Source organism: Fringilla coelebs (genome assembly GCF_963513975.1).
Source record: "Fringilla coelebs genome assembly, chromosome: 10".
Classification (NCBI taxonomy): Eukaryota; Metazoa; Chordata; class Aves; order Passeriformes; family Fringillidae; genus Fringilla; species Fringilla coelebs.
Genome location: NC_140036.1, coordinates 16,323,728 through 16,858,303, shown reverse-complemented (window position 1 = coordinate 16,858,303; position 534,576 = coordinate 16,323,728). Strand labels below are relative to the sequence as shown.

The 534,576-nt window shown below is 49.2% G+C and overlaps 17 protein-coding genes across 25 annotated transcripts; 7 read left to right on the top strand and 10 right to left on the bottom strand.

The window, feature by feature from the left end:
- The first annotated feature begins 8,412 nt into the window (after positions 1–8,412).
- EIF4E2 (eukaryotic translation initiation factor 4E family member 2) lies at positions 8,413–27,022 on the top strand. 2 transcript variants are annotated; one of them, XM_084212402.1, is made up of 8 exons: positions 8,413–8,491; positions 9,231–9,345; positions 10,471–10,605; positions 13,361–13,465; positions 16,263–16,415; positions 16,512–16,648; positions 23,990–24,068; positions 26,558–27,022. In XM_084212402.1, the coding sequence occupies exons 1-7, from the start codon at positions 8,472–8,474 to the stop codon at positions 24,033–24,035; spliced, it is 711 nt and encodes a 236-aa protein (XP_084068528.1). In that variant the 5' UTR covers positions 8,413–8,471; the 3' UTR covers positions 24,036–24,068; positions 26,558–27,022. The 2 variants fall into 2 exon arrangements, with proteins under 2 accessions (XP_084068528.1, XP_084068529.1); XM_084212403.1 differs by lacking the exon at positions 23,990–24,068.
- Positions 27,023–31,197: 4,175 nt separating this feature from the next.
- CHRNG (cholinergic receptor nicotinic gamma subunit) lies at positions 31,198–35,570 on the bottom strand (the record flags this gene model as incomplete). The annotated part of the gene is made up of 12 exons (XM_084212175.1): positions 31,198–31,365; positions 31,444–31,577; positions 31,680–31,884; positions 32,199–32,313; positions 32,571–32,685; positions 32,973–33,176; positions 33,959–34,056; positions 34,285–34,440; positions 34,534–34,643; positions 34,853–34,897; positions 35,012–35,148; positions 35,528–35,570. 12 exons carry the CDS (start codon positions 35,568–35,570, stop codon positions 31,198–31,200), a joined length of 1,530 nt encoding a protein of 509 aa, XP_084068301.1.
- Positions 35,571–36,673: 1,103 nt separating this feature from the next.
- On the bottom strand, positions 36,674–40,548 carry CHRND (cholinergic receptor nicotinic delta subunit; the record flags this gene model as incomplete). The annotated part of the gene is made up of 12 exons (XM_084212094.1): positions 36,674–36,856; positions 36,943–37,061; positions 37,167–37,368; positions 37,559–37,673; positions 37,796–37,907; positions 38,232–38,432; positions 38,674–38,789; positions 38,989–39,177; positions 39,260–39,369; positions 39,459–39,503; positions 39,681–39,826; positions 40,497–40,548. 12 exons carry the CDS (start codon positions 40,546–40,548, stop codon positions 36,674–36,676), a joined length of 1,590 nt encoding a protein of 529 aa, XP_084068220.1.
- A 9,804-nt stretch (positions 40,549–50,352) lies between these two features.
- Positions 50,353–61,671, top strand: SLC12A9 (solute carrier family 12 member 9). Of its 2 annotated transcripts, XM_084212485.1 has the most exons (13): positions 50,353–50,590; positions 52,665–52,799; positions 52,972–53,109; positions 53,336–53,635; positions 53,852–53,959; positions 54,066–54,177; positions 54,273–54,430; positions 54,696–54,778; positions 55,112–55,236; positions 56,560–56,752; positions 56,917–57,091; positions 57,828–57,974; positions 58,426–61,671. In XM_084212485.1, exons 1-13 carry the CDS (start codon positions 50,407–50,409, stop codon positions 59,259–59,261), a joined length of 2,694 nt encoding a protein of 897 aa, XP_084068611.1. In that variant the 5' UTR covers positions 50,353–50,406; the 3' UTR covers positions 59,262–61,671. The 2 variants fall into 2 exon arrangements, with proteins under 2 accessions (XP_084068611.1, XP_084068612.1); XM_084212486.1 differs by lacking the exon at positions 53,336–53,635.
- A 5,002-nt stretch (positions 61,672–66,673) lies between these two features.
- ECEL1 (endothelin converting enzyme like 1) lies at positions 66,674–74,473 on the top strand (the record flags this gene model as incomplete). Of its 2 annotated transcripts, none has more annotated exons than XM_084212172.1 (17): positions 66,674–67,417; positions 69,116–69,184; positions 69,341–69,451; positions 70,034–70,126; positions 70,356–70,480; positions 70,874–71,096; positions 71,237–71,335; positions 71,433–71,507; positions 71,941–72,038; positions 72,242–72,300; positions 72,452–72,503; positions 72,613–72,680; positions 72,806–72,930; positions 73,176–73,241; positions 73,427–73,522; positions 74,054–74,130; positions 74,374–74,473. In XM_084212172.1, 17 exons carry the CDS (start codon positions 66,674–66,676, stop codon positions 74,471–74,473), a joined length of 2,280 nt encoding a protein of 759 aa, XP_084068298.1. The 2 variants fall into 2 exon arrangements, with proteins under 2 accessions (XP_084068298.1, XP_084068297.1); XM_084212171.1 differs by having other exon boundaries at positions 71,941–72,044.
- Positions 74,474–75,334: 861 nt separating this feature from the next.
- LOC311157535 (intestinal-type alkaline phosphatase-like) lies at positions 75,335–79,313 on the bottom strand (the record flags this gene model as incomplete). The annotated part of the gene is made up of 13 exons (XM_084212273.1): positions 75,335–75,597; positions 75,680–75,790; positions 75,905–76,096; positions 76,207–76,341; positions 76,425–76,497; positions 76,586–76,720; positions 76,809–76,981; positions 77,123–77,297; positions 77,497–77,612; positions 77,725–77,841; positions 78,344–78,481; positions 78,625–78,769; positions 79,179–79,313. The coding sequence occupies 13 exons, from the start codon at positions 79,311–79,313 to the stop codon at positions 75,335–75,337; spliced, it is 1,908 nt and encodes a 635-aa protein (XP_084068399.1).
- Positions 79,314–82,069: 2,756 nt separating this feature from the next.
- Positions 82,070–85,221, bottom strand: LOC311157534 (intestinal-type alkaline phosphatase-like; the record flags this gene model as incomplete). Its single annotated transcript, XM_084212272.1, has 11 exons — positions 82,070–82,369; positions 82,452–82,562; positions 82,686–82,877; positions 82,982–83,116; positions 83,200–83,272; positions 83,361–83,495; positions 83,584–83,756; positions 83,898–84,072; positions 84,272–84,387; positions 84,500–84,616; positions 85,119–85,221. 11 exons carry the CDS (start codon positions 85,219–85,221, stop codon positions 82,107–82,109), a joined length of 1,593 nt encoding a protein of 530 aa, XP_084068398.1. The 3' UTR covers positions 82,070–82,106.
- Positions 85,222–85,928: 707 nt separating this feature from the next.
- On the bottom strand, positions 85,929–88,604 carry LOC311157533 (intestinal-type alkaline phosphatase-like; the record flags this gene model as incomplete). The annotated part of the gene is made up of 10 exons (XM_084212271.1): positions 85,929–86,228; positions 86,456–86,572; positions 86,715–86,937; positions 87,028–87,155; positions 87,268–87,337; positions 87,417–87,551; positions 87,623–87,795; positions 87,898–88,072; positions 88,149–88,264; positions 88,427–88,604. 10 exons carry the CDS (start codon positions 88,602–88,604, stop codon positions 85,942–85,944), a joined length of 1,602 nt encoding a protein of 533 aa, XP_084068397.1. The 3' UTR covers positions 85,929–85,941.
- A 1,970-nt stretch (positions 88,605–90,574) lies between these two features.
- DIS3L2 (DIS3 like 3'-5' exoribonuclease 2) lies at positions 90,575–270,855 on the bottom strand. Of its 2 annotated transcripts, XM_084212427.1 has the most exons (22): positions 270,826–270,855; positions 267,742–268,461; positions 252,619–252,777; positions 252,183–252,325; positions 246,921–246,974; positions 242,717–242,818; positions 213,976–214,210; positions 201,670–201,776; positions 200,230–200,477; positions 193,459–193,632; positions 178,029–178,108; positions 162,783–162,895; positions 155,788–155,895; positions 152,121–152,354; positions 127,028–127,107; positions 100,421–100,604; positions 99,170–99,256; positions 95,082–95,229; positions 94,845–94,975; positions 94,517–94,621; positions 93,767–93,868; positions 90,575–91,050 (listed from the first exon to the last, which is right to left on the bottom strand). In XM_084212427.1, the coding sequence occupies exons 2-22, from the start codon at positions 268,436–268,438 to the stop codon at positions 90,952–90,954; spliced, it is 3,390 nt and encodes a 1,129-aa protein (XP_084068553.1). In that variant the 5' UTR covers positions 268,439–268,461; positions 270,826–270,855; the 3' UTR covers positions 90,575–90,951. The 2 variants fall into 2 exon arrangements, 1 of the variants encoding a protein (XP_084068553.1); XR_014616419.1 differs by lacking the exons at positions 90,575–91,050; positions 95,082–95,229.
- Positions 270,856–281,612: 10,757 nt separating this feature from the next.
- Positions 281,613–283,428, top strand: NPPC (natriuretic peptide C; the record flags this gene model as incomplete). The annotated part of the gene is made up of 2 exons (XM_084212331.1): positions 281,613–281,705; positions 283,141–283,428. The coding sequence occupies 2 exons, from the start codon at positions 281,613–281,615 to the stop codon at positions 283,426–283,428; spliced, it is 381 nt and encodes a 126-aa protein (XP_084068457.1).
- A 10,451-nt stretch (positions 283,429–293,879) lies between these two features.
- Positions 293,880–303,681, bottom strand: COPS7B (COP9 signalosome subunit 7B). Its single transcript, XM_084212010.1, has 7 exons — positions 303,598–303,681; positions 301,537–301,712; positions 300,284–300,359; positions 298,662–298,750; positions 297,874–298,076; positions 296,528–296,633; positions 293,880–295,239 (listed from the first exon to the last, which is right to left on the bottom strand). Exons 2-7 carry the CDS (start codon positions 301,696–301,698, stop codon positions 295,081–295,083), a joined length of 795 nt encoding a protein of 264 aa, XP_084068136.1. The 5' UTR covers positions 301,699–301,712; positions 303,598–303,681; the 3' UTR covers positions 293,880–295,080.
- Positions 303,682–308,280: 4,599 nt separating this feature from the next.
- On the top strand, positions 308,281–341,423 carry PDE6D (phosphodiesterase 6D). The gene is made up of 5 exons (XM_084212412.1): positions 308,281–308,455; positions 334,202–334,290; positions 337,441–337,566; positions 338,354–338,459; positions 340,810–341,423. Exons 1-5 carry the CDS (start codon positions 308,406–308,408, stop codon positions 340,889–340,891), a joined length of 453 nt encoding a protein of 150 aa, XP_084068538.1. The 5' UTR covers positions 308,281–308,405; the 3' UTR covers positions 340,892–341,423.
- An 11,190-nt stretch (positions 341,424–352,613) lies between these two features.
- On the bottom strand, positions 352,614–361,296 carry PTMA (prothymosin alpha). 4 transcript variants are annotated; one of them, XM_084212012.1, is made up of 5 exons: positions 361,173–361,296; positions 357,052–357,123; positions 356,286–356,382; positions 353,680–353,753; positions 352,614–353,237 (listed from the first exon to the last, which is right to left on the bottom strand). In XM_084212012.1, the coding sequence occupies exons 1-5, from the start codon at positions 361,215–361,217 to the stop codon at positions 353,190–353,192; spliced, it is 336 nt and encodes a 111-aa protein (XP_084068138.1). In that variant the 5' UTR covers positions 361,218–361,296; the 3' UTR covers positions 352,614–353,189. The 4 variants fall into 4 exon arrangements, with proteins under 4 accessions (XP_084068138.1, XP_084068140.1, XP_084068139.1 ...); XM_084212014.1 differs by having other exon boundaries at positions 356,292–356,382; XM_084212013.1 differs by having other exon boundaries at positions 356,286–356,379.
- Positions 361,297–423,469: 62,173 nt separating this feature from the next.
- Positions 423,470–425,998, top strand: NMUR1 (neuromedin U receptor 1; the record flags this gene model as incomplete). Its single annotated transcript, XM_084212474.1, has 2 exons — positions 423,470–424,364; positions 425,601–425,998. The coding sequence occupies 2 exons, from the start codon at positions 423,470–423,472 to the stop codon at positions 425,996–425,998; spliced, it is 1,293 nt and encodes a 430-aa protein (XP_084068600.1).
- Positions 425,999–442,278: 16,280 nt separating this feature from the next.
- Positions 442,279–449,620, top strand: NCL (nucleolin). Its single transcript, XM_084212454.1, has 15 exons — positions 442,279–442,519; positions 443,136–443,243; positions 443,824–444,115; positions 444,376–444,531; positions 444,907–445,095; positions 445,234–445,317; positions 445,576–445,711; positions 445,945–446,081; positions 446,421–446,547; positions 446,762–446,895; positions 447,249–447,372; positions 447,475–447,623; positions 448,116–448,242; positions 448,681–448,901; positions 449,139–449,620. The coding sequence occupies exons 1-15, from the start codon at positions 442,502–442,504 to the stop codon at positions 449,219–449,221; spliced, it is 2,085 nt and encodes a 694-aa protein (XP_084068580.1). The 5' UTR covers positions 442,279–442,501; the 3' UTR covers positions 449,222–449,620.
- Positions 449,621–453,735: 4,115 nt separating this feature from the next.
- On the bottom strand, positions 453,736–459,265 carry B3GNT7 (UDP-GlcNAc:betaGal beta-1,3-N-acetylglucosaminyltransferase 7; the record flags this gene model as incomplete). The annotated part of the gene is made up of 2 exons (XM_084212445.1): positions 459,015–459,265; positions 453,736–454,936 (listed from the first exon to the last, which is right to left on the bottom strand). Exons 1-2 carry the CDS (start codon positions 459,023–459,025, stop codon positions 453,736–453,738), a joined length of 1,212 nt encoding a protein of 403 aa, XP_084068571.1. The 5' UTR covers positions 459,026–459,265.
- An 11,169-nt stretch (positions 459,266–470,434) lies between these two features.
- On the bottom strand, positions 470,435–534,105 carry ARMC9 (armadillo repeat containing 9). 2 transcript variants are annotated; one of them, XM_084212062.1, is made up of 26 exons: positions 534,063–534,105; positions 533,413–533,500; positions 532,788–532,907; positions 532,133–532,303; positions 530,966–531,121; positions 529,237–529,329; positions 528,590–528,614; positions 523,823–523,980; positions 521,924–522,022; positions 516,645–516,680; positions 511,611–511,645; positions 510,349–510,460; positions 509,325–509,417; positions 507,940–508,030; positions 506,950–507,073; positions 505,296–505,435; positions 504,431–504,507; positions 503,454–503,528; positions 502,316–502,406; positions 500,930–500,988; positions 496,329–496,433; positions 495,097–495,212; positions 489,928–490,052; positions 486,418–486,547; positions 482,850–483,019; positions 470,435–470,541 (listed from the first exon to the last, which is right to left on the bottom strand). In XM_084212062.1, the coding sequence occupies exons 2-26, from the start codon at positions 533,461–533,463 to the stop codon at positions 470,531–470,533; spliced, it is 2,463 nt and encodes an 820-aa protein (XP_084068188.1). In that variant the 5' UTR covers positions 533,464–533,500; positions 534,063–534,105; the 3' UTR covers positions 470,435–470,530. The 2 variants fall into 2 exon arrangements, with proteins under 2 accessions (XP_084068188.1, XP_084068187.1); XM_084212061.1 differs by lacking the exon at positions 470,435–470,541 and adding an exon at positions 477,286–479,574.
- Positions 534,106–534,576: the final 471 nt, after the last annotated feature.

Here is a 534,576-nt window from a genome sequence, read left to right as displayed (position 1 = left end):
CTTTGCTGAAGTCATCTGGAATTGATGGCTGTGTATGTTGAAATGTTGGCTGTACTCTAAACTCACCCCTCTCTTGCCTGAAGATAAAAGGCAACGCCAGCTCTGCAATATGACGAAGACAACCTGGTCTGGGTCCTCCACGTCCTCTTTTTGGCAGGAACAGAAACCACTGCGACCACTTTGCACTGGGCACTGCTCCATATTTTGATTTAGTCTAGAAAAGATGGGAGACTAATGAGGTCACATGGAAAACTGCTTGGATTGTGCTTTCTCAGAGAACACACCAAGGTCAGCACAAAGGTAAACACTTGTAAAACTGCATGCAGTTGGAAATTCATACTCTTAGTGAGCTGACAAACACACCTGATTTATTGAGCATCACGGGCTCACCCAAGCCCCTGAGCTTCATCTTGCTGGCTTGCACCTTGGCAAGAAGTATCCACTTTTTCTTCCTTTCCATGAGAGTCAGGATGAATGCAGAGGGAGCCCGGCATGCAACAAGCCTGTGTAAGATAACTGGAGAGTAACAGTGTCTCTGCAGCTGTGCTGTGAGCACAACCAGTTCCCCAGGCCTCTCCCAGGGTGGTCCTGATGAGACAACAGCATTGACAAATTGCACATTCACTGAGAGAGGGGAAACTCCCATCCTTAACATACAGCTGCAACATGGGATGAAAGGAATACCTTCCTTACAAGCCACCACTGTCCTTCTCCAGTACAGCTGTTCCAAGCAGGGGCAGACCCCCTGAATGTCCTTCCGATTCCTGATGCTCAAGATTCTCAAAGAAAGTTTTTATCTGGGGAAGAAAACAGTACTGGCAACTCCTGGGCTTTTGAGAAGTATTTTGCAATGCTTCATTGTCTTTCATAATGTTTCTGAGGAATAACAAATTCAATAGATTTGTTTTCAGTCTTCCATAATGTTCTCCCATTATCATGTCTCTCCAGTCCTGAGCCATCCATACACTTTATATGTGCAAAATCTTATTAGGGCATTAGCTGAGGATGTTTTAGTGCATTAGAAGGAAACAATCACCAGAGAATGTAATATAATTTCTGTGCAGGGTAGTTCTCTGTTTACTGTCACTGGAATGGTTAACTGGGAACGTATTTGTGACAGCAGCAGCCCAGGGCTCTGTGCTGCAGCTAAAATGATCAGTGAGTCTGCCAAAAGGGGTGGTCCTGCCCACTTTTGTCCTTGGCCATGTTCTCACTGTTCAGTGAGGCAGCAGCCAGCCAGTGAGTGTGTTCAGACTGCTGAGCCAGCAGAAGACTATTACTGCAACTAAAACTGAAAGGCTTTCCACCAGATCAGCCAAATGAATTCAGGTACTTTATAGCTCTGTGTTGCTGAATCCAACCCTGGTGAAAGGGAAAATGAGGGGATGGGACCCCTTGTTTTCATGGCATCTTGCTTATAGGTAGATTACAGGTTTACTCTTACTTGAAACTACATGAAACACCTTGTCCAGGATCACAGAGGAGATATGCAGCACAGCAGGGAACTGAATCAGGTCTTTAAAGTCCAAGCCAATGTCCAGAGCAGGGCCCCAGCCTTGTTCTCACTGTGAGAGCTGAAAGAAGACACACCTCAGGTCACTTGATCCATTCTCCTGTAGAGTACTGAACAGTCACCTGACCAAAAATAGTGCCTGAGGAATCCTGTTATTTTGGCACAAGTTACAAAGAGGAAGAAAAGGAAACGAGAAGAATCAGCAAAACTCCTCTATGAGAAGCCGAAAGCAAAGTTTATTTGCTTAAGGAGTTAATTCTGTAGCCCTTATTTTGGCAATACTGCTGGTTGTATCTTGGCACAACAAGGCCATGGAATGCTCCTTGGCAGTGGCCTGACCTGGCCAGTGCAGAACCAGTTAAGCAGGTGAGACTACAGCTCACTGAAGGTATTACTGCTCCAGGCCAGTCTTTGCTGTTGAGAAGAGGAATGAAGGGAAAAGGATGAAGAAAAGTGATGTTACCTGTGGTGTTACAATATTGAAGGTCGTGTTGAGACAAAATTTCCTCTTCCCCAGAGTTCTGCTGGTTTTGGCAGTGTGTTGCAAGCGTCAGTAATCCCCAGAGCCACTGTGCACTGCAAAACAACCAAGTGGATGGATTAAAGTCTTAATCCATTTAACTGCATAAATGAGCAGCTGCACAGACCTGCAGCCAGGTGACATTGCCTGTACTCTTTGGTAGGGTATCAACACACTGCTTTTTGGGCTTTTTTTGTTGTTGTTGTTTGTTTGAGAGCATAGAGTCACATTAATATTATTACTGACAATCTTTAATATGGTCTACACACTGCATCTGCTAAGATGAGCCAGGAAGGATTCCTGCTCAGGATTCAGGCTATGCCCCCATCTCTGTCTGTCATCTTAGCACAAATTCTAGCGTCATTATAGCGCAAGGGATTTCATATCTCCAGGGCCTCATACCTCCTTGAAGTTCCTTCACAACGCAGCTCCTCTATGCACTGCCTGTCCCTGGTCCTTGCAGCAGTCATCTGACTCCTTTTCTTCACAGCCAACATATCCATCTCTCTTCACAGCACAGCCAACAAATACTATCTCTCTCCTCAGCTAGCTAACCCACTCTTTTGTGGCACTTGCTCTTATTGGATACAGGTATGGCTTGTTAAGATCTGGGCCTGTTTCTAATCTTTAGTAATTGGTTCAGCTGCAACTCCTCAGGTGTGAGACTACCTTCTGCACTATTTTCTTACATTCCATCTCTCCACATCTGTCTGTCCTGGGAAATACACCTATATTGATAAAGAGTTGAGTCCCTAAGCCTAGGACATGTATGAGACAAAATGCACTATTAAGGCTTCCTGTTTTCCTGTGTGTAGAAAAGAAAAAACAGGCCCTGCTGTTTCTTTGGGTACTGACTGGAATCCAGTTCAGGGATTCAGGCACTTGTTTCTTCTTCCCTTTCCCCCTTACTTGGGCTATTAAGGAAAAAGACTGGACTCCAACTGTTGTGAAAACCATCATTCCAATTACTCTCCCTTATGGAAAACAGCCATTGCTCCGAACACGTGACATCAACCAGGCGCCAATTCATATTTGCATGCATTTTCAGTATGGTCAGTATATTCCAGAATCCCTGGTTACATCTTTGTTTCCAAAAATTGCAAAGGAGGAGGCCTGCATATGCATCTAGAGATATGCAGTCCTGGTTTTAGATGTTCTGAGTTGAGCAGCATATTACCAGTGGATTCTTAAGAGTGAGCTAGAGAACTCAACATGTGTCAAAACTGTGCTCAAACTCTTAACAGCTTAACAAATGCCATGTTTTCACCAGTTCCCTGAATATCTCTGGAGCAAAGAGGTGCCTTTTCATCTCTGAAGTGTCCAGCATATATTATCAAAGTGCTGCAACTGCTCAGAAAAAGGTCATATATATATATATATATATAGTGACATAAATATGTATATAGTTGCACATGGTGCAGGGACAATCTTTATTCATTCCTCTGTTTTATACTTTAAAATTCCTAAAACATATGTTCAGAAATCCTTACCTCCTATCCCATACAGTCGCAGGCTAGCAGATGTTGTTCCTGTCTGAAATCACAAATCTTTGTGCAAGGTAACACTATCTCGTCTTCCCTCCCTCTGTGCAATTAAGTCTGTCTCAACTACCCAGGTCAAAGAGTTTAAAATTGGTCTCTAATTTATAGTTGCCAGAGATTTGGTTTGCAGAACTACTGAAAACCCAAACTCCAGTGGCAATCACAAGGATTTGTAAGAGTTAAATACTTCCCAGGCTGTTCAGGGTATTCAACACATCTCCAAAAAGAAACTCCAGATCAATGACTGATTGAAAAGTTTACCCCACCGGCTTCAGCAGATCCTCCAGCACAGCAGTGAGTGAACATTACCATCTAATGGCTGTGCTTGCTAATTACAGCTATAATTCCTGCTTTAATGGTGGAGGCTGGTCCTTGTGTAAGTACTGATGCACTGAAAAGACTGTAGGATTGGAAAACAAATAAACACAGAAAGATAATAAAAGCAGAATTTATGATTTTGCAGTATCCATCAATCACCTCCGGTGGGCAAGGTGAATGGAGGAACCCTGCTAAAATGTTTCTGGCTAACATGTCACAGTTGCTGCACTGATGGCTACATGTGCTGCAGACACATGAAAAATGACCACCATAAATAATAATCCAATGCATTAGTAACTGTGAAAGCCTTTTAAGATTCTAATAGTGAAACATGATTCCGGCCTCTGTTTTTCCCTGACAGCAGGATGAAATTTCTCCCATCCCTTCCCCAGCCAATGCCAAGGGTTGCACCAGTACCAAGCTTCTCCCCAGTCCTTCTCCATTTTGTTGCAGATGTCATCTGTGCCAGTGGGCACATCTAGAAGCAGCAGAGATCATTCAGGTTGAGGATTGAGAAAGCTAGGACTAGGGACAAAAATACTGGAAGCCTGGGTCCAGGATGAATCTTGCTGCTTCACTGAGCTCTTTGTCAGAGGAAGAGGGGAAATACAGATCTGTATGTGCTCACACACACTCCTTCTTATTTCCAGCCCTGCTTTTTCTGCTGGAAGTTGCAATTTCTGCAGTAGGTTCAACAAGAGGTTTATCTAGCGGACACTCCCACACTGGAGTCTAAAACATTACATCTGACTCATTGCTCTCCTGCTAACCCTTTATGGGAGAAAGTGACAGAGAGGTTCCCAAATTGTGCTGATTCTGCACTTTCCTGTAGAATGAGCTCTTGCCCCCACTCATCCTAAAGGTGCTGGAAGAACAATCCCCCAGTTTGTTTCTCGATTCCTGCAGTCTCAGTTATTTGTGTAATCCCATGCAAATCAAGAGTTCAGTGTAACAAAGGGTCAGAGCCTACAAAAGAAGTTAATTATGCAGCTTGCTTTATTTGTAGGCATGGATCTCTCTGTTCCACTCCCTTCTGCCATCAAATGGATGTGCTTTTTAGATATTGCTTCACTACAGAGGCTGTCGTGTGCCAGAGGCTGCTCAGAGGATCCCAGGCCATGGCATCTCCTGGCCTCAGGTGAGCAAGGGCTTCCCTGTGACTGTATCAACATCTGGCAGGATTCCTCAGGGAGCTGTGGCATGGCGTGATTCTTCTTTGCCAAGGCACAGAGAGGAAGAAGAGCTCTAAAGTGAACACTGAGCTCTGCTGCAGCCAGTACTCCCTGCTGTGCCCTTCTTTCTCAATAATGATCCCTCTGCAACCATTCCTGGCTTACTATGCCTACAGACCCTCGAATCTCCTGTAACAGCTCTCTTCAGAGAGACTTCACCTGACTCTACATATATAATATGCAGCATCAAATTTGCCATGGGGCCAGAATCAGGTTTTTCCTCTTAGCTTGTGCCTTGGAGGGTTTTGTAATAACCCTGATTTCCTGTGTTAGACTGGGCCTTAAGAACCATCCAGAATAAACAGGACAAGCTGACATGAATGTGGCTTTGAGAAGAACTACAGACAAGTGTTGACTTAAAATTTAGAAAGGAACAAGGTCATTTGGGAAAGACACTTAGAAAACTTAAGAAAAAATGTATTTATGGGAATTTAAATCTGCCTGATCTGAAAGCTACCAGTGGAAAGCAGGCAATCCAAAAATGTATGGTAATGGTCATCCTTAACACGGTTCCTACAAGATAATTTTAAAAATAATTAAGTGGTCATGCATTTCCTATAGTCAGTCAAGTAACAGTTGTGGATCATTGCAACGGTGAGGTACAGTTCAGCTGTGAACATTCAGCCTGTAAGTGCTCTGTGAAGCCAAGGTGTTCATGGCATTCCCCTGCTTGTATTTCCAGGGGCAGCTCCCGGACACTTTCCCATCATTGCTGAGGCCCTCAGGCCCTTTGTTGATGAGAAGGCTGCTGGCAGAGACACACCTGCAGGATCTATGAACTCTTACTAAGGCTGAGATCAGGCACCACCAGAAGAGCTGGGTGCCTGCAAAGCCACAGGACTTCATTGCTGCATGCCTGAATGAGATGTTAAAGGTAACCAGTAATTGTCTCTTAGGCAGCTGCTACATATTTCAAATGCTTCTAGTTAAAGTATTTCCGGCAGCACTCCTCCTTCATTTCCTCCTTTTCTTCCTGAGACACTGCTGAGCTATTTCTTTCTTTGAATTCAACCTAAAACATGAAGAGAGTGATGTTGTTCCACTCTAGACTGAAAGAAAACCTATTGTGTGCTGTCTTCCTGTTCTGCAAGATCATATTTTTTAACAGAACCACAAGGCTGCTGTCTTACCAGCTCCACCAACTCGGTATGGAGCCTGTGATGCTGTCATTTGTCCATCCTGTGGAATTGAATATGGACTGAAGAACTGCCATATGCAAAAGCAGCTTTACAGGAGACGGTTTGTTATAGCTGCACAAGTGAGCCCAGGGTTTGTGGGGACCCAGGATACCACACTGCAAGGCTTCCCTGTCACTGAGGTCTCTTAATGCCATTAAGCTTTGGGTACAACCCTTAGAAAAGCAAAGTCAGACATCACATCTTGTGTTTACATTTTGTCCCAGGCTGCAAAATTACCCAAAGGTGAGTTTGAACAGCTCATGAGGAACTCTTCACTGAAAACAGGACGCAGGATGTTATCTACATGCTATAATATGAACAAATCTGTACTCAGTTTCCCTCTCTTTTTGCAGAGATGTTACTTTTATCATTTTTCCATACAGGATTTCAAGAGTTAGGTCAGTGTATAAAGGTACCAGTATAACAACCTTTGTCTTTTAAACTGGTACGAGCTAAATATAAAACCCACAGAAATTTCAGAAAGACACTGCCTGTATATGCAATTTATTGAATTAGCAGAATACTTTAAATCTGTATCCAACCTGATATAAGTGGTCTTCCCGACAGATAAGACCTATGTGCCTTTGGGGGAAGACATCTTTGAGAAAATCAAGGTCCAAGTCAGGGGTTTTGATCAGTGTGAAGCCTTCACTTCAGTGGGGTTTAGTGGTGTTCTTTTTGAAGTTTGATAACTGTAATTACTGCATCCTCTGGTGCTCTAAAATCAATCTTTAGGAGTGCCTAATAATTTCTAAATAAGCTATTAAGTAGGAGATAACAGAGTGTGACCCTGTTTCTCACCTCATAATAATGACTTGGCACTTGCATTGGGCAATTTCAAGAGAGAGATTGATATCTTGGCAATTTAAGTCATTAGTTTTTGACTCCGGGAAAAGGATCTTTGTATGAGCAGGTCTCCATAGTGATTTGTGTAACACGTTCTTTCTGAAATATTTTGGTAAACTGCTGGTCTTCAGAGCACACAGATCCCATTTAGGGATCCCTTTTGTTACCAACCAGGAAATTCTTTATGAGTTTTTGAACTATTTCTGCTACTATTTATTTCTAAATAATCTTCCATGTCTTCTAAGGTTATGAACACAGGTTTGAGCCCGTAAGGCAACAGGATGGGAGGGCCAGTAGTAAGGATATTTAGCCTAGGACTTGGGGGGCCCTTTTCCCTGTTCTGCCATACTTATGGGATTTCAGGGATATTCCTGAGACACCCATTGCCTTTGCTTTCAAGCAGTAAGGTAGGAATACCAGCATTACATTACTGTGCTTTCCAAGGATCAATACACTCACACACTGTAGGACAGAGGATATGTAGTGCCTTATACATGCTGAATACCATTTTTTCATGTTCCTGATTGAAAGACTGATGAAAGATATTAGTTGTTTAACATAAATAAGTTTTAGGTAGACTTAGTTACACCAAATTATAATATTGTGGGACTTAATATGGGGTTTTTGCTGTGCTTGCTTAACATGAGTACCTGGATTACACAGGCAATGTTTTTTTTTACTCTTTCCACATCACAAATTGATAGAGAAACAGAAACTATGGCACTCAGAACTCTATTTACTAACTCTTTCAGATAGCAGAAATTAGGGGTCAGAGATTTGCGAAGTACCATGAAAAGACACTGTGCTCATGGAGTAATGTGGGAGCAGATTCACGAAGTGCAAGGAGATGCTGAAGGAGGGACTATCGTCCTTATCCTCTATGAAGTGTCCATTATCACTTCATGAGCTTGCAGGCTCTTTACTGGGACATTTTTCCCATTTTCTGAACATGAAGAAAAGAGCGATGGGGAGGGCGTCGAGCTGGCGTTCCCTGTAGCCACAGGAGGCAAAGTGGGAAAACCCTTTGAAGAATAACTGAGTTCTCAGACTGTATTTACCAGAGCAAAATTGTCTGAATAATCTGTAACTCTTTGGCTCGCTCACAGCGCCGGCCCCGCCACACCCAAGATGGCGGCGCGGCGCTGAGGGGCGCTCCCGGCAGCGCGTTCCCTTCCCCGCCCGCCGTGCGCGGCGTTATGGCTCCGGGGGGAAACGAGGGAGGGCATGGCGGAGCCGCCGGAAGCGGCGGAAGAGTTTCGCGGGCGGACTCAGCAGGGCGGAAGTCGCTGAGGCGAACGGGGGTGGCGGCGGCAGCGAGCGACGATGAACAACAAATTCGACGCGTGAGTGTCACCCCCGAGCCCCCCCGGCCGGCCCCCGCCGCGGGGCCTGCACGGCCCCGAGCCCCGCCGGCGCCTCCCTCCGCTGCCCCGGCGCCGGGCGGGCGACACGCGATGAGTCACGGGGCTACGCGCAGCCCCGTCCCTGCAGCCGGGGCCCGGCCTGGCCCCGAGGGGACGCGGGACCGAGCGGTGTGCGCGGTGCGCCGGTGGCAAGCCCGCACCGGGGAGTCGCGGGCCGCCTCGTAGCCCCGCTTGTCTCTCGCCTTTTCCGGCCCTTGGCAGGGAACGAGGCGGGCGGAGAGACCTGTGGGGTGCTGGCTGCTGGCGCGGTGTCTGCTCGCCCCAGGCGCTGCCTCTGCAATGCTGAGGGGCGTGGGGAGCGGGGTGGGCAAGAGTCAGCAGAGGTACGGTGACAGGTCTTCGTGTGGGCCCCCTGAATAGCAGGGAACCCTAACAAGTAACTGGGGTTTCCTGTGGCAGATCAGTATCCAGCACAAACTACTTGAGTTTGTTCCAAAAAGCTGCTTCGTTGTTCACTTCGGCTTAAAAGTGCTTGCCCAAGATGCCTGTGATGGGCATGAAAGCAGAAGTAGTTTTTACTATGTGGGCTGTCAAGTGTAGGTGTCCAGACTGTGGTGGCCCTTGTATCACGGAGGAGCTTTGGAGCAGAGAACTACCTGGGCTTGGTATGAACCTTCTCAGCTGTGTGATGGCTCTCTTTGTTGTTTTTCTTTACCAGATTGAAAGATGATGATAGTGGAGACCATGACCAGAATGAGGAAAATAACACACAGAAAGACAGTGAGAAGGAAAAGATTGATCGTGAGAAACCACAGAGTACTACCAAGAGGAAGGTATGGTGCTGGCATCTGCACTCCTCTGCCAGGGCATGGTGTGGCAGTGCTGGGGAGTCAATCATCAGTTCAGGGATAAGGAGAATATGTCTTGGAGGGCTGTGGTCTCAGGGCATTGTTACTGCTGCAGTGAAGACAGAGCCACTATGTTTGAGTTCAGTAATTTGATGTCACTTTTGGAAGGGGTGAATACTCTCTTCACTAACATAGCTGGTACCTTGCCAGGCTTTTGAATGGAAATGAGAAATAAGACTTTATCTTCATCCAAAAACAAATTTGGAAGAGAACATGGGGAAAGGACTCTTGTCTAACAGGACAGTAGTGGCTTGAAGGTGGTTTAGCAGGCAGTATTTGTGACACTGTTGAAATAACTTTTAAGATGTATCCCTGTGTGTAATGTAGCCTGGTCAAGAAGGCATAAGGCATACATCTCCCCGGTCTGGTGTTTTTTTGTTTTTTTTCATCTTATTTAGGAAACAATCCTTGTTTAAGATGCCTCCTGTGCTCTGTTTGAAGCAATGCAACCCTTGTAAACTTGCCATGGTCAAGAGGAAAGTAGAGATTTAAGCCCTGGTAACTCCTGTAACAATATCAAATAGTACAAGATAAGGGCTTTGATTGGGGTTTTCTCTGTAAGTTTTGACTCCTGGTTAATGAGCTCTCATTAGCCTCTTTTGTGCTCATTTGGAGTATTTTTAATCAGAAATCAGTGTTTTGGAAATTGAAAAGTGATCACTGCCCACTGCTAGTGATGGGTTCTGCCAAAGCTGACATAACAAGTTCTTAGATTAATCTTCCCAGAGCACTGGGGTGTTGGTTGCTTAAGGCAGTTGGTGTCACCAAAGAGTTTTAATTGCATTTGAATCATGATTCATTATAAGTGGGGTTTATCCTTCCCAGAGGAGGAAAGTGTCTTTTTTTTTTTCCCTTAAATTGAAAAAGTTAAAGGTCTCACATTTCCCTTTATAGTTTGTCTTTTTTTTTCTTCTTTGAGACAGGCACAGGACTAAAAAGAATTCAGTCATGATGGCTTGAATGGTTACTTTTATATGCTGTAAATGCAGTTTTGCCCATTGCCCTTTCTAGAGGAGCACGGAGGGGTAACCAAGGCTTTGTGTTGTGCAGGCTGTGGTGCCGGGGCCAGCCGAGCACCCCTTGCAGTACAACTACACCTTCTGGTACTCGCGGCGCACGCCCGGGCGGCCCACCAGCTCCCAGAGCTACGAGCAGAACATCAAACAGATCGGCACCTTCGCCTCCGTGAGTACCCTGCTGGCCCTGCCGACAGCCAAACGTTCTAACGTCAGAGAAAAGTCAGGGAGCTAGAGGGAAAGCTAGGCTTAGTAGGCCCTGGGGAAATGTTAGGCCTTGTGTTTGCTGGATGATGTGAAACTGCACCTGTGTAGTCAGGATATGATAAAAGAAATAATTGTTGGATGTGGTTAGATATAATTATTGTTCAAAGAATCATGAGAAATTATGTTAGGGGTTTGAGGGGGATCATGAGAAATCCATGCTTGGATGAAATCAATGTATACAATAGAACAATGTAAGTTTAATAATTAATATGTAAGCTATATAATGATAGAATATAAAACATGTTCGGCTCGAAACCATGTCGGGATCACATTTGGGTCTGTGTACCCCTGACACCCTGAGCTCTTCAATAAAAGCACCTCCATATGATCATGCCATGTTTATGTGTTCCTGAACACTAGCACTGTCACTCAGCCTGCTCCTCCTGGCCTGCTCCCTGTGTGCTGCCTCTGGTGGCAGTGAGTGATTTGCCAAGGCAAATGAGCTCTTGAATTTCAGCAGGAGATGTGTCTTTAGCACTTCTCCTCTGCCCTGTGCTAGGCCTCTATGCATGATACTAGTTGGTATAATAACAGGAAAAAAAAAAAAGAGCAGCCATGTAGTTAATTTATGGCTGGAGCAAGAGAAGAAAGGAACAGCTTTTCTGTTCCATTTCTGTGTTGTCCCTCACACACTTCTCTCCACCCACATTCCCAGCACAAAGGCTGTGTTTGGAATAAGCATCTGGCATGGTGTATTTGCCAACAGCTGGTGGCCTGATGTCTGTCTCTAAGTGATGGACAAGGTGCAGTTTGATGTTGCAGTCTAGTTCATTGGAAGGCAAATTGCTCTTCCTTTCTCCTTCCACTCTGTGGTTGCTTGTTCCTGGAATAAACTTGAGCATGCCCTGGACAGGCTGTGTTAGGTTTTTGCATGGTGCTGGCAGACTAAACCTGCCCTCAAGAGTCCAAGATATATATAAGCAAAATGAGTCCCCTTTACTGTTCTAGAAGCCAGGAAGTTTGTTGGCTGTTTTCTTCTTTTTTCTTCTAAGTCTGGTGTTTGCCCAGTTTTTTCAGGGTCTCTTATAAATGTTAATTTTGCCCTCCAGTACATATACTCTGTAATACGATAATTTATAAAAACAGCCCTTTATTCCTTCTGGAGGCTGCATAAAAATATGCCTGTCCGAGAGCTGGGTTGTGTTACTGTATCCACACAGGATAAGGTTTGGAAAGAAGAGCCTGTTGTTGCAGGTAGTTACTGCTCCTGTTAGCCTCTGTGAGCAAGTACTTTCAGGTCAGGGGATGAAAAATGTGGCTGCCACTTGATGTTCTGGCAATAACTTTTCGGTCTGATAAATCAGTGTAGACTTAGCATTGATTTTTAACTCCTTAGAGGAAGACCATCTTGTTGAGTATTCTGTTGTCTGCTCTTTGCTACAGAGAATTTGTTGCCATGGTTGGCTACAGTTCTGTTAGAATGGAGAGAGCCTGGCCAGCATATTTGATAATGTGTTTGGGGCCAAATTCTGTTTAAGGAGATGGAAGAGCTAACTTCAGAAAGAATTGTCTAGCTGAGTCTGTGTTCAGATTTATTCCTGGCTTTTCAGTGGAAAGCTCTAAAAGCTGTGAAATGTGAACCACTAGAGGGCACGTTCCTTCGCTGTGGGAGTGTGGTTTCCCCATGGATGTTTGGACATGCCTGACAAAAATAGATTGCTTCTGACCGCTCCTCAGTCTTGGTTCATAATTTTATTGGCTATAAAAGCAAATTCCAGCTTGGATGGCAGAGGTCACAGATTGGAGTGGAATTCCAAGTGCTGACCAAGTCATTAAGGTCTCGGTTAAAGTGCTTGGGGTGATGTCTGCCCCCTCCAGCTGCACTGCTGGTCTGCTTAATAGCTATTGTCTTACTGAGTAGAGTCTTCTTAAAATATGGAAATTCTACTTCCGCTGCCTTGTTTTGTTTTAAAGATCCATCCTCTCTCAAATCCTTTCTTACCCAGAGATTCTCAAAATATAAATATGCTACTTTTAAGAACTATAAAAGGTAAATCCCTTGCCTTACAGTCAAATTGTCTCAAGCAGACACAAGGGTGTCAGAATGGTCAAAGTGAAGTGCTCCAAGAATACCATGGCAGACTGTAAAAGGAAATAAGAAGTATTTAAATAAAAACTCTGAGTAGTGCCTTCCAATCTTAAACTAGAACCAGAATGTATATTTTTTCTTAAAATCTGCATACAGTAAAATTAAATTTTAAAAAAAAGTCTTATTTGAGGGCTTCTGCAGTTTCCATGGTCACAGAGAGCAGTGGCTTTGCAGGGTAAAGAGGCTTGGCTGTAGCTGATGCCTTTGACACATACCCGGTGATTGAAAGTTTGGGCAGTAGGAGTTAAAAGATATGTTTGAAACTGTTCTCCAGAGCAGCTGTTACCTTAGCACAGATTTCTTCAGACAAACACTGAGTGACTTCAGAGGCACCCATTGAATGTTTCAGGTGGTCACCTGGTAATGGAGCCGGTCAGAAACAGGCACCCAGGCTCTGACACTACTGTTGCCTTTGGTGTGGCCTAATCAACACCCTGGTGACAGGGAGTAGAGCAGAAGAGGGGAAGGTGGCTCTGGGGAGCTGGTGTAAAAATGGCAGCCTATTTCTATAGAAATCCTGACTGTGAACAGTTTGAACAGCCTCACTGTGTGGTTGGTGTTGTTGCAGGTGGAACAGTTCTGGCGGTTTTACAGTCACATGGTACGTCCTGGGGACCTGACAGGGCACAGTGACTTCCATCTTTTCAAAGAGGGCATCAAACCCATGTGGGAGGTGAGTTGGAGCTCTCATGTCTGCCTTGATATTTTCCCACAATATTTTGGAGGGAACCTTCTACAGTAGAGGGACTCTTGTTATTAAATGGCACTCCATTAGATTTTTCTGGGTGAAATCCTTTTGTCTGGGTTTCCTGTAAGCTTGTCCTCAGAACTCTGTCCATGTAACCCAACAGTCCTGCTGCCAGAGAGGGAAGATGGGGAAGTTGCTGGCTGCACCCCCACAAAGGTTGCTGAACTGCCATTGCCAACGGAGGGGGTACCCCATAGCTGCCTCCAGTGACAGCAGTGCAGGGCTCTCCTCTGGAAGGACTGGACCTCTCCAACAAAGCTTATAAAAACCAACCCTCCTTTTTCAGTCAAGGAGGTGCATATGGGTAAAAGCCTGCGCACAGAGCTGGAGATGGAGAAACAACTTTGTCTTTTATTTACTATTTGCTTTTTTAGTTTGTTTTGAATTGGTTTGGTTTTGTTCCAGGGCACTTTAGTTTGCTTCTATTTCTATCCAAATCTGTTAAAAGAAATTTTAAAAGAATCTTTGCCCAGCAAATCATTCTCCCAGTTCCTGGCCTGCTTCCAGCAATGACCAATAGCATTCACAATATGAAGATTTTATGTGTTTCTCTGAAGTACCTAATTATACTGCTTGGTCTTGAGAAATTTATATGTGACCCTCATTAGCAATTATTTTAAGCAAGGTATTTTATAGCCAGTTACTGCAAATACTATTTATATAAAACGTTTAACCCTCTTTGCACCCCTGGTGAGCAAGTTCCTCAGACAATGTGTCGACCAGAGAGTCCCCAAGTTAATGATACCAGAATTTCTATAAAGCATTTCCCAGTAGACATTTTAAGATGGAGGTGGAGAGATTCTTTAGTATTTTTACTTTTTACTTCTGGCCCTACTTCCTTCTTGTATTTCTAGAGGAGGACCTGAGATCTCACTTCTGGCCTTCCATTGCTGCATGCTTTGTAGGGCTTTGTTTATGCTTCTTTCTCTTCCAAACCAGTCCTTAGTTGCTGTCATTCTTATAGGTACATATGTGCCTGTGTGTAGCTCTGATCTTTTTCTGCATCCATCTGTGCCTTTTCTGGTAAAGTCAGAAGCACTAAGCATAATAATCCCTGGTGATTTACTGGGCTGCAGATCATTATTATTCTGGTGGAGGAAAATCAAATGCTTGACTGAACCGAAGCTTGTTTAACCTGAAAGAAAACTAACAACAACTATAAAGCACATGATACAGCATCTGCCTCCCAATCACTGCTCTCTCTCTAGCTTTGAACCTGCTAAGCCACCTTTGAGATATTTTTAGCAATATCACTCTCTTCTGATGCCCATTAGTCATTGTGGAGACTTTGAAGAGTTAAACCCAGCTCCCAGTCTAAAGGCTGTGATGTTCACCACTTGGAAAACAAGGGCACTTAACAGAAAGCAGTTTGCATCTCACAGGATTCTGCCACATTCCTAGAATTTATGTTGATTTGGATGGTTCCTGTCATGCTTTGAGGTTTGTCTGGAGCTGACACCTTCCCCTTTCAGTCCAGCACATACCTGAAAAGTAAGAGTCAGGTGAATGCTGCTGTTATGCTGATGCTTTCATGTTTCCTCAGGATTGCTTTGTTAGCACTTGCTGTCTCTGAGAGCAGACAAATGTTTAGTTTTATCTGAGCCCTAGAGAAGCCTTAAAACTAAACTTTATTTCATTAAGAAGGGTTGGGCTGCCTTGCCTGGCATCTTCAAGGTGTGTCCCAGCTTGGCAGAGGGGATTGCTGGGGATCTGGAGAGGGATGTCCTGTTTCGTGCAGTTCCCTCTGAGTCATTCTTTGTTCTCTGTTTCTGTCCTAGACCTGTCTTCCCTTACCCTTCCTAACTGCTTCCTCTTTGACTTGTTCCTACCTCTCTGTCTTCAGCTTTGGACGGAATTTGTTCCCCTCTCACCCTGTAAGATTTCCCAGCTACAGTGTTGTACCAGAGAATGCCACAGTGTTCTGCACAGAGGAGGAGCTGCTCTTTGACATAGCTGTGCGTTCTGGGGAGCAGGGGAGGCTGTAGCAGTTTCCAGCTCTTTGTCAGCTTCAAGATACAGAATCACAATATTGAGGTGACAGATTGGGTGCTTAGCATTAAATTTTTCTTTTACTTTCTCCCCTCATTTTGGTTATTTCCCTGGGTCACCACAGTCTGGAGCAAACATTCAGCTGTATGATGTGCAATAATGTCAGGGTGGTCCTTTCTATGTTAGCACAACTTTTGAGGCCATTCCTGGAAATGTGTAAGGAAAATGTTTATCAATTTTTTGCTTGCTTTTAAAGTACCGTTTTGCAAATTCTTTACTGGCCTTCCATGCTCTATGATGAGGGGGTTCTCCTGTTTTACAGGGATCTTGTTTTACAAGCAGAACTACATAGACATGGTATTAGACAAATGATGACTCTGTCTCAAGTTTAGGAGTAGTTTTAAAGTCCTTGCCTCTGGGTCTGTTTGTGCAAATTAGTAGGCTGGTATTAGTCTTTGCTAGTGGTTTCAAAACACTAAAACTCAAGTCATCAGAGCATAGAACTTGGTCTGGAAGGCTGAGGACCATTGTTTCAAGTACTTTGTATTCAAAGTAAGTGGTTTTCCTCTGTCTCTGCTTATATGGGGGAGAAGTGAAATAAAATGCATTTGCTTGAAAACGCCTTCCTTGCCCCACCTAATCAATATCTGCTCCTGTTTGTGGCTCTGCTGTCTTTTGGGTAGCAGAAAAATAGCTAGGAGAAAACAAATCAATTTATTTACCCTCTTCCTAGGATGATGCCAACAAAAATGGTGGTAAATGGATTATCCGTCTGCGGAAGGGCTTAGCATCACGGTGCTGGGAGAATCTTATTCTGGCCATGTTGGGAGAGCAGTTCATGGTGGGGGAAGAAATCTGTGGGGCCGTAGTCTCTGTCCGATTCCAGGTGAGTGCTTTTGAGAACTGGCACGTGCTTCTGTGTGGCAGGGCTTCAAAAAGTGCCCTGTGCTCACCCCTCCCTCCCTCCCATGCCGTTTCGCAGGAGGACATCATCTCCATATGGAACAAGACAGCCAGCGACCAGGCCACGACAGCCCGGATACGCGACACGTTACGAAGAGTGCTCAACCTACCTCCCAACACCATCATGGAATACAAAACCCACACCGACAGCATCAAGTACGTGTGCTGGCCAGGGGCGTGCTGCAGGTTGCATGTGTGCTCGAGCAGCTCGGTGCACGGCACGGGCCTTGGCAGAAATGCTCATGTACGTTAGGGCTGTTCCTGCAAATGAAGTGCAAACAGCAGCAGTTGTTGCCAGCACGCTTTGAAAGCCAAATTCCTGTGTTGTTGTTGTGGGTGTTTGATTCTATGAGCAAAACCGTTTTCTTTTTTAAATGTGTGATCCGGGGTTATTTTAACAATCCACCCAGCCTGTCACTCGGGTGATGAGCAGCCCAGGGTGGGACTGTGGCTCGATGTGTTCAAAGACAAGATTGCAGTGAGGGGAGTAGAATAATTTGAATAAATAGAGATTCTGGGGAATAAAGTGCGGAAGCTAACAGGGATTTATAGTGCCATTAGACTTATAAATGGTCTTGGGAAAGTGCTGTGTGAATTTACAGTGCTGTACAAATGATTTCTAATCATAATAAACGTCATATATTAAGTCTTCCAGGCCCTGGTGACAGAGGCTCTTTAACAAGACTAGAAGATCATGGTACACAGAGAGCACAGCTGTATTTTTAAATAAATGTATTATAGCTTACCATATCAGGCCATTCAGGGCGACTTTTATTTCCCACAAAGTGACAAAAAAATTGCATATATAGGTATTAGTTAGAGGTGAGTAATATGTTATTTTTCTTTTTTCCTTAAGTGTATTATAAACTAATAGGTCATAACTGATTAAACTATAAACTGATTAGGTCATATTGGTTAAATTAATACTTGAAAAGGTGTACACAGAAAAAGAAGTGAAACAAATAATACACTGATGGGGCAGAGAGCTTTCTAATCTTGCTTGTAATGAAGGTGCAAGTATCTTTCATGACTTTGTTTCATCGTGCTGGCTTGTTCCATGTAATCATGCTGTCATCAGTCTGCTGTGAGTTTGATGGGATCCATCCTGGTTCTAGCAGACAGCCGGCTTCCAATTTTGAGTGTGGGTCACTAGTAATTATACAGAAATCTCGTTGAAACTGCCTGTAGGCATTTAGTGTTCCATGTGGCCCTCCCTCCTTTGTGTGTGGGAAAGAGAAGGGAAAGAGATGATCTTTTTCTGTGATTTTGCCACTAACGTTTCTCGTGCACTTTTTGCCAGGAGAGGGCACTAAGGACTCTCGGTCCATGTAGGGAAATAGCAACGTGCTCATGTGGGCACCCAGCAGAGTATTTTACTCCTGCTCAGCAGCAGGAGCAGACTGCAGGCTGTGGTGATGCGGCTTTGTGGTGAGAGCAGGAAGGTGTTTGACTTTTCTCAGTCTCTGTAGTAAAAGCTGTGTGTGGAGCCTGCAGTCCTAAGCTGTGGTGGTGGTTCATGTAGCAAGTGTAGAATGGGAATGATGTGGCCTTTCCCTTGTGGGGTATCACCACCAGCACTTTCTAGCACGGAGAATGCTGCTATTGCAGTGTTTGGTTTTGCTCTGGCAGGTGTAAGGTCTTGAGTGATGGTGCAGCCAGTAGTGTGGCCTCATTTCCCTACACCAGTGTAACACACTGTGCTTGCTGCCCTCTCTTCCTGCATAGCATCCGAGTTTCATTTTGTGCTGCTGACGTGTGGTGCAAAATGAGCTTGTGTGAGAATAACAGGTGTTGGAGGTATCAAGTTTAGTAGCTCAGGTTACAGCTGGGAGCAATTCTTAACTAAAGGCCAACTGGCTTGTCTCCCAGTCATTCTTCTGTGGGTAGGAGGGTTAGTAGGAATTGCTTTGATGATGTCCCAGTCAGGTAGGTCTAAGCAATTAACCTTCTGCCATGCAGGGCATCATGAAAGCCCCTTTTTTCCCACTGCCTAGCTTAAGCTGCAGCAGTCTGATTGCAATGCTCTCCAGCATCTCTTTCCAAAGGCACTGGTGTAAATTCAGAGCAGAACTGCTGTCAGTGGAGTTTCTGTGTAGTGATGCACAGACCAACTTCTTGTGCCTCTCTTGCCTGGTACCAGCAGGCAGCAAGGGGCAGCAGCTGCAGAGAGGTGATGGTGACTGCTTTGTGACAGAGAGGAGCAGGACAGCCTCAGCTTTCAGTCTGACTCTGCTTGGATAAGTTTCATATCATTAAGGTTCTCTCACTAATAAAGAATCTCTTGTGTAACTATTTCTATCCTCCATGAAGTCTGGCTCCTTTTCCTCACCCATCTATCAAGTCCTGTTGAAATACTGTCCGTCATGAATAAACTCCACTTATGCTGCACATGTACCATGTGATTTATGACTGGGGAGGGCTTTCTAGCCAGCACTCTATATTCACACTCTGGCTGTGTTTCATGAAAAGCTCTAATGGAAGAGCTGTGCTCTAGGCTTTGTCAGGGCTGCCTTTTGAGGGGGGCTCGTGGCATTTTTCATTTGTATGGGCTGCATCTCTCCACTAGAGCTCTGCTCATGTGCAGGGTTTGATTGGCATTGATTGTGCTTCAGGGAAGGGAGCATGCTTAGCAAGAAAAGAACAGGCATTTCTCAAAACCTCGACTTTTAGGTAGTGAATTGACCTGGATTAGCTTTTGACACACTATAAATGAATGCTTCTGTAGAAATTGCTAGCATGCCTCTCACTGTGGAACCTGAGCCCTGTGTTTCAGGTTTTGTATATTCCTTTTGTGATGATGCATTTCATATTAAATCATTTCTAGACACCATTTTTCATGAGTTGTCAGCGAGGCTGCAGCCCCCTTTGTTTCAGAAAGTGGTGGTGCTGCCAAGCTGCATCTGAAAAGTACCTGTTGCGTCACAGCTATTCCAAGGAGCTGTTCTGCATTCTGTTCTTCCCGCTCTCAGTGGTGGGGCTTGTGCATTTAGCTAGATAAGCAGATCTTTCATTGCAATTTTCCTGTGTTTGTCCTTTCTCTTGCTTGTGATATTGACAAGCTGCCTGAATCCCAGCGAGTAGAAGGGTCAGCTTAGTCCATATGAATTTCCAATCTTGCTAGGAAAGCTAGAACAATCTCTTGGACTCTGCTAAATTCCAGGGGATTTATAGTGCCTTAGACATTACAGTGCTGAGCACCTGAAGAGAACATATGTGACATTTTGTGGGCTACCTTGTTTCAGTAGCTGGAAAGAAATTGCTTCTCTTTGTTTCCTCAGAGGTGCACTGAGAGAGGAGCACTCAGATGCAGTGAACCACTTAATGGGTTCAGTTCATCAGTGTTGTTAACCTTGGAGGTGACAAGGTCCAGGAGTGACAGTGACTTATGGACAGTGGTACTTCCTGTGGCTTGGAATTAAAGGCAAAATACCCAACTTCTTTTGCTGCCGTAGCAGGTGCACTTTTTCTGAAAGCAGAATGTTGCCAACCACAGCCTGGCCATGTCTCAGCAAAGCCACTGAAAATATTCAGGTATCTGCAGTTGGAAGAGGGGTAGAGGGGAAGTGATCACTTTCACATTTGACTTTGAGCATTGCAGCATGACATTCGTGGCTGCCTTGCCCTGCTTTTCTTTTCTGCACTGATAACTGTGTGGTCAGTGACCATCTCCTTTCGTGAGAGCTCTCACACACAGTACTGTCCAGGAATCCCAGGCGAATTCAGCAACACTGCTTCCAGTGCCAGGAGAGACCAAAGCAGTGGCCATCAGCAGGTTGCCACTGAGCAGGCTGGTGTGGAAATGTTTTGGTTGCTGTGTGACATTAAGGATTGTCCTGTCAGCTCTAAAGCAGGCTGCTTTTTCTGGAAACAAAGCTTTGCTTATTCCTAAGTGCCTGCTGCAGTGAGAGCTGAGCAGCGTATAAAACTATCCTTTCCTTTCAAAGTCACCAGTGATAACTAATGGGATGGCTCGAGTAAATGAGAAGAATAGTTGATCTTAATAGAGCTGGCACTGGGTTCATTTCACTGCAGGCAGTTGGAGGAAATGGCCTCAGACTATATTGTAGGTAGGAGAGAAGAGGATATCCTGTGGAGGGAATAATGCGCTATAAGAAGACTGCAGGGGTGGGGTTCTCGGGACAAAAAGAGAGGAATGGCAAAAAAAGTGAGGAATTAAGAAGAGAAATCACTGTGGAAGTGACAGGCGTTGCACAAGAAGATCAGTGTTTGAGACAAGCACTGCTGGTAGGGTGCTTGTGAGGTCTCCCTTGTCACAGCAGAGTTCAGCTAATCCTGTAACTGTTGTGGTTTTAAAACACTGGTTTCCTTTTGCTTGCTAATTTCCAAAACCTTAGGAGAACTCCTCAGTGCTGCTGTTCTACTTGTGTCACCTGTGCCTTTGACTGTGTCTTAAATGGAGTGGGCAGGGTTAACCTTGCCTAAAGAGAAGTGGTTTTCAGAGGGGACTCTTCCACATTGTCCAATGCCTGTCAGAGGAAGGCAGGGTGCCTTGGGTCTTGCCAGCTCTAGAGCTGCATTGTTTCACCCTCATCCATTCAAGTCTGAGAGCAGGAATAAAATCTAAAGGAGAGCAGTGAGGTTCCAGATAGCTGTCCTCTTCTCCTGAGGCTCTGCAATACTGGCTTCATTCATTTAGCACTCCATTCTCCAGTTCCAGTAATGTTTCCAGGTGCTGAAAGTCTAAGAGCACTTGCATAGACCTGGTCTTTGAATTGGTGTGTTCAGTGATTCATTCTTCATCAACATAATATGCTTTACTCAGAAGTGTCCATGACTTTGTGAAAGGCTTCCTTATCTTGGTGGCCTGTCTCTTACCAAAAAAGTGCCTATAACCTATTTATTTCATGGTTGCTTTTTTTTCAAGGAGGTCAGTTTGGTTGTGTTTATTTAATTGTGTTATATTGCCTTTGCTCCAGGTACTGCCAGACAGATGAAAGAATTATTTCAGGCTAGAAGACTACCCTAGATGTTTTTTTCAAGCTGTTAGTCACAAAGTTCTTGTCTGGCTCTGAACAAATCCCAGGGGAATCACCCAGAAAGAGGCTGTGCTGCTCTGGATGCCTGCAGAGTGTAGTGAGTGGTCAGTGTGCTGGGAGGTTCCACATGGGCTGGCAAAAGAGACAGACCTTGGTGCCCTTTGTAAGGTACCGTAAGTGCACTCTGAGCTCTCTGAATCCTATTTAGCTGGGGAAGGAGAAGGTAAGGAGCAGGGTTGCACAGAGAAATAGTGGAGGCAAACTACTGGGACTTAACTGAGAATGTTTCCAGAAAATAGCTAGTGCTACTTGCACAATAGTGATTTGGAAAGTCCCTTGAAGGAACTCACTGCCCTTCCTCTTTTTGATGGGGTCTTCCTCTTTTTTTTTTCTCCTTTTTGGGGAGATAGGGGCTTCTTTTCTTTTTATTTTTCTTTTTCTTCCAACTTACTTTCTGGGGCTAAAGGGAGTTCTGTCTGGCTCCTGCCCCTGGGCAGTGGGGAAGAAGGTAGGAAGTTTCAACAGTTGTGGGTCAGGAATCAGTGTGGAAGAACAGCTCTGGCTGGCTTTGTTTAGCCTGCTAACGTTTCCATGTCCCATCTGGTCAATGGGAATAATCTAAGTGATGGGATCAATTCACTGAGTATCTGATCGCTGTGCAGACAGTATGGCAATAAGGTACTAAAAATGTCTATACATAAAAATAACCTCTTAGACTCTCTGGCACTGTGCCTTTGGCATGTCACAGGTCATAAAGATTCTGCCAGATGAAATTAACTGGCAGCCTTGTTCAGTATGGAATGAGAGCAGTTTGCTCTCCTAGCATAGTTTAGGTACATTAGGACAGACACATCCTGGTGGATTTTTTCAGTCAAGTCAGCAGATACTTGGAGTCATTAGTACTATAATACATATGAGGGTCTTGAATTAAAAATTCTTGGCTGGAAGAGCTTTTTCTCTCTGTCTTTGAGGACAGAGATGAAGGACTGTGCATGATGTTATTGGGATGTTGGAACAAGGAACTCCTTAGTGTGAAAGGGGTAATAAATTATCGATCATGTTGACAAGTAATCTGTCCTTGTGTTCCTTCTGCTGAGAAGTTACAAGTTTGGGAGTACTATGGGAGAGGAAAGAGAGATGTGATTGTGGGTAGTGGGAATGTGGTAGAGATACAAGGGAGGTTGGAGGGAAGACATGAAGGTGGAGACTCTTTGACAACTCTGGAAATGTGCAAAGACTACCAGCAAATAAGAGGGCTTCAGATTCAGAGTTTCTCTTCTCCCTAACTTTCTTCTGGGGTGAGGCTGTTGAACCCCAAGGTCTTAGTGTTTGTTTGGGCTATGACTTGCTGGGATAGAGCATGTGACACCTGGGCTGCTTTTGCAAATTCCATTTGGGAGCCTGACTCTGAGGCTCAGATAAGAGCCAGGTTGGTAGTCTGGTTGTGGCGCAGGTGCTGACTAGTACAGGATTTCCATTTTTGGACTCTCCTATTGTTTTGCAGTGGTCTAATGAGGCAACGTACAAGACAAAATGTGAGTAGCTGAGAAGTACCAGCAAAAAATCTAGAGGGTGGTCTGAATTTATGATTGGCCTGGGTTCTCTTTAAGGTCCCTCCAGCTCCATGGAACTCTGTGGCTTTAGAAAATGGCTTGGCATGTGCTGTAGACACCAGTTCTGTTTTGCTGGGCATGGAGAACTATGAGGTTCTTTGATGTCTCTGATCCTAGAAGATAGTAGCCATTCTCATATTAACCTCAGCATGTTTTCCCTGAGAGCTTTTCAGTATGCTGCCTTAATAAAACCGACAGCAATTTTTTAGTCTGCTGCCTTCATCCATCAGTAATGTTCTCCACCAGGGAATGCAGTGTTGGACCTGTCCCTCTAACTTACCTAAAAACATTTTCATTTCAAATAGTTGTGATGTTTTTACTGGGTTGTCATTAACAATGCAGGTTTACAATGGGAAATTAGACTTCCTAATAACAATTGGATTCTGCTGCCTGATCAAAGAATTTCATAAGAGCTAAGCTGTGTGGCATTGAAAGAAGCCCCTTTTGGGGGGATTACCTGCATACGTAGTATGTGGCAAAACATGAGGCCAGTAACTGGCTGAGTTTAACCAGCCAAGGAATGTGATAATCCTCCAGAAAGACGTAACATGGGCTATTTTATGAGCAATAGGAAATGGATATTCCATTTGTGACTAGGAAGGTCATACCTGTCTCTGGGTATTAATGTGGCTTTATCATCAGCAGCCAGTGGGAACGCTTCATGTCTGTGCAGAACGCTAAAGCTGCCTTTTGCTGTCAGATGTTTGGCTGGATTTTAAGGATGCTTCTATCCACTAGGGCTATCAGAGAATATTGCCTTGCTCTCTGAAGACAAGTGCCTTTTAAACGTTATTGAATGTTTCTGCTCTTGTTAAAAGTTAAGAAGCCTTTGATCTGAAGTATTATTTTTTGGTTTTATTTCATTTTTTTTCCCTCTGGCTTGCCAGGGCCTGGGAGGAGTTTCATGGCCTGGTGAACAGCAGTGGCCGCTGATCGAACGCTCCCCCTCCCTCTGTCACACCCAGGGTAGGGCCTCATCTTTCTTCCTATGTGACTTCATGGCATACCTCTCAGCTTCCAACCTTCTTCCCATGGGCTGGCATGTTCTCTTGTCTTATGGGTCTAATGGTGGGCCCTTTCTCCTATTTGTTCTTTTCCAAAGGTCAAAATTACTTTAATTTTTTTTTTTTGACCAGACACCAGCATTTTCTGTTGAAGTGCTGTGTGCTATTTTGCTAATGTGTCCTTCCTGTGTATGAGGCACTTGTATCCCAGACCTGGTCCCAGGAGGCTGAGAGGTATGTCTTCAGCTTGGGTGTGTTGCCTAGGGTTGACTGTAAGCAAGTATGGAGTGGTAAATGAATCCTAAGCACATCCAGAGGGTGGACACTGAGAGAGGCACCTGGGGCCTGACACACAGCTCTTTAACAGTAGACTGAAACAGAATAAATTAATTGGTCAATAAAAGCTTGTTCAGGAAGGACACCCAGTAGCTGCTATAGGTAGAAATAATAATGTTGTGGCTAATGAGACAACCACTCTCTACTGCTGGTAGTCAGCCAAGATGTGCAGAGAAGATAGCCAGGGTGAGCCCAGGGCTGCTGGGAGCCTCACAGCTCAGATTGTTTTTCCCTGCAGTGCCCAATTCCCTGACAGCAGGCCCTTAAGAAAGGCCAGCAAGAGGCCTAGCCATGAGAGTTGAATTGATTGTAGCCAAGTGGGATCACTGGATTGCTGAGTGCCAGAGCAGAAGAATCTACTGGAAAGAAGCATTTACATTGCTCAGTTCCCATAACTGGGCAGTGGAATGTAGCTGTTCCAACACAGCTGAACTCTGAGGAGCTGCTGGGGATCCCAAAACCTCCCTCAACAACATTGGGCAAGCAGTGTTATCATACCTTGCTCTGAAGTCATGGGTGAAAATAATACCTCTCTCTCCCCGCAGATTTGTTTTTTTGTGAGGATCAGTGTTTACAAAATACTACACAGGCACTTGGTAGTGTTGTTATTGTTAGATGACATTCACGAGTCCTTCTGGAAGAGGAAACCAGCTCACTTAATGATATACCAGGCTCTGAAGACAACGAATGTGCCAAGGGTACAGGAAAACAGAGGCAGAGTTCATTTAGCTCTCAGCTGTATTGGGTGGCCTGTGCTGAACAGGGATGAGCAGAGGGGCTGGGGCACCCTAATAAAGGCAGAAGGAGGGAAAATATAGGGAAAAATCTGTCCACTAAAGAGCTACCTAAAGTGTGCTGTTCTTCTGAGGTAGATGGCACAGGTGAAAGTCCAGTGTGGGATAGAAAGCCAAACCATTGTTGCAAATTAACCAGAGTCCAGTTAATGAATCCTGAATCACATTCCCAAATGGCAGCCTAGCCTGCTCTTCTAGCAAGTGCAAAGGTGAACCCCAGTCTTCTGCAGCATGTTTTTTGCTGTCAGATCATGCAGAGTAACTTTTTTAATGCTGAAAAGTGGTTTTTACTTCCTTCTGTTCTTGCAGTTCTCCAGCCCACCTCCTGGAGGTGTTCCAGGCTGTGCTGGTACTGCTGCCATGCAGCTGCTGACAGCACACAATGATAGCTCACGGGTTTGAGTGGAATTTCACAGTCCTGCACAGCACCTTGCTACTGAAGTTGCTGCCTTTGCTCTTTAGCTATTTTATGTGGTATGTCCTGGGGCATCCCTAAATGTTTTGGCTTGGACAACTTACAGCCCTGTCCCTGTTTATGGGAAGAGCTGCCAAACCTATCCTCTCAAAGTAATTGTAATCTCCTTTTTTTCAACACACTACCTATTAATGTGGGAGTATGCTTTGCCTGTTGCTGCTGCTCACAGGCTGGCAGTAAGCAAGAGCAGATTTCTGTAATCTGCCCCATCTTCAATTGCTGCAGTGCCATGAGACTGTACTGAGGGAGCTTGTAGACCAGCACTCCTTCCTTGGTCAATAGCCCCCAAGGCTCGTGGCTGTACTCTGAGTGAGTAGAAGCTGCTGAAGAAACTTGTCTATTTAAATTTGAGGAAAACACCCTTTTCAGATTAGATACTTTTAAGGTAGGAGAGATCAGAGAGCTAAACTTGTTGACAGTATGACTAAATACAAGGGACAGAGGCAGGGGGAGGTTGGTCTGATAGTATATTTGTGTTCCAAGCAGAATCCCTGAGATAAATGTTTGCTAAGGAAGAGACCTTGCAAGTTGTTTAAACAGCAGAATCCATCAGGGAGGTTTCCACATTCTATCATGTGCTTTGCTTACAAGAGATGACAATTTTTTCTTCTCATTGAATGGGGATGAACCAGGATCTCCCTCTGTTCCAAGGGTTTTGGAGTGACAGCTGACTTGTGTGAGAAGTCTGTAGTTAGGAAGATCTGCATGGGAGATTTAGCAAGTGTTGATTTTGAGTGATGTACTGGGATGGCAACACTGGTAGCTGTAGTGGGGAGAATGGGGAGGTGCTGTGATCTGAAGCAATGCACATCTTTAACCACTTTTTTTCTTCCCTCTGTTTTCCAGGGATAATTCAAGCTTTCGAAACACAAAAATCACATTGTGAGAACAAGAGTTGGCACTAAGCTCCTCTCTCCGTGTTGAAAGCACTGAGAGTGGCCTCCGACCTCTGAAGGGACTCATGGGCCACTCTCGCACTCCTCCCTGGGGGAAGGATCCACCTGAAGCCCTCCAGCAGCGGTGACAATAGAGGCCGATTTTGTCTTACACAAACTTTTTTTTAGCAGTGGGGCGGGAGGCAGCCTTTCAATTAGCGGCGGGCCCTCGGGGCCGCATCTTGCAGCACTTTCCTGTCTTTCTCTACATGGCATGCAGGATCTCTGGGATTCTGCCCCAACATCAGAGCCTTTTGCTGAGGGATACCAGTATTATAAATCTCTCTGCAGCTGGGAGGAGCATCCCAGTTGAGAGTCAGCCCTGTGGTTTTCAAATGCCCCTTTTCAGTTCTGCCAATAAATTATTGGGTCTCTTTGTTTCTTTCAGTCTCTCATTTTTTTGGTTGTGTCTGAAATTCAGTGTGGTGGTATTTCTCCAGGCTGCTTGCTTTATCTTTGCCTCTTCTTTATACTCCCAGGTTAGCAGTGCCTTGTACCCACCTCTGTTTGTTATGGAGAGGGATTTGAGCTTCCCTTAAACCAGGACAAAGAGAGGTTTGCCTTCACTCTGTCTCGATGGAGAGCCAGCACCACTGGCTGAATTCAGGGCCAAGCCTGCTTCTCGTGTGCACTGGGGTTTGTAAGTCTCTGGCCACCTGGGAAACTGGGCCCCCAGTGGGTTTAGCAGAAGAGGGCGATGGCCCAGCCTGCTGCTCAGAGCTGCGTGACAGCTGTGACCAGAAGAGGGGCTGGGAATGACCCCCTGTCCTCTGGGGTGAGCCTCAAATGATGGGTTGCTGCCTGGAAAGCCAGCATGGCTGCAATTTGGATGCCACGGAAACAATAGGAGCTAATTATTTCCTCTGATTCTGCTTGACTACAACACTAATTGTACTCATTAACAGCTCCAGCCTTTTCTCTTTTTCCTTGGGGAATCGCACAATTGCCTTTCATTTTTAATGGAGCCTTTGCCTTGGGCCCAGGAGGGGAGGCTGTGGCCGGTGATGGGGCACATCTCCTGCCCCATGTGCTCTGTGCAGTCCCCCAGGAGAAGGGGCTGCTTGGGCCAATCTGCTCGTGACTACAGAACCAGCAGCCCGTGTCTGGGACAGTTACCAGCCTTGGGGCCTGGGAGACATTCAGCCTCCTGACTCCAATTGCAAATTCTTCGTCTTACTATTGAAGTCTAGATTGAAAGCAGCCAAGACTGGCAGAGAAAAGAGTTTAAAATATTCAGTCTTCTGAAGGGCTTTTCTTCGTTGAGAGTGTCAGTTCTAGGCTGTCTCTAGGGTCCTTCCTTGCACTGACAGCAATGATTAAGTGCTCCTCATGGTCAGGCAGTTAGCACCTGGCTGGGCAGGGAGCAGGGCTGTTCCCCAAGCTGTAGTGGCATCCCTCTCTGTGTTTCTTGGGACCCACGGTTCTGTTCCTCTTTTGGCACTTGTCACCAGCTCTCAACCAAATGCTCTTTTCCAGACATGGTTTGTTTTCCCTGCTGTGGGCAGGTACTACTTTGGCTGCTACTTAAGATTCCTTTTAAATACAACTCTCCCCTGCTGCTCTCCAGTATTTGTTAGGGGGGATTTAGTTGTAATTGCATTTTGGCAATCTAAGCAAAAATAGCCTTACAAGGCAGGGCTGAAATATTAGCTGCAGGTTCCTTTTATTCTCAGCACATTTAGCTTTTTGCAGATGACATCACTTAGGGCTTTATCCTGTTGTTGTGCCCAGCTGTGCGTCATGTCCACCTCTGTTATTTCATGTACTCGCCCACTTCTCGCCTCTGATGCCCCTTGTCTAAGCTGCTGCTGATGAGTGCAGGCTTGCTATTAAATCTGAAAATGCTGTGGTCCTGCTGTGCTTGCCCTCAACTACGCTTTGTGAGTGAGCTGTGGAAGAGCCCTTCCCAGGGAGGCTGTTCCTCTCCTCCCACTGCCCCCGTGGTTGAGATTTAGAGGAACTCAGCAGAGTTTCCTCTTGCTCAGCCTTGAAGAGAGTGAGCTGGCTGGGTTTGGAGTTTGTCCTCTTTAGGGCTACTTTTCCTGAGGTCAAGAAAAAAGCACTGGTTGATCAGTGCCAAGCCAGGGGCCTTCTATAGCCTGGAGGGGGATGGAGCCAGACTGGTTTTTGAGCTGGACTTTTGGTTTGTGGCCCGCTGTGTCCTGCTAATGAGAATGGCGAAAACACCAGTATGAGGTTGTTTGGGAAGGGAAGGAGCTTCTGTTGAGCTCTAGAAAAAGGTTTCAGATCCTCTTAATTCAGGAAGGAAGCCTCTAGCCATAGGAGCGCCAAATCTGCATTGAGTCAAGATCTTTCCTATTTTCATTATCCCAAAGGCTTTGAACACCCTTGAACTTTAAATCCCTGCCAAATGGCCTTTGGGGAAACTGAGAGATCTTTGAGCCGTGGAGCTCAAAAGAGAGCATTCCCTTGAGTTCTTCTTTTCTAAGGGGATGCTGAACTGTGGTGGGCTCATGGGCCCTGGGTGACTTGGGCTACAGCTGGTCTGATGGGGGCTGATGGCCCTTCCCAGCCCACAGAGAAAAAGGAGTTCTCTCTGTGGAGGGGAGCAGTTGGAGAATGATTTTGCCTTGTCTTAGTGCTTCTTGATGGAGTGTGAGCACAGAAGGCTGATACAGGGCTGAGGAAGCTTTTCCTCTCACTGCACTCCCCCCATAACCTCAGAGGGACCTACAAGGTGTTCCCCCATCAGATCCTGCAAGGCACATCTGCTGCCCAAGATCTGTGACATACAACTCTTGCTTTTGTTCTTGTCTCTGGAATGATATACTACAGATATCTCCTGAGAGCTCATAAAACCACTCCTTGGAGATGGTGGAGAGTGTGATCTCAGTTATGTGCTCCTAGCAGGCTGGAAGAGCTCATCCATTTCCACTTGTGCTGTATGGACATGCTGGAGCCTGAGCTCACTGGAAGAAGCAGCATCCCTAGAGTGATAAGAAGTAGGTGACAGTACCCAGCCCTGGAGACTGGCAGCAGGGCAATAGGGACCCTGTAATCAATGGGAAATGGCCAGGCAGAGACAGACCAGAGTGCATTAATTATGCATCTTCTTGGGGACAGAAGATAGAGAGAGCCTGGGGGCTGCAGACATGCCTCATGCTTTGGTTTGGGCAGCTTATGGCAGCTCCTGGCCCTCACAGGGCTGGGGACACTGGGCCAGGAGGGTCTGTCCCTTCAGCCACTGAGAGGACATGGCTGTGGCAGGACAGGAGTACTGCACAGTACCATCACTTACCAGCAAGACTGGCCAGGGGTACAGTACCCCAGGACCTGGTCACCTCACATGGGGTCATGGCCATGGGAGGTGACCCAGGTAGGGGGCAGGACCCCGCTAAGGTTCTCTGAGCACCTCTGCCTGAGAGGGGTGAACGCCATCCCCACCTCCTTCAAGGTGCCAGCCGGGAGCTCCATATTCACCTGGTGTTGGTGCTGTGGGCACTACACATCTTGTAGGAATAGGGCAGGAAAAGCCACCTTGCAGAAAGCAGCAGCAGGCTGGCACAGCCCCGAATGGTTCCAGGCCATGAGCAGGCTGCAGATGCCCAAGAAGTGATGTCTCAGCTGCTGTGTGTTTTCCTCCCTCCCCCATCGGGCTCACAGTGCCCTCACCCGTGTCAGGCAGTGCTGGGGCAGTTGTGGGCAGTTACCAACTGATTTTCTCCCGGCAGCAGCAGAGGCAGCCTGGGCTGGGACTGTGAGGCTGATGCATGTCCTGGAGCCAGGCGCAGGTGACATGAGCTGGATCATAGAGGAGCAGATGCTGCTTGCCAGCATTCCCAGGCTGACCCCTCTCATCTCTCCTGCCAGCAGGGACAAAGCCAGGGGGCTCCAGAGGTCACTGAGGGGCACTGGGGGATGCACCATTGCTAGGATGGGGGAAGGGGCTGTGCTTGACAGAGATGATCCCGTAGGGCAAGGAAGGCTGGTGGGGGAGGGAGTTGTGCTGATGCTCCCAGCAGGATGGATGCCGTGGGGCACACATCCCAGAGGGTGTTTTGGAGCCTGGTGGCCCAGTCTTTCCACCTCAAGCTGCTCGCTAGGGATCAAGGGACAGCACTTCAGCTGTCCCCAAGACGCACAGTCAGGGCATAAATTGAGGGAAGAATTAGCTGCCACCTATCCCATCCATAACTCCATTGTTGCCCCAGAATGGGCAGCTGTAGCTGTGATTCCTGCCCCACTGCCATGAGAGGGATGACAGTATTCCCATTTGTCCTGGGCTGGAATTTGTAAATTTGCAGTGGGGTGATGTGACTCTTGCTGCCAGCACTGCTGCATGGCCCGTTAGATGTCTGACTCTGCTCCAGTTTCCCCATGCCTCCTCCCACAGGACTGTGCAGCCTTAGAGGTGCATGGCCAGCCTGCGCAGGGTGCACCTCCAGCCTCTGAGGCGGGTGGGCATGGAGCAGAGATAACATGGAGGCTTGCAAGGCTTGGGGGCTTTATTTCCACATTCAGCACAGCAGGAGCATGCCGTGTTCCTCCTTCCCCCATCTCCACCACTTGGCTGGTGGGCACCTGTGAGCATCACTGTGGCAGGTACTGCTTGGGGTCCCCAGGGAAGGGCAGGGCAGGTGCCTGGTTGAAGTGAGCCACGAGGAAGATTCCAACAGTGCCACACACAAAGAGAGAGGCCATGATGAAGAAGCAGACACGGTCGATCACCTGTCCCACCATCATCCACTCTTCGCTCTCCTGTCAGTGGCACAAGAAGGGTGAGGGCTGTGCCCACTGCCCCCCATGCAGATCCCTCTCCCCCCAGCCCTGACTCACGCTGCTGAAGTCGTTCTGCTCCCGTGTGGCATTGGCGATGTAGTTGCAGGCATCCACGCAGGCACGGATCTCAGGACCTGCCTCCTCCAGGCTCTGGCAGAAGTCCTGGGTACTGCCACTCTCCAGACCACGTCCTGTGAGTAGCAGAGCCAGCACAGCAGGCAGCAGCAAGCGCTCAGCCACCTAGCACAAAGCCCAACTTCACAGGGAGGGGCCAACCCCCCAGGGTCACTCACCAATCTTCTCCAGCACAGTTTTCATCAGCCCATCTCTTTCCTTCTGCTTCTCAAAGAGCAGCTCGGTCCTGGCTTTCCAGAGCATGTACTCATCAGCTTTCACCATCAGCCCCAGGGAGCTGCGTCTGCGGATGGCTCGTGGAGGCCCTGGGGTCTCCTCTGGCACGGCCATGCCCAGGTAGCGGGGCAGGAGGTGCAGGAACACCTGGGCACAGTGTCACCTGTGGGGATCTGTCCTCCTCACACTGCCCAGAGCACCCAGTGGGTGTGACTGGTTTCCCTGGCATTGTTTGGAGCATGGTGCTATTGGGCTGTTGGCACCTGCCTCTCCCCAGTGCTGGGAGTGGCTTGGTGGTACAGTCTGGTCCGCTGGGGACATCTGGGGCCTCCTCTTTGTGCCAGGACTTGCACTCAGAGGAAGGCATGCCTGCCACCTTACTCTGCAAGGGACATGGCTTTGATCCCCAAATACCCATCCCATTCCCCCTGTATAAAGGGTAGGGGGATGATGGCAGGTACCTGGCGCACTCTCTGGGACATGGAGTGAGTGTTGGGCGTTCTCAGGGAGACGTTGAGGACAATGACAGCATTCACCACAATCACCACTGTCACCACCATGAGGAAGGTCAGGTATCTGGGGAGGGGGTACAGAGCCTCAGTAGGGCTGCTGGGTCACAAGCTATGGTCGTGCAAGGTCCTTCTCTGTGCCCTCCTGCTGGTGGAAGCTGGTGAGAGGCAGTGAAACGGGCAGGTGGTAGCCCTGTGTCAGCCCCATCTGGGCTGAGGGTTATTTCTGTACCAAGGTCCTGTCCCTGGGCTCTGTTGGCTCCACAGCACCTGAGACCCTGATGGCACAGAGGGCTGGCACCCCTATCCCAGTGTGTCACTTACTTCCCAATGAGAGGCACGGCCTGGGAGGTCTCAGGCACCTTCTGGGCAATGAGGAAGAGGAAGACAGTCTGGGCCAGGAGAACATTGATGGAGACGGTGCATTTCTGCCCACCCGCTGCCAAGGAGGGGGAAAGGCAGAGTTTGGCACAGGGTAGTGCTGTGGGCATTGCCCTCCTAAGGCAAAAAACCCCCACCCAAAAGCTGAATTAGACAAGTCCTGCCTTGAGGCATTAACTATGGGATACCTAAAAATTTACACACTCCCCCAATCCAAATACTACAGGAGTGGGTGAGAGATGATACTGATGGTCCCCAAGCACAGAGGGGATGAGGGGCCCTTCCTGGAGTGTGGCTGTCCCCTTGCACATCCCCATGCCTGCAGTGGGCACGGCCCCCCTGTACCTTTGGCAGGCAGGAAGTAGACGAGCACGCCCATGGCAGAGATGAGGACGCAGGGCACGATGATGTTGATGACGTAGAAGAGTGGCTTGCGCTGGATGATGAGGTAGAAGATGACCTGCTGGTACTGGATGTCGTCGGGGGTGAAGCGCTCTGAGTTGATGATCTTGCGAGCGGGGCGGTGTTTGATGGCCCATTCGCCGTTCTCTGCATCGTGATGGTGCCAGGTGAGTGCCACCGTCCCTACAGGGGCGCTGGGCCTCCAGCCCCCCAGTCCAGGGAGGAAGGGAAGGACTGGTGATTGGCACGGGCACCTCAGGGCACCCAGGCTGTGCACAGTGCTAGAGCCACTTGTGAGGGAGATGAGCACTGTGGAACGTGCCAGGGTGCCTGGGCAAAATACCCCAAAAAGCAATTGGACGGGGTAGCTGGGCACATAAGGGGTGCCTTTAACCCCTTGGGGGCTCCCAGGGCTACAGCTGTGGGGCTGGGGTTCCCCCATCTCCCCATTTCCACAGTGCCACAGAGGGAAGCCAAGCATGACACTGGGTGACAGCTCACTGCTCTCTGGTGCTCTCCACGGGAGCGATAGATTTTTTCCCAGTCAAGATCGCAACTCAGGCCGGTAATGAAAAAATAAATCTCGCTGCCCGAAAAGCATTTTGTTCCTTCAATATGCAATTAAAATGTGATGGAAAACGTCATTGTTTGGCCATGACAGCTACGTTCCCAGCATCAATCAAGCTTGCAGGAGCGGTGCTCTCCGGCAGCAGCTGCCAGGCTGCAAGAGCCCCAAGCTGGGGGGAGTTAGAAAAACAAATCTCTCCCACACCCCTGCTTCCACTAATAACTTAAGTGCCCATGTAATGGTGGGAGCTGCTAATAGTCCCTGAAGCCCTGCTTTTGGCAGCCAGCAGTGTAGCAGCAGACGTGCTGGATGTCCCCTGTGGTGGGACACCCTTGTGCAGTGGCTGTGGCTGCAGTGTTACCTGTGAAAGCCTCGGGGTCGATAAAGATCCACTCCACAGTCTGGCCATCCTCCACTGTCAGCAGCAGGTTGATTTCATTGGCACTGTACGTCTGGGACCTGGGGAAGAACAAGTTGGTGGCACAGGCTGGCATGTAGCAAGCTGGATGGGCAAGGGGTGCCAGTGTGGCACCTCCAGCTCTTCCTTGGGGTGCTTGGCTGGTCCGTGGTGCCTCCTGCTAAGTGGCAGAGGTTAGGCAGGAGGCACTTATCTCCCCAGGGGCAAAGGTGGGCATCCCACGCCAATCCCTGTGTCCCAGGAGGAGCTGCCATGGTGCCCACGCTCACTGGAAGACCATGGTGCAGTTCTGCCAGTCGAAGGGGAAGTAGGTGACGTGGATGACGCAGACGCTGCGGTAGATGGCAGGGGGCAGCCAGTAGATGCTGCCATCAGGGGACACCAGCACGTTGGTGTAGAGGGTGATTTCGAACGTCCCGTCGATGCTGGGGGGGAAAGGATGGGCTCAGCCCCAAACTCTGCCCGGGGGGAAGCTGCCAGCCTAAGTGGGGACATGTCCCCATTGCCCTGTCACCTACTTGTTCTCCAGGACGATGTCTGGCAGCCAGACCATGGTGGAGGGCACCCGCAGCAGCTGGATGTTGTCATATTTCTCGGGGTCCCAGCTCAGGCGATAATCAGACCATTGCTGGGAGAAGGAGAGATGAGGAGGAGGGATCATGCAGCCCCCCCAAGATGAAAGAGATTGTGAGCTGTCTGTGCTATGCTGCCCACAAAATGGGCTCATTTGGGGGTGCCCACAAAAGAGGGTGCAGGTTCCAGTGCTAGCCCCTCATGGGGTGCCACCCTGTTACGCCCCCCCTGGGCATGATCCTGCCAAGAGGAGAGGGGTCTCACCATCTCAATCCAGACGTTGGTGGTGAGGGTCTCCTCCCGTTCATTCTGGCAGGGAAGGAATGAGGGGAATGAGGGAGATGGCTTTAGTGCCCTGTCTTCTGCCCCACAAGTGGGGGCAAATTCTTCCCCCACCCCTCCCGCCCCTGGAGGGTTTCTCACGAGGGAGATGAGGTTGGTGAGGGTGAGCTTGAGGGAGACATCGATGATCTCATTCCCCCGGGCCGGGCGCAGTTGTGGATTGTAGTTGGACATGAGGTCCTGGAACAGCTTTTCCTCCTGGTTCCTGCAGCTCACACCTGGGAGGGCACACGCCATGTGACACCCCGGGGGGAAGGCAGTGGGGTCACTGATGGCCCCTAGACCCGATATGTTGAGGGGGGAGGCACGGGGGTGGGTGCATGGGAAAGGGATGCCCAGGCGTGTGTTGCTGCGGGTGTGTGCGCTCTGCTCTCTGCTCCGCGATCCAGACAATCCCGCCGGTGCCCAGGCAGGGGCTGTGCCCCCGGCTCGCCCGGGGATCTCTCCAGGGCAGGACACGGGAGCAGTGGGCTGCCAGCACAGGGACAGCCCGGTGCCAGCCTGGCGCTGGACTCCCAGGGGTGACAAACCCCCAGGTGCAAAGGTGGGGGATAGTCGGGTGCCCTCCAGGCCTCTCCCTGGCCGGGCAGATCTTACCTGCCAGGGTGCAGAGGACGAGCAGGAGGCCGTGGCCACGCATGGCGGTGCCGTGGGCGCAGGGGCTGCGGCTCCGCTCGGCCGCCTGCGCCGACGCCTTCTGGGCTCGCTGTCCTGGCGCCCGCTGGGACAGGACAGCTGTCCCCTGCCACCGTCAGCTGTTCCCAACAGCCACGGGGGCCCGGGAGGGACGCGTGACCACCCACTTCCCCCGCTGGTGGGGCGATGCCAGAAGCTGGGAAGCTGGGAAGCTCCTCTGGCATTTTGTGCTGGAGAGGTTGGGACTGGGGCAAGGGGCAAAAGGAGCTCTGCGCTGTGGGGCTCCCCGTGTCTCCCATAAAGCGGTGCATCTCCTTGCAGATTATGGGAAAGGGATGCCCCCCTGCCAGCACACCCTGTCCCTGCCATGGCAGTAGCTGCCCCCGGAATATAGCGTGGGGAAGGGGCAGGCAAGTCCCATCACATCAGCCTGGGGAGTGATGCCTCCCCCCGGGGTTTCAAATCCTTCCACCCCCCGTGTAGAATGGTCACAGGGAGAGGGGGGATGGGGGTGTGGGGTGTGGTGAGATTCCTGGCTCAGTGGAGAGGATGTGACAGCTGTCCTGGGCCACTGCCGGTGGGGGGACGTCGGAGGTGTCCCCTGAAACCAGAGCCCTGGCATGCCACTGCTGAGCTGGGGAAGGAGACACCTCTCTGGGCCCCCTGCCTTGCACTGTGGGGCGGGGTGTGCTGGGGGGACACTGTGGGTCTGGATGGGGCATCATGGGGGCAGGGGAGAAATGTGGGCACTCTTGGCATCGCTGCCAACTGTAGTGGGTCTGCAGGGGATGGTGCCATGCTGGGGTGGCCAACTCCTTTCCCCAGCCCATCCTGCCCCAAGTGCCCAGCACATAGAGGTAGCAGGGCCAGTACCACCACACCCCTTCTGGCCACAGCTGGGGTCCACCACACTCAGGACATCCAACCACACCCATTTCCTGGGTGGGCATCACCCTCCCCAGGACACACACAGTGTTCAGGTTGGGCATCGTGCCCATTGGGGCACACTGAGGGCAGCCACCAGTTCAGTGCCCCATGGCAAGAAGCTTTATTTCCCAAACCAAGGCAGGTGAGGGAGAAGCTGGCACATGGGATCCCCACAGCCCCCTAGATGAAGCGCTTGTTCTCCTCCCGGTAGTCGTAGGGGTCTCCGGCAAAGGGCAGTGGCGGTGGGTGGTTGTAGATGCCCATGAGGAAGATCCAGAGGGTGCCCACCACCAGCGTGGGGGTGATGAGGAAGAAGCACAGGCGGTCCAGGGTCCGGGCCACACGGTTCCAGTTGTCAATCTCCTGTGGAGAGAGCCAGGAGCGGGGCAGTGCAGGGACACAGCGGGCGCATGGAGCTTCTCCTGCCCTCCTGGTGCCCATGTTCCCACCTCATTGTAGCTGTTTTCATCCCTCATGTGCTTGACAATGTAGTTGGCATTGTCGATGACGGGTTTGATGTGCTCGTAGGGCTGCTCCTCGCCTGAGTCCATGCCCATCGGCACCAAGCCTGGGGATGAGAGGGGACCGTGAGATGGGCCCCAAAGGGCTGCCAGCCCTGGAGACCCAGCCCCGCCACCCTTCCCTCTGTCCCCACGGAGGGGCCGTGGCTCACGGGCAGGGGTGATGCGGCTGGTCAGCCCGTGCCGCTCCGACTGCTTCTCGAACATGAGCTCGCTGCGGGACTTGACGCTGAAGTATTCCTCTGCCTTGGCGATGTAGCCGGCCGAGCTGCAGCGCCGGATGCACGGGGCGCCCGCTGGGCTCTCGCTCGGCTGTGTCATGCCCAGCAGCCGGGGCAGGCTCTCCAGGAAGACCTGGGACACAAGAGGGAGTGTCATGTCCCTTGGCCACCTCCCCAGTGTGTTGCTACCTTGTCCCCACTTTCTGCCCACAGAACTCCATCAGGAGTGCAATGCCAGGGCTCTGCTGTCCCATGCCCTCTGTGGGGTACAGTGTGACCCTTGTACCCAGCAGTGCACCCACCCCAGCCCACACCCCGCTCACCTCTCTGACCCAGTCAGACATGATGTGGGTGCTGGGGGTGCGGAAGTGGTAGTTGAGGACCACGACAGAGATGATCACCACGGCTGTCACCAGAAGCATGATAAAAAGCAGGTACCTGGTAGGGAGCATGGTCTTGGAGCCGGCATTGCCACAGGGACTCGGCACAGCCAGAGCTGCCCTCTGTCACCAAGGGACTCCACAATGTCCCTGCTGCACTCAGTGGTGCCCAGGACTCACTTGCCGATGAGGGGGATGGCATGGGAAGTGGCAGGCAGGCGCTGGGAGATCAGCAGGAGGAAGACAGACTGGGCCAGGAGCACTGAGATTACCAGGGTCATCTTCTCACCACCTGAAGAAGAGGTAAGCTCAGGGCAAACCTTGCCCCAGGTACCTCTAGCAGAGTCCCCAGTGCCAGGGTTGCCCTTCCAGTGTCTCATGATACAGTGCCCCATAAGGGTTTTTCTGTTATGGGAGTACCCTGGGGTCCCACATGGTGTATCCTGTGCCCAAGTGCATCTCTGCCAGGATGCCTGGCTGGGATGATGGGGATATTCCAGTTCTAGGATGTCCTCATGTTGGGCATTGGGGTGTTGCCTTGTGCAGGTGTGGGACACAGAGGTGCCCCATGGATGTGACTCCCATTACTGGCACACATGCCACAGGGCTCACTCACTGTCAGCGGGCAGGTAGAAGACAAGGATGACCATGAAGGCGATGAGGATGCAGGGTATGACGATGTTGATGACATAGAAGAGTGGCTTGCGCTTGATGATGAGGTAGAATGTGATGTCCTGGTGCTCACTGGTGTCCGGGGGAATGTCAGGGTAGATGTTCTTGCGGGCTGGGCGGTGGATGATTTCCCATTCCCCATTCTCTGCCAGGGCACAGGGGACAGCACACAGCATGGGGGACACCTGCCATGACTGTCCTCACCAGGTCCCCTAACACCAGTCTCCCCCCTCAGGGTGTGGATAGCATTCCAAGGTGGAATGAGTGCTGGGATGCCAAAGCCCCAGTTAGTGAAGTTTCTCCACAGCAGTGTGCCCCCCTCCCTGCCCCTGACCTTTATAGGGTGTCCCACTGCCACAGGGCATGACAGAGAGCACCAGCATTACCTGTGAAGCCTTCGGGGTCAATGATGATCCACTCCACTGGGTACGACCTCCCCGTGTCTGGGTCACTGTCCGTCTTCAAGTGTATGTTGATCTCCAGGGCACTGTATGCCAGTGACCTGGACCACAGCCAGGGGTCAGACAGTGAGGGGCTGCTGGGTACCCACCACCCAACCCACCCTGACCTCCAGCATGATGGACTTAGGCCACCAAGTCACCTATGCCCCTTGCACCTCGACAGCAAGGGGAGGTGCTGGCAGCAGCAAGCACCCAGGCATGACATCGCCACACCGCTGCCCTGACCCAGCCACCCAGCACCTGAATCTGAGGGAGCAGTTCTGCCAGTCAAAGGGGAAGAAGTCCACATTGATGAGGCAGGTGCTGCGGAAGATGGCGGGGGGCAGCCAGTAGACGTAGCCCGTGTCGTAGATGAGGACGTTGCAGTAGTAGGCAACCTCGAAGAGCCCATCATTGCTGTGCCAGCAGGGAGACAAGGTTATGGCACGGCTGGGAAGGGGCCAGGGGAGTCCTGGACGTGCACTGGGAACGGTTCGGAAGGATTGGGAGGGGAAATTAAGGCACAGCTCACTTGTTCTCCAGGACTATCTCCGGCAGCCACAGCATGTCTGGCGGCAGGCGGAGCACCTCAACGCCCCCAAACTCAGACTTGTTCCACTGCAGGCGGTAATCCGTCCAGCCCTGGAGGGGAGGATCCTCAGGTCACCCCCTCACATGCTGAGCCACCCCACGGTGGCACAACTGATGCTGTGACACCTGTCCCTACTCACGTGCTCGAGCCATACATTGGTGGTGAGCGTCTCGTCCACCTCTTTCTGCAAACAGCAACACGGGGCAATGAGATGCCAGGGTGTCCCCCCCAGCCCAGGGCCCCCAACCCTCACCAGCCCAGGCTGGGACAGCAGCCTCAGGGTTCCCCCCACACAACCAGCCCTAGGGGTGAGGCATGGCTGGGGAACACCCCACAGTGGGCCCTGCCCACTGGGGCTCACCAGTGAGATTAGGTTGGAGAGGGTGAGGGCCAGGTAGACATCCACAACCTCATCAGTGGAGACCACAGGGCGCAGCTCTTTGTCATAGCCCTTCTCCTCGAACAGGTGGTGGATGAGCCGCTCCTCGTGGTTCATGCAGAGCCCACCTGGGGGTGTGGGGTCAGGCAAACCAGGGGGCCCAGGGGTCACTGGGCTCCAAGGGATGCTCGGCAAGGGCAGGGTAGTATGAGAACAGAGAGGAGAGGAACAGGCCAGAACACTGTATGTCTGTGCTGCACAGGAGAACAGACATAGACGTGCAGGAATGACAGACATGTGAGAGCACATGGTCACACATGGTCACAGGACAAGGACGTGGGCACAGACACAGAGGGACACACAGATACAAACCCAGCACAGAGAGGGACGCAGACATGAAACATTTGGATACAGACATGATGGAACTGTGCACATAGGTGGCTGTACACACAGAACACACATGGACTCATGGACACGGACCCAGTGTGTCCGTGGGACACGTGGTCACAGATTCGGCACAGACACAGGGACACATGGACACAATGACACGGTGCACTGACAGCACATAGCCCGGGTAGGGATGTAGCTCTGGGTGGCACAGCCAGGAAAGAAGCACAAAGGACACGCAGTGAGCAGACTCTGCCAGGTAATATCCAAAATGCAGCCCTGGGGACCCTGGTGCCCAGCTTGGACCCTGCCACCATCATCCCCCACCAGCCCCATCGAGGGGGCCCATAATCCCATGGCCACCCCATGCAGCAGAGCAGCAGGGCACCCCATGACCCAGACCCTGCTCACCCGACAGCATCAGTGCCCCGAGCAGGGCCAGCTGCTGCAGCAGGTTCCCCATGCCGAGCCCGCGGTGCCCTCACGCCGTGCCAGGCCCTGGCTGCTTCCCTGCCTGGCCTGGCTGAGCGGATGTCCGGCTGCCGGAGGGAGTGGGAGATGGATGGTGCCAGGTGCTGAGGGGGAAGGGTGCCGGCACCAGAGAGCCGCTCCAGCCCCTCTCTTCCGGCACCCCCACGTGCAGGGAAGGGGAGATGGGCAGGCACAGCTGGCCTTGCTGGCCCCACGGGTGTCAGCCTGAGCCTGGGCACCGCAGCACAGGCACTGCTGGGCACGGGGAGCAGCCATCCCTGCCCTGCTGCTCAGCAGTCCCAGCGATGCTGCTCAGAGTGGCAGGGTCCCCACTGCAGTGTCCCCAGGGTACCCACTGGTGCCCAAGCACAGGGCTGGCACCCACCTCTGACCCTGGGCACACTCGGCCCCTGCATCAGGAGGTTTCATGTGGGTCCTGGAGGGTGTCACCAGGGTGGGCACCACTGCTGTGCTGTGGGTGCTGCAGGGACAGGAGGCGGTCTGACCCCTGGGGAAGGGGCTGGGGAGTCTGTTGCAGGGTGAGCACAGCAGGAACCAAGGCTGGAGGCATCACTTCAGAGTACGAGGGGGATAGGAAACGGGATGCAATGGGATATCATAGCTCCCCTGGAAAGTGCCTCCACTGTCACCCACTTCACCAGCACTGTGTGGCACAGCACTTGCTTCACATTCGCCAGCTACTGGAAAATAGAGCCCTTCTTTATTGAAAAATAAACTTTCTCTGTACAAATAAATAACAGCTCAAGTGCCTCTGGGGAAGATGGGGTGAAGGTGGGCTTGCCAAGGAGGGGTTCCAGGGGAGACGAGGACTGTGATTCCTGGCTGAGATGCTTCAGGTACCTGCCAGGGTCCCATTGCCCTGGGAAAGTAAGGAAGTGCTGGTGGGAAGAGAGACTGAGGTGAAATTGGGGAGAAAGGAGTGGAAGAGCCTAAGACTGGGAGAGGAGTGTGTTTGAAAGACATAAGGGACGCCTGCCCCAGTGCCCTCTCCCCATGGCAGCACACTGCCCCTTTAGGTTTTCAGCGCTTCGAGCGCCAGAGCGACAAGGCCAGGCATGCTGCGGGCCAGTGTGTCACTGTCCAGCCCCACCAGGCCAGTGAAGGCCGTGGGGCGGCCCCCCACAGTGGCCCGAACCTGTGCCCGGTACAGTCCCTTGGTGTTTTTGGAGCCCAAGTCCACCAGGATCTGTGGGGAGACAACAGCACCATGAGTGCCAGGGGAGCCATGGGCAGAGTGGGACAGTGCCACTGCCCGGGGGGGATGGCACTGCCTGCTGCCATGGTGTGTGGCCCGGAGTGGCTGGATGGGGCACTCACCTCCTGGAAGGTCATGGCCAGGTCTGCCTGCGGCACCCGCAGCACCCAGGCGTACAGGTCCCGCACCGCGCCCACCCGCGCTGCCGACGCGTTGAGGCCAGGGCAGGCTGCAACCCCCGGGACAGGCAGAGGAGACATGGAGGGGACATGAGGGATCAATCGTGGGGACACACAGGGAGGAGCACCCTTGCTCTGGGGACACCAGGGGAGCATGGGCAGAGGGGGGGAATATGGCAAAAGACTGTCCCACTGAGATGGGACAGCCCTGAGACAGGGGCACAAGGCTGGGCTTGTCACCATTCCCACGTGATACCTAGCACGCCATAGTATCTGTGGGAGCTTACCTCTGCCCACGCCTGCCTCCTCCTTCTCCTCTTCCTCCTCCACCCTGGGCAGCTCCATGGGCAGCAGTTCCCGTTTCTCCCTCCCTGCCACCGAGAGAGGTGTAAAATGCCGGCGGGCACTGGCCGGGCACAGAGCTGGCCGGTGGATGGACACCCTGCTGCCCCATTGCCCCCAGTCCCTCCAGGCTCACGGGGTTCGTGGCTTGGCACAGGGGTCCCTGCCAGCTCTCCAGATGCCTGTTGTGGCTCCATGGCTTCCAGGGTAGTGCCAAGGTCCAGCTCTGCCCGCAGCTGGGTGAGGAAGGCTCGTCCCTGTGCCACCATCTCCTCCACCACATCCTCACCCTGATGAAGGGAAGAGTGGGACAGGATGGGTGATGGGGCACCTGCAGGGCACCCGTGGGCACAGCCACGTGCACAGTGGCAAGTGCAGGGCATGGCTGTGCTGGTGTCAGACAGAGCACTGCTGACATGCAAGTGCTTTGTGGCTGTGTTGGGTCAGATCCTAAGCTGCAGGGTCAGACCCATGGCTGGCTCTGCACTGGCTGGACTCAGAGCTCTGGTTTATTTGGGGAGGGTGAGATGCCCCTTCTGTGGTGGCAAAATGAGAGATGCCACAGCTGCACAGAGGACAATGGACCCAAGGGATGTCAGGAGGGAACACAGGGGAACTGAAGGGGTTTGGTCCTTGGTGGCCCCGTCACAAGAGGACAGGGGTTCCCCCAGCCTGTCCATCTCCACATACCTGCAGGAAGAGCTGCATCTCCCCGGGGAGCTGCTCCCTGTCCCATGTTGTCACCAGGTGTCTGCCCCCTGCCACAGTCCTCAGAGCCTCCACCCAGTCCTGCAACTGGGGTCCCACTACCCCAAAAAGCTCTGCAAAGGGGGGCAGCTGCATGCCTCCCCACCTGGAAGCACAATGGGGCGAGCTCAGACTGGGTGGGCAGTGCCACTCTCTGCACCCCACCTGGGCACCCTGGGGGAGGGCCCTGGTAACAGCAGGAACAGGATCCCAATGCTTCAGGCTGTCCCCAAAATGGCATGTCAGTGCCTACCAGTATCTTGACCACCTCCCCAGCCTCTAGCCCCTCATCCCATGGCCCACCATGCCTCACCTGCTGAGGGGTCTCTGGGGTCCAAATGCTGTGGGGCTGGATTGGCCCCCTGCCGCAGCCAGGCCTGTGGGGACAAGAAAAGGACAGGACAAAGGATAGAGGAGCCCTGTTGGGAAGCCAGGGCAGGCTGCTGGTTCTCCAGCCACCAGCACAGGGGAGACTGAGGTGACCCCGAGTGGGCATGGGGTGGTCCCACCTGGGAGAGTACCTGGGGCATCCCTGCGGACACGGGGAGGGAAGAAGTGCCCGTAGACCTTGCCCAGGAGCTGGGGCAGAGTGCGGGTGAGGAAGGAGAAATCAAACTGGTTTCGGATGAAGTCCCCAGCCTGGTGCAAGAGATCCACCAAGGTCTGGGCATAGGAGTGCAGCTCTGTGGGCATAGAGGGAGAGACGTCACCCTGGCCCCACTCCAGAAATGGGGTCCCTCCCTACACCCTAGCCCTGGCATGTCCCCCAGCTGACCACATCGTCTCGTCCTGGCATGGCAGGTCTCCTCGGCCAGACGGGCGCAGGTGGCTCGGCCCTGAGGAGCCCGACAGGACCCGGCGTAGAAGGCGCAGAGACGGGCGCGCTCCGGGGACTGCTGCTCGGGGGGCAGCTGTGCCACGGCCAGCAGGTCGAAGCAGCTCGGCTCTCGGCTGCCAGGGGCAGCTGTGAGAGAACCGGCACTGCCATGAGTGCTGAAAACCCCCTGGGCATCTCCGTACCCCCTGCGGTGCGGCCAGGAGCACTCACAGTCCATCTGGAGACTCAGCCAGTCCGTGAAGGCAGTGACACGGGTGTAGACTCCTGGTTTGCCCCGCTCGCCGCAGCCATCACCCCACGAGGTGATGCCATAGAGGACAAAGTGGTGAGAAGTGGGGTCCTCGCATGCCAGCGGCCCCCCTGAGTCACCCTGCAGGGGAAATGCCGGAGCACTGGGCTGGGCATTTCCCAGCCATACCTATGGGCTGTGTATGTGCCCGGCACAGTGTGAGGGATTTTTGAAGTGGGGTGCTGTCAGTCCCTCAGGCACGGTGTTACCTGGCAGGAGTCGATGCCTCCAGACAAATACCCAGCACAGAACATGGCACTGGTGAGAAGGTCTTTGCCCAGGGCACCTCGGCATGTCTCCTGGCTGAGCAGGGGCACCTGTGCCTCCATCACCACATCGGCTGCTGGTCCCTCTGCCAGGCAAGGCACCCTTTACGGGGTGCCCTGTGCCCGGACATCTCCCTCTCTTTCACATCCCCCTGCCCTGCCTCGGTGCGCTGGGGCTGGACCCCAGAGAGGGCACAGAGGGGAACACCCCACCATGCCTCTTACCTTCGTAGAGGGAGCCCCAGCCCGCGATGTAGCAGGGGGTGCCGGGGCTGGGCTCCGCGGAGCCGCTGGGAAGGCACACGGGGCTGACGGTGGGTGATGGGGACAGCGGCACTGCCAGCTCCAGCAGCGCCAGGTCCCCGTGGAACGTCTTGGGGTTAAACTGGAAGGAGATGTGGGGATGTCGGTGTGGGGCTCTGGGGCATGCACAGGGAGGTGGGGGTAGTGCCCACCTGCACCGACCTTAGGGTGAGGCAAGATGCGCCGGACGGGCACTGCCCGCTTGCCTGCTCCCGGCTTGCCCAGCTCGTGGTCGCCCACCACCACTGTCCACGCCAGCTCGTTCCGGTTCCTGGCGGGGTGGGGGGCAGCCGGTTACAGGGGTGATGGTGCTTCCCCATGCCCGCCTTTTCAGGGCATCATCCCCTTACTGCCGTGCCCGCACCGTACCCTCCAAAGCAGTGTGCCGCCGTGAGGACCCAGGAGCGCCCCACCAGCACCCCTCCGCACATCAGCTCCCCGTGCAGCCGCACCGACACCAGCCAGGGCCAGGCGCCGCGCGGGGCTACGCTGCCGCCCATGATCCGGCCTCGGGGGGCTGTGCTGTTGGCTTGTGGGACCCCGCGGCGCCCGCAGCTCCCTGGGGGACAAAGTCGGGATGAGGGGGGCGTCCTGCTGGCCGGCCGCTGGACACCCCGTCTCCCAGGTGGGCTCGGGTGGCCGGCGATGGCCGTGGCAGGTGGAGGGGGTGGCGGGACATGAGGCGCGTCGGGCGCGCTGTCAAGCCTCATCGTGCTCACGGAGGCGAGCGGGCGGAGGGCGGGGGGCACCCCGCAGCCCGGCAGCTGCCGACGCTAACCTCTGCCCCCGGCCCAGCAGGCAGCCGGGGGCCGGGGGCGCCCGCCGGCGTGGTGGGGGGGGGGGTGGCGTGGGCACGGCGAGGCCGTCCCTGCTCACCTGGCGTTGTCGCCTCCGCTGCTGCGTCAGGACTCGGAGCTGCAGCCACCGTCTCTGCAGGGACAGGCTGTCATGGCATGTGGGCACACTCCCCCCCGATGTCACCACCACAGCCCTGATGTCCTCAAGTTGCTCAAGTTCCTTTCAGTGCCCCCACACCCCCATCAGCCCGAACAAACATCCCTGTACCACCCCAGGGAGTGCTCATCCTCCCAGTGGCTCAGTGTCCCATCTCCCCTTGCCCACTTCTCCCACCGCAGATTGTTCATTGCCCCTCAGTGTCCCAGCCCAGCCCAATTTGCCCATTGCTCCAAATACCTCCATCCCCCAAATCTCCAATTCCCTTCCCAGATCCATCTCCCAGCCTTCCATCCCACCAGAGATCCCTTATCACTCTATCATACCCCCACCTCCACCATCTTCCCACTCCATCCCAACACCCTCTGCCACCCCAACACCCCATATCCCTTCCAAGCATCCCCTGGGGATATCCCATTTGTTATTGTAGGGTCTCCCATCTCTGGGAGGAGCTGGGGGGGGTGTGGCTGCCCACTCACGGCACTCCTGGAGGCGGTGGCGGCAGAGCTGGGCACTGAGTGGGGCGCAGGTGTGCAGGGCCCCCTCGGGTGGGCACAGGCGCTGGTAGGGGGCACAGGCCTGGCTCAGTGCCCGGTTGCGCTGGGACAGCTCGGGCAGTGCCTGGGCATCCAGCAGGGCCTGGCAGCTGGGGGGCATGGCAGGGGGCACAGCTGGTGCTGCAAGGACAGCAGGGCTGTGGGCATTGCTGTGTCCTCCCTGTGCTCCTCTGCCCAGGCCATCCCAGTCTCTGCTTTGGGATGGATGAGAAGGGAACATGATGGGCTGGGGAGTCAGCATGTTTTGGTAGGGTCTTCTGGCTACTGGGGTATGTTTTTGGGGTGAATATCTGAGAAGTTCACAAGGGATCAGACAATGATTTGGATAGGGCTCCAGGTGATTGGGTAAGATCTAGATACAATGGGAACTGCTTGGGCAGGGTCATTAGCAGTTAGGGATATATTTCAGGAGTCAGGGTGCTGTTTTGGTAAAAGCCTGCAGGTTAAGCCTGTAGGGGATGAGAATGGTTTGGGTAAGATCTTGGGGTATCATTTTGATAGGATTTCTAGTGGGTGATGTAGGCATCCAAATATTTGGGTAGAGTCTCCAGGCATATGTGCAGATTTTGGTAGGATCTTCTGGGCATGGGATGGTGTTTGGATAGGACCTCTGGGCTGCGTTTGGCTGAGATCCTGGGTTCTATTTGGGTAAGGTCTCCTGGGGACAGGGCAGGGCAGTGGGGGTAATGGGGTCATGACTCACGTGGGCAGCGGCCGGTGATGTTGGCGCAGGGTGGGAAGAGGCAGGGGGCACAGAGGCCGCAGGCACCCCGCTGCCGCTGCTGCTCAGACAGTGCCCGCTCCAGTGCCAGCAGGGCGCTCCTCAGGGCCGCCTCCAGCACCAGCGTCCCCCGGCTGGACAGTGCTGATGGGTGCACACGGGGGGCTCAGACCCCCAGAGCCCCCGTTGCTGCCCCCCCACCACAGCCATGGGGTGTCCCCAGCCTGCCTGGTGCCTGTGCCCTGGTATTGCTGCGGTGAGTGTCAGGCTGGGCATGGCCTGTCATCCTTTGACATTGCCTTCAGTGACAGCCACCAGTGTCACCTCCCTGCTGGAGCTGGCACATGCACACCTGGGTGTTTGCCCAGGTCTCTGTGTTCCTGTTTTACATGGAGACAGCATGTGAACCCAGGCAGGTGTGCTCACATGTGTACCTCTGTGCACACTTTTGAGTGCACACTTGTGTGCACCAGGGTCCGCGCCTGCATGTTCCTTCAAGTGCCCATGTGTGTGCAGTCCTGTGCCTGCCCTATGTGTGCATCCCCCTGTGTGCCCCTATCTGTGACCACCTGTACCCATGCAGAGCCACCTTCAAGCTGGCCATGCCCTGGCAGATTTTCCCCTGGAAGTGGCACAGTGCTGGTGCCTCAGGGCATAAACCACAGCACTCCCTGCACCCCCTGTGTTCCCTAGTGCCCCTGGCAGCACTTGACACTCAGTCCAGGCAGCACAGACGTGCCCCAGGTTTTAGGGGGTTTTGACAAGGACCTGGCCATCCTGCTTGTGCTGCCACCCTACCTGAGAGTGAACCGAAGGGTCCCGTCTCCTACAGCCACCCCATCTACAGCCAAATTCTCCGGCAAAGACGGCCCCGTCCCTGTGCCCCACTGACCTTGCAGGATGCTGGCCGGCATGGGGTACAGCCTCTGGCCCACGGGAGCCCCCCCCACCAGCTGCAGCAGCGGCAGCAAAAGCACGGGGGGGACCAGCCGGACCCCGAGAAGACCGTCCCGTGTCCTCTTCCCTCTTTGCTCCATCCCCGGGCGGGCAAAGGGGGGCAGGCGGGGGGAACCCCCGAAATGCCCGAGGCAGGCAAGGAGGGATGGATATATACGGTGCCCCCCGGGCGGTGGGAGGAGAGAGGGGCCGGGGGAGCACAAACAGGCGAGTTCATTAATGTCGCGCCAAGATGCCAGCTCGGGGCGGGGGGCGCGGGGGGGGCGCAGCCGGGGCCTCAATGCCGCCTTTGTTCGACGAGGCCTCCGGGCGGGCAGCATCAGACGGGCGCTGCGCTCCGGCGCTGCCCGCGGCCCTTGATCATTTTCACGCCAAGCCCTGGCCGCGCCACCCTCCCTCCTGCGGGCCCCGAGCGGGTGGGAACGCACCGGCGGCTGCGGGCGCGGGGGGCCCGGGCTGGGCGTGGGAGCCCCGCCGGCGGTTTCAAAGGCGGGCAGCGGGCCGGGAGCGGCCGAGCGGACCAGGCGGGGGAAGGGAAGGCGGGGGTGTCCAGGGCGGGGGGATCCCCGCTCTCTGTGCCAGCCCAACCCCTGCCGAACAGATCGGCCCGCGTAAGAGGCGCCGCCGAGCAGCGGCTGCCCCCGGGTATACCCCTTCGATGCTCCCAGCCGCAGTGTGCCCTGTCCTGCCTGGGGTGCAGGAAGGAGGACGTGCCCCGGCCGGGGACGGTGGGACCGCGTCACCGGCTGTCCTTCTTGCTTGTTCTCTTCTTCAGCAGCGGGCCTAGGCTGGGGGCAGCTTTAGCCCCAGGGCTGGGCAGGCTACACTCATCAGCCCAGATGGACAGTCTGCTACGTGCCTGCTGCTTGGCGGGTCCACATTTTGGGATGACACTGCCCTGCCCCAGTTGCCACCCTCCTGTGCTCACGAGCCCAGCCTCAGCTCCTTTGGTGAAAGTGCACCTGCATCTCCATCACTTCTTCGGGGTGCAGCAGATGCCCGTGCCCCCACTTCTTTCCCTGTAAAAGGAACTGGGGTTTCTGAGTCCCGTGTCCATTTGTGGTGTGCCCATCTTTGCTAGGGGGAAGAAATGTGTGCCCGTGTCCAGAGCTCTGTCTTTGCTAGGGGTAGGACCTGTCTGTGTCCTCATGTCCGCTGGGGAACAGGGAGTGCCCGTGCTCAAATCTCTTTACTCCACAGGGGGTACCTACGCCCCGCTCTCTGCCCCCGGTAAGTGCAGCAGGTGCCCGTGTCCCCATCTCCATTTCGAGTCCGGGGGTTGCTAGTCCCCATTAGGGGCAGGAGCGGCTCCGTGCCCGCGCTCCCCCTGGTCCTCCCGGCCGCGATGGTGCCAGCGGGGCGCGGACAATGCCGCTTCAGTGGCACATCAAAGGCACGGGCTGCCCGCAGCTGGCACGGCGACAAGCCCGCCGCAGATGAAAGCCCCGGCCGCGCGGGCTCCCACCTCGGCCGCGGGGGCACGCTGTGCCTCCGCCCCACGGGGGACGGCGGGGCCGAGCGCTCTCCCGCCCCGTCCCGGTGTCCCCGCACGGATCTCCCCCACCAGTGGCACGCGGGGGTCCAATCGCTCTGCTGACCGCAATCGGCGCCCACGCGGGAACTTGAGGCCGGAGCGGTGCTCGCCCCCGGCCGCACCGTGCCCCCCGCTCCCGGTGCCGGTGCCAACCCCATTAACCTAATTGGCGAGGCGCTCGGCCGCCCCGGGCGGCGGCGGCAGTGGGACCCCGGGGCCCGGGCAGATCCCAGCCCTGGCAGCGGGCAGGGGGGTGACGGTGCCCCCGGGGCCCCAATTGTCCGGTAATTGGCGCGGGCAGCCGAGCCCGGCCGGCAGCGCCGCGGGGCGGGGAAGCGGACATCGGCGGGGGCTGTACCGGAGCTCCCGGGGGTGCCCGGGGCGCGGGGCTACATGAGTCGGTATCAGGTGTTGGCCACTGGGGGGGTCTGGGACAGGGGGAGCGTGGCGATGCAGGGGCGGGTTTTGCGGTGCGAGAGGAGTGGGGCGAGTTCGGAGGACGCGAGTGGGGAGACAGTGCTGGGTACCAGAGTGCGGAGACCCCGGAAGGGCCGAGGGTTGGGGCTGTAGAGTGACTCGGGCAGGGGAGGAAGTCACTGGCTTGGGGGGCGGTGGAGGGACCCTAATGGGAGAGAATTTTGGGACAGGGGCCGTGACAAGAGCGGGGGGCTGTGGGCGGGGCCAGAAAAGGGGCGTGGGCAGAGTGCACGGTGGGGCGGGGCCTCAATGGTGGGCTAGCACGGGGCGGGGCCTATAAATGGGGAGGGGCTTATCGAGGGGCGCGGTCGGGGGCGCGGCTTGAGCGCCGCTCGTGGGCGGGGCCGTGTGTAGGGCGGGGCCCGGCGGGTCGGGACCGGGTCGGCGGGCGGGGCTGCCGGGGCTGGGGCCGGGACCGGGACCGGACGCTTTTCGGGATCGGCGGGAGCCGAGCCGGGCCGGGCCGGGCTATGGCGAGCTCGGAGCGGAGCGCGCTGCTCACGTACCGCCTGTGCGGCGGCTCGGCCGAGGAGGAGCGGGGCCGGGAGCGCGGCCGGGCCGCCGCCGCCGCCCCCCGCAAGCTGCCCACATTCCTGGGCGTTGTGGTGCCCACGCTGCTCTCCATGTTCAGCGTCGTCCTCTTCCTGCGCCTCGGTGAGTGCCGCCGCCCCCGGGGTACCGCCCGCTCCCGGCCGCGGCCCGGGGTCCCTCGAGAGTCACCAGCTCTGCCTGGTACCCCCAGCCTGGCCCCCGTCTAATTCCGGGGCCCCCGGCTCTGGAGCCCCGAGCCACCCAGTCTGGGTCGCCAGTGGCCTCCCAGTGCCCTCTCCTGGGCCTCCGTCTCTTCTGCAGTCCCAGTGCTCCCCTCCAGTTCGTACCCCAGTGCCCACAGTCTCGGGCCCCCGTGCCTTTCCCCTGCCTGCTCAGTTCCGGCCCGGGCTGGGGTCCCAGTGCTGTGTGACCCCACTAGACTGGGAGCTCGGGTCTCGGGACCCAGCGCCAGGAACCTGCACTACAGGAACCCAATTAGGACCTTAGGAACCCGCGTAAGGGACCCTAGTTCAAAACCCTGGTTTTCCTGGAGTAGAATCCTGTGTCTTCCCAGTGCCTTCATGTCCACCTGTCCCCTAGTGCTGGGATCCCGCTGCTTCCCAGGCATCCTCCAGTGGCAGGCTCCAGCACCCCAGTTCTCTCCCGCATCCCATCCACTGTCCCAAGGGCAGTACCCTGGTGTCCCCCAGCAGATACTCAGCTTCTCTCCACTCTGTGTTTGTGCAAAGGGCACACATTGTTTCCCAGTCTGCCCCCTTAGTTATGAGTCTGTTACTGTGACCCCTGGGAGATGAAGGGGGCAGAATGGGCATGGACTGGGGCAGCTGGCAGCCTTTTGGGGGGCCTGAAGGGGTAGGTGCCCCAGCATGGCCCGGGGCAGGCGGGGCGGGCAATGTTTGCTCTGGTCCGGGAACGGGAAAAGCTTTTCCTCTTTCGCTTTCCGCCCACGGAAAGCCCTGGGCGGGAGTTGGCTGCGTGCCCGGGGGGCCCCACCGGGCCATGGGGAAGCCTTGAGGCCATTCCCCTGTCTGGGAGGCCCCCTCAGATGGGGGCACGGGCCATCCCCCGTGTCATCATTCACCCCTTTCCTCCTCCCCTGCTTGGGGACTTAGTACAGGCTCTGACTCCCCCAACCCCACAGCGGGCACCGGCCTCTCCGTGCCTGACCTGGCCCCCCGCCCGGGGCTGTGTTATCCCGGGGACCGCGGGGCGGTAGGGGAGGTGTCGGGTGGAGGGGAAGGAAAGCTGCCAGGAAGAGGAACTTTCCCACTCTGGGGGACCAAGGCTCTCCCTGTCAGCTCCCCGCTTCCCCCACACCCCACATGCTCCCCAGATCTCCTGGGTTAACAGCTTCTCCTGCTTAGGCCCGCAGTGCTTTTGGGGCATCCCTTTATTTCCACCAACACCCCCACCCACCCTTACATTTGGCACTCGGATGCCCTCCGGCTCTCTGGGGACCGCAGCGGGTGCCCTCAAACCCAGCCTGTCGCCCCAAGGGCTCCTTGCGGTGCCGGTGCCCCGGTCACCCCCCGTGCCTCTCCCGCGGGCACATCCGCGGCCTGGCCTGTGGCTGAGATAGGGCAGCGCCCACAGCCGCGGGCAGCCCCTTCCTGCCAGCAGTGGCGCCAGCCGGGATCGCTCCAGCCGGGAGCGCTCCCGTCACCCCGGGCAGGGCCGGGGGGGCTCTGGGCCCCTCTCTGCGGGAACACCCACCCGCCCCCCTGGGAGCGGTGCCGTGGCTGGCAGGGACGCCCGGACTGCTTCTACTTCCTGCTGTGGTGTAGGCAAGCGGGGCAGCAACGGGATCCCTGTGGGGAGCTCCTGGCTCCCCATTTCGGGGAACAAGGGTGGCAGCAGGGCACGGGGGTCCCAGCAGCAGAACCCCTTCCCTGTTTGTTTGGTTTTTGGGCACACTTGGGCCAGACACGGGTGGCAAATGGAGATACCCTGAGAGACGGAGGTGCTGGTGTGTGCTGCTGTGAGTGGGAGGTGGAAGCATCCTCATCCTGGAGGGGAGGGGGCTGGCATGTCCTAGGGGAAGCTGTGGGCGCAGGGATGGGAGTGGCCACGTGCTTCAGTGGGGTGAGGTCTGTGTGGTGGCAATGCCCAGGGACTCTGTCCTGCAGGTTGTCCATGCTCAGCTAATGGGCACACTGGCCTCTCCCATCCTTGGCAGGGTTCGTGGTGGGTCATGCTGGTTTGTACCAGGCCCTGGCCATGTTCGCAGTGGCATATTTCATCATTGGCATGACGGTGCTGTCTGTGTGTGCCATTGCCACCAACGGGGCACTGGATGCTGGAGGAGCCTACTGTATCCTTTGCTGTGGGTGCTGCTGGGACAGGGCATGTGGGACAAAGCTGAGTGACTACCCAGTGGCCTTGGGGTGCCATGCTGAGGCTGCGACCCTGTTGGCCTGGGAGAGAGGGGTGGGGGCATCTGGTGATGGTTTGTGCTCCTGAAATCTTCCCTTGACTCGAGCAAGATATGATCAGCCGTGCCTTGGGCCCGGAGTTTGGGGGCAGCATCGGGATCATGTTTTTTCTGGCCAATGTGTGTGGCAGTGCCCTCTATGTGCTGGGGCTGGTGGAGGCAGTGGTGGACAGCTTTGGGATCCCGCCTGGTGAGTACCGCCCTGCATGGTGACGGGACAGCCGGTGTCCCTTACCTGAGCAGCCCTAGTGCTGTGCTAGGCATGCCAAGCACCATGCCCAGCGGAGCCAGCCATGGCTCACCCAGCCCTCTGGCTAGTCATTTGGTGCCCGTCACGCCTGACACAATACTAGTAGCTCTCAGCTCCCTATGATGCCCCCTCCAAGCTTTGCTGATCCTGACTTGTCTCTGCCCAGGGCAAGAAGCGGGCACAGGCATTCACGTCCTGCCCCAGAGCTACTGGTTTGAGCTGCTCTACGGCACCGTGCTGCTGGCGCTCTGCCTCCTCGTGTGCCTCGTGGGTGCCTCCATCTATGCCAAGGCCACTTTCCTCATCTTCCTCATCGTTGCAGCTGTCCTGGGCACCATCCTTGTCAGCTTCTTCGCCACACAGCCCCTGAAGGTGCCCATCCGCCTGCCCAAGGGCAATGGCACTGAGACTGATAACGGCTTCTTCACCGGCTTCTCCCTCAACACCCTGCGAGAGAACCTGGGCGGTGAGGAGAGGCTTCTCCCACGCTGCCTGCCGTGCCCACTGGCACTGCCACATCACATGGGGCTTGCTCGAGGGTGGGGCAGCTGGTGGGCACAAAGCAGGTGCTGTGGGGTGGTTTCTCCTGTAGTTTGTGTGTGGGGATATGGAGGAGAGGGCCTGTGGTGGGGCTGTGCCACCCTGGACAGCCTGTCACAGCCCCTGTCTGTGTGTCCTGCAGGTCAGTATGGGAAGGACTACACCACTGGGCAGATGATGAGCTTCAGCTCCGTGTTTGCAGTGATGTTCAATGGCTGCACTGGCATCATGGCAGGCTCCAACATGTCAGGTATGGACAGGAGGTGCCTGGCAGGGTGGCACAAGGAGCAGGAACTGGAAGAGATCAGGGGTGTGCTGTGCCTGTGGGTACTAATGCTGTCTGCTCCTGCCCACAGGGGACCTGAAGCGCCCGAGCTACTCTATCCCACGGGGCACCATCTCTGCTGTGCTCTTCACCTACCTCGTTTACAACCTGCTGGCTTTCCTCATGTGTGCCACCTGCAACAGGTATAGCCACCTCTCCACATGCCAGGGTGTGCCTGGTGCCAGGGCATGCTGGCCTGGGCCAAGGTGGATGTCAGTGTGTCTGTGTCCCTCTCCAGGATCCTCCTGCAGAAAGACTATGGCTTCTTGCGTGACATCAGTATCTTCCCACCGCTGGTCACTGTGGGCATCTATGCTGCCACTCTCTCTGCAGCCATGAGCAACCTCATCGGGGCATCCCGCATCCTGTATGCTCTGGCTCGGGATGATCTCTTTGGTGAGTGCCCAGAATGCACTGGTACTCATTGGAGCCTACTCGGCAGGTTGTCCCTGCTGGGGACCAGCCCTGACACCAGGGAACTCCCTTCTTGGTGTGGAGCTGATGGTTTGTGGGTTGGTGTGTGCCCATTTGGGTCACCTGCATATCCTGGAATTTGCCCCTGCCCCAGCACTCAGGGTGGGGATGGGATTCCTGGCTGGTGGTTGAACCTGTGGCTGCCTACTGGGGTGTCCCAGCCCAGCCTCCCTGCTCTGCCTTGCAGGCCGGGCACTGGCGCTGGCCAAGAAGACATCTGCCAGTGGGAACCCAGTGATGGCAGTGATCCTCTCCTGGCTGGTGGTGCAGGTGAGTTTGTCAGCCATGCTTCTTTCTTGGCCTCGCTGGGTGAAGGTTGATTGTCACCTGGGCTGGGTCTTGTGGAGCCTGGCATGTCCCCCTGCCCTGTGGAACTCCTCCCCCAGCGACCCTGCCCTGGGTGTCCTGCTGCAATTGTGCTCTTCCCTCCCTGAGGTGGGAGGTATCTCATAAATTAAGGATAAATCACAAAAAGGGAAAGGGATTCCTGTCTATACCCTTACCCATCATACCCCTGGGATACACCCCAAGTGGACAGGGGTGGCTTGGGCACATGCCTGATGTGCCATCCCGGGGTATGCATTCACCCTGTGCTCTCTGCAGGTTGTGCTCTTTTCTGGGAAGCTCAACACCATCGCAAGTGTCGTGACAATTTTCTTCCTCCTGGTTTATGCCACTGTCAACCTGGCCTGCCTGGCACTGGAATGGGCCTCAGCCCCCAACTTCAGGTACCCACTGCCACAGGGGAGAGGCTGTGCTGAGATGCTTGGCACGCACCCATCCCTCCATTCTTCTATCTGTGATTGCCCTGCCACCCCTGTGCCTGAGATTTATGATGAGATGGTGGGCAGAGACGCTGAACTCCCCTCTCCTGGGCATTAGAGGGACAAAGACACCCCTATCCCTGGGGAGAGAGAAGGGGACAGGTCCTAGAATGGCACTGGCTTGGCACGGTTCTCGTGCACTGGCACCGCTTTGCTGAGTGGGTACAGATAAATCCAGCACCACTGGGTACCACCCGCCCCCTCCCCTTAGGCTTTCCAGAGGTAATTTATAGCCTGGGCCCGGCCGGCATCCCCCGGGCAGTTTGCCAAGCAGTGATGGAGCCCACTTTCCATTAGCGCTAATTAAACTAAGGGAGAAGGGGGAGGGAGGAAGGAGGATCCTGGGTGGGAGGAGGAGAAAATATCTTCCAGGAAGAAGGAGTATGTGTAGCAGGCAGGCCCAGCCTGTAGTACAAGGTGTGGGGTACTCTGGTGTGAGGCTGGGCTTGTAGGGCTGCCCAAATCTGGGGTGCGGGGACTAGCCAGGGGGAGCCTGATCTCCCTCCTGGGTGATGCCCACTGCTCTCAGTGCAGGATGCTGACTCCACAGCAGGGAGAGTCCCCCAAGTGGGCAGAGGTGTTGCACAAGTAGGGCTGGGTGGCACTGCCTGGGAGTCACACAGAGGCCCCATTCCCAAAGGAGAGCTGATGCCTGTGCCAGACTGTGGCTTGGCCCCCATCTGCCCTGCCCAGCTGCTTCCTTGACTTGGCGCGGAATGGGGCAGGATCAGTGCATGGAGGGAGCCTGCTGGGATGGGTAGCAACAGGCCCCTCACCCACCCCACATCTGGTGCCTCCCTCCTCCCCTCAGTGAGGTCTGCATCAAGCACAGCGGAAAAGGATTTTAATTACCTTTCAGGAAAAACAGCAATTAGAGAAAATAACAGCTTCTCGCCTCCCCGCCTCCCTGCTCCAGAGTGAGCAGGCACCATGGCTGGCAGTGCTGCCATGCACTGCCCATTACTACCTGGGTGTTCCAGAACAGTGCCAGCCCCATGGCCATCATTGCCCTGTTTGCAACAGGCTGCCCACTGCCCTGGGAGATACCATCTCCCCTCCATAACTTCTCCTCCAGGCACATAGGGTGCCCGACATGCCCTGGGCTGGCACAGTGGAATCACTGAGGGTGGGTGGTGTGGCCGTTTGGCACAGCTCCCCTTGCTGTGCCCTCCCCACAGGCAGCATGGGCACCACATGATAGCAGGTGTCCCCTCTTCCCTGCTGCAGGCCCACTTTCCGGTACTTCACCTGGCACACATGCCTGCTGGGCATCGCAGGCTGCTGTGTCATGATGTTCCTCATCAGCCCTGTGTCGGCCTCGGCGAGCCTGGGCTTCCTCCTCCTCCTCCTCCTCGCCCTTCACTACCTCTCACCCAGCAGCACCTGGGGCTACATCAGCCAGGCCCTCATCTTTCATCAGGTAAGTGCTGTCCTCCTGTTGTCCCCTTAAGGGGTGGAAAGCTGGTGTCCCTGTGGCAGCTCAGCTGTGTCCTGGGCAGCATGTCCTCAGGACTGGCATCCCCAGGGGGTGGATTGGTGAAATAAAAAGGGTTCCTCAGCTGTTTCCCTCCCTCCATCCTCCAGGTGCGGAAGTACCTGCTGATGCTGGATGTGCGGAAGGACCATGTCAAGTTCTGGCGCCCGCAGATGCTGCTGATGGTGCAGAACCCGCGAGGCAGTGCCCGCCTCATTGACTTTGTCAATGACCTCAAGAAGAGTGGCCTCTATGTTCTGGGACATGTGGAGCTGCAGGACTTGGGTGAGGGTCTGCACTGTCTCCTGTGCTAATGGCCTCTGCACTTTGCTGTGGTGCCGGAGTGCTCCTGGGCTTCTTAGGTTGACACTGCTGACCAGTTGATGGCTGGGGAATGTCAGCATCTCGGGCACATGTGTGGCACACTGGGCTTGGCTGCTATGGGGGACATCAGTGAGTTGTGTCTGTCCCATGCCTCCCGTGCACACACTTATACTTGTGTGTGCCCAAGTGTCCATCCCTACACAGGCACGTGGGGCTCCTGCATGTGTTGGTGTTGGCATGCACATGAGGCATGTGCCAGCCAGGTTATTGCCTGTACACACCCAGCACTCATGTGGGCACACACTTGGCACAGCCTTGCACACGTGTGTGCCTGTGTCCATCCTCACCTCATGCCTGCTGCTGTGTGTCCAGGTGTCTTGGGGGTGTTTGCACTCTCGTGTGTGTTGGTTTGCACACGTGTGCTCTCCCTGGCACATGACATGGCTGATGCACAGACTCTGTTCCCCCTTCCCTGCTGTTGCTGTGGTGACTAATGGCCTGAAATTGGGGAGTGGGGATGGGGCTGCCTGGAGTTTTTAAATATATTTATGTACAGTTTTATATCTCTCTCTGTAAGCACCTACATCCCCCTCTCCATCTCACGGGTGCTGGGGTGGGCACAGGGTTTTGCAGCAGGGGTGGACACCAGGGTTAGCCCCAGTGTGGGCCACTGATGTTGGTTTTGTCCCCCACCCAGACATGCTGCCCTCAGACCCACTGCAGCCCCAGCAGGACTCATGGCTCAGCTTGGTGGACAAACTGAATGTCAAGGCCTTTGTCAGCCTCACCCTTGCACCCTCAGTACGGCACGGTGTCCGGCAGCTCCTCTTCGCCTCTGGCCTTGGTAAGTTCTGCCTGCTCTGGACATGGGTGAGGGTCCATCCTGCTGTACCTGTGTGTTAAGAAGTGTCACGGGGTTTGGAGGAACCTGGATGGTCGATGCCAGAGCCAAGTTTGCTCTTGGAAGCATCTGGGGTGAGCTGTAGGCAGTTTGGGGTTTGGAAGCATCATTGTTGGCAGTGTTGAGGGGCTTGAAGACGCCTGGATGAGATATGCCAAGGGGTTTGGAAGACCCAGTGTGGGCAGTCCCAAAGCCAAGTGGGACAGGTATTGAGTGGGCAGTACAGAAATCAAGTCAGGTCTTGGAGCTATCTAGGTGTGATCCTGAGGGGTCTGAAATTGGCAGGGCAAGTGATGCCAAAGTCAAGCTGTGGCTTGTTGACATCTGCAGTGCCAGGAGGGCTGGTGGAGCCCTCTGCCTCTGCTCAGCTGGGCTGGCGCGGTCTCTCTGGCAGGCGGCATGCGCCCCAACACCCTGGTGCTGGGTTTCTACGACGACGAGGCACCGCAGGATGGTCTAGCCCGGCACCCCGCCTTCACCAGCGCCCGTGAGGAGATCCCCCTGGGCTTCCCCCCTCTACGGGCAGCCTCCACTCCCAAATTGCTGTCAGCCCGGGAGTATGTGGGCATTGTGGCTGACGCCCTGAAGATGCTTCGCAATGTCCTGCTGGCCCGGCAGCTGGAGAGCCTGGACAAGGCCTGGGAGCTGCGGCGGGCCGCCAGCCCCCCGCCCACTATCCACGTCTGGCCCGTCAACCTGCTGCGGCCCGACAGCGCCCGCTACGCCGACACCTGCAGCCTGTTCCTGCTGCAGATGGCCTGCGTCCTCAACATGGCGCGGGCCTGGCGCCGGGCCCGCCTGCGCCTCTTCCTCTGCGTGGAGGCAGGCGCCATGCCCCATGCCCAGGAGGAGAAACTGCGCCAGCTCCTCAAGGACCTGCGCATCCAGGCCCAGATCCAGCTGGTGCCCTGGGATGCCATCACCCGCCTGCACTGGCAAACCTGCCAGGGACCCTCAGGAGGGCCAGCGGAGGAGGAGGAAGAGGAGGAAGGGGTTGTGAACTTCCCGACCAACACCACCCAAGTGTCAGATGAGTACGTGTGTGCTGCCAACAAACTGGTCCTGGAGCAGAGCCCCGCGCCGGCCGTGCGCTTCCTGTACTTGCCGCGGCCGCCGGCCGACACCAGCCTCTACCCGCTCTACCTGCACCAGCTGGAGCTGCTCACCCGCGGGCTGGGCCCCACCGTGCTGGTGCACGGGGTGAGTGCCGTCACCAGCACCCAGCTCTAGGTGACCCCCAGGTCCCCCTCGGCTCCCTGCACACTCCTTTTCCCAGTGCCTTTAGCAGTCTGAGCCTGGGGATGGCCCCAGTGTCTCCCTTCTGGTGGGCAAAGAGGGTACCCCAACCCCACAGTGAGAGCTGGGTGCAGGAAGGGGGTTTGATTTTCGGGGATGTGTCCTGCAGAGGATTAAAGCTGTCCTGGCAGGATCCCGGCACAGCTCTGGGGCTGGATGGGCAGCACGGTGCATTCACGGTGCCTTTTCTTTGGAGTAGGGCATAGCGGGGTCCTGGGGCGGGGGCAAGCACTGGGTGCCCCAATTGTCTGCTGGGAGCCCCTTAGTTGCACCCTGCAACTCCCTCTGTAGTTCCTCCCCTGCCGCAGCCCCCATCCTCTCCTCCGCCAGCTCCTCCGGGCACCCAGCCAGCAGCGGGGATTGATTAAAGGCAGCCTCGACCTTGGTGCCCCAGCTCCCCGCCATCCTCCTGCCTTTCATTAGGAAAAATTAAATGGGAAAGGGTGGGGGAGGGGATCCTGGAGGCCTGGGCTCCCTGTGTGAGGCTGGGTGGGTGGGGGAAGCAGTCAGGTACTGGCCCTAATGGTGCAGTGTATGGCACCCTGGATCTTGCTCCGTACCCCCAATGCTGTTGGATGGGGGCCATCCAGATGCTTTAATCTGTAGTCCCCCCACCCCTATGGCTGCTGATCCCCTGGTGCTGGCAGGAAATGTGGAAATTATTTGTGGTGGGGTCCTTACCCACACACCTGGGTCTCCTGACCTGTTTCTTGGGGCATTTTTATTTCCCCACACACATCATGACCTGCAGGGGGAAGCTGGCCTTGCCCCCTGCCCTCCCTTATTGATTAGAGGAGGGCAGGAAATTGCCTAGGTGCTGGACGATAAATCCATCGGGTGCCTGGCGGGTGGGCAGTGTGCCCAGTGCTGCCTGATGGATTGCTTCCTATTAGCCCCCGCACGGGGGGCTGTTCCCAGCCAGGCTGTGCTCCAGCAGGGGTGACAAGTGTGGCACTGCTGCCTGTGCCTGCTCTCACCAAACTTGGCGCTGCTGGCTGGCAGCTCTGGTCAGGCAGAGGGCTGGCAAAATCCAGGTGGTTGGGTGCAGCTGGTGGGAAAAATGGTGGAGACCCACATTTTGCAGTGGATTTTGCCCTGGCTGGGGAGGAGGGGGCTGGGGCTGGCTTTGCTCCCTGCTGCAGGAGCTGGGTGCCCTGCGGCGAGCACCACACATCCCGCGGGATTTATTTACAAACAGTCGGAAGCTGGCACAGGGCAGCCTGGCACCAGCGGGACCCGGAGGCCTATAATGTTAATTATCACCACGTAATTAAAAGCCCATAAAAAGCCTCACACTTCATTAAATTAAAGCTTCCCCTCACTGTGCCCATGGGCTCCAGCAGTGTTAACCTTGGCCATGCCAGGCACCAGCACCTCTGCAGGTGGGGTCCCGGGGCTAGGGGTGCATGGGACCCCAGGCTCAGGACCATGCAGCCCCCCACAGCATTGTAGGCAGGTGCAGCGTTGCCCACGCATGAGCACTCTGCAACACCACTCGTGTTACACCCGGGCCACGAGTGCCTGGGCACATCCAGGGCTGCTGTCCCATTCAGAGATGCCCACGCGCGGACGTGGACACGTGTGCCCGAGGCAGCGCTGCAGACACGCTGACCCGCGGCCCTGCGCGGGCGGGGGCTGACACGGGCACGCACATGCACAGCCGGGTGTGTTCGTGCAGCATCACGGCCGCTGCAAAGGCAGCACCGTGCGCCCGCGCCGCGGCTCCGGCAAACCAGCTCCGGCACGCAACGCCCACGCGGCACACACCTACACAAACAGCGTTTTTCCTCTTTCCCAACAGCCAGAGGTGCAGACAAACAGCCACAGTCACAGCCCTGCATCTCCTCCAGACTCCCACCCATTGCTGTCTGTGCTCAGAGGGGATGGACTGTGCAGAGAGCACCCATCAGTGCCTCCCCCCTCTGTGCCTTGATTTCCCCGAGAGCTGGCCTGTGCTGGGGTAGAGCCCAGTGAATTGGGGACCCCCAAACCCTCCTGGTGGTTTGGATCAGGGGTGCTATGCCAGGGTCTGGGGAAAGTGGGGAAAGGGCCCACCAGCACACAAGCAGGTACACGTGTGTGTATGTGTGTAGATGTTCAGGCAGGGATATACATAAACAAGGAGAGAGTGTGTGTGCATGTGCACATGGGAGGGGGTGCTGTGCTGGGGGCTGCACACGTGCACAAGGGGTGTCTGTGTGTGCACACACGTTGGTGTGGGTGTATATACCCACCCCTAGGTGTGACACCCTGATGGTGCACACAGGGCTCCAGGAAGGGGGAGCCAGGGGAGCGCACATCCTTGTGCACTCGGGGTGTGCAAACTGGCTCATGCATCTGCCCAGAACCCCATGACTCTGCTGCCAAGTGGGGCCATGGGCAGGGGGCTGCGGGGGTGGGTGCCCATGCCCCGGCCCTGTGGGGGTGGGCAGCCAACAGGGCCTCGGCTATTTCTTGGAAATTTTGCAGCATTCATTTCAGTGCAAATAAAAGCTGTCATTGCCGGAGAAATGATACTGATCGGGGTCTGAAAAGACAGCAAATTACCCGCCTGAAAATGCACCGCTGGAAAAAAATGCATATTAAACACACAAAAAGGCACTTTGCCATCAGCCGCGCTTCCCCCGCCGCTCCAGAATAACCACACTTTACATAATTCTCCCTCTCCACCTCCGAATTAATTTCGCAGACAGAGGCAGAGGCAACCCTCTGACAATAGCGGAGGGGAGACGCGGCGGCGGCGGGGGGAGTGGGGCTGGGGGCTGCTGGGGGAGTGCCGTGCTCTGAGCTGGGGCACGGCACTAATGGGATGCCAGGTTTGGAGCTGGGGGAGACCGAGGGGTTTTGGGGTGGGGGAGGGGGGAGACGACGACGTCGACTGAGGGATTTGGGAAAGGTGAGTCCACGGTTGAGGGTTGTGGGTAATGGGTGGATGTGCTCAGCTGTGGGGCGGAGCACTCTCGTACTCCCGCCTTGGGTGCTGGGGATGGGCTTCCTTGAGGTGGGACTTGTGGGGTGATGCCCACCCTAAACAGGCAATTCTTGGGCCAGGTGTTTCCTATAAGGGATAACTGGTGCAAACCTCCGCCAGGCATGTGGGTGCACCAACAGGCCGTGTTGCCTACCCAGGCTGACACTCCAAAACTAGTCTCTAAGAAAGCCCCGGGAAGCTGCTCTATTTTATTGGGCGTGAAGGCACCATGCCCTGCACCCCAGCACTGCCGAGGGAGCACAGCGGGCGGAGCGGGGGTCTAGAGGTGATGGTGGGGCGTTCATCTGGCTGGGTGCTCAGCGCTGAGGGGCTGACAGAGGTGAGAGCGGATGGCGGAGGTTGGCACCGCGCTGCTTTGCATTTTCAATGACAGACCCATGCCGGGTGCTCGGGAGAGTGGAAAAATCTTATTTGTCACCTGCTGGCGATGCGCGGAGGCTCCCGCGCCGCGGCTAATCTTGGGGAAAATGAGGATGCCGGCGGGGTGGCCCGCGGGATGGGCAGGGCGGAGTGGGGCTGGCGGGCTGGGTGATGATGAGCGCCGGGCCACGGGATGCCCACACCCACCTGGTGATCTCTGGGTGTGTTGGCCCTGTGGCACGGATCCTGCTGTTGGGTGTGTGTGGGCTGGGCAGCGTTTGGGCATCCAGAGGCAGGTACCCTGTCCCCCAGCCCAGCCTGCAAAGGGGTAAGTTCTTTTCTTCCATTCCAGCTCCGGTAGCAGCTGCTTGCCTTGCAGTACCGGTTCCACAGGTTGGCACTGCCTGGATACCTCTCGGGCACTCAGCGGACCTTTTTTGGGAAAGTCAGCATTTGGAAGAGGGTGCAGGCACTGCCTGATGCCCCATATTTGCCCACAGGTACCCATCCCACACCTGCTGTACCCTGGCTTTTTGAGATGCCAGCACCTGTGGGACACCGCAGAGCTCTGCGGCCAGCTCAGATTTATCCATTATTTTATATCCACACGCCTTTAATTTTTACAGCCCTGTTGGAGCAATACCCAGGGCTGTTAATAACACCAGGCCCTCCCCACCCCCCATGTGCATCCATCATGCTCCAACCAAGGTACCAAGTGTGTCTCAGGGCTGGGTAAGTGCAGGCATGGGGAATCCTATGCCCCTCTCTTCCAGCCAGCACCCTCATGAGCAGCAGGCTGGATTCCCTGTGCCCATCCATGAAGCAGCCTGACTGGGTGCCCTTGCATCCCACTGGCGTTGGTGACACCTGGCTGCTTAGGATGCCCGAGCCTGAGGTGTCTCTCTCGTGGAATTCATGAGTCTCTCTGCCTTGGTGTGTGCCCCATGAAAGCTGAGCTGCAACACCTGAGCTTGTGTTTAGTGTGCCAGGGTACGTGTGGATGGCAGTGAGTGCTTGAGTGTGAGAATGTGTGTGAAGTCACAGAGTGTGTGTCTGTGCTGGTGCATGTCATTGTGTGTGGGTGTACACGTGATGTACATGTGTGTCACTGCCTGTGCAGGTGGTGCTGGGTCTGGCTGCTGCAGAAGGCACCATGCCCGTGCCATGCCCAGCACCCCAGCACAGAAAGAGCAGCCTCAGCAGCCCCAGGCACTGAAAGCTGTGCCTGGGGCCAGCCCACAGTACCCACAGGACAAGACAGCAGGTCCCACAACACTGAGCCACCTGTGCCATGACAAGTAGGGCCCCATGCCACAGCACAGCACCCAGTATGTGCTGTCCCTCCCCAGCACCCAGGAGACCCAGAGCCCTCTCTGAGCACCCAGGGATGTGCTGGCACGGGAGGGTGAGGGTAGCAGGACACCCCTGAGCACAACAGGCAGGATGGCTGCGGGGGGCCGGAGTACCCAGGCACTGCAGGGGGCCATCGTGGGAATTGCTGGGCTATAAATCTCCTTGCTGGGCCCCCCCGTGGCAGAGCAGCTCACGATATTTATGTTGGGGATTTATCTGCAATGCAGTTTAATATTCCCGGACCTTTGCGTGTGTGTTCGAATGCACGGCTTCCTCCTCGTGCCACCCCTGCCACCCCCGTGCCCACCGTCTCACCCGGAGCCTTTCAGGCTCTGTCTCCTGCCCACCCACAGTCTGTCCCCTTGCACCCCCTCCGGCAGAACGGGACCGGGCCGGGCCGGGCCGGTTCCCCCAGGGTGCCGGGCAGGGAGCGGGTGCCGCGGCGCCGGGATGCTCCTGGCACAGGCCGTCGGCCGTGCCCACCCGTGCCCCTCCTGGGTCTCCGGCTGCCGGGGGGTGGCGGCAGGGTCCCCGCAGGGAGAGTGCCAGGCGGACTGGCACTGCCAGCCCTGTGCCAGACCCCCCCGGGGTAAAGGGGCCCAGTGACACCCCTGCCGTACCTCCCCGCCGGCGAGGATGAGGTAAGGCTGGCGGGTGGCACAGGGCTGCTTCTTTTGCATAATAATCTCGTTAATGGAGCCTGGCCTGCGGGAGAGCCGGGCTGGAGACACCACCCCCTCCCCGCCCCGCCGCCTCCCTCCGGCCCCGCCGCTCCGCCAGCCGCGGCGCGGCGCGGGGCGCGGAGCGGAGCGCGGGGCGCGCAGCCGGACGGGTGGCGCGGGGTCGGCCAGCCCCCGGCAGCCTCCTGACACCCCCTGAGAGAGCCGGTGAGCATCCCCACGGCCCCCCGTGCATCCCGGACAGCGTCCCCGAGCATCCCGGCAGCGTCGCCACAGCATCCCGGGAGCATCCTCCAAGTATCTCGGTGAGCAAACCACGAGCGACCCCCGAGCACCCGCGTACTTCCCCGGCAGCAGAACGGAGATCATCGCCCCAGCATCCCTCGAGTACCTCGGTGAGCACCCCGCGAGCAGCCCGGGGAGCAGTCCCCGTGCTTGCCGGTGAGCTCTCCCCGAGAATCCCCCGAATATCCCGGGCATCATCCCGGGGAGCACTTCCCGAGCATCCCTCGAGCAACACTCGAGCATGGCCACGAGCACCAAAGGCATCATCCCGGTTCGGCATCTCCCTAGCACTTCCCGAGCATTTCCCTGCCATCCCGGCAAGCACCTTCCCGAACATACTGGGCAGGCGGCATCCTCCGAGCATCGCGGGCAGCATCCCCCGGGAACCCCGAGCATCCCCTGAGGATCTCGGGGAGCGTACTGAGCAGCATCCTTCGAGCTTCCTGGGCAGCCCCCTGCCCCCCCCCCCCCTTCCCCCCCCACGCTTTGCCGTGCCGCCTGCCATCCCCGCTAACTTTCCGACGGCAGCAGCTCCCTGGCACGGGCACTGCCGGGCTGTTGCGCCGGGGCACAACTTCGCCCAAGTTGTGGAAGGAACGGGGCACGGGGGAGCCCTGCTGTGGGGATGCTGGCCACCTCCCGAGCAGCTTTTTGTCCCCAACCCGTCCCCCCCCCCCCGCAAATCCGGATACCATTCTTCACCAAGCAAGAAGCAGGGTGTCCCTTTGAAGACCCCCCCACCCATCTATGTCCCCACCCTCCCTTCCCGTGGGCAGACCCCCTCCTCCCCAGCGTGTCACTCTGACAGACACCCCTGCCTGTCGTGCACCAGCCAGTGGAGAGGGGTTGGGTGGATGGTGGTGGTGATTGCGGGGGAATGCTGTAATGTGTCCACGGGGTGCAGGGTTCCCCCCAGACTGGAATTAACTTTGTTCACACATCACGCACCGTGCCACAATTTGACACAATGCAATGCAACACAGTGCAGCACCACCCCACACAGCACAATGCAACACTGCCCACCACGGCACAGCACCACCCGTGCAACCCAGCGTGGGGCCACACAACCTGACCCAGCCCATGGCTCTCCTCACAAATCTCCCCAAAGCCCCTCTTCCCCAAGCTGCTCACCCCACCCATACCCCACCCAGAGAGATTGGCAGCCTTCTGCTCCCCCTTGTTGGGAAGGGTTCTCATGGTGCTGTTTGGGTTCACTGGAACACCTTGGACGTTCACCCGGCATGGGTGCTCTGGCTGGAGCGCTGTGTGGGTGTGGGGGGTGTGAGATTAGCTGTGCCAGAGACTGAAGTGTGCCATCATGCAGTTGTCCTGGATGGTGCCTGGAAGGAACTGGCAGAGGGGACAGCCATGGGGTAGAAGTGCCACCAAGCTCCTGGCACTATGGACAATCTCAGTGCCAGCAGAAGGGCACGCGTGGGGATGGATATACAGACAGCAATGACGACAAGAAGCAACCCCCCCCCGCCCTTGCTCCTCCCAACCCCCCCCTTATCCATCTTGTCTGCCTTTTCCAGGAGCTTCCTTACTCACCCGGACACCACCACTTCCCCTGGCAGGCACGGCTCCGGCATGAACTGTGGGCTGCCTGAGCCTGCCCTCCACCTGCCCTGAGCCCCCTGCACCAGTGCTGCTGGTGGGGAGCCCCATCCTCGGCCATGGAGAAGACCTACTCGTTGACCGCGCACTATGATGAGTTTCAGGAGGTGAAGTACGTGAGCAAGTACCAGAGCGGGACGTTGCCCAACGGCTTCGCCCTCCAGCTGGGCGCAGGGGCCAAGAAGCGCCGTGGGGGGCTGCCTCGCTGGAGCCGCCGGGAGGTCTGTCTGCTCTCGGGGCTGGTCTTTGCTGCGGGGCTCTGCGTCATCCTGACGTGCATGTTGGTCCTCAAGTACCTGGCGACCGAAGGGGACAGCTACTGCCTGGAAGGGTGCCAGGAGAAGAAGGCCTTCCTGCGGGCATCCCGCTTCTTAAGTGCCAACATGGATGCTACCATAGACCCTTGCCAGGACTTCTACTCCTTCGCCTGTGGCGGCTGGCTCCGGCGGCACGGCATCCCTGAGGACAAGCTGGTGTACGGCACCATCGGGGCCATCGCCGAGCAGAATGAGGCCAAGCTGCGGGCGCTGCTGAGCCGCCCCGTGCGGCGCCGAGCCCGCGCCTCGGCAGAGAGGAAGGTCAAGGAGTTTTTCCGCTCGTGCCTGGACCGGGCTGAGATCGATCGGCTCGGCCCCCGGCCCATGCTGGAGGTCATTGGGGAGTGCGGTGGCTGGGATGCCCCTCCGGACCGCAGGGACATCAACGAGCTGCTCTACAAGACACAGGGCGTCTACAGTGCTGCCGTGCTCTTCTCCCTCACCGTCAGCCTGGACGAGAGGAACACTTCCCGCTACGTCATCCGGGTGAGGGCACCGTGCCCCTTTGGCTGCCCCCTGCTCCAGCCGCCCAGCAGTGCCACTGACACCTGCCTGATGTCACTGTCCTTGCTGCAGAGGCACCGAGTGCCTGTGCACTGTCTGGGCTTGGCTATAGCAGATGGCTGGGGTGGGGACCCCTTCTGTCCCTGGGGACCCTCCTGTCTTTCCAGCATGGGGCCCCTGTGTCAGGCTACCCTGGGCTGAGGGTGGCATTTCCAGGACAGGGCTGGGGACACGGGCAGAGGGATGCGCCGAGTGAGGCAGTGCCACCTGCCTGGGTGCTGAGGACAGCCCAGCTGGCACCAGGGTCTCCAGAGTGCTGGCAGCCTAGCCCCTCACCTTGGCATTGTGGCTGCCACCTGTACACGGGGGGCAAGCCCCAGGCAGAGGCAGGGAGATCCCCACCAAGCCTCCAGTACTGTGCCAGGGCATTTTCCCATGGTTTTCTGAGTCTTTCCGAGTCTTTCCCACCCCTGCCAGACCACGTAACTCTCCCTGAGGTGCCACCAGAGTACAGGTGGCCTTTATCTGGCTGGCCGAGTCTCTTGGTGGGTGCGGGGGTGCAGCGGTGGGCATGGAGGGAGCACAGCAATGGCACAGCGGGCACGCCGTGGTGGGCTCGCTCATGGGCACGGAGGTGGGCATAGCAGGGAAAGGGTGGGCACGGGTGCGCATGGTGGCGACGAGGTGGTGGTGATGGCGAGGGCAGTGCGGGGACGCAGCGGTGGAGTCCAGCGGCCCCGTTCCCTGTGAGGTGGTGGGGCTGTGGGATATGGTGTGAGTGGGTGTGCGGGGCCGGGCGGCTCGCTCCGGCTCCGGGCCGCGCGTGTGTAACACTAGAGGGAGCGTCGGTCCCAGGGAAAGGATGGGCGGGCTGAGCGGGACCGGGAGTGCGCGGGGTGGGACGCCGTGGGCGTCGGGGGGAAGATGGGTGTGACAGCCGGGGCTAAGGGTCAGGGCTTGGGGTATCGGGGGGGAGGTGATTGGGGGTGGGTGTGCGATGGGTCTGAGTGGACAGGGTGTATGAGGGGCTGGGGTGTGTGTGAGGGGTGCAGGTTTCAGCACCTCTCCGGGAAAGAAAAGGGAGCAGGGGGGTATGAGGGAAATGGGGAGGAAGGCTGGAGGGGCCCGTGGCTGTGCTGCGGCTGTGTGAGTGCAGGGGGGCAGGTGAAGTGAGTGGAGGGGAGCTGAGCCAGAGAGAGAAGGAGAGGGTGCATGTTTGTGTGTGTGTGTGTGACTGTGCAGGTATGTGCAAGTGTGCTCAGGTGTGTGTTTGGCTTGGAGGCTGTGCCTGTGCTTACAGCACAGCAGGGCTGTGTGTGAAGAGTGAGGTTGTCCATGCAGCTCGCCATGCAGGCTGCAGCACAGCAGTGGGGCTGCTCTGGGCACAGAGTGGTGGCAGCACGGGGCAGGCTGTGAGGCAGCCTATGTGCCAGTCAGGCCATGGAGCAGGGGCCTGCTCTCTGCCCAGCACTCCCAGCCTGTTGCCTGTTGCAGCTGCAGCAGCCTCTAGCAGGAGGGGAACTGAGGCAGCGACGTGGCCATTCCTGGGGCTGCTCCAGCACACTGCCATCCTTGGGCTCCAGGGACACCAGGGCCACTCTGCGATACGGGGAAGGGGAGGGGGCCTGGCCCAGCACAGGGCCCTCCCTCTGCTCACCCACTGCCCATCTCTTGGCCCAGATCGACCAGGACGGGCTGACCCTGCCCGAACGGACCCTCTACCTGGGGCAGGATGAGGAGAGCGAGAAGGTGAGGGGGGCACAACGGTGCCTTGGGGACGCTAGGAGAGGGAGCAGCAGCCAGCATGGTTGGCAGACAGAGGGCACCCCACTGCCAGCAGTGCTGGGGACTGGGGTGCCAAAGGACAATGGGGGGTGGCCCTGAGCATCCCTTCCCTCTGAACAGATCCTGGCCGCATACCGAGTGTTCATGGAGCGACTGCTCACCCTCCTGGGGGCTGAGAACGTGGAGCAGAAAGCCCAGGAGATCCTGCAGCTGGAGCAGCACCTCGCCAATGTGAGAGGGATACATGCCATGAACCTTGGGGTGCCCTTGTCCAGCCCTTGGACATCCCAGTCACAGATTTTTGGGGACATCCATATCTGCTTCTGAGCAAACTCATCCCCATCTCTCCATGGGGCCTTTCACTCCCAGCCCTTGGGGACATTCAGACCTAGAACTTGGGGATTTCATCCTCTTGAGAGCCTCATGGCAGAGCCTCAGGCACACAGTCCCCCATCCTGAGAACCCCCAGTCCCAGCCCTTGGGGCAACCACTCCAGCCCTGCATCTACTCCATGTGAGGCCACTCTGGGCCCTTGTAGAATCCATGTACAGGTCTTGGGGACCTTAGTCTGCACCTTCGAGGGACATGTGTGCCCATTTCTCAGATAACCCAATTCCTTGGGACCTTCTGACCAGCCCTCAGGGTCCCACTGGCAGCAGAGAGTCCCTGAGGCAGGGAGTGGGAAGGATGTGGGTCATTACCCACATTAGAGATGCCCTGTTGCCCAGTCATGTGCCCCATCCCAGTGTACTATCCCTGTGTCACCCTCAAGGCGGGCAGTGGGATGGTGACAGCCATGCCCACCCTGTGCAGATCACAGTGTCCGAGTATGACGACGTGCGCAGGGATGTTGGCAGCATGTACCACAAAGTGACCCTGGCTGAGCTGCAGAACATCACTCCCACGGTGAGCACCCCTGCTGCCAGCCTGTCAGCCTGTCCTGCACCTCCCTGTGCCCCACACTTGTCCCTGTCTCCCTGCTCCATGCCCTCAATGCCCACCACCTGTCCCAGTTAAATCCACTTGAGGATAATGCACTCCTCTGGTGGGAGGCTGGAAAGCCTGGAGGGGGTCCCCTCCAGGGTGGCATGGAGTAGGGGTGCCCATGCCCCCCTGACAGTGCCTGCCCTGGCAGCTCAAGTGGAAGCGCTTGCTGGACCGCATCTTCCATGACAACTTCTCGGAGGAGGAGGAGGTGGTGCTGCTGGCCACCGACTACATGCACAAGGTGTCCAACCTCATCCGTGTGACACCCAGCAGGTGAGGGGGGCTGGCACCCCCTGTGCCCCTGGCACCTTTCCCAACCTGGCAGGGGACACAGGACAGCTGTGCCTGGAACCTCCCACCATCACCCTCCTGCTGGTGCTGGAAGGCCGGGCTGGGCACAGGAAATCTGGGAAAGCTCGTGGGAAAAGGCACCGTTGTGAGCCCCACAGCATCCTGGTCGTGCCTGGAGGCCTGCTGAGCCTCACCAGACTCACTGCACATCAGGGAGGGACGTGGTGCCAGCCTGTCCCTGTGCCCCCTGCAGCCATGGCCCCCCGTGTCCCCGAGCAGAGGTGTCCCCGTGCAGGGGTGTCCCCATCGTGGCGCAAGTTCCCACCCTCCCCTGTGCCTGGGACGTGCTGAGGGCCGCTCCCGTCCCTGTCACAGGATCCTTCACAACTACATGCTGTGGCGCATCGTGGTGGTGCTGAGCGAGCACCTCTCCACCCCGTTCCGCGATGCCATCCACGAGCTCTCCAAGGAGATGGAGGGCAATGAGAAGCAGCTGGAGCCGGGAAAGATCTGCCTGAGCCAGGCCAACAAGCACTTTGGAATGGCCCTGGGAGCTCTCTTTGTTGAGGAGCACTTCTCTTCTGCCAGCAAAGCTAAGGTAGGTGATGCTGCTTATGGGCAGGAAGTCACCACGATCTCCCATCACCTTGCCAAAGGGCCTACTGCCCCCACCAATGGCTGTCTGACCGGTGGTGGGTGGTGGGGATGCCGTGCCAGCACCATGGTGTCCCACCATAGGTGCAGCAGCTGGTGGAGGACATCAAATACATCCTTGACCAGCGGCTGGATGAGCTGGACTGGATGGACGAGGAGACACGGAGAGCAGCCAGGGCCAAGGTAGGGGCCCCTAGCATGCACTCATGTCTTTGGCCCCATCACCAGTGCAGAGGCACATGGGTTAGGGACCTGAACCCACCACTGATTTTGCCCACAGCTCCGGTATATGATGGTGATGATTGGGTACCCCGATTTCCTCCTGAAGCCAGAAGCCATCGACAAGGAATATGAGGCAAGGGATAACCCAGGAGCATGTGAGGACATGGGCCCATGGTGGGGGAAGATGGTCCCCACATCTGCATCAGGCTCTCTGGAGAAGCCACCTCCAGTCAAGCCCCCTCCTGGTGCTCACTGCTGGGAGGGTGCCCCACGCTGGCAGTGCCATACAGTCCCTGGGGTCTGGGATGGTGTCTCCTTCCCCACATTGCAGCTCCCAGGGCTCAGCCCCATCCTGGGATGGGGCTGAGGATGCTGGTGTGGCCCAGAGGCCTCACGGAGCTGACAGAGAAGCAGCTGCCCCTGTGGGCACCCAGCATGGGACATGAGAACACACTTGTGACACATCCACACAGTCACCAAGGCTCACAGGGGTGGGAGGACGCCACAGGCCTGCCCTCCACACTCTTGGGGCTGGCATCTCCCCTGATGTGGCTGTGTCCCCCCAGTTTGAGGTGGATGAGAAGACCTACTTCAAGAACATCCTCAACAGCATCGCCTTCGGCATCAGGCTCTCGGTGAAGAAGATCCGGCAGGAGGTGGATAAGTCCGCGTGGGTATCCCCTTGTCCTGGGGGGACATGGAGGGGCCCAGCATGGTGCCAGTGTCCCCTGTCCCCATGCAGCCCACAGGCTGTAGGCAGAAGGGCACAGGGATGCCAGGAGTGCCGCCCTGTTCCCCAGCTGTGCAAAGGGATGGCCTTCCATGTCCCTTGGTGCTGTTCAGCCCAGCACTGCTGTCTCCTTGCAGGTGGCTGCTGCCTCCCCAGGCCCTGAACGCCTACTACCTGCCCAACAAGAACCAGATGGGTAAGCACTGTCTGTCCCTGGCCTGCCCCTGGGTGGGAGCGGGGAGGATCTGGGATGGGGACAAGGCCCAGGGTCCCGTGGTGCTGGGTGATGCTGTGGGTGGGTACAGGGCAGGGTGACACCCAACTGCAATGTTCTCCTGTGTCCCCAGTGTTTCCTGCTGGCATCCTGCAGCCCACGCTCTACGACCCCGAGTTCCCGCAGTGAGTGTGGGGCTGAGGGATGGCTGGGGGGTTGCCACGTCATGGGGTCACCCCCATCCCTGCCAGCACCATGCTCTCCACCCTCTCACCTCTGTTCCCCACCCAACAGGTCGCTGAACTATGGTGGGATTGGCACCATCATTGGGCATGAGCTGACCCATGGCTATGATGACTGGGGTGAGTGTCCCTCCTATATCCTGCCTGGATGTGAGGATGGGCTGAGGATGTGAGGATGGGCTGGGGCAGCCAGGCAGGATGCCTGGGTCCCTTGGGACTCCTGGAGGTGGCGGTTGCCTCGGCAGGGGGACAGTACGACCGGCATGGGAACCTGGTGCACTGGTGGACGGAGCGGTCGTACAGCAAGTTCCTGAAGAAGGCGCAGTGCATCGTCAACCTCTATGACAACTTCACTGTCTACAACCAGAGGGTGAGACCCCCTCTCCTGCCAGGCAATGCCCAGCAGGGCACAGCTGCCCCACAGTGGGGTCCCTGATGCCCCATGGCTTGGGGCTGGGTGCCTGCAGGAGAACTGACTCTGCCCTGCCCAGCCCTGAGACCAGCAATTCATCACACCTTAGCCTGGAAATTCCTCAGGGCATATGCTGCAGCCTCAGTGCCAGCATGGGGATGGGGACACCTCTGTTCATGCTGTCACTTCTCCTCTCTTGGCAGGTGAATGGCAAACACACACTGGGGGAGAACATCGCTGACATGGGGGGGCTCAAACTCGCCTACTATGTAAGTGTTCCCCCACCCCGGGTGTCACAGCCACGGGCAGCGCTTATGCCATCCCTACTGAGGGGGAGGAGATGCCCCAAACCCGGGCGGTCTCCTGATTGCTGGTTGCTGGGGACTTGGGGGTGGGTCCAGGGTGGGTTTGGGAGAGTACCCAGGCCATGCTGAGGGCACCCCTTGTTCTCCAGGCCTACCAGAAGTGGGTGAGAGAGCACGGCCCCGAGCACCCCCTGCACCACATGAAATACACACACGACCAGCTCTTCTTCATCGCCTTTGCCCAGGTGAGCCCCTGTTCTCCTCACATGTAACAGCTATTGGGGCAGGAGGCTCACCTTGTGTGGGGCCAGCAGCCCAAAGGGATGGGGAGAGAGCCCTGTGGGACCCAGGACCAATTGCCAGCAGCTGGGCTCGGCTGCATCATCAGGTCCTGGGCTCAGGGTACAGAGCTCAGCCCTGAAGAAGCACCCCACATTGTGCTGTTGCTCTTGTGGACTCTCAATAATAAATTAGTGCGTCCCACATGACTTCCAGAGGATCCAGAGTGACAAATACATTTGATCCCAAAATTCTAGGAAACTCGGCAGCCAGGCAGCTTACGACCCCAGAGACCCCACAATAACAGAAATGACTCCACACTTTCCCAACCCACTTAGACCATGTACACAGGCTTTTAGGAGACCCTACAATAACAAATTCAATCAGGGCATCACTGCCCTCAATCCCTAGCAGCCAGAAGGGCCATGGTGTCCTGGTGGTTGCCAGGACCCAGGATGCCCCATGTGGTTTGTCCATGGAAGCTTTGTCCCCTGCAGAACTGGTGCATCAAGCGGAGATCACAGTCCATCTACCTGCAGGTGCTGACAGACAAGCACGCCCCGGAGCACTACAGGTACTGGGTGCTCCCAAAATGGGGGGCTGAGGGCATGGTGGGTGCCAGCCTTTCCAACAGATATTAGTGCTGTGCAAAGTGGGATAAGCACCCTTTGGAGTGCTGGTGCCAGCAGATTTTGGGTGATATCCCTGGGGCAGGGGTGGCGTTCTGCTGGGGTGAGAACGTGCTGTGAATGGGGTGTGAGGCAGCAGTGCAGGGGGCAGGATTGCCCAGCTCTGAGGTCCTCTCCTCTCTCGGCAGGGTCCTGGGCAGCGTCTCACAGTTTGAGGAGTTTGGACGGGTCTTCCACTGCCCCAAGAACTCGCCCATGAACCCAGTGCACAAATGCTCGGTGTGGTGAGGCTGATCCCCCTCCAGCAGGCTGGGACCCTCCATCCCCTCCCCTGCCCAAGTGACACCTTGTGCCCACTCCCCAACTTCCCATCTCCCTTCCTATTCTCAGTAAAGGGGGCAACCTCCGGTGTCACAGGGGGTCACCCCAAAGGCAGGCAGCTGCCATAGGGATGTAGGCAGGAGAGACACACTGGGGTTGGGCAGCTTCCTCCTGCTCATCCCCCTCCTATCACCTGCCCTGGGCAGTGAGGGATCCTCATTGCCCATGGAGGAACAAGGGCACGCACAGGCACACCGGTACCCCCTTTTGTGTCCACCCAGCCCAAACCCTTCACCCAGCACTACCACATCCATCCCAGCATCAGCCAAGGCAGGGAGAGGACTTTACTGTCTCCAAGGGGCTGCCCCATGCCAATAGCCTCACCTGCACGGTGCCCTCCCCATGCCAGCCCCTCCTGTCCATGCACCAGCCCTGCCTAGGTGGGCACAGCGATGCAGCAGGGCCGGGTGATGCCAGCCTGCCTGGGAGTGCAGGCACACGGACACTGCTGTATTTTCTGCTGCTGTTTCTGGTCAATAAAGCACTGGATATGCTGGGTGGCTGCCAGGGGCCATGGCCAGGGGATGGGAGCAGCGGGCAGCACCCCCAGCCCTGCCCACCTGGCACAGGCACCCCCACTCCACAAACACGCCTGTCCCACCAGTGTCACACTGTGAGTTTATTTAAGGCCCCTCTGCCTGGTATTCGGTGTCCCCATGGCTGCTGCATCCAGAGCAGGGATGCTTCAGAAAGCTGCCTGCAGGTGCCACACCGTGGGGAGGGAGGGGAAGGTGAGTCTGCCCCGTGGGGTGCCCTAGGAACACGGGATCAGTGGAAGAGGGGCAGAAGAAGGGCAGGCAGGAGCAGGGCCAGGAGGGTGCCGCGGGTGCCGGGGCCGGAGTTCCGCTGGCGGCAGTCAGTGTAGGGCTCGATGCAGGCGGCGTAGGCCATGGCATGAGCTACATAGGTCTGCTCCTGCACGCCGTGGAAGAGGTGGGCCATGGGGCCCTTGGCCAGGATGGCCACGTCCTCACCACCATGGGTCTCTGAATCCAGTGGCACAGCCGCCTGTGGCAGGTAATCGAACTGCACTGGATAGGGGAGAGAAGGAGGTGAGGGGGTACAATGAAGGCTCCCACCCCACCACCCAAGCCATGGTCTCTGTGTCCTTACTGGCTGTTTCCAGGTCCACATTGGGCCGTATACCGTCTCGGTATCCCGGACCATTCCCGTAGAGGATTGATGTGTAGTTCTTCCCATCAATGGTTTTCTTTTGGCCCAGAGCTGGGGAAGGGGCAATGGAGGAGTAGGATCAGCCAAGGAACACCCATATCATCCCTCTGGCCACAGTCAGGGTGCCACAGGGTTGGCAGTACCCAGGAGAGGGAAGAGCCTCACCGAAGATGGAGGAGCCACGCAGGGTATAGCCCCCAAAGGCGAAGACGTGTGAGTGGTCAGCGGTGATGACGGTGAGGGTGTCAGCCTCGTCTGTGATGGTGCCCGCCCGCTCGATGGCATAGTCAAACTCCACCGCCTCCGTCAGTGCCTTATGGGCTGCACCGTCATGGTGGCCATGGTCGATTCTGCCACCTGCAGATGGGCACCCACGGTGGGCTGGGGACCAACAGCAGCACGTACACCTCCAACCCCCAACCTACAGCCCCCTCTCATTGGCCCCAGGAACATGGGCCCCAACTTATCTTCCACAAAGAGGTAGTAGCCATTGGGGTTCCTGCTCAGGACGGTGATGGCTGCCTCTGTCATCTCGGTGAGTGAGGGGTCCAGGGTGGTGTTACGCACCAGGTTGTACTTCGTGTCCACGGGTTCAAAGAGACCTGTGAGGGAATGTGTTGGGGACAGGATCAGTGCCTGAGTGTGCCAGCGCCTGTTGGGTCCTGGCACTGGGGTCATTTGTTACCCATCAAATAATTCACGTTGGGGTCGGCAGCAGCTGCCAGCATCTCTGTCCTGTTCCAGACATAGCGGGCACCCTGTGGGCAGATCCCCCAGAGGGTTAGTGGGTGCCTGGGCCTGTGCCAGGGGCAGTGGGCAGAGGAGCGTCCCTGATGCGCCACGCACCGGCCGTGCCTCCAGCCACATGTCGATGAGGTTGTTCCCATCCTCGCGTATCCCGTTCTGGCTGCTATCGGCGGGGTACTCAGGGTCCGGCGTCCCCGCGGGGGTCATGTATTTCCGACCACCACCCAGGATCACCTGGAGGGGATGAGGTGGTCGAAGTATTAGTGGGGGTGCCCTGAGAGGGGTCTGTCCCCGCTCTCCTCCTCCCATGTGTGGCGCTCACGTTGATGTCGACGTTGTGGACCAGCTGCCAGGCGATGTCCTTGCAGCCCTGCTGCCGCGCCTCCTGGGGCATGCTGGCGTCCGCGTACCAGTTCCGGTCCACCACGTGAGCGTAGGTTCCCGAGGGCGATGCGTGCTGCACCCGCGTCGTGGTCACGATGCCCACCGCCTTCCCTGCCAAACCCCGCTCATCAGGCCCCACCGAGGGCAACACAGGGCCCCCGCCAACAAGCTGTGGGATCCCCACTGGCGGGAAGCCCCCGGTGTGTCGTCCCTTGTCCCCACATGGCCCCCCAGCCCTGCATCCCCCGTTACCAGCTTTGCGGGCTCGCTCCAGCACGGAGATCACCTCATTGCCGAAAGTGGTGCTGCACTCCCCGTAGCGGGCGGCCGCGCTCACCCCTATGGTCTTGTAGTTGCCCTTCACCCCGCAGAGATAGGCTGTGGCTGTCCCCGCACTGTCAGGGACCTGTCTGTCCACATTGTAGGTCTGCCAAGGATAGAGGGACTCAGGGCAGGAGTCTCCAGTGGCGTGTCCCCTCAGCAACCTCTGCCACACTCATTCACACACCCATGAACACATGTGGGATGGGGAGGTAACAAATACACAACATATGTGCAGCTGTGGGCTGCCCACAGCCCCATGCCCAGGATCACCACAGCCCCTTTTCCAGCACGCTGGAATTTACCTTAGACAGAGCCACATAGGGGAAAGCATCCAGGGCAAGAGGGGTCTCAGGGCCGAGCTTCCCCCGCTGCTGTGCCTTGAGGATGCGGGTGGCTGTGATGGTGGGTATCCCAAATCCTGGGCAGAGAGAGGGTCCCGGTCACCCTCTGGACCAGGCGCCCTGCACACATCCCACTCAGAAGAGTACTGGCCATGCCAGCCTGCTTGCTGGGGTGCCAGCTGGACTCACCATCCCCAAGGAAAATGATGAGGTTTTTTGCTTCATGTATCCTGGGCTGGAGTTTTAAGGAGGCATCGATGGCTGCAGCTGCCTGCCTGTACCAGAAGGATGGATTCTCCTCCTCCGCTGGGACAGTGCAAATGCCCATCAGGCCCAGCACAACAGCATGTGCATCCCTGGGGCACCCCTGAGGGGTACCCAGACCTCAGGGGTGCTTGTTCCCTGCACACTCCCATGCTGGGGCCTCCTCTCTCATGGACCAGGTGGTACGGGGGCTCTTTGGGGTGGGGGGAGACCGTGCAGGCTTGCAGCGACTGCCTGGGCCCAGGGTCCTGGGGCAGGGAACAAGGGGGGACAGCAAAACCAGACACAATGGGGAGTTATCTGGTGAGTGGGATAGAGCCAAATCCATGGTAGGGAGTGGTGACAGAGGATACAGGAGCTTCCTCCAGACCAGCCCCCAGCACGGAAGCAAGTGAAAACCTGGGGGAATACTGGTTCAAAACCCTGAGAAGGGCAGGGGTGACTAAGCCCCGTTAATTCTTGTTCAGCTGGGCAGCCCCAGCTCCCCTCCCCAGGCCCTCCTTGCGGCCAGCCACAATGGCACCTTGCTTCCCTGGGCACCCACCCCAGCCAGCCAGGCACCCAGCCCCGTCCTTGTCCCCACCTGGAATGACAGCGGTGCTGAACCCCACGCAGAGGCAGAGGGTGAGGGATGCCAGCAGCTGCATGGTGAGATCTGACAGGCCAACGCTGCTGGCACTGTCTGTAAATCCAGCAGATGGGGGAGGGACTTTGGACAGGGATCAGCCCTAGCAGGGTGTGTGGAGGTGTGTGTCACCACATCTCTGCTGAGTGCAAAGGCCATGGCCTGGGCTCGTGTCACCTCCTTGGCACAAGGCCCTGTGCCTGCTGGGCACAGATGGGCTTGGGGCACAGACAGATGCAGGGACAAGAGGAAATGCAGTGCGGGCAGGAAACGCTGCCCCGGGCACGGTGCTGTGGTGCCAGGCAGGGCAATGCCCTGTCCCAGGCTGCCATGGGCAGCTCTGAGCTGGGGCAACGGTGGGTACGGGGAGCATCTGGGGTCACTTGTGCACCGAGCACCCTGCTCTCTTCCCAGGCTTTCATGAGCAATAAATCCATGGATGTGGACCAAATCTCTGCTCCTTGCTCAGCCCTTGATAGGAATGTACCAACCCTTGTGTACAGTGCTCCAACCAGGCAAAGCTGGGGAGGACATTGCCTCTCCTCACTCTCATTTCATCACCACCTGCACCCCAGTGCCTCCAGTGCTGGTCCCAGGGGAGAGCCAGGAGGCACAGCCAGCTGGGGAGGCAGGCACAGGGCAGCGCCTCGGGAGGTCACGGCCACTGTGAACCTTTGCACGGAGGATGGAGACAAACAACCTGTGTTTATTGCATCCCTTGGTCCTGCCCACAGTGGGACTCTCAGCCCCTCACTGTGAGGGCAGCCATGCAGAGGGCCAGGAGGGCCAGCAGGGGCTGTGGGGAGGACTGTGTGCCATGGGAGGCCCTGCGGGCTGCCCTGCACCCAGGCTCTGTGGCATAGGGCTCGAGGCAGGCGGCGTAGGCCATGGCATGGGCGATGTAGTGCTGCTCCTGCACCCCGTGGAAGGCTGGAGGGGCCCGTGGCTGTGCGGGCAGCGCTGCGGCTGTGTGAGTGCAGGGGGGCTGGTGAAGTGAGTGGAGGGGAGCTGAGCCAGAGAGAGAAGGAGAGGGTGCATGTTTGTGTGTGTGTGTGTGAGTGTGCAGGTATGTGCAAGTGTGCTCAGGTGTGTGTTTGGCTTGGAGGCTGTGCCTGTGCTCACAGCACAGCAGGGCTGTGTGTGAGGAGTGAGGTTGTCCATGCAGCTCGCCATGCAGGCTGCAGCACAGCAGTGGGGCTGCTCTGGACACAGAGTGGTGGCAGCACGGGGCAGGCTGTGAGGCAGCCTATGTGCCAGTCAGGCCATGGAGCAGGGGCCTGCTCTCTGCCCAGCACTCCCAGCCTGTTGCCTGCTGCCTGCTGCAGCTGCAGCAGCCTCTAGCAGGAGGGGAACTGAGGCAGCGACGTGGCCATTCCTGGGGCTGCTCCAGCACACTGCCATCCTTGGGCTCCAGGGACACCAGGGCCACTCTGCGATACGGGGAAGGGGAGGGGGCCTGGCCCAGCACAGGGCCCTCCCTCTGCTCACCCACTGCCCATCTCTTGGCCCAGATCGACCAGGACGGGCTGACCCTGCCCGAACGGACCCTCTACCTGGGGCAGGATGAGGAGAGCGAGAAGGTGAGGGGGGCACAATGGTGCCTTGGGGACACCAGGAGAGGGAGCAGCAGCCAGCATGGTTGGCAGACAGAGGGCACCCCACTGCCAGCAGTGCTGGGGACTGGGGTGCCACAGGACAATGGGGGGTGGCCCTGAGCATCCCTTCCCTGCTGCCTGGTGAGAGGCTTGAAAGCCTGGAGGGGGTCCCCTCCAGGGTGGCATGGAGTAGGGGTGCCCATGCCCCCCTGACAGTGCCTGCCCTGGCAGCTCAAGTGGAAGCGCTTGCTGGACCGCATCTTCCATGACAACTTCTCGGAGGAGGAGGAGGTGGTGCTGCTGGCCACCGACTACATGCACAAGGTGTCCAACCTCATCCGTGTGACACCCAGCAGGTGAGGGGGGCTGGCACCCCCTGTGCCCCTGGCACCTTTCCCAGCCTGGCAGGGGACACAGGACAGCTGTGCCTGGAACCTCCCACCATCACCCTCCTGCTGGTGCTGGAAGGCCGGGCTGGGCACAGGAAATCTGGGAAAGCTCATGGGAAAAGGCACCGTTGTGAGCCCCACAGCATCCTGGTCGTGCCTGGAGGCCTGCTGAGCCTCACCAGACTCACTGCACATCAGGGAGGGACGTGGTGCCAGCCTGTCCCTGTGCCCCCTGCAGCCATGGCCCCCCGTGTCCCTGAGCAGAGGTGTCCCCGTGCAGGGGTGTCCCCATCGTGGCGCAAGTTCCCACCCTCCCCTGTGCCTGGGACGTGCTGAGGGCCGCTCCCGTCCCTGTCACAGGATCCTTCACAACTACATGCTGTGGCGCATCGTGGTGGTGCTGAGCGAGCACCTCTCCACCCCGTTCCGCGATGCCATCCACGAGCTCTCCAAGGAGATGGAGGGCAATGAGAAGCAGCTGGAGCCGGGAAAGATCTGCCTGAGCCAGGCCAACAAGCACTTTGGAATGGCCCTGGGAGCTCTCTTCACTGACATGGGGGGGCTCAAACTCGCCTACTATGCAAGTGTTCCCCCACTCTGGGTCTCAGAGCCACGGGCAGTGCTTATGCCATCCCTATTGAGGGGAGGAGATGCCCAAACCCTCCGCCCCCTGCAGGAAGGGGAGGTCTCCTGATTGCTGGTTGCTGGGGGCTTTGGGGTAGGTCCAGGGTGGGTTTGGGGGAGTACCCAGGCCATGCTGAGGGCACCCCTTGTTCTCCAGGCCTACCAGAAGTGGGTGAGGGAGCACGGCCCCAAGCACCCCCTGCACCACATGAAATACACACACGACCAGCTCTTCTTCATCGCCTTTGCCCAGGTGAGCCCCTGTTCTCCTCACATGTAACAGCTATTGGGGCAGGAGGCTCACCTTGTGTGGGGCCAGCAGCCCAAAGGGATGGGGAGAGAGCCCTGTGGGGCCCAGGACCAATTGCCAGCAGCTGGGCTCGGCTGCATCATCAGGTCCTGGGCTCAGGGTACAGAGCTCAGCCCTGAAGAAGCACCCCACATTGTGCTGTTGCTCTTGTGGACTATCAATAATAAATTAGTGTGTCCCACATGACTTCCAGAGGATCCAGAGTGACAAATACATTTGATCCCAAAATTCTAGGAAACCCGGCAGCCAGGCAGCTTGCAGTCAAGACAGGGGGAGGACTTTACTGTCTCCAAGGGGCTGCCCCATGCCAATAACCTCCCCTGCATGGTGCCATCCCCATGCCAGCCCCTCCTGTCCATGCACCAGCCCTGCTGAGGTGGGCACAGCGATGCAGCAGGGCCGGGTGATGCCAGCCTGCCTGGGAGTGCAGGCACACGGACACTGCTGTATTTTCTGCTGCTGTTTCTGGTCAATAAAGCACTGGATATGCTGGGTGGCTGCCAGGGGCCATGGCCAGGGGATGGGAGCAGCGGGCAGCACCCCCAGCCCTGCCCACCTGGCACAGGCACCCCCACTCCACAAACACGCCTGTCCCACCAGTGTCACACTGTGAGTTTATTTAAGGCCCCTCTGCCTGGTATTCGGTGTCCCCATGGCTGCTGCATCCAGAGCAGGGATGCTTCAGAAAGCTGCCTGCAGGTGCCACACCGTGGGGAGGGAGGGGAAGGTGAGTCTGCCCCGTGGGGTGCCCTAGGAACACGGGATCAGTGGAAGAGGGGCAGAAGGAGGGCAGGCAGGAGCAGGGCCAGGAGGGTGCCGCGGGTGCCGGGGCCGGAGTTCCGCTGGCGGCAGTCAGTGTAGGGCTCGATGCAGGCGGCGTAGGCCATGGCATGAGCTACATAGGTCTGCTCCTGCACGCCGTGGAAGAGGTGGGCCATGGGGCCCTTGGCCAGGATGGCCACGTCCTCACCACCATGGGTCTCCGACTTCATTGGCACAGCCGCCTGTGGCTGGTAATCGAACTGCACTGGATAGGGGAGAGAAGGAGGTGAGGGGGTACAATGAAGGCTCCCACCCCACCACCCAAGCCATGGTCTCTGTGTCCTCACTGGCTGTTTCCAGGTCCACATTGGGCCGGTCAGGGCCAGGGTATCCTGGACCATTCCCGTAGAGGATCGATGTGTAGTTCTTCCCGTCACTGGCTGTTGTAGGCGCCACACCTGGGGAAGGGGCAGTGGAGGAGGATGATGAGTAGGATCAGCCAAGGAACACCCATATCATCCCTCTGGCCACAGTCAGGGTGCCACAGGGTTGGCAGTACCCAGGAGAGGGAAGAGCCCCACCAAAGATGGAGGAGCCACGCAGGGTGTAGCCCCCGAAGGTGAAGACGTGCGAGTGGTCAGCGGTGACGACGGTGAGGGTGTCAGCCTCATCTGTGATGGTGCCCGCCCGCTCGATGGCACAGTCGAACTCCACCGCCTCCGTCAGTGCCTTATGGGGTGAACCTTCGTGGTGGCCACGGTCAATTCTGCCACCTGCAGATGGGCACCCACAGTGGGCTGGGGACCAACATGCAAATGTCCTACCCCCACCCTACAGTGCTCTCTCACTGCCCCCGAGAACATGAGCCCAAACTTATCTTCCACAAAGAGGTAGAAGCCATTGGGGTTCCTGCTCAGGACGGTGATGGCTGCCTCTGTCATCTCGGTGAGTGAGGGGTCCAGGGTGGTGTTACGCACCAGGTTGTACTTCGTGTCCACGGGTTCAAAGAGACCTGTGAGGGAATGTGTTGGGGACAGGATCAGTGCCTGAGTGTGCCAGCACCTGTTGTGTCCTGGCACAGGGGTCATTTGTTACCCATCAAATAATTCACGTTGGGGTCGGCAGCAGCTGCCAGCATCTCTGTCCTGTTCCAGACATAGCGGGCACCCTGTGGGCAGATCCCCCAGAGGGTTAGTGGGTGCCTGGTCCTGTGCCAGGGGCAGTGGGCAGAGGAGCGTCCCTGATGCGCCACGCACCGGCCGTGCCTCCAGCCACATGTCGATGAGGTTGTTCCCATCCTCGCGTATCCCGTTCTGGCTGCTGTCGGCGGGGTACTCAGGGTCCGGCGTCCCCGCGGGGGTCATGTATATCCGACCACCACCCAGGATCACCTGGAGGGGATGAGGTGGTCGAAGTGTTAGTGGGGGTGCCCTGAGAGGGGTCTGTCCCCGCTCTCCTCCTCCCATGTGTGGCGCTCACGTTGATGTCGACGTTGTGGACCAGCTGCCAGGCGATGTCCTTGCAGCCCTGCTGCCGCGCCTCCTGGGGCATGCTGGCGTCCGCGTACCAGTTCCGGTCCACCACGTGAGCGTAGGTTCCCGAGGGCGATGCGTGCTGCACCCGCGTCGTGGTCACGATGCCCACCGCCTTCCCTGCCAAACCCCGCTCATCAGGCCCCACCGAGGGCAACACAGGGTCCCCGCCAACAAGCTGTGGGATCCCCACTGGCAGGAAGCCCCCGGTGTGTCGCCCCTTGTCCCCACATGGCCCCCCAGCCCTGCATCCCCCGTTACCAGCTTTGCGGGCTCGCTCCAGCACGGAGATCACCTCGTTGCCGAACGTGGTGTTGCACTCCCCGTAGCGGGCGGCCGCGCTCACCCCTATGGTCTTGTAGTTGCCCTTCACCCCGCAGAGATAGGCTGTGCCTGTCCCCGCACTGTCAGGGACATGTCTGTCCACATTGTAGGTCTGCCAAAGATAGAGGGACTCAGGGCAGGGGTTTCCAGTGGGGTCTCCTTGTAGCAGCCTCTGCCACACTCATTCACTCACCCATGAACACATGTGGGATGTGGAGGAAACAAACACACAACATATGTGCAGCCGTGGGCTGCCCACAGCCCCATGCCCAGGGTCACCACAGCCCCTTTTCCAGCATGCTGGAATTTACCTTAGACAGAGCCATGTAGGGGAAAGCATCCAGGGCAAGAGGGGTCTCAGGGCCGAGCTTCCCCCGCTGCTGTGCCTTGAGGATGCGGGTGGCTGTGATGCTGGGGACCCCGAATCCTGGGCAGAGAGAGGGTCCCGGTCACCCTCTGGACCAGGCGCCCTGCACACATCCCACTCAGAAGAGTACTGGCCATGCCAGCCTGCTTGCTGGGGTGCCAGCTGGACTCACCATCCCCAAGGAAAATGATCAGGTTTTTTGCTTCATGTATTCTGGGCTGGATGTTGAAGGAGGCATCGATGGCTGCAGCTGCCTGCCTGTACCAGAAGGATGGATTCTCCTCCTCCGCTGGGACAGTGCAAATGCCCATCAGGCCCAGCACAACAGCATGTGCATCCCTGGGGCACCCCTGAGGGGTACCCAGACCTCAGGGGTGCTTGTTCCCTGCACACTCCCATGCTGGGGCCTCCTCTCTCATGGACCAGGTGGTTCAGGGGCTCTTTGGGGTGGGGGGAGACCGTGCAGGCTTGTAGCGACTGCCTGGGCCCAGGGTCCTGGGGCAGGGAACAAGGGGGGACAGCAAAACCAGACACAATGGGGAGTTATCTGGTGAGTGGGATAGAGCCAAATCCATGGTAGGGAATGGTGACAGAGGATACAGGCGCTTCCCCCAGACCAGCCCCCAGCACGGAAGCAAGCGAAAACCTGGGGGAATACTGGTTCAAAACCCTGAGAAGGGCAGGGGTGACTAAGCCCCGTTAATTCTTGTTCAGCTGGGCAGACCCAGCTCCCCTCCCCAGGCCCTCCTTGCGGCCAGCCAGGATGGCACCTTGCTTCCCTGGGCACCCACCCCAGCCAGCCAGGCACCCAGCCCCGTCCTTGTCCCCACCTGGAATGACAGCGGTGCTGAACCCCACGCAGAGGCAGAGGGTGAGGGATGCCAGCAGCTGCATGGTGAGATCTGACAGGCCAACGCTGCTGGCACTGTCTGTAAATCCAGCAGATGGGGGAGGGACTTTGGACAGGGATCAGCCCTAGCAGGGTGTGTGGAGGTGTGTGTCACCACATCTCTGCTGAGTGCAAAGGCCGTGGCCTGGGCTCGTGTCACCTCCTTGGCACAAGGCCCTGTGCCTGCTGGGCACAGATGGGCTTGGGGCACAGACAGATGCAGGGACAAGAGGAAATGCAGTGCGGGCAGGAAACGCTGCCCCGGGCACGGTGCTGTGGTGCCAGGCAGGGCAATGCCCTGTCCCAGGCTGCCAAGGGCAGCTCTGAGCTGGGGCAATGGTGGGTACGGGGAGCACCTGGGGTCACTTGTGCACCAAGCACCCTGCTCTCTTCCCAGGCTTTCATGAGCAATAAATCCATGGATGTGGACCAAATCTCTGCTCCTTGCTCAGCCCTTGATAGGAATGTACCAACCCTCGTGTACAGTGCTCCAACCAGGCAAAGCTGGGGAGGACATTGCCTCTCCTCACTCTCATTTCATCACCACCTGCACCCCAGTGCCTCCAGTGCTGGTCCCAGGGGAGAGCCAGGAGGCACAGCCAGCTGGGGAGGCAGGCACAGGGCAGCACCTCGGGAGGTCACGGCCACTGTGAACCTTTGCACGGAGGATGGAGACAAACAACCTGTGTTTATTGCATCCCTTGGTCCTGCCCACAGTGGGACTCTCAGCCCCTCACTGTGAGGGCAGCCATGCAGAGGGCCAGGAGGGCCAGCAGGGGCTGTGGGGAGCACCGTGTGCCATGGGAGGCCCTGCGGGCTGCCCTGCACCCAGGCTCTGTGGCATAGGGCTCGAGGCAGGCGGCGTAGGCCATGGCATGGGCGATGTAGTGCTGCTCCTGCACCCCGTGGAAGAGGTGGGCCATGGGGCCCTGGGCCAGCACCACCACGTCTTCCCCACTGTGAGTCTCTGTCTCCAGGGGCACAGCTGCCTGCTGTCTGTAGTCCTTGTCCTCTGCAGGGGAAGAGGAGAAATGAGGCTGGGGGTCTGGCTCGCTGACATGTCATGGGGCTGGGGGCAGAGCTCCCATCACTCCTGCCTCAGCCTCACTGATTTCTGCAGTGGGGTGACTCCTGAGCCTCACAGTGGCACCAGGACCCTGTTTGGCATCCATGGCCATGCTGGTGAGGTTCTGTCCCCAGCGACCCTGTACCTCCACCCAATCCCTAGCAGACTGGTACCTGCAGCAGGGAGGCTGGCAGCTGGACGGGCCCCATCACGGATGCTGTAGCCAGGACCATTGCCATAGAGGATGCTGGTGTAGGCTCGCTTGTCCTTGGCTTTCTTGGGGGCCAGCCCTGGCACAGAGAAAGACACTGTCATCCCCTATCCCAGCTGGGTACCCCTCCCCAGCTCCTTGCCTGGGCAAGCTCAGCCTCCCTTGGGAGCAACAGGGTGAGGTGGGAAGAGGGATGCTCACTGCCCCTCTCCAGGACACACCAAAGATGGAGTTGCCCCGTGGTGTGCTGCCCCCAAAAGTGAAGACATGGGAGTGATCAGCTGTCACCACGGTCAGGGTGTCAGCAGGGGATGTGAGCTCTCCTGCCCGTGCCACCGCCCGGTCCAGCATCACGGCCTCCATCAGCGCCTGCTTGGCTCGGCCACTGTGGTGGCCATGGTCGATTCTGCCACCTGCACGGGGAATGTGGCTGTCACACTCTCCCTGGTCCCTTTGGATGGCCACCTACTCCCAGGACCTACATCCCACCTCAGCCCCAGCCACACTGCCCGCCTGGAGCTACTCATCTTCCACAAAGAGGAAGAAGCCCTTGGGGTTCCTGCGCAGGATGCGGATGGCCTTTTCCGTCATCTCCACGATGGAGGGGTCTGTGGATGTGTTGCGGTTCAGCTCATACTTCATGTCCTTGGGCTCGAAGAGGCCTGGGGGAGGAGGGTGAGGGGACCCATGCTGGGGATGCTTCGTGCCCCTGCCGACACGTCCAGAGAGGGGAGGAGGAAGCATTGCCATTGGTGCTGCCAGTGATGCTCCTACCCATAAGGTGGCTCACAGAGTCATCTTTGACCGCATCCAGGCTCTTCTTGTCCCAGACATAGTGGGCACCCTGCCAGCGAGAGCAGAACCAGTGCCAATGACACACACCCTGTGCCCGGGCTTCCATCTCCTCTTCCCCCACACACTACCTGCCTGGCACTCAGCCACTCAGCAATCAAGTCCCGACCGTCCTTCCTGGTGCCATTCTGATCCGGGTCCTCTGGATACTCGGGGTCCGGAGTCTCCTTGGGGGTCATGTACATCCTCCCGCCGCCCAGGATCACCTGCGGGGAGCTCAGCAGACCCTCCCAGTGTTCCTGTGCCCCCTCCCTCCCGCTCCCGCTCCCCAGCTCACATTGATGTCAGTGTTGTGCACCAGCTGGTAGGCGATGTCCTTGCAGCCATCCCGCAGGGCCTCCTTGGGCATGTTGGCGTCAGCGTACCAGCCCCGGCTGGCCGAGTGCGCGTAGGCTGCCCCGGGGGATGCGTGCTGCACCCGCGTCGTCGTCACGATGCCCACAGACTTGCCTGCAGCGTGGCCAAGGGTTTACAGGGAGCCCATCCAGTCCTGCACGGCACTGGATGGGTGCACATGCCCGGCTTTCCAGCAGGGTTTCCTGCTGCCCGTACCTGCCAGCCTGGCCCGGTGCAGGACAGAGTCCACCTCATTGCCAAAGGTGGTGTGGCATTGTCCATAGACGGCTGCCCCGCTCAGTCCCAGAGTCTTGGCGTTGGCCTTCACCCCACAGAGGTAGGCGGTGCCCGTGCCAGCGCTGTCGGGCACCTGCCGGTCAATGGTGTACGTCTGGAAGTAAGAAAGGGTGCAGTGGGGTTTCAAGCAGGGGCAGCAGGAGTGTCCCCCCCGGCCCTGCCCCACTCACCTTGGCCAGGGCCATGTGGGGAAAGGTCTCCATGGCCAAGACGCTCTCCTCGCCTGAGTCACCGGCCAGCTGCCCCTTGTAGATCCGAGCCGCTGACATCGTGGACAGCCCCATGCCTGTGGCCATGTCCAAGTCACTGGGGAGCAGGGGGCTGGACCAGGGACAGCCCTGCCCTCTCCAGGCACTGCCCAAGGGCTTGCCCCAGCCCCATCTTCTCATCAGCCACATCCCCTGGCTGTTGGGAGCTGCAGGGCCTGGCAGTGATCTGGGGCACTCACCGTCACCCATGAAGAGGATGATGTTTTTGGCCCGCTGTGCTGCTGGCTGCAAGGCCAAGGCCAACTCCAGCCTCCTCCTGGCACCTTTATTCCAGTAGCCCGGGGTCTTCTCAGCATCTGGAGGTGAGAGCAGAGCTGGGAGCCTCCAGGTGCACCCCTGGGGGTCCAGCATGCCCATCTCTGCCTGAGGTGAATTTAGCTACTATAAGACCCCCCCGCCATGGAGGACCAGGAAACCCCAGGAGACCAGCATGGTCTTTTGCAGACCAGCATTGCTCAGAAACTACCTGCAGAAAGGAAACTGAGGCACAGTTTAGCAGGGAAGTCCCTTGTACCTCTTGGCAGAGTGCATGAAGAGCCTGAGGATCAGCCACAGTGAGTGTGCAATGGCTGGGTAACCATGACTGGCCGTGGCCATTGGGCCACTTTATCCAAAGTTAGGGGTGGAGGTTGGGAGCAGCAGGGATGGAGAGGCTGGGCCTGCTCTGCTCTGGGGGGAAGCTGTGACCAACCCATTCAAAGGCTGTGGTCTCAGAGCACCCTGAGGTGGCTGTGAGGGTTCTCGTTTGCTGGCATCCCAAGGGGAGGTGACATGGTCTCTGGAGATCCCCAAGGAAGTGACACCAGCCCCAGCACCCCCCACCAGAGGCTCTTACCCCACTGTCCCACGTGTCCCCTGTCACCAGAGGCTGCGGCGGCGAGCTGGGCGAGGAAGCAGAGGAGGAGGAGGCAGGTTCCAGAGGAAAGCGGCCGTGCCATGCTGCCCACCCCGCTCCCTCCTGGAATGCTGCCTTAGCCCAGGCCCAGGGACAGCCCTTTATGGCTCTTCCCTGTCCCGTGAGACGATGGGCTGATAACATTCACCGACTATCTCCCAGCCCTCTCAGGGCCCTCCCAATGCCCTTGCCCCACCCTGGGGCCATCCCTGCCCCCACCAGCAAGGCAGGACCTCCAGCCTGTCCCTGAGGACCAGGGCACCTCTGGGCCCCAGCTCCCATGGGGGCGGCTGCCTGTGGGACCCCGGGGAGCGGGAGGGAGAGCACGGGGCAAAGGGCTGTTTTTGCAGACAGGCTGAGCTGGGCCAGGCTGGATTTGCCTGGTTTCTCCTGAGACAAACCCGAGGAGGGGGACACTGGGCTGAGGGGTAGGGAGTGGACATATTGGCTTTGGTGTCAGTGTCCTCTGGTCCCCTCTCCCAGCAGTTACACGCTGCCTATGAGCTCCTGGGACAGCTGGTGCCTGACACACTGGGTGCCCTGGGGCAGCCCATGCCAGCACACTGCACAGCAGGGTACCTGCTGTGGGCGGGAACAGCCCCTGCCACCAGCATCGGGTGACATCCCCCGGGATTGCACCAGGCCATCTGGAAGGACACTGCATGAACAGAAGTCTTGGGGACTACAGGTGTCATTGATGGCTTCACCAGCTCCTAGGAAGTGTGCTGTGCCCAGCCCTGACCCCCCATCCTGACCCAGGCAGTTGAGGTTTGGCCAGCTCCTGGCTCCAGCAGATGGAAGATGTGCTGGTGCTAGTGCTGGCCATGTCTGTCACCACTGATGGGGCAGAGTGATGCCCTCCCTGCCTGGCACAATGGATCCATTCCTCCGTGCCACATGTCAATCCCTTCACCAGCCACAGCTTGTGATGATGTGGAGGCTGCCAGAGCAGCCCACGCCCCCAGCGCATCCTCAGAGTGTGGGTGGGGGACATGGGGACAGAGAGCAGGCAAAGGTGGCTGGAGATGGCAGAAGTCAGTTGGTCAGTGAGGCACTGGATGCAAGGACATGGTGCCATAGGATCCCTGAGCAGGGTTAGGCTAGAGGCCAAGGTGTGAGGGCCTGGAGCAGACACACAGGGACTCCTGGTGAAGCCAGAGGGACTGAGGGAATACCTGCAGGATCCGGAGCTGGGAACACCTGCCCTGATCTCACATCTTCTGGCCAAGCATATCTGAGGCAGTGAGGCCAAATTCCATAATGCCTGGGAAGCGGCAGGCATGGGAAGGCAGGGGGCTGCCCAGAGGTGATTTACTGCTGGGAACATGGAGGGCACCAAATAAAACCTGCACGAGCTCCACACACAGCTGCTGACCCGACTTTTATTACATGACACACAACCCTGCAAGAAACCCTGCTGCATGGCCCCATGGCTGCATCCCACTGCATCCACACCCCACCTGGGATGGTGGAGCCAGCCCCTCTCTGCTCCTGGGGACACATATCCCCTCTCTCAGCCCTCACCATGGGCACTGAAGCTGCAGATGGACACCACTGCCTTAAAAAAAACATTAAGAAAGCATCATGCTAAAAATACCCAAGAGTAGAAATGTTCTGCCTGGGGCAGGCTCAAGCCCTGAGCCCTGCTCCCAGGCGGAGTTAAAATCCAAACCAGAAATAAAACCACAATGGTTTTAAAACTCAAAACCCCAAAGTCCTTGTGGGCCCCTTCTGTCTCCAGCAGGTGCTGGAGCGGGGCCTGGGAGGTGAGGGAGCATCAGCAGTGGGGAGTACACAGAGCCAGGGCTCTCACTTGTCCAAGCTTGGCCTCTTGAGCAGGGCACTGTACTTGAGGGGGCCACCATCTGCCGTCAGCACCACCTCCACCAGCGTGAAAATGGTGATCACCTTCATCAAGGGAGAGAAAGAGAGAAAAGAAGGTTTTCAGGCAGCTTGAAATCACACCAAGATTCGCTTAAAGCTGTGCTGGCTTTTGCTGCCTCCATCAGTGCACCCATGAGGAACAAAGGAACAGGGCAGGATGGATTCAGACAGCTCTGCTGGGGTCCAGGATGCTCCTAGGGCTGGAGGCACCATCCTCAAGGGCAACACCATGAACTCTGACACCAATCAGGGCACCCACACCAACCTGAATGAGCCTCCCAAAACATCTTCACATATCCCAGCCTGATCAGGCCCTACTCTTGCTCTCCACAGCGTCTGGGAAGAATTGTGGGCATTTGTGCTCTTGGCTTTGGGTCCCAATCTCCCCTCAAGGCCACCCATGCCTGCCCTCTCCAGCCGCAGAACCACGTCCCCCCTTCAAGGAGCTTGGCCAAGAGCCAAGGCCGAGCTGCGGTGAGAAGGGTTTTCCACATGACGCTGAGCATTTCATCAGCATCCCACAAGGAGGGAACAATCTGCCTGTGCTCCCACAGTGAGAGGAGACCCAGGAAGGGAGCACAATAGATAAGAGCGATGCAAGGGAACAAAGACCCCAGAAAATCAATCCCTCCTCTTCAGGAACTGCGCTGCTGCTGCTGCCATCTCCCTGCTCCTCCGACCCACAGCTCTTCCTGTGATTGTATGGATTAGAAGTGGAAAGTATTGATCTGGTCTGTCCTTGAGGCAGTTAAGGGGCTGGCTGGGAAGGGCTGTCCTGGGGTCATGCACAGGCATTTGGGGACTTTGCTTGCTGGAGCCTGTTCCCCATGCTGTGGCAGGGCTCACTGGGGCCATCTGCTCAGGGCGGCCCCACGAGAAGCAGGCTCAGAGCTACCGGCATAACCTTGTCCAACCCTTCCCAGCTCATCCAGAGCCAGCTGCTCCACATTAATCATTCAGAACAGGAAAATCTCATTGAGACTTAAATGTACAAAGTGGCCAGTGAGGAGCAACCTGCAGGAAAATCCTATCACAACTGGCTGCCAGAGAGCTGTGGGCTACTGAGCATCAGCCCCTGCCCATCCTAGCTAGCTGCAGTGCAGGGGGTGCTGTTCAGGGGAAAGCCCCCCCATATGGGGGAGTCAAAGTGGGAGTACCAGGATGCTCCCTCACAATCCTGCATTATGCCTTTGCTGAACTGCCATGAAACAGCACAATTTCACATCAAATCCTCTGAGTCTTAGATCCACTTCACCCGTGAGTGACGTCCACTGAGGCCCTGGTCATCTCCTGGAGATCAGAGAGAAATGGGGGCAACATCTGCCCTCCATGGCAGGGCCAAACAAACAGCCCAGGCCCCAGCACACCTTCTCACTAACAGCCTTCCCGGATGCTCCCACTGCCTGGCCAGGCTCAGCTGAACAGGAAGCAGAGACCAAGGGCTGGGGCCAGCTAGGGAGCTGGGGTTCTGTGGGGTGTCCAGGTGACATCTACCAGAGTTCAGCATGGCTCACAGGAGTCTGGGTCATCCCAGGGCTGGAGATTTATAAACTCAAGGATATGCTGGCTTGGAGGATAGCTCAGAGTCTAATCCCATGGGAGAGCTCCAGTGTTTTCTTAGGAGGTGTGGAAGGTTTGTGGAGGAGTTTCCTCTACCGTTTGCTTAAGCAAAATGGGCCCTGCTCATGCTGGGGCATCATTTTTCATCAGTTCCTTGCTAGAGTGTAAGTGATCCCAGCTCCTGTAGGAAAGGGGGAACTGAGGCCACTCCAGGCTGCATCCACAGGGCTTCTCTGAGCCAAGCTGAGAGAGGAAAGCTCAGCTTTAAAGGGAGGGAGGCCTGCAGAAATGTTTGCAGAGCCAGATCCAGCTCTGATCACAACATCCACCCTGGGAAGGGAAGGACTCTCCAGCACATGCATCACCTCAGCTGGGAGGGTCAGCCCACTCTGTGTCAGGAAACCTGAGTGGGCAAGGATGGGATGTCCTGGGCTTGGATGGAATTGGGGCTCAAGTGCAGAACCCCTGAAGTGGCGCAGGGAGAGGCTGGGATTTAGCCCTTCAGGCAGGGATAGCAGCAGTCAACACAGCTGGGGTTTTATAGCCATGCCAGACAAAAGCTGGCAAAGAAGCACCACTTAATCAAGCCAGACAAATGTGATTGCTCCCTTTGATTGAGTTACCAAGTTAATAGATGACAGGGACACAAAAGAGAGATTTCTAGATGCTGTTAAGTCATTTGAGACTGCATCTCAGGAAGTCTGATTTAAAAATTCTCTCCTAATTGAGGCTCAACCCTGTCACAGGGATGGAAAAAGCCATGTCAGGGGCAAAGAGTGCCAGGGTGGGGGAAGGGTCTAGACAAGAGCTGCCTTAAGCCTGATCTTACTTAACATCTTAATTGATGATCTGGAAGGAGGAAGTAAACAGCATGTTAATTCAATTCCTGGAAAAACCTGAATTGGGAGGCAGGGCAGACAGCAGGCAGGACAGAGACTGAAGGCTGTGGAGGGGTCAGATTGTGAGAGCAGTGATGGGACTGGACTGGATGGCAGAGGAGGATGAGATTGAAGCTGGGCTCACTGGGAAAGGGACACAGATAGCAGGGCCTGACACCCTGTGAGACAAGTCCTGCCTCCCAGGCCGGTCCCTGCAGACATCACAATATCCACATGTTGCCCACAGCCTCCATGCCAGCCCCATGGTGTTGTGAGCCTGTCCCATGCTGTGGAGGTCTTACCTGGGGCACAGATTCCTCCTCCAGCTCCTCTGGTTCCCACAGGAGTGTCAGCTCTGGCTTCTTCCCTGCCTTCTGGAAGCGGAAGTCCACCAAGGGCAGCGCCTGCAGGCAGGGAGAGTGTTGGGAACGTGCCCCCCCAGCTCTCCTGCACCTCGCCTGTGGATGGGGCTGAGGCTGCCTCTGCAGCTCTTCAACACCTGGGATGCAGCAGCCCGTGAGCCTGAGCCTAGCACGTAAATCAGGGGCTGCTGCCATACACCACCAGCCCATATATCATGCTCTATGTCCTGTTTAAAGATGTCATTGCCAGACATATAACCAGGTTATTAAGAGAGGATGCTGTCACCAAGTGCAGGTGCTGGCCCACAGCGCTGCTGTCACAGCCCCAGATAAACCATCTGATTACATGAAATGAAAACCAGCCTCGCTCCCTGTCCTCACTTCAGATCCACGCTTATCGCTGTTCCCCTGAATGTGGCTTTATTCCTTTTTACCCAGCACGTCACAGGGAGAAGCTGGTCCCCAGAGACTGGCTGATCCAAACACCCAGTCCCTTGTGCCTGCTTGGGCTGAGGGATGGAAGGCAAACTCCAGGAAGGTTCCCTCCCTGCTGGCTGGACCAGCTTGGGAACAGTTCTGCCTGTTGCAGGGCTGGCACAAAAGGGCACTGGGACAGTCACTGCCTGCAGTGATGCCAGGCTGCTCTGGCAAGGCAGCGTTGGCACTGTCTCACACTGGTGAGGTACTTACATTGCAGTAGATGCGCTTCTGGACTCCAAACTTCAGCACCAGGACATCAAAGGCCTTGCTCAGAACACCCATTACCATGGCTTCTGACTCCAGAGGACCACATTCCTGTCAAGAGACAGGGCTGTCACTACACAGCAGATCTCATTCAGCAATCCCCAAGACAGAGTCTCAAGGTCATGGAATCCAGCAGTAGTTGTTGCTGACTGTGTCCTCCCACTGTTTGCTTCTCCTAAAGCCAAGTGGGCAGACACAACTCCCTGCCCATGCAGGCTGGGCCTTCACAGGGAAATCCAGAGATGCCTTGGGAGAAAAGAGACTTGGGTCTTACCCTGACAAAGACAGAGAAGAAGAGGTCAGCACTGAGCTCCTGCACCCTCTTGGAAGCCATCTTCCGGTCATTGCAGTGATCTGCCTGTTTCTGGATGGCCTCTTTCTCCATTTTGATGGGGGATCTGGCACCTGCAAAGGGGACAAGTGACAATAACGTGCCCATGCTCCCTCCTGTTCCAGAGCCGTGCCATGGCCCCCGTCCCTGTCCCAGCCCATGCAGGTGAGCAGCACGCACCGAGCGAGGCGGAGAGCAGGCGGTGCACGATGATGTCGGCGTAGCGGCGGATGGGGGACGTGAAGTGGGTGTAGAAGGGCACGTTCAGGGCGTAGTGCTGAAAGAGGGTCTCGTCAGCCAGGACGCCGGTGCAGAAGTAGAGAGCCATCTGAAAGGGGGAGAGACCAGGCATGGGTGTGAGCGAGGGTGGTGCCGTGAGGCTGGAGGGGTCTGGCTCTGTGAGACACGGTGCCAGCAGCCAATGGCCCTTCTGAAGACATCCTGTCTGCTGCTGGTCCTTCACCTGCTGCTCAGCTTGGGCTGAACAGGCATTGCAGAAACTGAGCACAGAATATAAGGGGCAAAGCCACTGCTGGGAGCTGCTGGCTGTCAGCTGTCCCTGCCTGGCCCCAAGGACTGCATCAATTTTCACATCACCCATAGGTCTAAGCAGCTTCCTGCTTCTGCTCAAGCCCTGGGGCTCATTTGCCTTCCTCTCATCTTCCAGGGGAGAGCCCAGCTGGTCCTGTGCCCACATCAGATGGTGTTTGGTTCTCGGTCTGGCTGCAGGCTTTACACACCCACTGTGCATGCTTGGAGAGCACTGGGGGCAGGCATGAGTGGCTTCCAAGGAGGAGAGAGAGCCCTGCTGCTATCCCTGTTGCTCCATCCCACCATGACAGCTGGGGAGCTGAGCGGCTGAACTGCCCATCTAAACCAACACCAGGGCAACACCAGCACCGCTGCTCAGCAGCCTCTTCAGCAGGAACCGCTCCTGTATCAGCCCTGTTATCCCACAGATTACAGCTTTTATTTTTACATCTGTGAAACACCAGCTCTTGGGGCTGGGAAAACACTGGGGGCTGGGCCCAGGCGGGGACGGGAGCTGTGCAGGTCAGGGGGGTGGTGGCGGGGTCACGGCACAGTGGCGATTGAATGAACCCATTTAAAAATAAGAGCAAGGGATTTAAAAAAAACAGGAGTAGCCAGCTCTGATTACAGAGCCGTCCTGGGATCCTTGGTTTGGGCAGCTGTATCCTCCACTCTCCAGGCCAGTGGCGCAGCCAGCTCCTGCTGAGCAGCAACGCACTGATCCGGGCAAGTAAATAAAGCAGGTTAAAAAAAGCAGCATCAGTCCCAGCCTTATTATGAGACCCAAGAGCTGGGATAGGAGCTGTGGTGGCTGCCAATTTCCACAACCTAGAATTAAATTGTTTCTGATGGACTCCACGAAGTATGGTCTCCACTCAATTAGCTCAGCTCCCACAGAATGAAGCTGGGCAGGGAGACATGCCGAGCTCCAGAGGCTGCTGTGGGAGGGGGGGATGAGTGCCCTTGTGCTGACAGACGGCAGGGAATCACAGGGAGCTTCCAGCCACTTGTGCCAGGCTTCTGGGCAGCAGCCCAGAAGGAAGGCCCCTACAAAGCCAGGCAGGCAAAAAGCAGAGCACCAGTCAAAATCCCTGCTCTGAGAAAGACACTGGGAAGGGCCCATCCCTGCCCTATGCCCAGCAGTGTTTCAAGTTACACCCCATCTTGCTTAAAGTTAGAAAAGATGCTGACGGTCCTGTGCTGCTTGCTGTGGTCTGGGGCACTGTGTCTTGATTGATATACTGGCCACTGTGGGGTCCAGCACCATTTTGGATACTCTTTTGGCAGTCCATGGGTCTCACTGACATTTGCAGCTCTTTGAGTATCCCAGCAAAAATACTCCCCTAGGCCATGGTAGAGCTGCAGCCCGCAGGGAGCCCAGTCCGGTGTGTATCTGACACCATCCTCACCACAGTGACAGCACAACCCAGTGACATCAGCCTGGCATGAAGCAGATGTTTTCTCATTAACAGATTTGACTCACAAGAGGTCTCAAATCCCCAGAGTTTCTGCAATCCCCGGAGAACTGCAAGGAGCCTGGAAATAAATCAGCCCCAGCCAACCAGGGGCAGCTTTGCTTTCACGGACAGATTGAATCCCTGAGTGACTGAGCCCCTGAAAAATGGTGTGTCACTGCTCCTTCATCTGTTACAAGGCTCCTGGCATGCCAATCCAGGCATGCCCTCAGGCACACGCATTACCAGTTGCTTCCCATCTCCCTCCTCCTCCAAGAGGCTGAAGTCTTGACCACCATCATGCAGTGAAGAGGGAAGACACAGGCTCGGCACAACCAGGGGTTAAACCTGTGGACAGGTTATTTTGGCTGATTTAGCTGCAGCCTTGTCCCTAAAGCATCAGCTTTATCACTGGGAGCTGTGACATGTGCAGGGATACAGGTGACTTCTCAGTGCCCTGACCAGACGGTCTCGCTGCGCCATCTGCCAGAGCAATGGCCCAGCCCTCACCACCGGCCTGGGCCCCTCAGTGGCTGTGCTCTGCAGCTGCCAACACTCAAATCTGTCCTCTCCCCCATGAGGGACCACGACATCGAGCAGGATGGGGCTGATTCTTCCATCTGCTCTCATGCTGGTGGCAGACAGCAAAAAAATTACTCCTCTCAGGGAAAGCTCCTTTCTCCTGGAAGCTGTTTGCCCCTTTCCAAGTGCTTTGCCTATAATGGGAGTGTGCCAGGCAGCAGGTTTGCCACGTATGGGTGGCCTGCACAGCACACCTGAACACACAGGCACCTTTGTCTTCTGATGATGGAATGAGACTAATTCCTGCCAAAATCATGTCTTGTGGAATATCTCCTCTAAAAGTGCCTCTTTCTCTGTATCTACTCTGCAGAAGACTTCATCTCCAAAACCTTGATAACTCTTTCATGTAAAGAAATCTAACGTATTCACAATGCTAAATCTTAATGAGAGCCCCTGTGTGGTATCTGAAAGCGCTCCCACCACTTCTCCAACCAGTCTCAGGACACCACCAAAGGTAAGATCTCAGCAAGTCCATGGGTCCCCAAAAGCCCATCTCCTCCTTGATGCCACTGCAGAACTTTCTCCTGGCTCATCCATCCTGGCCAGCAGCCAGGCTTGCTCCATGTGCTGCTACCAGCAAAGCCCAGGCTTGTGCCACAGTCAGCAGGACAGAGAGGGACTCAAAGGAACTCATGTCACCAGTGCACCTTCCACCAGAAAAGGAGGATGTGACAGAAGGGGACCAGGATAACCCAAATCAGGATACAGGATCTGGGACAACACATCCAGCTCCAGAGGACACTCCCTGCTCTTTACAAAGCAGCCCTCCTGAGCTGGACACACATGAGAGGGTGATTTACTAAATGGCCTCGTACCCCAGCCCCAGTTGCAAACAAGCATTAAGTCCCGGAAACACAGCAGGACTTCAGGCACTGCTAATGAGTACATGAAGCAAATAAGCTAATTACAAGAGTGACAGTCAAATGAGTGATGTTGGGAAGATGATTAATTCCTGCAGTGATAAGCAGGCCACAGCAGAGAGATCATTTCAGGAACGTGCCCCTTCTCCCCACGGGGTAGGACTTTCCTCAGAAGAGGTTGTGAGGCAGCTGATGCCTCACAAAAATTTTTCATGATAGTGATAAACATCCAGGCAAGTGTCCTGAGCTACAGATGCACTAAACACAACAACTGGTGAGAGCAGCACAAGTCTCCATTGCAGAGACTGTCAAAGAAAGTCACCTGGGCTGGAGGGAGACTGAAGGATTTCCAGAACTTTCCTTCTTCCAAGAGCAGGTACCAGACTGTCCCTATGGCCAGCTGCACAGCCCTACTCCTAATTCCTTCTTTGGACCAGTTGGGATACCATGATGTGATGAAATGACACAAACATGAACCATGGCACCCACCACCAGCTGTTCACAGGGCTGGGTCCTCGTGAGTCTGCTAACAGGTCTCATGCAACTTCAAGGGTGAAATATCCCAACCACTAATAACAGGGACACTGTGGGCAGTGAGGAAAGACTCAGCCTAACCTTGCCATCCAGTGAAGCTTTGTTGCTCCAGTGCCTCCAGTGCCAGCTGCACAGGGCTGGAGGTACTGGAGGAAGCTGCTGGCAGCCCTGGAACACCACATTCAGTATTCATTCACTCCCTCTGTGTGCAACAACCAGCCTGGTTCAAGAAGGGGCAAGGACTGAAGATAAAGCCACAGCAGAAAGCTACAAGCAGACATGGCCAACAGCACAGCGCTGTTCTCACCTGCATGGGCCTGGAGAACATGTAGGTCAGCACTTCTTTCCTTGCTCTGGAATATTTGTCAGCACCAAATGTTTCACTTAAGCTTTTCTGGAGGAGAAAAGAGAGAACGTTCAGTGTTGGCTGGTTATGGTGGTAAAGCGACCCAGGCAGACCTTACTGGTGCTAACAGCACCCTGTCAAAGCCAAATTCCCCTTCTTCCTGAAAATCCCCTTGTAAGCCAAAAGGTGCACAAGAAATTGGGCTTTGCTGCGGTCCCAGCAGCCCCAGTAGAACTGCATACACAGTCCTGAGCACTGGCTCTCCTCCTGGGGTCACTGGCAGGGAGCACCAGGGCATGGGGACTGCTGGCTTTGCCCCCAGTTGTGCAGTGTGACAGAGAGGCTGCAAACCCTCTTGTGACCCGTGCCTGGCTCCCATTCAGCTGCTGAGAACTTCAGCACAGGGACTAATGGGACTCTGGGGAGACATGGGGAGGTCACTGCCTGGGGGTAGCAGTGAGGAAGGGCTGGAGGGTTCAAAGTGCAGGAAAGGAGCTGAGTGAGCAGCCTTGCCTCTGCTGATACAGGCTGGGCACAGCCAGCAAGCAGGGAAAGCGGTCCCAGCTGCTGGAGGGGCGTGTGGCAGGCCAGCGGGGATGGGATTAACCGAGGATTATCCACAGTCCAGTTGCGGTGAGTAAAGAAAATCCTGGAAGCTGCGCGGTGCTGTTCAGCTGGAGTTCAGCCTCAGGACATGCTCAGCAGAGGAGTGGTTGGACACTTCTTGCACTGGCTGCATCTGACCTTTCCCAGAACTGCTCTCTAGTCCTTCCCAGTCACCCCACTCCCCACCCTGCCCTCCCTGAGACCTGCACCAGCCCAGACAGAAACAGCCCCATGGAGAGCTACTTTCCTTGTGCTATGGAGCAAATTCCCTGCCCAGAGAAGGAAATCTGAGTGTCCCAGTGAGTGCTCCTGCACAGAAACATCCTTCCCATTGCAGGGAGGGCAGTGCAGGGGTCACTTGCAAGGTCCTTCCCACCCTGCTCTAATCTCTGTGCACAATATGGCTGACCAGGCCAGGCTGGGCCACCCCTGCCCAGTGCGAATAGATCAATAGCGAGTGAGCGCGGTGTTTTGGCATGGCATGGCATAGTTGTCAGTTGTGCTTGGGCATAGAGGGACAGGGAATGAAGAACATGCTGCCATGAACGTGCCATCACGTAGCTGCCCACCCTTGTCCCCCTGGCCCTGCCAGGCCAGCGCACTCACATGCAGGGTCCCTGCGCTGCTGAAGTCGATGTCAAGGCCAACTTGGTTGCAAAAGTCCATGAGGTCTTTCAGCAGCTTGGTTTGGGGCGGGGGGTGGCGGCGGAGGAAGGCCTGCTCGGGGAAGGAGCGGTAGATCTGATGGGCCACAGCCATGTTTGCTAGCAGCATGAACTCTTCCACCAGCCTGCAGCACGAGAAAAACAACCCCAGGCCCAGGTTAGACAGGGGAGGCCCCTAGGAAGCCTAGCCAGTCCACAGTAATTGGAACTAATATGACACAGGAGGACAGGGGAGCAGCTTGTAGTTGCTGACATAAGCACAGATTAGCTGTGAGACTGCAGCAAATCCCCCCCAAATTCTCACTTTCTAGCGAGGGGCTCCCCAGGGACTCAGAGTAAGCTGTCCTGCTGGCGCAGACAAGCAGAAGTCAGTGATAAATTGACAGCTTAAATTAGGATAAAATAATCTCCCTTTAGGTCATTTTATCTCCTGAAACGCTTGACAAGCAAAACAAACGCCGTGCGAGAGATAGCACGGAAAACAAACACACTTCTCTGTCTTCCTGGGCCAGAGCAAACAGCGCCTCGCTCGTTCCCCCATCCCCAGCTTGACATGTGTGGTCAGGCCCAGGCACTGAGCCCTGCCCCACGCCAGGCTCCCACCCACAGCACAACACAGCACCGTCCCCAGGCAGGACAAGCCACCAGCGCTGCTCCAGCAGGGCTGCCTTTGGCATCCAGGGACTCCACAGACTCCTCCAGACGATCTCCAGAGCGCTGGGGTATTCCAGGCTGGGGTGAGCCCCTCACCTTCCATCTCTGAATGTTCATGCATTGAATGGAAACCTCTGGGGTTGCACAGTGCTCAGGAAAGCAATCCCAGTGCTAGAGATCATCCTTGGCGTGTGTATGGGCTGTGCTACCAGCAGCAGGGCTGTGCCACGGGGGACTTGTTTAACTGGGCTTGATAAGTAAGAGATGTGCTTAACTGGGCTTCCTGCTATTTCCTGCATGTATTCCCAGGGCTCCTAACTGGTGCTAATTGCCAAAAAAGATAATAGATTTACAGAAGTAACCTCATCCTCCCAGCAATGCCTGAGTGAGCTACTGCTGATTGTGCCAGCTCAGCCTTGCTGCTCCTGCAGGCAAAGCAGTGATTTTGCAGGGCTGGCTGGGGGACAAGGGCTGCAGCTGGTGTTCCTGCAGCTCCCAACCTTGGCCACTGCCGGGGAGACTGCCCAGGTGAGATGTACAGGGTGCTGAACTCCTGGGGTACTCCTACAGCAGTCATACATTCTCAGCTGGGAGTACTTGCCAAGAACTAGAAAGAGAAAGGAAATAAAGACAAACCTGGAGGAGAAATAAGCACCTGAGAGTGATCATCAGCAGTAGAAATATTAGTCTTTAATGGGAAGAAGCTCTTTTTATTAAGAGCCCTGTGGATTCTCACAGAGGGTTTTGTGCCAGAGGCCAACACTTCAGGCCCCACAGGGAGGGCAGGAGGCACATCCTGGCCCAGGGGCAGTGCGAGCAGGGCAGGAGAAGCATGGTCTGAATGGGAATGGGCTGCCTGCCCTGTCCCCTGGAACACCTGTCCATGGGGACATTCTGCCAAAGGCCAAGGGCTGGGTTGCGGGTGGGCAATGCTGAGCAGGATCAGGACACACTCCTGAGGGGCCACTTCCAAGGGGGCTGAGCCAGGCTCTTGCTGTTCCTGTGCAGCAGAACCGGCAGATGGCAACCTCGGTCCCTCTATGGCCAGCGGCTCCAGGGGGTCCAGGACAGTGTGGCCCGGGGGCGCTGGGCACCCCGGCCGCAGGACAGCCAGCGGCAGGCAGCGGGTTACGGCACAGGCATCCCCATCTCCGGAGAGTGGGGGACACACCAGCCTCACCGAGCAGCACGTGGGGAGCATGGCCCGAGGACAGGTGTGAGCTGTGCCAGCCCATGTTCACTCCTGGGAAGCCCTTTCTGCCCGAGCCAGGTCGCAGCGAGGCACAGAAAACAGGGCAGACTGCAAAAGGCTGCACCTCTCCTTCCCATGGGCTTTGGTGCAAGCAAAGAGGGAGGCGTTTCCAGCATTAGCCTCAGCTACACAGAAGCACACTTGGGCAAAGGTTGGCCATGGAGTCCCCCTGCATCTCCCTTGAACTGCAGCCTCTATGGAAGGAGATGCAAGCCCATTTTTAAGGACAAAGCAATAAACACCTGTGAACAAAATCTCCTCCTTGTCACAGGCAACATGTGCTCATTGCATGTCCCACAGATGAACACTATGAGCAAATGCTGCAGCAGACCCTGGTGTGTCTGCTCCTGTTGAGCACTGGAGTGTAAACCCTTCATCTCCCATCTACAGTGACACTTTAGGCTGGATGCAATTTCCACCTGATAATTTAGTTCTGCATTTTGTTTTATCATTCTGTGGCTTGGGCTTTTACAATTTCCAGGACATATCTTTGTTCTGATGTTGTAGGTACTAAATGGAAGCTCATACCTGAGCACCGTCCTGCCAGGGATGCTTTTATTCTTGAAGTAAAACTAACAGCACATACCACCCACTCTGCTCTGCAAAATCCCATCCTGGGAAGCACCCAGGAGCTTTGCACCCATGACAGGGTGTGCAGGATGCGACCATGGATATTCAGAATTGAAAAGCTATTCTTGCTCTCTCACCCAAAGGTAGAGGCAGGCTCTGGGAGATGCATCTGCAGTTCAGGCTTTCAAGGATCAGGTAACACGGATAAGGTTGGACACTCCTGTATCTGGGGGGAAAAGAAGCCCCAGGATCTGATGGGTTGGTTTGTGTCAGCTCAGGCTAACAAACCAGAATGCCCTGGGAAGGCTGCAATGCCCAGTGGACTGATGCCAAAACCCCCTGAAGGGACAGAGGGTCCTTCCCAGCTCTGGATCACTGCAGGATCATAGAGCTCCCCAAATGCACCCTGCTGCAGCACTCCTGCAAGCTTGAAAGGGAAGTAGAGTGTGGGGCTGCTCTATAACTCCTAGTCAGATTTGTTCCAAACATCAGGAGTTCAGGGAAAGAAAAGCAGCTTCCAGTACGCACTAGTCACAGCTGGGGTAATCCAGAGCATGTGAGAGCTTGCCAGGGTCAGAGGGAACAGGCTGGGGACAGTGAAGGAGCTGGCATCCGTGCCTGGAGTTAAGCCACGCTACCTCTTCCAGCAGAGCAATGGGGTCTGGGGCTAAGGACACAGACAGGAGACAAGATCTGCATGAAACAGCTTAATGTGGTGACCTCACTGCACCTGAAAGAAAAACCTTAATCCCAAGAGGAGCTCACACTGAGACTGCATGGGATGTTGGTGACTCAGGAAGATGAGCCAGGGCTAGGACTGCCCATGAAGCCAGTAAGGCTTCAGGTGCTGAGGAGCTGGAGGGCACAGCAAAGCTGCTGCCTTCCTGCCCTCCCCATGTGGCCTTTCAATTGCACTTTTAGCTCATGTTCTCACCAGGGCTCCAACTAAGCAAGCACTACACTGTGGCTTGGAGAAAAGCAATGAATGCTGGGCTGGTGGGAGCAGAGGTTGGCTGGCAGAGCATGGATCCAGCCCAGCGGCTGCTGCTGATGCTGCTGGGAGCTGTGCTGAAGCCCTGCTAACTTGTCAGCAGGTCAAACGACAAGAGGTTTTGGGGTTTCTGTGGGTTTTTTTCTTAAAACAGCCCAGCTTGGAGTCTGGCTCAGTGCAGCTGGCAGACAGGAGTACAAAGAAAAATATTTAATGGCTAAAAAAACGGAGACAGAAAGACTGGTCCATCTGAACGCGCGCTGAATGAATCCCATGTGAAATGCATTCTAACGCCATCGTTACAGTTTCCCCTGGATTAGCTGAGCTATCCTTGGCTCCTGGCTCCACAAAATCCCATAAACAATCTGATCTGAACTTTTGCCCTTTCTGTGCTGATGTGAGGTTTCCTCTGCCATCTCACAGACAGGGCTAGGGGTCAACAGGTGGCTGTCCCTCCCATAGGTGCCTGCAGATCCCAGCTGTCCTGCTAACCACACTGCAGGAGGGAGCATTTCCAAACCTGTTCCATGCATCACTTAACATGTGCACATGTGAGGGCAAGGAGAGGGAGGGATGGGATGGCTTTTGCGTTCTGTAATATGTACATCTCCTGTCAGCTTTTTCAATATCCAAATTTTGCTTGGGAGTTACATGGATGAAACTCGTCCTCAGCCTGCCTGCAAGAGGTTAGCTGAAGTGTATGGGCTCACACTCACCCGAGTTTCAAATGTGACCATGGCATGCCAGTGCCTAAACCTCACCAACTTCTGGGGAGATTTCAAGCTCCTGAGATGTTCTTAAACACAAGTCTTGATGCTTTTCAAAGTATTTTTGATAGTCATAGCTTCTGTAGGGAAATGGTCACCTATGAAACCATCCAGCTGAAGAGGACTGACGACATCTTGATAACATCCCCAAACTCAAGCTAGTGGGCTGTAATTCCTCTCAGACAACTCCTGCCAGTGTCAAACATCTATGGGATGTGGAAAGAGGAGCTACACATTCAGACCCTTGACCTGCTTTAGTATCAGCATTACTATTTGCTTCATTACATGTCAGATAGACCTTTCCCAATCTCCAGATAGCAACCTTGAAAAACTACTGATGCCCTCAGCAAGCAGTTTGGTTGATGGCAAATAAAATAATGGTTTTTCATGGCAAATCTGCAAAGAGAGGCAGGGCAAGTAAAATGCCTATTTGGCTGCTTGTCTCCATGGCAATGCAGCTAGGCTGCACAGCAGCCATCGAAGTGTCCACTCTCCCTGATTAACTTGACAAATGACATTAGCTAAGAAGGGTTTGCTGAAAGGGAGAGACAAGGAGTACTTTGTGTGCAATCCAGTGAATGCAGGAAGGAGGCAGGCAGCTTCCTTAAAGTAAAAGGACACTAAAACACCTGCTGTTCCAGTAGGGTAACAGACCCAGGGGCTTCAGAGCAAAGGGCAGTGAGGTGGGGCTGGACAGATGAACACAGCTGTTCCCCTGTAATGCCTTCTACACCTCCATCCCCTCCCTACAAGATGTAACTGATGGGTATATCCAGGTGTTGTAAGAGATATCACAGCTGAGGTGTGAGGGAAAAACCCAAAACAGCACACAGCTCTTCCATGGCAGGGTTCTTTGCTTTTGATGGGCTAGAGAAATTGGTCTTTTCTTCATGGGTAGCTCATTGTGGAAACCTGCTCCCAAAAGGATGGAGCTGAACTGTTTTGAGCTGGAGTCTGAGCCCCCTTTCCAATGGTGGTCTCTCTGGCTGGGTGAGCTGCCACCAAGCAAATCCTCAGCATTCTTCCAGCAGTTCAGACTCGAGTCAAATGTGACCAACCTCTTCTACAAAGGGTTACAAAGTTCTTTCTCCTAACCCATTGCAATATCTCATCTGGTCCTCTCCATCTTTTCTCTCTCTCATAGCACACGCTCCCTCCCACAAAAGGAACAAGACTTCTGCTATTCAAATTTCTTCCCATCTATGGATAGATTTACCATGCCAGATCAGCATGGATTCATGCTTCAACCTGCAGTCAAAGGCCTCTTGTTTCTCAGTCCATATCTATGTGCCTGCCTCAGTGGCGTCCAGCTCCATGCTGGGTCCAAGCAGGGTTAGGACAGTATAGCTTTGACAGCATCACACTGGAACCAAACAGTGTCACAAAAGGCTGGTGCTGAGAAAGACAGCCCTGATGTGTCTGTGTGTGTCTAAGAGAGCTCTAAAGACATTGATGGATTTATGTCTCCTTGCTGAGGGCAGTACATTGCTGGGAGCCTGGCTCTCTGCTGGCTTGGAAGGAATTATTGTTACAGCACAATCTCATAGCAAACAGGAGATCTACAGCCACCCCCTGCAAATGGGATTCTAAATCCTGCTGCATTCACCCACAAAGTCACCTTCCACATAAGGCTGCAAATAGTCCTTTTCACATCCAACAGGAGCAGCATCAGCTGAAGAAAAACAGTAAAGAAACAGCACCACGGCTCAACCAACAAACCCTCTCCAAAGGTGTTAGGTCCAAAGATGCTGGATATGGTATGACTTTTTCTTCCCGAAATCGTGTTCCCTTATTTTTGATTACAGCTCTTCCATGAAGCAGAGGAACTTGAGAGGTTTCTATAAAAGCTCTTCTAAAACCAACATTAGCTAATCCCACATCTCTTGAGAGCGCAGCCAATGACACAATTATGCTCTTTGGTGAGTAGCTGGGCCGGCACTTGCCATGGCAATTTTCCATGCAAAATTATTCAAGAACAGTCTGCTGTTTTCTTGGTGACACTCTGCCTATCCAACCAACAGGAGCATCTTCAGCCATCCACTCTGGAACAGCACTGCTGCCTGAAGAGCCATGAAAATCAAATCTCCTATTATCCAAAAAAATTGGATTACAGTGTTACATATGAGCCTTGCAATGTTGGTGTGGAGCTCCTGTTGCCAATGACAGTTGCCAAAAGACCAAAAGACCTACTTTTTTTTTTGAAAGAAAAAGTAGTAAAAGGCAAAAATGCTGGCGGTTCCTGGCTTGATGAAAGTCATTTGTGCTCCTCTCACAGCTAGCAGTAGCCTTGTACAAAGCATAGCTGAATAATGGAATTACTCCACTTTCTGAGATTGCTCAATTAACTCTTGGTTAAAACTGCTACCATTGAAACTTGATGAGAATAGCAGCTCTGAGGCAGTTTTAGATTCATTTCTTACTAAGCTAGAATGGCTTTTCCCTATAATGAACACCTTTTCCGGGGTATAAAGAATGCCCTTTATATTAGCTATGGTGCCTTCCCAGTAATAGATGCCTACAACACAAATGCATGGGAGGGTTCTCTGAATACAAATGTCACTTATGGACCACTCTCACACCTTGAGGCTGGAAATGCCACAAGGCTGCTCTCTTTGCTTTATCCAAATTATCTATGGTACAGTGGAAAACTGTTTTAAGTTCTCAATGCTGATGCTGAGCTCCTGAAGGCATTTGGCACGATTAGGAATTAATTGCTTAAAGCCTGATGTACTGGTTTGCACACAGGGATTAAGACCGCTAGAAAAACCTCAGCCACTTGCCTGAGTTTCTTTGAAATTATCAGCGCCACTTTGCAGCCCTGTTAAATGAAATTGCTGACTTCATCTGGCAGCACAGCGTCAGGCCAGACATCGCAGTGCTGGACGGCACAAGCGGCCACAGAGCCTTTGGGACCTCTTGGCTCTCAGCTGTGGGGGTAGAAAAGGCCCCTTGCCCAGCCTGGAGCTCCTCACCCTCATCTGTGGTTTATATGGAAGGGATAAAGTCAATACCTGCCTGTCCTGCCATCCTCCCTCCTGTCTTGATTCAAATGGCAAAGGAGGCATCCTTGCACTGAAGTGTTGGTGTTGCAGAGGACGCAATCACTGCGGGCTGTGCCTCTTCATTAAACGTTAATATGACTGCAGTCTGCTCCTTTTCATGCTAATTGGTGACAACCTTCAGACTCCTGGCGTGGTGCTCAAGTGCCCCTCTGTGCCAAAACAGAGTCTTCAGCTGCTGTGGGTCAGGGATGAAAGCCTAGACCTGTATGCAAGTGCTGGGCCACACAGGATGGGGAGGCACAACTTCAGCAGGCTCCCTCAGTCTCAGCTCCACTGTTCTCCACAATTTTCTCATGACTACCACATTTTTGAGCCCAGGGCAGAGGACTTTACTCTCAGCATCACGCACAGAGGAAGACCTCCATTCAGGAATGGCCTTCCAGATCCCTTTTTTCATGGGCCACAAAGAAGCCCCTGGAGTGCTGCTGAAAGGGACCTGAGAGCTGAGTTTTCTCCAGTCCATGGTAATTTTGGTGGGTGAATGAGCTCAGAGTCAGGCTGGGCTGGGACGGGGCAGAGGAGAGAGGAGATACCTCACAGCCAGTGTCCAAGCCGGGCAGTCCACATTCCTGAGACGTGCAGTCTGATATGCCACTGGCTCCCAAAGCACAGCTTATGACAAGACACATAATATTAATGTCATCCAGAGTCTGGCTAGGAGGAGAATGGAAAGAATTCCTGAATGAATGCAGACAGTCCCTCTGCTGATGGGAAAGTCTCCAGCCCCACACATCAGGCCAGCATTGCCTGTTATCAGCCTGCCTTTCCCACTGGAAAGAGGAAACAGGAATGAAAGGCACTTTTCCTCACCATTAAAAGTTTATGCAAGTGATTTATGGGTCAGAAAAATTAGCAAGTGCGTTGCTGAGTGCTCCATACAGCAGCGTGTGTTACGTGGCTGCTGACCAGAAATGCCAAGACCTATTAGGTGGAAGCAAAGGGCAGCATGATGGAAAGTTAAAGATGCTTTTTGCCGATTTAATTAATTAGCCCGGTCTTTTCTCCATCCCCTGCAGCCTTCATTAATATAATGTTGAAGTGAAGAAATATTAACAATTCAGACAACACATTAATATTAACACAATACCTGCAAAATGCAAGTGTAAGTCCATTAGGTAAACATGGCCTTAAGCCATTGAGGCAGAAATAATATTCTGACATTTCCTAGCACAAGTATCCTGCAGAGATACTGTCCATCATTTATGCTTCCTTGTAAGTCATGGTCCCTGGTACATGGGGGGCTCTTCATCTGTTACTAGTCCCAGAAATGATGGGAAAAACTTACATTTACATTAAGATATTTACCCCTTCCATATGGAAAGTGTCTTACTAAAACCATGTCATCAACTAGAAAGATCAGAAGGGATTTTTAAAAGGATTTTATCTCTGTGCCAGCAAGGGATGGAGATAAAACCTGAACCTGATAGCTTGTAAATATTAACTTACACTTGGGAATGCTCCAGAACATCAGCTTTCTATTATGGTGGTTTCATCTGAGACAAGTTTTCATTAAGGGAGGAACAAACAGTTAATCACCCGGAGAACTGATAGTGCCGCAGGGAGTCACAGACTGCTAGAACCAGCCTTCCTGTTTCACATTCCCCATCAGCTACTGTTCTCCCAGACATTCCTGCTGAGGAGATATTCACATCCTGTGTGTGTTACACCCTTTAGCCTCTGGACTTGCTTTTTCCTAGTTTACCTGGCATTAAAGAGTTGATTACTTCCAAAGCAGGAGATAATCTGATGGTCAAGAGGGAAATGATACTGGATGAACATTCCAGACTAGAGGCATACTCTGAGACAGTCAATGACTGGGAGAGCATACATCTACCAACCAGGATGTGACCCAGGGACAAACAAGGAGGAGTCTGCAGAAACTCATGAAGAGATGAACAACAAAAGATAACAAAAAAAGAGTTTAAAATATCAAAACCACGGAAAGTAACCCACATAATCCAGCAGCCAAAGAGGCAGCAGTGGCACAACAACTCAGCATACACCCCTGATGTTCATGAAGTGGAAGTCAGGCAGTCACTTGCCAAGTAATGCCCTCTTCTGGTGCAAGTCTCTGGTCCAAGCAATACAGAGTAACTTCAAAGTTGGATTAGGCTGGCCTTTTCCAGTTGAGTTCTAGCAATCCCCACATTCAACTTTCTCACAGCCTCTCAGGGTGCTTGTTCCACTTCCTAACCATGCTCACAAGTATTGTTTGGGATCATGGGAAGAGACCTCGAGGAGAAGCAATCACCCAGACTGGTCAGCCTTCAGCAAGGGCCTTGCCAGCGGAGGACTGCTCAAGACAAACTTGCTGCAGATCAAGGCAATCAGAACAACCTCTAGGACCACTGCTCCTGAGAAGATCTGTGTCAGAAAAACACGTGTAACTTAGCAAGTTCCCAAGGTCCCCAGCAGACAACACCCAAAGGTAGCTGCTCCCTGGCCATGGGATGCTCTGCTGGGGGTGCTGCTTTCCAGGCAGGGCCATGGGTCAGGGCTCACATTGCTCTGGTTCAACCTCAGATTTGCAGTTGTAGCACTGAGTGTGGGCAGGTTAAGGGGAACAGTTGTATCAATACAGAGCGAGGGATCCAGCTGGCTCTGGCTGTATTATTCTTGGTCTGAAATGACTGCAAAGCAATCATGAACCTTCTGGTTACCAGGACTTTCAAAGACATGGAAACCCGAGGGGGAGGGAAGCAAGGTATGGGGGACACCAACAGCAGATTTGGGTTAAAATAGCCAATAAAAGTTGGCAGGGAAATGAAAGGGAAATGGGCAACAGAGAATTTAGGGGTGATGTTTTCTAAATATGCTACTGAAATACTCTGGATAACTTCTGCTTTCAAGCAGCCTCTTGGCAGATTACAATGTCCCAGAAGGTTTTATATCCAGCTCCTACGATCTTAAACTAAATATTAGGTGAGAAAAACATGCTTCTAAGGAAAAGTCAAAGATAGCCCTGAGTGAAAAACAATGATCAGGAGAACGAACATATTTGGTTTGTTGAATATACAACCAACATCCGTTTTCTTGCCCAAAAAATAAAGCCAAGGGAATAAAATGCAGAGATGAGCAAAATGGAAAAGCTGCAGGAAATTTAGGCAGTCTCCCCTCACCCCACATATTTCCCCAGGCAGGACTCTCACCCTGCCTGGCCTCAGCCAGCAGGCTTGGAGCTTTGCCTTGAATTCCTCAGAGAGCCTTATCCCCTCTGCAGCAGGACCAGCTCAAGGCACAGTGGGTCTTTTCCATCTGGAACTTCTCTCCCTTGACTTTTATGTGCATCGATTCAAAAGCTGTTTGATTTACTGATGCAGGGGCTGTGAAGAGTCTAGTTTGGTCTAAAGGACAGCCTGAGGTTAAAGGCAGCAGTGCAATTTCACCACCCTGTCCATTACAAGAAAATGCTCAGATCTGGATTTACAGTCATGTTTCACCGAGCCCACACATCAGGCAGGCTGAGATTGGCACCATTTTCACAACGGGATTGATTAGAAATGGATAAACATCCCACTGGAGCTGGACACCCCATGGAGAAAGCCATGGGAGCGGGTCCTGAACAGCACCTTGGAGGGTGTGTGGCTGTGGGTGACAGCTACTGCCAGCCAGATGGCAGATGAGGATAGATGAGGCAGTTTCAATGAGACCATAACAGGTGAGGATGAGTGGCACGGGACCTGTCACTGTAAGGGAGAATTGTATCCTTCAAGTCCAGAGATGGATATGATGACTCTCCAGAGCTGCATTGTAAGAAAGGACTTTGTAATATGTCCCAGTCCCTCTACTGTCTGCAAAGCCTCACATGCTGCTGGGTGAATTTAGCAAATACCTCCATCCCTGATTGTCACAGTCATAACCTGGTTACTCCAGCTAGTTCCTCCATTGACTTTTATGGATCCCTCAGCTCCATCTAAGAACAGAGAAACCAAAGCTAGATCCATGATGATATCCTGGAACTGCTCCTTTGGGTCAGGGTTTTACTAGATGAAAGGAAGCTTGGTTAAAATGAAGACCTAGGTGCAATGAAGAAGAACTCTTGCAATATTATCTTCCAGCTCTTCCAGAGTTCAGCAGCACAGATCAACCTCCTGAAAAAAAATCTACCATCACAAGAAAGCAGACACACAGATCTGTCAGCACATTTGTGCTGCTGAAACTGACGGATCTCAGCACTGGATCGGTAAGATTTGCAACACTGTCATCTTGCAAAGCCTTGGCAGTGCCTTTTAATCCTTGGAAAAGGAGCACTTCAGGCATCAGTTCTTGACTTTGCATTTGAATGTTGCAAAGCCAAGACAACAATGTGTCTTGGAGCACAGGGCATATCCTAAGATGCCCTGGAGCTTTCTTGTCCTACAGACATTGAGTAGCAATCTCCAAACGACAAAACAGAAATAAAACCATATATCCTCACGCTTTGGTGAGCCTCCAATCCAAGCCTGACAGATACCTGGCTATGAGTGCTGCGTCTCTCCGACTGCTTAACCCTTGAATAAACAGGGGAAATGTACATTTAGAAGAAGCCTGGGTTTATCCCTTTCTCTTCCAATGAGCCCTCTTAACTCTTGAGGAGAAATCCTTTTTCTCCTTTGAGACGTGTACCCTGTCTGTCACCAGCAGGCCTGGTGTTGTGTAAAGTAACCTATGAGCAGAAAAACACCAAATTCTTCAGTGACCCCAGGCCTGGAGCCAGGGATTGACCTGCTGGTTCTTACTGTTTCTTCCCTTATCATTTCCGGTAACTGAAGAATTGGGATGATATTGCCTGTTCTCCTGATCCCTTAGTCATCCCAAACCATTGAAGTATCTCTTGAATGCCCTTGGACTTCTTGTTGCAACATCATTGCTGCCTACGTGAAAAATCAATAATGGACCATATCTGAGGGCCATACCAGGGTGGGAAGTTTTCACTTTTATAACTTGGCCCCAGAGAGGTAGCAGACATCTCTCAAGGGGTGGGTCTGATCTATGTATTGGGCCTTTGGCTCTTTACCAAGGGTTACTCAGTAACATTCAAGTAAAAACTTTGGAAGCTTTCTCCAATTGATCGATCTGTTGCATCTGGACAGCTGAGAAGGATGGTGAAGCTCCATCAGATACCCTTCACTGACCAGTTTCAGCAGGGGACAAACCCACTCAGAACCACTGCCTGAAGCAGCAACATGACCGTGCCAAGAGGTGTTAAGAAAGGGGACACACAATAGTTAAAACAGACAATCCAAGAACCTGGAAAAGGGCAGGGATTACAAGAATCTGGTAACCCACCACAGGGGATACAACAGCTTCTGTTACTGCCCAGACTTCATGTGCTCATTTATTGCTGTCTGGACACAACAGATACCAGCAGGTTCTGTGGATGCCTGTGGGAGCATGTCCTTCCACAGCAAGAGAGGCACCAACCCCATTTCAGCCTGGGCTTGCTCCATATCACACCAAGACAGATCCCATATGGAAAGGAAACAGTTCGGGAGCGAAGCATGGATGGGCTGAATGTCAAAGCATGGGAAATACAGCTCAGGGTACATGCAATCCAGGCACATTATACCCTCTCTGAAACTCACTCTCCCATTGTTATTTAACATCCTGCAAGTTTCAGCCAGAGACTCCCATCCGCGCCCCAAACTGGCCTGGGTATGGCTGGGAAGAAGAAAGGGAGCTTGAAATGAACTGTGGAAAGATTTAAGTGCTCTAACTGCTGCTTTCCAATACAATTTTCCACTTGGGGCAGGGGAAGGGAAGGAGGAAAGCCTGACAGTAGTTTAGAGCCAGTCACAATTGTGACAGGTTCTTCTTTTCCATTTCCAACCAGCTCACAGGCAGAAGGAGCACTTTAACTTCCATTAATTATCACAGCCTTATTCCAGCTCAGGGTTTCAGTGCAGCAGTGGCAAACTCCTAGGACCTGTGAGGAGCAGGTCCTGCCTCAAATGTGCTACAGTACTCAGTGCAGTAAAACTCTATAATTAATGGAACCAAGAGCTACTGCAACTCTTCCTAGAGTACCTCAGTTTGCAGCTAAGGGCATCTCCTGCAGGCAGCACCAGTTCTGTCAGAGAAGAGGATCACACAAACAACTTCTTGCACTCCAGACTCTGAGAACAGGTTAACAGCCATTTAACAGATGGATCTCTTGCACACCCAAGCTGTACACACAGAAAAAAAGGAGATTAACAGAGGAGTAGATTACTTCTGTCTCCTCCCTGGCTACCAGAGACTCCTGTTGTAACTCTACCACCACGTGAAGTTTATGGCATTTATCAGTACTGATCACTGGATACACAGCCTCAAAGTGTGCACGTGGTGTTTAGGGAGATGCAGGCAGCTCAAACACACAGCCCTCATGCAACTGGGGCAAAACTCTTAAGAAATATTGCTGTGTGGTTTCTCCCACTTTTTGGCTTCATTACAAACTATCAATGAACATTATATAAAATTAGCTGTAACTGAGATGTGCCTGTGCAGGGACTAAGATGCCCCAGCTCAGCATTTCAGCCCATGCTGCCCCTTATCCCCTCCTGCTCCTCTGCCAAAAGGCTGATCCACCCTCAGCTGGTCTCCCCTGCTGAGACCCAGTCTCTGCTTCTACCCACTCCCAGCACCTAGCTGCAGGTACCATCCCTTCATGCTCACTGATGACAAGATGTGCCATTCTCCCTTCCCCAGCTGATACCAGACATTCCCAGAACTGCCCTCTCTGACACTCATGGCTTGCAAACCACTCACAGGTATTTTTGTCACTGAGTAATGAAAGCAGGGAGATGATGCTGCTGCTGCTGCTGCTGCTGCTGCTGGATAAAGCCAGACCAGCTTCCCAGGGACCCCAAAGTCACCCCAGCAGATGCTGGTGAGCTGTCATGGCTCCGGGTGGAAAACGAGCCTAGCCACAAGCATTGTTTCCCTGCCCGCATCACCTGAAGAGCTGATGCCTCCAGCTGTGGCAAATCTACCAGTTTGGAGCAGGTGAGGGGCAAGCCTACATCTGCATGGACACATCCAAAAGGAGGAAGGAGGACTGACTATGAATTCAAATTCAGAGTGACTGGGATGTACTGCTGAGGTTCACACAGAAGCTCCACATTCAGCTCTGAGTCACACAGGAACCAGCCTGGGGAGCAATTACTGGTGCACAAAAGCTCTTGAGCTGCAACAAAAGAATGGCAAGGAGCTTCTCATCAAAACCCCTTGAAATCTTTATCTTGCCCACTTAGGCTTGGGAGGATACTTCCTTCTGCTAGGACAAGTGAAGCCTCAGCAGAGCATTTGGGATGCTGGAGAGGAAATGTCCAATGAAGTGAATGAGGGGTGAGCAGCAGCCACTGCAGCACAGCAGCAATGACAGCCATGACAACCTCACCCCATTCCCATGCCAGCACTTGGGACTACAGGAACTACACTCCATTAGGAACAAGCTGTTACCCTAATTCAGTCCTCCTGCCTCCTCTTTTAAAAGATTTTCCTGAAACTGTGTAGGACTTTGACTAAGCAAATGCACTTTGGCATCTGACTTCAGCCCTCTAGCTGCCAGTGCATCACCCCCTACAAGCCCAGCCTGGGCTACTGGAGCCACATGGCAAGAGGAAATCCCCAAACCACAGCCTGCTCCCAAATCAGGTCTGCAGCACCAAGGAGATCCCCACACTCCAATTCTCCTCCCTGCATCCTCACACACAGATGAGCCTTTTACTCTACAAACCTCACAGACTGCTCTAGGACTGAAAGGGAATTACACTACAGCAAGCACACGCCCAGTTGTTCATTTTGTATGTGCTGACAGTCTCATTTTGACTCTACTTTCTACGTTTAAGGTGTTAATGGGAACCTTGATGCATTTCAGAGGGAACGTGCACAGAGAGAAGACAGATGCATGAGGCTAAAACCTGGCTCCCAGATTTCATATCAAGTGCTGGATTTGTTTATATCCATATGATGCAATCTCCATAAAAGCAATCAACTATCACCAAAAGGAGATGTTTCAGTATCTGCACAGCCTTCACACACTAGGCATTAGGTTTGCTTTTATGATGCAGAATAATATAACAGATTTCTTCCACAAGTTCCCAAATGCTGTTATTAAGTGTTGCTTCTCTAATAAAATATGCTGCAACATACAGCAGTACATGACGTGGCATTTACACAAGCTTTTTCTCCATATAGGACTTGCTGGCTTTTAACAAATCTGTCTCTTCTATACACTACAGAAGCACAAGATGAGTAATTATGTTCTCTGCTTAATAATGTTTTTGCACTGGCCAATTTAACAGCTAATCTCCACAAACCTATGAGATAGTCCCCCAGCAGCTACATTTGCATGTTGCAATCAAGTCTTGCTATTAAATCATACTTTGCAACAATAGCTGAGCTGTCAAGGAAAAGCAGCAGCTCTCGGCTCTTGCACTGGCACCATGCAGGCAAAAGCCCTGGATAAACATGCACAAAGCCTCACTGCTCTGCCAGCTAGGAGAGCATCCCTTCGCACTTTTGGGAGCTTGGAAATGGCTGCATCCATGATGGATCTCAGGACAAGCATCCTTTGTCTCGCTCAGCTCTCTGGCCAGTCAGCTTGCAAGCTGTTGTCTCCAGGCCTGCCTGCTGCTCTCTGCAGTGATGCAAAGACAAACTGGTTTGGCTGTGGTGTGCTCTGTCACACTTCTCTGACTGCTTTTTATGGTGTCCTTAAAAACGGAGCATACTGTGTGCAACAGAGAGATCCCTTTGTGGGAAAGGTCCTGCCTTGGCTGTGTGGGCAGAACAGCTTGTGCAGCCATGCTGTGAACAGAGCACTGCACCCTTCAGGGGTAACCAGGCTCCTTGAAAATGCCCTGCCCAATTTTCCAGTTTCTTTGCTGTCCTTGTTGATCACAGTGCAGCAAGAAGATGTGGCTGAGAGGGCAGACCAGAATCAGTTCAGTTAAACGTCCCTGTTAGTGTCATCACAGTTTGGCTGAATAGCTGGTGTGACACACAGCATTAAACAGATATTTGATCTTCCTCCACTGGCTTCGACCAGGGACTGATCCCCTGCTCTGCACTTCCCATTTGCCCTTACAAAACTTCATCCCCAAAGAGACACACAAACTCCAGCTTAGCTCAGCACCATATTCCTGCTCCTGTACATTCACTGAAGCAACGTGTTCCTTCTCCTCTGCTTTCCCACAACCTCAGTTTTCTCTCAGTAAATATCTGAGTGACCTGAGTGCATCTGTCAAAGAACAGCAACAAGAGGCAATTCCTCTGAATTCCTGCAGCAAACATCACTGCTCTGGTCCAGGCTGTTACTGGTGCCAAAAACTCTTGCTCTGAACCAGATTCTCACTCTCTGCAAAATGCTGCAAATGTGCAATAAATAGCACAGTCCTTTTGAATCCTGCCTTTTGCAGTACCTGACCAGAGGCAGAGCTTCAACACAGCAACGTGGATCGGCCCCAGCCTGGCCACACTGACGACATCTTTCTGTCCTAATGACTCTTCCTAGGCATCAGCACAACATTTATTTCTACCTTGCCCTGTTCTTCCCATTTATCCACAAATCTGACATGGTCTCCTTCCTTTTAACATGGAAACACAGGGAAAGGAGGATTTCTTGCTGGAATTGGCTCACTCTGTGAAAGTAGAAAGATCAGTCTAGATTCAATCTGTCTCACTAATTGTGGGAGGCTGAAACTGACCTGGGGCTGGCCTGGCTGCGTGAGTGTGTGAGCACAGGCAGCCTGCTCCCAGCTTCTCCTGCTTTATGCTGCAAACAAATCACACTAGACTTCTTTGTGCATGGTGGACCCTGTCTACTCCTGTCACCTGCTCCCTTGTGCCCACAGTCACCAGGCAGTGCCTGTCTGTCAGCAAGACTGCAAATGAGCACAGAGCTTAGACAAAGCATGAACCACTCCTTAACAATGACTTATCCTCACCTCACTTTAGGTCCTATTTTACCACAAAGTCCTTCCCAGGAGTACTTCCAGAGGGGCTAAGCCAATGTAGTCTTCCTACAGTCAGGACAATTGCACGTGTAGCTGATCACTAAATTGATTATGTTGAGATGAGCCGGGTTTGCATCAACTCTTTTACTACATCAGACTGCTTAACCTGGACTGTCTCAGCAAAATGAGTTTATGCCAGAGATGCAACATGTACAAGAGCTGGGCCAGTGCTGGTTTTCACCATGGGGATGGTGTGATGAGCAGTCGAGATGTCGGTCTCTGCTCAGCTCAGTGGAGACAGAAAGAAATATCTGTGAGCAGCCCAGAGGCAGGCAAGAGCTCTGCTGTACAAGGCAGGAGTGAGCAGTGATCTGATCAGCCAGAGACGTACAGGAACAGTTCATCACTGCTGTGTTCAAGTGTCAAAATTACTGGAGGAGCTGAAGGGCACAAAGCAAGGAAAGCAGGAGGGGAAGTGAGGGATCCTGCATTGCTCAGCTCACCAGGTCAGTGCCCAGAGTAGTGTGGCCCTGCAGAAGCAGGAAAGCCAGACAAGACCTGAGCCAGGCTGAAACTCAGGCTGGGCTCTGCACCTGCCTGTACCAGCCAAACACCATGTGCAGGCTACGTGCCCACAGCAACAGAGCTGTGCAGAAACTGAGAGGTGAGGCGCAATGATAAAAGTTCACTTTTCTCTATTCCCTTCTTTCTGATGATGGCAAAGTGCTTTATAAATGCTAATAAAAAAGTCCTTAAGGATTCTTGCAGGATTCTTGTTCTTTTTTGCTCTACAGAGGGTGGTGGAGAAAAACAGACTACGTGACTCGCCAGAGACCATACAAGGAACAGCCTCTGAGTTGGGAGCTGACCATGGAGCTCCCACCACATGTGAGCTGGTGAGGGGTCCAGTGGGATCAACAGAGAGCAGAACATTCCCAGAGGCAGAAAAAGCTTGCAGAACATCTTGGCCAGTAATGAGGCTGCTCATTTAAGAGTGCTGCATTTCAGATGAGACAGGTGAAGGACACAAAATTTCAGATGTTCAAAGCTCATCTGAGGTATTTCAAACCAGCTTCCATTAAAATTAATGGAAACATTAATGCAAAGTACACTCAGATCCTCAAGCAGGTTCTTTCCAAGCAAGATCTTTCCATTAACTTGAAAGGAAGTTGTGCCCAAATCCTCTTACATCGCTGGGAACGTCTGAGACAGGCAAAGTCAGGTTACAAATCCATTGGGCTCCAGACTGAGTAATGCATGGCCAGTTGAAAGTGGTGAAAGTGCTAAGCTGTAAGAGGAACACCACTTGGGGTGACCTTGAGTGAGGAGCTGAGCACACAAAACATGCATGTGACTTGGAGTTCCTTTTTTCAATGGAGAAGAAGTAGTGAGGTGTGGAGAGAATGGAATCCATTGCCAGACTGATGTAGCTGCTCTGAACCGTGGAAAAAAAAACATTGAAAAAGCAGCAGGACCAAGAACAACGCACAGCAGTAGCTGGAAAAATAGAACTGGGACCTTAGCTGCTCAGGAGAGGGTAAGAAGAGATAGTTCCACACTCACCCTCTAATTTATGAGGACATAATTTCAATAAGGTCCATGGAATGCCCAACTCAGCAGAGTATATAGAGAGAGGAGTGATGTCAGTGCAAAATTGGTCTTTTACATTAACACAGAGCAATGTGTTAGGGATTTAAGACTGGGAGGATTATTTCACCAGCTGATGCCATGTGCCTGGAGGCATTCAGGTAGCTACTACTCTGTTAAAAAATACTTGCAGAATCTAAAACATATTCCAGAAGTGCATTTGTCCTTGAAAGAGAATTCCCCGTTCCTCTCTTGGCCCAATTTCCCAGTTAATCTCTCCTGCCTTTCAAATGCATGCTTTATTTCTAATCTGAAGCCTTCAGCTTTCAGCCAGTAGCTCTTTATTTGAGAGCAATCCCAGCTGGCTGACAATCCACGCGGTGACTCCAGCTCACACTGCCCATGCCCTGGGGAACCAAGGCACTCAGTGCTGCACAGACCACAGAGGTCCCGCCTGTGGCAAACCGAAACCCTGGCTCCCTCTAGGCAGACAGCACAGATCCAACAGCAGGATGTTGAGCAGGAATGGCAGGTTTATCCCAAGTATCCCTCATCACAGCCAGCTCCAAGTACTCAGGATTCCATTCATCACCTTTGGTCCTACCCCACTGTCCTTGCAAGCAACTCTCCATCCTTTGTAGCAAAGCACCTCCTGACAAAGCAAAAGAAGGCAGAACATCCTCTCACCCACTTGTAACATCCCAGGGTGGCCAGCAAAACCTGCTACTGGCAGAGAAGTCACTCTGCACTATGCCTATACATTTAATGACACAGAGACCAGGCCAAAACAAGGACTCTGTCTCCCTAATCGTTAAGAAAAGGACATGCCTAGAAATCCTACTGGGAGAGGGATAGCTAGGAGGTCTGGTGATTTTTCTAGCCAGATCCCAGCTCAGGAGAGTGCCTTCCTTGACACAAAATCAATTCTGCAACTTGGGTTCATGATGAAATTGAGAGGTGCCTCTTGTGGAGGGATGATTATTCATTCTTTCTCACGTCACATCTGTCCTCTCCCATGTTCATAAGGGCTAATCACAGACTCATCTAATTCAGGGCTGCTAAGAAACCCATATGCACAGGCTAGCAATTCAAGCCCAGATATAGCTCACTGCCTTGAGCATTAGTCAGACACGTACAGGCCAGGGAAATGGTGTCGAAATGCTGCTGAGGGCTTTCAAACATATTGTTAAACAAATGGATATGTAAACAGATCTCTGGGATGACACATGGAGACAGCATCTCTGACTCAATTACAACTGCAGCTGATGGTCTCACCTACCTGACTGCCACCAAATACCCAGACACCTAACACTGACACAAGGAGGTTTTACAGCTCCTTCCCAAGCAAACACTGAAACAGGTAAGATAACAAACTCCTTTGATTCAGTCTAGGGAGAGAAGAGAGGTCCCACACTCACTGGGATTTAGGAGCCCAATGCTTCCTACCTCTTGTGGGTGGGAGCACACACTGACTGCTCTGGAACCCTGCTGAGGATTTAAAGAGGGCTACTGGTCACTGTGGGATACTGTGTAAGTCACCAAAGAAAGCTTCAAACATTTGTTTGTAAGGGATAAGGTTATGTTCAAATCCTATCTGCCTGCTCAAGAAGAAGGCAGGTTTCCTTGATCACCTTTACCATTTGCATCCTCCTCATTGCACTGACACTTCAAGGATTTGGCAGTTACTATTTCTACAGCTCTGATGAACTGGAAAACTATTATTAAGCAGCAGGGTGGCAGGAGGAGACAAGTCTGTGTCAAGAAGAGCAGCTATGTAGTACCTGGGCAGAGCCTTTTGCAATAGTCCTTATATCCCAGCTAGGAATGGCCACAGGGGTCCCTCTGGAAGGAAAGAACAAGTCTCTGCTCCTCAAAGTCTTAAGTGACAAAGGCTGTTTTGCAGCTTATGTCCCGACAGCCTGTGGAGGTGCAAGACAGAAAACCGAGCTCATGCCTTAGGCAGGAAGGATTACATATCTTTCAAAGTTTGAAAGGTCAACCTCCAGACTTATTCTCCTGGACAATTTACCCTTCGCTGAACCAATGCCAAAACCAGGAGGATTGGTTTATCTCCATGTACAGTGACAGAATAATTCACCAGCCTTGCTGGCAAACTCCAATGCTCACCCTTTGGCAGGTGAAGGGAGTACTTGTATAAAGTTTAGTGACAACAGTGAAACAAAAACCAACACATGGTATCAAAAAAAAAAAAAATTCCGATGTGCTATCTTATCTTTTTTCTTTTTTTCCTGGTACTTCCAATGATTTAATTTTGTTCTGAAATCTAAACAAAGCATTTCACAAGTTTCAGGTGAATAACTGTTGCAAGAAAGTACCTGTCGAAGCCTGTGACATCAAGGGACATGGATTTTCCCCATGAAATTCCAGTCCACCAAACAAGACAAACAGGAGAAGATGCCACTTTCAGAGACTTCTCGAGCATTGCAGGTTGGAGTGGGGCAGACCATGATCACTAACAGGGAAATTAGATGTCACCAGGGGAGTTCCTTTATACCAGAAGCAGAGCTGATTCACTGGGATGTGTACCATGAAACAACCATGCAATAAGGCTGGTCAGGCACCCAGGGACTCTGTGAACTGTGCAGCAGCTCCTTGTGCAAACAACCCACTCTGCAAGCCTCAGTTTCTCAAAAGGAACAAAAACACGGTAAGCCTGCCAGCTCATTGCAGAACAGCCATGGTCCATGCTAAAGTCCAACACATGAGCTGTACACCTGGGAAGTATCTCTGAAAACAAATCAGCAGCTGTGTCAGCTGCTGTACATATTTTCTTCCTAGCACTGCCAGTCAATATCTATTCTAGCAAAAAAAAGAATAAACTCCAAACAATTCTGCTTTGCTCTTTTTCAGTAAAAACAAACCCTCCCAAACCTCGACCCAAACTCTGTTTACACCATAACTGCTGCAGTCCTGAATAGGAGCAACAAATGGAGTGAGCTAAAGTGTTAGTGACAAATAACCCATTCAAATGATTCCAGCATAATTATAGGTTGGCTCTCTTGATGTCACACTGGGTACATCACTGCAGATATTACATTCACCTTATGAAAAGATTGCACAGAGGAGCTCAGTTGGTAACCCAAACAGCATTATGTATCATGAGTCTGTCAGCATCAGGAGTGCATGCACCCTGGCATTTGAAGTCCTGGTGTTTCAAGTGATAATCCAATGTACCAGACATCACTGATCTCTATATAAAAGGGGGCACCACTTTTCCTTTCAACTGGAGCTGTTTTTCACTTCTCATTCTGAAGAGTTGTGTGGTGCTGCCCGCAAGTGGCTACACTGCACAGCAGCTCAATCTGCAGCACTCTGGGTCCCCAGAGAGAAAAAGTGATCAATACTCCAATGCTGCTTTTGTATGAGGTCTCTAAGTGCTTCCATGCAAGATGCTGCTCCTCTGGGTTTTGAAATTACTTTGAAGAGAACGTGAAAGCCCCCACTGCAAATTCATAATCCTGACACAAACTGCAGCTGCAGCACAGAATGAAAATGAAATTCATTGGTGAGCTGCAAGCTGGTCTACTGGCAAAGGTGGAATCTGGGACGTGGGGAAGGGACCTCAAAAACAGACCAAAACCTCGGCACTGAGGGAGCAGGAAAATCATATTAGAGAAGTACCAGCTGGGGACAAGAAAGTGTCATGTTTGACAGGGATTTACACCTCCCTGGTGGGTCTGGGATGGCAGAGACCCTGAGCACTGCATCATCTGAGAAAGGTGGCAGTAATCAGTGTTGGGAGGGAAGACAAAGGCATTTGAAGGATCAGACTTGCTGTGGGTAGATGGGCAGAGCCTAGAAGGTCTCCAGAGAAGCATCTGGATAGTGATGGTGAGTGCAGAGAACAGATTGCATTTTCTATTTCTTGGATACAGCCAAAAGACACTGGACATCTTGCAATTAATTTCTTCCAGGGGGATCTTGAATTGGCTTTGGCTCTTCCTGCACACAGGCTGGAAGAAGTCTTTCGTGCTGAGCTGTAACCTTTAGGACCTCATCCCTCCTGCTGCCTGCAGCCCACAGGAGCAGGGCCAGGCACGCCGGGCAGGCTGGCTTCAGAGCGGGCAGCTGGTGCTTCCTCAGCACGGCCCGCAACACATTCCTGGAGCAGGGCCTTGGTGAGTGCATGTTGTAAGATAGGATTCATGAGCCATGGTGGATGTGAATGAACTTGATGGTCTTTTACTGCCTGGCTGGGTTTTGCAATTGGATCCTGTGCAGGATCGGAGAAATCCAGCCTGTGTCAAGTGGCGGTGAAAGAAAGCCAGCCCCACTGTCAACACCTGACACGTGCCCTGTCAGCACCTGACAGGACATCTGGCAGGGCCATTCCCTCCTTGATGTCACTGCTCTAGGGCCATCTGAGGGTTGACAGTATGCTCCTGTTCCAAGTGTCACCCAGCACCCGTCACTGTCTGTCTCTGTGTCACAGCACAGTGCTCTCCTTGCAGGACAGCACCAGCCTGGGGCTCTGGCCACTACACTGACTGATCTCCATTAGGGAGAACTTCAGCAACATGGTTTAAAAACGAGAAAGCACACTGTTTGCGTCTGTCAGGTCAAGCCACCTCCTCTGGGGCCAGGAAGGACTGACAAGCTGGAAAGGACTGGATACCCAGGGGATGAAAATGCCTAGGTCTGAGCAGGAGGAAGAGGAGAAGTGATGTCCCCCGGTCTCACCCCTGTGACTGCAGGGGCAGTAACAGCCCCATTCCTCCATACAGCTCTGCCAGTGGGACTATCAAGTGCCACTGGATACCTATCTATTATAGCAGGGGTTGGAAGGGCAGGGCAAGCAGCCGGGCGCTCAGCACCTCTTTTGCTCTCAATCCAAGGCTTCCAAGGTTCTGCTGAGTCCAGTCCACCCAAAGTGCTTGGCAACCAGGGTGGAGTGGGTGAGTGCTGTGCCCATGAATGTTCCTGCAGACAGGCAAGCAACAGACAGCTGACCGGAGGAGGAACATTTCCTTGAAAGGGTTTTATCATTTTAAAGGGAACAAATTCCAATTGATTGCCCTTGTAAGAGCCTGCATGGTACTTGCACTTCTAGCCTAATCAATAGAAATTTTAATTGCTCTGGTAATTACACTTTCAGCAGTGCTGCAGTCCTTTGTTCTCAATGTGGGAGAGCAATATCCGCTGTTCTCCGGTGGCCCCATCTGGCTGCAGCTTGGAACAGCATTTGCCACTTGGAGGGGAAGGGACATTCCATCAGTGACCAGGGTGACACCAAGCCTTGACATGCAAAGCCTGGCTGGTGCAGATCTCTGGGGCACGGGGTGCACTCCCCAGGTCAGAATGGGTTTCTGCCAGCCAGAATCACCTCAGCTTCCTCCTGTTAAAGCTGCTGCTCAAGAGCTTCACACACCTGCACGCCTCCCATAAGTCTTTGCCTGGAACAGGTCCCAGGTCTGATGCTTTGCTGAGGGCACTGGGCTCTAGGGTGCACATTTCGAGTCCTTCCCATGCATGAGCTTGCAGTGTGTCACCAGTATTTCTTCTCTGGGCTGTAAATGGTTCCAAAATACAATGCAGACACCAAGATTACGTTGCTTTAGCTTCTGGCTACATCTTCAGGAGGTGGAAGAGCTGTTACCCCCTGAATCCTGATGGATGCTGTCAAATCCTGACTACACCTGGGAGAACACAGGCCCGACAAGTTACCCTAGAAAATTACTCTAAGGAAAAGCCATTGTGACAAGTGCCATGTTACCGTATGGACATCAGATTAACCCTGTGGCAGGCCCAGTGCTTGAGAAGAACAGTCTCTGCTTGGCTGAGCAGGAGCCACGTCTGGTGCTTCCCTGCACTATTCAAATTTAAAGTTCTTGTGCTTGGTTCCAGAACCAAGCACATGCTCAGCTCAAGGGTGTTTTACCTGCAGGAATGCGTCAGCCGTAGCACAGACCTTCACGCTTCAGCTCCCCAGCCAAGGACTGTCAGAAGCACTGGGCTGCACACAGGCTTTGGGGGGGTAAGCATGTGTGCAAACCTAGCAAGGCTCTCCCTGGCAAATAGGATCCTGCTCCCCTGAGGTTGGTCAAGCAAGCTATGAAATACAAAGTATGGGGGCCTGCATGAAGGTGTAATTGCAGTCTGGATCTGTCAGGCACACACAAAGTCTGAATTTACTTGCAATTGCACTCATCCTGCCCACAATGTATTTTTTCAAGCCATGATACTGTCTGGCATGGCCCAGGGTGGCTCAGCTCCCATGCCTGCCAGAATCACAGGACACAGCAATACATCTCTCAATCAACAGCTGTTAACGTGACACAGCTACTTTGTCACACACTGGGCCTCTCACAGCTAACAGCAAGGTTTCCAAAAAGAATTGCTACTGGCCTTAGCACTTAAACAAAACAGCTCTACTCATGTCCCTGGAGTTTCCTCAAACAATGGCAGAAAACACCCACTGGAGCCCAGGGAGAGGAGGGTCTGTGGCAGAAAAACCACAGCTGCTGATTTTTGAGATATACACCACACAATTAGAAACACTGGTCTATAAACATCCTCAACAAAGCTTAGCAGATCTGGGGGGTTTCTTTTCCTCGCTGTCCATTGTGTGCCACTGCCTTTAAAACCCTCAAAAACAGACGCTCCTCCCTTGTTGATTTTATGCTTTGGTGTTGAACTGCACGTTGCCCTGTGAGCTTGGCGGTGCTGGAGGCACCAGCTCTGTGCATACAGGGCTCTGGGCCTGGGATACTTGGGATGGAACCGGGTACCACGTGCTAATCACCCACCCACAGGCAGCAAGGAGCCTGCCACAAATGACCTCCCTTCTTGTTTAAATATTAAGATTTCTCAGCTAAGACACTGCTCTGTGCATTTGCAGATGTCCCTCTTCCTCGCTGGGACTGCTCCTGTTGGCCTTTCTGAGCAGATCTAATTACAGGCTGTTCTGTTCATTGACAATTTCATATACTCTCATTTTTTAGGTTAACTTGAATAACTGGCAAGAAGCAGAACTACATGGGTGGAGTAACAGGCCATGGATTTATGACATGCTGGTATTCAGGGCAAACACAGAAATATCCTGAACTCTGCTGCTGCTGTCAATTTGATAATGAGAATGTGATTTGAAATAAAAACATCTTGGGTGCCAATTCACTACAGCAGCTAGTAAAAATAGGCAGAATACCTAGAAATAGAGGACTCTGTGCTCCAAACACATCCAAAGCTGGAATATCATATAGTATCTTACAAAAACAGAGCACGTGGCTGCATTGGGGCTGTGGTCCCATAGGTACCTATGGTACATAGGCCCCTCAGTGAACCCCTGCATGACTTCAGCAGAGAGAACAGGGTGCTCTGTGGGCCTAGCTAAGCACAGGTGAGGGCTCTGCTTTCAAGTGCTCTGCAGCCTTTGGGTGCTTTCCCCCAGGCCATGCTCCCAGAGTCACCCCAACAGAAGAGAGTGTGAGTCACAAACACCCCTGGGTGAGCTCTGTCAGAGCCTGAGGTACCCAAGAGCAGGCCTTTTAGACAAATAAAAGCAGCTTTTAAAAGCTAGGGAGAAAAAAAAAAAAGGGCTGCAGGACCTCATGCATTTTAAAGAATCTGGCCTTAACAGGAGCTGTTCCCAGTTTCAGGTCAAGCCTGGGGTCTTTTTCAATCTACTTTGAAGTGGTACAAGCAGTTGTGATCCCCCTGCTGAGAGGCAGGACAGTCTCTTTCACTGCACCTTCCCGTGTTTGCTGCGTGTCATCTTCCACAGGACTTACCTGTTGCTGTCTCGGTACTGATAGATGTAACAGCCCTGAGGCATCCCACTCTCCTGGTCCAAGGTAAACGAGAGCTTCATCTGCACAGAGGAGAAGGGGTGTGGGACAATGAAAAGAGAGAGAGAGGAAAAAAAAAAACAGGCAACATTTTAGGCTCTTGGTAATTACAGTAACTTCAAGCAAGGCTTGTGGGAGAAAGCTTAACTCACCAAGGCTGACACGCAAACACCGTGGCCTGGAACATACTGTGGGGTTCCAAACCTCAGGGAAAAGTCACATGCATTGCAGAAACCTCTTGCTTTTTCCACCCTTTGTTACTATAAAGTGTTCGTGGTTCCTCTGAAATGCACGGGTTGTAACAGCTCGGTCCTCCAAACCCACCCACACACAGCAGCCCTCAGCAGAGCGGCTGCGGTTCCCCTCAGACACTACAGGAGCGAGTTTCTCCATCGGCAGCTGCAGTTCCCACGAGTCTTTCTCTGAAAACCTTCCCGGCTCCATCCCGTTCCTCCAGTGCATTAGAACAGAGGAGAAACCACAGAGGCAAAGGTGACAGATTTTTCCTTCTGTGCAGAGTTATTAAAGAGCTGTTAGAAGGGTTTGCAGTTTGGATCCGCCTCCGGCAGCAGGCTATAATGGGACCTGGAAGCTGCTTTGGTTGCAGCTCCAAGAAGGCATTCAGCAAGGGTTTTTGGATTTCAAACACAACTTGTTTTATTAAGGGGGAAAAATTAATCCTCTTTCAACAAGCAACAGAATGGTTCTGTGGGGAGACTTTTTTGCTGAAAATGTCTTCAGTGATTTTATACACTGAGCTGCCTAGAATACTGCACAGAACTGAGTTCGGCAACAGCCCTGCCCATCCAAGCAGCTCCTCATTACCCTGGGGAAGGCTGCTGGCCCCCAAGGGTCAATGTCCCACCAGCTCTCACAGCCATGACCCCTGGGCTCAGCTAAAGAGCTGCAGATCTTGACCAGGAGCCAGCAGGGAGGGTAAGAGGGGCAGCATCCTTTAGAGGAGGTATCTGCCAGTCCTCATGCATGCTTTTGGGGTCACAGAGATTACTATCAGCAGGGCTAGGGCCTGTGCTGGATCGTGCAGGACTCCTGAAATGGTCTGGGAAGATCACCACGAGGGCTAGAAGTCAAAGGATGTTATGATGAACCCAACCTTTTTAAGCAAAGAAAGGAGGAGAGCAGTGTTGAGCCACTGCATTTGATCACAAACTCCTCTCCTCTGGGCTCCAAGAAAATTGCTAACTCAACTCAAATTAATGGCTTATTCAGGAATAAACACAGAATTAAAACATCTTTCTCCTGCAGGCTGTAAAGAAACCCTGTGTGCTGAATCACTAGATGATGCACTGATTTTCCCTTCCCTAAAGAGTAGCAAAGTCACACACTGTGCTCTCACTGACCCAAATAAAACTGCATGCCAAGAAATCATTGAAAAATTCACCACCTTGAATACTGAGTTAAGAACCAAGTACTAGGCTGAGGCCAAATTCAGCTGAGCTCCCCTGACTTCCACAGCCCTACCAGTGACAGGCATTGTGAAACACAAGCTCGTGCAACACCACAGAACACGAGTGCCCGTGGTACACACGTCACAGTTCATAGCACTGTCAAGACAGCGACGTCTTAACACTCTGCACAGCTCCCCTTCTTGCAAGCCTGACCTTGCACCAAGCAAGATCACTCAGAGCCACTTTGGAGAGCAGTGTTAATGGCAGGACTGGCAGGGCTGGCTGGGGATGCTCCTTCTGGCCAAGACCCATGAAGCCTGGCTGTGGATCCAGCCTCTCCAGATGCTACAATGGCACATGGCAGCTACCACCTGGGAGCAGGAGGTCAGCAAGAAACAAAGGAACCTCCCCAAGGGAGACAAGCAATCCCCTTGCTGGCCATATGTGCTCCATAGGCAGAGTCCCTGGTTGGGGAACTGAAAGAGGAACTGGGAACTGCTTAAAGCTTTTTTTTTTTTGGGCCAGGCTTTCCAAAGCTTTCCTCCTGGGATATCAGGAAGCACCTCTGAGGCCAAAGGGACAGCAATTATTGCAGACACAGATCCTCCAGATCCTATTCTTTGTGGAAAAGGCACTGCACCAGAGAATCAGTGGAGATGAAGCACACGAGGAGCGCAAAATTTGGCAAAACTGCGCCTTTGGCAACTTTCAACAATAATTTTGATCAGGACAAACTCAGGAGTGCCTGAAGCTCTCGCTTGCAGCTCTCAGCTAAGTGGGCTCTGGGTTTGCACTAACTGAGCATCTCTGGTTATAGCTCACCTGGGCTCCGGGTGCCCAGCACAGCTCAAGGGCGGAACCACCTCTGTGCAAGGACACAAATCCAGGGGGAGGGAAGAAAGGAAGGAAAAAGGCTGGGAAGGAAAACAGCCTTGTTTTGACAGGCTGCTAGGGAAAGCCTTGGGGCAATCAGGTATGGGCAGGTGACCTTTCCACTATCTGGGGGGGGTGAGATCCCATGGAACCTGCCTCCCCCAAAAGGAAAGATCACAGTTCCCAAAGATAACGGGTTTTCAACTTTCTGTTATTTTAATCCTTCTTTGTCTGCTCATGATATTCCAGACAAATAAAACACACCCTGCTTGGCAGGCTCAGCCATCTCTGCATCATCTACCAGTGCCAGCAAGGCCTGGATAGTGGGGACTATACATGGCTTGACCATCTGGGTTAATGCTGTCAGGCAAGAGGATGCTGCCATCAGCCACAGTGACAAGAGGACCACATTCAGAGAAAGGTCAGGGTCAGGCTGTCACACAGAGAGGTGTGTAACTAAAGGTCTGTGCCAGCAACCAAAGCTCAAGGCAGACGTCACTGATTCACAGCCCATGCTCTTCTGCAGATCTGCCCTGCTCATGCACTGTCATGGTCAGCCAGGAGGGGGAAGAGGGGACCTGTGTTTGTCACCAGGAGTCCTTACAGACCCCAAATGAACAGCCAAGCTCTGACTGTGCAGCCACCAGCAACGGTCTGGCTGCCTTTGCTCCTTTGGTGATATTTGGGCTCTGCAGAGAGCACAAAGTCCTCACACAAAACTCATCACAGGGTGGAAAGCCAGCAGGCAAGGCAGCTAGGGAAGGACTAGCTGTGCAGGGAGCACACTGGGAATGCAGAAATGATAAGCTTAATGCTAAGCTTAGAAGGTTGTTCACACCCACTCAACATCTTGCAGTTGGGTCCTCTCTGCCACTGGAGCCTCAGGAAAGCTCCACTGACCAGACTCTCTGATTTCTGCACTGCCCTGATCACTGTAAAGGCACTCATGCTTCCCAGCACATCAGTGCTTTGGAAGGTCAGCACAGCTTTTTTCCTCTCATGCCAATGCTAATCTATGAAGTGCCTGCTGCCACAGACTTCTGAAAAGAAGAACTCAAGTGTCCTTTCCCAGCTCTCTGCACCCCTACAGCACTGCTTCTCTCTGGTCCTATCTTCTCCAGCAGATGCCCTTTCCTTTTGCCTTCACTCACTACACACAAAACCTCTGGTTACTTCTGAATCACAGAAGGCTGCAGGGCAAGGCTGGGACAAATGTCAGGAGCTGATGGACCACTTCATCATTCTCCTATCTGACTTTTGCTGCAGCAAGGTCACGAGACATCCAGAACCTCCTGCATACACAAAGCCCTACAAATCCAGCAGCCTTTTGCAATTACCCCTCTGGCACAGCTTTAACTCTTAACCAATTTGACAACATTGCTCCAACACCACATTGCTGCTTTGAAGCTCCTTTTTGTGTGTGTCACTGTTTCTTGTCAGAAGGGGCTTGCTGTAAAGCTAGCAAACAAGCTAATACCACAGCACAGGGAAAGGCACTGCTCCCAAAATTACTGCATTTTATAACTGCAGGGGCAAGGGGAGATTGAAGTATCCTAGAGAAATGCAAGTACAGGGTGACCCCCTGCTCCATCACAAGGGAGCTTCATCAGATCAAGGCATCTTCGCCATTAAACATACGAAATAATTTCATTTTACAACACTCTGCTGGGCTTCCCTGAGAGAGGAGGGGGAGAGCAAATCCCCAGCAGTGAACTGCCGTGTGATTTGGCTTGCACTGCCCCCTTCGGCAGTGCAGCCCAGGGGCTCACATGTTAATAAAGATCCCTTTGCACTCCAGTGGCTCTGCACATAAAGGAGCGTTCTGCACAGTGTGTGCATGGACTCAGTGGAAAGGGGAGCTGGAAGGCAGCCATGCTGAGAACAGAGTGCTGCCTACCAGGAGAGCCCCATCAATAATTGAGATGTCAGAGGCACAGGGAGGTGTGTGAATAAGAGCTGTCAAAAGGAGTAATTTGGGTCTCTTTGGATACAGTGATGGATAGGCTCACTCATCACCAGACACAACTGCAATACACCCAAACAGAAGAGGAGCAGAGCACTGAAATTCAAAGGGGCTGGGGCAGGTTGTTTGATGGGCAGGATGCTGTTGACTCCATGGATGGGAGTATCTCTTTTAAGGCACCAAGCAGGTGTGAGCACACTATCCAGTGACTGGACAATGGAGCAAGAGAATGTACTCACAGCACACAGAAGCCCTCACAGATCCTTGGTGCGGTTTGGTGGCACGTACTGCAAGCTCAAGGTGAAGGTAATGCCACCTCCTTGAGGAAAGTCACCTCAAGGAAAGTCATCTTCTGAGCCCACAGCACAGATGGCTGTGTGCATGTAACACTGGTTTGCACAATTACTCCACTCTTTGGATTAGTTACATACTCCCACTCTCTATCCTACATCCTTAAATCCAGCCAAGGACGCAGCTGGCTGACAAGGAGCAGGATGCTCCTTGTTCCCCCATCTGCCAAACACTCACACGTTTCATCTGCACCCAAAGCTCCCATCCCACCCTCAGCAGAGGTGAGCAGACACTAAACCAGTGCACAGATATGAGACACCAATGAAGCAGAGAAGCAGCTGCCCCTCAGTGCACTCTGTGCTGCCTGAGCCCTGAGGGGACCCCATGCCCTGCTCAGACAGACAGGCCTTGGTGGGGGTGTCAAGGAAACTCCCTACATCTTGTGGCTTCTTCCACCAAGGCTAAGAAGAGATTTTCAGAAAGAGTGAACAGTGCTTCACATTGTCATGGACCTCCAGACTTGCCTGGGTTTCAGTGCAGCCATCCTCATTTTCAATAATGCTTTAGACCTGCAGCAGTTGGGGGCTCGGTCATGTGATAAAGCCTGGCAGCTCCAACAAGAAAAGAGCATGAAGAGCACTCCTGGCTGCTGAAACACTGCCAGTCCCTATATTGACCTGACTGGGCAAATTCTGCATGCCCCTTGAATAAATGGCTTGGCTTGGATCCTTCGTTCCCAGCTTGGCTCTGAGCATCAAACCTCTCTCATGAGATGAAAAGTTTTCTCCACACATGCACGGTGTCAGAGAGGTATTATCGGTTCAGCCAGGGAACCAGGTCAGACCTGAGCTGTCCCAGTCGCAGGGCAATGTAAGGGCAGCCTCGGTTGGAACTGGTCAAGGTAATTCCACTGATGCGAGGGGAATTCAAGCAGAAAGAGTTCACCCAGGGCAAGGAGGCGAGGCAGAATATGAGCCTCTGAGACAAAAAAACAGGGAACTGATCTAAAGATCACACTGAAAACAGTTTCCTGAAAGGCAGGGCTTCTTTTTCACTTTGGGCACTTAATCAGTTTTAACCCCATTTGCATGGCAGTCCAAAAAGACTGGTTATCTGCTCTGGGTTGGAATAAGGCTCTCCTCTCCAGCAAGCTCTAGAAAGCTTTTTAAGAATAAACTTAGTCATCAAGCAGGTTTTTATGCCCCGCCCAAATTTCGGTTTTGACCCGAAAAAGAAATAGTCCTGAAGTCCTGACACTCACTTTTAAAACCACAAAAAACGAGCCATGCTCCAGTAACGTAATCACAGAGTTTTCTGGCACCTCATCCCTTAAAAATACATCCATCTGCCTCCACGCAGGCCATCAAACTCAATCTTGTTCACAATGGATTTCCCAATTCCTGCGTGCTGGAAGCACTGCAGCGGTGCTGGCTGTGCCGGCTGGATGAGCCCTTACAGCAGCACAGGCTGCAAACCTCACAGCTGTGTTTTCACTTAAAGAAGCTGCTCTGGAGACCAAAGCACTTCTTCCATGAGCTTTTCTATTTGTGCTGCAGCTCAAAATTGCTGGAGAAAGACCCTGGATAGTGGATGAAGAACATGTGGTGAGGACAGGATGGGGGTAATAAAGGACAAACCAAAAGTCCTACAGTGGAAAAAAGAGGAAAGACAAAGAAACTTGCTACCAGCTCAACGAGTTACTTCTCACACTGGGTTGGAGCAGTCCTTTCCTTTTGGCTTTGTACACAGCAAATCTCAGCACCTGATAATGGGACTGCTGCTGCTACTGTCGAAAGTCATGAATTGGTCCTAAACTGGTTCATCACACCTACTGCCTCCTCAGCGAGGCTCCTTCTCCCCAGCCCTACAAGCACAATTTCCAGGTGAAGGTTTAAATTCTCTAAGAAGTTCCTGAAGCTGTCCCTGCTGCCCCATTTCCTCAGCACATTAGTCAGCAAAGTGCCTCTGTGAGCAGGCTAGAAGGCCCATGCATGTGGCTAAGGACGATGTCCAATCAAATCCCAAAACAACCTAGGAGGAGCTGAAACACATTTGGGGTATCACTCTGGTCTGAATCCCACTGCTTACTTTTATTTTAAAATCCTATCATTTACTTAGCTGCTGCCTGCATTATACACCTGCATAAAACACAAGAAAAGTCAGTGAATTCCTGACATGGCAGATGGAAGACAGAAGACAGCTCTTCCCTCTTAAATTAATCTGGAAACCCAAAGGTTCCCAGCCTGGGACCCAAAGCCACAATAAGCTATTACTAAATTATCCCACAGGCTGCAACAGCTCTTTCTCTCCAAACATCAGCCCTGGGATGCAGTGAGGGGGTCTCCCTGTCCCAGAAGTGAAATCACCAGCACATATTCCCTGGAACACAGGAGGACTGCCCTACTGATGGCTAGTGGCCCCCAAAACCTCTCCTATGGGTGGCTGGGCAGCACAGCAAAACCAGGAACTATGGCTGGATCCTTGCAAAGACAGGCAGATGCTGTCACCAAAATGACAAGCTGGCATCACACCTTTGGCTTTTATGTCACAGCTGCAAGTCAAAGCTGAAGAGCCTTTCTAAAAAGACAGGGCACAAGACAACTTTCACCACTTGGCAGAAATATAAACTGCAAATGAATTTATTTTTAAGCATTCACACTTGCCTGCATCGGAGGTTTCGGATGCAATCCACAAAGGAATGGATCCAGATTTATTTAGAAAGAAGAGCTGAATACTTCCGTTCATTTTATAAACTGGATGAGCTCATTCTCTACATGCACCATTAGGAAACCACAAAACTAAAATACAGATTATACAATTGTGAAGGGTTTGAATTTGTGGATTAAAAATACCTTCTTCAAAAGCTAACAAATTGTGACACTGCACTGCATGCCCTAGACCACTAGGGAACTGTCAATGAAGTTAAAAAGTATTTTCTACACATATACCAACTTGAAAATAGAAGCAAAACATCCCTAGGAAATGCCACATTAAAAAAATGTGACACTAACAAGACATATGCCAAGTTTCACTGCTCGCCTGTTTCATTTTCTGCTATTCAGAGCTGGTCTCCCAGCCTCCCTTTAAAGCATTCCCAGCTCTTTTTGTGTCTCCCAGTCCCATCTATGCTCTGACAAAAGACAGTTTCACTGATTTCACCTTGTGCTGTAACAAAACCCTCACAAGCTGGGCTTTGCCAGCCTCAGTTGACACAAGAGATTTTGGGCTGCAGAAAATTCTTGCATTTTGAAAACTGATGACTACAGGCTTAGCAGGAAACAGGGGAGCAACTTCACCCTGCTCATGCCCAATGGTCTCTTCTTTACTTGAGAGATATGGAAATTCACTTGGGAAAGCAGGAATTTGTGAGAGAAGGATGACCTAGTAAGAAGGTAGACTGCAAGCAGGAATCTGAAACAACCCCAGAGACTCCTGAGGAGGTAAGACTGCCCCTTCTCAAACAATTAAGAGTTAAGAGCAAGTGAAGTTTCCCTGTCCATGAAGAAGCTGATGGCTGGAGGGCAGCCTCAGATCTCATGTACTTATCAAGGGTTAAAATTCCCTAGGAGAGATGAGAGGCCAACAGCCAGAGGCCAGGGAGCAGCACAGGGACCTGTAACTGTGAACAGAACAGGCAAAATCTGGGTCTGCTGCATAAGAAGAGAGGTGGGAAATGGAGCTGCTGACACCACAGTTCCAAAGCCCACAGGCACCTGCAGTTGGTGCAGAGCCTAGAGAAGGAGAGAATGACACCAGCAGCACCCACTGATATCCAGGACTGACACAGATCCTGGGCTCAGACACCAGGGGCTGGCAGAGCAGCAAATACATCCACTGCTCTCAAAATCCTGGAGCAAAAAGACCAACCAAGTGAGTTAAAGTAACCACATGAAAAAAAGGAAATATTTCTCACCATTAACAAGGAGAGGAACTTTGGGGGTACAGCTGACATAAAATTTCTCCTAAGCTGACAGTGCCAGCAGCCAAAGAAAGTTCATTTCGGTGCAGCATGGCACCTGTGGCCCATTGGTCAGTCACAGCCAGGACCTGAGGGTTCTGTGGGACCAACACCAGGTTTGTCATAGGTTGGGTGGTGTGGAAGTCTCTATGTATGCCACCTTGACCTGACACATAAAAACAAAGCCTGGTCAGAAAGAAATCCCTAAGGCATTTCAGTCCCAAAATGGTATGTGAGACTTGAAAGAAAAGTAATCGGTGTGTTCCACATCAGCTTTAGATGAAAAGTGACACAACCAAGTAGAAACCCTCTCTAAACTCACTGCTTGGTATGCTGCTGTTAGAGGGTACTACAAGGTAACAGGTTATTATCCCAAACTGCTATTATTTCAGACACCTGACAGCCAGGCCTGAAAACAGGTCTTAACTTACTGACCCCAGGTTTAAGCAGCCTGAAGTTTAACTTTGTGCCTGGCCCTGCTGTTTTGTGAGAGCCTGTGGCCAGTAGAGAACAGCACTGCAGAAGTCAGCAGCTCCCAAAGAAAGGACAGATCCAACCCCTGATGGATGCACAGCTCTGCTAAGGCACACAGCAACACAAGGGAAACACAGTGGTGCCCCACAAGCAGTTTTTTAAATGGAAACTAGATGAAAAGTGAGAGGGAAAACAGCCCTTCCCAAAGCACCACACGGTCTCTGAGAGCTGCCCCAGCCTCACAGCAGGAACAGAGCAGAGAGCAGTGGTTACCTGGAGGAGGATGTGACACTGTGCTGTCTTTAAATGGCACAGGGAGGGCAGGGTAAGGGCTGTGGGTGCAGATGTGTCTGGGTATGGGGCAGGAGGAAGACAGGTTTGTGTCTTTTACTGCACCTGACTATAGCACAACTTTCCCTCCCTCCACGAGCCCTGGAGGATGCTGATACATGTTTTACAAATCAGGCTATTTTGTGTCTTTCCTATGACTATTTTGCGCCTTCCCACAATGTGCCCAGTCTTTGTCATTGCTACTGGGGGGATACAAGGAACAGAGGGCAGATCAAACAAAGCAAATCCTATTTTCTTAAGTTTGTTAATGGAAACTGCTTCCCCTGCTAAGCCACTAATGGAACTGTGAGAATCCAGAAGCACAGATTAATTCAGCACCCAGGTACTGCCTTATGCCTGGAGGGATTTCCGTAGAGTCTCACTGGAAGACAGATAAAGCTTGTAATACCCTCCATACAAGAGATAAATCCATTAAAATATGAACAGCCCCTGCGCTGACACGGCAAGAGCTCTACCAGGTAACAAGAGCAATCACAATTTCTAGGTTTAGTTATATCTGCAACCCATTACCTAGGACTGTGAAAAGCAGAATACCCTGATTACAGCACACTGATCTCAGTTTGACAGACACAACATTCTCCCCCATCCCTGGGAGTGCTGCTGTAAAATACTTGGCAGTCCTGAAGTCCAGACCTAGTGCTGCAGACTCAAGCTTTGCTCAGTCCCTGGGGACAACCTGGACTTCCTTGCAGTATGTTACAACCTGCCAGGACTGCAGGCAGCTGTGCCGTGTCCTTGGCCAAACCTTTTCCCCTGACACTGTTACAGAGTGGGGATGGGAAGACATGTCCTGCCATACACATTCAGAGCTGCAGAGCATCTTCTCCTAAGGCTGCATGCCACAGAGCACCACTCCACATCCCACCAGGGCAGTGCTGGCACCCTTCTCCCTGGGCATAGGTCAGCCATGCGCCATGACCTCCTTTCCTTGACTTCATCAAAATCCCATGGTATGTCTAAGCACACTGCTCAGTGCATGAGTAGGAGATCCAAAGCTTTCCACAGACATCCCTCTCCATTCCCATGGACAGCACGAGCTGCTGCTGTTAGCACAACTGCCAGGCACCCCGGGAAGAGACTGGTTGTGGTTGAATAATTCTGACAGCAACCTGCTCCTGCCCACATTTTCCTAGAGGCTCCAGGCTCCTCTGTCACAGGAAAAGAAGGAAGAAGGAGTGGATAATGGCCAGGAGACTTGTCCCAGCAAGCCCAGACCCCATGGCAGCGGGACAGGTACCCTGGCCTCCAGCTAACCCATGGCCAGCTGTCCTCCAGCTCCAACACGGCTGAGATTCAGCAGAGAAGCAATTTCTGCATGTAGGCATTTCAGAAAGGGCCCTGGCAAGGTTCACACTGAAAAAGTGTAAATTCTATAGCATTTTTGTAGGGCCAAATTAATGTCAGAGTTTGTGATGCTGCTGTGGATCCCTGAGTTGGAGTGTGGGGGGTAGGATCAGGGAATCCTCTTCCAGTGCTAATGCACAGCAGGCTGTTACAACCCTCTGTTCTGCACTGTGACTAAACATATGCAAGGGGCTCAACATGGTTTATATTCAGTAGCAGTATAGCATTCCTTTAAAATGAAGGTACATTATATTTCAAGACTATTTTTAAAACCAGCCACAAATCTGCAACCTCTTACATCATTCCTCCTTCCTCCCATCAAACCTAAAACATAGCACACAGTCTGAGAAGATCAGCAAGCTCGTGTGTGAGAACTTGGCTGCAGGGATCTCATGTGTGCCTCTGCACACTCACACACAGAGGGAAACTCAAAGCTGTAATTCAGCTATGTTTAAGGTTACCCAGGATGTATTCCACTACTTACAGATGTGGGTACCAGCATGCTGTATACAGGGTAGGAGAATCTAAGAGCTGAACCAAAGCATGCGGTTGTTTATTTAACAATCTGCCTCAGCAAGTGTAAGGTTTCCTGCCTCTAGTACAGCATACAAGCAACCTGATTGTGTATCACCCTAAAATCTCATCACAGCCTTCCCTTGCCAGGACTGCTCCCATCCACACCTAAAGCAAGTCACGACACAACTGAATCTCAAATTCCCATTTTTAACACACCCCTCCACAAGGCAGCATCAGCTGGAGCAGGGAAATCTTACCAAAATCCTTAGAAATTATCCTTAAATGACATTCGGCAAAGGCTGCTCCCTAGAAATGCCTGTCAGCTGTGGCGTAGAGCAGCTCTTGCAGAGCTCTCTGAGTTTTGCAGTAGTCTTGCATAAATCAAGCTTTTCATTTTCCCAGCTTGATGGACTTGGGTATTTGTTGGGTTAATTTTGTCCAGTCAGCCCTGGAATAGGAGTTGTCCATACCAAAGCGGTAAGTTTTAAAGGCAGAAACCAACATCGTATTTTACAGACAGAGTCAAGTTCTTAAAATTAGTTATTTATTCCAACAATATTAAAAGGAGACACACCACTTTCTCAGTCATTTTTCCATTCGTAGTATTTTTATTTTTTTTAAACCTATGAGCCTAATCCCTAACTTTTCTATGGAAAAGCTGGAAGGAAAAGATCACAGGGAAGAAGGATCAGCCTGCTAGGGCATCCACTGTGCTTGCTCTCCCTTTGGAGAGGTTGTTTGGCTTATGGCTGAGACTATATTTTAAAATACTTTCTGAAAGTAAATAAATAAATAAAAATCTCTCCAGGCATCGGTATTAGCTTGTGAAGGAGACCCAAACAATGCATGGGAGGCTAGAAAGGAGCCAGTAAATTCTAAGGGTGTAGAACAGGAGAGGGGATTAAGTCTGGTGATTAAATTAGGCGACGCATGAATACATTCCAATGCACAACATCACTCAAGCACTGGACAAAACATATGGCAACAATGGAGAGCGCTGCCCACGAGGTCACCTTTAATATGATTAGCCATGGACGCCTGAAAGGAGATCTCCCGAGTACCAGCGTGGTAACCCTGCTTTGTGCAGCCTGGAGGAGCTCCCTGTGAAAGCCTTTGAGGCTCCCTGAACCCACACAAATGGCTGCTGTGTGTTCAGGGATGTGCCCAAGTCCACTGAAAGCAGGACACAGACAAAAAAAGAGCCTTGAGGCCAGGCGAGCGTGCTGAGCATGGTTTTTGTTCCCCACTGGCAGGGCAGCGGCGGGAGCGGTCCCCAGGGTGTCCTGCCTGACAGCTGGGTCACCACACGGGCTCTCCTGTCCCACTTGGACTTTTCAACTCTGCCGTCCCGCATTCACCGGCACCGCTCCTCTCTTTGAAGGGGGAGAAAGCGCCTCATCCATCACTGACACGAAGGCAGTTAATTCACTTCTTTACAACTGGAAAGGCTTTTGCTGTGAGCAGGAGGGAGTGCAGGAAGAGTAATGAAATCCAAAAGGGAGCCAAATGATGCTTTCCTCTGCTAGACGCCAGCGCTGGCAGTGCTTGCTGCTGGCACCGTGCGTGGTGGGTGAAAGGAGACTCTTTTGTGGTATGCCATTAGCTACATCCAAGGCCCCAGTTCATGTTTACCACAGCCACTGCGTTACTTCACTTGGTATTTTTTTCCAGTCCTGTTGATCATACTGCAGAACTGACCGAGTCCGTTTGGAAGCCTTGCTCACAGAAAGCAGAAACAAACTGCTTTTTGAAAAGACTATTTTTTTTTCTTTTGTAAACCAAACCTCACACTGCTTTCCATAAACCCAACCTAAAGCTGAAATCCTCACTTAAAACTGAAGAGCAAAGGTCCATGCTAGGCTTTGCCCACACTGGTGGGCTCAGCCGTGCCACTCGCCCATGGAGCCATGCCACAAGCCATGGGAGCATCCAGCTGTGCTGCCCAGACTGCACAAGAGGGCATCTCACACTCTGGCACTACTCTGCAGCCCCAGCAAGTAAAACCCCATCACAAGTGCAGCCGGCAGGTTGCCAGAGGATCACAGAATATTCCGAGTTGGAAGGGACCCACAAGGATCACCAAGTCCAGCTCTTAAGTGAATGGCCCATAGGGGGATCGAACCAAAATTATTACCATGCTCTGACCAACTGCCCTGTCAACTGTAATGGGAAGAAACACTCCATGACATCAAAGATAATCTCGTGTGAGTCACTCTGTAATCAGGTGAGCCCTTCAGACTGCTGAACTCTACCCCAGAGGACCTTGGCACACTCAGCTGAGTTCCCCACAAGATTTCTCCAGGCCTTTAGCATTTCAGATTCCAGGCAATGACTAACTGGGCACACGTGAGGGACAGGTCCAACAGCAACTTCTTTCACACACTTTGTATCTGCATGGCTGGAGGGTGAAAGTCATGGAGACAACCCCAGGAGCAACTTGCTCTGGCTCACAGGTCCCAGCAGCTACAAAGGCTCAGTGACAGAGCAGCAACAAACACAGCACAGGACTGCTACCAGCTGAGCTCCTGCTACTGCCAGGAAAAGGATCATCTCCTAAAGCCCTTTCCAGTTTTACATTTCCAGCATGCCATAACTGCAGAGCCTTGACACAACACACGCCAGGCACTGCACTGTCACAGCTGACATTCAATAAGCTGGGAGATTCCTACTCTCTCATACCATAGAGTTCCTTTGATCCTTCTAATAGATCTCTTACACTCTCATGGAATCTGCCAAGACTGAAGATCAAGCCAGTTTCTAATGAGACAAGGCAGAACATGCAGCTCCACGCTAGCTCTAAAAACATTTGGGGCAACAGGTACATGAAAGGTTTGGGGTATTTTATTTCAGACAAATGAAAAAAACTCTTCTTTAAACCCTTCCCTCTTTCACAATGAAAATTAATGAGGGTTGGGAGAAAACCTGTGGTAGCTCCCATTTTTTGTCCATTCAAGCCCTTTTCAGTAAATCTTCCTCCTCTGAACTGTGTTTTGCATCCATTGCTGTGCTACCATTATGACAAAGGCTACTTGAGGCAAAACCACTGATCCTCAGTGCTGGGTCTAAAGTAAGTTACAGACAATTTTCCTGAAGGGATGATGCCCAGGTTATGTTACTTTGTCCAACTGCTTGGGGTTGAGGCAAGTCCTCTGTCCCCTGCAGAGCTTGGCTGCAGGTGGCAGCTGTGTACTCTGAAGAAAGAAGGTCATCCAGTTCACTCCTGAGGAGTATCCATGTCTCCCTATGAAGTGGGCACACAAGGACAGGTATGACACACCTCTGTCTGCTGGATTTCTTCATGCCAAGAAAAATGTACAACATCTTGTTGGTCCTGGCAAGTGGAGACCAACTGGTTTCTGTGCTGGGCCTGGTCTGTGGAAACTCCATTCAGATACCATATTCCTATCTGGCATCTCCCAGTGCTCACTGTGTGCTCTAGTCTTTATCTCAGAACTCCTGGGATTCTGAGCAATAGCATTCTTCCAGCGTGGAGAACCTCAGTGTACTCTCTTGCACTCTTTTAAGGAAAGACACACCTGTTTACTATCTCAGCTGGTTGAACAGCACCGTGTTCATGGTCTTTAAACCGATTTCAAGGAACCTTTATAAATGCTTGAGAATCTGAAAAGAGATGACCACACTGCCAAAGGATTTAAAGGTTGGCCCCGTGGGTAAAGGATATTTATCAGCAGCTCCCCCTGGAACAATGTTATGGATCCATCAATATATCTACCTTTTACTCCTACCTAAAGAGGAGAAACCAATAACTCCCTAACTCATTTAACCACCTGCATGTTGCCCACTGTCTTATTAAAAAAAAAAACCCAACCAAAACAACTAAACAGCAAGGCAATGTGAGCACAGAATTCACTTTCAGTAATGCTTGAAAATAATAAAAAACAGAGCTGAAGTGAGAATTCAAAACCTCAAACTAATTTCAACCATACATACATGAGTGGGGAAAAGTTTATACATGATGCAACAGAAAAAATTACTCACTTTCTGAAATGCCAAAGCCTGTTTTAGTTCATTTTGTCTTCTATACCTGCTAAACACATCAATGACTGAGAAATCATTTAATAAATTGCATTTTTTCAAATCCCATTTTAGCAATTTAAGCATTTTATTTCCCAGTATTGTAGGTCAGGTTCTACTCTAACATGCTAATCAGAAATAAAGTGCAAGCTGGATCAAGGGGTTTGCTCCTAAGAAAAGCAAGGGATAGTCTTGAGATTAAAACAGAGACCTTGAAATTGAGGTGAAACTACAACCCTAAAGTTAATGCAAAATCTCCTGCTGACTCATGGGACTGTGAATTTTTCAGCATTGCCATGAGACACCCAGTAAGCGACAGCTCTGCACCCTGCCCAGTTCTGCAGGATCAGACAGATCAAACCCATGACAGGGCAGGTTTACTTCAACTGTCAAGGATGGCACAAATTAAATTTTGTTGTATTCAGGCTAGGCTAGGTTTTTTACAAAAAAAGCCAAGCAAGAGTGACTGCTCGATTAGTTTGTATTGCTGTGACAGAAACAAGTTTTTCAAGCCCAGTTAAAGGAATTACCCACAAAAACCCCTCCAGAGTGATTTTGCATGGCTGGTTTCTTCCAGATGTCTCAAGTCTTTCATGCCACTCAAGTCCAACAAACTCTTGAGGCTACTTTCTTGCTGCCTCTTGCTTAGTTTTCAAGTGACCACCAATTTAATGGCAGCCCATCACAGATGGGCAATGGACTGCGGCCAGCTCGGCTGGTAACTAATTAGCACAAATGCAAGATATTAGCTATCAGATGAGATCCAAAATAGAAATATGCTTCCTTCAGAGGGCAAAGTTTAGTAGTGTTGGCAGCTTTAAGGTGTTGACAATGCAGTAACTAGTGAATACACATCTTTGGGGAGAGATGGGTGTTTGTGCCTCAAGATGGAAGCAGGAAACAACAGGGAGTGTGCCTCCCACCAGTGAAGGCAGAGCTGCACAGAGAAGGAGCACACTCAGGGAGGACATCATCCTCAAATCCCAACTAAGGAAAGAAGTGCAATGTGGACCAACAACCTTATCTGAGATGTCATGCTTCATGCTCCCATTTTACGCAATTTCATATTCAGGGGAAATCCATACTCTGAATTATGTTTGTTTGCTTAAACAACTTCCCTGTTACCACATGAAGATGCAGAAAAGGGCAAGATAAATGATCCAGACTACTCAAGACAGATTCAAAGCCACTTGCTTTCAAAACAAACCCAAGAGGTTGCTCAACAAAATGCACTCCAAATGAATCACTGCAAACTTTAACAGGACATATCATTTCAGAAGATGTGAGCTCGGACTTGGAACGTTTAAAGATAAATCCAAAAGTGGACTTCAGCAGGCACTGGTTTCCTCAGATGGGGCACGATCAGCTCTGTCCTCACCTGCTGGGATCTTGGCTAAGATCTTGGCTATGCTTGGATCCTGTAGTCTCATTTCAGAGGGCTATGAAAACCACAGGTGCTTTCTAAGCTTCTTTGTACTTCAGCATCCATATGCTATGAATGACAAAAGATAAAATACCCCAGGACTCAGAAGGAGAGATCATGCCCAGAAACACCTGATAAAATGAGTTGTGGCCATGAATATCCTCCCTTCTCACTTTGGAATTGAAATGAAAAATCACAGAACTGTAATGTCAGAATCTTTCATCTCCTTCCAAACGTTGTCTTTTGTTATTATACAATTAGCCTTTTTTCTCTATACTGTTGGGTGAGACTGAAATGGCCCTGACAAAGAGCTGCTACATCTTCACCTATGGCAGATTGATCACATTTGCAGTTAGATCAGTCAACACCCAGTGACTCCATCTAAAGAGGATGATGGATTAGCCTTGCAGTCAACTATAATTAATACCTGAAAAAAAACCCCTTGTCAAGTCTTTGTTCAAATACGTGATAAACAGAATCTGGAACAACAAGAGACTTTCTGATGACGTCTGTTCATCACCAGGGAAGAAAAACACCATTAAGTGGAGGGCAAGACTCTCAGAGCAAGGACTGTTTCCTCAGCAGAAAATATAAAATAAGAATTTCCTCCCAGCACTCACCCCACATGCACCTCTAGACAAACGTGTTTTCCTGGGTTTTATTAGTCTTGCTATCAGAGACACTGAAGAACACACTAAGCCAGCACAGATGCCCTCTGTTTCCCCCAGACATACTATTTGGCACTGTCTGAGCAGATGACACCAGGCTGTCTATCACAAGGCAAGGGCAAGACCCATCTGTGAGCAGTTAATCCACAGAACCAAGAGATGTGTACTTCATGTGTGAATTTGGAGTGCTTCAAAACACCTTCAACCTTGCTTGCAGTTCAGCATGCAATGACTGCCAGCTCATCCCCCTTCTACAATGGCTGATCACCAACTGGATTCAATCAACAGAAAAAGCCAAGCAATTTGGAAGGTCTAATGATGTACTGCCCACTGCAACTCTGTCCCAGGCAAGCAGGAGGGACTTCCAAGGGATAGCAGCACATTGGCTTGGTCCTGGCACACATAGGCAAAGCCTAAGAACTGAAAAGAATGGGGAGAGAAACTACTAGTGAAACACACAAATTGCTTCTGCACTGCTGAGATGTGCTGGCCACAGTTCAGCCCTCCTTGTTTCTCTGCTCAGAATTGTGAGATGTATCTGCTGGGGAACCAGGATAAAAAACCCTGTCCTTAAATGAGCAAGCAGACACAGCAGAAACAAAGATGCACCAGTTCTTATTCAACAGGTGTCAGTAATAAACATGAGATGAAGAGAATGGTCAGCATTGGCCCAAGGCATTGGATTTGGCAGGTGAATCAGATAAAGTCCTGTCAGCTCTGCCACCAACACACCATGTGAACTTGGACAACTGCTTAACCTCTTCATACCACTCCCATCATCTGGAAGGATGGAGCCAGCCTCCAGCCTCCCCTCTGATACTTGCCCTGAGGCTAGCAGGTGAAAGAACAACTAACACTTCTGCTGTGTCACACAGCATCTCAAAATTAAAGCAAAAGATCTGTTTTTTACAGAGAAGTTTCTCAGCTTGCACGTCTGTGATAGATTTAATAAAACTCAAGGGTTAAGTTGTGTTTGTTTTGAAGAAAACCACTCGTACATCACCGGAGGTCTTGAATATTGAGCTAGTGGCTGGAATACTTTCTCCGGGAAGAATAAAGTCATAACCCACTCTTGCATTACTGATGGTAAATTAATGCCAGAGCACCACTGTGTGGGGAGCTCCTTCCTGGCTATGTTTGCCCAGACATCTGGCTGCAGTGGCTCCCAGCACAACGCTCCACAGCCGAGCCCTGTGCTCCAGCGTCCGACTCTCGCTCCTGCCGGAGCCAGCTCGGCCATTTCCCCACCTGCTCCTGCTGGGACACAGCTGCTCGGCTCGGAAAGAACCATCGGGGAACGGCGGGACGTGTGCGAGGACATCAATCCTACTCACACCCCTGGGAAGACTTCATTAAAATCCCAGGGCAAAAGACTAGATTCAGAGAGCTTTCCACTCAAAATCCTAATTTAATCAAATTATTTTAAAACCTCCTGGCAACGCAAACATCTCCACGCAAGCAGAGAGGTGCTCAGCCAGCACACATCCCCTCTACAACGTGATCCCAGAACAGCTCCATGCCATGTGGATCCTCGGTGTGTGTGCAAACTTCCCGACCTAAGCCGCAGCTGCTCCTGACCACGGTGGTGACATCTCATATTCTCCTGCCAAGCACCATGTTCCTCTGTGGTATTGCAGGGAAGAGATGCTGAAAATCCTCCCTACTTTTCTGACACACCTTTGTACAGGCATTTTGGGTACTCCTGCAGGAGAGTACCACTCCCCAGGAGGAAGCTGTGGCCTCAGATGCTCGTTTTGATGTATTAACTGGGGATACACAAAAGACATAAAATCCCCAAAGGAAATTAATCTCCAAGTACATCCAACATTTCCCCAGCTGCCTTATGTATCACACAGTATAAGCAACTATCCATAATGATCATATAGCACCTGCTGTCCCCATTCTGGGTTTCAGTGATGTCTCTGTAACCAGACATCAAAGAGAAGGAGCAGACAATGCTGGAATTGTGATAGGAAGTGAATAGTGAAAGCTCCTTGTCAGTCTGAGTTTCCATTTATCTCGCAGCCCCATACATACTGCCCACCCTGCCTCTGCTGGCATGTTCATGCAGTTTTGCTGTAACAGCCTTTTTAGGAAGGTATCATAGCAGTTTTCAGGCTTTTATAGATGGACCTTTTGGATTTTCTCTTGCACCAAAGCCAAGTGTCCAGCCAGGTATCTACACTTCAACCTATCCTGATGGAACCAAATCCGAGATGAATTTGGTACTGTCACATGCCATGCAATGAGCACCACGACTTTCTTTTTGAGACTGACCAAGAGATGCAGCCCCTGTTCCAGTCAGGGGCTGGAGAAAAGCCATTTACTCCTCCCTTGAACAGTCCACACACTCAGTGTGCAGGGGTAGCACATACAGCAGCCTTGGACAGAAAACTAAAGGATCACTCCAGGGAGTAGTCAAGCCAGGATGAACCTTTCTGCCCCAGCTGCATTTTAAGACATAAATTCAGAACATGCTATTAAAGGGAACACGTCAGACTGAAGTCTGTGCAACATTATAACCCTTTTCTGTCCCATATAAACAGTTCTTCCAAACCTAAGTCTTCCATTCATATACTAATTAATTGTATTTTGCACACAATTACTGTTTAACCAGGGTAGAAATATTTATTACTTTCACAAAGCAAGAATAAAAGACCTGAATGCTTACTATACAGATATGAAGCAGGAAATATGACAAAACAATTTCCCATAATTATTTTCAGCAGTTGCTCATATTGGAAAATGTTAATAATGAGAGTAATTTATTTGTGGTGCTTGAGATTTACAATTAAACAGCATTAACAAGGACAGCTGTGTAAAAATCCATGTTTCTGTGCTATCCCATTAGCCACAACCAAATACAAAATTTCCCAACATACAGTGTCACAGGCAGTGTCCTTCCTCCTCCTCACTTTCCATGTGTGAGTGGCTTGAGTCAACTTCTCAAAGCTATTTGCACCAAGTAGGCAGACTAGGTTCTGAGGGCTTCAAAAACTATACAGAGCTGGCTACTAAATCCCAGATGTCACATACCTGGTGGTTTTGAGCTTGCATTCTGCACACATCTTGGTGTTTGGGACCTTTGTGCTTGTTTCCCTGTTTCCTGAAGCTCTATTAAATGCTCTCTTACTTTAGCAGTACCACCAGTCTTAAATAAACAAAGCTATTCTCAAAGATCACTGATTTCCTTATCCTCAGCAGCCATGGCACAAGACCATAGGTCTCCAGTGTGCTACAGAGCTACAACAATACAATTTTTACTACCTCAAAGTTACTCAAAACAATACAGACCCACAGGGAACAGCAACCCTTGCTCACATGACAAGACAATGGCATCATACACAAGCTAGGAGCAAGCAGAAGTGAGACCATTTCACTACCAATTCAACACTTAAATTCGTGTAACACTCTCATCTTTGTCATTTTTGTCCTTTTTTTCCTTCCCTTTCGCCACACACCTGCAAAGCTAAATGTCTGTTTTGCAGAAAACAAGGAGAGAAGCGATTCTAGCAAACAATTCAGTGCCATTAACCGGTACAATGCAAATGTACTTCGGATTGTTCTCACAAGGAACTTTGGTCAATGCTGGTGTTTTGAGTACCCAGGTGTAAATGTGCTGGTAAAGGTAGAATCACCGGCACGACAAAAGGAAATGCTTAGCTCACAGAGAGTTGTCATAGAGACAGATCAGCATCCCGGGGTATTCTCATTTTAAAAAGGCACAGAAATCCTTTTTAACCTGTCTTCCCGTAGGCATCTGTCCTCGTGATTCATTTCTAAACTGCTGAGGCCAAAAGAGAACCATTTATCAGCACGTCTCCTCTAGGCAGGCTGGAGCTAAGAAGCTTTTCTGCAAACTTGATGGTTTTTGTTGAAAGCAAGTTTCTATCTGATTCTCTGGCTAGTGTTTCTAAAAGCTGTGGGCTGGGGAAGTGATCCAGCTTCAAAGTAACCTGGCCAGGAAAAAAAATGGAAAGCTGTGAGTTATGCTCACTTTGCTTTTTAAACCAGGTCAGATCTCTGCTCCAATTTATAGACTGGCTACACCAGGAGCTGTGAGAGGACAGCAGAGGTGGCATTTCATGGTCCTGAGCAGGAAGGAGGTATGGGGGGGAAGACAATATCGTAAATACATGAATATTTTTTCTTAGTCACAGACAAGACTTCTTGCCTTTGCACCTAAAAGCTGCAGCTCTGAATGAAGGAAAAGAAATACATTAATATCTGTCTGTGTGGACAAAGTTCTATAAGCTTCTTAGCTGTTGAAGGTGCAAAGTCTTTAAATCTTTAAAACTCAGCTCAGCTGCTTTTTGGAACTAGGAAGCTGGCAGGCAGCACAGGAAACCATATTTTGGGAAACAGCCCCAGAAGGGGCCTATAGGGACAGCTGGATCCCTACAGAATGAGAGATGTGTGGCTCTGTTTGCAAACATGGTCCTCAGACTCAAGGTCCAATGCAGCAGGATTCCCTGTAATCCCAGCAGGATTCCCAGACCCCTGCAGAGGCGTGAGAGGAACTGGGGAGTGGGGGAAAGAGTGGGTCACAGGTATGTGGGTTAAAGTCATGGCCAGGATTAAACTAAAGGAAGAATTCAAAATTGCACAGCCCCACGAGACACACATATACTGACACTGAGCCCACAAATCCTAAGCTTTCCAGACTATGTACTATCTCTGTAATGTCTCACGGCCTTCTGTGTGACCCAGATATGTAATTCCTAAGTTATTAAAATATATATATATATATGTATATTCTTCATCCATTGAGCTATGGAGATTCCTACTTCTAAAATTGCTGCTAAAAGATAAAACTATGGGCAAGCAGATATTGCTCTCACATTAGGTCATAAAAATTCAGCAGTGACATTCAAAGAGGAAACATTCTTCTCATCCCAGCAGGACCAGCCTGACACTACCGGATCCTACTGGATCACGTGTCACGTCCAAGAAGCTCTCTGGCCAGCCAATATTTCTGCTGTTGTAAAGATATGATCATGAATGGCTTCATCTGGGAAATGTTCTTAGTTTTGGGGAATAAATCCTAAACTACATGGATACTACAGGACAGATCAATATCAGTCCAAAGAGAAAACTGAGGCAGACAGGGAGAGCACCAGCCCAAAGCCACATAGCGAGTGGCAAAGGAGGATGGGAGAGTCTTTCCCCCAGGATTTTCTTAATACCAACAGGAAGCACAGGAACATTTCACACTGAAAAATGGCAGGGTGGAAGTAAGCAATAAAAGTCATCACTATCCAATCAGGAGTTCCCCATGGCAGAACTCTTAAACATAACACAATGTATAGGAAGAGGGCTCACATCCCCTGGACAAAAAGGCACAGGAGTCATCTATGCTCAGCCACCCCCTCCCTTAAGACTGTGAGATGATCATTTCCTTCACTCACATATTTATTTGGAATCCGATAATTCATTGCCCCAAGCTTCCTGCTGGAGTTTGTCTTCCATTGTTCAGGATTTACATTACTCAACAGGAAATCAGTGAGAGGTCCAGTGATTAGAAAGGTGTGTTTCCCATTTGGACCCACCCTTGCTTGCTCACTTGGGGCTGGAAGTGGGACATGGCATACAGCTGTGCCCATGGGAACTCAGGGAATTGGGGACGCAAAAGTAGAGGAATTTGTCCCCTTTTATTAAACGACACAGATTGCTTTGTCCCACCATATGCCACTGGCCACATAGCCAAACCTGTTCCTCACACACTGTTCATACTCAGGCCTTGGAGCAACCACTTCCTCCATGGGCTGGGGAGGGTGTAGTTTATCAAAATAAAGCTATCAGGGCAGTACTTGACTCCACTAAGTGCGGTGAAAGTGTCCCTTGATCGAAAATACGCTTCCTTCTCAAAGACCATTACTTTGACATTCTTGCCAGGGGAGAGAGATCCTGCACAGTATAAAGTGCCATTTGTGACACATAACTCAGTTTATCATGATGGCTGGGAACTAGGCTGAGCAGGAATCAATGGCCTCTGGTGCCCTTAGCTGTGGCTTTTAATCCCAATCTCACAAATGATCCTCCAATATGTTCTCTTTAATGGCTCCTCTGTAGGAGCACAGAGCAAAACAAAACACAGCTAATCTTTTATGGGCTATCATTGGAACAGGATGCTTCCCTGGCCAAATCCTCCCATTGAAAATGTCACAGCTGGTTTAAAACATATTTCCCCTGAGGCTACTTTGATAACAGGTAACTCAACTCAGGGGCACACAGCTAGCAGTTAGCACTACACTGTAACAGTGACTTGGAAGGCAGCTGGTGACCTTTCTGGGCCACAGCTTCCAGTCACCATGGGCTCTTTTTCCAAGCCAGATACCTCCAAGGCTTCCCAGGCAGCTGATCTCGTGCAAAAGCTGTGATTTTTATGTTTCTCTAGCATTCAGGGTGTGCTTGGGAACAAAGGCGCAGTTTATTAGCCATTGTACACTACGCCTCAAAGAAGGAAGTCTCTAAGAAAACTTCAGAGTGGAAGTTTGATTTCCAAAAATAGTTTTCAAATTAATTTAGGGAGACCTTAAGCAAATATCCTTGCTCCAGGCTCACTTACGTGCGCTGAACCAGTCCTCCGAGACCTCCTACAACAGATGTAGGCAAGACAGCCCCAGACACTTCACTGCCTACAGCAGGAAGTTTATCCTAAAATAAAAACTCCTCTGCTGAAACTCAAGATACAAATTTGTCATTCTGTCCATCTTAGACATGGGGGAAAGCACATTGCCTCTTCTTCACAGCAGCTCCACCAGAATGTTGGGGAAGGTCACAGATTAGAGACACTTCTTGCTCCTGCTGCTCTGCAATGATTTCTCTAAAATTAGACTTTCCTGCAACTGGAGGCAACACTACAACGCTGAGTAAAATGGAAAGGTTGCAACATATGTCTTACATACAATAGTCCTGTTTACACCACTCCTAGCTTCTTTCTCAGCAATATCCTTACGTTGACTCACACTCTTTTTGCAAAATGAAACAATAGAGCTTCCTTATATTAAAAGATTATTTTGTCTCCTGCTCAGGAAGACCACTGGGTTCTACAAATTACTGGAACCGCCTATCCAAAAAAAACAATCAGAAGCCACCTCACAGCAGCTGAACATCATGCAAAAGTATTTTTTGCTGTGATAGCCTAAAATACCTGGATCTCCTTGTAAAATAGAAATGACACATACCACTACTGATACATGATTATTTAAATCACCCCAGACAGAAAACCTCCTCACTAGCATTTTTTCCTCTGAAACACACCCAATCCTTACAAGTATTAGCTTAGATAACATTTAGCCATTTTCCCAGCACAGAGGACTGCTATGAAAGCTGTGGAAAACAAGAATATTGCAAGCACAGAAAGAAATGTGGAGGATGAACCTTTCCCAGTGAAATGTGCCCTAATATCTGAACTACATGATAATGAACGACACTGTCATGATTTGTTTCACAGTATGAATTACTTACCCAGTCCAATAGGGTTTTAGGATTTTGAAAAATGTTGGAAAATGGATCACTCCTTAAAAACCAGGGATTTTTTTCTTTTCATCCTACTTACTGCTTATGGTACATAATTTGTTGCTGCTCTTAAGACAACATTGGCACTCAAATCTGCCTTTTTATTCCAGCCTTGATTTTACTCTTCAAGGTTTTAGACTGGCCAGAAAATCCTTAGAGAGTAGAGGTGAAATTGCTTTGGTGAAGCCTGAAGGGGCTGGACTCACTCACCTGGTCTAAGTGCAGGGCACCCTCGGTGAAGCGCTGCTTGCGCAGGCGCTGCGCAACTCGATGCAGGTTCAGCACAGCCTCCTGGATCTCGGCTATCGAGTGCTGGGGTGAGACAGGGGGGAGCTCTTCAGGTGACAACACCTTCCCAGGGCTGTCAATCATGCTCTGTGCATGGTCGTAGCTGAGCTTCACGCAGGAGCAGATGACCGTCCTCCCAAACCACTCATCAAGGATCTGCAAAATTGCCAAGGGGAAATTGATCTGAGGACTCTGCACAAAAGCTTGGGAAGCTGTACAAACACTGGGAGGAATGACAGCAGACTTCCCCACTACCTGTGATCTCTGAGTGAACATCTTGTCCTACTGAGACCTTCAGGCCTTTTGCCCATGCAGATTCTCTAGCATCTAGTAACATGTACATGCAAGTAACAGGTAACACTGTATTGTGCATGTACATAGGAGACTGGTTGGATCTCCCTCCTCTACCTGACTTTGCCCCTCCACAGAGTTCCAAGAGCTACAGACCATCTGGGAGCTGAACCCAGTCTGTTGACTCACAGGTTACAGGAGTGACAATAGGCAGATACACACATGCCAGAGAGGTTCTCCTGCCTAAAACAGAGCAGAATGAGTTAAAGTCTGGCCACCAGGGCACGAGGGGCTGGCCTTAAAATCCTATTTTCAGGTGTGCTGCAGGAACCGCAACGTCTGACTAGCGTTTGTGAAAGTGCCTGAGCAGGACTTTGGTGGAAGACTTCTGCAGGACTGGGAGGAGAGATGGACAGCCACTGACCCCTCGCTTCTCTGATCACGACCACGGTTCTCGGTCCAAACTCAAGCCAGGAACCTTTCTGGGCTTCCAAACTACTTTGGAATTGAGAGAAAAATATTCAATAAACCGCTTATAAAAATATTTTATTTTAAACCAGAAACCACTCCCATTTTGAACTCCCTGAAAGAATACCAGTGTAAAAGAAGAAATTCAGAATTATTTCCTAAAGCAGACAGGAAAACCTATTTTCAGCAGAGATATATAAGAGAATCAATCTAACAGCTCATCAAGGCAGTGATAAAGTGCTGAGGGACAAGGGCAGAAGGATTTTCACAAAAGTAAACAGCATTGGCATGAGAGCTCTGGAGACAGATACCGTTTGTGATAAACCATTCAAAGCACAAGTGCTCAGAGAATGATTGAAGAATTGTAATTCAGCCTTAGCTGCCAGTGCCACCTTACCCCTTCATCAGCCCAACAGGACAAGGTGAATTTTGCAAGTGACAGTGTCCAGGGAGAAGGGCGAGCTCTCTATGACAGCCTCGTCAAGGACACTGCTTCAGAGACAAACCTTCCTCTTAATTGGAAGGGACTGATTCCCAAAATACCTTTGCTGCCTCCTTCCCTAATGCATCACAGATGTGCTGTATAACTCAGCAACTCAGAGCTCTGAAAGTCACAGGGCTTTTAAGGTTATTTCTACTTTGAAAGCGCTTTAATAGCAGAGATGCAGCAAGTAGCATCTTGCAATGTAAAGTGCTCTGATCATCAGTTCATGGTTATTCCCTGTGTCTCTTCCTCTGTGCTGTAGAGAAAGAAAGGAAGAGAAAGCCACAAAGCTGGACAGAGATGATGTGACAGTGGTGAGTGGTGGCAGCAGCTGCTCTGTGTTCTGCTGCATCTGTTCAATGCAGTTCAGCTTCTTGTGGTGATGGGGGATGCCTGTCCAGTAGGTCAGCAGCCCCTGCTTTGGAAACCCCACCAGAGAAATGGGCAAGCTCCCATGGGCTGGCCCATGTACCATGGCTGAGCGATGGGCAAGGCACAGTGGAGGAGCAACATTTGGAGGTTGCGAGCTGAGACCTAGAGATTACAATGAGTAGCCCACAAGATCAGTCTGCAAAGTTTCCACCATCACAGCAAACCTGGTGCACCCAGAGTCCACACAGAGCACCAGCATCTAAAGGATTTCTAAAGTTATGATAAGGTTTCCCCAGTTCTGCCTGCTTTTGAGAAAAACCCCATCATCCTGAGCAACATCCTGTCCTCACTGTCAGTGCTCTCAGGACTCTCCACCAACAGCTGAGGTTCAAGGGCTGTGTTGGGGCCTTTGACTCACCTCCCTTTCACCCAGCAGAGCATGGGGGAGCATGTGATCCTCTTTGCACTGAGATACAGGTATACTAACACCTAGAAATACCAGCTTTTAGAAGAATGCCCTCCTGGGCAAAAGCCCTACAATCACTTTTCCTCTTGGAAAGAATAAATTCTTCTCCAGCCTGACATCCTGACATCCACATCAAGTGACTTCGAGTAAGACTGTAACCCTGAAAGGCCCTGTAGGAGAAACCAGTTTGCTGAGAGAGCCACAGGCAGTCTGCTCTCCCAAGGCCAGCATGGCCACAGCCCAGACCACTCCAGAGGTCTGCTCCCTGAGCTGAATGCTACAGCTCCTCTATTTTCTCACTGGGCAGACAGGGTTGGACTGAGCACTGCTTGCAACACAACAGATATATCATATGGGATGAGAGATAAGAAGTAATTAAAGGCTTATTTTAACTAAGACCTGACTTTTAGCTGTTCAAAGACAACTCAGAGTCAATAAAAGGGCTACCTAGTAGCTGCTCTTAGAAGGTCTCATGAGCAATCATGCTGTTACTATAGGAAGGGAAACACTGAAACACTTTTCACAGCAGACAAATACAACCCACCTCTGTGCCAGAGCAGGGACTCACTGCAGAAATACAGAATCAGGACTGCAACTGTATTTTGCTAAAGCACAAAGATAGATTCAGCATCCTTTAGAGCAGCTGGGACAATAATAAGGAGGTGAGTCTTTGTGGAAATTACTAAATTGGCACAAGAACTACTGTCTACACAAAGAGTTGTATATGTAACAACAACGGTTTTAAAAAAACCTCTTGAGTACAAAAAGTGCATTTTGCATAGACTAAGGATTGCTCTGGTACTGCCAGTCTTTAGCCCTCCCTGATTAGTAAGGGGACTCTGTGATCACCAAAGAGGAGGTTCTAGGGTAACAAAGAGTGTGGGAGAGAAACTGGGAGAGAAATGAAGACCTGGGGAGTGGTGGCAGGCAGCTGAAGGCAGCTCAGTGCACCAAGAGACAGCCTCGACAACTGTTCCCTGGAAATAACACATGCAGAGAGGATGGAGCCATGCCTTTGCTGAAGGGCTATCATGCTTTATTTGGATTGATGTAATTTGCAGCTCTGAAGAGAATTAAACAGTCTGTTTAGCAGAGAGGCCACAGAGGCACAGTGCAGCATCCGCCGCACTGCACAACTGCCTGCGAGCTCCAGGCAGGCCTGCAGTCAGGGGCACATCTCATCCCACCCAAAGCATTAGCTCTGAATTGCTACTGGAGATAAGACATTAAATGGTTGGGTGACCTGGCAGGGAGCAGGACATTTGCCATTCCTGAGATTCATACAAATATTCATCCTTTCCCAGCCATGTTGAGAGATTATTTCAGTTAGAAATTCCACAGTATGTCTTCAGCAAGACAAGACACAGGGACAGTCCTACATCCTCCAGTATTGTTCACCTTTGCTATCCCCCTGAGTGTTGAGGGATGACATTTTTACCACTACAAAAGTAGGGGCTGGCCACGAGGGAGGACTGATTAGCAGGATGACTGCCTGCTGCCTAAGGTACCTTGCCTTCCGGAGTCAATTTCCAAATCACAGAGAACGTCAGTCTGTCTTGCATGGGATTGAGACTGCAGAGCTCCTCACAGAGCAGCCTGGGAAGCATTGGGATCACCTGCAAGAGAAGAGAGCTTGGTAAGACACAAGCTTTTGGTGTGGACAAGCTTCCCTGACCAGTTGGTAAAGAGAAAATATGGAAAATATCTTAAGCTGTCAGCATCACATTCTCTGTGGCAGGAGTGGCCACGTCACAGCTCTGGGATGCATCACCCATGCCAGAGCTGTATCACATGGCAGACAGCGTGCTGGCAGGGAATGAGGAAGTAAACCAAATTCTCTGAAATGAGAGGATTTCAGGCATGGCTAAGGCCACCAACATCCACACCAGCCCCATCCCTCAATGAGACCAGAGGCAGTTTTAAGTCTTCAACCTGGGAATCATTCCCAGTGCTCCCCTCTCTAGAATGGAGTAAGCACCCTGGAGTGATCTGCATCCTTGGTTATGCAAACACTTACACTGCAACTTTTAAGGTCACAAAGTTTGCTCTGTTCTCCACTTCTCTGCCACTGCCGCTTTGGCACTGGGAAGAATGAGGAAGGGCACATCCGGAAATTTAACGTTGGAGAAACATGGTCCTGGCAGTCAGGAGCTGAAGAGGCTGGATTGGGAAACTGTGTTTCTTGCTTTCCCACTGAATGAATACCATGTAACCAAGCAGTAAATGCAAGTCTGCTCTCGGCAAAGCATAAATGAAACTTCTCCCATGCAATACAGGAGCTGTGCTTGGCTTCAATAAAGACTGAACCATGCTTTACAGCACAGACAGGAACTTGTAGATGCAGATGAGATAAACAAAAGTACCTGTATTATGACTATTTATCATGCTATCTGCAAATAGAGAACAATTACTTTATTATACTCGAAATTTGAACAAAATATCAGCCAGCATAAATTTCTGCAGGATTTTTTAACTCATGTCCTAATTCCTTACAACTAATCAATATTTCTGCTGCTGAACATTGAATTACCAAATTCCAAATTACTCACCTGACTACACCAACAAAGCTAAAGCTTTTGAGCATATTCATGCTAGAGCAAACCTGAGTAGCTCCAAGTGTTTCCACCATCCCTGAGTTATTTCCTAAGTGGTCTGTATTAAAGATAATCTTTAGCAGCTGCTTAATGAAGCAAAACTCATTATTTGAGTTTCACTTCTGACTTCCCTTCTCACTATTTACCTTTGTGAAGAAGCAATAACTGCCCTCAAAAAACCACTACATTACTCCTCTAATTTATTTTGAGTAGCAACATGGAATGGTGCTTTTCAGAAAAACAGAGAGAAATGCTCTACTTGTGTGTCATAAGGTAATTTAGCTATTTAATTTAGTTTCCGTTTTGACTGCTCAGTGTGCCAGCCTGTAAACACAGGACCAGCAGGAAACTGACTGGCATACAAATCCCAGCTCTTCCAAACTCTGACACCTATTTAGTGACTTCACAGATAACTTTTTCTAACTTGAGACAGGAGAACCACTGTTTTTCAAAACAGTATGAAAAAACAGCGTCAGGTGCCCATTTTCTCCTCAGGTGCACACACTTTACACTTACCTTTTGCTCTGAAGGAAAGACTTAAAATATTTAATCATAGTTGTGGTTTGGCAGCAGAAAATGACTATAAATCCCTTCTAACTGTGGTGCACACTAGTGCCAAAAGGTTAACTGTATGGTCTGGGGCTCTCAGGGAGTCACACCATGAATCAGCAGCCCTGGTTCTCCTGGAAGGTCACAAGGGCACAGCCTATGATAAGCTGTTTCCCGCAACACAAAGCCACCAACTCTGTTTTTGCAGTTGCGAGCAGAAGGTTAACAATACTGCTACATTCATAACTCACTGCCCTGGTACGTGAGCTGGCCCATGCTGCCTGCAAGGACCCACAAGGGTATAAATTCAGTGCAAGTGATGCCAACCCATATCAGAAAAGAGAGAAAATAGTTTTATAGACTCTCAGAAATCCCCGCCTGCCCAAGATCACCCATGACCACCTTAAGACCCTGAAGTTCAGGTCACAGTGAACAAAGTGCTAGTAATTTAATAAAAGCTCCCATGCCCTTTCCCACACAAATTAAAAGCTGCTTTTCTCTCTCTCCCCAGCTCTGATAATCTGATAATGGTCTGTACTTACTGAATATTTGTGTGCCTTTGCACATCCTCTTTCCCTTCACATCTCCTGGAGCAATACCAGTTTGCTAGAAAAATGCCTGCATGGAACACAAAAAGCCCATGCTCGCTTTAAGTGTACTTGAGCAGGATTAATATCCGATTCAAGAGGCTGTAATTCAATGGAAGGGCCTTCAATGATGTGAAACACAAGCAAAGCTTTAACTCAGATCATAATTACAGCACGAAACACTCACCAAGCAATTAGCTGTAACAAATCTACTGTTAGGGAAGCATCAGCCTGTGTTACCTTTCTTTTACAGGAGAGAAACTTTAGGTGAAGTAACTTAACCTAAGCCATGGAGGAAGTCTCATGGGAGAGTAAGAATGCAATCAACCTTTTCCTGGGCTCAGCAAACACATACATAACATAACCTAACCTTGCACTCAAGGTATTTCAATTTATTCCACCTTAATGAATTAAAAGAAACCTGTTTCCAACAGCACAACAGTCTTGGCTGACTTCCTCCTGCTTTAACATCACGATTCCTCTTCACCCTCTACATGGAGTATAAACCTACTGTCACAAGGCACAGCAGTTTAGGTTATAAATATACATTTCCTTTTTCCTTAACATGATATGGTTGCAGCCTGAAAGGATTCCCAGTAATTGCAAGCCCAGCATTTAATATACAAAGATGTCACAATTGTGTCACACTCAGAGAGCGAGACATCCCAGGAGTGATCCCAGGGGCTGCCCAGAGGAACTCTGGCAACAGGATTATCTCCATCTCTTTCTGACAGAGACACGGAATGAGAGATTTCCCTAAGCACATCTTTAATGTCCAGATTTGCAAAATATCAGAGTTGTGTAGAATTGCCTCGAATAATCCAGAGGTTGCCCGGCACCTTTTTAATGCTCTGCCCTTCCCGTGACTGTCTGCCAAGAGGCAGCAGTGTCTGCCAGCTGTCCTGTGGAGTGCCAGGGCACGCAGGAATCCAGCCAGTGAAATGCTGCTGAGGGATAGCACCTCCAGTGGGAAGTGGTTTCCTTGGCAAATTGCTATGGATGTGCCTATGTTGGGGATCACATCATTCAGCTTGATTTTACTGCAGATGGAAATCAAGTCACCTGGGCTTATATAGGGGTCATAAACTTGGAATAAAGGGTTTATAAATGTAGCTGAATCTAGAAATGCAGTTGGAGAGGCCCAGCAGGGCTAGGCAAAAAAATTTTACAATGTAAAAAAGGAGCAACACTCCCCAGGAAATCCTTTCTAATGAATATGTCATAGAAACCAGGGCTTGGGTGGTGAGAGCTTGTCTGGTTTTAATCCCCCTCTATCCGTCAGGCTAATAAAAGACATCATCTCTCCCCACAAGCCTTGCAGTGCCCAAGAGATACTGGAAAGGGCACTTCTTTCAGTGGAAGGTTGATATTAATGCTGGCAGCTGCAGATCTGCATTTCAAATAAAACCACAGACAGAGGATTTCTCTCTCCCTATTTCCAAGTCCTAAATGCAAAATCTTCAGCACTACCCTTTGGACTCAGTTGTCCAGCATGGCCTGACAGCCTGCTCCATGCTATTGCTTCTCCCTGCAGGCAGCCCCACATCCCAGAAAGCCAAAGCAATGGCACCACTGGAAAACCAAAGTGAGAGAGGGCACTTCTGGGGCTGGGAGGGGTCCTACACACCATCATGATGGCATGATAAAACAGATGGACCTGTGACCATGGCTGGTCACACTGCTTAGCAGCTGGCTCCTCAGCAGGGGAAGATCCAAACCCCTGCTTGTGAGAACCCTGGGGTTTGGTTTGTTTTGTTTTGTCTCTTCAACTAATAAAGTGCTTCCAGAAACCAAATGTGAGTTTCCAGTCTCAGACTCATTCCCAGGGAACTGGGCAGGGGAGAGAGCGAGCACATGCATGCTGAGATGACAAAAGTTCTTGCTCCCTATAAAATCAGAAACATCTGCTGCAGCCAGGAGTAACTCACTGGCCAGGTTCAGAGCTGGTTAGCCCAGAGCAGCTCTGATCAGAGCAGGTCTGATCAGACTCACTGCAGCATCTTTTCAAGGAACAGAAGGGGACAACTGGTCAGCCAACCAAAGGAAAAAGGAACAAACCCTGGTCGAGCATAATCCCCTACCTTCACAAAGTTACATGAGCAGTTTTGCTCCCTTCAAACTTCATTCTGCTGGCATCCTGCTTTGACTGCCCCTTAATTCTTGGTTCAGGTTGGTTATGACCACCACTGACTCCCAAGGTGATCCTTCTCCCACAGTCAATCCAATGGAGAGGGATTGTATTAAACAAGATTTTCCACTAGAGCTGGTAGGAGAACACTGAAGTTCAACAGTGGGGTGGGCTCAGCAAATCTCTTGCTTGTACACTAAAAGTCACTCAAAGGAACTAGGCAATTTATTTATGAGCCAAGATTTCTCCTCAGGAGCTGTATCAACACTTCCATGAATTCAGAGTTTGAGCAACTCTTTGTTACTCAGTCTGAAATTATCAAAATATCAACACCCTGACAACCTGCTGGTGTCAAAAGTGAATGTCTTGAAGTCCTTGGACTCAACATGAAGACAGGCTTACAGTTCTATCTTTGATCTCCAGTGCAAAATAGGACCAGTAAAATATTATAGGGATTTATGGCTGAACTCTCACTCAAGCTGCTTCACACCTAAAATAACACTGTGAGATGTGCCAAAAAAGAGGAAACTGTTTAGGTTTTCTTGCTTCTTAAAACTTGATACATTCTTATTTCAAAAACTTTTGACTTGTATTAAATAGACCACTAGCAATTACACAATAACTCCCCTTCTGGTTCAGGAAAATTAAATATGTGGCTTTATTTAACTTCTTTTGGAGGATTAGCATGGTGCTAACCTCTCACAGAATCACAGCTGTCTTAGGAAACAGTTTCACCAAAGGAAAGCATATTTTCTACAAGAGTCATGCTACCATCTTGTTTCAGACAGCCTGCCTGTGTTCCTTTGCCCATCCCCTCGCTCCTTTTCATCTCTTGCAATTAAAATATTGAAAATTTCATCATCTAACCTAGTTTGTTGTCTTAAAATGTGTTTTCAGCAGGGCAGAAGTGAGGGTAAAACACCAATCCTGACTGCTGGGCCACAGGAGGTGAAGATGAATTGAAGATATGGGGCAGCAGGTAACTTATGCTGGCATTGCACAGCACTGGCAGCGCTGGAGGGAAAAGGCACTTTGAGAGAAAATTCAATTAGCTTCTGCATCCAACTAGATTTTCATGAAAAATGTCTCCTTTTTTTATAAAAATCTTCCTTCTTCCTTGACTAAAAGAATCACATGGCCCCAAACCACAGTGTTTTGACTTGGAAATACTGCCACAACATCCTCCTGGAGCACAGCTTTGCTGCCCGCAGTGACATCCCCCCTAGGCCAGCCCACACCTCCCATGATCCAGTCATCCATCAGAGGGGGAAGCCAAAGGCTGATCACTGGAGGATTGGGAAGGCTGCTGCCACAACGGCTGAGGTACACATTGCTTCCCACTTGAGAACAGCAAGCACAGGAACTGGGGTCTCTCAGCACAGAGCAACTGTGTGCTTTTGGTGTCACTGCCACTGACCTGGTAGGGACACTTGGGCATTGCTGTCACAGTGGCTCCACAGGGAGATGAAACCCACCAGACTCCCTGAGACCCCCAAAGCTGTGCCTTGCTGCTTCGACCCAAAGAAAGCTATGGAACAGCTGCTAAAGATTAACAGCTTGATATCAAACTATTAATTTGATTCCACTAGTGTAACAGGTAATCAAATTAATTATCATCCAGAAGTGAAGAGAGGACACAGGAAGCTACTGAAACAAGCATCATTACAAAAACCTTCCCAGATAACCCTGAAAACATCCAGGAAGGGAAGAATCACTCCTAATCCTGAGTACCAAGTAGGACATGTTTATTTATGATAGAAAAGATGTCCTGTCATTCCAGAAGGGGCTGTGGAGACAAGGACTTCAGCCTGACTGAATGGGAGTGTGGGGAGAGGCAGATAATCCTGCTCCATGAAACTGCTTCAGCACTCTTCTTCATGAGCTGATGCCCCAGGCCTGCACAGGACACTGACAGCCAAGTTTTCCAGCTTTCCTACACACACAGTGCCAGTGGTATCTGATGGGCTGTGAAGTGTTTCTTCACATTCAACTGAAAATGAGACAGCCACAGACAAAGCCTACACATTTCTTTTCCAACAATGTTAAACCTGAACCTGTTCATTTGTAAAGCTTAGAAGTCAACTTTAAACTTGAGCTTAACATTTGATTCTGATAAGCTAAAATCAGTATAATTTCAAACATCCTTGCATTCCATGATGAAGGAACACTATTCCTCCATTATTTGGGATATCCAGATAAAGTAAGAGTGTGAACCTTTTGTTTTACTTCAAGATGTATGTTTGTTTGCTTGTTTGTTTGTTTTACACCCTACTCTGACACAAATCCATTTCTCTGAAGGATTAGTTGGACTCTTACACCAAAGACAAGACAAAATCCTCCACATCTGCCAATCTGAAGCCCCCAAAAGCAAGGTAGAGGAGCCAGCTTGGGTGGGTCAGGCTTGGCTCAGGTCAGCACTGATCACAGTCAGAGGGTCACAAGCGGCTGCTCCACCCCAGCCTCTCTGTAAGCTCCAAGGTAGTGAGCAGCTATACCAGCTTCTGTGTTTCCATCAACTTATTCATTTTTGGAGATGTCCTGCAATAACAGCCAGATTTTGGTTGTAAGCTTCTGAAAACAATTTATGAATTTATGGTAAATGGAAGGCACAGTCATCAGAAAGACAAAGGAAAAGCTGTCCTTACCTTCTGCACCAGATAGACACTGGTGGCCCTTTCACTTGCTACTTTATCCAGCGCTGTCTCTTCCAGTACAAAGTAGCTCACATCTGCGATGTGGACTCCCACTTCCAAGTTCCCTGGAATTGCACAAGGAATTCAGCAGGCTGTGAGTAGAAATGACCAGATGACATATTCAACCCTGACTCCTCTCCCCTCCCCTAACCTTTTTGCTTTACACTGAAATCTCATAAAAACAGTACTTCTTTCCACTTCTTCCACCTGGGATGAAAACCATGGTCTCTCAGGACACTCTCAAATTCACCACCACTGTGGCTACAACATACAAGTGAATAGAAGTGAATCCTCAAGTACGGAGGAAATGTGAAAACCCTCCAAAGCCATGTGGATAAATCTTTCCAGTTCGAGCCTGTAACAGTGAGTCCAGTCCCCATCCCTTTGCTGCCAGACCACACATGAAAGACAGACGGAACCCCACCTGACAAGCACACAGGCAGTGCAGGATCCCATTTCCCTGGTATGGAGCAGGCAGTCCCACACGCTTTTGGGTTATCAGAACTGCACCAATCTGGTGGAGCCCAGTTTGCTGCTGGGGACATGGGAAGTCTTCAATTACTTTGGATCAGGCTATGCAGAAGTGCAGCTCTCCACTAGAAGAATATTTCCGCTGTTACCCTGCTTTTCCTTCAGATTTGGCCTTTTATCCTTTAATTAGAGTCCAGTATAAAACCATCTTAAGTCAAAGTTAGGCTGGAGAGGAGTACTACTGAGGTTTATCATGAGGTTTTGGCAGTAATTCGGATTTGGAAGTAGTGATCATCCTCAGCTTTGGAAGTAATTAGTACCTGGGTCCAAGAAATTCGGGTTTGCTAATCCTCAAAGCAGCCTATTGACCTTTGCTTTCTCTGGAAGGACTAGGCTGGATTTGAGGTGCTTATTTGTAGAATAGTTCTAAGTGCAGTGGGTTCCTAATTATAACACTTGGTTCTTCAGAGGAATTCACTAACCTCTTGGTATCTATAAATATTTTTCTTTCCTTATTTTTTTTTAAGAGACAAAGTAATAAGATCCCACACTGGTGACAATCCTGTTTATTTATACACCTTGCAAAGAACATTATCAAAGCCCTTCTCTCGAGTGTCACGTTTTTGAAGGATAAATGGTTCATAGCTGTTGTCATTAAGCAGTACATGTGCCTGTGTGCCCTTCTGATGGATACCAGAACAGGATTTCAGCAGAGTAGGAGTGGAAACAGATGAAGAGGAAGCATGAGAGGTTTCAGCCTCCTATTAGTGGGAGACACCCAGCGCACTGTGGCCCAGCTGGGAACTCAGGGAAATGAGCAGCAGCCCACCCTGCAGAGCTGCCTGACTTCATAACGATTTAACCTCATTAAGCCATGTTTGCACAGCACTGTGAGTACGTAAAGCATAACCTTGCTTTTTGAGCAGCCTTCGTGCACTCGACAGAGCACAGATGTAAAGGCAGCAGAAACACACACAGAAGGCAGGAGGGATGGGGTTTAGGTGTGGCCACATAACCTCCAGCCACTGGAAGGGCCTGCAGAGACTAAATATGATGGCAGCAGGGAGAGAGGGCAATAATCCCATCGCACACCAAGGGACAAATTCCACCACTTGTCAGGAAGCTGGGAGCAAAGACTGCAGATTAAATGGTTCACCTCAGAAAGCTGCCTACAGCTGTGTTGTGATATTATCACATGCCTTGAAAGCTGCTCTACATGGATTAGGCATCCAAGCCTGAAACTACTTAGACAGTAAGTCTTAGACCAACAGTTCAACCAACAAGTTTAATATTACACACACTCGAAGCCAACACACTCAGAAGGTAAAAAAATATTGAATACTTTGAAGTCAATATTGTAACGTATTGACCCTGCAGGCAAATATTGACTAAAGGAAAAGGAGAGGGGGTCATTACATCATGCCTTTAATCGCACTCTAATCCAATATGTGCACTGTTACATACATGAACTTTTTGTCCTCGATAGAAAATCGACAAACCTAAAAAGATCTCATTGCATGAGATAATAAAACATGGAGTCAGCCAACGAAAACACACTGAGCAGAGTTAAATTTCATTCAGGTTTCCCACCAGAGCTTCTAAAAGCCAGGGTCAGCGTGAGCCCCTTGCTTTTGAACTTTTAATGGAAATTCTATCTAAATATTTTCTTACATACATTGACATAATGCAAACTGGCAGCTCTCGGGTTTGTCTTGCTCATGTATGAATCACCCTACCTCCCTCACCCCCAAAATATTCAGACCAAGAGAACTTGAAGATACAGCACAGTGATCAACCAATCTGATTTCTCTCAAATCATTGCTTTTGAATGTGCTAGACAAAATACCAGCCTAAGCCTGCACAGAAATACCTGCCTGCCGCTCTCTCCCTGGTTTATTTGCTAATTAAAATGAAAGAGCATTGTGGATAGAGAAATACTATTCACTAGAATTCTGTTCCAGATCCACAAACTGTTTTTCTAGTCTCATTAATTTTTATGACAAAGTCACAAAAGGAACATTTCACACTGTAAGTCTCATGTTATTTCCCAAGGAAAAAAAAAAAAAGGAAAAAAGGAGAAAAAGTGGCCTGAAAAGGAAAGTGAATTTAACCAGGAGTCATGGAGTAAAAAAGACTTGTCAAAGAGATCAGAGGAAAGGGGTAGAGGGCGGACACCACATGGTCCACACACCACAGGCCACTACACATGGTCTACTTGACCTTCATTTTGTTGAAAAAAATGTACTTTTCCAGCAAAGAGAGGCTACAAACCTTGCCATGTAGTTCTCCATTGTGACAGGCTTTTTATATCCTACATTTCTTAGAGAAACAAGTACTTTTACAAACTACAGATTTTTTTCATCCCAAATTCTCTAACAGGGAACTTAAAGCTGCGCAACGACTCCTTATGCTAGGTATACACCACCAGTATAAGTTTAGGGTTTTTTAAAAGGAATTTACATAAAAATATACAGAAGATTAAGCTAGACACTTCAGATGCTGCTATTAAAGCAATAGCTGCAGGGAGCATCTATTGCAATGAAAAATGCTGAAGGCACTTGGATGGCTCCTTTAACTCAGGATCTCTGGGAGTCTTTCATTTAAAATCATTTCATCTGAAAGTGGATGAAAACTGTCGTGCCATTCAAACTCTACCACTGCAAAGCTGCTCTTGGGAGATGTTTAGCAACAGGGAATGCAGTTTAGAATCAAGCAAGGCGTGTTTTATTAAGCAGCTGAGCCCTGTAAGCTCCTCTCTGCAGCTACAGAGATGGAGACAAGAGCGTTGTCTGAAATCACACCCCAGCACTGCAACACCCAGTGAAGAGGCCCTTTGCAATGAGAAGCTCTTCTGAGATCTGCAAGCAGAAAGGGAAAGGGATGGGCACTCAGCCACCCAAACCCCTCTTGGGCCAATGCTCTGTGCCAGCAGGACAGGACTTGTCACCTTACTGCAAACAACACAGCTGTGATGCCACAGCTGAGAGGACAATTTCCTTTTCATTTACCACCACATGGCTGTGAGAATGGCAGAACAGAATGGAGCCGTGTCTCACCAACTCTCTGGAAACCTGGATCCCCTCTAGGAGCTCACCAAGTGACAGAGTCATGAAAGGCAGGTCTCCCCCAGCACAGTGGGCACGCAGTTGTTTTGGAGAAGGTTCAGCTCCTTGAGCTGAGGATCTGACTTGTTTGAACCCACCCCAAAATCTCTCGTGCGTCAGCATGATGCTAAAATCAAAGGAGAGCAGTGGCACCTTGCAGAAGAACAAAGAACAGCCTGTTTCTTTTTTTTTTCTGATGATCTCATTCTCTATGACAAAACAGCTCAGAGAACTTATTTCCTTCTTTACTGAAAAAAATTATAAACAAAAAGGGATTAGTAAGAAGGAGCTGGAAGAGAAGAAAAAGGCATTTTCAGCCTGTAAACGCTTCATAAGAACAGTCAACCCAGCAGGTCACGTCAAACACTTGCCCCTGGAATTAGAAAGTTGAGTTGAATGCATTTGAACAGTATGTGAGGGAACACACTGGAAGCAAATCCCACTTCTCTGTCTTCAGCAACCCTACTCAGTCATAGCACAAATTCAGAGATGAAGCAATTTCACTTCAAACCCTAGCATATGTGAATTTTAGGGCCATATAACTGAAAAACACAGCTCTTCAAGGATAAAACATCAGAAAGTATTTCTCTACCATGCAGACACACTTCCATTTATTTCCATCTCACCTTCAAGCATCATCGTTCTCAGGAGGGAAGTCAAACATGAGCAAATGTGTTAAGTCAACTTAAAATCAAATGCCAGGGTTTTTGGTATACACTGCTTCCCACACTGTCTTCACCCTTCAGTGAGACACAGAAGAGCTCAAAGCAAATTGCAAAGTGTTTGCTCTATCCAGAAAACAGCCAACTACCCACCTGCTGCCAGCAGTTCAAGGCAGTCCCAAGCTGTTCCCTGGTTAGACCAAACTCTTGCAGCAAATAATTACAGCTCTTTTCCATTCCACAGCCCTGGGGGTATCATGCTGCTGCTCTCTGCTAAGCAATATTCAGCACCTTGCAAAAGTATGAAAAACTTGCATAAAGAGAGAGAAATGAGGCCTTTAACCTACATGCACATTTTGGTGCTATTGGCAGTGCTACAGAAGATCAGGAGTTTTTATCAAGGGGAAGGACAGCGTCTGCCACAGAGGGTCACAGATACAGAGGGGACAGCCAGAGGGGCTGCAGACCATAAAGGGGTGGACATAAACCCAGTGTAAGTTGCACTGAAGCAGAAATTAGCACCAAGACTTGGAGAAGCTGCTGGAACCAGGAAGGGGCCATCACAGACCTTTAACACACACCTTTAAATGAATGACATGACCCAAATATTTCTGCTTCTCTTTGGCATGTGTATGAACACATACAGCTCAAGGGTTATAGAAGTGACCATCTTGGGATAGAGAGAGAAGGAAAGGGAGAAAAAAGAATGGCTGATTAGGAGAGAAGAGCACGTGGGAAAGTAAAGAAAAAGCAAGATGGAGAAGAGGAGAAGAAGAGTTTAATAAAAAATAAAAGTGGAACCATGGAAAAAGCAAGCTTTTTGTCTGCTCTTGAGTCTGAAGACAAAGGTGGTTGGCTTTAAATCACAGCTGAGGTTACTTTTCCACCAAAGGAAGCCAAGTTGTTGTTCAAAAAAACAGACAGTGTGTTTTACTTATTTTAAAATAACAAGGAAAATGCTTAAATTTTACTTGTGTGCCCTAGGGCCATTTTGCTTTTTGAAGACACAGTGCAACTGAGCATAAACCCATTAACTTGTTTACCAAGAAACCAAATTTTTTAAATTATCACATGATGGCCCTTTAGCCAACTGAAATGCAACTAATTGCACCCTTTTTTGGGCAAGTAATAGCTTTTTCCTTCTCCAGAGGTCTCTTCCTTGACATAACCTCACAAGACGACTCTGGCAAAAGGATCAGATCCTGCATCTTGAGAGCAGGACAAGTCCTCAGGGCACAGAGCAGCAACTTTTCCATCCAAACATTTCCATCCACTTAGTAAATGTTGCAACAACTTCAAAACTGAAAAAACTGTCTGGCCAAACAAACAACAAACACCTCTAAAGGGTAACAATCAAAAAAATGCTGCATGCTATCAAACCCTCTGCCACTTGTTTGTGTGAAAAATGCCCCTCAGAAACAACCCACTTCACCTACCAGTGACAGAGAGACTTAGGCCGTCAGGAACAGCCTGGCCAAGGTCTCAAGAAATTTCAACTCTTCTTTGAACTATGCTTGGTCACTTTTTTGGGCACCTGTAGCACCTGGAGAGGTGGCCAAGGTCAGACCCTTAACACTCACAGGGCACACTGTGGGAGGTGACACATGCACTGTGTCAGCATCAGGCTGCAGAGCGCTGCCCAGGTCTGGGCTTTTGCTTTGCTCCTAAAATCACAATGAAAACCTTCAATGTTCATCCTCTCCTTGAGGAGCCAGGCTGATGTAAAGATAATAAAAGCTGTGACTTTTCTTATTTAACTGCTGAAACTCAGGAGCTGGGAGATAGATCAAATCCCCAACATGAGCAGAACCGAGATCAGCCCCAGTTACTCCAAACTGAGATCACAAGAGAAGAAAGGAAAAACCCCAAAACATCTTTACGTGTTAACTCTCCCCATACTGAAAGTCTAGGCACTTCCTCAACTTCCACAGGCATCTGAGAAACTACTGACAGGAATGGCGACACTGCAAAGTGATGCTTTCAGCAGTTCTAAGAGAATCAAAAAATATTCCGAGTTTTCCACAAAAATAAACCACAACAGGGTATTTGTTACTTTCTTCTTTTCTTCTTTAAGTTAAAAGGTCAATGTTGGACATCATTGAGTCTAAAATCCAGAATAACATGATTCTTAAAGTACTGTTTTACTCTGGTCAGCTCTCTGACCTTCGGCCATTTTGGCCCTTACATCAACTGAATGTTACAGAGACAACTACAACGGTACAAACAAATTTGTGACTGGCTCTAGGTGAGGTCCAAAATAAAACTCATCTGTTCATTAAGTGTAGCAAAGGACAAGTGAAGATGAAAAGCAGAAATATTTTCTAGAGTTCTCCATGAGCCATCAGCAATCCTTAAAATAGTTTCAGAATTATGAGACTATATCTATTACTAAATTAAATTCTGGAAGCAGGTCTTTCATGTGAATTGCATAAAATTTTTGTCTGCAGCAGCTAATAAATTCAGCAATGTCCTAAAACCACCTTATATAATTTTAAAACCACATTTTATACCTCAAAACAAAGCCAGGACACCTTCACAGGGTGGCATTTCGTGTACTGTGCACTACAGAGCCCTGAGTTTTACACACAAACCAGCACAACCCTGTGCAGGAAAGGCGACTCCTTCACATCTGAAGGGGATGCTCAGAGATGGCTCTTGGTCAGCATGAGGCTCTCTCAGGCTCTCAGGAGAGCAGGAAGGTCAATCCTCCCATGGGAACACAGGGCAGATCTTTGTGCTGGTGGTGTTCTCCCAGCTTCCACACTCCCACGAGCTGGAGACAACAATGCTGCCACCAACCAGCTCCAGACCTCTCAGATGATATCACTTCACCAGCCAGAGTAACACAACGAGCTGCTTGATGAGCGAACCCACATCAGCTCTTCATCACCTTGTGACAGAAGATGCTGCCACCCAGAAGGCACCTAATACCTACACCTGTCCTGAAAACTACCTTAAAACCTGATGCAAGAACTCTGGAGGAGAATGAAAGAGCTCTTCTGTGCAAGCACTACTACTGCACCGTTAAGTTGGACACTTACATGAGGAGGGAATTCTCCTGAGGGAAAACCACTAAATCCTCAGGACAGAATTCACACAGCATGTACAAGATAAAACATGTAATTGCAGACTGAAGGACACGGGCAATGATATCCAATTGAATAAGCACACCAAATAAGGATTTTTTCACATTGCTGAGCAAGATACAAGTAGAAAAATGCAGATACAAGCAGGGGACAAGTATTGCAACAGTAAAAATCAGGAAAGAGCACAGAACAATTGGGGACAGACAGTATAATGATGGAAAACAAAGGGAATGTGACATTCCTTTGATATATCAAATGTGTCCATTGGAAGGCTGAGACCAGACACAGTTTCAGCAATGCCTGTGTCCCACATTCTGGACATGCAGGTTTTGTCCCCATTCCTGTGCTGCAGAGGTTCACAGCAGAGCTTGTTTCCTCTGTGCCTGCATGAGTGATAAACAGACCTTGTGAGGTGCCAAAGCTGGAAGCTCCCCTCTAAGCTATTGCAAACTGTATCGATTTCTTTGCAAGAGTCAAGGAATGAGCAACTTAAGAGAAGCTACAAACCCCAAACACATCAGATTTATCCACTGAATGCCATTACTAATTAAATGGTCACATCTGGGAGAACCTCTAGATGACTACTTAAAACTTAGACCCAGCATGAATCTTTGTCATGCAGACTCAAATTCAACACTTGGAGGATGGATCTTCCACCCTTCATCAAGACAAGGTGTCAAGACATCAGCACACAGAGGCAATGGCTGTGCTGCTGTGACTCAGATTCCTGGCTCAGAAAACAATCTCTGCTGGTGGGGAAGAGTGTCCAAGGCAGACTGTCCTGAGCTCTCTCAGCAGCCTCTCAGCAGTGAGGTTTGCAGCCAACATGATGAAGGTAAAAGGACAATTTCTGGTATTCACGTCATCAATTGTTTGTATTCCAAGACTGATTCAAGAGGCTCTATCAGGAAATCAGCAGCCTTTGAATTTAAAGAGATGGGAAGTGACACCCAGCAGCTTTGAGATGTATTTTTGGGTGTAGGATATCATCCTGTCCCTGAAATGAAGGTTTAGAGTGGGGAGGGACCAGCCTCTCCCTACTGCTAGGTCAGTCCCTTTTGTGATAACTCTACTGAACTCAGTAATCCAAGGCTGAGTGAGCATTGCAGGCATGCAGAGACCTTGGGATGTAGTGCTAGGCCAAACACAAACAATGTACTTCCACAGAACAGCCTTGACATTTCTTTAACTTCTTTGGAAATAGAAGGAAGTTACTGAGATTTCAATTTTAGCCATCCAACTGTTTTGTTTATTTTTGGAAATATTTCCAAAACATTTCCATCTGCACTTGGTTTTACTCTGTGTATGCAGCATAATAGCCGACTATCAAGAAATACTGTAATGAATTGCAGTGTAAGATGTTTTTCCTGTTCCTCTGGGTTCTGAAACCCTGCACTGCAGTACATAACAAGTTAAACCAATAACCCAGTGATTCTGAGGGATCCTGCCATTTCATAAAGCTGATAATAAAGTATACAGCAGTATGTTGTCCTTTGCTGCCTACATGTAACAGAACATGTGACTGAAGATAACCACGTGGGAATGTACTGCCAGCTATTTGTACCCTTCTAAAGTTTATCTGCCTCACATAGCTTCTAACTTTCATTTGATACATTAACTGAAAAGTCCTGTTCTCTCTAGATCTGTCTGGTCATCCCCTATCATTTGTGGTTCTTTTCCAAAGACTCTCCTGGTCCTTGGAGTTCTTTTTCATGAATGAAAATCGTAAGCAAAATGCTTTTAGATCTGTTTACACAAGAACTTCTGGATCTTCTTTCTATTATCTGTCTACTTAAAGGCATTCTCTTTTTTTTTTTTTCTCTCTCTCTTCAATATACAATCAGACATTCTCTTTTTTTAAGTCTGTATCCACAAATATCAGTGAGATCCACCAGGACACAAAATCTCACGCCTCTAAATCTTTGGGGAATTGTCCCAGGTCCTGAATTCAAGAACTGAAATGATCTGGAAGGCGACTTCGCCCAGAGCATCCCTCCTCTCTGCAGAAAAGTAAACTCACTTTTATGAGTAATTCTACTGCTATTTGCACATCGGCTTGCATGTTCTGCAGCCACAGTTCTTTGTTACCTTAGTCCTTCTCACACAATGTATCTTTTATTTTGTTTTAGTCCCATGTCTCTTTGCCACATGGCTTTCCTTGCATACAGTAAAAAAAAAAAAACAAACCAACACAAACAACTTTTGGGATAAGGATGAAATATTTATAAAATATTTATACCTGACATAAAAATCCAACACAATAAATATGGATTACTAATCACAAACCCTGCCTAATTCTGCTTAATCAAGCTTTTAATCAACCTTCTCACAAGCAGCTTTCAAATATATGCAAAAAAAAAGCTTTAACAAATTATGTTCTAGCAATCAATGCTCTAACTAAATCCTAACTTCAATAATCACCCAGTACCTTAACACCCAGTTTAGTGCACCTGTCTGGGGATTTGGCTCAGTCTATTTCCCTTTCATCCACCAGCAGTTTGGAGCATCCTGCCCTATTCCCAGGGGAACTGAGGGCAGCCCCACATCACCAAGTTGTCCCACCAATTTCAAGAGAGATGTTTGGTGGAGAAAAGCTGACTCAATTCAGCCCTGATTTCATTCAACCCTGCACTTGGAAATTGGAAGTGATGTGTGCATCTGCATACAACCCCACGTTACCTCAAAAGAAGAGACAAAATTTACTGCACACCCTGCAGCTCCCAGCACTACACAGGAGCCTGCTGCGGGGCACAGCAAGGATCTGCATTTGGCAGAGATCTGAGAGCATTTTGCATATTTCAATGAATCTGCAACCACAAGCCCTCAATAGGAAGAAAGAATATGTACCTCTTTCTAATCACTGCAATATGTCTTTTACACTCTCCTGGCGACACAACAAAACATCCCCAGATTAACCAGCAGGTAACAGGAGAGATGAGCTAATTATGTCTGATACTAAAGTAAAATTTGACCAAAAGTTTCCCGCAATCCCACTCCTGGTAGATCTTATTTTACCCATATTTGACTCCTGCAGTAAACCTAAGCAAATTGCAGTTTATGACCATTTGACATTTGAATCATATGCCAATGTGTTTCTGTCATTTTCTCTGCAGGTCTGGTGTCTGTTCAGCTTAAATAGCTTACAAAGAAGGAAGCACAGTAATTTCATAAATTATTTTTGATAAATAAGTCCATATTCATTTCAAAAGTAATTTTTGATCCAACACTAGTTTGTTCTTCAGTGTTTATCTTAAGCAAAGATTTACAAACTTACAAAAATATTTACTCAATTTACAAACTCTCCTGATACTCTATCCTGCAGGGACCAAAGGGATTTGCACATTTTGCTGGAGCGAATTTCACCCTGCAGTCTTTAAGTGGCCAGGGAGACAAAGCTGAATAGAAGAGAGAATATTTACATCTTAAAAAATCAAATATAAGTGAACAGAACTTTGCAAAATTAAAACATCCTAAGTGTTTGCAAACTACACCAGGAAAGAATGCAGGTCAAAGGAGAGCAGACGGTCACCTGAGATGGTAGAGAACATCTTGGGGCTACCAGGGCTCTACAGGTCTTTTTCAAGTGCAAGATTCTGGAGCTCACACACCAAGAGATGTCTACTAAGTTGTCCAGGTCTAAGAAAAGCAGCCCCAGAGCCTGGAGGCCTGCAGTGGACAAGGGAGAATTTTATCAATATTTGGCAAAACATTGGTTGGCTTTACCAAAATGTATGAAATAGGCTCCTTGAACAGAGATCTAAGTCTCAGTCTCTGCAGATCTGTTCAACTTCAGCTGACAAGGAACTTTGTGCTAAGCAGAAAGGTCATGCTGCACTCTTCCCAGATTTGGGTCACAAAGAAAAGTTCTCTTCTTCACTTATACCCCTTTAGGACACTTACAGAAACATAAAGTGTTTGATGTTTGTACCCCATTTCCCTTAGGTACATTTGATTTAAATTCACCAACAGATTGAATGGATTTAAGGGAAACAGAAAAAAACAGGGGGCTGCACACTGCAGAAGCCTCATTTGTTTAGGTCATCAGGCAAACACTGGGAAGAGTCAATGATTGTGTCTATGGCCTCACTCCAAAATGCAGACAGCCAGTGTCACTAAGGACACGGAAACCAGGGCAAACAGTCTGCAGAATTTATTTCTATTCTGCAGTACAACAATTCCTCCTAAAAAAGATGTAAATTACTTGAACTTAAATTACTTTGTAAAAGACTGTAAGAATACAGGAATGAAAGAAAAACACAAGTGAGAACCATGTTAGTTAATGATATACAAATAAAAGATGTACAGAGCACTGTCAGTACAGCCCAAAGCACCGCTTTGAGATCAGCATCAAAAGACAACCCCTCAGAAATACCTTCCCATAATTTCTGCTGCATCTTTTCCCATCATGGCCTGACCTTTCACTAGAAGGAATTGTCTGCCTTGAAATGTGCCAAATTCCAATTCTACTCCTACCAGTAAGCAGCCTTCAATCATGACTGCATCAGTAGCGTACATTACCAGAAATACAAGCACCACTGGTAGGTAATGCCCAGAAGAGGTTTGGAAAGTGTGAGAAATATGCCTGGCATCACTGGGACTCACAGGTCACCTGCCATGCTGAGATCAGAATAAATCTTTAAACCTCTGCACCCTGGGTGAAAACATTCAGGCTTGAAAATAGTACAGCTGTTTTCTGCAACATCCACACAACCTGAGAATGGTTCTGCTGAGCCTTCCTGGCTGCAGCAATTTGCTAGAAGACGTGCAGAAAGGATCACAAAAGAGCATTGACTGAAATGAACTTGTTTAAAACCTCAAAGCTCTACAAAGGCTGTATATACTAGGTGCAGGCCAGAGCCATCTTTTACTCCAAGGTTATGCTGAATCATCTAAATGGAGTACAGTTTGTTCATATTTCTGCAGCTGTTACATAAATAACCCTATTTTCCTTCTTTATTGGAGCTGATCTCTTTTAAAATATACACTCACAAATGTGAACAGCAAGCTCACCTCCCTACTGCTATCATTAAACAACAACGAGGAGCACGGCTGTTAATCAGAAACAGACTCCAATATAAAATCCTCTCAAAACCAGACTGGCCCACTTAAAACATATATCCCTGGAAAAGTTTCCAACTGCTGCAATATCCTACTGCAAGCTCCATTAAAAATACAGCTCTTCCCACAGCCATCCCATGCTTCCTCTGCTAGTGACACTCTGCTACTGGGCAGTTCTTCATGGTAAATTTGTGAACTACTTCAGCAAAAAAATTCCTTTCCACCTTTTACTGAGGATGTAGCACGGGTGAATCCTCCATCCATTGACCAGATCTGATAGGAGGAGTCTGGAAACTCCACAAAGGTGCAAAGGCAGTAGCTTATCTCTCTGCTTGCTGCCTAAGATCCTTCAAAGCAAAGAAACTGCCACAGTCTTGAATAAATTAGCAATGAATGCTCAAAGACAATTTAATTCTCCAAAATCTTCTGAAATGCCCAGATTTAGCCATGGCCATTAATGGAAGTGTGGGCAACTAATGTGTTTTTTTGTAGAAATTCAGTGTGTTATACACCAGCAGAGAATTCTGAATTAGGTTTTGCATTCTCTGTTGATTTTTGGAGATCTCCTGACATCATGAGGATGCCAAGATATGTGGTTTGCTCATGTTGGGATTTTTTGGTGAGGTTTTTTAAAGTGTTTTACATATGGGCAAAAGGGATGGAAAAAATAATAATTTCTTGTAACCACATTTACATTTGGAATAAAAGCTGTGTTAACTCTTAACACAACTTTGCCCTCATGAGAGATTCAGCCTTGCCAGACCTGGACACGCTCTTAACTTCTAAAACAGCTCTTTGTCATAATAATTGAAGCCATCATAGCAACTTTTAGAGCCAAAAGTTCACAGGGTACCTCCAAAACATGTCAAAAGGCTCTACAAGAACAAGATTGAGGTTCCCATAGGAGCTCTCCTAAACACCAAAGAGCTACAAACAGTCACAGTTTTGCAAGCAAGTGAACACAAAGAAGTAACCCGAAAGGAGTCCCAGCACTGGTTTTGGACCTAAGTCTGAAAATTCCTGAAAAAAATTTAAGTCAAAGTACAGATACCTTAGAAAATTTCACTTATGCTGATGGACTTATTACCCCTGCTTTCTCCAGCCACATTTCATGGGCTTATAATAGTACCCCACATAGTGCCACAGGAGTCAGTGGACCATAGACTGAGCAAGAAGTTAAATTCACATCAGGACAAAAAAGTAACAAGGCCAGAGAGATTCAATTTGCATGCAAGAAAATGTCCCAGGAACTTTTGAGATAGATCTGGATGGCTTCTGCCAGCTGCAGGTCTGTGGGCTGAAGTCCCCTGTGCCAGAAACTAAAGAGAAGCATGTCCCCAGCTAGACAGAGCCCAGTCCCAGCCAGGGACAGGCTGATGGAATGAACTATTTCTGCATTCCCCATCAGGATGCAAATTAAGGACTGTGGCCACATCCCTCACCACTCCTATACCCAGAAGCCCCAAGCACGAGTGGCAGGGCTGCCATGGCTTCGCCTTTCTGGCAGAAAGAAGTCTGAAGAATTCTTGTTCACGCTGATACTTTCTTTGAACACTTTCTCCAAATGGTTTATGGGTAAGAGAACAAGGCAGATGCATGCACCACAGAGCAGCTCACTGAGTGCTTCCTGCAGCATCCAAAACCCACATGTATGTGAACAGCAAATGGTCAGAACCCAGAGTTTGAACACTTTAGATCTGAGGACCTCTGGGATCACAACACTGTCATAAACCTCCCCTGATTCAGATGACAAAGTGAAAAGAGGGAGAACAGAGCTCAGCTTAGGATCTCTGAAGAAGACTCTTCCAATTTTCTCTGAAACACAATGGCATTTTTTACTTAATCTTGCCTCAAAACTGCTATTGCAGAGTACAATTAATTTTATTGGCTTCAAATTGTCTTTCACCTCTGCTTTTTTTATCCATTTTACAGCACTGTTATAGTACTCTGTACTTGGGTCTAAATGACATTACAATTCATTGGCCACATTGCACAGTATGAAATCAAGTTTAAAAAATGGAAATTATGTCTTGGATGTCATCATATTGTGATGATAAGCAAAAGAAAGGAAAACTAAACCCACACCCAAAAAAAACCACCAACCTTTATCTTCATTATTAGGGGTGGATAGGTTAATATAATCATGGAATATTTCTAACCAAGCCTGTTACTGGATCTTATCAAACTAAATGGCCGAGCTTGGATGGCAAAGTAAGCTTACAGGAGAAAAGTTCCTTTGGTCATAATCATCAAGATTTGCCTTCTGGAGCTTTACTTTCTGTTCTGTTGGCTTACGGCATAGTAAAAGTACAAATAAGGCAGAAGAGAAAGCTCAAAAGGCAATGAGAAGAAAAACACAACTTATAAGGCACACTGTGCTCATCTGACAATTCCCAGCATCCCATAAACACCAAAAAACAATTCAGCCAGTGACCTTCAAAAGACTGGATTCCTTTACCCACGGACTGTGTACACAAGGTCAAAGTTCCACTCGACTTCAGCCTGCAGAAGTGGGGTATTAGCTATTCAGCTGTAACTCCCATAATGACAGGAGACAGCTGAGATCTGCTCAAATCAAATTACAGCTCTGATTATGCAAAACACTGTGGCTCTGCATTTTCTAACACCAAGTCTGAGTGCAGTTTGAAGATGTCTGCGCCAAGATTTCTAAAAACAAGCAATTAAAACAACAGGAGAAGAACTAGTTTATTACTCTCCTTATATTTGGCAAAGAATACTTCAGGACAAATTATAGATACAAGTGTGTCAACAGCTGAATACAAACACTAGAAGTATTTTGTAAAATATATCTCATACCGTCAGGGAGTTGTTTACAGGACAAAGCATCATCAAGATCTCTGGCAGTTGATGGGTCGATGGTGAAAATGCATTCTTTCCTATCCAAAGAAAAAAAAGAAAAGAAAAATTTATCTCCCAGTCATGAAGAAGGTATCAAAACACAGCCCATCAGAGACATCCAGACAACAACAACCATGTTTTCAGAAGACTCAGCTGAAACATCTTCCAATCTAATCTGAATTCTAAATCTAATCTATTTTTTAAAAAACAGTTTAGACAAGTCAATCTCCTTGGGTATCTTTTCATTTTTCTTTGTGGTTTAACTGCTTGGTCTTAGCAGCTTTCATTTCATTACAGATACTCCCTCACAAAAACTAAACAATTTAGCCCATCAAGTTCACTCCAAAGAAACAAGCAAGAAAAAGTCTAGATGCCTCGCAGCTAGAGTAAAAATAGATTGTTCCTAATTGCTAAGTTAAATGGAACACAAATAACCCTCATGCCCATGCCAAAAAGCAGATGTCACAGCATCTGACACTCCATGAGCACAGCTAGCACAGAGCAGAGGCACTGAGACACGTACAAACTGAGCTGAATGTGACAAAACTGAGTGAGAGTTTTGGTCCCAGTAAAGACACCCAGGAGATGCAGGACTTTATAAAACCTACACTGCCAATTACAGACCAAAGGGAAAAGCAGGTTCAGTAGGAAAAAATGTGAAAGTTATAGAAGGACAAGCTCCAAATCATCTCATTAGATCTTACAAATCAAGTTGGTGCTCAGGAAAAGCTGAACATCCTTTTGCATGTGCTGTACCAGGTGGCACCTGGAATTTGCAGCCCTGCTCTGGAAGGCTCATATTTGTATGTCCTGTAGCAGCGAGTGGCAAGAACAAGAAGGACCACAGATATGGTCTGTGGCCACACAGATGGGACAAATAAAGCATCTGACTCAGGAACCACCACGTTTAATAGAGCAGAGCCTGGCACCAGTGAGACACAAAACCTGAAGCATTCAACAAATAAAACTTCCTGAACTCCTCCTTCAAGGCCTTCCTTCATCCCAGGCTGTCCTACAGCAACTTCTTTCCCAGACCTCTGGACTACAGCAGAGTTTTCCCAAGCACTGGGAGGAATGTGAGACCAGAGCTGAAGAGCAATGAGGTTTGCTGGCTTATTTTGCTTTTATCTTAACTTTTAGAGTAAGTTCAGCCCCTCCCTAGTTAAAAGATCCCCAAGCACAATGGTACAGGCTGAGGCTGCCATGGAGGAGATGAGACCATTCCTTTTCTTCTTTTCTCTTTGCCACAGAAAGACTCATATCATGATGGCAACTCCCTTCTAGAGATCTATAATGCAAACACAGATTATTTTTCTTACAGCATAAGCACTGGTATTACTCCTGGGGTAGGAGAGGTGGCAGGAGAAAATCACAGTAAATTCTTAAAGTAGCAAGTGTACCTGAAATTAGAAAGTCTTTTTGTATGGGTGCTATCTAATGAGAGCAGTGTCCCCAACTTTGCAGACCTACCAACCATTTCCATTCTGAAATGCTCTGGGTGGTATCCAATGGTGTCAGACAGCTGGCAGCATCTATGCATGTAATTCTACCAGGGACACTAAATAGAGATTTTTCAAAGACATAAAAATCAGTAAAGCACTTCACTGCCTTCTGAGACTTTGAAAATCTTTTGGAATATGCTGGCTTTCAGACTGGATAGCAAAGCTGCCTTAATCCCCAGATGCACACTAGTTTCTGATCCTTTGCATGCATCTAAACAAATTAAGAGATTGTGACACTGAAAGATATAAAATCTTTCAACTACACTGGGACTTTGATCTGTTGGTGCCACCACTAAAAATCAACCAATTTTTAAAGGTTTGCAAACAACTTTAATTCCATAAACATCTATTCCTTAAAATTCCACCTAAGGATGGAATTTCAGGATACCACCACTCCAAGGCACCATGCAACTCTCTTTAGGGAGCTGTGCATAGGCACTCCTATACTACAAACAGAATGGGGACACACACATGTGCCTGCATGTATTTACACCAGGTCCCATTAATGCACAGGGTATAAAATGCTTCCCCAGCCACATCCAATAAGTTATTTCATTTAAAAGAGTCAACTGAATGGACACAAATGGCTTGCTTTATCTAGCAAGTGAGCAAGAAAAAAGTTAAGACCTGCTTCAAAGGGAATGTAGGTTCCTGTGTCAGGGGAATACAGAGCTTATCCCAGATGTTCAGGGCCTGCTACATAAGCATCTGCCACCCATTGTGAATTGTAGCTCCAGGCAGTTAAAAAATTAGCACATTGGTTTCAACAAAGTGCATATTTGCAGCCTGCCCTAAATAGAAGTGAGCAGAAAAACAGGGGGGCCAAATATTTTGCCACATTCATACACCGGTAGCAACTAATGGGCTGTTTTGCTTAGATGCATTTGGCCAGTCAAGTCTCCTGCAGAGGCCAATGATGGTCCCAGTTCAGAGTCCAAACCTGTGTCTGGTGGGGCAGGTTTCCTTTGTGCTCAGCCCTTGGGGATGTGCTGGCTGGCTCTGGGCTGTCCCTCAGCACAGGAATGGTGAGCACAGGCACAGCTCACAGCTGTCTGAGATCCATCAACTCACAGATGCAAAGCTGAACTGAGGTCCAAATTCTGATCTAGCATTTCTCACCAGCTCAGACATGTTTAACCACCAGGCTCAGATGTGCTTCTCCTTTAGAACGATTCAAAGGACTTGGACTTGTAGCTTGTCACAGGCCCTTTATTCTGGGCACAGACTGCAAGGTGAGGTAAGAAAGACACCGAGCAAGTAAAGCATGGCATGATACTCCTTGGCATAAGGATACTGCAGAAGTGCTGCAGAGCCAATGGCAAGGTAGTCAATGGGACAAGAGAAGCCAACCTCAAAGCAGAGCTCCAAGTCCACAGCAGTAAGATAATCCTGGCACACAGGCCTACACCTAGGTGAAATTTTCTGAGTGAATTCAGCTCACCAGTAACAACATTATTAAGTGTGACAACATTATTAGCGGTATTCTGGTTTTCAGTTTTTATTGCTGAAGAAGTTTCAGATGACCATAGGAACAAGGGCTGGCACGTGGGTTCCATGGAATGATGGGACTGCAGCTCTGAGCCTGAGGGCTGAACCCTGCACACATGCTCCTTCAGGGCAGGGTCTCATGTTCTCAGCTGTCTCCTCCTGCTTCTCCTCCAGGCCCAGTGGTATCACTTTTATCTCTGGGATGCCACAGAGAGCCGTCTCTCATCCTGGAGAATCAGGCAATGCAGTGGAAGCAAGTGTAGGAAAGGCTGGGTGTGGGCAGCACAGCCTGCCTGCTCTTCTGCAAATTGTCACCTCCCTTGGCACCCACACCAGCCACCCCTACACAGCTGAAAAAAACTGGGTGAAGAAACAACAGTGCTCTCAGCTATGGGGCAAGTATGCCTGTGAAGGAGAAGGGGCTGACCACATTCCTGCCCTGACCCAAAGGCTGTGGCAGGAGGGATCTCAGAGAGATCAGACCACATTTCTGACTGTAACCAGGAACAAGACCAGCCTGCAGCGAGTTGTTTCATTAAACCACAAGGGACAGAATGTTTCATGCACCTGCTGAGGAAGATGTTACTTAAATCCACAGCTACATACACACACATTTGCACTGACTGACTACAGGTATATACAAACTGGCCATGTCTCCAGCTTCTGGAGGCCACCAAGGTGACCTTGTGGGTTAAGAAGCTTAATCATCCCTGTCTCTCCCTTCTTTCAGGGCCTCAAAGGAAGCATCTCTCATTGTCATCACACCTAATAAAAACCTGGTTTATGCATTTCAAATTGTCAAAACATACTTGTAAAAGTAATGAGATGATCTAAGTCCACTTGTTCCAACATACACACAACTTGATTAAAAGAAAATGGTTTAAGAGATAGAGACACACAGAGTTAAGAGATTTTCTTGTCCTCATGCTGGAAAGGACTGCACATACATATGTGCCTTTAAGAACCCCTCAGCACTGGTCAAAAAAAAACCCCAAAAACCCAAAAACATTTCAGTGTGGAAACTTCCACTTTTTACAGGACCATCTTTAAGTAAAACAGATGTCTGATGCAGGTTTGCAGAGGAGAACTTGCTCTGACATGGATTTTCTGCCAATGGAAGAACAAAACCTTTCCTCCCTTCTCCTTGTTTCAGGGATTTCAAGCACCAGAGCAAGGCAATGCTTTGGGAGGATCAGGGGAACTACTCACAACTGACCATGGTGGACCTGCAAGCAAGAGTGAGGAAAGCAGGAGCCACCCAGACTGCCCAGACCCTGCCAGCCCCCAGTAGCACTGGCCAAGCCACCTTTAGCCCCATGGCAGTGACAAGGACCCTGCTAAAGCTGGCTCTGTCTGGCATCTTGCAAATCAACCACCTGGAGAAAAAGAATTACAGAATAGAGCACTTAGTTTATTACACGGTAATGACAGTGTCAACCCATACAGGCTGGTGTATCAATCCTAATTTAAGAAAAGCTAATTAAGTGCAGTGCTCTTTATGCACCTTCAGGAAGACTAATTAAAGCAGACAAGCATGTCTGCAGAGCAGTTAGTCTTTTTACCTTTAACACGACCTAAAATAAATGGCTGGTGCAGCAGTAGAGGTAAGATAAGTAGTCTGTTGGTGAGCTGGAATTACCGTCATGGTAATTAAAATGTTCACAGATCACAGGACTGCAACAGCAGTTTGTTTTACTTTGTGCAAACACATACATCTATGTATACATCTATGCTAAGGTATTCACAGGAATCAGCAGAGAAAACACTGCACAGTTGGTGCCTCAAAGACTGGTACATTATATTCATTTTTGCCAGTTAAAGCGTTCAGAATTAAACATACCACTTAGTTTAACCATAAAATATGAACACCTACGACATCAGGAGATTACAAATTCCAGCGGTCAGGGCTCACTCTTTGCTCAAGAGAGAGGCTACCTGCATCAGGAAGAAGCATTGCAATGGTAAGCCATGGGCTCAGGCTGTATTAGAGGCAAGGTTTCTGGCATGACCACCCAGCTGGGCAAAGCCTGGGTGTTAACAGTGCAATTTTCTTGCTGCTTGGAGAAAAGTGCCAGTTTTGTACACAGTAGACAAAACAGCACTCTATAGATCCTCCTGTATAACTCAATGATCTTCCCAAGCAGCAGCACACAGCTGAGTCAACTCACCAGTGGAGACATGGAGCACAGATTTTCACCACTAATACAAACCAACATGAAATACCAGTCCAGAGAACTGCATGTACCCATTAGAGCATCAGAAAACCCTTCATGAAGAGTGACATTTTCTTTACCAGCTGGTGTAACCTTTCATGGCAGGCAGAGGTCTTAAGAAGCAAAGCATGACCCAGCCATTGAGGAACCAGGCAAAGCAGAGGATGGAGGGATTTCACCCCAGGCAACACAAGCACAAGTCAGCTGGCAGCCAAACCATGTCCATGCTCCTGTGTGACACAGATCACCACTCCTCCTGGTCCTGGCAGCAGCCACCACCATCTCAAGGCCCTTGGGCTGAAACCCCAGCTTTGGCATTTGTCTGAACTTGGACTGCTCAGGAATGAGGCTGTGGGCAGAGTTTAGACTGCCAAGTCTCATGAGAGAAAAGGAGAGATTCTTTGCAAGAAAATCAAAGCACCTAAGGAAGGTGCTGAGCAGGGAATCACTGAAGTCTTCCAACAGAAAACCCAGACACAAGGGCTGGAACAGAAGGAAATAGAAGGGAAGTGAATGAAGCTGAACTGAATAGAACTGTTTTAGCTGGAAGGGACCAACAACAATCATCTGGTCCAACTGCCTGACCAATTTAGGGCTGACCAAATTAAAGCATGCTGTAGTTAAGGGCTTTGTCCAGATGCCTCTTAAACACTGAGAGGGTTGAGGCATTGACCACCTCTCTAGGAGACCTGTTACAGTGTTTGACCACCTTCCTGGTGGTGAAAGGCTTCCTAATATCTAGTCTAAACTTCCCTTGGTGCAGCTTTGAACCATTCCCACGTGTCCTGTCACCAGGGAGAAGAGATCAGCACCTCCCTCTCCACTTGCCTGTGTTAGGAAGCTGACAGAATTAAGGCACCTGAACTTAATTACCTTATTTATCCCCCAGCATTCTGACTCCCATCCCATGGGCAACTTTTAGACCAAAGCAGCCTCCAGTGACGTTCACTGGACATTTACAAAGACCAACACATCCAAAACAACTACAAAAGAGAACGAAGAACACACCAGAAGCCTGAAGGTGGCTGAAACCTGTTGTCTGTGAATTCCAGCATTCAAGGCTCAACCAGCTGCCCCACCCCAGGCTCAGCTGTCATGGCCCACAGTCCCTCCAGTCATCCAAAGGCTCCTGAAGCACCAATCTGAATCTTTTGCAGAGGCACCAGCCCATTTCCAAAGTCCAGGCTGCTTCAGCTAGAGGTGAGACAGGAATGATCATTGTTCATTAAAGTTTCAGCAGTGCAAGCCTTCTTTAAACTTGAGTAGGTCAGTGCTAAGACACAGTACGACTGACTGCATGTCTAGACACTTGCAGTGCATTTACATTCTTCTAGGGACTCCTTAGACTGTCCTGTTCTCTCCACTTTGTGAATACATACAATAGCCTGGTGGGAGTGAAAGCTCAGCCTCCTGGTTTACCCTTATTAACTCCAGCTCAAAGCTGGCTTTTTAAAATTAAGCATAGCAAAGGCACTTTTAGAATCTTAAAGCTCTTCAGGTCATTTCTAAGACCCTGCTGAGCACCATCTTGCAAAAGCTAAGTAGACACCATTTCTCAGAGCTGGAAACAGTTGTTTTAATTTGAGAACAGGCATCCTAGAGCTGTCAACTCACTCCAGTGAATGCTACTAACATTTTTTCACACAACAATCCCATTGTTATGGCAACCACAGAAATCAATCTCCTTCTTCAATCACAAGTAGACCCAGCTCGACCACAGTGTCAGTGCAGGTTTGATACAAAGTGCCAATAAGCAAAGAATCAATCTGCCAATATTCATCACTCAAATCAGGACAAAGTACCCTTTCTCCAAGAGAAATTTCAGAGACCAATCAGTGCCTGAGCATTTGAGACTTGAACATCTCACTCCTAAAAGCATTTATTACTTGTAGTGTCTACCACATTTGTCACACTTGATGCTGGCAGATTTTAGTTAAAACCCAAGAGTGGCTGCTTCCAAGACAGCCTCTTAAAAGGAATATATTTTAAAAATATGCCTGCAAGAGAAGTACCCTGACAAATCTCTGATGGCACTCTGAATGCCTTGTAACAGACTGACAAAGATACTTGACACATCACAAAATTCTTCTGGCATGGCGCATAAATTTAAAAATGAATTATAATTATAAAATAATTGGAAGCAAAAACTAATCCCTCCAAACACTGAGCATTATAAACCCCCAAAAAATCCAGCAGAGCACAAAATGCATTGAAAGCCCAACTTCAAACCAGCACTATTCTTTTTAATTTCCCTGTGTTTATGTTTTAGCTAATGTCCTGTCCTGGTTCAGAAAACAGACCTCGGTCCAAGAGAGCAGCTGACAATGACTCCTGGTGTATTACACATCTACAACAATAAACTTTTACATTTTCACCAGGGACTGCTCACTGGATTGCTGGACCAGAACCAATTATTCCTTCTCTTTACCCTTCTATTCTTTCCTCCATATTTATGGCCTCCAAGTAAGAGGGAAGACAGAAAAAAAAAAGCACTGCAGTCTTATACCTATATAGCTTGAAAAGCCAAAATCTATTTATAAACAAGATCAGAGTCTCTGGGAGGCCAAGTACCAGCAGTATTTCCTACAAGTCATGCTGTAATTGTGCCACAAATATAATGAGTTCTCTGCACCACCACTATCCCACGCAAGAAAGCAAAGTGTAATTGAAAATGCACTTGCATTATATAAACTATTTGAATCACAGATGCACAGGGCTAGAAATGGAAGAGACACTAGGTCATCCAGCCCCCATAGGTCAGAGCCAGGCAGCTCATGACAATACATGTGCAAGGACTTTCTCCTGTATGGTATCAAGGATCTTTAGTGATGGAGTTTCCAGCCCTTCAGCAGTCTACACTACAGTCTATTTTGGGTTGCACAGGAAAGGCTTCCTCTTTGTTTTACCTTACTTGTCCTTATAACACCCCTTTCTACTCTCCCACCATCGTAAATGATTCTCATTTTTTAATTTCGGTCCACATATTTTTAACTATCAACTATTATATCATTCACAAACTTCTAGTTTCAGTGTTGGCAGATACACATTGAACAGTTAATCCTTCCTTGTAAATCAATCTCTTATCTCCCAGAATATTTTTGCTAGTCTTTTCCAGACTGTCCCACTTCTAATCCATGCTGTGGTATCTCCAGGACAGCTCTGCCTCATACACTTGCATTTGGGCCATCTATGATACGATTTATGGGTTGGTTGGTTTTTTAATGGAGTGATCTGAGAATAACCTGGTAACAAAGATCCAATCGCCCAAAAAGTGAGACAGACGGACAGGTTAGAGCACGTTTCAGATCACACCATCAGAGTGGAACACAAGAAAAATACTGTTCCTTGTAATGACCAGCCTGTCCTTGTGATCAGCTCTGAAATACCACAGCAGGGATACACCACCTCACCAGCTGGAGTAGTTCTGGGTTTCTTCAGCTACAGCACCAGAGACAGATACCTGGGTTGACACCAGGACCTGGACACTTCAACTCTTGTTCACCCTGCGCTATCTGACCTATAGGGAGAGCAGGGCACCAGCAAAGCACTGTGATATCAAGTACAGAGGCAGCACTTGGCACACCTGAACTGCCCCACTTAACATGAGAGGTTATGACACTTTCCTCTGCTCATCAAAACCCCCCTTGTGATCCAGTGGAATTCAGTAAGAAACAGAGACACTGTCAGACTTATTTAAGATTTTATCCTCATCTCCTTCTGTTATTCCCTCCACTTCTCTCCATAAAATAAATATCCAGGCAAGAACAAGACTGTATGCATAAGAATCTAGGTGCAAGAGTTACTGTTTTCCCCAGCTAAACAGATTTCTAACAAAGCAAGATTAGGTGTGATGGCCTGCAAGATCAGAAAGCAAAAATCCTATCCAACCACACACCACCAATTCTGTTTGAAGCTGCACTTCCAGTGATCACATGCACCTTCCTATAAGGAAAAAGGTGAAGTTGCCCTGTGTCTCTCTACACCAGGCACTGGTAACAGCATCTGAGAGCACAGACCATGCATCATTTTGTTCAAAACAGGGCCACCATAACTGCTGTAGCTATACTGTAGTAAAAAATACTATGAAAACAGAGAGGAGGACCAAAAGAAGCCAACCAGAAACAAGGAGCTGAATCACATCACTGGCAACAGCACCTCGAGCATATTTACTCCAGAGCTTTACTTACTCAGCTAATGGCAGAGAAAGGAGCTAACATGAACTCTCCTCATCAGTGCAAGAATGGCACAGTCCCCCAGACTGCCTGGGAAGCAGAAGTAGCCAGAGCAGGTACAGTCACCATCACCAGGTTCTGGAATCAATCTTATTCCAGAGGAACTGGATCTGATATGCTTAGGCACCACTGAGTAATCTTTTGTATGTCACCTGTGTATCTAATCCAATGTATCTCTCTATGGAGAACATTTAATCAGTCACAGAACAGCTCAGTGAGAGCAGAGATCATAATCTGGCCCTTTTTGTGTCTCCACTCCAAGATAACAGTCAGTTCTGAAGCAATGTTGCTTATACATTTGCTAAACAAGTAATTTCTCAGTTTCCATCAGAAACCAGAGCATATTTACATATCCTATTATAGCTGAGTAAGACTTGCTCTACTTAACACTAGCTTTTTGTAGTGGAAAATCTCCAGGAAACAAGCTGTTTAACGATGTTTTATCTGCCCTGCACTCATTCCTAACTAAAGTTGTCCACCTGCCTTGGAAAGACATCTGTTTCAGAGGCTGACTGCTTTCCTCCAACACCCCTTGCACAGCTCAAGGCTGCCATTTTTATCATCACCTCTAATTTTATCAGCCAATCATCTCCTTGGGCATCTACAGCAAAAACCATGCTGTCAAACCCTTACTATCCACAGTGCTAATCCCTGTTACCAGCTGTAACACTCTTTGAGAAAGAAATAAATGCAAAGAAGAGCTGCAGTGCAGGTACCAACAGCGCTGCAGAGCCTCCCTCTCCAGTGGGCAGAGGGACAGAGCAGACCACCTCTGCTCTTATTCCCTTATCAGCCAAAGGAAGGGTGTCACATTTCTGAGGGGACAGCCAGAATTACAAATCTGGCCTTCAACAACTTGGATCAGTTGCAGTTGAGGTCCTGGGCTGAAATAGCAAGATGCAAATTTTAACTGAAAGCTTCATTGCATTCATTTGCCTGCAAGAGCAAAGTTCAGTAACTCTGCCCTGCAAGGGAAGCAAGTGAGCACTAATTGTCTCCTGCCAATGCAGTGGATCCTGGCTGGCCCCCTCTGCTCCCTTTCAGCCTTGTGGGAGGAACAGCCCTTCAGAGGAACCTCGGCAGAGAAAGGGTCTGATGGGAACCTCATGAAGCTCAAAGGGAAAAACAGAGTCCTGCACACAGGGAGGAATAGCCCTGTGGACCAGCACAGACTGGGGAAAAATCAGCTGGAAAGCAGCTTGGCAGAAAAGGATGTCCTGATGGACAAGTTAAACATGAACCAACAATATGTCACAAAGGTGGCCAAGAGCCTCCTGGGCTGCACTAGGAGAAGTGTTGCCAGAAGGTCAAAGGATGCATTCCTTCAATCCTTCCCCTCTGCTTGGCACCTGTGAGATCACAACTGGAGTGCTGTGTCCAGTTCTGCGCTCCCCAGTACCAGGGAGATGTCAACAAAGGGCTGCAAGTTTGCTGAAAGGCCTTGACAATGATTAAGAAATCAGAGCATCCAACCTACAAGGAGAGGCTGAGAGCTGGGACTGTTCAGCTTTGAGAAGAGAAGGCTCAGGCAGGGAGATCTTTTCAACGCGAAAATACACCTGAGAAAGGGAGTAAAGACAGCAAGACAATTTCAAGTGGTATCCAACAGGACAAGAGACAATGGGCACAAAACACAGGAGAATCTACTTGAAGGAAAAAACAAACTTTTTCTGAACCCCAAAACATGTTCCTCAGAGGGGTTGTAGAACCTTCATCTCTGGAGCTATCCAAACCCCAAATGGGCACAGCCCTGAGCAGCCTGCTCCAGCTAACCCTGCTTTGAACAACGGGGTTGGAGTAGATGATCTCTAGATCTGCCTTCCAAGCTGAACAATCTGATGATTCTTCAGAGTTTAGCCCTGCTCAGCTGAAGTCAGTCAGTTTCTGCTACTCAGAACACATCCATCTTGTAGATATTTCAGAGTTCCCTGCCACAACACCCTTTCTCTGCTCAGTATTTTTAGCTCATTGTTTTGTATTTTGCCAGCTGAGAAACTGCAGTTTGTAATTTTACCTTCAGCTTCATATTTCTTCTTAAAAGTGAATACAATGTCCTGTTTATAATAATAAAATCACTAGTTGGCAGGATGACATCAAATGGAAAAAGAGAAAGCAACTGGAAAATTTAGAGCAAGCAATTTTGAGTGCCAAGTTTCACATTTGTAATAGTCCAGCGGAGGTCAACAGGCTCACTTATTATTAGGCAAATGGTAAAGAAATAGATATCCTCTACTTCTTCCATGTTAAGACTATATAAACCATCTCTACTTGAACAGGTTCTAACACTTTCCAAAAAAGTGATGTTATACATTTTCCACAGTAACACCAACAATGGGAGACAAGCAAAAGGCAGAATTGCTTTGCAAAGAACTGCCTTTTTTCTCTCTCCAATATTTAGGTTTTTGTTTCCCACTATGATTGGACTTTCCTGGCTTTACTTTCTTGTCCCAGTTAAGCAGTAAAGGAAACAAAAAGATATGAATGAAATTAGAAACATTTGGAATGAGTCTTAGAAATAGCTTTTGGGTTTCTTAGATTCCTGGCTAGACCTCTTCAAATGGCCTCCTCTTCCCTCTGCCCCCATCTCCTGCACCCACCTCTGAAATTTGTATTTCCTTCTTTGCCCTCACCCCTCTTTTCTTCAGGGGCTACAGTTTGTCCCAAAGCAAACAGGGAAATGAAAATTACATGTTGTAACACTGGAAAAGACCGGAAAGTGGTTGAAACTTTGCACCCATCAACATTTGTCTCTATGACATTAATCCTCCAAAGTTTCCCTAAAAGCAGAAACCAAACACTTCTCAAACTTCTAATGAAACAAATACCATCTCCAGTCAACCTGAATAATAAAATGAGCACTCCAGTCCTATCTGTATTATCGTATTTTAAGTCTCTGGAAGGGAAGGTTCCTCAGCCACACATTCTGATACTTCATGAACCTTCATGCTCTCTCTAAAATTCATTGCAGGATGCAATGCCAACACCTAATACTTGCCCAGTGCTTTTCATGACAAGTTTTGGGTGCTCTTTAGAAACAAGTAAGCTGGGAATGCCTGTGAAATACTTGTCTAATTTTACAAATAAACCCATGCAGGTGAGAAACAGATGTCCATGGCAAAACTGCGTAAAAGTGGCAGAGCAGAGTGTTAAGCCAGTTCAATTATGTCAAAGCCATCCACAAGGTTTGGATCTTTTCTGCCTTAAGTAATACTGAAATATTATGTAAACCTTTCTTTGTGAGCTATTACTGGAGAAGTGAAGGAAAAAAAAGATCTCTTGGAAGCAATTCTACACAGGCTGTGTAGGTGAGATCACAGTTGCTGTCCAAATAGAACATGCATGGCAAGAACAGGCTCCTGTAAAACGGGAAGACTTGCAGGAACATCAAGGAACATATTTACAAGATGGCATGGTTAAAATGCCTTTCCCTCTTGCCCAGCCTCAGCAGCTTGGTGAAACACATTGTCTCACTTGCATCTATAACCACACTGACAAACACCTCTGGTGCAGAGCGCTCTCTGCACGCTCCAAACTCTGACTCCCAGACCACACCTCAGACACTGCTCCGCAGAACACACAAACTGCCTTTTGAGGAGGAAAGGGTCATTTCCCAAGATGAAAGGAAACAAGGAAAAGTTATCTCAGGAAGAGGAAACACACAATAACACAAGACATTTTTTGGGTCTCAGTTCCAAATCCAAATCCAACTTATATAGATGACACTAGAAAATTTACAGCCCTATATTACAGAACTGCAGAAGATTTACTAAAGGTGAAAGTACTTTAAGCTAAACTCTAATGTGTTTACTCTAGTCAAGCAAGCAATCTGTAAACTGAATTAGATGAGGTATATACAAGTGTTAACATGGCTGTTTTAGGAGAAAAGATGAGGGTTTATTTCACTGTAATGAATTTATGTCATACTCTCAGACTACTGCACAGTAATCTGGGAAGCCTGACAGATCACCATGCACAAAACACAGCAAAGATGGGCACTCACAGAGGCAGGTGTGTGACATCCCCTGGGAAACAAGGCATAACTCAGATGTGCACCCAGAACAGACACCCAAGTTCAGGTGTGTTCCTCTGGGTGCCATCCTGGCCTGTGTGGACTGGCCCTTTGTAGGACAGTGCAGAACACAGCACACTTACTGCTGACGATATGAAAGCTGATATCTGGTAACAAGTTAAGGCCAAGCTACCTTGGGACTTGTCAAAAACAGTCTCAAGGTCTTCTGGTCTCACTCATCAGAGGTGCCAGCCAGGTCTCCAACTACCTGACACCACCTCCCTACAATTCACACTGCATTTACTAATAAAATTCATCTTCTTTCTGGGTATACAAACCCCCTTCTGTGAGGAAACGACAAGGAAGACTCATCTCTATTTTATTTTCCATAAGTAGAAGTCTCATGTTATCTCCATATGTGTTTAGACCGCAGACTGGTTAGTCAGCAGTGTGGCAGTTGACATTAAAAGGATTAGCAAATTAAGCTCAAATAATTGTCTTAAAAATTTTGACTGTTAAATGTTTATATTTGAGAGGATCAAAAGGAAATCTACTTTGTAGTGTGCACTGTGGTCAGGAAGGGGCAGAGAGGGATTTAAATGGCTTAACCACAGAACTGTTATCACCTTGATAAGTCCCAGTGTAATAATTCAGCAATAAAAGCAAGAAATGCACTTGGAATTTGTTTCCAAAACTGACTGTCTGACTGGAGACAAGTCAAGCTCTTTATTTGCTTAAAAGAACTCGGTCAGAAGAAACAGAGAAGGCTACTGAACTGTAGTCAAGAACATAAAAATAAGCACTTTCAAGTGACATCTGAACAGCAGCGTTCAGTGTCTTTTTTTTAATGCTACCTGAAGCCTGCAGTCTGAGTCTGGTATCTGAGTGTTAGCATCAGTCAATCAGGAGTGTGATTCTCTGCTGAATTATTCCACGGTATGGCAGTGGAAATCCAGAAAGCTGGAACAGTAAGGAGGCTGCAGGCTTCAGAGCAGAATTAGGTCCAAAGTAACACCTGCAGTACAGGTACAGACACAAATACATTTCCAGCCTTGAAATAAAAATGGCTGCAGTTTATGAGTTTATCTGCTCAAATTGCTAATGCCCATACCAGTAACACAGATAAATGAAGAGGATCTTGCTGCATAAATGCAGGTGTTTATACCAGTGCAGTGTCCAGAGGCATCAGCCTCCTAGGGCTGCTTCACCTCAAGACAGCAATGAATCTGCCAACTGAGTCAGGATGCTCCAGCATGAGCAAGGCTGGGAGTAGAACACACTGTCTCTTCTTAATAACGTATTTGTTGTTTGCCTGCATCATCCTTTATTGCAAAGTGAGGTTCTAAACAAATCATTTTTCCTTGGTCTTTAAATCTTTTCTAGTAAGGATGTCTCTAAAATCTGACACAGAAGTGTAGCAAATCCACTATTTTGGGTAGTCCAGCAATGTCAATGTTTGCCACTCAACAGGCTGTGAAGTTCCTGAAAGCTGGTTGGGAGCACCACTGAATTGCAGGGATGGCTGATGTGAGGTAGGTGGACAGTCTTTATCTGTCTTAAGTCTCAGAGTAACAACATCCCAGATCAATCATCTGCCAGGCATTCAGAAAATCTCTGCTATAAAACTACCACTAAAATGCATAATACATTCCAGACAAAATCATAACGCTTTCAGATTAGGTGCTGAACACCAAATTTTCAATTTTCAATAGTTCTTTTGAGAAAAAGCCTCTCTGTCTCACAAAATACTTCTCCAAGTAACTGATCTTCTGGGTTTGCCAGTACTTTCAAAAGTAGTTTCTTCCTATGCTTTCTAGCACATGTAATGTATAACACGATACATGTTATAAAGTCAGTGCCTTTACAAAATGTGATGAAAGCAAAACAAAATAGCACAACCCTGCACCAACCCAAGGAGTGTCAGATCATGCTTTTTGTTGTTACCTTAAATCTCTTCTTTTGGCCAGCTCTTCTGGTGAGATAACCCAGGGCAGGTTCTGGGGAAGACATTCCAGGACTTCAGGGGAAAAGTCAGAGAAATCCACACCGTACTCTGTCAGGATCCCTTCCGATTCCGGCTCGATCTCTCCGGCCTGTCCAAGACTTTTGCACAGCTGCCTGCAGAAAGAAAGGGATGTTTTTTTCAAAGTGTATAATTACTACTGTCATGTTGTTATTGTCCCCACAGAGAGGCTGCTGAGCCCTCTAATACACTCTTTCACCCATTCACTTCTCCCTCAGTTTTGGCAGAGGACTTAGCAGGAATTCAAACCATACCATGACTTGTGTCTGCTGAAGATGCAAAACACTCACCAGGCACTACCCTGGGCTGTTTTTGTGTATCTCATTTGAAGTAGATGTTTTAAATTATAAGGTTTTGGTAAAGGTAAAAAGTTTCCAATTTTAGAGAAAAATGCATCCAACAGGGATAAGAAAAGCATAGCTGTCCACACAGGCAGTTCTAGCATTACACATGGTTGCCTTGAGACTCTCCTTCTTCTCCTCACTCTCCTCACCACTGAAAAAGGTGACTCACCTCTACTACCAAAAATGAAGGAGAATAGATTCACACCAAATACCAGAGAGCTCCACAGGGAGCTCAGTACACTGCTCTCCATCCCAAAGGATACACAGCTCTGCCTGGGCAAACCCATGCCCTGCGAAGACAGAGGTGTGAAGAACCCACACTGCCTCCCTGACAGGAATCACACAACACGCTCACAGATCATCTTTCCAACCATTTTCCAGGCTCTTTACAGAACCTCAGTCATTTGTTCCTCCTCTCATGGCTAAGCAGAAGCCTCTGAACCCAGAGCTAACTGGAGAGGGGCCAACGATCTAGAAACAAGTCCCAGATGGGAAATTGTCCCCCCCCATGCTAACAGTGCTTGATGAAGTACTCTGCACACATATAGATGAAGTTGCTGCTCTATTGTGCTTGGAGAAAGTTTCCATCTGCTCCAGTGCAAACCCCAGCATGGATCTGTCCAACAGCTCTGGTGTCAAACAAGGCCCAGCTCTGGACATTGTGCAAAGCAGGACTCCAAAGGAGCGAGACATTTGTTCCCCCTCCAGCTGATTATAAATATCCCATGAGAAACCATGTCACACAGTGGCTCCCCCTGCCCCCCTTCTCACCTTTAGATTGCTCTACAGTACAGAGTTAAATTAGTTTTTATTTTTTTAATACACTGCCATTAGGCCAATGTACATTACAGTCAATAGAGATAATGTTCCTGACCCAAGAAGATTACAACTGAAATTAAGGTGAATCCATCAAAATATGACACAAAAGAGAGGGGTAATAACACAGCACAAAAACAGCCACTCTAATAAGTGTTTTTCCACTGCATAAAATACACAATCATTATATTGATCCTTCTGCTTTAATTCCAATGAGTGAGAACAGACACTAATTACTTTCCTAAATTAGGGCCAAAACAGTGCACTTGTTATTTGGACAAGCAAGACGGTCTCAAGGCTTCAAATGTGCCATAAACCCACAGAACAAACCCCAAACTCTCAGCACAAGCGGGCCCATCTTCTTTATGGGAGCAAAGCTCTTTCTTCACAACGGGAAGGGCTGCATAATAAACCTGTCACATTGTGTAATATGCTGGAAAGGATTGCTCGCTTCATGGTGTGGTAAATTGCAGAGCTCACATCGTCTAGCTTTAAAATAAAAATGAAAACAAGGATAAAAGATATTTCCCTTTATTGTTTCAATTTTATGTACAAACTGTATGGCAGAAATACGTGCGCATTTGGCATCGTGGCTGAATTCTCTGTTCCTGCAGCTGGGTCCCAGTCTAATCCTTATTTTAATGTAAATAAATGAGGCATCAGTTTTATCTCCCTCTCTCTCAGCAGTAACAATAAAACAGAGAAATCACCACTTCATTTCCAACGTCTGTTGCAGAGCTGGGACGGAGCAAAGATGAGCTTGTGGGTCTACAGACCTACCAGCGCTGCCAAGGATGGAAAAAACAAAACAGGAAAAGAGAGGACACATTGCCCTGCCCAGCAGAAATGTCAAGAACTTGAGTCTTAGGTGTCCCTTCTCTTGGCAGGGCAGATCTGGGAAGTGCACCGGGAGGGCGGCTGGACATCTACAGGAGCAGCCATGGAAAGCACCTCTGAATGCCAGAGTGCTTTCCAGCTCGCCCTTCAAACCCATGCTCCTCTTGATCCGTTTACTGAAATTAGATTACCAACCATAAGGGGTTTACCCAGAGGTTTGATATAGGACTAATATTTTTTTAATAGTAATTAACATTTGATTTACAGTGTTCCAGGGAACATTTCCCAAGTACCTTGAAATAAAAAGTGTATAACTGACTTTAATTGGGGCCATGTTACAGTCATGCAGGCATGATGACTTGCATCAGAGCAAAATCTGACAGGACAGCATGTGATCAAAGGTAATGCATATAGGATCACCGACGGCCACGCAGTAACAGCCAGGCTGCAAAATCATTCCTGGGGCTCCACGGCCACCAAGGGTAGCAAGAATAGTTCAAGAGGCTTATAAACAACCAGGGGCACTGGGCCCAGCAGTACTCAGACGTTCACTCCCAGGGAGTCACGGTGTCTGTGACACCCTGGGCTTGCGTGCATCTCTTTTTTTAAAATGTCAAAAGGTAAAAAAGAGTTACAACGGTTACAGACGTAAACATTTCTTTTCTGTGACGCTGATGGCAGAGCATTACCTTGAATTCCTTGAATACCCTTGGATTGATGTCAGACATGGTGTAGCGTGCACTGACTGGAACATGCCATGGTTGGGGCAGAACAGGCTATTTCTCCAAATCAGCCATAGCTGCAAGATTGCTGAACTGCTCCAAGGTGCCACTCACCAGAGTCTAACCTGCCATGGATGTGCACCTGGGGGAGAGCCACCCTCAAGCTGCCATCCTCACTCTCATGGTGATACTCATCACTGAGCCACCCATCTCTAGGAACATTTGAGCTCTCTCCACTCCACTTCAACTCCACTGAGCTGAAACTGGCCTGTGTGTTCAAAGGTTACATGATGAGAACTCTCCAAAAAGACAAAGCAGGATTACATAAGGCTTGTTCCTTTTGAAAAGCCAGGCAGGCTCCCACATTGGAGTGAATAACTTCCATTGGGAACTTAACACCCTGGCTCAGTTTCTCCTGGAGCAGATTTGTGCAGAATCCTCCTACATGGAGGGTTTCTTTCAGCAGCAGCAGAACACCCCCGCATAAGCCCCCAGTCCTTAAGGAAGAAGCCCCACCATGGTGCTCCCACTGCCCAGGGCCTGGAGCTCAGACAGAGCTGCACAGGCTTGAGGAAGGCCACAGGTGCCAGTGGAAATGGTGAGAGGGCTGCAGGGCTGAGCATCAGAGGGACAGGGAGCTGTGCCATGGAACCCCAGTGCTTGAGAGCACAGTCCAGCCCTGCTCCACATCATGGAGCTGCCTTCCTTCAGCTGCCAGGCCATGTCCCATCGGAGCACAGGAGCAGCGTGGTGCTCCCAACATGGATGGGGCTGTCCCACAAGGTGGTTAGTTGTGCCAAGGGAACAAAGCTTTACTGAGGGACACTCCCATCTGCAAGAAGGTATTTTTTCAAGAGAGCTACAACACCGCTCTCTTGAGAGGATTGGACCTTCCCTTGAGCCTTACACTAAAGGTTATCTGGTTATTACCCCTCACACAAAATACACTTTTGCATTTAAAAAAAAAAACACAATAAAATGCCAGGGATGAAAAGAATTCCAGCCACTCAAGTGGCTTTGGAAACAGCAGCAAGTGAAATAACACCCTGCAACATTTCATTTTATTGCAAAAGCTGGAACAAATCATGTCACCTTGACAGACCAATATCTAAGACCCCAAGCTAGAATGGTCACAAGCCCAATGTGACACAGAGGGAGTCGGTGATTCCATTCTTTTCTATTAGTTCTTTTTTTATATGGTCTCATCCATCATCACATGTGGGGACAAAAAAAATTCCACCTTAACCATCTGCAAAAGTGCAGAGACATCTGGACTAATACTCCAAATAACCCTGGACTCCAACACTGAAAATAGTCCCCATAAAATAACAGTACATGGCAATACTTGAAATATTTCTCTGGAAAAGGAGAATGTTTTGGAGCTTATTTGCTTTACCTGTCCTGAAGCAGGTACAGTTATACATTTCACTGCCAAGGTAAAGTCACTTCACATGCAGGAGGGAGCACAGCAGCTCAACTCAGAGCATGGCCAGCATGACCTGGAGCCATGAGTTCCTCCTCACTTCTTCCCAGCATGGTCGGGGTGACAGGGTGGCCTTTGGAGGGGACAGTGTCATGCTGGTGACCACCAGGTGGCAATCGTGACACAGAAACGCACCCCCCTTCCCAAGGGACCTCCAGGGACTCTCAGGTTGCCCCTGTGCAGGTGACCACCCTGGGTGGCCAATGCCACCATCAAACTCTTGGCAGGGGCATCTCACTTCTCCACCCACACATGGTCACTGGGAAGACTCATCTGTGTCATTAACTGTGCTTGGAAACCTGGCACTGAATTTCCCAATGGAAAAGGAAAGCTGAGGAAGCTGCATGACCAGTCTGGGAGAGTTCAGCTGCAGGATGGAGAGTACCTAGAAACACTTAAGGCATCCAGGGGACATGACTGCCAACTCTGGAGGGAGTTTCCCTTGTCACACTTCCAGCAGACAGTGCAGGGCAATGATCAACTGGGTCTCTGTCCAGACACCTCCAAAACCATGGTGGTGGTGCCAAAGGCATAGCAGGAACTTTGTGGGCAAATAAGGGGTGCACAATAAAGTTCACAAAACAAAGCATGTAAACAGCTGCAGATCACCTGCTCTTCTCTCCTTCAGGGGGGCCATGACCAGCAACACAACTCATTATAAACATGGCAACATGGCTTATAAATGAGCTTAAAAATGAGCCCAAAAGCAAACAGAATCCTTTGGAACCTTCAAGAGGTTTCCTCTTCTTTCAGTGTTTAAAAAAGCATTACCTATGGCTAAAAACAAAAGGGGTCACCAAGGGTTTATGCTCCCATCTCCACAAGGCACTTACTGAAGTGCAACCAACTCCCAGAGGAAACGACTATGTATGAACACAATCATGGACATTTTCGTTCCTGACAACACCCTTTACATCTTGGAAATGATCAAACCAGACAGAGGAAAATATCCAATATTGTCAGAAGTACAGACTAAAGACCCACACATTAGCCAATAAAAAATATATTTGCCCATCCTCCTAATTTCCCCTGTTTCTGCTGAAAGGGGGGTTGTTCATGACAAGAAGCCAAGCACTACAATCACCCTCCAGTCTTTTCTCAGTTGGAGTCAAAGAAGACAAAGCAAATCTCTGCCAGTAAGAAACTTATTCTCAGTGAAGCTCACAGCCAGACCCAAGTTAAGTGGGGCTCAAAAGGAGGCCACTGCAGTTCATGCACTGCAGTTTATCTAGGAAACACTGAGTGACTTCATGGCTCACATGGCTCTCAAGGAGCACACATGAAACTTTGCTATTACTGGGCATACAAATCAGCTACAACTGATAAACTCTGTGAAATGGGGACTTGAGTTTAATTTACTTTTAGTTCTAGGGCTGATAGACTTGTGCCATCACACCTATTCTTAAAACAAGTTTTCTCTAAGTTTTAAGTTTTACCAGCAATTGGAGCTGAGGACTCCCAAACCTGCAGTGCTGATACTGTACATAAGCTGTGCTACCCCATCAGAACTGCTTTGCAAGGGGAACAAAAAACTGGACTTTATGAAAAACTCCCACTACTGCACATGCTCCAGATTACATCCAGATGCACCTGTAAAACCTGACCACAGTATGGCCAGTTATGTACTCTGCATTACCAACTAAACCAGGACTAAGTATTCCCAAGATAACTGAATAGATTGACCAACATCCTGAATTTCTTATTGAGACCCATTCGATAGAAATAGAGTGGCCACTCCAGGTGGGAGTTTGGCACCCTACAGCAGTTCCAAAGAAAAAAGTGAAAATGCTGAAAACCACTGTCTTCTTCATGGAGAGGCAAAATAAACTTGCAATCTGGACCCAGCCCAGCACAGGCCATTTGTGTAGCACTGGCTTAAAATTTCCTTCTCCACAGCACTGCCAGCAATTTGAACTCTGGACAGTGATGACTTTACACTGCCTGATGAAACACACGGAGTACAACACCCTTCTCACATGCTTCAGGAGGGAATGAATCTTCTCTTGATTTCTACTATTCCTCCTTGAACCAATGCAACTTTAAAACCACAAAAATCTGTGACTTCTTTCTAATTCTTACCAGCAAAGGCGTAAAAACTAAAGATGAGCCTCACAGCCACTGATCTTCCCCTGGCAGAAGGGAAATGTCTAAACACTGTGTACTACTCCTCCACACAAGGAGGAAAGACAGGAAGGCTGCCAGCACCCCATGGTGCTTGTGCTGGTCAGGCTGAGCACGTGTGTTCCCCCTAGACCATGCACTCATCAGTGCTGTGATGCACCAGCACTGAAGCTAGCACTCAAAGAACTTAATCATGACATTAACTACTGATGGGCTGCCCTTCATCCCAACATAATTTATCCATCAGAAGGACACAAGACAAGCAGCTTGTTAACAGATTTCTGCCTCTACTGTTTGTAACAAATTAAGTGAAAACAAAAATTCCAACTAGAAATGTCAGTCATCTCTAGTTCTATGGCAGCCACATACCCTGATGCAAAGTTGCTGTCTTCTTTCCAGTCCACGATGCGACAGATGAAGAGCATCTGTGAATAGGCCTCAGGCTTGGTCACAAAGTCCGGGGGGCAATCAGCCAAGGGCACATAGACCCTGGGCACTCTGTGGTCCACAGGTGAGAACATGGCACACCTCTTGAAGAGTTCACTGTTCCTGTCAGCCAGAAGCTTGATGAAACCTGTAGCTGCTCGAGAATGCTTCTTTTCCAAAATATACACCACCTGGGAGAGACAAGTTTCTACAATTAATGCCTTCAGAGAAACTTACTTTATTTAGCAGAATAAGGACACCCAAAGGCTCAGCAGAGTATCTGGAAAAGTCACAAGGTCCATATCTTGTTTTCCCTGTATGTGTATATGTGTGTGTGCATTTTTCAACTGAGTACCTATTTACAATGTATTTTCCTTGCCATCTTGCTCATGGCTATAGAAGAGCTAAGTGCTTTCCAAGTGCTAGTTCTCTACAGCAATTTTCTTGATTACAGAACAAAACCAGACAAGAAGCAGATGCTTCCAAATGCAGGGAATTAGCCACAAAATACAAGCAACTCCTGTAAAATCTTTCATTTGTATTCTCGGCCTGTGATTTCAACAGTCAGCACAGAACAGGCCAGTCCAAAAACGGTGCCGCTGGCAGATCCAATGCTAACCACAGGAAAGGATGTGCTGTTGGGAATTTGGCAGTTCTCTCCTTCTCTCTGTGCTTTCTGAAGTTAGGGGTTATTTTACCTTTATACAAGATGGCTTTGAAAAGAATAATAAATTACAATATCACTAAATAATTGTTCCAGAGAGGTGTTCATCCAGGCTATATTTTTGTAGACCATAATAAATCACTGGATAACAGAAACATTATAGCCGATTTCCTAAGCTTATACAGAAGAGTCCTTCCAGAAGGTTTCAGGAGCTGCACCTCTGCACAGTTCTGAGTGCTGGAATTGCCACACTGGATGAGACCAGAGCAGCCCAGCCAACAACAGGACCAGAATCTGAGGCTGCAAGGGAAAGCACAAGACGTGGAAGAGACCTGACCCAGTCTGACCCAGCAACCCTTTTCTGGTCTCTTACCATTCAGAGATTGACTCAAATCTTGAATCAACAGTACTAGCAGCCTTTCCAAAGTCTGTAAGAATTAATTCTGACAACTTTGGATATCCTGACACTCATATTAGTATCCAATCTTTTTCCTGAATCTTGCTAAGTAATTTTGCATGACAAACAAAGGGAATTTAACCTAGGAAAATTGGTAAAAATAACAAGTCACTTGATTTTTATCAGATCAGACAATTACTCTCTCTGAAATGGAGAACAAGACTCAAAGATCAACAGATAGAGGCTACAGGGAGGCCAGGCCTGGTCTCCTTCAGCCTTTGGGAGCACACACGTGCTTCCTTGTCACTCTCCATGGATTTACCTTGGCTGTCCTTTGAAGGAACTCATCTGGGAGGAGCCTGGGATCATTGACCTTGGGTCCATCATCTTGCTTTGTTCTGTGCACACCAGTGACCCCAGCAGCCTTCCCTGCATCAAACACACAGGACAGTTACTGTAGCACATTTCCATGGCAAATTTGTCTCAGGCCTTTGCTCTAAAGTACAATACAATATGCACGTAGTAGACTTATTTGAAAGGAAAAAAATCTCTCAGGTGTTAGAATTGCCAAACATGAAGTAATTATTATTTCTCTGGACTACTACAGACAGAAGATACATATTCACTGACCATGCAGATGTGCTGAAAAACAACAAAAATCAAAATAAGCCCCAACTTTGCAAGTAGGACTATATCAGTCATAACAGACAAAGTAGTAGAAAACAAGTTCTGTTTATTAAATACTAAGGGCTAAGAATTTTGTGGCATTTTTTAGTTGGAGTCATTAACATTACATAAGCAGTCCTTTCCTACATACATTCATTTAATATTTAATTTCCTTTAAAAATATAATGCAGGGTTATAAAATGTGTGTTTATCTTTGAAACTGAAATCACATCTACTAAGCTGACCCTCTTCAGCTGTGGACCAGGCTTATGAAAAGCCTTATAGAAGTAATCACTACATATGACCAAGAGCTTCCTTCCCCCGAGATCTCTGGACCAGATGCTGATAATATTAAAACCGAATGTCAACTAATTTCTAGTTTGAAATTTTCAAATATTCAGGTATGTGAGTTTGGGAGCACCTGCTACAGATGGCTGGCATTTAGTATTTACAAACATCCAAAGTGATCTTTGCCACAGAGAAGGCTGGGACTGGGCTGTTCTTGAGCTGCATCCCTGCTGAGAGCCTCTGGTTACTGCTCTGCCAGAATTTTTGGGATGGAAGCATCCATGTGCTCTTGTCTGGAGGGCTCAAGAGAGATGGCTGACTTTTTCCATTTGTATGGTAATCACATCCATCTTGAGTACACGTGCTAAAATCAGGCCTAGGGTGTTCAAAAGAAATCTTGCTTTCCTAAAGAGAGTCCATGTCACCGACCGCAGGTTTCAAGGGACGCAGCTGTCACTGCTTCCCTTAGAAGACACGAGATAAAGCAATGTTTTGCTGAAGCACGTGCTGCAGGAGGCCAGCAGCACTCACCCATGTGACAAAGGCTGCAGAAGCTCTGTGGTGACACGCAGACCCTGCTCCCCAGATGGGGCACGCTGCCGGTGACATGATGGATGGATGGAGGGGCGGCTGCAGCAGAGCAGCGCCGGTGGCAGGAGCAGGAGTGGCGCTGGGGAAGGGGGGCAGTGGGACAGCGGCTTCCCCAAGGCTTTGGCTGTGCCCCACCATCGGCAGGGCACGTTCACAGATGGCTGTGTCCCCACAGAGGGCCTGCACTGCCTCCAGGCAATGCTACCCCAGCAGTCGCTTGACAATGACAGCTTTGCTCTAATGACAAACTCTGGTTCTCATATGCTGCTAATTATCCTCAGCTTTGCCTTCTGATATGCTCTTCCTCTCCCCAGAGATCTTTTTCTAAGTGACTTTACTTTTATTTTGTCTTCATTGACTTGCTAGCAATGCTGAGAGGAGAATGAACAGGTATTCAGGGGTTTAAATAAAAATCTACTTTTCTTAAAAAAGCCCCAATAATAGAAGCAGCAAAACCATTTCTGATTTACTTCTACTGAAATGAACTCAGACTTGCCAAAACCAGCATTACTACAGGATAAAACCACCCAGAGTTTCATGGTGACAAACAAGGTAGGGAAAAAAATTGCTTGTAAAATTGTAAGCAGTTAAAAAGTGGGGAATACCAAGGTTACCTGATTTGCTTACCCCCTCTAAGGTTTCTGCCAGCTAAAGGTCATACCAGGCAATCATTTAGCAAAGAATGAAAGCCAGGAGCCATTTTGTTTTCTTATAAACTTTCAAGCAATCAGTTTATGGTGTGTCAATCATAAAGACAGCCTGGGCAAAGAACAAAATGATCTGGAACAAAGGAAAATTGGATGGGGCAGAGGACACAGGGAAGTTGGCAGCCTTCCAAAGGCCATATCTCCAGGCACACCTGCCACAAGCCCAGGGCTTTACTGGGGTGAACCCTCCCCAAAGAGCAGCACATACTGGTGGGAAGACAAACCAGAACTAAACGTGTTTTGGAAAAAGCAAGAGCTGCATTCCCTGCTCTCCCAGCGTAGCAGAACAGCAGCAGTGACTCAAGGACTCAAGGTTCAGCAGGAAAGAATGAAAAAAGCACCCAGAGTCACGTGAGGAACATGGCCTTGTTAGCCCTGCCTTTTTTCCACTTATCTTTCCAATGCCCATCTCTCTGAAAAGTCACTTAAGACATTTTCACTGAAGCAGTTTTCTCTGGTGAAAAGAAGCCAGCAGGGATGTCCTGCAGAAGTCACACATACACACATGCAAAAGCACATCCTGAAGCACCAGGATGCAGCTGTCACAGGAGAACAGCAAATGGGTGGCCAGGCCTGCCTGGGCTGGGGCACTGCCCCCCTTCCTGCTGAAGACAAGCCCCATGAGAACCCAGGACAGGTATCAGAAAGCACCCAAATTCCCACCATGGCAGATGATAGAACTTGCTTTTTCCTTCATGGCCAGCACCAACCAGGGCCCTCTGGCTGGCTGGAGAGTGTCTTCTTCAGTAGTCTCTCCAATTTCAGCATCCCTCCCAAAAAATCCTGGGATTATGAGAGACTCCAGCAGGCAGAGTCTGGGATCTACAACTACACCATCAACAGAAAGAAAAAAGGAAGCTCATCCTAGTCATCTACTTCTTACCCCTCTTTTTTAACCAACTTCAGTATCTTAAATACCATCACACACATTTACTAAGGGCAAATGCTCCTGAAACAAAGGACAGGGAAGAAGAGACATGAGGAACTCTCTACTCCTGGAGCTAAGAGATGTAGACTTCCCTATAGCTTGTAGCTGCTCCTTCTGAAATCAAAATTCTGTTGGTATCAGAGCTAGATCTACTGCTCAGGGGCCTACAGCAGCAAAGCATCAGCCATCAGGAATCCCTGTGACAAAACCTTCAGCTCAGAAGGGACAACTACCCAGATCCAATGTCCACCTGGCTCAATTGACAAAGTAGTGCACAGGAATCTCAGTCATAGCAGCAATAATCTGCCACCAGAGTATGATACTCGAGTCCCCTGAATACATCTCTGACAGTCCCTCTCCCTCATTACACATCCTCCTCCCCTGCAGTGGAGCTGAACACAGAGGGGCTGCAACAGGACCTCACTGGAGACTGGCGGTCTAGAAAAACTCACCTGGGAGATACAAACATCTCCCACAACAGGGCAGAGCCATGGAGGCAATCCTAAAGGAGGGATAACTTGTGAGAGGAGCAGGATTTTGTGCTGGGAAGGTGGGAAGAAACTCCTTGCATTATGCCAAACTAAAAATGAATTATTCTGACCCCTTTGCTGCAGTGGTTATCCAATGACCATTCAATATTTCCACCCTAGGCAAAGACATGTTTTCTGAGAAAGATTTACTATGTTAGCTTGGGCAGTACTTCATAAGCTTATCTTACAGTGAAAACACACTTCAGCAACCAGGATCCAGTGAAACTGCATTATAATCTCAGTGTTTTCCTTTCAGCGATTATCTGACAAACCAAAACTGTAATAGCCTTACTTTAAAAAAAATTAGGCATTAGACGCAAAAAGCAACTCAAATTAGTTATGTTATTACCAATGAACAGATCCAGGACACTTGGAATTTGCCTCCCTCTGTAAGAGATCCGTTTAGGCAGCTTCAATCCACACTTAGATTTGCCTGACAGGCATTCCTAGGTCAAACATCAACTTTTTTTAAAGCCCCCCAAATTTCCTTTTACAAATCAATTACCATCACATTAAAAGGTGGCCAAAGTGGACCAAAAATCATCAGACTAGAATACTAATTTCTTATGACAGATCCAAAATTATTTTCACTAGGTTTGCATTGGTTACTGTGGAAATTTGCAATTCTGTCCAAAAAGAATACAATTAAAGATGCAATATCCACTTGCAAATGAAAATATATCATAGTTTCAGATCTCAAACACAACTTACTGAAAAAAAAAAAACCTCCCTCCCTGAATGCAAAAAGCCAAGTTTTTTAAGAAAATAGTTCAATGTTTGCTACTTTAACTAGAAAAAAAATGTACTTGAGAATCTGGGTTACTCTACATGGAAGTATTTAAGAATCCCACCAGAAAATACTGTTCTTCAGCTCAGTGCTCAGATACCAGCAGAGCTGTACACTTTTCAGTGGCAAAGCCAACTACTTACTAATGAAGCAACAGCACCCTGGTTCTCTGATGTCTGCTTCAAGGAGCGGTTTTTAGGATATTATGTTTTAGTACCAAATACCTGAGTGGTGTAAACCAGATTGATTTATTATAAATATCTCCTGACACTGTGTGTCACATGCACAAAGGATGTGTTTTTGCAATTCTGTCTATATCAGCACACAACAGACACTAGGAAATGATACTCCCTTCAATCCAAAAGTGATACATGCATACCCAGAGATTTGCTCTGGGCTACACTATTCTGCTACAATCTTAATTTTTAGGGATAACAAGAAGGAAATATTGCTGTTCACAAGAAAGTACAAGGACTCTTCATATTCTGCAACTGATGGTTTCTTGGCACAGAACAGTTTTTTTCTTCAGAACACAAACCTACCCAAAAGGTAGGGAAGAAGGAAAGTACAATTTCACTTGGTACCAAGTACTATCCAAAACTGGTATCTATTTTAAACACCCTGTAAGTAGGGTCACCTAGCAAAGTATCCCAGAAAAAGCAGTGCTTTGTATTTATACCTCCCCACCCAGAGCCTTCCACCTGTGACGGAGGAAAGAGATATTTCACTGTGACAAGACCTAAGCCAACAGCCTTGGAATTTAACACATGCTGCCTGTCCAAAATCAGCCTAACAGCTCCCATGTGCAATGGAAGAGAGCTCTGCAGTAAGAAGCAAAGCAGCTCCAAACCATGCAGCACTCCTGAGCTGTCTCATCGCAGAGCTGTGTGTCTAATGAACAGGACTAACCTCCTCAGAGATGTTTATTTTTGAATACTCATTTAAGCAAACTCACCCTGCCACAGCTGTTCATGTTCTAACACCTGAGCACGCACACCTGCCCGCCCAAGGGCACACTGAAGAGAGGACTGGGAGACTCAGATGATTAGCATCAAGATTTTTGGAGATGCACAGGCAGGAAGAGACCCTCAGAGAGGGAGAGGAAAGGCTTAATAACAGATGCGTAGAGCACAGACAAGCATCTGCAGTAGCAGAGCAAAGGCAATGAGAAGAGGTGAGTACAGCTGGCTCCCTCAGACATGCAAGGCAGCCAAGCATGTAATTATTTACTTATATTTAGCCAGCTCCACAAGGAGGGATGGAGGACATGGCAGACAGATGAGACAAGAGTGTCACTTTTCCTTAGAACCCTCCAAGTCTGATCCACAGCAAAGACTAACATAATTTTGGGAAACTGCCTTCTAGCCCAGCAGATAGATCGTGGCTGTCTCAGAAGCCACAGAAACATTGCCACAACCATTGCATGGCTACACAGACCTCCTGGCCCTCTCCTGTCCTTGAGAAGCACTCGGTCAGCAGAGGGATTGGAAGCCTTGCTGCAACAGAATTAAACCTTCAAAACATCAGGTGGTACTGCAGCCTACAGAAATACAGTTCTATTACATTAATAACAAGCAAAATTAAAATGTTACAAAAAGAATTCCATTGAGTATTTTGCCTATTTACTCAATGTTCTTCCTTCCTGCAGGTGCATTTGTTCCTAAAGTCTGTGGGTCCAGTATTACTATTGCATGGAAAATATGTTAGCTGAATGAATCCTAATCTGCTTCATCCTGGAAATCTTGCTGTAACAATGACCATACTCTGTTTATCTCCACACCCACCATTCACTCTCAGTATCATGCCCTCTCATTCACTTGACCTAAACATGTAACTCAAAGGAGAAACATAGGCAAACTCAGGAACATATGGTAACATGCTGGAATTAATCTAATTCCTGTTACCTAATTGCCTAAGTAATTTATTTTTTCCAGTACTTAAGAAGTCATTTGCGGGTCAAGATAACTTACTAGGGAAGAACAGTGTAAGGAACTTTCCCAACATTAACTTCCATTGCAGGCTTTAGCTTTACAACAAAAGAATAACTGGAACTTTTTCAGCCTGTAGCATTTAATCAATGCAACCATAAAGCCCAATTTGTTCAATACCAGTAGAACACTTCTCTTCAGTTGCTATACTGTTTATTCTGCTAGAAGTGTACGCTGTCATTTAAGAAAAGTTATAGCAACAACCAGAAGAGCTAGATCCAGAGACCCACAAACATGAACTTAGGATAAGCTAATACAGAGCTGTCTCGAACAGCTGAAATGGCTCCAGCTTTTCTGCTGGCTTTCCAGGCTTCAGCAGAGTGAAACGGATCCGATTTTTGACAGTTCCACCTCAAGGATTTCTATTAAAAGCCATGTAACTGAGAAGATTTCCTGGTGAGCTTTCGCTCTGCTGTGGCCTAGAAATTTTAAGAGCTATGCAGTGGAGATGATCCATCTCCAGAAGGCTGCAGGCTAGGAAAGAACAGTGAAACTCCTTAAAAGCACTCAGAGAGAACAGGAGCCTCTGGAGAGGAGGGAGAAGAACACTTGTTCCTTCCAGCAGCCAGTGAGGTTGGTGGACTCCAAATATGCCAGACTTCATGGCTGCTGAACTGAAAGGGTAAGCCTGAGCAGAGCAGAGGTACAGCACGTAATCCAGATTTTTGTCACCATAATTTCATCTACCAGACCTGGCCAAGGAGAGGAACAGCAGTAACTCTCTGAACTCTGCCCGGGCCAATATGAGACACTGGTAACTGCAGGACCCCAGGCGCCAGAGGAAGGCACAAGAGGCAGGTAGGCACCTTGTCAAGCTTAAAAGGAGAAAGAGGACACAAAAGCACTAGAGGGGACATGGAAGTGCATGAGAAGTGCAGAAGTGCAAAACAGAGACTAAACTCCGCATTATAAATACGTTTCTCTATTTTGCTAGAAAGATCCAAAACCCTTCTGAGCACTGACTCTAGAACATCACCTGAAGAAAAGAAAGGCTTGATGCCATTGTTACACAACCATACCATGAACTTACCAAACACCACCATTTCAGTTAAGTCAAGCAATCCTGAAATACTCAAAATACAGCCTCCAGTCAGCAGCAGTGTGGACACCAAGCAATTTCAGGTTATCATTTCTGACCTTATCAGGACTACTAGAGACTGACAGTCACATCTGACTTAGAGAATGACCTCTCCACCTGGTAAATGCTGAACAGACAGGGAAGCATGAGCAAATTCTGCAGCAGCTTCCAAATTCTGTTGACCCTACCCATCCTCCACTGGTTACTCAGTTCATGTGAGCCTACTCTGCCTGTAAATGAGCTATTTCTGTCCAAACTTCATTACATCAAGGCAATAAGCAAGCTTCAGACATTCACATACCCAAGCTCTGATTTGCAGTAGGGTGTAAGTGGAAATCCTGAACAAACACAACTCTCTGATTGCTGCCAGGGCAGCCAGTCCACCAGCTTGATGACTTCCACCCCCGTGGGAAGCAGGATATTTTGTATCTGGTGGAGTAAGATCTCCCATGAGAAGAGTTGAAAAAAGCCGAGCAAACGAGTTTGACAAGGACAGCTTCTGGCATAGTGGCACCGTTTTACAAACTTTTATTTGAATATCATATTGCTAAAGAAGGGCTGAGGCACTTTTATGAGAACAGCCACCATTCTCATGAGTGCAAGTAGCTGCTACTGTTCAATTGCTGATGTTTCTTTATCAGGGAAATCTGATTCCAATATTTAACAAGAGACAGCTCTCATTTGTAGGAAACTCAAGTGACTCACAGTCTGTGTAGGGATACAGTATCATAAACTATTCTGTACAGAACATTTTGCACTTTTCCCAGGTTGAGAGATACAGAGTTTCCATTTTTTATTACATATTGAAATGGAATATAAAGAAAATCCTGCAGTGAAAAGTCACAGAAGTAATGTGTTCTAAGTCAGCAGTAAGTGATAAAAGTTACATGACCTCTGTTGCAGTGGTCAATGTGAATGAGGATTAAGAATTACAGACCTGGCAAAGGTCATTTTGACTGGTGAATGAGTTCTGTGGACAGTGGTAACACACAGAGTAAGCTGAGGTCTCAGAGAACTTGCATGTCAGTACCAAGCACAACAGGGAATTAATTTTTTCTGTGTTCACACTGGTGATTCAGACTACTGCCAGGATGCTATTGCCTTGTTCTCTGCCCACACTTCAGAAATCCCAGAGAGGGTTTGAAGAACTACTACTAAGGAAGGTGAGAAACTTTATTCAGGGTGCTCATTCTTACTGTCTTTTTAAGGAAAAAAAAAAGCAGAAAGTTTGTTCACCATATAGATATTTCCACTTTGGAAATACAGCTGAAAATCCAAGAGAAAAAGATACTTTCAACTTTGCAAGACCAAATACCAAAGCTTAACATTCAGACAATTTAACTGTGGAACAGGACAGTATTGGTCTTTGTGTAGAACCAGGTGCTGGAGAGGAGAATGGCTGTCACTTCCTCAACTAAAGACTTTTTGAAGATGATCTTTAACCTCAGCTCTTTGCAAGAAAAGTCCAGATAAGCAGGGCAAACTAATTTGACCAGGACATCTTCTGGCAGAGTGAAACCAACTATGAATTTCTATTTAAATATCCTTGAGCAAAGCAAGACTGACTCACTTTTATGAGCACAAGAAAGTACATGGGCTGAGAATTAGGCTGAATGCAATGGTCCCTTCACTTCCATGGACTTCCCTCTTGCTTATCCCATCCCTTCTGGGGACTCAAGAATAGAAAGGCAGAAAGCACAGCTCTCATAACAGCAGCACTTAGTGAAGACAGATCCAACATGTGAGTCTAAGGCTGCAGACTTGTGCATAATAACAATTTCTACCAGCCTGCCCTAAGCCCCACAGAGGCACAGGAAATCCAAGGTACAATGACTTCGGGGAAATTCAGTCCCTCAAATCTAGGCCATAATCAGTGTACACAACGTTTCATGCTTCAGAGCTTCTGACAACAAGGGCCAACCCCAAAATTCTTTGCCCCAGCGTGTAACTAGAGATGGAGATGGTGACTGTGCTCTGAAGAGGAACAGAGCCATGAGAAGGGATGGGACACAGGCCAAGGAAGAAAAGACATCAAAACAGTCTGCACTCCCAGAGTGCTCTTATTCGAATGACACGTCTACTTTCATTCTTCATGGTTCATTCTGACCATGGGCATCAGAACAAATGAGCCAGCAGAGATATTGTGCAATCCTACTCCTACATCAGGAAGGACAAAAGGCATCTTGCAATTGAGAGCAGAGAACTGCAGGGCTTGTGTTCATGAACAAAGATTTGAGCACAGTGTCAACCTGGCTCCGGGTTTTTTGCCCAGAATAAGTAAAATGTCTTTTGATTCCATTACAGCAGTTATGGATATTTTTCACCTCCAGAAATCTTGTGGGTTTTTTATTTAGTTTGAATTTTGGGTAGGTCTTTTATATATATATGGATCTTTTTATAAATATACACATACACACACATATATGTAAGCAAATACATACAACATGAGAACACGAGAGACTGTTTCTTGATTTTGATTCATTAACATACTATCTTCGATAGAATCTTTGACCAGTTTGAAACCTTCAAAAAACCCTTCCAAAAAAGGAAGGGAGCCCATCACAAGTGTTCATTTAAGACTTGTGCTGGCCACAGAAAATTCCTCCTGCTCCCTTCTGTGCATAAGGCCATGCAATGGGACTGTGTCATAAGCCCCGCAAAGCAATGCTCTCAGGGAAAGCAAGCAAAGCACTGGGTTTGGTGGGTCAGGAAGAAATCCCCCTGTGAATCACAGCTTCCATCCATCCACCTCTGTTTTACTGCAGTAGGTGTTTCCAACAGAAGGGATGTAAGATGAAGGAAAAGGCTCATATGCAGGAAGTTCAGCTGGCAGCAGCAGCCAAGCAGCTCTCCCAGGAGAGGCCCACGTCACCCAGGGAAGGGCACCTGCACCCACCACAGCCCAACCCTCCAGCGCTCTCTGCCACCAACACCAGCACCACCTTCCAGTGGATGGCCTTAGGAAGTCCAACTGATTTTACCCTCTGAGGTTCAGTTCTGCCTTGAAAAAGTGTATGTTTAGTGCTTTTAAAAAAGCATTTTGAGCTATACCTGTGAAGGCTGAATTTGCCAAGATTTTTTCTTTTTTTCCACGACAGTTATCAGTGATGCTAGAATAACTATAGCTGTTTTCCAGGCAAGACTGAAAATCTGGATAAGTGATGATATGAGAAATTGTATGAAGGACAGGAAACAAGCCAAAGCAATCATCAACTACTCAAAAACACCTTCAGAAAAATCAGCATCGTAAACTTTATATGTATAAAAAAGGGATGGTATTAAAAAGCAGAGAAAGAAGAAAGTAGGGAAAACTCCATATGGGTTATATGGCCAAAGAAGCTGAAGCAAATATTAAAAGAGGTGATAGCAAGACACAAACTCAGCAGAAATCTAACTGGCACATCCACACGAGCCACAAAGCTTGTTAAGGATCAACATGAAAAGACCTTGAAAACAAAAGAAAACAGTTGGCTTAGGCAACTGCAGTGGAAAAGCTGGATTTCAGCTGTGCAGACAATAAGCTGATCTCACATTTGTCCTACAAATATTCTCCAAAGGCAAAATCAAATGGCAAAATCCACTCAGATGGCACAGATTTTGAGAGATGACTCGATAACTTCCAACACAGGTCACTCCAGAGCATCTCGAGGAACTATGATGCATCAAAAAAAAATAACTCTCATCAACTCTTCAAACTAAAGATCAGTCACTCAACTAAAGTAAAATACTGGCTCAAGCCTGTATTTATTTTAGATGCTAGTATCAAACTAGAATGTACTTTTACAATGTTTAATTTGGCACTGCTATCAGAAGCAACAAAGATGCAACAGACACAACATGTGACTCAGGAGAATTGTTGAGTCAAAGCTGCCCAGTGGTGTGCAGCTGCAACAGACTGCAAAACAGCTGAGGTTAAAAACCACCTGTGTACAACATCCACAGACAAGATGAGTAACTCCCAAATCAACCTGTATCCTGGAAAGGAATAGAACAAGATATGAGTTGGTTCACGTGCCTTGGCAGGAACTCAACAGCGGAGATACCCAGAAGGAAATAGCATCATAAACTGGTAAGGTGGCAGGTCCATTCATGAGGTGAAACCAATGCTTTGTCATAAAAACTACAACACTTCCATTCAAATATTATTTCCAGTTTTATTAACAGAGGGGTGTGAAAAATGGAAATCTACCAACAGTAAAGGCAGGGGTCTGTGCATCTTCAAATATCTCAAGAAAACACTAGGTATTAAATAGAACCACCAAGATTTGTCAGAGTCCAACAGCTACTTGGTCCTGAGTTACTGTCACCTCTTCTGGAGGTGGGGCAAGCAACAGGAACACACCAGAATATCTGCACTGGCAACCCTTCCATGAGCAGCTAGAGGGACACGTTAAATGTGCCAATTGTCAGAATCCTTTCAACACACAGCTCTTCAGGAAGGGATTTAATACTAGAAAGGACATGCAAAGAGCTGCATAAGCGTTAGTTTTGGGACAGGGGAGCCTATTTTATTTTGCCCTAAGCAACACTTGATGGCTTGGACGGAATTCAGATTCAGAAGAAAATGGGTTTGCCTTCAAAACAGATCGCATAATTGGCTTTAGGTTTTAGTGCAATTTTCTTTTTAAACAGACCAAATCTTTAAGTTGCTCATAACTCAACTGTTTGAAAACAGCAACAAACTTAACTGCCCCCAAGGAAATATATTCTTATCCCCAAACTGAGACACATAGATTGGCCAGCCAAGCTGCAAGGAAGGAAACCGCTACAGCAGCATCTTGAATTGAACAGCAACCAGCAGTCCCCAGACAGCCCTGAGAATTGCAAATCTAAAGGTGTGACTTCTGTTTCGCAGATTTACTTTGGATCAATCAAAGCTACATAAACCTCAGCTACTAATATCCATTCAAAACCATGAAGACAGTTTAGCAGAAAGGGATAGAAGTGATAAGGCATTAAGCTTTTATGCCTGTATTTTATATCTCGCAGCAAAGCGAGGCAACCAAGTAACACTTCAACAGTTTGCTCAAATAAAGGCCTAAAATCAGCAACCTGATCTACTCACCCTTTTCACCAGTATCCAGGGAAAGTTTCTTAATGTCATCAGTCAACATATCCTGCAAGTGGTCTTGTCCATGCTCTGCATCATTATCATCAAATTGAGCTTCTATAATGACATCCGGACTTTGAGCGTTGCCTTTCGCTGTCTCTTGAGGAGCGCAAGTCCCCAGCATATCCTCAGGGACGTCTGATTCATGTGTGACTTCTGTTTCTTTGTCACTACCATCTGGCTTTATTACCTGAAGGAACAGGGGATTAAAAAAACAGAGGCAAGCTAAATCACTGGACTGAAGAAAGAAAACATTATCTTTCCTTTTTCATTTGCATCCCCAAGGAGCTGACAATGAATTGTGGGTGGCTGGTGGCACACTGCAATTGCTGTGTAATTAGCCACAGATATTGCACAATCAAAAGAGGTACCTCAGTAGGATAAAGACTGGAACGGCTGAGCTTTTGCAATACCTCAACTGTGACAATAATGTATCCAAAGTGTATCTAGAGCATAACCATACAGTTCCTGCCAAGCCTCTAATCAGCTCAGCAGAAGTTAGGAGTAAACACAGGCAGGGAGGAGGATACACTACAATTTAATAGGTTGCTTAGACCATTGTTCACCAAGATACACTAACTATCCTGGGATGTCCCAAAACTTAAGCAGTTCCAGTGAATGCTGGGATCATGTCAAAGCTCCTCCACACAATTAGGAACAGACTGAAAAAGCAGAGATTAGAGAATGTGGTGCCCTATGACCTGTGGAAGAACTGGACTGTGGCACCTTGGTAATACACCAAGCTTTACATTTATTTTAGGCTGTGTTTTTATTGTTACAGGCACTCTGTTATTGCCATTACTTATACAAATTTCTAAATCAAATTACTGGAGAAGAGCCCAACTACCAGGGAAGCAGACACTAGGCCTTGATGGCATCCCTCACTGCATGTAATGGGCAGAAACTGTTCCAGCTCAGAATATGATGACCAAAGTGGTTGATACCTTGGACACACAAGGCTTTACCAGCATCCTTCATGCAACCAACAGTGAGCTGCAAACACTGACACAGCTGGAGAACCTAGACCCATGTTTCAGTTTCCAAAATGTTTATGTTTCACTCAAGCTATGGCACTTCAGAGTGAGATGAAAATCAGTACAGAATAAGAAATAACCTTCTAAATATTAAAATCACAAAGATACTGGGTGACTCCATTCCAATGCCCTCCCAGTGACTGAGCTCCCCTCCAGCTGGTGCTGGTGTTTGCCAGGCAGGTAATTCCCCAGAGCTCTTCCAAGGTCCCCAGTCCTCAGCATCATAACCCAGTACATGACAGCAGCAACTCATGCCACCAGCAAGGCAAGGGAAGGGCCCTTTAAATGCAATAAAACAAGAGAAACAATTTTTTGGTAACATACTTTATATGATCTATATAGTTGCTAGAAATAAACACAAATAACCTCAACAAGTGCTACCTGAAGACAACTGTTCCAAGTAAGAAAAATGTAAGTCAAAAAAGCTCCACAAATTATTCTTCAGTAACTAAAAAGGCAAATAAATCAAAATCTGACCTGTATAGGGAATACTTTTACAGCTTTACATACAAAGAGCTACAGTCATGCTTTCAAGCAGTATCCATTTCTTTGTAAGCTTTTCACAATACATAACAGAAATAAAATCAATTTTAAAATGGGGCTGATTTCAAGTCTTTAAAAATAAAAAACTCAAATGACATTGCTTTGAACTCTTGTTACCTTTTGTGACTCTTCTTTCCATCTTTATTTTCAGTTTTTAACATGTATATAATTTGTTACCATAGCAGATTTTGACTCAAACATTAAATTGTGACAAAAAAAGGGAAAAGTTTGGCAGAAAGTAGAAAAATGGCTGATTATTAAACCTGGCTACATTTGGTACATAAAATACTGACACACAATGGTCTGGGCAAGAACAGTCTATTAGATTAGAGAGCTGACAAGGCTCCACACGCTCTGACTCTGCCAGTGTACCTATCCAAAAAGAAAACCAGTGTCAACAGTAATGTTTGGACCCTACCATGGTCAGATGTGGATCTCTTCAGCTCTTAAATTTCAATTGCACCAGATGTGTGCAAGTGTGCAACTGCAGCAGGAGTTCATTTCCTTCAACCCCTTCAAGTTTTGCCTGCTTTTTTTTCTCTCACACTCTCTGAAGAAAGACTGGGAGATGTGCTTTGAGTCCTAAATTAGTATGTTTTCTATATGTAAAGCAGCAAACAACATCAAACAGATCAGAAAGGAAAAACTTCTCTAAAGATGCGGCACTGGAAGGGTTCTGCTTGAAGAGTTTATGTGGTTATTAAAGAAGGCAGCAGATACAGATTTCATTTTAAATGCTCTGTGCTAAAATCGCTGCGCTTCCCCCAAGCTAGAGGACACACACTGCTGCCACCAGCAGCACCATGATACTCCAGCTGTGACTACCTAAATCCCCAGTCACACATTTCCTTATGGGTTTTCAAAAGGATTTTTCAGTAAAGTTTTCCGGAGTCCACAAAATCATAACCTCCACACACAGTAGATCAGCAAAATGTCCAGATGCTGGCAAGCCTGGGTGATAGGATTTGTTTTCTTTTTATGGCCAAGATAGATCATTAAGTCTGACCTCATACATAACAGAGCAGGGAACTTCACCCAAAATTTCTCATATCACACCAAAAATTTAGGGAAGTTGTACATCAGAAGACTGGAAAGCTGCATAAGACTCTAGAAAATCAGAATATCAGTGGATACAATCACTCCATTTAAGATGATCAGAGCTGCTGGCCAGCATGAGCTCATCACACAAATTCCAAAGAGCAGGAACCTTCTGTCTATGAGCAGCAGAAAATCTAACCATGACATATTAAGCATTTCTTACAAGTGGCATCTCAGATTCAAGAATCTGATGATATTGCACTCTCCTGTTTCCTCTAACATCACTGCAGCTTATCCATGGTATGATGCACACAGCTAGATTGGGTCAGTTCTGATCACAGAGTAAAGCAAATACACAATTGGCTCAGTCTATCATGTAGTCATATGTGCAGTACAGAGTCCCATTCCCTGGCAATGCAGTGACCCTGCCTGGACCCAGAAAAATGGGATTCCCACTTCTTACATATGCATGATATGTATGACACACAAACATCATTAAAGACCCTTAAAGGACCTTAATTTCCTGATCTGGGAAGTAAAACGTCAACCTTATAGTTGTTATTTTTACATGCTCTTTAACAATAATTTAAAACAAGTTTTAATAAACATTTTGATGAAAGCCAATTGTTTGTTTGAATGCCTGATCCTGAAGACAGTGTCCAAGTATGTTTTCTTCCAACTTAAAACAGACATCACTGAGCAAGCATCAAGTAGAAACTTGATGCCCAACTGGTGACTGGTTTAGATTGTAAAGCCATAGCTGACAGAACACAAGATATTTGAATGAAAATCCCATTACAACCATAAGTATAATAAAAACCAGCTAGTGGGCAAAACCATCCTGGCATGGACCAGTACAGCAGAGCATCCAGCCCAGTCTTCAAGCAGCAATTGAATGACCAATTGTCCTTACTCAGGAGGAATTTGTTCCAACAGAAAACTGAACTGGGAATCTGTGCATCTGAAAGCATAGGAGTTACCTCCTGTGCTACAGAAGAAATGGCCTCCTCTGCCAGAGCCATTCTCATATCTGTCCTGTTAGACCCCAGGTTTTCACAGACTTCCCACCTAAATCTCTGCACAAAGACAAAGCCCAGGCCTGGTTACTCTCAGATCAGCAGAGTTCTTGCTGCTGCCTCCTCAGTGCCTGTAAACTGAAACAGCTGAATGTGACCAGTGATTTCAATAATCTTTGAGCTATTAACCCCAGGCTCTTTCCATTAAATGTACCAAGCCCCCGAAGTGTTTAAGCCTGACACTAATAGGTTTGCTTTTTGTTCTTATTCACCTCTGATCCTTACAAGCAATCCTTGAATCCTCATAATCTGAAGAAATGACTGCTGGATGACTGCTGGACTGACACAGCTGGATGAATGCACCTTGCATGGCAAAAAACTTTCCATGTAGGGTCACTGCTTTCAATGGAACCTTGTGCAAAGAGACTTCCTTTGCTGAAAGCACCTCGCAGGTAAGGAAGCAGAATTATCTTCACTACATCCAGTTTGGACACAGAGTCAATAAAAATCAAATTCTTCATCTCACTCAAAAAGCTGGTATTAAAAAGAGTATTTCCAAAAGGATACTGAGGCAGAATGGAGATTGCATTTCTACATAAGTCAGTCAAAACCCTGTAAAGTGTCTTCTAATGAGTACTCAAACCCAGAATGTGTAACTTGCCCAAAAGATTTTAGAAGTGACAAGCCATTAATGGTAACTCTCTTCGCTAGGACAGACAGACAAAGAGGCTCCTCGCGCTTGTACAGAAAGGTGCAGTTGATTCATCAGCAAGTGGGAGCTGAAGAAGGTTCATGGCACACAAAGAACTCACACTAAACAGGGAGGACTGAATAGGGGAACAGTTAGAAGGGAAATAAGGTAAAAGCCCAAGTCTGCCTTCTGAGGCTTGCAAACCAAGGTAAGATGCCTTTCCTCTGTAAAATACTTTGATAAAACAGAAGTTCTGCTTTAGCCAAATGAAGTCATTGTGCTCAATACTGGGTAGGGAGACAAAGTTTAGGTCAGAGCTGCTGGTGCTCTCTGCAGTTGAGCCTTAGTTAAGCAACAAGTCTCAGAACCAGGTTAAAAGCTGTTATTTCAAAAGGAGGACAGCTGAAAACAGGGGCTTTGGACCACATTACCATCCCCTCGTTAAAAGGACCGTTGCTACCACAACACTAATACAAACACCACATTTCATACCAGGGCTGGGAACACCTGCATCAATTCGTCTCCCAGCTTTTGCCATATGAAACAGGCTCCACTTAAAAGCTGGTTCCCTAATGCTCCCTCACGAGGGAGTGGGAACAGAGCCTGGCTAACACAAGGATGCTGTCACAGCTCCTACAGAGATACCAGAGCCAAACCACCATAAATATTGTGAGGAAGAGCTTTGCTTTTCTGAAAAAAGTAACCAAACAAAGGCTGTCTCACTAGCTCCTTATGGACAAAGAAAGAATGGCACTTACAAGGAAAGAAACACCTGTCCCAAGCACTCTTCCTTCTTTTCATAATCCCACATACACCAAACAGTACTAGGAAGACAACAACTCAGTAAAAGTGACTAGCCTCGGTAGGAGCAATTATGGCATTACTTTTAAAATAACAATAAAGTTATACTGAGGAGGTTTGTTGAGGTTTGAGATTGGATTTTTTTCATTACAATCTTTTAATTCTAAATCACTGGAAACACTTGCTAACAGCCCCCAGGATAGCTATTTTATATTAACAGCACATTATAGTTTACATTTCAGACATCACATTGGATGCAATAATCATACAAACATCCATATTAAAATCTCTCCCTCTTGATTAGGAAAAGACTACTTGTTCCTCCCCGATGGACTCTGTTGTTCCCAGATGTCACACACAGTTTTGTCACAGCAGTCACTACAATACCATCCTGCTTGAGGATTTAAAGGGTAAATGATCTGAGTACACAAAGGCTTCTTGGAAACAGTGACTTTTTAGAATCTGCTCAGACTTGCACCCACTGCAGCGAGAAGTGGGAAAGAGAAGTGAGAAAGAAACAAATGAAATCTAAGGCTTGTGTTTTGAAAACAAAATATTGAGACAGATCTTCAGTACGGCCATCAAACCTCCGGAAACTCCAAAGCCATCGTGCCTGCCCTGCCCAGAATCCTGCAACTCCTCTGCTCGACACTAACCTGCAAAGTGAGTTTTTACTGCAGAGTTAATTCAAATAAACTGAACATCCATGTTTAGTCCAACATCCAGCCTTGTCAGGCAACTGCACGAGAAACAGAATTAACTGTAGAAAAAACCCTCATACCTCGAAACAGCCACCTCAACTTACTACTTTCTGCTTCTACCAATAAACCTCATTCCTGAGCTGTTCACTCATCTCTCTGTGCTTCAGGCTGTACCAAAGCAATCCAGGTTACAGCGTGTTCCCTCCAAGTCCATCTGAAGTCCTTCCCCAACCATCTTGCACAAATAACCAGAAAAACAAGTGGAAAAGCATCAACAAGGAAAATTCTCAAGACTGACCTTTTTGAATCCTAAAGCCAAAACAAGAGCTGTCTCCTCACCATGGTATTTCCACTCCCTATCTGGTCTCTGACCTGTCATTTGCCTCTGAAAGCTCCCCATTCCCATTTCCTGGCTCTCATCCCACACCTACACTCTGTCTCCAAACACGTTTATCTACACCTCATTATCACTGACCAGGAGACAGTTGCCTCTGCTCCTGTCTCTCCTCAAGTCTACTCCTGCCTTCACCCCCTTCCTGCCACTTCTCCGTGGTCTCCCTGGACCCGTCTCTCCCAAGTCTGACTCTTGCCCTGGGATCAGGACGGTGTTTCCTCAGGTCCATTGCATCTGGTTCTCCTAACAGATAAACAGCTCCATCTGTACACCTCTGCCTTTTGTACTCTCTAACAACTGCTGAGAAGCAGGAAAAAGCTATCAGAAGTAGCTGTCCCTGCTCAGCACTGGTACCCCATATTTCATGGATCAATCACTGCTGAGGGTAGGAGTGTCAGAGATATGGGGAAGGACAATGTCGGGGAACACTCTGCCACCTCCCTTGTAGGCAAGCCAGCCCTGTTGGGAGCTGCTACCAAAGAGCTGTGTATTTCTATAGCCAGATCAACAAACTTGTTCCACACTTTCCACTCCTGCTGCCACCCCCGGGATTTGATTTGGTGCTAAAAAAACAGCCTCTATTTTCAGAATACCTCCTTATATTGCACTGACCTTCCCACACACATTTCCCAAGGCACAGAAGTCCCTGGAGCAGAAGTGATCCAGCAAACAGCTCATCTCCCAGCTTCCCAGCCCACATGCTATTCACAGATGTCACACTGACGAATCCTTAGCCATAGCCCATCTCTCAAGTGAGAAAAGTTTGACTCCAGAGAAGCACAAACGGTTCGCTTCAGCGCCCGGCCTTTAACAACACCCAGGAATCAACCTCCCCCTGCACACTCACAAAATTCAAAGAAGCACAAACAGCTTCTTCATCTCCTACCAGCAAATTCTTTTCATAAAAGAGGCCCTTAAAACTGGCAGCCTCCCTCCTGGACCCCAGTGAAATGTTCCTTGTACCTTGGGTCTTTGTATTGCCTGCTCCTCACAAGACCTCCCACTTTGGTGCATCTCATGAGCTGAGTGTTGCACTCCAGGCCACAGCGAACTGGAAACAAGAGTGCAATGCACAGGGCCCAGCTCTGAGGTTGCCAGAACATATTGGTTTGAAACATCACAGAAAATATTCGGCTCCATATTTTCAACAGTAGCCAGGAAGAAAATACATGGAACAGTTTTGAGAACTGTTTTTCAAAAGTCATTTAAATCAAATTATGCCCCATCCACACCGGCAAGCAAAACCCTCTCTACTAACTGGAACTGGTTTTCTTTTCTTGTGTGTGTGTTCTTTTCTTTTTGGTTTAACTTTTTTTTTTTTTTTTCCCCCCAAAAACTGTCTCCCAGCCATCTTTTTTCTGGTAATGTGCACAGGCACTGCAACACTACAAGAATGGGTGCCAGGACAAAACCTATGATGCACAGTCCCTAGAATAAATCACTCAAGAGGGGCGAATTAGAAGAAGAGAGTAACATAAGGTTGCATCCTCAAAAGTACTATTCTCTGAAATCCCTGAATTTTCAGCAAATTACTGCAAAAAGATACCCAGTTTTCATCTGATGTAAAGAAGCAGACAGGCTTTTGGATCATTTGCAATTTCAAGACAATACCATGAATCAATACATATTTTAAAAGATGCAATAATTACACAGAGCTTGCATGTAATCAGAAAAGAATCTACTTGTGCTGAGCGTGTATAATTTGAAAGCTGTCATGCCAAGTAAATCCACACCGTTGGCTTGCACAAACCAAAGTATTATCCATTACTGCCTTTTTTTTTTAAACAATACGAGCATGTATGAAAAACATATTTCCTGGAAACAATGATACTCTTTGAAGATTTATTCAACATTTCACAAACCAAGCAAGCCTGTACCCGCACGTGCCCGTAAGAAGAAAGCGGGCTGACAGTGCAAACTAATCAAAAAGTACTGGAAGGGCTATCCAAGATATTTGCATACCTATACTTCCCAAGGGTTGGAAGTTTTCTTCAGAACTGCACAAAAAATTATTTCCCATGTGTCTAAAAAAACCTCTTACTGATCAACACTTTAACTCATCAAGGCAGGAAACAAATCAACCAAGCACCTACATGTTGGGGCTGACACCTTCAGCCCCTCACTTGCAGTTTTTTTTTCCTTTTGACTGGGCTCTTAAGTGCCAGCTCCCAGGGGTCTCAGCCCCAGGCATGCTGTGACACACTTTCAAAGCTCAGAATGGGACACCTGGGACAAAGCACATACTGTTCAGGAAGTCCACAAGGGCCAAGAAAAGCAATAGAAATTTCCACAGTTAACTTGCATTACTGGTTGCCAGTAAGCCTCTTATTCTGAAAACCCATAATTGGAAACTGTCATATTATAGAACAATTTATGGAAGTTTTAGGACTACGTATGCCCCAATGGGAACTTCCTTTGACTGGTGTGTTCCATCAGCCCAGGTCTGCTTATTTATTCACACAGTGGGATAAGAGCATCAGGAACCTAAACACGTCATCGCTGAAGCGTCACTGAGACTCCCACACTAGAAGAGCTTCAAATAGTTCATTTCTTAGTCTTTCCAGTCATACATCTTCATGGCTGCATTCAGTCAACTGCTGGATGGTCCTGTCTTTATTTCTTTTCATCTTCTACAGGAACATTCTTGCACTTGTTTTGTGTTCCACTGCTCCTCTGAGGATATGGAAGGCAAAACGCAGCTGCTGTGGGCTGAGTGCATCTCACTATGCCCGTCCCAACCCCATCAAAAGGGCTTGCCAAAATCAGTTCCTACTCCTATGGTCTCTACCTTGTCACACCAGGGAAACTGGCATCTACAATAATTTCTAAATCGGATTTGAAATGCATTAAAATATGGCTCCAGCCAAGAACAACAGCCTCCCCCACTGCCAGCACGATAGAGTAAAGTCACCCACACAAAACCACCCAGGGCTTCCTTTGCAAACAGTCATGGTTTGGTGTGAAGGTAAGGAGATCTGGTAACAGGTGATGGAGACACATTCCAGGAAACTTTTAGCAACAGAAGACTGTAAATCCACTTTAACACCGCATTTTCCATGTAGGAGCCAGCAGGTACCATCTGACAGAGTGGTTCTCACCATGAGCAGCTCCAGCCCCTAGGAAATGGGCTGAGCCATAACTCTACCTGTGTTTTGCCATGCTGTGCTGCTGCCATTCCAGTCATGCACGCCAAGACCTCAGTGAATCCAGCACCTTCCCCATCACCCCAGGACAGGCTGGAAAAGATTTGTGCTCAGGGGAAGCTGTGGCAGAACAGGGGCAGCCAGGCTGAAGAGGACCACCCACAGATGAAAGGAACCGGAGGAGATAATCCCTGCAAGCATGGTAAGTGGAAGAAAAGAAAAACAGATGATTCACTGAGGATTAAAAGAAAACAGCTTCCTCAAATGTTGAGACCTTTCTGTGTCCCTTTAAAATTGTTTCTGAAGAGAAGACAAGCTGTGAGGTTAATGTACTGTTTCACTTGACTTGGTATCAGCAAATTCTGTCCCTGGACAGAATCTTGCTGCAACACAGAGCATCAAGGGACTGTGGAAGAGAAGAGGGAGATGAAAGCACCACAGTTTTGCTCAAAGATTTGTGCAAATACAGAAAATACAGGCTGGGTTATCAAACTGGGAAGGTTCACCTGTGACATAAAACTGCTACAAGTCCATTTATTTGGGTAAGGAGTCTTTGAATACCAGTTAGAAAGTGCAGGTGGGACTGATTTCATATTAAATCACTATTACTGGCAGGAAATCCCAAGCTTCCATATCCATCTTAGACTTTCAACAAGTTCCTTACAAAGTACATAAGGAAAGTAATCCTGCTCAAGGAAAATAATCGTGCTCTCAGTTGCCCATGAATTTTGGAAACTCACTCAAGCCAAGTTGCCCAGTTCGCAGCACTTGACACTGTGCTAGGCAGACCTGCACACTCTGTCCTGAAGATGTTACACCTGAATTTCACACTGCTGGTGAAGCAAAGTCCAAGTGTGAAAAGAAAGCTGAAAGTAGCAAAGCATGCACATGTGGCAAGGCAACAAACACAAATATCTAAACAATTTTCATATATTAATTATTTTAGGCCATTCTGCTGCTTGAAATCAAGACAGAATAGAAAGAAATGTCACACAGCTCTAAAAACAAAACACCAATTATATTTTATGTTGGGATAAAAAAAAAATTCTTATTTCCACACAAAGCTAACAGGCTCATCACTAATCAGAGCAATTATTGAATTCCTATTTAAAGATGACCTGAGACATCATTCAGTTGTATCACACCTGGAAATATCATCAGAACAGCAAAACAGAAGCAAAATCATGAATGACTCCACACTTATAACCACGGCATAGCTATCTCTTCATAAACTTCAGGCACTTACTAATAAGAATTTTTGACAGTGTGGTTATCGATGCCTTTCCAAAATTAGTTCATACCTTGGACAAAACATTTAAAACCAAAATTTTAACTAGTTTAGAACCAAATTAGCTGGTTCCAAAACGTTTTAGATAATTGTCTGTTACAATAACAAAATTGCTTGCACTTTTCATTCATTATTCACTGAATTTGCCTCCAGCAGCAAAACTAGTTCACCAAGGTGTTCTCCAGAACCCTTCTGTGTGATCTTTTTCTTATTATGCAGCTTCATAGATAAACACACAATAGCGATGGCACCAAAAAAACTGGCCTCTTTTAAAAAGTGAGCACAAAACCTGCCACAACGGAAGACACTCTAAAGGAAAGGCACAAGAGCACCATCACTGGTCTGTCTCCAGGGAATTGGTATGTCGGCCTATTCCTGCTGGGAGGCACAGGTTCCACACACCCCTACCTCTGATAAAATGCACCCTTCCCAGGGTTATTTCTTTTTCTGTTGTGGCTCAGCTGCCCCAGTCAGAACCAGGCACACACCATGCGGAGTGTTGCACCAAACCATACACTACATTGTGGATGCTCAACAGAACTTTTAGGAGGCTTCTGTTAAAGACAAAGCACATCAACAGAGGGGAATAGAGGAGCACAAGGTGACACAAAGATTGCATCTGAAGGCAGCCCATCTTAATGGAAGTTAAAGGATCTCAAGGCACAGTAAAGATGAGCGATGCTCAACATTTTGCTAAGGATTTATCTTGCTGCAGTGTTTCCTCTTCTTCCAGAGAAAACAATCAGTATCACCAGGTGTCCTCCTGAAATAGGGCAGGGAATGGCTGCTGGCATTTGCGTCACCAGAATCTGCTCACATTACTCGGTGACGAATCTCATTAACCAGCAGCACCTCAAGCAAAGAGTCTACAGCTCAGTTTGTTTGCATTTACCTTTAGCAACATGGCACATTTCATTAAATTTTGAAGCAGTGTTTATTAGAAGTGTAAAATGCATCAGCTTCCACCACCAGGCTTCTCAGCTTATTTTCATGACGTCAATAGTCAGGTTTATTTATTTATCCAGTGAAAATATACATTGATTGAACATGGTCTCAGAGCATCTTCTACAGCACTGAAAAAGGGACTCAATAGGAATGGCATATTTTTACTGCTTTCCCTCAGAATTAGATTTACCATCACCATAAAAAAGCCTTTGCCAGTGGTGGGAAGGGCTGGCCACTACAGAGTTCCCTGCTTCTTGATGCCAGGAACCTTCTGGTCTGTTTTTCCTGCCCAGCAATGAATGCTGTTCTGTCAAAAGCTTTTCCACAGAATGAATCAAAAGTTACACTCAATTGTTATAACTCAATTTAAAATGTAATGCAGGACATGGGACTAACACTGGGGGTTTCTGTTGGGCTACGTCCTTACAAGCTGAGTTTTGTTAACAAGAGATTTCAGGGCATACATCACCTGTGTAACCTCAACTTACAAAGCAGTTCAGGTTTTCCTTCCCTCTCTCAAAATTCATTAAAAAGTCTTACTTGAGCTGAGATGTTGTACACAAGTTCTCTGCCAAGAACAAATTTTTACAGCTTAGTTTTAAGCTCCTTTAAAAAAAAAAATCCAGAAATTTATAATGGAAACACTGACAGTGCCCATAATCACAAGTACAGAAACTTTATTGCAATAGGTAGTTTGCATTCCATCCAAAAAGAAAAGTTGGTCTCTCAATCAAATTCCACATGCATTTTGTAACAATGGCCAATTATGAGATCAGTAAAAACAGGTGCAAATAAAAAATCCTGGGGATTTAAAAAGTGACATGGCAGCATAAAGCCATCACCTTGGTCATTAAACTCTGATTGCGCAAGAGACTTTTTTTTTTTTTTTTTAGAAAGTCTTGAATTACTTTATAACTCACTTCTCCTGGGCAAACTCTTCTCCTAGTGATCATCACAGGCTAACTTGGCAAATCTTTGAATCATGCTTCCAAGTCGTAACAGCTTGGCCATTCCCAGATATTAGTAATACAGGATTTACATTCAGTTTTGTCAATTATGCCTCTTGCTTTAGCCTGATGAAGCCCACCACTACACATGTGCAGCTCAGTCACACAACAGCCAGATATTCCCACTGACAGACTACCCTACAACTTATCCTGAGTTCTCTCCTCTGGCTCAGGGGACCTTCTGTGTGCCAGTAGGAAATGGATGGCTGTACACTGCAGCAAACTGTATCACACAGGCTATGAAAAAGCAGTGATGAGCTTCCTACATCCTACATGCCCAGAAGAGTTAGTTATACTTCAAACAGAAAGCATAAGGATTCACCTTTAGCAATACATTCCTCTCAATATTCTGAACACACTTCCAAGTCTCTTAAACATGCAGCAAAGACTGAAACACAAAATGCAGAAATACAAGAAAAATTATGCACTTGGTTATATTAAAAAGGTACAAAGCCAAGGTGCTAATGGGCCACATGGGGAAGCAGAACAGCAACAAGCGTTAAGCACATTCAACACTCATACAAAATAAATCTGAGAATCACAAAATTCAGAAGCATGCCTCAAAAACATGTGACTGTGAACTAGCCTTGACGCCTGCTTATGTCATTAATAAAATATTTAATATATGAAAAACACTGGGTTTTCAAAAGTGCCTTAACCAGCACCGAATGCGTTAGTCATCCAAGAAGAACTCTCACTGGAGCACTGGAAATTACAGAACAAGGAAATCAAATCTTCACAAGGAAGCCAGCTCAAATGCTAAGTCTGGACTGTGCTCACCTGAAAACATTCATTACCAACAATGATAGATTGCTAATCCTTTTAACCAGAAGGGAAAAGACTATCCCTCCCCTGCAATACACTGTGTACAATTATTGCATCTGAGACAGGCAGCTACACTGGGCTTTCAGTACATTCATTAAACAAGCCCAGGAAATTCAAAGCTGCTTCATACAGATCAAATGAACTCAAAGCAATCTTCACTTCTTCAGTCTTTCCCTCTGGGTAAAAGTAAGTATGCGATGACATTTAATAATTTTCCTTACCTAGAAATAGTTATTTGAATAATACTTAGAAGTTAAACTGCAATACAGTAAATGTGTTAATGATAAATTGTTTAAGCAATTTGACAAAAGGAAAAAAGCACCCAGCAAAAAAGGCAGGCTGTTCCAAGAAATTAGGAAAGGAAATTTATGTTCATTACCACTATTTAAATATAAATTAAATAAGCTGATTCCATAACAACTTCTCCCATGTAACCTAAAAGGTCTTCAAAACTATACTCTTGAAACTCCACAAGTGACAGCACTAAATCTCAGTTTCACTTAATCTCAGGGAAGTTTGGAAAGCAGCCTCTGGAAACAGTACTGCTGCTCTGCAACTCACCAATGAGTTTATGTTTATCTTGTTAAGAAAGAAAAAATTAGCCCTTTCATACATACATACTTTTAAGATAATAGGATTTTCTTCACAGCTTCAAGTTAGGCACTAAAGTACTTTGTTATGATTAGTTTTATCACATTGAATCCAAATGCTTTGGATTACTAACCAACTCTTCTGACAGGTCTCCAATAATGAAACACACCATACAGCTTACACTGACTCGCCATTCATCGTAGCTGATAAAACAGGAAAGGAAGATGGCCAAAATCCCAGAGCCTACCCAGGCTGTCCACAGCTTTAGGAAACCCCTTTCATTTGCTTTCTCACCAGCAAAAGCAGTTTATTTGTTGGCTTTAACATGGCAAACTTCACACTTGCCTGCTCCCATTCCACCCACTGATGACAGGTACCACAGTATCCAAAGCACCTACACTGTCTTAAGAGCTAAGGACTCGTGAAAAGCAAGTTAATGCCCTCTCAAGTAAAACATTAGGTTCACCACTTCCTTGTTGCTTAAAACCTCCTTAAATTCCCTTGTTTTCAAGTACCCTGTTGACCCTTGAAGCTAATTTGCTGGTTTACCATGTACCTGCCACAACTGTGCCATAACACCATCAGGAAAAGAAAACACTTCATGCAGCAGTTTGTCCTCAAGCTGCTGAGGATGGAAATTGAAATACCACTGCTCCACTTGGGACCCAAGTTACCACTTCCACCTCCACAGTTTGGCCATGCTGGGTTCTGGCACTGAGGGATGGATGATGTGCAGAGACAAAGTAAGTTAAGGAAGTCACGGAGGGATGGAGACTGGACACATGAAGGTTGAAACATGCACTCCCACCTCAGTCGACCCATTCTCACACACAGACCGTGGAATAAAGCACTTCATAACCCCTACTGCAATTCCATAGCACTGGGTGAAATCAAATGACACAAGGAAGTTGCATGTAAGCCATTGGTAGCAACTGCATTTCTTGTGCTTGGGCAACTCTAACAAGCTGGGGAATACTTGCTCCATCCCTGCAACACCCCCTTCCAGACACCAGCTTTTACAGTCCCCGATCCAAAACAAATTCAAAGGGACACAAGGTACACAAAATCATCCGGTGATAAGCATTTGTTCACAGCGAAACAATTGAGCGGAAGGGTTTGTGTCGTTAAACACACAAAGGGTTATCGAGAACCCACCAGTTCACACCAACTCTTCCAGCTCCAGGGAGGGACAGGATCCCACCCCACAACAATCACCTGTGCTGCCAGCCATCAGCAGACACGGCCAGGCACTGGAGCTCCACCAAAGGCATCCTTCCCCTAAGGATTCAAACACTCAAACCCTCCCAGAGAGGCTTCTGGAGAACAAAGGCTATTGGAAACACAAACCACACCAAGTGCATGATCAAACCTGCTTCCTTGTAAAATATTAACAGCACTCCACCAAAATAAAACTAAGCAAGTTCTCAGTTCTAAAACTAAGCAAGTTCTCAGTTCTTAGCTAATAATTTTCCTTCTAATTTAACCACACTGTAAAGTTGCCTTTAAAACCTCCCACAAGTTATTTCACTGCACCTTGCAGAGTCCTTGGAGAAAAATTAAAATCTTCTACCCAAGCTCTGGGTTTGAATGGATTTCATAATTTCTTAACAGAATATTACTTGATTTACCTAACACAATCCATACTGCCCCAATTTATCAAACCTTTAGTCTAGACTTGTTAAAAATAAAGCCAATACTTCAGAAACTGGATGAAAATCAGTTTCACTTCTCACACCATTCGACTGTGTGCCTCTTGTTTTCTTCTCTCATCATGGCTTTATGAGCTGCTCCCCCCAAATTACACTGCAAATGACACTGAAGAAAGCTATGGATCTGTAATTGAAAGATGCAACTCAGACATTTAACAGCTTCAAAACTACCAAGAGTATTCAACAATGAGCCAGGATCCATGAGCCCTAGAAGCACTGAGACCTGACCTAAAGAAAAACAGAAAGCTGCTATGGTGCTTTAGGGGTTAAGGTAAATTAATACATAAAACAGTCTCACTGTAGAAACTTTCTCACCCGTATATTTGCAACAAGTTATATAAAATATATGGATATTGTAACTGAGGTACTGTGAAACAAGCACACTACAGTCCTCCCAGTACAAAAAGTAGTCTGTCTTTGATTAATGGTAAAACACTGAATTTTCAGTAGTGCAAGTTAGTACAGCATACGAGCTCAAAAACTTGCAAGCTTCAGTTCATGTAATTATGCATTGTTTAGGAATTTAAACCACTATTGTTTTCTTGGAACAGTCAAAAATTGCCACACAAACACCAGTGTACTCTTGACCTCCACAGGGAGTGGCTCATTCCCATCTGACATGCCAACAAACCGCTCAGGATGAAGTTTCCCCATCACTGGCCGAACACGCTCATCTCTCATATCAACACTGTCACGTGCATTTGTATGATTTACTACATCCTAAAGGTATCCACCTCTAATGAACATTAACTTTTCCAAAGCAACCCCCAAAAGTTTAAATACATCCTAAAGACTATGAGTATTTCCTTCTCTTTTCTTCCCCTCATTGCCAAGTGCAAGTACATGTGTTAAAATTCCACTCTGCAGTCATCAGCTGCAGTTTCATAAGTAAGAGAAAATTCTTCAGGTAAGTCCTTCCACAGGCACAACATGATGAAATGAAACATTTCAACATACAGCATTTTACTTTAATTTGAGACAAATCACAGAGTAGACTTACCAAACTTTGTCCATAAAACACTGGCTTCAAAACAAACCTCTGAGCTCAGTTTTCTGTCCAAAACAAGCTTTATTGTAGACCTGCACTTACCTCTCTAATCTTGTAACACAGAAAGGTTGACTAACCTCAGCTTTAACTATAGTGTTAACACTACAGCATAAATATCCTGTAATGTGTAATGCAGTAAGGCATGGTTAAAACATTCTTCAGCAAAAATTTTAAGAAATTATCTCTGTCTATATTAGATTTCAGTTATCAATGATAGATGAACAGCTCACTCATTTATTTTGTATTTATTTCTGCACAGTGAGAATATCAGAGCAACTGTGCTACAAAAATCTGACAATTTTGGGGTAGAACTTTTTTCACAATCACGGATGAAAAACAATTAATGCTTGGGAGGGTGTATTTTTATTGTGAAGAAAAGGTTATGTATTCCCAGTAAAGAAATAAAGCAACTTCCCCTGCCATATCTTAGGGAAGACCAGCAATTTTGCTAACACATTACTTTTCATTTCAGAGCTGAGGGGATGCAACACAGGCAGGAAGATACTTATTCCAATGCTGTTCTGACTAACCCTGAAAAACAGACCTGAAAAATTTTAAGAGGTGGCAGCGACTAATAAAGAAACACCTATGGCAAATTTTAAATAAAATGTTGATTTTTTTCATTATTTGTTTTTAGTAACATAATCCTATAACATTTTACACTAGAAATGGTCAACAGAGTTTAAACAAAGAGCATTTCTTAGGGTGTCTTGCTATCCAGGACATAGGAACCATGCTCCACCCTCCTCACATTTGCAAGGGAAAGAGGTATCTTCTTTAATAGACTGAAGGGCACAGAGCTGCTCATTAGAGGCGAGTATTTTCTCTCATCCTGGTCCCTCACCTCACCCAAGAGACATGGATCAACCTGTGCAACCAGCTACTTCTGTGCAAGAATTTAAGACTGAGGCACAGTCCAGGGCATGGCACTGGGGCCAGGAGGAGGGGTAGGAGGGAGCACACCCAGCCTGCTGGGAAGCAGAGGTGTTGAGGCAAGTCATGAAGACAAAAGGATCCGAATGTCAAGTATCCGAAGGAAGAGTATTTGACAAATAGTACTTTCTAAAGTAATCAATCCTGAGCTGGTAAAACCACAGTGTTTAATCAGAGGCTGATGTGCCAGTGTTGGGAGCTGTATTTCCTAACACCTCAAAGCCCTGCACAAATAGTTATGTCTATTTTGCCGTCTGTCATTTTGTACAACGCCCTTCCCTCAAGCACCGGTCCTCAGAACGCATTAGACATTGTTAGAGGAGATTAATTTAACTGCAGATTATTTTTTGATTATTTTTTCCTTTCTTTCACAAAGCACTTAACAGAAATCAGTGCTTGGGAACTGGAGCTGTGAGGCACAGTCCATCCGCTTATTTGTGATCATAGCAACTAATTGCTCAAAGACAAACCTCAGGCCCCAGGACCATTCCCATGTCACAGAAGTTGGCTGCTGCAATGATGTGCCACTCATCCCCAAAAAAACAGTGTTGTAAAAGTGCTTGAGTGGCTTTGCAGGTCCAGAGGGCAGACAGCTGGATAACTGACCACTGGATAACGCTGACTCCTTCAGTGGCAAAAAGACAATGGCGGGAAAAATAAAAAAAAAAATCAATTCTGACATGTGGTAGTGGTTTTTTGTTAGCAAAAAGTTTGCCCAAGGTCTCAATCAGCTCATAGGAAATTCCTGTGTAGCTGGAGACACTGCCCTGACAAGGCCAGCATTCCCCTCCCAGCTTTTCCTTTACTTGACAGTCACAGCTGCCACCACACCTAGTCTTTGGACTCCGTTATATCTCAGCACTGATAGGAGTCACCCCATGGGAAAGTAGGATAGTGGGACTGATGTCAGGTATCATGAAGAGCATTTTCCTTTTCTGCTTCAAAAATTTTGAACCTTACAGGAGCCACCCGCTCCTATGCTATTTTTTGAGTTCCTAAAAACGAATTGTAACAATGCACATCCTGCCAGGAAACGTTACCATGCATTAGTGATAAAGCATTACATAAAAAGGTAAATTAAGTTTCCAAGACACAAATCTCAGCTGACAAACATATTACATCCACAGCTCAACAACTGTGCAGACAAGAAAAGGAATAAAGCATTTTCAGAGAAAGCTTCAGGAATATGGGGGGCAGGGAGGGACAGGACAAGAAAGAGTAGATAAAGTAATGCCATCTTGTCAAAATACTGCTCAGACTATGCATGAAGCACAGCTATGAAATTAAACCAGATTAAACTAATGGCCATCCATTAACCTTGGGTATGTCTACATGGTACAACACAGACCTGAAGAGCAGCTCAGGCACCAGATGTCTTGCCAACACAGCACTCTCTCATGGCACCAGCTCCCTGCTCAGCTGCATAAATAAACTAGAGCCAGATGAGCCATTCATTCTCCTTCAGTGGTGATGCTACACAGCTCTGCAGTCCAGGAGGCAGCAACTCTGCTCCCAGCCAGGTGACACAGCCAGGCACAGTCACCAGAAAGGAGCGCTGGGACATTCCCCCTGGATGCTGCTCTAATATGGAGAGAGTGCAAGGAAGCTGCCTCTCTAACACCAGCAAGCCAGTTGTACATTTAAGGGCCAGCTGCAAGACAAAGGCTGAAGGGAAGGGCACTGCAAAGCTTTGCAGCTGCCAGACCGCTCTGCCCAGAGCACGAGCCTAAAGGTCAGGGCAAGAAAGAGACATGTCAAATGAGCAGAGAGCTGTTCCCAAGGCAGTCGAGCTGTGCAGGACATTGGTCCCACAGGACCGTCAGACACAGCTGGGCTATGCCCAGATCTGCTGTTCACAGACCCTTTAGCGAGGATGCTTGTCAAGGAATAAGCTCTCAGACTCTCATCAAAGGGAGAAGAGCTGCAAGTCCAAGCCCAAGCCAGACCATCACAGCAGTTGTAGTTACTGCAAGAGGCTACAGCTGCAAACCTGATCCTCACAGAAGAAAGAAAACTAACCTAGCCAATCTGACATCAAAAGGGGTGATACAACCTGGCGGAAATTTACTTTAGCGCAAAAAAATTCAAGGAGGGCGCAGAGGTGAATGACCTAGCTACTGTCCTTGAGACTTTCACCAGAACTCCCCACGCCCTGAACAGTCATTAGGTCAGGAAGAAAGAAAAGCTGCTGAAATATTTCTTCCACTTCACACAAGTCCTTTGGACTTTCCCCAGATAGCACCAACCTGGCAAACATTACACCATGAGGGATTGAAAGAGATCACAAGAGAGATGCCAGTTTCTATAGAGCTTGCCAGCAAAAGTAGCCAACGCTCATTCCAACAAACAAGCCAAAAGCAAGGAGACTGAGAAGAAAAGGACGTCCTGGCAGCTAATTAGTGAAAGCAAAACAGTCAGGACTTCCAAGCACCAACAAGAACTAAGCAGGATATACAACTTTATGCAGGATTATTTTCAGACAGAACAGAGAACGTGTCTGGGGAATTCTTCACCAGTCACTTTTTGCGACCAAAATACACAAGCACTAATTAGATCATGCCAAGACTTCATTTTCACACTTCCAAAGCTGCTCAATTAAAAGTATGTGCTTTGGCACTACTCTCTGTTTCAAAACAATTTAGACAAAGCTAAAAACAAAGAAATGCTTCAACCCCAGGAGGTGACACAGCTGAAGATGGATGAATCAATAGCATACTGGAAACCTAAAAAGCTCATAAGCAACACAGACAGACCTACTTTCATGAAGCAGATATTGCCTGATATGACAGAACACAGAAAACAAAAATAAACCAACAATGAGAAAGAAATAAGAACAGTGAAAAAGTAAGGAAATTGCTTTTTTCAGCAAAGTTGGTAGATCAGCTCTGCCTTGCAGTATTTTCTTACATCGTTGGCAACACTTTTTAAAGAGCCTCCAGGTAGTTAAGGCTGGGGTAAAAACTGGAAAGTGCAGGTAGAACCTGGGACCTTCAAAAACCCACACCAGATGTCTTACCAGCGAGCACATGCTGGGGAATGATGTCATGTCCACAGCTACTGAAGCTGGGAGGAATTTGTGGGAAAAGATAATCAGGAGGAATTTTAATTTCTCTTTCAGTGTTCTGTGTGGTACTTTTTAAATAAGAAACTTGATTTAAAGTATCAGCTGCAATTCTTCAAGATGCTGCAGAAACAGAGACTGTCACAGCTACAGGTGCCAGGACATTGATTTGTACATTGAAGGATAATCCCAAATAGCAAGCAAGAAAGACTTCCCGTGTTAGCAGTGTTAAGAAAACTGCTGTTGATGCACATAAGTCACTGACCACCTTGCACTGCATGACAGTGCACCAAGACCAGACTCATGCCCAATTCTTGTGATGTGCACAGCAGTTAGGACATAAGCTTCAGAAATTTGAGGAGAAGGGATCCCCCTGAAAGCAAGTAACATCACAAAGCCAGGCTAGGAGAAAGTAGGAGGCCAGGAGATCTCCTCAACCTGGCTGCACTTCGCCTCATCTGGAGGAAGACACAGGAACAGTGTCTGGGAGAAGGCAAAACTGTTCCAGCTCTCTGAAGGAGCAGCATGCTGACTCAAAACCTGCCTTTAGGCTGCAGATACCTTTATCTTAGATGGTTACAAATTACCAACAACAAATCTAATGCATCCCATCCCTGATGACAAATATCCTCCTTATCTCTGAGAACCACGTGGTTATAAATGAGATCCCACATCCTACCCCAAAGAACCTGTTGTAGAAAAATCCCTGTCACTCCTCCAGCAGCTGCAATTCTTTATTTACATAAATCACCTCTACTTTAGATTCCTTGTCCCTCTGATTTATGGCCTTAAGAAAAATAAACATGAGTTAAGGAAACAAGGGAAAAGAGTTAATGAGCCAACCTCAGTAGTTTTGACCACATGTAAATACTGCAGCCAACTGCTGTTTCTCTGACAGCCAATAACAAGAGCAAACATGCAAATAGATATGTAGAAGTTTTCCTATTCTTTAGAACATAGGGATACAGTCCAAAACCACATCACCTCAGGACTTAAAGATCATCAGGTTTTTACTGTCGTAGCAGCTCTTCATTTCAACAGCTAAGAAGCTAAATTAGGAATATAGCCTCCTTAAAAAAAAAAAAAAGAGTATGACATTCACTGTACCAGGTTTAGGCCAGATGAAACTTTAAGTATCAGTACAGTTGATTTAAATTTATTCCTTATTATGAAGATCAGAAAGAAACCCAGACTACAGAAAATCTGGACAGCCACTCAAGAAAGCGTTTATAAAAAGTTAAGTGAGTTTAATGTGCATGACTTTCTAAAAACCAGTCCCATCACAACAACAGGTATCCTGACTCTTATAAGGTGCAGGCTCCAAATACTCATGTGATATCACCAAATAAGTCTCCAAACTGGCAAAAAACAAACAGTTCTAAGAAATACTAATTCCACAGGAACCAAGAACTAAGAAAAGTCCAAAATGATAGTGGTTATATAAGAGATTGGATTAAGAATAATCTACTGTGATGTGTGCATATTTACAGAAGACTTGGAAGAACAAAGTTTAAAACAATCACTTGAAGAAAAGTTAGTTGTTAAAGGAAACAATTTGCTGTACTAGATTATATTTATGTGACCAAGAAAAAAAGTAGTGAGCAGGAGCAGACACCAGGTATTAAATGCTGGCTTGACTCCTCTTCTAAAGTAAGATCAGATGTCCCAGGAGCATTTCCCTCAATGCAAGATGAAGCTCTCTGAGCAACACACGCTGAAGTTTAGAGGTATCTCACACAGCCTAAACTCACCCCCATCTGCTATTATTACACTGGGGATGTAACAACTGACCACATGTCATGAATGATTATTTAATGTTTAATTGTTCACCTAAGAGAAACGTTTTTATCTTATTTGGTGCCTGTGCAGCCAAACCACAGCTGCAATGTGACTCTGTCTGCGCTGGCAGGACAGGATGCAGACAGTCAGTAAAAAGAAGTTTGTCTTCCTACCTAACCAAACAATTTGCCTTTTAATATCACTCTTACTCAGCACAGAAGGAGGAAGAATAAAAAGAATATTAGACTCTTCAAAAACTCTGTACTGTACCTTTCTTGTGATTTTTATTATACAGGATCCTGGTTTTGGCTTTACCATTGGAGAGACAGAGGCAGGAAAGGCCCTTCTCAGGAAGGCAAAGTTGCTTGCAACACCCAAAAGGCTGGTGTTTCTGCCTCCTTGTTTCCCACATGCAGGGGGAGCAAGGGCCGAATGCAGCACTGGGTCATGGCAATCTCACAGAATCCGGATCATTACAGTAATTATATCATTATACACCATAAAGAGCATGCCAGGGGTTGCTACTAAAACTGACTGTGTTAAGATGTCAGTTGATTCACTTCAAGTGATATTTGATGAACAAATTGTGATAACGACATCTGTGAGAAAGCAAATGCAATGCCACATATGTCTCAGTCAGCAGCACTTCCTATTCTCTCAGCTTTTCTGCTACCAATCTACTGCATTGCCACTCCATATCCAGTCAGTTTGCAGCTCAGCAAAGCCTGGGAAGAGCCATGCCAGCTCACAACGAAGGCCCAGCAGTGTGGAACAACATGTGGCCGTCCAAAGAACGGCACAATTAGAAAGTTAGCATGTAATGAAGCTTTTCCAGATTCCATCAATTTGTGGTTTGGGGATTTGCCAAGACGGGGAGGGATATGCACACACTTGTGTGTGACCATCAACTTACAGCCCTCACTGTAAAGCCTACAGCAAAACAAATTAAAAAAACAAAACAACTGCCCTTCCTCCCTTACAGCATCCATCAGCCTTTCAGATTTGCTAGAGCTCTGCTTTTCTGGACATCTTCCTAGCTGGCTTCTTAGGCTTCCCACTTTACCCCTGAATATCATGAATTACACTTGAATGTTTTTAGTGTGCCAGAACACTTACTATTTCAATAATGACTTCTCCAGAACTTTTTTTTTTTATTATTATGAATGTAATGTTTCCAAACAACATTCTTGATTGTTAGACTCAAACAGCGTTGCTGTGATAACCCTCTAAGAACCTCATCTCCTCCTGAGTTACTGTTATCCTTACATTAGCTCCAAGATTTTGAGAAGAAATTGAGTCTCAAAAGAATTTGGTTGAAATGAATTATTATTCAGCAGGGCAAATCCAAAGCTAGCATCCCCTCTGGACAACTAATGCTTCATAGGTTTTCACCAACAGTGGGAGGCAGTGACTTGCCAGGATACGTAGCTCTGTTCAAAGTATACGTGGTGATATTTGTGATGACTGCTTAAATCAAATTGTTCCTTCTTCACATTTGTTTGCAATTATGCCAATAGCAGTCACAGCTGGGAAAAGTGAATTGTACTTTATGTCTTCTGTACAGAAAGTGTTTAAATATTTATCTGTGATGTATGGCTCAGAAGAGGCAGCTTGAAGATCTCCTGCTGCACTGTATTGCATCTGACAGCTCAGTGTTGAATAGAACATGTGCTTTCATGAGCTATGAAGCATTACTATTTCTATCACCGTTGGACACTTTGTGACTAAAATGTTGGACCCATTATCCTATTATCCAGCAACACACACTGTACATAATGAACAGCTCTATATCCTTGGCCTTAGAGACCCTCTGTTAAGATCAAAGGAACTGGAAATCGTGCAAAGAAATACTGCAAGCTGATAAGGAAATTATTCATAAAACAACAACAACAGAGGCACTGATTTCCACTAATTTCTGAGAAACTGCAGGTTAATCAGGAATTATTTTATCTACATATACAGTATACTTATGCAAAACTGGAGACCTCACTGGCATATTGTAGCAAGCAGTAGGGAGTTAGGCCCCAAAATTCTTTTTTGTAAGTTTTGGGCAGCACCAAGTCCTTGTCTGGGTACTATTTTCAGACTAAGACTAAAATTTCAGCTGTAGCGTGCAATACATGAGACGGTTGTCATGAAAAACATTCCACGTTATAAACTACTACTCTAAAAGCACCAGGGATTGGGCCAGGAATCCAAGCCCCAAGTGATATCAAATGACTTATTATGCTATTTCCTTCCACAAAAGAAATTACATCTTGCAAGAAAAACCAAAACAGATACCTGAAATTAAACAAATTCTGTCTGACAATTAAGCAGGCGGCAAAAGAGCAAAAAGAGGCTGTAAGGAAAAACAGGTTAGGTCTATCCTCTATACTGACACACTGCTTCCCTCCTTAATGAGCCTACAAAATATTGCTGTAATCATATTATCAACATTTTCTTTGACTTCAGTAATTATACCACTGTATAATTAGAGCTTCTGAAATTGATGTAAGCACAACTCGGAAAAATATACTGAGAACCCAGGGGTGAAGAAAGCAGTAAAAATCAGTCAAGAAATAAAGCACCATTTTTCTTCTTTATCAGAGTAATTAACGAGGACTGAAGTAAATCCTGTCACTGGATATCTTTTATTGTGATGTTCTTCCAGAAGATAAAGGCATAGACTCAGGGAAACCCTACAGCTTGAAGTCGGGAGACAGTCTTGCAAACTGCAGCGATACTCTGACTTCATTCACTAAGAGTAGGTTAAGTACCTGGAAAAACAGCCTAAGTCAAATACCTTACTTTGCAAAAGCTAAATATTTGAAAGTTACCATAGCACCTCAATATTCCCAAGATGTAACACAAGAGGACAGGAGAGGAACTTCTGAAACGTGGCCTCCAAATGTGGTCACCGCAACGCAGACCGCTCAAGCCTGGCAGGAAGCTGATGGCCACCTCCTTCAGGAGAGCAAGATAACAAGTTTCAGGGACAAAGAGTCCCTCCTTCAAGTCTGTGGTGCCACACTGAAATTGTTGGCTCTTGAACAGAACTAATAGTAAGCAGAGAATTACGAACTGACAAACTGATCATTGCCGAACAGTGCGCAGCTCTCCCAGCGGACGCGTGAACAAACAGAGCTTTAAGAGCAGACAGAAAAAGCACAGGGAGGACCACAGTAGCTCATCCAAGCAATTGATGCACATGCTGGGAAGGACACAATGTTGAGAAATTCAAGCCTGATAAATTTCCCACCACTGAGCCAAGAAGCAGAAGGCTGGAGAGAGAAAATATTGCTGTCTCTCTCAAGAAGGTATTACATAAAGTATAACCACACATCCAGAGTATTTCACCATCCCCTTACACTTCACTGTGGCATTTATACCTGTGTATAGGGTATCACCATTACAGCTCAGTGGGACACAGTATGTCCCTGAAGAAAATGCTCTCCAGCTGGTGTCTCTTCCCTCACAGGCACTTCACCTGCAGCGACAAACTCACCAGGGACGGGCAGCTCCTAATTTTCTCAGCAATTCCAGCAAACACACAGGTTTTTCTGTCCAAAATCCAGAACTTGTTACCAGTCACAGGTTTTCCCTTTTCCTCCCATTTACACATAAAAATTGAACCAAGGTGCCAGCTAAGTCCTGCCTTTACTGGAACGCAGCAGTGCACTGTGACTGCAGGAGAAGGTCCATGGAACCACCTGCACTAGCAATGGGAAGAGCTTCCCTCAGAGCATTCAGAGGCCATCCAGGGTGCTGGAAACCCAGAAGGCACAGACTGAACACACTGCTGAAACAACAGCCTTATCTTGCGCAAGAAACTGGTACAACAGCAAAAAAACAGCTCAGTTCTCAGTGGAGCACTGGGTAATGTGTTGGGAATAGAGAACCATAAAAATAATCAGCACACACATCTCAATCCTAACAAACCAATATGTACAGAGCCTGTAAAGCCTCCTCTGAGAGCATCAGTTATACCATATATCTGATTTACATTTTTCAAAGAAACAACTGAAGCTCTTCAGCTTGTTCCAAAGGCCCAACGGGAAGGAGAAAACTCTCAATACACCTAAGTGGCAGCTTTGCAGCAGCATGAGACTAAACAAATGGAAAAACCTAAAATAGGTTGTGACAGTTTATCATTAATCAGTATGAATTACTTGGCAGAATGCAGTATCTTTCAGTGCAATTTAGTGGCACCTTTCCCAAAGAACTAATACAAACATGAGTACATAGCAAGAGATTTGGGGAGCAGGGGAAAAGGAATGTCATCGCTGATTGAGTTGTTGATGGCGAGAAACAAAAAATGAGACTACACAGTGCAGCACCTGTGTGGCTGAAAAACATGACTGGCATGTTCCAGCTACTTCATTTGGCAAGGGTAAATTCACCACAGAAGAATCATAATCATATTACAAAACACTCAAGTCTTTTGAATAGCTTCCTTGCAGTCAGATACCACTTCTCTAACAGTTCTATTTATTCGTGCACTTTGCCAGAACAGGGATAACATTCTGAATGCTTCCTCTTGTATTCATAAAAGATCATTACTGTTGAACATATGAAGGTATGAGAATAGAAGAGGGAGGGAGAGGCATTATCTTTGTTTAGAAATGGTTATAAATGGAAAACTGCAGACAAAGCTTCCAGCTCAGGCAATCTCTATCAAGCCTACGAAGAAGCCCTTGTGCTGGCAGGTCCTGGCAAAGGATCCAAGCATCCAAACTATTCTGTTTTTCCATCTATATGAAATGGTTTAATACAAAAGATAACTTGCCTATATGGAATTGGTGACTAAAACACATAGTTATCAACACAGTTTTAGTGAACTTGAAGTCTTGAACAGCTATCGAAGAAATTTTGCTTTGACCCTCAAAACTGGTTCTCAGAGATTATCGAGATGGCAGCAGACCTCTTTCTTTTATTTGTATATGGATATACCTGTAACACCTTAGAACCCACTTATGATTGCCTTTTGTATTAGGTTTAGCTTTGTACTTACGTGTGTCATTAAATACTCAGGTCATTCACTCATTTTATGCATACTTAAAAGGAAGAGACAAATTCTAATATGTCTCAAATCATCATTTCAAATTGTTATGAGATTTAACAGTACAGGTAGAAGGTTCAGCAAATGACCAGACCTGGCAAGAAGTCTTGCATTTGCAAGTCTAAAATCACATAGCTTCAAACAAAGATAGGCAAAGAAGGTAGCTACACTGAGTAAAAGCACCAGGCCAAAGTAGTTCAGACCAGCCCCCATTCTGCTGAAAACATCCTGAAAATTACTCTTGTCCAAAAGATATACCACAGTCTTTAAACTCTTAAGAAGAGTTCAAAAACCATGTTTGGAAAACAATTTGTGCTGATTCTGTCATGCTTACGTGTAAAAGCCTATGCTAAAATTGCTAACTGTAGCTTCATCTCCCAGCAGCTAGAGGAAAGGAGCAAAAACTGCCCTTGCATGGTAATGTTAAAAGATAAACCTGCAAACAAGATAAAATTATCCCAATATTTGAGAGGACAAAGTCTGATTAGGGAATGAAGTTTTATCAGTGGGGGAGAAAAAAATAAATCCCAGACAGTGATCTTAACTGAAATCCTCAGACACGAAAATGAAAGCAATTGTCCCACATTTGTATTGCTCCAGTCATTTCACACATGCTTCATTCATATTAAGAAGGGTATTACCACAAAATCTGGAGCTGTGACAAGATAAGCTTTTCATGGACTGAGGACCCAAAAATTAGAGAGAATTAATCATAACTAAAGCTTTGTAACAACACTTGTCAAGTACGTAAGCAATTGCAAACACCTACACAGCGCTATCCAAAACACCACAGCATGAAGACAGCCAAACAGCACATACCAAAAGTCACCTCTGACAACTGTGCTTGGAACCAGCCTCATCAGACTTTCCCATACAGTGATAATGAAGGCCATTCCATGCAAAGAATGAGGTGTCAACGCCTCAGGTATCACTTCTTCCCAAACATTGTAATGGATGAAGTCTTTTAATCAACAGCAGCATAAACTCAATTTAGCTAATGTGTTTTGTAGGAAATTCTCTGTTCTCTGTCTCAGGCCCTGCAAGTTTAGTCATGAAAATTGTAATAAACTCTTTCTCTCAAATCACAGCAAAAATATACTGAACTGACCTTCCACTGATCTCTGGGAAGCAGTCTCACCACCACGATGTCACCGTTCAGGGCTCTGTTGCGAGCAACCACTCCGTCAATAAAGATATCACGACTCCCATCCTAGTCAAAGAGGAAGAAAAATAAGTGCCAGACCAAAACATATTAAATCATGGTTGTTATGAGGTTTAAAACACTGCCATCAAGAAAGACACACACCTGGTGAGGCAAACATCCTGCAGTTGTGCACAGGAACAAAAGAGATTCACCATATGCCCTTTAACATACAGGATCTTTTAGCACCTTTGTATGGATGTACCAGTACAGTAGTTCCACAGACAGAGCCAAGCCCTCAAGATGTGCTGTCTCAATTCCTCTACTTCCTCTAGTTACTCTTGGGAACAGGTAGAGAGTTTTCTGCTGTCACAGCTCTCTTGACATATTAATTTCCCACCTCAAACATTCGAAGCCAGTGTTCAGAACAGACAAGGGTTCAGAACTGTTAACATCACAGTCTCTGCCAAGTGCTCCATGCACAGCTCCTGCTGCTCTCCTGGTGAGCTGGGAAAGCAGGGACATGCAGCTCCTGGATCAGCAGGGCACCCTGTGAAGGTGGTCTGGATTGTGGTTAGGGGTGCAATCTCTTCTTTTTCAAATGAGCTAACACCATATATTCTGCATTTGGCACAATCTGCGTTAGAAGGTATCCCAAATAATGACAACCACAGATGCCAACTGCAAACCAGGAGATCTTTTACTGTAACAGACATGTCAGGACACCTACTCTGAATATTTTGGGTTAGCATCCTTGCATAAGAACCTCTACTAATTGCACACACCATGATTATCCACCCCAGACATGTTTGGCATTTGGTTACTCTAGATTTAGTTTGGGAGATTTTCTTCATGGGATGAACAAAGTCTCCTGAAGATGCCAACACAAAGATTTTAGTTTTTAAAGGATTGCCAGTTTTGTTGGTTTTTTTTCTTTGATAATTATTGACCATGCTCTTGCTGCTTTCATTTCTTCTTTCCCATAATTCAGTATACAAAAAATTCCATGTGTCTGTTTACAGTGCAATGAACATGTCAAACAATGTGAGCCTTTAGTATCAATATGACCAGTTTAAATAGTTTTTCTGAAGAGAGTTATCTTTGCATGGTTTTGAGGTACAAAAAAAAAGAGGTTGAGTTTCTTCAGATTAGTAATTCATTGTCTTTCAAAGAAAAAAACAGCCTCACAAGACTTAAAAATCTTAATGGCAACTTCAGCTGTTTCTCAGACACTCCTGAGTTTCATATGCGTGAATAAATCCAATCAGAACTACCAGCACGCTCAGTGTCCAAGAAAAACTTCTTTTATAACCTGAAAACATGAAGCCCAAATATCACATAAGTATCTGACTCTGCTTAGACACCAAAACAATAAAAGGAAGAACCCTGCCATGATGTGAAACTAAGGCCGTCCTCCAAGAGACCAAATTACTCTTAGAAAGAAAAGCAGCAGCAGCAGCTCAACAGCTGTGTGAAAGCTGCCTCCCATGACAAGATGCAGAAAAATTGCAAAGCCTCTTGGACCAACATAATTCAAATTGGAAACCGTTCTCTTCAAAAAGCCAGATTTTTTACACATGGTCTTATTCCTTATTTCTCCCCACCCTTTCCCTTCAGCTCTAACTCTTTACCTAAATCCATCATATACATAAAAATGAAATGTTCAAAGTCACTTTCTAAGGCAAATTCTTGGTTTGGGTTAGGGTTTTTTTTTTAGTCTGTAGCTGCTCTGTGCTGCAGGACACAAGCTGGCATTCACAATAATTTGCTCTACACTTTTTTCCCTCTTCTCCTGTGTCCATGAAAATACAAGACATTTTCTTCCACTCCCTGTAAAGGTGCCTAATGTATCACACCATCCAGTTAAAGCTTCATCTCCACACTCTGCAAGAGTCTTGTCTTTAACTGCACCCACACACTCTCTTTCCAAACAATATATGTACATATACATATCCACAAATCTAGATATGTGTATGCACACCTATTTTACAGCAGTTAATTTCAACATCTGTGACAAAGCTGTAATCAGAAAACTGCCATCAGTTCTGGCTTTCCCTCCAAAAAGAAACATCTCTATAACTTGAGCTCCAGGCTCTCAACTGTTGGGTGAACTTACGCACTTCCAAGAAAATTTGTGCACTTTTTCCTCTGCACAGCTGACACTTCAGATTACTAATGCAATTAAAATGGCACTGAATGACAACAGAACACAATCACTTGCAAAGTCTCAGCTGTCCCTGGGATGCATCTACTCTACTGGCCACAATGGCCTGGAGACTTCCCCAGCCCCCTCCAGAGAGCACAGGGCTTTTTCTCTGCAAATACCTCCAGCAGTGCTCCCTATCCTCCTCTGACAAGAGATCTGCAGTACTTTCATCTGCTCTAGAAGTGTCTCCCACAAGCAGAGCACAGCTCCAGTCGCTGTCACTCATGCCTGGCAGCAAAATCCTTCACACTGACACCTCAAAGCACACCACCCTGCACAGGGAACACACGAGATGCGAGGCAGATTTTCAGTTCTTGGGGTGTGTTCTCTGGATAACTTCAAGAAAAAAGCCCTGGGCCTTCCCTTCAACTCTCCATGCAACAATGAGATGAGCAGACAGAGCACATGTGCAGCAAGAAACACACAAGGACTTCTGGTGTCAGAAGGTTAACAGCTGTTGCACTGAACTCCATGAAGGCATGGCCAAGTCATAGCTGAAGTGAAAGGGGTATAATGCCCTCATCAACAGCAGAAAAGAAAGGGTGATTTTCCACAGCTGCAGCTCTTGCAGCATCTGGCAATGATGGGAAGTGCTGCAGAACACCAAGGCTGCAACCCCTCCATTATGGTAAATCATGTTATTCAAAGGATAAGCTTCCCAAAGCATCTGTCTTAAAGGACTGTGCCTACATAAACCAGAGTCATCTTCATCCAGGTGTTGATTCTACTGATTCTGGTATTCATCTCCACAAAGGGCAGAAAAGTAGAAAGATAATTGAGATAACCACCTCTGCTAGCCCTCCTTAATGTATGCATTCCTGCACACAGAACAGGCACACGGCAACAGCTGGACACCAGAGGGGCGATTAGGGGTAAAGCCTCACATCCAAATGACTCATCAGAGTAGCTGAACTCCTCTTTTAACCTTGCATTTTGCAAATTCAGAGAATATATTTAACAGCTTACACTTACCACACCTACAAGGACACCTGGCAGAGGAAGGATCAAAGTTCCTTTCACTTACACACTTCCCTCCTGATGTACCAGAGAGCTGCCCTGTACTTCTTCCTCTAGCTAATACTAGTGTATTCTCTGCAGCCCCAACCTTTTCCCATCCCTGTAATGCCAACCTTCTCTAACAAAGCTCCAAAACATTGCCCCAAATCAACAACATAAACTAAAAAACACCATGAATTTCAAGGCTGTCCCAAGCCCCAAAACAACAGCGCTGTTAGCAGCAGGGAGAACAATATAATCAATGTTTCACTGTCTCAGGGCAGGCTCTGCCTTCTCATCCCCACACCAGCAAAACATTTCAATATAAAACTCTCTCATTAACAGCAACACTTTGACCAAGTCAGTTCCAGATAAAAAGCTTTGGCTGTGCCAGCTGTGAGGTCACCTTCCCAACTGGAAGGCCCTGAAATTGCAAGAGTCCTTCTTTTCTGTCAAAATAAGGAAAGAAGAGAGAAGAGGTGCAAGGCAGTCCCATGTGGCAGAAGCACATCCCAAGCCAACCAAGATACAGTCCGTGCCAAAGCGGGCACATGAAAAGGAATCACACATATTATTTCTGGAATGACTTTTCAAATTAGCTCATGCAGCAGATCGAAAATGGAGAGCATATTTGTTTAGGGAAGATTAACTTAAATCAGTGGAAAATCTATAAAACCTCTGCAGCCATAAACCAAGGGTTTCTGATTACGCTATCTGGTGGTCCTCAAACCTGACTTCAGCTGGCCTCTGTGGGACCCTGCAGTATCCCCAGCCTCAGCACAAGCAAAGCGTTTCTTTGAGGTATGAAAAAGCAGGATTTGGTTGGGAATATTTGGTATAAAAGAAAATCCAGATTGTGTTCATTTATTCCAACTCATTCGCCTCTGAGTGACCTTCTGTGCACAGCATAACTCCTATCTTAATGCACCTTTACTTATGAACTTTAAAGCATTATAAAATTACACTTACTGGAGATGGAATGAAGGCTTCATGGTACTTCTTAGGATTTATTCTCAAGGGTCCCTTAAAAAAAAAAGGAAAGAAGGAGAAAGATTATGCCTGAATCTTATTAATTTTATTTAACACCAGTTAAATTAGAGAGCTGTGGGTAATATATCTACAGTGAAACATGAGAGATACATCTAAATTTCCATTATACATTTCAAGTCTTGACAACTTAGCATCCAAGCAATTTCAAGCCAAAAGGCGGCTTCATGATAGGCTTAAGCTGATCTAGTGCAGTCTGTCATCAAAGAGATGTTGAATCATTAGTTGTTGCTGCTACTGGGTGAACTGAGGATCCAAGCTCTCCTGTTCCTTTCACACATTTTCTGCTGAGCATCCACCAGTTTCGTTAACAATTGGATAATAGAAACAATTTGGCTTCCTCTGTTTTGGAAAAGGAGAATGTTGGGTTTGCTTATTTTGGAGGATGCAAGGAAAGAGGAAAAGAAAAGCTGAGCTTGCATGGCAGCAGGTATCATTCTTATGGGGCTCTGGCTGCTCAGGCTGCTCCTGCAAACAGACAGCAGCAGTAACTGTGATAATAAAGTACATTTCCAAAAAAGAATTTAAAGGATTTTCCAAAAATAAACATTTAAAGTCTACAGGATTAAATTCTGTTTAAACATACTTAAAGGCAAACTATCTTAAATACATTTGAAAATTCCATGGTCTATCTATTTCTGCTTTGTTATCTGCCAACTTAAAGGCCAAGTCACCTGCAACAAATTCGTATCAACCTTCCAAAGTAAACCAACCAGTTTTGCTGCTTGCACTCAGGTCCATCCAAGAGAAAGGCAGAGCCAACCAAAGCCTTATAGGCTACACATTTGCATCCCAAAAGTATCCTGGAAATTTGGGTTCAGGTGACTGCAGTTCAAACTGACAGCATTTGAATCTTATGGGAATACAACTTAGGTATCTGCCTTCCAACAGGCTTCTGCTCTGGGAAGAAACTTTAGAAATTTCTCCACTTGTGTATTTGAAGTAATGTTAGCCAATTTATTATATGAACAGATTCCATCTGTTTGCACTTCTGTGTTAAGCAATCATAGGAGCATCTCACAGGAATTGCTTCTTTAAAACTTTACTGCAGCAAATAGTTTTTTATGTATTCTGGGAAACACTCAGACAATAAGGAAATCGAGCTGATTACATGTGAAAGTTTTGCTGCCTTGAAGAATTCACGTATTTAAAAAGATTTTCCATTGCACTTATTTGCTAAAGTTTACCAGCAAATACAGAATACCAGATTACCAGCAGCATGTATTCCATGTATGGAATACATTTGAGTACTATTTGAGTACTTTGTTGCACTATCTAATTTTATGTTTCACATAACTGGTACTAACAAGGACACTTGCCCCCATGGCAGGCATAACACAGGACAACAGCATGGAAACAAAGATGACCCACTGAGAGAAACCCTGGGGTATTTTATGCTTAAGCAAAGTGAGGGCTGACTTGCTGTCATCAGTTTCTATTAGCACTGGTACCCACTGATGGAAAACTCCCAGTGGTTGTCTTCCACTTATTTCCTAGAATCAGTCATCAGAAGCTGCTACAGAGAGAAAGGAAAAAATGGGAAGGGATTGCTGCTCTGTTTGACAATGAGTCAATCCCCATATGTGGCTCTACCTACCAGCATTAAGCAGATGAGGGGATATCCTGTTTTCCTCTGCACAGTCCCCTTGAATAGTGTGGGACAGCTGTCAATCAGTCAGGTGTAAATGCCAATCATGCACATGAAAAATCAGGGTTTGTGTCCATGGCCCAGAGGGCACCAGAGCAACAACGTGACCATGGATGCCCAGCTCCAGCAAGCACACAGAGGAGCTTGGTGTTACCACATTTATTGTGCAGCCTGTTCATCTGCATTTTATATGCAGTACCTAATTATGATCAGCATTACAATTCTTACATCAAGTAACATTAAAAAACTTCAGCTCTTCCTTTAAGCAAGAAACTCACAAAATTTATCTTGGAAAGCAGATGGGCCCTATTATCTGTGCCCATGAAAATCCTATTTACAATGTTGTACATTTCACGCTGTGATATCATATCTGGAACCAGTCACTCTCCCCATCTGCAATGAACAACTGTTCTCATATGTGTATTAGGGGGTGAGGATCTGGCTGCAGAGTCTCATGATGTCACACTAACGCTGTATTATTTTACAATAGCTTGCAAATAATAGCTGCTATATTTATCAGTGTTTTTCTGTCATTAGAGCTTTTGTTATGAAAAGGAAGAACAAGGTCTGCAGGAAGGTTTCTAAAACATTTTCTGATGATTCAAGGCAGCTTCGTAGGCTCTTGCCAATAAAGTTTCTAACCTTACTGAACTTTCCCAGTGAGACACAAAAGGGTCACAATTTCTCAAGCTGCTTTCTAAACGCAGGGCAGGCAGTACTCAGACTAAACTTCAAACATCCCAAAACAAGCAGTTTATAACAACTATTGTAACACATATGCCTAGGTTCGTTTGTATATACACAACAACAAAAAAAGGGTCAGGGTTCACAAGTATCTGATTGCTACCAAGGCTTCCTTCGAAAAAACAATCCATGAAAACCAGGGAAACCCCAGCTTTCACATCCACAAAAGAACAGCTTTCTAAGGAAAAACACCCTTTTAACAGCAAAGCAGGCTCTGCATCTCTGTCTGCTCCACCTGACCCCAGCAGCCCTGCAGGGAGGGTCTGGGAGACGCCGGAGGCGTGGAGCAGACATGAGTTTCTGGCTGATGCTTCAGAGGATGATTAGAGTCCTTTGGGTCAATGCTCTTTCATACACAGCCTGATTTCATCTGTTGTGCATAACCATCAGCGTGCGCTCACGGAAGGGCGCAGGAGCTGTTCAATCTTGTTTGCCTTCAGGCTATCCGGTGTGATTCCAACCAACCTGATACCCCTGGGGTTTGCTCCCTGCAGTCTGAAGGGCAGGGAAGCGGGAATTCTGTGCACTCATAAGCGCCTGAGCTCAGATCCCGTTTCTTGCGGAAGGACGCTTCCGGACACGTCGCATGACGAAATGAATCCAGGAATCTGCAGGTCACACTTCTGCTACTTATCAAAACATGACTTATGTCAGCTACAGCACCAGAAGCCATTAAGATCAATATTACTGACAGACGTCAGCACCCATAAAGATAATCTTTCACTCTTCCTGATCTAGGGCTGCTAATCATAGCACTTGTGTCATCTGAGCAATCTTCAGGTCTGTCAGGAGTTTCTGTGGGTTGGACTTTCAGGAACACTTCGTTGCACAGCTGCATTGACAAGGTCCAATCTCAGTGTTATGGTAGGCTCTTTTCTCCCTAACAGAGCTCTCAAATTCTCATCCAAGTATTTCCAGGATGCTCCAGGAGACAGCCCATGTTCAGAGAGCCAGGCTGCCTGGGAGCACTCCAGTTTCCTCAAGACCATCAGATTCAGACTAATAGATTTGTCCTCCCATTCCATAGGCTCCCTGTGGAGCCTTTTTGCAGGTCACCATGCCAGAACAAAATGTCCTGCTTTTGGGGATGAACACAACAGACACATTTTCATTCTGTCTCTTGCCATTGTAGCAAAAACCACCGAGTATTCATCCATTCACTAAAGTTGCTCTCAGGATCTCACCTATCCTGGTTGAGGCTGCAGTGATGAATGGTCTTGATGAAATCATAAGGATGAATGAACTGAAGATGAGAAATACTGAGCTGGAATGCCCATGATCTAACATTCAGCTCTGAATTATTAAATCTAGCTTCTACAGTCTCAATTGTTTGCCTGAGATGTGGAACTGGATAAAAGGAAAACAGACAGAGCCTAAGAAAGCACATATGACTCTTCCAGTTACGCAGCACATGACCTGGAGTAGACACACACATTTACAAGAATTAGGGATTCTTTTGCCAGGGATCATGCAATCACAGGTCTGTAGGGACTCAGCATTTCAGTGGGATTCTCAGGTAGTAATCACAGCCTGACATGCCTCATCTGCAGCTGCACTTGACCTCATAGGAAGTCTACACACAGTGCACTTAACACTATCAGGCTATGTTACCAAAAATGGTGCCAAAAGCACTGCTGAAGGTAAGGCAGAAGCTTTACTTCATGCCATATTCCAGTGCAGTTATGACAGAAGTCAGAGCCTAAGGCTCTCACTTCCTCCCTCACCATTTGCTTCCCATTGCAGATGTCTGTGATGGTCTTTAAAAATGCACTGGCCTAAGGTCCAAGTATCCCAGTGGACCATGCTGATCATCAGCAGGGATACGATTTCCTCAAAGCTTAAGAGCATGAGATTGGTCTTCAGGATGGAATCAGGCAGTCTTTTATGTAAATTCCTCATCACACCTCCAGAGATTATGCCATTATAATGATATACAAGAATTATTATAAAATTGTAACAAAAAATCAGACAAAAATTGAGGTGATGTCATTTGAGACTCCAGTCTATTGATGACAGTTAAGTATCACAACCTCACCAGTACTACAACACCAATTAAATGGCAATAGACCTGTGTGTGTTTGGGTAAACAAAGCCTCAATGCGGATGTCATGCCTTCATTGACTTCCACCTGCCTTTTTTCTCCAGCCAGTCTGATCTCACTGGAATGCCAGGTGTGTCCTGAAGAACATTACACCATGTTGAGGACTACTATGAACATGGTGCAAGGACATTCTATTCTTCTCCATCTCAGCCCTGCCAACCTCCATGTAAATCTTCTCTATCCTCAGACAGGACAGCAGGTCCACCCCCACATTCTTTAGAAAAGAATTGCTGCCTACTGATGGCTGCAGTTTTGCTGCTCCAAAAAGAAGCACAAACATTTTTGTGAGAAATTTCAGCAAGAGGTATCTTGCTAAAGGCATTTGTTTTTGCTTACACTGAAACATACAGAGGCTGCTAGCAACTGCTGTTGTTTTGAGCATCATTTGTAAAAGGAAGTCTCTCCCCAGTAATGACCATCATGGCCAGGAGACTATTCAACAAGAAATCTGCAATTTATCACTAGAGTGGATCAGGAATTTTACAGAACAGGCAATCAAACAAAAAACTACTTCAGAGGAACATAGGAGATTCCATCCCACTTGTAGAACACCCTGAGAAAGAGAAAATATCTTCCTCTGGCATCTACAAGTGCTACATCAATTCTCTGTCATCAACTGCTGCTGATTTCCAACAACTGCCTGTGGTTTCACACTTATCACAAGGGCATGGACACTGTACATTTCAGGCACCTGAATTAGCTCTCCCCTTTTCAGTCCTGCTGAAACATCTTCCTTTGACATGTAGGCTTCAAATATATTCTTCTTCCTCCCTCGAGTGGGTTTATTTAGATTCTTTCTGTCAGCTGATGCTGGGACTGTAGCATAGGATCCTCCTGCAAACAAAAATTTGTAAGTGTTACCTTGTCCACCAAACATGCCTGTGTATCTTAACACAATCTGTACAGAAGTTTTATATTCACAGTTGAACTTCTGAGAACAGTTTGCCTAGAAATACTGGCACCTGACTTCAGAACACCAAAAAGCCTGGAATAATCATATTTTACAAATAATCAACAATCTTTTACAGCTCATTTTAAAGTCAATAGCATTCATCCCAGCCCATCTTTTAAAGCACAGGCTTCAAGGCAGCTTATTCCTGAAGCGTGTACACACACTGCTTTAATACCTCTGGGAGTTCCCAGTTGTCTGGGATTTATTCTGCTGTCTGAATTGTTCATTGTTTCTGTCTGCGATTCAGAGAGTTGCCTCTTCCTATCGAAGTTCTGGGGAGTTCTTGCAGATTCAGAGTTGTTTCTGGTCCTTGTAAACCCTCTTTTTTCTGCACCTGAAATCAAATACAGGTTTGAAATAACAAGGAAGGAAAGAGGAACCCCAGTGCCAGCTTGTGGTCCTGGTGAAGCTCACGGTCTCTAGTTCTTCAGTACAAGTTACAACCATGAGTCACAGCCTTTATCCAAGAGAAACAATGTCTTCATTAGTTCATTTGTAATCTGTTGGCTCTTTGGGCCTCATAACACAGCACTAACTTATTTTAGCATAAATAAAACGCTGGAAATTACGATGCTAAAGTTGGATACAACCCTTCCAAAATCCTGGGAAATTCATTAGAGCACATAAAATGTGAAATTGTTAAACTATTTCCAAAGTCTCCACCCCATTAAGCCCCCAAGTAGTGAGAAAATATAACCTCCCTACAACTTAATTAAGCAGGTCAGGAATCAAGGAGGCAGAAAAAAATTAACAACTCACACTGGAGTTATTAAGTTTGGAGCTACCAGAGGCAGCACGGTACACAAGGACACCAGAAAGAAGTGCCAAAGCTCCAAATGTCCAGCCTGCCCAGAATAGGCTACAATCATATGAAAATATTCTGCAGAGACTCACCCCTTACTTCCCTGCCATCACCTCAGCCCCTTCCCTACAGCCAGGAGAGCAAGCAGCAGCTTCCAAAGCGTATGCCAACGCTGTTCCACGGATCAGCACATTGGAATGCAACCCAGCGCCGCGCAGCTGCCCTCTTGGCCCTCCACCTGGATACTGAACATGTCATCACAGCTTTGCCTTCCAGCCCCTCCTGGCTACGCTCCCTGGGTCCAAGCTTGTACCTGCAAGTCAGAAAACGTGCAACGCCAACTTATTTGCTACGGTGCTATCCAAGTTACAAGGCAAATTTTTTACCTATGGTATCCTTCTCAAATGAAATAGCAGACTGCTTCACGGCAGCGAGAAAAAAATGTTTTAAAGGCTGTACTTAAGCAGAGATCTTTAAAAAACATGGTGCAACAAGAGAAAATGGCTACTTTGCCCAATCACAGAGAAAAAGCAATTTTCATACATATAACAAGAGGCAAATCAGCAGGAGGGAGGGATCCTCCTAATTCAGGAGGGAAGACACCAAGACAGGCAGAGGGACAACTGAAGGTGACAGCTCAGACCAGTCCAGAAAGAGATTACACATCACAACAGCGTCTGCAAAGGGGAAGCTGAAACAAAGAGAAGGCTTCTGTTTTCAGTCACAATAACACAACATAGTTGGGCCTTTTTCTACACAATCAAGCTTTTCACACTCTGAGGGTGCTTCCAGGGCGAAGTCTGTTTGAGGAGGCTGCAGCTGTAACATGGCAAATTTAGCACAGCAGCAAATTTAGGTTTCAGATGAGGGAACTGAGGCAACACAACCTGTATGGCTCACATAATGAGATGGAACTAAAATTAACTGATTTGCAACTGCCTAATGAACTGATTTACAAATGTCCGAAGGGTCAAGTTAAGTTTAAAAACAGACACCAAAAGTAAAAGTACAGACTAGAGAATTGGCAACACAATTTGCTCCTGGGATATGTTTTCAGAGACATTTTGGTGAAGGAATCTGACTTATACTGCAACATGCAGGATTTTAGGTGGCTCACAGAGAGGTCATGCAATCTGCTTCGTTGGAGGTTCTTAAAAATAGGTGAGACAGACGTCTGCCAGAGTTGGTCTAAGAAGAGTAGTTTTTTCCTTGAGGTAGTGAAAAGGATTACACGAGCTCGTAAGGTCCCCTAAAGCCCTCGTTTCTATGACAGCAAGTCACAGAAAATACTACTATGAATTAAAGAGCCTGGGATAAAAAGGAGGCTAAATCTTAACATATAATTAAGAAGGAGCTGAAAAAAAAAAAAAAGAGAGCATAATACTACAATGCAGAGGAGGAAAGCAAAAAAAATATCTCATGAAATGGGCAGCAAGCTAAGACCAGAATTAGGCACTGCAGAGAAAAGTTGTCCAGCACTTGGCTTGTCCAATGGTTAAAAAAATTTGGGGCCCCTACAGTCAAAAATAACGTACAGCAACAGCAAAGGGTGGAGAAGCATCTTTGTGTGATAAAAGGTAGACATGCAGAAAGGCATCTGCACATTTTCAGCACTTTAACCTTGGGCTTGCTCTGTGGTGGGATTTTTCATTTGCTCAAACTCAAAAACAAAACTCAGAGATAAAATTCACTCAAAACTACAAACTGCTTCAACAAGGCTTTCCTGCATGGTAGTTTACACACAGCCACTTTGGATAGTATTAGACCCCCTTGGCCATGACATTTATGGCTAAACAAAGCCACCCCTGTTACAAAGCCACAGGCAACTGTCACAATTAGCATTCAACTGGAACACATCAAATTCTGCATGACGGTAATCTCTTGTATTTCTTCTTTTAAAAGAAAGAGACCTTCCTACAGGTCACCATCTGTTTCAACTGGAGTCAGTATTTGTTTCTGCAATGCACCTGTCCCTTAAAACTGGAAGTTAAAAATACCTCTCAAGATGGGCTTTCCTGCTGCCCCCACTGCCCAGCATTAATATTCTGATGCATAAACAGACATCATCCCACAAAGCAAACTGTAACTTGACTACTCTACAGCATAGGACATATTGAGACTATTCTTTCTGAAAAATCTATCACAAACATGGTTAAACCCTATTCCTGGGTTATACCCTATTCCATGGTTATACCCTATATAAGCATTAAAATAACCAAACACTAAATAAACTATTAAGCAATGAATACAAGAAAAAAATTAAAATTATTTCAGTGGAAGGAAGACTAAAGTGCAGAGCTGAAGTTGGCTGAGCCATCCTAACAGGAGACTTGAAGCAACCACAGAGCACCAAACACATCTGCTGTGCAGAACCACTCAGGCCTGAACACAGAGCAATTCCAGCGCACAACATGTAAATATTCACAACATGCAAAAATGCAACACGTTTGGGTTTTTATTTGGGTGCAGAGATGATGCAGAGATGTACCCAGTGGATGCAGCCAACACTTGCCTGGGATTTCTAGATATTCTGCCATTCTCAGGCGATATGACAAAGTTTTAATAATTTGAGGAAAGGTGGTTGACTTGAAGTACTCCAGAGGGAGATTTGGGCTAAAAAATCCCAACACCTGCACCAGGCATGGAGGCTCTCTACAAGGGTGACAGAGGGACACCTAAATATGACCAGCAGTGCCACCCCGGGAACAGGGAAACCCTTCAAACTAGCCAAAGGGAAGCACCTGTGGGAAGCAGAAACACACAACTCCCATCTCCACAGCAAAAGAGCATGAAAGAAAAGTGGGTGCAATCACAGGCTTTCAGGACAGTTCACAATAAGTCACTCACATTTATTCTCATCATGGACACCAGGAAAAGAAGCTGAAAGGATGCAGGGGTTGGTTGAGCTCTGATGGAAGGACAGCACTGGAGCTTCATCTGAAATCCAAACCACCTCACTTCATCTCCATCACAACAATGACATCACACAATGGCACATTTTGGTCTTTAAACCTAAGTACCTATTAATCTTTTCTTATTTGGGGTGAAAAAATGCATGCAGGCAGCTTCCCAGAATAATTGATCTGGCTTACAGTAAGAGAGGAGGCTAGATGTTTTAAATCAGCTTATTTGTACATAATTTATACAAAATCACTCTAGAGTTTAGCTTTTGAAAAGTACTGCATTTAATTAAATTTACATCTATTAGTCAGTTGATCAACTAGATGGTCAACTAAATCAACTAAAATGCTCAACTAAACATGAAGTTAGCAAGGCTAGAACGTCTTTAATTTTATATTAAAATTTGCATATTGCTTTACATAAGAAAGAATCAAGACCCTCAATTTTATTTCCCAAAAATAAAACATTCTAACTGCCCTCTCACACCTGACAATCTTCTTGATTACTACCAGCAGAGCAGGAAAGTATTGCTGAATCTTCATCGGCACATCCATGACAACTCCCATCCAGGATCCAGCAAAAACCAGTTTTCCTTGAGAGATCCAAGTGCATTTCAAGATAAGGAGATCTTGGTATAGTTTCTCCCTCTCTTACCAAAGGGCATCTACACTTTCACCACACATTTTCACCTCCAAACTTCCAGCTTTCCATCTATATTATTTATGTAGATACCTACAATAGTTAGGCAGCTCCCTGGGGCGGGCAGGACTGTGAAAGTACCACAGCAGTGCTGGTAACACCTCTGCATGTCTGACCCCCCCCAGACACTAACTCAGCATGTAATGGTTCCTTTTACATTAAAAAAAAAAAAGTAATTTATGTTGAAAGCATTGGACAGAACAATATTGTTACAAACTTTTCCAATACAAAATACTTGCATCTGCTATTTACTTTTATCAGTCCATGACTGGACAGCAACACGTACCCTAACTCTGCTATTGCTAAAAGGATTTTCCACGGCTTCCCAGCATTAGATCATGGTCTAGATATGGCAAGGAATCTTTGGAAAACCCTGTTTTCCAGTTAGCAGAAGTATGAGAAGAAACAGAAGCATACCCTCAGAACTGGTAACATGCAATAGAACAATTTGTTATCAGTTAATGAGACACTCTTAACACAAAGTTCCTAAATATTTGTCCATATTTCTACAATGTTCCATTTCATTGCTGACTCATTTCAATGACTGAAACCAATTTCCTTCAAAACTTCCAAGTAATTCTTCAAGACAACCCAGCTGTGCACTTAGTAAGACATGATAAGGACACACCCACGATCTTGAAGACATGGCAGCTACGAGAAGAAGGATCACCCAACACTGCCCTAGCCACAAAAGCAGAAATTAACCAACCAAAGACAACAAGAACTACCCTGATACCAGCCTGTGGTTAGTCCCACACTCCCTTTTAAGTCAGACTAGGTTAAACACAGCAAGAAAGCTAAATAAATGTCCCTGCAAGAAAGCTAAATGTCCCTGCTCATCCTTACTAGAGATTTAATGAATTATGTGTCCAACCACACGGCAGCCCAAGGCATCACCTCACAGATCTGTCAATTCAAGTTGGCCCTTGACTCCTGGCAGAGCTGACAAAGCAAATTTAGAAACCATCAAATTTGGTCTTTTAGCAAATGAATACTCTCCAAGAGCTGCCAGGAAGTTCTATCTGCAACTTTATGAGGCACTATGGATGCTGATGTGTAACAGGGTGTATTAATAGTCTCAATACCAAAGTTCAGCCAACACAAACTCTGCCTTGTTTTGGAAAGACATCTGGGACATTAAAAAATCCACAAACCCTGAACAACTCATCTCAGGTATTTTTGTGAATCTGTCTCTGCACAGCTTTGATGAGCTGGGGGGACACAGCTCCTGGCTGGGAGCTCTGGATAGGCACAGCCCTACTGTTGGCACTGTTGTACCAGGCAACTGCCCCTCTCATTCTCCAAAGGCAAATAAACTCTGCCAGCAGAAGATGCTTTGCCAGTACAAACTGCATTAACATCAGGGTGGTTTTGCTAGGATCCCTGTATCTGCCCCTTTCATATACCTAAGCAGGCAATTTCAAAGCTATTTGACATTTTCTGTAGCTCAAAGAAGCTTCTAGAATAATTCCCTCTCAAAATTTAAAAGCCAAAATGTGTTTGTTAGATTGTTTTGAATTTTAATGCACCAGAGACACTCAGTAGATGCCATATTATAGAAGTGATGAAGTCAAAAATCTCCAAGCACTCAAATGACTACTACAATATCCGGGATCAAATTACCACACACAAGCAAAAACAACAGGCAAAACCAACAAACACCATTGAATTGATCTCAAATGTGAGTTATGTCAACAAAAACACTGGTCACAGGCAGGCCAGAAGTAACAAGCTATTTATGTTTTGCAAAATATTTTGCGGATTTGAGAGATTAAATGCCCAACTAATGGTAACAGCCAAATCCTTTTTTGTTCTATTTAGTTTTAAAAGGAAAAACACAAAGACAGCTGTTGGTATAGCTGCTCAGGGAAGGAGTTCTGCTCCTTGGAATCAATCTCTGTGCTAGAGCCTCAGTAATACACATGCGGGACCAAACCCCACCCACCACACTCACTGAAAGCACAGCTCTGCTTCAACCTATGTTAGGAACAGTTGAGCTTCCACATTTCTCTAAACATGAAGTAAAAGAGTTCAGATTTCTTAGACAGCCTTGGAACAGAACCACCTCCATGAATTTTACAGTATCTTGAAGCCAAGAGCTTAAATAAAGTAGATGGCTCAAGATTAAAGACAAAGCAATAAGACAAATGAGGATGTCATGGGAAAGAATTCATTAGGGATGTAGGAGTGGAAAGGCAACACTTGGTGATATCAGTTCAGTGATGTTTCATTGCAACAGAGACCTGCAGGAGATAAACATGGTAGGCAATATTTCAGATGCTCAATCTGGAGTCCAAGAGAAAATCTGAGAGTACATTCTCCTTATCACAAGCAACTAAAAGAAGATCCTTCTTCTCTCATGAAATGTAAATTCAAAGAATCTTAAACTGGAGGTTCTGCAGCACATTCTTCTGCATGGTCCAAGCCAGACCATGATCAGCTGCAGCTTGATCATGATTAAAGCTAAGAGTTCCTACAATGTTGCTCTGAGTCCTCCTCAAAAGTAGCCAAGGAAGCGAACAATTTGAAATTCTCTTATAATTGAAAAGGAGGGAAAACTTCCAGGAAAGGGAATATCTTGGTGGAACTAGAAAAGAATGGTAATATAACAGCACTGTAGGGATTTAGGCAGATGGCAGATTGCATAATTAAGTTTAAAGTTAATTAAACAGTCATTCAAAGAAGAGAGACAATGCAAACCTATATTTACATGCACGGGCTCAGCCAAAATGCAAATTCTATGCAAATGTCCTGAACTGAGTTGATGCTGTCTTGAAATCCAGCTGTCAGAAGTAGCTCCCAGGCCCCCCAGCCTCACTAATTGACCCATTATGATAGGCCACCAGGGTCCAGCCACAGCATAAATCTAAATTTAACTTTCCACCGTGAAGACAAATCAATGTAAAATGAGAAGACATCGTGTGAAGTGAAGGCCCGTCCACACAGCTCTAAAATTAGTTCAGCAGTAATTCAAAGGACTAGAAAAGCTCAACTGGTTACCAGCAACTCTCTACAACATAACACGGCTCTGCCTGAGCCAGCCAGCAGGCTGTCCACAGGCATGGCTGCGTTTGTGCACCAGCACACTGTGAGCCACGGGTGCAGCCATCCAGGAACCAACCCAAAGAGCTCTCTCACCCTGCCTCTTTGGAGAAGGTGATTCTCCAAACAGCTTTGGCAGAAAGTCTGCCCAAATCTGCACAGAAGGGTTGAACGTCCAACAAAAAAAGAAGAAAGGGAATTCTTACCACATGGGGAACAAGCTGGCCACAGACAGGCAGCCTATCCCCCAGTCAGTGACTCCAGGTGGGGAAACACAGGCTGTCATGGTTTGTGAGGGAGTTCTTAGGGCCATGAGCTGCCTTTGGAAGTGACTGTGCCACTGCAGCTGATCAAAAAAGATTCAGATATCCAGCATTCTTAGAAAGAAATACTGAGGAAGAAACACTCTGACATAGGAATGAAGGTAGCAAAAAAGTGGCATGTCCACGGATATTAAGGAAAGTCAGGAGTAGAGACATGATGATTTCCAAACTCATGAAAATGAGGTAGGAAGGATACATATGGTGGAAGGCACATGCTCTTTTGCTATAAGCTGCACATACTTTTAAGAACTCTTGTGCTGCATGTCCCCAGATTTCAATATGGAACTAGGGAAAATGTTCTTGCTGACTTTGGCTTTCAGAAAGGACCTAGGCTTTGAAAAACTGAAATGAAGAAAAATGCACAATGGATTCTTTCTGCTGCTGAAAACAATGCTGTGGAAACTGCTCCTGATGGCCAAGATCATGTGCTCACGACACCATGCTTCCACTTCCAGAACACTTCCAAGCATCCTCATGCTTGCAGGCTTTTGACTTCAGTAACTCTGACAGTAATTGCAGTTTTATTCAGTTCCTCAGCAGGGTTTGTGTTTTAGGAGTACTACAGGAGTGCAGGAGCCAAGGATACCATTCCAGGCTCTGAACGAAGGGCTGGTGACGAAATTCATTTAGTAGCAATAGACTAAAAGTTTATCAAAATAGTTCCTGTGCTCCAGCTGCGTGCAGCGGCGCAGTGGTGTTGTCAGGGAGGGGGTACATCTCTTCTGGTTTTCAGGACTCTCTGTGAACCTGCTCCACCCTGCTCCTGACCTCCTCACTACCTACTCCGCCTGATGACCGCACTCCTCCAGGCTTTCACTCCTGCCTTGGGATGTGGGTCAGGGCTGCTTCCACTCCCCCTCATCTTTCCATCTTCCCTAAACCTATTCCACAATGCCTTTTGCTCTTTGTTTTATCCAGCAACTATGCTGTGAAACAGCTTCTTCAAGACTTCAAGGAAAACACTTTAAAAACATAATATTGTGGAAGTTCTGTCTTTGATTTTTCTGGGCTTCAGTAGTTTGAGAGAAGCAAGTTGCTCAAAGATCAGAAGCAGCTAAGAGGCTTTGAAAAGCAAAATACCTGACAGGAGGTGCTAACATACTAGAAGACATGAACAGCTGAAGAAATCAAAGAACTCCCTTCAGATTCCTACATATCCTGAGGTAACCCAAGGCGCTGCTGAATGTGTTCTTCTGCTGATGAACCATTCCCCATACTATCCATTCAGTGCAGTAAGTAAATAAATCACAATCCCTAGCAGTGTGGGGGAAAATGCCTAAAAACATACAAACTGAACAAAACCACATTTTGGCCGCTGGCTTTTATTTGCAGAGAGCCTGGAATATTCTCCAAGGCAGGACATGCCCCATACATACATCTGTGGGCTGCAGCTGCTAGTGTTGACATTTTCCTTCAGCACCCTGGAATTTTTATTTTTTTTTTTCACAGAAGACATTATTTTATGCAATAGATCACAACGCTTTGTTTTCCACCCTGCCCCAGCCAAGTCTCAATTCTCTGTAGCTTGGCTTTCCCCACAAGAGGGAGTTCAGGACATGCAGCTCACAGCATTTCATGGTGCTGGTGAGCAGGGGATTGGGCTGGGAGGGCAAAAGATGGGCAACAGCATTTGGGACAGGAGAGGTAGGAACAGAGTTGGAGAGGAAGGCAGCAGAGAAAGTCCACAGCAGCCACAGGCTAGAGAGGAACCACAAGAGCCACTGAATTCAGCTGCAAAGAACCTGGCCAATCTACCTGGACATCCATGGTGAAGGAGACACTTGGACATTACCTGAAAACCAGGCCAGACCTGACTGAGGTGCATGGCCTGACTGACCTCATGGATAGCAGAGGACAGAGGGCTTTTACAAATTAACTCCCGTTTGAATGACAGCATTTTTCAGGGGTGGAATTGTTATCAGGGCTTCTAAACATGCTGGTGACAACCCGCATACCGCAAGCCTTGGTAAAACTGTTCCAATGGTCATTCACCCTCACTGCTAAATTGTGCTGTATTTCAAGCCTGGATTTGTTTAGCCTCAAATGCATGATATCATAATCTGCTCAACTGAGTAGCTTATTATTGAACATCTGTTCCCCATGTAGGCAATTTACTGAAAACTACCCTCCCCCAAGCATCTCTGTGATAACTAAAGCAGGGTTCCTCCAATCACTCACTCATGATCGCAGCATTTTCATCTTTCCTATGGCTGTCCTCTGAGTATTCATCAATTCATCACCATCCACCTCAAACTGAGGGCATCACCACAGGATACAACACTCCAGAAGCTGCTGCTGCCTTGCCAAAGTCACAGAGTCCATACTCCATCTTCCAATTCCCATGCTCATACATTACCCTTTTGGCCACATTTCACCGGCGGAGGATGTTCAGCTGATTAATCCATCAAGTGCTCAAAACTTTTTTCCAAGCTGTTGCTTCCCACACCAGGTTCCTCACACTGCTATCATGGCTCTGTGCTGGCAATCCAATAAATGGATTTCGTTTTGCCTGCTCCCAGTCCACCAAGTGATCCAGATGGCTGCCAGTAAGTACACCCATTATTCAATACTCAGCCAGTCATCAAAAAAACCCTTTTCAATCCTACTTATATATTTTCTTCCTGATGATTGACAGACGCATTAAACAGCACAGGGTCAGGACATGACACTGCAAGAACCAGACACACCTGTTGCTAATGCTAACAATTCTAAATTTATTGCTGTATTTAATTAGTTTGACTAAACAGGTTTTAAACCATTGCACATGCGCTATGATTTAATTAAGTTCACACACTAACATATTCACACCTTTGGCATCAAAACCCTAATCTCATAAGTAACTGACACTGAAGAGCTCAACAGGACCTTTGTTAAATAAATTGATGACAAGTCACACAAAAGAGAAGATTTGAAATGAATTAAAAATCAATTCAGTTCTTCTATGAGCCTATTATTTTCCTAGGATCAACACTACACTGACAGGCATAGTTACCTGCATTACATAATGGTGGCTAGTGAGTAGAAAAAAAAAAGTTTAAAAAAAATAGCAGGTTAACAGCAAGAAGTACGTTCACTGAGGAACACTTTCACCTAAACACTACTAGGCGAAGGAAGCTCCTTCATTCACGGAGGTGAGAGCTTTGCTGCCAAAGCACAGCAGCAAAGCTGCAGCATGGTGTGCTCAGAGCTCTGGTAAAGGGCATGGAAGACAGTTATTAGATCACATATAAAAAACAGAGTCCCTGCAAGGATAAGATCTCATCTCCCCAAGAGAGGATACATCAGATATTAACTCACATACTATAGCTGATGTTTGCCAAAAACATTAGTTGCACAAGATTCAGGAATGCAACATTTTTTTCTATCAAAGGCAAGAGAAATTTATGTTTGTGATGACGTTGCTAAACCATTAGAGAAAGGAGCATTCTACTTTTCATGTATTTTTCATATTTTTCATTTCTCAGATGGGGCCATACAGTAAATCCAGTCTTCCCTTCTCTCCCATATCTTATTACTATGATTAACGTCATCTAAGGAACGTTACATTGAACCTGGCAAGATTAGCTACATTTTAAAGATTTCCACAGCAACCAACATTCTCCATTTATTAAGCTGATTCCATGGCCTTTAGTAGATTGCTGGCTCATGTTTACTGGTGCCAGATAGGGAGATAACAGCATTCTTGAGAACTGAACTTCACCACACAAGAATTGGACCACTAAAAAGGATCATTATCCCAAATTAGCATTACAAGAAAGGAAAAGCAGAAGCTGTGGTTCTTCCTCCAAAGTCCCCCCAGAGAAAAAAAGGCTAACACACAATTATACTGCAGCTACCATGGGAAGACAAAATACCTGAGATTTTGCCATCTTATTAATGCTGATTTTCTTGAGCAGCTGTGCCCATCAAACACATGGGAAAGCCAATCCAGGATATTTCCTTTACCTATCCTGAAGCTTTTAAATGTCAGGATTGCAGCCACAAGCACAACACCACCATCCAACAGCAACAATTGCTTTTAAAGCTCTGATGCTAAACCCCAGCCTGCTTGCCAGCACCACTCCTCCATGGAAGCTGCCCAAGTTGGTTAAGTACCACAGGCTGGGCAAATAAATGCCAAGTGTCAGACAGATGATAAATCAGAAAGGGCCGTGGAAATCTTCCACTGTTTCATGTTGTTACCCAGGAATTGGCTGCTTGTACTCAGGGGGCATGCTGACCCTAACAGATGGGCAAGATACCTCCATCACATCATAAACCTATGAAGTTTTTAGTTAGAGGAGCCTCAGGAGGATACCTAGGGAAGCTGACAATGCTCTCCCCAAGGAAGCTGTCTGCAGATACAGACTGAGACAATATATCCAGCTCTGCAAAATCTGAACCTATTTCAGAACAATCAGCCTTGACCAGCATCCTGCTCCACCCAAGTTTCAACATCAACAAAGCCACCTCATTCCCAGGTACTCCAGCTCCCAAGATCCTCTGAAATCAAGCATGGCTGGGAGATGGTATTCCACATTTGGAGGACAGTTCCTTTCCTGAAGATGTCTGATTTCTAGGCTTTCCAGCAGACCTGGGAATGTGCTATCAAACAGCAATTCTCCCTCAAAAAACAGGCTAGCAAGGGCATGTCCTCAAAATGCAACTGAAATCTTGCTGTTCCAAATAAAACACAGCGCTTGTTCTAAACTACTTATTGACAAAGCAAAGCATCACAAATCTTGAAGTTCCCATAGCAGCCATGCAAATCTCCACTCCCAGCATGTGACAGACAGATGCTGCAGAAAGAGTCAGCACTTCTGTCCTCAAGAAAAAGTAGGTTTTAAGCCCTTTTATGACAACAATATCAGTCAGACTGAAAGAAGATTGTGATTACTAACCATGGATTGAAATGGAAAAACCCTAAGAGCCTTTGATCAAAGCCAGAAAACAACCCAAGGGACTTGATAATTTTCTGTTAAGGAAGTTTTAAACCAAATTTTAGCATCCAAGGAATCTAGAGCGTTGGAGATTTAAGGGAAAATACCAGGAGGAAAATTGTATTAGATTTAAAACTCTAAGCATCACAATTTAAAGTGATGTTTTAGGATTATTTTCTGGTTTACTGAGTTTTTTTTGGGGAAGAAACCTGAGAGCAGGAGGTTTTATGGTGATTCTCCTTGCAGAGGTTAAAACTGCACAGAAGGGAGCAACTGTGGGATTCCTCTATCTACAGCTTTGCTTTCCCAAATCCAAGAGTGCTGATGCCACAGAGGGAATCCAACCTGCAGTCTCATGACTATGTCATGTTTCACACAAGAGACAACAAAGCTGTGTTCACAGTCAGCTCTCTCAACTGCAAAGCCTGCAATAGCGAGGAAAAGTAGTTTCTATATGGAACTTCAGACAGGAACACATCAGCAGAACTGAGCTCCAGGGCTCAGAGATACCTACTTGGGGCTCCATAAACCACTCTGCTGGCCCAAGGCACTCACAGGGTTTTCACTAATCACTATATCTGCCTTCACTATTACCTCTGTCATTGCAACCCATGGCTAAGCCTGAGCTGAAGAGCTGTTAAGAAGAGGACAATGAAATGAAATGGTATAAAGAGAGATGCTTGCCTTTGAGATTAGCTCAAAGAGCCTTTTGGAAAGCCGACAACAGTCTGAAGAGAGCTAATTTGCGAGGAAATGTCACTCCTGAAAAGATGATACGCCTTGCTCTCATGGCAGAAGCAATTCTTGCCATCACAGCTTCACAAGCCTTGATTTAAACTGATCAACCAGACACCTGCCTATGCAAAATAATATGACTTATATCAGCATCAAGACAGAAATACAAGCTTTGAAGTGAGCAAATATTAATCTGATACTGTGATGTGTGAGTTCTTATACCTAAGCACTTGCCTACTGCAAAATCTTCACTTAAACAAGAGTCCTAAAATACACTCAGACTGAACAGGAGAAAAGACATTTCTCTGAAACAAGTGATGTATTTATTTTTTCCTATTTCTTTCCTCCCCAAGAAACTGTTTTCACATCCCTGCTTTCTGGAGAGTAACCAGTTGCAGCTACACAGGAGGGTGGCTGGGGAGGCATGCAGGGGGAAGCAGAGGAAAGGTGTCACTGCTGAGCAAATAACTTTCCAATAATCTTTCCCACAGTGTGAGTTTTCCACCTGGGAAGTCAAACACAAGGGTCAACATTTTCTGCTTTAGGTGTTTACACTAAACAAACAACCAGTTTTTAAAGGGGTTGTGCAACCCCACTTCCAACCGGAGCAGGAGGTCACTGGGGGTGTTTGCTTTTGAAAGCCAGGCTATTTTTACTTTATCCATGTAGGCACCTGTAATTTTCCTGGATATAAACTGTATGCCTTTGAGACTCTTCATCTGTCATTTGCTCTTCCTACGCTTCAAAAGCTGAAGGAAGTGAAGTCTATTATGACAGGCTAGCACAACAAATAGTGTTACAATGAACCATGTAAAAAAAATCCCTCCCAAAAATCAAGCTCATCAACAAATTTTACCAAAATCTGCATTAAATCTCTATCTGTGATCAGTCATGGAAGTTTACCAACTTTAGCACATTATGTATCGCCATAATCTCAAAAATAACCCAGAAAAAGCATATTACCTCCCCCTCTTGAGTCTTAGGGCTTAGTTTTTAAGACTAATTTAGCTAAATAGTTATTTAATTTTCAGTTTAAGAGTTGTGATAGGCCTCAGGCTGATCTTACCCAGCTGAGAAATCCATCTCTCTTGTACTTGTTACAGAGAACTTAACATGGTGACATTTATGAGTTCTTTCAGTAGTAGTGCATAAGATCAGGCTTTCAAAGTATTTCAGCATAAATAACATTCAGAGAAAGTTTTAAACCATTACAATCAGAAATGAAATTTAAAGTGTCTGGTTTTGGTTCCTTGTTCATGCTGTGTTCTGAGGTTCTTTTAATAAAAATTTTACTTATGTCCCTAAGTAGGCTTTTTGCCTTGAACATCATATTTAAGAGGCACATTCACTTCAGTACTGCAAAATGTGGTCTTTTTCTTACTAACGGCAAAATTTCCTGGAGTCAACACTTTCTATCAGGAATTGGCTATTATACAGACATCTTAGCCCCTGAGTACTGGATTTACCTGGACCAAAAGCAAACCAGCACTCCAGATTCAAAGAAGCAATGCAAAGAAAAGCATGACTGTGCCCTGAGTCAACTCAGTTCCAGTGGTCTTATTAATTTGGACTCTACACCACAGAAATTGGGCTCTTCTAGACCTGAGCTGATCCTGGAAGCAGCACAGCCACAGTCACAGAGTTTAGGCCAGGGAATTAGGTCCTGCCAGCACTGAGTTGGCTCCACATGAAGGCATTTGCACATGCCACATGGCTTACATGTAAACCAGGACAAAGCCACCCACAGGTAACCAAGGGCTGACTAACTTGGACAGAGCAGGACTGGCTCCTGTTAACTCATTCATGACTAACACATTGCATTCAATTCCACTGTAATTATAGCAAATGGACCAAACAATTCATCAGAGTGAACTCACCTTGGGTTTGACCTGGAGACAAGTGACTGCTTTTTCTGGCATTCACTGCCAGCACATCCTCACCAAACTGTTCAGTCAACAAGTGTCCAGCTGCTGTATCAGTGTTGGCAGGATATCTGCCTCGTTTCTTGTGTTTCTTCCTCCACATGTCCTCCTCCTCCCTCTCATCAGAGCCAGAAGATTTCTGCAGAGCCCCTCGGTGTCTCAGGCTGTTTGATGCTCTCCCACCATGGTTGTCATTCACATTTAACAGGCCAGATGCAGCTCCACGCTGATACACATAATAGTCTTCCTCCACCTCCAAGTCTCCCCCTGGACTAACAATGGCATTTTTTTTAAGAGAACATCTGTTCAGAGCACTTTGGGGTTTATCGTTCTCAAACCCAGGCAAGGGCTGTTCCAGGTGAGATGTTCTGACTGGTGAATAGCTGTGCATGTTTATCCCATTCCTGACTGGATTATCCTTCACCAGGCCTCTCCTCAGAGGCAGGTCCAGATCCAAGCTGGGGTCATTGGAGAAGCCTTCTTCCAGCTGCATCTTCTGTGCAATGTGGTTCAGGTAGGACTGGAAGCGGCCGCTGTGGTGCTTTTGCATGAGCCTGGCATAGGCACTCTTCTGGGAGGCAGCAGCCTTGCTCAGTCCCTCCTTGGCACCCTGGGCAGAAGCTGCACTTCTCACATGCCCCAGCTGATCCATAGTGCAGTGAAAGGCCCAAACTTCTGAGAGTTATAAACATATACAGAGGAAAAAAGGTTTATTTTCCTGAAACAAAGTGTTGAAGAATTGATCACACCCAATGACACAAAAGTATAATATTTTTGCTGAGAAGGAATTCTGGGTTTGTAAATCATTCCAGTGTGAGAAAGGAGGTCCACAATGTACACAACATCTGCCCTGCACCAAACCCCTGTCCATAACCTATGAGTGACCACAGCCCATAAGCTGTACCTGCTCACACCACATAAAACAGGGATTTTGTCCCATCCCATATACACACGATTCCTTTAATCTGCTCTTCCTTGCCTTTGAAAAAGTCAGGAAAATTAAAGCAGCAGCTGACAGACTGACCAGAAGCATCAGTTTAGTGGTGATCAGAAGGAAAATCTTGTCATGTCCAGCCTGGAGTCCTCAAAAATAACTGCATCCTTACTGAAACTCTTCACTGTTGCTGTCAAAAGCAAACACTGCCTGTCACCTCCCTCCCACAATGACTGACACTTCTCCATCGTACAGGACAGTTTCTTCAAACACCAAGACTACCCATTTCAGCTTGTCTTTTTAGCCATGAACTTCCTGAAGTAAAACAATAATTATCTTGCAAGAGTTCCTAATTCTTATTGACTGAGACACACTGCCTGCAGCTCCATCCAGCACCAGTTTCTGTAGATGGTGTCACATCTCCACCTTTGCTGCATGAGTATGAAACTTAAGCAGATCAAGCATCTTTCAATCCTTTTTCAGGTGCTTTAGCTTTTAAGCTTTTGAAGCAAAACAATCTATTAAATTATGCTCAGCTACTTTGAGGTAAATTACAGGTATAGACAGAACATAGCAATGATTTTTGCTGTATGTAAAATCAAAGACGAATATAAGAATTTCTTGATAATGGAGCCCGTGCAACTGCTGGCTTATGCATGTTTTCATAAAAATGCCTGGTTTTCACTTCTGGACAAGTCTGAAGCTGAACAGCTGACTTTCACCCCAGCTGGTACATGAAAAATTTCAGGGCTCACTGTCATCTCTGCTATCCCAGAACCATGGGGCACTGGTCCTAAGTTTAAATAAAGGATACTCCCTCTCCCCTTAGCATGAGCATGTTTGGCAGGACAGAATACAGAGATCAGCAAAAGTGAAATTTATATTCGCTTCCCTACTCCCACCAGGCTTGGAATTTTTCTTTGCCCTTACTCAGCCCTCTTCTCCCTTTCACTGTTGTTGCACAGAGGACGAGCACCCAGGCAGTGTCCTCCATGCCCACCCTGCCTGGGAATAGGACATTGCCCAGCAGGGCCCAAGGGCTGCAGAGCCAGCTCCTCCTGGTGTGCCCACTCCAGCCCTTTGGGAAACAGCGCGCATTGCACCGGGATTTACTTCGGGAACTGGGCACGGATGTGAGCAGGCTTCACAATGCAAAGCAAAAATTAAAAATCCCTGAACAAATAGGAAAAATTCTTTATGTGGTTTGTGATTCTTGTTCCTAAGATTTTCCATTGGTGCTGGCCAATTGCTAAACTCTTCTAATAGACTGACCTGCTACCAAGCTATTACCAAACACACACGGGTAGGCCTACACCAGCTTTTTTGAATGTCACCTTCTCCTGTTGCCAATGCAACAGAAGCAGATAACATTTATAAAAGCCTGTGAGACTACTCTCCAAACAATGGTTTGTTCCGGGAGACAGGAATTTGTCATTTTTATTTATCAGTAAAGAACAAACATTCACAGCTTGCCTTCACTATATTTTCTATAACTTTAACCACGTTAGCAGTCAGCAACTGCAGCACTGTAAGATACAAGCTCTTGTGCATTACAGTTTCATTATCACTCTTCTGCGGGCCACCAGGAATTGAAATATTCGCAAGAGAGCAGAGGGAAGGCAGGGGTGGGTACAGGTATATCCCCCCTGCCTAGGCACGGTGATGAGGACGAGTGAAATGCCAGGATGGACGCACAGAGGGAGGACCCTCGCTGAGCCGGGCCCGGTTTGAAAGCCGCCCCTGTTATTGTCCCCCGGCTGGTTCGGGGGATCACCACTGGCCACCATCACACGCCCCCCGAGGTGTCCAACTCCCCGACCAACGCTCCAGCTCCAGCAGCACAGAACCCTCGGCACCCTCGCCCGCCGCCTCTCCTGCCACGCGTCCCCGGTCCCTCGGGAGCGCGGCCCGCGCCGCCAGCGCGCTCCTGCCGGGCCCGGAGCGGCCGGACGGGACAGCGAACCGCGGGGCCGGGGGGCGGCGGCACTGCCACCGGGCTCACCGGGGCTGAGCGCAGCCGGGCCGGGCTCCGCTGTCCCCCCCCCCCTCCCCTGCCCAGTCCTGGTCCCTGTCCCGACCCCGCTCCCGCCCCCCGCCCCGCTCACCGGCGCCGAGGCCGCTCCGCTCCGTTTGAATGTCCCAGCGCCCCGTCCGCTTCCGGGGCAGCGGCGCCTACGGGCCGCGGCGGGGCCCAGAAGGGCTCAGCGCGAAGCGCTCGCTCCTCAGCCGGCGCGGCGGGGCGGGCGGGAGGGCCCCGGCGGGGCCCGGGTGTCCCAGCCCCGCTCCCGCTCCCTGCTCGGAGAGAGGTCCCCGGGGGAACGGGGGCCTCCGGGCAGCCTTGGGCTCCTCTCGGCCAGGCACAGCCCGTGAGGCCGGGAGCCCACCGCGGGCTGAGCTGGGGCGTCGCAGGGCCGCGGGAGGCAGGAGGTGCTGCTGCCCAGCCCGGGGTGCCCCCAGCCCGCCGCGTCTGCAAACACCGGGATCCCGGGGGTTCTTGGCAGCCACCTGCTTCCAGCCGGGGCCAGCGGAGCCTCCTGGGGTGGGCCGCTCCCGCTTAAGGCCAACGCTCCAGCGTCATCCAAATTTGTAGCCAGATCAGTGAAAAAACAACAGGTTAGCTGATCTGACGTTGTAAAGATCTGAGTCTGGTGTTGTTCCCGAGGAAATTCACAGCTTTGCAAGCACCTGTAACTCCAAAAGCCCATGGGGAAACCTCCTTCAGCACCTAGGTGGCCTCACCTGGACTACAGAGAAGAGCAAGCTCCAGGATCCCCTTCCCTGAGCTCCTTGGGATCCCCTTCCCTGAACACCTTGGGATCCCTTCCCTGAGCTCCTTGGGATCCCCTTCCCTGAGCTCTTCCTGTTCCCCTGGCGCTGGAAGTTGGGCAGAGCCAAACCTGCTGATCCCCTGCAGCCCCCACGCCACAGCACCCAGGGAGTGACCAGCCCTTGGTGCTGAGCAGCAGTGCCTGACCTCCTCCAGGATAAGTCGCAGCCTGTGGATCAGAGGGTGTCATTAAAGCATGAGACCAGAGTCAAGAGCTGGAACTTTTATTACCTCCTCTTTCTGTGACCATAGACTTCTCACAAGGCTTTATAGCAGAGTCAGGCTCTGGCTGACTGAGAATACGTAGTTCGGTCACTCTGGTGTTACCTGCAAACTCAGGCTGTGTTTGCCAAAGAATTTCAATCAGAAGAAAATCTGGAGATCAACCAAGTGTCCTCATGGCATCCCCAGTCAATCCCATTTGAGCTGTCTTCCTGGAGAATGCCTCAGTAGATGGAGGAAGGATCCAAAGGGACCTGAACTGGTGTCTCCAGGCAGGGTTCTGATGGAGAAAGGCTCTGTTTAGTCTTCATTTTGGCAGGAACATCTGAGCAGGCATTCATGCTGCCCCTTCACTTAGCGTGGGGAAGATGCCGGCCCCACGGTCCTTATTCTTCATCCTGCAGATCAGTGCACATTGCCTGGTCTCAGTCACCTGTAAAGGCCATGAGGCCACATCTGCTCGGGGTGCAGCATCACCTGCAGCTCCCAAACACCACGTGGGCCCTCAGCCATTCCCACAGCCAGCACTGCTGAGCTTCCACGAGGCCGTGGCAAGCCCAGAGCACTCCAGCTCCAGCCCTCGGCTGGGTCGAGGGAGCTGCCCTGAGAAAGCACCAGGCTCTTGTGGGGACCAAGGGCAGCAAGCACAGACCTGCCTGCACAAGGACAGTCACATCCTCCCCAGTGCCAGGATGCCACCAGCAAAGGCAGTGTCTCGTTTGCATGAACCATGCAGAGCCAGCAGCCTCTGCCCACGATCTGCTGGCACTGATGCCAGCTCATCAGCTGCCCCACCCTGGCAGCTCTGGCCACCTCAAGGAGGAGAGTGAGCACTCAGCTCTGCTCTGGCATGGCTGAGAGGCAGCGAGTTGCCCCACACTGGCCAAGAGGCAGCGAGCAACTCTCCTCTGTTTGAACAGAGCCACCAGTCACACAGCAGCTGCTCCCATGGGAACCAAAGGCAGAGCAGAGAGACCATTTCTGCTGGAGCTGGCCCCATGGGTAGCATGGCCACACAGGATCACCCTGTCAGAGGGAGGATGTGTGCTCCCCTTCTTCCTCCTGCTCTCCTGGCTGCTGGTAGAGCAAGGTGGTTGGCACTGGGAAGGTGGGTGCTCTGAGGGCAGGGGGTGGCACAGCCCCAGCTGCTCAGGGCTGACCCATGCCATCCATTCAAGCTGCCCTTGCTGCATGGAAAAGAGCAGGGATGGGGTGGGGGGACCCAGGGCCTCCAGCCCCACTGTCCCCCTCCCTGTACCAGCCAGGTGGGAGCAGCAGCTCCTCTCCATGTTGGTGAGTCAGGCTGTGTCTCTGCTCCTCTTCACTCCACTGGGGATGAAGCCAAGCTGGGAGTTTGGTCAGGCTGCCCCCTGCACCAGGTGGTGCCACCAGCAGCAGTAGCTTCAGCATGCCCTGGTCCTTCCACAGACAGAAAAGGAAGCGGGGAGGATTTGGTGTTTGGCGGGGCCACTGCCAGCGCTGGGGCCTGGGGCTTGCAGGGATATCAGGTGTGGTGAGAAGGATATGGCTCCACAGGTGGATGCCTCTGTCACCCTCACCTCCTGCCTCCAGCTGGGCCCTGCTGCACAAGGGGCCATGGTCTCCAGCAGGTCAGCAGAGCACTTCTCAGCCCTGCTTTCCTGGTAGCAGCCAGGGACTTGGGAATCTTGTCTGCTCCATGGGACAGGGCCTGTGTTTGTGCCCTCTGTTGCTCTACCCCATCACTGACCCAGATAAATGAGAGTTCCAGCAAATCCGTGTCTCCCACCCAGTGCCCTGTGGGCACACAGAGGATTCTGAGTGGCTGGGAGCAGCTGCATGCCCGTCTTTCACACACTTTGGAAGAGATCACATGCAAACATCACGGCAAGCTGGTGCCTCATGCAGGATCTCAAACACAATCCCTCCCAGGGAAGGGCTGGACTGCTTCAGTCTCACCTTTGGCTCTATCTTCCATCCACAGCATCCTAGTGGCTGCTGAGCAGAAGGGAGCCATTGCCTCACTGCTGCTTCCCTGACCCTCCATGGCATCTCATGGGCTTTCTGAAAGGGAAAGGTCCCTGAGCAGATTTTTCCCCTGCATTCTCATTTCCTGGGGTCCTGTAGCAGCAGGCCCAGCCCGGTGCCCTGGCTTGCTTTCCCACAGCACAGGATTATCTCACCATCTTCCCCCAGGCAGTAACTGGGAGCTGCTTCCCGACCAGGAGGCTGGAACGTGTTGCAGCACCTCGGCCGAGGTGAGAGCACCGCACGGCTGGGGCTGCTTGGCCGGGAGCTCCCGCTTACGAAGGCTTTGGCTCCTCTGCCCCGCTGTCAGCGAGCAGCCAGGGCCCGCCCGGCACTCGTTTACATCAGCGTTAATCAGCAGTGACTGGCCGAGGGGCTGGAGCCACCCCGGGTGACTCAACAAGGGGAACCCTGGATGGGAGCAGAGCAGCTCCTCTGGTGTTTCCAGGCGCTTCCTGCAGCCCACCCGGCGTGAGCTGATGCTGCACATGGAAATGCTCCCTGCAAACCCAAATGTCACCTCTCCCAGTATTTCAGGTGGCAGGCCATGGCAGAGGGATGGAGGGCAGCAGGGTGCTCTGCCTCTGCCTCCCTGCTGTTGTCTGCATGAGAGACCTACATGGCACAAGCATGTGCTCAAAGGCAAAGCAGGGCTGTGAGTTTGTTCTGGAGCCTCTGAGCACCCTTGGAATTGTCTTGATTGCAGCAGCAGCACCCAGCATTAAACCTGAGTCTGTGTCCTTTTGACATCTCTCAGGCACTGGGAGTCATCTGGGCACTTGGCTGGAGGACATAAGCCATGCTCAGGGAGGATAAAGGGGAGCATGACAGATTTATTACCATAAATAAGCTAAAAACCATCTCTCTCCACAGTAGATACCATCTGCTGTGTCACAACACATGTGGTCTTGTCTCACCCGTCCTTCAGCTTCTCCAATCTTCTCCTGAGCCCTCCATACCTCTGGTTGGGAAACATGCCACCCAGGATCAGGACTGATGGGTTCCCATCACCTTCATTGCCTGGAGGAACGTCTGCAACTCACCCCAGGCAGGGGGCAAGGTCTGCCTTGGCTTTGTTTGTCCAGTCAAGAAAGAGAGAACTAGACCCCAGCAGAGAGGGACAGGCAGACAAGAAGCAGGTGAAGGAGGCAGTGGAGGAAGGAGGTGAGAAGCCAGGGAAGGAGCAGGGTTAGTGCCTTGCAACTGATTAAATTGAGGTCACCTGGATTTTGGGTACCTTTAAGTCTCTTCCTCAGTAGTTCTGCTTGTTGTAAAGGTCAAATCTCTTTTATAATATATCCCTCAGTTTTCAGTGTGGAGGGCCTTCCAGTGTCAGGACTGAACCTCCCAAAGGTGCTCAAACTGGCTATGGATGACACCAAAGCTCCACAGGTCACATCAGGAAACCTGGGAAAGGAGTTGCCCTGCACTTGCTGCGCTTGTGGGCAGCAGGGCCAGGGGACAGAGTGAGTCAGGGCACATGGGGCAAGGGATGTGCAGTGAGTTCAAACCCCTTCTGATGCTCCCAGGGAGCTGGGAAAAATACTTTCAAGGAACAGCACTGCTATGCAGTCCCAGGGGTAGGGACTCCCCGCACCAGCCCTAATCTCCATCCTGCATCTCCCACTCCACGTGCCAGGATGAGATTGAAACAGCCCCCACGGGGAGCAGGGTGAAGATGGGTGATGAGTGGGGACAGCACGCCGAGGGCACAGGGCGATGCTGCAGTGGGGACCATGGGCTCAGGGGTTGGTGGGCACGTCCCAGCAGCTCGGGGAAGGCCGGCAGGGGCTGCTGCGGCCCCGCTGCGTCTGGCAGGCGGGGCACCGAGTGAGAGCCTAACTTATCAGTATTAGCTCATGTGAAAGCTCGGTGCCTTTGTATCTCAAGCAAACACCGGCCATTATGCCCCAGCAGGCCGGCATTGTTATTCTGTCTGGTTGCTAAAGGTTAGGGCTGTGGAGCCCTGCACGTCCACAGCGGCTGCCGAGGGGTGGCAGCGGGGCCAGCGTGACCCCCTGCAGCCGGCAGCGCTCCCCAGCCGCAGGAGCAGCCACCTCAGCTGCTCCCAGGCATGGCCAGAACCCAGCCAGACCCTCATCATCTCCCCGAGGCTGCCCCACCATTCGTGGTGCTGAAATCTTCCTCTTCCAATGCCAGCCCCCTGCCCCAGCCAGGGTCATTCAGCGCTCCTCAGCTGGCACCTGCACAAACTCCCTCCCAAAAAGAAAAAATAAAATAAAATAAAAAAAAGAGGCAAAAAGCCCAAACTTGGCTCCAGTGGGATCACAGTGGGATCACTCCCTTTTAAGAGGCCAAAAGCTTGACCACCAGCACTGCCAAGAGCAACACATTTGGCTCTCTGCCTCCCAACACTCCCCTGGGGTTTCCCACATCCAGGGGCTCCAGGGTGACACTCAGAAAGCCCAAAAGTTTTGCCCTGAAGAACCAATGCCAAAGGGACTTCCCACCACCTGGAGTGGGTTCCCAGGAAGCCAGTTCAGAGGAGCTGGAGGATGTTTGTGTCTGGCAGGGGGGCTGCAAGGGAGCTGCTGCTGATGGCTTTTTCAAGGGTGACAGGGGTTTGCACAGCCAAACAAGGTGGAAGAGGCTCCTGCCAAGCCAGGATGTGCTGCTGCCAGAGCTGTGGGGCTGGTGAGGACCTGCTCGCCAGGCCTGGGTGTGCACTAGCACAGGAGGGCACAGACATCCCTCCCCCACGGCACTGGTGGCATCCAGCTCCACCACTGGGATGGAGATTCCCTGGATGCAGGCTGGGGGTCCATCCCCACAGGCATGTTGGATCTCTTCTCAGGATCTGCACACAGTATGGCTCCCTGCAGGGATAAATATGATATCAATAACTCATCCTGGGGCCTTTCTGGGCCATCACCCCTTTGGGCAGTTCCTATTCCCAAAGGGATGCTCACTGCCAAAATCAACAAGCCTGGGATGATGTTGGGACCCCGAAGCTGTGGGTGAAACACTGCCAGACCCCCACTTCTGGGGGAAGGCATCTGCATAAAGGAAGACAAAGACAACTGTGCATTTAGCTTGGAAAATCCCAACAACCTGCCCCTACATCAGCTGCAGACCTGAGGCTGCCAGGAGGCAGTGCAATTCATATCCTCTGGAGACTGATGCAGAGGGAGGCTCGTGGTGTGGAGTCACCCGTGCGTTAGAATTGCTTCATTTTATTGACATTCAACAAAACCCTGAGACATTGTGTTCCTGCTCCCTCCAGAGCAGTGAGGCATCCCAGCTCCAGAGCACAGATATCCCATTGTAGCCCTGGGAAAAACACCCAGAATGCCAGGAGGAGGCTGTAGCATCCTAGGAAGCCCAGGAGAATGGCAAATCCCAAAAGGCAAAGCCCTGGGGGAAAACACACCCTGCCTGTCAGGATATCAGCACTTCACTGGCAAAGACCTGTGAGTCTCTGCCTGAGGCTTGTCCTTTTCTCCTCAGCTTTGCCACTCTGAGAGGTTTTGGGAAGGGACAGAGAAGCTTTCTTAGTCTCTAACCCTTGCAGCACACGAACCCCTATTCTTGCCTGCCTCATCAGGGCAGCCCGGTGGGCTGTCTCCCCATCACCATCCCAGTTTGGGGAGAGGGGATATAGTGTCCTCAGCCAGAGCCCTCTTCCAGACCCAAAGGAGACAGGGGAAAGTACAAAATCCCATAGTGTTTCCTATAATGCCTCATTCAGCAGCAGCAGCAGCCACAGCAGTGTCCAAAACAAACACCAGGGATGTTCAAACAGGCCAAAATCTCCATCGGTGTTTCAGACAGCACCCCAGAAACATCACACTCCAGTGTGTGGAATCACCCCATCCCTATGACAACCTGGTGGCTGCTAGGCAGTGCTGCTGCCTCAGGGGCTACAGAGTTATTCCCCAGAAAGCCTTTCTTTAAAGCATTCTCAGGAGGCACATCACCACAGAGGTGGGACCAGATAGTCCCCTGCATGCACCAGAAGTTGCCCATCCATCCCAGTAATGAAAATTGAAATCTCTCTTCAAACTGCTTCTCACTGAGCTGGCTATCATCAGACCCCTAGAGAGGTACAGAGGTACTCTAAAACCTGTAAAAAGAAGAAAACCAACTGTAAAAAACTCCTGTTTTGGCACATCAAACCCTTGGTGACATTCTCTTGGTGAACACAGCACACATCACATTCCTGAGGACTGGCAGTTGGTGGCTGTGCTGGAGGGCAAGTAGCACCCTGATCCTAATTGCTGCTCCATCTTTGGACCTCCTCCATCCCACCACCTGGGACGGTTCTTGACCAACAACTCCTTGGGTTGGCCACTGGTTATGGGAAAACGTCAGCCCCTCTGGCATCACCATCACATGCACTCAGCCTTCTGATGTCTCTTTTTGCAAAGGCATGATTGGCTTTCACATGTCATCAGCTGAAAATCGTCGTCCTAGGGTTATCCATCTCTTGGGCAGGAAGTGCTCTCCTGGCCCAAGGCAGCAGAAGAGACATAAATCTGGCCAGTGATTTCCCAAATCAATAAGGAACATGCTCCCTAAGGATGAGTGAGTTGAAGAAAAAAAGAGATTAATCACTGGCTGTTCACTGCTGCAGTATCAGCTTGCTTCAGACTTGAGTCCACATTTCTATCCTGTGAACCTTCTTGACATCATCCTCCAGAAGATGCCTGGAACCTGGCTCCTAATTTCAGCCTGAAGAGCCAGGGCTCCACTGCTGCCCGGCAGGCTGCAGCCTCAGCGCTGGCATCGCTCACCCTTCCTTGTGATAGGGCCAGAACACCCCATGCTGCTGTCACACAGATCCCCATGACCCATCTCCTCCCACTCTCCAAATCATGCTGGCACTGGTCACACTTTGATGAATCCTTCTCCATCCTCAGACAGGGGACATGTGTCCTCTCTCACACACACACAGCAGTCTCTGCTCCCTTCCCCACTCCCTACACACACAAGTCCCCATATGCAGGGCTCACCCCACTTCACCAAGATTCAGCAGCATCTCCACAGCAGCCCATTGCCCATAATCCAGGTTTGACACTGGTATTTCTCAGGAACAGGCCAGCCCTGGTGCCCCTCTCTCCTCCTGACTCTCTTTGGGCCCCTGGGTGCAATAGGGCAGGGTGTCACCCCCTCCACCCCACCCCACAGGTCTCCATCCTTCCTTGTGCAGCTGTGCAGGATCCTCTTTGCTCTCCAGTGCCCGGAGAAGACTCCTGGGAGCCCAACCCTATCACTCCACCTCTCATTTTCCACATATGCCTCGAGTCTGCCAGTTCTCATCCTGGGTGATCATCCCACAGGGCTGTGCACTAATGAAGGTCCATCCCTTTAAGGGTTAAAAGCTTTCAGGCCCCCACCTCACCAAGCAAAAGGGTTTCACACTCTTAACCCCTTCCTGCACACCTCTGCTCCAGCTCTGAGCATTTGCCTCCCCAGCGGATCCGATCTGGTTTGAGTTAAGTCTTTGTGTGCGCTGGGCTCTGACTTCGGCAGAGTAATTTGAATAACAAGACTAATTGGATTTATAAAGCACAGCCCCCCCTCTCCCCCCCCAAACCCGAGGCTCTGCACAGTGTGACAAAGAAAACACACTAATGAAAACCACGCTAGTGAGAGCCTAGGGCAGGGACAGCCTCCTGCGGGCGCGCACTGGCTGAGACCTGACCTCCTTGTGGCATTTGTGGTGATGCTCTGATCCTGATCCTGCGGGCTGAGGGCAGCTGGAGCGGCTCCGGCACCGACCCCGCCAACGGCAGCGTGTGAGGGGGGCTGGTGGCACGCGAGGGAGGCCCTTCCTGCCCACACTGTGACATTTCTCCGCAGCCATCTGCCTCCTTCCTCACCCCGGGTCCACCAGGAGAAGCCAGGGGACAGGCTGCCCACAGCAGCAGGGTGGGAGCCAGCACAGCCAGAACGGTGATTGCAGGATTCTGTGGGGGTTGCTGAGTTGTTGGTGGCCTCAGGCACCCTGACATCCCTGGAGAGATGTCATCTCTCATCCTGTAGAGACCCAGGGCTCAGCTGCTGCTCCCCTTTCCCCTGCAGAAACCTTGCTGATAGGGGTAGTGGTGCAGAGCCCCCCATTCCTTCCACCCTGGTTGGACTGGCTGCCACATTCAAGCTACATTTCACGTGGGACAAGGACTGAACCCCGAGAGAAGGGGCCTCTCTCTGCTCTTTGCCTGCATCCACGGCTCTCTGGCACCCGGGGTCGGCTCTAATCCCGACTCCATCACTTCGCTCTGCCTGCACGCAGACAAATGCCCAAGCACAGCTTCACACTCAAAAAAGTCCAAGTTGTCTCCACCTGGCAGGCCCAATGGAAAAAACACCGAGACCTTCTCCTTCCAGCTCCCGTTCACATGGAGCTGAAAAGCCAATCTCGTTTGAAGTGTCCCGTGCCCAGTAGCCTGGGCTGTGGAGGAGGAAACATCTCCCTGCTCTTGAGCTGGGATCCTACAGACCCCCAAACAGCCATGTGCCCCCAGCAGGGGCAGCTTCCCAGAGATTTGTGAAGCAGCAGAGCCCAGAAAGACCAGGATACAGAGCAGGAGGAAAGGACCAGACTGAAACGGACTCCAGGGACAGGGGAAAGAGCAGAGAATGTTTCCCTGGTCTCAGGGAAGGGATTTGGGGTGCAAATCCAGTTTAATGCAATTCTGCCCTGGATGTTCCTATGTTCCTGCAAAGAATGGCGTGTCTTTCCTCATGCCAATAAGAGAATTCCCCCTGGACAGAGGGCCAGGGACAATGCTCAGCTCCATCTCCAGCAGAGCTCCAGAGCTGCCCATTGCCAGCCCCAGCAGCAGCAGAGGCACAAATCCTGCCCTGCTAGCCAGGAGAGGGGAAGGCTGAGAGCAAGAGGGCTCCTCAGAGGCCCTGCGATCCACTGGGATTAATCCCAGGATCACACCTTTCTCCTGTACCCTCTAGCTCCGGGTGAAGGTCAGAGGGAGGCCAGGCTGCACATGGGTCAGCCAGTGAGGTCCTGTCTCCACAAGGGACCCTGTGACACTGACTGTGCCCTGCAAAGGACATCCCCAGGGTGCTTGAAAAGCCCCATCTCCAGGGCCAGGAACACCCTCAAGATCCTCCCAGAAGCAGAGGGAGCAGGTTGGCGCTCCGATCTGAGAGACCCACTTAGGTGCCCTCAGGAAGCACCGCCGCCCCCTCCATCCCTTTGTGTCCCCCACGTCCCTGTCACAGAGGGCAGTGGCCCTGCTCCTGCCAAGCATGGACCCGGGAGGCACAGTTTCTGATTTAATCCTGGATGGGGGGGTGGGGGGGGGGGGAAGGCGCTTTTTGCGCTTATTCCTGTCTTTTGGGATGAATCCCGCACCGGGACCATCCCCCCTCCTGGCCCGCGTTCTTCCGCGGGAGGTCGGCAGGGCAGTGCGGGGAGCCGAGGGGCAGCCGGCAAGGGGAGGGCAGGCAGCTTGCAGGGGGGGCCGGGGGCGTTTGGGGGAGGGCGGGGGCATCAAGCCAAATGCCCCCCGCTTTCCCTTTCGGGTCTCCAGCTCCCGGAGCCGGTTGTCTTGTGTCATTTGTTACTGCCAGGGGAGAGGGGATACCACCACCCCCCCTTTAAATTCCTGCTATTGTGGAGTGCAGGCCGGGTTGGACCTGGGTATTTAGATGACATCACCGAGCAGGTTGGGTTATAAAATGAATGAAGCAGAAAGCAGCCCAAGTTCACTAGCTCGGCACTTCGCAGGCGGCAGGAGAGACCTCGGGGCTCCGCTCTGAACTTTGACTCTCGTCGGTCCCGTCCTCTCCCCGGGGCTGCCCTCGGCTCCCCGCTGCCCCCCCGACCCCCCTGCCGCTCGGCCCCGCAGGATGCAGATCTCACCCTTGCTGGCTGGTGGACTTTTACTCGCGCTGCTCTCCGTCAGGCTGGAGGCGAAGCCGGCGTCTCAGCTCCCACAGAAGGTACGGCTGGAGCTTTCTCCTTTTCTCCGGCTCTTCCTCCTCTCCCGGTCCCGCACAGAGTCCTAACGGCCCAGGGGGAAACGTGGGGTGCCTGTGGGGTGCCGGAGTCAGTGCAAAGAGGGGCTCTTCTCTCCGCATGGGCTGTTTGACTGCGAGGGGGACTCCCTGCTTCTCCCGGCTGTCCCGAACGTCCGGGGATATCCGCCCCAAAGCAGAGGCTGGAATGGGACGCGGTGCGCCCCGCAGCCCGCGGGATCGGGGCAGGGGAGGGTGGCAGTGTGCTCCCCGGAGTCACCCTGGAGACCCCTCTGTGCCGGGCACGGGGAGGGGGAGCAGAGCCGGAGCGGGGCAGGCAGCAGGTGCACGGTAGGACGGGGTGCGAGAGCGGAGTTCTCCGGGCAGTCCTGAGCAAACAGGCCGGGCAGGGGCACACAGGTGGGTGTCCCGTCCCCGCGTGTCCCGTGGGGAAGGGGCGCCCCAAATGAGAGTGTCCCAGGGACCCGGTTGTCCCGAGATGCTGAGGACGAGGGATGTGCCCGAGGCCACCGACATTGGGTGGTACTGCCCTAAGGTTTGGGCACAGAGACGGGGACACGATCTGACGAGTGCCCCAGGGCAGCAGTAGGATGGGAGTGGCGGTGTCCCTGTAAGGCACTGGGGTGCAGGCTGAAGAAAGTGTTGATTCGGGGGGTTGTTGGGAAAATGAATGAGGATGAACATTTCCAGGGCTTGGTGGGCAGCAGCTCTGAGCAGAAAGAGAGATGGAAGGCCTGGGAGATGGGGGAACAGTAAGGAAGGAGGTGTGTCCCTCTAATTGTGGGTCAGAATTGGAGGATTGGGAGGACACAGAGAGCATTAACTAGGGGAGGGAGCAGCAGGGAGGAGGATCCCTGATCTCCCCACCATTGCAGGGAACAGTCTGCAAGGCAGTGGTGCACGGGGAGCTGTGGGGCAGGACACCTCCCCATAATCTGAAGAGGTCTGTAAACTGGCGAGGGATGCGGTGACCGAAGGGATCTGAAATGAAAGGACCTGCCGCTTTTTAGGTCCTTTCAGATTATGGCGGGGAGTGGGGGGGAGGACGGGACGGAAGGGGACGACAGGTTAGTGACAGCAGCACAGCTGAGGTGTGCAGCACCACCAGCCCTTTGGAGGGGCTCTGTGGATATGCGGGGACCGGGACAGGAAGACACCGCTACGGTGTGGGTCAGGGGGATGTTCTGACCCCAGGGAAGGGAGCACAGATTTAGGGAAGGGAGAAGATGCCCTGGGCACAGCCGCGGGGTGATGGACTGCACTGCCGGGCACAGACCCAGTCGCGAGTTTGCATCGCAGGGGGGATACACCGACCCCTCTGCGCGTTCCTTACGGGGGGTCCCCCACACCGATGGGGATAGCTGGGGACGGCGGCGCTCTGACCCTCTCCTCCCCACAGGCCTCCCGCGCGGCGGCGGCGGCGGCGGCAGCAGCAGCAGCGGGTCCGCCCGAGGCGGCGGAGCGGGAGAAAGAGCGGGAGAAGGAGCGAAGCGGCGGCGGCGGCGGCTCGGGCCCGCGGGAGGCCCGGGAGGCGCGGGCCGAGGCGCGGCCGCGGGCGGGCTGGGCGCGGCTGCTGCAGGACCCGCCGGGCCGCCGCCACAAGGGCCTCCACAAGAAGGGCCTGGGCAAGGGCTGCTTCGGGCTCAAGCTGGATCGCATCGGCGCCATGAGCGGCCTCGGATGCTGAGGGACCCCTGGCGGTGAGTGTGCGGCCGGGCCGGGATGGGGCCGGGACGGGGCCGGGGGGCTGCGCTCCGGTACCGCCGGGGATGCGGAAGATGCGCTGCCCTCCGAACGCGAGAGGCCAGCGGACGGGACGGCAGGTGCTCACCCCGCTGAGCCTCGCAACCTCCGGCTTTGCCGGCGGGCAAAGAGGAGAACCCCAAAGGTGGCCTTATTACATTCCCGTCCGGAATCCACCGGCCCTCCCGCTGCCTTGCCCTGCAGAAGGGTCAGAGACCCCAGCTGCTCCTGCAGCAGCTCAAACTGGATTCCCCCTAATCTGAGCTAGACCTGTAGGCTCCGGGGAGGATGCAGGAGGAGCTGCGGTGCAGCCACATGTTCCTAGTTGCCCCCTTGCTTGACACACTTAGGTGACCTACAGATAGATGTTGGGAGGGCAGGGTACCCCCTGTGTGCCTACAGCTGGAGAGTTAGGGCGGCTCCTGTGCTCCAGTGCTTTTAATTTAAGGAAAAACAACACATAAATTCCTCAGGTATCTTCTAGGTGTGGTGACAACCACGAGTAGCACTTTCCTGACTGTGGCTTTGTATCTGAGCAAGTTATGGGAAGCTGGGAGAAGTTCCTCCCACGGTGCTTCACAGCCACTGTGTAGCAACCAATGGGTGAAGGAGTGTCGCTTCCCCAAAGTGATGGTTTGGGAAAAACATGGCAGTCCTACCCGGCGGGTACTGGGGACAGTGAGGCACGGTTCTGGCCTGGCCCTGCCAGGAGGACACACACAGATGAACTCACATTTCGGGAAGCATTTACCACTCCAGCCCAGGCCACTTCTTCTTCCCATGGCACAGCACTGCAGTAACATAACTGGGCACAGAGAGGACTGGATCCAGCATCCTGCTGCTCTGCAGGGCAATGGGAATAGCACAACCCAAAGGTGCCTACAGGATGGCAGTGCTGGTCTGTGACCTGTCCTGGAGGGATGGGTGCCGTTTCTCTCTTCCCTCATTTAGAGACTCCTCAATATTGCCAACTATCGCTAGCTCAGGGCTCCAAGAGGAATACACATACCCCCATGTAGGCAGGTCACATCCCTTCTCTCTCAGTAAATGCATCAGAACAAGGAAAAAAAAAACTCCAATAGACACAAGGGCAGGAGGAGCAGCAGCTTCCCTCAGCCTCTCCCCTGAACACCAGCCAGAAGGCAAAGGGTGCATTTCCTTCCTTGATTTAGCACAAGGAAAAAGCTCAGGGATGGCTTCTGCTGAGTCCAGCATCCCCCAGCCCCAGGCACGGATACTTTGGCAGGGGTTTTGGCTGGAGATGGGTAAGGGGTGCTGCATGGCAAGTACTAATGGGCACTTTGTTCTTGTTCCTCGCAGGGCTTTGAATCCATAGTCCACTTTTTCCTACCACGCATGGCCAGGCACAGCCATCCCCCAGGCAACACCTAGAGAAGCAGAGACCCCCTTGGAATGGACAAAAGATGTGGTTGTGTTTTTCTTTTTGGTACGAGGAGTCATGGCACCAACTGTTTTGGTTTTGTTATTTTTTTAACAAGTGCTCTCTATCTTATATATATTATATATACAAACACTCACCGAGACAAGGGACAGTGCTTTTCCAAGAGACTGATGAAGCCAGCTGTATAACATTGCTGTTTGTAAATTCATGTCATGCATAAATGTATTTATGTTGTAAAGCTATTTATATATTGTTTATAAAGAGATATTTATAAAAAAATTATTTATGTAACTAAATGAAAAGTCAAGCATTGTAACATTTTTTTGTCCTAAGTAGTTGAAAAACTTTAAAAAAAAATCATTCCGTGTGGCATTTTGTAACCTGTATTTATTTATCAAATTCACATACAATTTAAATGTCAGATTGATTGATTTTAACAGAGCTAAAGAAGAAATTGTTCAGATGTTTTAGAAAAGTCAGGAGTGAGAGAAAGGCCAGCTGATATTTTAAGCTTTGATCCCATATGCAAAAGTAAACTTGTGCCCAATCCTGTGATGCTCTGATGGACTGAATCCTGCCTGGTGCTGCAAGACTCTGCAGACCCCAGCTGAGCTCCCTGTGAGAGCACACAGCCTTGGGCAGCACATCCATGCCCAGATCCCAAATGGCACCCGTGGAAATGAGCCCACCATGGTTAACAGCCGAGCCCTGGATCCACAGCAGTGGGACAAGGGCAGCATGTGTCCCAGACGTGCTCTAACCGCTCCTAGCCCAAGCTTCAGCCCATAGCTGCAGTTCTATCACGGGTGCTGGATGGAGACGCCGTCCCTGCTGACAGCAACAAAGAGCCTGTGCTGGATCTGGCCCCCGGCTGTGCTGGTGGGAGCAGAGCTCTGTGCCAGAGGCACTGCTATTCCAGGATCCAGTGGCCCACTAAGTGTCTTGTTGATATTCCCATCCGCCAGCCCTTTGCCACTAAGCTGTAAAGTCCCTTCCTCCAGCAGAGATTTATTTAACTGGCAGGGACAATACGCAGACAGACCAAAATATACCGAGAGCTGCCTGGTAAGGATTCATGGACACAGCTGTTGCAACAGCTTCTTGCTATGTAAAGTGCATGAAATAAATTGTTAAAATGACTTGGAGCTCTAAAAGAAACAGCAAGTGAGGGGGCGGGGAGTGCAGTAAACATGCAAACTCCTGCTTGAAGGCTCTTTGGTCTCATTCTTCAAAGAGGCCTTAGAAAAAAAGAGAGTGGCAGGCGCCCAGCCCAGCCGTGACAGGAGTCACAAATTATGCCCTGGCCATTGTAGTGGGCTGGGAAACAACGAGCATTATGTTCTGCTGGGCTCCGGTGCCTAGGACAGGGCAAAGAGAAAGTCACCAAGACCCAGAGGCAAAGCGATCCTTTTCCTTAGCAACCAGCAGGAAACCATAGAAACCTTCAGCCAGACTCACCCCAGCTCTGACAGAACACTGGGTGAACAGAACAAGAGGATTCATCCGGACACCCACAGTTCAATCAGCAGGTTAGGAGCACACAGGGGACATTTCTGACCTGGCATGAGCACGGCCTCCGTCAGAGACAGGTACCCACCTTGCAATGCCCACAGGATCCCGCTGGATGGGGAGCAGCAGCTGATGGACCACAGAAGATGTTGCCTATGGGGAACAAAATCAAGACCCTGGCAGGGAGGGAGACAGGATGGGCAACTGGCAGCTCCCATAGGGAATAGCAACCCACTGTCAGGGCTCTGTAAGGCAAATACACCTGTGAAGGTCACACTTCCAGCTCCACACATCTTTAGAGGGAAGGAGGGGCTGTATCAGCAGCTCCTAAAGAGATGCCCATTAGAGGGGACTGTCCACTGTCACCCAGGAAAACTAAAGGACAACAAGGAATCGCTTACTGTGCAGACCTTGCACAGCCAGGTCTGAACAGAGGTGTAAGAAGGTGGTGCTGCAGGTTCTGTTCAGGATCCTGGTCTTTGAGCATGAAGCCAGAGTAGTGACCATGATAGAGTGACAGGCTGGGACAAGATGGGGACAATTCCCCTTCCAGTTTTGCCTTTATGCTGCAAGCCAGAGCTGAAATAAGACTACCTGCCTAGTGACAGGCAGGTTGTCCTCAACACAGCAGCAGGGACTCAGCCTCAGGAATTCAATGCACACAATTTTACCACATAAGTGAGGCAGAACCTGAGATAAGGTTGGGAGATTGAAGATCACAGCCTGGGGTCATGTAGAGTCTGGATTTCTGTTTCTCCTTGGCAGCATTGTCCAAGAATAAAAGCACAGCCCACAGCATGGGTCCCTTCCATCCACTGGGCTTCCTGGGAAAAAATCCCAAGGAAAAGGGCAAAGCTGTACGGCAAAAGGCCATTAGCTTGGCAGAGAAAAGCAATCAGAGCTAGAGCTCCTGGTGCAGAGGGAGAGGATAACAGCTTGTTTCCTCACTTTCCTGCTTCTGGTCTGACCAGGGAGCCACCTGTCCCTTAGGATGTGGATTCCTACCAGCAGATGGGAATATCGTGCCCATGTGTGGTGATGATGTGCAAGAGAGAAGGTAGCACTGAGGGCTGAAAGAACACTTGGGAAAGCTCAGATCCACTCAAGCTCAGCCCCTCTGTGGCACAGCCAGACCAGTGGGTCTAACAGGCAGAGACTGGCACTGCCAGCAGAGGTCACTTCTCAGAGCACTGATGAGCACTTTCCTGCTTCACTGGACAAGCAAGAATGGGAATCAGAAGTGGCTCATTAGAACACAGCAATCACCCAAAATGGCCACAACTGCGTCTCCCTGACAGGGGCTCAGTAGAGAACAAGGGCAGCAAGAAAGAGGGCCCACAGGAATGTAATTAAGAGGCAAGGAGGCATCTTGTGCAGCAAAAACAAATTCATCTTGCATCACTGCCTCCCCTGATGGCCAGCTAGGTCAGAGCCTTTCAACATCCCATGAAAGGATCCATGGCCAGCCCTGGAAAACTCCCCTGCTACATCCCAGCCCAGACAGCATAAGTGAACAACAGTTGTTCTGAATGCAAGTTGCAGCCTTGGGAGGGGGCATCTGATATCTCAACCACAGTCTCAGAGAATGGCCTTTAGCAGAGGTGTGTACACACACCTGGAAGTGAGGGGAGAAGGAGTTCCTGGGTCTCCTGTGCATACTCAGGTCAAATTAGCACTCATGGGACCTACACATTTCCTGCACCACCAGCTAGATGAGCAGTAGCCAATTCAGCTTCCAAATGGGAACACTTGTGACATGATGTAGGAACAGCCTTGATTTCTCCTCTCCATGAGCAATTCCTAGCAGGAGTAGAGCCATCAGCCCCCAGCCTGAAAAAGCACACAGCTCTCTAGTGGAAAAGGAAAAAGAGCTTCCTCCAGTGCTGCAGTACAAGTGCCTGGCAAAGCCCAAACAGGCTGGAGCAGACCTTGGAGCATTCACAACAGGGACACTGTTGCCTTCTAATGTGTGGGAAACCCGTTCTGTTGCCCCAGCCCATATTCCACGTTTTTCCCTGGTACCATTCATGCAACTCTTCCCAGGTACTTATTGCTGAAGGGTAACAAAGCCCAGCTCTGGTGACAGCAAATCCCAAAGCAATGAAGAAAAAGAGAAGCCCAGAGTCCCAGAGCAGGAGAGCAAAGGAATTTTCCATCTGGAAAGGGACTTGAAGCATGGAGCAGGGACTGCCAGGGGCAGCCACAAACATGCCCCTGCCACTTGCTCCAGGACTTCTCCAAGCATGGGCTGCTTCCCTCAGAATGGAGAAAAACAAAGGGAAGGGATCACAGGGAGACTTCCAGAGGGAGCCTGCACCTGACACAAGCGTGAGTTAAAAACAAGAAGGGAATTGGATTCAGGCCCCTTCCTGTCAGTCAGCAACTAGCCTTGTCAGGAGGGATGGCAGCACTAACTGAATCAGGCAATTCATTAGGTTGGGGCACTCAGCAAAAGCCCACGCTCTCTGGAGCAGAACTACAGTGAAAATCCAGGGTAATGAGTTGCAAACTGCCTTTGTAAATGACACTTCTGCAGCGACTCTGGCAGGATGGGAAAAGAGCTAATAGGAAAATCATTAGGTAGCATCCCTTTGATATTGTTGAAAACTGCACAGGCTATTTTCCCTGCCCCCTCCATAATTAACCTGGTATATTACCCATAATACTCCAGGCTGATAGTCCCACAATGGACCACCTTATCTGCATCAGGGGAAAAGAAGGGTATGCTACTTAAAAGGAAGACAACTCCTCGAAAAGCTTAAAAGGTGTTAAGATTTCCCCCCTACTCCACACACTCATCTTCTTCAACTCCATCAGCAACCAACCTCTGCCCTGCCAGGAGACCAAAACCCTGTCACAGTCAGCAGGTAGGAGCAAGGGTGCTCTGGGAAATGCAGCTACAGAGGAACTGATCTGCCCAAGGTTGCTCTCTGCAGCTGCAGCAGAGCTGGAAGAGAACACAGTTCTGTGCTTTGCCCCTTATTTACTACACTGTCCTTGTCCTTGATTTCCTTTATGCTAAACCAGGCTACCGCTTGTGCCTCCTGAGATGCAGAACAGCTCTGAGGAGCAATGCCTACCCACCTGGCTTGTCTGCCAGCAAGGAGAGGTGTCATCTCAGAGTCATGATGTAAAAGGTACAGCATCACAGCTGGCAGGTGATCCTGAAGGAACTGGTGCTCTCTAACAGCTGCGAAGGTGACAATGAAACACCGAGATGTTACTTACTGCATCAGCACAGAGCAGCCTTAGGACTGTGCTAATCATGAGACAGTGAGTGAAACATGAGAGCTGGTGAGATAAACAGCATCTTTGGGAAGGATCTGGAGGGCAAGAGAACACCACTTCCAAACCTCATACCCATGAAAATACAGCCTATGGTCAGATAAGCTCCAAATACTCACAAAAAGGCTGATCCCTGATGGAGCAAGGCTTTGCTTACCCACCCCAACCAGCTCTTCTGGAAACACAGAGCTATCATGTGGGACTAGGGCATTTCAAAAACACCCAAATGATACAGATTTCCAAAGGCTCTTTGGAGATCTGGAGATGTAGAAGTGCGTGCCATCTTCTACTAGAATTAAGAGCAAGCAAGGACTACTGGCACAAATTCTTTTGTGCTCTGTGGGGAAATACATATTTCAGGACTGTTAAATGACCTTATGGCATCCCATTACTGCCTGGAATTTCCAGTGTGTATGCATGCACATTTACTAGAGCAAGGACATCTCTTCTTATCAACAAGAAAACACTGTGGTCACAGCTACCACACTCAGGCAATCTGCAGTGGGGAATATAATGAGATGTACACACTGCACAAAGGAGCCTCCGTGCCTTTGGATTCACAGACGGGGCAAAGTGCTGCTCTGCCCATTCCTTTGCCTGGCTGACCAACTGGAGAGGGGAGGAGCACCACGGGGATGCTGAGAGGCTGGGTCAGCCCAGGCTAGGGGGTAAACCCACTCTCATTACAGAGTACAATCACTTACCTCTGGGAGCTCTGTGGGAGGGCCAAACTTGAGGAACTATCAGCAAAATGGCAACAGTCCCTGAGAGACACGGACCTTCGTCATGGAGCAGAATGAAACAATGACATACTCCTAAAAACTCTGCTGAGAAATTCAGACTGTCAGACTAAAATTCCATATTAAGAATACAAGCTTGAGGTTACAAGTAGGAACTGAGATCTCTCTAAACTTTAATTTACCTTTCTTGATGCCCCTGGGTTAACTCTCTTTCAGATTACACAAAAATATGGTATGCAGACTCAGGTTTTGGTTCCCTTGCATTAGGTCAGGTGTTATAGAGGACTTACTGGGGTGGAAAAAAAACAACAGGAAACTTTGTGACCAGGTGCCAGAGAGAGGGCTCTCTGGGCTGATTGTGTTTGTTGGGCAGACTCTTAGATTTCTCCATTTCCCCATTAATTAGAATAATAAAGAGCAAGGTTTTTCTGCATTGCAGTTTGCAACAGGTTCAGACCAAAAATAGGAATCCCCAGCACCAACAGGCCCACAAATGCACAAGTTTGGGCTGCTTTACTGTGCAGGGGTGGGCTTTGTGTGGCTTCTAGCTTAGCTGAACTTATATAACCCTGTACAGAACTGAAAGTTTAGGAAAAGCCTGGTTTGCCCATGTGATTCATGTTCTAATACAGCTATCAAAGATAAGGGCACTGTTTCTTCTGTCTTCCCTGCAGTGAGTAAGCACAAGTCTGCTTGGCACACAGGGACCAATGCATTTTGCCCTCGTAGGGTAAGAACACTAAACCCAAAAACACCCTCTGGGGTCTTGCATCCTTTTACATTCTTTCAGGAACTGAAAGATGTTCAGCAAAATTCACTTTGCAGGGCTGGTGGGAAAATGGCCGCTTCTTTGACCACTGTCTTCTGTAAGGAACAAAAGCTTCACCTTCTGCCCAAAAGCTTCACTCTGGAGAGCAGCTCTGCAGGTCCTACTCCTGTACATGATCCATGGAAAGAGACCTGCAAGCCTGAGAGCAGCTCCACATGCATCCATGGGATTTCCTAGAGCTGCACAAGATTGATTGCAGGACAAGTCTCAAATCTGAAGACAGAAGGGTCTGTCAGCATCACTGATTTTCCCTCCTGCTCTTAACACAAGAGTAAGTTAGCATTCAACTTAGCCAAGAAGGTGAGGAGGGAAGAAGAAGAGATTTTAATCCAAAACTTTTTTTTTCTTCTGTTAAAGACTGACATCAGCACTGCTTTATTGTGTTCCAGAATTGCCTGATGTTAGCTGGTATCAAGCGAGTCTCTGCAGGAATGCCAGGGACATTTGTTAGCATGAGGCACAGCTTTAGGGCTAGGGCAGCCTACCAGCACTGCAATCAGCTGAGATCCTCTCTTCCATTTTCCAGCTCAGTGCTCAATTCCATATTAAACAAGCACTAGTACAAGTGGAGCTGCAGAACACAAAGCTAGACAATAAAGCCCTGAAGAGCAGAGGGAAGGCAGTTTCCATCCACTGTCTCTCCCTCTGGGTGGAAAAGGCAAACAGAAGTTCAATAGCTCAAAGTCTGGTCCTGCTGCAATCTTGGAGCAAGCTGCAGCTGGAGCATCCCATCGCTGCCATAAACCAAAGCAGGGCAGGATGCTCGCCCTGCACCAGGGAGTAGTGTCCAGCAGTGCTCAGACAAGCTGTGTTAGCTGCCTCCAGCAGGCACAGCCAATCCATGGGAGTTTGCATCAAATATGCCTCTGCTTCCACCTCCCTCTTCAGCTCCCTGGGCACTCCCCACTCGAAACTGCTCACAATTCAACCCCTAATTCACTAAACTCTGCTCTGAGTTGCTGCCCTTCCTCCAGTCAAGAGGACATCAACACAGTCTTTATCTGTTGTTGTTCTCAAAGAGCACAGTACCTCCTGCATCCTTGCCCGTTAACAACTCTGCCTTCTGCTTCATTTCTGGAATAGCTTCTAACTCTTTCCTTCAAGCCAGATTCATTAACCAGCTGCTGCAGAGCTGTTTGCCTCCCCCAGGTACTCTGTGCATGTCATTTGTTAATGACTCATCTCAGCCTGGGCTCATTGCAGACATCCCCCTCCTTTTGCAGCACCAAGCCCTTTGCTGGCACACCAGGAAAGCCAAACATGCAAACAGCTCCATCCCCTCCAACACACCAGTCCCTTCCCTGTCCTCTGTCACCATCAGACATGGGACAGGTCTTTATTCAAAGTGCTACTTCCTCTTGCTGCTTTGCTGATCAAAGGCAATGCAAACCAAAGCGTAAATAAGATCCTCACCCCCAGCCAGGCTTTGAGAACAGCAAAAACACAAGAACAAACTCAAAAACTTCCAACCACAAAAGAAGCTTCAGTAAACTAATGTGACTCCTGTAACTGGCAGGGAATAAACACCAAGGGCACCAAACTCGCATCTAACTTCCCCAGCAGACTGCGGCTTGATGAAGAGCTAAAATGATTCCCAAAGGCATTTGTATTCCTCCTGCCACTCTGCAGGACTGATAGTAAAAATGGAAAGGAAAGAGGACCATAGAGCCTCACTAGTCAAGTCCAGTGAGGAAATGGATGACCAGCACATCGCAGCTGTCCACACAGCAAGCAAGAAAGAGACGCAGTCCATCTCCATCACAGACTTGGGAACACAAGGTCCACCTGCACCTCCTGAGAAGCTGTCAGCAGAACACTGTGAGAAGCTGAAACTGGAGCTAATACAGCCACTGCTTGAGAAACTGTTCCATTGAGTTACTGGTGAAGGTTTCACGCTCTGGGCTTACCCACTTAACATCCTTGTTGCATTTCTAGGGGAAGAGAGAACTGGTAAAGAATCAGAAGCCTGACCAGAATCAGAAGCGTCTGGGATTTGACCCAGAAGAAGCTGGAGGGAGAGTATTTTGATCTTCCTCTCCTGACTGAAAGCTGGTGTGCCTGCACTGCAGGAGAAGAAAAGAAGAGGGATTTACTTTCACAAGTGAGCAGGTTGTGTGAATGAGGACTGCAAACACACAGATGGCAAAGAGTCCTGGTAGCAATAAGAGGAAGGCACGTGCATTGCACGAGCAAATGCAGGTGACAGCTGGCTGCAGGACATGAGCATTGTCACAGTCCTCTGCTTAAACAGCTCCCCTGCCTGCTCAGGGAAAGAGCTTCTCTTTACAGAAGTGAAATGGAGGAGCCAAACTACAAAGCAGCACTCTGCTAGATGCAAAGGAACTGACTGGCCTAAGAGCACAACTCTGAACCTTCCACAAACAGGCAACAAAGCTGTTTAGGTTCAGGACACAGGGCTCAGCTACCAGCTTTGCCACACATCCTTCTGCACAAATCTCGACAAAGATGAACGACTGACAAAACGTGAAGAGGCTTCCCTGTCTCCCAGATGCATCAGAGATCAATCAGACCTTTGGTCAACATACACCAAGAATCAAATAAATGCTCAAGTGAACAACTGCCATTGGACAACAAGCGTAAAACAGCCTCTAAGTCAAGACTCCAGACTCTGACATTAAATCAGCATTTTTAATTTTTTTTCTAAAATGTACTTTTATATGAATTGCTGTTCCAATGCTTCCCCCTTAAAAAAAACCCCACACCGTGCCAAACTAGGTGCAAATCACCTGAAGTTAGTTTGTAACAAATAAAAAAAAACCCCACAAAACAAAGGCTGAAATGCTTTCAAATCACAACAATGTACAAAAAAAAAAAAAAAAGGGAGGAAAATACAACCTGAAAGTGTTCAAAATTCAGAAAGACTCATCAAGTCCATTGCTTCAGCAAGGGGATGCTGCTGCGACCCCTGCCAGTGGGTCCTGGGCCACCAGCCTGCCTCCATGCCAAACAGGCTCCTCTCCCACTGTCGCCAGCATCCAAGGAAGAGCGAATGCATTACCCTTTGAAGGTATCAATGGGGGAAACAACTCACAAGCAGCTCTGGGAGGTCACATCACATTCGGGAGGAATAGTTTCTAGCATGCCCCTAACCACCTGCAAGGTCTGTGGGAAAGAGCAGCCTGCTTCCTCCTTATTGTACTGATGCCTCAGAGATGCAGAACAGTGCTTTACATCTGTGAGAGATTAAAGGGCTTAGTAAGGGCAGTAAACAGACAGTTAAGTAAACAGCCCAGCACTGGAACTCATCTTCACAGAGCGAGGTAGTGTGAATTTCACCCCAGTTTAAAATAGACAGGGGTAGCGGAAAGGCTGAAGGCTTCCATGTAAAGCAGTTCCTGGCCTAGAAATCTTCCTGTGCTCCCTTTGGGAATGAAAAGATCTGTGTTGATGGCTTCCTCGCTCCCAGCCTGGCTTTGGTAGCCACACTTCAACCCTGGGATTCAGATGCTTGCTATGGAGGCTCTCTCATGATCTGATTCAGTAGAGCAGCTTCCTCAAGGTTAAGCAGCAATGAACTAGCTGGGAGGGAGCAAAACGGTCCACAGATATTTTGGTTTTTTCCTGCCCCTTTTGGTTAGTCCCTTTCTTTAAAAGTCCCCCTTGACAGGACCGGAACAGAGACACCCTGAAAACTCATAGGAGCTGCACAGTGTAACTTAGCCAGGTGCTGCTAACTGGGAGCTGTTCAAACAGGGCTTTTACTTGCCAGCTGGGAAGGGACTGGCCCAGAACCCACTGAAAAAGGAGACACAGGCCCTTTTTGCTCCTCCTGTTGTCATTCCTAACTGAATGACATTTAGATGGCATGTTCTAGTGACGGCTGGAGACCAGCCCTTTGACTTTGGACATCTTCTTTGTGGGCTGCCTTTGTTCTGTGTGTGGAGGGCACTCTCGCTCTACCAGCTGCTGTTCCATCTCCTGTGCCGACGACGAGGCTGTAGCTTTTAATGTTTTCTTTATGTTTGTGACCTGGCCAAGAAGAGACAGTGAATCAGCACCTGCTTCTTCCTCCCCTTGCAGCAGACACTCTGTTCATAAACATATTGAAAAACCCCTGGAGTATAAGAGTGGAGATGAAAAGAGACTCTGCCAGCAGTAACATGCTCTCCATTTGAGTTTAATAAAGGTAATCTTTCATCCTCGTTTACAGACAGAGCTGATAGTATTTCCAGTCTGGAATAACTAGGGATTACTTTTTTTCCTAAAAACAATGGTACAATATTGAACCACCCTTCTGTCTGACTGGAGGGACCTACAACTGCCTTGGTGCAGAAGGATCCATCCTACCATTCTGTCAGCCAGAAGCAGGAAGGGCAAAGGAGACAGTGAAAATTTATTCTCAGGACAGAACTTAAAAAGCAAAAATGCCATTTGGCCTACCTGAGACACAGGTTATTTGCTAAGAAATAGGAACAGAAATTGGTTTTGTGGGAAGCAGCAGTAATGCTTCTGCTACTCTGGCTGAAAAGGAGAGATACAGCACTAAGCACCATCCTCAATCCCCTGGAACTCTGCCGGGATCACCAGAAATACAGTGAGCAAACCTTCAAAAAACCCCCACGGTTTGGGAGTCAAGTGTGCCAACTCCAAGACAAAGGCATGTGGAAAACCAAATGTGCTATGGATACCGATCAAGCCTCCAAGCAGATGCAAACATTAACCTGCAGGGATGATAACCCCCGATGCAGTGCCTCGGGAGGCCCATCCCCACCTTCCCAGCGGCCGCAGCCGAGGTTCGGGCGCAGGGCCGGGCCGGAGCGCGGGCTCGTGCTGCCACCTAACGGCGGGAGCGCGCCAGGGCCCGGCCCGACTCGGGGGAGCTGCCGCGGGCACTTTCTGCGAAAGCAATTGAGACTCCGGAGATTTTTAACTACACTTCCACGTTTTACAAAGAGAAGTGGTTTTTACCCCCTGCCCGCCTTGTACGAAGGTAAAGAGTTGCAATAAAGATTTGTGGTAAAAGCACAGTTTTCCTAACGAATCAATATAGGAAACCACAATTAGTGCAGTCACCTAGCCTAAATTTATAAAAATTAATCAATTGAAGGTCCACTCTGCTGGATGTCTGATGTTTGTGGTCATACTAGCACTCAGAAGCAGATGTGTTTTATTTCTACCCCATGCCTGATTTGCATGATTGTTAGCCTTCTTCTGAGAGCCAAGACCAATCAACCAGGCTTTTATTACAGAGATTATTTCCTTCAGCAAACAAACATTTATCCAACAGCATAGAGGCCTGAGATGACTCTGTACCCACCTCCATCTCTACCTGCTGCTGAGTTCGGTGGTGGTTCTCTTTGTACTGGTTGGCTCTAAGTACTTGCTGCTCAATTCCTAAAAGAACTGCTTCACAGCCATCACACCTGCAAGATACAAATGATGTCAAACAGTGTTTACAAATTCTCCCTGGAGCAGCTCAATCAGGCAATCTGAAAAGTCACGCTCATCTAAAAGTTTAAGAGATTATTAAATTTATACTTCCTGCTTAGAGTTGCAAAAAGCTGGCAAGAAAAAGCTTTGCTGTGTACTTGATACAGTTCTCAGCACTCTCTAGAAAGTCTGTGTTACCCTTACCATCACAGAGTAAGCGCAGGTTCAATGCACTTTCATCTTCCTTTTCAGACAGAATTAACTTAAACAGGATGCAACACAGTATTCAAGTGCAAAATTTTAAAATTATAGAAAAAAGTAATATTGAGATAATCCTCCTGCCTGTTAAGTGTTCAAATGACAAGAGCACTCAGCATGGAACTCAGAACTGGAAAGACAAAAAGGGAATTGGCAGTGGGTTCACCGTTACCTTCCAAACAATGCTGCAAGGTCCTGGAAGCTGTCGGAGCCCTCCCACAGTGATGGGACTGAGGGAGTTGGAGCAGAGAAGCAAAAAACCTGCCCCCACTACAGGACAGCATATTTGCCCAGCAGTTTAATTACTTTTTATGCACTCATTGCCATAGCAACTAGGAAGCAATTCCCAGTCAGCTCAGGACCTGCAATGGCTCCACAGTCTATGTGGGAATTTCTTTAGGTGGAAAGGGAATCCTACAAAAAGATGAGAAACAGCTTCCTGGCAAAGGTACAAAGAGATAATGCCACAGTCCCACTACAGTTGCAGACAGGCTGCATTTGCAGGAGCAAAGACAAAGCCACCTGAAACTTCAAACTTGAAGAGACATCCTATCCAAAGACCTGTGATTCTTGAGAATTTGCCCACACAGTTCTCAACACAGTGAAAAAGGCTGAAAAGTAACAGTTCTGCCCTCATTATTAAGTGCTGCAGCTCCCCCAACAGAACCATAAGTCCAGTTTGGCACCTCTTTCTGCAAAGTCCCCGACTCGTCACTGGGGCTCTGCCATGTAAAAGCTACAGTGAGGGCAGAAGCTCACAATGTGGTAGAGTTTGGCTTGATACATAATACAAATTGAATCCCAGATGGGATTTTGGAAAACTTGCCCAACAGACTCCTCCTCCAACTGCCTACTTATAGCATAAGAGTCCTGATTAATGGAACATGGTGAAATTGAGCCAGCACTTGAAACTGTGAGGGGGAAAACAGGACAAGCTATGTACAAGGAATAAGGAGGGTGGAGAGACTGCCTCACCATTCCTGGAGTGTTTTGACAATGTTACTGATGTCCTTCTTCTGAATGTCTCTGCCAATACAAAAATCCACCTCTAACACCTGGTTTCGCTGATCCAACTTCCCCTGGATAATATCTGTGTAAACTGCTTCAATAATGAGATCTTCCAGCTCCCTCAGATTCCTCATATCCAGGTCCTTCAGCAACACAGAATAGGGAATGCACTAAAAACAGCAAGACCAAGAGTAAGTTAACAGTCCTAGAGTGAAAATGAATGGCTAAGTCTCAAAAGGTTGAGACTCAAATGTTTATTGTATCCTACACTTTGACCTACAGGTGCAGCAGTGACTGATCATGGCAGAACAAATGCTTGCCAGGCTGTGAAATATTCTGACTTTGGTAATTCCTGAAGCTTTGGTATAGTATAGCACATTCTAGAAGAAAAAAGGTAAATGGGATTGTAGAAGAAATTAGGAGTGTTGCATAATTTTCTCTAGAAGAAAAAGTCAGTGTTTAAAACAATGAATTCTCCATCTCCAGCAGTGAAAAAAGCCATACAAAGTTTCCCAGACCTTCCTGACCAATCTGCATGTCAGTTCAGACACCCCCAGACTTCACCCACGGAAGTCCACTAAGTTAATATCCCAAATGCACAAGGAGAGAACACTGTACCCTACATGTACTTTCCCAATACAGGATTTTTTTGGTGAGTACTCATGCAGTCTGATACAACTTCAGTGCTCTGGAATGAATGCCATTTTCTAAAACAAAACCAAGAGACAACAGCTGTCAAACCCCACACACTTTACCTTCATTCGGGAAGCCAGGCTTACGATCGTCAAGTGTTTCAGCTTGTTTTTCTGAGTCACCGTTAATTCAGGCAGGTTATCTTTGTTTGCTGTTAATGTCAAAAAGACAAGATTCAGGACTCCACTTTGAAAATGACATAATCCAGCTGCAGAACTTCAGGCTAGTTATGCTACACTACACCCTGAAATACCAAACACCTCCAGCTAATGTGGGTGCTGGCTGGTGAGCAGAGCATGCTGCTGCAGATAAACTGGCACAACCAGGGAGAGAAGGGGAAAAGTTAAGAACAACTTGGCAATTCTATTTTTATCTCCTCTTTTAGTAATCCTGGTTCTGGAATTATAAGGTAATTAATAACTGGTGCCTTGCTGAAACAGTTGGTCAATGGCTTTGTTTCTACCAAGGAATTTTTCTTTCATTAACAAGCTGATAGAAAAAAAATCTTCCCCCTTTGTTGATCTGGTTGCAAATACAGCTGGTTTTATTTCTCTGAAGAGCTGCAGAATTTAAAGCGCAAAGTACCAAGCTGAGGAAGATAGGAGAAGTCATTAATCTAGATGACCACACTGTCACTGTATTATATCCATGTGCCTCATAAATATTTAAAAGAGAAAGGAAACTGGCAGCCCTCCAAAGCTAAGAAACTCTTTAAAATATCTACTTTAATGGAAATTAGTGTTTCAGGGCCACTCAAGTTCTCCCATCCATCCCACCTCATCCAATGCTCTTCATTTTGACTGCTTTTCCCCCTTTCTCTTTCTTCACTAGAAAAGGAAGAATGAGCAGTCCTGTCACACAGTGACACAAGAGCCATGGACAGCAAGCACATCCTCTAATCAGTCACAGAATTCATGAGGCTCATGTTGCTCCACAGACACTGGAATTTCCAGTCCTTGCACTTACAGATGCCACTGCTCCTTACAGGAACTAGATAGCTCATCCACCACCCTGAGAAACAGCACTATGACAGAATTATTTGTCACACTCTGTAATGGTCTGGATGAGGCTGCTACCCACAAATGAAGCATTAAATTGTAGCAGAATGGAAGCATAAGCACTAGAGATAAAAGCCCATTTCAACAGATACAAAGATGATTCACACATAGTCTTTCTAAAGCTGTATAAAAGTCATTATTTCAACTTGTATTCTAGCTAAGAAATTATTCACTTGGTTTCAGCAATGCCGTCACGGAATAAAGGTTATCTCACAAACCATATAGGTTTTTATAAATAATGCAGAACAATTTTGTCTAAGTTTGCTGCAGTTTCCATAACCGGTGTTATCTAAATTTCCATAGAGATGTCTGAAATTTGCCTCTACAGAGGTAAGTGGAGGGTGAACGCCAATGAATTCTGCTGCAGACCAATTCAACCCAGCACTGCAGTCCCATCCAAACCAGCAGCACCCCAGAGTCTCTAACCCTTCCTTTCATTTTTAGCAAGCAAAAAGCACACATGACCCAGACCCCCATACAGACAATTCTCCTTCTAAGCAACTCCTGTTCCTGGATGCTTTCACCCAGCCACACTACACCAGACGTCTAAGAAAGCAAAGAATTGCCTCTGACAATCATGAAGGGCAACCCAGTCCCAGCCTCTGCAAAGGGCAGCAGTCTCTTACCTACATAGTCCCGGTAGGTTCCGTATGCAAACAGGTTCAGCAGCTGGAAATAAGCAGCATTAGACCCCTCAGCAAGCTGGATGGGGAGAAAAGAAACATCCCATAAAATGGGCAACACAACCCTGAAAGGCACCTTCTCCAGAGAATGGTTGAAGTCTGCACAGGACTTAAGCAGAAAAGCAAATATATCCCAAGAGGGACCCTTCCTTCCTAAGGCTTCAAGAGGAGGAAATTGCAGGAGTTTTAGAGTCAAGATCATCCAGCCATTTCTATGCACTGGAACTTAACTCCAGTTTGGACTGTCAATGCTTTGTGTGGCAACCTGGGAGGTAAAATAAAAATGCAAATCTTAACTCCAGCTGACAACCTACAGGGCCAGCTCCTCTCATCAGGTGATAAGCAAGCAGGTAATGGTGATGGCTGGTGAGGATCCTGTGAAAGCTAGGACAGCTTACCTGCAGAGCCACCAGAGCTTCAAAGCAAAGCAAGCTGGGACACTGTACCTGGAGTGCATTTGGAGGTAACAGCTCCTCTCTTGCCTGCAAACACTTCACTGGAATAACAGCAGCACCAAGCAGTGATTTTTATTGACTGGGTTTTTAATATCATTAACTGCACACAAACCCAGGAAAAAACCAGCACTTGTGATTTGATGCTGAATAACCATCAAGGTGCTTTTATGCATATTTAAGAGCCTGTCTGGAAAGCCAAACTTGCTGTACACTGTGTTACTCCAGCTGCAGAGATACTCAGCTTAGATTCCTTCATTGTAGAAGAGGCAGGGGCTGGCAAAGCACTCTCAGTAAAAGCTCTGGAACTTGCTTTCCACCTTGGTTTGAAACGGTTTGGATTTGGTTACCACCCAGGCCTGATACACTAGACATCTGTTCACAAAGACTTTTGGAGAGCACTGAAGTTCTGCTTTCCAGGACAGTAAAGAAGTAGAAAGAGATTTTTTTCCTTGTTGGCTGCCAAAGTGCCTTCTTAAAACTGCTACTGTGCTGCTGCCAGGTTTTTGCAGTGCTAGCAATTGCCTTAAGGTAGCAAAACTTCATATAGGTATTCTTTAACACCTAACATATACAGACAAAAGTAAGGTCAGTTTCTCATTCAAAAACATCTCTCAACCTAGGTAAGTTGCAACAGGCCCTCCTGGCACAGAAATTTCACCCACAGGCTGCCTGTGGAAATTTCTGGAAATCCCTTATACTGGTAGTGCAGAAGGGGCATTAGAATAAAAACTCAACTCTTACCTCTTTCACATTTGTTAACTCCAACAGCTCTCCAAAGACATAAACCCCAGGAGCTTCCAGCACTTGATTTATAAGAGCAGTCAGAGCTGAGCCACTTGTTCCTTTGGCTAGTAAAATGAACTGCTCTAAAAGATTGCAGGACGGCTTCTGTTCTCCTGCCATTCTAGGTTTTCAATCTGTCAGTAAAAGAACATAATATTAACACATCCTTTCTCCTCTGCTGAGCTCTGCCTGGCAGGGGACCAGAAGGTGTTCTCAGCATAGCAACATTTCAGCTGCCAGCCTTTTCTTCAGCATTCAGGGGGCAGGCCTTTTAAAAACCCAGCAGGTTCAACTGCTGATTTAGCTGGGGAGCAAGGATGAGTCCCACAATTTCTGTCTGAGCAGTTCCCTAAAAGGATCTGCTCTTGCAGATCCCTTCTGCAAGGGTAAGAATTTGTATTTCATGCTGTTTTCAGACTTTTCCTTCTAGTGATGCAGCCAAATAATGCCAACTGTAAAGATGCTTATTGATACACTTGACTGACTTCCTCCTTCCTCATTACACAGCTCCAAAGCAGCAACTAACAGAATTCCCTGTGAAAGACTGATGCACTCTGTATGCCCTCACATCCACCTTTTCCCTGGACTCTGCCTATTGATACAGCGTGTTTCCATAATTCCCACTGCTTTCTGAGCCCAAAAGGCAAAAAGAACTGGGGCCTGTGAGCAGCTCCCCTGTCTGCACTGTGCAGTTCAAGTGTTTGGGGTAACTGTGAAGCTTAAGTGATAAAAATACCCTTACTACAAAGGCTCTATTTAAGTCCCCTGTAAAGAGAGGTCTTTGTCTTCAGCTGCTGCCTGACATTTCTGGTGTGCATGTTCTCTCCCAGCACCAACATGTTGCTTTTGAAATATAAACCACTATTTATTAACAAGTTCCACAAAATGAGCTGTTTGTTTACAAACAACTAAGACAAAACTTTCCAAGCTTGTAATTCAGAAACCAAACAAAGGACTTAGCAGATAACAGAGGTTTTGTTTATGTTTGTATGGGATAATTATCCAGCAGAGGGTATAACCTTGATGAAAACCAAACACCAGAGAATCTGTCTGGTTCTGTGTGACCCACGTGGGCTGGGCCCACACCCACCCTTGTGGGGGCAGCACAGTCATACGGAGGCTTTGCTGTTCCACCAGGCCTAACCAAATTAAGGCTTGTGAAGGCATCACAGCTTCCTGTATTAGTCAACTTCTAAAAATACACTTTACTTTGTTCTATAACACCTGCAGGTACAAATGGTCTCAGCTTTAGAGGGCAGCCTTTAACACTCTCCACACTGAGATATCTCAGCCCCCGAAGTCTCTCTGGGGTTCTTTCCACCAGGGGCACACGTGCAGCCTGGCTGAACAGCACCTCAGCTCTGACCAGAAATCCCTGCACTACAGAACAGTCGGTGTGCCTGCCTAACACATCAGTGTGCTCCCTCTGCTCACAGAGAGGACAATTTCCTCACGAGAGAATATGGATTGACTGTACTGAGAATGAGATTCAGACTTCACAGTTCTATTGTCCTCCATCACAGGTGATCAAGCCACACGCTGGTGTAGGAGGTTACAAAAGACTGGCTGCCTGCATCCATGCCCTGGTGGGGAAGAGACGCCAATTCTCTGCCCCTTTCCAAGCAAATGTTCGGACAACGGCGGTGCTATGACAACCTGTGTGCACCCGTGTCACAGGAAATACCTCGCTGCTTCCAAAACCGACTCACCCCTGTGAGAAGTGACTGAAATACAGCACACACTCCAACGTACCTTGTCCAAAGACTACAACCCAAGCAGAGGGGCAAGCCGGGCTTCTCTCACGGCCAGGCCTTTCTAAGGTAGCTCAAGGAGTTTCAGGGCGGGAAGAGGCCCGCACAACCTGCAGCAGGAAGGCGGGGGTTTCCCGGCCCTGCCGCTCTCCCCAGACCCCTGGCAGAGCCCTCGGGCGCCACCGAGCCCTGCCGCAGGGGGTAATTTACTGGGGGTCCCTCACCGCCGCCCCTGTTCCTGGGAGGCTTCTCCCAGCCCCGGCATTACCTCTCCGCTCCCGGCCTCCCGTCCCGCCGCTGCCGGCGCCCAATCCGCCGCGCCTCAAGCCGCCATGATGGCGGCGCCGGTGTCCGCACGCGGCTCCTTCCCCCCCGGAACGCGCGGGCCGCGCCGAACGTTCCGCCCGATCCCCGGCGGCCGCAAGGAGCGGGAACCGCGACCCGGCATCCCCGGGGTACCGGGATGGGGACGGCGGGCTGGCTGTGCTGGCACCTGCAGAGCCATGCTCCAGCAGCACACGGAGCAAACTTCACGTGCTTATGCTGGAACAGCTGCTCCGCTGCGTCCCAGCAGCTGTTCCAGCATAAGCAAGGAAAATTCCTGCCTCTCTTTTTGCGGGATACGAGGTCCTGTGGCAGCATCACAGGGGGTTGCACCCCAAAATAACCCGTGCAAATGGCTGCTGTTGTAAGGCCACTTCGTTATTAGAAGTAGGGCCATTATTAGATTGAAGGATTGCACGGGGCACTGGAACAGACTCCCCAGGGAAGTGATCACAGCCTGGCAGAGCTCAAGGAGTGTTTGAAGAACACTGTCAGGCACACTGTGGGATTCCCGAGGCTGTCCTGTGCAAGGACAGGAGTTAGGCTCCATGATCCTCGTGAGTCACTTCCCACTCAGGATATTCTACCAGCTGAGACTTTTGGGCCAGTCCTTCTGGGAAATAGCAAGAGATGGAGTGAAGATAGATAGAACTGATTTTGAACTCCATAGAAAAGTGGTCCATACAAATGATAAACCAAAGGGCAGAGCTCTGGCTGTGACATGGGGGGGCAGGGAGGGAACTGGAAGGGTTAAGATCCTCCCCATGGCATAGAAGAGGAGCCAAAAGATGGTTGAAAGGGTATCACATCAAGAGTGGAAGCAAGAGGGAATTGGGGGTTGTTAACCTCCCAAAGGTTTGTAGGCTCATCCATGCCACGTTGTGAATAAAATGTGCCTCTGTTAAAAATCCTTCAGCTGAGAGCAAAGTGCTTCTGGCTTTCAGTCAGCAAGTCCCTGAAGATCATCAAATCATGGACCAGCATGGTCAGGAGGGGTGAACTTTCATGGAATGAACATCAGAAACTATTAGGGAAACTGATGGGGCTTAGCCTGCGTCTCAGAGCCATCTACAGCAGATCCCTAGGGTCCCATCATCCATCAGAGAAGGGGTGTCAGACAAGTGCAGAGATGCAGGTGTTGGAATGCTGCTGTGACACTCTGGGCTTCAAAGCAAATTGGATGTAAAAAACCAGGCCCTGCGCAACAAGGGAACTCAGCCAGGGCTATAACAAGCCAGTCAGTAATTTACTTAAGCCACACTTAGCCCTCATCTGCACAGGGAGGGAGAATTACCTCTTTAATCACATCCTAACCAGGCCCTTCCCCACGGTTCCTGTCATCCTGCAGACATGCTGGAACAGTTGCCTTGGACAAGCAGTGTGTGGCCTCCTTTTTCCCAACACTCACTAAAGCTTGAATTCCAGGCTGAAATAGAAATGGAAATACATGATTGTGAGCTATTTTCCATGGATTCTGCAACCTTTTGCTAGAGCCTGTGGGTAAAAATCATCTGTTAGCCCCATGTAGGTCAGCCAGGAGTCCCTGTCCTGATACCTCCCAACTGCTGACAGCCAGCCTGGCTGACTGACCTGGACTTTGGAGGACAGCATCAGCTAAGCTCAGCTTTTGGGATGGGTTTTTAAGAGGAAAAATATGTGTATGTCCAGCTGTCTCATTCCTTTTTAAACAGCTATTGCAACCTCTTGCTCCACCCACGCAGCTCTCTGTGTGCCAGGAGATGTTAATCCATTTTATCTTTTAATGTTGGCATTATCTCTTGACTCACCCCACCTCTTCCCCTTGTGATTCTGCAGTCCAGAATGTGCTGCTCTTTTAGGCAGCACATAATTCATCTTATTTCCCTGCACTTCCATAGTAATGTCCCCAAGCAGTGGGGTCCTGGACCCCCAGACTTTGAGGAGATCTGACCTCACCAAGGAGAGGGCCAAGAGTGAAAACACTTTTGTGTTTCTTGTATTTTCCTTATATTTCTCTACTCACCTGTGTGTGCTTCCACGACCCTTCATCCATTCATCCCCATTCCCTGCAGCTGCCAGCACACATCTCCAGAGCATGGTGGAGGGGAGCTCCCAGGCCCTACTGAAAAGCTTCCAAACTCTATTTCCCAGGATCCAGGGACTAAGCTGCTTGCTGGACTCTCAGCCAGGCAAGGAGTGATGTCTGTGTGGCTGTAGATGTGAAGTTGTACAACCTCTTCCATCAGGTGTGGGATGGGATGAAGCCCCAGTTGGGGCTACCTAAACTATCTCCCAGTTACTCTGCTCTGCAGAAACACCATCTCCTTTACCTGCACCTTGAGAACAGCTGCTGGAGAAGCAGAAAGCAGGCTGGAGGCATCTTCTTGCCTGCAGTAGTAGCTCAGAAGCTGCTACCCTTGCCAGAGACGTGAAGGAAAGGTTTTCAGTTCCAAGTGGCACCGAGGAATAGAATCTCCTTGCAACTTTCTTGCAAGGAGATTTTTAAGGTGATGTGCTCAAGAGTGCTGTTTGTGACTGTGAGAGATCCCAGGATTTTTGTCACTCTGAGTTGTGCTGTCACGTATTCCACGGCTGCTTGGCCCTGCACTAGTGACAGGAGCTTCACATTTCAGCTATGAGCTCTTCTGTGATGTGCCGAAGTTCATGAATGAGAGGCCTGTGCCTCCCAGCACAGCAAGGCAACTTTGGGAATTCTGAGACTTGGCCAGAAAATGCAAAGGCTCCAACTCAAAACTCCACAAACACCCCTACCCCTGTGCTAGAGAAGCCCTTCAAAGCTGCAAGAATTCCCTCCTATGAGATCCATTTGGTTTCTGGCTCCTTCATCTCTGAGGAGCCTGAACAGAGACAGGATGGAGTTTCTTATGACTTCTGTAAACCAGCATGTCCTACTTTCACCTGGCAGGCTCATTTCCTACATGCAACCATTTGTTTCTGCCTTTTCCAGGTCTCCTTTTGTCTTGCTTGCCTTTTCTCCTCATCAGTCTTTTCTCCTCAGTGATATTTAGTCCCTCCTCTTCAGACAGCATGCAATTCCACAGCCTAGCTAAAATCCAGGATGGACTCTTAACAAAATATAGATACATATATTTGCACAGCTCACCCCTGGAACTCTGCCCAGGCTCAAAATGACCCCTTCATACACTTAAACTGGTGGTGGGAAATTGAGTATGGATCATATACATCAGGAAAATAAATGCTGCCTATTTTTATTATGAAGATCTCTTGTCAGTGATTCTGGCAGTGGCCTTGCCCCTATGCATTAAATGCAGCCTCTATTAACACTCACATTCTCTACTTTTGCACAGTGGGCAATTTGGAGGCAAGTGGAGCCATGAGTGAGTGTACTGATGGCACCCTGACTGTTCACTGGTCCTCATTTGAGGACTGGGTTACAACTGTTGGCTTTATTTTATCCATGACTTAATGTTTTTATCAGTTGCACTCAGATTGTTAAGAAGGGTTAATTAGCTCATGTTAAAGAGCAGTCTGGCTCCTGGGATGTGCTAACAAACCTGAGACTTCACCTCCCCACAATCAACTCTGCTACACAAACACAGAGGCCATGAAGATGATTAGAGGGCTAGAGCACCTCTCTGATGAGGAAAGGCTGGAAGAATTTGCATTGTTCAGCCTGGAGAAGGTTCCAGGGTGACATTGTTCAGGCCTTTCTGTACCTAAGGGGGTTCTACAAGAAAGCTGGTGAAGGACTTTTCACAAGGCAATAGAGTTCTAGTGATAAAACAAGGGGCATGGCTTCAAAATGACAGAAGGCAGATTTAGATTAGATAGAAGGATGAAATTCTTTCCTGTGAGGGTGCTGAGGCACTGACACAGGTTGCCTGGCAAAGCTGTGGATGCCCCATCCCTGGATGTCTTCAAGGCCAGTCTGGATGGTCTTTAAAGTCCCTTTCAACTCAAACTGATCTGTGATTCAAATTTCTGCAGCACAAAGAAGGCTGCCTTTGTTCCAAGGGGTAGCACACTATTTATCTTAAACCTTCTCCACAATGGTGCTGGTGCTGCTGGCTCCGGCCTCGGGACAGGCAGAATCACAGAACTGCTAGGTTTGGGAGGGACCTCTGGCGATCATCCAGTCCAACCCCCTGCCAAGGCCGGGTCACCTGGAGCAGATGACACAGAACTCGTCCAGGTGGGTTCTGAAGGTCTCCAGTAGAAGCCGCTCTGGGTCTGAGCACCCGGGTCCTCAGCACCACCCGAGTTCAAGGGCGGAGCTCCGCCGAGCAGCCCCAGAGACGAAACCTCGGGACCCCCACTGCCTGGGGAGAAGCGCCAGCCAAGCTCCAGCGGCTCTGGGCTGTTCGGCCGCCGCTGACTAGGCCCGAGGCAGTTTCTCACCCCTCGACTGCTCCCTGCTGAGGCCTCCCGGGCCAGGGACCGCCCGCTCCCCCTGCCCGGTCATCCTGCGGCGCCTCACATCGCGGCCACGTCAGGCCCAACCGAAAAGTCTCAGCGACCGCTGCGCACCCACCCTTGAATAAGGGAGAACGCTGTCTGATTGGTCAGTAGCGCTGTCATTCCTGAGCCAGAAGGCGGGGCGAGGAGGGGAGGCAGCCGCTGATTGGTCTGCGGGACGGCGGGCGGCCGCTGGCGGCCGCTGGGGTTGGTTGCGCCGGGCAGTGGCGGGTGCGCGGGAGGGAGGGGCGGGGGGTCCTGAGGCTCCGCTGTCACCGCCGCGCTCCCGCCAGGCCCGGCCCAGCCCCGTCCGCCCGCCCGCGGCGCGGCAGGACCATGTCGGCCACGGACGAGCGGGCCAAGGAGATCCTCCGCGGCTTCAAGCTGTATCCTCCGTGCGGGGCCCGTGAGGCGGCGCGGGGGGCGCGGGGATCGCCGCTCCGCTGTGGCGAGGCCCCTGGGGCGGGAGGGGGGTTGCCATGGCAACGCGGTTCTCAATGGCGTCTGGACTCCGGCGGTGGCGGGAGGGTCCCGCAGGGCTGGGACCGGCCCTGAGCCGGCTGGGGCGGGGGGACGGGGAAGGAGGCCCGTGACACCGGGGCCGGGATCCCGTCCCTGCCCTGCGGGTGAGGGGGTCCCCGCGGCCAAAGTCCTCAGCCGGGTGGCGGCGACCAGCGCCCCTCCGGCCCCTGCCCGGCGCTGAGAGGGGCTGCGGCGGGGGCGGCGGCCCCGGGCAGCAGGAGCCCCCCACCCGCGGCGAGGACAGCTTACAGAGGGCGGGTGAAATAGCTCTGCGCCAGGAGGATCTGATCCTTTTCCCTCCGGCCAGCGCTTAAGCACCTCTGCTTGGAAAGGAAATACCTGGTCGTCAGGTCCAGGAGCTGCTAAACACCTTGTTCCTTGTCATACCGTGAGGTACTGGCACATGTGTTGGCGTGCAGTGTCTTTTATTGCTGACGTATTCTGCCTGTAAATGCCTTTCTGTGCAGCTCGTTTAAAAACTTTTGATGTTGTGGCTTTCAAAAAGCATTCTGATTTTATGCCTGTGGTACCTGGATGTGAATTTAAAGCTGATGAAATGAGATAGATTTGAGCTTGGAAGAGAGCCGAGAGCCTTTGTGCACCTTCCATCCCAGGATTTCAGCAAAGTAGAGAAAGACTCGACCTAAAGGCCCATGTTCAAACTAAGAGAGTGAGAAATAGAGCATTTTTCTTTTACATGTGGAATATTTTACTGAAGGAAATTTTTCTAAGCTTAGAAGGCAAATGCAAGCTTGATATCTTGCCCTTTAGACATCAGAATATTGTTCTGAGTTGGTTTATATTTCTTTTTTTACAATAAAAAGGACAGAAGTGAAGGAAATATCCTTTTGATCAAAACCTATTATTTCTAAACAGGGCGGTGGGGCTTCTTGTTCTGTGAGATGTTCATAATCTCTATGCCAGCTGTAGCAGGATCTGATTTTCTAGGTTGGATTTAGACAGATAGCTTTTATCAAACTATAAGCAGATGTTTTTCTTAACTTTTTATAGAATCATTGCAGTCTCCCCCAGCTGTTAGTACTGCATCTGGTTCCTTTGCTTCTGTGCTGACACTATTGACAGTTCTTTGTATTTATGAAGATGTAGAATTTTAGCTGTCAAAACATAAATTAAAAACCTTTGTGCTGGCAATTAGAAGAATAAGCTTCTGACAAGACCAGACTAAGCTGTTGGTAGAAGTGAGGAGTGCCTTGAAAGTTAAGCCTAGGGAGCAAACTTTTAAGTGCTTTTTGCATGTGTTTGTTCATAGTCTTTATTGGATAGCAGAATTTACATAAAGGCCTTTGTCCAACTCTGAACGAAATAATACTTTTTGTTGTCTGCTGTCTTAAAGAGAAAATGCTTTTTGCTCTTTGAGAGGAAGGATGTCAGACAACAAACTGATCTCAAGCAGCCATAGCATGGACAAGAAGCTTTATTAGAGGCACTCTGCAGTCTGTGTTGAAGTGTCTCAAGTCTAGTCTTCCTTTTTTGTCCTTGAAAAAAAAAAAAATTAATTAATTTACGTCTGGCAGGACCACACTTCTCCAAAAACATGGTAGATTACCTTGATAGTTGCCACAGGGGCCATGTAGTGCAAAGTCTGACAAACAGGAAAGTCTGGAGAAGCATTTCATAACTGAAACTTTTAGCAAGTTGAAATAGTTGAGAAATGTCTATGTTGCCTTTAGTAAACCAGAAGAGAGGCTGAGCAGACATTCCTCATTTGTGAGGAAGCCTTGAGACACCACACCATCCCCACAGGAAGCTGCTCATGCCCAGCTGTGACCACGCTCCCTGCAAGGGAGACATCAGCTCAGCCTTACCTTCCCCTGTCCAAGAGCAGAGTCTGTTCCAGGGACAGCTGCAGTTTAGAGATGCTTTATCTTCCAGGCACCCTATTGCTGCATGCACTCATTTAATTAATAGAAAGGAAGAGAGAAATGTGTTCTGAAAAACTGTTCAATACTTTGAGTACCTGAAAACTCTCCTCTGCTCCCATGAGGGAGGGAGTTCAGCTCCACCAACTTGGGCACATCTGCAACCTTGGCACTTGCTTTTAGCACAAGAGAGGAGCACGGCATTGCACCCAGGGGCTGTGTGCAGGGGATTCTTTGGGAGGCAGGAACAGTTGCTAGGGCTAGAAGCATCACTGAGGAAGCAGGCTTCCAAAATAATCCCTAATTTTAACACAACAGCAGACACTCTAGGTGGAAGTCCAGTTCACATTGAGTAATCAGAGTTTCCCCAAATAATTCTGTTTACTTGTGGTTCCTGAAAAGGGGTTAATTACAAGCTTTCTGACTCATTGGGGCATGCTGGATGATTGGGGCATGTGGAAATTAAATTATAGCCTAAATCCACCCTCTAATTTCAATGCAAAGATAGGTTTTCCTTCCTCTATGACACTAGTGCAGAAACATGTTGTGACTAATGTCCCAAAATCCAAGCCAGGAACATTTATTCCCTCTTCTCATGGATTTTGCTATTTTAAAAATATTAAAACCAAGGGAAATAGATTTGATGGTGGCAGGAAAATGAGAATATTATACGTTATTACACTTATCCTAAGAATTTTTGTGGCACCAGTTAATATTGAACAGTCCAATAAATATGCTGCAGAAAAATTTTGAAAGCAGACAACAGAGCTCATCACTTGTTCAGGGACAATATTTGCTAACAGAGCTTGTAAGTGTATCTGTCAACAAACTGTTCTGAAGGCACTTGTCTGAACAGCAGTTGTTGTACCCAACATAATATCTACAGGTAGTTTAGTGCTATGAAAATGCACTTGTTTGGCTACAAGCAACATCAGTCCAGTTGGTAACTGAAGATCCATTTGTGTGAAGTATTAGCCAAGTCTTATTTCTGCAAGTATTTATGCACATCTGGTCCTGTGATCTCAAATGCATGAAATTTGATTATGCCTTTTTTTCCCCCTCTGGAAGATGGGAGAGTTACTCTGTCAAGATACAGAAGGGCATTTTACTTGACCCTCACTTACTCTTTCAACGCATTCTTCAGATTTTGTTCTGTCATTTTAACTTCAGTGTGTACTATTAAGTGCATGTATTTTACATCCTTTATGAAAAGAAAGTAACACCAGTGATGTATTTCCCCAACAGTCAAAGTTCAGGATTGTTTTATTTTGATAGCTCCCCCTCAACAACCTCCTTAACAATTTGTGGGTTGCTTCTTTACCTTAGTTCTGAGATCAACTAGCACAGAATTATTTTTTCAAAGTGCACTAGAATAAGGATCCTGTAGATAGTTACCCTGTTTAGTGTGGTTTGCCAGCATTTGGAAAGCATCCGTGCTGTAGATTAGAAATATCCAGTCATGGTTTGCAGCAGCAGATTCACATCCATCTCTTGAGGGACCACAGTCCAACTTCTTTAAGCAGTTTTTTCTGTGAGGTTTCAGTCAGAACAGCAAAGAGGAGAAAACCCAAATGAGTTGGTGTATTCTCACAGGATGGTTCAAGTGCCATGTCTTGCCTCTCAACACAGGAGTAAGGACATATGCTTTCTATTTTAAATCTTACAAGTCAAACAAGATACCACCATTTATTTGCTTCTGTACAGAGAAGTCTTATCAAAATCTCAGTAGGATTAATTGTCTTGTAGCTGTTTATCAGTTTAGGGTAAGTTTTTCCATAAACTTCATTTTAAGGCTGTGTAGTAGCCTATTCTTCAGAAGTCTCCTGAAACAAGGCAATACAGTGAACATAAGCAAGAAGAGACAATATTAACTGATGGTGTTAACTCCAAAACAATTACAGAGTTATGAAACTCTGGAAGTGGGGGTTTGTGCCCATCACAGTGGAATTGACATCACAGGTTACAAATGAGTTGCCAGGTGCCACAGAGAACACGTCTGGCATCAACTTAAAAGTGGAGGTTGACATTGGAGTTCAGGTTTTTCGTTTTAATCTGCAATATTGCTTTTGCACTTTGTAGTTAAAAATTTATATCTAAGATTTATCCTTTGATTTCTCCAAAGCCTACTCATCCAGCATTTTGCTGGAATTATGGTTTCAGTATTTTTAATTGCTTGCTTAGTGCCAACGTAATGAAGCACTTAAAATAATGCAGTTGTCATTAGCAAAATTATTTTCCCTTGTTTCCTTTGTATTATATTAAATATCAGTTATTCTTTGCATACTTGGAAGTCATTGGTGCCTTATGCTTCAGCTGTTGTTACAGTATTTGAATTTCCACAGAGTAGAAGATAGTAATTTAATCCTTCAAGTGAGAACTGATAGAGCTTCTTCCCCCCATCCCCCCCGCATTTTCACAGCCAACATACAAGATAAAAGCCAAGCTTACACAGATATAGAGAAATAGGGGAGATATCCAAAAATCCTCAAATTCAACATATACTGTTCAGAGGAGGGTTTTTTAATGTAGATATCTGATGTGGTTCTTGTGTCTCTGGTAAAAAGAGTCTTCTGTTAGCTAAAGCAGCCTTAGTGTGGAAGCTGATTTGACTTGTTCTTACATGTTTATCTCTGAATTTAGGCTGATCCTAGAAATAAAGTTGAGTCAAAATTTTACTTGAAATTTGTAATATAGAGGCTACTATATATCTTACATTTATGCAAAAAAAGCCTCTTATTTCTCTATGTTGGGAAGTCAAGGCAACTTCAAATTTGAGCTCAGAGTCTGTTAAAGATAAACCAGTGCTTCGCTTCCATCCAGCAGTCAGTGTTTGTATAGAAGCAGGAGGTATACTGCATTCCCAAGTACAGGGAACAAGCAGAAAACATCATGCTCTATTAAAGTCCACATGGCAACATTGAATTTTGTCCTTTTTTGCCTGCATATTAGTATTGCAGTGTTTATAAAATTTAGTTATTTAAAAGGTGATTTTTACACATCTGTTGCTCTCACATCTTAAGGAGCACATCATATGTTTATTCTAGATGTGCAATAAACTGCAGTAGCAAGCACAGAATATTAAAAGCTTTTCTCAAGTGCTGCCTTTTTGTCCTGAGACTACGTCAGGAGCCCTCACAGAAGCAGGTTTGTCATTTGTGTAGCATCACTCCCCCAGCAGTTTGAGGGAGTATCCCCATGCACTCCTTGGGCATTACTGTGAAGTTTCCAAAGCCATTTGGCCTCATGCCCAAGCAGACACTGTAGGACTATTGGGAGGCTCTGTCCAGAAGACACCTGACAGCAACCAAGGTTCTCTTAGGAACCAGATCTCAATGGCACATCACTAAATTCTAGTTGACAGCCAGGATTTTCAGCTGTGATTATGAACTGGAGATTCCATTGTCATATTTCTCCTGAACAGAGTTCTCATTGTGACAGAAATGTTATGTATAGAGGAGACTTAAGGGAAACTATCAAATTAGTTCAGTCATGAGCGAGTCTTTAAGTTGATTATGTTCATGACTAGAATTTCAGGCAACATTCTTCTGGAGGAATGACAGGTTTAGGTAAAAAGAAGAAGGAAAATACATATTTTTTATTTTCAGTCAGCATTTGGGATAGCAGTGCACAAAAGAATATTATTAAATTTATCCTGTATTGAAAGGATTGTATCTAACTAAGAGCAATAGTCTTCCATTAGAGATTGAGAGTACAGGGCCTTATATTTAGTAATCTAAGAGGACTATTTATATGAGTTGGTCTGTATGCTACACTGTACATAAACTTCAGCCACTCTGTAGCAAGTCAGAAGCTTCTTTGGTCCTTGGGACAGCTAATTATATCCATCTTTTCTTACTTATTAAGAAAACAGGGAATATCATACACTTTACTCACCAGTGAAAGCAGATTGCCTGCATGCCTCTTTCCTCCTCTTAACATGACCTAATTTAAGCCTTTTGAGAAAGAAGGCTACATATTCTTGGAATCAAGAGTTCATCTGATGTTTTAAGTGTTAGAAACTTCTGATCAGGGGCAGCCTGCTGTGGAAGCAGAGAGTTAATGTCAAATCACTTTGGTTTGGAAGGTCAAAGGAAATTGTATTTCAGGAGGCAGTGGAAAAGTTGGCTATTTGCATGACTTTAAATTAAAATTTGATGTATGGGAAAATTCTTACAGAAACCCTCGCTAAGGGGGACCCAGTTTTGATTCAAGTGTTGGCATGAGCTGTTGCTAACTCAACTTGAAGGAAGTTCTGCAACACCCTCAACTGCTCTTGAAGGAAGTTTTGCAGAGAGAGAAGGTAAAGGAACAACCATTGTCCCCATTAATGTACTGCCATGTGGTGAAATACCAACCCATGTGGAAATTGGACACCAAGAAATATCTACCAGCCTTTACACAGGTGGATCTTCTGAAGGTACTTTAGACACTTCACTTCCAGTTTAACTCTTTAGAGTAGATTTTAGTGCATTAGAATACTGGCCTGTCAGTTAGAGTCCAACTTAAGATTTCACTGTTTTTCTAGTGAAGTTACTTCCTTTCCCAGAACCTGAAATGAAGAGGGGAAAAGTCCTTCTGTTTGTTACTTTGCTTGAACCCTAGTAGCCTTAAAGTGAAATTGAAAAACAGCTCAGTCCAGGAAGTGGCATCCTGCTTCTGAGCAAAGAGACATCCAAAAATACCTGCTCTTGCATTTTCCCTGCTCCATGCTTCTGTCACAGCAGCTGTACAGAGCATGGGTTGCCATCCCCAGCTGCTTGTTGTCTCATTTTCAAAATCACTAGCCAGGCTGCTCAGATGGGCCTTGCAGCCTCCTGCACGCTGGCTTAAAACAACTTCAGCAACAGACTGAGGAGCACGACCTGTGCTGGTTGGTTCTACCAACAGTTCAGCTGTTGACCTTGAGGGAGAAATTAAGAAGCAGCTGGGGAGGGCTGTAAGGAGAGTTCTCTCCAGGTACTGCTGCTCTTGGATGTTATCCCCACAGCCTCAGATCAGATGAACTCAGTGCAGCTTTGTGCTGTGTTCTCCAACACTTAACACCACCTTATCTGAGGAGGCTTCTCACACACCATGTTTAGTTATCCAGCACCAATTCTAAAAACTTAGCTTACCATTATTAGTTGAGCATTTTAGCTTCAATATGGTAAGTCTGTGATCACATAATTTCTTTTAAGTGAAATGCATTTGAGATGACCTCAGTAAGGTAGTCATTTTCTCTTTGCCCTTGACCTGTGCAAGAAATCCTTAGCATTACTGTGCTGTGTGAACAGTTACTGTCTGGTCACCAGGCAAAGTCACAAACAGGGTCTGGAACCATGCAGCAAGTGCCATTAGAGGCTCTATTCTGTGCAGCTCTCAATGAGCCAGACAGAAGAAATCATTGGCTAAAAACCCCATGCGTCCTTGGAGAGCAAATGCGTGTTGTTTTTAAATGCTCTTTCCAGGAAGAGACAGAGAAGCCAGTAAATTTCTCAATCCCTTTTGGGCTGTACATTTATGGAACCCTCATTAATCCACAAGGCGTCATTACAATTGTATTGTTGCTATTAAAACACAGTATTTAAACAGCTCCAGAAAGGAATTATTCTTTGTCCTTCTCCCCATAATTCCTTCAAAGGGAACTGCATTATTCTGCTGCCACACTGACCTGAAGGGTTAGCTTCACGGGAAGGAGGAAACACTGGTTCCCTGGTTTTCCAAGCATCTTCCATTCTACCACTAGAATAAGTTCCTTTCCTCTCACCCTGGCAGTCCCTCCATGACCACCTTCTCCCCATCTACACAAATTAGAGGGGAGGCATTAACCAGGCAGCTGTAGCACAAACCTCTGCTGCTGATCCCCCAGCCATGCTGCCATCTTTAAGGTTCTCTTTCTCCTGTAACTACAGCCCTGCCAGTGGCCAGCTGAAAACGTTTCACAGTTCATGATGGTCTCTTCAATTGTTTGCACTGACAAAACAGTACCTTGTTTTCCCGCTTAGTAACATTGTCTACATCATTCCTAGTGTTGCCAGTTCTGAAACAGTAAATGCAGTGAATGAGGCAGTGGAATGGTTGGAAAGGTGCAAATTCAAATAAAAAAGGACTATATTTTAATGTAGGCACGCCTGTAAAGGGTGCAGATAATGGCAGTTTTCCAGCTTTTTGTGTCTAACTTCTCCACATTAGCATTCACCTTAACATGAATGCTTATGAAGTCCACACTTTGAAACACCAAAATAATATCTTAATAACATATTTGTATTCTCTGTAAGTCTAGCTTTCCAATAAGTAAATTTTTATTTTCTTCTTATTAATACCTATATTGAAAGAATCAGCTTGTGAATTACAGCTGATTGTATTTAGATTCTGTCCTTTTTCACAGCAGAAATTAGATATTCCATTGCTTGAGCTGAAAAATATATTAATATATTTTTATTGAAATTGCAAAAATCTGATTTAATGTATTCTGAAAATTTAACATACAGCAACAAGCATGTTAAAATAATAAAATTTAAACCTTAGTATAAACATAACTGTAGATTTTATTGACAGTGAAAGCTATAAGAGCTGCTTGGAAGCAGAGTAGAGTAATAGAGGTCATTGCCTTTTCTGTCATTTCAGTGGAAGTTTCATTACTCTGTCTCCACAATAATGTTGTTTGTTTTGTTTTTTTCTGGATTCCAATGCATACTAAACAGAGATGCTAGTTTGGGCACAGACCCTCCATCTTCCAGATCATGGTGGTCCTGGTGACATGCTCAGAGGTTCACATCAGTGTAGGTCATGTTACTGGAGCTGTAGAGATTGGTCAAAGTACAGCATTCAGAACAAAATAGTTTTGGAGAGGAGGTATTTTACTTCCTCTCATCTGGTTTGGAACTGAATTGTTTTCTTGTACTTTCCCTGTTTTGCTGTAGTGCTTTTCCAAACAATTCTCTCTCTTTTCAGACTGCCACAGTTGAACAGTGTAAAATGTTGGGATGGTTAAATTGTCAAATCACTAGTCCACACTGCCAATTGAAGCACTTCTCATATTCTGGAGATTCCTAAAAAAGCACAGTCGTTCTGATATGAAGTTCTTGTTTTTTTGAGAGTTCTGCTTCAATCTGCATAAATCCCTGTTTATTCCTCCTCTTTGCATCCGCTTTGAGCAGCCTCTGGTCCATTTACAAGATTAGTTTCCTCCTGCAACTGCCAATCATTCCCTCCTGACTGTATTTTCATTTTACTTTCATTCTTCACTTGGTCTGTATGCTCTAAGTTTTCTCCCTTCCTCAGAAGAGACAAGATAATGAACTTGTTTTCCTTGAGTAATCGTAGTCCTGTCAGTTTTAAGTGGAAAACCAAAAATTGTTTGATCTGTATTTGCAGCATGTGATCCTGCCAGCATAGTACTCCAGAGATAAAACCACTTCAGTATCTCAGATCCATGACTTTTCTTTCTCTTACACATTAAATAATTATATCTGATTCTCACTTTGGTCTTGTCCTCTGATCTAGAGGGCCACTGACATCCACCTAAGTATTCACATCCTTACCGACTCCCTCATCTTGGCATTGAGGCATTTGCTGCCCATTTGTGCCTGGAAAAACAGGGTAACTGGCAGTGAGGGTGCTCTTCTTGTTTAGTCAGCTCTTTTGGCTGTGAGGGTTGTACAGCTTGCAAGGCTAAAGCATGCCCACTTCTCATGCAGACGTAGTCCAAGTTAAAAAAACAACAAGCAAAACTGAAGTATTTGTAGCTCCAGTGACATTCAGGCCAATACTGTCCACAGGGACTGTATATCCAAGGAACCATTTAAGCTAATGCCAGGAAAAGTGTGGCTTGTTCCTCTGCTATGCTGTGTCAGCAAATAGGAGATTGGCATTTGTCATTGTGGACTTTATGAAAGTGCTTGTTGTAGCTGTTTCTCTGGCTGATTTGAATTTTTATTTTGTTTATTAGCTGTAGAGTGTGAGTGCCAGGGCTAGATGCTGTTTTATATAAAATCTCAATAAGATTAAATCCCCTTGCCATTCTGTAATTAATTTCAAGGATATTGTGTTGTTTTTCCAGAGAACTTGTGGTGATCTCTAGATGCATTCCTGGTTACAGAACAACTCTGGATTGAAACAGTGAGGGATGTGTTCTGTGTGACATACTGTGAGGCAGTTAAAGGTTGCAGAGGTTCCAAAAAAAGCACAAAGTGCTTTGAGTAAACCACCTTTAGGAGAACTGAGTGACTTCTGCTCTACCAACTCCAGACTCACATTCCTGCCAGCACAGGTTCACTGGGCACAGCTGGGAGACTGAACAAAATAGCAGTTCTGTGTTCAGCCAGTATTAATTCTGCTGCAATAGTTAGTTTTCATTCCTGTCATAAACAGAAACCCTTACAGACTAATTACCAGATGTACTGCAGCAGTAGCACTTGTCCCCTGAAGGCTGCAATTGGCATTTGCTTTCAAAACTGTGTAAAGAGGATCTTTTTGGGCTATCATTAATTTTTGTCTTTTTCCAGCATTACTTGTGAGAAAGGGCAAATGAGCCCACCTGGAAAAGGAAGTTCAGTTGTCTGGCCTATTTTTCTGAGTGGCACACAGAGCTGTAATCTCACCTTGAGGGAATACACACCATCGTTATGCCAGCTGGCTTGGGCAATATGGAATTTGTTGGTGCCTGGAGTTCTTGAACAGATGTAGCTCCACGGTGTAAATGTACTGCACTGGATAAAGCACTGTGTACTTTTCTTCCTAGTATCAAAGAAGAGGTGGCTATGTTGTTGGAAAAAGCTCTAGTCTAAGTAAAAACACATTATTCACATGCTTAAAATTTACCCCAGTTTAACCATTTCTGCTTGATTTCCCCACTGTACATACCTTTATCCCAGTTCCAAGTCACTTCAAAGCTTTGGAATTGGACTCTCTTGGTGGAGAATAAAAACATTCAGGCAAAGGTTAAATAAGGGATAGTTAGCTCAAGTCTAAATTCACTTTGTGCATTAATCTGGATTGACTCGACTGGAGTGACAAATTCCCAGTTAATTCAACTGCCAGAGAAAGGTACTGTTTAAAAATTAACATTGTGTTCAAAAGGTGTTCAGTAAGGGGAGTTCAGACAGAATCAGTGTGTGAATGCAAGAGAAATCCAGTGCTTGACCTTTTGTTCCTGCTTTCTCTTGAGACTGCCAGCAAGAATCTCTTTAAGTGCTCCCTTTACAGTTGATTTTGGTGGTATGAAAACCTGCCTTTTAACAATTAGAATAAAACTCACAAGCTCATTTCCTGGAAGGCAGGAGCTATCAGACCTAATGACTGGAGGCTTTATTGATCTGATGGGGAGGATTTGGAATGCTGACACACAGCCTGAAGTTTCCATGGCCCAATAAAAATCCCTGGGCCCCTGAAGTCCTTTGCACAAATGAATTCTTCCTCTTTTACAGACCTCTCTGAAATTGAGACCTGTCTGTCTGAAGACTGAGCTACAGATTTTCCCTAAATGTTTTTACAAAGTCTTTTTCAATAGCGATTTTTTTGCTTTGTTCTGTATAGGTGGAAACCCTACTTGACAGCAACACTGAAATCTCCCCTGGCCTAGTTTCTGTTCTCAGCAGCACAACTTAAAGCATGCTTTCAAACACAGTTTTATTTCTGCTCTTTCCTGATTCCCTAGAAGACCAAACAAAAGCAACTTTATATCAGAAATGTAGAAAGTCAAGGGCAGAACTCTCTGTAGGGACAGCCATCTGTCCTTCCTGTGAAAGACACCATTGAACACACATATGAAGATGCCTCCTTTCATGTACCAAACATTCACCAGTTATATAAAATTGCTGGAGAACAACAGAGTGTCATTTGAATCCCTTAAAATGATGACTCTTGAAGACTTTTGAGGTAGCTGCAGTTGCTTATATATCCTGTGCATGGAGGGGTCTTTTAAGGGCAGCTCAGAACAGGATCTCTCCCCAATAATAGTGCAATATGCTTGTAGCCTTTTCCAGCCTTTGAGCAACTAACCAGAAGTAAAAAGTTTTTCAAATGTACAAAATCCTTGATTCTGCCCTGACCAGTCTCTTTTGCTGAAGAAGATTTTTAAAATCACAATTCCTCCTGGTTGCTAAATTTGATGTTCAAGGACTTGTGTCAGAGTCCTTGCCAATACAGGTCTAACTGTTGAATTGTCATGTCTTATACACTAAATCTGGGGGATTGTTTGTTTGGGTTTTGTTTCATGAAGACTGAGAAAAAGAATTCCATTAAAAGATGGAATATATATTTGTTCTTTGTGGAATATTTTTGCCAACAGAAATTACAATAAAATTCTTGAGTAAACAGTATCCACCTGAGAGGTAACCAAGCTAGCAGGGCTGTTGACTGCTAACACAATAATCACCTACTTAATGTTAATATATAGCAGTACAGGAATGATTAATAGGAAGCTTTACAACATAGGTGTCTGGGTAGTGCATGCATCCTGTGTGTGTGCACGATATGCTGCTGATCTCTGACATGGGCAGCAGTCCAGAGGAGAGCAGGAAGAACCTGATGTTGCTGAACTGCTGGACATGCAGTGGTGCTACTGTACTGTGCCTTTTTTATCCTTGGAAATGGAACAAATAAAGGCTCTTTACAGAGAGGAAGCTTGGTTGAGTTGCTTGGAATTCAGGCACAAAGAATCCAGAAGAATTTTTGCACTACTGAGAATGACAGCCTGGTAAAATAGTGGGTTTTGAAATAGAGCTCTTTTGGATTAATAAGGAAAGCCTTTATGCAAAGTATTACTGTAATTGCAGCTCATGTTCTGTTTGCCTTATCAGGGGAGATGCATCCTCAATGGCATCTTTGTTTGTCTTACAATGAAAAGAGATAGACTTATTGAAATACCATAAATCTGAGCATTCAGCTATGCACTTCTAGCTAAGATAGTTGGTTAGTTTTTATATTAAAAAAAAAAAGAAAAATTATTGCTGTGGTCTGTACTTGCTTTGTAGTATGGCCAGACTACTGACAAAAGAAAAATTTCTCTTTTTGTTTCAACTGTGATCTTTTCTCTCTTTTTGCTTCTCGCCCTAAAGCAGTCTTTTATAAATGTGCACATAGAAATTAGAGGTTAATTAACTCTGTCATATATTTGGGATCCTTGTTATTGCAATGAACCTTGTAAAGAAATACTACAGAATCTCACAATGGTAATTTCTAAAATAGATGGCCTTTGCTCTGATTGTGTATCAGCTGATATTTTAGTAGTGAATAGTGTATTTTCTTGAGTTTTATGAAAATTAAAAATAAACCCCTTCCTCCCTATTTTGTGGTCTAGTGCCACCTAGACATGGGCAAGTCCAATATTAAATTTGTTTCTCCCAGGAACAGAAGATTCCCAGGGAAAAATCAGCAGACATCTTTTATATAGTGATAAGCAAATATATTTTCAAAAGAAAATGGCCTGGGTTTATCCCATAATACCTCATAACAGCAGTCTAATATTAGTAGAAGATTAACATTGTTCAGTCATTTAAATGTGAACTCTTTATGGCAAACCAGCATAGATTTTGAGTTAAATCTCAAAGACTCTTGCTTTCTAGTTGTGTGTGTGTGTGTGTTGCTTAATCTCCCTGGCCAGTACAGGGGATGTTGTGATCTCCTTGTTAAAGACGTCACACTGAGAAGATTGGAGTAGAGGAATAAATAGAACAAGTGCTAGAAAGCCAAGCAGCTCATCCTGGTTGAACTAAAATGCACTCCACACAAGCCATTTCCCCATAGATTTGTTTCTCCTAAGTAAAACTCAGGTCCTATTTTGTAGAATATGAAACCAGCTCATTTGAGGCTCTGCTAAGTATGTTTGCATAGGTTTCTGAAATGTTGTTTTACCTAATTGTGCAACTCAGTAGCCAGTATTTTTTACAGGTTACTCCTCTGGTGGAGAAAGCAGACAAGGGCAATAGCTCCCAGAGGGCAAAGAGGCTCAGAATTTGGCTGGTGAGGTTCAGTATGGAGCTTGAGCACTTAAAGTTCTGCTGTATCTGAGCTGGCTGTGTGCAGCCCCATCTCATTATCATTAGCCTGTACTCCTGACCTGTGCACCAAAATTAATCTGGGCAGGGGCTGCCAGATCTGTCCAGGCTGACTCTGTGTCTCCAAGTACCAGTCAGAGTGTGTGTCCATGAGACAGGTCTGCTGCTTCTCCTTGGAGCTGGCCTGTGTGGAGCAATAGGGCTCTCAGATGTTCAGACCCCCTTTAAAAATGGAGGAGATCCAAAAAAGCAAATTCATGTTTTTTCATGGCATTTTGTGAAAGGAAGAATGGGCCCTGTGTTTAGGAGTTCAGTGACAGGTAGGTAGCTAAGATTTGAAGGATTGCCCACTGAAATGTTGTAATTGTTTGTGATAACAAATTGCATAAAAAGAATTGTGCATTGCACAAGAATAAGTGGAAAATGAATCCTTGCCCATGCTCAGCAGGATCTGGTGAGGCTGGAACTACTGGGAAGTTTTTCAAGCAAAGTTAAGTTAGGAAAAGCTTGCTGCTGGAAATTACTGCTTTTTTCCAGAAGTTTTTTTATTCCAGCACTGTGCTTAGTCTTTGTCCTCCTCTGATCCCAATAGATTCTGAAAGAATATAATGAAAAAAGGAAACAAGGCAGGATGCAACAACATGGACATTTCCACACAGTCGCTGCTTGCAATCCAACCCTGGGAAGCTTTAGTGCATACGGAAACAATGAATCCTAAAGTGTATTTCCCTTACAGTGCAGTGCAAGGGAATATCTCAGTGTCACAGGGCCGTTTGTGGATCTGTCCAGTTTATTTTTAGTTTTTTAACCAAACAGCTTCAAGAGTTGGGAATGTCTCTAAAACTTACTCAGCCACTGTCATCCTGTGTTCAAGGAGTGGGACTTGAGTCTGATGATGGAGTAATGCTGGTACCAGGCTGTTTGGACTTACTTAAGCACAATGTGTTTACATTGGTTCATCTCTAGGAGTCCTTTAGACTCATAGTCCTCTCTGAATGTCATTCTGTGCAAAATTGATGGTCTCTTTGTACAAAACGGAGCCTGCCTGTCCCTGCCGGCAGTGAACAGCCATAGCATTTGTCCCAAGACTTTGTCCTTTCAGATTTACTGCTCACTGCCCTTTGCAAAATTGTTGCTGCAGATCCTGGAGCTGGCAGTTGTGAGGACAGTTTGAATATATGGAAAAGTGCTGTGTTTCCACTCATTCACTGGGCTCTCTTTTACACCTGATGAACTGTGGAAGGAAACCTTGTCTGTTAAAGCACGTTAGAAACTTTGTATCAGGGGTATCACTAGTTTTTAGAGTAGGGATTTTTAAGCTTAGGCGGCAACTTGCCTTAAATCAGCAAAAAGAACTTGTGGTGTTGGGCATGACCCATACACTGAATTCATTGAAGCACTTTGAACTCAAAATATACTTGAGTGTCCAGACTTAGAACAGAAAATACTATTTTCATAGGAGCACTAGTTGAATTAATATGAACTAAGGCAGAAACAAATGCTACATTTTCCTGTTTTGTATTTCTGGTGTTTATTTAAGTTGTCTTAAAGAAAAGAATATTATTGATAAGTTTCAGAGGCTTGCACATTTTTCTGATTTAGAACCATTTTGCTTCTGTTGTCACGGGCAATACAGCCATTTTGCTGTCATGCTTTAATATGGCATTTTAGACAGTTAAAACTCCTTCTAATTCTGCAAGCAGTCCTCTTTATTTCCTTCCTTCTCCCCACTTCCATTAGTAATCCTTGGCAGTGATTCAGAACCACCCTGCATTCGAGATAGGGTGACTGAGAAACCAACAAAAGGAAGAGAAACAGAGTGAAGGAAACCACTGGCACCCACCCCACAGCATGGTGACAGCAATCTGTGCTCCTGCAGTCACTCCAAGGTACAATAAGAGTTTCCAGCCAGGGAGCACAGTTCCTGGCTGCCTAAAGAGAGAGGCAGTATTGTCTGTTGAAGCACAAGTCTTGAAACCAAACACCTCCTGAGATGTCTTTCCTTCTCTCTTACTGATTCATTGTGTGGCTGTGGGCAAGTCTTCATGCTTATTTCCCAGTCTCTACACTAGGCAGTTATTAAAAAGCTACTGTGACAACATGAGTTGAAGTTTCTGAAGTGCAGTGTAGTACTAGGTATGGTTTAAGTTATTGAGCAGTGAGCTGTAGTGTATTGCCTGTTCAGGGGAGCATCCTGTCTCTCCAGTTAATTGCCAAGGTTTGCCTCTTGTCTGGGGTGGCACTTGGTAGATGACAATGACAATGACAATGGCAATGAGGGGCTGTGCACACTGGTAGCGCAGCTCACGCCAAAGCCAAATCTCTCACCATTTTCCAATCTGCATATCTGTTCTTAGGAGTACATGATATATTGGTGCCTCCAGTAAATGACATATTTTCAAATTATGTATTTTCAAATATGTGAAACTGATAAATCTGGACTATCAGAAGCAGTCTTTGGAGCTCAATAGGCTGGTGTGCTAGAGAGCTCTGTGCGAAGAGATGTGAAATGAAGGACAGAAAAAAGAAATTAAAGACCAATGGGGAAAAAAAAGCACATAGTCACTATATAAGCACAGGCAGCTGGAAGTCATGGAGGCTTTTTGTGTTGTCACTTGCTTATTTTATCAGGGGGACACTTTCAGCCCAGGATACTGCTTGGAGTTGGATGGATGAACGGAACAGCGGGGGGACCTGCTGATGCTCAGCTTTGCCATTCTCAATAAACATCACTTTGCTCAATAGAGAAATTATTGCAGAGGCCTTCAAGGAACAAAGGCATCGACTGGCCACAAGCAGTGCTGATAAAACTGCCTCTTTAGAGCCTTTTAGGTTTGCTTTTTCTCCACTTTTCACACAAGGCTACAGGTCATTCAAGTGAAACTGTATGAAAATGCCAGCTAAGCAGCCATGTTTATCCCTTTTAAAAATTTGGTCAAAGAAGTCATTGTTCCTCTGCTCAGGTCTGTGCCCTTTCAATATGAAGAAGTGTGAAGATCCTTTTAGACATAAAAAATCCAGTCCTCCAGTGTTGCAAAAATGACATGAAATCAATCCAAGCTTTCTTTTATAAGCAGGCCAATATAATGCATATTTTAAAACAGCTGAATAATTGTATAAAATAAAGAGGCATATTGAGGTTTAAAATGCCTCATTCCATTAAAGCTGATTTTATTGCATGACTGTTGTGACATCAGCTCTGTAAAGAACAATAGTCCATAACAATTTACAGGGATATAAATTCCTGTGAGGGCGTCTAGCTACAACCTTATCTATGAAAATGAAGTTATGCACCAGAACCCCTTGACAGACTGTTTCCATGAAACTCCCTCTAGTTCACTTATTGCTGAGAACCTTGAAATGTTACCATAATAGTTTAGCTGTGAAGAAATTTTTGTTTTGAAGTAGTTAAAACAAAATAAAGTTATTTCAATTGCTGAATCACTTTCAGTGCTCGCTTGCAGAGAGGAAAATTATTTGATGTGCTAAAATGAAAAAGTGGACAAACTGATTCCAATTGTTTTGGGGTTTAAAGAATTTAACTTAATTTTAAGCATTCTGGATGTGGCTCTTCAATCTGTCCTGCAACCTGTCTTGCCTTTTGATATAGGCCAGGCATCTTCTCTAAGGAAGTTCCAGTGTTTTAATTGTATTTTTAGTTTCTCTTGTATACATGGTGTCTCTGTTAGCTTTCTCTGTACTTACATTCATTTTTGTTCTGAGCTACAAGGAACCCACTTTAAAATTATGTTCTGATAAAGCCCTATGGATTTTAAAGGTCACATTCTTTTCTTGGATGAATACATCATTCCCATTGATTCACCTGCTCTTTCAAACTCAGAGTATTACTGATGACATTATGTTAATATTCAAAAGGTTCTTAGCCCAAGCTCAGGTTTTCTAACATTGCTAATTTGTGAGATGCATTTAAAATGCAGGGAAGATGGGAGGAGTTGGGTGTTACTGCACTGGAAAAGAGAAAATTTTCTTTGTGCAATTCCTGGTCCTGCAAGGAATGATGAGTTTTTCCAAATTATTGATTGTTTTACTACCTAGACTGTAAAGCAATCTCCAGATGTGATCACATGTTGTTTTTCCTGCTGAGGCATTGGTAAAGGAACTCTGTCAAGGCTATTGAGATAAGCCAAAGAAAAGCCTAAAAAACACAGGCAGCAGAAAACAGCAGAAAGCCACTACATTGCTTCAGCTTGCTTTTATTTTGGCACTGTTTTCTGGTTCTAGGAACTGTTTTAACATCTGTCTCTAAAGGAAACAAAGCACATTTTTAATAGCAGCAAACAGATCTGGCACAGAAGGCAGCTTGTTTGCTCTGAGAGGGGAATCTGCCCCTCCAAGCCAGTGATGTGTGTGTAGATTTGACTTGGAGCTTTTTCCCACTTTGAACAACATTGTATTCATTGTGCCACAATTTTGGGATTTACTTTAAATTTTTTTGTTAGGGATCTCAAATCTTAGAGTATGGGGTTTGGGTTGGGATTAGAAGTGGTTTAGTCCTCCTGGGTTGAGCTTAGTTCCCAGAGAAGTGCCTGGCATGCTCTCCAGGAGCCTTGTCTTGAAGGCTTTGCTGGTGTGCCAGGGTAACAGGGCAGTCTCTTCATCTGCTGCAGGCAGGAGCTGCTCAGGAGTGTTACACATTGTTGCTTTTGTCTGAAGAAATCAAAGGTTACTTGCAAATGCCTAAATCAGTTTCTATTGCTCAGCAGTGACAAAAAATTGCTGGACTTTCTAAGAGTTAAGCTTCTTCAGACTAGACTCATCTGAACTTCATCTGACTCATCCTGAAGCAATAGTGTCTACATCCCTGATCAGCTCCTTGCAAACCACTTTAATTTATTCCTTTTTCCCTCCTGATGACCCTTAGCTTCATCTTCAGTAGGTCTGTAACTCTTTCCTTTAAAATGTACACCCATTTGTTTCTTGCTCCTTTGCTTTGAGGGAGAGAGGAAGAGTCAGTGAAATGGAAGTCTGGCTTAGTTGGCAATACTTGTGGTTATTACCAAAGAAACAAAACATTCTCTCACCCTGCCTGCCCATGCTGGACACTTCTCCTTCCAGAGTCTAACAGCTCTCCATCTTCATTGTTTTATTACAGGTACCTGCTTTTGTTAAGACTACTATAAGTGTCACGAATTCCGATTTAAATATTTAAGATTTGGCGAGATTTCACTGAATATTTTCAGACAGTTAATTGCCAACAGTGAAAATTGAACATTAATTTAAACTCTGCCTTATTTTGCTACCTGATGTCACTAGGATGCCGTGGTGTAGAGATGGGTGTTGTTCATTTTGATGAAAATACTCAATAATATTTGTGTCTTTCAACCTAAACTGTTTGAAAACACAGATGTTTCACTGGATAAAATTTTTATTAGCAAATGCTAGACATAGGTTTACTTCATTTCCAATGTTTGTAGAGGTGAACAGGTTCTGTACTTCTCTATTGGCATCCCATTGCAGCTGATCTGGCTGTGAATGGACCTAGGCTGCATTTTTGTTGCAGACTTCTGCAGTGTGCCTCAACATGAGCCCTGCTAAGTTAAAATGTATTCAGAGATTAAATCTTGGTGTGAACATAGCTCAGCTTCAAAATGGTTACCCAAGGTGCAGGGAGGATGTGACACACAGCAGGGAGTACTGGAGCTTCACTGCCCAGCGGGAATGGTCAGAGCTCTGTCTGCTTTACACAATAGAAGGGAGCAATATTAATTTCTGCCCTTTTAGCAAAATCTATTGCAGCTAAGGTAAGGTTGGCATGGTGTGCGGTAACTTGTGTAACTGTCTTTCCAAATATGGGCCAAGAGCAGCTTAATCCAGAACTGTCTGATGGATGTTAGATGGAAATTCATTGTGTGATACCAGATTTGTGCAGAGACACACAAAGATGTAAGGCAGAAAGTATAAAGGGAAGTACAAAGTATACAAGTACATGATATTGTGTTGATCTTTTTGCTGTGATGCTGTAGCTGTTAAATATATCCCTCTGATTACATAATTTGCTGTGAAATTACTTTGTTGGTTGCTGAGGATTTTTGCTGCATTTTGTCATGTGGTTCACATTAATCTGTGGATCTCCCTGGCTTCTGTTGTACAGCAATTTGTTTTGTACAGAAGACTTTAAAAGCAGGCTGTTTTACAGCAAGTGAAGGAGTGCCAGGAGTGCTTTGAAGGGATAATTGGCTTCCTTCCATTTGAGGATTTAATAGAGCACCTTTCCAGCACCTCCCATCATTTTGGGAGCACAGTAACCCGTATCTTGTGCATCACTCCAGGAAAGTTGGTTTATAATAGATGAGTTTTTAAAAAGTTCTGCCCCTGTAAGAACTGTCACAGCATGTTTTCTGTCTAATCAGGAACTCAACAAAGTGTGCTGCTTTCTGAAAGCAGAAGTTGACAGTACTATACCCCAAGGCTCCAGTAAAGTTTGAAGAATAACTTCCATGTTTTGTGTTTTGGTATTCCTGTACACAGAATGGATGGATTCTCATTCAGTAGAAAGGATTTTGCACTAAATTTCATCCTTAGGCTAGGAGGAACACTGCCAGCCTGTGTTCTTGTGGCTTATTAAACAGCAGACAGCAGCATTTCTCATGAGTGTGAACAGAGTGAATTCAAGGACCTGAATCAGCAGAACGTCTGTGCATATGCTTAAATTTAAGCACACAATTAGGAGTTCTGTGGAAGAGTGATTTGGGAATTGTAATAAAAAGTGGGAGTAGAGATGGCATAAAATTACAGCATGAGTGGCATGAGTGGAGGAAAAGTGTAAGGCCATTTAGGTGGTCTGCTTCGTGGTTTGGTAGTTTGCATAATTTATATTGGTCCTTATTCCTCAGACTGGATTGAAACAACTGAGATGAAAATGTACTTCTGGGAAAATATGTCTGATATAATATAATCCCTAAAGTTTGATCTTTACTTCCCTGTAAGGTAACATGCTTTCCTATGCCATGACTGCCTGATTTTGTCCGCTTTTCACAACAGACCATGTAAAATCAGGAGTGAAGGTTGGTGAGTTCTGATCAGAAGCTTTTCTGGGTCTGCAGCAGAGATTGTTGTCTGAATTGTTCAGGGTTTTCAGCTCCACCTTCTCCCAGAGGACAGGTCTCATTAACATGTTGTTGAGATGTTGTTTGCACCTGGCAGGTAGTGAACTTTTTTAATGCTACATTTCATGTGGGAAAAAAAAAAAGCTAGCAGGGATGATGAAAGACCTTCCTTCTAGGAGTAGTTATGAACATTAGCCTTGTTTTTATTATGAAATGTAAGAGTGCAGCAGTTCCTGAGGTTTTAGAATGGTGTAGACATAGCAAGGAATAAAATGAAAAATGGATCATTTTAGTAAGAGAAACGATACCTACTGTTTGCCACTGCCTTTGAGATATTCAAGAAGTGCTAAAGATTACAACATACAAATAATAGTCAGGGAGATTGAGGCAGACTTCTTTTAACTCCCTACTACTTTAATGATAAATTTTGTTTGTATTCATTCTCTTCCTCAAGGCTACTCTTAATTACAAGTGTGGTAATCCAAGGCAATCTTTTGCAATGCTAATACACTGAAAGATAAAGGATGTACATTCTGATTTGTTTGAACCAAGCGATGTCTATGACAGATACAAAAAAGAAAGAACTCCTGACATCAGAGGTATTAAAGAAAGCAAAATTTGAATTTAGAAATGTACAAACCATTTCCCTTCATCAGGCTAAGGAAAATAGGTCTGTGAGGGAGCTAATTCATGTAATGTATATAAAGCAAGTCAAGTTCCAGCTACTACAAAGCTTTTATGTAAGGCTTTGCTGACCCAATAGGTGGTGGAATATAAATAGATCAACATACACCCTTCCTTCTGCTGTTCTGACTAATCCTTTCTTGACTTCAGGATTGAAGAGTATTTGATCTATTGAGTCGTAAATCAGACATCATTGCCAAAAAAAAACCCACCCCAAGCCTCCAAAATACAAATTAATGAAAATTTAATGGTCAAAGAGTGAGAAACTGTATTAGGAATACACTGTATTTTTCCTTCTCCCCCCCCCACATATATAAACTTCACACAGCTGGAACTGCCTGGCTTCCTACTTGCTCTTAACTACCCCTGTTAAATGGCTTTATATGAACCTCTTCAAAAAAGAGTAATTGCATCAGACCAATATGAATTTACTTTCTCCTTTTCAATAATGCTTAAAATGCCCTCGTCATTCTGCCTGCAGGTCTCCACTGCTGCTCAGGAGGTGGAGCACTCTTTATTTTTAGTAACAATGTCTCTCATGCTGGGGTGGAAGAATCTTAAACCAATTAAACACATTAGAAGATAATAGTGTGTGTGGGTTTCGTTCAAGATCTCCATTTTCTTCACTCTGGGGTATGTCCTATTACCAGCCTTCCTATCCAAGCTGACAGAAATAGTGTTGATAAGCTCCTAACTAGGTAAGCAGTACAGCTGCTGCTTTGTCAGGTATTCCCGTGTCAAAAAATCACTTGTGATGGGGTTTGCCTCTTTTTTTTTTAATTCCATTAAAATTTTATACTTTATCTCAGTTTTGACTAAAACTTTTTTCAGATGCCTGTTTCTTTTTAAACGTTTATTATTTTTAAAATAATTAACCTCTTGTACCTGAAGTATTTTTTCCAATAGAAAGAGATTGTATGTGTGTCTGTGCTTTTAAGATCTGATTATTTGTTCTTCCCTTTTAATAATGTTTAGTTACTGGGAAAAAACTTGTTAACTGCCTAGTGTATTCTGATCCCTCCAAGTATGTCTGGATCCACAAATTTTTACTCTTTGTATACACTGATTAGCAGGTTGATTTTATTTCATCACTTGCAGAAGTTGGAAAAGCATGCCCTGAACCAGCACATGGACTTGTCAAGGTCGGAAAGCCTTTGACTACACTGACATTAAACCTTTATTTATTTGATAAGGAATTTACAATGGGCTAGCAACGTTCAGGTTGTTTAAATACAAGATATTTTCTAGGAACTGTGGCATGCGTTGCTGATGCATGGTCTCATCAGCAGGGGTAGAGCCTTGAGCTTTTTTATTTATTCTTTATCTTGAATTTTACAGTCATAATACAGATCATGGGGCAGGCTGTCCTGCATGGATTTACTTTTACAGTGGAATATGCATAAACAAAATAAAGCCAGATAGCACTTTAGAGATGTCCAACACCCCAAATGTTAACGTACATTTTAAATGTTAACATTGTTCAGCACAGCAGCATAACTTGTATCACCTTTCTTGGACTGGACTGAGAGGAATCCTGATAGGGAGAAGTTACAGAGGTCAGAAGTGTACAGCAGTGTTTTCTCTCACCAGAAATAATAGGTCACATAACTGTGTATTTCAAGTAAGGATCATAATTAAGCTGTCAGGCTACTTCTCACTGAAGGGCACTTCTAATATAATACTTTTGAAACTGGTGAATGTGATTGTAAAGTGCTCCAAAAATTCACAAGGGAAGAGGGATGGGAAGGCAGGGCAAGTCATGGCAAGGAAAAGGAATGGTCCATTAGTTACAGTAGTGATAGAGCAACTGAGAGGCTGGATCAGTTCCTTTACAGTGCTGGCTCTGCTGTCCTGGTCAGTGTTTCATTCCCAGTTCAGAGGAACTCGGCTAGTGCTCAGTTTGGCACTACACAGCCTGTGGCCAAACCTGAGAGCTCATAACTCTGACTGATATTGATAGTGAGCAAACAGCAAATAAATACTTGTGAGAGGACCATTTTTTAAAGGTAGTACAGGTTTTTGATAATCAAGTGCCCAATTTACTAAATTACTGTTCAGCTAATAGTTAAGAGTGTTTGTGTGGCATAGTGTTGGGAAGATAAATGAGTGTGTCAGTGAGATGCTCAGATTGTCTCATTTGTTATTTTTCCATCGTACATGGCATTTGATAGATGGCACACTGCTTTCTATGCAAATAGCTTCACTCTGGCTAATTTGTATGTTTGTGTGTGGGAAGATGTATGGAAAAATGGTGGATTTTTTTGGCATTATAAATTACTGTTGGGGCAGTTCCGTCCTGCAGGTTGTGTTGGCTGAGGACTTGGAGTTTTTCAGCTAGCACCACATGAAATGGCCAGCCCTGCTGCAGGTTCTTCTTGCCCTTCTGCTGTTCATTTTCTCTCTCTGACTTCCCTGCCAGTCCCTGTCTCCCTTGGGTTGCTGGCTGGGAAGAGCTCCACTTTGCAGCTTCCTGCTAGGATATGGAGGTGTCAAATGGAGCCCTCAGAGGATGCTTTTCATCTTCTGCCCCTTTCTCTTTTGCCCTAATCCCAGAACAAGTGGTAGATACAATGTGTTTGGAACAAGCATAGAAGGACGTAAGCAGGCTGCCCTATGTTCCCTCTTCCCATGCTCCAAGTTGTTGCTAAGTTTTATGTGAACAGACCCTGTGCACACATTCTCTTTGTCTTTTCAGTGGGGCATAGAAAGTCTGACCAGCCTTCAGCAAGGGAAAGAATCCTCACATCTCTGCTGAAGCAGCCATCTTCCCTTCCCCTCCTCCACACACAGAATTTTAAAACAAATGTCCCTCTGTGATGCAAAATTTGCTAAAGCATCCATTTCTTCCTGGGAGCTCTGGAAAAATGTGATCAGTGTGTTGAGTTTGTGTGAGTCTGCCTGGAAACTGTGTATTAGAGGATGAGTTCAATATGCAAATCTCCAACAGCTCCTATTTATACCCATGTCAAGGTCCATATTATCCCTCTTCTGTCTCCACCTCCCCAGGCAGTTCCTTGAGCAGTTGTTGTAGACAGTACAACAACAGTACTGCGAAGGGTGTGCTGCCATAAAGCAGCCAAAGGGAGCTCCTGGAATGGCTCTGGTTTGTGTGGGCTCATCCCACAGATCCTGCTCTGTTCAGTCTCTGGTGTTGACACTGGTGAATCCTCAGAGCCACCCTGAGGAGCTGTGGAGTACGAGATCCTGTGGCTTATGAATGGCTGTGTCCCTGTTCAGGATGGCATCATGCAGATGTGCAGGCTCCTCGTTCTGAGCTGTCAGTGTCTGAGTTACCCTGGGAGAGAGATTTTGCAAAGGTGTACTTAAGATCATTGTTAACTGTCCCTTTGGAAATATGAATATTTCCTACTTGCCTATAGATTTAGTCACTAATTCACTACTCAGGACGTTTTGGAAGCTGGCACAGCCTCACTTGCTGAGAGTGAAAAGAGATTTCTCTTTGCCTAGCACTCAGCAGCTGAAGAATTCCCATGAGTGGCAGTTACGAGGTCAACAGCAATAGAACAACCCTTGATATTAGTATTTTGTAAGCTAAGAAAACGAGCTGGATTGGATGTTATTCTTTTTCTCATGTTATGTAGAAAGGACTCCTTTTCCTAGCCATTTTCAAATGCTGGAGAAGAGCAATTGTTTGTGTAACAATCTGTTATTGTTAGCAATGTTCTTGCTTCTCCACAGCACAGTGACACTGCCTTTATCCTTCAGAAGCAGTGGAAAATGATAAATGAGGTTAACAAGCTCCAGTCTAAAGTGAAAACGAAATCTGTGGCTATATAACTCTTGTTGCATTCTTTCCAGTCAGGGGTTGGTTTGTTTATTTATTCTCAGGTAAAAAGCATCTCATTTCCTTGGCCTCCTGAGAACCAGAAACCATGGCTGAAACTCAGCTGGAGTAGCCTATTTCAGAGCTCAGCAAAAAATACTACACACAGCATTTAGGGATAGGGATAGCTTGTTTTCCTTATTTGCTTCCCATTCAGAAATTGGATGAACCTTCGGGATGCAGAAACAGGGAAAATCCTCTGGCAAGGAACAGAAGATCTGTCTGTACCTGGAGTGGAACATGAAGGTACTGTGTGACTGCATTGTGCATTTGGGGCTGGGTGGTGCTGCATGTCTGGGTCACCTGAGTTGCAAACATACCCCTGCTTTGAAGGGCAGATGTCACCTTTGTCACTTGGGCAAATCATATCACCTCACTGTGCCTCAGATTTTCATTGCAAATAAAACAGGAACTGTCATCTCCATCAGAGGAACTTGGGGAATTAATTAAAACATACTCTGGCCTGAGATTAATGCCCATTGTACAAGGAATAGTTAAGATCCTATCTGGTGCACAGTTCACTCATCCATCTAGAAGATGGATGACTGCAAACTGAGGCAGATGCAGAGGAGAGCTATTAGGAGAAGGCACTGAAAAGATTACAGATGGGAGGATGGTCTTCCTTGGCAGAAGAGGCAAAAAAAGCAGTTCTTGTATGTCTTAGCTAGAAAAGAAATCTGAGGTAGATGGGTCATGCTTAATAAATAGGCTGAGAAGGGGGGAGACATCCAACAAAGCAGGGTAATCTGATGTTGAATTAAAAGGTGTGGAGAAATGCAGTTCTGCTACAGTCCTGCAGCAAAAGCAGTGAGGACAAACAGAATAATTGCTCTAAAATTAAATCCATACGTGTCTTAAAGTTATTATATAGTACTTGTGTGCATGTCTATGTTCTGTAGCCATTCAGGGCAAATCATAGTCTAGACATAGCAAACAAAGAACCAAATATATAGCAGAGTGAATAAAATACATTTTCCTTAAACAGGACTTCTATTTGCTTTTTATATTTTATTTAAGTACAAGTTTCTTTATAAAATGAACTCTTTAAGTTTCAAATCATGATACTGTATTACTACCTTAATTTATTATTACCACTTAAATGAAATAAAAACAATATTAATGTGGTACTGGATTGCTGCCAAAGTCTTAACATTAAACTGCCTTAAGTAGTAGAAATCACAGCCCGAGCACCTGAAACTAGAATTAATCATCTAAACCAGCATTTGACAGCAGGAGCTTTTCCTGTCATCTCCATTCAGTGACAGGGCATTTGAAACTGGGAGGCAATTTGGAAGATGCAAATCTGTAAAGTTTGGTTTCTTCCAATATACAAGCAAATCTTGGGGTAAGCTGCTGAGGTGTAGCTCTCACAGAATCCCCACAGCCACCTTTCATTCATGACATACAAATAGTCCTTTCACTATCTAAGAAAAGGTGTAGTTTAAAATGTAAAATCAGTTTGGCTAAGATAACTTGCTTTCTTCAATGTCCCAAATATTTAAGGTAGCTTTATTTAAATGAAATGAAAACATAATTATATGAGTATTTTAATTGAATTTTAGTTTCTAACTAAATGGTTGGACCCAAAATTACTTGTGAGTAAATAAGATATGTGTCATGCAACACTTTCTAATCTAATCAGCATTAAGCATCTGACTAAATGTATGTTAACCATGGAAGTGCTTAAATAAATGTGCAGGTATAGTACATCCTCAAGTTAACAAAAAGCACTAGTAAATTTAGGATTAAGTCTATGCTTATCTGCATCCCTGCATGTTTTAAAATGGATTTAACTGATGAGACTCAAACTCCCTTCTTTTCTATTTTTAATAGAAAAAAGGGAGAAATAAAAGTAAAATGAGCTTAAAATAAATAATTTCAATTAAAATTTTGGCTTGATGGTATAAATGTAAATTAAAATGTCTTAAATCATATGCTTAAAGACAACATAGTCCTACTTTTATTAAAAGTAACTATTTATTGGTAGTTTTACTATGTTAAAACAAACATTCTCAGGACTCTGTCTTGGGGATGAAAGAAATGAAATTACTAAATTGCAGAAGAGTTTTAACAAGTCATTTTACACTTAATTGTAAAGGGATGTTTATCCACAATGGTGTAGTCTGTACTGGTGAGGGCAGTAAAGGATGGTGCCATGCAGGTTTCCATGGTGCAAAAAAAATCCCATAAAAATAATTAGAGAACTTTTACATTTAAAACTCTTGCCTTACACTTCTAATTTTTTTTTAATCTTTTTTTTTTTTTTAACCAAACTGTGTACTTCTCCTTGGGGTAGGATGCTGGCTTACATTCACTAAGCCTCCAGCTCCTGAGATTGCTGTTGTATCAAGGTTCTACTCCATTAAACTGCTCTACATTAGATAGATTTGCCTGGGGTTTGGGAAACTCCTGCATTTATTAAACACCAGCCTGCTCCCTGCTCATGGATGTTTTGATATGCCTTCCATTTTGGAACAGTTTGGCTCATAAAGCACATGCCAGCTGTCTTCCCTCCCCTCTTTATTTCTAAAAAATTCACATGAAACACTCTCTAATATGCAGGAAGGAATTTTGCACAATCACTCCACTGAAGTATGGGGGCTTGGGAGATTTTTACTGGTTTGACTCCCCCCTCATACTCTTCTGAGCAGGACTCCTAATCAGTGCTCTCTAACTGTCCCTTCTCTTACTCCTCCACCTCTAAAAAAAAAATCATCTTGTGAAATATCTACCAGGTACAGTTTTCCACTTGCTGTTGGTGTCTCACCCGTTGCAAGAGCCCAGAAACATGGATTGTCAAATTGCTCTCTTAAACCTTCCAGTGTGGTTCTGGCTCTACAGCCTGGGCAGGTCCCAGTGTTAAAGGAATAAGCATTTACTTCTACAGGACACTTCCCAGAGCTCTGAGATGGCTGAGGAAGTGCTGCTGGGCTGAGAGACACACGTTTGTGGTTTGCTCTGGGGATGCACATTCTGAAAGGAAAGGAAAAGTGAGAAGGGCTAAGGAGCTTGGTGTGCTAAGCAGCCCTTTGGCTGCCAATGATCTTCAGCACAATTCTGAAAGTAAAAATTTAAATTGCATCATATATTTCAACTTGAAAAATGATGGGGTTTAGTAACAAAGAACTGCGAACCAGGAGTCTGGTTCTGAGAGATCAGTATTGTATCCCTGATTCTGTCATAAATTTCATTCTTGGCTGTGGGCAGGATACTTAAGGTATTTGCATCTTGGATTTCACTCTTGCAAATGTAAAAACAAAGTCATTTGTGTTTGTATTCTTCCTGCTGCTATGATCTTGTATTAGTCCTAATTATTATTTCCAAGTATAGAATAATAGTAACTGCTGAAGCTGGATTTTATGGTGCCCAAATAATGCTTCCTTATCTGTTTCACAGCTCGAGTTCCTAAAAAAATCCTGAAATGCAAAGCAGTATCTCGGGAGTTAAACTTTTCCTCAGCAGAACAAATGGAAAAATTCCGTCTGGAACAGAAAGTTTATTTCAAAGGGCAGTGTCTAGAAGGTATGGATGTGCTCTGTGTGCTGCAGCTCAGGGACTGACCCCCAGCAGGGCAGGGATTAGAGTGACTAAAATGGGTTGATTGTGGTGATTTTAATTTTTCAGAGTAGCTCTGAAGCACTCATCTTGTCAGGACTAATGGGCCACCGTATTAGGGATAGCATTTCATAAGTGTATTAACACTTTGTTATGTAAGCAAAAAAGCTGGGTAATCATGCCTGAGGGCATAAATCCACCACAGGCTGCCTGAGGCAAGGAAACAGGCTATTTCAGAGTCAGCTATCACTGGAATTCCTGGGTCTTCCTCAGAGTGTCAGGCTGGAGCCTCTGCTTTACCTGGGTTTCAGCAGTGACAATGGCCCCACAACTGCACCTCTGACCCCCCTCACTGCAGTGCTGCTCTTAATCTGGGCTGGAGAAGGGGCAGATAAAACATTGAGCTCAGTGTCTTTTGGGCATCCAGTTGCTACTTAACCTGAGCTGGATCCCAGGATGTCTGCAACAGGAGGAGGGCGGTTTCCCTGTTCCCAATTGGGTGTGTTGAAATTTTCACCGAATGCCACGGAAGTGGTGTGACCTTACCAGTACCATCAGCGATTTTAGAAAGGGAGTATCTGCTCTAAGAGGAGGGCAGGGTTCAGTGCAGTTTAAGCTGTACAAAGTAATTTAAATGTTGGCAGCCCAGCAGGACAGTTTAGGGAGTTCCCCAGCCTATCAGGTGAAAATCAAAAGGACCATTTGTGACTTTTCTTCTTTCAAATGCCTCTGGATCTTTTTTTTTACTTTGCAGAATGGTTCTTTGAATTTGGTTTTGTGATTCCTAACTCCACAAACACTTGGCAGTCCTTGATAGAGGCAGCACCTGAATCACAGATGATGCCGGCTAACGTTTTAACGTGAGTGCCTTGGGCTTGCAGAGTCTGAGAGCAGGCAAAGCAAAAGCAGTGCATGGCATTTCCTCGGGGGCAACGGTGGGAAGGAGAAGAGGGAACTGCTACCAACTCTGAAACACCTCACTACTCTTAGTTGTTGAGAGATAAAAGGGGTTAAGCCAACCTCATTACCTTCCTTCCCACAGGTCCAATTTGCATTAATATAGCAATAAAGGTTTGGAGAAAGTGAAACTGATTCTTTAATAAAGTTGCTTAATTTTTTTGGAAGGTGAATCGTGAAAGGATTTTAAAATGTTTTACAACTTAATACCTGTTATATCCAGGGAAGAAAATACCCAGCAGATTTTTGGGCCATTTTTAAATCACCTATTGATTGACTCTTGCCCAAGGTAGTTCAGTTCGTGCAATATGTCACCTGTAGTAGCTGTTCTAGTGTTTGTTTCATCACTGTAACATTTTGCTGAACTTCTCTGTCTTCAACATTGGCTTATACACATTTAGTGTACATGTGTATATACACATTTATATACACTATGCACAGAGTTGTATCCGGGGCTAAAGTACTTTAACAGGCTGGAATCAGTCATTTAACAGTCACCTGCAGGAAGATTCACACAGCCTCCTCACAAAGTCTGCTCCTGGCTCTGTGTGCACATGGGCTCCTGAGCAGGGCAGCGATGCCTCAGATGTGTCACAGTGACATGTGCTGGGCATTGCTTGGTGTGGGCAGCCAGGCTGGGGGGATGAGGGAAAAGGCTCCTGGAGGGAGGCTCTTGGGAAGGGTAACCATCCTCCCTGCAGTGCTGGATGGGTGCTGGCAAGCACACAAGGAGAGCATTGCCAGAAACAGAAGGGTTTGGGAACCCTGCTGCCAACAAGAGGCAGACAGAGAGCAGCAAGGTCACTGTGTCCTCTGGAAGATGTCCCTCTCCAGCATTTTCCCTCTCATTCCCTGTCTGGAGCAAAGCCAGTCGCATAGAGGAGGCACTGGGATGGGAGCTACCATCACTGATTCCCATTCACAGCACATTTCAAAGAGTGCAGGCTTGGAGGAGAGCACCAGTGTTCCAATAGTGCTCCTGGCACAGCCTGCTCAGAACCTTGGAGAGGTGCTGCACACACCTCAGCTTCCAGAGCTGGGCACTGTCAGTACTGGAGGAGCCAGATTTGGGAACCAGAATAAAGAAACAAAGACATCTGACAAGTTGCTTTTGATCATCTCAGCAATTCAAGAAGTTTTCAGGACTGGGAGTCAAGAGTAGTTTTCAAATGACCTTGAGTATTTTCCAATGTCCCATTTGTTCCCTGAAGTATGTCCACTTGCAGTGGGGAGCCCAGATCTCTCTCTCCTATTTATAGAGGTGTCCTAAAGTCATTCTTGAGGCTTTTCAGTAGAATGCCACAGCCCAAATAAATCCAAAGGGGAATTTGTGGCCCAAAGAAGTCATCATTTTACAGCTGCCAAGATTTGGAGACCCCTTCATTTTCTAATATTCCCAAAGACCTCATGTTTGTCTTGGTGTTTCCAAACCAGGAGAGAATGGAGATGTGATACTTGGTGCTAATCAAGGCACTGTGCATGAAGAGTTCCCAAGATGACCAAGTATCAGATTGAGGACATTCCCTGACACTTAAGTTCAAGCGTTGTCCACACCGCAGCAAAACCTTACACTCTTAGCAGGTCCAGTATTACACACACCAAGAGCCACAGTGAAGGTGGAACTGCTGCTTTGCTTTTCAAGATCCAGGTTGTTTAGATAAGGTCAGATCACACTGCTTAGGTGTCCAGGTGTTGTAATGGTCCCAGAGTTCTAATTTTATGGACCAAAATCTCAGAAGTCAGCAAGTTAAAGCCCCAGAGATTCTGTCACACCCAAATCCACATTTCCATTGCTGTTTGTATAAAAGATGCTTGTGTCTTTGCATTTAAGCACATCTTAAGGGAAATGGCATGTTGGTTGATGTAGCTTGCTCAGCACTAGAGGACAGAGAAGGAGACTAAAAAAAAGAATTCCCATTGGTTTTCACAATTCCTGCAGGAGACAGGGGCCTAAAGATGCTGGGACTGCTGGTTTATTTTTAGCAGTAGGAGTGAGCAGGAGTTTGCTGTCCGAGCACTCTGCAGCCTGAGCAGTACTGTGCTCAGACAGGGGAGGGATGGGAGGAACATTCCATACAGGAATGTGTTTGGGAGATCCCTGAGTCCTGACTGACCCTGACCGGGACAGTGCTCCAGAGAGATGAGGTTGTGGGGTGGTCAGGGTGTGAGCCCAGGCTTGTGAGAGCATGGAGAGGAGCAATCACTGTCCATGTCCTTCTAACACCTCTTCTTTCTCCTCCTTTCCTCCTGCAGTGGTAATGTTATTATAGAAACCAAATTCTATGATGACGATCTTCTCGTAAGCACTTCCAGAGTGAGACTTTTCTACGTTTGAGATGGGGCTTTTTGGAGCTGTTTTAGTTTTCCTCCATACAGTTCTTGGTGCAGAACCTCCCCGACTATCCAGTGGAAGACACTCCTGTAGGCAGTGACCCTGGGGACCAGCTCAGCGTGGGTTGTGACCTTTGCCCATCAGTTCTTTTGCTTTCTTCTCTGACAAGACCAGACCAAATCCTCAGAGACGGGGCCATCTGCTTAGTGATGCCCTCAGGAAGAGAGGCTGTCTCTGAACACAGGCAAACGATGGTCATGCAGAACAAATACTGTAAATTTATGTTAGTCTCATCCTTTCTACTTCTCTGGACCCTGGTATAATCTCCCATTTCCATTCACACCAAACTCTCAATGCTTTTATTTTGGGGTTAAGTTAACCTTTTCATTTTTCTCATGTTGTAGATTTTTATCCTTTTGCTGGATTTCTGTGTAACTGGTCCACACATCCTCTTACCCCAAACTTGTAAAATAGACTGTGATATCACCTAATGTAATTAAAACAAATTTCTCAATTAAAACATTCCTACCGTCCAAAGAAGGGAAGAAATGTCAGTTTTGTGTGTTTTCCTTTCTGTTACAAAAAGGTACCTCAGCAGGAACAAACTCCCATCACGCAAGCCAGCAGCAGAACAGGGCTTTCCCCTGCTCTGCCCTTTCCACAACTCCCATCTCTGTTCTCTTCCTCCAGCTGGCCATCAGAAATGTGTCCTGACTTCTCTGGCCAAGGCTTCTCCTTGGCCTCCCCTCTCTGTTAATCCCTTGGGGCCGACTGTCCCCTTGTCACCAGTTTCTCGAGCAGCACTGCACACTATTGTGCTTTTCCAAGTGCCTGGGGACACTCAAGTCCCTCTGGAAAACCCATGTTCCCCTGAGCCCACCAGCACCACTGCCATGCTGGGCTGGGCTCCTGGGAGCTCCACTGGGGCTGCACTTGGTGACACCCATACTCCCCACATGTGGAGGCTTCAGTGACACACAGCAGCACATTTTCTGTGACAGATTTCTCCAGCCCTGCTGCCACTTTTCCCTGCAGTCTGTGATCAGCTCTAGCACAGGACATTGTGGGAAGGGGCATCTCCAGCTGCTGCTCCTAAACATCACAGGCAGCTGTGTAATCACTCAATGCCTTGGTCAGCCTGTCCTGTTGCTGTGCTTGAGATCCTCAGAGCCACAGGGAAATTAAAGGTATCATTTCACATCCTGGATTCAGCCACTGGGTGTGTGTGGGAGGCATACAGAGTAAATATTGTTTAGGGGGTTTGAAGTTGGACCATTAATCCCCATTAGCAACGACAACAACTTTCTTACCAGACCTCACTGATGGATCCCAGCCTGGAGTACCTGCAGGGCAGAGTCTTGTCAGCAGTGTGACCCATCCTAGGCCAGCCTTCAAACAGAGACACCAACCAAAACTGCACCCAGCATGAACGACAGCCACTGAGGGTGGGGCCTCTGTCCAAGGGGAGACACAAAGGTGTCCGAAAGGGAAAAGTGAAAAAGCTTGAAGGTCTTGAGAGCAGGTGTCTTTGTGTTGTAGGGCAGACACCCTGCTAGACCCACACAGGAATTGTCCGACAGGGAGCAGGCACCACCTCTGCCAAGCTCAGCTACAACCAAGGACTGACCCAGGGCACAGGGACAGATGCTCTCAGCGGGTCTGAGTCTACCCTGCTGCCTTTTCCTTCTAATGGCCAATTGTATCCTGGGCTGCATCCAAAGCAGCACAGCCAGCAGGTCAAGGGAGGTGATTCTTCCCCTCTACCCCACTCTCGTGAGGCCCCACCTGAAGTGCTGCATCCAGCCCTGGGCTGTCAGTACAGGAAAGACATGGACCTGATGGAGGCGGTCCAGAGAAGGCCACAAAAATTATCAGAGGGAAGATAGGCTGAGACAGCTGTGGTTGCTCAGCCTCAAGAAGGCTCCAGAGAGACCTTTTTGCAGCCTTCCAGTTCTTGTAGGAGCCAGTAAGAGACTGGAACAGACTTTTTAGTAGGGCCCATAGCTATAGGACAAGGGTGATGGCTTTAAAGGAGGGTCAACTTGGATTAGATATAAGGAAGGAATTTTTAAGGGTGAGGGTGGTGAAACACTGGAACAGGTTGCCCAGATCAGGTCAGATCAGTGGATCAGCACCTGACCTGGCTGGAGATGTCCCTGCTCATGGCAAGGGGGTTGGACTAGGTGACCTTTAAAAGTCCTTTCCAACCCACATCATTCTGTGAGACAAACTGTGAATTCCCAGAGCCACTCAACCTCCCCGGTCCCTGCTGGAGGCTCCGCGGGGCTTCAAGAGGCCACTGACACGCGCGGCTGAGGCTCCCGCCGGGTGAGCAGCCCTGGGAGAGGGTCCCGGAGGGACGTGGGGCCTGAGACGGCCCGGGGGGGCCTCCGGAGCCCCTTCCGCCCGCGCCCGCCCTGCCCGGGCTGGCCCCGCTCGCCCGGCCGGAGCCGGCGGGCCCCGCTATGGTGGGTCACTGCCGCCCTCCAGTGGCCCCAGGGGGAATTGCCGGGAGCCGCTCACCGCTCCTGGTCCCGAACCGCCTCTCGCAGAGCGCGCCCGGCGCCGCCATCAGCCTCCCTGAGGCACCGCAGGAAGGAGCAAACGGGCAGGGGGGACACTGCGGTCTGAGCAGACACCACCCAAAACCCAGGCAAAGGGCCCCGGGGAGCTCAGAGCAGGAGCCCGTTCTTGGCCGGGCAGCTGCGGGTACCCTTCCCTGTGGGGCTGATGGGATTTGGGAGCGCAGGGAGAAGGGGCAGGAGACACGGCCATGTCCCGTGCCCAGGGCCCAAGCATGGCACAGTCAGATCTTGGCTCCCTTGCATGGGACAGCAAAGGTGCCAGTGAAGGGAAAAGTGGGGCTGGAAAGTGAGAGAGGGGAGCAGAAGGTCGGGGTGCATGTGTCACCACAGTCACCAACCACCCATGCCCCTGTGGCAGATCTGGCTGCAACCTGAGGGAATCCTCATGCAAAGTTTGGGGGTCACAAGTGACTGCAAGGACCAACACAGTGGTTCCCCCTCTTACTTACCAAATAAGCTCCCACCTGGAAGTTCACAGGCTTGGCAGGCAACTCTGGGCCACGAAGCTGCCCCCAGCCAGGTCCACGTGCAGGGCTCTGCACGAGGGAAAAGCTCCGTGGTGGAAGAGAGGCAACTTTGGCAAGGGCAGGACCTGGCTAAGGCCCCTGAGGAGCCTCTCACTACGCAGGGCCTTGTCCCAAGCTCAGGCCGCTCGCAAACCCCTGGCTCACTTGGAGCTGCTGCCTCCAGGCACCTGCTGGAGCCTTCGGCATGGGCGGCCAAGCAGCGCCGGGAAGGGGGAGAGGAGCCGGCCGGGTGCAGCAGCCGCTGCTGCGGTGACTCCCAGCCGGCAGCCGCGACCTTCCCGGCCCGCTGTTCACAGCCGGGGGTTCCAGCCTCGATAGCTCCCACGGCAGGCACGGGTGCCTCCAGGCCGCCGGCACACGCCGGGCATTTGCTTCTGCGAGAGCCTCGGGGCAGGGAACGTGCTCGGGAGGCTGCTCCTGCCAGCTGGAAAGTCACCACAGGGGTCTCGTCCCCCATCTCGGGAGGGCCGTGAGCCGCCCTGGCAGCCTTGCAAACCCTGCAGTGAGAGCAGAGCCTGGCACGCAGGCAGGGGCCACGGAGGCACATCGGGAACTGGAGAGAGCTGTGCACAGCTCGGGGGTCTGGCACACAGAGATTTGGGTGAAGCTCCATCCTCACTACCCTCCAGTCGTGTCTTTGCCTGGGAGCACTCCAAGCTGGGCTGTTGTACAGCAGCGAGGCAGCAAGGAAGGAGGGTGGTGCACAACAGCCTTTTGCCTTCACGGGAGCTCTCTGCATAGTTCTGGGGTCCATCACACCATAAGGCTCCCTGAAGTACGGCTGATGGCAATGGAACCACCCTGCGATGGGCTGCAGGGCTGGCTGTGGAGCAGGGCCCTGCACTGGGTGTGAGACACTTCCCTCTGTGCTGCCATGAAGGCGAGGGGAACAGGGCCGGCTCCTCCTCTCCACGGCACGCACCAGGCTCTCACACCCCCAGCATCCATGGCCAGCAGCCCTCCAGGCTGTCACCCGCCCTGAGGGATGCTGTGGGAGCCCTCCGCTGCCCTCCCGCCTGGCAAAGCCGCCGGGGCTCCCGCTGGCCCGTGCCCCAAATCTGCCCCACCCAGTCAAGGCTCAGGCGGGGCGGCAGAGCCATCCTAATGTGGTTAATGAGCTGATTCATGAAAGTTGCTGCCGAACAAAAAGCGCACAAACAGCCCAGGGCCACGTTACGTTCGGTGTCTGCTTTGCTACTCTTACCTTCCCGCAGGTGCCGGTGGCGCGGGCAGGCGGCGGGGAGGGCGTGGGGACAGCGAGCACGGAGCGCTGGCAACGGGCTCAGCAACGGGCTCAGCAATGGGCTCAGCGCCATCTCGTCCCATCTCACCCAGTGCCATCCAGTTCAGCAGCACTGGGAGGAGACAGGAGGCCTAGGAAGGTCTGAGTCCCTCTGCTCCTTTTTGGGAGGCACAGATCCCGCCCCTGGGTTGCCAAATCAGAGCAGGCAGAGCCCCAGGCCGGCACTCAACCACTCGGACACTGGGATTTCACTGCCAGGTGACTTCCATCTCTCCCCAAGGAGAGGAGGAGGGCAGCTGGAGCAAATACAGGATTCAAAGCACCCTTTTTTCAGTCCAAGGTATACAATTCCTCCTGCCCTAGGGAGCCTCTGCCCACCAGCAGTGCTATAGGACCTGGCTGCAATCCCTGTTGGGCTCAGCAGCTGCCTCACCCCAGTGCAGGTCTGACATCCCCATCCACAGCAGTACTCCAAGAGAGGGAAAACCATCACCACGGCCCCTTTGGAAGAGCATTCCATTCTTATGGCATCCAGCTCTGAGCCAAAATCCTTCCTGCACCACCCCCCCACACCAGAATCCTGCCTGCTCTTCCAGTACCTCGGTGCCAGGCAGGGTGTGGAGAGTGGCAGACACCCAGAAGGGGTGACAAGCTGAGACAAGCAGGTGACACAGAGCAAGGGGATGAGAGGACAGTGTAATGGTGCTGGGGTCCTGGTGTCCCCAAAGCCAGGCTGGAAAGGTCTGACATTGCCCTGAATGTGAGAAAGGGAACAATGGCAAGTTGAGGGAAGGGATCACACTCTCACCAGGGATGGAAGATAGGCCCCAAGAAACTGCTGGGGATGCAGGAGTGACGTGAAGGGCCCGAGGGTGAGGCACTGACAGAGCTGGAGCCACCTGGCTGATAGAGAAGCAAGTGTTCCAAGGAGAGGGCAGAGGCCCAATTTCCATGGGAGGAGGTGGCAAAACCAGCAGCTGAGGCCAGATACATTTGGCTCAGGAGCTGGGAATGTCTGCGCCCCTCGATGTTTCCCGGAATCCTTGCAGGAAATTCCCTGGCACAGAGCAGGAGCACGGGGGAGGCAGTTCCTGCTGGCCCGGGCCAGCAGCCACGCTGTGCCGCCTGTTCATCCCCATCACCACCAACCTGGCTGCCTTTCCTGGCAGGTTGGCCTTGGCAGCACGACCCAGGACGGGGCACACCACGGCGTGTCCCCACGGCGCTGCCGCGGCTCTGGGGGCAGCGCTAGATGGTGCTGCGAGACAGCGCTGCCGCTGCCGCTGCTGCCGCCGGGCTGCGCGGGGCCGGGCCGGGCCGGGAGGGCGCTGCTGGCGGGCACCGCCTCGCCCGGGACCCGGGACAGCCACCGAGGGCCAGCTCGGGCCGGCCCCACAGCAGCCAGGCTGGCGGGTCACCCGGCGTGGGACGTGCCACCAGCCGTGCCCCAGGAGAGGAGCGGCTCTGCCTCTGGGCTGGACATGGAGTTCCTCAGCCAGCCCGGAGCTGGGATGAGGTGTCCCTGCATCGCCACAGGCACCGACACCCCTGTGCCCCCCGCCTGCCCCCATCCCTCTTTCGACCATGTTCCTGCCAAGCTGGGGATGCACAAGTGCCCAGTGCCGCAGCAAACAGGCGGGTGGGGCTCCCCAGGGCCACACACAGTCCCCTGCCTTTGCTGGGGACCTGCCAGCTCAGAGGGCGGCCCACAGTCATCCCACGGAGCTGCACAGAGTGCAGGGAGCACCAGCTCTGGCCCCTGCTTGGTGTCCTGTGCTTATCTCTTGCCATGGCAGAGTCCCACAGTCCCGCTCCTGCCTGCTGCTCACTTTCCAGGCACTGCTCCAGAGCTGCAGCCTTGTTCCACAGCCCATCCCAGGGATGGAGCTTCAGGCTGGGGGTGTCCCCAGGGAAGCAGCACATCCTCACCCTGGGAGTAGGGATAAGGGGGATTAGCCCCAAGATGGGAAACCAGCCAGCCCCTGCAATTGCTGCGGTTTGGTTCAACCAGAATTGGCTCTGCACCATCCCTGCAGGGGCTGCACCCCACAGCAGCTGCTCTGAGCCCTCAGGGCCTCGCTTGGTGGCAGAGGCAACCCAGAGCAGGGTGTCCAGCCCCACTCCGGGCCACTCCAGAGCATTTAGAGCCACACCCCTCCTCTGCCTGTGGATCCGGGCTCTGGCAGCGCCCTGCGGCCGGACAGGGAGCAGGAGCCTTGTTCTTGCTGTGGGTCATTGTCCTCCTCAACGTGGCCTGTGGGTCACGTGCCCACTGAGCACTGGGGTCTCCAGCTTTGGGCACAAGCTGCAGCCCCCCTCACACCGCCTGCCCCCAGCCCTGACGTAGGGGTGCTGCTTCCCAGCTCCCTGAGGGAGCAGGGCCAGGAGCCTGCTCTGCCTGCAGCTAAGGAGAGGAACCCAGGGAGATGCCCACAAAGCCCAGGGCAGAGTGAGCTGGAGGACCCACATCCCCACCCAACACCCAGGCAGAGCCCCTCGCCTTCAGGCCTCTCTCTGGGTAGGAAAGGACACATGTAAAGATCCCATCCTTGTGGGTTCTCCAAGAGCAAAGCAGATCGAGATTTCTCAACCCCCAGCTGTTCCACTTGCACTGTGCTTTCTTAGAAAAGGAATGCAGGATCCTCTCCAGGTCCACATCTGCTCTGAAGGACAGCACTGGACACTTACTCCAAGGTCTCTTCCTGGCCCACACACAGCACAGCACTGTGGAGTGGCCTCTGAGCCCACCAACCCCTGCTTGGCCACCACCCTGGGGCTCCCCAGCCAGCCATGAACAGGAGGCACAGCCCTCAGCAGGGCTTGCAAAGCTGAGGGTCTCTCTCAGACCTTCCTTCTGTCCTCCTGCCCTTTGGAGAGGAGCAGCTCAGCCAGAGAAGATGCAGCAGCTGTGGGCACAAGGATGGAGACAGGGTCTGCACAGGAGGAGCTCCAGGCAGCCCAGCTCTGCTCCCTCTCCAAGGCTCCCACCCCAGAGGGGGAAAGGATTGAGGTGGTGGCCCCAGGAAGATCTGGCAGTGAGGACAAACATCCAGCTGAGTTTCAGAGCTCAAGGACCTCCAGTGGGCTGGGGACAGCCAGGTCCCTCCAACAGCCATGTCAGGGCCCAGGGACAGAGCTGCCCTGGCTCACTGAGAGGGACAGGCTGTGGGGACACAGCAGCCAGGGATGAGACAGGAATGAGATGTCCCACTTCTGCTCTTCAGCCTGGGCTGGTCTTTCCTGCCCACACCAGGCAGCTCTTGAGGCAAGTGCACAAACATTCCTGAGCCATTTAGGAGGTACATACTTGGGTTGAAGCCAAGGGGACTGGCCAGGGCCCTGGGCTTCCACAGCCCACTCCTGAGGGGTCTGTTCCAGTGGGACACCTCACATCCTGAGCCAGGTGGCAATTGCTCCACCACAGGAGCAGATCTCTGTGTCTATTTTCAACAGCAACCACTCAAAATTCCTTCTGGGTTTGTGAGCTTGAAGAATCACACCTGGAAGGCAGTTTCACTCATCAGTCTCTTAAGCTGATGCCAATTATTTGCCCAGACACAAATTGCAGCAGTAACCAACCTAGCCTGTGTCTTGCTTGCGGTCCAAGCCCTGCCTTCCCCACAGGCAGGTTCTCCACCGAGTCCCCAAGGTTCTCCAAATTTCATGAGGGTTGTCAAGATGCAACAAGAAGCTTAGGATGAGGCTAACCAAAAGCTAGGTTAGCTGGTGCAGGACAACTAACCAACTATGGGCAGGTCAGCACTGGAGGCAGCTGTGCCAGACCAGGCTCAGTCCAGTTGCCCACAGGGCATGGGCTCAGCCCCAGTGGTTCTGCTGGCTGTGACTTCTGGCAGGACGGCTCCACTGGAGTGATGTGCATCAGGCCAACCAAATGGGAGTCGCTCTCAGTCCATCTGCTTGTTGAGCCGCGCAAAGGTGGCTTCAGTTGAGGTCTAGACACAGCAGAATCCTCGGGAAGGGCTGCTCTTGGTTTAAGTGGCCACTGGAGCACATTGGCACAGCCTGGGTCACTCCTGGCACATACAAGGCTCTCCTGATAGTTCCTGTGGGAGCTACCTCACCCATCTTCAGAGGTCAGCAGCCACCTGAGGACAGCTTCATCCACTTGCCCCCACAGTCTCCAGGAGCAGTGTGATCAGCAGCTCAGCAAGATTTGGATCCCTCATGACACACGGCGTCTGCAGGCAAGGGGTGGCACTGGCACTTCTGCCCTGCAGGTCACAGCTGAGTGTGTGACCTGTGACACAGCTCTGGGTGGGGGCCCCAGCACCGCTCTGGGCCTGAAGGCACACGTTGGCTGCAGGCTCTGCACCTTCTGTCCTGTGGCATCAGCCCCCACAGAGCCCAGCTCGGGCCTCCAGGCAGAGCTGGGATCATCTGCTGAACATTGAGGCAGGTGGGACTCTCCAGCTCCCAGTGGGCAGATAAAGGCACAAGGCCGACCCTTCAGGAAGACCATCTCCAAGACCTTCACAGGCACCTTCAGCTGGCACGACTGCTCCAAGCCTTCTCCTGCTGGGGGGACCTGCTGCTCCTGGCCCCTGTCCCAAGACATTACCCAGCTGAGCAGTCCCTCAAGCATTTTGGATTCACTCAGCCCCTGTGGCACTGGGCACCAAAAACCACCGTGTTCCACCTCCATCCTTCCAGGACCCTGCAGGTGGGAGCCTTTTCCAAAAGAACCCCCATCAAAAGGACATCTGCTCCCTCTTGGGGTGACCACGACTGCTGGGCCAGCCCGGGAGCTGAAGGGCCTATATAGCTCCTGGCAGGGTGTGGCTGCCCCTGATTAGCTGGGCCAGAGGCAGGCAGCAGCTCCTGATTGGCTCAACGCAGTCCCCCTCGCGCTGTGATTGGTGGGCGGCTGCTGCAGGGGGTGAGGCAACAGCAGAGACAAGTGGCAGCACGTGGTTGGCTGTGGGGTAGTGCCAGGTGGCAGCACATGATTGGTCAGACCAAAGTGTTGCTTGGTTGTGATTGGTGGAGACAGCATGAGAGAGGAAGGGCCAGGTGGCAGCAGGGGATTGGCCGGTTGGCTGAGCTGCCACGTGGGGATTGGCTGGGGCTGGGATCCCTGCGAGGATCCATGCACGGAGCTGTGCCTCAGCCCCGGCCCTGGCACTGCCAGAGCGCCCCCAGGGCCATGGGGTGGCAGGGGCAGCCAGAGCCCCTGGGACTGAGCCATGAGGGAGATGGGCTGCAGAAATACCAGGGCATGTGGGGCTGAGGAACTGGGGTTTGCCCTCTCCATCACTGCTGGCTGCAGGGCTCACTGCAGCCAGGTGTAGAGCGGGGGCTATAGGGCTGGGGGACACTCTGGCCTGCCCCCTCACCCCTGTCTGCTCCATGCCCTTCCCAACATTAGTGTGCCCTCCTGGGAGGCTGGGGGCAGCCTCCAGTTTTACCCCACACCAAAATGGACCCTCTGACCCAACACCGCCAGGGTTTTGGGGGGGCTGCAGGGCAGACAAATCCTTCTCTGCAAGGGGGACAGTAAGGCCACTGCTCCCCCACTGTTCCACCTCTCCACCCCCTGGGCCCTCACACCAGCTTAGTGTGTGCAGAGTTTCAGGGACACCTGGAGCCCGCTCTTCTCTACGCAGCTGCAGAAGCTTATTTGAATTATTTGCCTTGCAAATCTACAAGTACCAGCTTGAGTCCTGCACCGTGAGCACCCATCCCCTCATGATGCAGGAGCCACACATAGGGCAGCCGTGGTGAGGACACAAGGATGTGGATGCAACTCCCAGCACTGCACAACAAAGCCCTACCCAGCAGCACGGTGACGCTGAGCAGCACCATTTGCCACTCCCAGAATGTCCCATCGCCTGGGAGGACTGGCTAACCAAACCTAGCGCTGCCTCCAGCCCTGCCACACGCTCCCCTCACCATGGCAGGGCCGGATGGGGCCTGTGCATGGAGGCAGCAAATCTGATAAACTATCAGCCAGCACCACGATTCAGTGCATAATTAAGGTGTAAGTGCAGAGTAAGTGACCTGGCTGCTCCTGGGGATCGGGAGAGGCTGTGACCCTTGCAGCCAGTGCATTAAATGCACATTGGGGGTTTTTTGGTTTTTTTTTTTAAAGTAAAATATGAATCATGTCCCAGCATCTGAACACTGACTGCTGGGACTGCAGTGTGAGAGGAGGAAACGAGACCATCTGGTGAGGCTTTGGCACAGCCTGGATCAGCAGGGAAAGGGGACTCCCTGGAGCCAGGGTGAGAGTTTGGGAGCACAGATACAAAGCAGGTTCTTGCAAACGAACTCCGCACACCTGGCAGAGTAGGCTGAGCTTTTCCAAGCTCCAACATCCTGGAAGAGGGAGGAGAAATGAGTTGGAGGAAGGTTAGGAGCAAAGCAGCAGAGGCTAAGGCTAAGTTAAGGCAATTTTTGTTTGTTAGAACACACAGACAAACCTGACCCATCTCCCCTGAGCCCCACTACCAAACCTTGAACTTGGCAACCCAGAAATTGCTGGGTGACCAGTGGCAGGCTGGATCATCCCCCAGGACCAGTTCTGGCTGAATCCGATCCCTGCTGACACTGACTCCTGCCCCACTGCCAGCAACACTCAAGCCACAAGGGAGGGAAGGCATTTATATGGCCTGAGCTCTTCCCACCCCAAAACCAGGGGTCAAGCACCTGCAGCAGATACTGCAAGGAAGGATTCTGGGGATAGTTTGCTCATCCCCACCACACAAGCAAAACAATCCCCAATTTGGCTGCAGACAGGAGAATTGCTGAGCAAACCATACGCAGGCCCCCACACTCCCTGTCCATGTTTCTCAATCTAACCCATCCCCACCTCTTGCCAAGGGCAGCCAGAGCATGCAGGATCATGCAGAGGCCATGCTGGGGACACTGGTGCAGCTCTCCACAGGAATACAGCCATGGAAAGACACTGCCTCCCCTACCACCACAGCTACAGGGGGACAGCACAGCCCCTAGACCCTTCCCCATCAACACTGCACCCCTCTCTCTCTCTCTCTCGTTTCCCAGCCCAAGTCCAAAGCAAAGAAAGAAAGGAGATAAAGAAGGGAAGAAAGAAATAAAAAACTAAAACAAATGAAAACTAAAACAAAAAGCAGCAGTTGGGAGGCAGCCTTGTTAGGACAACTCAGCAAAATAAAATTCCGGTTTATTGTTGGACAACATTGTTTCACACATACATCAAACAGGCCAAAAAAAAAGAAAAAATAAAAATAAACAGCAACTTCATAGACAGAAAAAAAAAAAAGAAAACCTTTTTATCTTTGGCCTTGCCACCTCATACAAACCACGATCTATGGTACAGCTAAAGTACATACACAAAAAAAGTTACTGGAATGCTCAGAATAAGATTGTAATTTTTTTTTTTTTTTGCATTTTTGTCTTTTTTAATTTTTTTTTTTTACAAGGTTTTGTTTTATTCTCCTTTGAGATAATGGTTTGGGCCTGGTCACACCACAAGTAAAGTCAGAGATAGGTAACAAGAGAGATATACACTTCAAAGCCCCCCTTTTGGTCAATCCGAGATCACTTAAAAATGGCGGACCTCCTAACAATATGTACAAAAATATAAAATGTAAATAAAAAATACAAACAAATTCTCCTTTAAAGTACTTTTAAGAAAGAAAGCAGGGCCTTGAAGTTTTGGTGCTCGGGGGGGAGAGGGTTTGTGGGGGAAGGGGGGTTTTTCTCTCCCTGCTAACGGGCGAATCATTTCCATGTTCGTTGAGTGGCAGCGCCGCGCCGGGGGGCAGGGTTCACTCTACTTGGTGAGGATGACCACGGCGGAGGGGGGAGGAAGGGCTGTGTGAGGGAAAGGGGGCTGCAATGGGAGTCCCAAGGGGAGACCCAAGGGTGAAGAGGACGCGCTGGCCTTTTTTGTTGGTTTGTTTTCCTCCTTATTTAAAAAAAAAAAAAAAAAAAAAAATTGCTGCCTAGTCATCTTCATCGGTTTTCTGCTTCTTGGGATCGACGTCGTCATCCTAGGGGGAAAGCAAAGCTGTCAGGAGAGGGGATGGGGACTGGGGGCAGGTAAGTCACCCCAAGGCAGGGAGTGAGGCAGGGAGTTTCGGGTCCCGCTCCTGCCTCAGAGAAAAGGTCTGAGCAGCATAGGTGTTTCCCCCTCCTTCAGGCAAAATCCTCTCTTCTCAGGGAGTCCCTGAGTGCCCCCACCCAGGCCTGCCATGAGCATTCCAGGTCTCCCCAACCCAGGGCCAGGGCTCCACTGGGCGGGAGCAAACACTCCCCTAACCAGGCCAGTGTATAAACAGAATTGGGCTGTGTCCCTGGAGAGACACGGGGAGCACACAGGCAAAGCATTCCAGCCCGAGTTAAGCCCAGTCCTTCTAGCCCCACTGACACCCTCCCCCCTCCCAGGCCCTCTGGGGACATCTATGGCTCTGAGGGGCTGCCTACTCTTCCCACCTCATCATCCTCAGCTGCCCGTTTGCCTGTGGCTCCCTCAGCTTCGTCGTCGTCATCACCATCCTCTTCCTCACCTGCATGGAGTACAAAGGGAGGAAACGTGAGACCCTCTGGAAGAGTTCAGTACCACAAACCTCCCCCTCTGGGTTTAAGCCTGGCACACCCCCCACCCTGTGATGCCATGTCCCCATCTACCCAGGTGGCACAGACTCTGCTCAGGACAAGAGGTGACAGGAAACTGTGGCTTTCTGGGCATCCCCCAAACGACCTGACCCATCAAAGGGAAAATAAGGATTGGCAGCCTCAAGTTTGATTCACACTGCATTTGTAACACAGACAGTGAGATGGCAAAACCACCACCTACCACAAGTGCCGAAATCACAGTAAAAATGGGAGGAAAAAAAGAGAGGAAAAAACTCTTTCTAGTGGCTGCTCTGCCTAACCACTCCAGATTACTTCTGCTTCCCTTCGCAGCTATTAGTCCATCTTTAATGAGTTAAGAGAGCCAGAACGCATTAGTTCTGAGTCAGAACACTTTCTAATTATCAGAACAGCAAACAAATGCTTCCAACTTATCTTACAGCCAGCCAGGAGGATGAGCAGCGAGCTCTGGGCTTTGACCCACTTTGAGCTCAAATAGGCCAGTGGATCAGAACAACTGAGTCAATCACCTTTGGCCAGTTTTGGGGGCTCAGGGGCAAGCCCAGAGGCAGAACAGCTTCTCAGCTGCCGAGACAAGTCTCTTGTGTAACAGGAGACCCTACTATAACTTAAGAGAGTTAAGGCCAGTAAGCTGGCTTTAAAACAGTGCCATGAGCCACACGTATGGACAGCCGGGGGGGATTAAGGTCAGCCCATCCTCCCTTCTCCTCTCCTGACGTGTGCCCAGCTGTGGTGTGGCCCATGCAGCAGGAAGGGCCAAGATTAGCTCCCAGCGATGGATCAACACCCTGGCAGCCATCACATGCACTGGGCTGGCCGGCAGGTCAGGTGACAGTGCCAAGCTGATTGGGAGCATTTTTAGTTCTTTGAGCTGCTTTAAGCAAAGCAAATAATGAGATGGGATGGAGATACGAGAAGAAAATATACCCTCAAGCTCTCCTCTGCTGTCAAACCCCGGGAGTTTGGCTGCAAGTCTTGGCTAAAAAAGCTGATGCAAGCTGGACTTGCTGCCTTTAAATCTCTCTCCTGCAGTGCTCAGGTGCAGCTCTCAGGCAGGGATCGCCCGAGGGCAGCAAGCATGGACAGAGCCCGTGCCAGCAGTCACAGCCTGTGCTGGATCCCCGCAAGGCATCAGCGTCTCCAGGCACCGCATGCCAAATCGTGCCTGTGTTCGGTGAGCTGGGAAGAGCAGGGCTGGCACTGCGGGACCAAAGCTCCCCGGGTTTGTCACAGCAGTATCCAAGCAACACTTCCACCCCACATGCGCCTGCAGCACACACATCCTCCTCCATGCTCCTGCCCGAGAAGAGCAGGGCGAGCCAAGTATGCCCCATCTCATCTACCCTAAAGTAAGGCTGGAGGTAAATGGGCTCAGGACAGCACATAGCAGTGCTGCATCTGTCCTCAGGGGTTAAAACCACAATAAAGAGGATCACAATTCCCAGTTGTTCCTAGTGAACCAATTCCTACTAAAGGGCACAGCAGGCTGCTCAGAGAGTGCTACCACAAAGCAGGTGGTTTTCCCAGTTCACACGTTCAGAATAAGCACTGGTGTAATGGTCATTAAATTTTTAGCCCTGTCCCTATCTCCCAAAACTAGCCAGCAGGTTAGTAGGTCAGCATGTAAACCAAAAATTCACAGGGGATTAACCTAGTAAGAGATAATCAGGGGCCCTGAGTTCATCTCAGCATAACAAGAAAGGTTTTCTACCAGCCTTAACAAGTGATAAAAATAAACAACGTTATTCATCCAAGCAGATCTTGGGAAAAAAATAATAACACCGAGGGTGAGAAGTGATTCGGCAAGTCACTGCTGCCAAAACTTATTTCTAGGCTGGGTCAGGTCAGGAAGCAGCAGAGGGCAGAGAGACACAGGACACTGCAGCCATAGAAAGTTCAAAGCAAGCCTATCTACCCCAGCTGGAGGATCAGGTAAGAGCCACAGGTTCCTCTGCTTGTTTCCACACAGCATCCAGCCTGGAAAAGAGGGCTGCATGGGCCTCTCAGCATGCTGCTCCATGAACAAGCACAGTGACACACCCTCTGTGCCTGGGCCAAGGCATGGCCACCCAAGGCTGTCCCTGTCCCAGTGGCCAGCGCTGGTGTCTGCAGCAGTGGCTGTGCTCGCAGGAGTCAAGGGCAGATTTTACTACTCGCACGGAAGGGCTAATGCGCTTATTCAGCGCCGCGGTAAGGTGCCGTCTGGCCAGAGGGAGGGAGGAAGGAATCTGCCCTCAACCTGCTGGAAGGGATTCAAGGCTGACTTCACTCCCAGCAGCCGTGGCTCAGGCAAGCAAGGAAGGAGCGAGCCTGGCTGGCGGGAGCTCTCTGCCCACAGCCGCGAGGGGGAGATGCTGCTCTCTGTTCGCCTCCGCTTCCCGGGAGCCTGCTGTCCAGAGCAGGACACCGCCGTGGGATTGGGGTGGGAGAACAAACAAAGTTACCATCACCCTCTTCCTCCTCATCCTCTTCTTCACCACCTTCCTCCTCCTCTTCGTCTACTTCGTTGTCAGCCTCCTGCTCTCCGTTTTCCTCGTTCTCCTTGGCAAGACAAAACATCACTTAAAAAAAAATGCACTGGGAAAGGGAGAAGGTGGAGGAGACATTCAGCACAAGTGTGTGTTCCCACCTTCCCTGCCGAAAGCAAAGCACCAGCCCACCAGAGCCCTGGGTGCACATCCTGCTTTCTGCCTGCCTCCACAGAACCCAGGCACAAAGGATCGAGCCTACAGTAACTTGGGGCTGCAGCTTTGAGACAAAGCCTGAAATGGTTCTCATGCAACATTGAAATGTGGCACGGTGATTTTTCCCCAGCACCTCAAAAGAGGAAACCAACCAGTTTCCTTATACATGATGTATTTCCCAGCTGAACTGGTTGTAACATTGTAAATCCTAGTGGGTTTTAAAATTTTTTTCAGCTTTATCCTTTCCTAGGGAAGGGTTGGTACTGGACAGCTTCACACAGCTGTCAGGGAGGGAATCCAAGCCCAGCCCTTCTCTTCTGCACACACATGAACGGCCCACAGACTGGGAGTGTCCGCATAACACGAAGCGCCAAAGCTGAAGGGCTTTGCAGGGTTCAGGGCTGCCATTTACAGGGATCCCCTCTCAACAGCGCTAGAGACAAACTTGCAGCAAAAGCAAGAAGAGGAGAAGAAAAAGGTGTTGGTGTACAGACTGCCTCTCCCAGCAGATTGCAGCCATACTCACAGCATTGCCGTTGGCTGGTGCATCTCTGCCATTTTCTGTTTCTTCAACAACTTCCTTCTTCTCTTTTAGATCCTGGAAGGAGCACAAAAGCAGAGAAGTCACCCCGATTCCAGGTGTCTGGGTCAGAGAAGCTGCAGATCAGGTGTGAAAAACACAGTCTGAGAGCGAGAGCAGGTGCTGATTTCTCTTCATACAGATTTGTTCTGTGATTTGGTCACCACGTTCTGGCTCCTCCTTGGGAATGGGAAAACATGGGGGCGAATCTCAATCCGAGTCAGCCTTGCCAGAGCAGCCCTCTAAAAGAGACTGCTCTGTTTCACCTCTGAGCTCTCAAACAGACAGAGCTGGCCGCCTGCATATATGCTCAACAGCAGCAGAGCTGGCTGATTGCCCATCTTAGCACAGTCCACGCAAGCTCCTGCAATGCCATGGAGAGCCGGCAGCCCTGTCCAAAGGATGGGCTCTGCCGTCCTGGGGCTGTGAGCATCCACGGCTGCTCAGTGCCTTCACAGCAGGAACAAATCCCAGGGACTCATTAGCAGAGGCTGTGGTCTCTGCCCTGCCTAGCAAAAATCATACGGCAAATATTACACGCCTGGTCTTTCTCACAGCAGCAGAGAGGAGGCTCCAGCATCCAGCTCACAGCCTAAAGTGTAACAGGATGGGGTGGGGGAAGAAGTCTATTTTTACACTGCTCCAAGAGCCATGCCTGGCTAGTTTGGTTCAAGCCTCCACTGCAAGCAGAGCGGGAGCTTGTGTGTTTTTGCTATTGATCACTGTCAAAATGTCATGCCAAGTAGCTCAGCAAACAGGCTGAAAGGATCCAACTTTATGTTCCTGCATTAAGAACACTTGGATTTAACACTGGCATCTCTGCTTGCATCCTCCTCCCCTTCTGTTCCTCCATCAACTGGAGCGAGATCCTTCAGCACAGTGAGCACTACCCCAGCCAAGGAAAGCAGGGAGGCCCTTCCCCAGGGCCAGCAGCACAGCCACAGCCGGCTTCAGCCGCGACCATGAGGTGTTTAAAAGTTGCTGGAAGCTCCTGCTCCACTGCGGTGCCTTCTCCCCCTCCTGCCGGCCCTTTGCAGCTGCCGGTGCCGTCCACGGACAGTGGGCACTTTCACTCCTGGAGCCACTGCCTCGTGGGAACACGGCATGGAAGAGCATGGCCATGGCCCTGCTAGCATGATCACTGCTCCCTTCTGGGAGAGTTTCTACCACCTGGCAGACTGCACAGGGGAGGCAGCACAGGCGTTTTAGACCACCAGGTTACTTAAATAGATGCCATTTCCAGAGGCACCCACAGACTGCCAGTGCACTGAGGAAAGACTTTTCCTGGAAGCTTTGAGGGGGAACAACACCTGTTGATCGAACCTCACCTAAGCAAACCAACCCAGGAGTCTGGAGTAAAACAAACACACAAGCTCCCTCCTCCTTTCACTGCTCACACACAAATACCAGGCCACCTCCTCCACACTGCCCAGTTCCACTACAGTTTTACTCTGTCAGTGGCTTCCACTGCCCCGTTCCCTGGAGACTGATGACGACCATTCGGCCTCTCATGCATCACTGGGCTACAGTTGCTGCATCACACCAGGTACATGGGCACGAGGGCAACAAAGCAGTTCCCAAGTTAAACACAGAGCAAGTCAAGCAGTCAGAATTTCCAACTCTCAATGTGCCCAACAGTTCTTTTTAAAAACAAGTTGTTCAGAAAATGCAAGCAATTCTCCCACTGAAGCAACAACTCAATTTTGGGCATTTCAGCTGGACAGATCTACAGACCTGACCTTTCCTGCATCAGTGAAACTGCTCTCAGTTCAACCACCATCACGATGCCAGGTCATGAAGTTTGTGGTAGCAACAGGGTTGCAGAGAGCATCAGATTCCCCCTTTTCCTTTCCCAGTCCAACACAAACAGATATGCGCAGGAGCGTCCAGACCAAAGGCCGGTGCAGGCAGCAGGGCTGCTCCGGCGCCAAGACCGAGACACAGCCTCTAATTATAGGTGTGTCAGGGCTGTTTGTCTATGGAATGAATAGCAGCGGTGTAGAGCCACATACCACCGGGCCGGAAAGCTCTACCTTCTCCCCGGCCCTGCCCTCGGCAGGATCCCTGTGGGAAGCGGGGGAAATCAGGACCCGGGGACAACAGAGGCACCGCCGCAGACCGCGCCTCCCGCCGGCAGGGGGCTCACCCGCGCCGCCACGCGCGCGGCCGCCATTCAAACCGCGCGCCACTCTCCGCGTCCCGCTGATTGGCCGGCGGCCAGCGCGGCGCCCCGCGGGCTGCCGGGAGCTGTAGTCCCGGCGGGGGCGGCGCGGCGGACTCCGGCTCTCAGGCCCGCACGTGGTGGGCGCCCCGCAGCACCGGCCGGGGGCGGCGCCCGGGCGGGGCGGGAACCCCCTCCCCCCTCTTCCCCGCCTCCCGGGAGCGTTCCGGACGGCGAGGCGGGACGAGAGCGAGCGGCCCCGGTGCCTCCGCGCTTCTCTGAGGTGTGGGGGGGTCACCTTGCCGCCGTGCGCGCCTCCGCCCGCCCTGCAGCGCGGACCCTTGTCCGCTCCCAGGAGGGTGAGCCAGATACGAGGCCCCTTCCCTCATGCGGTAAAAAGGGCAGGGGAAGGTTAACGGCACACTTGGCCCCGTTCCCCCGGGGAAGGATGGGGATCGACCCGCCTCGCCGCTTCCCGGCAGCGGGAGAGCCGGAGGCGGCGGGGACCAAGCCGCGGCCCCGGAATGGAGGCTGGGCAGGCGGGATGGGGGCATGGCTGCGGGAGCGGGAAACAGAAGTGAAATCGAAATCTGCCAGAAACGGCGTTTTGTTGGTTGTTTTTTTATAAACCCTCCTCCCGGTCGGATTTTTTTTTGCCCCCTCCAGCCACGCTTCCCCCGGGGCCAGCCGGGGCGCAGGGTGAGGAGGCCGCCGGGCACGTCCCCCACCGCCTTCCCACGCACTGGCCCGGGTCGGGTGCCCTCGCAACTTTTCCGGCTGTGGCCCCGGGCTCAACGGGGCGCACCGCGGCCGCTCGGGGAGCGCAGTCCCCCCGGGGGACGCTCCGCCGCGGCTCGCAGACAAAGGCGTGCGCCAGGAGCCGCAGCGGGGACTCCCGGGAGAGCTTCTCCCGGCTGGTACCGGCGCTCCCCAGCCGCTTCCCATCACCTCCAGCAGCGACTCGCAAACTTATCCTGGTTGCGAGGAGCTCGGGCCAGGGCCGGCGCCCTCAGCCTCGCCGCCCCAGCGCACTGGGGCATCTTCTACTGTGGGGATGCCCCTATCGGGGTAACTCCAAAAATAACAAAAGCCCCCCCGGACAGCTCCGGATCACCCCCTACTCCCCCTAACCTCCGAAATAGTAACTCTCAATATGGGGCAGTACCTAAACCGCAAATGCCCCCCTCCTTCCCCCCGTCCTTCCGGGGGGTAACGCCGAAAAAACAACTGTCCCCCCCACACTCCAGGGGTAACACCGCCACAGCAGACGCCCCTCCCGCATCAACTGGGCGCAACTCCGAAATAGCAACCACCCGCCCACCCCGCTTTTCGGCAGCAACTCCACAACAGACACTGCCCCCCCCCACCCGTGCGTGTTCCGGAGCGCTTCCCCCCACATCCCCCCGCAGGGACCGGGCCGAGCGGAACACAAGTTTGACGGGGCTGTCAAGCTCCCGCACCACGGATTGAATGAGCGAACGCTGCCGGGTGCCGAGGCACCACCGTGCGTGTACCCCCCCGGCTCCCCGAGCCCCACCGCAGCGGGATGACCAGCTACTGTCCCAAATAAAGGCGGGAGGGAGCGGGACGTGAAGCGGCGGGGCTCGGCAGCACCAGCAAAGGCGGCGAGCACGTTTCCCGCACACTGTAGACAAAGGAACGGCGCTGGCAGCCCCGCACGGCGAGCGCGGCGGCACCGGCTCCGCACCGCGCCGCCAACTTCAACGCGAAGGACGGAGGGAGAAGGGGGAGAAACGAGGGGGCGGGACGGGCAGGAGCGGGGGGGGAAAATTCCGATGAAAAAAATACAAAAGGGGGAAAAAAAGCCAGAAATCGCACGGAAAAAGAATTTAAAAGAGGGGCGAAAAAAGCCGCGGAGCAGGGCGCAAGGCGGCGTGTCGCTCACCTTGGCGGAGATTTCAGCGCTGGTGTCCACGGCCGCGTCGGACATGGCGGGGGCGTGCGGGGCTGTGTCGCGCGGGGCTGCGGCGGCGCGGGCGGGCGGGCAGAACAATGCCAAGATGGCTTTGCGCGAGCCAGTGGGAACTCACGCGGCGCCGCCGGCCCTCTTATAGAGCCGGGGGGCGGCGCGCGCGCTGCCCCGCGCCGCGCCCCATTGGCCGCGCGCGCCGCGGCCGCCGAGCGCCCATTGGCCGCGGTGCAAACAATGGGGCACGGCCGCTTAAAGGAGCCGGCGAGCGCCGCCACTGCGGCGATGAGTTGGGCCCGGTCTCAGCGCGGCGGACGCAGAGGGGAGCAGAGCCACGCCCCCCCCCGCACTACCTCCGCCCCCGCCGCCTCCGCCCCGCCCCTCCCGCCGTGTGAGGCGGGAGTGGGGGTGAGGGGGGGAAGCTCCCGCCGCGCCTGCGGAGGGGCGGAGGGGAAATAATAAGAGTTAAAAATAAGAATAATAACAGTAATGCGGGAGAACCGGCGCTGCCCTCCCCCAGCCGCGCTCCCACAGGGCCGCCGGTGGTCCGGGGGCAGTCCCGTCCCTTCAGTACCCCGCTAGCCTCCCTCGTTCCCTGTGTTTTCGGCGCCCCGCGAAAACTTTGGCCGCAACAACCGCGGCCGTCCCTGGGGGGAGCGGGGAGTGGCGGCCGGCCCAGCCTGCCGCGCAGAAATGCGGGATTCCCACCCGTTTGCTTATTTTACAGTAAAAAAACGTACCTAAGCGGCTCCTACCTCCACCCCCCCCCCCCCCAACCTTCTGCGACTTCAGGGTTTGAAGCGCACCAGAAGCTTCCCTATGCTCCCAATCCGCAGCAACCCGATATATACGGCCGTGCCCCTCTTGCCGCACCCGCGGGCACTACGACCGCATCTGTCCCCCCTCACACCGCGGGGTAACAGGGCACCGACGCAGCGAGTGAGGGGGCTCAGCCACACTCAAGATGGCGCCGAGAGCACTTCGTGCAGCAACCACACGGTGTTACCATCCCCTGGGAGCCGCTCCGCCGCCCACAACGGCCCCGGGGGTGAGACAGAGCCGCGCGTGAATGGTCCCCCGTGCGGAAAGTGGGAATCGAGGGGTGAAGGGGTGGGAAAAACGCCCCTCCAGAAGGAGCACAGCGGGGCTGCCACACTCAACATGGCCGCCGGACCGAGGCAGAACTTGTCCTCGGAGGGCGGGATATAGGCATCGAACGATGTGGATTGGTCAGCAGCGCCAGGCGAACGCTGTACTGACGCTTTGCGGCTTCTTATTGGCCGAGCCGCCTGCCTGTCTACGGCGAAGTGGTGTTGAAAACCCGGAGGCGGCTCGGGGCGGAGCTGTGGAGCGGAGTTGACGCTAGTCGACTGGGGCCCCGGGGTGGGGGCCGCTGCAGGCGGTGGCCGCTGATCCCGACGACTAGGAGCCGCGCTGACCCGGGGTTCTTCCCTCTACGCCTTCAGGAGAGCTGTGGAGAAACCATGGTAGTCCCCACACCCCTGGCACCAGGCGTCGCGGCACGAGGCGTCATGGCGCCGGCGCCCGTTGCTCCATCCCCACACGCGCCCCGGCGGCTGGTCTCAAACACGGGGCCCCATTTGCGGGACAAAATGTCCCTCCCACTCAGCGCAGTAACACAGCAAACAGACTGGTGTGTGCCTGGGCGCACCATGCAGCGCTTTTTTCCTCAGCCTCTGCATCCTGCCCCTCGTGGGAGCAGCACCGGGGAGATGGTGGCGTGGGGAAGGGGATCAGGGCCGCAGGCCGTGGCGGGAGCGGGAAGCCTAGGCACGGCCGAGACCTCACGGCGGCCGCTGACCCTTGGAGTGACCTCATACCAGGGCCAGCCACCCCCTGCCCTGGCCGTCCCTTGGCCCCAGGGGCTGCGACCCCACCGGCACCTCTCACTTTGGATCACAGGCGCTGTCGACACAGCAGTGCCCCGCTCACGAAGGTCGGGCACTGCTGATGTTTTGTCAGGAGGGACCTTTTGGGACGATGGATTTCTTGCGTTGGGACCTTTTGGGGATGATGGATTTCTCACGTCGGATGTCCCGTTCTGACCTGGTGGTGGGACTGGGCGGGAGAAGGGCGAGAGCTTCTCCATGCACTCAGGGGAAGGAGAGGGCTGTGGAAACCGGGATTTCTGGTTGCTTCTGGCTACGCCTCTCGCTTGGAGTGTTCGAGACAAGGGCAGCTGCTATTCCCGGAGACAGGACTTAGTGGGTTTGGGGCAGGTTGCTCGCAGTGCTGGAGGCAGGAGCGCCCTCTGCCACAGCCCAGCCGGGAGCTGGCGGCCGGCGAGTCTCGAAATGTGTCCGAAAGAGGAAAGAAAAAACCACCCTAGCCCAGACCCCTCAAAAAATCACTTCTGCTATAACTTGTCTTTCATGCGTGCCTTCTGCTCAAACTACGGATGTTCCTTCGGGCTTGGGGTTCCCACGTTTCAGGAAGAGTTAAAAAAAGAAAATGAGATGTGGGATATTTCAGGAAGAAAATTCGGAATTTAGGAATCCTCAAGGGATGGTCACACCAGGATCTCACAGAGGACAGGGGGCGGGGGGGGGGGGGTGATGGTGGGAGGGCTGGAGATAAAAAAACCACCCAAGCCTGCAGTGGAAGCAAAACTGCCTTAAACCACTCCGCGTCGGAAATCCATGTATAGCCCTTGGTGCTGTCCCTCTGTGCAGCGGGATAACCGGCTGGCGTGTGCCTGTGAGCGTAAGGCAGGGAGAAGCAGGCTCAGCTCGGCGCTTTATGCCTCAGCAGTCCAAAAAGAAACAACAGGAACTGTTGCCTGTAAAAGGCAGCTGCTTCTTTACCTCTTCTCCACCCCTCTGGACTGCCGGAGGAGCGGCTCCTCAGGGAACAGAGAGAGAAGGAGGCGGGTAGAAGGGGACTTTGCAAAAGTGCCCGAGCATCGGGGACAGAAGTTTCCAGGGCTGAGCTCTCTGCCTGGGACCTCGCTCCGTCTGCGGCAGGCGATTGCTTTGGCAAAGGAGTCGATGTGCCGGAGGAGGAGGTAGGCTTTTCCCTCCTCACCGGCCGTTTCCCTAGCTCAGCAAGTAGCAGCCTCTCTAATCCCCGGCGAAGATCATGCTGCTCGGGCGATTATTTCATCGCGGCAAGCTGCTCCTCGGAGGAAATTCTCATTACGCTCTTCGGAGAGGCAAGGGAGGGGCGACTGTCACTCAGCTGCTCTGGAAAAAACAGAGGGATGAGCCTGCAGCGTCCCCGGGCTCCGGCGCACGAGACGTGGTAGTGTTTCTAGGTCAGGCTGGTGATGCGGGACGTGAAGCCGGCAGAGATGACATCCTGGCTGTGTCACCTTCTGTTCCTCGATGGGCAGGGGTTGCACACGGGGGCCAGGTTTTCTCTGGAACAGCAGTGCTGGGGGGGTGGGGGGGCAGTGGGGGTGTGAAGGGTGATGGGGAGGTGGGAAGGAGCTTCATGTGTACTCACAGGAGGGAGGGGAGGTGTGTAGAGAACTGGAATCAGCTCATGGTTCCCCAAAGTGTCTTTGAGAGACCATGGGGTCAAGGCTGAGACCTGGCTGCTGGAGCCAGAGACTGTTCGAGAGCACCAGCTGCCCCAGCCTAGGGAAGGGCTGATGAGGCTGCCCTCTTCCCCATGTCCCGGGCTGCTGCTCCTCTGTCCATCCCCATGAACCACGTAAACAGGCAGGAGCGGGGCCCTGTGGCACACTTTAATTAAGGGATGGAGACACTGACTTTGCCTTTCCCCAGAGGATTGCAAAAGGCCCAGGCGGGCCCCACACTGCAGCTCACGGCCATCCCTGCTCCAACACGCGCTCTGCCCCCCACGTTACAACACAGGGCTCTGACTCACCAGCTGTTCCCAGCCCGCTGCTTCCAAGCCTGTAGACATCACAGGGATCCCTCAGATGGATGTAGGGAGTCTGTCTCCTCTGCACTCCACTGGATGGAGCTGGATCTGGTAGGCAGGACATGGCACAGTCCTTGAGCCTCTGCATAGAGCCCCAGAGTGACCACAGTGTTCTGGAGGAGTCATCCCCTGTTAGTGGAGAGTGTGGAAAAGGGAGTGTGACCTCTCCAGATCCACTGACCCCAGCAGGCAATGACACCATGGTCCCTTGATGCTCACTGGCTTCTCTGTGGCTCTGGGAAGCCACTGCCCTATCTGGCTGAGATGTGGGGCCAAGGTAGTACCTTTTCTGCTGCACGTGTATCAGGAGCCAGGGCCAGGTGGAGCAGGGCAATACACCCCAGCACTGCTGCTGATCCTGCTCCTGGCTACAGGCAGAGTGGGGGCATGATGGGGTGACCAGGAAAGCCTCCAGTTTGGGGTGCTGGCTGTTCAGGGAGCCCACAACATCAGGAATGAATCCAGCATCTCCTCCTGCCTGCCAAGGGGCAGCACTGCTGATGTCATGACCCAGGCACCAGTACTCTCATCCCCGTCTTTCCTTGCCTCTGTGTTGGAACCACCTCAACTCATTCCTGAGAGATGGCCAGAGCCCCCTAGCAAGGTTTAAAGGCAGGAAAACTAATTATTGCCTTTCTCTCAAGGAAAGGGTGAGCAGGCCATAGGGGCAACATGCTCCTGGGGCCAGGGGAAGAGACCTGTGTTCTAGGGTGTGGGCTCTGTGAAGCTGGAAAACAGTTGTTTCTCTCTCATTAATGTTTTCTGGTTTTCCCCTGGTTTGAAGGCTGGTTGTGACTACGAGCTGTGGATCAGACCCAGAGGAAGGGCCTATGGCATGGGGTTTACACACCCACATCCTGCCCCAGGCCTGGGCCTTTGGCCAGAGACAAGGTTTCACTCCTCAGGGCTCCCGTCCCACTGCTCAAATAATGCATGGAAGAGATTTAAAAGGAGAGAGGAAGGTGGGAGGGAGGAGGCGAGTCAAGACTCTCTTCCCTCCCTCCCTCTTCTCAGCACTTTGCAAACACGGTATCTTTGCAATGTCTGCTGGAGGAGGGAAAACACCTTCTGCACGTGCCCAAGGCTGGGTATGTGTTTGGGCAGGGATTGTCCCATGGTGTAGCCAGCCCCAGGCAGGTGACCCTGGTTGTTCCCTACTCTCTGTCCCCCTTCATCATGCTGTCCCCAGGAGGACACCACCAGAGCCACCCCACAGAAGTCCCCACCCAGCCAGGGCCACCTGTCTGCCCCAGGCTGGCCCTGAAATGTCAGTGGCTACCATCCTGCAAGGACAGCTGTGGAGAGCCAGCACTCCTTCATCTCATCCCTCCTTGGTGCGTTAGCACACCTGGGAGAAGACGGACACCAAACGTGCACACACACACTCACAAAACCAACCCCAAATCTGGATCAGTATCAGAGAGAATTAATTACTGGCTCATGCATATTCAGATTAGAAACTCAGCTGAACCTGGCGGCGCCTTGGGCGGCCCTGCAAAGGAGAATTCCTCTGGAGAGATATAAATCACTGCTCCCTTCTATTGCTTTCCCCATGGAGCGCTACCTCCTGGGGAAGAACTGAACCTTGATTTCCTTTTTTCCCCTCCTTCTTCTTCGTTTTCAATCTGCGCGGGGCCCCTGTAATTACAATGGGCTGCTTTAGGGCTTGAGTTATTTATTGGGTAACAGGGACACACCTACCCAGCTCCAGCCGCCTGCCTGCCCGCGTGTCGCAGCTTGTCCTGCCTACCCAGCTGCGCCTGCCGTGCTGTGCCGTGCCGTGCTGTGCTATGCCATGCTGTGCCGTGCTGCTTTAGCTTGAGACAGCACAGGCAGCAGCAGCAAACAGGGACCACCAGTCTTACATGATCCACTAAAGGCACATTTGGTGGTGTAGCTCCTGCGAGCAGGGGTGAGAGTCACACTCTTGCTTATTGCAAAACACTGTCTTGCACGCACGTTTTGGATGCCACTGGAGCTCACACCACTTGTGAAATCCTTGGCCCTATTTTATAGGTGGGTAAAGTGAGGCATGGAGCAGGGAGGTGCTTTCTTCAGGGTCATCCCCAGGGATCAGAAGAAGAACCCATCCCTCCAACCAGTGGGTGGCTGGGAAAGAAGGTGCTGGCCCAAGTGCTCTGCTCAAGACTTCGGCTGGTGGGACCTGCCCGCAGTGCCTCTGCTTCGCTTCCCAGTGGGAATCCTCTGCCCAGCCCCTGCTCTGCATCCCCCTGCCCAACCCCTTTCCCCCCATAGGCAGGCCTGTGCGCTCGGAGGAGATGAGCACACAGGGCTGGAGACCACATGGCTGGAGGGAATTAAATAATTGATGGACCAGAAGTCTCAGGCAGATACCGAATCTCCAGGGGCAGGATTCAAGAGGCAAAGCAGAGCCCTGGACAAGACCCTTCTCTCTGATATCATGCCAACATATCTCATTCCTGCCTGGGGCTCCTGGTGGGCTGAAGATGTGGGGTGCTGGGGATAGTAGTGATCCTCCACTTATCTCCCAGCTTGCCCCTCGTGTTGCTGGAGCTCTGGAGGGACTAGCCACCTTCCAGCCCAGCAGGGAGGAGCCTGGGGAAGGAGGCTGCTGCTTCAGGCTGCAACCCTCCTGCTTGGGGTGGTTCACATTGAACAACACCTTTGGAAAGAGTAGGCTGAGCAGGGAAGAGGAAAGAATTCTGCCAAATCAAGGTGAATGCTTGGCTCTTCCCTGTACAAGAACATGGGGCCCACAGACAGCAGCAAGCTCCACTCCAGTGAAAGGGAGAGCTCTCCTGCCACCGTTGAGCTGTGGCCTCCTTGCTGTGGGAGCACAGAAAAAAATTACAGGCAAAAAGCAACTGGATAAGTTCAGCAGAGAAATTGGAAGAAATTAAATCCAGTGGTCCCACTCCCAGTTCTGGAAGTCCCTCAGTGGCAAAGCCTCAGTGTCTGGGAGAGGGTCACTGCCTAACAGTCCCTCTCCTGCTTCCTGCCCTCAGCATCATGGCCGAGGTGCTGGTCACCTACTGCTGGCCCAGCCACGATGGACATCAGTGGGTCACAAGGTGAAAGGACTCCCCATGCATCCCAGGCATCAGCCTTGCAGGGGTGCAGTGGCAAGAGGAACAGGTTTTCCCACCCAAAGCACTGCTCAAGAGCTGCAGTGGGATTTGCCAGGCTGCAGCATGAAGCATCTCTTTGCATTAGACCTATTTGTCGATATTTTATCCACCAATAAAAGCAGTGCATGACCAAACTGAATATTTAATTTAATATACGCTAACCAGGAGCCGGTTGGCATTGCACCCAATGAAAAATATTTGCTGCCCTCTCTCTGATTTTTTAGCAGATTTTTCATGAAAAGTTGTTGATTTTTTTGCTTGTAATTTACTCTCTTTTTTTCCTTTAGGTAATAACAATATGATCTGAAAATAACAATTTTCATTTACCAACTCAGGATTTTAATGAACAAGCTGTTTCAATAACCATTTGGACAACTATTGGAAAAAAAAAAAGGGAGAGAAGAATGCATTTGAAATCCTCAAAATAGCTCCCCCCTCCACCAACTTCAGTAATTTGCAGAAGAGCAGTTCCTTAAATTTTTTCCCCCAGCATACTAGATGAAACATTTGAGAGTGTTTGAAGCTGGCAAGAACTGCATTTCTAGCTACTGATGTCATGAAAATATAAATTGGCAGATTTTTCACGCTGGGTCAATGTGTAGCGATAAGCACAATGCCATACCTTTAGGAGCAGTATTTGTTGGTAAACAGATGGGGAGCAGCCCGTAATGTCCATAGCCAATAACACACAGCCAACGTGCAGTGCAGGGGTGGCTGTCGGAGCAATAAATTGACGATCTTCCTGTTGGAGCCTGGGCCATCCTGGGCTGTCACTGTTGAGCCTGTTGTGAGGAAAATACACAGTGTGGAGAATCACAATGAATAATTTAAGAGAATGTCCTTGTTCAACGTTCTTCAACTGCCCATTGACTCATTTCTGCTGCTCCCGTTTCAAGCAACTGGAGGAATCCTTCCTATTTTCCATGCCAAATATAGCAGTTTTTCCAGAAATGCTCAAACACACAAGCCAGGAAGTTTCCCTTCTCTGGGTGAGTCACTGGAAGTTCAGGCTGCATTTTCATGATTGCTTCAAGCCGATCGAAATCTGTGGCACTGCCAAAGGAGCCGTCCAGCTCTGCCGGTGTGCGGCCTCCCTCACTGCTTGTGCAACAAAAGGAAATTAGGGAACGGGCTCTGCCTTTTCCCCCTTTTTTTTTTAATTTTATTTTCAACCAGTTTATTTGGCCAACTTGTCTCATGGCTGTGCAGGCTTTAGGGAGTTCCTATGATCTAGGAGATACAAGAATGCTCCTCACACCAGTGGCTAAAAGCAAAGGGGATATGGGGGAAATGCCATCCCCATGGGGTCACAGTGTCACTCAGCTCAGCTGCAGAGCTTATGGGGGTCTGTGTTAACACTCCTAGCCCCAGAATGGGAACACAGGGAAGATCCATGCCAAGAGATTTTCTTGGGTGGCATTTCCGAGATGCTAGACAAGGACTGTGGACATCCTTACCAATCTGTATCTCAGGACTGTCCACCACTTGTTAAGGATGCTCAGGAATCCTACTTCAGTGGAGACCCCTGTGATCGGCAGGATTTTGGAGAGAAGAGATATTTTAGCAGGATCATTCTCTTCCTACTTCTTTCCTTTGCACCTTCCTGCATCCCTTAGCATTCATTTTAGCTACTGTCCACATTGGTTTCCAAAGAAAAGGAGCCTTTCTCCCATTTTTGCTGCTCATTCCTTTCTATTGGTTGCAAACCCATGGGAGAAATTTTAAACAAATTTGGTGGTGATGTGAGGGCGAAATTCTAGATCTTCTTGCAATGTCCTGGAAACAAGTGGCTCAGCAGATGGGGCACACTCACCAGAACCCACCCCAAGAGACCTGCCACTGCAGATGCCCTGTCTTCTATTAGTCAGCAGAGAATCCACACCAAGCACCACGTCTCAAGCACGGCTTTGAAACTGCAATGTCCCCAGTGCTCCCCAGAGGTGCACCTCAGCTTTTCCCAGCTTAACTGGGTGCCCTCCTGCTCCTTCCTTAGTGGGTGTGGGACAAGCATTACTCTTGCAATACCATGCCCTGGGATTTTGGGGCTGCAATCCGTTTCATGGGGCTCCCATGAGGGTAAACAAGCCTGGTTTGTGTTTCCAGTGCTCTTGGGAGCTGCAGCTTTTGTGGCTGGGGGATCCCCATGGCTCCGTGGCTGCTTTTAAGGAAGAGTAACTGAGGCCAGGAAGTGTCTTGCCAGGTGGTGTGGGTTTGCTACAAAGGAACTCGTATCTCTGGTGGGATATTTTTGGAGATCAGCAAAGCAGAACAGGTTGAAAATCCCTGTTCTAGAAACCAGCAATATTTTTTTCTTCCTCACAGTGTTTGCTCTATTGTTTTTCAGAAATGGTGCTCACCTCTTTGCAGAGAAGCCTTGCTAACAGGCAATTCCTCTTCTTACTTTGGAAAGGCATCTCTGCTTGCCTCTGGTCTCTCCCTCCCTCCTCTGATGGAGCCTCATGGCCAGAGTTTGCTCTCACTGGCACTGATCCAGGCAGGCACTTACACAGGTCACTGCTGCAACTCGAAAGCCAGTGGATCACTCCAAGGCTGCCCTGGGGACTAACAGGTTTTCCTGCTCTATCTCCTGAAGAAGCTGGGGAAGGAAGGGAGTGTCCAAGCTAGGCCAGAGCTGGCTCTGGTGCGTGTCTCTGGGTAAGCTGTTGGAATTGCTGGGGTAGTTACTGCCTACCCTATGTGGCACTGCTGTCCCCAAGCACTGGCACTGCAAGGCAGCAAAAGCACCAGAGTGGGACATGGCAGCTCCTGGTCAGTCCAGGCTGGGAGGGTGCCCACAGACGGCAGCAGACAACTGGGCAGCACCAGTATTGGATGTCACAGCTCCATCATGGACTACTGGCTACTGCTGAGGAAAGTTCTTCCTTCTAATGGCTTTACTTCCTATCTCCCATATTTCCCATCTGCCAGGGAAGACTGGAGCCAGACTCCTTGCTATGAAAGCCTCCAGGCAGGACCCACCTCCAGGCAGATGTCGCCATCCCTGCTTGCATCCCTCCTCCCCAGGGTCCCGAGAGGATATGACAAGGGACAGCCACCATTAAACTGTGACTCCCTTGGGTCCCTACCGCTTTTGCTCCACCTTGCATGTATCTCCCCATGCAGAGCGAGGCAGGCTTTGGGACACTGATAGTCCTTCCCCATATCCAGGTGACTCAAGGGATGGGGATAGAGCTTGAGGAGGACAGTGCTCACCTGCAGCAGCTCAGCTCAAGCACTTTGGCCACCCTGGTGCAATGGGGACCCTGGCTTCTTCTGCCCCACAATGGGAGCCTGGCTGAGATGCATGTAGCCCTCAGGCTGGACACACAAAAATCCACAGCTGAGAGCTGTCACAGGCTGGGCAGTGGGTGCTGCAGGATGCAGCAGACATGAGGCAGCCAAGCCCCTGTGGATCTGCTGTTTATCTCCACACACACGCCCTTGGTCAGGCTCTGGAAGTGTAAATCATCCTGGCCCTCCCCAGAGGTGCCATGTCCACTCTGGCTGGGACAATGGGGTCCCCACCAGTGCTTTCTGTACCCCACACATCCTGCAGCAAGCATGCCCTGACTGAGGTCTGCTCCTTTAGCACAGCCAGGACTCTGCTCCCATTCCCCAGCTGAACTGCACAGGCTTTGCCCCAGGATGTGAATTTGGGTGCTGGAATTTATCCGCGGCTGTTTTGGCTGTGGCTGAACTCCACCTCCGGGCAATGACATGTTGTTTCCATAGTAGCTAATGGACTGGAGATGGAAGGGGGAAACACATAGCTGCGCTAAAAAGGGACTCGTGAGTAATGTGGTTTCTCCCAGCGCAGAGTAGGAACAACTTTCTAGCACTCGAGGAGCCCCTCCTTCGCCCCTCCTTCACCGGCGCCTGTGAAGTGTCAAGAGGAGAGTGTGTGTGTGTGCAGAGCTGTGCACGGGGCAGGAGGACAAGGGGGTTCTTGTGGGTGCTTGGGGGGCTTGGAGGGCCACGTGGCGGCTGTGCAGGGGCAGCCTGTGCAAGGAGAGGGGACACATGGCAAGCATGAGAGCCTGTGGGGAGGGTGCAGCACAAATGCTGGGGACACATAAGGAAAGCACGTGTCTGTCAGGGTATCCACACCCTGTTGTGTGCAGAGGGCAGTTCCCGGAGGAAGGCGGGAGCAGCCTGGGGCAGCCTGGCATTGTGGTGATCTGCTGGAGCTGAAGCTGTCACAGGCAGCAGTGTGGCTGGGGTAAGCCAGGCCGTAGGTGTCAGAGGGCCCTGCTCACCCATGGGATAATAAAGAGTGACAAGGACAAAATCTGGAAGACGCAAAGAGGCAGTGGGAGAGATCAGGACTCTTTGTCTCTGCTGCACGTCTTATAAAGGCACTGGTGGGTCTTGGTGTAGAGCAGAGGGTCAGTCCTCACTCTGCTGCCAGCTCACTCACAGCCTTCCACCATCCCTGAGTCCAATACCTCTCCAGGAGCAGGGAGAACTGGATTTTCCTCTGTGCCACAGAGGAAAGCCCTGGGCTTCCCCCTAGCCAGTCGGGCACAGAACCGTGGGGCTTCCACCCTTTGACATTTCCACGAACCAAATCTACCCTAGGCATGAACACCTCCACTTGCAAACAGAGGGCAGATCCTGGGGACATCCTTGTGCCCATCTGTGGCTGGCGGCCCTGGCCGGATCCCTGCACCCTGGCTGCTGTTCCAGCATTTTTCTTCCACTTGCACGTTCCCCAGCTTGTTCGGTTGTGTAGCTCCCGCCGTGTCCGGCTCTTTGTGTTGTTTGCTGTTAAGTAAATCACTGGCAGCTCCCCAGAGCGCTGGGTAATGGCAGGATAATTCCCAGCAAGACCCTGGTAATTCACTTGAAGGAAAGCAGAGCAGAGGAAAACAGCACTATTAGCCATTATCCTGGCCTCTCAAAGGCCTCCTCGCCTGCAGAAACGCCGCATGGTGCGGCAGGCATGCCTGCCACAGCTCCCAGACACTGTGGGCTGTGGGAGGGCCAGGAGCAGCAAAGGATGCCAGGATTCAGCTTTCCTTTGCCATCCTGGATGAGCAGATGAAATGTAGCTGAGTGCCTCCACCTGCCATGGATACAAGGAGGCTGATGTCAGTCCTGAGAGAAGCACTCCAAGGACAGGAGTCAAGCGATGCAGAAGTGCCCATCAGATGGTGCAGACCACAGGATGCTCCAGCTTTGGGTCTCCCACCAAGAGCATGGGATGCATGGCTTAACTGAGGTCTCAAGCTACAGGAGTGACCCTTCAGCCAGGAGTTACCAGGCACCTGCCCTGCTGCTGGCAGGGGTGGGGTCCGTTAGCCAGAATATGGGGGAAGATAATCACAATACTCTGGCTTCCATAGCTCCTGGCAGCTTCTCTGGAGCTAGGGGGGCTTTATCACCTGCATCAGCAAAGAGCATGTCCCTTTCAGATGGCCTCAACACCTTTCACACCTCCCTGTTGTTGGATACCCCCCGATCCTGGCTGGGGCTCAGTGGGAACCAAGAGCATGGTTTCTGCTGGGGCCTTGCCAGTGGTAGCTCAAGCACCAATCCTGCCCCACTCTGCACCCACAGGATCTGCATTCATGAGCACATGTTCACCAGGGCTCTCCAAAAAGCTCCAACAGTATTTCTAAGTTGCACAGGCAGGTGTGTGGCACAGTGGGGTCTCCTTCCAAAGGGCCTGGAGGAGGCCTCGAGGTGACAGGCTCTCAGCAGAAGCTACTTGCTTCCTTCCAGCTCTGCAAACGGGCACTGAGCTCCTCTGCAAACCTGCCCCTGAAGTGGCTGTCGGCATTTCTGAGAGAGGCCTCTGTTTGCAGAACTGCTGAACTTCCCCCCTGAGCCTCCCAGCAGCAGGAGGGTGCCTGGAGCCGCTGGCTGGCCCCCGCCTGGCTCCCCCAGCAGCACCCGGGAGGGCAAGGTGAGCTCCCGCCCCACCCAAACCCACGCTCAGAGCCCTTGGCATGCGCACACAGACAGGCACCCACACACTGAGGAATGCACACAAAGGTGCACCAGGCCGATATACGTGGATGCAGGTTTTCTGATGCTTCCCATTGGCTGGCTCGAGAGCAAAGTCCTGGCTTTGCCGGCAGCAATAAAGGCTTCCAGGCCAGGCTAGTAGTAAAAGTAGTAAACTTTAAGGGGAAAGGCTTTTCTGACTGTTTCCGCAGTGCTGGCTGCCGCTGTTGCCTGACAAAGGCTTTCCCTCTGTTCACTTTATGCACATTTGGTGCTCATTAAGCATGTGGGGCTGCAGCTCCAAGTGCATGGGGCAGCTCTGCTCCCAAGTGCCACAGACTGACCCACCCCCACCTTGCAGTCCTGCTCCTATTCAGGTTCCCCTGCCTGGCAGCCAAGTGGGATCTGGGAGACCTTCCCCGCAGTGCTATGGCTTTGGTTTCATTCCCACGTGCTCCCCAAGAGTGGCAAGTCTGTGGAGTCATGTTTTGATAGTCCACATCTGCCCATGTTTCCCAGCAATGGCACTTGCTCTGTGCATGTGCAGCAGAAAATGAATGACCACAGAAACAGAGATGGTTTCAGGGAGATTGGGAGCAGCCTGTCCCTCTTGGAGAAGTTGGTTGCAGCATTTGGACTGTCTCCTGAAGAGGTCCCAGATGAGGCGTTATGGTTGTCCTCAAATGTTGACCGCACACACACCATGGAGCACCCAAAGACAAGGAAAGCTTGAGCTCACCTCTGTAAAGATATCAGAAGTATATCCTGTTGGAAGTCAAGGGCTTGCATCCATTTCAAAGATTCAACAATCATTTCCAGAACAGCCTTGAGGGCAAAGCATTCACTGTCATCAGCCTGTGACTTCCACCCCAGAGATGCTGTATGGAAAGCATAGGACATACTTGGCATGGGTCAATGGAGATAAATATGGCAAAGCTGTGGGCTCTCTGCTGGCTCCTCAGAGCAAAGTCCTTATGCCCAGGGTGCTGTGCTGCTAGGGCAGCCAGAAATAGTGGTGGGAAATGGAGGAGATGCCAGAGATGTGGCCATGTCCAAAGGGCAAGATGAAGTCTGCCAGCTGGAGCAAAGCTTTATGAGGTATGGATCAAGGTGACAACAGAAGATGAGATTTTACTACCCCTAAGACACCCTTCCATTACTGGGATGCCTGCTATCATCAAGCAGGAGGGAGAACCACCATCAGTGCCCAGCTCATCCTCCCACCTATTACCCATCTCATTGGGTTAGGGGCATTCCACCAAGTAACAAGGAAAAGGAGGTTCTCTGTGTCCAGAGGTACCTCTTAGTCAATGAGATATCTCAAGACAACCTCTTGGGTTGTGTCTGAGAGGACAATACTGGCATAGCTGCCATAAAGCACAGAACAGCACATTCTAATGGAATTTCCCTTCAGGACCATGATCAGCCTCAGGCTGGGGTTGAGGATTTGATTGGGAGCAAGTTCTCCAAGTTGTGACCTCCAAGGAAGACTCTGTTTGGTCTTTTGGGTTGGTGACAGTTCCAGACACGTGTCAAAGATTTATGTGTCAGAGATGCTTCCAGGCCTTTGGTGACTCTGGGTTGGGGTTAGCCACACTTTGGCTCTCTGCCCTTCACTGCTTTACACTACATATCAAAGGATCCCTTGGAGGCAGAGAGGAGGGCAGGCGGGATGAGCTGTCTCCCCAGCTCTGATATCGGGGAGCCAATTTGTTCACCTCTGGGTCTTGGTGAAGTAGGTGGAGTGCATTGCTTTTGGGAGGATCAGACCAGAAAAAATGGCCACCCCTCCCATGTGGCTTCCTTTACACCGCAGGCCCTTGTATTTTGCCCACTTACTGCTTCAATGGATGCCAAAGCAAACACCTCTTCCAGGAGGGAACCAAGTCTTGATCTGAAGATAAACCCATAGAGTCTCATTAGCTTGTTGGTTCTGGTGATTAATCATGCATCTTGTGGAGGAAGCCTGATAATTTCTCATGTGAGTTTACCCTGGCTTTAGAATTTGGCCTTTGGTTTGTTGCCTATATGAAAGCATTTAGAATTGAAATGGAGGTAATTAGGCTCCTGAGAGAGTTTTAATTTAAAAAACTTTAACTCCTAGTTAAGGATTTTTTCAGCATAAAGAAAAGGGTCAAAGGACCCCAGATGAAGAAGATGGTGGACAATTTTGTTAATGGAGCAATAAAATGATAAATCTCTGAAGTGTAAAGGTGCTAGATTAATGTGGGCGTAGAAGGAGCAATAAGGATATTTTAGCATTGCCTATTCTCATAAGATGTTAACAAAGGCTGTATGAACATCACCATCCTTAAGACACTTGTGAGATCAAGCACCGATAACGATACGCAAAGTGGCCCTAATGCTTCGACTGAGGAGGAACTGATAGGAGTGTGAAGTTGGCCAGCAGAGAGAGGTATCCAAGGTATGTGCTGTGGGATACCTGCTTGGAGTAGGTTGAGATGAATATGTACGTTTGAATTGCTGTAGGGGATCAAAGGGCGTGTCTGAGGGTTTTGTTTCCCAGGGTGAGGTCTCCAAAACCTGTGGTGGATCTTTCCTCTGCCAAGCCAGAGAGATTGGGAACGTGATGAGAAAAGGCTGGAGGTTTAACTTTGATAGAACGCACCCCTCATGTCGGCAGCAGGCTGAAGAGTTTGTCTTGTCGGTTTCTCCTCTGTAAATGTTTGGTGTTGTCTACAACAACTGAAATTAGCTTTCCCGTGGCCTTAGGAAAGCACTCATACACCTCTTAATCTCTGTTTCATTTAGATAACCAGACTAGGCATGTGTGCTCTCGCTCTCTCCCATGCTCAGGCTTCATTGCAGTGATTCTTTTCTGCCTCTTCTCCCATGTTTCATCTCCATTAAAAACAAAACAAGACAAAACAAAATTGAACTGAACTGAACTGAAAACCATAGAAATGACTTGCATCAGCCATGTCATTAGTCTCCGTTCAAACATCCTAAACCTGTGCTACTCCTTGCACACCCATATCACAGCAGGAGCTCTGCTTGAGTTGTTTGCTCTGACCATCTCTATCCATCTCCATTTCCATCCTCCCACTTGGTAACTGAAGTCCACAGTTTGCTCCTTCCTCCTTGCATTTGACTTGCTAAGATGGTTTGTTTGAATGGGTTGAGTTCACCAAAGTAACAAACCACTGAGCAGGACTGTGATGTCCTTATCTCAGTACCCATCCTTCCGCCATGCGCCAGCCGTGAGAAGGATTCAGGAGCATCCACCTATCTGTGGGGAAGATTCCTGTGTATCAACAGAGGTCATCTATTCCTGAAGCTCACCTGTAGCTAACTCTTGCAGGAAACACTTTATCCTATTGCATCTCAGAGTTCTCAGTCAAAATATTCACAACAACAATGTTGTGGTCATGTAGTGACCTTCACACACCAAACCCAAATATCGTTGCCACAAAAACTGGGCAATTCATTATTTATATTCTGTTAGCTCTGTGTTGGCTAATGCTCAGATTTTCTTCCACTCTTTTGCATGATGCCAGGTTAACAGGTCTGATTTATCCAGTGATCTCATTTGCCTTTTTTATAAATTCTGGCAAAACATTAGCATTTCTCTGATCTTCTTGCAAATAAGGATTTAGTAGGGCAGGACACCTCTGCCAGCTCTCCAAGGACTCATCTGGGCTTGTGAGTTTACTCCTGTATGTGTTCTAATATTCTAAGCTCTAAGATTCCAGTGGTCTATATGATATCTCATCTGATACAAGTATATCCCCTCCTGATATTACTTACTGAGCACATCCGCTTTTATGTATCACTGTCAGTTTTACCATCTCCGTGGTGTTAGGTGGAGACTGTATCAATGCTGTTGCTTCTTTTCTTCTCCATCTCCCTGCACTTCTCTTCTGCTGTCCTCACCCTGGCCCCGTATGGACTTTTTTGCTTGTTTTATTTTAGCATTTGTAATCAACATCTTGAATTTCCATTTTATTGACTGATTTTTAGTCAGGCCTTCTTCCCTTCCACTTGTCATCTGTAGCTCTTTGGTTTCCAATGTACCACTGAATCAGAATGGGCTTGTAGCCAGACCCATTTCCTCTCTGTTTGCACAGTGACATGCCACATATGAAAAACTCTTTCTGAAGAGCTCATAATATTTTCTCACATTTTTAAAAATTATTCCTCCCAATCTGAATTCCTCTTCTCCTTTCACCTTTGGAAAAATTAACCCTATGGACCATTACACTTAAATGAGCCAGAACAGCTTTTTTTTTTTTTTTTCCCAGAACAAGCAGAATCAGGTCAACCAATCAGCACAACACCTGCCTTAGAGCCCAGCAATTAATTCATCTGTATCTGTCATCACGAGGTCCAAAGTCACTTTATTTTGTGTCCTGTGTGGTTCCTTTCATGTCAGATTATTACCTACAGTTTCAGCAACCTTCATTCTTTGTTTTTTTAACTAGTGGATGTGCCAGACCTTCAGGATGGTCTTCACCCTGGTGTAATTTCTCTGAACAATCCAGTAGGTTGTTCACCATTCTGCTGTGTGTCAACATCAACAAAGACTTACCAGACAACTTCAAAATTCCACCTGGCCTCACAACTACATCCTTTCTTCCAGGAGAATCCACAGCATGTCCTATAGCTCCTGGGCCATTTAAGCACCTCTGTTTAGTTTTTAGCTCTCAGCCCCAGACTTTAATTCTCCTTCTATTAAGTATAATCTTTCTTCCCTAAGTGCCTGTGGCACCATTTGTCTGAGTGCCCAGAGGGTCCCAAATCCATGAGGTCCTCAAGGTGTCTCAGTGCTGGATAAGACGCCCTGGGCACCTTGTGGCACAGGGAGCAGGAAGTGTGTGTGGTGTTTAACACCCACCTGGCAGGACTGTGGGGCAAGAAAAGGGACAAGAAAAAGGTGTAATTTCCAGGAGAAATCACTCAGCTGGCAAAGGATGTGTGGGAATCTCATAGCCCTGCAGCCAAGAGGCCAAGGTGATGGGCTCTCAGCTGCAGCTACAGGCAGTCAGCCAGGGGGATAAAGGCTAGGGAGAGGAAAAGCCCAGAGCATCTCCTGGCAGCTCAGGGAGACCAGGGGAGCACAGAGAGGAGAGAAGCAGCATCCTCCCCTCTTCCCTTGTGTGCAGGCAGTCGGGAAGCTTTGTGATTTAGATCCCAGCCTGGCTTGGCTCGGTGTGCCTCGGCTTGTCAGGAAAGGCTGGCAGCCCAGGGCAAACAGCAATGGCAAACAGAGATGGCAGTTTGGGGCTCTAGAGTCCACATGGGACAGTCTGCTTGTTCTTCTATGAGATCCTTCTGCTTTGGGGTCTAACAGCCCTCCCTACCCCCTCCAGTGTGTCCCCAAGGACTTTTGCAAAGTTTCCTGTACAGAAAAATTTTCTGACAGCAGTAGTGTAAGGAAAACCACAACAAAAATTTTCTGTATCCCAGCCTTGGGAGGGGGACAGGAGGATGAAGAGGGTCACAGAGGTGAGAGGGCTCTTGTTTGGGGAGACACACAACCTGCATTCGAGTGTGCTGCTCCCTCGCTGTGACACCTTGTCCTCCCAAGCGCTGCCTTCTGCAAAGTGGCTTTTCCCATGGTGTCCTCTGTCACCCCAGTGCTGTCCCCAGGAGACCTTTCTCATTCCTGAGCAATGCTGGTAACCCCTGGCCTTCAGGCTGCCAGCCAAAGGCTTGCCAAGCTGCCTGGGCACTCAGGTGAGGGTGGCTTGGCATGATGCTTTCTCTATCCCTGCACCATGCACTTCATTGCTGGGGAAGGTGAGAAACACAATGCGGAGCCAGCAAAGCCAGGCTGGAAACAACTGCACCCATAAAAGCTGGCAGCCAGGTGTACCAGCTGCCCCCAGGCAGCCCTGCACGGGCACCAGGCTGTGGCATTAGAGGAGAGATCAAGCTGCTGGTAATCAGCTCAGGGCTCAGGCCATCAGGATCAGGACAGAGTCTGAGGGCACAGTGCCAGTTCCTCATCCTCTTGTTTTGGTTCCTTCCCCAGTGTTTCCTTCCAGTAGGCAGCAGGAACTGGTGGCATCAGACAGCAGCAGGAGCAGCTCTGAGGGACTGCCGAGGGTACCGTGCCATGACGCCAATCCATCTCACTACAATCTGCAGCTAATTCTTAATCTGGCCATGAGCTTTGGGGATTTCCCAGTGCTGACACACTCTACAATTGCAGGAGCATCTGAATTACAGCACTGATCATTCTTCTGCACAAGCACAGCCTCTGTCCCTGCAGCAGAAGGAGGTGGTTTATAGCCTAGATCCTATGTCACGGGCCTCCCCTAAATTCACCTCCTTTGTGTATCCCAGCTTCCCAGAGAGGTTCAGCTGGAGGCAGTTATTTTTATGGTCTATTTCTTGGTCCTTTGCTCATGCAATGAAAATTAGCGACTCGGAAGCCAGATGGGACAGGTATTCCTCAGTAGGAGCAACTGCTTTCTTTTAGGAATCAAAAGAAAAAAACCAAACAAACAAAAACAACAACAAAAAAAAAAAAAACCACAAAAAACCAACAAACACCAAACCAAAAAAAATCACAAAAAATCATATTAGCTTTTAATTTTTCTTGCTCTAGACTGAGCAAGAAGGGAAGCAGGACAGCCCAGACAGTGCAGGAGCAGGAACAGGAACCACAGGATGGACCATGGTCCTCTCATCTCTGCCCCCTCTCAGCACAGGGATGTCCAAGCTTTTGTATCTAACAGACTTCCACAGATTTTTCTTCCTGCTGTGGGGAGTCCTGCAGAGACTCCTTGAGTGACCTACACCACCCATTTACCCATTTTGCTTCTCCACCTTCAGTCTTCATTTGCTGCCCCAATGGCTTCTCTGTTGGAGGCAGCAGGAACTGTCACCCCTCCTCACCTTTTCCCTGACACTTGGATAGTAGTTTAACCTTCTACCATCTCCCCTTGGCGTCTCTTCATCCATGTGGACATCACAGCTGTTCCCTCCACAGAACATCCTTGAAGTGCCACTCTGAGCCTCATCCAGCTCTGGAGGATCCTCAGGAAATATGAAGGCTGGAGTGGCAGGGGCAGGACCTGCCAAGGGCAGGGATGCAAGCTGCAAACTACCGTGTCCTGCCATGGGGCAGGGATGCAGGGAAGCAAAGATGCCAGCTGCCGGCCACATCACCCTTTACGGGGCAGGGATGCAGGGACGCAGGGAAGCAGGAATACAACACCACCTCACCCTCTGCGGGGCAGTGGCAAGGCTCCTGTTTCGGGAGGCAGTGGAGTTTGCTGTGTGCTCTGGGAAGCGGCCCCCTGTCCCCCGTCCCCTGTCCCCGTCCCCCGTCCCCTGTCCCCCCGCCCCATGCCGCCACTCGCAAGCGTGGAGCGGGGCGCCCTCTGCCGCGAGAGAGCGGCACTGCCGGGAGCGGGCGGGCGGGCGGGGGGCCGGGCGGCCACCCCCGAGCCTCTCACCCCGCTCTCGGCAGCTCCGTTACGACAGCAGGGTAGGCAGCAAGGCAGAATCCCCCCTTCCCTCCACTTGGAAAGTCTGGATCCTACTTCTCCTGCTCACCCCCAGTCCCCCATTCCCAACCGAGGATGCTGTGACAAGGCCCCCACTAGTGTCCTCCTCCATACAGGGCGCAGCACCCTGCTGTGGAGCGGGAGCTTTCCCTCCAGGGGAAGGAGGAGAAACATGTTTGTGCTCCCCAGCTTTTCCTCAAAGGCTCTTTTCAAGCAGCGGCTCCCAAGTGAGAGGTGCTTTGCGGCGTGTCTGGGCTCGTGGGTTTGGCTGCCGAGGACTTTTCCAAGTGCTTTTTTGTCTTTGTGGCTCCTTCCCCTGCACCCCGCTGCCTCCCGACTCTCCTGCAGTCCCTGTCTCTTTCTGGTCCTTTCTCAGAGGAAGTCGTGCCTCCTTCCAAGCATTCCCAAGCTGCTTTATGCACCCTGTTTTGGCAAACTGGCTCCAGCAAAGCTGGCGGTGGTGAGCTGAAACATCACAGCATCCAGCTGGCCGCTCTCCTCTGCTGCCGGAGGGTCCTGCATGTCCCTTGTGTGTCCCCGGTCCCTTTTTTGAACCTGAAGGTGGCCGTGGATTTGTACTCAGGCCCCAAGCTCCAAACCCGGGCTTGAAGGAACATCCCCTGCGGCTGCCTCCGCTTCCCCAGGGGAACGTCTGGCAGAGCCCGACACCAGCCAGGGGCTGATTTATGCCGCCGCCTGAAATAAAGCGTTGCCCGTCCTGCTCTTCATGCTGGGTGAGCCAAGCCCGTTCAAAAACCAGTTTCAGGACGAAACTTCTGTGATCCCTTGAAGTGAACCAGGCCTAGGCAGACAGGAAGGGGGAACGCTGCACCCCTGGGCAGGGCATGGGAGAGGTGTTCACAGCAGGGACGGTGGCAGCTGTGGGGGCAGATGCCCTGATTCTGCAAGGGACCATGGCCAGGGGCTCCCTGTGACTGGCTTAGAAGAAGGGGAGTGAAGGTGTTTTTAGTAAATCCTCACCATCTGGGCAGACCTGGGGCCACCGCTCCAGGGGTGCAGCACCCCATGGCACCCCATGGTGGGAAGTGGCACAGGGCAGCAACTCCCCTGTTCATGCCACACACTGGGTGCTTGGAGCAGGGACCCATCTGCCCCAAATCACAGCCAGGACTTACATGTCTGTCCCCTTTGTGCCCACGGCCCCATAGTGATGTCCACTGTTCCCGCAGCAATCTCTTGCCCTCTCCCCACCCCCACCCCAGCTCCAACATGCCCTTTGGGGAAGGAGGCGATGGTCTTTGTGTCCCTTTAAGACGCGGCGATGCTTTGCCAACGCCAGCTGCTCCCCAGCCACACACGCTCCCCTACAATGCCCTTTTCATGCGCAGCGGCCGTCTGAGCAGTGAAATGCCCCTTCAGAGCCGCGCCGTGCCCGTGCCAGCTGTGACTCTCGCAATGCGGGTGCTCTCTCAGCATGGCACAGCGTCCTTGCCAGCTACGGCGAGAGCGATGCCAGCGAATGCCCCCGGCCCGCGGCAGCTCTCCCTCGGGGCAAACACGGCACCGGCAAAAGTGGCTGGGCAGCGCAGCTGTCCCGGTCCTCCCGGCATCCCCAGGGATGCGGGTGCCGGTCTCTTTTCCCCAGCACTGAATGCCCGATTCTACTCCAGGTCACCCGGCAGCGCTGCAGTCATAAATCCTGGCCACCTGCCCTCAAGGGCCAGCACAAATGCTGCCTCGTTAGGTTTAGCTAATAAAGCAATAACAACAAGAGAAAAAAGCGAGCTAATCCCTGAGTGCTGGCGCTGGGCTTTGAGGTGCCATATTGCACCAGGGAGAAGCAGCGAGGCAGCCGGGCAGCGGGGAGCCCACAGCCATATGGAACCGACCTCGGGTCTGCTGGGAATTACAGCAGTGATATTTCCAGGGAGAAAGCCGGTGTCCCAGGCCTGGCTGGTTTATTTGCAGAATAAAACCTCCAGAGAGGCAAGGCAGCACATCCCTGAGTGCTGGGAAGAGGAAGAAATGTGTTCAGGAAGAAAAGCAGCATCACAGGAGATGCCTGTGGGGTTGGAGGGGTGGGTGTGAGCCCCCCTGCCTGCTGCTGTGGGCAGAAGGGTGTAAAACCAAGAGCAAGGCGTCTCTAAGGGCACCTCTCAAAATGTAGAGTGTGCCTGTCTTTAATGCCTCACAACCCAATTTTTCCCCATTAGAATCCCTCCCTAGCCCAAATGCCAGAGCACTTCCAGCCTGACACACCCCACCCCAGCTCTCCTCCCAGCCACAGTCCCTCCGCAGTGGGGTGGCATCATGCCAAATGTCACAGTGAGTGATTGTCCCATGGGGCATGCAACTGCCTTGCTTTCCAAGGGATTCCTGCAGTGGTGGGGAGCAGGTCCCACAGGTGATCCTGCTGTCACACCACTGTGCCTTCCTGCCCTGACCATGGCCCCCCCAGACAGCTGGGCTGAAGTCCATGTGAATGTTGCATCCCACTGGAACAGGATCAGGTTCCCAGAGAAACCCCAGCTGGCCAGGGATGGGTTCTCCAGGTGCACTGGTTGCTTGGACATCTTGCGAGGAAGGTCCCTTCCTTAGTATCTTCTCCAAAGTCTTCCAGATGGGATCAGCCCTGGGACTGCACCCATCCAGGCTGGGACTTCTACACTGAATGTCACCCAACGTGAAGCCACGTCCTGATCGTATGCCCCTGCCTTCCTCTCTGTCACCATTACGTCACCCTGGGCAAGTATGATGGGACCCACACCTCTGGCTGCCAAGAGCTGTGTTCATGTCCAGGCTAGGAAGCAGAACATCCTTAACTTGTGGGTCAAGGTGGAGTCACATATGTTTGTGAAAAGGACTGGGGTGTCCCAGCAAAGAAAATCCACTCTGCCCTTAGAGAGACCAGTCCTGGATAGGAACACTCCCTGGTACAATGTGACAGTGGGTACTGGGACTCACTGGCCGGTCTTTGGTGCGATGAGCACCAGTGAATGTGGGCACAAAAAGCCAAAGGGAGGCTGATATGTTGTGACTGCCTAGCAGGGTGTTTGGTGAGCTGGAGGCCAGGGCTCTTCATCTCTCACGGGCATATTTCCTGAGGAGAAGTGCGTGCTCACCACTTTCTGCTGAGCTGCAGCCCAGGTTGGGTATGAATAATGTATCAGATAACAGGCGATCGATGTGTCTCACCCAGACGGACTCCTCTCCTCCAGCCTTCCCCCAGAGCCTCTCTCATTCTGCATGGCTGGACCTGTGCCCCTTGTCATTCATTTGCTGGTGGCATCACGCACGGACAGTTGGGACCCAGCCCAGCAGATGAGTGGAGTCAGAGGCGCCAGCAGTGATAGCCAGGCACGGGACCAGTTCTGTGGATCATTTCATATTGCATTTCTAGGGACAAATTTGGCAGGTACAGGATCTTCCAGTGCACAGGATTTCCCTGTGAGGCAGAGCTCAACAGCAGCAACTGGTAACTCTCCCCTCCACAGCAGCAGGTATGGGAGTCTCATATCCAGTGACCTCAGCTGGAGGGCTGGGGACCTGGGGATGCACGACCAGTTCCAGAGAAAGAGAAAGCAGAGTCAGCCCATGAGGAGATGTATGTGATTTGTGGATGGAAGACCAGTTTCTTGCCACTGCCAGGCCATTTGCTAAGGGGACAAAGGAGTGATTTTTATTGCATGCACTCCTTAAATGCTGTGTCACTTGCCAGAGCTCCCCAGTTGAGTGGAAATGGGGCACAACCCTTCTCAAAAGCCTCCTGAGAGGGTGCTGCTAAAGCCTAATGACATTTGAAGCTAAGGGAGCCGAGCCAGGAGCAGGAATAAGGGCTGAGACAACCTTGAGCAAAGGGGGATTGGCAGAGGTGGATGCAGATAAGGAATGGCTGCTCTTGGTGGGGTGTGTCTGAGCACACATGCCTGGTATTTGCAAATCCAGACTGATTTATCCTGCCTCCAGGACTTTGGCCAAATAACATCTTGGCTGGAATTTCTTGGTAAGATGTAGAGACAGCTCTGGCTTTGGCAAGGCCAACAGTGAACCTTTCAGAGAGACCAGGACTAAGAAAGTCTCTGATCACTTAGACTTCCAGTGGGGTGCAGGTACCAGGGCTCCAAGCATCCTCCTCCTGTCCTGCAGCAGCAAATTCCTGGGGCTCCCACAGCACCTTGTGGGTAGCTCCCAGCCAGTGAGGAGGGCAGCTGGATGCTCCCAAGCCTTAGACTGCTGCACTTCAGCTGGTTCCCATTGCATTTCCAGGTCACTCTGGGACAGTCTCACCTCTGTCAATCACCCACATAGCCTTCATTGAATTACAGATTCACCTGGGGGATGTTAGATCCCCCATCCCCTTTTGTCTCCTTCAGGAGCTCAGCATCTGGCTCAGCATCTCAAGTTCTCTGTTCCTGAAATGTTTTGGGATCACACCATTACCAGCAGGGCCAAGACTTGATCTCTTGGCAACACTGGAGATTAGCTCCAAGGCCTTGAATTGGCAAAAGAAAGAGAGGCAGAGGCTGCTCGGAACTGTTTCCAACTGGGCCAGGCACACAGTCGGCAGAGGATGTAATCCCTCCCCAGGGATGCCCCTGTGATCACAGAAGAATTATGGATAGACAAAGCTTACAAGCTCCAAGGGTGAGAGCCAGTTCTCAGGACATCACAGCCACATAAGCTGACCATGCCAGTGACAAGGGACCATAGAGCCAAGTTTGGGCAGCCACACTGACCTGTCACTCCTACACTTCCTGTTGTTCCCAGGTGCCCAATGACAATACCATAACCCCACTGATTCAGAGCCAGAATCAAAACCCATTGCCTCACTCCTTCCCAGGGACTCTCCTGCCTCATCCCATTATGCCTGCACAACTTAACCCACTGTCTGCTCTTCCCAGCTGATGCTGCTTTGCTCCATGTTTCTGAGAGCCTTGGCTCCCTCCCTCTCCTTCTCCTCTCTCGGGGGAAGGCAGTTCCCAAAGTGCTTAGAGCAGCGAGGCCAGAAAACCAGGGCACTTCTCCAGCTCACCTAATTGTTGGTTACTGTCCCTCTCCCTCGGTGCCTAATTAAGTGGAGCAGGAGGAAAGCCCAGGAGAAGCTGCTGAAGGCACAGGAACACGTGTGCACATTACAGAGAGGCTAGGCTGGTGAGTGTCCTCATCCACACTGCTTCAAAAACAACAGGAGGAGAGTGATGCCAGGAATCAAGCAGGAGCAGTGACTGGACCTTGTGTCTAGACCCAGATGCACACCTGTAATGTGACAAATGCTTCACACATGCTCGTTGCCAAGTGATGTACAAGACAGCTATCAGGTTTAGAGCAGAGAAGAGAGCTCATCCCAGAGGGGCTGCACTAGGGATGAGCAGGACCAGGGCTGGTGGCCAGGCTCCCTCCTGGGCTCCAGCTCTTTCTTATCTCCCACCCCAAACTTCAAACCACCCCTTTTATATTAAATTTTTGTCATGGATTCTTGAACCCAGTCCCAGGAGTGCATGGGACATGAAAGACCATCTTGAAACTGATTTCCTGGCTGCTTCAGCCTTGTAATCCCTTAGAACAGTGGGTGGAGTTGGATGCTGGTCCAGGGTCTGACTGAAAATCCTTGAACAGACCTGACTCCTCCTCTGATAGTTTAGGGAGGATTTCAGAAGAGCAATTTCAGCTTTGAATCCTTGCACCAAATTTATTGCAAGCCAGGGCTGCCTGAACAAGCACCTGGCTGCAGTGTGTTGAAGGGGAGGAATCCCACTCCATCAGTACAACATGTGTGAAGCTGCAGTCCCTGGGACATCACTGCAGGCAGGGAGCAGCTGAGCTGGTACTAGAGAGAAGCCTGTCCCAAACTTGATGCCAGCCCAGCTCCTTGCTACGACACCGCATTCCCGTGCTCCAGCAGCTCTGGTTCAGCTCCTGCTCTCAGCTGAGGACAAGCAGCCAGACTGCCGGATTCACCCGTGGTGTCCCCGTGGAGGCGGGGCACGCGTGTGTGTGGCACTGTGCAGGGGAGCCTTGCCCGACACATGCCCGAGCCCACGAGGGCACTGAAGGCAGGATCCCAAGCACCAGCAGCACGTGGTGCTGGCATGCTGGAGCCACATCTGCCTCATGCTTGGCTGTAGCCTTTGGCTCTCCTCCTGCTGCCTGCCAGCGCATTTCTCCTGATGACAAACAGTCCCTCCATGTCACCAAGGATCATGATGCTGTTACTCTTCTTGCTGAAAGAAGCAATAAGGGCTGGGGTGGGGTCAGGCCTTTCTGGCTCCACATCTCCCTCCTGCAGCCAGCCTGGCCCCTCAGGGCTGCTCCGATGGGCGGCGAAGCGAACTGGCCAGGACCCTGCTTAACAAAAATAGGGGGCTACACAGCAAAACTGGAACAAACACTAGCAGGGGCGTTTGCTTTGCCAGGATGCTCCAGCCAGCTCCAGGCAAAAAGTTGGAGCAGCCAAACTTCTCCTGCTCAATATTTGTGTTTGTTATATCCCCGTTGCCTGGGCTGTAGTGAGAGATTTATCTCCAAGAGAGAAAAGGCAGCTGGATTTGGTGGCATAAGTCTCCTTTGGGATCCAGCCCATTTTGGGCCATGCATGGCTAAGGGTGAGCTTAATGTGGACGGCCTGAGCTGAGCTACTTCCAACAGCCTTGGGAAGGTTTAAGCAGCAAGGTGAGCCCTGGGGATGGACAGGGCATCCCAAAGCAACATGCCATCCTTCCCTGCCTGCATCCCTACCCAAGCAGAGCCCAGGACCCTTCAAACACCCAGTGCCCACCATGCCTTGTCCCAGTTGTGTCAGTGCTGGCAGCCTGGAGACCTGTGTAGCCACCATGAGTTCTCAGCTGCACTTCTGAGCAGTTCTGGTTCCACACATGGGCACTGTGACAGGGCTGTGTGGGTTTAAATACCCAGCAATCTCGTTAAAGTTTGGGTTTTAACAAGTTGTGAGCACAATGCTGTGTCATCATTAGCGCTGTCTGTCGAGGAGCCCCGAGCACTGCTAACCCAGACTGCTCAGCTCTGGGGTTAATTCCAAAGCCAGCCAGCCACAATCCCTCTATGGTTTTACCTACCTGCAAAGGAACAGCAGAAATCCAGAGTCAGGTCAGGTTCCATATAAGAAAAGAAAAGACAAATCAAAGAAACTGAGACAGGATGCAGCCTGTGTATGATGTAGCCTTATTTTTTTTCTATATACCCACTGATCTTCAAGATGGACTTGCCACAGCTGTGTCTGCCCCTCTATGAACAGCCTCAGGAGCCAGCTTGCCTTGGTGTGGGTTCCTCACAGTGTGCAGATGAGCCCTTTGGAAACCAGTACAGGGGCTGGAGGGCAAGAGCAGTGCTGAGGCCTCCTGGATTCTGGCTTTGAATTAGAACTTTTTTTTTTGGCCGGTGAGCAGTCTTGACACAGGTGCCAGCCTGACTTCTGTGCCTCAGTTTCCCCTTTTCCCCCTGCCAGAGGATACCAGCTGCCCTGCCCAGGCAGAGTCAGACAATTCCAGCAGATGTGTGGAGAGGGGAAGAGGCCAGAGCATCCAACTCCATATCCACTGGCATTGCCAGGGGAAATTCTTCCTGAGGGCATGAGACGGCAGCCACAGTGCACGGCTTCGAGAGTGGAGTCACCAAGTTAATTTGGTTTTCCAATTAACAACAAGAAAGGTCATTACTGACTGCTCATGGCTCTCTGTCCTGACACATTGTTGCCCGGGGCCTGGAGCTTGGCAGTGGAGCAAAGAGGATGGGCTGGGGGCCCGTGTGAGGCATTCACCCCTGCCCTATGAACAAAGCCCAGTGCAAGAGAAATTCACAGCACATGAGGGGATTTGGATTGGTGCTCCCAGAGGCACTTGCCCTCCTGCCTGTGCCAGGACCCCTCACTTCCCCACTGAGTCTTCTCCTTTCTACAGCCATCCCCACAGCATCCATGCTGTCTGAGCAGGGCCTTGGAGCTGCCCTGCCCTGCATGTACCTGTACCTGCACAATTCCCAGCTGCACATGGACACTGCTTGCTGTCCTACCCCTGTAGCTTTGCTCCTGACAGAAGGTGTACCCAGCACCGAGGGCTGATGCCTCACATGCAAACTCCAAAATTTATTACAAGAAAACTAGTCAGGAAGACTTTGGACTCAAGAGTAGGACAGCGAAGTGTCAAGGCTGAAGCATGATGAGGCTGGAATTTTTTCCCATCAGGGTGGGATTTTGCAAGGTTTTTCTTTCTGTAGCTGGGTCAGTCCCATGCCCAGAGCCTGTGAAGGCATGATAACCCTGGGCCAAACATGCAGCTACTGAAAAGGTGTGACACACTACTGTGAGCATCCCTGTCCTGACATCCTAAACATTAAATGTGCTGCATTGGAGCCACTGAGCCCCAGAATCCCCCTTCTGCCAGTGCACTTTAGAGCAGCTTTGGTGGGGCTGGAAACATTTTCCAACGGGTGGGACAGGGTGAAGAGAGTTGTTCTCACCCTGTGGGGTGCAGCCAACAGCAGCTCCCTCCACCGTGCCAGTGCTGGTGTCAGCAAAGGCAGGTTCTCCTCCAGCCCCGGGGGCCGGCAGCCCGCGGGGGCCTGGCCTGTCTGCAGCCTCGAGCGGGATGGGATGGGATGAGGATGGGGGCCAGCATCCCGGACAAAAGATCTGGATTATTCGGTACAAGCATACCCCCTGCCGACGAGCTGGGAAAACACAGCTCTCCGGACAACACACCCTCCCCCCGAAAAAAACCAAGCAAACCCAAACCAGCTTCAACCATGGGATGGAACCGCGCGCGGGGGGGCTGGGGCAGCCCGGAGTTGAAGCCCGGCGGCTGGAGAGGGGCCGGGCACCGGCAAGGGGTTGGAGCCGGGAGTCGCCCACAACCGGAGTGAAACACCCGCCCACCCCGTCTCGCCAGGCCCGGCATTTACAAGTTTTTTCCTCAAGAGGTTTGCGGTTTCCAGCCCTTCCCACCTGGCCCTTCCGCGCAGCACCCGGGACCCCTCTGAGCCCCCCAGCGCCCCGCAGGCGGGAGGAGCCGGCGGGGCCGTGCCCGGGGCATCCCCGGGGCTGTTTTTTCCGATGCTTGCGGCTGGATTGCACTTTCCCCTCCGTTGTTTGCTTTTCTTTTTCCTTTTTTTTTTTTTTTTTTTTTTTTTTTTTTTTTTTTTTTGTTTAATTCTGCTCCCCCCGCTGCGCGGCTCCCCCCGCAGTGCTGCCAGCCCCGCCAATCCGGGCCCTGCGGGGCTGGGGGGCTCCGGCAGCGGCTTTAAAAGCGGAGCCCTTTGTGCGCCGCAGCCCGCCGGAGCCCCGCACCGGCAGCTGCCGGGGCCGGACCGGGATGTGCCGTGCCGGGATGTGCCGTGCCGTGCCGCCGGCAGCCGCCGCCGCCGCCGGGAGGAGCCCTGGACCTCGCTGCACCGGCAGCCCCGGGACCCGAGCATCCCCCTCGGCAGGTATTTCATCCTCCCCCCTGCAGCCCAATAAACGTGCCCGGCTTGCCCCCTCGCCGATTTGCCGGGTCTGACCTGGTCGGCTTTTATTATTTATTTACTTCTTGTTTTATTTCCTTTTTTTTTTTTTTTTTTACTATACCCGTCTTCCTTCTTCCCTCCCTCGCACCCGCTGGGTTGCGATGGTGGGGCTGACGGTGTTGTGCTGGTGGCACTGGATCAGGCTGAGGTGACAGGGCTGCTGTAGCCGGGATGCTGCCCGCTGGTGGATGTGTCGGGGCTCGTTGGGGACAGCTCAGTGTCACTGCTGCTGAGGGTGGGGTGAGCACAGAGCGGCTCCGTAGAGTCTGGCATTGTACGGTCTCTCGAGGGGGTGGGATCAGCACTACGGGTGGCTGCTGCCCCGCACTGGGCGCTCTATGGGCACCTCCAGACTCTTCCCAGTGCCTACGGGCAGACCTTTCCCAAACCTTTAAAATTTGGCCCTAAACAGTCTTACAGCTCAGCTACCAGCTTTAGGGGGATGCCAGACTGGCCTGGGATGTCTCTGCAGCTGCCTTGTCACCAAGTAGTACCACGAGCAGTGGCCGCAGGCAGTGACTGCCCTGTCTCCAACCAGCCCTCCTGAGCTGGGACCTGCCTGCATCCCTGCAGCCCCCAGCTCAGTCCTGCCTCAGCTCTGTTTTTTGGCAAAAGCTCTGCTGCGGTCCCAAAGCTGTGCCGTGTCTTTGGAAGCAGAAAGGTTCCTCCTGGGGTGAGCAGTGGTGGCTGGAGCCAGCTAACAGCATCCCAGGCACTGGATCTGGGCTGTCATTTCCTGTCCTTGTCCCTGACTCCCCGGCCCCCAGGCTGGGCTGGGGAGGATACACTGGTGGCTCAGGCTGTAGCTGGGAGACTGGGGAGTGGGTTCAGGTATGTGGTGGTGAGCTATCCCCCCTGGGCTTGCTCTTTGCTCCTGGGTTCACAGGAGTGCTGGGGAGGCATCAGGCTTGACTGGGAAGTGCGAGGGGCCTTTGCCCCGTGGGAAGTCACCCAGCGAACCGTTGGTGAACTTGGATGCCATCGTGGCGCTGCTGTGCCAAAGCCACCAGCCCTGCGTGAGCAGAGGATGGAGAAGACATCGGTCACAGCCACACATAAAGCCACCGTTCCTCACCCCTGTTGTTAGAGGGACGCTGCTGCCCAGATTGCTGCCTGGAGCGTGAGTGAGCAGCCCCACAGTGCCGGGCACTCCGGCTCGGCTTGCAGTCCCCCGTGGCACTTGGGATGGGCACGAGCCCTGGCTGGAGACCAAGGGCGGGCGCTCGCCAGCCCCCACGTGCAGGCAGGGAGCCGTTGGTGCAGTTATTTGCATGAGCAAGAGCGAGAGCTGGGGCTGACCGCAGGAACCCGCGGCTGCCGCAGGGGGCCCGGCGGCTGCGGGGGTCCCATTGGCCCCAGGGAACAGCTGAGGGGCTGTTATGCAAATTTAGAGGAGCCAGGAAACCAGTGGGAGGGCAGAGGAGTCTTAATTTCTCCTCTCTCCTCTGAGTCACCAGACTGTGACTGTGGCGGTGCCTGATGAGAGCCTTGGCAGGAATCTTCCAACATGGCATTGCTCTGGCATCTGGTACTGGCTGGTCCTTGTCCCCATATCTGGGCAGGGCTGGGCACTGAGTGTCCCCCTGCTCCCAGGCTTGCCCCCCAGGAATGGCACAGCCTCATGGTCTCCACACTGGTTCTGCAACCTCTGTCAGCACAGCCACAACCTACGGCTGTTCTGGGAAGGGGCTGGGAGCAAAGTGCAGTGGTGACTGGGGGGGGGCTGGTGGTGGGACAGAGTAGGTGCAGTTTTGGGGAAGGACCAATACTGGCTGTTCTAAGCTCAGTCTCTGTTCCCAGGGTCCTTCCATGTAAGGCTTCATAACAGCCTCGAGGTACAGTGTGACTGCTGCAGGGCCCGGATGGAGGGGACTCCCCTTTGCCCTGGAAAAGTGGCACTGGCTGCAAGCATGAAATGAATAAGGATGTGGTGCTGGTGTGGTCTCCTGAAAGTCATCCTGGTATCTTCCTTTAGGCACATGCCTGGGGTACTGGGGTTAGCAGTGGGTTTGGGATACCTGCCATCCCCCTGGAGAGCAGGGGCTGGTTTGCTCTGCTCTGTCCCCAGACAGTCCTCTTGCACAGTCCTTTGTCACAGTCCCTTGGCAGCAGCAGAGGATGATGTCCTTGCCTGCCCAGGAGTGCCAGAGAAACACCACAGCCCCACACATCCCCCAGGTACCATCACAGCCACACTCTGCCCTGCTCTTTGCACCCTGGTGACCCAAACAGTGGGCACAGGCAGTGGCTGTCCCCGGGGGAATCAGGTGCTGGAGGCAGCAGCCTCCTGTCAGATGCAATAGGAGGAACGTGTGTGTGTGAGCAAAAGAGGCCAGTACCCATGGGCACAGCACACCCAAGCTTCTGCCACTTCCTCACTCCACAGGAGGGACACGGGGAGTGACAGCTCTGAGTGACAGCCACCACCAAGCACAGCAGTGTGGCCAGCCCAGCAGCATGCCTCCTTCCTGCAGACCAAGCCACAGGTGAGTGGGATGTCACCTACCCAACACAGGAGCAGAGCCCAGTCCTCAGAGCAGTCTCTGGTATGGTGGGAGAGGACAAGCCTGGCCAGAGCCTGGCATGGCATGGGGAAGAAAATTAGTCACAGCAGCTGAAGGTCCCCATCACCACACACTCTGCCCCAGTGCCTGCTGGAAGTTCCCTGACAGGCAGATTCCCTCTGGCACAAGCAAAGCACCAGGGGGTAAATGCCCTTATGCCAGGAAGATGGGAATCCAGCAGGATGGGATGTGAACAGCCCCCATGCTGTTCCCTGCAGGATAACTGGCTTGTAATAATCCTGAAAGCACCTTTGGGTGACATAGGCCAGGTGCCTGTGACACTGACTGGCGAAACTGTTGCTCCAGTGGGACATGGTAACTGGTTTTGCTCCTCCAGTATGGTGCAAAGGCTGATCCCTTCTGCCCCTCTCTGGGCCCTGGCTCCTGCTGCTGCCATTTATCCCTGTGCCCTCCTTCCTAGCTGCCTTCCCGTGCTGCAGGAGGCAGAGCACAGCTGAAAATACACCTACTGCGTCCCCCCTTCCTGCCTGTTTGCTTCCTCCCCTCCTGGCTTTGCCTTCCAGTGCAGCTTCCCAAGAAAATAAAGGTCACGCCGTCACACTTTGCCTATATACACACACAAATGCTCACACAAACACACACACACAGAGTCACATGTGTGTGTGTGGCTGGTGTCCTTCTAATAAACTTTGACCACATTTCCAACTCTGTGGACAGAGGGGTGGCAACCTGCAAACATGCTGAGGTCAACGGGGCTGGCAAAAATGAGCAGCTGGGGGAGGGAGAGAGAGGTTTTCCCTTCCTTTAGCACAGAATCAGGCTGCTCCACTGCTCAAGCTGTTATTGCACAGGGAGAATCCACACATGGTGCACCCAGCACACCCCTCCTGCAGGAAGGGCTTGGATCAGGGCTCACACCTGAGCTGTGCTGCTAGGGGAGCTCCCTGGAGAGCCAGGGCATGACTGCCAGCCCCCTCACCTGGGATGGGCCCTGACAGACTCGTTCCACAGCCATGGGGCTCTGAGGGCTGTGCCTAAGCCACAGGCTGGCCCCTGAACCCCTGTCAGCCACAGCCTGCACTCCACACACCCCAGAAAAGCCAAGTTTCACCAACCCAGAGGCAGCAAGGTGACACCAAATGTGCTCATCCCACAGCTCCCCCACTCTATTTTCCCTCCAAAAAAGGCACAACTGCCCAAAACTCCCTGCAGAATCCACCCATCAATATTTAGGCTGAGAGAGATTTATCTGACGTAGTTTTCCAGAAAGTTCCCCTCTGGCCTTGGTGTTACCGCTGTGTTTCTGTGCTCTCTCAGCAGTGGGGTGCCTGGGGTGATGGAGGCTCCAGCTGGAGCTGCCCATGGGCTGGGGACAATGAGTGAGTAACTCACAGTGCCTCATGGGACAATCTTCCTTCACTTTGTTCAGTCTAAAATGTAGTTTAATTATTAAAATACACTTTGGGAAGAGCTTCAGACTCTGTAGCAGTGAGGACTCAAAGCACCTTCACTGCTTGGTGAAGGTGTGACTCCTGGACACGGCTTGGGACAAGTGTCCCTTTCTGTCCCCAGGATGCAGGCAGTGCTCCAGGGGAAGCACAGAGACACTCGATGGGGGTCAAGCTCACTTCCCTGAGATCTGAATCCTCTGGGCAGTGGCAGCTACTTCTGGGCAAGCAAGGGCTGCAGGGCACGGGGAGACGGCCCCCCAAACACGCTGTTCCACAGGGCAGGCATGCTGCCCGCAGCAGCCACCCAGCAGGAGCCAGCCATCCCTCCGCCCTTCCCTGCTGTCTCTCGGACTCCAAATGGGTTTTTATCGTGCCCTGTTTTGCAGGGGCTCGGCCGTGGCAGGGCTCTGGAGGCCGTGTCCCCCCAGCGCGGCCAGGCTGAGCCGGGGCGGGGGGCGGGCGCAGTTCTGCCTGCTCGCAGCTTTGGCCGCTGGCCCTTAACGCTGGGGTTTTATGCTCCTTATCGCCAGGACGTGGTTTATTCCCAGGAAGGAAGCCAGGCAAAAGCACGCTATTAAAATGCTCCGGTGGCCTTTGCAACGGGAAGCCCTCGGGCTTTGCCAAGCAGATGCCTCAAATTAGGGTAGGGGGATGCAAGGAACGGCCTTTGAGCGCCGGGAGGCTGCCCCAGTGCCCCACATCGCCCCCCTCCCCACTCAGCCACCCCGGAGGGGTCCCTGGGCGGAGCAGAGGGGAGCGGGCCCCCCCCGTCGTGTGGAGGAGGCAGGAAGGGCAGATTGAGTTATCTCCTGTGCCGGGGGCTGAGGGCGGGCGCTGCGCTGGCACCCAGCCCGGCGGCAATTACTCCAGCGGCATCGTGCGCAGCGATGATGCCACGCTGCAGGAATGGCAGGGGTGGCTCGCCTCTGTCCCTGGGGCACCCGCGAGCCGCCAGGCTGGGACCGGGCTCATTCGGCCGTGCCTTGCATCCGGCTCTCCCAGCCCTCGTGGGGGGTCCCAAACCTTCCCGGCTGTGCACCCCAGGATGGTGCTGCTCTGGATGTTCCCCCCCCACCGGCTGCGGACAGGGAACTTCTGCCTTGAAGTAAACGAGGGGACATTGCTGTGACCTGGTGTCCTGGTCCCTTGCATGTTTTGTGCTCGTGAGCAGGATCGAGCTCTCATTTCCACCACACACTGCACATTCCTGGTCTTCGTGGTCACAGAGGGAAGCCTGAAAATGGACCTGAAGGTGAAAAGAAAAGAAGTCCCTTGCCTATCCCTCTCCCAGGGTATTGTAGGCAGCTGTAGTGTGGCATGTGGTGTGGCACTTTCCAGCCTCTCTTCAACCAGAATTCACTTCTCTTTCCCCTACTATAATATTTATTTCTCTTCAAAAAATATCACTCCTGCTGTTGTCCTGCCCTGCGATACCCAGGCAGCAGAACGCAGTCCCTGCCACACTGTGACAGCTGTTTCTTCCCACTGCCCTCACTCTGTCCTGCCTCTCAGTTGCCCTGGGCTCCCAGTTGCCCTGGTGGATACTGAGGTTGCAGCTTTTGGTGAGCTTTCCTCCCTCACAGCCCGGGGCGCTGGCTTGGACTCCCAAAGCTGGGATGCTCACGCATCTCTGTCACCAAGGTCCTTCTCCAGCCTTGGCTCTGGGTCAGGGTTTGCTGTTGCTCTGCTTCACAGAAGGACCCTCAAGCACCAGCACTCATCTAGCACTCAGGGCTGCCCCCTCAATCATATTTCTCTCCTTGCAGACACTCATTAGCTCTGCTGCTTGCTGGCCATCCCTTGGGATCTCCACAGGAGGACAGCCACCCGCCACCCAGCCTGCTTCTGCTGCAGCCTGCAGGGAGCTCCCACTGCCCTCAAGTGACCTTGTTTGGGGCCTGATGGCAATTAATCCGTGCTCAACAGGCCACTGGGTGAACAGGCCAGCTGCTACTTGAGGGGTGGAGAGGCATGAGGATAGTGAAGAGGGAGTTGCTCCTGGACAGATCCGAACCAGGGCTAGAGATGCAGGGACAGCTGAAGCCTGTATTGCAGCACAGGAGAGCAGCTGGAGAGCGGGGAAGGTGACCCTGGTCCCCAGGGCCACCACCCGACTGTGTTCTGGGGATGTGGCTCTCCTCTCCCGTGCTCCCAGGCGCTGCAGCAGGAGGCTGGCACGCAGCATGGCCCAGACGCATCCCGGCGGGGCAGGGCACAGGCAGGCCAGCGGGTTCATTGCCATGCTGAGCTCCTTCGCAGGGAGGGGATGAGAACAGAACTGAATATTTAATGCCGACAAAGTGCCTTGATGCTGGTGGCTGGAAGGCGCCAGGGAGGGCCGGGAGCCGTGATCAGGATACTGCTCACTGTGCACAGCTCACGCAGGGCAGGGTGGCACCAGCGCGTCCTCTGCCTTGGCGTTTTGTACCCTCAGCTGGTGAAGGTGGATTTATGGGTCGACAGCCCTGATTGGCACCCAGCAAGAGCACCATGGGGTGGAGTAGTGGGGCACAACAGGGGCTGGGGACTAACGCGTGCAAAACCAGGGGCTGTGAGGCTGAGGATGGCACCAGGCACTGGTCCCAGCCCATTTGCAGGTGAGCTGTGCCCTGCGCTGCTGCTAGGATTGGTTTCTCCTTGGAAGGGTATTGGGGGGGAGGGGGTCAATGCAAGCCCTATCCAAGGGGACATGTTTGGGGTGCACCCAGCTTAAAGAATGACTGGTGCCCAAAGCCAGGGTGAGCTGGGAATGACTGGTGTGTAGGGGGAGGTGGAAGAGACAGGGCTGTCATTGCCAGGACAAGATAAAGCTGAAAAGGGGAACAGAGTAAAAACCAGGTGGAATACGAAGGGAGGAGTCAGGAATGCCATGGGCTTCAGAGGAGAGGATGAGGCCCTTGCATGGGGTCCATGGCACGGAGGACTGGGCAGGGCCAGGGAGCAGCATCCCAACTGCCTCCTGCATTCCCAGCCACACATGCCTTCCAATGCCACCATTCCCTCCTTGCCCCTCCCTGGAGCACTTGGGGCCATACCCATGGGCACAGGGGACAGGACGGGGCAGCAGGGACCCCAGGCTCTCCTCCCAGCCCCGATGTTGGTTTCAGTGTGACCAGTGACACTGGGGCACAGTGACAGTGGGGCACAGCTGGAACTGAACTACTGGGGAGAGGAAGAAGACAGAACCGCTCTGTTTGGTGACCCTGCTGCTGGTACCCATGGGGGTCTGGTCCAGCCTGCCTGTAGGCTGGGGCGGTGCCCTGTGCTGTGCACCACAGTCCCCTCTGCTTGCCTCCAGACTCACCCCTCTGCCCTCACACTGAGGGAAAAAATGGGGAACACAGCCTGGATGTACAACACGGGTGCCAGTTGTGTGTGCCAGATATGCAGACTCACACCGCCCTGAGCCACGCACAGGCTCCCACGTACACCCCCCTGGTGCTGATGTGCACGCTTGCACACACTCCTGCTGTCACAACCCCACAACCTGGCACCCTCACAGCCATGCCAGCACACACGGTGCCACATGTGCAGAGACACACCTGCACTGTCACACCCGAGCACATGGCCACCTGTGCCGGCTGTCCTGTCACCAGGCACCCACAGCCCACCACATGTGCCATGCGCTCTCCCATGCGCCCCATCACATGTGCACAGACTGCCACAACGGTGCCCCGCTCCTGTGCACACGTGGACACACCTGCACACAGGGGTGCACACGCAGCCCCTCTCCGAGCCTCCCACGCACGGGTGCTTTGGGGACCACGGACGGCCGGCTGAGCCCCGCTACACGGGAGGTGCTGCTTATGCCGGGCTGAGACCGCCACAAACTCATCGCACGTGGATTCAGGACACGTCTGAAATGACACCCCTCGTCAGACGCAGTCCGGGCATAGCGGGGGGTGCCCGCGGGGCGGGAGGACCGGGGAACACGCGTGCCCGGCCGCGGGGCAGAGGCGGACGGGGGCTCTTTGTTCCTGCCTCCGCCGGTCCTCCATGATGTGGAGAGGGCGCGGGTGAGGCCGGCGCTGCGAAATGGCGGCCGGAGGGGCGGGATCGGGGGAGGAGGAGGAGGAGGGGGAAGGGGAACGCCGGGCGCCCTCCCCGCGCTCGGCGCTGCGCACACAAAAGGCTGCAGGGAAAACACGGAGGGCAGCGTGAGGTGCGGAGTGGCCTCCCCGGGGACCTCCTTCCCGCCCCTGCCCTCACAGCTCCGTGTGACCCGCACGCGCTCCGCGGGTCCCCGTGCCCCGCACCCCCGTGCCCGCGGGCCCGTCCCAGTTCGGGGGGCAACCGGGGTGCGCGCCCAGTGCCGGCGCGCCGGGACGGCTCAGCTGTGCTCAGCACAGCGCTGCACAGCCGACATCAGCCGTCGACAGGGTGTCGCCGGTACCGGGACTCCCGGCCGTGCGTGTCCGGGGATTTCCCAGGCAGGGCCGTGCTGCGGCGGGCGGGAGCATGCGGTGAGTCCGGGCACAGGGCGGTTTTGTGCCGGGCTCTTTGTGTGAAGCGGTGACACAGCCGAGCACTGGCACCCACGGCTGGAGCCTCCCGGGCAGCGAGAGCCTTTCCCAGCCGCGGGTCAGGAGCACGCATGGAACCGCTGGGCCTGCTCCCCTTGCCTGTGGGGATGGGGCAGAGGCAGGCGCTGGGGAGGGGACCCGCCGGGGTTCCCCAGCAGGTCTGGCCTACTCGGCCGGTAGAGCCGGTTTGGAGGAGCTGCGGGGCCGGGGAGGCTCCCGATGTTCCCGCCCGGCCCGATGGCAGCTCCCCGGGGCACACAGCACCCACGGGGAGCTGTTCGGGAGCCTGGGAGTGACCCACGCACATGGGGCAGACCGGCAGGGGATGGGGGGACAGAAGCCGCCCATAGAGGTGGGAGAGGAATGGACCAGAAATTGCGGCTCCCCCCTCTTTAGCCTTCTCTCTCATCTCTGCCGCGGCTGCTTGTGGTGAGTTTGGTCGGGTCTCAGCCTCACGAAGTGAGGATGGGGACACGCTGCAGCCCCCACCCCACGCCTGCAGGTGTGACTCGAGCATCTCACATTCTGGGCAGGTTTATGGTCACTGCGGGTGGGGGGTCACTGACACCCAAAAGTGTGTGGATGCAATAGAGGAGGGGGGAGCTGCCTACCCACCCAAATCATACACAGACCCTGCAGCTTCTCCGACCTGTGTCTGCTTCCCTGCCACCAGCCCAGCCCCTGCAGCAAAGCCCCCTCCTCCAGTGCCACCAAGGTGCTGATCCAGCCCCTTGATCTTCTCCAAGAAAGCGTTGGCACAGGCGGGTGTCACCGTGGCTGTCACTCTCCCCTGGCTATGGTGGGGGGCTCTGCCTGGCACAGAGGGAGGTGTCCCCTCATGAACCCCCCATGTCCTTGCACAGGGAGCAGGTTTGTTTCCCCAGAAGGTGACACGGAGGCAGGGCACCATCTGGTGGTGCCTGGGCACAGCACACGCCAGCCCACACGAGTGCTGCCCACCCACACTCACTCCCAGTGAGCCCCATGCGCTTTGCACACACGTGTGTGCACCCCAGTGCCCAGAACTTTGCGCGTGTGTGCACACACGTGCCCAGAGCGCACACACGTACGCACAACCCCACGTGTTAACACACGCCTCCATGCTTGCGTGTGTGCTCGCCCGTGCAGGGCTGTAGACACTCGCAGGTGGGTGCCCAGCCGAGCCACGGGTGCCCAGGTGAGCCCACAGGTGCTGGCACAGCCACGAGGCTCTGTGTGCCGCCTGTGCCACACGTGTGCCGTGTCTGAGCACGCACACACAGGCAGGTGACGTGTGTGCGCGCAGGTGAGCGGCGCTGCACCCTCCGAGTTTCGGCCGGTCAGGCAGCACTGAGAAGGTGAGCACAGGGCATGCCTGCTGGATTCCCTGCTCCTCTGGGGTAGCAGGGCTGGACTGGCTTTTATTGCTAGCAGGGATCTCCCTCCTTGAGCCTGGGAAGTCGTTTTCAGCTCTGCCCCAAATTCCCTGGGAGGACCTTGGGCCTGTGATCCCTTCCCGCTTGCCCGGGGCACAGGCTGAGGTGAGCACAGGTGTGAGACATGGCGGTGCATGGGGAGCGAGCGCAGGGCCCTTCCTGGGGCTCCAAGCCTGCCAAGGCAGCGGCTGCTCTCCAAGGGGCGTGTTCGGCTGCAGAGGTTTTGGCCGCCAGCCTGGCTCGCACAGCTGGAGAGGGAAGAGCTAAATTTAAAGGTGTCGGGGGGTGGGGGGGCCCGGGTGAGGCTGCCTGGCGCAGGGCTTCTCCCTGGCCGCCTGCACGGGAGGCACGGGCATGTTTTCACCGCCGCACCCTTTCTTTCACTGGGGAGGCAGAGGCCTGACAGGAGAAGTGCCGGTTTCGTCAGCGGGAAATGAGGCTGAGGACTGAGCTCGAGCAGTGCCGTGTGCCCCAGTGGGGACATCCCTGCCCCAGCACAGCAGGCCTGGCCTGTTCCATGCAAGCACCCCCAGACCCACACACTGTCTAGCAGCTGTACTGCTCACACCCAGCTAAGACACGTGTCTGCTCTCAAAGCTGGACGGACTGACACCCCCCAGACTCCTTCACGTGGGGCCAGTCCCTCCCACATGCACCCCACAGCCCTGGTCCTTCATCCCCACACCATTTTGGGGTAATAAAAGTACTATTCAAGAGTGTTTACAACTTTTATTTAAAAATCCCTCTCCCATATAATTTTCAGGGCTGCAAGCCAGGCATGAGGTGTGTGTGTGTGAACCTCTTGCAGGCAGGACGGAGATTTAAGGAAACCAACAGCAGGAAAGCAGGGGCTCCATCAGGCCCTGAAAAGTGCTTCTGATTGCACTGGCCCCCAGGGTCAGAGAGAGCACCCAAATTTTGGGGAGCAGGGAGACATTGAGCAATTGGGGTGTCCATGATGCCACCCCAGCACCTGCAGGTACTTAGGCAGCTACATGGGTGCTCCCACCCGCCAAGCACCAGACTCGGGACCCGGCAGGCGCCAAGCAGACTTGGGAGTTTGCTAAAATGAAAATAGAAAAGAAGCCTGGGACATCATCCAAAACTGACGAGTGTTAATTAATTCGTCCCTGCGATGTGATCTGCCCTCGGCCCCAGAACATCCTAACATAGTCACAGCTACAGCCGCCCACCCCAGCCTCCCTGCTGGCCACGGCTTTATTTTAGGGAAGAGGTGGTGCAGCTGTTCTCCCAGCCCTTGAACACCCATGGGTGCTGAGGCCCTGAGATGTGGGTCGTGGAAGGAGGGCAGCCGTGCCAGTGTGTGTGGCTTTGACTGTGGGGCCACAGCCCCATCTGCCTTACAGCAGCCTGCCAGCTTCACAAAAAAGCAGCCCAGAATTCCCATGGGAGCTGGGACAGCACAGCAGTGGGACACCCCATCACCCCTGGGAGGTTGGATGGCATCCCACTCATCCCTTGTTCCCCCCCAAGGTGAAATGAGACCATCAATATACTGGGTCTGGCAGGAGTCAGGTGCTGACACCACCCCTGAGGGTCAAGGAGAGCTGTCTCATTCTCCCATGTCTCACCACCACTGTGACCCCAAAACTCCTCCTGCTCCTACACCCCATTCTCCCCCTTCAGTGGGACAAGGGGGCCAGGCACAGCACCCCAGCCTGGCCCTTGACGCAGAGTACAAAGCAGCTCCTGCCTTGCCTGTTCCTGTCTGAGTTTTTATCCCTGAGGCTGGGGTCATGCTGGCAAGCTGGGGACCACTCTGACTCTCTGCAGTGGAGACATCCCAATGTCATAGGGTTGGGGATGGTGATGCCACCCTGCAGAGTTTTCTTCACAAATCCCCATCTCTTGAAGTCCTGAGATAGGAGCAAGTGGAGCCAACCCTGAGCTTTGCCCTGGGAGAGGCAATATCCCATAAGTGAGAGTGGGGCTGGCTTGGGGGACACCAGCTACTGCTTTAGGGGCTGGGGGTGGGCAGGAGGGAGGGGGAGGCAGGGGCGAGGGGAGCAGGCAGTGCTGTGACTCAGCCGGGGGTGGCAGCGTGTTTGTGTTTAGTTTCTAACGTTACGGTTTCCACAGCGCCGGGAAGCAGCCCTGGGGGGCCATGGGGACCCGGCGACACTGAGGGTGGGATGGGGCAGCAGCTGGACCGGAGAGGCTGTTCTGTAGCTAAGGACACAACAGCTAAAAATACTGCAGGCCATTGTCACCGGCAACAAAGCCATTGGCGTATTTTCAGCATTATCTCAGTTGCCATCAGCTCTGCTGCCCTCCCAGGAAGTGCTGTGCCCACTCCACCCGGGTACTGCTCTCCAAAGAACTGGACAGGGCCACCTGCCCCTGGGTGCAGCCGCTGTGCCTCAGTTTCCCTCCTGCACACTGTTGTGTGGTGCCACCCCGCATCCCACCGCTGTTATCCAACTTCTTTCACCCCACAAAGAGCCCTGAGCTGCCACACTCATCCCCTTCACATCCACGGTGTCCCCTGCCCCAATGACTGCCTGGGGACGCATGGCTCGCTGGGCAGCCATCTCCATCCAGGCAGCTCCAGTCCAGCCCAGGCAGCTGGAAGGGAACAGCAGAGACTGGAAGCAGTGAGTTGGCCAAGTGTCACCAGGAGATTGGTGACAGCCCCTCCTCCCTGCCGGGGCACCAGCCCTCCTCCTCAGCTCATTCCAGCAGGCAAAGCCAAGAAGGCTGCTGGGCTGCCCAGTCCAGCCATGCTCAGCAGGGAGCTGTCATTGCTCGCCCTGGGTGAAGCGAGTTGGCACGATCTCAGCACAGCGACCGGGTGGCCAGGGAGGGCTGTGCCAGGCTGTGCAGGCACTGCCAGCAGCTGGGCACTGCCCCAGCCCCAAACCACGAGGATAACGCTGGATTTCTGCAAATTTCCCCACTAAAACAGGCAGTGAGGGGGGTTTAACTTGCCTTGTCCCTGCCAGAGCAGCTCGGCTTCCCTTCCTTCCGGCAAGTCGTTCTCCACCACGGAGAGAATGGATCAGCATCAGCTCGTCTGCAGCAACTTGGGGCAGGGACAGGGTGGTGGCAGTGACCCAGAACTGGGCTCAGGAGGTGGGTGGCCAGAGACAGGTTGGATCTGCGGGTGGCCCGTGGCTGCCCACGGGCGCTTTGCCGGGCGGGGGGCACAGCCAAGGCAAGCAAAGAGTCTGTCTGGTGTGCTTGGATTTCTCAGCACAGCCCTAAGCTGGAACTGCTGTAGCTCTGTTGGGATCCCTCCCCAGCCAGTTGGCTGCGTCCCTCCATCGCTGTATGGGAAGTTTAGGACCAGGGTCGAGGAGGAGGGACTGGTGACCCCTTACTGTGCTCCTCAAGTACCTGCTGAACCTCCCTGTCCTCATAACAGCCCCAGCATGTCCCACAGTGCACACTGGGAGACCCTTTTTGTTTGTATAGGAGATGGCTCTGCACCCCTCTCCCCTGCCCCATGCCCCCTTGACATCCTACCTCACTCTCATCTTGGGGTCTTGCTTGCTCCAGCTGTAGATCCTTGAGCAGAGCAGCCTCTCCCTACAGCACAGATGGTCCCTATGGCAAAGGGAAAGGGAGGTGAGACCTGTTTTGTGAGACGCAGGGAGCCCCACTTCCCTGGGGGAAGACACATGAATAAGGCTGTGTTCGTGGTGGGACTGAATCTGCTGCTGGGGCATCTGTGGCTGGGGGTGGGGGGGGGGAAGGGTTGGTCATCTACACTCCAGAAATGGGAGACCCCACCAGCAGCACCCCTGGAAGCAGAGATTGAAGATGGGTGGAAGAAAGGGGTCTGCTCAGAGCAGAACTCTGCACGTAGGTGGAGGGGGACGCTGGGGAGCAGAGACCAGGAATATGGGAGACGGCATTATTGTGGGGGGAGCTGTGGGGGCCAGGCAGAGCTTGCAGGAGCAGATATTTGGGGCGGGGAGCGGGGCAGACCTGCAGCGAAGTGGGGTGTGTGAGCCCCGATCTGCCACTGCAGTAGGGATTGAAGGGCGGGGGGGATTCGGGGTTCTTCCTCAGCCTTAGTCCTGGTCCCCGTTCCCCGGCAGCGGGGCGGGGAGCACGCAGCCCCCCCGGCCGGGCCCCGCGGTGGCGGCCCGGGGGAGCGGGAGGCAGCGGCACGGGGCGGGGAGGAGCGGAGGAGAGCGGCGGCACCGAGACCGGTCCCGGCGGCCAGGGTCCCGCGGTGGGTCGGTACCCGGCGGGCTCCGGCGGCCCCGGCTCCGCGGCGGCTCCGGTACCTTTGGGTGGCTCCGCACCCGGGCAGCTCGGCACCTCCCGTACCCGCGGGCGGCTCCGGTACTCCTGGCAGGCTCCGGTGCCCCGGGTGGCTCCGGTACCACTGGAAGGCTCCGCTGCCCCGTGGCGTCTGCGCACCCCGGCGGCTCCGGTGTCTCGGCTCCGGGCAGAGGCGATGGAGGCAGCGGCCGCAGCCAGGCAAGCGGGCGGGGGCGGCCGGGCCCGAGCTCAGCCCCCCAAGTCCCGGGACCCTCGCCCGCGCCCCCTGCGAGGGCAGGGGGGCACCTAGGGGGGATTGGCTGTGGGGTGAATGCGGGGAGGGCAGGGGGTATATACAACCCCCATGCCGAGAGCGGGCCGGATCCGGGATTTGCACAGAACAAAGGACCGTGCAGGGTGTGTATGGAAAAGTACCGGCGGGAGGGGAGCGTTCATCGTCTGCAAACTGGGCTGGGGGCGACGGTGCGTGGTGCGAGGGCTGGGTGTGCCAGGGCAGCACTTCCCCCTTTCCCCGGGCTAGGGGCTGCTCAGGGCTGGGGGCTCTGCAGGGAACAGGGATTGCGGCCGTCCCCACGTCTGAGGGGTTTCTGCTCCCCCAGTCATCCTGCCGCAGGTTTAATGGTACAGAGGGGCTGCAGGATTTGCATCTGGGTCAGGGGGTGCAGGGTGCCCGGAGTACAGCAGGAAGGGGTGAATGTGTAGGTGTGCGTGGGGGTCTTATGCAGGGCATTTGTGGTACTGTACCAGGTGGGCTTAGGGGTGTTGTGCTTTTAAAGGAGGGTTGGGGGTGGCTGGGGGGCAGATGGGGGATCCGTGGGGCTGGTATCTGCCACTCTCTGTGCTGATGGCAGAAATGCCGCCTGTGCTTGCCCACATGATCCACACACTGCTGTGCCAGCCACCTGTGGGCTCTGCACCCCAGTGCCCTGGCTGTGAACCAGCACATGGGGGGACTCCAGGGGCTGTGCTGCGCAGGCACCGAGGCTCCGAGACCTGCAGGAGGGCAGCGCTTCCCCTTACGTGATCTCGGCTGCGTGACCGGGTCTCGCAAGGGGAGATATTTATAGCACTGCTCCACTAGCCCGAGGTTTGCACGGCCTGGCACGGGGCTGGCAGCTGCTGCCCCCCACCCAGAAGCCTCTGGATGCAGCTGAGCCGATTCCCCGGCGGGGCCGGGGTGGGTGGGAGCCCGCAGGGCTGAACGGACTGCATGGAACATGCTGGGGCTCGCTGCCAGGTTACAGGCTCCTGCGTGCTCTGCTGCCTGCAGTGCTGCCTGCAATGCTGCCTGCATGCTGGGTGCTGCGGAGGCCTCACAGGGAGGGTGCAGGGAGCAGCTTTTGCTTTGGCTTGGGCCAGCCAGGCTCTGGCAAAGGAGTACACCACTGTGCAAGGATGGAGACCAGAGGGAGAATTCATGTTTTGACTTTGCCGTGAGACACAGATTGGCCAGAGCTATTGCGGGGGAAGGTGAGAAGGCAGGTGGGGCTGCATATCTAGGAGTGTTTTCCACATGCTTTGTCCCTGTGATTCCAACCACCACGTGTTCTCAGATCCCAGTAGAGGGAAATGAGAGATCAGGGAACTGCCCGGAGTCAATCCATGCTGCTCCATACCCTGTGCATGGAGCAGCCTTCTCTTGGGTCCTGCTGGAACCACCAGCATGTGGTGACGGCCAGTGCCAGAGCCATGTTCCCTCTTTGTGTCAGATGGTCCCACAGATGTGGTCCTCTCCTGACCAGACATCTGCTCTTCTGATGTCTCCAGGCTCTTGCTTCCCTGGCACAAAGCCTCGCAGTATGTGGGGACGCCTCTGTGCGTGCCCCAGCTCCTCTTCCAGTCTCCTGATCCTCACAATTTGCACGTGCCATCCAGATGCCATTGCTGTGCTGCTGTCACCACCCCATTCCAGACCCCCTCTCCATCTTCTTTACCCCCTCCACCCAGAAATGCCAGCACCAGGCCAGCAGCTGTGTTGTACCCTCTTGCCGTGCTCACAGGGTGCATGGCATCTGCTCACTGTTGGGTGGGGGGAAGGAGTAGGGCAGGGAGAGGCAGGAGTGGGAGATCAGGGCGAGGGATAAAGCCAGGCCTATTTTTACACTGCAAAGTAATTACCAGAGCTTTCCAATCCTTAATCTGCTGAGAGCACCCTGGTGCGATTGGATCCTTCCCCAAGCCTGGCAACAATTCCCCCATCACACATCTCCTGCGTCAAAGCCCCGTAAACTCCCACACTTGGGCTCACACTGGGATACATGTGCTGCAGAGCTGCCAGCTCATCTGCCCCCCACTTCCAGCAGCCCCTGGCCCAGGAACAGGAATGGCAACCCTGGCTGGGACCCTGGTTTACAGCTGGGAGTTTCTCACCGCCGAGCCAATGGAGTAGGATGCAGCCTTGGCCACCTGGCTCGGCTGTTGGCTAGATTTGGGTCCCAGCACTGTGAACACACTAAATCCGTGTTTTCCCCATCAGCTGCCTTCCAGGGGATGTTGGTCAAGATTAGTGGCCCACACAGCTCCCTCCAGCACCCATCCAACTTGGCTTCCCCCTGGCACAGACAGGGTTTGGGGTGCGTCTTTCCCGACGGCGTGCAGGGCAGTTCTGGGTGGCAGTGCCAAGTCTCGGCTGGCTCCCTTCCCAGCCTCTCCCTGTCCTGTCCCAGTGCCAGGGGGCTGCTGAAGAACCTGTTCCATAGCTCCTGCCATGGAGGAGGAAATGACAGGTGATGTTTGCGGGAACACCTTTCATCCCGGGGCTGGGGGACTGCTTTGCCTCTGCCTCTGTGCAGCTGGCTCCAGGGTAGAGCATGGGATCTCAACAGCCCAGGGATGGAGGTGAGGACTCACCTTCCTCCACCCGCCCGGTGCCCAACAGCTCTCTAACACCTCACCCAGTCTGACTGGGCTGTTCAGCCCTGTTCCATGGCAGGGAAAGGGGCTTTTTGTGCTACAATTCTTCCACTGTGCAGTTTGCAACAATCTAGTATTTGGGACTAGCCCTCAATCCATCTGCCTCAGTGCACGGCAGCAGGCACAAAGTAAACTTGGAAGTGTACAGGATGCAGTGCCCCCACAAACGCTGCAGTTCTACACAAGGACCCAGTGCCAGGGATTGCCTGGGTGAGCCGCCTTCAGGGTATCCTCAGGTGACCCCACCAGTGTCCCTTCCCCCTGCCTGGCAGCGACCCGGCGCCCTGCTTGAGGCAATGGCCATAAAAGGCCCTGAAATGGAGAAGATGGGGGGGGGTGGGCCGGGCTGCTTCTCCAGTCTGAATGGGATCTTCCCATCTGCCCACGCAGGTCAGGCTTGCCAGGAAGTGGGAATGGAGGGCTGGATGGAGGAGAGCAGGGAGAGCAGCTTCAACAGCGTGGAGTGGGTTCAGGAGGCTGGAGCACACCGTGCTCCCCTCCACCTCCCCCTGCTTCCCTGGGGGGCACACTTGGACCACAGCCTGGGATGCCGGGTATCTGCATCACCTCCCACCAAGGGCCCAGGGGGATAAAGCTGCCTTTTCATCGGCACCTGAGCTGTGGGGCAGTGGGGGCTGGGGGCGAGGGACACTCAGCGGGCTCCCCCGCTGGCCCCCCACTGCCTCTCCCCAGACAATGGCCACCCTTTGTTGGGGTTTTATGCGTCCGGCCCCCTTCCCTGTGGCCCAGCTGGTGACATTTTACCACCTCCACATTCCCATGGGGATTCAAAGGGCACAGATGCACCGTGAAACCACAAAGCGCAGCCTCCCCCTGCAATGCTCCCCCTCCCCTGTGCCTCAGCATCCCCAGGGAAGCAGAGCCGGGATGCGCAGAGGGGATGCTCACACTGGGAACCTTCCTTGGGAGCTATTTCAAGGGTGACCTGCCAGCCCTTGGGAGTTCCCTCCATCTTCCTGCCCTTCCCTTGTCATCAGTTCTCCATTCCTTTGTGACTCGAGTCACATCCCTGTCCCAAGAGGGCTTGGCATACCAGACCTCCCCTGGTGGGAGATGAAGGGAGACAGTATGGGCACCATGTCCAGGCTGGTGACACCTGACCTTTTGGAGCTGGAGCCGTGTGGGTGGTACCCACCCCTGCCCTGGAGGCACCCGGCTGCCAGGGCAATGCCAGGCAGGGCTGGTGGTGGCAGACCCGGCGTTGCCCGGGGCTCCTGGGTGTAGCCAGTTTGTGGGTGTAGCCAGGCTGTGGGATACACAGTGGCCTCTGTCCCTTCAAGAGCGTTCCCAGCATCCAGGTGTCCAGCCCCTGCCCCTTCCCTCCTGCTCCCAGACTTCTGGGGGCTTTCCCTCAAGGATCTGGGCAAATAGCCCAGTTCCTCCCAACCAGTCATTGCCTCCGCAGGGACCTTGGGAAAACAGCCTGTAAACAGGCAGATGGAGAGCGTGAGTCACAGTGACCGAGAGGGAAATAAATGCAGGAGGGGAATTTGCAGCATGCACTGGGTCATGGGGATGAATCCAGCCTCTCCCAGGGATGGTGAGTGGCTGGCACGTAGGTGCTCTCCTGTGGAGCCAGCTGTCCCAGGAAGGGGTGTTTATCCCACTGACGGGAATGTGTCCAGACAATGTGTCCAGACAATCTGCAAAACAGCTCCGGTCCTCTTCCCCCACCAAAAGCCTCCCCTGATCCTTGCCACTTTCATCCCAAGGGATGAGCAGTCGCTGCCCTGGAGGCAGCAGCATTTCAGCATGCAGCGCCCTGCCCGTAGAGCCATGCAGATCATTTCCCCGCTGAAAGTCACCCTGCCGTGGTTATTTTTGGCTGCCGGCGGGGCCGGAGGAGCTGGCTCTCTCCCAGCTGCTGCAGCGCGTCCCGTTTGGAATTGCGTCTTGCGTGGTGGGTAGCGCTTGGGTGAGCAGGCTGCCTCCAGCATCCCGCTCCCCGCTGCCAAGTACCTGCAGCTCCCTCGCCCTGCGCAAAGCAAGAGTGCAATCTAGTGGCTAATCCCACTGGGGACACCGGTGACGCTGGGGATTAACTTCTGCAAAAGCCTCCGGTGACACCGGGCGCCTCTCTGAGCGTCACCTCACCGTCCCAACTCGGGGACTGGTAGCACAGGGTGGCGAGAGGTTTATTGAGGGTCCAAAAACGCTGTCCTTTTCCTTGGCCTCACTTGAGGCTGGAGGGACATCCAGGGCTGGGAGCCACGGCAGTGTGTGCAGGGCCTGGAGTGGGTTTGCCGAGGTGAGAGGTGCCCTCAGTGGGGTGGGGGGAAGGATGCAGCTCCCGGGGATGAAGGGTGCACGTGGGTTTGCCTGGGGGCAGCAAGCAGCTCATTCCAAGTGCTTCGCCCAGGACGTGCACTCAGCCGCTCCACCTTGGGAGCGCCCAGCCCAAACCTTTCCGTGCTTCTCCATCAGGAGCCGCTATTGCCGTGTCCCCCACTGTGCATCAGCTCCGTCCCCTGCCCAGCGAGGGGGGGCCGGGGTGGGGCTGGTGTTCCCGGGCGGTGTTGAGGTGCTGCTGGGCGATGCTGAGAGTTTCGGGGTCGAGGGGTGTGCGTTACCTCTTTTTGCCCCCCGAGACCCCCGTGAGGTCCGGCTGGGGCTCATTTCCCGCTCTGCCCTCCCCACGCCGTTGGCTGCACTGGGGGTGACGTCCCTAAGATATGCTGATTTATTCACATTAACCCTTTTCCCGCGGGGCTTGGGGGACCTCGGGGAGGCGGTGGCAGCGGAGTGGGTGGGGGGACCCCTTCGCTGCCCCGGCCCTTCCGGCCCGGGGTCCCCCCGCGAACGGCCCCTGCCTCCCTCCCTGCCCCGCGGGTTGCCGTGGGAACCGCACCGGGCTTCTGATGTCACCGGAGCTGTTGCTACGCGACCGGTCCGCTCGCCCATCCCCGTGTGAGGTCACTGTCGCTATGGCGACGGCCGGTGCGGCGGGGGGGATGCGGGGCCTCCCCCGGGGCCGGGGGGCGGTCCTGGGGCCGGGACCGCGGAGCTCCCCCCACGTACCCCCGGGCGGGAGGCGGGCACGAAGGCGGCGAGGGTGGTGTCCTCCCAGGGGAACAGCAAAAGCTTCTCATTAAAAGAGTGAAAAAAGAAAAATAAAGCTTTTTTGCTTTTTTTTTTTTTTTTGGCTTGTCCCGAGATATTATTTTTAGAAATCCTGACGGAAAAGCTGACTGCGTCGGGAACGTCCTTCGTTCCACGGGAAACGCACTTCCCCGTGGAAACAGGCTGCGGTGGGGCTGGGCTCCGTGGGGAGTGGGCACGGGAGGGAGGGGAGATCGGGGGGCTCAGCCACGTCTCCGTGCTGAAGCCCATTTTCTGCTCTGCTCCCAGTCCCTGCGGCGACTCGGAGACCGTGGGTTTTACATCTCCCCAGCTTGCATTCCTGCTGGAGGCGGTTTATTCCTAAACCCTGACATCTGCTCCTTGGAAATCGATGGAGCTGCTCCTTCCCAGACACAAATCCCTGCTCCTGTCCTGCAACTGGCTCTGGGACCCCGGCCAGGCCAGGCACCATCACAGCCAGTGGCTTTGCTCATGCTCCTGCCCCTCACTGCCCCTTTTCCCTGGGGACCTGCCCCATCTCTCCACCCTGCCACCCCCAAGGCTGCTGCCCTCTCCGGTGATCCCACTGGCCATGAAGCCATGGGGATTAGCAGCTTCCTCTGGACGGGGATTTAGCCAAAGCTACTCAGAGCCACAGGGGGCAGGCAGCAGCCAGCTCGGTTGGAGAGAGGGATATGGGGAAAGCCAGGACACTCGGCCTGAGCCCTCCTAAGGATGCTGAGAAGAAAAGGGGCTTTCCCAGGGTTAATAGCTCAGCATCTCACGGTGGAACCCTGGGTTTGGCCAAACCATGTGTCCTGCAGTGTCTTCTCTTGCCCCGGTGAGCCCTCAGCCTCTGTGTTATTTCCAAAGCTTTGTGGAGACCTTTGAGCCAAATGTCCATCCTGTGCAGGCAGGCTGGGGAGGACAGAGGGGCAGGAAGGGACAGATGCTGCTCACATGGTGCTGCCAGCCAAGATGTAGGACAAGAGCTGGCAGATGGAGGCGGGCGGACAGAGGAGTGTGAGGCTGCACCCAGCCGCTCTTTGCTGTGACGGGATCTTGGCTCACTGCTGGTTCAACAGCTGCTGAGCTTCCCAGGGCTGGGGGCTGCGGGACTCCAGAGGGACAGAGGACATGGGGATGGGGAGCTCAGGTGGCTCCCCAGGGAAAGGAGCAGCTGGGGAAAGAGCAGGCACAGGCTTTCTGCTGAAGCTGTGGAGATGAGGGGTTGGGCTGGAGCTGTGGCTGGGGCATGGAGCCGGCGGGGAGGGGGCTCACAGCCCCATTTGGGACACGTTCCTGTCCTGCTGATGGCACAGGGACCTCCATGTGCACTCCTGCTCTGTGGGACCTCCTGGATCACAAGGAAAACTCTACCGCAAAGCTGTGTAAAACTTTGCAGCAGGTGAAGCTGAGAGCAGTGGAAAGCCCCCACCTACCCCGCCATAGCACATGGGCAAAGCAGGAGCTCCATCTGAGGGACCCTGGGCCTGCTCTGGGCTCTTCAAAGTCCCCTCTGGTGGCCTTATCCTCTGCTAACAGGATTCTCTGGTACCTGATGGGACTCAGGGGAAAATCTGGCTGCAATGAGGGGATAGGAAGGATATCCTGTTTCCCTGGGGAAGAGGTCATAAGGTAAAGTAGCCAAAGGAATCCTGTCCTGCAGCAGCCAGACCAGAGCAAAGGGCTGCCCTGGGGATTTGAGGAGAGCCTGACTGCGCACTGGGAGGCTTAGGGTTAGTCCTGCTGGCACTGAGCCTGTTCAGGCCCCACTGGGACCCTCACAGAGCCTGTGGTTTAACTCAGGTATTTGCAGGGTCACCATTATCACAGTCCTTATGCTCCCAGACCCTCTGTGGTGGTTCTATCCTGGCTCCTGCTCCTCACCCAGACTATTATGGGACAGCACAGGATGGTCAAAGCCCTCATCTGTCAGACCCCAGGCAAGGAATCCTGGTCCCCACTGAGCAGCCCCCAGGTGCCCTGTCAGCTGCTGGAGGACAATGTAGGACCCTCAAGCTCCAGCTCCCCTGCACCCACCTCTTCCCACTGCCTCCCTCTTTCCCAGGGCAGGGGGCTGTGGTTTGTCCCCCACAAAGGGTAGAGAGGTGGGAAGCTCTGTCCCTGGCAGAAAATCCCTGCCAGTCAGGGCGGCTCTGTGCACACCTGAGCCAGGTGAGGCTTTTAGAGAGAAAGCAGAAGATGAAACCGGGGGATGAAGCAGAGAATAAAAGATCAAGTTTTAGACACCTCTCCCCTGTTTTAACCTGCAGCAGAGGCAGTAACATCCAAAGCTGGAGGGATGCTGAGAGGAGCTGCTGGCAGGGAGCTGCTGCACAACTCTTACCCTCGAGTGGGGCACAGCCAAAAAAGCTCCCAGATGAAGGATCACGCAGCTCTAGGGCTCGGGGACAGGGTCCTGCCATGCCACCATGGCTGGGGACACTGCTCCGGGTCTGGTGCCATCGTGTGGACACACGACACTTGTACGAACCCCTTGTCCCTTTCCCTGGTGGAGGCTTGGCAGCACAGCTCCCCCAGGCTGTACCGAGCACCGAAGGGGTTTCTGTCCCACTCTCACCGCCCAGGTCTCCCAAAATCTTGCCCTCTGTCTGGATCTCCCACTCAGCCATCAGCCTTCCCTCTCCAACCCATCAACCCCATTGCTCTGGCCACTCCCAAACTGTGACTACATTGAGAGGTCAAGTACCTGCTAAACTGGGGGGGATTCCCCCAAGCCCCCTGGGTAAAGGAGAGGGGGAAAATAAATGACCACAAGTGGCCAGACATGGAAAGATATGATGGGACTGGGGGGAACCTGCTCTGCTCCCCGAGTCTTAAGAGAGGCTCTCTGCCACGTGCAAGCTTTCTCTCCAGATTTTCCATCCCTTCTTCCCCCATGTAATACTCCTTCTTGCCCATTTTCCAGGATATCCCGCGCACCTCTCCGTGGACAAACCCAGATGTGTTCCAGGGCCCCCTTTTCCCAGGGGGTCACCACGGCAGCACATCCCCAGGGTGCCCCATCACCGCGCCCCGCCTTGGGGGTGCCGGGGGCTGCACTGAGCCGCCACACCGGATCCCCATCGCTGCCTGCCCTGCCCGGGAGCCCCATCCCGGCGGGGCCTGCCGGGGGCCCCGGGGCTGCCGGACACGCCGGAGCTCCCCGGCGCTCCCAGCAGAGGGAGCCCAAAGGACGCGGATGGTGGGCGCGGCCGGGGGCGAGCGGGGACTGTCACCCCTCCGTGCGGCACTGTCACCCCTCCGAGCGGGACTGTCACCCCTCTGAGCGGGGACTGTCACCCCTCCGTGCGGAACTGTCACCCCTCCGAGCGGGACTGTCACCCCTCTGAGCGGGAACTGTCACCCCTCCGTGCGGAACTGTCACCCCTCCGAGCGGGACTGTCACCCCTCCGTGCAGGGACTGTCACCCCTCTGAGCGGGACTGTCACCCCTCTGAGCGGTTCGCAAATGCCCCCAAACCTCCTTCCAGCCGCCACACCCCGGGCAGAAATCCCGCGGGTCTGTCCCTCCGTGAGCCATCCCTGGCCGGGGGCTGCACCCCCTGCCAGAGCTCTCCTGCAGCCCAGGCCCCTGTGCGGGGAATTTGGGGCCGGACACGTCGGAAAGCAGCGGCCGTGGCAGCAAAGAGGGCGTTCCCAGACTCGGGGCAGCCCCAACAATCGCTCTGACAAGTGGATTTCCCCCAGTTGAAGCCATCTCCCGACACCGCGTCCAAACTCAGAGCGCGGTGAAGCATCTCTGCTCTGATCCTTTATGGTGGATGAAGTTAGCCTAAATTAATGCAGACGCAAAGCAGCAGAAAGGGAGGGTTTGAAATGAAGCTCCTGGTGCTTTTGGAACGTCGGCTCGTGGCGCTGCACCAGAAGGTTTCCCATTCGCACCTCGTCGTTCCACAGGTTTGGGTACTGTTGGACACATTGTTGGTGGGAAAAGGGAGCAGGATGGAAATAACCTGCCAGATGGGGATGGGAGATGGGTGGAGGGAGAGTCAGAGAAGAAATATAGCAGGCAATGCTTCATGATGTCAGAGGAAAGTCCCTCCCATTTGCCCAGCGTTTGCTCGTTTATTTAAAGCCCATCATTAGTGGCAGCCATGTGGAAGGGGATTTAAACCAGTCCTGAGTGAATTAGGTGCCATATTTTGACCACGTGTCTAATCTACCAAAGTCCTCTCCAAATCCTGCTTTCCACTGAAAACTGCTGCTTTCTTCATCAGCCAGGAGGTCTGGGGGCTCCAGCCCTTCCCCTGCACGAGGGAAATTTTGGGCACATGAGAGGCTGGGGCTGAAAGCAGGAGGCTGCCACAGTGTTAACAAGAAGTAGAGAGGCTGTGGGCCAGGGAAAATCATGGAATAAATGGGATCTGGGCCAAATCCAGGCAGACAGTGCCAGGCTGCTACTCAGAACTGCTGCCAGAGCAGTCTGGCACAGACAAGGAGAGGAAATCCCAGCCAGACCTGGAATTTAATCCTGACTTCCTGGTGAAGTGGCTGAAAATGTTCAACTCTTGGGGACTTTGGGGCACAGAAGCAATGAGAGGCCAAGACACTTGTGAGAGGCCATCAAGCCTGGCTGGGAAACCCCACCATGGCCATCAGGAAGAAAACATTTCTATGGGTTGAGTTTGTGCCCCAGACTCTTCACAGCAGTCCCAGAGATGCTGGAAGCAGGGTGTGCATGTCCCAAGCCTTGTGGTGAGACAGCTGAGTTGGGGAAAGTTGCCTGTCCATCTGGGGAACACCCCAAGGAGGGAAGAGAGGAGAAAACAGGAATTTCCTTAGAACTGCCATGGCAGGCAGGAACACAGAGGGAAACTGAGGCATAGGAGAGCAGACTGGTGGGATGGGGAGGGACAGGGCAGTTGAAGTATGTGGATGCAGAGCTGTCTCCAACCCTCTCCTCTAGAGCTACTGGTGAGGGTGGCATTGGGGGGCTGGCAAGTGTAGGGTTAACCCAGCCCGTCCCTGCCCAGGTGCTGCCCAGCCTGGCCCAGCTGGTGCCAGGACTATGGCAGGGCTGGGGGAAGCCTGCAGGAAGGGCTGATGGGGCAGAAGGGAGAGGCTGCTGGCTCTGGGATTGAAAGGTGGTGGCAGCAGAGCCGTGCTGCCACACCAGGGCCCGTTCCCTGCCTTGGGAGCTTTGTACTGCACAGCACTGGGAGTTCTCCTGTGGTATGACTGTGCCAGCCTGATGGCTTTCACCCACTCACCACCATCCTGCTGGAGAGGGGAACTGGACTGGCTGGACCTGTTGCACTTGTGAGATGTGGGTTTGGGATTATTCTTAGTGGGTGCAGGTGGGATGTTTAATCTTTCCTTCCAGTTTCCTTCAGAGTGGGAAAATCAGGCTGAGCGTGTCTCTACTCAGTCCCTCCACTTAGACAAGAATTTCATGCTGAAGTTTCTGTATTACTATCTCTGAGAGCTCATGATGTTCTTTGAGCTTTAATTCTCTCTCTATGCAGCATAAACTTTCTGATGGAAAAAATGAAAGTCTGCACGTGTCCCTCTTTATTTTTTTTTTAGTGGAATTTCTTTTGGATGCAAAACAAGAGTGGAGAAGTACAGCCCTGAAGTTTATTGGTACCTGGAAATTGAGGCTCAGGGTAAAATCCTGTCACAGGCCACAGAGCAGAGTGTGGTATTCTTGCATAGGGAAGGTGCACCCCAGCCCTTTTTCCTTCCAGTGGAGCAGCAGAAGTTCCAACAACCAGTGTAAGATGCTCCCCCCTCCTCAGCTGCCAGCTGTTGCACTGCAGAGAACAAAGCAATCAGGAAAATTGTGGTGTCATTAATGTGATGATTAAATTGGCATCTGGAGGTGTCAGCATGAAGAACAAGGCTCTCACATCCTCATCCCTGCCACCCCCACGGTCCTGCCCCTGTCCCATGCCAGACCTGGGAGATGCTTGTTCACAAATAAATTCATGTAAAATGCTGCAGGTCCTGTGATGAGTTTCCCCCTCTATCCTGCATCTCTATTTGCTGCCATGCTTGTGCTTCATTGGGATGTTGTTGTGGCTGATTGGGGTTTCTTTATGACTGGAGGTTTTGGTCTTGGCTTGCAGAGTGAGTCACTGCATGGCAAATGGGATCCCATCCCAGAGATGTCATTTCCTCACCCAGTGTTCTTTGCAAATGAGGTTTTGCAGGGCTTGAGCAGCTGTTTTTCCTTCCAGCTGAAAGCCTCTTCCCAGGCACATTTAAAGACATGAACAGGGCGCTGAGAGCTGTGCATAGGCAAGGAATTAATATCTACCATGGCCCAGTGGGAGATGTAACAAGTCCTGGCAATCAGTCCTGGGAGGCCTGGGGGCCACCATAAATCAACCTGTGAGTGCCAAGTGGCTCTGAACCAAGGGAGGGGAGAGAGCCCATCCTTGTGCTGCACCTTGTAGTTACATAGGTTTGATAGCTCAAAAAGGAGGAGACTTGGAAAGTAACAAATAAAGCCATGAAGGGACTTCTTGGTGCCTGATAAAATGCCCTAGACCCAGGCTCCATTTGAATGTATTTTGGAGGTGGACTTGCTGTAGATGAGGTGGTCCCAAGCTCATTATGTGTTGGCCAGGATGTTTTCAGCTGGCAAAATGCTCCTTTGGGTGTCCCCTGGCTTGGCTCTGCTGCTGAGGGAAGGCAGGGCAGCTTTGGCCAGGTGCCGAGAGTGTGCCGCAGCTCTGTCATGGAGCAGATCCCAGCCGGCAGGAGGGATTTCCATCACAGCTTGCTTGCTGCTGCTGGGGCTGGCAGAGCACTCTGCTGCAGCCCTGGGACCTGCTGTGGGCCACCTCTCATCCTCCCCCAGCCTGGCTTTTTCAGGTTAAGGAAAATGTGGTGGTAGCTCTGCCTGTAGTGCAGGACCAAAGCCTACAAGACATCCCCTTCTTGCAGCTGCATCTGTCACCTCCAGGTACAAAATGCCATCTCCATCACTGGGTGCAATCCCAGTCTTGGCTCTGCCACCTCTGGTGACCCTGCACGGTGCCATGGAGCAGCATCAAACAGGAGCCAAAAGAGGTGGAAAGGGACAGACAGGAAAACAACGTGCTATTAGCAAAGCCCTGGCCAGCAGACACATCCACAGCTTGGGGTGAAATAATCTGACCCTTTTTTGATCTTGGGTGATTAATTCTTTAAAAAAAAAAAACAAAAACCATGGTTCCCAGGCTCATGCTGAATGGTGGGCACAGAGCTGGAACTGTGCAGATCCTTGTCAGGATGCCTTGGCCTGCAGCCAGCCCTCATCCAATTCCATCACTGCCCAGGGGGCACGGCCAAGGCAGCAGCCCTGGCTAACTCAGCTTAATGGCCAAAGCCCAGTGCTCCTGCCAGGTGAAAAAGCACTTCAAGTCTGTGCCGGCCCTGATTAGCAAAACTATGGTTGCCATGGAGCCTGAATACCTGCTAATAGAGTGCCTGCCTTCCCTGTCCCCTCTGCAGACCCAGGGGACACGAGCTGTGGAGCAGAGGCCAATTTTGCTGTTCCTCAGAAAGCTGATTGCTTTCATCCCAGTGAATATTGAAATGGTCTATATATTTTTTTCCTTCCTTCTTTCAGTCTCGTTTGGGGCAGAGGAGAAACGTCCCTCCCCAGCTACTCCTCAGATGATCTGTGGGGCTCTGGTTGCAGACCTTGCAGGGAGAAATGCCAGGCTGTGAGTAGGGCACCAGCCCAGGGTGCTGTCCCAGGGGAGCAAAGGCTCCCTGCTGTTCCTTTACCAGATGCCTGCACTCTGGAAAAGGTGCTGGCCAGTTTACGACCAGCTCAGGAAAGGGGGATTTGGAGATCTGGAAACAACTGCCAGTATTGAGAGAGGTTGAGATGTCACCTGCTTAGGCCGTGTGAGAGGGGAAGAGAAGGTAAAAATGCTGAGGTGAGATTTTTGGGGATGGGCACAGCTGTTACACAGTGAAAAAGGCCTCTGGAGAGTTAGTGGGTGGAGATGCACAGGAGAGTGATGGCTAAAAAACTATTACAGGAGGATGTCCCACACAGACAAGGATGGGTGGAATGGGCTCTGCTGGGTAAAACACAGCAGGGCTGCTTTGAAAAGGCCACCCCATTGACCTGTTTGTGCAAAATTATCCAATCTGGGCCTGTTTGATGCTCCGTGGGTCTGTGTGGCCCTTCCTGGCCTTGAGGTCTAAAAAAAGCTTCCTCCTGCTCTCTGAAATGCATCCTCTAGGCTTGGCATCTCCAGGTGAACAAAAAGGGGCAGCTTTGAGTAGGCAGCTCCCAGCAGAGAGAGAAGCCCCTTTTGCATCCTCATGGCCAAAAGATTTGCTTCCTCCCCAAGGGAAGGGGGCTCATTCTTGCCCAAAATCTACATGACCCTGTTCTGTCTGTGCTGGCTATCCCTGCCCTGGAAAATTTGCTGCAGCACTTCCCTGAGAAGAGGCTGCTCATCTGCTTCCTTCTGGGGCAGCAGAATGCCACCCAGGGGCTCTTGCCTGCTGCAGGATAGCACAGAGGGGACAAGGGACTGTCTGTGCCTCAGTTTCCCTCTTGGATGCAATGTTACTCTGTGGCTTGGTGGCTTTTTGTGTTCAGAACCAGAGGGTGTTAATTAAATCTGCAGCTATTGAGGCCCCAGTTCTGTGGGATAATCCAACAGGCTGATGTGAATGATGACGGAAACGAGGAGGCAAAGGGAGAAGGATCCCATGTCCCGTGGTTCTGGTGTCCCAGAAAAACTGGGGCTGCAAATGGGACAGAGAGGTCTGCCACCACCTGGAATTCTGGAATTCTGGCAGCCTGGTGGGGATGGAGGGACTTGAGGGTCATTTTGGAGAGAACCAAGCTTTGTCTTTTCCTTGCTCCTTGCAAACCATCCTTCCTTACATGCCTGTTGTCCTCAGGAAGGAAAGGAGGGTTTAGGGAAGCAGATGTTGAAGTTCATCAAGAGCTCAGCAACATCTCCACTGCTTTGTTCCAATCCAAGCTACCTCCAAACACCCCAGTGCCTGCAGACATCCCCTCATCCTCCTGGGAGTGCAGGGTTCCTGCAGGGACAAGGACAGAGGTGCAGAGCTCAGGGGGCTCCCCAAGGGCTGCCTTGAGGAACAAAACAGTTGAAGGAATTGTGGCTGCGTGCAGGGAACAGCCTCTGCCCCAAGGATGGGGAGGTGGGTCTGTAACAGTGCCCAGAGCTCGGGGAGCACCTGGGACTGTGCTGGGACCTGGCTGTGTGTGACTGTGCTCATCAGGGCAGTCAGAAAACAGAGCGGGAATGAAAGCGAGCAGAATTCTTCTTTCCATGTTGTAATCCCTGAAGTGGGCTCATGCTGAGGCTCCTTGTGCCTCTGCAGTGGCACAGATCTGTTCCCTACCTCGGGCATTCCCCAGGGAAAACAGCCTGTGCAAGGTCTGGAGGCAGAGAAAGAAATCCCTGTCTCATCACTTACTGTTTGTATCTCTGCCACCCAGGGGGTGTGACCTGACGTGTGCCACTTCCCTGGCACTGTCACCCATCCTGGCATCTGCCGAAACATTCCTGCTGAGCCCTTGCCAGCATCATCCTGCTGCTGTCCCTGTGTCCTGTCCCAGCTGTCACCAGCACTATGCCATAACCCTGTTTTACTGTGTCTCCATCCCCAGAGGGGACGAAGTTTCATTTCCTCACTTCCATAGAAGCAGACAGCAACTCTTCTCCTTCTCCCTCCCAGTTTCAGACACTGTTTCCAGTTTGTTGATTTCTTCCCTTGAGTAATGTCTTGTTTACACTAATTTACCCTCCAGGCCTTTGGCTTCAGCAGTTCCTCTCCTCTGGGGAAAAGATGGTTTCCTGAGGAAAGTCAGGGCTCAGGGCAGCCACAGACCCTTTGTGCCCTTGGAGCATTTGCTCTGCCAGCTCCCCTCCGACTGATGCTTTTTTTGCTGAAGGGAGCAGAGGTAGGGCCAGGTCAGGGCTACCAACACAGCCCAGGGCTTTGCTGGCCTTGTCCTGTGATCTCTCACCTGCTCTGGAATTTCTTTGAGCGAAGTCAAGGAGGAGGGAGTGGTGCTGCTCCATCTGCTGTGTGCTCTGCTGGGAGCACTGGGCCATGCGAGACCCAGGGGCTGTGTCCTGGTGCTGGAGGCCACCAGATCCAGGTGGCTCCTCACATCCTGGCCACGAGCACCCGGCTCGGCAGTGCAGCCAGCTGTGCTGGGGCTCGGCCTGCATGGGGCTGGCAGCAGGGCTCCCCTGGCAGGTCTCTCCAGGTTCCTTCTCCAAGAACCCTGCTGGGGCTCTTTCAGCTCAGCCTCTGTGCAGGGTGGGATGCACTGGGACAGGCAGGAGGAGGAGGTAAGTCCCGGATGCCAGAGCCCTTCAAGGTGTCATCCCGGGGGGGACCGGCTCCACCTGCGCCCTGCCACCCTCGGAGGGGCTGAAGGGGCCCGCGCGTGTCCCTGTGCCCAGGGGCGCCTCCCGGTCCCGCGGGGTGGCAGTGCCCCGGCCGTGGCAGCGGAACGATGCGCTGCCGACCCCGCATCCCCCGCCCCCTCCCCACCTGCGGGTCTGGGGCGGGCTGGAGAGCCGGAGCCGCGGAGCCCCCACCCCGCAGGCGGAGCGGGAGCCCGTGGGCTTCGGCTCCGGGCGGGTCTCGGACCGGACCAGCACGTCCAGTGGAGGAGAGCGGAGCAGCGGGCGGAGCGGGGACAAGCAGCCTTGACACGCGTCCGTGGGGCTCAGGAACCGTGAGTCGGTCTCTGTGTGTGCGACATGACCATGTGTGTGACGGCAGAGCAGGAGCTCCCAGGCACGGGGGTGTCCGCACGGAGGACGGGAGGGATGGACAGACACCGGGCACGGGGAGGGCAGACGGGACAGACAGACACGGGGCACGGGGAGGGCAGGCGGGACGGACAGACACCGGGCACGGGGAGGGCAGGCGGGACGGACAGACACCGGGCACGGGGAGGGCAGGCGGGACGGACAGACACCGGGCACGGGGAGGGCAGGCGGGACGGACAGACACCGGGCACGGGGAGGACGCTGAGCGGAGCACGGGTCGATGCTGCGAGAGCAGCAACTTCCTCGCACCCCAGTGTGACGGGAGCCGGCTGGAACCATCTGCTTCACGGGGGAGTGGTTCGGGTGACCCAGGGATGGCACGTCTGCAAGCGGGAGACCTCGGGAAGCCGCTGGGTCCATCTGCATGTCCCCGAGATGAGCCCGGACAAGCGGGCGCTGCACAGGCTCCCGTGCCGGACGGTGCCGGGGCGGCCGCGGGGCTGATCGATGCCTCACTCACCACCGAGGCCACGCAGATGACAAATGCCGGCGTTGCGACGGCTGCCGGAGGGGCAGGAGACGTCTGTGCTGCCCTCCCCTGGGACTCCCAGAGTCGATGGAGTTTATTACCTTAACGTTATTTCCTCTCTCTGAAGGGCAGCTTTTTGGCAGCGCTGCTTTGCAGATAAGAACCCAGCCCCAGGCAGGGGCAGGGTCTCGGCACCGCGATTTGTTTGGCCAGCGGTGGGAAGGGAAGCCCCCGGCACAGCCCCCAGCCGCTCAGCTGACAGCGGACAAGAGGGAGAAGGTGGATAAGGGAAGGAAGCTTCTCCGAGCTGAGCTCCGAGGGGAAAGAAGCGGCAGGATTTCATTTGCCTGCCTCTTAAGGCAGTGAAGTCTCCATCCCCTCCCACGTTCCCTCCCCAGCCCTGAACCCTGTCCGGCGCAGGGGTGGTGGGACCTCAGCGTTCATCTGGAGTTTCCCAACGAGCCGTAAGTCTTTATCATGTTGGAAAATCAATTTTCCCTCTGGCTGTTTTATTGGTTGCCCTGCCAGCCCTTCTACGTATCCAGTAGAATGCTGGCAGGAGAGAATTTTGGGGCTGTATCCTGCTCTGCTTACAGAGCAGGAAAAGAGGACAGCCCTGCTGACATTCCCCTGATGGGGCAATGGGGCTGAGGTGGACCGGGGAGCTGCCAGGGTTGTTTTTGGATGGGAAATGGGGCAGGAAGCACTTGGGAAGCCTGAGGCAGTTTAGGTGGAAGTTTTGCGTGGTTTTGCAAAGGAAAGGCGGTGTCTGGGGCAGGATGGATGCAGGAGTGCAGAGCCCTGGTGATCAGCAGAATCCCAGCACCCTGACACCAGTGGGGAGAGGGACAAGGGAGCAGGGGGAGCCGAGAAGTTGGGAAAGCATCCCACAAACCTCTCCATCTCTCCACAGCCATGAATCCCTTCGTCAACTGCTCCAGTTCGGAGTTCCCCCTGCCCCAGCAAGACTTCCCTGTGGAGCCCATCAGCCCTGATCTCGGCAACAGGACTCACCCAGAGACCTTTTTTGACCCTAAGGATGCCAACCTGACAGAGGAGCAGCTGCGGGATAAGTACCTGGGCCCTCGACGGTCCAACTTCTTTGTCCCAGTCTGTGTCATTTACCTGCTGATCTTCTTGGTGGGGGCTGTGGGCAACACGCTCACCTGCATCGTCATCCTCCGGCACCGCTTCATGAGGACTCCCACCAACTACTACCTGTTCAGCCTGGCCGTGTCCGACCTGCTGGTGCTGCTGCTGGGGATGCCTCTGGAGCTCTACGACATGTGGAGCAACTACCCCTTCCTGCTGGGGGCCAGCGGCTGCTATTTCAAGACGCTGCTCTTCGAGGCCGTCTGCTTCGCCTCCATCCTCAACGTCACAGCCCTGAGCGTGGAGCGCTACATCGCCGTGGTGCACCCGCTCAAAGCCAAGTACGTGGTGACCAGGAACCACGCCAAGAGGGTCATTGTCACCATCTGGGTCTTGTCAGTCATCTGCTCCATCCCCAACACCAGCCTCCACGGGCTGCAGCCTCTCTACGTGCCAGGACGGGGGCGGGTGCCCGATTCAGAGATCTGTACCCTGGTGAAACCACGCTTGACCTACAATCTCATCATCCAGGTGACCACCATCCTCTTCTTCTTCCTGCCCATGGGCACCATCAGTGTCCTCTACCTTCTTATTGGCCTGCAGCTTAAGAAAGAAAAGATGCTGGAAGCCTTGGGAGCCAAATCCAGCAGCAGCCGCAACTGCCACAACTGCCAGGGGCAGAAGAAAGTCAAGAGGAGGCAGGTCACAAAGATGCTGTGTGAGTCGGTGCCGGGCAGGGCAGAGCCAGGGACGATCTCCCAAGGCTGTGTTGGGAGGGTGTTGGGGGGAAACTGAGTCATGGGCAGTCCAGAGCACCCCTACTGGGTCATCCCAGAGGAAAGCGATGGGTTTGGCTTGTGAGGTGCTGGGGCAAAGGCAGTTCTGGTGGTTCTAGTCCAGCAGTAAGGATTGCCCAGCTCCCTCCAAGCCATACTATATCCCTTCCTCGAGGGAAGTGCAGGTTGAGAAAGAGAAAGGAGGTGGGTTGGGTTGGGGGAACTCACTCCCCATCCCTCCACCCAGACCTCGGATGCTGATGGCAGTGGTGGGGTTTCCCAGAAGGCAGCACTTCTGCCCAGCCCCACAGCCTCTGTGACTCTAACAGGGCAATGACCCAAGGCTGGATTGAAACATCCTCTTTCCTACTGTTCTTCACTCTTGCTCCACTCTCCAGCATGGTTTCCAGAGCCTCTGGCCCCTTCCCAGGGGTGGGAGCTGCCTGCCCTTGGGTAGCTGCCCCTCCCCAGCACGCTGACCTCCCCACGCTCCCGGTCCCGTGATGGCACAGCCATGGCAGATTGCCCAGCCCATTCCAATAGCACGGTGAGGCTGCTTCTCTGCCACCTTCCAAACAAGTGGTAACTCTGCTTTCCAATGCACCTGGGCTGGGCTGGGGGTAAAGGGGGACCTGCCCTGCATGCCTCAGAGATGCATTGTGGCATGGGTGTGGCAGAGGACCGCAGGACTACCTGTACATATACATACCTACACCCTCTCCTTTCCATCAGCAGAGCTGGGTTATAAAACAAAAAAAAAACAAAATCAAAACCAGAGCACAAGGAAAGGTCTCAAATAGCTCGTGCTCCTTGGACTTTGCTGGTGAATTTGGCAGGTTTCCGGAGACTGGATGCTAACTGGGGAGTGAGTTCCCCAGCTGTGCTGCATGGCTGTGACAGGGCCAGCTGCCTGCCACAGTGAGAGTGGAGAAGTGCAGCACAGAAGGGCCTGAAGCAGCACAGGCTGGAGATGGAGGGAGGAGATCCTGCTCAGACCCCCAGCCCTTCCATGACATGTCCAGAAGGCTCTGAGGGGACCTTTCCCCTCTCCTTCTTCCTCTCTCTCTTGTGCTATGGCCAAAGCTGAAATGGGTCAGTGCTTGGCCAGGGACTGGAGATCTCAGTGGGGTTGGTAATCCCCATGCCTCCAGTAACACTGGCTCCTTGTCTCCCCACAGTCGTGCTGGTGGTGGTGTTTGGCATCTGCTGGGCTCCCTTCCACACCGACCGCCTCGTCTGGAGTTTTGTATCCACCTGGACCAGCAACATGCTCCACATGTTCCAGTACATCCACATCATCTCAGGCGTCTTCTTCTACCTGAGCTCGGCTGCCAACCCCATCCTGTACAACCTGATGTCCAGCCGCTTCCGGGAGATGTTCCGGGAGGCGATGTGCCGGCCCGGGCGCCGCCCGCCCTGGGCCCGCGGGCACTCGCCCAGCGTCACCCGCACGGCCAGCCGCAGCACCGAGTGCGAGCCCGCGCCCGGCGCGCTGCCCCTCTCGGACGCCGAGGAGTACGAGCTGGAGGACGTGGAGAGGGGCCAGGCCACCAGCCACGCAGTGTCCCTCTGCTGAAGAGTGGGAGGACAGGGAAGGAGTCCGGGAGCAGCTTTCCTCACCGCCGGCTTCCATCTGACTGTGGCGCTCATGCTGTGGTGGGGAGCGCGGCAGGAGCGAGGGGTGTCCCTGCCTCTCTGTGCTGTCCCACCGGCGTGGAGAGGCTGGGTGTGTCAGCAGCACTGCGCCAGGGCCACGGTGGCAGTGACCTGCATGCATAGCAATGCATCCCATTCTCCTCAGCACCGGGCCTGGCCAAGGCCAGGGCATCCCTTGTGGTGTGGGGACAGCTGACTTCTATGTCAGGGGTATGTCAGCAATCCCTAAAAATATTCCATACCTCCTGGCCCAGTGGGGTGCACCTGCAGGTACTGGAGATGGGGGCTTAGGCATCCCAGGCTGTTTGGGGACACAGGGATGGATGGGTGTCCCCAGAGGTGCTTGCACCTGGGCTGAGATCCAGGGCTATGTGAGAGGTTTGCATGGGATTCTGGAAAAATCCCATGGGGAAAGCCTGTCTGTGGGTGCCTTCTCCCTTGAGACCTCTTCAGGGCTGTCTGGCACCAATGTAACCCTGATTTTCTGGCACGTCTCTTCAGTGGTGCAGGGTCCTTGCTCCCAGCCTTTCTCATGCCCTGCATTCCCAGCTCTTTGAGGGCAAGGGAAGGACCATGGCTACTCCCTCCAGAGCTGGATCTGGGGGGGAATATATGGGACAAAGGGATCTCCAGGCTGCCTGTAGTGCCAAGGCAGAGCTCCATAACTGTCTGTGTCACATGAATATGCTCTCCTCTCCCTGACCAGCATGTTCTAGGTGCCAATCTCTTGTTCCTCTGACCACCGTGGCCACCTGACCTTGTGGGAATGTGGGGAGCCCTCTTCCATCCCTGCCCTGCATGGGCTGAGCCTCACTGAGAATTAAAAAAGCCACTGGCCTGATTTGTGCCCTGCTTGTGTCCCCTAGCACCCAGCTCTGCTCCCAGCATGGGAACAAACCCAGGCCATGCTGCTGGGGAGGGTGCTGGATGAGCCACGTGCCAGGGTGATGGACACCAGGGCTGTTTCAGCAGATCTCCCTGGAGCCTCTGCTGCTGTGGTGGGTCTGCGGGTCCAAGGATACTGATGGCATGGCAGGGAGGGCACAAGTGGGATGCCTACACCCTTCCTGGCCTCTCAGGCTGAGCTAGGGCTGGGGCCTTTGCAGAGGGACAGCTGCCTCTGGAGCTGTGGCCATCAGTCCTTCCCCAGACACACAGCTTGGAAAATGTCACAAAAATGCCAGGGAACGTGGGCTGCCTGGTCATGCTCTCCCAGGCTGGAAGGACCCATCGATTTCCCGTCTGAGATCAATGCTGCTGCCTTCCCTGTGTACACCAGGTCCTGCAGGATGAAATATTGAGGATCTGAAATGGGAGCTGAGGGACCGCCCAAGCAGTTTGAGCTCTTGTTTTGCACTGCTCACTCAACCCGCACTCCTCACAGCCAGCTCTGGAGGCTCCCCTGGCTCAGCACCACATGGCCATGCCTCTGGTCAGCATGGGCTTGCTTGGGCAGAAATACTGGATGAGCAAGCCCCAGCAGGGCATTGGCAGCTGCCACTCTGCCTCCAGCCCCTCCTAAGCACATTGCATGGGACCATAGCCAGGCCAGTGACCGAGAAGAGGCAAGGTTTGGGGCTTGCACACTCCCTCCTGCCCCCATCTACCCAGCCCCCAGTTCAGAGGCAGTGCAGCTGGCTTCCCCTGCTCCCCATCCCACAGCCGGGACTGCCATGGGCAAAGCTCTTCCTTGGCCCTTGAGGGGTCCTGGTGGGTGCTGCTGGGTGAGGGTGGGCACTGGGCTGCAGTAACTTTGTGTTTCAGGGTCCTGCTGACTGCTTGCAGCCTCTCTCTGGAGGATGTCAGTGTGACCGAGGACACTGAGATCTGTCTGTTTCATCCTCTGTTTCTCTCCTGCTGGTGATGGTCCTGGCAGGGCACAGCGCCCTGGCAGCCATGCGGGGCCCCTTGTGGCTGCTGCGTGGGTGGATGTGACTGATGCCTCCTTGATGACCATTATTGCCCCGTCTCACTTCACCCAGCTGCTTCCTCAGCCACAAATCTCCTGGGAATGGCCTTTTAATAGGCAGTCAATAGTATTTTATAATGCAGTGACAGACGCCTGGGTGGAGTTTTGGGTCCCTCGTGCTGCACGAGGGCAAACTTGTCCTGCTGCTCCTGAGCAGGCAGGCTGTGCAGGGATACAGCTGTGGCTGCTGCAGCTCCAGTGCCTTGGGCATGTCACAGTGTGTCAGAGTCTTTGTTCCCAGGGCTTTTTTACAGGATCCTTGGCTGCAGCACAGCTGAGATGGAGTCCAGAGCAGCCAGAAAGGTGAGGCACTGGCTTTGCCTTTACCCAGCCTTGTGCTCCCAGCTGCCCAAATATCTCCTGACCTGGGACTCCCCATCCTCCTTGGTGACCCCAAATTCTCCTCTCTGACACACAAGGGGAGTATGCAGCCCAAGCTCTGATACTGGGTGATGGTGCCCCACCACCCACTCCACATGCACAGCTGGGCCTGGATCACCCTGCAAAGCATCCCAAAAGCTTGTCAGGTAGCTGCAGCATGGCTGGTGGCAATTCCTGGGTGGAGATGTATGGGCAGACTTTGCTCCCCTGGCTGGGTTTGGATGATGTGGAGACTTCCCGGGTACCACATGCCAGCCGGGCTCCCAAGAGATGCTGGAATCAAAGGCTGCTGGGCAAGTCCTTTAATCCTGTAATTAATGAATGCATGAAACCTAATAAAGAAGGAACTGATCTCCTCAGGGAGAATGGTTTCACGAAGAGCATTTTACACCTCTCCACCACTGGGAAGGCAGTGGTTGAGGACTCCTCCCTGCCTCAGGCTCACTGCAGCCCCCAGGAAGGGAATTACAGAGCTGTTGGCTCCAAGAATGATGCTCCCCACTGCCCTGAGCCCTCAGGGCCAGCCTTCCCAGTATAAATCAGAGGGATTATTCCTCCCAGAGAGGAGATTTAGAAGCAAAGGGCCCTGTGGGACAAGGAAGGCAAGGATGGGCAAGTTGTTCCCACTGCTCCCACCCCTGTAACTGGCCAGGGGCAATGACTGGTGCTTCAGGATGGTTGGGCAGAAGGAGCATTCCAAAACACTGCCTGGGGGTCAAATAAACATTTGAGAGCCCAAGGGACCCCAGATGGGTCAGAGCAGAGGTAAATTGAGGGGCCAGGAGATGCAGGGAGTGTGTGGATGCCATTGCTCCATGTCTTTGCTCAGAGCAGGGAGAAGCATCTCTCTGTCCCTGCAATATGGAGCACGTGGTCAGGTTGGGCTCCACACCACCATCTCCTCTCCAAACACTTTGTTTCTGAAGAGCTGTTCCCCAAAACTTGTCCATCTGTCCTCCCAGACTTATAGCAGCTTCTGTGTCCAACTGCCAGCTCCTGCCTAATCGCCTGCTCCTTCCTGGCTGCAGGAGAGCCCTCCTGCCCCCCGTGCCAGCTCAGCTCCTGGAGCTGCTTCCCCCCACGCTGCTGCATGCCCTGAGTGACACAGTGTCTCCAGAGCTTCCAGTGAAAAGATTTATCACCATAGCTTTGGGGATTAAAAAGCAATTCATCTATGAGGCTGCCCCAGCCTTGTAAGGCTTTTTTTTTGCACTGTGATTATTTGCAACAAGCATGGGGTGGGGTTTTTTTCCTTTACAGAGCCAAACTCAAGCTTTACAGCAATTGCCTTGTATATTTGTAGCCATGATAAATGGTTCCAGAGTGTGCCAGCAGATTTTTTGCTGCCCCTTTTCAAGGGAAAATGGTTTCAAGAGGAGGGTTGTTTTTCCTTTCCTTCACACAGCCATGGGATGGGGAAAACTCGTACAGTGTGAATTTGGCAAAGCCCTTGTGAGCCTGGGAATGAGCAGTTCCTGTCTAGGGCTGGGCAAGGGGGGCAGGTTTGGGCTACCCAGCCATGGATGCAGCACAGCAGCCTTTCCCACCAAGATCCCAGCCTTTGTTAGGGAAGGAGGAAGCAGGATAATGTTGATGTCAGGAAACTGTGCTGGGTTTGAGCTTAGACTGGTTTTTGAACCATATTTCATTTGTTCCCCTTATTCCAGGCTAGTGGTGGTGGTGAAGAGCCAACACACAGTGCCTATAGATGGTGATGGGCAGCACAAGATAGGCAGGGAGAAAGACAGCAAGAAATCACAGAATCATGGAATAATTCAGGTTGGAAGGGACCTTTGAATGTTTTCTAGTTCAGCCCCTAGTGTGCATATGTAGAATTTGATTCTGCTCCTGAGGGACACCTCTGGGCTCAGTTTTTAGGCCCATATCAGAGGCAGCCCATCCTCCTGCCTGGCTCCTCAGTGGCTTCCCCAAGAGCCAGGATTCTCACAGAAATCAATCAGCTTCCAGGCAGGCAGGCACTGCAGGGAGGCTGGGAAGGCAGCGTGGGGAGCACAGCCCAGCCAAGGGCCTGGGTGGAGGGGCTCAGGTGCAGCTCTGGATGCTCAGGCTGACTCAGCAGTGGTGCACTGTGGCTGTCACCTGCACCAGGGACAGTGTCCTCCATGTCACAGCAAAGCCAACAGCCCTGCAGGGATGAGGCCATATGCAGGGAAGTGTCAGGGTCCTTGCAGCCCAGCTCTCCTGACCTTAGGGCACAGGGGGGAAGACACTGGAGCCAGAGGGACAAAGGGCATCTCCAAGAAGCGAAGGACTGTGTGTTGTTCCATGTCTGAAATCCCACTGTCCTGCTGGCACGGCGAGGGGAAGGGCGCTGTGCATGGCATGCCTGTCCTTCCCCGTCTGTCCTTCCCCACAGTCAGGGGACAATTAAAGCCAGTGGCACCTTCACAGGCATCAGCTGGGGCAGGGTTAAAACCCCTCCACAATGGGTGAGAAGAGAGAGGGGGGCGAGCCCACATCTTCTCCTGTAGGAGCTGTGGTTGCTAAAGATGGCAGAATTTATGTCAGAGAAGCCTGTGTGATGCTTAATTTTGTTCATGGGGACATTTTGGTTAAAAAAATGAAAGTGAAGGAAGATAATTAGCACGGCAGTAAGTGGACTAAAGTCGGCTGGATGGCTGAGCTCTGAGGCTGTGGGGACTGCTAACAGCTGGCTGTGATTGCTGGCAGGACTGGGGGCACTGGGCTCAGAGCCCTGAGACTGACCTGGAGGACAGCAGTCTGCAGAAGGCTTTCCTACAGCCCCACAGGCTGTGCTCAGGGTCCCCAGCACACACATCCCAGGGGCTGCTCTGGTGCCCTGGGTGGGATGTGCTGGATGAGGAGGCATCAGCCCTCCAGGTCTCACTGGGGTGGAGCAAATTCCAGCATGAAGAGGAAGGCTGGGAAGCCCAGACTGAAGAAAGCTAACTTTTATCTAGTGTTCTATATATTTAGGACCAGTGAAACGGGTCCCTGACCAGTCCCTATTGTCTCTGCCCAGGCTTCTAAGGGCAAGGGTGTAGTACCTCAAGGGGAAACGCCTCCTTATGAACCCTGTGCTTTTTATAAGGTCAGCTCCTATTCAAATACAGTTTTGAGTGTGTTTATTTCTGCTTAGGACTTCTCTGTGCTACAGCCAGGAAGGGAACAACAGCCCTTGCTCCTCCACTCCACCATGCCCAGATGGCATTTCCCCTCCCTCCTGGCTTGGGCTGAATCTCTCCAAACTAAGTTTGAATGAAAACAAGTAAAACCCAAGGTATGGACCCAGGCTCAGGGCTAGGCTCCAGCTGTCTCTGCTGCAATGTTATTACAGGGGCAGACTTTAATTACGTGGGTTTATCACTCTTTGTGCTTATCAGGGCAGCCAGGGCGAGTTTGTCTTCTCAGCTCAGGACTATTTAATGTGGCACATTGGAGAAAGCTGTCTGAGAGGACTGGGAGGCCAAACTCATCCTTCTTGTTATCTTTCCTGGGCGGGTGGAGTGACTGTGTCACATTAATGACCATCTCACATTAAGGATGCTGAGACTGAGCATGAGACATCCCCTCCTGCCCACCCCTCACATCAGGCACAGGAAGGCTCCAGCTGGCCCTGGGGCTACAAGCCAGGTCAAAAGCTGTACTTCACACAGCAATCAGCCTGGGGCTGCCAGCATGGGAGGACACAGGTTCCCAGCAGGTACTTGGCAGAGACTGATGGACCGTTCTCCAAGACCATCTCCATGCCCTGGCAGGGCAGGCAGTGCCTCAGGGGGAAGAGCTGCCAACAGGTGGCATAAAATGGAGACACAGACATAGATCTGTTTTTCCTCAGTTCCTGTGCCTGGCCTCTTCCAGGACAGATGATAAAAACTCCTTACTGCACCAAACTGCTTGTACCAGCTTGCAAAGAAGCTCAGCAGCACTGTCCTCCTTCATCCCCAGGATTCATTGGAGGGGGGAATCCCTGAGGGACTTCCATGTGTCCTCTTGCATGGCAGCAGCCTCAGCACGCACAGGCCTGTCCCCTCCCCAGACAGACCTGACTGTGGCAGGCACCTGCTTTTCAGAGTCCTGCTTGCAGGGAGAAGCATGAGCCCTGAGCCCATTTCTCCCTTCCTGGCATTTCCTACCACCTCCATGACTGCATCCCATCCCATCCCATCCCATCCCATCCCATCCCATCCCATCCCATCCCATCCCATCCCATCCCATCCCATCCCATCCCCCCTCCTCATCCATCTCTGGCCCAAAGCACCCCCTCCCCTGCACACCAACCCCTCCAGCACTTGGCTTGTTTAATTCATTTTAATTTCTCATCCCTTGCTCAGAGCAGCTGGGGCCAATTTGCTGCTGCTGTCACCAGAAGGAAATCAAGTTAATGACAAGAAAGACATTATAATTTAGGAGACCCATCAAGCCTCACCGCTGTATTAATAAGGAGCAGGGAGGATATTGCTGCTGCCTGCTCTGCTCTTGTCTCCCACACCTACAGCCCCCAGCCATCCTGGGAGCCAGCCGGCAATGCCAGGCTCAGGCTGACTTTTTTGCTCCTCTGGTGTTTTCCAGTGATTTCTGCTCTGGATAAAGGAAGATCCTCATCTCTCTCCAGCTCTTCACTTCTCCAAACTTATCCTGGCGTCAGCTCCAAACCTCTCTGTATTTCAACAACCGCCCTGCACAGATGGAAAAGCAAATGGTTGGAGCTGGGTTTCGTTCCTATTTCTCTGTGGCAATCCCGACCGACAGGCGGTGAGTCCATCTGGCAGGACCCTGAAACACATCAGCAAGTGCTGTGCTAGAGCATCATCTGCAAGATGAGGGCTGGGTGAGGACTCCTTCAGGCCCTTCCCATGGAGGAAGGGAGATAGATAAGATGCATTTCTACCGATTCAGTCAAGGATGGTTGAATTAGATGTACAGCAGCAAAAAGCTAAAAGAAAGAAAACACAGTAAGTGGTGATAATTGGGCTGAAAAGCACCCATTTGCACCCAGTGGGGTGGGGTGAGTGTAACAGTAGAAACATTTAAAGGTTTTTCTTCCTAGTAAGATTTTTGTCTCTGTGCTGATTGTCTCTGGGCAGACATAGCTGGGAGATATAACAGTTTAACCCTATTCCAAAAGCCAGTGGTTGCAGTAGGAAACCACCTACCCTTGGAGCTGAGATTGATCTGAAGGGTGAGCATCTCCTATCTTATCTATCTGCATCTGTGAGCATCTCCTCAGCTGTTGGGAGGAATTCTCTGCGTCTTCTTGCTGCTCCTCCCAGCTCCTCTCCTGCTTCCTTGCCCCAGAAGTTCAACATCTCCCCAGCCCAGCAGCTACAGAACTGAACAGGTCCTTTGGCTAACACTGGTACAATTTTATTCTGCAGGTGGGTGTTGGGAGAGGCTGAGGTCAGCAGTGAGGCATCCTCTGCATCGTCCATGGTTTCATCTCCAAACCTCCTAGAAACAGGTTTGGGGATCTTCAGCCCCGTTCAGGATGTCCCAACACTCAGCTTTTCAGCCTCAGTGATGATTTTGGTCACCATGCTCGAGCCAGAAATTGGGAGAACAATTTAAAACAACAGGAAAGACCAGACCAATCCACTTTTTCCAATCTGCAGTGTACCCAGGGAGCCCGCCCTCCCAGACAAGGCAGGAGGTGCCAACTACTTGTAAATTATATTCATGGACCTTTTATTGGGCAGATGCTGCATTATTGGACTATGGCACAGGGCAGAGAATGTAGTGAAGGCAAATGGAGCAGAGCCACCAGAAAAACAAATCAAATAAGGGTTTGACAGCATGATCTGTCCTTGGATTTGCTCAGAGAAAATTGCAAGTTTTGCTTTTGGTTTTCATGCTGGAGGTCAGGAAGGGCTATGTGGGCTCCCCTTATCCTTGGGCAGGGGGTTGTTGACACGGGTTGGAGAGCTTAGGTGGAAATTTTGCCTCTGGTGGCTTTTTAGGCCATGTCTGCTGTGTCCCTGAAGTGGCTGCAGATGGGGTAGCCCAGTGTGCCATGGCTGGAGAGACAACGCCTCGATCCTGGGGAGGTGGAAAAGAACTCAGCAGAGGATGGTCTTGAAAAGGATGGTCTTGAAAAGGATGGTCTTGAAAAGGATTGCTCTCCCTGTGATGCTGCAGGTCCTTCCTTCTCCATCTTCTATAAATGGCCCTTAAGCATCCCCCCTGTCCACAGGACATGGGATTCCTGCCCTGTGCTGGGCTCTGAGGTCCCTGCGGGTGGGAGGCAGTGCAGCCTCCATCCTTCCCTGGTGAGACCTCCCCTGGGGAAGGGCGCTATAGCCACCGGCACAGCACGTTCTGAGGGCTGACTCTGCTTCTCCCAGCAAGCAAATCAGCCTCTCCACCTTGGAGCAGTGCTCACTCAGCTCACTTTTATGTGCTTAATCCCAGGCAATGTGTAGGCTCTGCCCTGTGCTGCCCATCATGCGCATAATAAATAGGCTAAAGCAGACGGCTAATTACTGGGAATGGAGAGCCCGGCAGGAGGTGGGCAGACGTTCTGGGGCCTTTGCCATGGCTTGTTATAAAAGGGTTGCACTGCTCAGATTCATCTTCCTGATCCCATGGCTGACAACATCCTACAGCTGTGCTGGGGGCAGCACTGATGCTCAGAGCCCAGACTCCCCTCCCACTGCCACTGCCAGGGGGACTTCCCTGGGGTATGGGCTGCCCCCTCCTCCATGGTCCTTCTAGCCCTTCCCTGTTCCCCTGCTCCCTGGGATGAGCTCTCACTCCTGAGGCTGTCATGGCACTAATTCAGTCCCTGAGGTTTTTCACTGTGTGCTCCCATCCCATGTAACTCTCGTGCTCCTCAGGAGCAGCTCGTGCCCCTTCCTAGCCATGATATAAGCGATTATTAATGCATTAGTGTTGGGCTGCTGAACCATAATGTCTTTATAGTCAATAGCATTAAGCATTTAATTACCCAGCGGGATCAATCGATGGGCTGCTTTCTTTGCTCTACAATTAAAACTGAGCAGGAGAGATGCAGTGTAATTCTCAGTGTAATTTTCAGTCTGCTTGAAGCTTCCTCTGCCTTTTCGTACACAGGGAGATGAGCTGATGGCTTGCACAGGATGGGAAGGAGAGGACTTTTCCCCAAGAAACCATGTTCTTGCCTCCCTCCCAGGATGCAGATATCATGATCACAGCTTGCCCAGCTAAATGAGACACCACTGGGTCATTCAGGACTAGGTTTTTCAGATCTGAGGCACCAACAGTGGGGAAAATATTGCTCTGAGTCTTATTTTTAACTATGGTCGTAGGAAGTTTCAAAGCAATGGTTTCATCTCACATCCTGCAAGTGGGAATTTCTGTGGTGAGATCTGGTAACTGAAACAACCCAGTGTGCTGCTGGGATGAGGCATAAACAGTCTGAGAGTGGTCTGGGCTGGAAAAGCACTTTCAGCTCTTACTTTTGACCTCCTTTTGATGGAGCTTGCTGCAGCAGGGGAGCAGATGGATGGTGAAATCTGGATGGGCTCAGTCTCCCTGACTCCCAAGCTCTGACCTCTCCCAGGCTCACAGGTGGTCTGTACACCTTGATACCTGCCCAGGTCCTTCAACTCTGCAGGCACAGTCAAGTGCAAAGTAACCCTTTCCAAAAAGCTCAGCCCATGGCTGGATCATGCAACCATGAGAGCCCTTGGGGTGGCTGTTCCCTCTCAGCAGCAAGCTGGGACAGGGCCTTTGCAAATTCCATGGATAGGGCTCAGTGGCCAGCTTTAGCTGGGAGAGCACAGGACAGAAGCTCTCAGGGGGATAATAGAACATTTTCCACTGAGCTTAAGAAGCCAGCCGGCATTTCCCATTGGCACTGATGCCTGTTTCCTAGAGCAGTTTTGGCTCTTGCTCCCTGGCAGAGGCTGGGACTTGCTATACTGGGGACATGTGTGTGTTTGTGTGTGTGTGGCTCTGCTCTCCCTGATGTTATTTGGTTCTGTTCTGGTGCTAGAGGTGAGGACACGGGGCAGCCCCAGGTTCACCATGCCATGCTGCCTTTGCTGAGTGATGGGTGCATGTGGCTCCCAAGCAGGGATGAGCTGACCCCCTCACTCAGATACAATCACAAAAAATAAACTGATATCACAGAATCTTCTGAGTTGGAAAGGACCCACAAGAATCACTGAGTTTGATTCTTAAGTGAATGGTCTATATGGAGATCAAACTGGTGACCTTATAAGGGGAGTGAGCAGAGACTCCTGCTTTTCCAGTTTGAATTCAACAAAGATTCAATTTTTTTTTCTTTTTTTGATTGAAAAGGAAAAAAAGGAAAAAAAATCCCCTGGTTTGGATTTGTTCCAGGCAGAGCGTCTGCCTTCCACTGGCCTTGTGCCCAGGAGCTGCTGTGAAATGGAAATAGCCCAACACAGGCCTGGGAGCAGAGGGAGCTTCCAGCAGGTAAAATGGGAACAGAGACAAAGCCCCAGGTCACTGCTCCATGGGGCTGTACCAAGGGGCAGATGTGCTGAGCCACGAGAGTGTGCAGATGTTTTACCTGAATGCCTTGACAGCCATCCCTGGAGACCCAGTGCTTGTCTGGATTCTACTCCCTATTGCCCCAGCTCTGGGAGTTGAATAGGATGCACAGAAAAGCCCATGCAAAGAGGAGCTTCCTCCTCTGGGCTGTCTCCACAAAGGTCCTGGAAAGCCTTCCCAAAGGCTGCAGGGCAATGCAGGAAGATGTGCAGTTGCATGGAACTGTGACATGCTCTGGCTGCTGGCCTGGAATTGCTGAACTGGGATCATCTGTAGCTTTGCTCCAGACTGACTTCCCCTGGGTTATAAAGGATTTGCATGCATTGCTTCAAATTCCCATCTCACTGACTTTCTCACTTGGAGTTTCTCTATTCCAATGGAGACAGAAGGGTGCTCCCAAGGTCTCCTCTCACCACCCAAACTGCTCCACATTTCCCAATCCTGGTTTGCCTTCTTTATCTCACACCTACTGCAAGTCCTCTTACGGTCCCACTTTTCCCTCACACACCCTTTTTTCCAGGGCTGCACGTGTTCCCCTGCTGAGCAGATCCAGAGGGGAGTCCACCTGGCTGGGGGGCTCTGGGTGGCTCTGTGGGCTTGCTGGGGGCTCACAGGCAGACCACAAGATCCTGCTGCCAGCTCCAGGCAAGGGGTGCTGGGGAGAGGAATTGGCCTGCCAGAAGGGACATCTTAGGGGAATTGGCTCCTTCTGGAAAAAAACACACCCTTCTTTTCTGCAGTGTACCAGAAATTATCACTACAAGGAATACTTGGAGGACATGTGGAGACTAAATCTGCAAGTACAAAACTCCCAGTGGGAGTCACCTGTAGGCTTTCTTGTCCATAAACCCCAGGAAATGGCACAGGGATGTGCTGGGTTATCACCCAGCATCTGCCAGAGTGACAATGGGCATGCCTGGCTCCAGGGGCCCATGCCAATTCCTGCAGCATCCCACCTCAAGAAATGATACTTCCCAGAGAAGAAATCCCATACTCTGCCAGGCACTGCCGACTTTGATCTCTGCAGGCCAGCGTGTCCCAGACTGCCCATTTCAAGGCAGAGGATGTGCACTTGTCTGTGACTACTTGAATTAAGTGCCATTTGTCACAGCAAGCCCTGCACCCACTTCATACTCATCATCCTTGAGGACTCTCCTCTTGGCACAGACAGGGGGATAATGAAGAAAATACTTAATTAGACTGCTACACAGCCCCATCTCATTTTCTGTCCTGCATTAATCAGGGCCTGGGGAACTGTGCAGTTGGGAAGAGAGAGGCCAAGCCCTGAGTGCCTGGTGCTGCTGTGTCACCATCCATCAGCTGTGGTACCTGCTGGCATAAGAGCACCATGGTGGGGTGAGGTGGGCACCAAGAAGAGAAAAGGATTTGCAGTGGAACACGGGGTTGTTCAAGAGGTTTTGAGCAGCACCTAGACCTGGGATTTGTAAATTTGCTTTTATAGTGGTTTTTGGTGGGTTTTTGTTTTTTGGTTGGTTTCTGGCTTTTTAAATTTTTTTCACCTTTGCCATGCCATACACATCAGGGCACTGCTCAGACCACAGAGCAGGGGATGTCAGGTTGGGGTGCTCAGGGACACGTTCCATTGCTTTTCTAGCTGGTTTCCCCTTCTCTGAGCACTCACTGGGTGTTTGCTGGAGATCCATGACAATTTCTTAGCAGCAGACACTGCACCAGCCACAGGTGAAACTTTTCCTCTCCCGACTGCACTTGGCTGGTGCTCATATCCAGCGAGTATCAAATGCACCCCGGCATGTCCCGGGAGCGACGAAGGAGCCAGGGCGGGATGTCCCGCTCAGCCGCGCCCAGGGAGGCGCGGGGGGAGCCGGGTGTCCCCGGGTTCTCACTCGGGACACGCAGCCTTTGTCACCATCTAGTGGAAACACGCAGCCGCGGCAGGCTGAACAGTTTGGGAACTCGCCTCATCTGCGATTCCTGCGGGGGTCCCCCTCGAGCTGGCCACCCAACTTTCCTGGCTTTTGGGGGCCGCGTTTGCCGCGCAGCCCAGCTCCCCCCAGCCCTGGGCAGCAGCAGCAGCAGCAGCGGGTAAGGGGCTCCCAGCACTGCAAGGCTCGGGAAAAGCACAGGGGTGAAGGTCTGCTATGCCAGAAACTGAGAATCCATGGCAAATCCCTCCTGGGGTCTCCACTGAACCTAAATTCTAAATTTAGCAGAGGAATTATATCAACACTCCCAAGCCACAGACATGCAACAACAAGAGACAGCCATAAAACGACCTGAAGTATATTTACTGCACAAATAGAGCTACCAAACCTGCTCTTTTGGCCAAATTACCCTTCTCACTGATGCTTCTCTGTGAGACTTCCCTCGGCCTTGAAATTCCTGGAGCTGCCTGCAGAGGAGCTGGGCTGTGCAGTGCCACAGCAGGGACAGCCCTGCAATGTGGTGTGTCCGAGAAAAAGGCTGGCCTTGCTCCACTCTGGCATCATCCTGCCCACTGCTAGGGCTGAAAAATCCTGGTCACACATGGGATACAGGGAACAGCCCAGCCTAAACACTGGCATCTGCAATGTCCTGGCTGCTTTCCTCCCTGCAGTATCCTGGGCCCTTTTTGGCCATAACAGCAGCTGGCAGGGTTGGGCCATATCCAGACCTGCTCAATGGTGCGTGGATAACAGTGCATGGATTGATGCAGAACATGGATTAATACAGTGCATGGATTGATACAGAGCATGGATTGACATGGAGAATGGATTAACACTGGGCATGGATTAACACAGAGCATGGATTGATATGGAGCATGGATTGACAGAGAGCATGGATTGATATGGAGCATGGATTGACAGAGAGCATGGATTGATATGGAGCATGGATTGACACAGAGCATGGATTGATATGGAGCATGGATTGACATGGAGCATGGATTGATACGGAGCATGGATTGACAGAGAGCATGGATTGATATGGAGCATGGATTGACAGAGAGCATGGATTGATATGGAGCATGGATTGACACAGAGCATGGATTGACATGGAGCATGGATTGATACGGAGCATGGATTGACAGAGAGCATGGATTGACACAGAGCATGGATTGACACAGAGCATGGATTGATATGGAGCATGGATTGACACAGAGCATGGATTGGGCAGTGCTGGCTCTCACTCCTCTGCACAGGGTGCTGTGCTCCTTCCCCCAAACGCTGGGTTCTGCTGCAGCCTCAGAGATGCCAGAGGCAAGGACAACCTTCCAACACACTGCCGGGGAAAGGGATGGAACACAGGCCATACTGAGAAGTCCCCTGCCAGGGTTGGGAACCAAGACTGCCAGCTGCCAGCCCGGCCCTGTGCAGATCCCACTGCTGGCACTGTTATTGGACACATGCAGTGTCCCAGCTGCCAGAACTGCCCCCGGCTAAAGCAACAGTTGTACCTTTCTCATGACAAACCAGCCTCCCACAGCACGTGGAGGAACCAAGGCCAGCCCCAGCACAGGCAGCAGAGCTGTTCAGGCAGTCAGGGTACTCGATTTTGTTGCTCCACATGCATGGTGAAGAAAGTGCAATCAGCTCTTGCTTCAGACAGTTAAAAATCACTTGCAGGTCTCTTTGTCTTCCATTCCATCCCTCTGCATGCCCTTGGGCCACTTGGTCTGTGTCACTGCTTCCCCCATGCAGTGTCCCCACTTGGGGACAGCTCCTGCAGCACGCAGTGGGACATGAGCCAGACATTGCTATTTCACAGACAGGGTCCAGCTGCCCTACACAAGGGGTTTTCCCAGGTAGGATCCCCATCTCCCGGCAGGTATGTGTCCAGGGCTGGAACAGGGGCAGAATCCCTCTCCATTCCAGCTCCTTCCCTCCCCATACTGGCTGATGGTAGCAGGCTCTCCACAGGCTTGGCTTACTCCTGGAGAGGCTGATTGATCCCATCACCTCTCAGTGAGGTGCCCTTAAGCTATGGCTTAGCTTGCCCAGAAACTGCCTCCCTTACCCAGCAGAGGAGAAAGAGGCATTAGGACAGCCTAGAAGCCAGGTATATTCCCTCACCCACAGTGTGTCCCCTGCTTCAGGTGGCACTGAACAATCCTGAGGTGTGTTCTCAAGGGCATCAGGGCCGGGCAGGAAGGCATTCATTGAGAGTCTGCATTTTTATTCTAGGGTTCACTAGGATCTCATGTTCCCTAAGTCAGGTGCTTATCTCAAGTAGGCCTTGGAAGAGCAAACTGCTAGAGTCACCCAGGCCTGAGTCAGGAGCCCCCAGGAGCTGGCTGGGTGCCCAGTTTGAAGTGGTAAGAGAGTTAAGGCAGTGGGGAAACCCCAGCAATGGAGGTTGCTTTGTGGCAGGCAGGGGTAGGGCAGCCCCCAGCCCTGCCAGCAGAGTGACAAGTGAAACAGGGGCTCCGATTCTGTCCTGGGGTCGTTTCTACCCCGACTTTATAGCCACTGGGGAAAAATTCCAAAGGAGAAAGGTGGTGTCTTCTTGCAGTGACTGAATTCAAAAGCATCCATCAGGCAAGCACAGGCTTATTTTTTTCTCCACTTTGGGCCTTTTCTCCCAGCCTGAAGCAGCGGAGACTGGCACCTGCAGAGCGCTCCTGTGCCAACTGCAACCTCAGCAGCAGCAGCAGCAGCAGCAGCAGCACACTGACCGGCTCCTACAGACGCTTCTTCGAGCTGTTCACGGGTGCTTAGTGCCTCCCGAGGGTCGGGGAGGGAATGCGGGGCCAGGCGGAATGGGTGGCATGGATAGCGCTGGGGTGAACCCAGTCCCAAAGCGGAAGGCAAAAGCGTGTTCGGGCACAGCTGCACGCCGGGCGGCGAGCTGCCGCAGGGCCCGCCGGGGCAGCCGGGACTGCCGGGGCATGGCAGCGTCCCTCCCGGCGCCGGTCGCTGCCCGGTCCCCGGTCCCTGCCGGACCCCCGGGACCCGTCACACCCCCGGATCTCTGCCCGGTCCCCGGTCCCCGGTTCCTGCCGGACCCCCGGGACCCGTCACACCCCCGGATCTCTGCCCGGTCCCCGGTCTCTGCCGGACCCCCGGGACCCGTCACACCCCCGGATCTCTGCCCGGTCCCCGGTCTCTGCCGGACCCCCGGGACCCCCGCCCGGCCCCACCACGTGGCCGCCGCCCGCCACGTGCTCGCCCTTGGCCCGGCCACGCCGGCCAATCAGCGCGCAGGCGCGGAGCTGCCTCAGTCCCATTGGCTGAGGCCGAGTCCTCCCGGGCGGGCGGTGCGTCCCCCCGCGCTCGCCCCCCGCCGCACGGCCCCGGGGCTGTAAGGCGCCCTCCGGTTGGCCGATCGCAGAGCGCCGGCCATTGGCGCGGCGGCTCGAGGGGCGGGGGCTGCGATTGGCCGGGCGGCGCGGCGCGCGCGGCCATTGGTCGGGGCGGGGGCGGCGAGGGCGGAGCCTGGAGCGGGGCTAGCAAAGGGGGCGGAAGGGGCGCGCGCTCGCTCTTTCGTGTCAGTGCCCGGCCCGGCCGCCCGCGCGTCCCCACCGCTCCCGCCGCCCGCCCGCGGCCCGATCCCCCCGCGCCGCCGCCCCGCCGGACGCGCCCGCCCCGCTCCCTACACAGCTCGGCCGCCGCCCCTGCGCCGCCAGGCACCGCCGCCATCATGGTGAAGATTACCAAGGTGAGGGCGTGGGGGGCGCAGCCGCCGGGCGGGCAGCGGGCGAATGCCGCCATGACGGGGCGGGCGGGTGCGGACGGCGGTGTATCGGGGAGGGACCCGGGCCGCCTTCTCGCCGCCGTGCGCTCGGGCCGCGCGGTGGCTCCAGGCCTGCTTTCGGTCGCCGTGAAGATGGCGGCGAGGGGAGGGGCCGCGGGCCCGGAGGCAGCGGATTCAAGCCCCCCTTGTCCCGCTGTGCTCCGTGCGCCGGCCGCGGCCGGGGCGCGGGAAGGGAGGGGAGCGGGCGCCGGCGGCGGGGTGGGGGTCCGTGCGTGTGAGGGGCGCGGGTGGGCCCCGCGTCCGAGCGCGCGCGGGATGGGGGGGGCGGGGCTACGTCACAGTGCGGCCACGTGGGGCGCGGGGACCGCGAGCACGTGGGAGCGCGCGGTTCTCCCGGGGCGGCCTCCGGGAAGGCCCCGCACACCGGCGGGCGCGACCCCGCAACCCCCGGGCGGCCCCCTGAGCGCCGCGGGGGCCGGAGGGCGGCCACGTGTTTGGGACAATTGCCCGCCGGAGCGAGCGCTCGCAGGCAGCCCGGGTGAGCACGAGAGCTAAACGTGCTGCTCCCGCTCTCTTTCAGACCCCGAAGAATCAGATAAAACAGAAAAAAATTGCTCCTCCCCCGAAAAAGTTCGAGGAAAGTGAGGAAGAGGAGTCCTCTGACCTAGAGGAGAGCAGCGGAGAAGAGGTGATTGATCTAGAGATTGAATTGAAAGGATGCACGTGGTATAGAAGGGTCGTGAGGTTTATGGGTTACATTGTAACAGGGTATCAATAAACTGTCGGTGTTCCTCCCTAAACTGTGGCTAAAGAATAAACTGGATTTTTTAAGGCTAAAGCAGTGTGGGGAAAAACAAGCTCAACTGCTAAGTCTGTACTTCCAGGATTTTGGAAGTACTGCTGGGGTCTTAAAGCTGATAAGCAAGTGGGTACCTAATTACCCTAGTAATGAGCAGTATAACATTTGTCACATGTGGTTAATGTGCAAGTGTAAAAATTCCAAGATGCTGAATGCTAATATACACCACTGGTCTTGGTTCAGGACCCAGGAATTTAGAGGTGCTTTGATGTTCCATAAGTAGGCTCCAGAAGGCATGAAAAAGCTGAGTTTGAGCTTTATTGATTCATCAGGGTGGGCATTTAAGGTAACTTAACAGAAACTGTCTGAAGGATATTCTTTAGATTTCACTTGCTGTATATTTGTCTGATAAAGAAATGATGGTAGATTAAACAGGCCAGCATGAGTCTTACACTAATGTGTCTCTCAGATGATCCCCCAGAAGAAACCACAAAAAGTTGCTGTTACCCCAGCCAAGAAGGCTGCAACTCCTGCCAAAAAAGTTGCTACTCCTGCAAAAAAGGCTGTTACACCTGCAAAGAAGGTTGTGGCTACTCCACAGCCCAAAAAGGCTGTTGCTCCAACTCCTAAAAAGGCTGCTGTCCTAACCAAAGGAGCAAAAAATGGAAAGAATGCCAAGAAGGAGGAGAGTGAAGAAGAAGATGATGAAGATGATGACGAAGATGATGATGATGAGGAGGAGGATGATGAAGAAGATTCTGGTAAGTTACCTTTGAAATATGCATTGATAAATGTGAGTACACATTTAAAGAGGGGTTGGGAAGGAGAGGTCGGCAGTGGGTGAAGTATGGAGGAGAGCTTGGGCTGCAGCTGCCTTACACACAGCCTGTAAAACATCTCCTAGTTTCTTGAATGCTCTTTCCTGAACCTTTAGACAAAATTTTGGGAAACTCTATGTACTTTTTGCCTATACCACTCATTCATTGAACCTTAGTAGTAAAGACCTGTACTCTTGGTGCAGATGAGGAAGAAGAACCACCAATGCCTGTGAAGCCTGCAGCCAAAAAGCCTGCAGCAGTACCAGCCAAAAAGCCTGCAGTTGTGCCAGCAAAGCAGGAATCTGAGGAGGAGGATGAGGATGAAGAGGATGATGAGGAGGACGATGAAGAAGAGGACGGTATAAGATGTTTATTATTAAACACTTAGAGGGGCCTGGGGGAGGGAGGTAACTTAAAGGATAATGGGAATGTTGCAGTGTGTCCTCAGCTGGTTTTAGCTGGTTGCTGTTCATGTTGCTGAATGGGTGTTAATTTCCCTATTGTCAGTAAAACTTTTTACTGTTGGTGATCAGGTTTTGGGTTTTTTTTTAATGCAATAAAACTCAAGGGAGAGAGACATCTTTTGTCAAATTTAAGTGTATTAAACTTTTTTCCTGGGAACCTACAAATTTCAGGAGGCATGAGAAACATTTTGCTCAACAGCATTTTGTTTTCCTAGTTTCAAAAGGCGCTTAATGTGGAACTGTCTAAATGCTGTGCTCATCGTGTTTCAGAGTCTGAAGATGAAGCCATGGACACAGCCCCTGTTCCAGTGAAGAAAACCACTCCAGCCAAGGCTACACCAGTGAAAGCCAAGGCAGCAGAATCTGAAGATGAGGAAGATGAGGAGGACGATGACGATGAGGATGATGATGAAGAGGAGGAGGATGAAGAGGATGCCGAGGAGGAAAGTGAAGATGAAAGTGAGTTAAAGTTTAAAATCTTAACACTGCTGAGTAACGAGGTCTTGTGTATGACGGGTGTAAAGATTAATGCTTCTGCGTTGATTCAGTTTAGGAAAAGTTCTGTATTTTTCAGTGTTGCTTTGTTTTCTGGCACAGAACCTGTCAAGGAAGCACCTGGAAAGAGGAAGAAAGAAATGACCAGTAAAAGTGCACCAGAGCCCAAGAAAAAGAAAACAGATGGTAAGTGGTGTGGGATCATCAAATGATGCATGTTTATTGGACTGTGATTGGACTCTGTTGCATGAGGAATGTAGCTGTGAAGGTCCAGGATGTCAGGGGTGGGGTTTCCCAGCACAAATGATGATTATAAGGGACTTAATACTGAAATATGATGTCACTTTTAAACAAAAACTGATGTGCTAAAGCTGCCTGGACTCTGGCTCCCAGTTTTAAAAGCTGCCTTTAAAAAAACCCACTTTACTATCTTTTCATCTAAAGGGCCCACATCAGCTTTCTCTGTATTTGTTGGAAATTTGGTCTGCACCAAGGAGTTTGAGGAGCTGAAGACTGGCCTCCGAGAATTCTTTGGGAAGAAGAATATTGAAGTTTTAGATGTCAGAATTGGCTCTTCCAAGTGAGTTCATCAGTAGAATTTTGGTGCTAATTTTCTTTTATTTGGCACAAAGTTGTTCACAGGGGTCCAAGTGTGCTGGTTCCCCTCAAGATGCTGGGGTGGTTGCTTGGTAATGGTGAGGGTTTAACTTTGCCTGGAACTTGACCAGCCAGGACCTCTCTGGTGTTAGGTTTGTGTTTGTGGTCTCTGCTGCCAGAGATGGATCAGAGACCTCAAGGATGCTGTTCTTTCAGGCGGTTTGGCTATGTGGACTTCTCATCTGCTGAGGATCTGGATAAAGCTCTCCAGATGAATGGAAAGAAGTTAATGGGTTTGGAAATCAAACTGGAAAAAGCAAAGAGCAAGGAAGCTATGAAAGAAGACAAAAAAGGTATGGCCCAATTCAAAGCTTCTAAAATGCTTACATACAGATACACAACTTCAGACTGGAATATCTGCAAAAGTGATACCAAGAAATAGTGCATATTGGGAGGGCTGAGGAAAAAATACATTTCTTTCTGAAACTTTAGGACCAGTTTTTTGAACTTGATGCCCTTAAGAGAAGCACAGTAGTTTCATTAACTTTTGTTACAGTTGCTTTTGCAGCTTCTGAAAATGTGAATGCTTGCTGTTAATTTCTGCTGGATCAACTTGCTGAGTCTCACTGAAGTGGCAGCGTAGATGAGAAGGGATTTTTAGCTGGTAACCTGCAAATAACTTGTCTTTGCAGAAAGAGATGCCAGAACGCTGTTTTTGAAGAACCTGCCCTACCGCATAACCGAGGATGACATCAGGGAGGTGTTTGAAAATGCATTGGAAGTCCGGATAGTGATGAACAAGGATGGAAGCAGCAAAGGGTGTGTAGCTGAGAGGACTGTTGTGTGTTTGCTGCTCCTTTAGCTCTTGGAATATTCTGATAAGCTTACATGTCCTTTGGCTGCCTTAAGGAACCTGCTGCATTAGTTGTCCTACTTTCTGCAGCATTTTTCTTGTACATCTTTCCCCCCCTCATTAGCAAACTTTGTTGTTCCCAGAAGGAGGCATTTGCTTATATTCTTTTCTGTGTTGTAGGATGGCCTACATTGAATTTAAAACAGAAGCTGAGGCAAACAAAGCTCTGGAGGAGAAGCAGGGCACAGAAATCGAGGGTCGTGCCGTGGTCATTGACTTCACTGGTGAGAAGAGCCAGCAAGAACATCAGAAAGGTACTTTCCATACTGATAACATGCATACAGATGGCATTCACGATTCATTTCCACTTGCCTCAGAAGTTCCTGGGGGTATGCCAATTTAAAGTACTGCAAGAAGATTAAGATACCAGATCTTTTGCCTGGCTTGTGCTCTGAATCCTATGGCACTTTGTCTCTTCTGAGTGTTTCAGACAACGGGGGCAACTGGTCTTGGTGAATAAAACAGGGTTGGATTTTGCTTTGTGCCTCACGTTGAGGTGAAGAAAGGGCAACAAGTACTCTTAACCCCTTGACAGAGTCTGGTAACTAGAGACTAAGAGCTCTCATTCTCCAAGCCTGCACTTAACAGCACTGACTTTTCCCCATAGGAGAGTCGAAGACCCTAATTGTCAACAACCTCTCGTATGCTGCTACAGAAGAGACTCTCCAAGAAGTGTTTAAGAAAGCTTCTTCCATCAAGGTGCCACAGAACAACCAGGGCAGGCCTAAAGGGTAGGTTGTGCCTTTCACTTGACTCCCTGGCATTGCAAGTCACTTGCCTCCAAGGTATCCTTTGTTGTTCCCAGGCTGACTGGAATTTTCCTCTCCACACAGGTATGCATTTGTAGATTTTGCCACGACTGAGGATGCCAGAGAGGCATTGAATTCCTATAACAACACAGAGATTGAAGGCAGAACAATCAGACTAGAATTCAGTGCACAGAAAGGGAACACGAACGCGCGAGGAGGAGGAGGATTCAGCCGTAAGTGTTTCATGTTCGATCTCCAGCTGTGGCAGGAGAGCACTATCCAGGCAAATTTGGGGCTGCTTTTAAAAATAACAAACATGCAAAACATTGTAAGAAGTGTGCTGGATATGATGACTGATTATCTGAAATGCTGATGAAACTGTTGTCAAATTCCTCTAGATAGTCAAGTGCTGATCCAGCAGTGTCTGTACAGTTAGTTATTGTCATTGTTGATAAGGTGCAAGCATCTAGTTTTAAAAAAGGAGTGGGGCAAACTCAATTTGGCAATATCAGGTTGGCTGATGGAAATCCTTTGATGTCAGGCTCTAACTGCAATACTGAAAAAGTTTCCATGGACTCCAGGTGCTTGAGCTGTTTCTTGAAAACCATCCCTTTATTCCTGAGAACTGTTCTGGGAGCCAGTAATGCAAGCTAGATCTGATGTTATGAAGCTGCAGGTTGCCTTGCTCAGGCTGAATAACTTCTGAATGTGCTTCCTTTTCACAGAGCAAAGCAAAACATTGTTTGTCAGAGGCCTTTCTGAGGACACCACAGAGGAGACGTTAAGAGAATCATTTGAAGGCTCAATAAGTGCAAGAATAGTCACAGACAGAGACACTGGATCATCCAAAGGGTGGGTTAAACATCGCCTGGGCTGGGTTCAGGTGCTACAGAGTACCTCACTTCAGCTGATCTCTGCAATGCATGGTGTTTCTCATGCTCATGTGGATGATTCTATGAAACTGGGGTGGGAGCAGAGCTTTGGGTCCACTGGTGGTGGAGGGCAGCACGTGCTCACTTCTCACCTCTTCTCAATGAGCTCCTTCCTGCCAACAAATCTCCGTGGCAGCTGATGGATTCGCACGAGAAGAAAATTACCTGTACAGTACTGGCAAACTCACAGTGGGGCTCCATCGATTGTGATTAGCCACTGCTGTCCTACAAGTGACACATCCTGTGGGATGCAGAAGTGCTGGTGTTTGATTCCGAAAGGCTTTCTGTCAGGAACCTGTAGGTGGTGCTGCAGCTCTTGAAATGTGACTGACTGTTGCTCTTGTAACCTGTTTCCTAGGTTTGGGTTTGTGGACTTCAGCTCTGCAGAAGATGCCAAAGCAGCTAAGGAAGCCATGGAAGATGGAGAGATAGATGGAAACAAAGTGACCCTTGATTTTGCCAAACCAAAGGGTGACTTCCAGCGTGGTGGTGGATTTGGTGGTCGTGGTGGCAGAGGAGGTGGCCGAGGAGGAAGAGGTGGATTTGGTGGCAGAGGTGGTGGCAGAGGTGGATTTGGAGGTAAGAGGAAGCAAATGCTGCTGTTCGGAGGGGGTGTGCTCCAAAATGAACCCAAAAGCATCTTGGGATTATGGTGTAGAGCTACCATAGAATATTGGATGTGAATTTATTTTCTGTGCTGTGCCAGGATGGGTTTGGAAGGGCAGTAGTATAGATTTAGCACTGCAATTTATTTGTGTGCATTTGATATAAATACTATAGTGGTAACTCTGCTTTTTGCAATAATTTTCTTTCTAGGTAGAGGAGGAGGTGGCTTCCGAGGAGGCAGAGGCGGAGGTGGAGATCACAAGCCGCAAGGGAAGAAGATCAAGTTTGAATAAACTTCCCCTTTCCTTTCCCTTTTCCTGCTCTCTGAGACTATCTGAAAGGACTCCGGGGGTTTTTATTCTCCTTTGATCTTGGCGGAGCCTTCGGAGGACATTCCAAGAAGCGAAGCAGTACTGTGAGCCACTTGGAAGATAAAATTCTCATTTCAAGGAAGAGAGAGCAAGCCATTTTGACTGCTTGCCTGTTCAAATGAACTTTTTAAAACAAAAGAGTGATAGATGTGGGAATTTACCCCTTGTCTGTGAGTTGTCTTGAATTTATAATGTTTTACCCATGTACAAAAATTTTTTTTTCCTATAAACTTCTGTAGCATTTTTGCTGTAAAAATGCAGAATGTTTTATCATTTGTGCTTTAGCACCCTGTCTTGGACAGATTAAAGGACCTAAACTGGTTCGTGTTACTTCTGTGCCACTAAATGAAGCCAGGCTGTGAGAAACAGGCTGTCTGTAGCCTTCCCTCTTTTGGGTTAAGGTCATTGGTGTCACAGCAGCAGCTTCTGTCCTGCTCTGCTCCAGCAGTGTATGCCTGCTATTAGCAGGAAGTAGGGGAAAGGATTATGATGGCCAAGGTAAGCTCTGTAACCACAACCTTTTTTTTTTTTTTAATAAGTGAAGATGCTGTGATGGTGCTTGCTAGCCAATTGCTTTTCTACTTTCTTTTTAAACAAAGTAAATCAGATCTTGTACTAAGGCCCTGCAGTTCAGTTGCTCTCCTGTAAGTATTTTTTCTTGCGCTTCATTTCAAATTATCTCCCCTTGCCCCTAAGTGTGAAGCAAATACATAAGCAGGAGTCTGGGCTATGTGGCTGCTTGTTTGTAACCAAACTCAGGCCTGCTGTCCTTCCTCACACAAGGTCAGGCACCTGCCTGGGGATGAAGGGCTCAGTCCTGTGGCAGTGGTCACTGGCTGGTTTTTCTAGCCAGGCACAGTGTGCCGCCCTGCAGTGGCAGCTGTTGAGTACTTGATTTTCCCAAACCGGTGGGGGCAGAAAACAGGGCTGTGTAGCTGAGCCTTCCTGGGCAGGGGGTTCCTTAGTGGGATCAACCCCTGCCCTGCTAAAAGCTCCAGCTCCGGCCGCGGTCAGACTCTTCCACCCTTCTGGCACAGGGCCACTGCTGGGACCTTCCCAGCCTCTCATTCTGCTTTGGCCATTTCTCCCTGGCTTTCCAACGTCGAGCCTTGCCGAAGGCCATTTCCTGTGGCTAAAACTTAACCAGTGGTGTCTGGGGTCGTTTCAGCTGGAGAGCTGTGCGGTTTGTGTGCCGTGTGTATTCATCGCCCCCGGCCCTTGCCCAGGCTCTCCCTGCCCTTTGCCATCGGCCATTTTGGAGTCGCGGCCCGGCGGCAAATGGTCGGAGGGGCGGGCGCGGCCGCCAGGGGGCAGCACCGGCCCGCGCTCCGCGTCCTTCCCGCCCGGCGCGAGGGGGCCGCTCCTGAGGGCACCGCCGGGCGGCCGCGCCGGGGCTCTGCTCCCACTGCCGGACACGTGGCACGCAGTGGCGTGTGGCAGCGTGGGGTCACACTGGAGAGGGAATGGGCAGAAGTATCCATGATTAGATCCACTGCGCATTTGTGTTTTCTCCGTGCGTATGAAATGTTTGGTGCCCGGGGGAAGCCAGCCCCAGTGACGGATGGCCCAACCTGCCAAGTACAGCGTGTCCTGGTCCCCTTCGCTGACCTCTGCTCCCCAGCACCGGGAGTGTCCGAGCTGGGTACCAGCCCTGGAAACAGCCCCTCAGTGCCTAAATGCCAAGGTGAGACCCACGGGTTCACCTGTGGCTTTCCTCCTCTTCACCCCAGCCGGGTTCAAACCTCGTGACCAGGGGCAGTGTTACCCCACGGTGCTGCTTTGGCTGTGGAAGTGAGCACGGTCCTGCTGTGGGGACAGGGACAGGAGGTGCCCATCTCCTGCCCTAGGAGAGAGTGCTCAACAAAACCAGTGAGTTTCCAGCCCTGCTGAGGTGGCTTTTGCCACAGAGGTTGACATGAGAAGCTCCTCCCTGCAGGGGCACCAGGAGGATCTGAAGTTTAGTTTGAATTGAAGGAGGAAGAGTGCATGAAAGAGAGAAAATACCCACCAGCCTTGTTACCATGCCCGGCTCCACAAGAAAGCTGTGCCAAACTGGAACGGGGCAGCTTCAGTCCCCAGATGCCCATTCCAAGGAGTTACCTTTGTCACTGTAGTACATTGCCAGGTTTTTGTTCACAGCAGAAATTCACTAGTAATGACATGAGCTGAAGGCTTGGAGGATTTTTTCTTCTTCTTTTAACCTTTATTTAGAAACTAGAATATTCACTGAACTCTACAAGGTTTCTCTGTACAGGTCCCACCAGGTGAAGAACAACACTGAGAGATGTCTGCACACAGCCCTGGCTCTCCATACACATTGCTACAGAGAGTGAGAGCTGACCCTGCATCCAGGATAAGTGTACAGCCTAAAGTACTGTACCTGACATAAATTATGGAGGTATCAATTTGGAAAGTGTTTCTGAACTCACTCCTGTTGGAAGGAGGGAGGGGAAGGGAAAAGAAAGAGTTGTGTGCTGCCTAAGCCCAGTGGGTACCAAAAATGCCCTCAGGACTCTGCCCTGCTGCTCCAGGGACCCGGTGCATTGTACATCCAGTTTCACAGTATCAGCACCAGCTGAGCCCTAGGCAGCACTGGCTCTTTCACTTCTTTCTCTTCAAATCTGAATCTCATCTGAACAGGGACATTTTAAGAGTGGTGTGGCTTGGAGTGTGGGTGCCCTTTTTGACTGGTTTATGATCTTTTTTGTTGGTTTTCTAACCGAGGAAATGTACTTAGAGTAAATGAACCAGGCCTGTTTCCAAAACACATTAAGAAAATAAGAGAAAGGGGAAAAAAAAAAGGCACTGCACAGGGGGACCTTTGAGGTAGTAAAACTTTTTTCCTTTCAATGTCTGGCACCAGAGAGGGAGAGAGAGTAAGGGCATCTGTGCCCGTGTTTGGTTCTGTGTGGTCAGGGACATGGATGTGGCTCTGTGTCCAGCCCCCTGCGGGGACATCTGGGCATGCCAGCCCTACACACAGGGACATCTATGTGTGTAGAGCCTGTGCCTGGGAGCAGGTGTGTGAGCATGTGTGGCTTTGCACATTCCTGTGGCCTTTGCTCATACCTGCAGTCAGTGGCTGGAGAGCATCCGTGGCCCTTGTGTGGCCACATGTCTCTGTGTTGGGTGGTTCCACCAAAGCAACCAGCCCAGGGCTCCCCTCGAGAGCTCGTGGCCCTTTCAGCCCAAAGAAAAAAGGCCATGTCTTGTGACACTAATTCCTGTCATGCTCCTGCATCTCAGCCTGTAGAATAAATACTGCAATGACCCTGAGAGGAGAAGACATGTGAAACACCAGCTTTTCTTCACTTTGTCCCCTTGGACCCTGCTTCTCATGCCAGAGCAGGACCAATGTCACCAACCTATCTTGGAACATCACAGTTGCTGACAAACCAGGGCTGAACCTGAAGCAGCTGCACACAGAGCCTTTGGGGCTGTTGTCCCCCTGCAAGGCAGAGCCATGGAGGCAGCTGTGCAGCCCAGAGAGTGTCTCCCCACAGCACCCCCTGGGATGCCCAGGAAGTTGGATCCCAGAAGTGACAAATCCCTGGGGCACTCCATGGGAGGCCACCACTTTTCTCCTCCTCTTCCTTGGCCACAGGCAAGGGCAGCTGGCCTAGTCTCTTTCCTGCCAGGAGGAACAAATCCCTGAGGAATTTCAGCTGGGTGCATTCCTCTGAAGACACATGCAGTAAGGCTGCAGAGGGGCTGGGGAGCCAGGCACTGCCCAGGCTGGTGCTGGGAGCCACCGTTTCCTGGGTCCCTCTGACAGGGACAAGGACTCCAGTTCCCCAGCTGCCAGGCTGAAACCCTGATGGGGACTCAGGACTGTTGAGGGCCAGCCTCGGAGAAGAGCCCCTTTCCCCAGCTGCATATGGGGACACAGAGTACTTTGGTGGGGGTGAACCCAATGTGCACAGGGTCAATGTTACCAAGACCTTACACAGAGGAGAAATTTGAAATAACAAATAAAATCCCATGATTTTTGAGTCAGGAGGGGTCAATGCACTTCTTATTGGCAGAACTCCCTTGGAGCATCTACCCTGGATAGCCAGACCCTGAACATCTCAAAAAAATGCCAGTGCCACATCCCTCCCTGCCTCCCTCCACTTCTCCATTCATCATGCTGCTGTGGAAGAGGTACCTAAAGCAGAGCACAAACCTCTTTGCCCTCTCTCCATTTTGTGCTAGACTTGTCATGTTTTGTTGTTTTTTTTCCTCTTTTTCAGCAACCCCCAACCCAGCTGGAGATACGTGAACCACAATACAGTACAGGAACAAACTCTGCCCGTGAGCACAGTGTCTCTGCCCTCCTCACCCCGGAGGGCAGTGCCCCTGAAGGATTTGTGTGCCACCAGCGGAGGCGCACCCCACCCCAGAGCAGGGATCAGTTGTCCCAGCTCCTGCAGTCCCAGCTCTCCAGAGAGACTGAGCTAAAGGACATTGAGTTTTCTTGAGCATGTTAAGTTACTGTGGACCAAGTCCCACATTTGGAGCAACTCTGGAGGCAGCAGTTTATGAACTACCAACATACTCCGGTAAAAACATGGCTCCCTGTTCATCTTGCTGTTCTTGTTTTTCACAATACCAAAAGTCTTGAAGCCCTCGTGCCCAACAGGTGACACTTTAAGGACCTCCAAGCACATCCCTAGGAAGACGTCATCGATGGGGTACAGCTCCAGTGTCTCTGAGGCCTTATGCAGCCTCTTGGCCAGGGCTCCATCCATGATGAATCCCCCACCCCCTGCATAGGGTGGGTAGATGTTTTTGTTGTAGAGGGCACTGGGGATGTAGTACTTGTTCTCCTTCTTACGGATTGGCCTGGCCCTGTAGAGGACATCCCCCACAAAGAGGTCCTCTCCCTCCTTCTTGTCCTCCAGGAACTCCAGGATATTGCTGGGACTCACATACACATCGTCGTCGCCTTTGAAGATGAAGCGAATGTTGTCACAGTAGATGTCAACCCACTTCAGGAAATGGACCTCTTTGAGGGTGAGGTTGAAGAAGCTATCCAGGAAATCCCACTGCAGGATGTCTCCATAGATGTGGTTCTCGTAATCTAGCAGTTTCTGGTGGTTGGCTCTCTCCTCCTCTTTGGAGGCAGTGCCCAGCAAGAACAGCGTCCTGATCCTCTTGCCCTCCACCTCCTTCTCTTGGCCCCAGGTCCTGCGGATGGCCTCGCGGCGGTCGTGCTGAGTGATGATGGACTTGACCACAATGAGCAGGTAGACATCCCCGCTGCACTTCTCTGGGTGGTTGATCAGCATGGGGAAGTAGCGGCAGTGCCGATAGAACAAGAACTGCTGGAAGTTGGGCTCCAGACCTTTGAACCAATCCACCTTGCTCAAGTTCTGGTTGGCCGAGCAGTTGGTAGTGGTGACATCCCAGGATTTTGTTTGCTTTGCTGTCACGCTCTCCTCCTTCACAGGAGCTTTCTCCTTCTTGGTCTTCCAGAAACTGCTGCTGATGGAGAAAGCGTTGTCTCTTTTCTGTGATTTCAAGGGCTCTGAAGGGGGCAGTTCTTTCTGCTGCTGGCCCTGCATGAACTGGTTTGGGGCCATTCCACGCTGCAGCACCGTCACTGTAACGATCAGCAAGAAGGAGAGACAAACTGTTTTGTAGATGGTCTTCTTCCTAAAGGGAAGAGACAAGGGGTTGAGAAGAAGAATATACAGGCTTAAAGAGGCTTGTCTGCAAAAGCACTTCCTTGAGAGGTCATGGGATACTCATAATCTGTGTTCCATCACCTTTTGAGGAGGCAAAACCTTGTGGGAAGAGCTGCAGGACACCTCAATGCATACTCTTCCCAGCTGCATCCTGCTTGTGGGGTGCTTTTGGGGCCGTACCTAACTGTAGGGACAGGCACAAGGTATGTGAGGGTGGTTGCAGTGTCATCTGGTAACCTCAGTACTAAGATCAGGGAAGGGTTCACAGAAAAAATGAAAATGGGCTGAGAGAGAGAGAAGTCAGGGTGAGAGTTTCAGCAAGGCAGCTGTTTCAGAAGAAAGTCCCAAGGGAAACTGCTGTTTCAGCCTTCTGAAAATTGTAGTTTAGGACAAGAGCAGGAGGAAGTTATCTTTTCCACAGAAGCCTTAGCTCCAAGACAGACATACTGTCCATGGCCTAGACTGGCATCACGTTACACAGCACTGACAAACCAGAGCTGGGAAGACTATAAGAATCAACATGAAACTAGCATTGCTGTTTCATCACATCAGGACAAAAAAAGAAAGCCACTTGAGTAAAATTTCATGGTTCAGTGGGAAAAAGACATCCCTAAATCTACCACCACCTTGTGAACCAGTATTTCTGGGGGCACTCCTGGGCATTTGGGCAGCTCTTGGGTGCCGTTGCTTCCTTTGTGGTGATAAGGAGCAACGGATGCAGGGCAGATTAGGTGGGCAGATTTTCCCAGCCTGTGACAAACCAGGTGTCTGCACATCCAGGGTGTGCAGGGCATGAGTAGACCAAACCCAGTTCTTCCTGGGGCTATCCTGCAGCTCTCCTCTGCTGCAGACCTATAGCCCTGGGAAGCTGCTGGCTCAGGGACAAACCCTGGATGGAATTCATGGGGAGCATGAGCGGGATCCTCCTGAGATCCTTGGGACTGCGGGAAGGCTGCACTTGGAGATTATTGATGCACAATTCCTCCTTAGCCTGCTTTTCCATTCAGCTAAAGGTGGGTTTCTCATCTCACTGCCACAGAGGAGGGGAACTGCCCTCTCTGCCCAGCTGCACAATGTAGCTCCTGAGCGCTCAGCTTCCCTCCACAGCTTACACACTTTATCAACTTACTCCTACCTCAGTCCTGCGTGTTCCAGCCACCTGGGCATGGGAGGATGGCAGCTGAGCTCCTTGTCTCCACTCCAAACAGCTTCCCAAGGGCAGCCCCATCTCTGTCTGCTCTGACGCAAGGTGCTTGGCAGTCCTTGAACCCCTTTTTCCTGCCACTGGGTTGTGGAGCTGACAGAGATGTGGCAGTGGTCTTTGGGATGACCCTGTGCCTGTCCATTTCATGTCAGAAGCACATCCCAGCCTGGGTGACACCTACTGGGGACAGCCCTCAGCCCCCTGCTCCTGTCAGAGCCAGAAAAATCCAGAATCATCTCTAGCAGGCAGATGGCACCTTCACTTCAGGACAGTCCAGAGAAGGAGTTTGGGGCTGAAATCTGAAACCTTTAACCCAAGTATTTTCCAGATAACAAAAATGCCCAAAAAGCCGCGAAACTGTCCTAGACCTGGGGATTGGATTGTGATCAGAACCACCATGAAGCTGCTGGAGTTTTGGGCCTCAGGCTGCACCAAAACACCTATGGGACACCCCATAGGTCATCAGACTCACCAGGGCAGGAGACAACACTGTGCTAGGGAATTCCACTCACCCTGAAATGCAGCAATCCCAGATGGGAACCAGGGGCTTTCAGGAGCTCCTGTCTCTGGCTTCGCTCTGAAGCACAAAGAACTTTTGAGCTCGACGTTGTCGTGGGAAAACTGTGATCACTAGTGTGGACTGTGGGAGCGAGCGTGGAAATAAGTAATTAAGGATAAATGGATAGATATTCCTCATCCGGTTTTGTATGTGGCCACTCATCTGAGACTGATGAGGGAGCAGTTCTGATTAGATCTCACCATTCCTTAACCCTCTCCAGCCCTGCCTGCACAGCTTTGAGTTTATTCTTACAAACCCTTCAGTTCCAATACAACTCTACTCCAAGCACAGCCAAACAATGTTTAAAATCTCTCATCCATACCCGGCAATAAAATGCTGCAGAATTTCTGCTGCAGAAATAACCCCTGTCACCCTGTACAGTAATTTCATTTGCATCAATCCCATCCCATCCTGTCCTGTCCCACCACATTCTTACACTCCCCACCATCCAAGGACAACAAGCGATAAAATACTCAGCCTGAAGGATGGCCAGATGTTCCCCAGAAGCCAAAGGGCAGGGAATTACAGATACAAATTTTAACAATTTGCATAGGTAGGGCTGTCACTAACTGGCACAGATGGTCTCAGCCTTGGCAGACTCTGCCTAACAGTGCATGGGTGCACTGACCCCCATTACTCTCCTTGGGACAGAAGGTTCTGACCCAGGGTTGATGGGACAATTCCAGCTTTTATTAGGAGGTAGACTGTCAAGTGGCCTGGGTATGTTTATAGGTGAGGTGTTGCACAACAGCACAGAAACTTATTCCTCCTTCCTTCAGTGGCCCCTGAAGTTCTCACCAGTGCAATTCCTGCTTTGTTACAAGAATCTATTTGGGATTTTTCCTACTAGTCTAACTGCAAACCACCGGGTACCACCAGGTCCAGCAGGAACCAGGAGACCCACAGCCACCCCTGCCCTGCAGAAACCCTGTCCCTGCTCTGCCATGAAAGTGGTGGGGACTGGGAGGACCCTGAGCCACAACCGCAGGCAATTCCCATATCAAACCAAGGATTTGGGGGGGCTGCCATCGGTGCCAGTCAGGTCTGTCTGCCCCAGCTGTTGGTGTTGGTGCCGGTGCCATCAACAGAGCTTTCAAAAGGTCTTAACATGCTCCTCCTCTTCCCTTTTATCCACCAAGGAAACTTCAAAAGCCTCCCTGTGAGGTGGCTTTGCCACCAGGCAGTTAAACATAAACTCCAAATTAGAGGTGGGCAGTATCCCTTTCAGGTGTTCATGCTCGAGGGCAGATGAGGCCCCGGGAGACAGGGCCTCTCTATCCCTATCCCATTCACTTTGGATTCATGTGAAAACCTCTTTGATCCGCCAGCGCTATATATTTATGTGATAGGGGCTTTTGCTGTCCCCTCAGTTAGACCCAGTCACTGGAGGCACCGTCAGTATAGAGTCCTGTCTGTTGGAAGCGCCAAGGATTTGGAGAGGGGATCTTATAAAGGGGCAGATGCTGGGCAGAAAGAACCAAATGTCCCCAGGAGTAGTCTGTGCAATAGCTGAGTGCAATCACCAAGCGGGGCCGCAGCCTCGCCATGCGGGTGCCCGGAGACGCGTCCCCTCCTCATAAAAGCCGTCTGGTTTAAATACAAGGCTGTAAAACCACGCTTCTGGGGAAGGGGCAAGAGCCGAAACCCCGAGTATTGTCCCGGGCGAGGGCATCTGCCCCCAGGCTGGCGCTGCCGTGGGACGGGACTCCACCGGGCAGGGCTGGAGCCCTGCTGCCCCCGGCCCCTCCACGCAAACCAGCTCTTTCAGGGAAAAGCTGGGAAAGGCAACCCCAGGGACTGGGGGGCACCAACCGGCCGCCCCTGCCCGTTGCCCCCATCCGCCTCCCTCCGGGCCGGAGCTCCGGTGCCCCAGGATGGAGAGAAATTCGTGTGGGGAGCGAACCCCCAGAGAGCCTTCTCCGGGTACCGCGGCCACCGAGACCCTGCCTGGGAGCCCCGCGGAGCCGCGGCGGCGGGAGGGTCGCTCCTGGGATGGGGACAGACGGACAGGGGACTAATGACCCGCTCCGTCCTTCGTCGCTTCCGCATGCCCACCGTCCCCATCAGAGCTGCCCTTCCCCGGCCAGCCACCCCCGGGGCGACTCTCGAGCGGGACCCGGTAGGGAGAGCTCCTCGGAGTCCCCCGGCTCCCGGCAGGACGCAGCGTCGGGACGGCAGTGCCGGGCAGCGGTAGCGGAGGACGCGGGACGGAGCCAGCGATGCCGGCATTCGGTGCGGGTGCGGGAGCGGGGCTCGGGCTCCCGCTCCCCGGAGATCACTCACCACTGGAACATGCTGGGAGTGGGACGGGGCGGCCGCTCCGCTGCTGGCCGGGCTGCCCGCGGTCCGGGCGCTTCTCTCTGCACTCTTCCTCCTCCTCCTCTTCTTTTTTCTTTTCTTTTTTTTTTTTTTTTCCTTTTTCTACTTTTTCTCTTTTCCCTCCCCTCTCTCTCCGAGGTGGAGCCTAGAGATGGATGGCAGAGCAGGTAGGTTTAACTCTTGCCCTGCCCCTCTGTCCCGTCCCCCCCGCCCGCCCCGGCAGACAGACACCTCCCCAGTGCTCCCAGGGCAAGGAGTTTAAGGGTGACACCCCACACGTGCCCCTGAGGACCCTCCCCGCTGCTGATGGCACACTCATCAGGATCTGGGAACTCGGGGGCGTCCTAGTCCGGCTCCTCGTGTACGGCGCCCTCTCCGGGGTGCATTAGCTCTGCCCCAGAGTCTTTAATGTGCCTCCTGGGATACCCACCTCTCCTGGGACCCACTCTTCCCCCACGACCCACATCTCACTCAGGGTCCACACCTTGTCAAGGACCAATACTCTGCCCAGGACTCGAGTCTCACCCAGGCATCCACGCTCTGCCCAGGACTCACACATTTCCCGGCACCCACGGCACACCTGGGGGTGTAGGGAGTTGACGGGGAGTTGCTGCAGCAGGAAGGTGCGTGCTCAGCACGCTGGGACCTCTCATGGGTCAATTTCCAATAGCATCACAGCCAGGGGTCCTTTCAAACTGTTCCTTCAGTCCTTGTTCAGATGCGGTTTCCCCAGCATTCCTGCTGGAGCTGAATCAGTGTGGGACATCCCACTGCCCACTAAGAAGCAGATTAAAGACCTTCCTTTCCTTTTAAATGTAACGTTTCAGTTGCAGGTGTTTTTCAGCCCTAAAAATCAGTCCTTCTAATTTCTGATATCTCCCTTTTTTGTCACCCTTCCAATCCCACCAGCTGCTCATGTCTGCCATGAAGCCAGGCTGGGAAGCCTGCAGGAAATTTGCAATATTTCCTTTCCTGTCCAGCAGAGATATCCCAGCCCCTTTCTGAACAGTTCTTCTGCATTTTTCATGATGAGGGTCAGGGTCTCCTACAGCTCTCACAACCCCCTGGACACATTGAGCTTCTCATGGGAAAGGCTTTTCTTTCAAAGACTGGACATGTAAAGGGACCCACACAATCTCTGCTACTCAAACAGCAGAGGTGATACCCAAGAAAACTCCACGTCCAGCTCAGTTTGGGGAGGAAGATATTGTACTGCTTTCTCCAGATCTGTTTCTCTCTCCTTATCTCAGCTTATCACTTTCCCAGGTGCCCTGCAGCTCTGTGTCCTGGGGCCTGTGAAAGCTCCCCAGGAAACATTGCCCAAACAAGCTGCACCAGCTCTACAGCATCCCATGTCCTTATCATCACCAAAAGTCCATACATACCTTTCCTGATTCCTTTTTAGCCTGTTCCCAGTGCCTGTAGGAAAGTCTGTATTTGCTGCACTCGTGGCGCCAAGAAAATCAGGGCCATGAGATTCACTGAGCATCAGCTTAACCAGAACAAGCTGTGAGAAGGACCCACCTCATCCCTACAGGTGCATGCCAGTCCATGGCTGGGAATTCACCCTGCTCTGCAAAGAGGGGCTCACAGTGGAGGAGGACCCCACTGGAGAATGGCCCTTGCACAAACAGGCACAGAGGGATGTGAACAGGAATGCCCTGAGAGCACAACAACCATTTCATCCCTGCAATTTACCCTGGGACCATGATGGGGACAGGGATGGCAGCACCCACTCTTAGGGAGCTGCAGTAAATCCCAAACCACAGCCCGGGGTGCCTGCTGCCATCCCAGGGCACCCAGCAGCCGTGGGTGTGTGGCAGTCTGCCGGCAGGTGCAGGGCTGGCCGTGCTGCAGCCTGCAGGCTGTGCTGCTCCGCTCTGCCGCAGGGTGAGGAGGCTCCTGGGGCACTGCCGCAGGGTGAGGAGGCTCCTGGGGCACTGCCGCAGGGTGAGGAGGCTCCTGGGGCACTGCCACAGGGTGAGGAGGCTCTTGGCAGCCTGGGGCAGGAAGCTGCACCAGCCCTGCTCCCAGCGTCCTGCCTCTCCGGGCTGCTGCTGTGCAGGAAAGCTGTAGGGCTGCAAGCATAGGACTTCTGGATGATTCCATGCTGCTGTGCAGGGTTTTGCTTCAAATAACCCCCTACCCTCACCTGTGTGGGAAAAAGATGCACATCCCACTGCATGACAGTGCTGCACTGTGTGAAGGCTGCAGAAAGCTTTACCTCTGATAATCATTAAAGGCTCGAATTCTATCAGGTCTGGGGCTTCTGATGCCTGGGATAAACACAGTCCTGGGCATCCCTGGCACCACCAGCTCCTGTTTCAAGAATGAACCTGAAAATGAAGCAGTACTGTTTATGATTTTTTTTCATCATTACACAGAAAAGTTTAGCACAAAACCAAGTGTTCAGCTTTTCAGATTCACCCTAGGAAAGCAGAAAAGCAGCAGGAAGAACAAAATCCAGCTAAAAGCATATTTCTTTAAAAAAATCTTACTTCAAACACCCAGCAAGAACAGGTTTCACATGAGCAGCTACAACCACTCTGCTGAGAATGAAACACAAAAAAGAGAAACCTGAATATTTTTATTCACCCCAGCAGACTCAGCCAGCAGCATATCCCTGTCATTCCTGCCCAGCCCTGCCTTCAGCAAAGCAGCTGAATCTGTAGCCTTGCCCTTCCTTCTCTGCAGCACCATGTATTTCTTAGGTCTGAGCCATTAGACTGAAATTTGGAGGCACCAGGTGCCTTTTTGGCACTATGGGCAGAGCTGCAGATTTCTGGATAAGTGCTCTTGGGTGGCAGGTGCTGCTTGAGCATGGAAAAGCCGAGTTCCTCTTCCTTGCACAACACCAGTGACATTTGAGGTGTGCCAGGCCACTGCAGCCGTGGGAGAGCTGGCAGGGCACCTGTGAGGAATAGCATTTGGACACACTGTCATTGCATTGGACAGGCATGTCGAGGGGAAGGCAATACAGGGATCTTCCTGAGTGACACCCGAGTGACAGCCAGGGTGACACCAGCTCTTGCTGGCAGCAGCCATCTCCACATCTGATGGCTCCTATGACCTATTTGGAGAGAGCCGGTCCCAGAGCCACACACTCACCCCCCACCCAAGCATTATCCCAGCTGGTGGCACTGCTGGAGATGGGGAGGGGCAACCTGTGGGGACAACAGGGCTTTGGAGCTGGCATCAAACGGGGCTCCAGGACATTGTCTGGGTGAAGGGAAAGGACAAGGACTGGGGTGATACCCAAGTGGCTCATTTAGATGTTCTCAAAGCTAACCACAATGCTTTTTTTGTTTCAAGAATCCTCTTTTAATTTCAAAGTGGACCTGAACTAAAATATTTTATTTTAAAAAATAGTACAAAGAAATAAGTGAGCTTTTTTTATTAAGTTTATGTAATCCCAGAAGACTGGCTAGTGGCAGATTGACCTAGCCAGTGTTTTCCCACTGATGGTTTGGAATTTGTTTCACTGGGGAAAGCTGCACTGGTTTCTTTGATATGGTTTTTCTTTTGGTGTGTGTGAGTGTTGTTTTCTGATTTATTTTCATTCCAGCAAATTATACATACACAGAAAAAACCCTCACTTCTTCTTCCAGGAATTCTCACACCTCCTGACCACTTGTGCCAACACTGTGGTCCCTGGGCTGGGTTTCCCGCACAAGCCGAGGTCCCGTTGCCCTGCGGAGACACACAAACCAGCCCTCTTCTCACCAAACCTCTGAGTGCCTGGAGCAGGACCAAGGGCTCAGGCTGACCCGAGAGCAGCCGCACAGGGTGGTCACACTTTAGGTTTTTCTTTGTTAAACCACTCACCTGTGGTGTACCTGGAGCAGGGAGGGAGGTCAAGGCTGCAATTTGTTTGGCTGAGCCTGACTCGCACCACATCAAGAATTTGCACACTCAGGAGCAAACATCCTGGATGTGATAGGACAGGGAATGTTCCTTTCTCCTTCCATGTTTGTTTTATAAGCACCTTTCATGATGCTGTGGTAAAGAGCAGCCCCGTGAGACTCGCCCATCATTGCGGCTCTCACGTGGAATGCTGGGAACTGTGAGCGGGGCTGCTCTGCCTCACTCCCAGGGAAGGTTCCCCAGGCAGTTGGGATTAATTATTAACCTGATTTATTGCTGCGTCTTGGAAGGTGGAGCAGACGTCACGGACTGACCAGTCTGACGTGGGACACTGGGAAAGACATCCACCCCCACAGAAAGCTCCCTCTGCTTGCCCATGCTAACAGAGCCATAAACCGGGCGGCGTGAGTTATTTTACTCATTAACCCCAGTGCCCCATGGCTGTTTCCATCCCATTGCCTCTGTCAGAGCAGGACCATGCTGGCACCCAGGATGCAGGAGGAAGTTTTCTGCCTTCCCACAGCCAGCTGCTCCATCCCACTCCACTGGCCTCAGCATCTCACACACTGAAACACTGGGGGCTACCGAAACACCTTGAGCCACAGCCAAAAGCCACACCCTCTGTCCTGCCTGGAATCAAACATTCTGGGATTTGCATGATTTCTTCCAAAAATAGGGGAGGAATGTAAGTTGCTTTGCAGGGGGACCCCAGAGCTGCTGTTGCCCTTTGCAGACCCAACTGTGGGATGCAGCTGGGGCTGGCAGGGAAGTGGTCTCCTGGTCCCTGTGCCAGGAGCCATGGGAGCAGGGCAGAGGGAAGCGCTCTGCAAACCTGGGTGAGCAAATCCCAGGTCCGGACCCACCCAAGAGTTTCCTTCCTTGGGCTGCCCCTTCCTCATTTTCCCCAGCCTCAGGGCTGCTGCCCAGTGAGGATGCTGCCTTCTCTTCCCACAGGATTTAAACCCCTGGGACACCTGGGTGTCCTGGGGAGCCCTGTGTGGCTGTGCTGTTGCTTTAAAGCAGCAGCTGGATCCAGCTGTGACTGTGAGTAACCCTCACCGCAGCCTTGCCCAGGCCTTTTATGCATTTTCCAGTGGTTCCAGAGGCGCTTGGCGGCAGCACGCAGGGGAAACCGGACTCACTGGCTGCTGGCGAGCAGAATGGGAGGGGAAAGGGAAAACATTTCCCTTCCCAGAGGAGCAGGGGGAGCCCAGTGCTGCAGGTTGGGCAGTGGGCACAGAGGGGGCAGGCTCTGGGTCGTGATGCAAACAGCATGTGGCTGGGCACAGTGAACCACGAGCTGTGACTTGTCTCTCCCATCTCAGTGGGCCCCAGCAAGAAGTGCTGACTCCAGTGTACCTCAGTTTCCCTTGTGCAGAAAGCCTCAGGGTCTGGGTTTTTCCTGAGGACCTGTGGTAGGATGGCATCCAGGCACTGAAACAAACAAGCCCATGAGAACATAAAATGGAGAAATCTTAAGGGACATGAATGTGGGGTTTGAGGTGGGAGACACTCTCATGCTGCCCAAACCCAGAAACGAAGGAGAAGGATGGGGTGCTTGGCCTTGGGAAGGGAAAGACCTGTCCTGGTGCTGAAAGATGGTCATTTCCATCCTACACCCTCCAAAGAGGTGGAGAAGAGGAAATCAGGGGTGTTAGGAAAGCAGTGTCATGCCAGCAGTGAAATCAGGAGCCCTGCCTGTAGAGATGCTCCTGCCCATTGCAGGGACCATGGGCCTGTCCTGCCCAGCCCTTGCCACCCTGACTTTTCTGCCACACCAGCTATGGGCACAGCCCGAAGGTAAAGCCCTGGTTGGGCATCATCCCATGGAGCCGTTCTCCCAGCTCCAGCCTGGGAAGAGCAGGGCTCCCGGTGCCAGCACAGCCCTGGGAAGCTGTGCTGCCTGGGGACTGGCATGGGCCCAGAAGCCATGAGCTGCAAGGAGACAGGAGACGTGTTTTCCGTTGGGCAGGAGAGCACTCGCGACGTCTCTCATGAGTCAGATGGAAAGGACGGCTCAGGAGTCACCTGAGCCCGGCGGCTGCCTGCCCACAGCCCCTCTCCAGCCCAAGTGGAAAAACATACAGCTCCATCCATGCCTGCTGAGACCCTGAGCTCTGGCCGAGCCCCCTCCTAGGCTGGCAGATGCAGAAATGCTCACATTAGCCTTTTTTGGCCAAATTGGTTTAGGAGAGAGGCAGAGACAACTCAGACGTCCCTGGCTCTGTGGCTCTGCTCAGCATTAATCATCACTTGGCTGCTGCTCGGCGCCAAAACCTGGGCTCAGCTACAGCCACAGCCACTGGTGGATCTGTCTCCAGCAAGAGACGGAAACAGGGAGAAGGAGGGCATGTGGAGTGCAGACTTCCCCTCTTTGGCTGGGGCTACTGGACTGCAGCCATGGCAAAGCTCCCTGCACGCGCACGAAGGGAGGGCAGCACCCGCAGTGCCACCCCCGGGCAGGCACCCGCTGGGCACAGGGGATGACCCTTGCATGGCACTGCTCCCTGCCCAGCTCAGGGAGCTGGTGGGAGAGGTGACAACAGCAATTTGCTAGCCTGGGAGTAGCTGAGACATAAGAGAGCCCTCTGGAGAGGAGAAGAGAGTCGGCACACCCAGACGCATTCCTGAGGTTTGGTTTCCATGGTGGGATGCTCACCCGACGGTGAAGTCATTCTATGCTGTGAGCTGAGATGGCCAGTGAGTTAATGCATGGATCCAGCTCCTTCCCTGATTCACAGCAGGCGCAGCCACAGCCCCGTGCCATCCCTTGGGCTGACGGTTCTCACGTGGCTCTGGCATTTCCAGCGTCTTGGTGCAGGGAGGCTCCAGACACCGCTGCTGGGTTGATCCCTGCCTCACCATGGGAAAACAGTTCCTGCACAGGGTGGAGGACAAACTGATGGCTCTCCATACAAATTCCAGCCCATTTGTATCATCACACTGAGCTCCTGTGGTTTACTTTCCCTTCATCCTCCTGCTGTCACTGGTGACAACAGGACAGAAATGCACCACCTTAAGAGGTCATTCCTGCAGGGCCAAAGCTTTGACCAACACTAAAGAGAGGTTGGGAATGATGGAGCACTGGGCATCGTGGAAGGAGCAGGATGGAAAGCCCATCAGTCCTTGGGGTGAGGTGGCAGGGACACTCCCTGGCACAAATAGCTCATGGTGCCAACACTGAGCATGTGGCTGCAGAGTTCAGCCACGGGGCTCCACAGATCAACAAACCAGAAGTGTGGTGGGTGAACTAGCCCTGAAATGTCAGCCAGCAAGTTGATAGGGTTATTCCCAGACTCTGGGGTGGTTTTCTGCAGGTCTGGAGGCACAGGGATGTGGCCAGGCTGCCCAGAGCCATCAGCTGCCATTTGCTCACTCTGCCTTTGGGCCATGGCTATTTGTGCAAAAGGGAAATATCTAAGTCTGACTTTTCATCTAAGTTCAAGTCCTTTACAGTCCAGTCAGCTAAATCCCCATAAAAAGCATAACCCTTTAGGATGTATCTCCTGATCAACCACCACTGCAAGGGCCTTCTGCACACTCTCTGCACCAGTGGTACCCTCCTGCTCTCCCCAGCAGATGTGGGCTCCAGGACAGGGGCAAACTGAACCCCAAGGGGCCTCTACTCTTCTTTTGCTGGTGTCTTAGACGAGCACATGATACCCCTGGAAGACAGTAGGACCTAATCCTCAGATATATGATGGGGAACCTCTCTGGGTGGTAGCACCACCATGTGCAGCGCTGTTTGCTTTTGAGATAAAACCAGACCTTTCCATAATGCTTGCATCTAATCACAATCAGAAATCCCTCCCTACTTCTCATCTCACATGCAGCCAGGCACAGAGGTCCTAACTGGGTCCACCAGGAAGCCATTCTCCCTTTGGGACTGCCCAGAGCTACGAGCAAGGTTGCCTGCTCCAGGAAGTGACAAGCAGCCACCTCCTGGCTCTGCCAGTGCAGGTGACACATCCCTGGGGCTCAGGAGTTGATGTTGGGGATGTGTAAGGTGCTGGCACAGCCCGGCAGCCGCCTGGGTGTGTGTCAGCCAGAGCAGGAAGCGCACAGCCAAACTGAGCCAAAGAAAACCAGCAGCTCCAGGGATGTTTTACACCAGCCAGGATGGAGCCCCAGCCCTGCAAGCCAGTGCTCGGGGCACCAAAATGTGACATGAGACAGCTCCATATCTCAAGGACCGCAAGGATCTTTCCAGGGCTTTCCCAGCCCTTGCCCAGGCTTTGTTTGACACCCAAAGTCACATGAAAGTCCAGTGATGGATGCAGACAGACCCAGCCTCCGCTGCCCCCTTCCCGTTCTCATCCCTGACCGCACCCAGACACCCAGGTGTGATGCAAGGCTCTCTCAAATCCCTCCACCCCTGGAAACACCACCTCTCAGCCTCCCTCCTTCCTCGGGCCCTTTGCCTCCACTCCACGCTAATGAGATCCATTTCGCCGCCTTTCCCCGGGCAGCCGGCCCCTCCTGCGGCAGCTCCCGCTGCTCTGCTCGCCGGCTCCCAGCTGCCCTCCGGCCCGGCTGACTCACGCTCGGCACACACTGAGCCCTTTCAGAGCCCTCGGCCCCGAACACTGTCCCAGTCTTCCAGCGCCGCCGGGCCGAGCCCCCCCCAGCGCCCGCTGCCGGCACCGGCTCCCGGCCAAGGGGAGACATCCACGCCCTCCCTGAGAGAGCGGCTTTCACGGCCGGGAAGCCAAAGAGCTGCCCGGAGTGATCGGGGCCAGGGCGAGGCACAGGCAGGAGCTCGACCGAATGGGATGGACGCACAGACCGGGTCGCTTTGAGCAACGGCCAGCAGTTAAAAAAATAAATAGATGTATTTGAGAAGAAAAAGGTTTACAAGTTTCTAATGTGACCGTTCTTGGCTTGGACAGATGAAACCTGTCAGGAATCTTTTCCTCCTTTCTGCCGTCACCAAACTTCCTCTGACCAACAGCGGGGCTCTGTCTGTGTGGGGATGGGGCCGGAGAAGGGGCTTCTCTGTTGCCCAGCTCCCAAACCAGCAGGGGCGTGGGCACCACCATCCAAACCGCCCCTCACCTGAAAACGTTGCAGAACCCTCCATCAGAGGAGCTGCTGGAAAAGCCGCTTGCACTTTCTCAGGGCCGGGGCTGTGCAGAGAGTGGGCTGGAGCTGCACTGTCTGCAGGGCAGCACCAACCCCTGCACTGCACTGGGCCCTGCTTGTGCCAGGGGACGTGCTGGCCCTACCCCGAGTCTTGTGTCTAATGGCCAGGGGTGAGGTGCTGGAGCCTGGGAAAGTCCATGCATGGAGTTGTAGGGGAGGGTGGTGGTCAGGTGTACCCCAAAAGGAGCCTTACCAACCTGCCACAGCCTAACACCAGGACCTTTCAGCTGCCAGGGCCTCTCCAGCAAGGCGTGCATGCCTCAGGGGACACAGAGAGCAAGGTGAACTCTTGTGACCCTGGGTGACACAGTGGGGATGTGCAGCAACCTCCGGGCATGAGACTGCACGAGTATCTTCTGCCTCTTTCCTTCCTGCCTCTTGCTGTGTTTTTCACCTGTCATTTTCTTCTCAGTTTGCCAGAATGCCCAAAATACCTGACAAAACAGATTCTTCTCTCTGTCGGGAGATCACCTTTACCGCAGCTCTCAGTGCAGATGGGACAAAGGGGACAAAGGGAACAAAGGGGTCTCACTCGCCCTCACTCCGTGGGCAGCATGGCAGGGTCACCAGTGTAGCTGAAGCTGTGCTGATTTACACCTGTAGAGCATTTGGACCCACCCCAAGCTCAGCCCTGGGCTTGGGAACAGGGTTAATGGGAAAACCCTGCAACCCTGCCTGTGCTCCACTGCAGGAGGGAGCTGAACAGGCTCAAGGGAGATCTCCACCGCGGGTTTGCTACTGACTGCCTGACAAACCTCTGCTCTTGCCCAGGCATTTCTCCCTGGAGGGTTTGTTTGTCCTCTTCTACAAGTAGGGCCAGAGAGGGGAAATCTCAAAATCTTGGTGGGAGGAATGTGGTAGCTGAAGGGCTGAAATGTGCATCAGAGCCACCCTCCCCTCTGGACACTCGCCAGGTTTCGGGTTCCCTGGCAGTGAAGTCCCTCTTCAGCTCCTGAAATGAAACTGCAAATGAAATCACCACAATAAATGAGTGAGTTTTATAAGCCCAGAATGAGGCATGAGGTTTTGCAAGGTGTGCTTAACTTGTGAAAGGTCACCTGTAAACCACTCCTGGCAGTGTGGGGTGAAGCTGTGTGTGGACACCAGCAGCAGCTGCCCCAGGGGAAGCACGTGTTTTGTGCATGATGCTGTGGTGAGCACAGCCCACAGACTCACAAACTGCCTTGGAGCAGAGAGCAAGTGCTGCTGCATCAGGCTGCAGAAACCCTTTCCTCTCCTTCTCTCCTCAGTTATCCTTCCAACATTGCCTGGTTTTGTTAAGGAGGAGGGGGATGGATCCTAGTGTGTGGGGAGGACAAGACCCAGCTTTCAGGGCAGTGGTAGCTGTGCCAGATGTTGTGATGCTGAAGGAAGGTGGTGGCTGCTACAGGGGACAGTTCATGGATGAGGTTTGAATATTTACAGAGCCCTGAGATTCCTAGAGCCCAGAGGAACCCCATTTCCCAGGCTGGTGTTGCTGAAGTGGAGGAAGGGCCAGTGAGCATTTCCCACACCCAAGCCCTGCAGGGAGGGCACGGTGTGCTGGGGTCAGCAGGGAAGGAGGGGAGCCCTGACCCTGCAGCCAGCTCTGGTTTGGGCTGGTCCTGAATCCCAGTGGAGCAATCTGCTTACAGGGCTGGCACAAATATCTCCACTGCTCCTGCTGGCCCTGGGATCACCCATCCAGAGGCAGAGCCTTGGGCCAAGCCGTAGCTCTGCCAGCAACATTATCTCCACTGCTTGCAAAGGGAGAACCAACACATTTCACACCCAGGAAACACAGAGATTCTTTTCTCAATAATCTGGAAAAGCAATTGATATATGTGTGGAGGAAGGGGAGAGGCAGAATAACGTATTTATGGAGCTTTATTCGTCACTGGTTCCTGCACGGCCAGGCTGGACAGCTCTAACCTGCTCCAACCTGCTCCTTTGTGGCAGAACACATTGTTTGAGTAAAACCCAGTACCAGCAAACTCACTGATGCAACAGAAACCTGACCAGATGCTGCCCACGCAAAACAATGCAACAGGAAAAAGTAAAATTCAGGCTTAGAGCAAAAGGAACAGTGCATGAGGAGATGTGTAGCACTGGTACTTTGCACTCCATTATTTTCCAACAGGAAAAAGTAAAGTTCAGGTTTAGAGCAAAAGGAACAGAGCATGAGGAGATGTGTAGCACTGGTACGTTGCACCCCAAATGAAAACCTGGGCGTGCACAGCCCCAACCTTTGGCCTTTGGTGGGGGTTGCACGTTCAGTGGATGAGGAGGAAAATTCAGATCCCACGTGACAGCTTTTAGCTGATGTGGGCAGAGCATAGGCTAAGTTTGTGTAGAAGCAGGATCAAAACTTTCCAATTTCACTGTGAAGTTAAGGGTATGTAGGAGCTTCCCTCCTGGTCCACACCAGTGGGGGAGACGTGGCTGTCCAGACAAACACCATCTATTTCTCACCCTCAGGGTCATGCATGTTAGCTTCAAACTGTGCCTGGAAAAGAAAATAAGAAGCTGTTGATCAGGATCAACAACTGATCACGTTGACATTTTAAGTCTCCAGACAATCTCAGCAGCCCCATAAGCAAAACATTGCTGCTGTTCCCCCAGCTGCACCCTCCCTATGCACAGAGCAGTTCTTGCACTCTCATCCTGCCCAAATAATTTCATTTTGCTGCAAGAACACAGGAGACAGCAGTAAGGGATCACAAGAATCACCCCTACCACCAAGAAATGGGACCCCCAGATGAAACAATAGGACCCTTCCTAAAACTCACCCTCTACCTTTTTGGGCTGCTGGTCCCTGCAGCCTCCCAGCCCTGCAGCCCACACTCAGTGGAGGCTCAGGGGGAAGCCCCATATCTCCCCTGCTTTTCTCTTGCAATCTCCCCATCTCCCTCGGGGCAGCTGCAAAGCTCTCTCTTGCTTGAAGGAGTTAAAATAAGGAGACACTTTTAAACTATTACATTTGCATTTGAGACAACGACCCACCACAAAGGTATCCCTCAACTTCTTTGTGATGTGCAAGTTCTGAAAGTAGGTGTGGTGGTAAAGTTTCCATTCCGGAACCTTTACAGGCACGACCTCAATTTCAGAGTGATTCAGCCTTTCTTGCACCAAGCCTATTGTATGACCTTCTCCATGGTGAAGCCTAATACAAACTGATTGGGATATACACACCTGGACGCAGGTCAAACTCCAGGTTTGAGCTGCTGTAAGAGAATCCTGAATTCAAATAGCTCTAAATAATAATCCAGGCTGAAATGCAGCTGCCTGGTTGATTTGGTGCTACTTTAGCAAACCTGAGGTTTTAGCTTCTTTCCTTTCCCCATCCTTTTGTTTCAGAGCCCAGGTCTGCACGGAAAGCCAGGCACAGCCGCAGCCGTTTGGGGAGTTACAGATCTATTGCATCATCTATTGCATCGGTTCATGATGAGACACAGAAGAAAAGCTCTCAGTGATTAAAAAACTGATCTCCTGGTCCACAGGGCTGAAAAGGAGCCTGCAACAGCTCTGACACAGTCAGGCAGTGACAGCCTGACTTGGAAGAGCTGCTGCAGTAGCATGAACCTTTCCTGAAGTGGTGAAAAGCTAGCACCAGCTCCCAGTGCAGGATTGATTTCTTCCATGCTGCACAGCTGGTGGTTGAAAGGTCCCTGCCAGCAACTCCCTGGAGATGGAGCAGATGACCAAGTCTCCTTTCAGGGTTGTATGCCACATCTCAGATCTCCCCAAAAGTGTTCAGGAAAACCCACAGTTTCTACTCTCTAACTGGTCTGTGTCCAGTAACCGGGTGCCTGCCCCTGCTGCCTCCCACCCAGTTCCTCTGGTGCCCAGCTGAGCTCAGAGGAGCTTTTGCCTCTCCTGAGCTGTACTGTGCTTCCACTCCTCCCATGCAGTGGCCAGTCCCATGCAAAGCACAACGAGGAGACGCCCCTGCCCTGCCTGGGGCCAGGACAGAGCTCCTTCTCTCTCCAGTAGCTGCTGTGGGGCTGTGTTTTGGATCTGGGAGCAGAGCAGAGCTGATAAGGCAGGGGTGTTTTAGCTGTTGCTTACACAGCACAAGGCCAGCTCTGTTTCCCATGCTGTGAGCAGCCTGGGGGGCACAAGACAATGGGAGGGGACAGGGCACAGACCCCAGCTGGTCAAAGGGATAGCCCAGCCATGTGCCAAAGTGCTCAGCAATAAAACTGTCGATGTCTGTCTTCCCAAATAAGGGTTATGCATGATGGAGTGACTGTTCTGGCTTTCCCAGAATGGCTGAACATCTGCCTGCCAGTGGGAAACAGGCTTGAATTCCTTGTTTTGCTTTGCTGGTGCACACAGCTTTTGCTGTACCTATTGAACTACCTTTATCTCAATCCACAGATTTTCTCACTTTTGCCCTTCTGCTTCTGCCCCCCACTGCTCTGGGAGGGGGGAGCAGATGAGGGCTGTGTGGGGCTGAGCTGCCCCCCAGGGTTAACTCACCACACACCCCAAAGGTTGTGCTGATAACACCCCCACATCATCTCCCACATGCCTAAGCAAGAACATATTTCCCCAGGAGCTGATTTTCCAGCAAGGACAGGGTATTCCCGGTACAAACCACACTCATAGCCCAGAGAAAATTAATTCAAGGCAGCACGTGGGTCACACCAGAACCTGTGCCAAGCTGCAGGACCAGTCAGCTCTGCAGAAGATAAGGCAGCCTGAGAGTTTACTTCTCTGCCAGGACAACTGTCTGTGTTGGGAGGAAGAAACAAAATATGCCAGCTCACACTGTGTCCTCACACTGTCCCGTTGCTACTGCCCAGAAATGGTTGGAGGGGTGTCTAAGGAAGACCAGGGGTCTCACCTCTGGACAGGTGACACTTCAGGGCTGAGTTGTCCTGAACTTTTCTTACTAGGAAATGGCTTTGCATAAAGTACTGACGTTAGAAGGTAATGAGAGATTTTAATCAGCCCCAGCACAAAAGGAAGGGAATTCCTATTAATACCAGAGACTCGAACTTGGGATCTTTTTTGGATCAGGTCTGTTTGCTGGAAGAGGCTGTGGCACAGACCAAAGGGGCTACAACCAGCAAGCACAAACACCCAACCAGTTTTCCCAGAATTCCAGTTAGGGACAAGCATCTTTCAAAGCCTCCTTTGCCTCTGGAATGCATGAACATGATCCAGCTCCATGGAATAATTCCCATTGCAGGAAAAAATAAGGCAACCCCCCCACTTCAAACAAAACAAAAAGAGAGAGGGAAGGAAGCAGAGACAGGAAAGTACAAGGACACTGTTCAGAGAGGCCACTGCTGCAGAATAAAGGGACAGATTTTTATGAATGTACTGGAGTTCCCTCTGAAACTTATTTTAGGCCCCTAAACAAAACTTACCAGCTTTGTGCAAGAGTTTAAACAATCCCCTGCTGCCAGCAAGGAGCAAGTGCTTGTAGAAAAGTAGCTGCTTCCTCAGAGCTGCTTGGGGGAAGCTGGGCTGGGTTGAAACACAGGAGATGTTGCCATCTCACTAGGAATGAATAATGAAACAATAAGATGTAGAGCAAGGAAATATCTTTTTCAGATTGGCTTTCCAGATACAAATGTCTTACTGTCACCAGAAAGGTGTCAGATCACCTGGACTGGTTGTGGTTAAGGAGCCTTGGTCTCTGCCCTGTTCATGGACATGACCCAGGAGCCAAATCACTCGAGATGAAATTGGTTCTCACTGCTGCCATTTCTGGGTGACTCGAGCAGTGACACAACTGCTGGCACTGCTTTAGTTGCTGTAACTGAGGTTTCAGAGAACCTTAGGAGCCCCAACGTGGTCTGAGATTTGTGGAAATTCACAGTCCTCTCTGCAATGCTGGCATGGAGCTTTTGGTACAGTTAGTCAGGGTGGAAATTCTGGCTGTTTCAAACAGCCCAGTTTCCACAGGTCTTGAGGGTGGAAGGGGCTTAATCGAAACAGAACTGTTTTCCTCAAGTCCCAGAGCTGCCACATTTCATTGCCCAGCTGCTCACTTGGATGAGGAAGAAATAGAAAGGATCCAGTTTAATGGAAAATCATAAAGGCCACGATCTGCAGAATTAACACAAAAAAAGTCATCTGCTTACCAGGAGCCAGTCCCCTGCAAATATGATCCTGGGGGAAGGCTGCTGGAGAAAAGAGTAAAAATTTCAGGGAGACTGTGCTGCTTGACAAAGAATTCATTTGGTGCTAATGGTTCTGCTTCTTGCAACAACATGAACCACGCTCCCAAAAGGCAGTGCATGAGCAGACTGGAACAATAAAGTGATTTGTTCTCAGGAAGGATTCAACCTCTGCCAACAGTCAGCCGGATCCAGCAAGGGCTCGGACACCGGCCGGCACACGGCAGCCCAAGTGAGGAACTCTATCACTTGGCACACAGCTGCTATTTCCAGCACTTTCATCCCATCCTCACTCCAGCTCGACTTTTTCACTCTTCAGAGGAGAACTAAATCTGGATTTACAAAGGCCAGAATTTTTCCTTGAGATCGGTAGAAGGAGGTGTCCTTGAACTCCTAAAATCCCTCTGCAGGTGGTCTGATTTTCAAATGGCCTCAGCATTTGTAGCTGTCAGTTACAGCCTAATATAAAAGGCACCATAAATATCTACAGAATAAACCTTATTGTTTCAGGTATTCACTGCTTTTTATTTGTCCTGTTTATTTGGTTACTCAGAAGAATTGGCTCTCAGCATTATTAAAGGAAAAACAAATAAAACGAAGTAACACTTTAAAAGTCTTTTAAGATGAAAGCCAGCAAGGCATATTGAAAACCATTTTTGGAATTAAATGCAGTCCCAGGTTACTCGCATGCAGAGTGAACAAAATAACTGACACTCCCAAATCTGTTGCCTTAAAATTATATCAGAATAGCACTTGAAGAAGATAAGAAAAAAACATTAAAGTTGTCACCTGGATTTCTTTCTGCTTATGTGAAGTATTCTCACTTTCACTGCCATCAATTAGTGCCCGAGTTTCTTGGAAACTTGGACTATATGCCAAGGACTGCTGACAGAGCTTGTACCAAAAGGAGGACATGTTCCAGAAAGTCATTAGATGTCCTAGGGTGTGCCACTGAGCCTGCTGTTGGGAGAGCACCAGGTCCTCAAAAAGTGGAAATTCGGATCATGATGCTGTTACTGAATACAATGTCACTGCAGGGCAGAAAGCAGCCTGGAGCTGGGAGGAAATCTGCTTTGAAATGTCAGATCCCAACTCCTGACAAGATGTCAGGCTATAGAATTACAGGTCTGATAACAGCAGGACAATGTTCTACCTTCTGCACCCAGAAGCTGGTTTCTTTTTGAAATCCATTAGCAGCAGATTGCCATAGCTTGGCCAGAACAGTCTGGTCTTAGTCTGTTGTGTTTGTCTTGAAACATCTTGCTATTTCTCACCTGTCAATAAACTCTCAAGAGTCTCCTTCCTTTCACAATTTCTATGAATAGGTTGGGAAAGTGCAGCCTGGCCCGGAGAAGTCCACGTAGCTCAGTCCCAGAGGTAATTTGGCACTGGGTTCCCACAGGATCAGTGGAGGTTTGCAAGGCTGTAATTATGGATATCCTCTGTGCTTGCCATGCCCACACCCCTGCTCGGGCTCAGGGGCCCACAGAGCACAGGAGGTGTCCGGGGTGCCTGGCAGGGCTCACTCCTTCCTTAGATTCAAGCAAGGAGCACCCCCCAACTCTCCCACATTTCCTCTCCTGGGAAAGTACTTGTTCCACTATTCAGTCAGACTGCAAGCAAGTGTGAGGATGGTCCAAACTGCCAGGAGGCTCTGTCTCAAAGATAAATTCAAGCCCCTAGCTAAACAGTAAGTCTGGATATTCTTTAACACCTGCAAGGAAGGCAGCTGCTTGCTTTTTGCCTACCACCGTGCCAAGATGTGCATGAACACCATGCAGAGCTCCCTATCTCTGCACTGCCAACTCCACCACGATTTATAAAGATTAGTGAAACTTTGTTTAAAGGGACAACTCAAAGCCAAATCAAACAACCACCGTCCCTCCCCATCACAGCAACATTTTCCCTCCAGAGAACTTCCTTGCTTGTCTTTCCTTACACACTAAAGAGTACAACAAATAATACTTCTGACACCAACCCAGTGTCACTGGTGGCATCCCACATGCCTGGGCTCTGCTCATGGGAGACCACAAACAATGAGTGGTTCATGCCTCCTTTGCAACACTTCTGAGTAAACACCATTACCTGTGCAGAGGCAGGCCAGGCTGAACTGAAGGGAGCTGCATTTCCCACTTAGATGGAGAGAAAAACTGCTGGGGACAGAATTTGTCAATAAACTAGAGTAAAATGTAAAGAAATTCATACAAAAAAATTTGCATGACCCCCAAACCAAATATATCAGAAAGGGAAAGAAGGAAAAAAACCCTTAAGGAGCATTTTTATTTAGTTATGGAAAGATAGTACAGAATGAACCCTCTATGCAAACTTCAGTAGCCTTGAACAGACTCAATAACACTCTGCATAAACAAAAGGACACTGAATATACAGTAGTTCCATCCAAAAGGCACGGTAGCACCACGGAAGACTTTGGTCCCGGAAAAACTTTCCCTGCAGATCTGTGTGTTGTTTGCAATAATTTTATTGCTTTTTGTGAAAGAAATTACAACCACTCTAATTGCAATCACACCCCTCCCACAGGGGAAGCAATTTCCACTGCTCCTGTTATGAATTCCTCAGGAGGGTGTTGAATCTAGCAGCTCCCTCTTCATGGCACATGCAAAAGACACCCAACAACTTTTCAGAGTGAGGTGCTGAATTTGCTATGTGTGTGCTACTGACCTCCATTCAGGGACCTTTCCACCCCAAAGAGTGCAGCTCTATGAACAAAGGCAGAACTGACATTTTTTATTAGCTTCAAATCTCCTGACTGCCATCACAGGGGCTTTTTTGTGAGGGCAGAGGAAAGGAGGACATGTTACTTCCTCAGCCTCTCAAATTACTGTTCAGCTGATAACTTATTTCTAAGCACATCCATAGCTTCTCTCAGGTATTTGGAAAATTAGGATTCTCACGCATTAACATAAAAATAGTCTTGGATTTCAAACTCCATACTCACACAGCTAAGAGAACATGGGAAAATATACACACAGAGTTCTGCAGTGCAACAGGCCTGAGCAAGAAACACACAAGCACACACACTTCAGTTGCTTCCTTTCAGTCCAACTCAGCAAGATGCACTTTGGTTTTCATGAATCTTGATCTGCTGGAGCAGCTGCCACACCTAACCAACCACCTTGTGTCTGGCAACGGGTGGTGAAGTTTTACCTCAATTCATAGAATCAGTGAGGTTTTGGGGTTGTTGCTCCCCACCCCAAAAAAAAAATTAGTCTGCTCTCAACACTTTTCAAAAGCTGCTCTTCATCTTACACAATCAGATGTAGCATGAACATAGCAGAGATCCAACATGAAACAATGAAACACAGCACTGCTGTAAGAGAAATAAAACTCAGCTACTGGAGCATTCTGTCATTCATGTATGCAAATGAACTGCTTAGCACTTCATTCACAACTTGGCTGTTGATGCTACAGTGCTGGAAAAAACCCAGAATTTCAGAGGAAATTCTGCCTACCCTGGCAAGCCAGAGGTGAACTTTTATGACTGTTTTCCATTACTGCCTTTTTGTGAACCGGAGGACATTTTCCCATTAGTTGTGTTTATCAGCTCTGAGAGGAGGCAGATGAAGCAAAGCACAAGTCAGAGATTGTCTGTGACTCCTTTGTCCATGGGGATCTGTGTGACAGCTAGCAAGTGTCTGCAGTCACTTCGTGTCCTGCGGAGTTTGGGAGCTAAAGCAACACCCCTGCTCTGCCTGCTTGGTGTTGCTGAGTAGTAAACTGTAACTTCCACTGGATTTTAAGCCACAGGAGGTCTTCTACAAAAGACCCTCATTCTGATTTAAAGTCTATCCATATCCTGAACTTGTGTGTGGGAGCCCTTTCTGCAAACATTTGACACATTTGACATTTGATCAGCGTCATCACTGATCTCAGTGGGCCTGAAGCAATGACATCAGTGGCCTTGGCTCTTCAGTTGCCACCACAGAGCAAGAGGCCCAATTCAATATTTTGTCAGAACCACAAAGCTTTCTTCTGGCTTTACAGAAATGGCTTTACAACTCTTTACTTTAGGGGAAGGCACCGTCACCACAGCAGTTGCTTTACCTTTCAGGCTGTGTTCCACTTGTTTGCTCTCCAAAACCAAAGCCTCACCTTCCCCATTTTCATACTCATTCAAACATTTGTTTCTCAAGTTTGACTATGGCAAATACACTGTCAGCTTTTTGTACATCTCTGCCTCAGCAGCAGCCAAGTCTCAATGTAAACTGCATTTATGTGTCCTAGCAGCTGTCACATGAAGGGGTGTAACTGAAAAGTCAACCCCCAGTGAAGACTTCAGTGTTTCCTGGTCACTGTTACTGTTGAGAGAAAGAACAACAAACAGCACCAGCTTTGTAATTCACTGGCAGAACTAACTGCTGCTTTTTATTTAGTGGAAGGATTCCTGATCTCTCTTGTCTAGCCAGCACTTCACATGCACCAAAGACCAGCACAAATTCCATAAAGACATAAACAGTCATTGCTCTGAAGTGAAGAACATGAAAAAGCCAACAAACACCAAAGAAGATGGAGCACAGTTACATGTAAAGAGAAAAGTTGCTTCTGATCTGTTCACATTGTCATGGTTTCTTCTATGAATTAAGAAGCAAAGCTCTTCATTTCAGGGAAAAAAAAAAAGAAAAAAGAGATTTTTTTATTCCACAGATGTTAAACGATAGAATGAACAAAAAAAAAGCAGAAAGAAGTAATAGGAGTAATTGCTGCAGAGAAAGACCTCAGAGGTGAGCATGGATGGTGCCTTGGGCACTGTAACAGTGTTTTTCATCTGCTACAGGTCAACCAGAAGTTGATAAAATACCTCCTCTTCAGGGTCAGGAAGATCTCAGCCCACACAGGAGTGCCCTGGGCTGGAGGGCTCTGCACATGTGGCAGACACTGTCCCTCTTCACCAGGTCCTTTGAACACAGACACCTCCCAACCCAGTCACACAGGAAAAATTTAAAATAAAGCAACTGGCAGGCTGCTTCAGTGAGCAATAAGTAAAAAATACAGTTTCTTGGTAAGACTCCTGGGCTGAGCCTACATTCTGTTTCCAAAGACCATTTACCCTGGCACAGAAGGCAGAGAGCAAGAGTTTCTTCTCAAGGTGGCAATGTCACTTTAGAGCAAACTATCAGAAAATATCCATCTCCTGTGTCAGTCCTGGGCTGCTGCTGAGACCTCAAATTCTAATAACAAGGCCCTTGTCTTAGGCAGTTTTAGAGCCCACAGACACATCCCATCAGATAATCCCCAGTCCCTGTGCAAGGCCTGCAGTGCCAACAGCCTCGCTCCCCTCTGCAGGTCACCAGTAAAGCTCATTTCAGGAAGCTGGCTCTGTCCTTCAGCAATGTGACAGGTGATTCTCGAGGAAAGGAACTGTTCTCACTTCCTGTAGGACTGGCTGCCTGCAGAAAAACATCCAGAAAGGGTCTGTCAGCTGAAAGCAGGATTTATTTACAAGACAGAAGCTGCCTGAGGGCAACTTGTACAGGGAAATAAACATCACAAAAAACATGCAGAAAGGAACTTTAACTCCTTTAACTCCTGATGCTGCACTCAAAACTGCACAATGCATTTATGGCAGCCCCTTTTCAGGGAATATTGAAGCAACTGAAAGGGCATCACCAGGGCCCAGTTGACAAAAAACATTCCCCATTCTTCTGGTAGAGAGTTTTGTACTGCCCTAGCTGCAATGGGCCTCAGAACTTGGTACAGGGCAAACAGCTCCAGCACACCCATGCAGAGCTGAACAGACAGAGAATAAGGATCAGAGTGGATTAAACCACACAACCATGTCCACATGGAACACAGTTGAAAAGGTCTAAATTTGGAGGGGCCTATGCTCCCTGTTGAATTCTATTATTTTCCAACCATGCTGCCAGTGTCATCCCTGTACCAGCCTGGAAGTGGAAATCACAGAGGATCCCAGTATAGCTGATTTTATCTGGAGGAGCTTGCTTTTGCTGTAGAGTTCAGCTAACAGCAGGGGCTGCATCTCAGGCAGGAATCTGGCCCCAGGCCTGTAGCTGCACTAAGAACCTGGGGTTCCTCTGCATTCCTCAGGCATTCCACACACTCCATGCTACAAGAGGAACCTTCTGGCTAGTTCAGGTAGGTTTACATAAAATCAACTTGTTTCCAGAAAGCACACCTGTAATAAATACTAAAATCAAGCTAAAAATGTGCCTCTAAAATAAGTGGATGCAGCAAGTAAAATCAGAAAGCCATCTTTTTCTCATCATGTCCATCAGCTATTAATCTTGCATTTCTCCAGAAATACTAAGAAATCCACAAATTAGTCTTCCACTGGAACAGAGTCTGTTGATATATAAAATCCTACATACCTATGCAGCAGACAAATGGGAGGCAGCAGCTGCTGGAATCTACTGATTGCTGCTATCTGTGCATCTGATACCATTTTTGACCTACAGATGAGTCAGCTAGGAAATTAAAGGAGCAGTAGGCACAGAGCTTTACTAGGGAAACATTAGGGGCTCACTTGCTTCAGATCTCTTCCCTTCATCTCTAAAAGCTGAGAATTACCTTTGAGAACCTCAAGTTTCAGTGTAAGTGCTTAAAACTCTTTTTAGTCCTTAAAAAATCTGGTCCTTACAACCTTCATGTAACTCTTCCCATCTATAAACACCTGTGTGAAAGTCCCTGCAGGATGGACAAGAACTAATTGTTGCTCTTGACAGCAGACAAGGCTGGATACACGTACACAGAGTGAGTGGCAGATTAGTTGTTTGCAAAATAATTGATTTGCTATTTTTAGCAGGAAGAGCTTAACATTTAATTGCTGACACTGTCTTGTGGACAGTTAGAAAATGATAACCTGGATTCTCAAGCAAAAAATTGGGAGAAATGGTAAATGGACCATAGCAAGTTGGGATGCCTATTATACATTGAGCATACATTCCCAGCAAAGAGAAGAGGTACAGTGTAAAACAAATAAAACAATAACAGTTAGAAGAGCTCAGGTATCTGGACTAACAGATCACATATACTGAATTCACAGAGAACCCCAAGTGATCTACTTTAGAGCAATTTAAAAATAAAACACATTTAACACTGTGCCACTGGAAAAGGATCTTGCTTCGGAGCCTCCTGAAAGCAACTGGTCTGTCACATCTTTCCTAGGACACTCTCCCCAGGAGTGTAAAGCTGCCCTGGAGAAACTAGAACATGCAGAAGATTTTTTTGTACACACACACACACACTCTCTGTACTTTTCCTTCCTTCACTAGGGCTTCTTTTCACTGGGCCAATGCTTTTGGAAATGAACCGAAACAGGAACCAGGGACAGACTCTTGGGTGTTAACACCAATTCCAATCAGGGCAGAACAGCGCTGCTGTCACAGGAAACAGAGAGCACTGCTGTCAGAGGTAAAACTCAGGGCACATGCAGCAAAGGTAAAGCTGAAAGAGCTGCATTACCTCAGCACGAGAGTGTTGAAGCAAGGAGCCTCCAGGTCAAAACCTCCTTTCGCCACCAAGAACATTCCCTTCCAATGCCTCACCTGTACTCCCTGAAGGAAACCACACCACTTCTCTGCATGTGCAACTGTGTGGAACAATGAATGAGCAACACAGAAGGCTCAGCATGCTCTTTCCAGCTCTGTTACTGCTTGACTGGGTTATTTAAATTCTCTTCATTTCATTTGCTCTATCTGTAATGACTAGCTAATGATATACACACATTTCGAGTTTCTTGGGAAGGTATTGACTTACTATGTCTTTATCAAATGCTTCAAGGTAACAGTTACAGCTAAAGAATACAGCAAATGTTGCATTGTGATAAAATAATCATCACTAAACTTGTTATCATGCCATGCTCCTTCCATTTTCACTGATGATGGACACAGAATTGTATTAGAATCCAGCTTTTCCTATCCACACACCTGAGAAAAATTTGTTCATTACTGAAGAATGCATCTTTCTTACCCCTCCACCCCAAAAAACTCTACAGCTGACACACCACACGTGTTTACTGATGTGTGAGCATCCAAGATCAATTTTTCCTCTCTACTGAGCTTGTGTTGCCTGGCTCAAAGCAAGAGTCCATCATTTTCCTCCATCCTCAAGTCAAATCCACCCTCTCTTCTGAACCCCCACACAGGAAGTACTTTTTATAAACTTCTGCAGGCCACAGCATGGCCACCTGGCTCTAGAGCAGCAGTCTCCAGCAGAAAGGAGACTGCCATCAGCAGCACACTGTGCTGGGCTCCCTGCTTACCAAGCTGCCCTGAGCCATCTCCTGAGCTGCCTGACATCTGCTCTACATTCAGCTGCAGTGTAGACACACCCAGGGATCCGACTTCAAGTTACACAGTGGGATGAACAAGTGTCTAAAGAAAAAGAAAAACTCTGATGACATCTAGAGAAGGTCTCATCTGAGACTCAGAAGCTTCTGCAAAAACTTCTGAGAATTTGGGTCACATTTCTCCGCCCAGAGACAGGAAAAAGCATGTCTTTTAACTGCTCACATGACAGCCTGGAAAGAGGAGCAGTGTTCAGCAGGATATAATTACATGGCTGTACATCCTGCAGGTGACAAGCACAATGTCATACACTCCTGGCACATTTGTAGCCTACCACTTCATTCCTGAAGAGTTTCTACAACGCTCCCTCCTTTCCCACCCAAGGAATGACAAACAGAACGATGGCATTTTCCACTTACTCTGTCTGCTCATTGTAGATCCTGAGGAGCTTGGATGTTTTGATTGTTGGGGTCCAGACTGAGAGAACTGGGGGGCAATGGCTGGGACCTTTCCCTTTCTAGGGCTGCTGCTCTGCCCGTCGGGAGTGCGCGGGATCTTGGGTTTGCTGGTGAAGGCGAGGGCAAAGTCACTGGAGGAGGAGAGGGAAAGGGTCAGCAAGGCATGGAGAAACACCTCTGCATAGTAAGGCTGCAACCAAGTGAGACCTGCAGTACGTGCTGTGACAGCCTGGCAGGTGCTCAGACCTCAGGGAGGCTGCAAATGGAAAGGAAGGTGGCACCACAGCACTGCCTGGGCTGCGTGCTCCCTGCACAGCCTCCAGCCTGGCTCTCGGCCTGTCCATCCTACCCAAACCTCACTCTTGGCACAACAGGAGTGAACAGGGCCAGTCAAATTCCCTGCAAACCAGGAGCTGAGCTTTAGCTTGTTTCCTGTTGTGTTTATCACATCCAGTAACGTGTTCTGGGGTGCAAAAAGTACACAGATTTGCTACAGCACAGGAACACATCCTTTTAGGGCACAGACACCACAGTTTCTTCCAGGTACAGGCAATCTTGGCAGACATGGGCAGCCTCCCTGGCTCCTGTCTGAGATAAGATTTGTAGAACGCCCTGAAGGCTTTGTCAAGAGAGCAAAAAGCTGTGATGGCATCTCTAAAATAAATTCCCTAAACACACAGGTTCCTTGCTCACACTGAGAACATAAAGCAGGTGCTGCTATTTCACAGTCTGCAAAAATACCATTCTTTAAAATTTAGTCAATAATTGTGTGAGGATACACTGTCCTTCCGTGCCCCAAGCATAAGTATAGTTTTTCCCAGTTAAAAAAATGGAGGCTATCAGGAAATAGCAAGTCTCTAAATTAATTCTGAATCTAAATTAATGTTTGCACTAGTGATTCGATTTTCTCTTAAAAGGAGAAAAGGTTAAACTAAAGTTAAACTAAAGGTTAAACAGCTACATGAAAACTTCATCGTATTTAAAAAGAGCCAAAGGCAAGATATTGAAAGGTGCCATCTAAAAATCGGCGATTCAAAATAGAAAGTCCTCGTGTTATTACCTCCATCAAAAGAACCTTTGTGACCATCAGAAGGCTCGATTAGGGGGATTTTCAAGATATTTAATCTCCCCCTCTCCTCCCCTGGGAATGCTGCTGAGTCAGTAGTGATTAGCCCTTCCATAGCCCTGCTTCACCTTGCAGGGAGATTTGAGCAAGTGTTCCTTTTGTATTTTAAATAGCATTATTGTCTGCATTTTGCATATGTACATGCCAGCTGTTAGGGCAGAGACGTGCTAACTGCTCTGCAGCCATCTACCTATGACTATTACAAGTGTTAATACTTGTCTCAGCTTCAAAGGAGGAGGTGGCAGATGGCAGCAGAAACAGATTGGTAAAACAACACCAAAAAATAAGACTGGTAGATAAAACCTCAAGGCGTGCGTGGCCCACGGAGATATTTAAACATCTGTATCTCCACACAGCAGTGTCATTTTTATTGCTTATTTTGTCATTTAACTCAGTCTGACCTGCACCAGTTGGAACAACCATTTGCTCCTGTGGAAATAAAACAGCTGCAGCAGAAATGTCCCTACTAAGGTCTCATTCTTCTCGCCAATTGATTTTGCATCCTTTCACTCAGCTCTGTGCAGTTAAGTTCCCAAATTACACTGCTAAGGAAGAGGGGAAAGAGAAGTGACCACTTCCACAGCCCAGCTCAGCCCTCCTTTTCTCATACATACCTCTTCTAGGAGGGTCTTGGCATTTGCCAAACAGGTATTTGCCTCCAGGAAGGAGGCAATTCTTACAGTGGACAAAACTATGAGCAAAGAAGTGATTTATTAGTCCTGTTTGTTTTGCAAACAAATTATAGTCTGCATCCAGGAGTGAAAGAATGAAAAGGCAGGTCTAGGTATTGCAACACCAACATATTAACAAAAGACTCTTGACACAGAAAACCCTGTGCTCTCTTTGACTGAGAATGGCTGCATTCCTGTACCTGTAACTCAAGGCTGTGTTTGGAAATCCAAATTACTGCATGCATGCTGAGGAAACACAGGGTGAAAAGATATGATCTTCCTCTGCAGGATACTGCACCTGTGCCTTCACTTCTATAAATCCCATCCTGAGATTTAGACATATGTTTGTGAACAAATATTAAAAACTACTGGGAACACACCTTTTTAATAACAGGTTATGTAGAGAAGCAAGGCATCTCACTAAGGTGAGGAACAAGATGCTGCCAATTTTACTTGCTTCCTGGAAGCAAAGCCTGAAAAATAATATCCCTATCTCCACCACAGAGCAAACAAACTGGCCATAAATTTATATGGTCTATTTGTATTTCTAATATGTGCTTAGATACTGTTACAACAGACAACAGAAATAAAACCAGTAATGCTGGCCCAGAGGTATGACTACTAATCACTTCAGCTGAAACCAGTGACAGTTTGTTGACAACGTATAATTTCTCAGATGTCACCATGAAACAGTGCAACTGGGGAAAAAACCCCAACCAAACAAGCAAAGCCACACCAGCCCCCCCAAAAAACCCAAAACCACACACTGGCATCTGTAGGCATTAAGGAAACAAAGTTCTAGACAGAATCTTTCTGAAGTGCTAAAGCTGTAATTGACACAAATAACCAACCTGAAAAATCAGGTGCATAAAGAGCTTGTAAAAGCTTTCCTTTAACACATCTCCACCCATTCTGTGTTTTAGTTCTGGAACATATTTGCTTTTAAAATTTGTCTACGCTGTTTAAAACTTGGCCCAATCCAATTAGTTATAGGAAAAAGCTGTTAATGTCTGAAGGACAAATGCAGGCTCTGAAAACTGGTAGACTTTAGTCCAATTGCTAATTAATTCCTTGTTCTCATCCAAGATATAAGATCACAGTTGTACACGTGACAAAGGTTTCACAGAGGGCTTAAGGTGAACAGGATAAGCAGATAAGGAGAGCATAAACTTTCATTTTACAGGAATAATTTCAAGGAAGAGTTGAAACCCATTGCTGGGTGATCTCATAACTTTCCCTCTTTGCTGTACCCATCTAGTGGATAAATGAAGGACTCTGGTTAGCAGTGCTAGCAGCTCAGCATGTTTAAGCACTCTTAACCCATTTAAATGCTTCATTTTTCTTCCTTCTGCATGTTAATTATTGTCCTGTTCTCACAGTCCTACCTATTTCTTTACTAAGAAATGATTTTCATGGACTAGTGTTGAGTCATCTAAGGAAGCAATCAGGAAGTTTTATTTTCAGAGGGCTGCATTGAGCATACATGTGAAGTTCATTAATAATGTCTTGCTTGAGACTTCTCTCATTCTGAACCAGATGCTTAGAAATTGAACAGCTGCCTCTGGCACAGCAAAGGGTATTTTGTTTGGCAAGCACCACCACAGCTGTCTCAGGCCAGACTACATCACACATCAAGTAAATTCACAGATTGTCTTTACAGCAGCATGGAATTAGCTGGTAAATCCTGTCAGACTCCTCTCACAATTTTAGGTATTCTCTGGATAAAGCATACCTGTGAGATTGATCATTTACTTTGTCCTCAGTGAAGTCAGCAGATTGAGAAGATAAGGTATCACCAGCTGGGATGTGTTGGTCCGTTCTATGGCCTGATGCAAATACTTCAGATGACTTCATTTCAACTGCTGCTTAAAAAAGAAACACAGTTCAGTGAGGAGTTGTCTCCTTACAGTTTTATTAGAAATTCAATCAAGTCACAACTCCTGCTGTATGAAGGAAACCTTGAGGTTTTGGCAGCCTACTGAGTTTGTGTGGCAGAATGTATTAGGGCTCATCACCTGAGCAAAACAGCTGTAAGTGTGGCAATTTAAGCCAGTTTTTTTTCCAACTTTGCAGTTGGAAAATAAAACTGGCTACACTGTGCACTTGCAATGGGATAGGAGCATGCAGAACTGCAGTTAACACACATCAGCTTCATCCAGTATCTCATTAAAGCCACAATAACACAACCCCTTGTAGCTGTCTGTACATATCCACAGTAACAGGGCCACTGCAGACAAAAAGAAGTGTTTTACACTTCTGTCAGACTCAATTTCTGCCTTACACTAATGGGGAAGTGAAGGACACTCAGTTTGCTTAGAGCCACAAGGCTAGCAAGATGTGCAAGTTCAATGAAAGTTTAGGGAAAATCCCTAGCTCCATTCCTGCTATGCTCAGGACAGGCTGCTGTCCTGGTTTGCTCTCTCATGCTGATAAGAATGCAGATCAGGTCACTCTCAGACAGGCATTCTGCTGCCCAGCACATGTTCTGTCTGGCATTCAGCATAGTACGTGTAGGAAGATGACCAGGGTTCATCTTTGGTCCACAAGTTTTCTGCCCACAGGAGACAAAAAATAAAAGAGTGCAAGAATTATTGATTCTTAATCAAAGGATAAAGGGGGAGAGGATGGACCCAGACAAAATCAGACCAATTCAAGAACAATCAAATATTTCCAGAAGGACATTAAAGAACTATGCTCATTTTTGGAAAACAAAAAGGATCAAGGTTCCTTGAGGCTAAACTTAGCCTCCTTCTGGTAGTCCCTTGAGGAGGCTAATTGTTCACATGAAGCTTTTATTCCGTTTTTTTTTCACTCTTTGTCTCTTACTATTAATTTTGTGACTTGGCTGCATGAAACTCTGAGTCCCAAGGTACTCATGTGATGCTGGGAAACAAATATTCTGAAATAAGCAGGCTCCTGGTACTGCAGAATGACCATCAGACCAAGCTCAGAAGTCAATAAACAGCACATTTATTGCACAGCAGAGATGTGTAGCAGAGCATCATGAAAGCCTCTAGAAGCAGTACCATTATATTTACACATTTCTGTTCCCTGCTGTATCTTAGAAGGCAACAGAAAAGAAAGGGTTTATTTTCCATTGTCTTAAATTAAAGCCTTTTCAATTTATATATGACTATCCCCACTGCCTTTTGGAAAAGTGGAGATGTTCAAAGACCCAGCTCAATTATCATCCTGCAGAATAAAGTCCTGTCACTGACATAACAACCAGGGAGTCCAGCAGTGCAGTCTCTCTTTTCTCTTCTCTTCCATCTCATTTCTAAATCCCAAAAGATAAGAAAGATAAGCACATATGTCACTGCTACTTGGAAAAACCCAAAACAAACCTTAGGCCATCTTTCAAGTAGCTCAATGTTATTTTATAGCCTGCATTAATGCTAGGAAAAATTTCCTCTGTCACAGACAAAAATTATTTGTGCTTTTACATGTATAATGCATATATATAAACTAGCAATAGGTTGTATATTCTGACCTCAAAGATTTTTCTACAGGAAAAGAATATAATCTAGTAGTCTTATTAGTAGCCACCTGCATACAATTTTGACTGAGAGCAGCTAACAGAATGTTTTAGACACAGGCTACAACAAAGTTCTTACAAAATGAAACATTTAAGCTGGCAGAAATATCTTCAGCATGAATGCTTTAAATCAATATTCATCAAAAACTAACAACATCTACTTTGCTGACTGACTCAGGCTGCCTCTTTAAACCTCTTTACAAATCTCTACAAAACAAACTATCAGAAGCATCAGCAGCACAGCAAAAGTGACAGAGGTGAGTGTATGCATCTCACTGGAAAGATACAAAAATCTGTTCACTTGGGCTCTGGATGGCTGCAAAATGCTTTAGGAATTGAATCCAGTTACACTTTAAAACACTAAATAGGAACACCCTTGATAACTACTTGGCTTAATTTCCTTTACAAAGCACAGGTATGCTCTTTTTTTCCATCTCTGCAGGAAAAGTGCCAAGTTAGTATGCTCTTACTTGGTTTACAACCCTTGCTGGTGTGAGTTGCTGCCCTTGGTCGGCCAAACCCCCTGAGCTGTACCCAAGGTGTTACTGTGCACAGTGAGGCTGAGAACAGCAGCTCCCACTGCTGCACAGCAGCAAGAACCCAAGTGCCCATCGTGGACAGGGGTTTCTCCTGCTCCTGTCCTCCTCTCCTTCAGCATGTTACATTTATCAGCTCTAGGCATTATGCAAGTGAATTCCTGTCTGCAAGACCTCAGTTACTTTTCTCAGAATCCTTTTCATTTCCTTTAGGAAATTTGAAAAAATAGAAGAGAAAGTAAAAAGTATGCTATTCCTTTACTGCTTCAAAGCATATTTTTCTGAAAAGAAAAGGCACACTTTGCCTGAACTTATTAATAATTCTGTCCCGGATATGCTGCAAGATCCTTTATCTACGACTGCTGATCAAATTGCCTTAGATCTGTAATTGCAAATGTTAATGAATCCCTCCAGGAAGGTTAAAATTCCAAAATCCAAAGTTGCAGGATCTCGTGGATATCAGAAGTTCAGCAATCGAGTATTTCAGAAGGCTATAACCTTTTAAATTCCATCACATGTTTCTGAGCTCTCAGGCCCAGCTGAGTTTGCATTCATTTTAGCTGAAGCTGCACGGGCAGAATCTTTAGCAGCACCACCCACAATGCAGCCACACAGCACCAGGCTGCCCATCCTCCACAGCCCTGGATGGTCTGAATGCAGTTGCAAATCTCAGCAGATAACTGCAGCTGCCTTCAGCTCTAACACTGAGATCCAGCCAGCAGAGCCTGCAGGTGCCAGCAGACAGTGATTCATTTAGATCCAAACAAGGGATATTTGATCAAGCAAGGGGCTCTGCCTGTTGGGAAGTGCACTGTCTCTGGCTGCAGCTCCTTCCCTGGGCAGGGGACATTGCAGAGTATCCTTCACACAGCGGAAGCCCTGGGTTTGATCCTTGGCACTCCCGCAGGAAGCAAGATGGAGCAAGGCAAGCGAGACCATCGGTGTCTGCTGGCCACACATCACCTGTGGCCATGCATTCAGCTGGAGCTGAAGCCTGCTGTGTGCCCCAAGCTCCTGCAGACCGACCCAGGCTTTATAAATGGCCAGAGGGCCATGTCCACACTACACTAAAAGAATCCCCAATCTACAACACACAGTCCAGGCCCCCTACACCTGCCTCAGCCAAGGAAGATGTCAGCAATTAAGAACAGCACCCACAGACCATCCTTACATGAGGGGGAAATGCAGAAGTCAGAAATGCTGGACTGTCTCCCACCACAAGTGGAAGAAGCACCACTCGCTAGAGACTGCAGCTTCTCGTCCCTGTCGTGACAGGAACTGGAACTGTTTTCTGGCCTGGAGGAGAAAGGAGAATGCAAGGTGAATGCTTACAGTAGAAAAAGTTTAATCAGAGTAAATTCTAATTTCTTCTAATTGCCTGTAATGACATAGTACACATTGAAATTATTTTAAATTTCATATTGCAAACCAGTATTAAGGATATAATTTAACTACTTGACTGTAGCTCCCCCAAACCAGCTGACATCAAACATATTTGAAATTAACATTTTTTCCTACTGCAATAAAAGAGCTGAGGAAAGAAAACCATAACTCCCTGCAGTCTGAAGACCCAAAATACCACCATGACACTTAAAGAAAAAGACTGTAGAAATGGGCCTGAGAGATCTTCAATACTTAGTTTTTCAAGGATTTAAGATTTGCCTCTGAATGTTCCAAGGATTTCACTTTAAAGAGCAATATGCAACACTGACTTAAAACAAGGTAGGGAACAAATAGAACTCTTGATTTCACAAGTGAAGTGGATCAGTGGGAAACTGAATCAGCTGAAGGACAGAACAGGGCCACAATTGCTTACTAGTAAGCAATAAAACACAGCACAAGTGAGAGGGTGTGAAAAGCGTGTGAAAAGAAGAAAGAAGTTGGCAGACAGGGAAAGTTTCCCTGCCCAATATCAGGTTAAGGTAACTGAACCACACTTCTAGTAAAAAGGATGCAGTCCAAGGAGGCAGTTAATGATTTCACAGCTAAATCAGTTTCTAAGGAAATAGCTAGCAGAATATTAAGTAGTTCAGGCCCCCTTGAGTGATCTCAGCCAGCGAGTCTTTAAAGAAGGAGGGAAAAATGAAAAAAAGAAAAAGAAGGCAGCTTTCCAGTATTTCCTGACTCCCTCAGCTCCATACAGCAAGAGCTTGTCCATACAGGGATCCCATGACAATTCATCTGAAGTAACTAGAGCCTTGTCTGCACTGGGAAGTCATAGAAAAATTAGCATGAAATGGCTGTTTCATGTGCAGTGGCTATTCTGCATTAATTTTCTGTGTGAATACTTCTATTCAGCACTAAAGATCTTCACCCCCCCTCCCTTTTGGAGGTATGAACCAACAACTCAAAGAGACACGTTATAGTATCTCCTCAATTGCTTCCTATTTCATGATGTTTTAAATGGAATATATTACATTGAGTCTCACATGAAGAACTTCAAACAAGTTATATTCACTTCAATTTTGAATGGCAGCATTTACAAAAATTTTTAATGTAGTTTAACCCCTCTGCTGAATACAAGACTTCAGATAATTCAGATGAACTGTCCTGGATTATATCTGGTAGACAAGCTGTACCCAGGGCAAAAGTGTCTAATGTTTTTCAGGAGATTTCACATGATACTAGCCACTTAAATTATTGAAACTACAAAATACATCCAGTTCAGATATTGCTTTCAAATTAAGGCAGCTAAGTGTTTATTGTCTTCCTCCTGCAAAAATTTCCAAATGAGTATTTCCTTATTTTAGTAAATGAATTTCTACTAAAATTAGAACAGCATAAAAGCCGTCAAAGCTTGTCCTTTTCTGCTGCAAAATGTAGTTTGAGAATGTCCTCCTCTACTCATTGCAGTTTCCTGCACACAAATTAGTTAGGTACAAAGGACAAACTTCTCATTCAGGGTGGTATTGCTTGTTTCCTGCATCAAACACTCACAGTATTTCTACCATTTGGGCAGAGCAGGAGGGAAATTAATTTTCATGTATTTTCACAGTGTTAGATTTCTGCAGTTTATATTTCTCCTCTGTAGTTTGCATAGCAAGGCAATCTGTAAAGACTGCTTCACACCATCAAACTAACACTTCTCTTAGCCCAAGAGCTCCCAGAACCAGCATGACAGAAATGTGTTTTTAATTTGTATCCAGCAGTGACCTGCAGCCGTCTTGCAGAGGCACAAGCTGCTCAACTGAGAGGATTCAAATTGTGCCAAATACAAGACTCGAGTCACTCCAGGACCCCGGGACGCTTAAGTAAACAGCCTGCCTGGGTGATGGTGCTAAAGAGAGGCAGCAATCACTTCCAGAGATTATTTCTGATGCAAAAATTGTAGTGCAGTACATGACACAGGGAAATAAAAGCCACTCCCATGGGTTTGACACAATTTTTTTGACTTCCCAGAATGAAGTAATTTCATTTTCACAAGCTTGGTTTCCTCTCCACTTATAAAACAAGAATGTAATGCTTAGACACTCCAGTGATAATGATGATTTATTCCTGAAAATATAATTTCCAAATAGGATGTAAGGCTGCCTGTCAGGGACTGAAATGGTTCAGGCCTTAAACATTGTTAGGAAGGAATTTTGCCCTATAGCAAAAAGAACCTATAACTACAGAAGGCCCCCCTCCTTGAAGATGCCTGGCTGGAACTTTGAACTGTGCCAGTAAACAGGCTAGATTAGATAAGATAAGATATGTTCAATCACCTCAGGTCTAGGGAGAAGCAAACAAGGCTGAGAGCAAGGAATGCATCTACAAGAAAGCCAAATGCAGCAGAGAATCATCCCTGGCTGGGTTTGGGCTGAGGCCACAGAGGCCAGGTTTACACAGATTCCCCTGGAACGAGGGGGGCAGGCGGTTTTGGGCGCAGCCTCCGGTCAGAGGCACTGAACACCCATCCTCCCTTACACGAACTGGCCCAGCAGTGTAACCCCAACCCCACGGGCCACATCCACGGCACACTGATGTGGGAGGCAGCTGAGGGGGTGTCAGAATCCATCAAAGACCCCCAAAGCATCCCTCAGATTCATGCCTAAGGCCTTGCACCACAGCACTGCAGGAGAGGCAAAGTGATGCAACAGCCGCAGAGCCTGCTGCAAGAGCCTGAGTCAAGCAGCCCCCCCAGGGGAGCCACCTGGGCATTCCCACCTGGCTGAGCATGTCCTCATCCACTGCATTCTGTGCTTTTTGGGGCACCCTCACCACCAAGAGGACCAGAGCTGGAGAGGATCAACAGAGCATCCTTGGGATCCTTGGAGCGGTGAGACTTTCTTTCATCTGTCTCTGTCACTCTCTTTCTGTACCCCCACCTCTTTTCTGTTTCTTTCTCTTCCTTCTTCTCCTTCCCTCTCTCATATTTATTATCAAATAAAATGCACAACATTGATTTTGGCATGTGGTCTCATTAGCACATTAATCTGGGCAGAGGAATTTCTAGTAACTTTAAAAACTCGACTGTAACACTGCCCTAACAGCCAATTCCACAGAATCAGCCCAGGTCTCCAAGCCCAGCCTGGGTGAAATACTGTGCAGGGTAAGGGGGACCTTGAACTCTAACACTAACCCCACAGGAAAGTGGCAATGTATATTTAGGCATAGATAACCAGTATATGTATATTTAGGCATAGATTAATCAGTCTAGATTTTTAAGGCCTGCAGTTCTTTTGGAGAACTGCATGAAAATTATTAGGTAATCACTATTTTACTAACATATTAATTAATTGCTGCTTTCTTCTGACACACAAACACACATTTTTAATATATATGAGGAGAGGTCTTGCAAAAACTGTGGATGTTGTGATGGTGCAAAAAGTTGGCCACTGTAAGAAAAGACACAAAGTCAGAACTCCAAATCCACATTTAGGCTATACCAGGCAGAGTAGGGCCATGTCCAAACAAATGCCATTTTATCCAGGCCAGTACTCAGAATAAAGATTAAGATTTTAAGGCAAATTCTGCCATGGAATAGCAAAAAATTCTTCTGCTTTGGAAGTGTGTGTTTCCTTCATCTTGTTTTTTAAAAAAATAAATGTCTTCTGGGATTTTGTCCATGCCCAGATCTGGTATGTTACTCTTGTCTGTTCCAAGGCCCTGGTGACCTAAAACATATAATCCCACAAGAATGGTACACCTGCCAAAAAGGTATATTTGGATGACTCAGGGGGGCTCCCACTCAGGTCACCTGCATGTAGGAATGCTAATTCCAGCATGAGACAGTGGGAGGCAAGATAAGGCTGTGACCACTCCTTGTCCAAAAACAGACTTCACTCAAAGTCACCTACACCTGTGCAACTACATCAGTCCTCACTGTCTTCTTTACCCATTTTCCACACTAAAATGAGGAGGAAAAGTACTCTAGGAAATAGAAAATATGGACAGAAAAGCAAAGAGTGGCAGAGGGACAGCATGGGACAATCTTCAGGACTGATGTGTTCAAAGAACCATCTGTAATTTCATTACATTGTTGTGTTTCAGGTTACCCACTCATTTTAACACACCCATACCAATCCTTTGAGTCTTGAGTACTCTCATCATGCTTGGTTAGTCTTGTAGTGTCTCAGATTAAATATCCACAGAAACAAAAACATTAAATCCTCACAATAAACATGCCTGTATCATAGCTACCCAGACTTGATCAAATCCAAAACTATGCAACTGAAAGTTAAAAAATCATTTAAATTTGGGATTTCATTGGTATTTTACTTCCTCAGTCAAGACAGTGAACAGGACAAATCTCATGTCAGAAATTAAGATATACTTGTTCTAACAGAAAGCAGAGAATATTCAAGGAGCTCTACATGGTAAGACTCCTTTATTCCCTTTACAATAAGCCTTCTACTCTGACCCAAATCACACCAGGAGCAAAGTGTCATACACACTTCTGATGGAAACTGTATTTCCAAAGCAGGGAAACACAACATAACAAGATTTTTATTCTATCCATTTTCTTTTTCATCTGTCCTCTAACAAACCTCCCTAGAGCAAATACACTTTGTTGCCTGTGAAGTGGAAGATCCCAGGCATTGTAGATGTTTGGTGCAACTTTCCAATGGAGTATTTTACAAGAAGATGCAAGAACATGTGGGATACAATACAAATTTAAATCAACCTGATCAGTATATATTCATTCAACTATTTTTAGAATGTGACCTCAGCCAGTGGACCTTTCTCTGCCTGCTATGTTTTGCTCCTTTTTTTGAAATGATCTGCAATGAATGACAATGGCAATGCACTTTTAGATAGAGAAGGTTTAGCTATTAGGCATTGTTATGGGCTTCTTTTGTTGTTATGCTTTTTAAAAGAGCTTAAAAAAACTAACTTGGTCTCATTTGTTTGGACTTACATTAGATATGCAGTTCTGTGATAACCTGGTGTCACAGGTCTCTGTAGAGGCTCATCTGTACTCTGATGCACACCAGCAAATTGCTTCTTCTTAGTTTTTGGAGTGTGAGTCATTATCTGATATACAGGAAAGGAAGAAAAATAAATGCAGTGGAAAAACATTTGAAGCCATAAAGAAAATTCTTCAGAAACATTGCAGCAGAAACTAAATTGCCTTCTGGTGTCACTGCATAAAACTTCCTGGAATCACTGAAAGCTCTTTCACAACATCTTCCCTCAGGTCACTTTTCCATTGTCAGGATTCCGGATTCTTGAATTCAGAAGGTGCACATTTATAATAGAATGGGCTGGGTTGGAAAGGTTCATAAAGAACATCCAGTTCCAAGCCACCTTTCACTGCATCAGGTCGCTCAAAGCCTCATCCAACCTGGCCTCAAACACTTCCAGGGATGCAGCTGCCACAGCTTCCCTGGGCAACCAGTGCCAGAGCCTCACCATCCCCACAGGGAAGAACTATTTTTCCTTGTATCTAATCTAACCTACTCCCTTTCAGTTTGAAGCCATTCCCCCCTGTCCTATCCCTACATGTTCTTGTGAAAAAGCTCCTCTCCAGCTTTCTTGTAGACCCTTTTAGGACTGAATGCCTACAATAAGGTCTCCCTGGAGCCTTCTCATCTCCAGGCTGAATACCACCACTCTCTAAGCCTGTTTTCACAGGAGAGGTGCTCCAGCCCTCTGAATATCTCAAATTAGTCACAGCACACTAAATGGCATTCATACAAACTTTATGCTTTTTTACTTAATAGCTTTTTGCTGCTTGAAGTAAGGCAGACAATACTTGATCCAGCACAACGCCTGCAGGAGCAGTTGACTTTTCAACTTTTCTTTTTTCTAAAATAATTTCAGACCAGCAGAATGTTCCAGTTATTAACCTGCTCAGTACTTTGCTTTGTGTGCTCAGAGTCACTGGTGTAGCACTAGAACCCTAAGGCTGCCTGTAGCTTATTATTAAGCCACAGCCTGACCACCCCCTGTGAGAGGGTAGCTCCTTTCTCACACTGCTTCTGCTTCTCCTAAGCAGCAGCTCATGCACAGACTGTGAAAGATCCAGACTGCTCTGCAGGTAGCATCTGCCTCTTCAAGCAACAAATTGAAGAAAGTGGTGAAACTGCTGAAATAAAACACTTAACCAGGAAATTAATTTATTTTAAGATTCTAAGGAGTGGTACTCACTCCCAAGTACTCTGTTGTTAGCAGCTTCTCTCCTGAAAGCTCCCCCAGCTGAGGCAGCAAAATCTCATCTTTGTCCAGATCAGGCTCCAGGATGTCATTGTCCTCCTGCAAGGCAACAAGAAACTCAGGGGTGCAAGGAAACTTTAAAGCTGGCAATTAAAAAAAAAACAAACCCAAGAGCTGGTACAAAAAGCTTGGAATCAGTATTTCAGGATAAAAAGATCATACAACAAGGCAACAACCCTCTGTTGATTTTATTCCACAAACCCAAATGTAACCAACTTAAAGTAAAAACTACCAAGAATTCACTCTCTGGTGCCTATTTCTAGAATAGCTATGGGTGATTCATCTTTCATGGAAGCTCTGCAGCTTCTACACATCAAAAAAGCCAGGAAATTTTGAAGTTTGAGTGATTCCTCCAACAAACCAAAACCAGTAGTACAAGGACAAGACATTTTTTGCTTGTGTTTTGCTACCAGAAAGAATTCTCTTCTGTCCTGCAAAGACAGACCCACTCCAGATGAAGAAAATGGTCTTTGCTTTTGAAACCTGTTGTGACAGTAAATGTAAATGACTGTCAAAAACAGTAAATGAGAAAAAGTAAAGAAATCATTCTAAAAAGGTATATTGCATAGTTATGTAGAGTGTCTGGCATAAACTCCATTAAAAACAATCTCCACTGGACTCTGGTGAACTCCAGAGCATAACAAAAATGAAAAGCAGTCTTACTTTTGTGAGATTTAGACTCAGTTTTAAATGGTCACAATCAGCTCTTAATTACCTGGAAAGCTGGGTATGTGTGAAAAATAACACAGATGATGGCAAAAGGACAAACACTTGAAGACTAGGCAACAATCATCTGTATCAAGCAAAAAACAACCCATCACCTCTCACCCCCCCACCAAGAAACCACACTCCAAAGTCCACAATATAGTGTATTTTTAATGGGGAGGGGGGGGGAAGCTGCAAAGATAAGCTCTATAAATAGGTATGGGGGATATTTTTTTTTTTACAAGGTTTGTTAATGCAGCCAATCCTGCTCCCTGACATTATTTAACCTGCCAGGAAACCAAGCCTGAAAGTGTCCCCCCTCTGCCTCCTTGTACAAAATAAGGACTTTGCCCATGTGCCATCACTCCACTGCTGAAATAACACAATGGGTGCCCTGTTCCCCACTGCTCACAGGCTGCAGCAGATGTTGGAAGCCAAGCTCGTTAAGGTAATGGCTGGAAGCCCTGTGATTAAGCCCTTCCTTTTGATGTGCTCTGTGGCTGAAGTGGATTTTCACACGGCAGCTCTCTGATTTTATTGCCAGGTGCTGAGTGACAGCGGATCAGAGGGTGTCTGATAAATCTTCACTGTACAGGAACCTCACCCAGCTCCAGCTTGTAACCAAGCTTTGGAATCAGAGCTACAATATCACACATTCACTTTAACAAGCAGCTTTTCAAGATGATCCAAGTCAAATAAAGAAATGAACGCAAAGATCAAATATTGAAGATAAATTAAGTTAGTATTTAACAGACGAGTCAAGAGAATACTGAGCACCAGGAAATACACACTGTGACTGTGGGTGTCAACACACCCCAGAAGGCTGACATCTCAAGGCTGGGTATGTACTCCAGGAGCCAATGTATCCTAAGCTCTGCACTAGTTAATTTAAAGCTTACCAGCCAAACATAAAAGCCAACTTATTTCTGAATAACAGCACACATACAGACATTTTTATATGGTTATATGCTCCAGCATGACATAGTACAGAATCTTAAATTTCTGAATGTATGATGCCCTTAGAAATCCCAGAATTTTCCTCTAACAGGCTCAACTGCATCTTAGCCACAGCGTTTAGGAGAAAGTAGCCATTACCACAAGATCTGCTCAAAGCCAGGAGAGAATTCATCAACTCTAAATTAAACACAGATAAAAGCAAAAAAAACCCCATGACAGGTAAGAGTAACAGCACTGGGAACATTGCATGCTCTTGTAAATAATTAAAGCTGGAGCAAAATCTGCAAATTAGGGCTGCATGAGAGTCTTTTTGTTGTTTCTTAAGTTGTAAAGGTATAAATAAAGGTATTGAGCAACAAATTCTAACATCAGTAAGCAGTCTGAAAGCATGTCACTAAATTGGCAACACTGGCAATATATGGACACATTCTGAAATGCATTCAGTCTGTAGTGGTTTAAAAGTTACATAAAATCAAGATTTTGGATAAAATTTTCCAAAACTTTCTGTTGCCAGATCACAACATCAGATGTTATCATAGAACGCCATTGAGAACAATAACTCACTGCAATTCTAAAATACAAAAGAGTTCCAATCATTGAGGTAGTGAGTCAACAAATCTTTGTTTATTTAACAAAGTAACAACATTATGCATAACTGCCATTATATTTGTAAACTATATTTTCTAAACTGAAGGACTAAGAAACCAGATGTCCTTGTAGCAGAACGGAATTATAGTTCCCAGCAGCAATCAGGATGCAGAATGTGTTGCAATTAATGTTACACTAAAAACAGTTTCAAATTTGGCTTTTCTTTTTAATATAATAGTGAAGCTAATGAAAAGCTGGAATTGGACACAAAATCCTACTGTTGTTTTTTGAGTCAAATAATAAGAAATGCCAGAAGTCCATTTTAATCACATGATGGTCCAGTGGCAAAAATACATTTCAAAAGGATTTGACCTAGAGCCTTTGCTGGAATTGTAAGCAGCAGCAATGCCACACCTTTCCAGGAAGGAGCTGCTTATCCACGTGTTTTCACAACAAAACACAGTATCCTTTAAAAAAGTATGCTGAAGTTCAAGCAAAGGTATTATCACCTTGGATTCTCACCATACACCCAAGAGACTCAAAGCTTAGAGATGTCAGTTAAAAGGTGTTAACCAGCATTTTAAGCAAAGGGAAGTTTTAATGATTAATCTCCAGGAAGCCCATCTTCCACCACAAGCATTGATTTTCAGTTGGAGGAGTGGAAAGATTATAAAAAACAGACTTCAGGACTGCAGGAGGTGAAACAATCACAATAATCTACTCCTACAAGAAAAGTTTACTGAATTCCCTCAGAACTCACTTAGAACTCTCCCCTTAGAATAAGAAGGGGAGAGTTGATTGTTAAATAAAACTTATTTTCTAGCTCTAAACTTGGAATTTCTACATAGCTCAAACTTTAGGCAAAGGGACTATTAGTTCACCACCTATTGTGCCACAACACAAAAACTGGATAAATAATGCAACCAGTGCAAGGCTTCCCTGGATACTGCCAGGCAAAGGCTGCATCCTGCATGATGCTGCACCCCATAGCAGCTGAGAGTATACCACAGCTGCTGCAGTCAGGATACTTGCATTTTCATCTGTTCTCAAAACAGAAAAAGGTCAGTGTGCACTAGAAAATGTATTCTGTCATGCTGCAGCAACAGGAAAAATTTTAGACTTGGTTTTCCTCAGTCACTGTCATTCCCATTAATGTGCTATGAGCTACTAGAATGTGGACACAACTAAGTTTTATCTGTCTTATTCTTTGTTGGTTCAGGACAAAAATCTTATATTTAGTCTAAAAGCATGGTTTTCAGTGAATCTGTTATGCAGTAACACTGCTAATACAAGAACATTTTGCAGTTCACTCACTCCCCATGTCACTGTTCAGGGCCAAACAGATGCTATGAATGTATTTGCACACATACACACACCTAAGTATGCACAAATACTGTTTCCAGGACATCTACTATAGCTGTTTTTTTAAATTTCTCAAGCAAGACTTCTGAATAAAATAAAAATGCAGTGGGGTAGATTTCCTCAAGATAAAACTCCCACGTAACTGCTGACACTGTATTTTCAAGCTTTCACCGTGCACTCCTGGCAATGCAGAAATGGCAACACCAGCAGTGAAAACTGGGTATAACATTTCCCTCACAAGATTTACATCTTGCTTTGGTTATTAATTTAGGTGATCCAGTATGTTGTGTTGTCTACACCCATGGCTCTATGAAGACAACTTAAAACATGTTGAAATACTGGTGTAGAATGCATTTATTAGCAGAGAAGGAAATACAAAGCTAATCAGCTTATATTTACTGTGATCGTTTCTCATGCTTATTTTATTTTATTTTCTCATGGTACTTATTCCTTATTTGTAATAACTGTTTCCCTTTCTTATATTCTAGTAATTTACTAAATATATTTCAAAGTTTTTAAACAGCAGATAAAGCACTCTGAATAGATAATGATACCTTAAGAAAAAGTGACAACCTGTTTATAAACTATTCTGGTAAAAATATTTCTTTTTTAACTGCATCCAATAGGTCTGCTTGAAAGCAAGATTCCTACTTCTACAGTAATTCCTCATCTCTTCACTTATGTCAAGCTATAATCCTTTACTTGTCACAGAGGTGGTGAGTTGCTAAAATAAAAGAGCAGGGCTTCAAATGAAGAAAAGGTAATGGAAACAGATCCAATCTTCTTGTTAATGCAAGAATAATTAAGTAAACATAAAAACCATATGCAAAACCAGAAAACCAACATCTGGTTTATGGACAGAAATATTTTCTTTCTAGAAGGTTAAGGATCTTTGTAAAAGGGGCCAGAAAGCCTTTACTTACTTCCTCATACTCCTCTTCCTCCTCATCATCAGACACAATACTATCATTGAATGGCTCTTCTAGAAAGAAGCAAAACAAAATGGTGTCAGTTAAGCTGCACATGTACAACTTAACAGGATCTTGTTACCTCAGTTTTACAGGAGCAAGATTTAACCTGCTTCTCATACACTCATGTCCTTTTCAGGACAGCTGTTGGAATAATTTGATCATATAAGCATTCTACTAGAAATCACTGAAATCAATTCATATTTTGGAAAATGGCAGAAATAGAAGCCCTCTGGAATAGTTACTTTCTCAGAAAATCCACAGTGACACCTCACTGTATTTACTGACAAGACTTAAATGAAAGTGTGTGCACCTGCAAGTTTGTCTATTTTTCAAGTTTTTTTTAATAAGAGACTCTACTTCTGCCTAAAAATACTTTAATATTATACTGCTTTTGTACATAAAAAGTTAGTTCTTATGCAGAACACTTATTGTAAGTTTTGGATAAAATTATTTCCTCAGGAAAAGAGTGGCCAGCTTATACTGGAAATCTGAATCATCAATGACTCAGACAAAAGCTCTTAAAAATGCCATTTTCAGATAGGAGTGATTCTATAACCCTGAAGAAAAAACATTGTATAGTGGCAATACAGTACTTAAATATTTTATTTGTTCTTTTACAAGGTTGAATTTGTAAAAGTTCTAGCTGGTAAAAGAACAAGAAAAAAAATAAAGAAAAAGACAGGCTGTGTTCTCTTTCTTAAAGCCAAACAGAGCAGTTCAACTTGTTCTATGTTTACTGTACAGAAAGATGCAATCAGAACTAATCTCCTTTCCATTATTTGTTTTCTCTTTCTTCATTTTTCCTTTCAGTCACAGGCAAAAGGAAATGGAATAAATATTCCACCTTCTCAGTCTGTATTAACAGCATCTACAACTCTCATGACCCATCAACATCCTCTCCAAAAAGGATGGTCTCTGCTCCCTATTCAGGATGAGCCATTTCACATAAAGCTACACCTCAACAGAGCAAGATATGAGCATAGACAGACCTAGTCCCTAAATCCTATTTTATAAATTTCTACTGCATTTGTGCAGTTGGCAGCAGTCTCTCATTACCATCAGACCACTGGCATGAAAGAAAATAGCAAAGGTAATTTTATTTATGATCCCAAAACTTTGGAATTGTGTCTTACTCAGCCTTTTATTTCTTCCTTATTACTACAACATAAAGGAAATTTTAAAATACATTACTTTCAAATCCTGACATTCATTATTCACCCTCTCTAAGACCATCACACTATTGTTATTCTTTGAGGTTTCCAATGCCAAGTAAAAACATGAGCTTTTTTATGGCTTTTGTGAAGGATTTCAAGCTCTGATAGCTGCCTGTGTTCTGACCTGAATTGAGTTGCTTGATAACAAATTCCATCTGTCGAATCATCTCTTCATTTCTTTCCTTGATAAGGCAGCGCAGAATTTCTTCCATTCCCTGGATGTAGCAGAAAGTATTGGTAGATCAGTGTCTCATGTCACCACAGTGACAGAGATCTGTTAGCTAAAATAACTTTTTTTTTTGGTCAGGGAAAACAGAGGCAGTGTAAAGCAAACCATGGTGTCCAGCTCCAAGTGTTGCAGAGAGAACAATCTATGTTCTCTACATTGCTTCGAAGCTTAAACAGAGACATGTCCATGATGAACAGCAAATTTTTACAACAGATCTGCTGCTTTTGCCTTCTGAATTCACTACACAATAGTCATCAGAACAGCATAAAATTTGCATCCACAGAGACAACAGTGCAAGGTTCAGAGAAAGAAAGGAGAAAACAGAACCAGCTTGGGACTTTAAACCTGGTTTCCCTCTTTATGGCTCCTTATAGCCTTGATGTTGTGTCTTTAAGCTTTTATGATCACTTCCAATCCTCTGTCCTCTGTGAGGTAGAACATCTGACAACAATTATGTCTCCATAACTCTCTGGATTCGTTCTTAAGATACAAAGACATGCTGCTCTCCCAGGAACAGCTTCCTCAAACACAGAAGTTGAAACACAGTCATTACCATTAGACTAACTTCCACAGGAGATCAGTTCCTAGTTCTGAAATCTTCCTCCTGCTCCTTCCCCAGATAACCATGTCTATACCAGGCAGAAGGAAAAGCAGCAAGAAGTCCTTCTAGTGGCTACTCACTGGTGCAGAATAAGGGGAAGAAGTAGCAGGTAAGATGAAAGCATCTCCTGGGACCACAAGGAGTCTACAAAATGCTAGAAGGACACACAATTCTAAAATGACACCTTTAATTTATAATTCAGACAGAATCCTTCACACTACTGGGACTCCACTCCTCGGAAAAAGATCTGGAAATATGGCAGAAGTGTTTGAGAAATAATTTATACTTCCCTGAGGATCAAAGGGAAAGGGCCTCTTGTGGGTTCCCTTCTCAAAATGCCCTGGCTCCCACCTCACAGCCCTGCTGTGCTCTGTCTGGGCCATCTCTGGCAGAGATGTTGATTTTCATGCTCTGCAAAGCAGCATTTCTTACCATTTCTTTGGCTTCTTCTCGGACAGCAGGGATGGCCAGAATACTGTACAGTACTCCATTCACATATGACTGGATCTAAGAGGAAGAAATAGTAATACCATGAAGAAAAGCTCTTCAATTTCTCCCAGCTGACTATCAGAATATGAGACCAAAAGTATAGAATAACTATACTTCAAAGAGTTTAACCAGGCTAGACTGGACTTGCAAAAATTCCCACATGGGAAACAGAGAACTTTTAGGATGCAAATATATTGTGATATGGTTGATCTAAACCAGCGTGCTGCATGCCAATTTCCCAAACAGCCCCCCCTGCTTCTGATAATGTATTCTTGCAAACTAACCTAGTCATAAGAAAGAATAAAAAAAGGCAAAGAAAGAGAGAAAAGCAGAAAAAAGGTTAATTTCTGACAAACACTAATAGCAGTACAAAAAGCAGGACAAAGAACAGGCAAAAGTTCCTGCCAGTATGAACTCAAGACAGGCTTCAAGCATTGTAGCCTCAGGCAGAATGAGAAAGCCAAAGCAGCTCCATGAATGTCACAAGTCTACTGCTTTCTTATAGCATTCCTTAAAACCACAGCAAATGTGTTCCCCTGCACCTGATGTTTTGCATAATGGGTTTGCATCACATATTGCTCATCTCATGAACAGTCAAGCTTGAGCTGATTTGGGTGCATGACATTTAAGCATCAGAAACTGCAGTCAAGGCACATGGACTGCATGGTAAGTGCATCCACAGCTGCCATTCTTAGCTGCCAATGTTTGTTAAAGCAAGACGTGCTTCTGGTCTAAAAAGACCTCTGCTTACTAAAATAAAATCTATGCTTTTGTGAATTTTAGGCAAAATTCATGCAACTTAATTAACAAGGATCTAATAAAGGAAACAAAACCAATTTACTTTTTACATTTTTTCCTTTCTTCTTTTTTTAATTTTTCTTTCCACCTTTTCATTAACCCAAAGTTTGATATACAAATACCTTAGGATTCTCGTGGTCCAGAAGACCAGAAAGAACTCTGAGCATGGGGTTTGGGATACTTGCACATATTTTCTTCCCTGCAAAAGCAGAACACATAAACATGCTTGAAAAATAGAACACATCAGAGCAAGTTTCTTTCTTACTTTTTAGAATTAGTATTAAATATAGTTTGCACAGAGCAATACTGTTTCTTGTTCCTGACAAATGCTGTTCAGCATAACCGAGTTGAAATCAGTGAAATTACTCTAGATTTATGCAGTTGTAGTCTTGGACAGGATGCAACACAAAGGGGATTGAAAAATTTAACAAAGGCATTTTTTTGCTTACAAGAAGCAGATGATTTTTCACCCTTACCTCACTTTCCTTTTTAAAAGGAAATTTAATTAATGCTCTTTGTAAATCTCTTGGACACAGACAGGATCTTATTTTCTTGGGGGGAATCTCTGCTTTGTAGAAGTGAAAGCAAGATGAAGGTTAAGCTCCTCGCCCTTACTCCTCAACCCAGTTCTTTCTGTTTACAAAGAAATCTCTAACAGAGAATCTGTAAGTGGACACAGAGTGTCCTTTGAAAAGTGGGCCTGGAATGTAGCAATGGCAGCCATCACATACTACTAAAAAAAATAATCAAATCTTATAGGGTGCCATTGCTTATTTCTTTGCTTAATTCTTTAGAATTCCCATAATTGGAATTCTTGGAAGGCAGATGTGCTCAAAAGCGTTGGTTATAACAGTCAAATATCTCTGGTTGTGGTTCCTGCTGCTGAGTGTAGTCACTTGAAAGAATCCTGGTAGAACAGGAGAAAAAGATTCACAATCTTCCCTCTCTAATTCTTGGAATAAGGTTGTAACTCAAAATGTAAGACACCTGCACTCCGCAGACAAAGATTCATGAGCAAGGCAGCACAGTACTCCAGGTTGTAATCAGACAGGCAATCTGGGTCTATTAGAACATCAACCAGCCAGAAAATGAGCCCATCTTTGATCATTGCTGACTGCAGTGTGCGCCTAGGATTAAAAAAAAAAAATCAGATCACAAATCACAAATTCAGATCACAACATAAATAGCTTTCTTATACATTTAGGGCCAGTACAAGCATATTAAAAATACAATAGCCTGCCCAAAAAAAAAAAAAATCCCTAAACTAACTGTTTTGGTAGAATCACTAAACGAAGTAATTAACAAAGCCTGAAGAAATTGAAGATGCAGATTCCCATATGGTTAGAGGACTAAAACATTGTTGGATAGATCGGAGGGGGGGATTGTTTTTGCTTTATTTTGTTCTTTTTAAACCTGTGAACTGCTGAGGTAAATTTCTTCATTGTTTTCTAGGGCTTCTTACTCCAGCTAAAATGGCATTTTCAATTGTCTTTTTTAATTGGTTTAAAAAGGCAGCTATACACAACAGATCCATAAAACAAATGAATTACTTCTGTCACAGGTAGCCATAGCACTGTAGTACTTTTGTACTGCCAATTTGACAAATGAGGTTTTTTGCTTGAATCTATTTGCACTTTTCTCTAGAGATTCTTAAATCTCATGCTCTTTTAACTCAACTTGTAGTTGCCCTCAAAGACTATGCTGAATAAAGTGCCAGATGGCCAACCATGGTCTACAATAAAAATTCTACACCTTAAAATACAAAAAAAAAAAAGAAGTATATAGTGGTAGAAAAGTCTTACTGAAGAACAGAATTTTTCATAACATTATTTCCAAGAGGCATTATATTTAAATTGCAAAGATCAAAGCAGGTGCTTTGCTGGCTTTGGTCCTGAAAGCTCATATGTTTCTTAGTGCTGGATATTGCAGCAGGTCTGTGGCATGGACTAAGCAAAACAAGGGAGCATCTGACCACATATGAAAAAAGTTTCCCTTATGTCAAGTATCTGGAATTAACCTTCTAGAAGATTGTTACTTTTTAGAAAATAAAAAACTTCCAAATTTTCAGTATTCCTCCTGACTGCTGTGAAAACAGAGTTCCTTAGATCATATTTATTTGATAAATAAAGCATGCCCTTTACTGCTTTTGTGTATTTCTTTTGTGGTGGGCACTGAGGAAGACTGCTAATGCAAAAGTAAGAAACAAGACAGCCTGTGCACAGACAGCTCCAGGAAAGGGGGTCAACAGGATAAAGATGAAATCCCTGAAAAATGTTTGCAGAAGGGATAATGAAAACCCTATGCTTCGGAATGTAACACAACTCTTTTTCCATGTAGGATTGTCAGAGCTTTCTTCATTAAGATTTTCACTTTCTTCAGTTAAGGAACACATACAAAGCACACAAGGCTGTGGCAGGAGATGTACATTTACTTGGGCCTTGACAGCTGGTAGGAAGTCAGGTTAATTCAGTCAGCAAAACTGAATTCTCCTCCATAATAAGTGACATTGCTTTCATCAGCCATCAGGGGTTCTGATGATTGTTATGGGAAAATCAAGTGCTCTTCTTTCCTCCCTGAACAGAGCCTAACTAGCCTGCATTTCCTCCCCTGCTGTCACCAGCACAGGCTGTGCTTTCATCACCTGAGGCTGAATTTCTGCAGAGCCCCCAGAACATTCTCCCATGTAAGGGAATCCTTGTCTTCAGCTTTCAGTCTGTCCTCCAGCATTTGCAGCAATGTTGGGTTCTGAGAAAGGTAGGCACGACCTGGTGCAAAAAGCGATGAAAGAACAGATGCTGAGATAGCAGCTATGACAGAAAACTTCCCTCTCTTTGGAAAAGTAATCAGGATTGACCTCAGTTTCCTCTTGACAAGCCACAAACTTGTGCCAAGATCCAAACAAACCTGCACAAAGTTGTGTAGCAGACCAGTTGCATTCAATCCAGACACTTGGGGTATTAGAGGTCCACACTTGCAAATCAGTACCACAGAACCCACTTTCAGTATATGCTTTCTGATCTAGCAGTCTTGTACAATCAAGAAAAAGAACAGAAATGTCCAAGGAGCTTGGGAAAGTCAGGTGCCCTCCTGCTACTGGCTTCAAATGAGATTTCAGCACCTAGCAATACTTAGCTCCAAAAATAGCAGCAAACCAAGAACTAATTTGGGACAGGCAGAGATCCAAAGCTGGATATATATGCATCTGGATTGTTAGCAGTGATGCACAAAGATTTATTCAGGTGAGGACCAGGAAAATGCAGGAGCCACAGTAGTTACTATTGCACAACCTGGTAGCAGGTCTGCCCACAGGAAACCCAATTAATGGGGATTTTTCTCTTTAACCCTCATGTAGAAACTGAAGACTACATTAAAGGCAATATCTGAGTAAGTTCCCACACAGATCACAAATCATCAAAACAAGTCAGAAATATTGAATATACAGTGCCAAAATGAAAACTTTCCAGATACTGAAAAGCTGTTTTGAATGCATGCTACAAAAGATAGTGAATCACTAGAAAAAGGGTGTAAATAAGGCTCTAAATTACCACATGCACTGACATGCACTTGTGAAGCACCAATAAGAAAGCATTATATGAAAATGTTATCTTATTTTTTGCAGTGAATCTTTTACCTTCTATCAGTGAAGCAAAAGCATTGATGAGCCTTGCCATATACTGTCTGACTACCTCACTCTTAGAATATAATAATTGGAGGACACTTCTCTGAAAAAGAAGGCAGATGTTAATAAATCACAAAGAAGGAAAACACAAAAGTTAGTCTTCCATAATGTTTTAAAAGCTTCATTAAACTTACACAGGAAAAAACCAAATCCTTTGAATGCATACTCATTTGTCAATATGATGTACAATTTTTTTTTTTATTGGTAGGGGGCTGAAGGAGAGATGTTAAATGAACCAATAGGCAAATTACAGCTTCTCATCTGAGTCTGTTAAAACACTATTAAACTCTATGGTGTAGAGTGGAAATTATATTGAGCCAACACAGTCCAATTAAAGCTACCTAAAATTAATAGGTACCTATTAATTTTAGGTACCTAAAATTAATATCCAGTCAGTGACCAAAAAACTCCCACAAACCAAACAACTTAGTTTTGTTGATAACTTAAATGCAGTAATATTACCTGAATAGGGATGCTTTTCTTTGACAATGAAAAGCGTGGGAAGCATCTCAGTAACTTACCAACACCTCCACATTGACATGATTTCTAATCTGTTTTATTTCAGGCTTTACACATACCTTCCCTCTTACAGAAATTTAGAGGGAGAAAAAATTGATGGTTGATTTAATAATCCTTTATGCTTCCTAGTGGTACAAGAGACTGTTGCAAAGACAATAAAGCCACAGTACACCAAGTAGGCTCAGTGCCTCCAACCCCTGGGAAACTCAATTATGCACACAAGTCACCACAACCAATGAAAAAAGTTGTGCTTTTCTTAGCAACAGTACTGGGTTATCAGGGACTGAAACAACTTTTCAAAATCAACACATCAGAACTCCCCTTTCTAAAGAAAGGTGCCAATCTACCTCAAATTCACAGAAACACAGTTGATCATTGCAGGTGCACAATGGCACATTCCATAGCGGCATTGGGACTGAAGTCCTAATTTAGTTCTTATCTTAGATCAGTGAAATGAATTGAGTGTATTATTTAACAATACACAATCACTCAAAAAGAGACACAGCATCTGATAAGCAAGACTTAAAGGGCCTCATGCTTCGGTTCAACTCACAGAAGTGAAGCACAGAGAGGTGATAAACTTCCATTTGTCTACAAGATCTGTGTATACAGTAAGAGCTCTTGTAATGCAAAGCTTTGCCATCAACTTTTGGGATGCAGAAGCTAAATGTATCACCCAGTTTTGGCACTACTACCTTTTTTTTCTTCTCCTATTCCAGAGAGCAATAAATAAGGAAATTTTATGATCAGCACTTCATAGACATAAATGAGCAATATCACACAGAAGTTGGACAACTGACAACTCAGTTTCAGCTGACCTGACAGTTGCTGTGGCAATCCAGGAGGTCATTACTGATGTAGGCTTGCATGATAGTGTCTCTCTGTTCTCCAGGATACGATGTCGTCAAGCGCTAAAATAAATAACAACATAAATAAACAAGGAAAAAAACCACAAAAAGCCAAAACTATGGATTTATGACCCCTGGAGATTTTAAAGGTGCTGATACTCTATAGCTGAGAACCTCTTTCATGGCGAGTGGTAATTCAACGCCAGTGACCTAAGGAAAGAGATGAAATGAGCTGACCTGACTTCAACTCTGTGGTCCAGTACAAAACTGTTACTTGGGAGCTGTCATCACTGTCCATACAGGAAGGATACAGAATTACTTCCCATAAAGTTAAAAAAGCCTCTGTAATAGTTACACATGTGGTACTTTTCTTAAACATCTGAGACAGAGCATTGGGCAAGAAGTACCTTTGGTCAGAACAAACAGATTGTTTTTATGTGAAAACAGACACTGAAACTTGATCAGAATTCCACTACTATCATTTTTCAAGACTGTCACTTTGAAGACATAAACTTCCTTTTCAGCAGGAAAATGTAACTTTCTGTTGTCATCTATAATTTTTTTGAAATGTCATTACATGACCCAAGTCAACCAAAAGGTAGGTTCCTGTAAAATACCTCGATTATAAAGGAAAACTGGTGATTAGAGTCAGGCATGTCTTGGATACAGCAGTATTTATATCAATATAAACCAAAAGGATATATGGAAAAGGGACCTGCCTAAACCAACAATTTATTTGAAAGCACATCAGAAATTATTTCCACTGAATATCCCAGAAATCTGGGAAATCCTTGTGTGTGAGAAATCTGTCTCCCCTCAGATGAGAAGGACACTACTACACTACAAATAGGCACCTCCTGCCTGGGCTGCCTTCACCATCTCAACAGCCTCAGCAAGCTTCACCAACAGGAATTTGCCTGTCAGGTTGAACTCATCACCAGAACAACCATCTTATTGCAAAAGGGATCTTGGTTTGGATGCCTCCTGTCCTTACCCAGCGCAGAGCCTGCAGTAAGAGGGCCTTGAGACGATCACTCCCTGTAATCAAATCTTTCTTCAGCTTCTCATAATCCAGAGAGGGCAGCAATGGCACATCCTGCACTTTCCTAAAGGAAAAGACATTCATCAAAACTCTCTCTCCTCATTCAGTGCACCTGATGTTACTCAGGTGGGAAGAGCCAAAACAGCAAGTCTGCTTCAGGAAAAGAACTTCCACATTTTCGCACTTTTGTTACTTTTCTTACCATTATAGTGTTAGAACAACAGACTTGTTAAATTTGGGGTTATTTATTACTTATGCATGCAACTTGCTTACCATCATAACTTGCAAACAGTAAACTGACAACCAGTCATCTGATGATCTGAGATTTTTACTGGCACAAAACAGTACAGTAACATCCTTTTCCCCCCTCCCCTACTGGGCCACAAGGGCATGAGGACAGTTAGAAACAGATGCAGTAAAAAGCTGCAGCTCCATCTCCTAGCCCTTATGCACACAGAAATGTCTTCTCCAAAGCAGAGGTGGTGTGGGCTGAGTGGATTTTTACAGCCTGGAGTATGCTGACTTAACATGAGATTTAATACAGGACTACTTTCTATCAATACTATCTTGCTATTTTGAAATTTAACACTGCAATAGAAGTTTCCCTTAAGAAAACTGCTCCCACTCAGTTTCAATCTTAATATTTAAATATAATCCACTAAAATGTTTTAGTATCTTCCCATCCTATAACTTTTCAAAACAAATTTTATGTCCTATGTATAATTGCCCCATTATCTTGTAAACAACAGGATAAAAATAGTGTCTCAAAAATTTAATAAAACTTCACCTTGAATATGCCATCTCTATTCAGTATTATAAGCCAAAATTTATTAAGTCAGACACAAAAAAAATAAAGTTAAAGCACCCAAAAATCCATATTAGTGATTTCCCCACTTCCTAGATTTGTGAGAATCAAACCAATTACAACAATAGGACCAAAATATGTGGAAACACTAAAAATACAGCAACAACTTCTCATGTGTGGAATGGCAGATTTACTGGATTAACAACATTCTGCTGAAATGAGAACATTACTGAAGCTGCTCAGCAGAAGAACACAGATCACACAATATTTGCATCAATGTTCACCGAGGTCAGAGGAAGCACAGAGGAGGAGTGAGTCCCATTTGAGCACAACTGGCAGTGTGTACTTCAGTTTACAAACCCCTCCTCTTCTCTACAGACAGAACTGGAGCTCAGCAACAAATACTTACATGGAGGATAAAGATGCTCTTAACAGTGTGGATGCCTGAATCACAAAAAGAAAGAAAAAAGGAAATTACAGCATATAAATCCAAATTTCACATAATGTTATTAACGAGGTCCAAAGTGAATTCTTTCACTAAGATTCTACAGTTCTTTTCCTACAAAAACCTGTGCTGTAAACCAGAAACACAGCTAAAGAAAGAGCACTTCAGTGTTTATCTTTCTTTCCCCTTTAAGTGTTTTACAGGTCAAAATCTCTTTTGTTATGATCTTGCTATATTATCCTCACCCACACAGTCCACAAATTACCTCTGCTTGAACCATTAAAAAAAAAAAAAAAGAATAGAAACATTCACTGTCTTCATAAATTTTTATACCTTTAAAATTGCAATAATATTTCATTGGAGACCCAGCATGCATTCCTGTATATGAATTTATTGTAATTCTTTGCTCCAACACTAATGTTATCAAGTGCCTGCTGCTACCAAAATATATCCCTATATAATTATTAATATGTAAAGACAGGACTATGTATTCTGGTATGGATAAAACCAATATGAAATAGTGTGCCATTTTTTAGTGGTTCTGCCTAGGATATTATAATTAAATCCTGGATCTTTCTTCTCTGGTGCAGGGTGACACAGTGCCTGTGCAGGCACTACTGTGCAACAAGGAACACCAACACCACATAAATTTCCACATGAAAGTTGTCTGCCTCAGTGAGTATTTTTTGCTAGACTTAATTGTAGGTCAGCAAAGAAGCAGCAATTCTGGCATAAGAATGCTTCATGTCATGCATTCTGATGTCAACTACATGCTGTATTTGCAGAATATTCAATGTCATCTCTTTGTGCTGATCTCTCTGCTAAAAATCTCTCATTACCACTTATGCCTGTAAAACTGGTCTTCTCTCCTAACTGAGCCTCTTTCAATGGAAATTATATAATCAATGTCTATTGTCAGATTTAAAACTGGGATTTAGGAGACAAAAAGCATGAAATACCATAGAGAATATTGAATTACACCAACTGACATATTCTTGAAAACAACCTCGTGGGTATCCTTGTAAAACAAGGAACTGCTCTATTAGATGTGAAATAAGCTTATGTGCACATTGGAAAGCATTTTATATTATGTCAATGAATGACTTATATACAATAAACAGGTCATACACCTCAAAAGTAAACTGTCTGGGCCAGCAGTTCTCACATCACAGTTAATCTTACACAATACAAAACTCTGTCTAAGTATCATATCTGCCCCTAGACTGTTTTGCCCTCGTTCATTTTCCTTAGCATTTTTGATAAGTATAAAGAGTTTTTTTTTTAAACAAAACCGTGTTACCAGTCAAAACCTAAAATCTTGTAGCTGCATGTGCAATGAAATCACAAATCACTTTTGTTGCCTCTGTCAGCACCTTTCTCCTTTGTCCATTAGGGGAAATGGAAGAAAGTGACTATAGCAGTTGAATGCAAAAGAAATTGCAGAGCCCTTGGAGACGGAAGGTCAAACAGAGAATAACAATGTGTAAAGAAACAGAGCAGGGCACTAGGGCTATATAGATGCATATAAAGATTCTCTGCTTCTCAATAAAAGTTTTTTACACACTTTGCTGTCTTAGAAAGAAAAACGTGCTCCAACCAAAATCTAACCAGAGGATAACTGGTTAATATACACGTATCACTCTTCTACACAAAAAAAATCTTTTTGGCAAGTGTAGGATTTTACAAACTTTTAAAAAATTTCAAACTACAGAAAGTTCAACTAGAAAAACACTCAGATCAAATGGGACAAGGTCCTATTAATTCCCAAATAATTTTTTAAGCCAGCAGATGGAGCACAGCAAAGTATTTAGAATGGTTTCCTTCTGTATTCTTCCTACACCAAAAAGGCACCAGAGAGTGAGGCAGACCCTGCCCTGGGGCTCTGAGGGCAGAACCACTGAGCTGGAAAAACTTTTGGTCACTTTGCTGATTGGACCCAGTTTATCAGTCCAGAACCTGCACAGGAGGAAGGAAGTTCTTCCAGGCTTTTGTTGCTTCTGGGAAAGCAATAAGGATAAAGTTCATATTACATCAGGTTCAATTATCAAGGCTAAACAGGAATGAAGAAAGTTTTGGGGGGCTAGTTTGTTCTTCACTGCACTGTCATTTCTCAATCTGACTATGGTCAGCACCACTGATAAGCAGAAAGAATGCAAACATGTTACAGGCAGAGGTTTCCTTTCTTCCTTTTCATCTGCATGATTGCAATTAGTCATAAGTAAACTAATCTGTATCTGTGGCATGCTGAGTAAGGCACTGGCTCAGGAGATACACTCCAAGTCCTGATTCAGCCACCAACTGCAGACAGAATCCAAACTCATTTCATGTCTCTGGGCCTCAATTTTTCTCATCTGAAAAGCAGATACAGGTATCAATCTCTTGAACAAGCTGGGTTTTGAAATCTACCAATGAATGGCAGAGAGCAAGAGCTACAAGCTATTATTTTGCTATTAAACAACTGAATGCTTATAGCACAGTCACCATAAACAGAAAGGATTTAGTAGCTCCTCTTCTCATTTTTCTTAGATTACAAAATTTATTTTTTTCCCAAGCCCTTCTCTCAGTCTTTCCTGGAACAGGTTAACCATAATTTTAACCTTTTGAGCGACAGTATAGCTTAGCCAAGGAAAGGCAGAGTGTGAAGAACCTGTGGCAAACACGTTCCTATATCCCAACACTCACAGACTTCATCTTGAAAAAAATACATTTCATGCAAAACCTATCTTGAGAGAGGATCATTTGTCATAACTGAAAGACATGCAGAAACTCAGTCTCTTAAGGAAAGAAAAAGAAACACAACAAACAGCCCAAGCATAGCTCATTCTGGTAGGATCATGGGTATGACTTATGTTTGTGTTGGTTCTTGCCAAAGCCAAACCAGGTGCCACATTAAGTCAAATACTTCTGTCACGATGCACATTAGCCCCAGCTGGCATCCCTTTATTTTTGAACAAAGACAGGCATGAATATGAACAGCATGGAATAAACCAAAGAAGTTCAAAGGGGAAAAAAAAAAATCAGTATTTATAAAAGAAAGCAGACGCACTTCATGTGCAAGCCAAAACCACAACTGATTTTATCAAATACTGCAGCCTTATATTCAAACCATATCCCCTTTGCTGTTTGATGTATATATTCATAATATGCTGAAAGCAAAGCTGAAAGTCAGATTCTGTCCTCAGTTCCCACTCTAAAAATGTGCTGTAAGAATTCAGTGCAAATTCAATGCAGATTCAGAATTAATAATCAAAGATACGTGATGAATATGTGAAGAGTAAAACCAAAATTTGAGCAGATTTCTACAAATCATCAGAACTCACAAATCTATGTTGAGTTCATTTGTTACACATTAATAACAAGAAGACTGTTCCACACAGGGTTAGACCCTGAGCTTGTGTAACCTGGCAGGTCTACTGGGGCTATGCAAAGTATTATTTCATAAGAAGATCTCCAAATGTTTTTAATTATTTTTTTTCCTACTTACACTAGAGATATGCTGTTATGAAAACTTCCCACTTGCCATATAAAACAGGTTCTCTAAGACATCTGATGTGTACATTAAAAAGTCACAGAGTAATACTGTGTGATAATGTAATGACAACACAAATGTCACAAAGAAGTATAAAATACTATACATTAACAGTGAGGGGAGCTGAAAGCTACCCATATATTCAAGAAATACCTCAGAATCAGAGTCAGACAGCTTTGCAAAAAAATTTATAAACAACTCTGCATAGCAAGCTAATACATTCTACATTGTATAAAGTTACATTTAACTAATGCTTTATACTAATCTGTATAAGGAAAAAGTTTTTCCTTAGCAAAAATAATTTGATTCATCTGTCATCAACCTTTCTCAATCTCAAACCAGAGAATTACATGAAGGAACAAAATGCTTAACATCAAGCAAAAAGTGTCCATGATGAACATTCATGTCACCAATGGGAACGGGCTGACTGATACAGGTGATCTTTCACCATAGGTGGATGTGGGTTGTGTTCTCTACATCAAGATAAATATAAGTATGTAAGGAATAGTCCATTGCATTCAATACTTTTATGACTATTTCTCAAAATAAAATGTTGTTCTAAGTGGAAAGTTGAATGCCCACAATGGTTTACTTTAATTCCAGGTGTTTGAAATATGTTTGAAATTTAGGCAGCTTTTCTTGAAAGACAAAATCTTGTTTTACGTAAAAAAGGGGATAAAAATATAAATATCTATTATTTTAAATGACTGGCATCTTTCAGAATTGGTGTCAATCACTTTTATGAATTGATTACATACTGAGTTACTTAGAAGTAGACTCATTTCCTTTCTTCACAAAGAATGCACTGACTATGGGCAAAATTAGATACTTATGGTGTACTTGTAGTATTGCCAGAATACAAACTTCCATCTGGGTTACAGAAGTCACAGGCAGTACAGAGAATATAATTTTGTGTTTTCAGTGAAAGAGGATCATTTTAACTGTGTGAGAGAATTTCATAATCTTTACTACTGAAACAAAGTTTGACTTTAGGAACAAAAAATACAAATATGTAGAATACAACACCCCTCTGAAAAGCATGAATCATCTTGAATTATCTTGAGCAATAATATTTATTTGCTTTGTCAAAGGTGTTGTGGGGTCAGCTGGTTTTGGCACACTTCAGAGAGAATGTATACTATACACAGATGATCCCATGGAAGAAACAATTGCTTTCTGCATGCTGTAAGAAGCTGTGTTTCCTGTGATAGTTGTGGACAAAGCTGCTCTTATGCTGACATGCTGTGTTAAGTGCACTATGAAGCCATAAGGTTACCCAGAACATCCATTCCATTCCCCATGCAGAATTTCCAAGCCCTGTACATTTTCTGGCTCTTCATAAACCACACAGTTAGTGTCATGACAAGCTAAAATGCAGGGAAAATTGCTGCACGTTGTGAAATAAAGAGAAGTACAGACTGTGACAGACTGAGCAGGCAACGTGAAAGGAAATAAAGATGGACACTTACATATCCGTCATCACAAGGGCTCATAGAGTAATATCCCTTTATAGGCAAACAGACACACATTAAAATAAAGAAGATTAAAAAAATAAGTTAACAGAAATAAATCACAGAGAAATGCACAGTTTAAAAAAAACAACCAATAGAAATTAGCTAAAAAATAACAGACTATCAGATTTGAAAAGAAAAGTATAAACATGTTCTCCCAATCCTCATACTTGTATGTCTTAGAACTGAAATTGCTGCGTCTCTCTTGGAAGTTCTCCTCTTAACACCTGGCAAACACACCTAGTCTGCACATTGTTACACTGTCAGAGTCAGAACAGCTACACACAAAGCACAGACAAATTGACAGGAATGTATGACCTGTGCTGCTCGCTCCACTGAGACAGCCAAGAGAGAAACCCTGAACATGGCTGCATCAGAGAAAGCTCAGCTCCAGAGAAAGCCCCTACCACTATTCTCCACACTTGCTTTGACTGGAGTTTCTGACCAGCACATAACAAAGACTGACAGAGACAATTTAAGGTGTTCAGCAATGTATCAATTCTTTATCCCAAAGGTTCCAGGGATAAACTAAGAAAGTCTCTGGAGGGAAACCTAGTATGTAGTTACTAAAATAAAGAATGATGCTAATTCATGGTTTGAGTAGTTTAGTACAAAATATGCCATGTTCTCCTTAATTAGCTATAATACTTAGCTTTGTATCTAAAAAGAACAGTCTTAATTAAAAATAAAAGTACACAGTTCAACACAATGAAATAAGACCAACATTAATTACTTGCCTTTTTGTGCAAACCTGCCAGTACTTACTTTACAGGACACATTTGTACAGATGAATAAGCACATAAACACCCTATTTAGCAGGCAGCTCTTTCACAGACATATACAGCCTTACACAGAAGACATAAGAAACTTGCCACTCTTCACTGTGAGCAGAAAATAAAGTTCTTTGTATTCTTTAACCAATTTTAAAATATGACATTCTTCTTTTTACTACCATGATACTTAGAATTCCCTGATGTGAATGATTACTTTAACTTTCATGGTGCCATACACACATACAGAGAGTTCCTGGAAAACACAATTTAAAATTAAATTTAAGGCAAAGGATGACATCAATGAAGACCAAGAAGTGAGCAAAAGAAACCAGGAGATAAACTGCATCATGATGAGAGACATTTCAACACATGCACGACCCGAGGCAATGAAAATGGATGTAGTAGGCATCAAGACAAGAGATGACATTAAAGTTTTAACATTAAAGGAAATCACAAAAGGTTGGACCAGACAACCTTTCAAAGTCCCTTCCAAACTGGGCTATTCTATGATTTGAGGACAGTAATAGGAAAAGCTTGTAGAAACCCCTACAGAAGGAAGTATCTTACCCTTAAAGAGTTCATGTAAACAAAAAACCTTGCAGCAAATTGTGAAAAGGGCATTATATACTGTATCAGCAGGAAAATATTAACTTCTCCTTGAAGTTACATGAAGAGGTAGGCTTGTTTCTTCTTTTCCCTACATAAATGGGAACATGTAAAATAATCCCATGGACAGAGATGCAGAAAACTGATGATGTAATCCAAAGAAAAGCTCACTAAGGGCAGATGCTGTTTGCTGCAATGTGCACTTTATTTTTCAATGAAAGAGCAAACATCTGCATAATAATGCCTGGTGAATCCGCTCTGAATGGTTTAGAGAGTGATTAAAAAAAACAAAATAAAAACTTTCTGTTACCCTCATCCTAGGCTTCATGTGGTCTGCTGGTGCAGAAATTTCGTAAGTAAGAAATGGAATACTTGCCACCAATTATTACAGCTTGATGGCAAGTGCACAGTTGCAGTAAAAACCACGTTTGAGGGAAAAAAACAAAGAGTACAAGAAAAATAGGAGCCCATAGTAGTCATTGCAACTATCCCAAAAAAAGAAAAAAAATCTTCCTTGTTCACAGTTTGTAAGTGACAGTTTAATTTTCCAGAGGAGTTGGTAATTTTGTCCAGTGACAGAACTTAAAAAAACCACCCCACTAGTTTTCCACAGCTTCAAGAGTGGTATCAAAAGAGACCCAAAATTTGCAAGGGACATTAATTCACCTAACTGTAGCTACAGGTAAATATAATCAGAATGAATAGCAGTAAAAACCTAATGGGCATTTAGTTTATTCCATAACACAGGTGCAATACATGCAAACAATTTTACAGCTTTCAGGTCATGGAAAGATTCTCCAGTGGTTTACACCTATCTCTACTATTGACAGAAAGTGCACATCTGAAGAAGCAGTTCCTGTTTTGCCTGTAATCCAAACCTTAGAGAAACTTATTACTTTATCCCTAATCCAAAATATTCCCAGGAAGGTGTACACCTTACTTCAATCAAAAAAAAACTGGGTTTGGGTTTCAGATTTGAGCCTGTGCTACTTTTGGTGGAGTGTGAATGTACTGTGTTTGTGATAAAAAGTCAGAATCCTCTTGGATTCATGATGTGTACTGAAAACTGCAGGCATCAAAAACTACAACCCCTGCTTCTTATCCACCAGACAAATCAAGACTAGAAAAGGAAAATGGTAAAAAAAAAAATTAAAACTACTTATCTCAAGAGTGTTAAAAATATAAGGGACTGTGATAGTCCTGTAATAGATTACTGTACTTGAAAGTATACTTTCAAATTTACCATTACCCACATCAGTTCTTCATCCAAAGGAGCACTAAAACGTCAGGAATCTATTAACTCCTCAAATAAATGTTTTCTTCAGCTTAACAGCCAAGGCAAGGAGGGGGAAAAAAACCAACTAACAACTGACAAACCACCATATTTAATGCCTGATAAAACTCTTTAGACAATGACTGTTTTTTTAAGCCTCTCACATATCTTGCCTACAGAATGAGGTAAGATGATGAACAAAGTAGCTGGCCCTCTGCTAGTCTCTTCTCTCTGTAATTATGCAGCTGGCTGCCCCTTACAGTAAAAGGTTTGTGAAATGGGGTAACTGGAAAGATCACACTCTAGTGGCTCTAAGTAGTTATGGGCAAAAAAGTGAATGAATCTTCCAACACAAATCCAGCACAGATGCTGTGAACTCGTGCTACTACTCAGTCTGGGTCACAGTGCCTCCAGCTTTATTCCAAAACTTATGCAAAAATCTGAAACCACTTAAGGGTAGAACAATAACATCTGAGTGTATAACAATGAAGTACTTGAATCCTTGAAGAAAAAGTAATGGCATGCCTGAATGGCCTAGTGGCAAATAGTCAGAATTTTAGTTCATCTCATCTGGCTTCCTGCATCAACAAAGGCAGGGAGTGGTTAGAAATATTCTGGGATGAGAAAGGAATCTTATTTTTCTTTTCATAAGACAATATCTATTTTTTCTTCTAACATTTGTGTTTCTACATGTTTGCTATTCATGTATAAAACCAGAACCTTTAACATGGGAAATAAACAAGAAAATATGATCAAGGGGGGACAAAAGCATAAGATGAAGAAACCTGACTATTATGCAGTTAATGTCTATATGCAAAGACTGTGATTAGCCCTCCAAAACTTGGCTAATGCCTCAGAGAGCCTGTGTGGATCTACTTATAGAAACAACATGAGAGTTCAACCACAGTAGCTGCTAGAACCTCAATGTCAAGGCGTGACCTAAACCAGTCTAGAAACCCTTAATCTAAACAGTCTCAGGGCTATAACTGGACTGGTCCTTCACTAGAGAGCTTGGCTCCCACAGCAACTACCTCAAATAGTGTGGCTAAATGAGCCACAAAGTCACACAGAAATAGTTCTGCTAGCAAAGCCTAGTATAAAAATAGATACAACTGTGCCAGGAGAACACAGCTTTGCTCAGGTTAACCTAGTTAAGGGAAACAAAAAATTATTTCCAGCAGGGAAAAAAAATCCACTACCAACATATCCTCTTTCTCTAACCTATCTGCATAGCTGGAGACTGTATCAAAGTGGCCATAGCGCCGTAAGTATAGTAGCAAAGGTGCTTTTGGAGCAGAAATGCTTTTAGAGACACTTTCAGGGAAGCAGAAATCAGAACCTTGCATAAGGATGACACTCTTCCCTCTGCCCCTTTCCTAAAAGGGTTCAAGAGACTGGAGGATCAATGTATGACAAGAAGAATAGAAATAATAAGCAAAACCCTGGGCAAATGGAGCACCTTGAAAGCACAGGAGAAAAAGAGAAGTCCTCATGCAAGCAGAGAGCAGGAACAGAGAGAAGAGGCCACGTGGCTGTACAGAATGGGTGATCTCAGAACAGGGAAGGAGAACACACACACAAACACACACCACCTCAACATCAGATGGCAAAGATACTGAAGACTGCTGAGGTACCTAAAGCATTATCTCAAAAAGCCACTGGCAAGGAAAGAGGAAAGACATCTGAAAGTTGTTGGATAGAAGAAAGATGGGGTGGGAGGAGGGACAATATGGGATGGGAGATGAGATAAGCTATGGATATGATATCAATCTGAGGAGAGGGGAGCAGCAGACAGCATCCAATATTGAGGTAGCAGACAAACAGATGCTGGTTCCTTCCTGAAACCCCGAAATAGCAGCTTTTGCAGGCTGTATAAGAGTACACCTCCTAAACTCATGGCAGGTCAGAGAAGGGAGTTCTGACCATTAACAGGAAAGTGAGGGCATTTAGAACAGCCTGAAGAGCAATGAGGAATAATACTTACCTCTGAAAATATTAGCACGTAGAAGAGAAAAGGAAGCATTTGTATTATCTCCTTATCTTTCTGTAGCAAATTTTCAAGAAGAACAAAATCTACCCATAGCATCATTGTTATTAAAAAACTTGGCTAGAATAAGAAGCAGGAATTTTATTTTCTTCTGCTTTCCCTTTGACACTTCACTAAGTTCTTCTGCTATAAAGTTAAGTACACATGAATGCCTGCCATGGCAAAAACAATAAGCACAGTTCATGATTTTGGCTTGTCTTTGGAGAACAGTAGTACACAATATTTTCTTAGTAAAACAGTTTGATGCACTTTTATGATTAATGCTTATTTAAAGCATTTTGTTAGCATTTTAACAGACACAAATTTTACTGTCTTCACAAAAACAGAGTTAACCATACTTACACAGCTATAACTACACAACCAGGTCATTGACCAGCATCTGAGATCAACAAAACAATGTATTGCCATATTTTTATACAAGCTTGAACACATTATGTTTTGTCTTTCCCATTACAGAACATTTATTGTTCTATATGTCACTTAAGTAGTATTGTCTTTTAAGACAGTTACTGTAAAAATCCCAAACACTTATACTTACAGTTCCAGGCCTTGTGAAGTCAATGTTGTGTGCTACAGTTTGTTTCAAATGATTGCTAAACAAGCAAGCACAAACACTTTGAATATACTCTGGTGTAATCTAAAAATTAGGAAACAAAATGAGAACAGGATTACATAAAACTTACACTTTCTACCAGACAAGTGTTTCTATATTAAAGGCTGTTTCTTTGGGTTTTTTAAAGAGTAAGAAATCACACACCTGAGGCTCACTGACACAAGCACAAGGTATATAATGCAACTAGCATTCTGTACAGAAATTTTAAAAACTGTAAATTCTCTTTATCTGGGAATTGTTATGCTATTCACAAGACTACTGCTTAACAGTTTCAGAGAGTCTAGACAAAAACCACATTTTGTCACACCTCTATTTGCATAAAGAATTTTGTGAATCAAAAGGTTCAAAATCAAATCAAATTAAAAAATGAAGCAGTTTTGAGCTTGAAACAATGCTGATGTGTTTACCTAAAGAGCAGAACTTACACAACTGTCTTGTACAGCAGGGAGAATAAATATGAATTACACAGTACAGAACTTTGTTTTTCAATGCAAAACATCTGAGTGGGTTTAGTGTTTTTGTTTTGGGAAATCCACACTTCAACAGAACAGCTTTATTTCAGGAGAGTTAGTACCTTCCCCAGAAGAGAGATGAGAGGACCGAGATTATAGAAATGCAACTGGGGACACTTCCCAGACCTTCAGCAGGACAATGAAGCCCTTCAAATTCAGAACGCTGTAAGTTCAATATCACTTTATTCAGTACCAGCTCCACCTTGGATTCAGAAATGACAGAATCCAGGATCCCTAACAGAAGAGCACCCTCAGCTGGACACACCTGGGAAGCACCAAACGAGTGCCCCGCACGAGGCTCACGAAGGAGACTGAAGAACATCCGCAACAGAAGGGAGCCAGCGTCTGGCTCCCGACAGCAGAGGGGAATTGGATATCGCCTGGAGAGCACGGAGGTGTAAATGGGAGGTAGCAAATGAACGACTGTAATTTTATTGTTGAGCAGATACCTTCCCTAATCATCTGTAAAGCATAATCCACCATGCAGTAATAGCAGCAGTGACACCAGAGCAGAGTAACAAACCATATGGTGCTCATGCTGATGACAGAAGGAAGGTACATATTGACTTTTCAGCAGGCAGCCCAGGAAAAGCCAGGTCATTCTCCCTGCTAACAATTCACAGTTCCTTTATAAGCACCTAGAGGCCACTAACATCTGCCATAAAAACAACCTTCAGGTTACACAGAACTTATGCTCCCAAAGGAGCACAACACATGAAAAAGACAATCAACTTCATACAAAAAATACTCCTAAGAAAGTTCTACCATCTTCACTTACATACATGTGGCTCATTTCACATGATGAATAACTCATTCACTCCTATCTCCCTGTTTCCTTTATCAATTAAATTAAGAAGTTTAGCAGAACAAAGAGCAAATTTTTTCCTTATCAAAATTTTGGATAAGAAGATTGTTTCCACTACCATGGAATTTAAAACAGACCTGACTGAAGTTTTAAATACACAACAATTGTTGATGGGCTGGACTGCAACCAGTAATCACCAAAATGCCCTCTAACAACTGCTGCTGCCAAAGCTCAAAAGGGGACTTGCACAAGAGACCTGAGATGTCTTGTGAGACGGTGATAATTTTTTCAAGATTTCTGAGCCAGCACAATTCAGTCCACTTTTTGCACTTCTTTTATCCTCCTTCAGCAGGGCAATGGGAGAACAGCTCACCCAAAGTGCCGTGTTTCATTAGTACAGGGCCACAGCTCTAACAGAAATGCTCATAACTATGAAGCTTAATTCACCCTTTGGTCTCCATTTTCTGGGGGGTGTGGAAGCAAGTGCACATCTGGGTCATCTCTTACCATCTTGCCAGTGACTGTGGCCTCCAAAGAATCCACCAGCTCCGCAGTGACTTCAAGGAGACCACGGTAGTCCATCTGCAACTTGCGCAATCGTTTCAGGTTGGTCATGTACCTGTGCTCACGCTTCACTAACTGCTGGTGAAGATGTTGCATTATTTCTGTCAAGAGAATAATAAAAAAAAAGAAATAGCATCACCTATTCAAACAAAAGGACAAAAGAACCCATAAGCCTTTTTACTGCTCTGAAGGGACAACCTCACTTTCTGAGGTGTGGAATTTGCCTACAAGGATAATTTCATGCCTCTAGCAAGATTCCATTTCATTACAACACCTACGAGTATTTATTAAGCCTTAACTGTCCAAAGAACCAACTGCTTCACAGTTACAGTAGCAACACAACTACAAGGCAATAAACATCACCGAACACGTTTGTGAAGAGGATGATCCATTACTCAGTGGTTAATGGTAAACTCTATCACTTACTTTTAATATCCTAAATTTCTGAAAATTCGTCTTTCATTTCTATCTGAATAATAAAAAAAGTTACATTTCTGATACATTCTGTTCCTTCGGGTTCAATTACTTTTGAGACAAAAGCAAACGGAGTACCAGAATCTGTGTACTCCACCCCAGTCTCAGAGCTAGCCAAGCCAGTGTTCTGCATGAAACTGGCACTGAACCTAGAGCTGTGGTCCACAGTGCAGATCTCTGTGACCAGACAAAACCATGAAGGGAGGCACAATAATTCTATTGTTACAGCTGATGCTGTGTATTTTGCTAGAACATTATGTTTTAAATTAGTTTGCTGAGAAGCCAGTACTGCTTTAGTGCTGTGAAAGTGGCATGGGGCCCATCTGCAAACAGACACAATATTTACCATAGGAGGTTTTGTTAAACAGTGGGAAGGAACCAGCTTGACTGTGGAGTTTCAGTCAAAAGTAGGATTCCGTCTCACAGATTGAAAATCTTTCTGGGTTTAAGTAAAGTGTTCTAAACAGACCAATATGACACAGTTTATCTCACTGATAAATGATAAACCATAGATCCTGCTCAAATCCAGCAAAATGCACTTAAAAAAACCCAGACCAATAATCAAAACACCACTAGAACAGTAACATTAAGCAATCCTACTAAGCTTTTTACAATTCTGTAAGCTATTATACTAATCTCAATTTCAATCAATATTAACTTAAAAATCAGTGGAGTTAAGATGACTTCCAAAGACAACCGAATTATTCAGCCTTGATGATAATAATTCAACTTTGATTTTGTTTTTATTTCACAGCCATTACTGTTAAAATGCTACCACAGCTTTAATATGATACAGCTTCAAAACAAGAACATTTTTCTAAACTAAAAAAAGATTCTGAGAGCAACCACTGCACAAAACTAGCTACTCCAGCACTTTATTCTGTTGCCTAGATGAGCAAATGGGAATATATTTTTATTTAACTGTGACATAACACATTCAATTCGTAAATTTCCAATGGACGTATCTAGAGCGTGACTTTCACTCAGAGGAAAATTGGAAGCACCAAATCACAAAGCATAAACCTTCTCAGAGTTTGCTTACTTTTCATAGCCCAGTGGGTAAAATTTCCAGTGATGAAAATATGTCTTCCAACTGCAGTCAGCAGGAAAAAACTACATAACCAAAACTCAATGCAGCTCATGAACACTCGTCTTGGAAATTCAGAAACAGGGTCCAATTTTACCTCTTGGCTGTTAAATCCAGGGATTATAAATAACAAACCGAGAAAAGGGTGTCAGAAAGGAATCACAGTCTTGGCATAGCTTGCAATTTTGTATCACTATCTTCTCACACATAAGGAATTTTACTGAAAAGGGGAAAGTCTCACAACAGCTTCTCCTTCTGAAAGAGCAGGAAGCTCTCATCACTGTACAAGGGCAAGCAGCTGTTCCAAGTTCAGACAGCTGCTGGAAGAGCTGGTCCTGTGCTGCCCCATTCCCTCATTGCATCCCTGCCATATCCCTCTAACAGCATTCATTTAGATAAATCAGGGAGCTACCAGCCCAGGTAAAAATTAGTACTAAATTCCTTGTCCAAAATGTTAAATCATTACCATCCCAGTCCAGATTTGGTAAAAGAAAATGGTACCTTTCAAAGGCATTTCAGCTGACATTTATGCCATCTTGCAGCAGGGATCAAACTGCACCATTACAGGAATCAGAGCAACACTGTGGCTTCTCTCTTTCCCAGACACAACTCCCAGCACTGACAAATGCTTTGTACACATGATAAGCTTATCAAGGAGGAAAAAAAAGCTCTGGACCAAACACCTACCAGAAACATTATTCATATGTCAATGAAAAGGGGGAAAAATACAGCACAGAAGACTAATTTCCTGGTGCAGGAAGATACAACATACAGTAAAGCTTGTGACTGCCAAATGAAGATGCTGGCACTGGGTATCATCTGAACTACTGCATGTTTCTACCAGAATTCTTGCCTGCTCTCTCATGTGTGTAATTGCCAAGTCTTCTAACTCCAGTTCCTACAAGCAGCCAAAGAGCTACACATATGCACTTAATTCCATGATAACTTTTTCTCTCTAAGTGAGAGATTCCTTTACAACTTACCTACACCTGAAACACTTGTTTCCTGAACTTGTGCTTGCTCTGTCTCTTTCGGTCTAATCTCAGCCCACCTCCCCATACTTGTCCAGAAGCACTGACTCCAGCCAGCTGAGTTCCTGCACACAAGCAGAGCTCTGAGCAGAGAAGCTGCAGGTCTCAGGAGCTGCTGTTGGACACTGAATCTTGCTCTCAGGAGAACCAGGAGTCTCCTTCTTGCTTAAAAATTACTACCCATACTCTAAACTGACATTTTTCTACATAAATAGACTTTAGCAAATCTTCACAGACAGGTAGGTCACACTCCACCTTCTCTAGTACAGAAGCCTGACGCACCTCCACGACTCTCCCCCTCCCCAAAACGGTGGAAGAGTGGCTGTGAACTCATCCACAGGTTTCTAATGAGGCAGTGAAGGGAACAGCAGCTGAACACACTTCCAAATACCTCATCCCCTCAGTTCCTGTTAGCAGAAAGGACATAAAGAAGGTCTGAAGCTCTCTGTGCAAGATGCCAACCATTCTGCAATTTTTTCCTTTCCAGCCAAACTGAAAACATATGGGAGAACTGTGAGTTAAGCACAACTGCCACACAAATAGCTTTGGAAGTCATACAGGAACTGAAATTTTTTAGCAAATGGGTAAGAAGCTGGACTGTAGCAGGTAATGCAGGCAAGGTAAACACTGAACACTCCAGGCCACCCTCAAAAGCATTTTTACCACCCCACCCAAACTTGAAGTATTTCGGCATGTGAGACTTATGACTGGTAACTATTTACAAAAGGTGTTTTCAGGGCTCTGCCATACTGCTCTTCATTCATGTGTTCCCTATAAATTTCCTTTGCATTTCCCCTTCACTGATAAAGTAAATATTCTTCAGGAGCGACTAAGTGCTGTGGATCCCAAGTGATGTGAGCAGGATACTACAAAAAAAACCTCTTGGATCCAAAACCTTCATATGAGACAGTCCTCAAGTAACCTTTATAAAAAACCCAAACTGATTCAGCCTTCAATGCACATAACAGATCTGCAAATTCAGGCTGACCTGCATGATTGAATTCCATGACAGTCCCTGCACAGAGCACAGAACCTGCCCAAATTAAAACTAATTAGGCCCCAAATAAGTCAGGTACAATTGCATAGTTACTTCTTTTTAATAAGAGCATGGGATTATTGCCTTAAGAAAAGTCCTCCACAAGGAAGAAGTGTAACTTCTGAAAAATAAAAATCCAAAAGACCTTTCTATTATTCAGTGAAAGTCTAATGCAACAACACAAAGCACAAAATAACAAAGAAAACACATGGAACTCACACTGGGAGAATACCTAACTTTCTGCCTAATTCCATCTACAAAAAGTAAATCTTCAGGACAAACCTACAGATAAAAAAACTCAAGAGGAAAAGTAATTTTAAGAATCCAACTGGTCTCATATAAATCCCTAACTTGAAAGTATAGGCAGAAAGTTAAGTGAAAAAGTCAATGAAAGCTAGTTGAAAACCTAAGTTCTATTAATTAAACTGATTTTTAAAAGGTACCTGTTTCAAGTGTTACCAGCATCTAGCAGGATTCTGTGCTGCAATGATTATTTCTAAAGGACCACAAGTCACACACACACACATTAGAGTGCGTGTAAGCAGCTTACCTCAAAATGCAACACATCAGCCAGTCACATTTAAATGAACACATTTTTATTCAGGATGTACCAATATGCACTATTTTAGGAGGTACTATTTAAACTAAATGAGTAAATAGGAACAAGAAACAACTTTGTCTAAGATCATCAGACAGTCATCAGAACAACTGAATGAGACAAAATCTGGAAGCAAGGGAAAGGAATCTGAGGCAAGTTACTTTCATCAGAACTAGAAAAGGAAAGCTGGTATGCAGTTTGTATGCAGTTCTCCACTTGTTTTTACCATGTTTCAGAACAGAATAGATGTTTAATGCAAATCCCACTACCAGGCCCTTTCCCATTGCTAGCCCATACTTACTGATACTTACTGACTGCTTGAACCTCACTGAACTCAAATAGCTATTACCAAAGCTGGGGTCTGGATTTCCAAGGACTTTCTGCTATGCATCACTGGTTTCCCCATCCCTGCAGGTAAACCTCCCACTACTTTCACAGCCCCTGACAATTTTACAGAACATCCTTACCACAGCCCAGTATTTACCTTTGTTGCACTGTCCACTCTCCTTCTGTTGCACAGTAAAAGCAGATCAGGAAAATGTGCACCTTTTCAATGTTTGTTCCAGAAACTCAGAATGAGAATCTCAACCAAGCCTGATATTTCTACTATCCCAGCCAACAGCAAGTGCCTGATGCTCTACAGAATACATAAATCAACAATAAATACATAAAAATCTCCTAAGTGCACAACTCATAATGTTGCCTAGGGACTTGAGATCTTTCACCTGACCTATGAGTGACCAAATAATTTCTAGAACCCTTAAAAGCCCTGGAAAATTTTCAGCTAGTCCCTGAAATGGCTAATTTAAAAGACTAACAGCTTTAGAAATGCTAAGAAAGAAGTCAGGTCAGGTTGGTGCCTTTGGGTATCCTGTATTTATAGATGGAAACAAAGAATGATCACATGATAAGCACGTAGGTTCATATTGATTTGTATATGGTCTTTAGATAACTTTTTCAAAAGTTTATTTTTGAATGTGGAATATAAACAATGTTTCCTGTCATAAAAACACTGAACTGCAATGTTACTGCAATTCTGCAATAAATCTTAGCAGCACCCTCTTGCAATAAATTATACTGCCTCTTTACAGTATTTCTAATTATCTGCAAAGTGTTTTCTTAGAAGGATACAAATATAGTGAGAAGCCGAGGAGTCTGTCTGGCTTTGAGAGCCAGAGACAGGAACGTTTCCAATCTTGTCCTTAAATCCAGTGTCCAAGAATCCTTGAAAAGAAAAACAAATAACGACAGTTCACCAAATATGTACACTCTGCAGAAAGTACTGCTTGGATCACAGCAACTTCCCACTAGTAAACAAGGCAGCAAGCACTGCATTTAAAAGATTTTTCCCTTCACTGTTACTGATGCTCACTCCCCATGAAAGCCTACAGAAGTCAGAGGGGAGTTCAGCAGTATTCCTAGATAAAAGTTCTAGAAACACAATGTATCTTTAAGTAAAGTAGAAAACCGTCACATAGTGTTGATGGCTTGTATACACACACAACTGCCCTGAAAGTAAAAGCACCTTTAAAGGACAAGCAACTTGAGAAAAGGATAAAAAATTATTTTCAGATGTACTGAATAGAGTACAAAATTGGTAACTTTGCACTGCTCAGTTTTCATCCTTTGCTCCTAACAAGATCTGGGAATTTTAAGTTTTGTCAGTAACTACTGCAAGCATCATGACAGGACACTGGTGGGTACAATGTTTCTAAAATAAAGATTTGGAGAAAAACAGGCAATGCAGGAAAAACAGACTAGCAGAACAAACTAGGAGCATTAACTGGAATGCTGTCCTCTGCCTGACGTAGTGTCTCATACTGACAAGGAAAAAACAGTTAAGGGAAAAAGCCAAACTACAGCTAGGAATCCACCAAATACTCATGTCTTCTATTTCAAGCCTTCAGTGAAGTTGGTTTCTGCTTGAGGAAAAGCCAGCCAATGAAAAAAAAGCTGTCTTCCAACAAGTACCAGGAGCTCCCTAAATTTACTGCTGTATACATATATGTTGAATGCTGTTCTCACAGCTCAGATTCGCCCTTATTTCACCATGCTGAAGAGTGTACAGAATTTACTTGTTGCATTTACCAACTCAGTATCCAGACAGTGGTATACCACAGGACACTGTATATTATCAAAGGAACCTTGTCTCCTACAGAGAGGAGTGCATATGATTTTTTAAGATGTATTACACAAACAGACAGGAACTCCAGCTATATAAAGCATCAGATGCCTGAGAAAAATATACGCCATAAGAACTCTGCTTCATAAACTAGTGACTCACTGCTGCTCTTTCTCAAACATAAAACAATCTGTGTTTCAACACTAACATGGAATGAGTTGAACAATTCCCACAAGAAAATATGAGTGAGTGTGGACTAAGAGCTTGGACACTGGGTTACTCAGAATAAACCTGAGGATCTCATCTTAGATAACACATTAAAAAAAATGCTGCTAAGTATAATTAAAAAAGAGCAGTCATATTCCATCTCTGAGGTCAACCAGTCCATCTCATTATTTATAGCTAGTCCCAAAGGAAAATGGCAGGATATGCCTTTTTTGGTGTTAAACTGGAGCTCCTCATCAGCTGGTACATCCATAGTCAGCTGTAGGGCAAGTATTACTTAAGCTTTGATTTGGTATCAAAAGCAGTGTGGCAGCAATGCAGGCTGAAGACATCTCCTTGCACCAGAGTGGCTGCTCACAGCTGCTCAGCCAGGCCAGCACAACTGTCCATGTGGTTAGGGAAGCATTCAGAGCAAAAAACTCCAAAAAATACTATACATGCTTTACAAGCAAATTTGTGTAGGTATGTCAGTGTAAGTCACCACAAAACCATCTCTGCCACACAGATACTTACCTGGAAAAGTTCTTTAAAGGAAGGATGTACCATGGGGTTTGGAACAAATGGCAAAGCATAGAAGGGAAGAAACTCTGTAGTCTGGCTCAGTGCAGCTCCTTTTGTTTCCAGGTATGCCTTGAAATAAGAAATCCTTTCGTCAAGTTCAGCTTTGTCCTAGGAAATAAAGCAGCATTTTTAATTTAGAAAACTACCATTCTAAATGCTCTGTAAAGCTGGCAAATGAAAGAAGAGACTCAAGTATATTAATACCAATTTGAAATTCCAGTATATTTGTTATCTAAAAGCCAGTATTTATTTAACTAGAGAACATGCTGTATGCTTTCACCAGTCATAAAGGAAAATGTAAACCAATGCTGTTGTTTCTCCCACCCAGGTCCAAAGAAAGAAGAGACAGATAATGGCTTTTTACATGTAAATTATTCCTTTTCACTTCAGGCTAGACTTTTAAAGAAAAATGCCATTGCTACCTTCAGGGCAGAGAGAAAACACATACTTTAGACGTGCTTTATTTCAGAGGTAAGTGCAGAAACAAAAAAATCCACTTGCACAGCAGTGGGAAGTGGAGCTGACACACATAACAGAACAAAAGCTCCTTAGAGGCTGGAAAACAGACTGCAGGCATCTAAACACTCCTGTAAGCAGCTGACAGGTGAAGGCCAGGAGCTATTAAGCCCTGGCTGATCTGGCTGAATCCCGGCTACTTAAATGTCTCTTCATCATAAAAGTCCCATGTATCAGAGATTTTGTTTTATAACATCTTGGGATTCAAATTTCTCAGCATGGTATATTGAGCTGGTCAAAACTGAGCTTTGCCATTTAATCAGAAATTACTATATTTCAACTTAAAGTTCCAGTCCAAACTTCAAGCAAAATAAACATTTTAAGAATCTGCTATGATCTATAATTACAAGTGTGAAAGTATTGCCATTTTGGTATTTTCCGAGTTGAAATACTTCAGGAACTCTGGGATAAGGACAGCTCCAACTCTCTGTACTCCACAATACAAAGGATCTGGCTGAACTAAAATGCAGACTGTGGCCAAACTGGATACATACTCTTGGAATGATTCTTAGAAAATATCCCATCCCCATCCACAGTAAAGACAAATAAATGAAGTAAAATAAACAACAGCAATCTGAGGTTTGAATTCTGAACTAAACTTACAGGCTTTCCCATAGTTTGTTTCAAGAGGAAGGTGGCAAAGTAGATGTGGAGATAGAACTCCAGGTTCTGAGCAACTGGATCACTGTCATGGGCTGAAGATAAAATATGCTCCTCCCAGAGCTGGAAGAAAACTTTCTGATCGCCATCTTCAAATGCTGTAAGCATTTCTTCCTGTGAAAGGGAAAAGCATCAAGTGAAAATCCAAACACAAAAGAGCCACATATTCTTAGCAGTAGGTTAGTGAATGAAGAATTCCAGTGCCACCTGAACACTTCCAATTAAAAGTTTTATTCACAAATGTCCCACCATTCAATGACCACCCAAATATTCTTTCTTCATGTATCTTTAGTATCTTTGAGAGCCTGAATCAACCATCAACACAAGAAGCAAAGCCCACATTTCCAAGCATATCAGTAAAAACTTAAAGTAGTATAAATCAAAACCAGTGTCTTAAGTTCAAAATTACTGCAGCTGTGAAAAAAAAAAATAACCCCAACCCCAAACTTGAAGGTTCCTGTGCTGGAAGAAGACCGCCAGGAGATTTCTTCAAATAATCAAGAATCTGTTCAGACAATTCACTGTTGTAATAACTCACAGGGTGGTTAGTGACCTCTGTTTTCATTATTACTCAAAGTAAGTGTAAATGATGCATTACCTGAACAGGCAATGAATCTTCTGAGGAAACATCTGCTGGTTTAGGTAGGGGCTTCCCTTTTATTTTACATTCCTTTTTAAATACTTCCACTGTTTCTTGAAATCCAGCAAAATCCAAATACTGTAAGATAAAAACATAGAGGAATAACATTTGTTAGATGATTATTGCTTCAGTAAGTGAGTAATCCTTTTTTTAGGTGATTAATGCTTCAATGAATGGCCCATGAAATGCCAAAGTTTCTCTGCAGGGTGGTCCACAAACGCCAAAGACTGCAAAGTGATAAACCTAGAACTGGTACCTTGTGGCAGGAAAACACCATCTCTTAATTTCCTCCTGCATCCTAGAGACAACTGACATCTCTGAAAGAATGATGCCTCCTGGTTTAGCCAGTAATTTCATTCAACCAAAGAAGAAAATTTACTGCTGGCATTTAATGGACATTGAGCCTTTTGAACTGACAGAGTGTGACAGAAGTCAGCACATTTCAGAGTGTAGCAACACTCAGCCAGATAAAAACTCCAGAATTCAGGCCTGGCTCTGAATGCAAACACTGAGAAATCTCACCTTGCAAGAATCATTAAAAAAAAAAAAAAAAGAAAAAAAAGAAATAAGAGAAAACACCAACCTCTTTCACTAGTCCAAGTAACTCGGCCTCACACGCTAAAACATCACCCATTGCTAAGGGCTGCTGCTACTTCTCATCGCTGATACAGCTGGAAAATGGCAAAGAACGGGGTGTTAGAGCAGAGCACAGGGCTCACACGGCACAGCCCCTCAGCCACAGCATCTCCGGAGAGCAGGAGAGACACAGGCAGGCAGGCAGGCAGGCAGACAGACAGACAGATAGATACACACAGGCACACACGCTCTACCTGCCCCACTCTCACCGGCACCACATCCCACTGCCTCACATCCTCCCTGTCCCAGTCCCTCCTGCCCCACATTCTGCCTTGCCCCAGTCCCACCTGCCCACATTCCCACCCGCTCCAATCCCTCCTGTCCCTCAGCTTCCCCTGCCCTAAGCCCCTCTCTCCCTAATCCCACTCCTCCCTGCCCCTTGTCTCCCATTCCCATGTGTCCCAATCCTCCCTATCCCCCACTCCCACCCGCCCATTCCCCATCGCCCATTCCCACGTGTCCCTTCCCCCCTCTCCCCCATTCCCCTCGTACCCCATTCCCCCTATCCCCCATTCCCTGTCTCCCAATCCCCCTCTCCCCCATTCCCACCTGTCTCAATCTCCCCCGTCCCCCATTCCCCCTCTCCCCTATTCCCACCTGTCCCATTCCCATCTCCCCTCTGCCGCCGCCGGTGTCGCCCTGGCAACCGCGGCCCCGCCCCCGCGTCGCGTCCCGCGCACGTGACCGCTCTCAGCCAATCGCCACCCGGGACCGGCGCGTCACGTGACGGGCCGTGCCCGCGGCCGTGGGGCGGGCAGCGCCCCCTGCGGCGCGGCGGCGCAGCTGCAGCGGTGGCCTGAGGTGGCTCCGGGGGGCCCTGGGGGCTGTTCGGGTTTGAAATGACGAACGGCCTCAACCAGGGCTCCTGTGCCCCCGCTCCGCCCTGGGCCGGGAAAAGCCTTCCCGCTTGGAAGTTTCGTCTGAAAGAGACGTCGGGCGAGGAGGGCGGAGCTTTGCGGGGACCGAGCGGGGCGGGAGGAGGCTGAACCCGGCCTGGCACGGTGCGGTGAGGCGTGCAGGGACCGCACTGTCTGACAAGTCCTTACCTGATGGAAGCCCCGCCAAAGCAAAGGGGAGGATTGGCCAAGGCCCTTATCGAGGCTTTGTCCCT

What these genes read in the sequence shown, in the direction of transcription:
- PDE6D (XM_084212412.1), top strand. Translation starts at nt 308,406, where the DNA reads ATGTCGGCCACGGACGAGCGGGCCAAGGAGATCCTCCGCGGCTTCAAG. An exon ending in ACCTGGAGTGGAACATGAAG is followed by an intron (nt 334,291 to 337,440) that starts GTACTGTGTGAC and finishes TCTGTTTCACAG; the next exon opens with CTCGAGTTCCTAAAAAAATC. An exon ending in CAAAGGGCAGTGTCTAGAAG is followed by an intron (nt 337,567 to 338,353) that starts GTATGGATGTGC and finishes TTTACTTTGCAG; the next exon opens with AATGGTTCTTTGAATTTGGT.
- SLC12A9 (XM_084212485.1), top strand. Translation starts at nt 50,407, where the DNA reads ATGGCGAGCTCGGAGCGGAGCGCGCTGCTCACGTACCGCCTGTGCGGC. An exon ending in GGATGCTGGAGGAGCCTACT is followed by an intron (nt 52,800 to 52,971) that starts GTATCCTTTGCT and finishes GACTCGAGCAAG; the next exon opens with ATATGATCAGCCGTGCCTTG. An exon ending in CCTCTTCGCCTCTGGCCTTG is followed by an intron (nt 57,975 to 58,425) that starts GTAAGTTCTGCC and finishes TCTCTCTGGCAG; the next exon opens with GCGGCATGCGCCCCAACACC.
- PTMA (XM_084212012.1), bottom strand. Translation starts at nt 361,217, where the DNA reads ATGTCCGACGCGGCCGTGGACACCAGCGCTGAAATCTCCGCCAAG. An exon ending in CACCAGCCAACGGCAATGCT is followed by an intron (nt 356,383 to 357,051) that starts GTGAGTATGGCT and finishes TGTCTTGCCAAG; the next exon opens with GAGAACGAGGAAAACGGAGA. An exon ending in TGAGGAGGAAGAGGGTGATG is followed by an intron (nt 353,754 to 356,285) that starts GTAACTTTGTTT and finishes TACTCCATGCAG; the next exon opens with GTGAGGAAGAGGATGGTGAT.
- ARMC9 (XM_084212061.1), bottom strand. Translation starts at nt 533,463, where the DNA reads ATGGGTGATGTTTTAGCGTGTGAGGCCGAGTTACTTGGACTAGTGAAA. An exon ending in AGAGCATCTTTATCCTCCAT is followed by an intron (nt 510,461 to 511,610) that starts GTAAGTATTTGT and finishes CTTTTCCTTTAG; the next exon opens with GAAAGTGCAGGATGTGCCAT. An exon ending in TACTGCAGGCTCTGCGCTGG is followed by an intron (nt 509,418 to 510,348) that starts GTAAGGACAGGA and finishes TATTTATTTTAG; the next exon opens with CGCTTGACGACATCGTATCC.
- COPS7B (XM_084212010.1), bottom strand. Translation starts at nt 301,698, where the DNA reads ATGGCAGGAGAACAGAAGCCGTCCTGCAATCTTTTAGAGCAGTTCATT. An exon ending in AGTTAACAAATGTGAAAGAG is followed by an intron (nt 300,360 to 301,536) that starts GTAAGAGTTGAG and finishes CTCCCCATCCAG; the next exon opens with CTTGCTGAGGGGTCTAATGC. An exon ending in AACCTACCGGGACTATGTAG is followed by an intron (nt 298,751 to 300,283) that starts GTAAGAGACTGC and finishes TGACATTAACAG; the next exon opens with CAAACAAAGATAACCTGCCT.
- NCL (XM_084212454.1), top strand. An exon ending in AAGGATGGAAGCAGCAAAGG is followed by an intron (nt 446,548 to 446,761) that starts GTGTGTAGCTGA and finishes TCTGTGTTGTAG; the next exon opens with GATGGCCTACATTGAATTTA. An exon ending in AACCAGGGCAGGCCTAAAGG is followed by an intron (nt 447,373 to 447,474) that starts GTAGGTTGTGCC and finishes CTCTCCACACAG; the next exon opens with GTATGCATTTGTAGATTTTG.
- EIF4E2 (XM_084212402.1), top strand. Translation starts at nt 8,472, where the DNA reads ATGAACAACAAATTCGACGC. An exon ending in ATGAACAACAAATTCGACGC is followed by an intron (nt 8,492 to 9,230) that starts GTGAGTGTCACC and finishes TTTCTTTACCAG; the next exon opens with ATTGAAAGATGATGATAGTG. An exon ending in AGAGTACTACCAAGAGGAAG is followed by an intron (nt 9,346 to 10,470) that starts GTATGGTGCTGG and finishes TGTGTTGTGCAG; the next exon opens with GCTGTGGTGCCGGGGCCAGC.
- DIS3L2 (XM_084212427.1), bottom strand. Translation starts at nt 268,438, where the DNA reads ATGGATCAGCTGGGGCATGTGAGAAGTGCAGCTTCTGCCCAGGGTGCC. An exon ending in CTGTAAACAACTCCCTGACG is followed by an intron (nt 162,896 to 178,028) that starts GTATGAGATATA and finishes GTGCAATTCCAG; the next exon opens with GGAACTTGGAAGTGGGAGTC. An exon ending in GCAGCGCAGGGACCCTGCAT is followed by an intron (nt 99,257 to 100,420) that starts GTGAGTGCGCTG and finishes TTTCTCCTCCAG; the next exon opens with AAAAGCTTAAGTGAAACATT.